Raw genomic sequence first — 466,594 nt, 5'->3', positions numbered from 1 at the left:
TATTCAATATTGATTATGAATTTGAGGTGAATTTCAACTGAATTCATGTTGAATTTGAAATATCATTTCTCTCCTGGGAGAATCTTAAATTGACGTAATTTAAGAGAGGTTTGGATTAAATTATTATCAAAGTGGAAGTAAAGTGTGGTTCCCTTGGGCTTTCGTTTTCACGAAATAAAATGAGTGACAAAAATATATTTTTTTAAATATTTCAGAATAAACGAAAAATTAATATAATAATGGAACAAATAAAAAAAATCCTCCGACATCAAAAAGTGCTTAACAAATAAAAACTGCAATCGTCACTGTGCTTCTGTAATTCAATGTTTTACCAATGCAGGGCTTTCTGAAGATTAAACTCTTGTATTATTATCAAAGTGGAAGTAAAGTGTGGTTCCCTTGGGATTTAGTTTTCATATCTTTACCTTTTATCTAAAATAACTTAAGCATCCTTAAAAGATTCACTGGGATTTAATTTCCTTTTGTTGCTTGCCGCTGTTGTGGCGCTTTTCAGCAAGGCATCAACAACAGTGCGACCCGGATGACCTTTGACTTGTAGACTTCTAGATATAATACGATGTTCATTGTCATCGTAAAGTAGTCTTTTCAAAAGTGCCTCCCAGATTTGCATAGACAAGTAGTATAAACAGTAAAATATATTAAACATTTTTAGAGAAGTGTGACGTCATTCCTGCTTGTTTCTATGGCAATGACATGTTCTGAGTGCGCATTGGAATTGGGTAAAAAGAAACATAAATGTTTCTTTTTATTGTTCACGATGTGCACCAATAAAAAGTGCGATATTGTGTATGAATATGTCACGCATTTTGAAGGTTTAATTATAGTTTAATAATACGGTAAATCAAAACTAATTTCCAGTTAGTTTTCTAAATATTAATAAACCTCTGCAAACACGAAAAATATTTCATGTTTGCAGAGGTTTTGGATTTTTAAACTGAAGCTCATTAATATACAGAAATAATTGCTCATCATTTGTGACATTTTTTATTAGATAAACTATGTTATATAGGAATGAGATTGCTGCAGGATTTGGAGTTGCATTTGAACTAATTATTCCCCTCAAAGAGAATAAACGAAAAATTACAACAATAAAAAATTGTAACAATGCGTACTAACGCGAGTCGCTATTTCAGTATTGTTTGTTTAATGTGATTCAACTGATTTGTTTGTCGTTTGGTGTTTGTTTAAGCATTTTTGGAAAAAAGTGAAAGAGTGGAAAGTGTGTAACTGGCAGCCAAAACTAGCTAACATTTATGTCAGAAATGAGCACACAACCGAGAAATCTTTTGCACTCTTGCTTTAATAAGGCAGCTGAATTTGAAAGGCGCTGTCAGCTTGGCTAAGAACGACAATAAAAAGAACGAATAAAACAAGACTTGCTGTATGCCTAAACTTATGAAATGCATTCGTTTTCACGATAGAATGCAAATCAATGTACTTGTCGACCCCCACGTCATCCCCTCAAACTTTATTCCTTCTAATTAAAAAGGTTTCTGAGCGTCTGTGGGAATACCAAGCAGGAATCCCGAAATATAAGATGACAGAGCACGAAAACCCACAAACAGCACGTGAATGCGTAATGAGAACGTTGACTGTGACCAACTGGACCTAAAGAAGAATAAAAAAATAAAAAAAAAAAAGTAGTGAGGAAATGCGCGTGTAGGACGTGATGAAATAATTGAAAACGTGGACAAAATTAAAAGAAGGGTCGCCAACACTCTCGAACCCAATGAAATGCAGAACACTGCAATGTTCGGCATACTAATCTCAGAAACGTCTTAAAATTCATTTTGTCCGTCGTGTTTGCTATTGCAAATGCCCCTCTCTCTCTTTCTCTTTCTTTCCTTTTCTCTTAAACACTATACACACTTCTACGCAACGTCACGCGCTGTTAAATATACAGTCACATTACCTTCCCTAACATGCGAAATCTACAACGTAATAGTTAGCGATTCATTGTTTGGATAACAATAACGACGTCAATAATGTATAAGGCAACAATTAACTTTCAAAAGGTTACACAGTTCATGAATCCGCTTTTAAAATACTCTTAAAAAGTATCTGCTTCTTGCCTTAATCAGTGAAAGTTACATACACGAAGTGATAAAATTGTTAGGAGAAAAAAAAATGAGGAACGTCTTCAGGATACCATACATCAGGGGTGTTCAATCCGCGATCGATCGCGAAGCGATTTTTGGTCGATCTCTTGTGTATTCCTCCTTACTTACAAATTTAATTAAAACTGAAAACATAATATTTTATTTATCATTATTTTGTATTTTTTTAAATTCGCTTTAAGTGTATTGCTATTGTTTATTTATTTTTCGTTAAAATTGTCAAATCAGTAATTTTCTTATAAGTCCGGGTAAATTAATTAATTTGGATCAGTGGAAGTCAAACAGCGAGCAAGTGAATACGATTATAAGCAAATTGTAAAAACTCGATTGCAGCTTAAATATTAAATATTCCAAAGCACATTACATCGATTTTTTACTTAGGTGAAGTCCCATGTGAATATTGTAAAAAAATAAACGTTGTTTGTCTCGGTATAGTTTGTATTAGATGTTTTTGTAAACAACTCTTTTGAAGCTAACTGTATATACTGCTTTAATAAGAATATGTTTGAGTGTTAAAAACAAAGGCAATGTTTTTGCCGCCAAAGCTGTACATCGCGGCACTAGAAAGATTGTAATTGAAACTTGCATGAAAAAGGCTTGCTGGCTCTAAGTGTAAACATCTCTGCAGTCAGTCAGAAAGAGTTCAAACAACTTTCCGATGGCCGGCAAACTTACAATCAAAAGAAAGCGGAGGAGAACAAAAGGCGTGCCGAACTTGAAACTTAAGATGAAAGACTCATACCGATTCTTTGGGGATTGCCAAACTTCATGCGAGGTCTCAGAGGAGGCCTAATAAAAAGGGACTGAAGGTGTTCCGGTTCCAGAATTGCTGTCAGAGAGGAGGCCGCCCGGACGAGAGTCGCCGTCAGAGAAACTGCCGGGATCCACGTTGGTTGAGAGAGGTGTTCCCCGCTTCCAGAAAGGAGCTTCTCGGTTCGAGACGTCGCTAGAGAGACTACTTCTAGGCCACAGACAAGGTTTCAAATTGCCGAAAGGAAGAGTTCCAATTGCCAGAGAAAAGTTTCCAGGCCAGGTTAATGTCCGACATTCACCAGTGTGTTGCGTTTTCATTACAATTTGATGAATCAAACGACTTCACTGATATTGCTCAGTTAATGGTATTTATTCGCATGGTATTTCAAGATTATTCAAGTAAAGAAGAACTTTTGAAAATTATACCATTATTGGGAAGGACTAGGGGAGAAGACATTTTTTCAGCATTTGATGAATTTGTGAAACAACACAAACTTCCGCTTTTTAAACTTCTGTCTATTACTACTGATGGTGCTCCTGCAATGATAGGTAATAAAGCAGGCTTCATTTCGTAATGTAAAAACGATGACAAATATCCAGATTTTTTAACGTACCACTGTATTATTCACCGACAAGTACTGTGTAGTAAAAGATTAAACACAAAAGTTGTTTTGGATATTACATTTAAAATTGTAAATTCTGTTCGAGGAAAAGCCCTGCAACGGCGGTTATTTAAATTACAGGCAGATGATGATAGGGAACTTCTGTTGTACAATAATGTTCGCTGGCTCAGCAGAAGTCAATTTTTAGAATGATTTCTTGTATTAATTAACGATATAAATTTTTTTCTTGATGAAAAATGAGATATTTATCCACAGTTGAGTGATAAAAGTTGGTTGTTACACTTATCATTTTTTAGTAGATTTCTGTACGAAATTAAGCAATTTAAATTTAGAGTTACAAGGTAAAGATAAAAATTTAATTGACATGTTAAGTTCAATAAAAACTTTCCAACAATACTTACTTTTATTTAAAAAAAATATAAATGCCCTTGAATTTAGACATCTCCCATATTTATTAATATTTTTTGAACAAAATCAAGAAATGCTTCGCTATGATTTAAAAGAATTTATATTTGTGAAATAGAATTAGTTGAGGAAGAAATAAATTCAAGATTTAAATATATCCCCTTAATTTAAATCAAGATTTAAAAATTCTAATAAAACTGAAGAATAAAGCTATTGAGCCTGTGTAGCTCAGTGGATGCAACCCTCTCCTTTTATGTTAAAACAAACACTACCTACGTACATAGAGAGTTGCAATCTCAAAGTGATAATAATGAAGCAATAAATCATGTAATAATATACTGCAAAAACAAGTTTAATAATTATATGTTAAGAATATTTATGATATAAAATAACTACATGTGTATGTATAAATATGGTATATGTAAATAGCGCTTAACACTTCATGATAAGTTAATAATGTATAATCCAAACTATATCTGTATAATCTAAACTGTAAATGTATAATGTACAATCCAAAATGTTTACAGTCCAAATGTAAAATTGTCAAGTCAAACATAACAAAGGTCAATAAAGAAGTGTCTCCGAAAGAATAATTATACGTATTATAGGTAAAATAGTCATATGCATATATGACTATTTTACCTATTATACGCAGGTAACTATAATATTTTTATAGGTAAAATATGACTATTTTACCTATAATACGTATTATGCATAGGTGTGTGTGTGTGTGTGTGTGTGTGTGTGTGTGTGTGTGTGTGTGTGTGTGTGTGTGTGTGTGTGTGTGTGTGTGTGTGTGTGTGTGTGTAAATACATGTATAAATATGTATATTTATATATGAATATTGTCAGATTAGTTAACAATATAAAATCCATTGTTGTATATTTTAAAACAAACCTTACATAGGTTTAAGGAATTTATGGAAATAGAAGTGTGACTGGTAACTTAAATTCATAATACAGAATTCCATAGATAGTAAAGTTATGTTACATTAAAAGAAAAATACTACTAAGCTTATGTAAAAAGGACTGTAGGAAGAAGCAGACACTGAGCAGATTATGATGTTAAAAATAAGGGAAAATAAATTGTATATAATATATTATTATTAAGATATCAAGAAATGTAAATCAAAATGCCAATTAGAATAAGCATTCTATGTACAAATATACATGTTGTAAATAGTTGTATATATATTTATTTTGATTGTACATAGATGCTTTAGTGTTAATAAAATATCAGTGGATGTGTCGTTTGCACGACACGGCGCTTGGCCTCATGAAGGAAGATTTGGTTTCGACTCTAGTCGGCGATTAGACGAAATTTTTCTAAGCCTTTTTTTTTTTCGACCGGTTCCCGAGTTAGTCGATCTCTGGCACGGGCAAGCAGGTTTTTTTTTTACCTTCCGGAAACTCGTGTTTTTCGTCCCGTAAAACTCAAGAAAATCAACAGTATAACCCACATTATTTCAGACATTAAATACGAGTGTTAGGGTTAGGAACCACGAGATGGTGGTACTTCACTTAATTAGTAATAGCCTTGGGCCAGCTATCTCTGATTGGGTACCAGTGGAGATTGAACTGCCCACTCAGTCTCCAAAAAGTTAGATAGGGCTAAAAACGGCCTCGCCTACTCCCTGTACATACGGGAATAAAAAGGCGTTAGCTGATTTTTTTTTTGAATAAAACTGAAATGATTGTATCTTTTATCAATAATCCATTTCAAGAAAACTTGAACAGCACAGAAATTTCAAATAAAATTAGTGGGCTGTTTGATATAAACCAAGCTGAAGTAGAACTTGAGTAATAAACATTCAGAATAGTTTACATTTAAAATCAATAAACAATGAAGTCATTTGGAAGTAGGCACATGAAAAATTCCCAATATTAACTGATATTGCGGGAAAAATTCTGTCGTGTTTCGGATCGACATACTTGTCAGAATCCGCTTTTCAAATATGACCGTCATAAAAAATCAATTAAGAAACCAAATTACAAATGATCATTTGGATGATTGTCTGCGATTGACCACTTCTTCATATCAACTTGACTATGAAAATATTGCGAGGTCCAAACAATGCCAAATTTCACATTAACTTTTTTTTTAATCAACCAGCATTTCGTGTGACTTGTGGGTTTGTAATCAATCTGTTGTTTTTTCTAATTTTGGTTTTCCAAAATAGAGAAATAAATATTTTATTCCAATATATATTTTTTGTTGTCGTATTAAAATATCTGTTGTATTAAAATAATTAAAAGTGATAAATAAATTTTTAAATACACAAATAAAGTTTTTAGTTGTGTATTTTTTTTAGTTGTTTATTTGTGCGTAATCAGATATCAGGTTGGGGGGAACGTGATCTATATAAGAGAGTAGATCGCCGAATAACCTTTTATAGAAAAGTAGCTCGCGTAGTAAAAGAGGTTGAACACCACTGACATACACAGTTGCCAGTGTGGTTTTCTTTATTTTCCTCTGAATCGTAATTAAGATTATGCATTTAAAAGTCAATTATTTCGCGATTAAATAGTTCATTTGTTTTTATTTATTTTAAATTTCGAAATTTAAATTAAAAAACTAACTAAATAAAAAAAAATGAAACTCGCGTGCACTGAAAGAAGGTTCTGTTTTCTGCAAACTGCATTTCACATTTTTAGTGGTCTTATTTCTCCCACCAGCAAACCGGATCACAGGACCACAATAAAGAAGAAATATAACATACCTACATCCCACCAGTACGACGAAATAACTGCGACTAACAGAATTAAAAGAAATTAATTTTAGTGCTCGTGTATCCAGTTCCTTTATCTGACTGGACCAGTCCTACTCTGCTCATGTATCCAGCTCCTTTATCCCTCAGACCAGTCATATCCCCGGAGCAAGAATTCCTCTGAGTGATGACAGCATTCCATAAGGGATGTTAGTCCTTACAAATCTGACTGCACCCGCATTCATCTCATACTGGATTTTGTCGGATCCCTGTCGCGAATAGTTCGTTCCCGTATCTCACAGATACTCAAATAGATTAAAATCTGTTGACTGAGTCATCCTCTTATTCCTGGAACGTTTCCTGTGCAATCTGTGCTCGTGACAAGGTGTATTATCCTGCTTGGGGTAACGTTACTAGATGGGTAAAACGGAGGAGGACATGAAGGGATTCTAGTGTTTAAGTAGTTATGAAATTGAGACCTACCGATTTTAGGAATATAGTCAGTATACGCTTTGTCCCCACACTACCACATCGTCTGCCTGCACTGGTGTCGCCATACCCTAGCACGACTAGGGTATGGTCCCACTTCTCAAGTAGACAATGTCAGATTCCTGTGTCCACTCGTAGCAGCCTTTTTTTTTTTTTTTTTTTGACAGCTGTCAGGTTGGCCTGATGTTCCAGGGTCACTTGCTGAGAAAAAAAAAATCAGAATTCTTCGGGAGGTAATCCCTGCCTACGATATGAGACCGGTTGAACGTCTACTATTGAAAAAGTCCTTTTATGAAATATTCAACTCGAGTCTTTTCCCATCAAGGATTGCTTGCTGCACGTTCCTTCCAACGGAGAAGATCCCGTCACCGACCCTCTCTCATGAACTCGGTAACGTTATCTTCTGCTGTATAATTCTTTAAACTCTGCTTCAGCTTCTAACATCAACAACTTGCTTCCGATAACAACTTACTTTTCTTGACTGGATATTTTCCAGTTGTTTAAGAATTCTCGGCATATCATAGACAATCCTCCGTAAACACCCAAGCAGGAAGTTTTCATGCACTGGCAATTGTAGCGCCAATTATCATACCGTGTTCACAATCATTAAGGTCAAAATCTACGTATGATCACATACGTAGACACTCCCTCGATATAGCTGTATCTGTTTGACTCATTGATAGAATCAGAACTAACACGTGACATAGTGGTAGATTCCAAAAATGATGAGACGATATCCAGTCGAGTACACTTAGTGAGCAAATTGCAGGTGTGCGGTATATCCCAGTAAGAAGAATCTCTAAGTTTGGATCCAAACACACTCAGACTGCAATTAGATGATGGGTTCAGCATTCAAATGGCTTAGCATAAAACTCGAGGGAAGAAAAAAAAAAGGTCTGAGAGAACATACAAGGCGACTATATCTGACTCATTCGTTCTTGGTAAGTCGGAAAGAAACCCAACGAAGTATGTCATTGAAATTTCATTTTATTCTAGTTCAGAATTTTACAAAATTATCACCGAAGGTCATAAATCATGAAGATAATTCATCTTAAATCCTACTGTCGACTCCCCCCCCCCCCAGATCCCGTAAAAGCATCTAGTCTACGGCCTGGCGGGTAATAGTTTCGGGAGCTGTTGTAAAGACGTAAAGTGCAGCCAGGTAATCCATACGGAGAGCGAACGATTGCATTGTAATGGACGAATCCAAACCCAAAACTCCATTTGTTGTAAACGCGGAAAAGTGCGGCGTCGGCTCTAAAACTTAAGTCTTAATGTTCGAAGAAATGGCCCTGTCTGTCTCTTACTTCCAATAAAGCTGGGTGCGCTGTTTATTTTCCTTCACCACGAACCTGATCGAACGTCATGTGGCATATAAGACAAAAACAGCTGTTAGTTTGTGCGGCTAGCAGAATTAGCGACCGGAATCGCATCCCACCTGCCTCTTATCTCTTTTCTAAAATCTATAAGCCAACTAATCCTCGTCAATCTGTCGTTTGTCTGTCTGTTTTCTACGCTCGAGGGGGTCATTTCTTTAGATGCTGTTCTTGAAGTCAATGTTTAATCCCCCCTCCCCTACAAGCTGCCACAAAAATAAATTTCTAAATTTTCGATTGGCTTTTATTGTCAATATAGTTAGATGATGATCTACTGTAGCATACACTTCTAGATTTATTTTTAGACAGTCTATTTCTTTCTAAAAAAATGCACTGAGTATTTTGCATTGTCCATTTTATTTCTAATAAAAGACAAGCAGAAGATGAACTCATCCTTTCCAATAAATGACGAGTTTATCTTCTGCTTCATCTATTTCATGTACTGAAGATCTGATTTCTATCAGATCTTCACTACATAAACACTGCCGCAAAAAATAAAAAAATCCAACAATACAACGCAAGAATGCTACAACTGCATGATTGTTATAATGATGCAATTATAACAAACGGTGTTTTTGTTACAATTGTTGTGTTACATTTAACTAATGACAATTCTTCCACCCCCCCGCCCGCGCTTCATCCATTCATTACGCAACTCATATTCAATGAGTAACATAAGTAACCATTAAAAAAAAATAATAAAAAAATCTATGAAAATTCTGCCTCGTCCAAATCATAATTCACTGACATCTAATTCGCTCGAGCAAAAAATACGCCGGAGAAACTACATATCGATTCGATGTGCAAGTAATCCGTATGATACATTGAATTAGTATGGTTTATTAAATAATTCAATAATAAATTTAATAATAATTTAATAAAATGATTATTAAATGACATATTAAATCATATATTAAAGTCAATATAAACTATTTAGTTTATGTTTAATATTATAATATTATAAGTTGTAAGAAATCCTTTGTCGTCTGCAATAAATAAATTAATATTATACGGTTCGTCTACTCCTAACCACTCTTTATGGTGATTTATTATAGTCATAATGTTATTTTAAAAGTTAAAAAGAATAAAGAAACAGTAAAACTGGTGATAGACATTAAGAATATAACCGATTCTGCTATTAACTAGTTTTTCAACAGAAAAAAAATTCGAAGAAGATAATATTTGTTTGAAAAACGGTCATTCACTGGACACATCAAGTTTATTGCATACTAATCTTCATTTACTTTTGTAGAAATGTCCTAAGTGGTTGTATGCACGAGAATATAATAATGTGGCCATTGAAAAGCTCATTTGATCATTGGAAGGATTTCTGGAATGAGCAAATTTACGCCATTCTCATTCCGAGTGACTCACGAAGGCAGACGCGATTCAGTTTCATTGTTGAAACAACAACAATGAAAAGCAAACTCAGGGTTCATAAAAATAACAATATGCCTATTTTAGTACTTTTGTAATTCAAATATTTAGTATGGATGGAATTTATGCTTGATTCGTCCGTCGTTTTTATTTTGCAAAACAGCTGTTGTCGGTCGACCTCGGTGAGAGGGAAGGATCTAGACTCCAGTTTTACAATTAATTGACAAAATAATCGGGGATAACAAATATTTATTAGTACTAACATATTTACACTTCTTTTTATCCTTGGTAGCATCTATATATTCAAAACAAATACAGATATTGGTTATTTAGCAGCAAATTCACGCTTCCTCTAATTTTAATGGGAAGAACGCCCTTTGTTACCAAAGGCTATTGTTTAAATGTTACCGTAACATGGACGCTTGTGGTCTTTAAAATTGTAGATGTTTTTCAACGCCCGATGTGACACCACCATCTGGCGTAACAGAATTCGGAATAAACTATATTTGGTCTATAGAGCAAAGTTTTAAGATTATCTCACCCTTAACTCACTCATAATGAACTGAGGGTTATATACTGGGGGCTGGAATGAATAAGTTCGTCTGCAAAGTGGATCTGAGAAATATTACATTTTCTAGTTATTATGTCTCATTCAAAAAAAAAAAAAAAATGTGAAAAAAAAAAAATCCAACACTACAACGCAAGAATGCTACAATTGCACGATTGTTGTAAGGATGGAATTATAGCAAATGGTGTTTTTGTACAACTGTTGCGCTACATTGAACTGATGACAACAATGAAAAATTGCAAAGCAGTCAAAAACAGGTTATTGTTTTAATAAGACTCTTAAAATGGTAGTTCAAACTGCCTCTAATTCTAACCGATTTTGAACATCGTCCTTAAATTTTAGCAACGAAAAAAATTATAGAAATCTGTTCATTCAGACATACAGATTTATATGGGGAAAATGTCTTGGCCGGAAAAAAAAAATCTTTTTTTCGGCGATTATTTTAAAGTTTCAGTGAGTATTCCATTTCAAAATTGACTAGCACTACTCTTTGAAACTTCAAAATTGCCGGGAAAAAATTATTCGTTCTGCATTAAGACATATAAAATAAAATAAAATAAACAATAATGAATACAACTGCGATTAAATTAGACCCTCTCTGGATATTATTGGATGCTTTTTACAGAATAAAAAAAAATTACGAAGTTAAACTCGAACCAGAAATTTAAAAGCATATTTCACCACGCAGTTGGTAAAAAGATAAATTCGTTGTCATGGAAACATTACGTCACATCCCTGAAGCAAACCAAGCTACTCGCTTGCAACATTACTAGTCGTTTGTGACAAACGTTATTTGGCCGAATAAAGTATTTCAGTGGTCGATTCTCAGAATATACCGATGATGAATGCAATCGAGAATTTCCAACACCCTTCCTAACGTTAATCAATCGCAGCTAATAATGAATCCCTGAAATAAATGGAACAAACCCATTTTAAAAAAAAATCAATGGTATAACCAGCGACCAACTAACTCAGAACTAACCACAGAATACCTCAAAAACATTTCCACAACAGCAGCGGCAGGAATTGAACACCCGACTCAGTTGTCGGTTAAAGGGACGCATTGGTCGCCTACTCAGCACTTCCGTGGTCTACGCAGCTGAATAAATATCCTTTTGGAAATGGCAGTTAAAGTCGGTCCTTTGTCCCTGGGTCTGTTTACCGCCATTTCTTGCACACTGATTATCTTTCACTTATCGTGTTTCATGCCTGCGAGTTCTGGTTTCCGCTGCCATCGTTTAATTTCCGTTAATGTATCCCCACTCTTCGACTGCCCTTTTTTTTTCTTTTTCTTTGCTGCTTTATGTTTCTGTCTCTGGTGACACATTAGCTAACTCATCCCATTATAACCGATGGCTCTCCAGGATCGCAGTGCATACAGAACGCGCCTGTTCTGTACACATAAGATAAGAATTCTTGAGCCGAACACGGTAAGGTTAAAGAAAATAAACAAGATTGAAGAGCAAATCATTTGAAATTGTTTTAAGTTAAGTGCACTTTAAACCAAAGGCGAAAGCCTTATTGAATCACGAATACCAACTTGGGTGTCACTTTACTGGCTGCAGCTTAAACCAATATATGTATTTCTTCCTTCCTGGTAGACAGACATGTGTTTCCGACGATGAAAAATTGCACCCATTATTAAGATTCCGTAGTAACGACAGCGAAATATTTTTATTCTGATTCTGATGGAATCCCCCTCTACCGGACCAACGTTACGTTGCTATGCCAACATTGGCAGGAAAGTAGTAAGTAGAAACGTGATATACTACCTTCGTACTACGTGAAGCTTTGGCGATTAACAAATGAAGGTTTATCGATATGGATTACTTGTTATTTAAATTGCTTCTAGGGCACGTATTATGTGGCACGTTTGGCATATTTCCTCATTAATACAGCTTCTTTGTTGTATAAAGTAGAATTTATTCAGTCTAAAGCGTTAGTGGTTACGTTTTGTTCATAACAACAATCAGATTAATTCCACCGAGCACTACTAAACAATGATAATCTAAACAATGACAAACACTATTCATTCCTGCTAACAATATCTTTAATTGTATTCTCTACACAACAATATGGGGAGGTTTTCTCAAACAAAATCAACCTTTGTTTATCTTCACTGGTTTCACTTTTGTTCCCTCTACACTGGTTTCACAAAAAACATGAAGAAATACACTTTTCTTATATAAAATAAATTATATGCAGTAAGTCCGTTAAATAAATAGTTTCTGCGTACCAAACTGTTTCAATTCTCTTATGGCATCTGTAAAATTAAACAGCACAAAGCACAAAAGTTCTTTCTTAAAAAAAAAAAAATTAAAAAAAAAAAAAAAGAAAGAAAAACTTTCAAATGGAAGTTGTTTCATTCCGATGTATTAAACTGTACATTCAGTATATCTTCATTTCCTGGCGAAACAGTAGAATATAGCACACTCCACCGGAAACAGTCCGTCTGGAACTGTTCCAAAGTGGTAATTAAAAGGCACGGAAAAAATATCACCTTCGCAGTTTAGTAGGACATTGAAACTCCCACTTATCATATTTATAACGCATGACTTCAAAAGAAATCTATTTCAAAGTGATGGGAATTAATTAACTGATTAAATATATTTAAGTAACTGCTCTTATGATAGCATGAAGTACGAAGATAGCATACGTCATTTGTTAAAAGCTGCGCAAACACACTAGTACATTTTCAGCCAGTCTTTTATGTGTAGCTGCTAAACTCGGCTGTTATAACCACAAAGAAAAGCATCCTATTTTGATAATGTTATTAATAACTGCCTATTTGAAAGCTAACTTCCTTTTAGTAGTTTCAAACAAACATAGTTCAACTGCATTTGAGATTTAGCTTTATGGGAAACCTTCTGATGGATATATTCAGCCAATGTACAAGAACAGACAATACCAACATTGTTGTTACGAATGTCTCTTCTTTCAGGAATCAAAAACGTAAATCGCTCCGGACAAAAAAAAAAAAAAAAAAAAAAAAATTCCCCCGACACTATCTATGCAGCAATGAGCTATCATACATTTTCCGACTCAGATAACTGAAAAAATGGAAAAATGGAATATTTTATGCAATGACTAGGGGAGGTTTTAAGAGCAAGCAAAAGGGAAGCGCTCAGATTGGAGCATCTAAGATCCGTATAAAAAGAGGAGTCTCTCTTTCACGTCATTACAAACGAATAGTAAGCATTGAAGCAAGTCCACACTTCTAAATGTAAAAATAAAGCCATGGACAACATAAACACATTTTAAAATTGGTAGAATAGTTCGGAAATACAGGATAATTCTGAAGAACTACTTTTCATACAAAATTTTATTCTTATGTTTAAAAAATAATAGATTCCTCACACTGATATTTTCTCCTAACAACGGAACTTACTGTTGTCATGGAAACATTTCATTACCTTCGCCTAGACTCTAGACATTAGAGTATAAACTAAACTTTTCTATTACATTACTGAGAAAATGGCTTTCTCGTTGTGGGGGGGGGATTCTCCACCATAAAACGGATCCATGAAGAGCTTAATCTGACTAGCGCCTCTTGGATAAAAATACCTGTGTTCGAATTCCGTCAACGTCGAGAGGAACTTTCTCAAGAAATATTGGGTTGCTAGCCAGATGCAAAGATTTTTCCTTCAGAAAGTTCCGATTATTCTTCTTTCTGCAATTAAAAAAAATACAACATGGATATGAGTGCAATTAGAACGACAGACACTGTGTCCTTTGATTGAAAAACCTGTGTCCGATTCTCGTGGTGACGAAAGGAATCATAGGGATGTTTTCAACAGAAAGAGTTATCCGATCTCATATACAGAGGTACCATTTCCCCCTCCCACGGAAACTCGTGGTTTTTTCATCCCGCATAGAGACAAATGGGCCAAGAGAACACACGCAATTTACAGATAAAATGTACTATTAGTGGAGGTAGATTTAGTTGTAGTTGATGGACTGTGGGTGGTGAAATGATGGTGAATTAAGTAATCTGTAAGGTGAGTTGCGTAGAGTGGAGTTTCCTACCGCGATTAGTCATTGGATTCCTTGGAGGTGTCACGTAATAATAATAATAATAATAATAATAATAATAATAATAATAATAATAATGTCAGATAAAAACACACGCTCCTGTAGTTATAGTTACCTCGGTGATAATCCAAACGCAACGCAAACCTTTATTAATAACTCCACGACTGCAGTATCAAAGTCAATGTAATTCCATAAATGGAGTGCTTACAATGCTTTTTATTTGTAAAAAGAGAACTGGAAATAAGTGCTTTTGCTTAAATTAAAAATACTTTTTCGGTTCGTATGTTTTATTTGATTTATAAGTGGAGCAAAGTATATTCATCCAACTGGGGCTCCTGAAACACAGATAAAATAATTTATCTAAACATGATATATAAGATCAATCTAAAAAAAGAAAGAATATCAAACCCTACCTAAGATAGAGAGGGTAAGTAAATAAATAAATGATAAGTAAATAAATAAATAAACCCTCTGATATGGAACCCACTCTATCACTAGTTTCTAGAGATTTTCTTGGAGAAAATGAAGCGAGTGAGTTCTTTGCTGTCAACAAAAGACTTGCAGCTGAGCGGGTACATTACTCTCAAAGTAGTGGTTCGATCATTCATAGTAAAGACAACCGCAATAAGTTGAGAAGGGACGGTTGGAAGGAGAAAAAAAAATAGCAAATATCTCTGTGAAATCATACAGCACGCGCTCACCAAGAGATCGAAGTCAAAATTAAACTGATCAATATAAAACAATAATCGCACATTAGTATTTGTAATCTAAGCAACTGTAGAAAACTAAAAAATCGTACGTACGATAAAGCATCACATCTGTTTGTTAAACATCTAAATGTATTATAGAATTTGGTAAAAACAACTATGTATTAGTTCTATTCTTATTGTTGGTCAGCTTAGTAGACCAACCCATTGTTTAAAAGAGTTGCCATCTATTGAGTTATCAATAGCTGAAACATTTCATTATTTAAAATCGTTGCCAATATCTGTTGAGTATCAACAGATGAAACACTTCATTGTTTTTTCTCTTTATCTATTGAGTATCTGTTGAGAATCAACAGATAAAACATTTATTGTTTAAAATAGTTTCTAATATCTATTGAATTATCAATAGCTGAAACACTTCATTGTTTAAAATCTTTTCCAATATTTGTTAAGTATCAACAGATGGAACACTTCATTGTTTAAAATCGTTGTTAATATTATTAATAATACTGTTGAGTGTCAATAGATAAAAGACTTCAGTGTTTGAAATAGTTGCTATTATCTGTTGAGTTATCAACAGCTAAACAATTCGTTGTTTGAAATAGTTGCCATATGTATTGAGTATCAAACAGCTATAACACGTCATTGTATAAAACAGTTGCCCGGTTGTATAAATTTAAAAGAAAAATGTTTTTTTTTTCTTTTAAACTGCTTGAAGGCCATTGCTTGAAAACTGTCCAGTAAATGAAACCTTGATTATTGGTCTTTGTTATTACCTAAAAAATTTGAGAAACTTTTAATCAAGCATAGACGGCTTATTGGGGCTTAATCGGGTGATTGAAAAGGGTGATATGTGTTGTGCTTTCTTTGTAGATATCTTTTATGAGTTGGATGTATGCTTTTTCTACGCCTTGTTCTATTAAAGCTTGGAATACTGCGTTATGCTCAACTGTGTCAAATGCCTTTTTAAAATCTATAACAAGAAGACAAAGTGCTATCTGGTATTCTCTGCATCTTCTGTTAGCTGAGTAATAGTTTGAATGTGATCTATTGTTGAAAAGCCTTTTTTGAAACCAGCCTGCTCTTTGCAGCTATTTTCATTGATGGAGGTTTGTATTCGGTTTAGGATGATTCTGGCGAATATTTTATGTGTGTGCTAATAGACAGATAGGTCTGTAGTTACTGATGTCTTCTTTATTACATTTTTTATGCAGAATTATGGTCTTTGATGTTTTCCATTCAGTAGGTACTTTCCTTAATTGTATATATCGAGTAAACCTTTCTTCTAGAGCTTTAAAGAGCACTTTCCCACCCATTTTTAATTCATCAGATTTTAGATCTGATCGATCATCAATTCCTGGTGATCGGTCATTGTTCATATGGTGGATAGCCATTTTTATTTCTTCAGGTAGGACAGATTTTCTAAATTTTCGTCTGGTACTGGAGCTGTGATTACTTATTGGGACTAAACCTTAACAATTACCCAGAAACAAAGTACTACTCAGGACTCACTTTAAAGCAATAACTCCTAATATTAATTCAAATCAAATCCCAACAACTAAATCCACTTTTAATGAATGCAAGCAATCGAACCAACTTCAACTTACCGGAGACTTTTGAAACAACTTTATTAATAACCTTAGATGCGGTGTCATCACACAATGCCAAGAAACATTCACGAGGGAGATTAAAAGAGGTCACATCTTTTGGCGAGCATTCCTTTGACTCGCCGTATCCAAAAGCATATTAATCTTTGAACACACAAACATGCTTACATAACATGGCGATTCTCGCTTAATAAATCTGTTTATTATCTCATTTGTTTCGCTAGTAGCGCTTTACCTGGTTCATCTCACTGTGCTGCCATTAGTAGCGCTTGGAAGATGATTATATATTGGATACGAAGACTTTCACTTTTCTTGATGTTTGCTAACAAGCGAGACAAGACAGCTTTTGTAACAAGCGGAGCGTAGTTTATAAGCGAAACCCGCATGTAAGGGTTATTTGTCAACATTTCGGGTTTTATAAAATTAGCCCGTGGAATTTTTTTTTTTTTTTTTTTTTCTGGATCGGAAGTTTGAAAGCACTGCACAAAGAAACTGAATAATAAATAAAAAAAAAAAAAAGAAGCGGAATCAACATCGATACTTCATTATATTTTAATAGTTTCATTATCTTTACCGACACTGTCAGGCTGTGTATGAGTGCGTGTATGCTGGCTTCACGTGAAACACCGTGTTTAAATCTGATTATAGCGGTTCGCTAATTATTTCTCTTCAGGGAAGATATCTGACATCTTTATTTTAGTAGTTTATTCAGGGAACGTTATTAATTCCATGTTTTCGCCGCAAAGCTTATAAAATTAAAGCTCCCCCTCCCAATTCGCAAGGTGGAATAAAGAGAGTTCTTTGCATAAAGTTAGAAATTTCTGAAAGATATTACAGATAAGTATGAATTGTTTCTGTATATAAAAAACAGTTTGCTTTGTTACCGTCTAATTGTGACGTCACGTTTCCATGGCAAGAGCAGTTTTTTTCTTTTTTTTTCATTGTGCTTCGTTCTTCGAAAGTTAGTCAAGAATTTGAATAGTTTAAATTCTTATTTTGTATTGGAATTTTAACTATTAAGTAGGTGATTATGTTGCTTGGGGTGTTGAATAGTAAAGGTGGCGAGTGTCGGCATTTAAAACCAGAGCACTGAGTTTTTTCTATTACACTATTGGAGGTTAAAATGTGGAAAGTTTGAAACGAAAGAAATCTTAAAATAAACTCCTCAAAATCAGCACAATATAACTGTCCAATCAGAGTCAGCCCGGTGTAATGACCTTTACTAAATTCGAACAAAGTAATAAAGAAAAGACTTCTTTAATGTTCACATCTCATAATACCAAAATCTCTCTTGAAAAAAAAAAAAGCGGAATTCTTCATTTCAAATATTTCTTCTGTATCACAAACGGGTGGTTTCCTAAGAATGAAAAAATTTCGTGAATTACTTTTTCCCTTTGTAAAACATCTGTTAAAGACACAAATATCAAATATGCCTTTCCTTAGACTCGTTGCGCATCTGGGAAAATTCCCTTGAATCCTTGAAAAAAAAAGGGAGGAAAGAACTCAGTTTCACGTCTGAGAATTTATTTTCGATGATTTTTTTTTCCAATTCAAGTAATGAGTTCTTATTAATGGGCAAGAGATAATACGACAGCAGTTTCCCGTAACTGATAAAAACCCTTTTTAATAGGCTGCCATCTGGTGTTCATCATCCTAACTAATATAATATATGCATGTAATCGTGTATTCTGCGCGCATTTATTTCGCGTCGCAATGCAGAATTAATGCACTGTAATCTATTGCGTCATACAACACATGATGCAATACATTACAATTCTGAATTTCTTCCAGTTGAAATGGAATCTACTTACTTGCACCGACTAACTCAGAATCACATTAAAAAAAACGCCTAAAATTTCCCCTTGTTGATAAACAGAATCGAACATATAATTCATTCTGCTGATGATCTAGCTTCATGAAAATTATCACGAGGCAATCGCAGCTATTTTATCAAAATTTAGAAGAAATAAATAACATTCCATGTATTTTCACTTAATCTCAAATTAAAGCAGTCAGTTAATACTGGATATTAGTATGACGAACAACCAAGAATAGATTACGATATGTTACCATAACAACAAAAGATAAGTTTTTTTTTTCTATCACAGTAAATCTGAAATGATGTAGTTGGATTCTTTAAGATTCATATTAACGGAACTTTCCTATCTCACAAATACGAATAAAAAAATTAGGAATATGGGCGTCCGCAAAAATTTTCCGGGGGGGGGGGGAGTTTGGAGATAAATAATTACGTCGATAAATTTTTATTTAATTATTTAATTTTGGATTTTTTTTTTTTTCAGAAGTAGATCCCGGGAGGGGGTGAGTGTCCCGTTTGTCCCCCTCTGCGGACGCCCATGATTAGGAACTTTTTCTACAATTAACAGTTCGATAAATCAAACAAAATCGTGGAGGAATCAAAAGATTTACCAAACACCGCTCCCGCTTTTCGAAAAGTCGTCCAAGGGATATCTCAGTTTCATCCGTAGACCGTTTTAAAACTCCAATGGATTTCTGAAAAATAACTGTTTTCTCAATTCTTTTATTTAAGAAAGTTCTTTCTGCGCAAAAAGTACAGCCTTAGGAAAGCCCGAAGACAAATTCCATTCTCAACTAAATGCAACTGTTGGTGGAGGAGCCCAAAATGACAAAAGGAACATGTAAAGCGATCATGACAGGGATTATCTCCACAACTTGTGTCAGAACGGCTGAAGAGGAAAGAAGTTAGACAGCCGTGACTAGAGATATCGGTGTCAGGTTTCTCTAAATGTGAAAAATTGATAGTTTTGTCGAGTCCGAAGGTAACTTGGGCTATAACAATAAAGGAGATAGAGACGGCCGACCATCTATCGATTGACACCGTACGTGTACTTTAAACAACTAGAAATCTCTTGTGACCTGATTTTGTAAAAGTGATAACGCAAATTCCTAACCTACTGCATACATACTGACAGGCTTCCCTTCCGGTGGGAAATTAACGACAGACACTTCTAAATGGCGAGTCTTCATTTTAGGTGGGATGGATAATAAAGGCAGTTTCATGTAGCGGCAATCTACGAAACCAAATTCATTAGGAGGGTCCCCATCACGCTTAAATAAGCCACTGTTTACAGGTGAAATAAAGAACTACGCGAATCAAAAATAATATAAAAAAAACAAGTTATTTATTCCTATCAGACTTGGAAAAGAGGGTTCCAGATTCGATTTAACTCGTTTAAAAAAAAAAAAAATTCAAAATGAGAAATTTTAAGTTTAAAATCGTCATTGTATCCTAGAAATACATTCTGCGAAAGAAAGAGCATCTCGGAATATATCAGTGAGACAAATCGCTTCTGGAGTGAAGGGAGCATTCCTAGATGACTTGGATAATAACAAGTTTTTTTCGTTCTCTCTCTTTCCCTCTCTCGCTTGGACTTCTCAAATAGGACTGAATTCTTCACGATGTCAATAAGCCCGTAACTGGTTAAAAAAATAATAAATTTAAAAAAATCTCCAATATCAGCCAGCTGCATGATGCAAATATTTACCTCAAACGAAAATCTTGGATATGGAATAAAGTTGGGTTTTGTGTTAAAGGTGAAACAGAAATCATGGAAAAGTCTTGAAACGAACATAGAAAATAAATATCAAAAAAAGGCGGCCAAATATTCCCGGAAGGATGGTGAACAAATTAGAAGCAGACGAAAAGAACTACAAAGATGAAGACGATAATAGTCTATATAGCGGGAGTAATTAGTCGAAAAATTATTAAATCAACGTAAGCGGCGATAGAATAGTGAACTCGCTCTCAGATAGGAATGCGATCATGATTATAAACGTCCGACACCAGAGGCAGAAAAAAAAAAACTATTAGGAATCAACGTAAAGAGGAGGAAAGCAGCTAGAACAGTGTAAACAACAAACAGATATTGTTCTGTTCCAATATGCAAATATATATATATATTCTCACAGGGCCCTGCTCCTGACACAGAATATAAATACTCTTTTTAATATAAATTTTTTTGTAGCCTCTTCATTTTATGTAATAGCAAACCAAGAAACTAACCCATCTGTTAAGCCTAACATTTCAAATGGAAAATTAAATTTACCGGCTTGTTTGGCCAAGTGGCTAGCGTACTCACTCTTCAACCAACAAGTCGGGGGTTCGAATCCCCCCGTTTCTACATTATGTAAAAATAAATAAAAAAATTACAAATATAACTGATAAAAAATGGGGAAAATCCTTATCCCCTACGGTATAAATGTACTATAGGTTTACTAATAACATTTCGTGGGTGAGAACCACATAAAAAATACAGTAATAATTAATAGATAAAGTAAGGTTAGTATGACTTGGAGCCAGGTGAATAAGTATGTTAAGAAATAAGAGAGAAACAACTAAAGAAAATCAGAATACGAGATAGTGTTTAACTGGTTTTAATGTGTTGTCCTCAGAACTCTAAGATATGAGCTATGATTGGTCTCTTTAATTCCTAAATTTTTCTTCTTCTTTCAAGATATGCCTGTTTCGGCATCCAAACGACCATATTTTCATTCTCTTCCTAGGTCTTCTTATATCTCTTTCTCCGTCAGGTTTATATTTTATGACTTCCTTTAGTAGCTTCCCATCTTCCAGTCGTTGTACATATTCCCTCCAATTCTTTTGACGTTCTTCTATTTTATCATTTACTGAATGTATTTGTAATTCCTTCTTTATTTCATAATTCCATATTCTATCTATTCTTGTACATACTTTAACTGCTCTAAGAAATTTCAATTCAGCTTGTACTCGATTCTCATCTTTTTTCTCCTATCCAACCTTCTGAACCATATAATATTGTTGACTATAAAATTTTAATTATTTTGCCTTTTATTCTTTGTCTTATAGTACCATAGACGGAACTGTGTAATTTATTATCTACATCATTATCTGTATCAAATTTTACATCGCATCCTAAATATTAAAAGTGTGTTAGATTCGTTTTAGAGTTTGGTTTACAATTACTATTTCAATTCGTATGGGATATTTACGCCAGAATGCCATAGTTTTCGTTTTCTTTACTATATTAAATAATGTTCCTAAAAGGCTGCATCTCTATCGGACTCCCTGATTAGTTTCTATCTCTCTTCTGCTGTGAATTCATTAATATTTATGATAATATTCAATAATATTTAACAAATATCAAAGTAACAAAAGAAAGCACTTCAAACAATGAAATTACACTGTGGTTAAATTTTTGTAACAATCGAGAGAACACGCGACAGCTTTATTAATATTGCTATATAAATCCATACAAATCATTTTTTATTTGATTGAAAAAACAACAATGAAATGAAATTAAAAAGCAAACAATGAAATTACTATTTTAACATGCTGTAAAAAGAAATAATAACCAGTTAATAAAAAGTGAGAAAGAACTGAAAATGCATTATCGTGTTTCCAGCTTTTAAAGCTTTCCATGTTCCATTAGTCTGAATTTAATGAATTAAATATATCATTTTATTGATGTAAAAGTTCTTTTTTATTGTCGCTCTGTTCATTTTAGAAGTGATGTAATCTGCCGTAGGCAAAGTAGCTCGACAAAGACACGTGCCTCGAATGGATTTTAGCAATTTCCTCTATTTGGCTTCCAATCCAAATAAAAAATTTAAAAAAAAAAGCTCATGATAAACTAGTTTTTAATTTTACGGCTGACATATATAAGACGTTCCCATTGCAGTTTATTTCTCGGCTTTCGGTTCAGCTGTCTGTTAAAGTTGTGGAAGTTTTAATATGTTTATTAACGGACTTAAATTCAGCACGGTAAACACAATCTAAACATCTCTCCGGATAAAAAATCGAAATTTCAGCCGATACGTCTGAGGTAAGGTAATCTGTTCGTAGAGAGAGAGCTCATAAACATGCAAATCCTGTTATAATGGTATGGGCAAGCAAACATGCTTGACAAGACTACGTGATCTAAAAATGTACGAAACGTCAGCTTCTGTGACTGGACTACGGTTTTTATTTGGCAGTTTATGGGTGTACTTTCTCATCGCATTTCTGCACATGATTCTTCTACAACTCTTTATTTAATTTAGGTCGTATTTTAACTCTTCATTTTGTTATGCTGTTCGAAGGAGGCGAATTTGTCTCAGAAGCTTCTAAATTATGCACTACCTTCCAGCATCTTAAATCATGAATTGGAGTAAAAAAGAAAAAAAAAAAGATAAATATCACGTTTTGAAACGGAAACATGTTTTACTTCTTCATCTTATGAAGAAAACACACTGTGCTTAATATCCTGCAAAAGGATCGAAGAGGAAGAAAAGCCTCAAGTCTTTTGCATTGTTTAACCTCATAGAAGAAACGAAAGCCCCCTAACTTCGTTGGTGACCCGTTTTATGTTTATTCGTGTTATATATAATGGAAACGAAACCTTTTCTCAAACATCGCGTGCTGTTTTATTTACCACCTTTTGCGAACTTCTTTTCGGAATGAATTTTGGTAGTAACAAAATCTAATGATGAAAATTGAGGACAATATCTGAAAAGAGCTGGTTTAACAAGTTTCCCTTGCGTAAACTTCTGATCGTGGTCTATAATCCATAAAGGAAAACACAGCACCGCAGTTTCGTATATTGAATGTGACAGAATGAAACTTTGAAATAACATCTTTCTTAAGAAAATTGCATGAAATGTTGCTACGCGAACTCGCTTCTCTCGGAAAAATACTCTTCTATTCCACTTTTAAAATGTTCAATAGTGGATCAGCTACTTCGTTTTTGCTATTTTTTTATTTAATTACGTAGATGCAATGTTGTATGAAACGTGTCTACAAACTGCATTGGTAGTAAGATCGATTTGTCTAAGGGGAATTTTCGAGTTACTCAAAGAGATTGTAATAGATTCAAATTGGAATTAGCTCAAAAGCGACCTAAAAAAAAACACTGAAAAGTAATATGAGCTCTCCTGGTTATTCGGTAAACAAGAAATTATATTCTTCTTTTCCACCTTATCATATAAACTCAAGCGTGTATGTAGGGCCTGTGTAGTGTAACGTTTGTGCATTAAATAATTAATGATGTTTGTGTACACTGAAACCAATTAACTTTGTGTAACTGTTTTCAATTACACAGTCCTTATAAGGACTGGCTTAAAGGGGCGAAGCAAGAATGCTTTTCATCTTCCCCGTTATCTGTAGAGGACAGTGTAGGGATAAGGTGTTATTGAGCTATTAAAGCTCTGATCATGGCAAGAGGGTAACAGCAATAGTCGAGCCTCAGTTAGAACTTCATTAGCTACAGTATTGCCATCCATGACTCTCCCTGGGTATCTATTTTAGTCGCCTCGTACGACATGCATGAGCTACATTGGTGCTATTCTTATCCCGGCAACCACACGGGGATTCAGTTACACAAATAATGTCATAACCATGCCAGATACAAAAAACAAAATGCTGAAAATATGCATAGTTTGTGCATTAAATAATGTTGTTTGTGTACACTGAAAACAGTTAACTTTGTGTAACTGGTTTTACTTTGAAAACGTTACTATCTATAAGGGTGAAGCATAATACTTTTATAATCCCTGCTATCTGATAAGGTTGTTATGTGGGGGAAATTTTATACGCTACGTGCTCTGATCGAGTTGGGCAAGTTATAGATCCTTAAAGGTAACTAGAATTAGGCCTTCTATATTTGCATAAATCCGATTCATCATAATTTGCTGCTTGTTGAACTAATTCATTTGGGTGTGAGGAAGATTTTGAGAAGTACTTTCCTGCTAGAGATTGCAGGAAACAGTAGATATAAGGGATATTTGTGTCTCCATGAAGTTGAACATTTCCAATGTACCATGGTGCATTTAAAATCATGCGTAAGCATTTGTTTTGCAGTCTCTGCAGTTTAAGGATATTTGAACTTGAAGTATGGCTCCAGGCGGGGTACGCATAAGTGATAAGGGGACGAATCATAAACTGGTAGAGGAGCAATTTGATTTTAATATCTAGTTTGCTGTTCCTATTGATAAGAGGATAGCGCTGATGCCTTTGCACATGAGGATTTTGTATGCGGTCTGAAGGTTAGTTTTATATCCAGCAGTACACCGAGATATTTGGCTTCCCTTTTCCAGGGAATTTTGATGTTAAATAGGAAGATGTCTTCTTTAGGAGATATTGAACTTTTAGTGAATAGCAGGGCACTGCTTTTTTAAGGGTTTACTTGCAATCTCCAAATGGAGAACCAGTGCTCCAATTTCAGCAGGTTATCTTGTAGTTTCTTGGTAACAAGATGCGTTTTAAGAGATCTGGCCAGTATTGCTGTATCGTCGGCGTAGAGGGCAATGATAGATAACATCGGATTATGCGGGATGTCCGCCATGTAAATCGAAAAAAGTATCGGCGCCAGGAAGGATCCTTGAGACACTCCAGCCATGATCCGTCGCTGGGTAAATAATGTCCCATTTAGTTTAACTTGCATGCGTCTTCCAGAAATAAAGGATTTTATGAGGTGGACCAAATCCAATGGAATGCCGGCTAAAATCAGCTTGTATAGGAGTCCAAAGTGCCATTGTTTATCGAAGGCCTTTTCTAAGTCAAGAAAAACTGCTCTGGTGTATTTGGTGCCAGTTGAATCTAGTGGTAATGTATTCAATTAGTCTATGGATTGGATTTGTTGAGACTTGCTGTGGAATTTACGAAAACCAAATTGTTCTGTAGGAAGGATATTTAACTTGTTTACAGAAAGTTGAATTTTGGAAAGGATGACTTTTTCAGCAATTTTGCCCAAATTGGAAATCAGACTAATAGGACGATAAATTTGTGGCAGCTGTGGGTCCTTATCAGGTTTATAAATAGGGACCACGTCTGCCAACTTCCATGCAGAGGGAAAGTATTTGAATCTGAACATGGCATTTATTATTGTTGTAAGATGTACGATGGTCTTTCGGAGTAGCAGTTTAATAACTTTATTAGGGATGCCATGAGGTCCAGGAATTTTTTTATTCTTTAAATTCTGTAATGATGTCATAGATTTCGGCTGGAGAAGTAGGTGTGAGTTGACTGGTACAGGTATCACACCGTTTTAGACGTATCTGTCGTGGCGGCAGATTTTATAAATATGATTGAAGTTCAGGTTATCATATGAAGGGCTGCACTGCTTTTCTGAATTTTTAACTATAGTTTCGGCTTTTTCAGCATTTAAGTGAACAATGCCTAAATCCGATTTGAGAGGGGGAAGAGTTTTATTTTTGTTTTTGATATTTCTTAGCAGTTTCCAAACAGTTTGATCACCGGGTGAAAATGGAAGCTAATTTATCTTCCCATAGTTTGCTTTTGTGGGTTTTTAGTACATCTCTCACTGCACTATTTAATTTGTTGAGTAACTTTTTATCTTGGGGAGTCCTTGTATTAAGGTATAGCTTTCTTGCCTTGTTTTATTCCCTGATTAAGTTCATAATATCTTCTGGTAGTCGTTTAGGCTTTATTGATTTGTTGAGTAAGTTTATTATTGACTGCAGATTCGATTTCTTCCTTGGAGCTAATATGAGGATATGAGGAACAGGACGAAAGTAGTCTGGGAGCAAATTGGATAATTTTTCCCAAGGTATGAGCGGTGGAAGGGGGGGGGGGGAGACAGTCCTTTCTGAATAGGGTTGTGGTCAGAGGGAAATTCGTCTAGTGAATCCAGGTTGTACTGCAATTTGACATTTTGGAGGACAACTATATCTTTACTTTGAAATAATGTCATAACCATGTAATATTGTACGATACAAAAATTAAAATGGTGTATTTTCATATTTTAATTTATCTATACATAAATATAATGAAGAGAATGTTTTTCTATTTGAAAGGATGGTGTATTATATTTGAAAACATATTATATTCTTGATTTCATCTATATTATTATACATTTACTCTCATAAATATGAAAACAACAATTAAAGTTCTGCATTTCAAACACAATTACATGACTAACTTAGTCATGTAGGATTTAAACATTTCACTTTTCTTGTTCGTTTACAAATTATCTAATTTTGTGAAAAAATTTCGAAAAGCGGCATCACATGGCAGTTTCGTATTCACTTCATTAACCAATTCATTAAGGTTTTTTTTTTCAAAGGCACATTCATAATATATTGTCGTTCGTATTCAATTTATGCAAGATTCAAATAATCAGAGGAACGATCCGTCACTTTTAGAAGCGAAAGCCTTTTAATGGCCGAACTAAATTTAAAATGGATACGAGGATGCTTCTAATAATTTATTAGTATGACGGATCACCGAGAGGCTTCGATACGCAGGTACATCGATTAGTCCAACAGGAGGAGAACCCCTCCTCCCACCCACTGAAACTCGTTTTACCAACGACATAATGAGATGACAAATTTATTAACGAGTGGGTTGTGGCTACTTCATGGATATGGAATAGATATTGTTATCAAGGAGGGGCCTGAAGAAGTCCGGAAAATAAGCTCTGACCAACACCACAATATCATGCATTGTTATGACTAAACATGGCGATCAACTGTTTCGTCTGTTGTTGCTATATCTTTTGTCCTCTCTCTCTCTCTCTCTCTTTCTTCTGATTTATAGCTTAGGCTAAAGCTATGACAAAGAATAGAACGTTCAGTCCTATTATATCCTATTGTGAGTTCAGATACATTTCTTCGCAGTCCGTGCGTATACTTCAGTCAGTTGGCCAATTTGTAGTACATCTCCGAGACAATCCTATTGATTGTTGTTGTTCTGTTTTTCGCATCAATTAGCTGCTTCCAGCTGATGTTGAGTTTGTTTTCTGTTTATCAGAACATTTCCTAAACACAGTTGTATGTTGTCATCGTAGTAGAACGATGGTTTCTGAGATATTCTCACCTTCCTGTCTGTCTGTCTTCTACTTTCCTCATTCGAAGTCACTTAAGTTTAGGTCAATTTCTTCCAAAGACAATCCACTACCTATTTGTAGGCAGTACCTATCCATGTATCGTTAGCTGCTTGTTGCAGACACATTCTATTTAACATGCGGATGTCTAACATTTTGATCAAAGCCTCCGTAGCTCAGTCGGTATAAACGAAGCCCCTTGGTCGGAAAAACCTGGGTTCGATTCCCCTCCGTGACGTGAGGAACTTTATGTGGTCTCTTTCGACTAAAGGTGATTTAGTCGGTCTCATAGGGAGGTAGGGTTTTTTTTCACCCGAAAACTCGGTTTTTCGTCATCCAGAAAAGGCAAACCGGCCCCTTGAACACACACGGATTACAGTCAGGAATACCTAAGACAGCCATAAGCCTGATTCATCAGCTTTATCGGTCCCGACCTCGGATAAAAACGGGGGGGGGAATGGTGCCGTACTTCCCCATAAAAGGGGCTTACGGTCATTGTATCATCATACGAGATGTTGCAAACATTAGTTGCGATGGGAATCACAGCAGAGAGGCTAAGGCCATACTAGGCTGATACCAGCTAAGCCTTTCTAATGGTTTCTATCGCGTCCTAGACTGGATTCGAACCCAGAAAGAGACTCTTTGAGGCATATATATTATTCTTAAGTTGTTTTTTTCCTGCTGTATGGAGAGTGTGGTGCCATCAAACTGCACAAGCCCGTGGAGCATTGGAAACTGTGTCCCAGTTTGCATAACCAATCAAGAGACAATGCATTGACCTGTCCTCTCTTACAGAAGATTCCCTAGGTCATGAGAGATCGGTACTTGATTGCCGTGTGATCATATCCAATGTCTGATCCTACAGCCATTGCGAATTAAAAGAAAATTTGACTAGTGCGTTGTAATCTGTTTGTAAATGGGTCATGTGCAGAGCTATGTACTGTCGACAATGCCGGCTTACTGTTCCCAATGAAACAGAAATGACGAGTCTCTATTCAAATCATCAGTACTAACCCTGTTAGCTCACCTGTTCGCAGTGGCCATTCTCTGCAAACACTGATCGTCCCTCGTATTCATTCATTTTTGTCTTTCGAGGGAAATTATCCTTGATGTTTTTTTTTTATTTTTAGGTTTCTCGTCACACTGTCATTTCCGACAATAAACACCTGATGAAAACACCTCCACTTCGAATTACTACTATGTTTAGAAATGTCATCGATGGGCAGGGGGCGCTGCACTTTCAGTCCTTTGTAAAAAGAGCTAATATCGGCCACCAGATCACCTTGTTTCGATACAGATTTAACACAGTTCCATAGTTAGTTTTTCTTAGTAAGTTATTTATATCAGTATTCCATATGTTCTCTGAATACAGTGAATAGTTGAAATTTTCTCAGTATTTTAACGTCTGGATAATGACAAACCATTGTTGATTTTGCCAAAAGATTAAACATAGTGAATCAGCCACATTGAAAGTTATTTCAATGTGGCTGATTCTTTTACAAGGAAAAAACCATTAAGTTCAGGCTATTTTTAGCGATAATTTAAATTCACTGTAGCTTCCGATGTAAATCACTTATTTTTTATTTCATTACGAACCAAATATCACCAGCTAGAAATCAGTATTAAATTACGAAGCTATCAAACAATTTAATTTATACAAGAATGTGTTGAAAGGTTCTCAACTCACAAACTAAATGGCTTCACCACAAATCACAGCGCTTCTCCACTGAACATTACAGCGTATCTAATACACAGATAATTATAGTGTATCCGATACATAGCCCTATTATTATAATATATATTTAGATGCAATAACAAAAGACCGGCATTTTAGATACGTGTTATGACTAGTCATTTAACAACCCGTTTAAACGACTTTTTTTTATCATTAAAGAGGAAAGCTATAATTATCAGTGTGCTCCTGCATGATTAAAAGCATTTCTCGGTACAACACATTTGCTTATTCTAAAATTAATCAAATGCATGCTTTTAACATTAAATTAATTTTCGATTTTTTTTTTTTCACTTCCTTCAATAGCCTCATTCGCCCAAGTTTCAAAATTTTAAACTGCCGACAAAAGTGCTTTGGTTTCTCTCATTTATTGCAGTTGCTATTTTTGTAAGCTCAGCTAGCGTGGCCACAATCGCCGATGGTCATGGATGGTGATTTACTGTTAGCATCGTCGATTAAAACACGACATATTAGTACAGAGTAGACGGAGTGGAACGACTACGCGCCAGAAAAAAAAAATTCTTCTCCCCTCCCCTTCCTCCCCGCTAGCTATCAAAATCAAAATCTAAAGTCTGGCTGGGTAAAGTGTTAATGGAAGTAAAAACAGACAGTGCAGAAGTGCTCTTTCGGTGACCTACTTTACAGCCGTTCTCTAACGATCTTAGGCCAAAAATGGCTTAAAGATGAGCGCGCAGAATGTTTTATTTTCCCTTAGGTTGATTTCAACTTGCTGCTGTTAGTCACAAATGTAAATTTGTCTACTTTGTTAGTTGTAACAATGAATCACGTCATCTCTCTAGATGAATAAATGTCACGTGATTTAAGAACAGTTAATTGTTAGCAGCTGAATTGTTTAACTTTCTGGCTTATTCTCCTTTAGCACACGTTTATTGTTTTGCCTTTTAAAAATTTTATATTTCGTTTTGTTTTGTTTTTTAAAGTCCGGTACTTCTTGTTTTTATGCCATCTTAAAAAACGACCAAGACTATTTCAAGTATTCTTCATATTTCGTTTATTATCTAAAAGATGACGATCTCATTGTCATATCTCGAATTTTTAATGCATGCAAAAATATAAAGTTAACATAACAGCCTTTATGTCTAAATACCTCCGTCTTCTCCAACAAGAGACTTTTATTAACCCTATTCTTCTTCGAACTAGCATTACAACAGGTAATTTAGGGCGCCTAATAATGCGGCAGTAGCCAAGCACCATCAATAGCAGTGCTGTTCTCAGTTCATTAATGTGCTGCTGACAGATGCAATAAAAACAACAACAACAAAAAATATCCATTAGCGTGAGGACCGTGATTCAATAAAGTGTGTGCAATAATTTCACTTCGCAATTAGCGCAAAAGTAACTAAACATGGAGACAAAAAAAAAAAACCTACATATTTTAATGACACCGAAATATTAGTAAACGCTAGAAAAGTAAGCACAGCTGTCCAAAATGACAAATACATCTGATTTCTCACAGGTGTTTTGTCATTTCCGACAATAAAATACAGGAACTCATAAAGACCCCAAATCATTTTTTTTTCTGGCCATTCTAGTGTAAACCCGCTTTGGCAAGAACCGAACGTGCTGTGATATCTGGGAACAACGTAAGCATTGTGTTGGAGTGGATGGCCGAGTGGTCAGCAGTGGTCTTAAGAAGCTTACGTCGTTAAAACACAAGAAAGAATTTTTTTTTTTTTTTTACTTTCTTTCAAGGTGTTACTTTTACCTACGAAGATATATGAATCTTTTTATCGGCCCTTCGGCTATCAAATGTTATTTTCACATTTGAGGTGAACGAACTCCCTGAAAATACCTGACTCAGGTACAGAAGAGAGTAATTACGTTTATCAGCGACCCATCTCTCACTCCAGAGACATTCTGCAATTTTCTACAAATGTTTCCACAATCACTTCATTGGCGATTCTACTTCATCGCTCTAAATTTGTTAAAAAGCGTGCCGCTGCTATTCAACAAGCCTTTTGCAGTTAAGTCACAGAATCTCTTTCTCTTCTTCTAATGCGGGCTTTTGAAACGGTCTCCCCTTGTAGATTTCCTAAAGAATACAATCTACACGTCTTCAAATGCAAAGTCAAACTTCACTCTCTCCTCATTCTTCTGCGCATCCATGGTATTAATGAACTATAGGTTGAACAACCTCTCGTGCATGGGATTACCACTAAAAAAAAAGCCCCGAAACGCTAGTGCAAGACTGCTTTGGAAAGGAAAGTTTCTTAATTCGCAATTCATTAAATTCCATCCTCATTATTGAATCCGATTTCCAGTTGCACATTTGCAAATTATTGGCAATTCCAGAAAGCGATTATTTTTTCTGACATCCGGGTAATCAAAGCTTTTATTTTTATTATTTCAAAGCAATTTTTTTTTTCTGACATCCGGGTAATCAAAGCTTTTATTTTTATTATTTCAAAGCAATTTTTTTTTCTGACATCCGGGTAATCAAAGCTTTGAAATATATGCGATTTTATGAGGAGGCTTACGAACTATACATATAGATTAAAAGTAAAAGGTTTTCAAATGAGTAGGTCAATGCGCAAAAGGCAATATAATTTAACTGAAAACTTTCTTAATACGAAATGAAATAAAAGAATAAGATAGCATCAAAAATGTACATTTTATGTAATCACATATTTCAGTCAGCGTATTAGTTTTCATCAGGTTTCTTCAAGTTTCTAAGCTTTTTATTCGTTTATTACCAAGAACTTTTTAGAATTATTTGATTCCGTTTCTTATGGGGTTATAAGTAAGGATTCCAAACAAGCAAGTCGTAGCAACGTTGCTAAGCCGATCACGTGTGTCACATTCAATACATAAAAGTAATTTAGCATAGAATCATACTTATAAGTTTTGAAAGCTTTTAGCTCCTACACCTTTCTCCTACAATGCTTACTTTTACCTTTAACATAAATAAATCTAATTTTATGACTTATATACATTACTGGAGTCCTTACCAGTAGAAGGTCATAAACGAATTATATTATAAATGAATAAAAAGCAATAATTATCTTTCGTATTTTAACGATATACCCCGATAGTTTCCAACCTCTTTTTAATCTCATCAGGTATTTCATTTGCTATATCAGTGGCTCACTTTAGCTAAATATTACGTAGGAGTTGGTCCAGTGATCAAAGCACTTTTCTGATTGCAAAAATGACCCATTGCTGTTTCTGTCATTGGAATACGCTAAATGCAAAGTGTGTGTGTGTGTGTGTGTGTGTGTGTGTGTGTGTGTGTGTGTGTGTGTGTGTGTGTGTGTGTGTGTGTGTGTGTGTGTGTGTGTGTGTCATCAATATGACAAAATAAATACGATGAATTTGGATTGGGGGTAGAAAGCGTAAGGAATGATATAAGTTGGATGCCTTCCCCCCCCCCCCCCAAAAAAATACATTCATGTAAGGGATCCCTTTTTTAAATCACACGTCATCCCTGTTAGTAAAATAAAAATGAAATTAATTAAAATGTTAGTTTAATTAAATCCAAATAAAAACCACTCTAGATAGACCTGTTTAAACGAGTTAACAGGAATCGAACCCAGAAAGCGCGCTGTCATTCTCCCAAATGCACTGCCGAGACGAGTTGATCTTCCAAAATTAATGAAACCCACATTTTAGTACAAACACCATGAAAATCACATTTTTATATTATTACAAATATTTTGTTTATAATAAAGTAATCTTGTATGCAGACCATTTAAACCAAAACATTGTTGTAAAGAGAAAGGCTGAAACAATACTCTCCGTGACAACAATGTTTCATGGCAAGAGAGAGATCTACACTGAATAAGAGTTCGAATAGCTACTTCTTAGCTGAGGATGCAAATCTCCAACAGATGTCAGAATTACTCATGGAGATTACTTCAATACATGTCTTCTCAGTAAGCTGATAATTCGAAGAATTCATTAGGAGCATGTGCAGAGTATCTCACTATATTATAATGAGACGCCTTCACTCAGCGTAACGCTCAATTCCATGATACCAGATTAACCTTAGTAACTATGGTAACTTCGAATAGTAGTTGCCATAGCTACGGTGAAAAGGAAGACATACGTGGAAATCAAAGCGATGGTCTCTGTTAAAAGTATTACAAAATATTTATCCGCTGATGCAAAGATTGTTAACAATGTAATTCATGGCTATCAGCCTATCACATCCACGTATTAACTCTCGGAGAAACTTCAGACAAATATTCTGAATACAGATCAATATGATGCAGAAGACTTGCTTAACCTGAATGCACCTACTGTAAATATTTAGTGACTATTCAGATATCAGTTCTGTGATGAGATCTAAAATGTCTGGACTACAAAAAAAAAAAAAAGGACGCAGTGAAATGTGACATGTTTTAATATATTTAAATTCTATATTTTCGGCACAGAGAAGACATTTTAACTATCCCCCTTGCATTCTCTTATTTTACCGTACAGCTGAGAATACCTATAGAGGTCGTAAGGTAGGGGATGATCTCATGACCACTTGGAGCAAATTCAGGTGATAAAATTTCGGTTCTGTAAACTTCTTCTATTGCATCAGTAGCTCAGCAGCATTTCTTTCCATTCTTCTCTTCTGTTTGCTTTCCTCTTTATTTCGTAGTATGTCTTTATTTGATCAAAATATCTTTTCCTTGGTCTTCCTCTTTCTCTTTTCCCTTTGATTTTGCCTTCCATTATTCTGCTCGTCAGACTTCATGTTTTAAGATATGTCCAATCCATCTGTCTCTTTTTGTTATTAATGTCTTTATCAGTGATAAAGACATTAATAACAAAATTAATGTCTTTATCAAATTAATGTTCTGGGTTCATTTACTTTCTTACGTACTTCTTCATTAGATTTTTTCTGTCCATTTTATCTTTTGCATTCAACTCCAACATCACATTTCAAATGCCTCCAGTCTTCTAATATCTCCTGTTCCCATTGTCCATGTTTCGCGGCCATAAAGTGCTATACTCCACCTATATACTTAAGTTTTTAGAAGTTTTTTCCTTAGTTCTAGACTTAAGTTTCCTTTTAATACCTTTTCCATTGAATTGGTTTTTTGCTATGCTTATTCTTATCTTTATGGCTTCTTTTGATCTTCCTTCCTCATTTATTGTACTCCCTAGGTACTTGTAATTCTTTACTTGTTTTATCTCTTTCTCATTTAATTTCATTTTCTTCATGATCTTTGGTTTCTTGCCTGCCAGTAGAATTTTGGTTTTTGAAACATTTATCTTCATGTGTTATTTATTAAATATTTCGTTTGTTGTTTTTTCATTAACTTTTTTAGTCTTCTTCTGCTGTATGCTATGAATGCAATATCATCTGCAAATCTGAGGCAAAATATTTCCTCTCCACCAATCTTTATGCCACTGCTTGTTTTTTCTTTAACTTCTCTGACAGCATTTTCAATATATACTTAAATATAAAGAGCCAACAAGCTTCATTTCGGCGATATAAACATTATTTAAATTAATTTAATTTAATAAAGTAATTTAAATAATGTTTATATCGCCGAAATGAAGCCTGTTGGCTCTTTATATTTAAGTAACTTAATGGGTGCACCTGTTTCGAAACTCGTTTAGCAGAGTATATAAGTTCCCACATTGTTTTAAAACCGAATAAGAAACTCAAAGATTGGAATCAGAGAGTTCCGTGCCAAATATAGTATAAAAAACTATAAAGTATCGGCGAATACTAGCGTGAGCTGAATGCAAGTAGTCGTAGAACGTAGTACAAACTCGGGCAACTCGTACCAAAGGTGGTAAAGTTCTGATCGCTATTCTTGGCATTTTCCATAATGTAAAAACACATTTCCTAGAAAATGTATGCTGTTATTACATTATGGTGGGAGGTCACTACCCAGACTGGTTTCAGCCTTTTTTGAGGCTTCATCAGTGAGTAGCTAGACCAAAATTAATACCAAAGGGTATAGCGAAAAGAACTTATATACTCTGCTACACGAGTTGTCCAAAAAGGTGCACACATTAAGTTACTTAAATATAAAGAGCCAACAAGCTTCATTTCGGCGATATAAACATTAATTAAATTAGGGGATATTAAAATACCAAAGAATAGTGATCAGAACTTTCCCCACCTTTGCAACGAGTTGCCCGTGTTTGTACTATGTTCTAGGACTACTTGCATTCAGCTCACGCTAGTAATCGCCGATACTTTTATAGTTTTTTATACTATATTCGGCATGAAACTCTGTGATTCCAATCTTTGAGTTTCTTATTCGGTTTTAAAACAATGTGGGATCTAAAATCCCCTTAATTTAAATAATCAATATATACGTTGAAGAACAAGGATGATAGTGTGCATCCTTGTCTTACTCCACATCTAATACGTACGGTTTCTTCCTTATTATTTGTTCGTATGTATCCCATTTGTCTTACATATATCTATTTGATTACTCTCCTATCATTATCGTCAATGTGACTTTTCTTCATAATATTCCACATCATCTTCCAATTAACTTTGTCTTCTGTGAACTAAAAATAATTTTTGCGGGGAGGTAAAGGAGACGAAAAATCCACTATAGTCTATAAAACATGTCTGTCATAGCATCATCAAATATCAAGCAATTTTTTATGATGAACTCTCTCTCTCTCTGTCTCTCTCTTTCCCTCCCTCCCCTTCTCTACCTGAATGAATAAAACACTGACCCAATCACACTCTTGACTCGCTCATTAATTAGGATCACGTATACCAGAAACTTGGCAACCATATATTAAATAGACTATAACATTATAGCATTTGTACTTCTGTAGTCTATTTTTGGGTATTGTCAAGGAGTAAATTACATTAAAAAATTAAATCGCTTCTCAATGTGCAAACACAATGAGTGAAATAGCAACCATGAGATGCTAGAAGGAAATTAACTTGGTAATTACATTTGTTAACGGATTATACGCAATACCAACACTTTTGCAAACTCTTAAGTGGTGTGGGGAAATGAGATTAAACACAAACAGGCAGTATTCCATTTCGTACTCAGCAGGACAATGATACCCACTGGTATTTAATTGCAGACATTTGCGTGGTATCCCGTAGCATACTTGCGGGATAAATTCGCTCCGTACGTATCTTACGAACGGAAGTAAATGGAGCGAACTGAAGTGAAATCTTAGAAAACATGGGGGGAAAATGTCTTTATTATTTTTTTTTAATTACTGCTGAGTTTATGTGTCGCTGACGTCAACCAACGTTTGTACTTTGACACAGAAACATTTATTAAAAATTTAAGCTACTTCTAAGGAGTTTTTGCGTAGTAATTACATAAATAATTTATAGGCTTTGATGCAAATAACATTTACTTGGACCTAAATTATTGTTATTACCGTGAATAATTTAACACATTTTTATTTCATATACTAAAAATACCTAACCGCTGGTCATTACATAAGATTAAAAACAGAGAAAAAAAAAGATTGAAACCTTGAGCAAACTCAATCAACATTCTAATGTATTAAAATCGAAATCAGAAATCTAACGTAAAAAACTGCAATATAAATTTACCTTCTTCCAGAAAAAGGTACAAGGATTCAGATTATGCATATGTCTCATCCTGATCCTTCATCAGATAAACATACAGGTAATGAAGAAGTACAGTGGCATAACCTCGATAACAGAGTTTTCACAAATGGGATATTCCCTCTTACAGGAAAGAAAAACAAAACTTTTGGATGTTTTCTATCTTATTTTGTTTTCCTGCAAGATGATTCCTTGTCTAATAATATCTCCACTCTTGCTACCTTCATCCGTTACATGACAGCAAAGATAGCGAAGTTACAACCTGAAGAAAAGAAAAAAAAAAAACTCATATTTTGGTTGGTTTTGCTTTCAGTACGTTATCATTTGTCAACTCTCTTTGTCTTAATTTTTATTATCGGTATAATTATATCGTCACCGTGTTAATTTTCTTCTTGAACGTATCGTATGTGTGTCCCACTTTATGGCATATCGGCGTCCTCTAATTGCCCTCTACCATCGCGGCCACCATTTCCTGTCGGAAGTACGTAATAATCTCTTGTAATTTACTCCTGTGTTAGATGTTTAGCTGTGCTGGCAGGAGCTCTACGACACAGCAGATTGCTCAGTGCCAAGCTAATTCACGAAACCGGACAAATTAGGCATTCGCTCGCCGATAATGAACGGACAATAAAGTAGATATCTCATTTAAGCGGCTTGCTCCATTGAAATAATGTCCATCTGGGAGACGTGCTGCCAAACGCACCCGATGCAACTAAGATCACTATCACGTTAGTTTCTATCACTCGTTCCAGTTGTCATCGTTATTTATCGATTTTGATTTAAGTATTTCATTTATTTACTAATTTTTGACTGATGTTGTAATAAGTTTGCTTTTTCTTTCGGTACATATTCGAAGATAAAGGTAAATTATTGACTGATATTGTAAGATATTGATAAGGTAGGAACGGAATGAGTGAGATAAAAATTTGGTATGTTTTTAAACGTAACAATTAAAATATTCACTTGTAGTAATCAACGCCCTCTATTTTGTTAATTATCTGATATTATTTTTTTTGCAAGAATAAAAGCTGAAGATATTTCTTTAGTTCAAAATTTTTACAAGCGTAACTAAAAATATGTGTGCATTTCAAATATAAATTCCCTCTATCGTTAATCTCTGAAAGTAATCGTAAACTTTACAAAAATAAATAAATAAATAAAATAAAATAAAAACGAAAAACTTCTGCAGTGTAAATGCAACATACATGATACGAATACAATAGATAATATAGATGATGTAAATGAGTAGACCATATAAGTATTTTAAAAAAATAGTAGAGACAGAAAGAAAGTTGCTATTTCTTTTAGTATGAAGGAAACACTACTGAAACAGTTTAAATGCCAGGGTAATTTAAAGTCCGCAAGGATACCCACTGAAGTTAATTGCAAAGAAAGGCAAGATTAGCACCTGACAAAATACGAAAAGCGCAGGAAAAGTAATGGCAACAACATTAAAAAAAAATGTGGTACGAAATCGGTAGATGGCAGGTAAGATGTTTTGTTTGTGCTTAAAATTCCTTCCTAAAATAATTTATTTGATTTTTAACCATTTTCTTCTCTGGTTTTGCGAAAGGGTTTTACGCCACAGAATAGCTACCTTTCTTCTACCTTTACTTAAGCACCGCGCATGTCATTCATAATTGGTGCTGCGTAACATGACTGAGGCAAATGATGCAGGTACTACCATTTACACGCCACACGCACAATCGTGGGGCGGTAAATGGTAGAAAAATAGAGGCAACCTCAACTTTTCTTTTATACGCCCCACGCACAATCGACTGTCGGGACTGAGAACATGCAGTTAACATGTAGTTTAAACATGCAGTTTATAATACAGTCAACATATATTTAAAACTGAGTAAACTTAGAAGATTAAAATGTAGGTATATCACTTGTAGTATATCAACGCCCTCTATTTTGTTAATTATCTGATATTATTACGTATAATTCCAGCGAATTATGCATCTGGAAAATATATGTTTCCATATCTTTTCCAGATGCATTCCATATCCATATATTTTGCGGGCCTGGTTGGCCAAGTGGTTAGAGTATCCGCTCTCCAGCCAAAAGGTTGCGGGTTCGAATCCCGTCATGGGCATTGGATGTTGGTGATTGTCTGTGGAAATACTAGTAGTGGTGGGCAGCAGATAGCGTTTGTATAGATGATGATGGTAGTTGCGGTTCGTTGTAGTTGGTGGATTTTGAGTGGTGGAGACAGAGAGTTGTAGAGTAGGTGCCCTCCCTCTATGAGTCCTTGGACTCCCTGGAGGTGTCATGTAAAATAATAATATCTTTTCCAGGTTCTACAGTATGCACTGCGATGCTCCGTATTTCGGACAGAAAATAATTATTTACTAAACGACTGGAAGAAACAAAAGATATAGGGATAAATATGGATAGAAGAACAGAAATTAACAGATATTTAAGCTTAGTTCCTGCACACACACACACACACACACACACACACACACACACAAAAAAAACTACTTTCTAGATATAAATCTCAAATACGTTAGGTTGAAAGCGGTATTTGAGTTCTTCTGAAATCCTTCAGATTACAACGAGTAGATGATAAGAAATAAAATGTGTCCTATTACTTGAATTTTCCTGCATTCCAAAAACGATAACCACAGACAAGAAGTGCAACATTCACGCATTGTTCCACTGCTATGCGGTTTTCTTCGTTTTAGCGGAGTCATTTATTATAAACCAGAGTTGTTTGTTTGTTTTTAATTTAATTCATTTTAAGTTTGTAACTCAAAATAATAAATTGTATATGTAATAAATAGTTAATATTATAATTTTATTAAATATGCCTAATGGATATATAACTGTTTTATTTGTAAAAAAAGAAAACGATGTGCCAAAATGAGTGCCTAATGGATACCAAAAACTTAAATCCCTCCCCTCTTTTTTTATAAGATTATTTCACTATTGTTTTCAAACTGCGCATTTTGGTACCTGAAGTAATGGTTTGTCGATTTTAATGAAATTAAAACAAGCAATGATAGGAAATGTAATGGAGATATATTCATCTGAAAGAAACTCTTTAGATTGTGTTTAATGAAAAATAAAAGGAATTTGTGCGTGGTCAAGAATTAATACTACAACACGGAGGTGTTGTGTCAACTGGATCAAAGCGGGTAACTGCGAAAACTTCGATTTTTTATTTTTTTTTTTAAACTAGGCGAACGCCAACAGACTCAACAAACCAGCAAATACACGAAACACAATTAAGTTAGTTTTCCGAATTCCACGCATTTGTATATTTTGCAGATGTAGAAAGCTATTCCTAAAGTATAACATATATACTTTGAGTATTGCAGAAGCCTTTCCTTACACAAACTTTAAAATGCGAAGCAAGACATGTAAATTTCACGTCTCTCATTTCTTGAGGCACTTAGACGTAGTTGGTTTCCAAGTTAGATCGCCAGTGAATGGATGAAAAAAATATGAAAATGCCTCATCCATGCACCACTATATCAGACAGGTTCCAGGCCGGAAATAACCAGGTTACAAAGAGTGGAGATAGGATCAACTCTTACGTTAATCTTAAAGCATACTGGGCCATGTCACTTTCTCAAGAGACGAAGGATAGATTTGAAGGAATTTTTTTTGCCAAAAAGTACGTAAAAAAGAAACAAAAAATGTCACTTTGATGAGAAAAGGAATAAGTCACCTGAAGCAGAAATCGTGTAACAGTACTTATTTATATGAACAAGAGGCATATCGACTTTTCTCAGCAGTAGGTCTTTTCTTGCATGAGAGCTGCCTCATATTTGATTCTTTTGAATACATAAGTAACAAACATATCCTCAGAAGAAAAAGTCCAATTTTTTTTCGGAGAAAAAAATTGATGGTGAAGATAGAGGAGAAAAGAAATATGTTACCCGTTTTTTTTTCTCCCTTCTGCCAATCCTCGCCCTCTTATAAGTATTCCTTCGCCAGAAAGTAGGTGCGATATGTAAACATTTTCTCTTACAATTGGATGACGTAATATGAGAGAGAAGGCCCCCAGAGGCAAATTTCATTTAGAAGAGTCGGCTTCGCCGTAAGATATGCATTGTATCACTTAGCGGGTAGCACACCAAGGACTTGCAGCAACTGAGGAACATTCTGATGGTAAATTACTTTTTTAAAAAAATTATCAAGACTGGGATGAAAGAGGGAAGGCACTTCTAATTCTTTTTTTTTAAAGCTGACAGTGTTCTGCGTAATTTATTTAAAAAAAAACGAATAAGCAATAAACATGCCCTTAGTTGTTTACATTCAATATTTTCGGAGAGTAATTAGCAACACAAACAATTAGTTTAATACAAGATTAGAAAGAAATACTGTTTTTTTGCCATAAATATATTTTTTTTTAAATTTCGTTGAAAGGGAAAAAAATTATTTTTGGCATTTTCTTAGCTTTATTTCTTTCTTTCAAACCCACTGGTGTCATTCAGATAATACTGAAAAAAAAATACTGTCAGAGAAAGTAATTTTCTACAAAATGAAGATAAAATTTCAAAGCGATGAGCAAGTTTTTTTATATGCCTAAACAGTTTTTTGATATTTGAACTGTTCTAAAGAGCATATCTTCCTACATATAAGGAAAAAATAAGTTTTTAATTATTTATGTAACTTAACTAAACAGCTTTTAACATTTTAATTATCCTAAATGCATAGATTTACACACACAGGCGCAGAGATCTAATAACTTACACAGATAGAAAATATCAAATGACAATTGACATTTATGACTTAAGGGGTGAAGCGAAAAGCTTTTCACATTCCCCGTTGTCTGTTACGGTCACAGTGAGGGAAAATATTATGAGCAGTTTGCTTGCCCAGAATGGGCATGGAGATTATACATCAATGAAGGAAGTTAAAATAGCTTTTGGTCTTTTGTGTTTGAATGTATCCGTAGGCCATAGGCTACAGCTTGCTGAACTAGATCATTAAGATGAGTGGACGTCTTTAGGAAGAACTTTGCAGCTAAAGTTTGTAGGAAGGAGAAGATATAAGCAATATTTGTATCTCGGTGAAGTTGATGATTTCTGACGAACCATGGGCCGTTTAGGATCATTCTCAAGCATTTGTTCTGAACCCGTTGCAATTTGATAATATTTGTAGTGGAGGTGTGGCTCCAGGCTGGAGAAGCATAAGTAACTATAGGACGAATCGTCAGCTGGTATAAAAGCAGTTTGATTCTGATGTCTAGCTTGCTGCTTCTGTTTATTAGGGGGTAGATCTGAGCGATGGCTTTAGATGCCTTTGTACATGTAGCCTTGATGGGTTGGTTAAAAGTTAATTTTTTAACTTTTAACCAACACCTAAGTAATTTGTATCCGTCTGCCAGGGAATTTTGGTGTTGAATAATAAGATGTCTCCTACAGGAGATATCGACCTTTTTGTGAAGAGAATAGCTGAAGGTTTTAGGGGATTTATTTGCAGTCTCCATTTGGACAACCATCTTTCTAATTTTAGAAGGTTTTCTTGAAGTTTTCTAGTAACGAAATGTGGTCGGAGAGATCTGACTAATAATGCTGTGTCATCTGCATACAGGGCCATGATGGATGTCATTGGGTTGTGCGGGATATCATACATGTATACAGAGAACAACAATGGAGCTAGTAGTGATCCCCGTGGCACTCCGGCCAAGATGGGTCGCTGAGATGAGGTAGTGCCGTTAATCGTAACTTGCATGGTCCTGTTTTGCAGATATGAACTAACTAAATGTGTCAATTACATTGAGATACCAGCTGAGATAAATTTATGTAGCAATCCAAAGTGCCATATTTTGTCAAATGCTTTGGATAGGTAAAGGAAAACAGCTCCCGTGTACTGACGCCAGTTGTAGCTGGTAGTAGTGTATTCCACAGTACTACTCACCAAATCCACAATTCTGTGGATTTGGTGAGTAGTACTGTGGTATTGCCGAAAGCCGAACTGCTCTTTAGGAAGGATGTCTAGTTCATTTATTGAGGCTTGAAGACGTGCGAGGATTCTCCGCAATCTTGCCTAGATTGGAGATGAGACTGATTGGACGATAATTTTGAGGATCCTTGCCTGGCTTATGTATAGGAATTACATCAGCCAGTTTCCACGTGGAAGAAAATAGTGAAGACTTAGGATTGCATTTATAATTATGGTCAGGTGCACTACTGCTTTTCGGGGCAGAAGTTTGATCACCCGATTAGTAATGCCGTCTGGCCCAGGAGCTTTTTTGTTCTTTAATTTTTTAATAATGTCATATATCTCAGCAGGTGATGTTGGCGCAATATGGTCAGTGCTGGTGTCAGGAAGTTTCAGTAAGTGTCTGACCTTGCTGTAATCTTATCAAGATTTTCATACGAAGGCCTGCATTGCTCCTCCAAATTGTTTGCTATAATTTCTGCTTTGTCTACATCTGTGTGAGCAAGGCCCTGGTCAGAGAATATTGGGGAAAGGGATCTGTTTTACTTTCTGATATTTTTCAGTAGTCCCCAGATGGAGTGATCAGTAGGTGAAATGGAGGCTAACCTTTCTTCCCATGCTTGGTCTCTATGAGCTTTGGGTGCATCTCTTACTGCCCCATTAAATCTGTTTTATCTTGTGGTGCACACGTGTTACGGAATCTTTTCCTAGCTCTGTTTTTGTCTCTGATCAAGTTCATGATGTCTTCAGTCAAACGATCTCGCTTGCGGGCAGATTTGTAGGAGGTAGCTACCGTTATAGCAGAATTAATTTGTTGTGTGAGATTTGTAACTGCAGCTTCTACTTCTTCTTTTGTGCGTATGTGAGGAACAGGTCCAATATAATCCTTGAGTGCTGTTGACAGTCTTTCCCATGCTATGTAGGAGTGAGAAGGAAGAAACAGGTATTCTTGTTTTCCTAGCTGTAGTAAAATTGGGTCCTTAGTCCTTATAAGGACTGGCTTAAAGGGGCGAAGCAAGAATGCTTTTCATCTTCCCCGTTATCTGTAGAGGACAGTGTAGGGATAAGGTGTTATTGAGCTATTAAGGCTCTCTGATCATGGCAGGAGGGTAACAGCAATAGCCGAGCCTCAGTCAGAACTTCATTAGCTACAGCATTGCCATCCATTACCCTCCATGGGTATTGGATTCCTTCTCCATCTCAGTAAAATTGAGTTCTCCGCGTGAGTCAGTGAAATATAAAAGTTAAATCAATAAAAGAAAGGTGTATTGCTAAATATCATTATAATCTTCAAAATTTGTTAGTTTATAAAAATTTTGGAAGCAAAACGCTTTAATATATAACTTACTTTAGTATTCTATATTCAATTTCTAGTATTCATATTCTAACATATACATTCTTCATCTTCAATCTTCTGTATTAGATATTACACCTGTTGCGGCAGTTTATTATAGTCCATCATTCCAGCATTTTTCTCACTTTCTATTACTTGGTTTCTATTTTTCTATTCGTATTATTAGTTTATCTTTTTTTTGTATTCTGTTAACATGTTCTTGAGTGTTTCTGGAGCAGAAAATTTACATGCTGATGCTATTATCTCTTTTTATAGTGACTATCTCTCTGATACTTAACAGACTTAAGAGCATAATTGCTATGACGCTGTTAGAGGGCGCTAATCGTGTGGCTGAAACTGAATTGTAGTATCTGTTCTAAGAAGTGACAGATTTCATAATGTAACCGTCCGTTTGGCTTAATAAGGATTCTTGCATGGATTTCTCACCAAGAATTTGTAGCCACTGATATTATCAATATTACACTAGTAATAACAACAATAAATAATAACTTATTGTTTAAAGTAGGTTTACAATTTCTTACTCTAAAGATTATTTCCGGGTTTATATTTGGAGATAAAGACGTTTTTTTTTTTGTTTATTTATCATTTGATGATGATGAGATGATTATCGAATTATATTTAATACATTACGAAATTAAACAAACACAAACATAAACATCATTCGCTGCGTGGTTAACAGAATCTACTGTTGCCATGGGGACATGGTGGTTCTAGCAAAATGCCATTCTACTGTTTATGAAAAGATTTTTATTCGATTATCATCGTCATAATGCTAGTTACGGGTATAGACCGTATTGGTCTGTTCCGGTCTCATTATCCATCCAATATCCTTTTTTGAAGTCTACCCTGCCTCCTCTTTCCAATTGGCTTATATTTTAGTATTTGTTTAGGATATCAAGTGTTGGCCATTCGGTTTACATGTTCTATCCATTTTTGTTTATAATTGTTTAGTATTTCTTCTATTGATTTTGTTTTTAGTTCTTTTAAAACGTCTTTATTCCTTTTTTGGTCTAATAATGTGTATTTTGCAGTGCTTCTCATAAATCTCATTTCACTTGTTTTTATTCTTTATTTATCTTGTTTGTTTATTGTCCAAATTTCACTGCCATATAATAATGTGGGCACTGCTAAAGTATTGTATATTTTGAAGCTTGTTTCTTTTTGTACAATATTTGGGTTGAATGTTCTATTTATCAGGCCTATAATCTGTAAAAAGTTTGATTTTTAATTTTATGTCTTTTTCTCCTTCATGATATTTCACATCCAAGATAACTGAAATTGTTTATCTGTTCTATTATTTTATTAACTATTTTACTTCTAACTGGAGTTTGTCTATTCTATTAAAACTTTTTAATGAAATATAAAAAAAAACGTTCCTGCCGGTAATTGCCTTTATTAGTAACTATACGGAAGGTGAACAATATTTAAGGCTCTGGATTTATTAATATTTTACAGGTCCACATATCCTTTTTTGTTGTTTTCTCTACCGATAGAAATAGTGTTAGAGCCACACTGGATATCAGTGTGATAAATTTATACGGAAGCTTTCTTATGCCATTCTTATAATTCACAATGACAGGAGTGAATGAAACGTGAGGAAGCTAACGTCATTTATCCAAAGCCATAAGAAGGGTTTTTCCTTTAAGTCAACAACTGCACTTTAAAACGAACCTACAGACATCCAGAAGGTTCTGAAGATTTCGTGGAAGCAGGCGATCGTATTGCCCAGTACAAGAGCCTGCATGAGAAACTTTGATTTTATGAGTTCCTTTGGCTACGGTTAGGGTCATGCCGAGGTTAATAAACCGAAAAGCATTCCTCTTTCAGTCAATACCGTTAAGTGAAGGGTTAACATGATTGCATGAGATCAGGAAGACGTTCTCGCGAGCATCGGCGACACACGTTGTAAGTTGATATGAGCGCTGAGAGACGTAATTTCATTTCTTAGCATACGTGCCGCAAGTACGGGACGACGAATATTATTGGCGACTCAGCCCCCCCCCCCTCCTCCTTCCACTACTACAAATCATCCCCCGAGCGATGTCTGATGCGTTCCAGGGTTTCTTGTAAAAGAGCGAAATCCAATAGAGACCTTCGGTTCATGTTTTATATCGGTGGAAACTTTATGATGGAATAGAAACGTTCTCTGAGATTTTTAATCGTAAACTTGGCTACACAGTGGATCTAGTGCTCGATTCGCCAACAGCTGGATCAGTTATTTTAGCTCAGAAGATACGATTCTTCTATGACATAGAAATAAGGTACTTTTCAAGGACACAGCACTTAAACTAAGCTATGTAAAAATTGAGTTCTGAATTTCGAATTTTTTAACAAATTTAAAATTAAATTACACAGAAAAAAAAATTTAGTTGTCTGTGTGACGATCTGAGATTGTTTTTCTTGCCCCTTTCAGCGACGTATTTGTGAAGGTAAATGAGTTGAACTCTGCTTGGATCGGTAAGCGAAGTCGCACGTTTATCTCTACGGCATGCTCCAGTTGCTAACTCAATCGCCTGGAAGACAGCGTTGGTTTCGTTTTCCCTGAATTCAACTCATCGAAGCAAGACTTTATTTGAAAAGAAAAATAAATCATCTAATTTCATTCACAGATGAAAGAAATCTAGTTATGATTTTTTTTTTCAAATGTCAATTCACAATTTCTATTGCAGCGCCATAACAAATAATTGACCAATAGAATTATAAAATGTCGCACCTATTTTGCCGCATCGCGCACTTATACAAAGCAAAATTCGCAGTGCACTCGTTACCACTGTAAGACTTGACACCGCACTTGTGTCAGTGACGCCATTGAAAATGTACCTGTGATAATATCAACGTAACGTTGATATAACCAATTTTCTAGCAGAAAGTCCTCCAAAAGACAAAAATGCCAAAGGCGGCACCTTATTAATTTAAATTTTGTTATTATAATATATAATGATTTATTTATGTCCGCATGCGCACAGTAACTTTTGGTGGACTAGTATACTTCATTATAGGAAGAAAGTAAGCTGAGATGGCTCCACAGAATACTATCATGATCGCATTCTCCAAAATCCACAGACATCTGAATATCGTTCCCGCTTTTAGAACACGTGCAGTCTATTAATAATGCACAACAGATATCACGGTTTTAGCTACCTTTAGGCTAAACTAAATGAGCATCATCTAAAATCAATCACATTTATAAAACTATTCATTATTAATTACTTTTGTTCTTCATAAAAAAAATTATTCTATTTGACATTGTCTATTTTTTGTCAACTGAAATACAGCGCAATTGTTTCAGAATATTTCACTTGGTCACAAACATTGCACGAAATATAACGAAATGAAAAAACGCGGATGGAAAAATGTAAATTTCAGCCAAGTGAGTACGTCATTGACGTTGAAGATAATGCAAACGAAAAGATACAAAAAAAAGGAAGAAACCAAGCAGTAAGAAGAATAAGATTAAAGAATTTGCTGTTTACTCAACTTTTATTATAAAAATTCTCGCAGCAGGGCAAGAAAAGTTAGGTTGATCATCAGCGGAATAAATGGAGATTTCCGATGTATCTGTATTTGATGTATTTGAAATAATTTCAACTGAAACCATGTGAATGACAACTGTTTCCACAACAGGTTGTTGAAACAACCTGTTGCGGAAACAACACTACGCATGCATATTAAGACAATGAGAAAAAAAAAAAGTAGCCCTCTTAATGATTCCAGTGTTATCAAAAGGATAACATTCGAATAATTTTGGTCTAATCAAATACATACCAGGAAACCACAAAAACAATTTTTTTTTTTATGTGAATACCTTTTCACTCTGAGTCATACAGTTCCGCAGCTTCAGTAGCCAAAAGATTTTAGACAATACCACGATAATTTACTGAATGATGACGACGAAGATATTGTAACCATTACTGATTTATACAAAGACCAAACAACAATAATATACGCAGTTTATTATTGTTGTTTGATGTCATAACGTCAGATGTCACAACAGAAGTAATCTTTTGTAACAGCAGTAATCACTAGGATTCGAAGTGTTTCTCATATTTCCCATTCGCCTGATTTTTCTCATTTCCTAAATTAAAAAGAACAAAGAAACTGCCTGTAAAACAGAAGCTAAACGGGTCAACATTTTGGCGTTATATTCTCAAGTACAATCATTAACTTTTACATATTTTTATTGTATCGTGAATGAGACTAAGAAATTTTGGATCAGCCTTCGTACGTATATGGGAATATTGCTTTTTTTTTCTTCTAAAAATGAAGCGTATAGACTCAAAGAAAGTTGAGTAAAAATCATCAGCGTTCCATCACCTTTCTAAGCTTTTGTAACAGTTGGAAGTGACAGTTAATTAGGTCTAGGTAGTCACATGACAAAATAACATGACTTGCTGTTCACTTTTCAGACAGAAGTTTCAGAACGTCTGTCCCGATTTTTTTTTTAAATGGTGCCAGTAGACTGAGTGCAAAGCATGAGTTTCCATAGTGATCAATATCGGCCTCTGATGTCAACAAAAAGGCGCGCTATAAGCAAAATATTTAACCTACGAATGCAGAATAATACTTTGAAAAAAAAAAAAAACGGTTTAACACATGTAAGGAAATTAAAATTTATTGACAACCCATATTATATATATGTTGCTCACTATAACAACATCATTCAGGGAAAAGCTTTGGTTACAACATTCAAAACATGAGAGACATCATATTTGTACACCTTCCACATTTTGAATCTAAATTTTTGTACATTATTTTCCTGATGACGTAGTTACATTGTTTAAATTTACCATCGGTGCAGAATACTTCAAATGGCAAAATAAACTGTTTGCCTACAGTTCGTTGGATGGAATTAGACAAAAATGCATTGTGGTATATTCAATTTCGGTCGTCTATTCCTTGAAACGTGAGAAACATTACGTCATCGCCCTGATCTCAATCAAACAGACTGCATGCTTATCTTCAAGTTTTGGGAAATAATCGCCATAAATTGTTCATAATTTTTAATTAATTAATTCGGAATTACACAACTAGATCTGGTTCCATGAAATTTTAATAGTGTTTCCCGATGTTCACTCAGCTGTGACCGAGACACGTGGTAGTAAAATCATACTGTTCTCATCCTTATGTTAATATTTTGAACGCTGTAACCAATTTTTTGCTTCTCCCTGAACGATGCTCATGTTAGAGTAATCGAAATATACATTTAATGTTAATAATTTTTGATTTTAAGAAATTCGAACTTCCCTTATATGTTGTCTTAAAGTGGTTTTTAAAATTGCGTTTACCACACGTGTAAAAAAATCTTATTCATTGTTATGAATGAGCCTGGACAGTAGATAAAATAGCCTGGACAGTGGATTTGTACAGCAAAACGTGTACAAACATTTTCCCGAATGAAATGAAACTATTAATGTTAATCCCCTCTGAAACGCAGTAAACTCTTTCCATGCACTCACCGTTGGACATAAAAAAAAAGTTTAAATGACTGCCGGGTGAACAGTATCATCTCCTTCCCCGCAAAATGTGCATATTAGGTAGTGACATGCATTCGGGTGGTGTCCCATAACTTTTGGCACGACAGTGTATACATTCTACGATTATATAAAGCAACGGCGTAGTGTGGTGGTGATTTGAAAAGTGTTCTTGCATGCTTGACGCACTCAAAGTTGTTTAAACAGCGTTGGCTTTATTGAAGAAAGTTACGTTCTTCAATAAAATTTTACCAACCCGTCCGAAGTGGGAGTTTTATGTGTTAGTAGGAGTGAGCGGGGTACACTTGGAACAGAAAATCCACCCCTAAAGTTTCTGTAAAACTCAGAAGTAATGGCTCCGAAATTACTGAAATACTAAATATATGTCACGCGAAGACGTGAAACAAGACATCATCTAAACGAGATGTTCGGCATGAAAAGATAGGTCTCGGACTGTTAAAATCACAACAAATGTCAACAAAAAGGACTTCAATTAATTTTGACATTGTGTGTCAAGTGCGTCCATTCTCCTCATTGCTTTGCCTAGTTGCGAGAGGAAAACCAAGTTTACGAGAGAAAAAGTCCTTGCATCCACCCATTCAAGAGCTGCCAACTCATCTTCAATGCTTTCCTGCTTTCCAAGATTCCCCATATCTTAAACAGCAATCCTGGTACGAGTATTTCGCCTTAAAGAGTTTCTCCGACCTGGCTACTGACGGACTCTGTGCAAAGATGTGCAACAAATTGGCCTTTTGGAAAGCGTTTATGTATTCCCAGTAATTTTTTTTTAACCTTTCTTGTCTCGAATCCGGGGAAAAACAGCTCGAGACCTTTCATAAATTTAATTTACTAATCATAAACAAAAAAAAAGTTTGCAATTTATTATATTTTAACAAAATGAGTATGGTACCATAATATAGACGATTATTAAAATTTTATTAGGAATTAATGAAACCATTTAAAAAAAGTTCGTAATTTAGTTTAAAAATGTAAAAGAAAGCAAAATATCAGATACTGTTTTTGATTTATAATTTTTTTTTAAACTGATTGTGGAAATGTATATGTGGTGTGGTGCAGTTTAGTGTAAAATTTGTTAACTGCAAAAAAGAGTGCAATGTACTCTCAGGAAACGTCACTAAAATATCATTAAGATGGAAGCAGTCACTATTTCATTACTAGAAGGAAACACTCACCGTGAAGATGTTTGTCAAAGCATTCTCTGGACGAGCTTGTACATTTTGTTGGAGTTTATAATTATTATTCTTTTTATTCTTAAAAAGAATAATAAAAAAAAACATCCTGGTTTGCAGTTACGAATTTTTCAAAGCCAGGTTCTAGGCTAAAGCAAATCATACTGGTGCATTGTTGAATACAATACTGGAGTATTATTGAAACTATGAAACGATTTTTGCAAACAGTAGTTTCCTTTTTCATTGTCCATGTCTTTTTTGATTGTTGCATCATTCGGTGAGTAGTAATCTGTTGAAGTTACATACAGAATAGCGCTTATCAGAAGTCAACTTTTCAAGTCCTCTCATCCGTAAAAATGTTAAATCAGCAGCACTATTACCACTTAATCATAGGTCATATATATCTATGAGATGTCAAGGGTTAGACTAAAGAAGACTCCGATTGAATAAATAGGATTTTGAATTACCAATCTGGGACGCAGGTTTTCATTTTCATGTGTGTTGGTGTCACGTAAGTATTTTAGGATTAGAGATGAACGATGAGTGTGTTGGATTTTAAACTGAGCAGCACACTGATGTAGAGAGTAATGAATGCGAGGAGGATTTGGAGGAAGCACACCATTATTCCTACACAGGGTGTTGCGTAGTTGAAACCTGGCGCATCCATCACACAGAAAGCTCATCAAGGGTGTAGTGATGGTATGGGCGTAAGGAAAAGCCTGGGGGGTGGGCGAAAAATGAGGCAGAATAACCGGATCCTGAGGATGTGTGATGGGGACACGAGTGCGGCAGATATTTGCCCGTTAGGAGGGGGAGGAAACGGTGCACTGACTGTTTTGTACTGGTGTCCTTCCGTATGGGTAATCTCCATCTGAGGGATCTGGTTGAATAATCGGAATTTCTTTTTCTCCTTTAGGTTTCCGTCGAATGGATAGTCAGATGAAACTGGAGATTAAGACGGAAACAAAGGATGACATGGAGAATCGATTATCGTCAACCCCTGGCCAACGCTATAGGGAAGTGTTTTTTCTTACCATAGCTGGAGATGCTGTACTACAAACCCAAAGATAACTCGCGTGATGTACTGGAAAGGATAAGCACCCCTTTGTTGGAAGAACTTTGATTGAATTCCATCAAGAATGGGAGGACCATTTCCTGGAGTGCTTTCAACTAAGGCTGAGTTGGCTCAGATGGTGGTAGCAGGGTTTTTCCTCCTGGGAACTCAGGTTTTTCCTCCCACTAAACCTCTTCAGTACATGCACAATAGGCAGATGTTACAGACTTGCTGCAAATTTGTGATCCACGAAAAATGGAGTTTCCTGATTGTCCGTTAAGCAACTGCTAAAACGAAGAAAAAAGAAGAGTTTGAATTGTTTTTGAAGACTGGAAGTGATTGTTTAATCTTTTAAGACTGATTCACAACTGTCGTGATATGTGTATCAAATTCGTTGTGAAAATAAAGCATATTATCACTTGACTAATGAATGTTATTAGTCTAACTTAATACACTTTTGTTGTCATTTATACACCCATTACTTATGACGAATGAATAGAAGATCGTTTAACGAAAACAAATAATATTTTTGGATGAACTGAATTAACTTAACTAGAAATCTTTTTTTTTAATGGATGATAATATATATATACGTCAATTCCAAAAGCTGATTTTGTTAATCTAATAGAAAAGGACGGAGACAAGGAACAGGAGTAAAAACAAAAATGTATATTAATAAAAAAAGTTCAAATTAAAAAAAAAATAAATAGTAAAACTAAAAAATAAAGAAACTAACTAAACAAATAAAGGAAATGGAGACAAAATATTTGAAAAACTTCACAGCGGTTGCTAAATTAATAGATATCCCCCCCCCCCCACACACACAAATAAGATTTGTGGGGGGGGGGGGATATCTAAAGAAATAAGTAGGTTGGAATTTACGTAGCTAGTATTGCATTTCCCAAATAGTATGGTGATATTAAACTACCTGGGTTTATTATTATTATTTTTTTTTTTTCAAAATCGCAGAATCACGCATATATAATCTTGGGACGCATATAATGTGAAACAGCCCTTTGGTTGAAAAAGGGACCCCCGTTCGAACCCTGTACATCGGTATCACATACGGAGATCGTAAAAGATCGTAAAAGGAGAAGAAGCAATTGCAGTTATTATTATTATTATTATGTGACACCTCCAAGTATTTCGAGGACTCATCATGGGAGGGCACTCTGCTGCCCTCGCTCCACTAGCTCTAAACAGCTAGTAATTTCCTAAAATAGGAATGTACGGGAATTTTAAGTGACATAGACAACAGAAGGACAAATTTAATCTAATTTAAAAAGGTGTAATCGTAAATACAACTGAATATAGCTTATTCGTTTTAAAGTGTTAAATGCCAACCATTGGTCGTAACAGCAGCTAGAAAACAATGAAGTGCATCCATTAAATATGAAATAAGCCCTAAATAATGTAAAATAAAGCATTAACATTCTGATACGAGATTATCCCAACGCCTTGCTTTTACGTGCCCAAGTGGCTATTTGCTTCTGTGTGTGTGTGTGTGTGTGTGGCTACATTTGCTCTGCTGTAATTGACTACCGTAGAAGGCCCCGCTGTATTTATTACAAAGGAAATATTCGCAAATGCGGTAATATAATCACTTCGTAAAACATGCTAACGTAAGTGCGAGATGTTCGGATTATGTTGCAGTGTTTGCAGATTTAAGACATAAAAGAAATCTTTAAGTTTTTATTTTAATAGTCTTATTATACGCATCTAAAAGCGTTCATCTTTTTGATTTAACACACCGCATAATATATACATGAAGATTGTTTAAAACATTTTTATCTCCATATTTATAGTGCCGCAACATTTACTTAAAGCATTCTCTCGCTCTTTTTTTTTTTTTTTTTTGCAAACGTTTTTAGCTTTTTTTATTTTTTTTATTTTAGATTATTATTATTATTATTTTTACTATCCAGGCGGATAGCGCCACACGTATCGATATACACTGCTTGGAAAGAAGTTAACGGAAACCCACATTGGGCAAGGTACTACCATGTGACAAGTCACGTTTTTGTAGCCGATATAAATTGAAGGAATATGAATATAATAAGTCAGTGCAACTGATTCCAGGTGAAAGAGCTGTGAGAAGGGAACTGACGGAGTTTGTAAGAGGCGTTGTGATAGGATGCCATGTTGCAGGCCTATCTGTTAGGCGAATTGTTGACAAATTGGGCCATCCAAGGTCAACAATTAGTGACACGATACCGAGATGGAAGCGCAGGAAGTCAACTGCAAGTGCTACTCGCAGTGTACGACCCACCACACTCACCGAAAGTGACTGTAGGGTGCTACGAAGGATAATATGTAAAAACCGCCATTCCTCGACTGATACGTTGAATACAGAGTTCCGGGCATTGACTGGAACACGAATCTGCACAAAAACATTCAGAACAATGACTCACCAACATGAATTTCCATGGTAGGATCGCAATATAAAAGTTCCACATTACCTGAACCAACATGCAGCGTCGTCTTCAATGGTGCAAAGAGCGTGTACAGTGGAAGCTTGGAAAGCTGTGTTATGGAGCGACGAAACACGCTATACCCTCGTAACCACCACGTAACCCCAAATGTGAAATTCAAAGGTGGCGGTATGGTCCTGTTTTTCCTGGTTTGACCTGGGACCTCTGTTTGTGGTACCACGAATACTGAACTCCGAGAGGTATATGAACATTCTGGGCAATGCAAAACTTCCTACTTTGTTGCGTTTCTACGGAACTGCCTCTTTCAGCAACACAGTGCACTGTTGTAACTGAGAGGTTTCTGAACATGAACGCCACCATATTTGACTGGCTTCCACAAATCTCTGGTCTCAACCCTATTGAACATCTGTGGAATTAACTGGAGCGTCGAGTAAGGTTAATAGACGTCTGGTCTACAACAGTCCAGAACCTCATTACATGCTTACAGATAGACTGGTCTAAAATTCCGATCGATCGGTATTGTACGTATGTCCCGTAGGGTTACTGCAGTCATCGCAGCGAAAGAAGGTCCTACATCTTATTAAGGTGGGGCGCCATAGCTGTTTGTTCTTCACACTATGGTGTCCGTTGACTTCTTTCCAAGGAGTGCATTTAAATACACTTAATGCAGTTTAAATACAGTTCATTAATTTATTCGTTTCTTTTTATATCCTTATTTAAATGTTCTGTAAATATTCAAGTCTGTTTACGATAAATTTGTACTTCAATACAAGTCAGCCATCTTGGAAAGTTCGGGTCTGGCTCCCGCTGAGAAGGCTTAAGACATCGGGGGGGGGGAGTTGCCTTCAGAGAGCAATTTGAGCCTCCTGGGATAGGTGTTTTCCGGCGTAGCCTCTGTCGGGGAAGTGTCGATGGATGCTTTCCCCCTGGAATATGAGCGGTTCTGCTCAGTAGCAGGGCGAACCTGTCACTGAGTGGAACCACCACTGAGTTGGACGATCCTTCGGTCGCTTGTTGGGAGTGGTTTGGGGATCGCCTAATTTTTAGAGGTGCTTTACTTATACAGTGCCTGATCTCTGAGGAGAACCAAACAGTTCGAAACAGCTGTCAGGGCCAGTGAAACGTTATCAAAATGGACTAACAGAAAGCGAATATATATAGACGCATGCGCTGCGCCTATGTCTTCCAAGTAGTGCGCGCTAAAGCAACTGGTGAATGCCGGTGAGTGTATTCCCGTAAGCTCTCTGGTCAACTTATTTTTACGAAACTTTCGTAGTTTCTACATTCGGCTTTGAAATAATGCTGGATCTAATATCCACTTGACTTATATAAGTAATTATTTATATTTGATACCAAAACTAAAATGATTGTAAGCTGTTCACAAGCTGAACAGCATTAGTAAATCGTTAAGCACGGACAAATAATACGCATACACGTCATAAAACGCAAGCACACACACACACACACACACACAATATAAAAAATATAGATAGAATTAACTGTCCACTATAAAATAAAATTCGTTGTATGAATGCAAGTTAACTAGCCATGATGACAGGCTATTGAGCTTTAACTTGAATGATAAGATGACCATTCATCCCATCTTTCAACTCGAAGTCAATACAGCTAGTTTATTTAATATTTCGGATTTGAATTTTGTTTTTTAAGCGTATCTAGCGAAAGAGTCATTTTGAAAGGGTGTGAAATAAGTTAGAGGGGGGGGGAGTCTCTTTCGATGGCCTTGAACTTTTTTGAATCCGTGGTCTTTTGCTTCGTAGATGCTGCCGAGTTCTTCGCTACGGAATGTAAGCTAGAACTGGAACCGAACGACCATTTAACCACTCATTCTAAGCAATAAAAAACTACTTAAGAAGAAAACGAACGTCTTCTTTGATCATTTTCCCCACAATAACAAGCTTTAGTTTGATCTCAAGTAAAGATGAACTTATTAGGTCACATGAAAAGGCAATATAAAGACAAATTACGAAGCTTTTAGGTCACCCCTTGGTGATACAGTTCTGGATATTCCATTAGGTAGACAAAGCTGGGGAGGGGGAGGAATGGCTGCGAAATAAATGACTTTACTAAATTCGCAGCAAATGATCTATCATGTGTTCTAATTGAATTTGACTGAAAAGTGAAATCATTCACTTGACCACCTAAAAAAAACTCTATGAATCGAGGTTTCTGTGTTACAAGAGACATATTAAGGCCATCTTCGGAATCTTCGAGATTATTCAATTTCAGTTCCATACTAAAAGATATTCTACAAACGTTCTTGTGCATAAATATCACTTATGACAGTTTCATCACACCACAATTAATCATACTCCCTTTAATATGATTAAAGGGAAGTTTTTCAAATTTCTATTATATATTATTAACGTGCTTGTTCTTCATCTGCAGAGTACTTGGCGTAATTTTGAAAAAATATATTACACTTTTTTCGTCATTTACTTAAATCCCAAAATTTATTCACTCGATTTTAACTTCGCATTATACTCTATAGTACATTAAAGGACAACAGACCAGGCCTTTCTTTTAGATGCATTTCAATAAATACGTGAGCTCACATTTTATTTGTCATCTATTTTCATAAGCATATTAATAATTTCACTTTGGCTTTGGCGGACAAATTTAAATGAAATTGAGAGATTTAAATATTGACGCTCATTAAATTTTTAACCTTACCATTGTAATAGTACAAGACATTTGCAGACGAATTTAACAGTATTGCTTCCAGGAAAAAGAATGCATTGTATTAATTGAGTACCAGGAAATCCTAATTAATTAACTCATAGTAAATCCATGGTATTAATGTGCTATACAGTTCTTACCGTATGTCGGTTAGGAATTTTTAAAACTAATGTCAGAAAAAAAGGGACAAACTTATTTTGAATGTATTAAGATTATCAAACTGCCATGAAATATTGATCGCTAAAATATTCAGAAAGTTATGAGTTCAGATATTTTAAAAATCTTCAAACACATATGCAAATGAACAGAAAAAAAGGTATATGAAGAGATTTTTAAAAATGAAAAGTAGAATAAAATGACAAAAAAAATGGCGAATAAGTCTGAAATATTTGTTATTAGTTGTGGATGTACAAACTACGTTTGTAAACAGACGACAATATTTCGTGTCATTTCTTAATGCAACGATTGCTATGGTAACCAACTATGCGCGCCATCAAAGAGAATTCACAGAAGATTAAAACTGTGAGAGATGGATAAATTAATACTAAAAAAAATAAAAAACATGATAAATTCTTATATTCTTCAACATAAAGAATAGTCTCATCTGGAAGTTTTTGTTGGTTCTTAAAATTTTCAGAGATGTCTGCTATGCTGAACCGTTAAAACCGACTGATCATTCAAGATGCTTTATTTCCCCATGCAACATTTTCTGGAATGTTATTACACCTGAACAGTCGTAAATATCATCTCGCGCACTAATTTTTTTTTTAATATCACACACACGCGCGAGGCTGCAAAACCTTTACTATATCAGTATCGTGTGTGGGCAATAATTTAAACAGAAAGTAAGAGCCTGATGATTTGTTTTTTGAAGATGGAAGTTGCCCTTGGGCAAAACAATATGAGGAAGCCTACATCACACAGAGTGAGTCCCTAAGAATCACCAATTAACCGGATTTCCTTCTGAATAGCTTCAAGCACTCTTAGTCGTGATTTTTGATGAAACATTCCAAATGTGAATCAGTATTATAATATCGCGATAACTTTGGAATTTATACGTTGTCCAGTAAGATGTAATGTGTTGAGTGGAAGTAGATACCAAGTTTTTGCTGGTTTGTATTAGGGAAGACTGGAAGTGTAAATAAGCCTAAGAAGAGAAAGTTCATTTTAGAGATCTAAATATTGTTAAGGGGAAATGAGGGGAGATCTTTCTTCGTGAGCAATGAGAGAGAACTGCGTTTTGGCAGCAATGAAAATGACAAGTTTTTATTCTCCCTACTGAAGAATGAAAAGCGGATCGGGATTTAAGACGTTGGTTATGAATGATCTGGAACCTTGAGCTGATTGTGCAGTAAAAAAGATTGTTAAATAAACAACAGGAATTGAATGTGTGGTCATCCGCAAAGCGTCAGATAACCATTGAGAAAGGTTATTTATGTATAGGAGGAACACTGTAGATAAACGTTTGTAGCAATGGTATAATCCGACACTCGTTGGAAATTTCAACAGAATAAGATATCCACCATAACAATTAGCGAACGAACACAGAGGAAACTGGCAATCCATTTGCAAAGGATAAAGAAAAACCATATGACAATCGTGGGTTAGTAGGCTTTTGTTTTAAATCCAATCAAATACTCTATGCCAAGACTAACCATACGAACTCCTCCACTGGAATTCGGATGGTTAGTCCAAACTTTTCCACGGCTGGTGTTCAAAGAAATGTATACTGCTTGTTACACTAATAGTAAGTGTGTCATTAGGTGTGAAAAGGTTGACCGTTGATGACCTCCATGCTTTTCGAGAAAACTGACATGCGGATATTGGACAGCTTAAGTTCTGACTTATAATCGTCCTTTTTTTGGAATGGACTAAACATAAGCTTGCTTACATCACGTATATATGACATGATAAAAACGATGTGGAAAATTAGAGAAAATCTCAAACAAGAAATAGACAAAGAAATGCAAGAAATGAACAAAGAAAAAATTGATATCATACGGCTCTGTGAAATCAGATGTGAAGGAATAGGTGATTTTTATAGTGACGAAGTAAGGGTAATTTACTCAGGTGGAGATAAGGAAAAAAGGAGTTGCACTTGTTTTTAATAAAAGAGCAGTAAAGAGCATCATTAGCATAAACTGTCTGAATGACATGATTATGGTGGTAAAATTGAAGGCTGAACCGGTGGACATAGCAATAATGCAGGTATATATGCCAACAAGTGACCATTCATATGAGGAAATGTACGAACAATTACAAGAAATAAAGTTGTAGGAGAAAAAGAGGATGGGAGTGTAGTAGGAAGATATGGACTAGGTAATATAAATGAGAGAGGGTAAAGGTTAGTGGAATTCTGTAAAGAAAATAAGCTAATAATTACGAATACTTGGTTTACAAAATCTAAGAGAAGTCTATACACATGGAAAAAACCAGGAGATACGGAAAGGTATCAAATTGATTACATTATAGTAAAGCAAAGATACAAGAATAGCGTAAAAAATGCATGCACTTATCCTGGAGCTGACATTTATTCTGACCATAACCTACTATTCATAGAAATAAATGTGAAACTAAAGAAAATAAAAGAAGCTGTGAAAAGGAAAAAATGGAACTTAGAGAAATTTAAAAAATACTAAGGAATTTGAAAATAGATTGGAGAAAGAAATAGAGGGAAACAAGTTTTGTCAAAACTGAACATCCAGTGAAAGAGAAAATAAAGAAGATCAGAAGAAGAAATTGGATATGTAAGAGCTAAAAGAATAAAAAAAAACCTTGGATAACTAATGGTTTTGAGATGATTTCTCTAATGGAAGAAAGAAGAAAATGGAAAAATAAAGACACCCCAGAAGGGAAAATACAATATAGAACCCTGAATGACAAATTGAGAAGAGAAGCAGAAAGAAGTAGACAAGATTGGCTTAAAAAACAATATGAAGAAATGGAAAATTATGAGAGAGTGGGAAGGTATGATCTTTTGTATGAAAAAGCAAGAAGCATGAATCACAAGAGAAATGGAATTCGATCTAGAAGCATAGAAAATAAGAATGGAGAAATCATAACTGAAGAAGATAAAATCCTAGCGAGATGGAAGGAATACGTTGAAGATCTATATGACAAGGAAAATAGATCAAATGAGTTGCCATTAGAAGATATAAAGAAGGTAAATGAAGATGATCTAGGCCCAGAGATTTTGAAGACAGAAATAGAAATGGCCATTAAAGAATTTGTTCTATTCCTTCCACCTATTCCTTCTACCTTTCTACTAAAATTTGGAAAGGTAGAAGGAATAGTGAAATACCTGCAGAATTCTTGAAACAACTTCAAAAGAAAGGAACTGAAGAAATAACCAAAAAATAAATTTAATTTATAACAAAGGAGAACTACCAAAAGATTTTATGACCTTAATATTTATACCAAAGAAAAGCAATGCAGTGAACTGCAAGGATTTTAGAACAATAAGCCTCATTTCCCATACATCAAAAATACTTATGAGAATCTTAACACGAAGAATTTCATCTAAAGTGGACGAATTTCTTGGTGAAGATCAGTTTGCTTTCAGGAAGGGTAGGGGAACAAGAGATGCGATTGAACTGTTAAGAACAGTAAGTGAAAGAATTCCGGAAGTGAATAAAGAAGTTAATATCTGTTATATAGATTTTGAAAAAGCTTTTGATTTTGTAAAATGGGATAAGATGGTGGAAGTAATGGAAAAGATTGGCATAGATTGGAAAGACAGAACTAATGATTTCACTATATATGGGACAAACTGCCATTGTGAGAGACATACATGGTACAATAGAACCGGGTATCATTGGACGAGGAGTAAGATAAGGCTGTTCTCTGTCACCAATTTTGTTCAACGTGTATTCCGAAGCAATGCCAAAAGAAGTACTGGAGAATTCGGAAGAAGGAGTAAAGATGGGAGGTAGCCAGATATTTGCAATAAGATACGCAGATGACAAGGCATTACTATCAAATACTGAGATAGGACTACAATGTCTGTTAAACAGATTACTGGAATCCTGTATTAATTTTGGAATGAAAATTAACATCAGAAAAACAAAGGTAATGAAAATAGCAAGGAAAGAGGCAAATATGGATATCAGAATAAATGGGGGAAAATTGAATCAAATAAAGACATTTAAATATCTAGGAAGTGTTATTAACAGTGATGGAAGATGTAAAAGTGACATAAAAGTAAGAATAGCGATGGGAAGAGATGCCTTTAATAGACAATGGAATTTATTCAGAAGTGAAATGGATAGAAACCTGAAGAAAAGACTAATAAAATGTTATGTGTGGAGTGTTGCCCTCTATGAAGCTGAAACTTGGACATTGAAGAAAGAAGAAATTAAGATTTTGGAAAGCTTTAAGAAGTGGATTTGGAGAAGGATGGAAAAAATCAAATGGACAGATAAAATAACTAATGAAGAGGTCTTAAAAAGAATAGAAGTGTGTTAAGGAGGATAAAAAGAAGCAAGGGAAACTGGATCGGACATATTCTGAGAGGGAATGGAATCATCAGAGATGCCATAGAAGGAAAAATAGACGGGAAAAGACCCAGAGGAAGAGTAAGGAAAACAATGCTAGATGACATGCTGAATGGTACACAGGTACACAACCTTGAAAGAGAAGGCTCAGAACAGAAGAGAGTGGAAGGAAAGTTTCTGCTACTTAAAAGAAGAACCTGCTCAACTGCAGAATACTCAAGAAGAAGAAGAAGAAAAACTATGTGTGCTAATTCTGGAGCATAGATGGCCTCAGCTATAATCTTCATCTAGAAAGCCATTAGGTGTTATTCTTGTCTTAAACAGGATTCCAATTTAGGTTATGTCAGCCAAAGGACACAGCTTTGGATAGAGTTGGGACATTAATGATGAAATTAATCGGTCTAATATGCTAACGTGGTTCAAGAATTCCAGGAAGATATTCATCTTCTTTATCACCATAGTCCAGGGGATTTTCATTCCATTGTGGGATTATGTGGAAAGTCCTCTATTACAGTGCAGTTCCCAAACTGGAAATCGTATTGATTCCTTTATATATGGCAATTTAAATAGAGAGTGAGACAGTCCAAACGATATTATTTGCCTTTACGTTTTTAGTAGTCGGGTGTATATACATCTACTTGTTACCGAGTATTTAACCCAGAATATTAAAACGGAGTCTAAGAAGGTTAGTACGAGTTCCCCTTTGTAAAACTTCAGATCTGGATTCCAGAAATATAGTTTCCAAAAGGAATGCCGATGTGTTAAATACAGATATTTTTCAAGCAAGCTTTTTGACAGCTACGTAAAGACAATTATTCAAATATTCAAAGAGTTTTGTGTGCGTGGACGCCCATTCAGTTCTAAATAGTAAGTTTTAAGATGAGGACAGCTCAACTGCATGCTTCACTGTATAAATCTGAGTTGAGTGATTCAGGTTTACAACGAAGAATTTAGACGAGTATATTAATTCTATTAATATATCTTTGCAAAGCGGTGAAATAATCAAGTCAGAAAAAAAACTAAGAAATATGGAGATTTGTAAGTCTACAAGAAGGCATAGAACTTCTCAAGGAACTTGAGCGTGTTCGTGAATCATTTTAAGAAGTCCAAATAAGTCAGCTATATCAATGTTGGAGAGTTGGGCATTCATTAGTTCCTTGTTCTTAATGCGTTTCAAATGGATTTTTTTTTAAAGTTAACTTTAAAACCTATAAACTTAACTTAAAAGTTAACTTTTTAACTTAACTTTTAAGTTTAACTTTAAATATTATATTTAAAGGTTATAGTGTTTTTCGATGACATGGGAAGAGTATATAAATTACATTTCTCTTCTCTCAATCAATGGATTCGTATATGATCAAATTTTTCTTAAAGGCCCCTTTTTTGAAAACTGATGTGTATTTTTCATTATGCTTTCGTGGTAAGAGATTTAATTTTAAAATACAGTTGGTCTTTTAAGAGTTCAAGACAGGAAGATAACCTAGTCATCGTAATTGTATGTCAATTAACACCACTAGAATGCACAAGGACACACGTATTGAAATCTTGCATGCGCATGAATATCCCCCCCCCATACACACACACATACTCAACATATGGACAAAAACATTAAATGACCCTAAAAAGAAATGTTGAATTTGTGTGTGCGTGTGCGTGCGTGCGTGCGTGTGTGTGTGTGTGTGTGTGTGTGTGTGTGTGTGTGTGTGTGTGTGTGTGTGTGTGTGTGTGTGTGCGTGCGTGCGTGCGTGTGCGTGTGTGTGCGTGCGTGCGTGTGCGTGTGTGTGTTATAATGTAAGATAAAACATTAAAATGAATAAAGTCTTTGGAAACATAAATAGAAAAAAGTGCAGCATTTTTGTTCAATAAAAGCCGGTGAGACTACTGAAATTAATTAAGTTCTCCCGCATAAAGAGGATGGAATAATCAATTAGCTGTATGTACAAAAGAAATTCAGTTACACTTCGTGTCGGAAACATTAAAATAACACAGCAGACAAAAAATGTTCAGTCGCTGCCTAATAGGACTTAAAACAGGGATTCACACGTGTTCTTGTTCGAGGCTCAAATTTAATTTTTGGAAAACGAATTGTGGACATAAATCCACCTACTACCTTTAGGGAATAAGATGGTGTTAGAGGATTTATTCATTTTACTTAAATTACAACAGTTAACAGTTCCTTAGTTACGTTTTCATTTATTAAACTTAATAATGACTAAAGTTATCTTGTTAAAAATAAATGCTTATTATAATTTTATCTTTTTCTATGCCAAAAGAGGGATTTAGATTTATTTCTAAAAAGCAAAAGATGAGCTGTGCAGTACTATAATTTTCTGTGGTTTAATACCACAGAGCTGGGACTGCACATACAGTGAAATGGAAATCAAGGAGGAAAAAAAAAAGAAAGAAAAAAAAACGAAAGACATAGCAGGTACTCCTAATTCACTTTGGGCGCATCTGTTCTGAATAAAAGTTAACTCGAAGTTTTCCATGTGACTCTCTCTATTATTAACCACTCTCGTGTTCACATTAAATATCAAAATGGAAAAGTACTGATATCATTTTCTTTTCGGCAATTTTGTGAGCCGCAAGAAGATAATCCGTCGCAATACCTTAAGATGTAATGCACTTCTTCAATGGTTCCACTGAAGAAATGCGGTCTGCGAGAATTAAACGAACAAGACTCTACACAGCACTCGACTATATGATGGAGTTCGGCTTAAACCTCAAAACGAAAATATCACCATTCCTTAGCAGAGCACTTTCCTAAGGAATAAAACCTAAGATTGTATCCAATAACTGAGAATTGTTTTTTAATCTCCAAATGGTTTCTTTCATTAGGCTTCACTATATACAGTGAAAGTTCATGTCTGCGAAAATATATTCGCAGATTACGTTTATTATATAATTTATCTCACCGCACGAACAATTTTTGAGCGTAGAATCTTTCTATAACTATTTTTAAGTAATTACATAATTTTAGTTATTTCCGTTATGTTATTATTATAACATTTTATTTGTGTGTGCAGGTAGAGGGTGCTGTTTTATATCTGCTTTTTAATTATCGATTTATAAATCTTTGGGTCATAATTAACTTGAAAATTATTTGAATAAATGATATGAATCTATATTTTATTCTCATTAAAATTGAATATGCTGGATTATTTATAAATCAAAACACTCTTACCCTTTTTTATTATTGTACTTTAAATTAGTATTTCAATATACCAATTTTTAATAAATTTTAATAATAATGCTATGCATTTTAATAATTAAGAATAAAGTGCCAAATTCTGCAATGATTAATGTTTAAAATAATTTTGATTAATTTAAAAGTTGAAGTAAATGCGAGGTCTAATACGAGAAAACGTTAAGTGTTAATGAAAAGATAAAAAGAAAAAACACGCTGGCAGTGGTGGGATTCGAACCCACGCCTCCGAAGAGACTGGTGCCTTAAACCAGCGCCTTAGACCGCTCGGCCACACTATCGATAACATCCGTTTCTTTGATAAGTATTTATCAAGAATATTGTTTTAAGAATTATTACAGATGAATAATTTTTATAGGTAGGATTAATGTTTCGATCAAACATCATTTTCGAAAACAAAATACTAATAATTTATCGTAAGAAATTCACTAAACCAATACCGAGTTTGATAATTATGGAAAATATAGCGAGTGTTTTATTTTTTAAAAGTTTTATAAATGAATATATAAAAAGAATTTTAGTTATGCTTAATGATATCTTTCCATGTAAAGAAATGACATTTGTGATAGCTTTAAAAAACTATCAAATGAACTACCTGCTCTTAGAAAATTCTACAATTATCTTCTCAATTTCCAACACTGCAAATTTTGCAAAGTTTTGCAAATTTTATTTATAACGTATATCCAGTTATGATTACCAGTATAAATAATAATACAAGTATTATATTTAAAGAATTGATGCGTAATAACCGCATCGATTCTTTAAATTATTTGTAGCACTGTACTGTAGTGTATTGTAAATTACAGTGTAATTTACAATACACTACAAATTACTACAATACACTGCACTGTATTGTAGTAATTTAAACGCAAATAATCACATAAGATTCCCAATATTTAAGCTCAAGTATGAATAAACACTTTTAAAATCAGCACTTTTTTGATACTTTATTTATTCGCGCGTCAGAACACGCAAATAGCAATCTATTCTAGAAGTGTTCTGCACTTTTCGCCAACTGAATCCTCCTTCTTACCCGTTAGCAAAGAAAAAATGTGTTGGTACTTTATTTTTTGGAATACTCACATGCTTTGTTTTTTTACTGTTGTTTACTTTGATTACGGTCAAAGTTCTTCAAAATGTGAAAATTTTGATGAAATGGCCCACCGATCTATATCAAAATTGCCAACAGTGAGCAAAATTGTAAAAGATTTTGTAAAATTCACTGTAAAAGGCTTAGCACCGATTACTGTTAAAAAAACAAAAGGCTTAACACCGTTATTTGACACTAATATTGTTGTGAAAATATAGTGCTTCAGTTTGCGCAGTTGTATATAAAGAAACAAAAATACATAAATTTAAATTAAAAAATACTGAATAAACAGCTAACTGGGGTTAATACACAATTTGAGGACTCTGCTGGATCGATCTCGTACACTAGAAACTGCGAAAGATAAGTAGAGAAATAAAAGAATCGATACAATATTTGGAGTAGCTAAATAAAACGAAATTCTACCAATAATATGAAAACTTACTTAAATCAACAAATGGCAAATAAAATGAATCTATCGGTAGACTCGAAGAATATTATTCTAAGTAGATTCATTTTTATGTATCAAAAGCGTTACCAAGCAAATGACAGCTGGCTGAATAGTGTTTTCCGGTCTGCAGGCTCATAATTCATCATTATATTCGAAACATTAGTTTTAAAATGATATATTTATGAGATATATTCATTAAAAAAGACGAGATTCAGCTGCTTGAAATGCAAAAAATGATAACAGATTACAACTCTGTAATCTAATAAAAAAAAGACAAGAAAATGAAAGGAATGAAAGAGGTTGCAAAGCTCATTTAAGAGTTTCAACAAAAGATTAATTAACAGTTAGAAGAGATAACTAATTAAAGAAGTGTTCTCTATGTAATTGACTTTGTTGAATCGCCTGAAACGAGGGTTAACGGAAGTGTCTGGCCACACATAATGCGCTGACAATGATAGCTACAATAATAGGTTGACAGCCTTGCAAAAAAATGGAAAAAAAATTAAGATATTAAGATATTTTCTTCACTCTACTTCCTGCAAAAAGATTAAATTAAATAAAGCCTCTTACGAAGTGAACACACACACACACACACACACACACACATGAATTAACTTCTGAACCGGTCCTGAAGTGCGTTATGCAAAATATTGATTTTTAAATCTAAATAATTAATCCTTATTTGAATATTTCTACTTAAATCTTTTTCTTAGTTAACAATCTTCCAGTATAACTGCTTCAGCTATCCTAACATCCTACATCAAATTTTCAAAACAAAAATTTGATGTAAGAAAACAGGCAATGTACAGCGAAATGCAATAATTATTAAAAAAAAAAAAATAAGTTAATGAGATGTCACGGTTCCAGATAATTGTGTTATATAAACATTTTACCTTGATTAAAAAAACTGAAGACAACCGCGAAGAATAAAAGTTACTATGAACTAAAATGACGATCTAAACAGGTACTTAAAAAAAATTCCATGTGCAGAGTAACATCGTAAAAAGTCATCCAAAAAACTGCTAAGACAAAAAAAAATCTCTTTCAACATTTAAAAAAAAATGATCTCAATATGTGAATTAAGGAACACACACACAACTGCGATCTCGTGAAATAAGCTCACTTTTATATATTAATAAGTGTGTCTGACAAAGCTGTTCCATGTAGCGGTTGTTCTGTGTCTCCGCCTGACTTGTTCGGAACACGAAGTTTTTTTCCTACTGCATGCACTCCGTGTTATTGATTTTTTTATACAACTAAGACTTTCAATAAGTAAATATTCTCTCTCCAATAAGTCTCCCATTGCGTGGTAAGCAAATATTACATGCAGCAAAATGTAGGAGACAGATTTGAAATTGGTATCAAAGCAATAATGTAGTATTGGTTTATGTTATTTGCGAGATATGGTTGAGTGGACACAGAAGAGAATCAGAGAGAGAGAGAGAGAGAGAGAGAGGGAGAGAGCTAGGAGCTTGGGCTTCTCTGTGTTCATATTCAAAAAAAGTACTTCAGTTCCTACTACCCGATCAGGACGTCCCAATGAAATGAGATAAAACTACTTCTCGAATCAGTGATTTTATTGAAAGACAAGTATTCAGGAGCACGAAGGAAGCATAAGCTACTACTGATCTACGTACGCGCATGTGCACAAAGTAAAATAGAAATACTTCAACGATCTCTTACAATTATCATGTATAACAGGATTTAAAGAGCGGTATACGCCATAATTATTTCTCTAACGTCAGTGACGAGTGAACTAAACGATCTATCAATGAACGCAGGATGTCATATTCGCTCTGAATAAACCAAATAGTCAAAATTGAAACATAAAACCATTAGAGGATGATCAGCTTTTGATCATCCTCTGAATTCAGACTCTGGGTTATCTGGATTACAAAATCCAAATTATGCTTTAGATTCTCTGAGTGACCATGGGCATCAAATTCGCGATCAATAAATGGCTCCTCTTGCTAACTTGGTCGAATGGTAATTGCTTCAACACAGGCTCTGGGTTTTACAGTGCTCGTCCATACACAATACTGGTCAAAAGATGAAACTTCCTTGTTTTAAATAAATACTCATAAATGGAAACGAACAATAACGACAAATTCCATGATAGAAAACATGCATTTTGCAACTAAAGTTGTACCATGCAAGAACATGAATTTTTGCATAATAAGAACAAGACAAACACATGAAGATCATAACGTCTTTGCCACCACTAGTAAAGTTATCTTCGGTTATCAATAAAGAAATAATATTTTAAGTAATTTCTTTCAGCAGAGAAATGGCATCATCTTTTTACAAAGATTCATTACTGACAAATACTATTCGCAACATTGGGGGAGAGAGAGAAGGAGAAATGTATGGCAGTGGAAATTTTCATTTTATCTATCCAGAAATGTTATTCATTATAAAAGCAATCTATGACATCCAACTACTTGATTTGTGAACGAATTTCTCCGATGATACTGCCATCAAAACATTACTACTGCCATTGATGTGTTCCTCATTGACAGGTTTCATCTTCAGTGATTTCTTACTGTCGCACTAAAAGACGGTTTCTCTTTCTGCCTGAAAGTGCAATTTATCGGTGGCTTAAACACTCAAAAATGACCAGACAATAAAGTGGCAATTGTGCTCAAAGAACGAACTAGATTAGGGAGGAAAGCGAGAGTGAAGTTTCATATTTCTGTTTTTCATCTTGAGAGTTTTTTTTAACTGGAAATCTTGTGACACTGTCACAAGTGAAGACAGAGAGAGAGAGAGAGAGAGAGAGAGAGAGAGTTATGCTATGCTACGTGTTGGTCATGAAACTTTTGTATTCGTAAATTAGCTGTGCAAGTTGAATCGTAATAAATAATAATAATAATAAACTGATGCAGTTTACGGAGTGGGAAATGTTATTGATCCATTTTTTCATCCATTCTTGCTTTAAATATACAGCCCTGTAACATAGTAGATCACTTTGACTGCAAAAATGTTAAAACAAGAAAATTGGATAAAAAATCCTGTAAACCACATTATTAAGTGGGCTCTTATTAATTTATATTTAAACAGAATGTGTTAGATAGCGTATATGCACTAAAGAGAGCCAACCATAAGATAAGAAGGTGGAGCATTTGATTTGTACAGCAAACTTCTGATCTACAATAATTTACTTGAGCAGTATTTCCGACTAATTTATGACCAATGAGTAAGAAAGATTGTAGTCGATCATATTCCAATAGAAGGTACTGGAAATGAAGTCTGACTACTACTGCCTACTTGAATACACTCAGTCCAGTGAAAATATCATGGCTACCGACCTAACAGTTCGTAGTCTCTTCTCTTGCTGCCTGACCGCCCTCTATGCCGTGTGCATGGACTCTAGAGAGTCCTTTGAAGATTGCAAGATATATTTTGTACTACATCCTCAAGACTGCTTCCCATAGATCTGTGAGTGTTCGGATGGAAGATTCAAAAGCCATATCTCGTTCTGTGGGATTCCTATCCAGAAAATTCAGAGATCATGATAATACTTGTAAGTCCCAGTTGTGTACGGCGAAGGATACCGACAATGTGGAATAACGCATTATTCCTTATGGAACACATCTATGCCAACTGGGAAGATAGTCACTATGAAGGCGTTCACCTGATCAGCTACAATCGAAAGTAATTTGGAGCATTCATTGTAAAATCTCTGGGTATTGACAAGAAATCAGGAAAACATCCCTTACCATAATGTTGCTAACCTCTAATCTATTTCTGCATCCGAAAAGTCAATATTTTAATCAAAAACTACCATTCTTCCCTTGGTTAAATTCCACAGAAGCCATTGCAAAGTTTTGGCTTCTATGGAATTGCAAAACCTGCGAGTATCGATGATGTGTGGGCACATGCCATTGTCGCTGAGACTCCTATTCTTTCCAGTATCCTTCTATAATACCCCACGAACAACCTACAGTATTGCCAAATTCCTGGACACTGCCACCATGCAATCAGTGCCCAACAATCACTCTTTTTAAAAGGAAATGAATCTTATTGGATGAGATGAAGTGAAGAGAGATTTTTGCAAACATTATCTGCCACAATCCATTCTGAGGAGACGAGAAATAGTCTACATAAACCAATATCCTAACCGAATGAGAAGCAATTTCTTTGCTTTTGTTATCTCATATTCAGTCCTTATTCTAATGGATATAAGGCTTTTCTGAGAGCAAAATAAAGGGAGGTCAACACACTATTAGGTTATAATAACTAATAAGCTGTCCTCTTGGTGCGTATTATCCAATCGATACCCAGAGGGGGGGGTAAGTAAACAAGAATGAACAAATGATCATTAAAAAGTTGCGATATTCACGGAGGTGTCAATAAAAATATATATTAAAACTACAGAGTAACAGTTAAAACAGCAAAAAAAAGGTCGAAACAGCTGAATCAAACGACCAAAGCGAAGTAATTAACCTGAAATAATTGAAGAGAAAGCAGAACTGCAAATGTAAGTTCTAAAATTATTGAAACGTGTTCGTCCTGCAGCAGAAATCAATAGGGAAGTATCATATCGTATTACCGCAGGAAATTAAAGAAATTTTCCATTATTGTTCGACTGTGTAACAGAGAAACCAAAGATTGCATGTGAGGGTATGTAAGAAAAAAAGAAGCGACTAGAATCATCTAACCTAATCAGACACAATCGCCAATAGAAGTATCAGAACACCCAATCCCTTATTTTAAGTATCGAAATTACTTCTTCGGTCAGGACTTTTCCGTTATGTGGTTACGCCCTTTCCTTGTTTAATTGTGCACTGACGAAAAAGTAATTCTGAGAAGCCATTACTGACTCGATGAATCGGTTTATTATTAGCTGCTCCCCAGCCTTTTTAAATGTTTATATTTAAGCTATCATGTTTACCGTAAAGTTGGGCTTCTCTTGCAATATTCTGTTGGACCTATACGGGAAACGTACTGTTGATGTAAAAATTGGATCTACGAGTAAAGAACAATCGCATCTCGGCCAATAATTTATTGAATTTTAAATGTAATACTTTAATATTAAAACATGAAAATGTTTAAATATTAAAGTATTAGAAAGTTTTTTACCTTGGGTATAATAAATGTTAAAGATGCCAAGCTATTTTAAACCTGGTTTTACTCCATTTTCCAAGTAAGCAAACAGACAAATAAGTCAAGTTTGCGCCTGCACGTATTGCAAGTCTAGGTGACTTCTCTAGGTGACAAATAAATTGACTTATTTGTCTGTTTGCTTACTTGGGAAATGGAGTAAAACCAGGTTTAAAATCGCTTGGCATCTTTAACATATTAAAGTATTAATTAATATTAATTAAATAATAATTGTTATTAATTAATCATTTAATATTAATAATAAATATTAACATTAATGTAAAAATATTATTTGTGTGTGTGTGTGTGTGTGTGTGTGTGTGTGTGTGTGTGTGTGTGTGTGTTGTCTGGCGAAGATAAGCTTCAATACTTCTTGTATTGAAGTTTAACATTCAGTTTTGCACTTTAATATCCACTGTCTAGCATAGAATTCTGCCACACAGAACACCACTAACTTACTGCATTTCTCGCCCACTCTCACACTTCCTGAATTATTACTAGGTCCAGTACAATACATGAAGAGCAAATTGTCAGATATTTCCGTTTATAACTCCATATATTAAAACTTTTGTTGATATATTCGTGGATTTAAAAGGAGAGAGTCAATGCATTAACCATTATTATTAAATGGAATAATTTTGTCTCATAGTTAACATAGTGAACATCAAATGAATAGCAAAATGAAAAGCACTTCACTCATCATTATGATGCGTTCCATGAGGGAAAATGTCACACTAAAGATGTTTCGCTTTTCAGACTTATCTACTCTATCAAGTTGAATTTCTCAATAATCTACACGTAACATATATGAATTATGCACGTAAGATTGCGTGAATACTTGCATCGAGCTTAAATTCAAATTGCATCCGGACGCAGATAATTTGGAAATCATATGGAAGGCTTCACTTTGCTTCGAGTCATAATAAACTTATTATGTATAAGTATCCTCTCTCAACATTTTCAGTAATTTCACCAAAGCAATTTACAGTAGCGTAAATTCCTTTGGCGGATTACAAATTATAAATTAATTTGTAATCCGAGTGTTCGGATTACAAATTAATCCGACACTCGGATTTTAAAGAAAAAAATTTAATTTTGCAAGAAAATAAGTACAAAAATTAAACTCCAACTTTACCTAATAATTTAAATGTGCTCCTCGGTTCCCAATAAGTTCATTAATTCGCTTAGACATGGACTCTACCAACATAGACTACATTTTTCTTTTTCTACATCTCGAAAAATCAAACTTTTATAATAGATTGTATCAAGTTATCCTTTGTATCACAATTTAATTTTCCCAAGTCTCTTTTTCACTATGGCACACAAATTTTCTATTGGGTTAATGTCAGGAGAGATACCTGTCCACAGAAGCAATTGGATGTTGTGATTTTTGAGTAACTCTTTCACTTTTTGGAAGTGTGGCATGGAGCGAGATCCTGTTGGAAGATGAATTCTTTGTCTTTCTGGATCTGTGGAACCACTTTTTTTCGATACTTTTATGTATTGGTATCGTTTCATCATACCGTCAACACCATCATACCGCCAGGCACAAGTGATCCTGGACCGTCATTTGTAAAACAACCCCAGAACATCTGTTTGGCTGGGTGTTTAGGAGCTTGTTGAAGGTGGGAGGGAGAATTCGTCTCAGCTGCTGATTTGCGCACATTGGGTACTTGCTTTCCTTGGACAAAGAAATGGCTCTCTCATCTGAGAATACGACCTTCTTCCACTTCCCAATCTTGTACACTTTTACCCACTGGAGTCTCTTATTCTGCATTGTCTTCGTCAACAGTTGTTTCTTTTTTGGTCTGTGGGCAGTCCTCGCTTCCAACCTTCGATGGACTGCCATATCAGAAACATTAATCTCACTATCTGTATCTCTATTTAAATCTAGAGCAGACAATCTTGGATTCGTTTTGTTTTTCCTAACTAGTAAACGATCTTGAGTAAGTGTAGTTTTCCTTTTTTTGCCACATTTTCCTTTTCTGTCATGAGAAAAGGTACCTGTCTCACTAAACCTCTTTAAAATTGCATTAGCACTACCCAAACCAACACCACAGTCATTGTCAATTTGTCTTTGAGTCATGGTGGTGTGCTAAGAAAGAGGACGTATTTTTGAACGATATCTTGGAGGTGTATCCATTTTAAAGCTACACAAAATTAATAAACCGCTACGAATGTCAACTTATTTACACCATTAAAAATGCACAACACTATCAATTAATAAACATTGTTAAAACACTTAAAACACTTAACCAAAATAATGAGCTACAACCAAAACTGAAAATAGTAAACTGAAACCAAAAATTTGGCTTGTTCGGATTAATTTGTTCTCTATTGAATGATATGGTGCATTTTGAGTATCCGTCAATTTATATCCATCCTCTAAAGCCCTTCTATCTCCTCCACGAAAGAAAATTTAAAAAAACCAGTAATATTTTTTAGCCTAACTTTCTAGAAATTGTGGGAATCGATGGGCAACTAGTTCCACCTCTCACTCGTTGGTGTGTGTGTGTGTGTGTGTGTGTGTGTGTTCGTTCGTTCGTTCTACTTTCTGTTCGTTCTATGTTTAAAATGAGAATTTCGTCCTCGAATAGAAAACCTCAGTTGTTTACTTTCGATCGTTGCTAATTTAATAGAAACCATTAATTGTTTTGCATATAAATAAATAAGTTGAATGAAAGTAAACAAATCTTTTGTCTAATTCTTTGACCAGTTTTCTATTTTCTACAGATATCATAACATCTTACACTCCTCAGCGTAGATGCGTCATGGCGTCACTTGAGTAGCGGCGCACCCAGAGGGGGGGGGGGTCAAAGGGGCCCTTCCCCCAAAGAAAAAGGGGAAAAAACACTAGAAAATTTTCCAAAAATCTTTTCCTAATTAAAATTAATTTTTTTGTTCATTTATGTTGTGTCGTGTCTTCTATTTCTATACTACGTATGAATTAGCAATCATTGCAGATGCTCAGTGAGGTCGTATGCGATGCGTAGTGTGTATTCTCAAATCATCTACTCAACTCGCCCCCTCCTAAGATTAAATCCTGAGTGCGCTACTGCACTTGAGAATTGGAAGAACACACGTCTGATCCTCAGTTACTGAAGAAAGTAAATGTGCTGAGTCAAAGATTTGGGAGATTTATCATACAGAGGGATAAATTGTGTTTATCTGCGAGTTGGAGAAAGGATAAAATGATGTAACATAATAACTCAGGAGACAAATAAATGCTGAAACCAAAAACGTGTGCTTGTACTTGTTAAAAAAAGATCTAGAGATCAGTCTGATGATTAAAAGTGGTTCATTCCAACCCTCTTGCCATTTCGACTACAAAAATAGATACCTGCATCCCTTTATAGATGCGATGGGTGAGCGTGCGATTTTGGCTCACCATGTCATTCACTGTAATCTACACACGTGTCATTGTTGATACATATATATCCGTATGCACAGATATATAGTTTGAATACCCCAAAACGCTTACATAGATTTGAAATGTGAAAAGATAACTCATGTGATGGACGTAGCAATTCATTTTGGTAAATACATCAATCTAAGAAATACTTCAAGAATATATTTCAAAGTGATCGTTTAAGGATCAAAGTCAGAGAAGTGAGGGGAGACCGCCACACAGTCTTTAAGAAATGCAAAGCACCAGCTGGGAATTTTGAAGTAATGTTCAAACTTATTTTTACGTACTGCACTCCGTTAGTGTCCACTTACTAACTCCGTTAGTAAGTATCCACTGGATATTGAATGAATGAGGATGAGGCCAGCAATTTGGCACTTACCCAACCAAATTGTACTCTATTGGTTTAAAACAAATACATATGATGTACAACATGATGAGCTTTCATGCCATCAAAGGCGTCACCCGATTAAACAAGGCAGTTACTGGAACTTTTCGCCTTCTCGAAAAGAAGACGAACAGGCAGAATAACTAGAGAAGTACCACTGCATTTAATTGGTGTTACTGAGACGAACATGGCTAAACTAGGTGCGATTTTGCTAAATAATAAATTTTGAATGATATATTTGAGCAGGAAAAGGAAGGAGTAATGATGAAATTCAACACCAAAAACGAAGAGAAACTTCTCGATTATCAGGCAATTCCAAGTAGAGTTAAGTGAGCAAATTTCAAAATGAAGAATTGGACAATGAAATGTATTTGCAGCTATGGCTCTATACAAGATTTTTCTAAGAAGCGGATATATTTTTTGTTATTAGAAAAGGCGGCTGACGGAAAGGAAAAAAAAATAGGAAGATGGTCGTTCGTGGAGATCTAAACAGTAGGGTAGGAAAGGAATCAAACGCATGCAGAAATGTTTTAGAAAAATTTGGAGAAAAAGGGCAATGCTGATAATAATGGGAAGTGCCTGATAGATTAAGATTCATGAAACGGACCATTCATCACCAACAACATGTTTCAACATAAAAATGTGTCCAAATTCACATGGAAAGAAGATGCAAGAAATAAGAAAAGTTACATTGACTGTGTTATTGTAGATAGTGATGTTTTCCCAATGGTTCAGGACACAAGAGTATACAGGGAATTGGAAATTGGAAGTGAACTTAGTTTCAAGCAAGATAAAAGTAAATATCATATTGAAAAGAAAAATATATAAGAAAGTTTTGAAAAAATTAAAGTTCAGTACCTTTTACAGGTGAGATATAGATTCAACTATACAAATATTACCTATTAATACAACCATAGAGAAAACATGAGAGTTTAAAAACAAGAGCCAAATCTTCGAGATTCACTGGCAGAGTAGATCTTGAAGAAAACATTGATTGATTCAACAAGGTTATCTGCAAGAATAGAAAAATAAGAACACCATGGCCGATGCAGGAATTTAAAGACACAATCCCGGAAAAGAAGAAAGCATACGTTGGTAGAAAGTACAGGTAAGAATGTTTGCTATAGGCTTTTTTCTGCCCTTCGTGTGTGGTAGAAATGTCAAATAAAATGTAAGAGAGCGACGCTATGTGTAAATTTAGCTAAACAAACGTCATGGGGAGATTTTAGTAGGAATATAGAAGAGAAATATAATGGCAAAAAACTGTGGAGGCTAATGGGGAGACTTCGAAATGCAAGCGTACTGTAACAAAGATGATAAAGATGTCATGAAAACTGAAGATGAAGATATGCGAGATGTTTGTAGTAAATATTTTCAAACACGGTTATATGAAACAAGTAGTGACAGAACAGTAGCAGAAACTTCAAGGGGAATACAAACAAGAATACATATCAATACTTGAGATAGGAAAAGCCATCAAACATTCCAAATGTGTAAAGGCAAATAGAGTAATGATGTTCAACCAGAAATGCTTAAATATGGAGGTATAAAAAGCGAATATGAATGTATATTAATGTGGTTAAAGCCACGTATGGGTTGTCCAGATCAGATTTTCACTTTACGACAAATAGTTGAGAAATCGTGGGAATTTATGAAGGATCTGTATTTAAATTTTGAAATCGGGAAAACGCATACGACAAGGTGCCACTAGAAAGGATTTTCAAAACGCTACAGCTATATGGGGTAAAAGAAACATTATACAGAGCAATACATAGTCAATATTTCAATTATAAGTCAGCAGTTAAAACTGGAGGTATTACAAGACAATAATTTGATGTAAAATCAGGTGCAAGAAAAGTGTGCACTTTTTCTCCACTATTATTCAACATCTATATGATCACATTATGAACGAAAATGGCATAAACCGGATATCAAAATTGCTGATATCAAACTTAGCTCTGTGCTTTATGCCAATGATGTGGTACTCCTTTTCTCGACTAAATTGAATAATAACAGCTGTAACCAATTTCGCATGAAAATTATCAAACCAAAATATGAAAATAGGCGTACACATAGAACACTTCAGCAGCATTCTCAATACTACAGACAAGTAAAATATTTCAGTTATTTAGGCACAATTTTTTAGCGAAGATGGCAGGTTATATTTTGAAATAGAGAAAGAAAAAGCAAAGCTGGTGTTGGGTAGCTAGTTAAATAAATTTATGCGGAATAACAGAGAAATCAGTTAAAACACTAAACTAGCAGTATACAAGACAGTGTTGAAACCAGTTTCAACTTATGGATCTGAGAGCTGGGTTAGGAATATCTCTTGATCAAAGATTAGAGACCACAGATATGACAGTTCTTAGAAAAAATTAGGAGTGTGAACAGATTAGCATCAATATCAATATCATATTAAAAACGAGGATATTAAGGAAGGAACTTGACATTGTTAGCATCCAGGAATATGTTAGCAGAGTTAATCTCAGGTGATATGGTCACTTTAACAGAAGGAGAGGAAAAAATAGCAAAACAATTGTTCTTTGCCAAGATGGCAAGAAAAAGACTCAGAGGAAGACCAAGATCTAGGTTGGCCGATGCAGTTAGACTAAATATTAAAATATAAATGAACAAAATATAATTCGAGTTGAAGGACAGTGTCTTTTCATCTGCTGAAATTATATCAAAAAATTCAGTGTAAATTTGCAAGTACTGGTCTGTTTTTTTCCTTTGGTGGAGTCTGATTAGAATAAAAATATTTCAAATATAACACACTGGATGTGTAAACTATATTAAAAAAAAATAGGAAAAGAGAAAATGGAAAAGAAAAAGAAAAAAAACATACGAAATGAAAGTTAACTCATTTCATAAATGGCAATCAGGAGTCTACTCCAAATTTTTTTCACTGCTGTAATCCAGCAATAACTAATGTCAAAATTCAAATAAAGGATTTTTCATTAGTATACTGAAAATCTGAAGTGCGTATTATTGTTATTATTAAATGAGACAAAACCAGATTGTTATTACTGTAGTTCTATGTAATTTTGATCAAAATTCTCTCGAGAATAACGATGTTCACAAATTACTTTCTGGTTTACAATTCGGTCGGTCGCATACGTTTAAAAAAAAAAAAAATAATAATAATAATAAGCATTTCAAGTACTACAAATTGCGGTTTGTTTATCCGGAGAAATGTTGCTCGGATATCCGACCTATGACATTTATCAAATATTCATCTTATTTGTGACATATTTATTAATGATTTACAAGACAAACAGATAAATATTTCTCGTCCATGTGTGTATGTAATATACAAGGAATAAAATGGTAAGGTTCTAAATATAGTTTAAGGGAAAACTGATTACTAGAGCCAAAACAATATTCAAAGCAGAATAAGGTAATGTTGAATTTGCCACTGATTTCTTGGCATTTTAGAAAAATCATCCACCAACTTCCCCGTCTTGTATGATGTGACTACAACTTTTTTTTCGACTAAGCTTTACTTTTGGAGGATTAAGGCGTAGAAACAAAAGACAGATATTCGAATCTCCAGCACGAAAAGCATATATGCGAACTTCTGGAAGAATGAATTTATATAAATTGTTATTAATATTTGAGGTCTGTAGACAACGTCCATGATGCAAGGTCTGCGGAAGAAATACTAATATATGTTCGATTCCAGTGACCGATTTGAGGAAGTAGTATTAGGAACATCGCCTCTTACGCTGCGGATATGCCTTCAATGTTCATAGGAAAGATAGACTACCTACCATTTCTAAAAAAAAATAATAATAATAAAATAAAATTCTTCTGGTTCCCATCTGCCATACGGCCGCGGGAGGGTAGCTAAATGCTACCATTCTAGGGAGAGATGATTATGAGCAAGGTGGTTTCCCGTTGCCTTCCTTGCCGTAAGTATTTATGACTGTAACCTGTGTGTTCACGGGGCCGGTTTGCCTGCTTGCGGGATGAAAAACCTCAGATAAACTGGCGGAAAAAACCCTGCTGCCCATGCCCAAGACCGGCTAACTTGGCTATGGCTGAGGAAGATCCTTAAGCTCCTCACGTCGTGGACGGGAATCGAACCTAGGACACTCCTTCCCCAGGCATATGGTTGCGAAGCGCAAAGCCACTAGGCTAACCGCGCGGACAAAAAATAAAATAAAAATAATAAAAATTGAGTCCAGGTTGTAACAGTTCAGTAGAGACCGAAACGTAATTTTTGCAGTAAAAAGAAATAATAAAATAAACTAAAGCGATTAAGCACATATGGACCGATTAAATAGTTCCTAAGAAGACCAGCATTGGAAATTCGTTCGAACTGTTTCATGAAGATTTTCACCACTCCCCATACGTGCTCATTGCAAGTATTAGTAAGAATTGTCGGAACAATTTCCAGTAAACTGCACTTCATATATTAATCAACTATACCTCCACATATTCGGATTTGCAAGCACTCAACAGCAAAAGCTTATAGCAGCTCCTAATATGTCTCTTCTTGAAAATGGTAAAGATGTAATCACTCATTACACAGCGTCCTCGAAATAACCGTTTAAGGAACTTCAGAGGGTGGGGATATTTACCAAACAGGATGGCATTGTAATTGCTTGAAGCACTTCACTCGTATTTCGAACTTCGTGATTACTGTCGTGTTCTGATACAAAACCAAATGCTCAAGTTTCAATCATGTATCAGTGTACATCAATAAAAACTGGTTACTACTCATGTACACTGCGCTGAAGAATATATATATATATATATATATATATATATATATATATATATATATATATATATATATATATATATATATATATATATATATATATATATATATATATTAGGGTTACCAAGTAATTTTATAAACTTGGTTATTTTACTCCTAATCCCAAGTAAGCAAACAGTTAAGTTTGCGCCTGAACGTAGTTCAAGTCTAAAGGCGGTGCAACACCAGGGCAACTCATTGTAAAGGTGGATAAATAATAGTTCCTAATCCCAAGTAAGCAAACTCAACTGTTTGCTTACTTGGGATTAGGAGTAAAAGAACCAAGGTTATAAAATTACTTGGTAACCCTAATACATTATTTCCAAGGTAAAAAAAACTTATTTACATATATATATATATATATATATATATATATATATATATATATATATATATATATGTAGAAAGTTTTTTACCTTGGGTATAATATACGTTAAAGATACCAAGCTATTTTAAATATATCGGCAGTGATCATCAGGGTATCTATTGATACCCCGATGATCACTGGGGGGCATCAATCAGGGTATCAATAGATACCCTGATCGTCTTTGGCGAAATCTTTATCCTTCACTATACTGAAATGATTCATGCATTTTATAACGCGTCAGCATCCCTCTTAACTGCTTAGATTGGAAGAAGATATGAGAATGTTCATATCAACACATGCTGTTTATCTTCTAGATAACATTGCTGCTAAATCAACTAAATTAATTGTCCATTAATTAGTCATTTATCAGATTAATGTTTAAAAATGTCCCTATATCAGAAACGATCTCGTTTTAGATGTGCTTCACGAGTGGACGGAATCATTCCCAAAATTCGGAACAATTGCTTTATTCGGCATGCTATTGAAGAGAGTAATCATTAAATCCAGTCTGGCAGAATGTATCGTTTTTTTAAAGTAGTATGGAAAAAAAATCTTGTGCGTGTTTTCCTAAACATCGAACTAATATCACGTAGTCACTTAATGAATTCTATATGCAAATGAGCTTGCACCTTTTAGCTATCTATCTATCTTCAGAGTGACAATGCAAACATAAACTCAACTTTTAAGTATTTTAATGTACCTGAAAGACTTACTATTATCAAAAAAGTCTGCCAGAGTACGTATATGTTCTAGTTAATTTGAAGACTTACTGGTGGTACAGGTATTATTGCCATCATTAATTAAAAGTAAAAATGTACCGTGATTAAAAAGGATTTCTTTCTGTATTCCGCCTTATTTTCGGGACAATGAAAATTCTGTTTATCCTATGAAAAAAATACTTCATCAGTATCGTCACGTGTTGCTTTTTTATGGGATCGTGTGACCCACCACAGTTATCGTTTTAATTTTAATACTTTACCAACTTGCTTGTCTTTAAAGCAACCATCACTCCACATTGTATAACCTCTCTTTTGGAAGGAAAGATGGATCCGGAGAGGTTAGATTTCGAAACCATCTGGACTTATCTTCTTCAGGTCTGAAACATAATTTGTGTCCTTTTACAAACGACAAGTACTGTATGTTATCCACAATATTTTGACTTTTTCCAACAGGGAATCGGGGATGTGACAATTTGCGCCATCGAAACAGAAACATGGCATAGTTAGGGATCCATGAATCATCAAGAAGGAATACTGAGGCATTTGTTTGGGACTCCCAGGAAAACTAAATCGTGTACACAAGAATTAAGAAAAACACAAATATAAATGTACTTAGGCCATAGATCGAGTCTTCAAAAAGACTTACTCCAGTGTATCTGTTTGCTACGTATGGAAATCCCAAGAATTCAGACAGCAAAGAAAGCCATGAAACTCTACGTATAATTTGCCTCAATATTCTCTAAGGAAATTCTTGGAAATTTTAATGTTTCTCCATGATATTTCCAGATGTGTCACAGAAGAACATTAAAATTCTCAAGAGATTTCATAAACTGTAGCACTGATAATAGACAGCAAGTGTAATTGCTCGCCCACATCATTATTCCTTCCCTTACTTCAAACAAAAAAAGGATTTTCCCTGAAAAAGTACTTATCACAGGTTCCCCTCAATTATAGTGCCACACAATGGAACTAATTAGCGAAAATACATTCTATGAAAACTTATGCATTTCAACCTTCACAAAAAAAAGCATTTTTTCATTTTTGTTTTCAAAATATTATTATTTTTTTTTGAAAAAATAAAATAAAAAAGAACAAAGAAGGGAGAAAAACATTAGATATTTATTAAGGAAAAAAAAACTTTCACAAGGATAAGGATAAAAATCTAAATGTCTTACTCAAGTAGCTGACAAATGAAAGCTTGCATTATGAAAACGGAATGGTTCCTTTTTTTTTAGGAATTCTTGAAAAAAATTAATTTAATCAAACTGTCGTTAATTATTTTAAAAGCTAATTATAGTGAACACGATAAAGACGACTTCGGGCTTTGAGACGAATATGAGCTGAACATACCCAGGGAAGAACAGGTATAAAAGTAAACAGGAGACCCCAGAGATTATTAAAGACTATATGCGTGTCAAACGATTCGACTCAGATGCAACATAGCGGTAACCGATTGCTGCGTGCTTTTGCTAACATAAAAACGTTTCTTAACTTTCCGAAGTCCAACGATAGCCGATATTGTGAATGCGGTCCAAGTTCCAAGTTGAAGATGTGACAATCCATGGAAGATGCAGCAGGGAGAAAGAGAGAGAGAAAGAGAAAGACGAACCTGAAGGTGCTCGCAATTCCCAAAGATGTTTCTAAGAGGCGTAGGTTCAGAGCTCCCTGTTATCACTAAAACTGTCAGTAAGTTAGCAGAGAGTTCGTAGAGAATAGCACGAGGTAGGCAGGGTTCTCAAACTGCTTTATAACATCAACGAATGCAAATGTCGTTGGGAGTAATGCGTTCCCCATTATTTTTGAACTGATGGAGAGCGCAGTGCTTCAAAGGATATTGACAACAGAAATACAAGGTAGTGCAAAAGTAGAGAAGGGGTTGACAATAATAATAACTTTTTAAATTGTAAGTTTTGAATTTATTTCTCTTCAAAACAGTAACATATAATTCATGGAGAATTTCATGAGCTAGGTATAGAAGACTATGTCCTGTAAGTGACCGCCATTTTCAGCTTCACAAAGTTGGGCTCTTTTAAGAACATTTTCCATTACTTGTGTCAGAGTATCTGGCGTCAATTCCCATATTTCGGCTCCAATGTTCTCCTTGAGCTGCTCTGTGGTTCTGTGTTTATTCATACACACCCTCTCCTTAAGATGTCCTCAAAGGAAAAAGTCATGGGCGTTAAATCTGACGAACGAGCGAGTCAATTGAATGCAGAATTTCTTGAAATTAGACGTTCACCAAACATTTCCCTTAAGATCCCCTATCGTGGTTCGAGCAGTGTGTGTGCAGTGGCCCCATTCAGTTGGAACCACATCTCTGGAGTATCAGCAAGAGCTAGTCTTAAAAAATTGTTGATCATATCGAGATATCGCTCACCGGTTGCAGTTACTGAACTGCCATTGCTGTCTTCAAAGAAAAATGGTCCAATAACATGTCGTGATGCAACTATGCACCAGACCGTACACTTAACTGCCGAAAACGTCCCACCATAATCCACGTTGGGCGTGGATTAGCGATGATGTTCAAAATAAAGCTCTATGAGCTTGGTTCGTTGCATAATGATGTAATGTTCCAAACTTAATCTCCCAGATGTACTTCACAAGTTCTGAAAAGAAAAACTAGAACAACATTGAATTTCAAAAAGTTATGATTTTTTTCAACCCCTTCGCTACTTTTGCGCCACCCTGTGGATACACATACCGGCCATGGAATTAGAAACTTTTATTTAATAACATGTTTGACTTCCCTTAGTCCGAATTACAGCACATATGCGGTTCGACATAAATTCTACAAGACGTTGGATTGCATCAATGTCTACAGCATACAGGGCGTTCACTAGACAGCCGTTTACTGGCTTAGATTTCACGGAAGAGGACTTTGCTCCTCTTCATGCTGACACGTTTTTCTAACATGTTCTATACATTCTCAATGGGATTCAGATCCGAGACCAGAGAAGATGGTGGAGTCCCTGTCATGCTCGGCTGAACCGCTTCTGAACAATTCTTGCCAAATGGACGATAGCATTATCGTCCATGAAACAACCCTCATCTGCTGGATAAAAAGTCAACGTTGCAGGATGGACTTGATCGGCAACAGTGTTCAGATATTCCTTGGAGGACACCCGACCTTCCAGCAATATCAGGGGACCCTTCTGCGAATAAGATATATCCCACACCATGACACCACCTCCAGAATCTTGAGTTGCGTTTGCAAGGCAAGTTGGATTCACTGCTTCATGGGGCTCCTGCCAAACACTTTACCTACCGTCGTACAGAATAAGGTGTGCCGTGAATCGACGAACCAGATTTTTTTCAGTTTTTCCAATGTCCAGTCACGGTGTTGCTGACACCACTGTAGACGAACTTTCCGGTTCGTCACAGAAATCGGTAGTTTCCTTATAGTCTGGTGACTGGCAATATGCGACAGGCAATCAGTTGGCAGGCATGCGACCGCCACTACTGATCCTCTTCAATTCCTTGCGTACAGTTGTGAGATATGGGTCGGGCACAGCCTTCATTAAATGCTTCGGCCAATTGCTGCACACAGGAAGTTCTGTTTGTCCGTACAAGATTCAGATGGCGAAGACTGTCTTAGGACCACACTTACGTCTCTTAGACAAGCAATAAGGGTTATTGTTCCACTGATTTACCACACGGATTATCTCACCTTTTAAGAAACCATTTTAAGAATTCTTTTAAAAATATAGTTAAATAATCTAATAATAACTGAAAAGTTTAAATTATAATAGTCATTACAAAATTAATCATTACAATTTAATCACCGAATTCCCCGAACCATGAATATCTAAAGGAAAACCACCCTGACCTCAACAATACATTAGTCATACATCTTAACACACCTTTCGTGTCTATACTCGTGCATATTTATATGAATAACAACAGATTTGCTAAGGAAAATAAAAATCAAATATAAACAAACATAGCGATATCAAAATCCTTTCAAAGCTAGCTACCCACTATCGCTAGATTTCTTATGAGTTCTCCTCCTGTAAGATAAATATTAATGAATGGTTTTGCGCTGTACTGTGACAGCAAAAACAAAATCCGCATATTTCAGAAATTCAATAAATTATAGAAAGTCATATGCTCCGAATGGCATGCATAGAAATTTCTAGTATTCTTCACAAATACCATTTCGAAAGAAAAGGAAATGGTTGACAAATGACGGTCATTCTCTCTCTCTCTCTCTCTCTCTCTCTCTCTCTCTCTGTCTATCTATCTATCCATATATATATATATATATATGGATAGATAGATAGATAGTTCAATATTTAATTTTTGCGTATCATATTCCCTTTAGAATAAATTTGGTGAATATATCAAATGTGCTAGCTCTACAGCCAAAAAGATTAACAGTCAACGCTAGTTTAAGCACATTAAGTCACACTTGGGGAAAAAAAATCGAAATACGAGCAGGAAGTTCACTTAAAATACAGAAGAAGAAAAATCGTAACTCGTTTTCATGTATATTTAAGATAATGCAAAACACTTGGAAATAAACGATGCGAAATTGTTTTATTTTTTTATTTTTTATATGAATGAAACTGCAATTCTTTTTGTTTTCAGTGTCTGTAAGCTACATTACATATAATTTAGATCATTCACGGGTTCTGTAGTGTAAAAAAAAAATTCTGACACCTTTTGTAATAAACGAAAGGCAATATGGCAAGTAGTTCCTGTGAGATGCATTGTATGATTTGGTGGGGTCCTAGTGGCTAGACGTCTTCCATTCCTTCTCGTGATATTTTTATCTTTTAAATATTGTATCATCTAAACTCAAGTCGAGAAAATAAAAAGTTAAACAAAAACCACTGTTTAGTAGATCTCCCAACTGTAAACTGTACTCGAAGAGACCAGAAAAAACCTCGAAATCGAGATACAAAAAAAGTCTACAGACACACTACATTTTGCTAAATATATAAATGTGGGCTACCGTTGTCTGTTATTCCAGAAAAAGTCTTCTAGTCTGGTTACGTAATAGTTTATGCCATAACTGTTAAGATTAAATTATTTTAAAACATCTCTGCTCCTGTGAATTAAAAATGAAAAATAAAAAAAATTAGCTGACGCCTTTTTATTCCTATATAGGGAGTAGGCGAGGCCGTTTTAGCCCTATCTAACTTTTAGAGACTGAGTGGGAAGTTCAATCTCCACTGGTGCCCAATCAGAGGTAGCTGGCTCAAGGCTATCACTAATTAAGCAGCATGCAGTGAAGAGAGACAGCTCAGCAAGTGCCGCCATCTCGTGGTCCCTAACCTAACACTCGTATATAATGTCTGAAATAATGTGGGTTCTACGGTAGATTTTCTTGAATTTACGGGAGAAAAAACCCGCTTGCCTGTACAAGAGATCGACTAACTCGGGAACCGGTCGAAAAAAGGCTTAGGAAAATTTCTTCTAGTCGCCGATTAGATTCGAAACCAAGAAGTCTTCCTTCGTGGGGTCAAGCGCCGTGGTGTGCAAACGCCACATCCACTGAACTACACTTTCAATAACACGTGGCCGACGTTCTTTGAAATGTTCCAAACTATGTTCTACTTCCCTTCTTCAAGAGTCTTGCGTTGAAGAATTGCAACCACTACACGAGTATCTCAAACAATGAGCCGCGTGGCATCAATTATGCAGCCAATGAGAATGTAACTGCGCCATTGCAACACGGATTTCATTTCTACAGATTAATGAGTTTTCAGTTTATGTTTGTGCTATTCTCTTGAAAACATTTATTTGAAACATTGGCAGATGCTTTCATGACGGGTTTTATAACAGCATTTTAAGCGCAGACCAAATATTGGAGGCATAATCTCACCTACCAATACCTGCAAATTATCTCGAGGTCACGGCAGATTGAATTACAAAGTTTAACTATTTAATAATAATCAGGAACGTGGCAAAACAGGCAAATGAATTTAAAAAAAAAGGTTTGTTTCTATTTACATTATTAAGAAAGGTTCTCATTCATAGTTTCATGCAAATTAAATAATTCAGAATAATTCACAATTAAAGTTGTAAATTACATTTCTAACTCTGCGTGTTAATTTTTGTTTTGTTTTGTTTTTGACAACCAAAATAGAATATTTGATTTTTTCCCACATATTTTTTACAACCAATTATTGGTAGATAAGCTAATGCATATTTATTGGATAATGTTTACCTTCGGCAATGTATTTATTATTAATCAGATATTTTTCTTGTTTGGAGTAATATTATGTTTTAGGATTAGGATATGATGACAAAAATTTGAATAAGAGGATTCTATCCGTCATAGAAAGAGAAAAATTAATGACGTAAAAATTAAAATTCTTGCATATACATTAATAAATAATTTGTTCCGGAACTTTTCATATTAAAAAATTAAGCTATATTATTTATTTAAAACTAAAGAAAATGCTTAAAACAGTTTTACGCCTCGGGAATTTAGCCCTAGTTACTTGAAAAGCATTTGAAAAAGTTGTTTACAATTATCTCTGCATTACTTTTTATAATGCGGACGATATCTATAATTCAGTTGAACTTGCAATAATCGGAAGACTCCCCGGTCGTCCATGAAAAGTTAATACGCTTTGAAACCGGAAATATTCAAGTAGCGCATTCAACTACCACTGTGTTCCTGAAAAACACCGCAGTGCGGAGTTGAAGATTTCGCTCATTCTTAGAAAAATTTTCACTATTTTAAAGATTTTTAAATGTAGAAGTGTCAAAACTAATCTAGAAAAAAAGTTCTAAAAACAAAATACGGATTTTTCTACGATATCACATAATTCTAAAATCTATGTAATTACGTCATCACGAAAAAAAAATAATAGGATGTTCAATATCGTTATCAACTACTTTGTCTAGTGTGTGTGTGTGTGTGTGTGTGTGTGTGTGTGTGTGTGTGTGTGTGTGTGTGTGTGTGTGTGTGTGTGTGTGTGTGTGTCTTCTCCCCTAGTAATTTAGCAATAATGTATTTACTAGGGAATTATTATAGAACGAGGTGGTTTTCTGTTGCCTTCCTTGTCCAATAGTATTCTTTGTCTGCAGATACGTGTGTATGGGACTGGTTAACCTGATTTAAGAGGGGGGAAAACCGACTTTTGGGAGAAAAATCCTTCACCTCTGTATGAAACCCAAAAACTTAGATTTGACCGAAAAGCTCTGATAAACTTCTTTGCGTCATTTACGGGATTCTAACCAACGTATTTTGAACCAAATGCCTCCGTCGAAATCAACCGACCTACAGACTCCCTATTTTGCAACTGATGATGCATTAATGCCCCCCCCCCCGCTATGCTGCCTCACCGTGGCGGGGGATGACCCTGGGCGGGATGGGTGAAGCACGTCGGGAGTATCATTACTCCCGGTAGGGTCTCCCAAGGCGTGAAGGCCACCCCACTATGCCCAGCTAAATGCTAGCAGGCGAAGACAGGAGAGGAGATTGGCACCATCTGTCTTAATTTATTGCCCATTAGACATTCATGGCAAAGGACTTAACACAGCACACTATGCCGCCTCGGACGTCGCCCGGTTCAACAAGGTCCGCGTTGCCATTTGGTAGCAGCCCCAGGGGTCGCAATGAGAAGTTAGTGACTGGCGCTAGCATCACCACTATCACTGACAAAAATAATGGAAAAACTTGATCCAGATTCAGACTTCACAACCATTTAATGACCGGAAATTGGAATATTAGGACTCTACTGCAATCAAGTCAACTCAAATTACTACAGTACGAACTAAAAAGATATGAATGGACTGTTATGGGACTTTGTGAAATTCGATGGCCCAAAACAGGAGAGCTAACAACAGATGAAGGACATTTGCTTCTTTACTCTGGATGTGACTGCAGCGGAAAAGAAGGTGTCGGGTTTTTGATACACAAATCATCACGAAATTCTGTCATGGAATTCAATCCTATCAATAGCAGAATTGCTCTAGTCCGCCTAAGAGGAAAACCACTCAATATCACCATCATACAGGTCTATGCCCCAACCACAGGCCACGAGGACGCTGAAGTAGAGGACTTTTATGGTCAACTTAATGCAACAATCACTGGAGCGAAAAGAAAAGACCTTTTGATTGTACAGGGTGATTGGAATGCCAAAATTGGAGCAGACATCGGCAAGGATTATCTCCCATTTGTCGGACTGTATGGCTATGGGGAAACAAACGAAAGAGGTTTTGAATTGATCAATTTTGCCTCACAAAATGAACTCACCATTACTAACACTCTATTTCCCCATAAACCTACCAGAAGATGGACATGGACTTTCTCTGATGCTAAAACACACAACCAAATTGACTTTATCCTTATAAGCACAAGGTTTAAAATCTCCATTAACTTCACAAGAACCAGATCATTTCCTGGAGCAGACATTGGCAGCGACCACAACATGGTCATCACAACTATGAATATGAAAATGAGGGAAAGATTACCTACAAAATCAACTCGTAAAAGATATAATATAGAAAAATTACAAGATCCCCAAATAAATATACTATATAAATACAAATTAAAACAAATTTTTGACACAAGCTTCAAGAAATATAATAGTATCGAATCTAAAACCAAATACTTCTCACAAAAGATAACTGAGGCAGCTGAAGAAATCCTTGGATACAAAGGGAAAATAAATAAACCATGGATGATAAGCAAAAATATTTTGGACCTATGCGACAAAAGAAGATATTTGAAATATCATATTAATAGCAGTGATAATAGAGAACAGTATAAAAATATTACTAAGATTATTAAAAAAGAAATCAAACATGCTAGAAGCTTATGGATATTGGATGAATGCAAAAATATAGAAGAGGACTTAAATAAAAATAACCCTAAAAGTGCTTTTCAAATTTCAATAAGTTAACCAAACCTTTTACCGCAATTAATTGGAGCATAGAAGATGAAGACGGAACTCCTATCACAGATAACCAGAAAATAGTTGATAGATAGAAATGTTACACAACCAAGCTTTTTCAAAAGGACCCTCAACTGATCTGATGGTATTTTGGACGGAATTTTGCCACGAGGTTCGGAGGAAGGAGATTACCCGATATTAAAAGAAGTCATTGCAGCAGTTAACTTCTCAAAAATAGGAAAATCACCTGGACTGGTACGCGAAGGAGGTGACACCATCACAGACACCTTGCTAAATTTATTCCAGGATGTATGGAACACAGAGATTTGGCCTTCTGATTGACGAACTTCTGTCCTTGTACCTATTCCTAAAAAGGGAAACAGAATAAATGTAGCAATTATAGAACAATAAGCCTTATTAGACATCCAAGCAAAATCATGTTAAAAATACTATTGTCAAGAATCGAAAAGAAAATAGAAAGCAGACTATCAGATGAACAAGCAGGTTTCCGGAAGTATACAATGGACCATATTTTTACAATACACATACTAGGCGAAAAATACATAGAACATAACAAAATAATCTGGCACAACTTTTTAGACCTTCAAAAAGCCTTTGACCCAATATGGCACGAGGCATTATGGAAGATTCTAGAACATTATGGTATTGACAACAAAATCATTAGGATCATTAAATCTCTTTATTCTTCATCTGATATGAGAATTGAAATTAAAAATTACAGCAGTGAATCATTCCGGGAAGAATGGGGGGTAAGACAAGGATGCATCTTGTCCCCTCTTCTTTTTAACTGTTTTATGGAATATGTCATAGATGAAGCTCTTCATGAATATGACACTGGAATAGCAGTTGGCGGACTAACAATAAATAACTTACGTTTTGCAGGCGATATCGATCTTCTGGCAGGAAGTGTATTACCAGCTGTGTTTTCGGAACATTAAAAAAATATGGATTATACATAAACCTACAAAAAACAAAAACAATGATAACCTCAAAATCAGATATTGAATTCTTAAAGATACAAATTGGCAATAAGCAAATTGAGAATGTAAACAAGTTCACTTATCTAGGAAGCACGTTGAGTCAAGATGGTGGTTCAAAACCCGACATTAAATACCGAATTGCTAAGGCAACCGTGGCCCTACAAAAGCTAAAACCATTGTGGGGAGATAACAGAATAGCAATCACAGACTAAGACTAATTGACACCTTGGTGAATTCTGTCCTCTTGTATGGTTGTGAGGCCTGGATTTTATTGAAGGAAGATGAGAGGAGACTCTTGTCTTTTGAAATGAAAACTTACAGAAGACTTTTGAGAATTCCCTATACCACTCACGAAATCAATGAAAATGTCCGAAAACTGATTGACTCAATAGACGGGAGAAAAAGGGAAAATATTATGACTGTCATCAGAAGAAGACAGATGAAATGGTTTGGACATGTGGAGAGGGCTAATGGCATTCCAAAGCAAGCACTAGAAGGAATCGTTCCGGGGCCAAGGGTTAAGGGCCGACCTCGATTAAAATGGACTGATAACATCAAAAATTGGACAAATTCAGCCCTTTCTTAACTGACATCACGAACAAGAGACCGAGATGACTGGAGGAGGCTAACCAAGACTATCACCTACCAGCCATGAATGACCCAACGGTCCATTTTGGCCTACGGGAGAAGAAGAAGAAGAAGAAGATGCATTAATGGACAGCCGTGTGTATGTTCATGTCTACGGACGTGTATACATACGCATGCACACTTACTGTTGCCATAGGGACATTGATAGTGTTCTACCACAGGATTAAAAAAAAATTCCAAATATACGTTGAGTATTTCAGATTCAAAAACTATTAGGTCCTGAAATCTGAGAATAAATTAACGATCCTTAAATATTAGCGTTAACAGAGTTCGTTTTTTTTATTTTTTTTTCCAATATCATCAAAGAGAGAGTATTATTGCAATATTTTAATTTAAATTTAATTTTTCTAAATTTTATTTTTATCAACATCTAAACAGCAGCACGGAAGTTGTTTAGGTGTTGGAAGCTGGAGGGAAGAGCTTATTTTCTCCAGAGCTTGAAATTTTATTTAAAAAATATAAGAGTTTAGATTTTTAAGCTAGCGAAGGGAGACGAAGGTGTAATCGCGATGCTTCTGTCGTACTAACAACTGATTAGCAAAATAGGTTGCTTGAAGGGATTGTTAATTAGCATCGTTAGTGTAATTGGGTTGCACACATTTTATAATGGTAATTGAATCCTCGTGGGGTGTGGTGTCCTCTAAACACCATTCAAGCATAATTTATTTTTAACTCTGCGTGTATTAATGCCAGCGATAGACAAGTTTCCTCATTAAGGAAACAAAACACAGTTCCCATAAAAAAGGAAAAGAAAAAAGAAAAGAAAACGGAAAAGAAATGAAGAAAATAAGTAAAATCTAATTTCCATTAAGATTTTATTTCTTTTTTTTTTTTACCTCACTGTAACCCTTTGGAACATGTCACCATAATTTAATGCGATTTGGAACATGCGATTTTAATAATAATAGCAATAGTGATCTTATATAAAAGCAAATAGAAAAAATACGTATAATAATCAGAAACTATTATATTTCATATTTTTAGAAATTTTATCTTTTAATTTTAACGAAGTCTTATTTTATGGTCAGATCTGAATCCGTGTGACTACCAGCTGGATCTGGTAGCACTACACATGCACCACTTGGTGGTGCTGTTCAAAACTTTATTTATTTTTGCAGTCGTCTGCCACATGTTTTCATTCTTTGATTATTGTGGTACTCTGTAGCTCGAGTGGAAAGAAGGAAGCAAATTTAGAAACCTGCACCTGTGGTTCTTTGAATACAACTAACTACGACTTATCCACTACGCTCTAACAGTTCAAACTTCTAAAAGTAGACAACCTTAAACAGCTGCGTGAACACTTCAAAATGACTAGACCGCGTAAATGCATATATATCGAACTTGCGTAGGACGCCTTCTACACTTCACTGCAAAAAAAGCTGTAAAACTGTAAGAAATCGAACACGAGAAAGCATTCTATATAAAATAATAACAATTAAACAACTGACAACAATGCTACAAATATTCAGTTGAAGGTCGCAATTATTTCGGCTCTTCTTTTAAAAAAGCATCCCCCCCAATTATTCATACAATTTCTACACAGATACATATTATATATTTCGTTGCTGTATATATAAATATTATGCGTGTTATACAAATGATAAACTCCGTGTTTATTTTCATAAGCCTTAAATCAGTTACCAATGGATACGTTTATAGTATCACCTGTGAATCATAGTGCGGGCTAAACGCATATTAAATTCAACTTTCTAAGCACGGTTAGTTTCATTCAAACTCACAAGTGACAATAATAAATGAATAAATTCAAAGGTTGAATATAAATAGAATAAAACGATAATCGACTGTTTGAATTCAAATGGAATTCAAATGAAAATCAATCTCGCCCACCTTCATTGTACTGGTGCAAATGTCGACCGTATGAGGGTTAATTTCGTTCTCGAGAAGTCATTCCAGTGAAACCTTTTAAGTTTCTGTAGAAAATTTTCTCTAAGTTGTTTGATCGATGCCTTATACATGGTGGATCCTTAGAAAGCACGCAGCAAGCGCTGTTGCATCTTTTTTTTTTTTTAACCTTCTTTTTTTCCCGTCAGTCGTGTGCCTAATATTGTTACGAAAGGATCGAAGTTTGGCGTGTGCTTTCGAACAATGTACTCTTCTGGTGCCCTTAAGCGTGGAGCACGTGAGTTGACAAAAAAAGCGTTGAAATATCTTTGATCTCGGAGCTGAAGGAAGCAATGTCTTCATTGTACTTGAAATTGAATTTCGGCTATTGTAGAAATGGATTTAAATCTTTCTTCTTTGCATCCATTACTCCCCTTGGTATTAAAATCGAGCAAGCTCACAATTATATTCAAACTTTGACTGTAATTTAAAGGAGCGAAACGCTTTTGTTGAGAATATTTTCATAAATATCGACCAAATTCGAAATGTCGAAGATTTCTGGATAAGAGGAGCCTCTGCTATTGCTAGCAGATAACCTATGCAGATTATATCGATAAAACTGCTCAGCACAGCTCTGAATATCGAGTGTCGTCTAAACATGTCATGTCCAGACTCGTACCCAAATAACTAACGTATTATGACACTTTTTGTTATTGTCTAATCCATTAGGCTTAATTAAATGATTAGCTATGTGATTAAACAGATGAAAACTCCAGTTATATTCGACAAGAACGAATTACGCATATCTTTTTTTGTTTGTTTGTTTATTCTACTCTTTAAGACTTATATTCTACTCTTTAAGAATTGTTCTACTCTTTATGAATTAAATTGCATAAAATAGTATTTAAATAATTTATTCATATATCTTCGGTCACTCTTGACATTTATTTCATTAAAACGTAAAGTAAAATCATAAAATAAGAATGTATAAATATGATTTTATTTTAATCCACCTTTTCGTTTTTTGTGTCCCAAGTGTGGTCTCGGAATCAAGTACAATAATACCATTAGTACGCTGAGGATTAAGGAAGAGGAAAGTTATAGGCATTTTTGAATGCTTTCAGATTGTTGTCCCTTGGAAAGAGCGGAGGAGGAATCGTTTATTCCACAACTCGTAACAGAGATGAACGAAGAAGATTAGTTTATACGACGGATCCGCAGTTTAAATTTGATATTGATGGATTACTGATCTAATTTTAACATAGTTGATAATAGTGACGGAATTAAAATTGCAAATTCAGATGAATGATACCCTTGAGAATACCTGTAGAAGATGCACAAAGCAGATACTGAGCAATGACTGGTATCTCAGTGCGTAGTAAGCGAGGGAATCATTTACCTGTTTGAAATATTCTCTATTGATATCTGTATTTGTAGTGGTTGGAAACGAACTGAGGTCTAAGACCATGAGATTAGTAAAGTCTGTTAACAGTATGCGTTCTCCGGTTGTTCTCCCTGTTTTGTAGGATGAAAAATCCAACGGGAGGAAACATCCTGTTGCCACCGCATAAAAAATGGATACATTTGAAAAGTTAAAAAGCCACTGTTGAAGTAGCTATGAGGCGAAAAAACTGTCTGTACCCAAAGACAATAGTCAGTTAGAGAGTGTAGGAGGAAGACCACAAATGGTAGCCTTGATGCTGTGACTTGGAGACATGGTGCCTTGGTGTTGTGAGTGTTACAAGAGGCCTCTCAAAAGCAATAGAACTGGAATATGATTTTTCAAACAGCAAGTTTTACCTAGAAATAAATTATTATACTCTGTCTTATTTTCTTTCAGTAGTTTAAATAAAAAATATTCAACCTTTTTTTTTTACAACGGCGCAAGTTAATGAATAATAATTGCTAGCAGGCCACTTCTCCTTATGTTCTTCATCAACATGATAATAATGTGGCCGATAGGTAGAATATGGAAATTCCTATCGAGAATATTTTAAGTCAGAAATGGATAAAAACTATAAGATAAACCATTTTTTACAATTTCTAATGCCGTTATATTTCTGCCACATCGAAAATTTCAAACAAGAATAAAGGAGATAGAAAATATATTTATTAAAAAAAATTTAAAGGAGAAAATAAAAGAGTTAACAATTAACAACAGAATATATTTGCCTAGAAAGCTATATTTTAACCCTAATCATAATCAGAATATTTAAATATTGATATAGAGGCAAAAGATCATGCGATATTGATAGAAGTTTATAAGAAGTCTTTTCTAAATGCTTGATAAAAGTTTTTTTTTGCTATAATTTCGTTTATTTATAATAAATTGGACCATTTTATGGACAAACGATTGGAATCATAATAATTCTTCCCTGCCTAAAATATGTATAGTCATTCCAACAACGATATCCACCAGTTTTTACTTGCATTTACAAAGTCAAATTGACCGCTGGAAATTAAAGTGTGTCGAATCTATTAACAAGACCGTTAATATCTGAATACCACGTTATTAACTAAAATAAAAAAAAAGATGGCGCAGGTGCAAGTTATTAAATTGCTTGAGTGAAAATCTAAAAACTACAGTGCAAAACTTGTCGATCAATCTAAAGGATCGCGTATTCCAACTTTCAAACTTATCTGAGTAATTAAAGTTTGTTTTGCAGGTTTATCAACTGGAAAAACTATACTTTCTTTTATTCTTGACTTCTTTAGTCATACCTTTCTCAACTTTTCTTGCAAAAGTGCTTGAGATGAGCCCTTAAAGTAATTTTAAGTTGCCAACTATTTCTTTAAAATATTTCAGGGTAAAGAAGATAATTTTGTGTTCACATTAATTGTATCGTAATGACATCAAAGTATAAACACTTATCTATCTAGATTAATATTTTGTAGTATATTCACTATAACACGCAACCTGTTAACGATTTTCATGTAGCAGTATCATTATTAAAAGCATAAGGTGTCACAACTTTCTTTTCATTAACGCCTTAATTTCTCGGTTCTATCAACACTTATAGTATATCATCTATAGCAGCAATTAGCTTACAGAAACTCTGTAAATTCAGTTATAAATAATGTTCAATACTCTTCAATTAAAAACGGAAAAAAACTCACTTTAGTTCTCGTTCTTCGTGTGGTGAAAAAATAAAACTATGCAAAGTCAGCGGTTTTTCTTTTGTGAATAACCATATCGTTTGGTTCTTTTCCGGGCAGCTAAAAGATCAGAGAACATGCGAACTCAGAGGACTGCTGATCGGTATCGCAGGCAGCAGCAACATTTTTAGAGGATTACACTGTCGGCAGTAGATTTTCTGGTGTACTATCAATAACACATTGGCATAAATTACAGATTTTTGTACCAAGTTAGGTAAGCTAAGAGAAATTCTTTGGAAGAATTGGTATTATTTTGTCTTCCATTTCAGACATTCTTTAAAAGGGTTTTTCTATATTCTTTCTTCCCTACACTGATATAAAAAAATTAAATGCATGCTGCGTTGCATACTGATGACTCTTTTTTTAATGTATTGTGTTTTCTTGAAGATTTTTTTTCGTCAGGCTTCCCAAAAGTTAAAATTTCACTTTATAAATGCAGTAAAAATCTACATTGTTTAGAAAATATCACAACAATTTTAATTTTAACTTATTTCAATGATTAGTGATTCAGCTCAGCTTTGTATACTCGATAAAATATTCAGATATGATTATTGATGATTGCGAAAAGCATACCAAGAAAATTTCACCTTCTGGTTAATATGTTTATCGCTGAATGAATTTATACTGACAGTCTTAAGAAAGCGAAGAATGACAAAATTCATCCTTTGATCTTGCACAATAATTAAAGAAGTATTCATGTATTATACATGTCCGGATACATCCGAAGAATCTCTCTCTACACACATCACTCGATTTCCTCCTAATTTAGATATCAGAAAGTATTAGCATCTTAATTTCAACGTTGTGTATAATGTCTCGTCCCCATAGGAATTACAAACAGATGGTCTTGGAACGTTACGTTTTCTTCGCCATGTTTGTCAAATAACAAAGAAAGTTCTTGTTCTTAAAGAGATAAATTAAAATTTATTTTCTGAACTCGCTAGAGATAAATTAGTTTCTTCAAAATATTCATGGAATCCATTAAATATCCTTTTCGGAATAGTTTTGCTCCTGGGAGGTCTCGTTTCACACAAGAATTTTCAATTTACATCTTCGTATCATTATCATAATTTTTCGTTGTTTATACAAAAAAGATAACAAACTTCTTACGTTGTGCTAAGAAAAATAGTTCGGTATATATTTGATATAATCTGGTTCTGTGATAATCTGAACAGTTGAATGATGCTTAAAAAACTGTTGTTCAGTTTATATCAGAAAATAGTAGGGATCGATCAATGTTTCTAATCTATACGAATGGTATCGGAAATTTGTTGAGTGGTATCAATGAATATGTGATTAGATTGCGAATTTTGTTCTCTCTCTCTCTCTCTCTCTTAACGTCCACTGCAAAAGATGCCACCATCACCCCCAGCTACATGAAAAATCAGATATCAGTTGGATTGAATTCCCGCTTGCTTCTTTATTTTTAGGGCATTCTTTACCAGCAAACTTGAAAATAGCTCTAGTAATTTATGTAGAAACTACTTAAGTGAGTAAGTATCACTGTAATACTTTTTGTTTTGTTTTGTTCTTCTTAATGTTGAGTAACTTTTAATGATGTTGTAACTCAATATATTTTGAGTGTGATCGTTAATGAAAATTTATTTATCCGCCCAGATTTGATGATTAATATATCTTTTCTATTTTAAACTACAGCCAAATTCAGCAATAACGAATAACATTTAAACAGATTTTATTTTATCAGTATGATTTCAGTAATGTCACTGCATTTACAGAACTAAAGAAGAGGGGAAATGGGAACATGATCGCAATTTCCTAGTTTGCTCCTTAAAATTGGTTACTTCACAAAACGTTTCATTTAGTGTGAGTTACTGATGAGATGTTAAAGTTTCTTCTGCGTTTGTACAGAAGAAAGTCTGACAAAAGCTTTGGGATGAAAATCATTCGAGTTTAGTTTTTTATCCCAAATACAGGCAAATCGGCAAAGAGAACACACGCAATTTACAGACAAAAAGTACTATTGATGGTGATGGTCGCTAGATGTCGTTGTGTAATAGTGTGGTTGTGTAAGAGAAGTAAGTAGGGAAGATGGTGACTACGTGTAGTGCAGTAGTGTGTGTGTCCCCCCCCCACGATGAGTCCTTGGACTCCTCGTCGGGGGGAGGGGGAGAACACATCAGAAGTAACATATCAGTATATTACTTCTGGTGGTCTTATCTAAATAAAATTATTGAATTTCGTTTTATTGTATGACTTCATGTAGAACGCGCGCGCACACTCACCCACACATCACTGTACTCGAAAGGTACGTTCTTCCAGTAATTACAGGATTTTTAAAACTAATTAAGAGAAGTGTTCCATGTAAAATTGCTACACAGTGGAATTTTTATAATTACTTTAGTGTCTGGATTTCTATCATTAAAAATAATGATGGATATTTGCAACAAATAAAGCACTGAAGGTAATGTCACAGTTTATGTTAAAAGTATTTGTAATATAGGATTTTCAGAGTTGACAACACGGGCGGTCTACAAATACAACAAAGGATTGGAACCAAAAGAGCTCTCTGTTATTTGAAAATTAAAACGGTGAGGTTAGCAGTGCATTTTTAAAATTTTACTGTTATAAATTACTTGAAATTTTGTTGTTGAATGTATAAGGATACGAAACGGCAATTAAGTATCGTAATTCAGCGTACATCATTGAAATATATCATTTACTGATTAAGGTAAAAGAAGAGAAATTTGGTGGTAATAATCACCATGAAAATAGCGCTTTAAATAAATTATTTAGATGCATTAAAAAGCTTTACAATTTCTTGTTAACAAGAGCAAAGCTTCATGACTTTCTGAAGTATTAATCCGTTCCATTAAATAAAAATAAATCCTCTGACTCTTTTTTTGTTACCAAAGAGATTAAGAAGAGCTCCATAAGACCTAACTATTATTCTGAAGATCGGAATAACCCCCCCCCCACTCAGCATTCATTGACAGTCGAGCTCAAGGCTATCAGTGAATTACGACTCTTAGGAAAGATCAACACAACAGAAAATTGCTGTTACTCCTTTCCTAAGTCCTAATAGGTATATATTATGTCCGAAATCATGTGAGTTCTGTGGTCAATGTTAGTTGCGGGGTTAAAAATTTGAGTTACCAAGAGAAAAAACTCTAATTACCCATGCCAAAGATCGACTATCTCTGAAACCGTTGTAGTAAACAGATAATTAGATTTAGATTTACATTTACGTTTAGTTTTGGACTCCCTGGCAAAGAGACGACGTTAGCTATTTTTACCGTTTTACATTTTTACCGTTATTAGGAGGGGTAAATTATGCAGCTTTGGTAGAAGAGGGGGGGTCTTCTTGCCGATAAATAGGAAAGCAGCTTTTCCTGCATACAGTGGCAAGTACAGGAATAAAAAAGGGGTTATAGCAGCAAAAAAGGTGTAAGTCGCATTCCCTAGAAATTAATTATCCCTCTGAATAGGTAATGGGGAATCACCATACGCGTAAAAAAAATAAGGCAGTACCCGATTGGGTTGCAAAGGTTTTATACTGTCATTATTTGTGACAGGGATTGGGGTGAAGTACATAGGAAAGTAGCTTTTCCTGCATACAGTGGCAAGTACAGGAATAAAAAAGGGGTTAGAGCAGCAAAAAAGGTGTAAGTCGCATTCCCTAGAAATTAATTATCCCTCTGAATAGGTAATGGGGAATCACCATACGCGTAAAAAAAAAATAAGGCAGTACCCGATTGGGTTGCAAAGGTTTTATGCTGTCATTATTTGTGACAGGGATTGGGGTGAAGTACATAGGAAAGTAGCTTTTCCTGCATACAGTGGCAAGTACAGGAATAAAAAAGGGGTTATAGCAGCAAAAAAGGTGTAACTCGTATTCCCTAGAAGAAAGTCACGCAGAAACATCACACTGCTTGTCAGCACGCCTACACACAATTAGCTTCGATGGCTTTTGAGAGAGAAAGAAAATGGGCTTCCATTTTCTTATCGTTTTTCCTCGAGATCATGAGATTGAAATTTCGGTCTGTAAGCAATTTATCTTAGGAGCCTAATTCATCAGAGACACTATACTAGCGTTACTAAAATTAATTATATTAATATTAATTGTCAACGCACTCTCGTATTTACAACAGTTCTTTCCTGGTGGTATCATCTTTACTGCATGCCATGCATCTCGTGCATTGTCACCGAAATATAAATCACGGCCTACTGCAAATTGGCACACTGTTACGTCTGCAGACAAATGACGATTCATGCTCTTTTAGAATGACAGACGAGTGTGTCTGCCGAAGAGAGAGAGAGAGAGAGAGAGAAAGAGAGAGGGGAAAAAAAAGTCACGCAGAAACATCAACACGTGTATATGTGAACGGAGACATTCGGTAATGGTTTTAGAATGTTTTATGTGGCAGGAATTTGGTCATTTATTTCCATTAGTCGAAAGGTTACGGGCAACGTTTGCACATCACTTCTTGAAAGTCAACTGTCACCAACAATTATTCGCTATTCCCAAGAGACGGTGAAATCTGTCAAGACAACACACCCGTTTGTAAAGCCAGATTAGTAAAGCGTCGCTATTTTGTGCTCGAAACTTATTTCAGATATCAACCCACCCGTCACTTTCGCTGTTATAATCTAAAATGAAGTCCGTTCTGGCAGAAGAAACTATTCGACTGGTTGTTCAAAAAGTAAAGGTTTGTTCTACCGGAAAGATTTTCATGGAACGGTCCTAACTCATCATCAAATGGGTAGAAAAATTGTTTCCAGAAATACTGCAAAAAAAAAGGAAAAAAAAGGAATGAATGCAATTGATTGATAACTAATTATCGACAAATGAGCGAAAAAAGCCACTAAATCCTCATTCAGAGTTCTTCCCGATGTAATTAGGTCACTAAAACAAGGTCAGTGCGATCATAGTAGTTGCTTTCTTCGTCAACTTAATTGTTTTCCTCTGATTAGAGTCGTTCTTCCCCGAAAACCATCACAGTGTGATCGTTACATCATTAAATAGGACTTATAGGACTTGCAAGCTTCTGTAGGGAAAACACCAACGATAACACCCGCTAAAATAATTAAATCATTCGTAATTACGATTCCCCACAAATGAGCAAATCAATCATTTATAGGTCTACATAATGGCCGACTGTCGATCTTCCACATTCAAATTCACAATTTGAACACTCCCTGAATAACGACAAGAAATAAGTGGAGAAAAGAGGGATGCTCTTCTGTTGTATTTTTAAAAAATAACTTGAAAGTAAAATGTAGAATCGCTCATAAAATTGTATCTATCTTTTATACAATGCCAGAGATACCGCTTCAGTTTCACACGCATGATAAGCTTTCAAAAAAAGCGATCATCTGAAGATGAAGGAAATTACGTACATAACACTCTTTGAGAGAGGGTAAAAAAACTCATTTTCCATAAAAAAACTATACTTTTATGCAAAAAAAAGCTCTCGGTAATAGACAGCAATATACAATATATTGAATTCTGTGCAAAAATTTCTCTATTTTCAAATACTTACTTCTACTTACCTGACCTAGGCGTATAACAAATGGCAACGCATGAAAAACTCAGGTTTTGAAGCAACATAAAGATAACCTTATTTACTTTGATAAATATTTTTCTTATTAAGTTATTTTTACGTACTGTAATTTATGGTTTCATATACAAATTAAAAAAAAAAAATCACAAGTAACTCTTCTTTATTAAAAAAAAAAAAAAAAAAAAATGCCGGTTCACGAACTTAAGCCTTCACTCTTTCTTCATACATTACTATCGTTAGGAAGGACTTCTATTTCTTCCAATTGCTGTTTGGCACGTTTTAAAGGGTTTTTTTTGTCAATTACCATGTTTGGACACCACAAATTAATGCGAGCAGATTCCATCAGCTTGTTGAATGTAGTAATTTTTTTCTTGAAATATTTGTTTTCTCATAAGAAGAGTTTCTCTCCTTATGAGAATATTTGTTTTCTCATAAGAAGAGTTTCTCTCTTTATGAGAATAAGGAGAGAAACTCTTCTTATGAGAAAACAAATATTTCAAGAAAAAAATTACTACATTCAACAAGCTGATGGAATCTGCTCGCATTAATTTGTGGTGTCCAAACATGGTAATTGACAAAAAAAAACCTTTAAAACGTGCCAAACAGCAATAAGAAGAATTCATAAGAATTACAAAAACAATGAAGAAAAAGAAGATTAAAAAAAAGGCAGAAAATATTGCTGACTTTATTAACAAAGTCAAACAGTTTCGAGTAGAACTGCACTTAGCCAAGCAGCTGAAAACAATGCAGCATTGAAACAACATTAATACCAATGTTGCGATTCAAATAATCACTAGTGGCTTGCTAATTTCGTTTCATTTTTGAAGAAATAATTCAGTTGTGCCCAAATCCAAACTAATTTTTTTTAAATATATATTTTTTTCCTGATATACACTATCTACCAATAATTGTCCGGACACCCCTATTATTAGAAGTTATGGAACATTCTAGGTTTATTAATAACATAAAAACCGGCGTACAGATAATAGGAAGCAGTATTTCATCGTAGCAGTTGAATACAGGTGGCAACACGACGTGAACTCCGTGACTTCGAGAGAGGTGTCATCGTGGGCTGTCACATTGGTGGCATGTCCATATGTGACATTGCCGCCCAACTGGAGCATCCAAAATCAACAGTTGGCGACGTGATCAACAAATGGAGACGTTCTGGCATCACTAGTGCAAGAAAACACCCAGGGCGGCCACCAAAAATGACTGACAGGAATAGGAAGGTGTTAAAACGGGTAGCACACAAAAACAGGATACAATAGGCATAGACCATCTGTGGTGAGTTCCAGAGCGCCAGTACACCATGGTGAGCACTAATACTGTACGAAAAGAACTCTTTCCAAGGAAGAGCATCGGCACGCAACCGACACATTACAACTACGAACAAAGCGACTCGTCTGTCCTAGTGCAAAGAGCGTGTGAACTGGACAATTGACTAGTAGAAAACGATACTCTGTAGCGATGAATCAAGGTTTACCTGTTTCCAGTCTGATGGTAGGTGTGGGAGTAGAGGCAGCTTGGTGAAAGCTTGTAACCATAATGTGTTGTACCCACAGTAAAGTTTGGTGGTGGAGAAGTAATGGTGTGGGGGCACATTCAGCTGGTTTGGTGTGGGACTACTGGTTGTTGTCTGTGGTTTCATGAAGGCAGCTCAGTACCTTGATATTCTGGATAATCAGGTGCTGCCTACACTGTGGAGTTTTTATGGAACGGACCTGTGTTACTATCGAGGACAATGCCCCATGACACAAAGCTGCAGCTGTTATGGAATGGTATGAAGAGACGGGTGTTAAACGACTGCTCTGGCCTGCGCAGAGTCCTGACATCAACACCATCGAACACCTGTGGGACCAATTGGAGCGGCGATTCAGGTCCAGAGCAGCACATCCTCACTCTGTCGCTGAACTGAGTGCTACTTTGATAGAGGAATGGAGGCAACTTCTACCTGATGTCTGCCGCACATTGGTGGACAGCTTCCCTCAAAGGGTACAGGAGGTGATCAAAGCCAAAGGCGCACGTACCCGATATGAGGGTTCGCCTGCTGGTATCGATTGTAAATTGCTAAAGTGTCCAGACAATTATTGATAGATAGTGTATGTGCTACTGACAGCATAAATACAGTGACTGGAGCCAAAGAAACACGAAAGCACAACGGCAGATCTGTAGTCTTTACAGAAAACTATCTCATTATATTATATGGAGAAACAGGAAGATGGGTGATGAGCATTTCGATCAATATATGATGATCATAGGATGGGTGATGATTCGGAGTTTGATCAATAGGGTGGCACTTAAGCATAGTGTGTGTGTGTGTGTGTGTGTGTGTGTGTGTGTGTGTGTGTGTGTGTGTGTGTGTGTGTGTGTGTGTGTGTGTGTGTGTGTGTGTGTGCGTGTGTGTGTGTGTGCGCGCGCGCTATATCGAGTATTAATGTAATAGCCGGTTTCCTCAGGCTTCTAACAAATGACAATAATCCCAATTAGGGTAAGTCGATATGTTTTAAATAAAAAGAACATTAAATAAGTTTTAAATAAAGTAGCATTTTAAAACTGATATAGACAATTTTAAAATGTTACTTTAGTTAACACAAATCTTTCATGGAAAAGATTTTTTATGACAATCCATTCTGCTATAGATTAGAAGACTATAACGTATGGATTCAGAGTAAGCTAATTGAATGGAGTAAAATAGAACCAAACATGGTCTATTTTATTCCATTTCGAACCTCCAGAAAGCTTTTATTTTGATCAGGTGGTGGTATTATATCTGGAAATGAAACTCATCCACGTAACTTACACTGGTGTCCAAAACCTAAGAATTTCTGAAGATTACAACCGCAAATTCGGACGAACTAGTTTGTGGAAATTTGTATAATTGATGATTTCGAGTAGAAAGCGGGTACACATTCAAATTTTCGAATTGCGCGCAGAGGGGTCACGTGGTAGCTGAACTGAACAGGATAAAAGCAAAAGGCTGCGCTAAGAGAATTTTGTTCGAAGGAACCTGTTTTCGTGAAAGAACAAAGTTGCAAACGTGTCTGTGTGTCTTGTAATGTCTCAAAGACATCATCTACAGGATTTCACGCGAGGAAGAATTATTGGAAAGCTTGAAGAAGGCCGCAGAATTACTGATATTACAGAAAGTTTGGAATCTCTCATAACGTTGTGTTCGGACTCTAGGCAGCGTTTCAAACCAATGGAATATGTTCCAGACGTTTGCTAAGAGGTCGCCCACGCTCTACTACGGAGCACGATGACAGATTTTTGGTTATAACAGCAAAACGCAATCGACGCACTACGGCAGGTCAGCTTGCAAAAGCACATGTACCCGGATATCTCGACAAACTGTGGCAATGCGGCTGCGACAAGCAGGCCTATAACGCCCAGAGGACTGTAGTCTGCGTCCTTTTATCCACAGCTCATTGTAGAGCACATTTTCAGTGGTGTTGTATCCACAAAAAATGGACAAAGCATCAATAGGCTAATGTACTCTTTACAGATGAAAGTCGTTGTAGTCTGTCCTCTGATTCTAGACGACATTTGATCTGCAATGAAAGTGGTACTGCTTACCATCGCGAGAATGTTCTTGAAAGGAATAGAAACGGCGGTGCTATGGTCATGGTGTGGGGAGGCAGCGAGCTGCAAGTGCAGGAAAAAAGGAATTATAATTCGTGAACGATATTGCAACGAAGTTCTTCAACTTCATGTTCGATTGTTCCGTGGTGCTGTAGGTGACGAATTCTTTTTTACGGATGACAATGCCACATCGCATCGTACACGAGCAATGGAGATACTTCTGGAGACCGAGGATATTAATCGAATCGAGTGGACAGCAAGCTCCACTGATCTCAACCCCATACAATACGTTTGGGACGCAATTCCCGTCCAGAAAAACAAGACTTTATCCTTGCTCCGAAGGAGGAGTGGGCCTCAAGTTTGCCTCAAGAACTCACGAATCACTGGCGCTAAGCACGGTACGACGCTGTGAGAGCAGCATAGCAGTTCTGGATGGATATATTCCATACTGAAATGTCTCTCCGCATAGGTTTCTTGTAAGCACCGGTGAAAATTTGTAACTTTTGCCAAAAACATATTGCAATTGAATTTGTACGAAATTTATAACACATTTGTTGTATAATATAATTTATTAATATGCTGACAATAAATTTATATCCACATTTGGCTGTATTCATGAAAATTTGTTCATATACATTTTCATATGTTCATATTTGTCCTTAGCTTCTAGACACCAGTGTATAAACATGTCATAGTGGGATTGGGATTTACAGCTTGTTGGCAGGAAAGCGGAGTGGCTATTCACCGCCATCCATAATGATGAATAGACTGAAAATCATAAACAAAATAAAATAACGAAAGCTGTGCGAACCATATAACCGGCGTATAATTTGAAACGAATACAGTATATGTAATATTTTGACTTCCAAATATTGCAAATATTCACTTTAAATTCAAATCTTGCAAACAGTAATGCTAAACTTAAAAACATGAAATTTCGTGTTTTTTAAGTTCATATCTGCAGGGAGAAAAGGAAAGATCCAATAGGGTCAAAACCTGTAAAAGTATTTACCAACAACAAAATATAGAAATAAATAATAATAATAAAAAACACGGTTATGACCATAATGACTATTATTTGTGCATAATAAGCAGAAATAAAATATAAATATATATTTATATTTTATTTCTGTTGAATTATGCATATTTTTAATAAGTATTTTAATAAGTTTTCTGTTGAATTAGATAATAACATAAAAGATCATCTGCCTTCTCTTTTCATCTGGAGATCCCTAACATGTTATTTGAGTTTTTCTCCTGTTTTTCCGCTAATGTACTTCTTGTCTAGACTTTGTTTTCATATTCTCTGCGTATATATAAGCCAAGCAAAGAAATGAATGCAGCGAATACAAACTCTTAAATGCTAAAGTTCATTCCATTCCATTCTGCCAAAGTAGAAATTAACTGCCTGACAAATTTTGGCAAATGCGGTTGAGGGATAAAAATGTGAGTAAAAAATTATAAATTTCTCGAAAAAAAAATTAATATCTTACTGGAATAACTGGATGAATTATAACATTTATAAGTGAAATACAAGTTCTAGTTAAATACTGGAAATTTTGATGCCTATGATTCCTGTCGTTTCATCATACGTCAGTTATTTGATAAAATTTACGAAATAATTTTTTATATTTAAAAAATAAACGTCGTTTGACAAAAAAAAAAGAAAAAGAAAGAATGAAACTTCAATCATTGAAAAAAAAAAAACTATCAGGGTAAAAATAAATGAAATTAAAGTAAAATTGATGAAATGATGGAAAATGAACATAATCTTTGATTAATTATCAATTAATGATGCATGTTGCAAACAGCGACACCAGCGGATGTGTGAACAATTATGTAAATAATATATTTCCACAATTTGTTTGTTAAACCATAAAAAAGCATTACAGCTATACCTAATGTAGCATTATTACACTGAAAAAAAAATTCGTAAACAAAAAAATCTCACACTATACGTGCATTGCACGTGACACCCACTTTTACTATATTAAATAGGTTCGTTCATTGTATGCTTGTATTTGTTCTAATTTTAATTATTCATGAAGTTGATTTTTGTTTTCGATATCTATTATTTTTCGTATTAATATACAGGCCACTAATTCCACATCCACGGTTGAATTACATAGTTCCATTTTCGTTTTGTAATTTTAATTAGTATATGCAATTCGTTGCTCATTAATAATATTACTTTTTTGTCGTTTATACTTCTTACAAAAAAATATTTTTCAGTGAAAGCCCAATTCGTTTGGATTATCGATTAGTCTAGTCTGGTTTGGTTTGGTCTTTTAGTAAAGGAATTCTTCATTACAGACATCATTTTTATGCTTCACCAGATGCCTATTAACATATATTTTGCTAATTTTCTCGGGGAAGATGTGATTTTTTATTTTTTTATTTTTATTTTTTTTCTTACAGGAGAAATAAGGAGAAACCGAAAACACACCAAGGGAGTTATTTTGGTGGGAGAAATCAATGGGAATGCTTCAAGTAGAAACAGCGTACTGCTGACACTATAGTTTTTTACTTCTCTCTTCGGTAAGCGTATTTACAGTTTAATAGCTCGGCTGAATGCCGCGTTTTCGCCAGTTCCATTCCGCTGCGGGTAATCCTGAAATTGCAGTGGCAGTTTTCGATTCTCTGACCTCTGTAGTAGTGACTTCGAATAGCAAAACGCAACGAAGAGTAAAGTTCATTTCAGGATAATATTTGGAATTAATTAACTGTTCAATGAAAAATGATTAAGAATACTTCTCGGTTACCCTTAATTAAGTGTAAATAGCCGACGATCAAAAAGTCATTCGTGATTACAATTTTAATTGGTTAATAATTCCCGTTAATCTTACAACAGAACAAATTGAATATTAATCCCAATTATTACCCAAAGGTATTTAAGAAGCGTCCGATTTGGAAATTATATTTACTGAAAATGCAAACGAAATTATTCAAGTATTTTCAGTTACCAAAATAAAATTTAAGCAACAAACTACACTGCGTTTTATTGTAAATAAGTGTTATTTCATTATTTCCTTAATCCCTTATAAACTTTACCACAAAATTAACAATTTTATTTTTAGTTTTCTTATTGGATAGTTTCACTATGGATTGAAAAGTTGATAAGGTTTATTTCGTTTTAAATTACACTGTGAACTCTACTATTAATTCGCCGTGTAGTAGTGCCATGAGCGGAACCTCGTCCAAGTTCCCTTGTTTACAGAATGTCCTTTCTTCAGCCATTCCATCTCATACCATTATCATCACAATGGTATTAATGGAATAACCTCTGACTTCTACTCCTCCTGTCGATGGCTTGATTATTGTTTCTGCTCTTCTGATCCAAACACGTGTTCTGAACTGAATAACTGAAATAATCCTTGCTTGAATGTAGGCAGGCATTCATTCCTCATTCCGGTCGAAATCCCGACAACTATTCAAGCCGTTGTGTTCAGGTATTTTAAGGTAGTGAGGGGGGGGGGGGGAAATAGCATATTATACGGGGTCCGAAACCAGAAATCCAGTTTCCCATTCAACAAAGACTGCATCAGATGAAGCAAAAAAAAAAAAAAAAACTTTTTAAAGTCGGGAAATCTGTCTCCTTATCTCGCCCAAGGTCACTGGATGATAAACTTTTCTCGCTCCTCTCTCTCGTCCAGATCATACCATCATGTTATCACCCAAAGATAAAGTTGAAATACCTGTAAACAAAGCTATTTTCAGCCCATTTCTAAACGGAAGGTAAAAGTCAGTCATCAGGTGGAGATTTTCATGAGATTTCAGGTGGAGAATTTCATGACCAGTCAATTTTTCGCCACCTGAAATCTGTGACCTGTCGATTAATCAGTAATCAATCACCAATCAATCCACATCGGATCCCACTAGCCAATAATTCCCACTGTTGGAAAAACCTGCGTGGTTGCTTTCGTCATTTCCAAGCATGTGGTCAAATCTGCACAGAGCCTATGTGCCACACAAAACAACACAACTTATAATTTGCTTCCATTCCTACAGTTGCGCAGCCGGGTCCTTTTCCATGTCTCAGATTTCCTTACCAATGCTGGATATCTCGAGATTCAGTGAATATCCAAGTTCCAAACCCTTCCTTCTATACATAAACGATATTTACTCACTGACCCTTAAATCCTTTCATTTTTTCCCCTGATAATAACGGTACACCCTGTTCCTCTTTTCCAAAGCTTAGTTTTGAACCACTTTCCAATATTCAAGATGTTCCATAGCCTTTAACACTATGTCCTTGCCGATCTTCAGTGGTAGATGAAAACTTCCTTGTGCACTTACCAAAACACACCGCCTTATTTCTCGTAAGAAAGATCTCATTTAATGTCGATAACGACGATGCCCTCGGTTGGAAAAAACCTAGATTCGAGTTCCTTCTTGAACATGAAGAAAGTTATAAAGGCTCTTCACATTGATAGGTGGCAGACACGGAAACTCAAGTGTTTCATTCCAAAAAAAAACGGCCAGAGAATACGTGCAATTGACAGACCAAGCAGACTCTGCAGAGAGAATTAACTGTCCTGTCATGTTGTTAATAAGGTTTCTTTAAAGCTCAAGTAACGTGGGCCATTTGAAACATTGAGCCTAAGATGTAAGGGAAAAGATGAACTGAGATCTGCATGAGCCAGTGCAGCAATCTAGTTCGCTACTTAGTTATTAGGTTTACATGTCATATTGCATTTTCTTCTCATCAATTTTTTTTAGAGATTTATTTCTTTTAAAAGTTCTCGTGTATAATAAACAATTAATTCTATATTGTGAATGACAAGCAAAAACATTTTAATAATCGAAACAGCATAAATGTAAAAAACGAAACACTAAGACCCTATTGTGTATCCAATAATGGGTTCCCATAGGAATGGGGAAAAAAAAAAAAACTACTGAAAACATTGAATCCTCATTGAATCTTTTTCGCAAGGTAAACAATCAATCAGGAAAGTGTCCGACCAAGATGGAAATTTACCTAAATTTACCTCTATGTCAAGTCCTGTCAAACTTATGGACTCGTATTATCATCGAAATATTTCGATAAATATTATTATACAGGTTGAAGGTTTTAAGAAATGGTATAAGTGAACAACGATGCAAAAGAAATATTTTGTTCATATTTTATTTCTGAAAAATGTTTCATCATTTTTATTAGGGAAAGTCATTAAAACTTTTCCGAGTATGAATAATGAGAATTATAAATGACAATACTTTCTGGAGAACAGTTTATCAATTAACTAAACATTTTGAATCCTGTTACAGAAATGCAAGGTAGATTAGCTGCATCTCAGATATTCGGAGGTACATGAGGGATCGTTGCTAATTCTACTTCTCATTTGAGTTGATTAATTAGCACTACGATTCTGTAATTGTACATTGAATATAAAGGACGGCACTATCCCCTCTACAGCCATCTCTAATTGTAGTGAAATATCTGCAGATGTCTCAAGGTATGTTTTCGCAGTTGTTTCCATAATTACATGTAAGTTACGATGCGTCCTTTAGTAGACCAGAATTCGTAATCACTAGTGACACTGTGGAGAAAGTTAATTCTCTGTTTCTAATGACAATTATAAAGTCTTACAGTAAGCATTATTTCTTAAAAGACGAAGCTCTATCAAAAATAACATACAGTAATGATAGAAAGAAGCGTATTGTACAAGATCATTCTCCGTTGGATTTACTCCTAAAGCATAAAAATGATTCTCTGAATATTTCTTTCTTGAATCATTATGTACATATTATTTTATTTTTGTTGTTTTCGTTCCAAACGTTTTGTTGGCAACGCATGCAGTAGACTACTTCAAGTGCGCCCTCTATGAATCATGAGAAATCGTGTATAGAAACTCTTTTCAAATCAACAACGGATTAGTATAAATGATAAACGTCATTTGTTGGTAACCTTTTTTTCTGCTGCTTTACCTTCATTCTCTTTAGAAGGTTTTTGTAGTATTTATTGGAAAAGGTGCCATTTTTCAAGTGTAATATTCTCTTGCCCATCCACGTGTACTGAATAAACCTGAACTACATTTTCGATCATATAATGAATATAAATATAATGTAAGTATACAATAACAACATTATCTGTTTGTAGAAATAAAGAATTAGTATTTACGGATCTGCACATGCCTTGCGTGCTTTCAATGAAAATATACAGGTGCATGTAAGCATGCGCCAAAATTGTAACCAACAGCACGAGTGTGCATGTGTGTGTGTGTGTGTGTGTGAAGTTACTATAACATTCGGTATCGTTTTCGAATTGATTACCTGCTAGGTTTCTCTGAAGTAAAGTCAGTAGTATTTTAAGCAAGACGGGGAAATAAATAATAAAATTTTTAAAAAATGTAAGGATTAATTTTAAGGTACTATGTGGCAACAACAACATGTTGGGACATATCCTCTGAACATACTTTCGCTCCAGTTCTCGGTCATCTTTCGTTAGATCAACAAGATCATTATGCAGTTTGTTTATTTTAATGTAAGTCGATTTTATTTGTTAAAGGACTTAATTATTTGGGAAAATATTTAAAATAAACGGAAATAAATGCAAACAAAACCGGACAACTAGATAAACCTTTTGTTGTGATTATTTACTATTGAGAAAACGGCGTATATAACCAACTCAATACCCTTGCTCAGATTAATGACCGAGGATTAAATGGTGTTAAAAATTAATCGACAATTGCAGTTTTAATTGCGCAGGATATTTTTCTTACTAAAACCGCCGCTTGAAAAAAGAAAAAAAAAACATAAAGAAATGGGGGTACTGACGAGGAAGCATGCCATCACGCCTTGGCGATTAATTCTTTTGCTGCTATAGCGTGTAGTGCAAAACTGGATTAGCCTTATATTCGGCGACCCATATAGCACAATTTCTGATATATTTCCCAAAATCGTTCAGTTGCGCCAATGTATATCATGTTGCATTTAATTCATTTAATCTTCAATGACGAATTACTTCTTGATACCATTTAGTCCCCGTTCATCAATCTAACGCTGAACAAGTTAATATACAATGACGTCAATGCACGAGTAATATATCTAATATACTATTTTCTGGTGTCAGTTAGTGTTTCGTATTTATTCGCCTTAATCTATTTACACTTTAAGCTGGCGAGTGTTTTCCATTAATTCTGACATATATATATATTTTTTTTTTTGGAATTAGTTGTGTTTGGATACAAAAATGTTGAATGTGTAACACTACCATACAAGTAAACCCACGAGAATGTATCCGTGAAAATTTAATTCCGGCTTCATTCGATTGTGGCAGCACACACACACACACACACACACACACACACACACACACACACACACACACACACACACACACACACACACACACACACACACATGCGTGCACCATAATCATGACGGAAAAATAAATTCGCTGTGTTTACTTTATAAGGTAAGCTTGCCTGGCAAGTATACGTCACGGCTTGCATTTTAAACACTTAAACACTTTTTAAACACTTGCAGAAATTCGTTTCCGTTTCTGTGCGTGCGTGCGTGCGTGCGTGCACTGGCATCATATTCAAAGTCCCCGTTTAGAATTACTTAACAAATCCAGCATTTGTTTAAATTCTGTGTAAATAAGTTTGTCTACTATTCTAGACTTTTAATTCACTCCTAAGTACCAAAGTATTACGGATTCCTACAACCTTTCACACATGGAGTTATGAGCATGTAGGCGCCAAAAGGCAACAAACAATTCTCACACTAAAAAGGCATCGTGTTGTGAAGTGACACTTGTCAGCTTTGTAATACTCTAGTAGCAAACAACAAAATAATTAAAAAGATCATTTACTGTGGTATTTTTCAGATGACTGAGTCGACACAATAATTATTGTGTGCAAATTCAATCTATTATTTTTATTTCGTTCTTTTTTTCTGTTTTGGAGGAAGGAGGAGGAAGTCCCCATCCGCGAAGAGCTGTCAAAGTATAGTACATTAGTATTGGTACTGTGAATTTACATAGCCTGGAAATGCTCTAGAAATCAGATATGGAACTATTTCAAGCCACTTCAGGCATCCGATAAACAGGATAACGGACGATATTTCACACTGGACGATACTTTCATAAGCATCCATGGTCGGTGCGATTCAAACCCACAGCCTGGTAGCAGTGGTTAGCCTATCTTCTGGAGAGTATAATATGCTAACCACTTGGTACCCCATATCGGTATTTTCACTCTATTTTGCACCGTATAAATTTGAATTCAATTAATATTTTAATCTAATAAAATGTAGGAAATAATTTATTATGCGATTATAACCGTGAAAAACTTGCTGTATTCACAAATGCATCCGTAGTAACAAACTCGACCTTACTATATTCGCTCAATAAACTGTTACAGGCATTTGTAACTGCCTACTGTATCAGATGGCGAAGTGACTAAAGGGTGAAGCAGTTATATCATGTCTGTTAGCTGCATGTTCTCCAGAAAAAGTTGTCCATTTTGTGAGAACACAGACGCAGGTTTCTCAGAGGAAAACAATTTCTGTAAGAGACTGGCTAATTCATCTTTATCTAAACAGTCGGTATAAATGTTCTTTGCATTCTAGATGGAACTCGAATTCAAATATTTCCAATCAAAAGGCAAGATGATTCTTTAGAATGCATTATAAATAATATCCAACTGAAAAAGATTTTTTTGTTATTTTTAATTATAATTAAATAAATCAATTAGCGTGCAAAAAGCTAATTACTATATCTCTAGCCCTATTATCTACTTCAATTATTTGGCCTTCCTTAATCCTGCAGGGTGGTGCAATGTATGTGAAAGTATACCATCACATAGTCTCTAACAAAATTATTCGATTAAATAGAGAAATCATATCATGCCAGTGTATTGTGATTTGTGGCATAATAAGTGGCTAATTATCATAAGTGGCTGGTAATTAACTAGCAGCGGTGGCAAATGTGTTTTACTGATATACGTGGGAATTCACATAACCTACACCCCCGAAGGCTTTTGTAAGCCTAGGTGACATCATTACCCGGGTGGGCTAAGGATTGTTTCATATTTTCATTAATTAATTATATGTAGAAAGTTTTTTTACCTTGGGTATAAATGTTAAAGATACCAATCAATTTTATAAGCTAAGTTTTTAATCCTTTTTCCTAAGTAAGCAGACAGACAGGTAAGTCAAGTTTGCGGCTGCAGGTAGTGCAACACTAGACAACTCGTTGTAAAGGTGGAGTAAGCTCTGATCACTTTCCTTAGAATTTTCCCCTAATGCAAAGCACATTTCCTTGCGGTGATGTATGATGCTGTGCATTAAGGTAATGGTCACTACCCATATCTGGCTCCCACTGACGAGACCTCAATAAAGGTCGAAACCGGTATGGGTAGTGACCATTACCTTAATGCATAGCATCATACATCTCCGCAAGGAAATGTGGGAAAATTCTAAGGAAAGTGATCAGAACTTACTCCACCTTTACAACGAGTTGCCTAGTGTTGCACAACGTGCAGCCGCAAACTTGACTTACTTGTCTGTTTGCTTACTTGGGAAAAAGGATTAAAAACCTAGCTTATAAAATTGTTTGGTATCTTTACATATATATATATATATATATATATATATATATATTGTATTTATTTATTTTTACATATTCAGGAAACTGTATTCTAGAGACAAAACATGGAACTTTTTCAGGCCATTTCAAATCATTTAATAATATTTATATTAAATCTGCTAACAACAGAATTTTAACTTTTAAACATCGATGATCTGCGGAAGCAATTAGCACAGGAGATTTTAACTAATGGTGCAGGTACAAAACAAATAAAAATCACTTTTTAAGCTACAGAAATATACCATTATTTCTGTAGGCCTGCGGAACCAAAATTACAATGCACTATGGATGGCAATGAACTTAAATACAGTCTCTCTCTCTCTCTCTCTCTCTCTTTCTCTCTCTCATCACCACTAGGAAGAATTGTGGAAATATCATTGCATTACGATCCGCATTTGAATTTCGTCATTATGCTGTTTAAATAACTGCAGCAATGCTTGCATAGAAAACAAATAAATAAAACAATTAAAAATCTCGAGTACTGCCACAGTTTTCCTGAGCACAATGAGTATAACGATAATACTGCGAGATGGAAAATATCAGAGCCTCGCTGCCTTATCTTTCTAATGCACATTATGGATCATAGGTAGAAGAGCTGTAGTTAGAAAACTCTTCATCATGCAGAAGAAATTGGGATCCCTATAACGGACTTTTCTGTATATAACTATAATGAAGAAGATGCCAAAAATGGAAATTGTAGAATGAACTCTAATAATATAGTTTATGAAGATGATGTCTCAAAGCCACCAGAACGGTAAACATTCATCAAGTTCATTTGAAACCCATATATTTAACGGAAGAAATAAGAAATGCTAAATATGAATATAGACCTAATGGGAGCTAGTGAGACAAAATGGACAGGAAATGGAAAAGTTGAAGGCGATAACTTTACCTTTATCTACTCAGGAGGTAAAGAACAAATAACAGGTGTTGGAATAATGATATAAAAAGGGATATCCAAAAGCATTCTTGAAATTAGCCTGTAAGTGATAGAATCATGCTAATCAAATTGCAGGACATTGGTATCTCCGGGTATATGTTCCTCCTACTGAAAGCCATTGAGATGAAGAGAATGAAACGTTTTATGAGGAGGTACAGAAAGTTATAAAACAAATAAAGAAAGATGATATCGTGATCGTTATGGGAAATTTAAATACAAAAGTTGGATCCACAGGAAGAGGAGTGTCCTCAATAAACTATATACACAGTTTAAGGAAACCCCAGATGGCAAAATCAGAAACTAGACTGGTTATGATTAAATCATGATTTCGAAATGGTATTGTGCAAAAAAACGTACCCAGGAATAGACGCAGACGATATTCCAAATTCAAAATTAGATGCAAGAAAAAAGGGAAGAATAGAAATAAAGAACACCCCGTCTTGATTTTAGTTACATAAAGAAAGACTCCATTAAAAGTAATATGCAACAAAAATTAAAGATTGCTTTGAACAAATTAAAAAATTTAATTTAGAACATAAAATGGACACTGCTAACAATCTGAACAAAAAAAAAAGAATGGAAACATTTCAAAGAGACTGTTAAAGATGCTGCCTAAGACTGTATCCCCAAGAAGACTTAAAATAGAAGAAAAACCAAAGATGAATGAAAGTATACTCATTTTATCAACAAAAGAAGACGAGCAAACACAGGTAAACCAGAATAAAAATCTTTGAACAATATAATGAGGAAAGCATGCAGATAGGCCAAAGAATGCAAGATATTCATAATACAAGAGCATCAGCTGCCCAGCATCTCTTTACTGTGCAACTGCAAACACACCGAACCTGTTTTTCCGCTTCCTCTTTTATTCCATCTACCTCCGTCCTCTGGAACAGCCTTCCGCAAGAAGTTTTTCCAAACTTCAACGGGCAACTCTTCAAAAAAAAATTTAAAACAGTCAATAAACTTCTGAGTCCAACACGGCACTGATGTGCTTATAGGTCTTAGACCTCTCGTGTATGGGAACAATAAAAAAAGAAAAAAGAAACATGGCTTAATAATAAGTGCAAGGGAATAGAAGACCTGGAAATAAAATAACAAACTCGCGATGCACCAAAACTAAAAGCAATGATGAAGAAGAGGATGAATGTTCCACAGAACATTTCAATAAAGAGCAATGATGGTAAAATATTATTTGAAAGTGAAGAAATTAAGAAAAGATACTTTGAATACATAGCATTTCAGATCTTTACATAGATGAGGAGAGAGAGAGAGAGAGAGACAGGAACGACATAAGACTGATATTCCACATTTACTGGAACCAAACTGCAAACATAAAACTCAACAATAAACTGACAGAAACTTTTTAAATACAAAAGGGGTGTCAGGCAGGGATGTGCAATTTCCACCTCTTCCGTTTAATCTCTAAAACGAAGAAATTTTTGAAAGTGTGGAAGAACTGGAGGGAGTAAAAAGAGGAGGAAGAAATATAAATAGTCTTTCTTATGCAAATGATACTGTATTTCTTGCTGAGAGAAAGAGAGGGAAAGACTTGCAAAAGTTAAGAGAGCAAATAAATACGAAATAAAAAAATGGCTTTACATTAAATTTCAGAACTAAAATTATTACAGTAGTAAGCAGAGAAAGATATATTCTTAAGCTAAAAATTGAAGTAGGAATACAAAATATAGAACAAGTCAAATGTTATACTTATATCGGACATTTAATTACTGAGAATGGAAAATTCAAAAAAAAAAAAAAAAAAAGGAAATTAAGAGAATAGAAGGAGCAAAATCCCCTTTTAACATAATAAAAAATTCACTAAAATCAGAAGAAAGAAAGAAACACAAAAAACTATATTAAGAATGATCAAATTCTTTATTTGGTGTGCTTTTCTATGGAGCAGAACCATGGACAGTAAACAAAGAAGACAGAAGCACATCAGAAGGACTGATGTGCTTTCGAATTGTTAACCTGCAGAAGAACGTTGAAAACCTCATGGATCCAGAAGAAGAAGAGGAACGAAGAAGTTTCGGGGATGGTAGGTACAAGAATGGAACTAATAAAGAACACTCATATTGTGAGGCATGGCTAGTATCCACGAAGATTATTAGAGGGAGGAACTGAAGGCAAAAAAAGGAAAGGAAAACAGTGACAAACATGTTCAGAAACATAAAGAGCTGCTGGGCTTAAACTAAGCGACAGCAGACCAAGGCAGAAATATATGGAGATCCACAATACCCAACCTCCTGAATAGTACATAACCTTATTATAATTTTTAAGTTTACCACTCTTTTTCAGATTTCTTCACAATTCGCTAGCAATGCATCATTTAAACTGGTTATTATAAAACCTCTCGTTAAGCCTGAGAGGTATTATTAAAAGCAGACAAACAGACGGACAAAATGCTACTAACTAGCAACGAAACCATTTATGAATATGTGTGGAGCAAAGCGTTTTTCGATACCATTAACATAATAATTGCCGGTATTGTAATTTGTTTTCTATAATTTTAAGCACAATATGTTAGTCATGAAATTCACAGAATGAAAACTTTTAAAAAGTGATTCAAATAAAAATAAAGTAAGACCAAGATATTGATGGGTTAATGCAGTTAGGAGTGTTTCGGGTCAGAGTGCGTTCCCGTAAAGGGATGCATCAGATCTTGCGACGGTTTAATACAATATTACGATAACTAATATGAATATTTTAAAATATGTTTTAAAAGGAAATTTTTTAAAAAAAATTATAATCAGAGTAATGCAGAAAAGTTACTAGATATTATTTAACAACCTTGAGTATTTAACAATCTTAATAGTAAACTGGACAAATCGCTATAACCCTTTTGTTAGCAATAAGTCAAATGTATATCGCTATAACCCTTTTGTTAGCAATAAGTCAAATGTATACCGCTATAACTACTGATCCAAGGTATTAAAATAAAATATACAACAACAATAATAATAATCCACCACTGGAGAGAGACAACATAATTTGCAGCAGCTGCTTTCTTGCATTTTTCCTATATTAGTAATTGCCGAGTTCTCCTATTACCCTTCTCCACCGCTACATGCACTTCTTAAAAAATATTTCCCTATCTAACGATATTAATGAACCTACATAGCAGCTCAAAATCATATTAAGAAAGTGCAGCTAAAGTAACAGGAAATAGCTGGAAGGTGCCATAAAATCAACAAACAAAGAACAAAGTTTTCAGTCAAGCTAAAACAAATAAACAAATGCGACTTAAAATAGCTACACTGGACAGAAATTTTTGCTTCATTTAATAAAAATGTAGCAAAGTTATATTTCAGTAAGGCGCACTTCCGCAGTTTTAAAATTTCTGGGGATCTGCCTCAGAGTTAACAGCGCTTGTGTAATGAATAATGTAAATAAATTCTAACTGAATAAAAGTAAACTTGGAAGGCATATAACTAATATGAATATTAGTTCATTTCCGTGTTAAAGGTTCCTACAATTATATCGTAAATATTATTCAGTTTGAACATAACATAAACATCGCCTTTAAATTAAAAATTCAGTCATTTAATATTAAAAAATGCCATACTGAACAAATATTCTTTGGCACAAAGTTGAATACATTAAAATGCAGTATTAAAATAACTGTATATTATTATATTAATATATAATAGTAGTAATATAATATAATATAATATATTATATTATATTATATTATATTATATTATATTATATTATATTATATTATAAAATAATAAAATATAATAAAAAATAATAAATATAAAAGGAAAAATAATAACAATTATTTATACATGATTTTAAATAATAAATTAATTAATATTAATAAATAAATTATAAATAAATTAATGAATATTAATAAATACATAATACATAATAAATTAATATTAATAACAATAAATATATGATAATTTAATATAGTGGTATAATAAAATAACTGTATATCAATATATTAGTTTAATAGTTGATAAGTTGGCAGGAATTCAGAAAATATTTTCTCACCTACTATGCTGTCAGTTGACCTCAATATACGGACACTTAAAAAAATACAACTAATCATTAGTTTTGATTTTCCGAATAAACAAGCAAATTCTCTTTCATAACTTTTCCTATCAAGCGTCAGACGAAAAACGAAGGCGCGGATTGATACAGTATGAACAAAATGATCACAAACGGTGTAGAAAGCGCTTTACATAACTTGCGAATATTAACAGTTAAGTATCAGAATAAAGGAGAATTCTAATTCAGCAGTTAAAATGATGGCGTACGGCGGGTCAAAAATAATTTTGAACGATTAATGGTGAATTCCAAAATTTTACTACTAAATTTTAAAGGGAAAGGTTTTTTTAAGTTTCTCAACTAATTTACGTGCGTTGAAACTATACACTGCGCTATCAGTTTTTGTTTTTGCCTTTCGGTCCTATTTTTTGTATTTGAGGAAGAATTCATGCTATGGGACAGCAACGATGGTATTTGCGTGTTTTGTTTTTGTTTTTTTTTTGTTCAAGCACCAACGCCCACCGTTTATAAATAACTATCAATATAATATTAGAATGCTATGTAAATTTAACATTCAATAATATTTGTTACAAAACTCTGATACTACTTTACAACTCTCCATCTCCACCACTTTATAACTGCACATAGCAACAAACTATGCAATACGCCTGCACAAAACAATATGCATGTGGATAAAGCGCTTATGAAATTCAACTTGAAAAAAAATATTCAAAACACTAATATAGCTATATTAACTCATCGAAATAAAAATAAAACAGCTCGCTCTATTACAACTCGCTTTACCTTACTATAAAGAAATTAAAACAAGGTTTTAAAGCAAAAATATTGTCTTCCTCACTAGAAAAATATAATGGTAGGATTGATGTTTTCGAACAACGAAATATTCCTTAAAGAATCATTAGTATATTTGTTGAATGACTACACGTAAAACACACGTGGCTATTGAGAAATAAATTGTTAATATTCTCTAAAAATAATCGTGCAATGCTGGAACCAAAAGAAGCCTTCGATAAGATTTTAAAAAAAAAAAAAAAAAAACGAGACTGGGTATCAGACTGCCATAACAAAAGATTCGTCGACCAACTAAAAGCTCGCGAAGTATTGCCAAGAATATCAATGCTGCTTGAATGAGGATATAAAATAACAGTTTTAACATTACAATGGCGCACAATTCTACGCAGTAAAGAACTAACATAAAGATATATATTCCCGGAACTTTCACCATGGGTAAAATAACCATTTCCCTCTTCTGACAAAAATAGCCTACAAGGAATTGTAAAATTTGTAGAGAAATATCAAAACTTTGGCTTCAAAAACTGTTAGTTAAAATTTCCCATTATTCTTGTGTATAACAGGCAATACGTGTGTTTAACTTTAGCACTAGTATCTACTCTTTTCAAGCGAAAGGCTTGATTTAATGTCTGCTCTTTTCAAGGGATAGGTTTCACTCTTTTTAATTATATTTTTATTAGTTGCATCCTAATCAAATTGCGTGAAGAGTAAGTTATGGCTGTTGGTCAAATCGCTTTTTGATTTAATTTAACTGAAAAGTTATGACTAAAGCTGAAAGTTTCTGGTATCCGAAAGCACTACTTTACGTAGCGCCTTTCTCTCGATTACAAAAAACACAGTAACATGTTATGAAGCATTATTACATATTTACAGTACAAAACAAAAGTGTCTTTATAATTTATATTATACCCTGAATTTAATATAAAATAAATAAATTTTATAAATAAATATTTTTAATAATAATTTATTCTCACTTGGAACGAACACACAAACATATGAGAGTAAACTGAATAGCAGACGACACTGCTTGCACTACTGGTAAAGATATCAACACATAACATCAACTCAACTAGGACATATTCTCACAAGTCTCGCTAAAGCGCATGATTATATTAAAACAAGCACGCCTCGTTGCGGATTAGAATGAAAACAAAAGAATTTATAAATAAATAAACACAATTTATCGCATGTTCTTTTAAACAGATGAAAACCCTGGAGATTTTTATAAACCAAAAAGTAAATAATTGCTGTTAACTAAGTTTTTTAAGAAAGAATTTAATCTTCAAAATGAAACTACAAATTACCATATAAGATAAAACTTTTTAAACTATTTAATTTATTATTATCATCACCATCATCAATGCCTTTATGCAAGGTTTATTTTGTCGAGCAGTGTACTGCTCAACAAAATGTTTTTCATTAATATTTTATTCTTAACAGTGTCTCCGAAAGCGAATATTTGACATAATATTCGCACATTATGTAAACTACTTATGCCTATAAAAACATTTGCGACCGCATCACTTCTTTCCCATTTTTTGCCTTGCTCGGAGGGTCAGTCACAACTCCAGTGCTTTCAATATGGCAAATCATCATCGTTTAAATGAGTCTTTGAAATGGCGAGCCAGTGGACAACCTGAAGCAGGAAGTCGCAGGCGAATGTTACCTATTGCTTCATGTGCTAAGAACTATCGTCGCTAGGCACTAAACACGCAGTTTCAGGTGACAGGAACCATTAAGGGAAGAAATTGTCAACGTCGACCTAAAGCTACGTCAACCAGAACAGACTGCTATCTGGCTCTAACAGCAAGACGATGTCCTTCGATGTCCTCTCACCAACTGTCTCTTGAGGTTGCTGTGGCCACATGAAAACTTTTCAACTATACTGCGTTAAGAAGGTCCAATTCAAGTAGACTCTACCGCAAGGAAGGCAGTGGTCTGTGTCCCATTAATCACTAACCACCGCAGTGCTCATCGAATATTGTGTCATGAACATGTGACTTAGTTCTCTGACAAATTAGCTAAAGGATTCAGAGGCCGTGGCTGAAGATGGTTGCAGAAAATTTCATATGAGGATAGAATGAAGATTTGTGTGTTACAAAAACTGGTAGATACACGGAAGAGCGGAGATATGATGGAAACATATAAGCTGCTAAAAGGGTGTTGCAGAATGGATGTAGGGAAATTTTTCGATATATGGCAGGAAGGGGAAAACAAGAGATCATCATTAGAAGTTGAGTGAAAGTATAGTTAATAGGGAAGTAAGATTTAGATTTTTTATGAGGGTAGTGAATAAGTAGAGTGGGTTGGCTGATGTGGGTGAATCAGTTTAAAGAGCAGTGTGATAGGTGTATTATAAATATTGGTAGTTTGGGACTTCTCGTGGAATGGTTTTTGATGTATTGCGGGTGGGATAAATGTTAGGTTATTGTAGATCTAGTAAAAGAAACTGAATTCAAAATATGTAATACTCCAGTTTTGAATTTGAGAAGAAGAATTATTACTTTATTATTATTATTACTTTATGTTACAATTTAAATAAATTTTTGAAGAAGAAACGTAAGGTATTTTTAAATATAATATTGTTCATAAAATTTAATTCTTGAATATAATATTGAGAAAAAGTTTTGATCCATCTCCTATTGCAATGTCCAGGTCTTCTATTTTAAACATTTCTCATTAATAAATTCTATCCACATTTCGTTCTAAATAAAATCAATTACTTGTCTTCTCAATTTAAACACGTTCTTATATATTTTGGTTCAGTTGCATTCGCAGTGCTTTTGTAAAATCCATCTGCGTACCTTTTCTAACTTGTAAATCTCTGGAGGTTTCTTTCTCTAAACATTCGAGTAAGTGTATTACACATGACAACTGCATGCATCAAATCGAGATCAGATCTGCTTACATGCTACTATCAAACCTGCACTTTTCCAACTTAAATCCTACCTCCTCGCGTTACTTTGTTCATTCCATTGGCCACGAATATTACAACACCGTTAATAAAACTGACAGTTCAATCGACTTTGAAACAACAACTCTTCTGTTTACGGTGCTTTCAAATGCAGACAAACATTTCCCAAAATAGCACTCCAGGGACCATTTCGGTGTTTCCATGTTGCTTTATTTTGACAATAATTTTTGTATTTTCCATTACACAATTTTGTTGTGTCATTCTCCTTTCTATGATACTCGTATATATATATATTTTTTTTTTCCAATGTATTACAATATTATCTGACTTCTACTTTACCCATTGCTAATATATAGCATTGGCTATTGATATAATATTGTTCAACTTAATAATGGCTGCACTGAAATATTCCATTCTTTATGTTCAGACTAAGCTCATGTCATCTGCTAGCAAAGCAGTAAATAACTGTAGTTTGCAACTCAAGTTAATATTTATGACCTAGCTTTGCTAGGTGTTAAAGGAAGCGTATATCTTCACCCAATCGGCTTGTAGAATTACTTATGCAAGGAAGAGTAATATGTTACTGTCAAGGCTGACAATATAGAATTTTAGATCAACTAGATGCCGAAATGATAGTAAACAAATAGTGTGGGATTTAAATATAGGTTTAAGGTATGCGCATATATAACGGTTGGTAATAATGTTATTTTTAAAATCCAAAATATTGGCTATGTTTTTGTCTTTGAAAAATGTATTGTAAAAATTCCCAAAAGACCATATTGAAAAAAAAAAAGTGGTTACAGGAAATTTGTTAACGTGAAGTGTGCCTGTATGTACGAAATGCAAAGCTAAGAGGGGGTTTGGGGGAAAGGATGGGAGAGGAGAAGGAGGATTTGTTAAATTTGTAGCTTTCTATACGTAGCTACTCGCTAAGATTGAAATTATAAGTTGGATAACTTAAGGAATTGATAATTTTAAGAATTAATGTGTTCGAATACCCTCTAGAGAAAGAAGAAAAGCTATAGAAAAGAAAATTTAGAAAAGCTGCATGCTTTTCTATTTTTTTTTTTTTTTTGTTGTCGTTGTCGTTGCAGAACTTTGACTAAAGATTCTTTCGAAATGTGTTACAGATAGTCCTCTCGCTACTCTGCAACACAAAAGTTTATTATATCAAAGAAACATCTCGTTTTAGTTATTGTTATAAGCATTTCACTGGTATCCGTTTCCGCTTGTACTTGTTTATACCGCTGCTTCAAATATTTACAACCTGATCAATTAATGTCCGCGCGGTTAGCCTAGTGGCTATGCGCTTCGCACCAATATGCAGAGGAAAGGAGTGTGCTAGGTTCGATTCCCGTCGGTGACGTGGGCAGCTGAAAGATCTTCCTCAGCCATAACCAAATTAGTCGGTTTTGGCGTTCACAGCAGAGTTTTTTCCCCCAGTTTATCTGGGAATTTTTCATGCGCAAGCAGTCAAACCGACCCCGTGAACACACACGGATTACAGTCATGAATATCGCCCTTACGGGATGCAGCAGAGGAGTGGCGAACCAGCTGCATTAATACGCCAGTAACCCATTAGGAGGGGACTCAACCCGTCCTAGATGGATGCGAAGGATAGGATAGGATCTCTTAACCTGAGAGATTCACGTGCCTTCACGTTGTACACTAACCTCTAACTCAAATTCTGTGTGTCATATAATGATGGACTTTTTTTTGTTCAAGTATTAGCATTGTGACATCCATTGATAGATATCAAGATGGCGACAGGTGAGAAATGTGCGCATGCTCACAATACCTGTTGATTAGGTGAACAATTATTTTCTGAAAATTCTGTATAAAAAATTCTGATTTTTTTCATTTCAGTCGTTTCCGATCGTAGGTGACTTTGTAGACATTGCCCGCAAAATATTCCTGGTGAGATTTTTTTTTTACAGAGCAGTTCATCATTGCTTCCCCCAACCTCCCAATTTTATCCGGGTTCGGGACCGGCATATGACTGGGACGTATTCATGACTTTAATCCATGTGTGTTCACGGGGCCGATTTGCCCGTTCTGTTGGATGAAAGACCCGAGTTTCGGAGTTAAAAAAACCCCTACCTCCGTATGAGACCGGCTAACTCACCTTTTAGTCGAAAGAGACCAGATAAAGGTAACTCACGTCACCGACGGGAATCGAACCCAGGTCTTTCTGACCAAAGGGTATCGTCTATACTGATTATATATATATACAGGGTGGTTCAAAATTCCACGTACGAACTTTGAGGGGAGGTAGAGAACATCAAAATCAACAATATTCACATAGAAAAGCATGAAAGGAAACGCCACCGGAAGGTACTAAAGGGACACAAAGATACAGAAATAACACAAGGCAGTAACTAGTGTAAAAAACTTTATTAGGCGTAACTGAACAGTTCAATAGTAGTTGGATACATAATATGGTTTCACATCAGGTGCACAAAGTTACGACCATTAGCATTGATGCATGCCTGACACCGACGACGACGCATTGATTGCCGTACATTTTCGAAAATACCTGGAGTTTCCCGGATATTAGCAGCTGCGATGGAGATTCTTGCCACGAGGTCCATGTCAGAAGCAACAGGAGTTAAGTACATCATGGCTTTAAGGGTCCCCCACAGAAAAAAATCAATGCTCGAGAAATGCGACGGGTTCACCACGCCTAAAACATCGATCCCCCAAAGGACCTGTCCAAATACTGACGCACAGAAATGTCAAAATGGGCTGGAGCCCCGTCGTGTTGGAACCACATCTGCCGACGCACAGTCATTGGAACATTGTTCAGTAAATCCGGCAGAACTTCTTCCAGAAAGATCCGATACTTCTGGGAGTCCAGTCGGGGTGGTAACAGGTATGGGCCAACTAAACAGTCAGCGACGATACCTGCCCATACATTAATGGCAAAGCGTTATTGTGCAGCATGTGATCGCACAGCGTGTTTCATGGGCCCACACATGATCACTGTGGTGATTGAAGACCCCCTTCGCGGGTAAATGAAGCTTCATCAGTGAACAAAACAAAAGTTGGAAAATCCGGGTCTACGGCACTTTTCTGCAGAAACCGCTGCGCGAATTCCACGTGTCGAGGATAATCTTCGACCATCAGTAACTGGACCCGTTGCAGATGAAATGGATGTAAGGACTCAGAGTGCGAAACGCGTAATACACTGTATCGGATACTCCTATAGCAGAGGCAAGGCACTTGTGCTTATATATATATATATATGTTGTTACTAGCGTTGACTCGGGATGTATACATTTAGAATTAATAAATACATTGACTAGAACCCGAGGAATATAATAAAAAACTTTAATGAATCACAACTAGTTTCATCGGAGTTCCGACTTCTTCAGGTGAATAAAAAACTTACAAAAACTAATACGGTAAAAAATGGGTTTTTCAGTTTAACACAAAAGAGTTAGAAGAATAGCAACAGTCATATTTGAATTAGAGACCGCGTCGCATTATTACCGTGAGTTGATGTTGAGTGATAGTAGATTTTAGAGCGCCAGTATTGGATTATTGCGCAATGGGAATCAGGAAAACTGTAACTTAGATTGCTATTCATGTGTGAAGGATCCAGGACAATTTCTTTAGATTCTACAATGCGTCTTTCAAACTCATCATTGCATATATATAAATCGGTCGTGTGATCCCAATCGATTTGGTGTTGACGCTCTTCAAGATTAGAGTTGGCGGAGAAAAGAACATGATAACAAAATAGTTTGGTATCTTTAACACACACACACACACACATATATACAGGGTGTTCGGGATAAATTTGACATATTTATAATTAATTATATTTTTCCGTAAGTTACATGTATTAACACACACTTCTCTTCATTTAAAAGTTTGGACCCTTCTTCATTCATATACAGGATGTCAGAAAGGATGGATAGCTGGAACCCACCTGAATCATGGAAGAGAATAACTTGTATCATGATGATTCGTGCCCGCCATCAAAATAAGGATATTACGACTGCTGCCCAATGCTCCCTGAATACAGTAAAAACAATCAGGCATGAACTAGAGACTTGCAATGGTGACTACGAGGATGTAGCAAGAAGAAAGATCCCTAGCAGACGATCTGATTGCGTTCGTACAGCAGAATTCCTCGCAAATCTGCAGGAACAGGTGTTGAAGAACCCTGGCATTGGAATTCGGGCTTTGTTCGTGGAGTTGCTAACTGTAGTCAAGCCCTGGATAACAAGGGTAGCCAATGGTAGGCCGTATGTATGGCAGCAGGATTCGGCCCCTTGCCACACCTCTGGGAAAAGTCAAAAATGGTTGTCTGAAAATTTCTACGACTTCACCAGTCCAAATGTTTGGCCTCCAAACTCCCCAGACCTTAACCCCATGGATTATTTTGTATGGGGCGCAGTTGAAAAAGACACCAATCGCACTTCCAGTAATACAAAAGCCCAGTTAATGGATAAAATTAAAACAGTTTTTGCGGCCCTTCCCAGGGAGACTGTAGCATCAGCTTGTTCGAGGTTCCGAAGCAGAATTGAAGCTGTGATCGATGCTAATGGTGGTTATTTTGAGTAAATCTTGTTGATAGTATTGTAATTAACTCTGCCTGTAATGTTTTTTTGTCAATTCATTAAATTTAATAGATACAAAGAAGATTTTCTTTTTCCTTACGAAACTGTCAAATTTATCCCGAACACCCTGTATATATATATATAAACTTGACTTACTTGTCTGTCAAGATATAAACTTACTTGGGGAAAAAAAAAAAAAAAAAAAATATATATATATATATATATATATATAATAGAAGATCAATTTTGAAGTCAGTCACTATTTTGGTTACGAATGATTAGATACCGTATGAAAGACGCACAGTAAAAGAAAATGTATGAAAATGTTTTTTTTTTTTTTTTTTTTTGCATATGAGTAGAATGTGAAAGGGGAGAAATGAAATATGCACTATCACAGTCAAAAATGATAAAGTTAACGGTAAGCTAAAAAATATAGCCAGAATTCCGAAAGAACTACGTTAATCTTAAATTCATGTGACACTATGAATATATATCACCGAGTTCTTTTTTTTTTTCAATTATTATCATAACGTACTGCTAAGAAAATGGCAAAGGAAGTTGTTCTGTGAATAACTGTATTCAGATAGTTTAGTTTGTTACTGTAGCGCTGATGCGTTTGCATTAAAAAAAAAAAAAATACCAATCAGTAGGAAAGTGTAAGATGAGAAGACATTTGAATTCATCTGGGAAGAACGGCGTATAAGATATGAACGAGAAGGAAAAACCAGAAAGAAAAGCTGAGATAGTTGAGATCAAGCAGTTAAATTAAACGCTACTACGAAAATAAAAATGCTTACAGAAAAACAAAATTCGATAAGATGAAGAAAAATATATCAATAAATGTGCTTTATAACCAGTAAATGGATGTAGAGGATTCGGGAGGGGGGGGGACGAAAAGCATATCTGCAGAATAAAAAAGAAATGATAGAATATGCAAACCAATAACGAGAAGACCAACTGGAAACCATGAAAGCAGTGGAAAGACGCATTGCAAGAAACATGCCGCAACAGGTCTAAGACCGAAGATAAAGAAGAAGAAAAAAAACCGATAGCGTATTATAGAAAAGATAGTTGAATTGTTGCAGATTAGTCGCAATCCTAGAAAGTGTTAAAGTAATCTTTTCATCATTGAGAAGATTCAGAGAGAGAGAGAGAGAGAGAGAGAGGTTGAGCGAGATAAAAAAAAAATCGAAACTGCCTGGTCTAAACCAAGAAAGTCGATGTGATATGAAGAAAGCAATATCACTTGACTATTTGATAATGGGGCTGAGCTGTCTTGTGCAAGTGTAACTTCCTCTGGAAACACCCCTGGTTTAGAAGCACCTCTGGCGTACACATTGTATGTCAGAGGTGTTTCCAAACTAACAGGCTTGGTATAATTGGTTTGCAAGTTGACTAGAAAGGCAGTTTAGTGTAATCCGTCGCATCAAGCTAGTTACACGTTGTTAATTAGACACTCTAACGTAAAAGTGAACATTGGATAGGCTAATCAACAACGTGTAACTAGCTTGATGCGATGGATTACACTAAACTGCCTTTCTAGTCAACTTGCAAACCAATTATACCAAACCTGTTAGTTTTTCATAGCTGTTCAGCCCTGTTTCAAACTTTTCTCCGTTTTCACCACTAGGGTTTCTGACAGGAAAAATCCTGTCACCACTGAATGCGACGAGTTTTCATTCAGTCGGAAAGTTCTTACAAAGCCTTCGTATCCTAGCTGACATTCGAACCGGGTATTTCCAACATTGCGAGGGCAAAGTTGGAAAGGCCAAATTACTTAGGATCTGCGGGCTTAATTTTGCTTGAAAGTAGCTAGTTCATATCCATTTTATGTATTTACTTTTGATACAAAGGAACCTACTGGTTTTCCCTTTCAGTGTTCCTGGTGAGATTTTTTAGAGGGTAGTTCACCAGTCCCCCACCCCAATTTTATCCGGGCTTGGGAACCGGCATATGGCTGGGACTTATTCATGAGTGTAATCCATGTGTGTTCACGAGGCCGGTTTGCCTGTTCTGTGGGACGAAAGACCCGAGTTTCGCGGTTGAAAAAAACCCTACCTCCGTATGAGACCGGCTAACTCACATTTTAGTCGAAAGAGACCACATAAAGGTTTCTCACGTCACTGACAGGAATCAAACCCAGGTCTTTCCGACCAAAGGGCTTTGTCTATACCGACTGAGCTACAGAGGCTCTCAAAGGAACCTAGTTATAGCAATAGAGAGAGATAGAGAGGGAGAAAGAGAGAGAGAGAGAGAGAGAGAGAGAGAGAGAGAGAGAGAGAGGAGGGTCTGTGTTTCAAGAAGCACATCTCTAATGAAGTTGACAATCTGGCTTGTTTATATCATAGCAGAGGTTTTTCTTCTGTAATAAGGTATCTTACCTGCAAGGGTAAAAATCTTATTACAGAAGTGTGTGTGTGTGTGTGTGTGTGTGTGTGTGTGTGTGTGTGTGTGTGTGTGTGTGTGTGTGTGTGTGTGTGTGTGTGTGTGTGTGTGTGTGTGTGTGTGTGTGTGTGTGCGCGTGCGCGTGCGCGAGAGAGAGAGAGCGAAGGAACCTTGTTTTCATTTTGCCTTTGGCATAATATTTATTTTAGGAAAAATATTTCATTTCAAGACATTTTTCATTTTATCTTTTGTTATTTCTGCAGCAGCATTATCCAAACGAGAAATAATTCCATTTGCTCGTATTGTGTTTCCATTTTATTGAGACAGGCGACAGAATGAAATAACGATCTATATCAAGTTTATTTTCTTCCACGGAAATATCTGTCATCATATCTCTTACAATTATGACTTATTAATTCGAAAGTTGTTCTACACTTTCATCCTGTAGTATTACGAATGAAATTATAATAAGAGAAAGATGAAACTTGAAAAGATTTGAAAATCACTGTCTTAAAACAGAAAGAAAATAAATACTTCTAACAAGCTACATTAATAGGCATTTAATCACTCACAATTTAAAACAATTACATTATACCGAAGAAAATTAATTGCAAATGTGCTAGAATGAGCTCATTATAACACGGCTAAGAAGCAGAATGGAGATTGAAAAAACGTAAACGTTTTAATAAAGAGTTAAATTATTGTTCACAGTGAGATAAGTGCTAAATATGTTTTTTTAATTAATTATAATAATTACAAAACTTAACAAACTACAGCTTCCAGGGTATTTCCAAAAGCATTTAATTTACATAAACAAATGATGACATTTTTCAATTAATATAAAAATTTCCGTATACAAAAGTTAATTATAATATGAGACATTACTGGATGCACTTTTGAAAAACAGAAAATAAAAATCACCCAGCGATTATATTACGCAGTTAGTGATTATCACTTATAACAGAAATTAGCTTTCTTTGATAAGGTTTCTATTTTTCTCTATGTAATGTCATTTTTTTTTTCGTTTTAAATTTTTAATGGCTTCGACGATCACAATAATGTGATTTAGAATAATTTCAGATTGTATCTGTAAAATTTCTTTTAATGAGTTGAATTTGTTTTATTGTTTAATATTTACTGTTGCATGCTCAACAATTAGAATACCGACTGTTAAAAACAATGAATAATTTAATTCATAATTATCTATATTCGCACGCAATTTTGATGACAGTTTTCATTATTAACAATATAGAAAGAAATATGTGTTCTTATTTATGCATAAAACAAGCACGTAGTGCGATATTTCAGAATCCGAAAAGTATTGAGGTTTTACTGATGACTAGTTAACTCAAGATAACGTCATAGTTATAGGCAGAAATTATAATCGTAGACTTCATGCCAAGTCTGTGGGCATTTATTTTTTACTGATTTTTTTAAATGCCATTTTAAACAAAAAAAAAGGTTTTAAACCGATTGTACATTTAACAGTGGGTGAGTTAAGAATTAAGTAAACTTTGAACCTGACGGGGAGACCAAATCGGTTTTTTTTTTCTGAAACATATTGCGGTATTTTATCAAGAATTCCCGAAAGGCATAGGGAACACGAAAATTTTCAGATGTTCCGCGAAGTTCTTCCTCCCCCCCCCCCTTTTTTTTTCTCCTTTTCTCTCTTTCCCTCTTTTTTTTTTCTTTTATTTTTCCTTTTTCTTTTTTGACAGATCATTTTCAGAATAAGAAACTCCATTTTGGTTATGAATTAAAACAAGATTTAAAAAAAAAAATCCACACGGCTAATAGCAACCGCAATGCACATAATTCTGTCGTTACTACTGAGTTCTACAAGCACTTCGTCCGTGCCAATTTCTGAATTCTATTAACGTTTAACAATTGGAATTGGAATTTTAGAAGGACGATGAATTTCATCGCCCTATGTAAGACTATCGTCTTGCTTACTGGAGGCGTGAAGTGGCCTTCCATGTTTGGTTTTTCTAATTAAGCAAAAATAATTATTACAACTGTTAAAATTACAAAAATAGAAAAACATCTTTAACCCACACACTGTACTAATACACTATAGGTTTCAACCTTTAGTCACGTAAAAAATAATTAACATAAAAACATTATACACGATAATTATTTTCCCATTCACACACACACAGTCAATTAATCAGTCATTTTTTTCAGCTTTATATTTATCAATACATGAGAATAATTCATGCATTAAATGTATAAGTAAGTACTGTCCGGCCACAGATGTGAGAACCTTGGCTGGCACAGTGGCAAGAAGAGTCAATTCACGTTGAATGGAAGAAGAGAATAAGGAATAAGGAGAAAGGATAAGTATATCGATGACTGACCACAAAACTTATTTTATTTTAAATACCGTTAGTCCCCAGCAATGATGCACTTCCGGTTACGGAATATGCGGAAACAATCAAAATGCAATAAAAAAAATCCAATTTTTAATTATGTAATTATTTTTTTAAATTATTTATTTATGTAAATAGATAGACTCGGTTATTATTTCTTCCACTGGGTGACTTCTTGTTCAGATACTTCATAATTAGTTTGTTTGCCTTCCTGATGATCATGCAATTCCTGATAGCTACTCCTTTAATATTAAAGATAAATTACGCTTTCGTCATGTTTCTTATTATATTTTGTCCAGGGATCCACATTAACAGAAGAACATTAGAATATCTTCAATTTAAGTGTTCCCGAGAATACTGAAGATATCTTGATCTGTTAAGTAATAACAATAAACAACAATCTTGTAAGATGCACCTCTTCTACGTAAACAATTAAATAAGTGTACGCAGACGCCATTGATTAATAATCTGCACAAACCTCATTTGGATGCGTAATGAAATTGAAATGAACTGGAGCTGCATACCACTGATGGGAAACATCATTAGTAAATTTAGAGACGCAACACACGGTAACTGTAGTGTTTATTTACAAGCACCGCGTGCTTGAATTACACAAAGTATACGGTATATAATGAGATGAAGTTATGGAAGATGAATTTTCATGATTATTATTTTTTAGATTTCCCGAAAAACAATCTAATTCGATTAATAAGAAATTTCTAAATTATACTTTGAACGTAAGTGTGTAAGTATTGTACGATTTACGGCTCCTGAAATCAAATAAATATAAATAAATATGTTTCACGAGTACACTGAGAAGGGAATTTGGAATACATAAAAGTTAAGTTCTCTACAGATTTGCCATTTTGTAATTTGATTGCGACTGTTGGGATCACGTTGCACTGCTCTGTTGTTAATTATTTGCATGGGAACTGAAAGCTAATTTAAGGTGATAAAATTACAGAATATGATATTCCTGTTGGACTACATCAAGTCTCCTATGATAGTTTATATACTAATGATTTTGCAATCTGCGTTTTTTTTTTTAAAATTCTTATCTTCATTTCACGTTACAAACGGTGCCATTAATTACATAAATGCTCATAAACATGCTCATCAAATATCTGTTTGAAGAAGGAAAATCAGAAGTCTCTTGGATTAAATAAGTAAATGAATAAATGAAACTCAGAAAAAATGTACATAAAAAATCTTACTAGATCGTGGTTCTTTGTCAAGATATTATTCAAGCCAGTTTTAAAGCCTGATACCTAAATATGATAAAAAAAAAAAATTGGCTCCTTAATACGTTTTAATCTTGTCTGACGATTCTAGAAAAAATAATTAAAATATTCATGCATTTACAGCGCCACTTATGGTATTTTTGAGAATTGTAAATTACGTCACAATGCGTCAAGTTGCTATTTACCAATAATGGACTAACGGACTTGGTTAGTAATCTTTTACTGAATTACGTCTTTTGTGATTAAAATTCCTCTAGTTCTACTTTTAATAGCCGAAGTTAATGCCGAATGTAGTCAAGCTAAAATAATGCTGCGTTAAGAACTGTCGCATTAAAATAACAAGATGATTGATTAATTGACGGTATCTAATTCTTTCAACATGGGGAAAGGAGATAACAAAATCACGTAAAAAAACAATTACAAAAAAGTAAACATTCACAAATACTCAAAACTTGGAGAACATTTTACATCTATAATAGTATAAATAATTTCATTATTTTATTACATATTTTGTGGTGACAAAATCAATCGTAGATGTCATTGTAACATGTTTCTAATTCTATAATTTTATCTATAATTCTAAAACCAACAGAAGAAGAGAGAGACTTATAAGTTCGATTCTTATTGTTAACTAGAGGAACTTTTTTTTTTGAGAGTCTGTCAACTCTGACATTTAGGTTTTTTTTTCACCTAGAAACTCGAGTTTTAACCTTGAAACTAGTATAATAATACCAGTTAGAGTTTAGGTATATGGCTCGACTGCCCGTGGCACTCTCCCCGAAACTCTTTAAAATCATCACTAGTCATGAACTCGGCTATCAATTGACTAATAGAATAATAGCACACTGCTTTACCGATTTCCAAAAATTAGTTTGGACGAAAAAAAGGTTGGGAAATTATAGTCTTTTCACTGAATTATATCTTAATTACGAATTTAAAAAAAGTAAAAAAAAAAAAAGAAATCGACGTTTTTTTTTAATTAAAATTTAGCCATCGATGTCTCATTTTATTTATTTGTAAGTCTTCGTTTTTAAATTTCTTTTTTGTAAATCTTTTAAATTTCATTTTTAAACTAATGCTTAGTTAAATCAGTACCTCTTTAAAATTCATTTTTTAAAATTGATTTACACCTTTTTAAATTAACTTTTTAAAACACCAGAATACTCCCTTCCATCAAGAACAAATAGGTTACTTGCAATGGCTCCGATAGAGCTTGCAAGTCAGCCCAAATACGGTGCTTTTATGAATTTATTATCAGTCTCACATAATCAGTTATAAATATATTTACTGTAAAAATACATGATTTTACTATAAATTATTGAAAGGCTGTAACAAAATGATTGTTTTAATTATATTTGAAGCAACAATAATACAACAATAGGCACTAAAAAACTAACTCTCTGAATTATGTTACAGTAAGTAACAATTCCAAATCATCGTCTGCTTTTTTCAATTGCATTATGAGTAAAGTGACCATTTATGGCAAGCGAAAAAAGAAAAAGAAAGAAAAAAACATGAAACGTATCAGGAAAGTGACAATGGCCTAACTTCATAAACGTCACCAGAAACTCATAAAACGAGAAAAGTACGGATCGTAAAGTCATCTCCTTATGTCCATCCCGCTCTCTCTTGCCGATTCGCCGAACAGATCCATAAGGTAGATGGCTTCCAGAGAAACAGAAAGCATTTTAAGGAAGCATTTCTGAAGAACGAACTATAAAAGTCTATCGTTATCATTTATGTGAAGAGAAAAATAAAAAGGCACATATTGATCAAAGTAAATTGTTTAATATAAAATACACGAATTGTACACAGTTCGACTTTAAATGCGGAATTTATGTGAATTTCTTTCAAAATCGTCTGCTTCTAACCCGCAACATGTAATAAAAAAATAAAAAAACTCGCATTTTTTGTGGCTGAAAATATGTTACATGGCGCATTGCTTTTAGATGCGATATTCTTCGCGAATGGATATTTATGTATCTGGAGCTAAAATGAAAGCATTTTCTGGTTAGTGTGATCGCATGATCCTACGCCATGTGAAAGTAAGTTTAAACAGTGAATCTATGAAATCAGTGTCTGCATCTGGGGGGGGAAGAGGTGGAAGATCACGTTACAGTCTACACTACCCATCCTTCGTCGTTTAGATCCAAACACTCAGACGCTGCAGTAATGGCTTACTTTTATTTATAAAAGGTGTCATTTTTAGTAGCGCCGTGTGTCCCTTTATTTAAGGCGAACATATTTTTTAATCTCGAAACCAGGACGGAAGACGTAACTATGGGAACCATGGAAGAATACTGATATTATGTGTGACGTCATAATAGCTAATACAAAATCATCAGAATCAAGTGTATTATGAAAGTACTCATATTTACAAAGCCCTCAGGTTATTTAAAAAAAAATACAGTTGAATTTATTCAGATTTTGTGAGAAGAAGACACATAAACATTTAAATACACAAACAGACATATCTTTTTTGGAGGAGGGGGTTAAAATGGCGGACGATCGTAAAAAACAGTGACAAAAGTTTTACAGTCTTACTACATACACTGGTATAAAAAATGCTAAGAATTTATAAGTTGATAAAAAAAACTTTAAAAAATTACTTACTTACTTACTTAATAAGTAAGTAAGTAATTGTATGTAATTAATAATCTCCGTATCATTTGTGAATGATGCTGAAAAGCAGACTTCGATTTTAATTATGATTTTAATTGTGATTTTAATTATGAACAAATAACCCAAGAATTTTGGTTATTTTTTAACAACTTAATATTTATTCATAGTATTTATATATGCATGAGCACGAATGTGCATGCAGTTACATATTTGGTAATTCATTTTATTTCAGAAATTATATTTACCATTTCTTTTCTTATTAGAAAAGATTATTAGCAACATGGAATTATTCCATTATTAGCAACATGGAATGCCGAATGCAGGAGATGTACAGAAATGTAAAGACAAGAGTTCGGACCTGCCTGAGAGAGACAGAAAGTTTTCCAGTGACAGTTGATTTGCGTCAAGGGTCAGCATTAAGTCCGTTCCTGTTTAATATTGTGATGGAGGTGGTGATGAAGGAGATGCGAGAAGACACGCCTTGGACTATCTTGTATGCGGATGACATCGTGCTGTGTGCAGAATCAAAAGAAGTGGCAGCCAAACTGGAAAGTTGGAGGAAAGTACTGGAAGAGAGAGGTATGAGACTGAGCAGAAGTAAGACAGAGTATATGTTACAAAGTGGATGGCTGCCAGGAGACAGATCTGGAGCTGGAAGGAAATGTCATCAGGAAGGTCAGTGACTTTAGATACTTAGGTTCACAATGAAAGAGGATGGTGAGGCTGAGAAGGAAGTGGGATGCAGGATGGAGGAACTGGAGAAAGATGGCTGGAGTGCTATGCGATAAGAGGGTGCCGATCAATCTAAAATGCAACAGTAGTGAGACTAGCTATGACGTATGCTATGGAAACTGTGGCCCTGAGGAAAAATAACACCACCAGGATGGAGGTAGTGAAGATGAGAATGCTTAGGTGGATGTGCGGTGTGACCAGAAAGGATCGTCTGAGAAATGACTATGTAAGGGGGAAAGATGAAAGTTACGTACTTAGAAGCAAAGATACAGGAGGCAAGGTTGAGATGGTTTGGTCATGTGATGAGGAGGGAGGAAGAGTATGTGAGAAGAAAGGTCATGCAGATGGATGTGCAGGGGAGGAGGAGGAAGCGCGGGCGGCCAAAGAAGAGATGGAGGGAGATGGTGGAGGAGGACTTGAGGATGAAGAACTTGGATGTGGCTACAGCCCAAGACAGGAGGTTGGGGAGGAAACTCACTACAAACAGAGACCCTACTTAAGTGGGAAAAGCTGCAGAAGAAGAAGAAGAATGCCGAATGGATTCATTCACACTTTTTCACATTTCATTTTTTTTAAAAAAATCGATAATAATAATAATAATAATAATAATAATAATAATAATAATAATAATAATAATAATAATAATAATGTGTTCGTTCAGACTCTATATATTTATACAATATTCTTAAAGAGTACTTAAAGTTGTGAAGTAAGACAAAAACTATATTATCATATGTGAAGTATACGTAACCAGGGATGAGACTCATTCTCATAAGAATAATTAATATCCTTACCAATCAAGTACATGGATGATGATCTGTAGATGATATCAATTAAGTAAATGTGATGTGGATGTTAATTGTAGTAAGAGGGTTATTAATGTGGCGTTATAATCCCTCCGTCTTCGAAGCTAGATGAAGCTTTTGTGAAGACAGTGGAATTATTATTTAATTATTGTATGAAGGTGTTGTGCTAATTGTGCTGGCACCACTTCCATAGTTCTTGTTTAAGTGTTCGATAATTGGTTAGGTGTTTTAAGTTGTACGGAAAGTTGTTGATCACAGCAGATATCATATGCTCTCTCATAGTTTCTCCGTATCTATTGTTGAAGCGCTTGGTCCTGTAAAAAGTAGTGGTAGACTTCATATCATTGTTTACAATAATCATTGTTGAAGTAATTGTTTAAAGTGATTAATACGTATCATTTTAAACGACTGCAGATACTACAACTACAAATACAAACTATTTAAACAAATAATTTTCAACATTTCACTTTAATAATAAAAATGCTGACATGTTTCGCTGCCATTGAAATCTAGTTGCATCTTCAGGAATAAAGAAGTAGCCAAAAACCAGTTGCCGGCACGACACCATTTTAAATTTATATATTATATAAATATCTGAACTGCTGTTCAGTTAACTTTCATTTACAGTCCAAAGCTTACAACAGTTGTCATAGTAACAAACACCAGAAGATAAATGCTGCACATGCTCATCAGTTTGTCGCTATTTGTTTGAATCGAAATGCAATTACGTTCAGGATAAAACAATAGCAAGGAACTTTGGCAGAGCTCATTTTGGGTCGTGACCATTATGCTCTATACCTTTGATCACTTGCAACCTTTCTGCATTCCTCCAGAGTGCACTATCTGCGAATTGCTTTGTCTTCCAGTGTGTACCTTCTCGATCATATACGATGAATTCTGTAAAGTAAATCTCATGTGATTTTGTACTTGTTACTACCGAGTTAATAGCAGCATTCATTTGCGCAGCGACCCATATACCAACACACTTCAACGGGATCTTATTTGTTTCGTTTGCATAACCTTTGAACTTCCGTTTCGTCTGAATTTCGTAACTACTTTGAGTCATTTCAATTGTGGCATTATAATGGAAAAATCATGTGTGAGGGTAAAATTACGTTACAAGATAAGCTAGAAACTGTTGTACGTATAATTATGGTGTTAATGAATAATGTCATTTAGACAAGAATGCGATTACAAAACCGTGGGTCGGGCTGGGTTGTTTGGAATTCAACCAGTGGCGGCGGGTACATAAGCACTGCAACACTGCAGCACCCCCAAGGAAAAAATGAAAAATTTAAATTTTGTTTGTATTTATAAAAATAATAACAATGCTTACAACATTATATAAATGCAATACAACATGTTAAAGGTTACAGCTTATGTTTCGACAGCGACTGAACAATTAATAATTGGAATTGTTCGATTAACGCTTTAGATTACGAAACAAATGCACTGCGATCTAACGCCGATATTCGTTTGCGCTTGCATTGCACGTTACGTCATTCCCACACTGTTCAAAAAAGTGTATCTTTAGTATGCTTACGCGCGTTATTTCTGTGAGATATGAAACATTTATTATTGGCGCGTGTACGTGGTGAACTATTTTTTGTAAATCTTATTTTATTCTGTTAAAATAACATATAATTATTTATTTATTATAGATACAAGGCTGAATTATGACGAGCGTCACTGTTGAAAATATGAAAAGAATTATATTTTTTCAATTATCGTTACACGAAACAAATGCACTGCGATCAAACGCCGATATTCGTTTGCGCTTGTCATTGCTAATTGATACGAAACTTTTATTATTGGTTTTTTTTTTTTTTTTTTTTTTTTTGTATATGCAGCACCCCAACTTAAAATTTCCACTGATTCCAACCAAAGTAACTTAAGGCTGCAAGACCAATATATCATGTCTGTTAATTGCATGTATTTTGGTTTATTTGTTTTGCAGACATGCCGGCGGAAGCGGACTTGCATTGCAGGCAGACGCCATTACAAGGTGGGCACGGTTTCGAAGTGTTAGTATGAAGTTTCATTCTTTCTTTAAATTTTTGTAAACGAATTAAGTAATAATAATTAGGTAAATCAATATAATTACTGCAAATTTACAGTTAGAAAAAGTTACAAATTTGCAAAAAAATTTTGTAAATTCTTTCCACATGATTATGACAAAAATAAAAATAAATAAGTAAATTGCCATTTGTTTGGGGGGTGCCCATTTCAACTTTTCAAGTGGGTGAAGTCCAGCCTAGTTAGTGCAGGAAGGAAAACGCAACTTTTCTTGAAGAAAAATTCTTGCCCTTCCTTAGAGGATCCGAACCAACTATGAAGCACTTCATTTATGCTTTTTACGACCATTTATTTACTTTTGCGTATGTGTGTGTTACAATCAATTTTGCAGAATTGAAGAGTTAAAAAAATGAAGTTTTTTTTTTCCCCCCCTGGAGAAGGAACTTTATGTGCTTTCTATGGCTGTAGCTGCTTGTGTTCACGGGGTCGGTTAGCCTGCTTGCAAGAGGAAAAACTTCAGATAAACTGTGGAGGAAAAAACCCTGCTATCTATGCCCAAGACCGGCTAACTTGGCTATGTCTGAGAAAGATCCTTAAGCTCCTCACGTCGACGATGGGAATCGAGCTGAGGACATTCCTTTCCTCGTTCCCATTCATATGGTTGCGATGCTCATAGCCACTAGGCTAATATCGCGGACTGAAGCGCATACTTATAATTAGATATTCTACATGATTACAAAATATAATATTTATATCTGTAAATATAAAAGGCGCATGAGAAAAAGCGTCTTGTCTTTGGTTTAAAAAAAAAAAAAAGATTTCAGTTCAGGATGAGATAACTGAAGCTACACTGCTTCGTTATGTTTTCATCAATTCTCAAGAAGTTTGATTTTCCTTTATTTATTTATTTATTTTTTGGCAAAGCTTGCATCAAAAATAGTTTCTCTCAAGTAAGATTTACCATACTAATTTTCATTAGTGATTGCTGTTCCTTAAAAAACATTCAGAAAGTATTAAAGTTTTGTCTTTTGTAGCCCCAACACTTGTTTCTGTTCTCAGTTCGAAAAGTCTGGGAATTTCATTTCCTATTCCCATAAATATATTGGAGGTCCTTCCTGAAGCGGCCGTGGAAGCTATGCAACTTTTTGTTGTTTATTAGTGTGGGTAATTTTATTTAGATTTATAAAATATAAATGCATACAGAAATAATAGGATTTGCCTTCGAACTCGGGTTTTTCCTGACGCGAAATACGTGATCGACCAAAAGAATACAGTTTACGAACAAAAATACGTGGCCTCGTATAACACGTTTCCACGTGACTAATGATATTCATCTTTGTACAATTATACTAGAATTGCGTTTAATGAAAAATATTTATTTCTAAGAATATTTCTAAGCATAATAATTAATATTTATTAATATTCTTGAAATATCACAAAGATACAATCTCTGATTAGCTTTTAGAGTTCACAAAGTTTAAAACTGAAGAAAAACTTAAATTTAAAACGTATAAAGTACAACCAATCCTATGAAGTTTGTTTATTTCTTTTAACCTGTTTTTTTTTTCTTTTAGGAAATACGAAGACGTGAAACATAAAAAAGATTGCAAGGGGAACAAATTACGTGTACGATATTGTTTGTTACATGGTCCAAATTTTGAGGTCCATCTGCTCTCCGTGCTCATTTCGGAATATACTTGCTCTTTGACATCAAAAATGTTCATCAATCACGAAGTACTAAATCGTAAACATTTCGTAAAATAAATAAATAAAAAGTTGCTAAAGCAAGAATGTTATTTATATCTTCTTTATCATGTACAATCCTTTCTATCTTCTTGTCTTAGGCAAAAGATAAAAATGCGGTTTTCACTTGTATTATATGTACAGCATCTTCAAATATACTTTTCTTAGAAGAGTATTCATTAACCGCAATACCTTTAATTTTCATCTATGATTATTGAAATTACATAAATGTAAGATTAAAAAAAATGGAAAAAAATCAGTGAAGTAAAAAAATACATAAACGTCATTTTACTCTTAATTCGAGCATAGAAAATTGCGCGACGGGTTATTAAGGTCTGTGGTTGTCATTAACCTCCCACTTTTCTCTTTAGCGCCAATGGTGTCAAGAATCATATCGAGAACTTGTAACTTGTGTAGGACTCTTTGTCCCTGATCAGGAAGGAATAGGCTCATTAAAATGCCATTAGGCTTATCTATAGTTTGGTAGATGTGCAACTGGATAATGACTCTCTCTCTCTCTCTCTCTCTCTCTCTCTCTCTCTCTCTCTCTCTCTCTCTTATATGATAAAGTTAATGTCATATACATGTCGTAACGAGGAAAATTCCACGCCTCTTGTGTAATTTAGATAACTGCAAAAAGGACTGTGCTGTTTTTGATTCCTCTGCTAATTCCTTCAAGATACAGTACACGCACTCTTGGTTTTAATAATCAATACACTTCAGTTCTCTTTCAGCTAATCATAAAAAGAGAGGTTTTTTTTTATTTTTAGAGTCTAATAATTCATCGAGTAACAACGGACAAAGATCATGTTTTCTAATAATTCCTGTTAACCACATGTCACGTCTTTCTATTAATGATAACAATAATCTAACGAAGAAGTCTGGATTTTAGTAACGCGGAAAAAAATCTATTAAATATAAAGAATGAAGAATTGAATTTTTTTTTTTTTTTTTTTTTTTTATAGACACGAGTCTGAACGTGTGAGCCAGGAATCAGTATTAATGAAGTCTAAAGGAAACTGTCATAATCTTGGTGGGAACTTGAGGTCAGACATGCCTTTAGTCGTATCTGTAATTTTTAAGCAGAAGGTATTTTATGGCATGCGTCACCAGTTTGTTAAATAGCGCCATTAACAAAATCAGTTACAATTCCCGGTACTCCCTGTCAATATTTATTTTTAAAAAATCGCCGCATTTGGTCGTAAAGAGTTGAGTTTAAATTCTGGTCAGAATGCCAGTAATCTTTGTAATAACTTCAGCTGAAGGGGATCCATTTTTTTGATATAGTTGGAAAAAATTTTCTTCCCAAAAACTCCCTTTCAATAAGAAGGAATTTGAAACATCCGAGAGGTGTACAGCAATCCCTCGATTAGTGCGCCTAATGCGTTCTTTAAAACAGGCTCATTAATTGAAAACGCACTAATCTAATATATATACAGTATATTACATAATGACCTATGGAAAACAGTAGAATTCGTTCCTGAAATTTCTTTTTTTAACCTTAATTTTTTATAAAAGAATTAAAGTATGTCTCAGGGCCTAGTTAAAGGAAAACCATGAAGCTGAAAGACAATAAAACATATTCAGAATATAAATTTTATTATTCTACTTCTTAACAAAGAATTGAGCTAACTTAGTTTGGCTGACATTTTGTTTCTTTTTTTCATACAACTGACGGTATGGCCCTATTGCCTCTTCTACCCTTCTGCAAATTTTACTGCTTTTCTCTTCATCATCGAATCTTCTTCACACATCCACTTTTTTTGCTCACTAATTCTTTTACTCATGATTAAAGTTTGGGAAAATACTTTAAAATAAAAAAAAAATGTAAGGAAAACACACTCATATAACATTGCAAAGGAGGCACGAGATTCGACCATCAAAAGCGCTATGTAATTATAGTACGCTCACACTTTTGTACAGCTTCGCTTGTCTTGGTGCCAAGAATAGTCGATTCATGCTGAAGGGGAGAAAGAAACGAATACGGATTGGTCGCCAAAACACGAAATCATGTGCTTTGTAGATAAAATTTCCCAACTGTTATACAAACAAAATAGTTCCCACTTTAAAAACTACAATGATCATAAAAGAGAAGTTAATTTTCCGAAGTGTAATAATAAAAAACAACTCATCCCAGAAGACGGATTGATTACCCTATTAGTGGAATGGATTCTCCTTTTTGTGACATGCGCAGAAGTGTCGAAGGGTCTCGAATCTGTGGGCGTACTATAGCAGACGACATAAATATATATGGACGCTTGGGCATAGCGATCATCTCTCCTATAAGTCCGGCTAGAGCAACTCATAAATGCCGGCGAGTGTATTCCCGTAAGCTCTCTGGTCAAATTTCATACGAAACTCTTATAATTTCTATATTCGGCTTTGAAATAATGCTGGATTTAATATCCACTTGATTTTTATAATTTTTGCATCGCCGAAGTGAAGCCTTTTGGCTCTTTATTTTAGTAAATAATTAAATCTGGTTTTGTAACACCAACTCGTTTTGAAATCAGTGCGTGAATTTGAAGTAAACATTAATCTGAATTGACTAGAGAAAATAACCAAGCTGAATTCCAAACATGCACTGATTTCTAAATGTTTATATATTATCCGAATTTATTCGCATGCAATATGTTTGTTTTCAAACCGTACTCAATGTAAAAGTGTAAATATAAAAGTAGCAGAGTAAATGTAAAAATAGATGCAGTGAAAACTTTCATGAAAGAAGCTCTGGAAAATATATGGAAGCGAAAGCATGAACTCGAGAGGAGTAATAATGAAAGAGAGATTAAACCACAACTTGGTATTGTGTAAGACAGAGAAAGAGTAATACGTTAGGGGAACAAGGGAGCAACAAATGAACATGAAAAGTGGAGTAAGTAGAAAAGTACATTAAGAGATGCAATAAAGAAGCAACAGTGCATGAAGATTTTATTATAAGGACAGATAGTGTGCTAGTTGGGAAAATGTAATGGTTTTTGGCAGCACATTACGAATGCTTTGATGTGTCAAGGGTGCATGAAAAATAACATTCATGTTTTGAATTTTTGGAAGTAGTTCAAAAGAGAAAATGTTCGGTGTCAGAAAGCTAATCTTTATTTCCAATGGTTTAGAATTTTTCTATATATTAACTTTAGAAATGAGTTTTTTAAGTTCTGGTCCTAGACAGGTTTCGAACCCACACTTTCCAACGGATGGTAATCGTAGAAAGTGACTGAGATGCGCAGGTTCCGAAGAAAGAAGGAACCTGTCGATACATTTCTTGAACAGCTATAAGCTGTAGTCGAGGGCGAAAAAGACTTTTCAAAAACAGAACTAGAAGGGATAGAAAGAAGAGTAGACACTAGTTTGGCAGGTTTGAATTTGGACTGTAATTAAATGTTCATGACAGAAGAACATCATTTGTGAAAATTCCTGTAGAAAATAAAAAGAAGCAGAACATCAATGAAATAGTGGTTGGACTGAGTCTAAGCCTGTGAGAGAGAAAAAAAAAAGATCACGGAGAGAGAGAGAGATTCTGAACATCATCATGCATTTTGGACGTATTTCGATGTTGGCAAGAACTGGAGAGGAGGGAGATATCCCGTCTCTAAAGTGATGTCTTCCATCGCTGCTTTTACTCTTGTTCTTCGTGTTAATATCAAAGCTATGCAAATGATTTTGTGGAAATTTCATACTCCACAAAATAATTCCTGTAGTCGTTTTAAGGAAAAGTAATGAACTTCCTTTAGAATAAAATTAAATACGATTCCGGCCTGATTTGGCCAAGTGGTTAACGTATCTGCTCTACAACCATCAAGCTGTGTGTATGGATATTTGTGATCGTCTTTAAGCCAGAGATGCTTTTCATCTCGTGTTGTGAGACCACCTTCTCGCTTAGTGAAAGCCCAGAATGGTTTGAAAAGGTTTCATGTTTGTGATTCTCTAGAATAGGATTTCTTGACTACGTAAAAAATAATAAAAATCTTTATGCGCCCTCCCCCACTGAACAAATGTATTATAAGTTTATAGCTTTTCTTGGATGGGAGTTGCTTAAAATATAAATAAATACAATTTAAATTTGAAATGAACAAGAAGTTAAAACGTATAGAAATGTTACCTCAAATTATAAACTGGTTAAAAGTTTCCAATGTGAACTGCTCCTACTTAGTGTGGGTACACATGGCAACATAGTCTTGTCAAAAGTGGATCTGATAAGGTTGTTATAGTGATTACAGTTTAACATTGGCATGCAACTCTGTTTTTTTTTTTTTTTTTTTTTTTGTTGTTGTCATTTTTTTTTAACCGCACAAGTTTTCAAAATTCCAGGTTAGATTGTAAAGCAAGTCGTAATTTCAAGTTCTCTGTATTTTGTATAAAATATGGTTTCATTGTTTAATTAAATATATCTGTATGGTGCTGAAAATTTTATTTAAAACGTGTAATATAGTATAGTATATTATTATACCACACATATAGTACTAGTACTTTTAACTATTCAAATTTTCAAAGTTTAAATTGCCATTGCACAATTTACCGCTGCATCCCCAACTGTATGTTAGAATAAAAGCTGAGATGAAACGAAAAAGAAAATAAACTACAATATATATATATATATCAAAGCTTAAGGAGTATCATTATCAGTATTTGCTACCATGTCGTGTAATATATATGCAGCTTTATCACCTCTTTAAGACCCGTAAATGAAATGCTTATTATTGATTCACACACACACACACACACACACACACACACACACACACACACACACACACACACACACACACACACACACACACACACACACACACACACACACACACACACACACACACACACACACACACACACACACACACACACACACACACACACACACACACACACACACACACACACACACACACACACACACACACACACACACACACACACTAGTCTCCGTCTTCACCAATTAACACAAACTTTTCCGCTCGTTGTGACGTACGTAGACGAAAAGGTGACAGACAACTGCCGCCATCTCGTGTTCCTAAATCTAAACTTATATATTACTGAGAGAAATTGTGGAAGTTGTATGGCATGTTTTAAAGTTCTAAAAGGAAATGGATAACACAAAAAGTTCTCGATCTTGACATCGGCGCGCATATTTTTATTTAACGAAGAAAACTTTGTATTTTTTTCAACACGTAATCTAAAAAATAAAATTAAAATATTAAGAAAAAAAAATCACAACTCATGCTATTGCAGATTATAATACAAGGATTATGATTTAAGACCACTAAATGGCGACAGCTGTCTGCCACACCTAAAAAGAGTTGATTCCTTGGCTCACTATTAGTGATGACTTGAAGGATGAAAACTGGCTGCCCATACGTGTTGAGAAAGTTTTCTAGGTCTAAAGAGACTCTGCCTACTCCACTGGAGGTGTAGAAGATTTATTTATTATTTACTACTGGAGTGTGAAATGCTTTAATTGTATAACTCAAGTATGCTGAATATGAATAAAGAACAATTCCTTTTTGTTACCAACCACAGATTTCTTTTTTAAATATTATAGATATTTATTGATTCGAACAAAATCATTACATTTTCTTCCTCGTGGGAAAGTTTTTTTTCTTTTTTTTTAAATGTAGCATTATGATTTCATCTAGCATATTTGCAACAGAGAAACATTCCAGTCATAAAGTATGAGTAACTACGATTGGCTTAGGGTTAGATCACTATTTTTTTATCCGAGTATATCTTTTTATTATAAAGTTAATGCTACAGTCACGTATTCTTATATCAAGATTGCATAAGTTGTCCATGAAAACGTTTTTTATATGTTTGGTTGCTCCATGCTGTAAAAGAAACGAAGCAATATTACAGAGGGTGCTCAAAATGCATGTTTATCAACGAACTTAGGGATCAGGGAAAACTCTGAGCACTACGTAAATTTATCACATCGTTTGTTAGGCACATGAGGAATGGTCTTAAACAAATAAGTATTCCTTTTACATGAACGAAAAACAAGAAGCCATGCAAAAAAAAAAGGAAAAGGATGCAAATTCTTACTAAATCAACTTACAAAGTTATATCACCTTCGTTTAATTCTAAAATTACTTTCTTTTTATTACTGAGAACATGTATCTAATCATTAATTTTAGTAGCGGTATTGTCTACCTAATTTTACCTAATCTATTTGAAATATGCGTTCGCATCCAGTGTACAATAATTTCTACCTTCCTGAAAGAGTTTATGTTCATAATTTCGCACGTTTCTTTCCTCACTTTAATTATTATTATTATCATTACATGATACCTCCAGGGAGTCCAAAGACTCATCAAGGGAGGGCGCCTACTCAACAGCTCTCTGTCTCCACCCAATGTAACGAACTGTAACGACAACAACGCCATCTAATGTGCACCACCATCACCACTATCATTTTCACAGACAATCACAAACATCTATGTCCACAGCGGGATTCGAACCTGAAGCTTTAGCTGGAGATACGCCAACCACTGGGCCAATCAGGCCAGCTTAATGTTACCCATATTTGCAAACCTTTCTTTAACAGCCAATTGTTTTGTTATTTCTTTTCTCAAACCTTTAATTATATCTTCCACTGTATAGGGGCCAAACTTTAGGATACATTTCAAAATCACTGTTTTTGATCAGTCTATTTCCGATGATAGGTTTAACGATTTCAAAAGGTCTAAAGCAGAAGTTCACAAGCGTTTCTGGGGTGGTTTTCCCTTCAGTCGTTTCCGCCTCTAGATGACGTTGTTGGCATTGCCCACAAAAGTGTTCCTGGTAAGATTTTTTACAGGATAGTTCACCATTGCTTCCCCCCCCCCCATTTTATCCGTGCTCGGGACCTTTTGGTCAGAGACTCCCTAAGTAAAAATTCAGTAATAAAACCCCCCTCCCCCCCAAAAAAGCAGTGAGCTTCAAGCTAATATATTTTATAAACACCCTTTTTTTCGAAAATGTGTTCAATTATCATTTGCAACGCATATTAAAAAAAATTAATGAACACTAACACTTCATGTCCAATATGAAGAGTGAGCTTGATGTGCTTTTAGAAGAGAGGAAATATTCAGTTTGTGATTTGTTAATTTTAATCTTTGATCTTCATTATTGTCGAGATCTAGTCGATTTCTCTGCTTAATTCAAATATCATTAGCATGGCTAAACCCGGCTTAATAATAATAACGGCTCAACAGTTTTATAAAATTTGGGGTTGTTTTCAGTAATATTTTTACTTGTCCAGAATCCTCTGAAACTTTCTTTTCAGTGCAGTGATTTAACTTTCAGGTCTAACTTCCTTTGAATAATTTCCTCTTGCAAATTTAGATCTAAATCGACCTTATCACCCAATCAAACATACCATATGTATATATATAGGTGACTTTATAGGCATTGCCCACAAAAGTCGAAGAATATTTTCATAGCTTGATCAAGCAAAGGTCCAGGAAAAGGAAAGTCCCAAAGATATTAAGCAACGCGGAGTTAGCCTGAGTCCGATCTTACTAAAATTAATAAATAAAATTTTAGAAATTGGACATATACGCAACACGGACTTAGCCTAGGTTCGATCTTACTAAAATAAATAAAGTTTTAGAAACTGGACATCTACGCAACATCATATACCTCATTAATCACACCAAGAGCCTGCAGATTCGAATCCTGCCATGGGCAATGAGGTTTGTGATTTTCTTTAGGTTGGATATGAAATGTATTGCCACTGTAAAACCATCGCCTAGCTTACTAGGGTCCTGAAATGGCTTGCAAAAGTTCCATGTTTTACCTCTAGAGCAGGGATTTCAAACTATGTAAAAATAAATTAAAATTTCAAAAAATAGAAACTTGATAAAAATAGGGAAAAAATCCTTAGCCCAACCGCGGTACAAAATATAGTACAAGTTCACAAACTGCTGAATTTTGTATACATTTATTTCCAGAACCGACGTTAGGGTCTTTGCCGCCCACATGCAATGTCTATCTGAGCGCCCCTGTAACGATCCAGGCGTGTGTGGTTCTTTTACGATAATAAAAATTTATTATTTGAAATTTCTTAAATAAATTGTGACAGAACAGTCACACGTTGGTTCGCTAAATGTAACGAACCGGGGGTGTTGACTAGGCAGGATAATCATTAAAAACCTGAATATTCAAAAAATTCTCAAAAGTTAAAGCAAATTTTGATAAAGCCACTTCGCTTTAATCGTTGAATATAATGATACAGGGATTATAGCGTTCTCACCGACCCGAATCGCTAACAAAATTAAAATGAATTTTAATTAAAGTTAAAATTTATTTGAACTAAAGTTTAATAAATTCTTGCATTTTACTAAATTCTCAGTAAGTTGTAAAAATTTTTTAATAATTTTTATAAGTGGAACTATCTTTTAGGAAAATAAAAGAAACTCAAGATAGATGAGAAAATAAGAAAAGAATTCATAAATAATAATTAGAACATTTTATTATTATTATTAATATATGTATTCAAAAAATAAAATATTTACAGAATAATAGAAAATAAATTAAATTACATAGATATACTTGAAATTTTTTAATTAAAATTTTAGTTCTTGATTTCATATTCACAAAAATTAAAAATAATGGTCTTAACGTCTAATTCCGCACATATATCATTTTCAATAGCTATTAACGCCAAACTAACAAGTCTTTTTTGTGACATACTTGTTCTTAAGTAGGTTTTAATCAATTTCAACTTGGAAAAGGAACGTTCACCGCTCGCTACACTAACAGGTAAGGTATATAGTATTCTTAAAGCAATTGAAAAGTTAGGGAAAGATAAATTATTGGACACAATAAAATTAAGAATATCGAAAGGGTTTTGAATATTTAAATTATCCTTTCGAAAAATATCCCGGAAAGCACATAACTCGTCATATAGTTCTATTGCATTTACGTCTTTATTGTCGCCGTCCATCAAGAGAATCTCTAAATCATCACAATTTTTTCGTAAATCTTCGTTATTAATTTGTAGTAATCTATACAATAAATTGAAATTATCATAATATGTGTTTAGTTGTTCAAAACGTTCTATTAACGAACACATTGCAACGTCTAGAAGTGTATAAAACCCATTCACTCTAAATTTATCTTCTGGCGATTGTGGCGTTTCGTCATGATGCTCGTAGTCACATTATCGTGTCTTCTTTCGTCGTCGAACTTCTGTACCAGTTTTAAATTCTTGTTCTCCATCCACCTCTTCACTCAGTTCTTTTGTCATTTTTAGAACTTCTTTAAAATTTGTATTTGATCGATACTCTTGTAAGAATATTTTTAAGTTTTCGATAGATTCTAAAGCAAGTGTAATGTTCATATTTTTGTCATGAAGCATTTTACTCACAGGCTTTATTCTTTTAAGTAAATCATGCCAAATTATAAGAGAACAAATAAATTCTTAGTCCTTCATTTTAGCACATAATGTTTGTGCTTAATGCTGAGTTTCTTAATTAAAATTTTCTTTATTTCAAATTTCAAAAAGTGCATCATAAATTTCTCCTAACTGATATCGTAGAGGGCGGATTGCATTAATTTTACTTTCCCATCGTGTTTCTGATGGCTGTTTCAATGTTAAATTCTTTACGAACTTTAAAAGGATTGCCCAACGTTTGTAAGATAATGAAAATAAATTATATATTTCTTGAATAATTTGCAAAGAAACTAATTGTATCTGCATTCACTTTGGCTGCATCGTTAATGATTACATTTAGAGTATGAGCAGCACATGGCACGTAAAAAGCTCGAGGATTTTTGTTCAAAAGCAAATTTTGGAGCCCATATTTGCCCCATTGTCATATCCTTGACCTCGCATGTCTTCAATGGGAATATTCCATTTTTCCAGTTGTTCCACTATTGTTGCACATAAACCACGTCCTGTGGAATCTGATATATCTGCAAAACCTGAAAAGTTTTCCCTGATCTTGACAATTCCATTGGCACAGGAAACAAAGTGAATAATAATGGTCATTTGTTCTGTTTTACTTGCATCAGGTGTGCAGTCTAAAATTATGGAATAATATGTAGATTTTCGAATTGATAATAAAATGTATCCCTGATTGTTACTTGAAGTTTCCAATATTTCATTTTAACTGTCTTTACTCAAATAGTACTCTACTGTTTCCTTGTAGGGCCCTATCAACATGATTTTCCATAACGGGATCAAACTTCGCAAAGAGTTCGACTAATTTAAGAAATTGCCGTAATTCCTTTGATATAATTTATCAGATGATCCGTGAAAAGCTAAAGTTTGGCTACCAAGGAATTTTATAATTTCAATCAAGCATTCTAAAACACTCGTCCAATGTTTCTTTTCCATTTCATACATGCTTTGAGTCTGGCAATCAATAGCAGTTTTGTTTTTTAAATTTTTATCAAGTTCCTTCCATTTTAAGAAATTTTTCATGTGAGTTAAACTAGTCTCATGTCTATGCAAATTTGTACTTACACTTCTCCTAATGTTATAACCTTCAACAAACTACTTGATTCAGTAGGTGCGAAAAGTTTGCAACAAAAGCAAAAAACAGAATTTAAAGTTTCGGAATAAATGAGCCATGTTCTTGGCACGAGCTCCCCGTTTTCCATTTTTCTATTATAATATGTGTCGCCAAATTTACAACCATATGTATCCCTGGGGGGTGCTTAAGGGTAAAAGCTGTATAACTGAGAGGAGACCTCCACATAGCCTTTAAAGGAATGCGGAGAATCGACCAGAGCTTCTGACCTAATGTCCAATCCTCACCTTCTGGCGGTGCACCCTGTTGGGTATCTACTTGGACACTGAACGAACAAGGATGGGCTGGCAATTTGCGATTTATCCGACCGAATTGTATTCTTATTGGTTAAACCAAAATAAAAAATGATGGTACAACATGACAGAATTTCATGCCGGCTGGGGCATTGCCCGGTTAAACAAGGCCCCATTTGTTTTCGCCAGGGAACCAGGGAACAAATCTGAATACTGGAACAAATCTGAAAACAAACCCCAACTCACCATCACCAGAGTTAAAGATCGGTACTATCAACATAAGAAGCCTGGATGGCAAAGAAATGGAGCTAGCTGAGGAATTAGTTAAGTACCAGATCGACATAATAGGGGTGACTGAAACAAAAAAGACCAAAATTGGTGAGATCTTTCTGAGCAATAAATATAAAATGTTATATTCAGGCAATGACAATCAAGGAAAAGAAGGAGTAGCCATAGTATTCAACACAAAATACGAGGCTAATCTTTTTGAATGGCAGTCAGTCTCAAGTAGAGTAATGGGGGCAAATATGAGAATGGGGAACTGCACAATGAGACGTATTTATGCCTATAGTCCCACAGAAGGTTCTACTAAGGTAGAAGTGGAGGAATTTATTGAGGCTTTACAAAAGCAACTGACACAATGAAAAAGGAAAAGTTGGTCCTTGTTGGGGATCTAAATAGCAGAGTAGGAATTGTTTGTGAGACATACAAAAATATTTTGGGAAAAGTTGGAGAAAAGAGCAAAGCTAATAATAATGGCAAATATCTGTTGGATTTTTGCTCAGGACATGGAATGGTTATTACTAACACCATGTTCCAACATAAAAATGTGCACAAATTCACATGGAGAGAAGAGGCTAGGAATAAGAAAAGTCTCATTGATTATGTTATTGTTGATAGTGATGTTTTCTCCCTGGTGCAGGACACCAGACTCTACAGAGGATTTGAAATTGGAAGTGATCACTATTTAGTCTTGAGCAGTTTAAAATTGAATTTTATATTGAAATGAATAACATGTATGAAAGTTTTAAAGTGAATAAAAGTTGAGCAGCTCTCAGATGTGAACTGTAGACTAAAATACAGTACATGAAGATTATTGAAGAAAAAATGAAAGAGTTTGAGAACAGGAATCAAACCTTGGAGATTCAGTGGCAAACACTGAAGAAAACATTGATTGATTCTGCCAGATAGGCATGTGGTGAGGTTGTCTGCAAGGATAAAAAATCAGAATTCCCTGGTGGACACAGTAAGTTAAAGAGGCAGTGAAGGAAAAGAAGAAAGCATATCAAACGTTCCTGTCAAATAAGACAGCTTGTGCTCTTAGAGAATATAGAGACAAATGCAAGAATGCTAAACACTGTGTAAAACTAGCTAAATAAAAGTCATGGGAGGACTTTGGCAAGAATATATAAAATAAATATCAAGAAGGTGGCAGAATATTCTGGAGGTTGTTGAAGAAGCTTAGGAATGGAGGAAAGAGTGTTGTAAAAGGAGTTAGAGATGTAAAGGTGACATGAAAACTAGAGAAAAAAAAAGATATCCTTGAATTTTGGAGTAATTACTTTGAAAACCTGCTAAACGAAACAAGCAGTGATGACAGCACAGTGGTAAAAAACACTGACCAGGCATGCAGGCAAGAATACATATCCATACTGAAGTAGAAAGAGCCATCAAAGGCTTAAAATGTGGAAAGGCAGCTGGAGTAGATGATATTCGACCAGAAATGCTGAAGTATGGTGGTATAAGAGTCATACAGTGGCTGCACTGCATAGTGAAAGCTTGGACAGAGCGACGAATTCCCAATGATTGGATTAGAGCTCTCATAGTACCCATACATATGAAAAAGGGAAATAAAACTGAATGTGAGAATTACAGAGGTATTTCCCTACTGAGTGTTCCTGGCAAGATCTATGCAAGTATACTTGAGAAACGGTTGAGAAGAATTGTGGAAGAAAAGCTTGTTGAAGAACAAGCTGGATTCAGGCCAAATAGAGGCTGTCAGGATCAGATCTTCACTTTACGACAAATAGTAGAGAAAGCATGGGAATAGAACAAAGATCTGTATTTAAGTTTTGTCGATTTGGAAAAGGCATATGACAAGGTGCAAAGAGAGAAGCTGTTCGATACACTGCAGTTATATGGTATGAATGGAGCATTATAATCAAGCAATACTAAGTCTTTATTTGAATTGTAAGTCAGCAGTTGGAATTGAAGGAAGTACAGGAAGATGGTTTGATGTTAAATCTGGTGTGAGACAAAGATGTACATTATCCCCTCTGTTATTTATTATCTATACGGATCACATTATGAAGGAAAGTGGTATTAAACATGATATCAAAATTGGAGATGTTAATGTCAGCTCTTTGCTTTATGCGGATGATGTTATTCTTCTAAATAAATCCGCTACAAGTCTGCAAGATTCTCTGACTAAATTGAATAGTTGTTGTTATAGATATGGTATGAAGGTCAGCATTAAAAAGACAAAGACAATGAAAATAGGCAGAATCATTGAAAATACCAACTGTGTTGTGAATGGAGAACAGGTGGAACAAGTAAAACATTTCAGCTACTTAGGCATAATTTTTAGTGAAGATGGTAAATGAAAGATAGAAATAGACAACAGAAAGGCGTGAACTGATGGCATCAATGGCAATATCATATTAAAAATGAGGATATTTGGAAAGAACTTGATATTGTCAGCATCCAGGAATGCGTTAGCAGAGCTAATCTCAGATGTTATGGTCACCTAAACAGAATGGGAGAGGAAAGATTGGCAAAACAAGTGTTCTCTGTGAGGTTGGCAGCAAAACAACCCAGAGGAAGACCAAGATATTGGTGGATTGATACGGTACAAAGTGCCTTTGACGATAGAAATATAAGATCTGATAATATTGGAGTCTTGACAAGTAACAGACGGATTTGGAGGAAAATTGTAGATAGGAAGTTAGTAATGATATAATTTTTTCATGTAGTACTATCATATCCTGTACACTCCTTGTGGGTACATTGCAGGAATTTGATGATGATGATGTTGATGATGTATCTCTGGGATATATTATATTTTTCTTTTGAACAGTCCCCATTTCAATTAAAACAATTCGTAATTTTTCGTCAATATTTCCCCATTCACCTGGATCTTCTAAATTTACAGAGACTAACAATGTGTTAGTTTCATGGTCAACTATAATTAAATCTTCTCCTGTTTTTCACTTAAATCCTGCGTCTTGTTATCTTGATCAACAGTTGTAATAATACTTTCATTCAAACTAGATGATGAGCATGGTTCATCAACTCTGATTTCTGATGTATCCAGTTGATTACAATCTGCATCAGAATATTTTAATATTTTAACAAATTTATTAAGAGTCTCAGTTTGTTTCTTAATATCTGCTTCTTTTGCAGCATGACCCTTACGATTTTGTGCACCAGATAACTTTTTTTAATTTTTGATTCCATTTCTATTTTATACCCACAAGAAATTATTACACAACACGACACAGAGACGAAACAATAGTCACCTCTGCGCTACTGTCAATAGCCTATTGATATGCCTACTGTTATAAATCTACTGTTGCTATCCTGTCATTACGACATTGTAAAATTTTATTATTATTTTAACTTTGTATACTTGTAATTTCTATTAATTACTTGTGATGTCTTTTTTCTTTACTTTATACTTTATTCTCCGTTATTCTAATGTAGCTGTACGTGGTTTCTCTCTCTCTCTGATTCTCTCTTGTTTATATTGTTACGTGCTATGTTTGCAAGAAAGTCAAATAACATTTATTTACATTACTATGAAATGTACACGAATTTAAACATTAGGGAGATTGCTTTCTCTATCCTTCTATAAAAACTCTTAAGCAAAATTTAGAACCTTTTTTCTTCAACTTTACAATACTTTCTTTAACACAAAACGTTATCTACTCTCAGTTTACAAATTTTACTTATTAAACTCCAAGCTTACTAGCAAAGAGGTTACCTAAATCTCTCTCTCTGTGTTAAGTTATCTTTACAAATTTGATATCAACTTCAAACATTCCAATTGATTCTCTTTAGGACACTTCTTAACCTTATTAAACATTAAATATATATCTTAAAAGTTTTTCTAATACAATTATAAGAGGAATTATATAAACGTTTTGAACTTACAAAGGCTCTGTATCTCACAATTAGTCAAAAGTCTTTCACTTAAAGTTCTATGGCAATTCTTTCATCTCAGATCTTCATCTGGAATTTTGGCTTTGGCTATATCAATTGGGAATGTAGTAGGACTCGTACAGTTCCGGAAAAATGTTATTCTACCAATGCGAAAAGAAAAACTTACGAGCGAAGGTACTTCGGGAAATTTGCCTCGCCTTTTCTCCTCGACTAGGGCTTGCCGAAATTGCCTGGACGACTGCCGTCTCAAATAGCTTGAATTGCCGCCTCTAAGAAAAATGAAACTGTTGTCAACTGTCAATCAGGATCCATCTGGACTGGAAAGTTTTCTCTTCTACGGCGTTTGAGACTTCTTTCGGCAATTTGAAAGCCCTGTCTGTGGCCTAAAAGTCGTTTCTCTCTAGCACCGTCTCGAACCGAGAAGCTCCTTTCTGGAAGCGGAAAACTCCTCTCTCAACCAACGTCTGGATCTGGGACGCTCTCTGACGATGTCTGGAACCGAGCAGCTCTGTCTCTCTTCGGCAACGTCTGGGACCGGGCAGCTTTAGAAATGTCTGGAACCGAGCTGCCTCTTTTTTGACAGCATCTAGTACTGGGCAGCCTCTCCTGTCTCTCTGTGTACATCTCTGGAACCGGGCCCCCTCTACTTCTGCATCAATCTCTGGATCCGTGCAGCCCCTTTTGTTTGCTTCAGTCCCTTTTGATTATACCTCCTCTGAGACATTGCATGAAGTTTGGTAATCCCCAAAGAATCAGTATGATTCTTTCATCTTAAGTTTCAAGTTCGGCATGCCTTTTTGTTCTCCTCTGCTTTCTTTTAATTTTAAGTTGCCGCCCAATCGAAAAGTCGTTTGAACCTTTCTGACTGACTTAGCAGATGTTTACACTTAGAGCCTGCAAGTCTTTCTCATACAAACAAATTTTAATAACAATCTTTCTAATGCAACCATGTAGATCTATTACATGCAGCTTCGGCGATATAAACATTGCTTTTGTTTTTAACACTCTAACATATTCTTATTAAAGCAGCATATACAGTTAACTTCCAGAGTGTTATTTACAATAACATATAAAACAAACTATACAGAGACAAATAAAGTTTATTTTTACAATATTCACATGGGACTTAACCTAAGTAAACAATCGAATGTAATGTGCTTTGGAATATTTAGACTACAACCAGTTTTTAGAGTACCATATGACTGGTTAAGTAGCAACAAATGTTTTGTACGAAAATTCGTTTCTGCTGATAAAAACCGTTCACTATTTCACTTAAGTTCTGGAGGCAAGCATTTAGCCTACTCTCACTGCAAACTTTTAATAGCTGGCAATATACAATATTTTTAAAACTTTTATTCGGTGTATCCGGCCTTAGTTATTTTAATATTAATCATTCTAAGAATTTTTTGTTTTTATGATAAAAATTTTGTTTCTTAAAAATGAACTTATGACCCATGCCCCGGCGCCCCCATTTCATAGCGGCGCCCGCATGCACCACATGCTTGCTTCCATCAGCCCTGGGTATATAATTGAAATAGTGCTAATATAGCAAAAGATTAATCCTAAGATAAGCTTAGCACAAATATAAGGATACATTCAATTCCATCAAACTGCAAATAGAAGAAATGCTATTTTAAAAAATCATTTATTGTAAAATATAGGCATGTGTAGCTCAGTAGAAGTGGCGCTTGCATCTTCTATGCTATGCCGTCTGAAAATAAAGTTATAAGTTCAACTCTACTCGCCGACTGGAGAAACTTAATCTAAGCCTTTTTTTTCCAACCGATTCCCGAGTTAGTTGATTACGAACACGGGAAAGCTGGTTTTTCTCCACCACGTGTTTCATCCCGAAAACTCAGGAAAATCGACCCTAGATCTCACATTATTTCAGACAGTAACATATCTTGTTAGGTACCAAGAGATGGAAGCAATTGTTTTCTGGTCTCTTCATTGGTGGCCGCCTATAATTAGGATTAGACAAAGGCCAGCTATCTCTGATTGGCTACTGGTGGGTATTAAACTGCCAACTCAGCAGTGGCGGTCGGTTCATAAGCACTGCGACACTACAGCACCCCCCAAGGAAAAAATGAAAAAATTAAATTTTGTTTGTGTTTATAAATAATAACAATGCTTGCAATATTATATAAATGCAATGCAACATGTTAAAGGTTACAGCTTACGTTTTGAAATTGATTGAATAGTTAATGATTGGAATTGTTCGATTAGTGCTTCAGATTACAAAACAAATACACTGCGATCTAACGCAGTGTCCATATTATCACATTCAACCAATTGCAGCCAGACTGGCCAATATTTGTTTGCGCTTCTCATTGCATGTAATATGTAACGTCTCATTGCATGTAAATATAAAAGATTACCAAAACAAGCCTTAAAGTACAAGCCATTAGGAAAAAGAAAACCAGGACGTCCTCTTAAACGATGATTTCTAAGGCAGGAACAGGTACTAGGCCTAAATCCTTGATACGTATGATGATGACGTTTTCCAATACAGTTTCTATTTTATGCTGCCACCAGTTATCAGAAGTTGGAAAGCATTATTTTTTGCATACATGCCAATGAACTATTTTGGCCACATGATCATGGCGGTATTTATAGTCGGGTTGAGCTATTTTGATGCAGTCTCATCTTTCTGATCCCATAATCTGCATTTGCTGTTGTTATTGATGTTCAAAATTCTTGCTTTGATTGCATTAGTTTGTATGGCTGTTCTTAAGCTACTAGAATAAACTCTTCTGTTTCTTTTTAATATATCCATGTTGTAGCCATTCCCATGTCTTGTTCACGACAATTTTGTCCTCAGTATCTCGAAGAAATTGGCCATGCAAGGGTTTATTTTTCCAGCGCACATATCGGATATTTTGTTGTTCCTTTTTGTAATCGGATTTGTTTTCTGTTGCTTTTAGAAGCATTGGCTCAGAGCATTGTTGATGTAGTTTCTTAAACTAATTTCTACTTCTTCCACAGTCTGTCTCACTTGCAGTAGACCTTACCCACCTAATCTCTTCGGTAGGTACAACCGGTCAACATTACTTCGTGGATGTATTATTATTATTATTATTATTATTATTATTATTATTATTATTATTATTATTATTATTATTATTATTATTATTATTACGACGGAAGTCATATAACCTGCAGGAAATGCCTTAGGAATCTTCACTTCAGATGTTCCGGAACTCAGAAACAACATGGCAACGCAAATCTAATGCCAACCAAGAGGAATGGATATGCGTATACTGCAGAGAGAACAAAGAAACGCCGCCACCCACGAGGCAACTGATTACGCCGGAGGCAGAATCGGACGACGAACTGAACAGACAAAAAACTACCGGTGAGTCTTATAATTTGAGTTCCGTGAATTTATTACTAGAAAAAGGCTAAGAAAATATAAAAGCCAGCTTGGTAGATCTTGTCCAAGAACTATTTGATAAACAGAATAAACAAATAACCAAAAAAATTAGCGAATATGAAGAGTTTGTTAAATTTAATAATTCAAAAGTCAAAGAAGTCTTACAAACGGTAAAAGACATTAAAACCAGCATTAATGCACTGACAGGCAGCACAAATTGATAAAAGACACTTCGGATCTCCGTCAAGAATTTAATTCCCTGAAACTACAATACGAAGTTTTAAACCAACAACAACATAAAGAAGACTTTGCCATAACGGTCTTCCAGAAACTGAATCCACAGAAAATCTCAGAGACGTAGTTTTAAAGTTAGGCCATGCAATTGACATCCCCCTACAGCATAATGATATTCAGACCATAAATCGGATTCCCAGGAAGAACAATAAACAAGGCTTGCCATGACCCACACCGGTAATAATCCGTCTGACAAGCAAGGTTACAAGAGACAACCTCATAAAAGCCAGCAGACTGAAAAAACCAGTTGTCAAGGATTTAAATGCATCGCAAGAAAATACGCCAATCTTTCTCTCTGAGTATTTAACACCTTTCAATCAGAATCTTTTGAACCAAGCAAGAAAAGAAAAAACAGAAAAAAGTATCAATTTGTATGGATCAAAGACGGCAAAATATTTTTGAGAAAGTCACAGACTTCAAAGTCTATACCAATAAAAAGCTCGGAAGATATAGATAGGTTGCTAGAGTGAAACAAAAGACTCCAACTTAGTTCAATAAGAAGATCTCAACACAACAAAAATTAATGTGAACCATCAGATAGATGTAATTACACCAGAATACATCAGTAATTGTACTTTCGAATCACTTGATGCATGGAAACAACATACAATACAAGCGAGAGGTCTCTCAATCTTGCATATTAACATCAGAAGCATCGGAAAACATTGGTTATTGTTACAGGCTTATCTGAGGAATTACCCTGAAATTATTGATATATTGATACTAACAGAAGTATCCATAACTAATGACGAAGCGACTGCTTTCCAGATTCCAGGCTTCCAACAACATAGATCATGCCGCCAAACAAAAAGAGGGGGTGGAATATTAATATTTATCATACAAAAATGAATAGCAAAAGAAACGGCCTATCCGTTTGAGCATGCTGAAACCCTTTGCCTCGAAATCACTAATACCACTAATAGACAGCACCCCATAATACTAAATGCCATTTATAGGCCACCAAACCTAAACATGATAAAATTCTTGCACGAACTCAACTGCTGGCTTTCATGCCAAGAAAGATGCTCAACCAATACCTAATGATAATTGGCGATATAAACATAAATATTGCAAATGAAAACCAGAACAACATTGTACAATACCTAGACACGCTATCCATGTATAATCTAATACCAACAATAACATCATGTACTAGAGAAGAAATATTCGGAAATACTATCATTGCCTCCTGTCTAGATCATATAAACGTCCGAGCACCACCAAACAGTTACACTGCATCAGTCATAAAGTGCAAAGTAGCAGACCATTATTTCACTACTCTAAACCTGCACACCAAGACAATATCCATGCAATTTCCCACAGAAGAAAAGTGACAGAAAACAATAATAGACGAAGAAATAGTCAACACGAAATAAGAAAAACAGACTGGGAACACCTGGTATCAGATTCAGCAGATATCTTATACAATATCATTAAACTCACACTGATATATACAACGAATTCTGACTACAAAGAAAGTCAGAATTCGTTCAAAAACAACACAAAATCCTTGGATAACACAAAACTTATTCCTAGAAATACACAGAAAGGATGCATTATGGAAAGAATTAAAGCGATATCCAAATAACACAGCTTTAAAAACTGAATATAAGATAACAAGGAATCTCTTACAACACAAATCAGAAATGCAAAAAGAAGCTACTGCAGAGACAAAATAACCTCTGCACAAAACAATATGAAACAAACCTGGCATCTGATCAATGAGATGCTAGATTGTGTTCCCAACACCACCGCCTCCGAAACCATAAAACACAGCTTCATGAAAGATGAAAACCTATCCAACAACTAGCAAATGACTTTAACCAATACTTTGCAGACTCCATCCAAGAACTGCACAGAAATATTCCCCCAATCACAAAACGTGACCTTCCACTTGGCCCACAATCAAAACAGACATTATGGTTCTCAACCATAAAAGAAGCAGAACTTCTCTCTGCAATACATCAAATCAAACCAAACAAAGGCCCAGGAATTGATGGTATAAGACCCAAAGATATAAAGCAACATGCAATAGTTTAAGTCTTATCCTACTAAAATTAATAAATAAAATATTTAAAACAGGACAGATACCAAGTATGCTAAAGACCGCCATAATCACACCCATATACAAACATGGAAAAAGAAATTTAATCAGCAATTACAGACCCATAGCAACATTACCAATTATCAATCAAATTATGGAGCAGAACATACTGAAGAAACTCACAGCATACACAGAGACCTTTCATATTATCCCCAAAACACAATATGGTCTTCATAAAAATAAGGGAACAACATCTCTCTTGGAACACTTCGCAGACGTAATTAATACCGCTTTAGACAAAAACAAAATTGCCATGGTAGTCTTTATTGATCTAACTAAAGCATTCGATACATTCACACATCAAACCTTGTTAGAAAAGTTGAGGCATGTTGGAATAGACAGGCCTCTTCACAGGTGGTTTACAAACTACCTCCAAAATAGAAAGCATATCACACGTATCGGATCAAACCGAAGTAGAGAGCTACCAGCAACCTGTGGAGTACCACAGGGAGCTGTACTCTCCCCAACCCTATTCAACATTTACACGCACGATATTAATCAGCTACCACTCAAAGGTAAGATATTCCAATACACAGACGATACAGCAATAATATCCATCTACAATAACGCAAGCATAGCCCAAACAAATATGCAACATGACAAAAATCTGATCATAGATTGGCTCACGAAAAACTCCATACACCTAAACTCAGAAAGGACAAAATTGATGGTATTCAGAAATCCACTGACGCGACCAGTTGATAACAAACCTATAACCATCCAACATCCACTTTCTAACATAAAAAACACACAGAACAGCAAAACCACTACAATCACTCAGGTTTGAAACAATACGATACCTTGGAATTTACTTCGATGCAGATATGAACTGGAATAGCCACATAAACCATCTACACAACAAACTCCGAACAATAAGTGGCAAACTCTACAGGTTAAAAAGACATAGTTCCCATATGCCTAAAAACACTAATATATAAAGCACTATGCCAAAATATACTAAGATACGCTATAACAACGTATGATTTCTGTGTACCCCACAAATTAAATAGATTAATGTCGCTACAGTACAAAATGATAAAACTGATCTTTTGGGAACAAAGAGAAAATAACTACTTTATATATACTGCAATGTCAGAACACAAAATACTGACAGAAAAACATTGATGTCACTATGCAGCTTTGCTACAACATTATTTCGATGCCAACTACAAGACAGTCAGAAATACATGCCGTATAACAAGACCTCAGACAACTAATTATATCACATATAAATACAATAATCATTACGGAAAGGCCATGCGAAACTTCTACATCCCAGACATGGTAAACAAATTACCTTTTGAATACAGAAACCTTACAAACTACAATAGCCTGAAAAGAGCTCTAAGGACATACTATGAACAAGAAACATGCACCCAAAATACCATACAAACTTAATGAAACACAATATATTCGTTCAGGCTTCCAGTTCAGCGACGCATCAATACATTCCATGTTATTGTGTGTGTGTGTGTGTGTGTGTGTGTGTGTGTGTGTGTGTGTGTGTGTGTGTGTGTGTGTGTGTGTGTGTGTGTGTGTGTGAGCGTGCGTGCGTGCGTGCGTGCGTGTGTGTGTGTGTGCGTGCGTGTGCGTGTGTGCGTGCGTGTGTGCGTGCGTGTGTGTGCGTGCGTGTGTGTGTGTGTGTGCGTGCGTGTGTGTGCGCGCGCGAATTTCTCAATCATAGATTTCGTAGCTTCCCAACACAGCAAAAAAAACAATAAATAATAACCAACTGGTGTCATCCTCAGATAAGCTTACATATAAGCTTCGAGGATGAAAGCAGAGAAATTAATTTTCATCCAAGATGTATCATATGTAACCAAATGCATGTAATGTATGTAATAACTGTAACAAAAGTGTGCAATATAGAGTGATTATATCCATTGATATTGTATATATAGAGTGTAAAATTGCAAAGAAACATCTGTAATAATGATCATTATGAATATTATAATAATATACGTTGTAAACAGTTATTGTTATTATTATTATTTAAAAAAACTTTATGTACGAGAAAGTATTTGTTATGCATAATTGTGTTCCTATAATGTATGTAATTTATCTGAGAAATAATAAAAATGTTAAAAATGTTAAAAAAATTTTTTAAAAATTATTACTATTATTATTATTTATTGGTAAAAATAATTTTAAAGAAAATTCGCTAATGCCTTTTATTACATTATAGGAAGTAGGGGGGTGAGTTTTTATTCCTATTTAACTTTTAGAGACTGAAGGAACAATTCAGTCTCCACTGGTCGGTAATAAGAGATAATTTCCACGATTATCACCAGTTATCTCATCCGGTGAAGAGACTGGCAAATCAGAAACTGGTCGAAGAAAGGCTTAGGAGATAAAAAAAGATTTTATCTATGTCAATATACCACTGTAAATACGAGTGAAAATAATAGTTATCTAGCATTTTGTGATGTTCGTTGGAATTAACAGTAAATATATTAATATTGTTTTAACTGTTTATTTGTAAGTACTCTGTATTCACTAGTTACGTGCAATTAATAATAAACTTATTGTATTGGAATGTAGAAAAATTATTATTATTATTATTATTATTATTATTATTCCTGATACCTCCAAGGAGTCCGAAGACTCATCGCGGGAGGACATCTACAACTGTCTCTACACCTAACCGCTACTACGAATCATCTCCATCAACGCCATCTACCGCCCACCTCCAACACCACCACAACTAGTAATTTTTGTCTGTAAATTGCGTGTGTTCTGAAGGGCCGATTTGTATGTATGCAGGATGAAAAACCCGAGTTTCCGGGAGAAAAAACCCTGCTACCTCCGTATGAGATCGGCTAACTCACCTTCGAATTGAAATCGACCAGATAAAGATTCCTCCCGTCACGACGAGAATCGAACTTAGGCCTATTCCAATCGAAGGGCGCAATGTACCGTCGTTCTTCCAATTGCGCTGCGGAGGCGCTCAATTATTATTATCATGGCTGTGTAGCTCAGTCGAACTAGCATTTGCACTCCTCAATGTTAGGCTGTCCGAAAATAGCTTGGAGACTAGTTGCTAGCTAGTAGAACTTCTAAACTTTACTTCGACCGGTTCGCGAAATAATCGATCTCTGCCACATTTGGGCAAGCAGGATTTTTCTCCATCGAAAATTCGTATTTTCGTTACAAAATTCAAGAAAATTGACCAGAGAATTCACACTATTTCAGACATTAAAAATATTGCGTTAGCGTTAGGGACTACGACATACTGCGCTTCTTATTTGTCTCTTCACTGGATACTGCTTAAATTAGCAATAGTCTTGTATCTCTTCTTCCGAAATTAGCGATAGTCTTGTACCAGCTACATCTGATTGGCTACCAATGGAGGCCACTCAGTCTTCTAAAGTTAGGGGTGAAATGGCTTTGCCCACTCCAAATAAAGGAATAAAAGGTATTAGCTGATTTTTACGGGTATCTTCATGGAGTTAGATGGCTCATCATGGGAGACCCATTATTCACATTATCTATACCTACGTCTTATTCAATCACAGTTTTTAAACCCAACACTGATGAATCACTCCCAACCACCTCTGGCTACCAATTTCACCCATTTTTCACCCTCTAAAAAAAAATTCTAGCCAAAGCATCCTTATTGATCACGGTCTTACACATTTTCCAGGGATGACACCAAATTTTCTCCTATCCTGTAAAGCAAACGTATTCAGTGTTAATCATATAATAACTCCTTTAATAACATATACTTTTCTCGTGTGTCCTATTTTTTGCATATCGCCTAGTTTTATGAAGCTCACTGACCTTTAATTTATTCTCCTAGGGAACATTCTATTATCCTACAACAATCTTTGTCATTTGCCTTTTAATCATCTCCAAAACTTCTTTTTCTCCACTATTTAAAGGTGACCAGATCTGCATGCAGTAGCCAAGAGTTGGCCTTATTGAAGTCTTATAAAGGGCGACAATTAACTCCCTGTCCCTGCATGTCAGTGTATTCTTTAGCAACCATGCAATCTGATGCTCTGTTTTGGCCACCTTTGCAATATGCCCTCTAAACTTCAACTCCCTGTCCAAAATTATCTCAAAGTACCTGGCCTCATCAGTTTTCTGCAGTTCGGTGTGATCTCTTCTTCAGAAAATGACTCACCTTACATTTCACCATGTTAAACATTGCCCATACTGTTAGTCTATTTAATTCATTCTGCAGGATCTCTACGTCACGTTCATTGACTATCACTCTTTTTAGTTGGAGCAAATGGGGGATATCGATCCACGTTTGCACCAATTTATTTGCATTCCATGTGGAATTCAAATGCCTCTGCAAAGTCCAGCAGCAACACTAAGTAGTCATTTCCTTTATTCTATGCCATAAATATATTAAAAAGAAACCAAATTAAAGAGAAGGCAAGATCTACCCATCACAGTTCCACGTTACCCCCTTACAAATATCATATATCTGTCCACCTAGTTCTGAATTCTGTCTTTAAAAAAATTAACTAACGCTTTTTTATTCACGTATAGGGAGTAGGCGAGGCCGTTTTAGCCTTATCTAAATTTTGGAGACTGAGTGGGCAGTTCGGTCTCCACTGGTACCCAATCAGAAATAGCTCACCCAAGACTATCACTAATTAAGCGGCACACAATGAAGAGGCGGTTCAACAAGTGCCACCATCTCGTGGTCTCTAACTCTGACACAGTATATTTGATGTCTGAAATAGTGTGGGTTCTACGGTCGATTTTCTTGAGTTTACGGAACGAAAAACCCGAGTTTCCGGGAACAAAAACCCGCCTGCCCATGCCAGAGATCGACTAACTCAGGAACCGGTTTCAAATCTAGTCGCTGACTAGATTTGAAACCAAGTCTCCCTTCGTGCGGTCAAGCCTCGCGGTGGGCAAACGCCACATTCACTAACTACACAGGCTACCAACTTCTCCAAAACCTTACAAACTACTCTTGGGATACAGATTGCGCTTTAATTTGCTACATCATCTGGCTTAGAGTCTGTTACATTCAGTGGGACTATTTGCTCCTCGTTTCACTTCATTAACACCTTTCCAGCTATGAGAATAATATTTAATTTATGCTGTGATGGGGGAGGGGATTAGCCTTTCTTCAGGGTTTGCAGTTTGTGAACGGGGATGACCAGTGAATCTACTGATTTCTTTTAAATCTTTTAATAAGATGGATACTTTTAGTTAAAAGGAAATATAGGTATGCTTTGTTTTTGCTGTTCGACTAAAAATTCGCATATTATTTGTCTTTGAGAAGAGGAGCCCATCACTTCTATCTTCTCTGTTGGATTCGTACTAGCTACTACACCGAAACAAACTTTTTGTACATGGCGTCTGGCAGGCGACAAGTAGAAACACAAATATATGTTTAGGTTAGTCAGAATTCCGAATTTTCTGTTGCCACTTTATAGTTATGCAGTCACAAAGAAAGGTGATTATCTTATTTAAGTTAAGGGATATTATATCCCATATTGTTTCTTAGCCGAATAAGAAACTCAAAGAGTTTCATGCCGAATATAGATATAATATAAAGTTCGGCGCCAAGCGTAAGCAAATACCTGAATAGTGCAACACCTGACCCATTTGGTAGTGCAAACTGAGGCAACTCATAGTAAGGGTGGAGCAAGCTCCGATCACTATTCTTGGTATTTACCCATAATGTGAACTTAGCTCCTAGGAGCTGTATTACTGTTCTACATTATGAGAGAAGGTCACTACTCAGACCGGTTTCAACCTTTATTGAGGTCTCATCAGTGAGTAGGTTGACCTAGTTAATAGCAAGTTTTAACTTGGTATTAACTAGGAGCTAAGTTCACATTATGGGTAAATACCAAGAATAGTGATCAGAGCTTGCCCCACCCTTACTATGAGTTGCCTCAGTTTGCACTACTAAATGGGTCAGGTGTTGCACTATCCAGGTATTGCACTATCCAGGTATTTGCTTACGCTTGGAATCGCCGAACTTTATATAGTTTCTATATTCGGCATGAAACTCTTTCAGTTTCTTATTCGGCTAAGAAACAATATGGGATATAACTAAGTTCATGTCGCCGAATTGAAGCCTTTGGCTCTTCATATTATTAGTGATTATCTTAGCCGGATTTGATGTTCATTATTTGAATATCGTTTCCAATTGGTTCGTTTTTTTGTCGCTAGAGGGATGTTCATTTAATGGTTACTGATTGTACGTGGTAAACAACATGTATATCTTTCTAATGATTCGTTGATCTGAGAATAATCTGTAAATATACGTATATTAACTGCACAGAAATAACAATTAAGATGCCTCCAGCGGCTGAAGTAGTGCAGAAAGATGCTGAGGAACCAGCTAAAGATACTAAAGATTCTGCACCTTCAAAACCTACTATTGGTATAATTTATCCACCACCTGAACTACGAAGTATCCTTTAAATTGTCATCAAAATAAATTTTTTGTACCGAATCTTTTCTAGGTAAGATGAAGTGCGTTTTTCTTTTAAATTACTGTACTAGACGCACCAAGTAATTTTACCAGTAAAGTTCATTTTGTAGAAATCAAGTGCTAATTGGCTGATCACTATAATCATAACGATGAAGTTATGATTATAGTCATAATCATGCATATGGAGGATTTAGGCCTAGCGTGGCCTGTTCCTGCCTTGCTTCATGATTCATGTTCATCATGGTCAACGCTGTATACTGGTATAGACCATATTGGTCTGTTCTTGTCTCATTATCAGTCTAATATCTTATTTTGAAGGCTTCCCAATTGGTTTATCTTTTAATTCTTCATCATCATCAAATTCCTGACATGTACCCTCAAAGGATGTACAGGATATAGTATTACATGAAAAATTTATATCATTATTAACTTCCTATCTACAATTTTCCTCCAAATCATTCTGTTACTTGTCAAGACTCCAACATTATCAGATCTTGTATTTCTATCGTCTAAGACACATTCTACCATATCAATCCACCTATATCTTGGTCTTCCTCTGGGTCGTTTTCCTGCCAACCTGGCAGACAACACTTGTTTTGCTAATCTTTCCTCACCCATTCTGTTTAAGTGACCACACCACCTGAGATTAGCTTTGCTAATGCATTCCTGGATGCTGACAATATAAAGTTCTTTCCTAATATCCTCGTTTTTAATATCATATTGCCATTGATGCCATTTCTTCATACCTCTAATCTTTTTTGGGACTCTCATATCTGCGGTCTCTAGTCTTTGGTCAAGTGTTTCACTTCTGATCCAGCTCTTAGATCCATAAGTTAAAATTGGCTTGAATCCTGTCTTGTATTCAGCTAATTTAGTGTTCTGACTAATTTCTCTCTTATTCCATATGAATTTATTCAGTTGATTTCCTACCATACCAGCTTTGTTGATTCTGCTGTCTATTTCCATATTTAATTTACCATCTTCACTAAAAATCATGCCTAAGTAGGTGAAATGTTTTACTTGTTCCACAGGTTCTCCGTTCACAATACAGTTGACATTTTCAATGATTCTGCCTGTTTTCATTGTCTTTGTCTTTTTAATGCTGACCTTCATATTATATCTATTACAACTGTTATTCAATTTAGTCAGGGAATCTTGTGGACTTGTGGCAGATTTATTTAGAAGTATAACATTGTCTGCATAAAGCAAAGAGCTAACATTAACATCTCCAATTTTGATATCATGTTTAATACTACTTTCCTTCATAATGTGATCCATATAGATGATGAATAACAGAGGGGATAATGTACATCCTTGTCTCAGTCTAGATTTAACATTAAACCATCTTTCTCTACTTCTTTCAATTCTAACTGCTGACATACAACTCAAATATAGACTAAATATTGCTTGATATAATGCCCCATTGACACCATATAACTGTACCGTATTGAATAGCTTCTCTCTTGGCACCTTGTCATATGCCTTTTCCAGATCGACAAAACTTAAATACAGATCTTTGTTATATTGTTATGATTTCTCCACTATTTGTCATAAAGTGAAGCGCTGATCCTGACAGCCTCTATTTGGCCTGAATCCAGTTTGTTCTTCACCAAGCTTTTCTTCCACAATTCTTCTGAACTGTTTCTCAAGTATACTGGCATAAATCTTACCAGGAACACTCAGTAGGGAAATACCTCTGTAATTCTCACATTCAGTTTTATTTCCCTTTTTATATATGGGTACTATGAGAGCTCCACTCCAATCATCAGGAATTTGCCCCTCTGTCCAGTCCTTCTGAACTATGCAGTGCAGCCACTGTAAGACTTATACCACTATACTTGAGCATTTCTGGTAGAATATCATCTACTCCAGCTGCCTTTCTACATTTCAAGCCTTTGATGGCTTTTTCTACTTCAAGTATCGATATGTATTCCTGACTGTATGCCTGTCGAGCGTTTTTTTACCACTGTACTATCACTGCTTGTTTCATTTAGCAATTTTTCGAAGTAATTACTCCAAACTTCAAGGATATCGTTTTCTTCGGTTTTTATGTCACCTTTATCATCTCTAACTCCTTTTACTACAGCACTCTTTCCTCCATTTCAAAGCTTCTTCAACAACCTCCAGGATATTTTGCCACCTTCTTGATATTTATTTTCTATGTTCTTGCCAAGGTCCTCCCATGACTTTTGTTTGGCTAGTTTTACAAAGTGTTTAGCTTTCTTACATTTGTCTCTGTATTCTCTAAGAGCACAACCTGATTTATTTGCCAGGAACATATGATGTGCTTTCTTCTTTTCCTTCGCTGCCTCTTTAACTTCCTGTGTCCATCATGGAGTTCTGATTTTTCTATCTGTGCAGACTATAATAAATTTAGTTTAATCCTTTATCCAAGTGTGAGCAAACAAAGTTTGCACCTGAAAGTATCTTCAGGACTGGGGCAAGGTGGTACAACACAAGGGCACTCCTTGCAAAGGTGGAGCAAGCTACCAACACTCTTATCTCAGTATCTCCCATAATGCAAAACACATCTCCTTGCGGATATGTCTAATGTTATGTATTAAGGGAAGGGCCACAACCCAGACTAGTTTCGACCTTTATTGAGGTCTCTTCAGTGGGAGCCAGGCCCAAGTGGAGATACCAGGCAGAAGCATTAGCAGATCATCTCTACCTATAGGAGTTGCCAAATGGTGTGCCACCCTTTTTTAATAAATTACTCTGGATTTAGAGAAATATGAAAGTTTATTACTCTAAATCCAGAGTAATTTATTAAAAAAGGGTGGCACACCATTTGGCAACTCCTATAGGTAGAGATGATCTGCTAATGCTTCCGCCTGGTATCTCCACTTGGGCTTGGCTCCCACTGAAGAGACCTCAATAAAGGTCGAAACTAGTCTGGGTTGTGGCCTTCCCGTAATGTCCGCAAGGAGATGTTTTGGATTATGGGAGATACTGAGATACTTTGTTGTACCACCTTACCCCAGTCCTGAAGATACTTTCAGGCGCAAACTTTGTTTTCTCACACATGGATAAAGGATTAAACTAAATTTATTATACTCTAACCAAGTGAAAAATAAACTTTCAATATCTGTGCAGACAACCTCACCACACGCCTCTCTGGCTGAATCAGTCAGGATTTTCTTCAAGGCTTGCCACTGAATCTCCAAGGTTTGGTTCCTGTTCTCAAACCCTTTCATTTTTTATTCAATAATCGTGTATTTTATTGTACAGTTCACATCTGAGAGCTGCTCAACTTTTATTCACTTTAAAACTTTCTTACATTTCATTCTTTTCAATATGAAATTCAATTTTATCCTGCTCAAGACTAAATGGTGATCACTTCCAATTTCAAATCCTCTGTACACTCTGGTGTACTGCACCAGGTGGGAAATATCACTATCAACAAAAACATAGTCAATGAGACTTTGCTTATTCCTTACCTCTTCTTTCCATGTGAATTTGTGTACATTTTTATGTTGGAACATGGTATTAGTAATAACCAGTCCATGTACTGAGCAGAAATCTAACAGGTATTTGCCATTATTATTAGCTTTGCTCTTTTCTCCAAATTTTAACAAAATATTTTTGTATGTCTGACAGTTATTTCCCACTCTGCTATTTAGATCCCCAAGAAGGACCAACTTTTGCTTTTTCATTGTGTCAGTTGCTTTCTCTAAAGACTCAAAAAATTCCTCCACTTCTACCTTAGTAGAACCTTCTGTGGGACTATAGGCACAAATAAGTCTCATTGTCCAGATCCCAATTCTGATGTTTGCCCACATCACTCTACTTGTGGCTGCCTGCCATTCAAAAATATTAGCATCATGTTTAGTTGAATACTATGGCTACTCCGTCTTTTCCTTGATTGTCATTGCCTGAATGCCATTCAAGAATATTAGTATCATATTTAGTGTTGAATACTATGGCTACTCCATCTTTTCCTTGATTGTCATTGCCTATTATAACATTTTGTATTTATTGCTCAAAAAGATCTCACCAGTTTTTGTCTTTTTTTGTTTCAGTCACCGCTATTATGTCAATCTTGTACTTATCTAATTCCTCAGCTAGCTCCATTTCTTTGCCATTTAGGCTTCTTATGTTGATAGTACTGATCTTTAACTCTGGTGATGTTGAGTTGGGGTGTGTTTTCAGATTTGTTCCAGTAGCTGACTTTTTGCTGTTAACTCTGGTTCCCTGGCGAAAACAACGGGGGGCCTTGTTTAACAGGCGATGCCCCAGCTGGCATGAAATTTGGCATGTTGTACCATCATTTTGTATTTTGGTTAGGATATCTAATGCTAGCCATTTGGTTTACATATTCTATCCAATTTTGTTTGTATTGCATTAGTTTTTCTGCTATTATTTTTATTTTTAGTTCTTTTAAAATATCTTTCTTTTTTTTTTTTTTCTTTTTTTGTCTAATAACATGTATTTTCAAGTTCTCATGAGTCTCATTTCAATTGTTTTTTTTTTTTTTTATCTTGTTTATTTATTAACCAAATTTCAAAATAGCAGTGTAGATACTGCTGAAGTATTGTACTCTTTCAAGCGTGTTTCTTTATGTGCAGATTCGGTGTTCTATTTATTAGGCCTAATCATAATGTTCTGTACATTATACTAGACAAGAAATTGTATGTTTTTTTTTGTTATTTTTTTTTAAATTCTTGGGAAGTGACAAGTGACAATTCTTGGGAAGTTGAAACCCGTATTCCCATACAGGTTTCAACCTATATTGTGTCATCAGTGGGAGCTCGACTGGATGAAGTGCTGAAAACTAACTCAACACAGACACTATATATTTTCTGTGTGCAAGCAACAGAATGGTGTATTACCATGTGATTAAAATACACTGATCAGAGATAGTTATGGAAAGTACATTATACTAGACAAGAAATTATGTTCTTGTTTTAATTCATTACTGACATGGTCTACTTCTCACTGATGAGACCTCAGTAAATGTCAAACCAATCTTAGTGGTAACTCTTCCATAATGTATAAGAACATTTGCATCTGAAAAGAAGTATTCACATTATGGGATTCTGAAACAATTAATGTGAAGTAAGCACTTCTATATACAAGTACCTTAGTCTTGAAAGATACTTCATAGGCAAAGTTTTGTTTACTTATACTCGGATAAAAGTATCAGAGTATAAGATTGAGCCAAGATGTCATTGGATATATATATATACTTGGTTATAATCTACTTTTTAACTCAGTGAAAACACCTTTATAATTTTCAAGTATATGCTCTCACTTATGATAGCCCAATACAGTTAATATTTAACTATCTATTATCAAAGATTTGATTGTTATTTGGTAGGTATTCGATTTGAAACTTTTTCAGTTTGTTTCCATTTCCTCTTAAGCACTCCTAACTCTATGAAACACTTGTTCCACTAATCTTTCATTTCCTATTCTGTTTAAGTAACAATGTCAATATAGTAATAATGCCAAACTATTCTGTGAAAAACATTTTTTCTTAAAAAAAAAAAAAAAATATATATATATATATATATATATCCCAACAATTTTGATGATATATAACAAATAAGTGGGATGACCTCTGGAAATTCTGCCCTTCCTTTCCATGGGTAGACAATTGCTTCTGCTTTGCTGATCCAACTACTTGCTCAGAATGAACCATAGAAATTATCCTCATCAGCATGAAGACTTGCATTTCTCATTCCACCCTAAATTCCTGTCCACTTTCTAAGTCTTGGTTTAAATAAAGATGCACCAAAGTGGTTTGAAGAAAAACACTCAGCTCCATAGATAGGCTTACTCAGCCTATGCTGAAGCATGCAATAAATGCAGAACAGTCATTAATATAATCCAAATCGGACTTTGTAGACAAAAACTTGCTTGCGGTCCAAATGGAAACCATGCCTTCCAGTCCTTTTCCAATTCCATTGGATGCAATTTCTGCTCACTCCTTTTACCTTTCTCTCATCTAGATGGCACCACAGTTATAGCACCTAAAGATAAAGCTGACCTCCTGGTATTGCTCTTCTATGCAAACTCTGCAAAATGACCAAAGCAAATTGCCTCCTATTAATACCAGCAACTGAAAATCATATGACAGGAGGTATTTTTTGGCAAAAAATCATTAGAAGAATAATGTTAAACAACTTAGACACTAAAAAGTCTTCTCATACCAATGGCACCTCCTCCATTTGTACTCATGCTGTGCTCTATAGCTAATGCCTGCTCTAAATTGTCTCTACAATCTTTTATATTCAGTTGGCACTTATCCCAGTGCATGAGAGCAAGAACATATCCAGTCCATCCTAAAAAAAAAAGTCATGGAAGAATAAAAGTTTACTGTCTAACTACTCTCTCTTATTGCCAACATCCCACTCCTCTCCAAAATAATGGGGAAAATCATCAGCAGTCGATTTTTCCACTATTTAGAGACCTGCCAGTTATGCATCATCTGCTAGTAAGGATTCTATCAATCTAGATCTACAGCTGACTGCTTAACCTGCAACATACGCTGCTGGACACATGGTTTGGAGAATATATGCTGGCACTTTTTACATTTCTTAAGCATTTGGTTGTGTTTGGCATCAAGGCCTACTTAGCAAATTGCCTTTACCTGTCACTCTTTGCATTTGGGGAGCAAGCTTTCTCTTGGTGGTCTCTCTCTCATTTCATGTTTTGTCATAATGAACAAATGCCTAAGCGCCCTTTTTCTATCACCTATCCTCCTTTTTCTAAAACATCAATCACTTAATCCTATTTCCAACTTTGCTGATGGTATTACACTTCATTTGTCCTACTCTCGCAAAGCAGGCAAACTGGCCTTGAGAACTCGACACTACGGACATAGGATACACTGGGGCGTAGGGCTGACCACCTTATCCTGTGAACAGTTTGAGGTCCGATGATTAATAAACCCTTGACACTGCAAGGTAAAAGAGGGAAAGGAAGATGAGATTGTCATACTCATTTGATAAGTCATTCAGTGCCCAGATATTTCCCAAGTTTCAGGATTACCTGCAACCATCTTGAACACTGATTTCTATGTCATACTTGGGTGGGGAAGGATGACCAGCTCATCTTCATTGCCACTGAATTACCCTCTTGCCTTTTCTCTCACAAAAGAGATCTTAGCTACCTCTCCTTAACCTCAGCGATATGACATAATTCAGCTATCTAATGATCATTTTATTAGGGTGTTCCATCCTAGTAGAGCAAGCTTTATTCCTAGAAGGATAATGAGTGGGGAATGTTAGAAGTGAATGAAGAGGATATATTCCAAATATTGATTATACTAAATGTCAATAAGGCAGGGGGACTTTCTTGCAGTGTTGTGTGATGAAATTAGCTCTTCTGATAAAACATTATTGCAACAAGTTTGGCTTTTGCAAGGGTCAAATATTAAAAAGACTGTGAGCTGAGAAAAAGAAATAATTATATTTTTCTCAAATAAAAATTGTCATTGTGCATTTCTTTAGTATAGATTGGTACATGAAATTATGATATATTTCAGATATATTTCAACTTTTGAAAACAAGTTTAATGTATCTCTTCAGTAAAAATAGAAAACAATGTTTGACAGTTATAAATATAATTATAAAAAGGAAAAGGGTCGATGAGAGCAAAAAAATGAAACTTTGGATCCAAAGAAAAGAAAATAGCTGTTTTTATCTGTTCAGTCCTTTAATTGACTGAATAAACGAAAACAGGAACAAAGATCATTTTCTTGAAAATGTTATTTAGATTTGGTGACTTTCCTTTTCCTTCATTCCAGGACCCAAAGAGAATACATTGTTTCATTTGCACAACAGATGTTCTGTCTATGAATGAAAGACATCTGCAGTTTATCACTTGATGATTTTGGGTAAAAATTGATAATGAATATGGACATATAAGCAACCAGTATTTAGGATCCTAGTCTTTGATGTACTTATATGAAAGTGGATTCTTACCATTCATTGCAACAAACATTGAAATAAGTTGGATTTTTTTAAGATTCTCTCTAACAAACATTACATCAGACATTGATATATACATTTACTTTATATTTGTAAATGTATATGTCATGTTTTCTTAATTAAAATATTTTGCATGCAATCATTCATTAGCATAATTTCTTTTCCAAAAAATAAAAATTAATAGGAGTTCTGTGGAAAAATAGATATTTTTATGTAGGGTTCTGCATAAAAATTTTTTTTTGATCAAAAAATTCAAGAAACACTGATTTAAATGCCTAAACCATATAACAGATCACCAAAAAACAAACTGTGGAAGACATATCAACACAATCAATCGAACAGAAAATATCATATAAAACACACAAACCACAAATGACCACACCAGGACTATCTCTTAAAACATCGAACAAATATAACAGTACCTGTTAATTCCACTTTTCTTCATAAAAACTTACACTGTCTTTTGAAGTAATTTAGATTACATTGTCTTATAATATGTTTATTTCTTATCTCTCTTTACCAGTATTCTTATTATTATAAGATTGCTTTTTCGGTATTTTCTTATATGAAATACTGTTGATTTATTAAACGGTTTTAGAGTTAATATGAATTGCATGTTTTATATGTTAAAATTAATATAAATGTTAAAACTGCTGCAATATCAATGCAAATGTTATTGCATATTTCTATTGAAAATCATGTTAATATACCTTATTGCACATTTCTTTGTTTGTTTGTCACATATTTATACTTTGTCTTTTTCTTTCTTTAATTTTCTTTTCTTTTTTTTTTTTTTTAATTAATCATTCTATGAGGGATGTGCATTTAGTGTAGAGAAAAATGTGCATCTATTACAACAGTTATTCAATTTAGTCAGGGAATCTTGCAGACTTGTAGCGGATTTATTTAGAAGTATAGCATCATCCGCATAAAGCAAAGAGCTGAGATTAACATCTCCAATTTTGATATCAGGTTTAATACAATTTTTCTTCTTAATGTGATCCATATACACCCTATCCAAAAAGAAACCGGACTTTTCGAAAATAGAAGGAACTAGTGGCACCACCTGTTGTATCTTTTTGTTGTCGAAAGCAGCAACCTTCAGTAGTGTTGTGCCAACTGTTTATAACATTTGTTTCATTAGAAGCTGAGTTATAGTGCCAAGAGTGACTGTGTGCTTTGATGAATGGTCGGAAAATGAGTTTCAAACAGAGAGCTGCGATTGACTTTTGTGTTAAATTTGGTAAACGTTTTACCGAAACACGTCAAATGCTTCAAAAAGCATATGGTGATGAATGCTTATCCCGTACTCAAGTTTACGAGTGGTTTAAGCAATTTCAAAGTGATCGTGAAACGCTTGAGGATGACGAAAAGCTGGGTTGTCCAAAAACTAGACTAAGTGAAGTTAACATCCAAAAAGTGCTTGATTTCATCGAAGAAAACCCGAAATCGTCCATGAGATTGATTGAAGATGAATTGTGGATTCCAAAATCAACTGTGTACAACATTTTGACTGAGAGTTTGGGCCTTCGTAAATTGAATTCGTGATTTGGTCCCCACAAGTTGACCAATGATCAAAAAATGTATCGAATTGAACACAGTAAGGACCTCATTAAAACCGCTCGTATGGACTCATACTTCCTTGATACGATCGTTACTGGTGATGAAATGTGGTGTTTTGAATATGAGCCCTAAACAAAGCACCACAGTGCTTAGTGGAGACCACCAGAAGAGGGGCATCCGAAAAAAGTCGCTTGAAATCAAAAGTAAAGACATTGCTGATTTGTTTCTACGATTCCAAGGGAATCATATTATCCACAAAGAATTCGTTCTGCCTGGCCGAATTTTCAATGGTGAGTTTTATCTCGAAGTTTTGAAGCAATTGATAGCGAGAATTTGCTATCAATCGCTTCATGATACGCGATGCAAGATAATGCAACATCTCATCATTTGAACATTGTGAGACAATTTTTGAGCAAAAACTAAGTTTGTGTGTATCAATCGCCGTATTCACCTGATTTAGCACCCTGTGACTTCTTTCTCTTCCCCCGACTTCATTTACTGATGAAAGGAAAGCATTCAAGTGGCAGTAACCACGACCCTCAAAATTATCCCAGGAACCGATATAAAAAACTCATTTAACGAATTAATTGATGGTGCCAAACTCTGTATCGAAGCCGAGGAAGAGTATATTGTTGAAATAAATGATTTGAATAATTATAATTGGCCTGTGTTTTATTTACTATCAAAAGTTCAGTTTCTTTTTGGACATAGGGTGCAGGTAACGAACAGTAGAGGATAATGTACTCGTCTGACACCAGATTTAATATCAAACCATCTTCCTGTACTTCCTTCAGTAACTGCTGACTTACAAGTCTGATATAATGCTCCATTGAGACCATATAACTGTAGCGTTTTGAATAGCTTTTTTTCTTGGCACCTTCTCATATGCCTTTTGCAGGTCTACAAAACTTAAATACAGATCTTTGTTATACTCCCACGATTTCTCAACCATTTATTGTAAAGTGAAATCTGATCCTGACAGCCTCTGTTTGGCCTGATTCCGGCTTGTTCTTAAGTTCATAAATCTTACCAGGAACACTTAGTAGAGAAATACTTCTGTAATTCTTACATCGTTTTATTTCCCTTTTTATATATGGGTACTGTGAGAGCTCTGCTCTAATCATCTGAAATTCGTCTCTCTGTCCTGACCTTCTGAGCTATTCAGTGCATCCACTGCTAGATTTTTATACATCCATACTTGAGCATTTCTGGTCGAATATCATCTACTCCTGCTGCCTTTCCATATTTCAAGCTTTTGATGGCTTTTTCTATTTCAAGTATGGATATATATTCCTGATTGCATGCCTGTGTTGAATGCTATAACTGCTACTCCTTTTCGCTAATTTTTATTGCCTGAATATAACATTTTGTATTTATTGCTGAAAGATCTTACCAGTTTGTCTTTTTTGTTTCATTCATCCCTATTATGTCGATCTGTCACTTATCCAATTCCTTAGCTAGCTCCATTTCTTTACCATTCAGGCTTCTTATGTTGATAATACCCATGTTGAACTCTGGCGATTTTGAGTTTGGATGTGTTTCAGGATTTGTTACAGTAGCTGGCTTTTTGCTGTTTGCAATGGTTCCCTGGCGTAAACAACGGTTACCTCGTTTAACCAGGCGATGCCCCAGTCGGCATGAAATTCTGTTGTGCTGTACCATCATTTTATATTGTGGTTTAAGCCAGTAAGAATACAATTTGGTCGGCTAAATCCCATATTGCCAGCCCATTCTTGTTCATTCAGTATCCAGGTAGATACCTAACAGTTTGCACAACAAAAAGGTGAGGATTGGACATTAGATCAGAAGCCCTGGTTTGTTCTCCACAATCCTTTAAAGGCTGTGTGGAGGTTTCCTCTGAGTTTTACATAATTGAGAAGAGTATGTGTATAAGGGCTTTGACCCTTATGCTCATTCTCTCTTAAAGCTTTAAACCAAGGAATTACTCATCTGAAAGAGATCCTCTGCTCTCATCAGTAGTCCAAAAAACTCATTAACTATGCTATACATCCAGCCTAAAATCATGTCCCTTCTTCTACAAAGCTATATATCAAAACTGCATAGTCTTAAAATTCTCATATATCCAAAATGTTTATAAAGTCATAAAACAAACTACAAAATTTACCTAAATATAGAACCACAGTAACTCAGGCCGACATTTTTTTTTTTTTTTTAATGTTGGGCTCATATACATGCTACTATGCCGTAATGTTGTTTAGAAGTTTAATTGCTAGTCAGGATGCAATACTTGTTATATTGCTTCTATCATTTGTACTGTTAAGTCTCACTTAATTGAACATTGTAAAGATTGTAATATTCCCATACCAGACTACTTATCACCACAAACAAAAACATACCAGCAACAATAAAACTCTCACCAATGAGATATCCTTGCATGCAGTACAATCTAAACATACCCCTGAAATTGGGGAGGGTCACCATTATCCTATAAATGAAACCAAATTACATTGCTCTGGATCTCTTGTAATAAGAACCACCCAGTGTTCCATTAACACAAAAAGTCCCCCTCATGGCAATTACACATAAATTACTCTCATCAGTTCACAAACCAGCCCAGCTTCCTGCTGCATTTAGGATACTGCAGGTTTGAATCCTGCCTTGGGCATGGATGTTTGTCACTACCCTACTAACTCTGTGTGGAAAAGGCATCTGTGACCTTATCAATTCTTGTAGCAGAAGGCATCACTCCCAAAACCCTTTGAGGTACGGGAATTACCATATGCCATCTACGGACGTCAAACATGAATACCTAACTATTTTCAAATCAGCCCAGCTTCCAAATACTTTCAAACTAACCATACTCCTCCTAATATACTTTTCCTGTAAAACCACGTGGCTAGCTTACAGTTTTCTCCTGTCTTTATCTGATATTACAGATTTTATTCCTTTTTCCTTCAGTTCTTTTCATTTGATAATTTGCATAATTTATTTTCGGAATTGTTTTTTTTTTTTTTTTATTATTATTATTTTTTTTTCTATCGAAACATTTCTACTCTTAGTTATTGGTATCTTATGCTCACCACCTTTAATTATATACTGTCTCAGCTCTGATTAAGTCCTGTATTGAGTTTTTTACCATCTTTGCCCCAAAATTTTTTTCACGTAGGTATATAAATTAAAAACCTTTAATTAAAACCTCATTTCATTTGATCTTTTTTTTTTTAAATTTTTATCTAACAATAAACAAATTTAGGAGCATTGTGAATTTTAAGAAATGTTTCTGTATTAAATATTTAGGATTATAGGAACATTTGTTTTTTATATGCACTTAACAAATAATTACAGATATTGTTGACAAGACTGCAAGTTTTGTAGCAAGAAATGGTAAGTATAGTAATCAGTCAAAACTTTAGATAATATAACAGGAATAGTTTATATTTTTTATGGAGTGATGTAAAAGTTCCTTAAAAAAGTGTAAAAACTGCATTTATTAGATATGCTTCATTATTAAGTTCTTTGGCTATAAAGAGTATTTTCTCTGTAAATGGCATAACATTTAAATGCCTAATACTGTTGTATCTACTGCTTCATAAATAATTACCAATCTCCAACAATCTATTCGACTCAGTAATCACTGAGTAAGACACAGACATTAAATAGGATATTTTAGATTAAAATTTAAAAAAATACAGAACATTTTTTTTTTAAATGTGGATTTATGTATGCTCATGTGCCAACAGAAAGAAAAGACGATATGGAAACAGGATTTCTTTTACAAAATTGAAACACATATTGGAGATTTCAGTGCCAAGGTTGGACAGGAAGGTATTTATAAAGGTGCAATTGGAGAACAGTCTACATATGCACTATTGATAATGGAGAGAAACTGATAGATTCTGCCATAAGTAAAAATATGGTTATGAGAAAAGCATATTTTTATATGCTTTTCCCATAAAAACATCCATGAAAGGACATGACTATCCCCAATGTTCAACATTTTATCGAATTGATCATATAAAAGTGCATATAAATAAAAGATTGGTATCAAGTATTATGGATGTAGGATCATATAGAGAAGCTTGCCTTGATTCAGATCATTATCTGGTCAAAATTAAATACAGCTGCAGAATCTCGATGAGGAAACAAGAAAGAAATGAAAGAGCACTAAAGTTTAACTTGCAGAAGCTTAAAGAAATTAAACTTAAAACCAATTTCCTGAACAAAATTAAAGAAAAAAAATAGAGGCTAAAAACGAGGCCTATGCTCCCTGTGGAGTGAAGAGGAATAAATAAAAGTAAAGTAACAGGATTGAAATATTGATATAGAAAGAAGCTGGACATATATTAAACTGTATTCTGAACACTGCAGAAGAAACTATGGGATATGAAAATAAGCAAAAGAAAAGAGATTGGTTTGATGAAGAATTTACTGCAAGACCAACTATGATTATAGAAGGAAAATAAAGAACTGAGATGATAGGCAGATAAAATCTGTTGAAAGAAGAAAAGACAAGCCCTTAATAAAATAATGTGCACAATAGAACAAGAAATTAAGAACAGGAATGATCTTGACAAGCTAATAATGCAATCAAGCAAATTAAAGGAGAATGTAAATCTGTGCTAGATATATATACAGAGATTGTTTCTTTTGTTTGTTAACAATGGAAAAGTAAAAAAACAGATTGAATATTTTTTATGAATTTCTGAATAAGCACATTATCTCTGCAACTCATATAGTATTGAGGGTTACCATCAAGGCAAGAGCTTAATGATATAATATATTCACTCAGGAACAACAAATCCCCTGAAATAGATAAAATCCCTGTAAAGTTACTGAAAGCAGAAGAAAATAAAGTAGAAGATAAGATATTATTATTACGTGACACGTCCAAGGAATCCAAAGGCTCATCGAGAGAGGGCACCTACTCTACAACTTTATGTTTCTATCATTTAATCCACCAACTACAGTGAACCGCCACTGCCATCATTTCCTAAACCAACAGCATCAGCACACCACCACTACTAGCATTTTTGTCTGTAAGTTGCATGTGTTCTCAAGGCCAATTTGTCTGTATGCAGGATGAAAAACCCAAGTTTCCGGGGAGGAAAACCCTGCTATCTCCATATGAGATTGGCTAACCCATCTTCAATTAAAAAAAAAAAAAAAAAACATATAAAGATTCCTCTTGTCATGATGAGAATCAGACTTAGGCCTTTTCCAATCGAAGGGTGCAATGTATTGCCATTCTTCTAATTGCACTACGGAGGTGTTTTACGATATATGAATTTATTTTAATTTGTGGAAGAAAGAGAAAATCTGATCTGCCCGATACATGAGAATGACGTAGTTGCCAAGAAATTATTTGCCTCTTTTAATCCTTTATCCAAGTGTAAGATAAGTTTGTACATGAAGTTTTTTTCACAACTAGGTTACTTGTATATAAATGCTGATGACTTCACATTAATTTCCTTAGTATCCCAAAATGCAAAACACATGCTTTTGGATGTCGACCTTTCCATAATGCATAGCATTATATACATCCAAAAGGATGTGTGTTTTGCATTATGGGATAGTAAGGCAATTAATGTGAGGCTATTAGCATCTATATACATCTATATATAACCTTTATTCAGGTCACATCGGTGTGAGCCAGACCCAGAAGAGATACCAAGGCTGAAGTAATACATAAGTCATATATTTCCCATATATAATTACTTTATTATTTAAATATTCTGGATTAGAGATAGTTGTAAAAAAGGACAAAACCAGTCTGGGTAGTTGTCCTTCTCATAATACGAGGGTGGTCTGAAAAGTTCTCAGCCTAACAATGAAAAAACGAATTTATAATTTCAAATTTATTTTTATTTTTCGACATAATCACCCTTAAGACTAATACATTTATTCCAGTGCCATCATCCCATCTCTGTAGTTGGTTCTCAGTAAGATCTGCAAAATACCTCTCTACAGCTGCAATCACCTCTTGATTCGAAGAAAAATGCTGACAAGCGAGGAAGATTTTTAGTTTTGGAAAGAGATAGAAGTCAGAGGGAGCCAGATCTGGGGAATAAGGTGAATGTTCCAACAATTCATAGTGCAGATCCCTTAATTTTCCTATTGCCAAAATACCTTTGTGAGCAGGTGCATTGTCCTGATGAAAGATGATTTTTTTCTTCTGCAAACCGAATCTTTTTTCTCACAAATTTTTTCATCTAGTCTGGTTAAAAGATCAGAATAATATTCCCAAGTTATTGTGTTACCCTTTTCTAGATAATTAATAAACAAAATGCCTTTATCCCAAAACACCGATGTCATGACCTTTCCTACTGATGGAATCGGCTTCGTCTTCTTTGGCACTGAACAACCAGCTTCTGTCCACTGTTTTGACTGCTGTTTGGATTCTGGGGTGTAATGGTGAATCCAAGTCTCATCTATAGTAATAAATCGATGCGCAAAATCAGTTTTATTCTTGTTAAAATGCTCCAAGCACTGTTCAGAGATTTTCATGCAAGTGCGTTTTTGATCTGCTGTGAGCAAGCTTGGGCACCCATCTTGCATAAAGCTTTTCATTTGCAATTCTTCATGCAAAATATATCTTACATGTTCTTTTGAAATGCCTATAGTCTCAGCAATTTCCCACTCTTTGACTTGCTGGTCATCCAATACATTTCGTGTACACTTTTTGTTACACTTTTTGGATGTCCTTCATGTGGATCATCTTCAAGGCTGGTAAGGGCATGTTTAAACTCAGCAGCCCATTTCTTAATTGTCAGAAATGAAGGGGAAGAGTGCCCATAAACTTTTATGAACTTCAAATGAATTTCTTTTGGCATTAAACCTTCTTTTACAAAGAATTTTTTAACCACGATACTCAATTTTATCCATTTCAAGGGATAGAGACAACACTTTTCCTTCAGACCGCTGTATAAAACAAACTACTTGATAGAATGATTTGCAATTTCACATGGATGCTTACGACATATGTATCAACTTGGAAAAAAAAAAAAAAAATCGAGCCGATAGTGTTGCCATCTATGGTCGAGGCTGAGAACTTTTGAGAAAGCCATCGTAGATAGTTTTATATGTGTTTTGCATCATGTGATACTAAGGCAATTAATGTGAAACCATTAGCTTCTATATACAAGTAGCTTAGTTGTGAAGAAAGTTTGTGCACAAAAACGTTTACACTTGGCTAAAGGATTAAACAAGAATATAATTTCTTAGCAACTTTAATTCATAACCAAGTGAAAAACTTTTCAACATAAGAATGACAAAACAGTTTGTGGAAATTATAAAGATATTGCTCTGTTATGTACAACATACAAAGTACTGTATGCCCACAGATGCGAAGACCCTTCGACACTTCTGCTCATGTCAAAAGAAGGAGAATCTATTCCGATATTAGGGTGATCAGTGCATTTCGTGGGATGAGTGTTCATTATTGTACATTGGGAAATTAGCTTTTCTTTTATGAAAATTCTAGTTCTTAAAGTGGTAACTATTTTGCTTGTACAACAGTTGGAAAATTTATGTATAAAGCATGTGACTTCACACGTTGGTGGCCAATTCATACATCCTTTATTTCTTTCTCACCTTCTGCATGAATTGACTATTCTTGGCACAAAGCCAAGGTTTGTTATACGAAGTGTGGGCATACAATATTTACCTACTTTTTGAAGAACTGATTAAACCCATTTGTGAAGAAGATAATTGGTCTCTACCATGGTGGTTTCAGGAAAGGTAAATCCGTGATTTATCAAATAAATATAGTTAAACAGTTTGTTCATTTCCAACAAACATATGACAGCGTTAAAAGGAGAAAATTATGTGAGGTCTGATACATTTTGGAAGCTTATAAGCCTTAGAAGTTAACAATGTATAATTCAGAAACACAGGCTAATAACCAAGACTATATAACTAATTTAATGGATGTGAAATTAAAACTATAGAGAATGTAATGTTTTATTAGGATTTATACAACTAGCTTTATCAAGAGTAAGACATCACAAATACACCAAAATGCCAAAATCTTAAGCTATAATAGTATACTCAGTTAAATGCTATTTAAGAATGCATGTTGTTGTTGAGTCCAGAGTAGAGCTTTTCTCTAGGGTTATTTCAATTTTCTGTAGAACAGCAGCAATAGCTGGACAAGAATAGATATGGGCAAGTGTTAGTTTAACTCTTAATTGTGGGTTCTTTTTTTTTGGGGGGGGGAGATAACCTTGTATGATGATCCAAGCCATATAAAGTTTTGAATATTTCTGCTTATAGTGCTGATTGCCACATTCTGGGTAGTTTCATTCCATCTTTTATTTTATTTTATTTTATTTTTTTTGCATTATCAGTGTGTTTCAGTACTTCTTCAGCATCAAACACATTCTTCTGGATTAGCATTTTGAATTTGACATTCAGCCTAAACAACCAAAATGATTGTGTATGAACAAATTGATCAAAAGGATGGATGATTGTGAAGGTTTAAATTTGTTATGAAATAGATGATGATGATAAATGAAGTTTTTTTTATTGGATTCACCATCATCATCATCATCAAATTCCTGCCATCTACGCTCAAGGGGTGTACAGGATATGATAGTACTACATGAAAAAAATTACATCATTATTAATTTCCTATCTACAATTTTCCTCCAAATCAGTCTGTTACTTGTCAAGACTCCAACATTATCAGATCTTATATTTCTATCGTCTAAGGCACTTTGTACCATATCAATCCACCTATATCTTGGTCTTCCTATGGGTCATTTTGCTGCCAACTGGCAGAGAACACTTGTTTTGCTAATCTTTCCTCGCCCATTCTTTTAAGTGACCATACCACCTGAGATTAGCTCTGCTAACGCATTCCTGGATGCTGACAATGTCAAGTTCTTAACTAATATCCTTGTTTTTAATATGATATTGCCATTGATGCCATCTGTTCACGCTTATAATCTTTCTCAGGACTCTCATATCTGTGGTCTCTAGTCTTTGGTCAAGTGTTTTACTTCTGACCCAGCTCTCAGATCCATAAGTTAAAACTGGTTTGAACACTGTCTTGTATACAGCTAATTTAGTGTTTCAACTAATTTCTCTCTTATTCCATATGAATTTATTCAGTTGACTTCCTACCATACCAGCTTTGTTGATTCTGTTGTCTATTTCCATATTTGATTTACCATCTTCACTAAAAATCGTGCCTAAGTAGCTGAAATGTTTTACTTGTTCCACAGGTTCTCCATTCAAAACACAGTTGGCATTTTCAATGATTCTGCCTATTTTCATTGTCTTTGTCTTTTTATTGCTGACCTTCATACCATATCTATTACAACAGCTATTCAATTTAGTCAGGGAATCTTGTGGACTTGTGGCAGATTTATTTAGAAGTATAACATTGTCTGCATAAAGCAAAGAGCTGACATTAACATCTCCAATTTTGATATCATGTTTAATACTACTTTCCTTCATAATGTGATCTATATAGATAATGAATGATAGCGAGGCTATGTACATCCTTGTCTCACACCAGATTTAACATTAAACCATCTTCCTATATACTTCCTTCAATTCTAACTGCTGACTTACAACTCAAATAGAGACCAAGTATTGCTTGGTATAATGCTGCATTGACACCATATAACTGTATTGTATTGAATAGCTTCTCTCTTGCCACCTTGTCATATGCCTTTTCCAGAAAGACAAAACTTAAATACAGATCTTTGTTATATATTCCCATGCTTTCTCGACTATTTGTCATAAAGTGAAGATCTGATCCTGACAGCCTCTATTTGGCCTGAATCCAGCCTGAATCCAAGCTTTTTTTCCACAATTCTTCTCAACCGTTTCTCAAGTATACTTGCATAGATCTTGCCAGGGACACTCAGTAGGGAAATACCTCTATAATTTTCACATGCAGTTTTATTTCCCATTTTATATATGGGTACTATGAGAGCTCTACTTCAATCATCGGGAATTCGTCCCTCTGTCCAGGCTTTCTGAACTATGCAGTGCAGCCACTGTAAGACTCTTATATCACCATACTTTAACTCTTTAACTTCCTGTGTCCACCAGGGAGTTCTGATTTTTTTATCCTTACAGACAACCTCACCACATGCCTATCTGGCAGAATCAATCAATGTTTTCTTCAGAGTTTGCCACTGAATCTCCAAGGTTTGATTCCTGTTCTCAAACTCTTTCATTTTTTCTTCAATAATCTTCGTGTATTTTAGTCTACAGTTCACATCTGAGAGCTACTCAACTTTTATTCACTTTAAAATTTTCATACATGTTATTCTTTTCAATATGAAATTCAATTTTATCTTGCTCAAGACTAAATAGTGATCACTTCCAATTTCAAATCCTCTGTAGAGTCTGGTGTCCTGCACCAGGGAGAAAACATCACTATCAACAATAACATAGTCAATGAGACTTTTCTTATTCCTAGCCTCTTCTCTCCATGTGAATTTGTGCACATTTTTATGTTGGAACATGGTGTTAGTAATAACCAGTCCATGTCCTGAGCAGAAATCCAACAGATATTTGCAATTATTATTACCTCTGCTCTTTTCTCCAAATTTTCCCAAAATATTTTTGTATGTCTCGCAATCATTTCCTACTCTACTATTTAGATCCCCAACAAGGACCATCTTTTCATTTTTCATTGTGTCAGTTGCTTTTTCTAAAGCCTCAAAAAATTCTTTTTCAAAAACTCAAAAACTTCTACCTTAGTAGAACCTTCTGTGGGACCATAGGCACAAATAAGTCTCATTGTCCAGTTCCCCATTCTCATATTTGCCCACATTACTCTACTTGAGACTGACTGCCATTCAAGAAGATTAGCCTCGTATTTTGTGTTGAATACTATGGCTACTCCTTCTTTTCCTTGATTGTCATTGCCTGAATATAACATTTTGTATTTATTGCTCAGAAAGATCTCACCAGTTTTGGTCTTTTTTGTTTCAGTCACCCCTATTATGTCAATCTGGTACTTATCTAATTTCTCAGCTAGCTCCATTTCTTTGCCATTCAGGCTTCGTACGTTGATAGTACCGATCTTTAACTCTGGTGATGTTGAGTTGGGGTTTGTTTTCAGATTTGTTCCAGTAGCTGACTTTTCGCTGTTCGCCCTGGTTCCCTGGCGAAAACAACGGGGGGCCTTGTTTAACCGGGCGACGCCCCAGCCGGCATGAAATTTTGTCATGTTGTACCATCATTTTTTATTTTGGTTTAACCAATAAGAATACAATTTGGTTGGCTAAATCCCAAATTGCCAGCCCATCCTCGTTCGTTCAGTATCCAAGTAGATGCCCAACAGGGAGCACCACGAGAAGGTGAGGATTGGACATTAAGTCAGAAGCCATGGTCGGTTCTACGCATTCCTTTAAAGGCTATGTGGAGGTCTCCTCTCAGTTATATGGCTTTGACCCTTAAGCACCGCTTATTGGATTCACACTGAAAGTTATTTAGTGCCTCTTCTAGCTGAGTTGGTATTGACAATGCCCTCTGATTGTAAAAGCTTGAATTTGACCATAAAAATGGCAAGGATCACCCTCCCAGACACCCAGTTTTTTTAAATTATGCAAAACTGCAAACCAGGAAAAGGGCATATACTTTGAAAGATAGAGCAGATTATAATTAGAGATGAGAATAACCACCATTTCATGGCATTAATTAAATTTATGCCATTACAAGGTCATTATTTATATAAACATTAATTTTTCATTTAAATTTACAACTTGGCTGATGACTTCTTTCCCTCCCCTCTTTTTACAGTTATAATTTAATACAAGGAATAGAAAAAAATAAATTTTATCAGTATATAAAATAAGTAATCATTTTATACCAGTTACGTTAAATCTAGCAAAACATTAAGTTCTATATAGGTACATTATCTAGAAAACTAGTAAGTTTGTTAATTTTCTAGACCAAAGTTTAGGAACCCTTTCGCAAGAAAATCAAGAGTTGAAAAATACAGTTGCATTACTATTTGCAACTGAAATTCCTTTCCTCATCATCATCATCAAATTCCTGCCATGTACCCTCAAGGGGTGCACAGGATATGATAGTACTACATGAAAAAAATTACATCATTACTAACTTCCTATCTACAATTTTCCTCCAAATCAGTCTGTTACTTGTCAAGACTCCAACATTATCAGATCTTATATTTCTATCATCTAAGGCACTTTGTACCGTATCAATCCACCTATATCTTGGTCTTCCTCTGGGTCGTTTTGCTGCCAACCTTGCAGAGAACACTTGTTTTGCTAATCTTCCTTTGCCCATTCTGTTTAAGTGACCATACCACCTGATATTAGCTCTGCTAACGCATTCCTGGATGCTGACAATGTCAAGTTCTTTCCTAATATCCTCGTTTTTAATATGATATTGCCATTGATGCCATCTGTTCACGCCTATAATCTTTCTCAGGACTCTCATATCTGCGGTCTCTAGTCTTTGGTCAGGTGTTTTACTTCTGACCCAGCCTTTGGTCAGGTGTTTTACTTCTGACCCAGCCTCACATCCGTAAGTTAAAACTGGTTTGAACACTGTCTTGTATACAGCTAATTTAGTGTTTCAACTAATTTCTCTCTTATTCCATATGAATTTATTCAATTGACTTCCCACCATACCAGCTTTGCTGATTCTGTTGTCTACTTCTATATTTAATTTACCATCTTCACTAAAAATCATGCCGAAGTAACTGAAATGTTTTACTTGTTCAACATCATCCACATAAAGCAAAGTGCTGACATTAACATCTCCAATTTTGATATCATGTTTAATACCACTTTCCTTCATAATGTGATCCATATAGATAATGAATAACAAAGGGGATAATGTACATTCTTGTCTCACACCAGATTTAACATTAAACCATCTTCCTGTACTTCCTTCAATTCCAACTGCTGACTTACAATTCAAATAAAGACTAAGTATTGCTTGATTATAATGCCCCATTCACACCATATAACTGCAGTGTATCGAACAGCTTCTCTCTTGGCACCTTGTCGTATGCCTTTTCCAAATCGACAAAACTTAAATACAGATATTTGTTATATTCCCATGCTATCTCGACTATTTGTCGTGAAGCGAAGATCTGATTCTGACAGCCTCTATTTGGCCTGAATCCAGCTTGTTCTTCACCCAGCTTTTCTTCCACAATTCTTCTCAACTGTTTCTCAAGTATACTGGCATATATCTTGCCAGGAACACTCAGTAGGGAAATAACTCTGTAATTCTCACATACAGTTTTATTTCCCTTTTTATATATGGGTACTATGAGAACTCTACTCCAATCATCGTGAATTCGTCCCTCTGTCCAGGCTTTCTGAACTATGCAGTGCAGTCACTGTAAGACTCTTATACCACCATACTTCAGCATTTCTGGTCGAATATCATCTACTCCTGCTACCTTTCCACATTTCAAGCCTTTGATGGCTTTTTCTACTTCAAGTATGGATATGTATTCCTGACTGCATGCCTGGTCAGTGTTTTTTACCACTGTGCTGTCATCACTGCTTGTTTCATTTAGCAATTTCTCGAAGTAATTACTCCATACTTCAAGGATATCTTTTTCTCCCGTTTTCATGTCACCGTTATCCTCTCTAACTCCTTTTACAGCACTATTTCCTCCATTCCTAATCTTCTTCAATAACCTCCAAAATATTTTACCACCTTCTTTATATTTATTTTCTATGTTCTTGCCAAAATCCTACCATGACTTTTGTTTAGCTAGTTATAAACAGTGTTCAGCTTTCTTACATTTGTCTCTGTATTCTCTAAGAGCACAAGCTGACTTATTTGACAGGAACTTTTGATATGTTTTCTTCTTTTCCTTCACTGCCTCTTTAACTTCCTGTGTCCACCAGGGAGTTCTGATTTTTTTTATCCTTGCAGACAACCTCACCACATGCCTCTCTGGCAGAATCAATCAATGATTTCTTCAGAGTTTGCCACTGAATCTCCAAGGTTTGATTCCTGTCCTTAAACTCTTTCATTTTTTCTTCAATAATCTTTGTATTTTAGTCTACAGTTCACATCTGAGAGCTGCTCAACTTTTATTCGCTTTAAAACTTTCTTACATGTTATTCTTTTCAATATAAAATTCAATTTTATCTTGCTCAGGACTAAATAGTGATCACTTTCAAATCCTCTGTAGAGTCTAGTGTCCTGCACCAGGGAGAAAACATCACTATCAACAATAACATAGTCAATGAGACTATTCTTATTCCTTGCCTCTTCTCTCCATGTGAATTTGTGCACATTTTTATGTTGGAACATGGTGTTAGTAATAACCAGTCCATGTCCTAAGCAGAAATCCAACAGATATTTGCCATTATTATTAGCTTTGCTCTTTTCTCCAAATTTTCCTTTTTCATTGTGTCAGTAGCATTCTCTAGAGCCTCAAAAAATCCTCCACTTCTACCTAGAACCTTCTGTTGGACCATAGGCACAAATAAGTCTCATTGTCCAGTCCCCCATTCTCATATTTGCCCACATTACTGTACTTGAGACCGACTGCCTTTCAAGAAGATTAGCCTCGTATTTTGTGTTGAATACTATGGCTTCTCCTTCTTTACCTTGATTTTCATTGCCTGAATGTAACATTTTGTATTTATTGCTCAGAAAGATCTCACCAGTTTTTGTCTTTTTTGTTTCAGTCGCCATTATTATGTCGATCTGGTACTTATCTAATTCCTCAGCTAGCTCCATTTCTTTGCCATTCAGGCTTCTTATGTTGATAGTACCGATCTTTAACTGTGGTGATGGGGAGTTGGGGTGTGTTTTCAGATTTGTTCCAGTAGCTGACTTTTCGCTGTTCGCCCTGGTTTCCTGGTGAAAACAACAGGAGCCTTGTTTAACCGGGCGACACCCCAGCCGGCATGAAATTTTGTCATGTCGTACCATAATTTTTTTATTTTAGTTTAACGAATAAGAATACAATTTGGTCGGCTAAATCCCAAATTGCCAGCCCATCCTCGTTCGTTCAGTATCCAAGTAGATGCCCAACAGGGAGCACCACGAGAAGGTGAGGATTGGACATTAAGTCAGAAGCCATGGTCGGTTCTCCGCATTCCTTTGTAATAGCAAAGCTAATAATAATGGCAAATATTTGTTGGATTTCTGCTTAGGACATGGACTGGTTATTACTAACACCATATTCCAACATAAAAATGTGCACAAATTCATATGGAGAGAAGAGGCAAGGAATAAGAAAAGTCTCATTGACTATGTTATTGTTGATAGTAATGTTTTCTCCCTGGTGCAGGACACCAGAATGTACAGAGGATTTGAAATTGGAACTGATCACTATTTAGTCTTGAGCAGGATAAAATTGAATTTCATATTGAAAAGAATGAAATGTAAGAAAGTTTTAAAGTGAATAAAAGTTGAGCAGCTCTCAGATGAACTGTAGACTAATATAAACAAAGATTATTGAAGAAAAAACGAAAGAGCTTGAGAACAGGAATCAAACTTCAGAGACTCATTGGCAAGCCTCGAAGAAAACTTTGATTGATTCAGCTTGAGAGGCATGTGGTGAGGTTGTCTGCAAGGATAGAAAAATCAGAACTCTGTTGTGGACACAGGAAGTTAAAAAGGCAGTGAAGGAAAAGAAGAAAGCATATCAAAAGTTCCTGTCAAATAAGTCAGCTTGTGCTCTTAGAGAATACAGAGACAAATGTAAGAAAGCTAAACACTGTTTATAACTAGCTAAACAAAAGTCATGGGAGGACTTTGGCAAGAACATAGAAAATAAATATCAAGAAGGTGGTAAAATATTTTGGAGGTTATTGAAGAAGCTTAGAAATGGAGAAAAGAGAACTGTAAAAGGAGTTAGAGATGATAAAGGTGACATGAAAATGGGAGAAAAAGATATCCTTGAAGTATGGAGTAATTACTTTCGAGAAATTGCTAAATGAAACAAGCAGTGATAGCACAGTGGTAAAAAGCACATTATAGGCATACAGCCTGGAATACATATCCATGCTTGAAGTAGAAGAAGCCATCAAAGGCTTAAAATGTGGAAAGGCAGCAGGAGTAGATAATATTCGACCAGAAATGCTGAAGTATGGTGGTATTAAAGTCTTGCAGTTTCTGCATTGTATAGTTCAGAAGGCCTGGACAGAGGGACGAATTCCCTATGATTGGAGTAGAGCTCTAATAGTACCCACATATAAAAAGGGAAATAAAACTGAATGTGAGAATTAGAGGTATTTCCCTACTGAGTGTTCCTGGTAAGATATATGCAAGTCTACTTGAGAAATGGTTGAGAAGAATTGTAGAAGAAAAGCTTGGTGAAGAACAAGCTGGATTCAGACCAAATAGAAGCTGTCAGGATCAGATCTTCACTTTATGACAAATAGTCGAGAAAGCATGGGAATATAACAAATATCTGTATTTAAGTTTTGTCGATTTGGAAAAGGCATACGACAAGGTGCCAAGAGAGAGAAGCTATTCAATACGCTACAGTTATATGGTGTCAACGAAGCATTATATCAAACAATACTTAGTCTTTATTTGAGTTGTAAGTCAGCAGTTAGAATTGAAAGAAGCACAGGAAGATGGTTTAATGTTAAATTTGGTGTGAGACAAGGGTGTACATTATCCCCTCTGTTATTCATTATCTATAAGGATCACATTATGAAGGAAAGTGGTATTAAACATGATATCAAAATTGGAGATGTTAATGTCAGCTCCTGCTTTATGCGGACGATGTTATACTTCAATAAATCCACTAAGAGTCTGCAATATTCCTTGACTAAATCGAATAACTGTTGTAATATAGAAAATAAAAACTTTATATAAAAAATAATGTTGGCATCCAGAGATAAACTCTGGTACAACTGATATAACTGTTGTAATAGATATGGTATGAAGGTCATCAATAAAAAGACAAAAACAATAGGCAGAATCATTGAAAATGTCAACTGTATTGTGAATGGAAAAACCCGTGGAACAAGTAAAACATTTCACCTGCTTAGGCACGATTTTTAATGAAGATGGTAAATTAAATATGGAAATAAACAGCAGAATCAATAAAGCTGATATAGTTGGAAGTCAATTGAATAAATTCATATGGAATAAGAGAGAAATTAGTCGGAACACTAAATTAGCTGTATACAAGACAGTGTTCAAACCAGTTTTAACTTATGGATCTGAGAGCTGGGTCAGAAGTAAAACACTTGACCAAAGACTAGAGACCGCAGATATGAGAGTCCTGAGAAAGATTAGAGGCATGAACAGTAGGCATCAATGGCAATATCATGTTAAAATTGAGGATATTAGGAAAGAACTTTACATTGTCAGCATCCAGGAATGTGTTAGCAGAGCTAATCTCAGGTGGTATGGTCGTTTAAACAGAATTTGCGAGGAAAGATTTGGCAAAACAAGTGTTCTCTGCCAGGTCGGCAGGAAAATGACCCAGAGGAAGACCAAGATATAGGTGGTTTGATAGGGCACAAAGTGCCTTAGATGACAGAAATATAAGATCTGATAATATTGGAGTCTTGACAAGTAACAGACTGATCTGGAGTAAAATTATAACTAGGAAGTTAGTAATGATGTAAATTTTTCATGTAGTACTATCAATACATCTGTGGGATTAGATGGTATACCAGCTCGTGTTGTACGAGAAGCAGCTAAAGAATTGTCAGTACCCTTGACCATTTTGTTTAATTTGAGTCTCGGGTCTGGGTTAGTCCGGAGCGGGTGGAAAGAGGGGAAAATAGTTCCACTGCATAAAGGTGGTTCCAAGACTGCTGTTGTAAATTACCGACCGATTAGCATATCAGGAATCATTGTCAAATCATATCATGTTAAAATTGAGGATATTAGGAAAGAACTTTACATTGTCAGCATCCAGGAATGTGTTAGCAGAGCTAATCTCAGGTGGTATGGTCGTTTAAACAGAATTTGCGACGAAAGATTTGGCAAAACAAGTGTTCTCTGCCAGGTCGGCAGGAAAATGACCCAGAGGAAGACCAAGATATAGGTGGTTTGATAGGGCACAAAGTGCCTTAGATGACAGAAATATAAGATCTGATAATATTGGAGTCTTGACAAGTAACAGACTGATCTGGAGTAAAATTATAACTAGGAAGTTAGTAATGATGTAAATTTTTCATGTAGTACTATCAATACATCTGTGGGATTGGATGGTATACCAGCTCGTGTTGTACGAGAAGCAGCTAAAGAATTGTCAGTACCCTTGACCATTTTGTTTAATTTGAGTCTCGGGTCTGGGTTAGTCCCGAGCGGGTGGAAAGAGGGGAAAATAGTTCCACTGCATAAAGGTGGTTCCAAGACTGCTGTTGTAAATTACCGACCGATTAGCATATCAGGAATCATTGTCAAGGTCTTAGAGAAAATAGTCAAGAGGAAAATACAAGATTGGATAGAAGAAAATGGGATACTGTATCGGGGACAGCATGGTTTTGTGAAGGGTAGGTCATGCCTCAGTAACTTGCTCACGTATTATAACACAGTGACGGCTGAACTGGATAAGGGTAATTGGTTTACGGTGATTCTACTGGACCTTGCCAAGGCCTTTGACAGGATTCCACATGGAATTCTAATCAGTAAATTGCAGCATATGGGAATGGACATAGGATTGGTGAGATGGATAGGAGGGTGGTTGACGGAGAGATATCAGAGAGTGATTTACTCGGGAGTAGAGTCCACAAGACGGCCTGTGACTAGTGGTGTGCCACAAGGATCTGTTCTTGGACCACTGCTGTTTAATTTGTTCATAAATGATATAGGGAATGATCTGAGAGGAACAGTTCATTTGTTTGCGGATGATGCGAAGTTGGGTGGGGCAATAGTGAATGCAGATGACGTCAAAATTTTGCAGGATGATTTGGATAGATTGGAGGTCTGGGCTAAGGAAAATGGATGTCAGTTTAATGTGGCAAAATGTAAGGTTATGCATTTTGGGGTGAAAAGATTGGCGGCAGTTTACTGCATTGGTGGAACCGTGCTCCAGAAAATTGATGAGGCACGAGATTTAGGAGTGTTGGTAGATAAGGAATTGAAATTTAGGGGACACATTGCAAAAGTGACCAAAACAGTTCATCAAATCACTTGGTTGCTGAAGAATACGTTGACAAGCAGGTTATTGTTCCTCTGTATCGAGCCTTGATAAGACCCCATCTAGACTACTGTGCTCAGATTTGGTCACCTAGGTTTCTTCTTGATGTGGAGGAGGTGGAGAGGATCCAGAGGCGAGTGACCAAGATGATAGCAGGTCTGTGGAATGAACCGTATGAGAACAGGTTGAGGATTTGTGGGTTGCAAAAATTGGTTGATAGGCGGAGAAGGGGAGATATGATTGAGACATTCAAATTACTGAAGGGTTTCTATAAAATTAATTCAGAAGATATTTTTGAGAACAGGGCTGGTAGTGGGAGGACTAGGGGACATACATGGAAACTGGGCAAAAGTGTGGTTAGTAAAGGTGTTAGAGCTGGGTTCTTTACTTTTAGAGTAGTGAATGAGTGGAATGCGCTCCCTGAGTCTGTGGTGGATGCTGTGACAGTGAATGAGTTTAAGGCGAGGTATGATAGATACTGTATGAATGTCAAATAGTTGTGATGAATATGATTTGGGGCCTCCCTCGATGAGTCTAATGACTCCCTGGAGTTGCCCGGGAAACTATTCTATACCAATTGGTTGAAATATGTATAATCACAGTTTTTATTTATTTTTTTTTAATATATAATATATAAATATGTTGCTCTCCAACCCAGTTTAATTTTGTAACCTAATAGATAATAATAGGATTCTAGCTTTGTAGTAAAAGTTTTTTTTTTTTTTTTCACCAGAGGTCAGGTTAATAATTGTTGTAACAGTTGGTCAGTAACTTTAGCAAACCATATAGATTGTGTAGTGCAGCTTGTTTCTCTGTATATATGTATATGCTCCAGATCGGTGTTTCTCAACCGCGGTTCCCAGAGAAATAATAATGAATAGCAGTGGCAAATAAATGAACTTAAACAGTGGAAGAAAATAATGAACGTTCTCTGAAAGGAATAAATTCGAGTTTGTGTTAGTTGTATTAACTCCCACTAGGATGTGAGGGAATGCTGTCCATGATTCACTTATCATACGGCAACTGGAGCTAGTTCTAGCTCCAGTTGTCGCTTATGAGTCAGTGCAAGCAAGAAACATGAGAAGCGCAGTCGGTCTCTTATCAATCCTATGTGTTTTCTAGCTTGTAGGTACGTATTCACTCATTAATATGAAAAGTTTGTATGTTTTCTCGGCTAAACTCCACTTTACGCTGATCGTCATTTTTGGGAAGGTTACTCCTTTATTTCAGGTTGCAGTCCATAGTTTGAGCAATATTATACTTTTTCTATTATATTTTTATTAATTTACTAAATTTTATATTACTAACATAACTGAATCTGTTTTATAAACTAATTTTCTCAGCCCTTTAATTTAACCAATTTTTTAAAAAAAACTAATACCTTTAATGATAATGTCATGTATTAAGTATTTTTATTGTTTCTAGTCCAATTTCATTTGAGTTACGCAGCAACCACTGTTAGCTAGCCTACGTGAAAATATATTCACACTTTCAATTCGATATATTGATAGTTTGTTCTGAATAAGATTACATAAGTGCTTTGCGTTATGTAAATAACGATCACCGTATACTGGAGTTGTTCTGTTTTCTCTCTCTTTCTCTCCCCCCGTTTTCCCATGTATTTCTTTTGTTTTCCTTTATTTATGTTTTGTGCTTCAGTTTTATTAGTCTAATTTTGATTTATCATCTTTTTTACATTTGTTATTTTATAGAAATTTCTAACCATTAAAATGTGGAAATTTTTTAAGAGAAAAAATCCAGACAATTCTGAAGAGGCTAGTGATGAAGAATTACAATCTCATACCGAATTTCAAAACACAAATACAAAAACAAATACAAAAAAGGTTCTTCTTTACAATGAAAATTAATTATCAATGGGCTTTACATTGACTGGTGATCCAGATTGTCCTCTTCCACTGTGTTTCGTCTGTGGCAAACAACTTTCAAATACAGCAACGGCTCCAGAAAAATTGAAAAGACATTTCACGAAAAATCACAATGATATGGAAAAGAGAGGTGCTGATTATTTTAAAATGCTATTGCAATCTCGAAAGAAACGGAGTGCAGTTTTTATGAATAAATTCAGTTCAGTCTTCCTGAGAAAAGGCTCAGGAAGCAAGTTATTTGGTAGCAGAAATTATTGCGCAGAAAAGGAAAAGTCACACAGTTGGTGAGAACCTAATAATGCCAGCATGTAAAATTATAGTGGGTAAAATGCTGGGACAAGATGCAGTATGAGAAATTGAAAATATTCCACTTTCAAACAGTACAATAAGTCGATGTATCCATGATATGTCAAATGACGTCAAACTGAAAAATAGCAGTTTTTTCATCCAAGTTGACAAGTCATTAGATCTTACCAATAACTGTTACATTGTAGCTTTTGTAAGATTTGTTAGCGAGCGTGAAATTCAAGAAAATGTTCTCTGTTGTAAAGAATTACCTAAGACAAGCAGAGGAATAGATATATTCAATATTTTATCCTCATATCTGAAAACAAAAGGTCTTTCTTGGAAGAACTGTATTGGCATCTGTACTGATGGTGCTCCGTCTATGGTTGGCTCCATAAGAGGTTTTGTTTCTCATATAAAAGAAGAAAATGCTGATGTTGTCTCAACACACTGTTTTATTCACAGAGAAGTGTTGATGTCAAAATTTCTTGGAGATGAACTGAAAAAAGTTTTTTATGGTGCCACAAAAATGGTTAACTTCATTAAACAAAGGCCAGTTCATTCCAGAATGTTTAAAAATCTGTGTGAAAACCTGGACAAAGAGCATATAAATCTTTTGCTCTATACAGAAATCTGGTGGCTAAGTAGAGGAAAAGTTCTAAATAGGGTGTTTGAGCTATAAGATGAATTGCAAAGATATTTTCAAGAAAACAATAAACAAGATTTTGTCAAGTGTTTTGAAGATCAAAAGTGGGTGCAGATGCTAGCCTATTTAGCCGACATTTTTCATTACATTAATATGCTGAACTAGTCACTGCAGGGCCCTGGAGAAAATATATTAACTTCAAGTGACAAGATTCTTGGATTTAAAACAGTGGTCGCCAAAGGGGTCGATATCGACCCCCTGGGGTCGATATGACATTGTTAGGGGTCGACAGAAAAATATAAGACATTATTGTATGGGTAATGTTTAATTTGGTTAACTTGGATTACCTCCATGACAAAAGACATGGAGGTAATGACACCGCAATTAAGAGTGAATCGTGGGATCAGTATCTCCATCTTACAGGTCCTATTCATGGACCTGTAAGATGGAGTAAGGTCATGAAAATAGTTACTGAGGCCAATCAAGTAGGCCAAAATTATGTATTTACCAATAAACAGATGTTGGTGGTTCCTGCCAGCCGGCGCAGTGGGAGCGAGATTGCAATACATGTGTGGTTCTTATTTACTGATACAAGTATTCGATCCCAGTCTCATTTTTGCACATCGATATACAAGTGAGCACGTTAATGTTCTAAAATTCATCAACATACATATTATAATTCAATCGTCATTCATTCACGAACTAAACTTCTCTATGTTGAAGAGTTGAGCAGTGCTGGTAGTAATACCAGTGATATTAATACCAGTAGTTTATTAATATCACTAGTAATACCAGTGATATTACTAGTGATAGTAATATAATAATATATACTATATTATACATATAATAAACACTGTAACTATAAAATAAACAATCTAAAAAACTCATATAAGCGTCTTTTTTTTGCTTGTCCTATTATAATTACATAATAGTAAAATATAGGGGGTCGATAACAAGTCAAGAAACTCTTGAAGGGGTCGACGGGCAAATAACTTTGGCGACCCCTGATTTAAAAGAAAGCTGAATCTTTGGAAAAATCATGTTGCAAAAGGGAATCTTGATATGTATCAATTACTGGTGGGGCTTAAAAGTAAAGAAGGATATCATCAAATTTCAAGTCTTTATTGTAACCCACCTGGAAGAACTGATGATAAAAATCGAACATTATTTTCTGTCCTCTTCCAACAAATGCATGATTGGGTGAGAGATCCATACTCGGAATCTTCTGCTCATCCTGAGAACTTGACCTTAAGAGTGGAGGAAGAACTTTGTGGGCTGCAATCTGATCGTACATTCAAGATGAGATTTACTGACCTATCCCTGGACAAGTTCTGGATTTCTGTTAAAGAAGAGTATCCTATTATTCAAAGAAAGCAATAAATATATTGCTGCAGTTTTCAGCGTCTTACATGTGTGTGAGCAAGCTTTTTCTTGTTTGACAAGTATTAAGAGCAAAGACAAAAATCGTTTCCTTTCTGTCAAAGATGAAATCTGTGTTTGTTTATCTGATATCCAACCCCGAATTAAGTTTGTGTACCAAAAGACAAGCACAGTTTCACATTAGAAAATTAAACTTTATTATTCATATTTATTTTAAAAATAACAATTCTTTGGCACATATTTTTGTTTATATGACATTTTACTTTGATTTATCTGATTATTTTGAAAATTACAAATAAACGATAAAGTTATTATAGCACTTATTATTTGTTTTCCTCATGATCTTTAAATTCATAAATAATAAAGAAAGATACTAACAATGATATAATAATAATTATTATGTAGGAGTTCCCTACAACATGGATATTATTTCAAGGGTTCCGCAAGGGCAAAAAGGTTGAGAAACGCTGCTCCAGATAATGACCTTGATATGAAGGTCGAAACATCAAGTGTTCATTTTGGTTTATATTAAACTAAAGTTTTGCTCTAACACAGTAGTTGCCTTCATAATTTTCCATAATGTATTCTGATCACTGTGTAAGCATGAAAGAAAGGATTAATCGTTCAAAATTTCATTAATCATATATTTCTGATTTATTCAAAACCATAATTAGTTACAAATTGAATTTGTGCTAGTGGTTGGCCAATGAAGATCAGAACAATTAGCTTGCAATTAATATTTTAAAATTCTTCATTTCCTGTAGAAAATATTAATGATTCAAAACAGAACATCTGATGAAAGAATAAAAAACAACTTTATTTTTCTTAGCAATGCAAATTTATTAATTATTCCAATTGTATATTTTGTAGGTCCAGAATTTGAAGCTCGTATTCGACAAAATGAAATCAACAACAAAAAGTTTAATTTTCTTAATCCTGGTGATCCCTACCATGCCTATTATCAGCACAAAGTTAAAGAATTTAAAGAGGGAAAAGCAGGTAATTACCACTTTTTTCCATAATTACTTAGGTTAGTTTTAAATAAGATAAATTAAAATAATAAATAATCCTGAAGCCAAATGATTGAAGGTTTTGTAAACTCATTTTTTGTATGGTTAACACATTGGAGCTTTCAACTCCTGCCACCACCTTGACAATCTGGCCAGATGGTAGGAAACACCTTGCCCTGCCACTGTTTCATATTTGCTTATTGGTGGGTGTGCACCACATACCATGAAGGGTTCTCTGATTGTAACCAAATCCACATATAGGAGCAACTGGCATGTGTTTGTTTAGGATATATTAGAAAACAATAATTATGGAGAAGACTATATTTGATTGGTATATTTAAATTACTAAAAATGTAAAATGAATGTGTAAATATGTGAATTAACATTAATGAGCCATTTGAGAATGGCAAATATGAGAAAGAGCAGGCATTAAAGAAATGCTTTCATTATGGCAAATGAATTATTAATAATTTACATTTGTGTTATTGTATGTGTCCTATAAAACTCTAGACTTAAATGTAGCTCAAGGTAGCTTAATAAATAATTAACTTGTCTTGTCAGGTGTCATCTCCTTTCAAGAGGTTGAAATGTAGGGTTCAGTGCTTCTGTCTTATATTTTTCCTAAGACAAAAAGGGTCCAGTTCTTGATATTTCCCATCCAATCTGTTCTTTGTCTTTCTCTTCTTTTTCCTTGTATCATTCTTTCTAAAAGTGTTTTGTAGGGATTCATGTCTTAGTATGTGATCAAGGTAGGTGATTTTCCTTTTCTTTGTAGTTTTTGATACAATCCAATCATCTCTAATATCTCTAAATTAGTTTTTTGGCAGTCCATGAGACTAAGGGTTCTTCTGAGGATCCACATTTCAGAGGCATTTAGTTTATTTTCACAGTATTTTGATGTCCAAGTTTCTGCTAAAATATGTAGCATTTGGACTGTCTAATTCTTGTTTTTGTGTGAATTTCCCTTGAGGTCAGAATGTCTTTCATGCTAATAAAGACTGATTTAGCAATTTAGGGGGATTTGTAGTACTGCATTTGCCATACTCATTAAACTTGGTTATGTGTGACTTCTCAGAACTCATAGCACCATTGAAAGGCTAATTTGAAGCCATGGATACTTCAAAAAATTGAGCTGTGATAAGAACTTGGAACAGTATACCAAAAGAGATTTTCTCCCAGTTGCTTCATGACTATCATTTTCAGTGTTTGAACTCTGGAGAGATATGAATTAAACTTAATAAATTTAAAATTTTATCAGGTTTCATTAACATTCATTGTTTCCTTATTACATCAGTCTTATTTTCCAGTTGTTGCACTGTATATGATTAGATTATTATAGGAAATTACCAAAGTAAGTTTTATAGCTAATATAATAAAATTATATTATAATAATAAATTATAAATTTATAATTAATTAAATTAATTAATTAATTAATTATAAATAAATAATAAATAATATTATAAATTTTATAATAATAAAATAATGCCCTTTTCAACCAGAAATATTATTTTATTTATTATCTTTAATAAAATATTAAAAAGTCCATGGATTAAAACAAAACATGCTAAAAAGCTAATTAAAAAACTTCTCATTCTAGGCAGTACTCATTACAGTGGACTTTTACTGTAAATAACTTCTTTAATTATCATTTTAGTTTAATTCATTTGACAACAAACTATGTCACAAACTTAAAAAATCTATAATATATTTTGTAAAAATATCTTTATAAAAATGTTTTCATTTTATGACTAATCATTATTTAATATGAAAATGGAGTCATTCTTTGTTGAATGACTTTGTTTAATATTGAGGTTCCAGAGTGTGAGTAGACCCTCTTTTATGTATAATACTGGTGCTTGTTTCTTTTCATTTATGAAATCATAGTTCACTTCAGTTATTTTGTGTAAGGTGCAGAAATTTTAAGAACATAACATTTTCTAATAATGTGTTTTTTTTTATTTATTTGTTTTTTTTACTTTTCTAGTTCTTGAACCTGCTGCACCAACTATTGTTGCAAAGGTAAGCAGTTAAATTATTTATTATTTTTTTTTAAATAAAAAATTACATATTTTAAAGGGAGATATGAATGATGTGATATAAATAACTAGCCATAAGTAAATAGTATTTTTATGCATTTCTGTTAACTGATATCTCCCATTCATTTGTTCACCTTTCAAGCTTATTCAAATCTTCCTAAAGTGTCATGACAGCAGCACACTATTAGTAATAACCCACCTTTGTATCATCTGCAAACGATTGAATCATTGATGTAAAAGTTGAACAGTAACAGTTCCATTACTTAAATCCATGGAAAATCTCAATTGTAACCTTTCTATTCCACTATACTGCTGTCCTCTCCCCTCCCCCACAATCTGTCAGAAAACCAATTTCCAATTCAGTCTACTAGCTTGATATCTAAATCCATACATTGCACCTTAACACATTCATATTGAGGAGATCATAGCTCTCTTGCTTCGAACCTAATCGTCTGGCAAAGCAAGCGGAATTACTGGCAGTTTTGTTCCTGTGTGTGTCATCGAATGTGCCACTTTTCATGACTGTTTCTTTGATTGTAACTAATTCTGCATAGCCAGGGGAGAGGGGGGGGGGAAGGAATGTTCCTTTCAGAATATTCATCATCATCATTTATTTATCATTTTACAATTATAAATAGGGAAATCAATCAAAACAATTAAGTAGTAGTCTGTGTCTCTCATATGCTAATTGACGGATCTCTGATGCAGAGAGTTGGGGGGGGGAGAATATTGCTGTATTTCCAATATGGAGTCAGGGTCTGCCTCTTTTTCTTTTTCCATCTGTAGAGGCATAGAGGACCAGAGCATCAAAGGGTTCAAAGGGTGGATGTCTAAGTTGGTGGCCGAGCCATTTTATATGGTTTCTTTGAACAGTGCTGACTAGAGGATCTTTCTGGGTTCATCTAATATAGTAGAGTTGGGAATGTGGTCTTCCCAGGAGTAACTCAGGATATTTCTTAGACAAGTAGTTCCAAAGCTATTTATAATATTGGTCGCTGCTTTTGTTGAGATTTTCCAGGTCTGGGAGCCATACAGAAAGATAGACTGGCTGGTGCACTTGTAAAGATGAATCTTCATCTTCTTTGAGATGAGGCTCGACTTCCATACTTTATTAAGACTTCTGTGAAACTGCAGTGCTTTCTGTTTTCTTGTTTTAATGTCTGTTAAGGAATCTGAGATGTGTGATCCAAGGTATACAAAGTCTTCTACTTCTTCAAGATCATCATTTTGATTTATATAGATGCGTCCATTATTACACCCTGATACCTTCACTATGTGGAATTTTCAGTTATCATGGTGTAACATGAAGAGAAAATAAAATAAAACCCCTGTATAAAAGCTAATAGATTAATTATTTAAAAGAAAGAAAAATATTCTCATCCAAGTAAAATATATAACAAAAAAAAAGTGTTTGTTGAACTAACTAATAAAAGGAGTATATTACAGTTGTGATATATAAAAAAAAATTTAGCTAAGTAAGATCGAAAGGATTAGTCATAAGAAATTGTATGTGAGAGGCTAGAGATTAAAATATTAAGTAAATTCTTAGAAAATTTGGAAGGGGGATTAATTTAGAGGCTAGCAAAAGAAAAACAATAGACTATCGCTCAGGGTCAATTTCCAGATTGAGACATTGTTACGTGCTAAACGACATTGTTCTGCTAAACATCCTGAGGATGTTTAGCAGAAAAACGCCACCCTAATTGGTCGGTGAAGTCGAATCCAGTAAGGGGTGGAGAAAAGAAATTAAAGATGGTGCCGGTAGGGGTCAAGGTATAAAAGGGTTAGAACCCCCCCCCCCCAAAGGGCTTTTTCCCAGATAGTTTCTTCACGAGCTCCTTGGTATAGGTTTCACGTGATTTTCCTGAGTGGCAGGATTGGAGTTATCTCTGTCGTCACAACAAGGAAACAAAAGTGAGTGGGATTTCGATTCCGTATTTCCTATGATAAGAAAAGAGGAATGCCGTTTAGCTAAAGGAAAGAAGGTATTATCTATGTATTTCATCATCCAGTGACAACTACGAAAAAAGGAAATCTGTAAAGAAGTCGGTGTCCATGTGGTGAGTTTCACAGCCATGGTATAGATGATTCTAAAGTGTGTTCTTAATTCAAGTATGAAAAGTAAAGATCACATAAGCACAGTTTAATGCCGAAAGAACTTAGGAGAGATCATACCAGGATAGTTCAATCGGAAAAAGGTAGAGGCCAATATAGAAAACTCAAGAGAAAAAGGTACTGTAAAAATCTCGTGTTAACTGAAAATCGTCTGTAATTGTAATCATTATTCTATTACTGAACTGTTGAAGAGACTAAGGAAATTTATACTAGGACTTTAGTACATGACTGATTATAATGAAAGTATGCTTGTTAATATTAATATTATATAAGTAATTATATAATATATATAATTCATGTGCCCTGAGAATTATGCATGTGTATTGTAACGTATAGGAAAGTTTTAAATATTAAAGTTATGTGTTAGTACAGTGAAAGGATAATTTAATCTACATAGTTTTGGATAGTTAAATAGAGTGAATTGATCACATATGTCTATGTGCTATAGCTTATAGCGTATTCAGACTAATATAGGGTTAACTAATGTGTTAATTAGATCTGGGATTATACATATGATTGTATGAGTTGAATTTGTTATGACGGCATGATCACAATACTCATATAGGATCATAGCCAAATTACTTGTGATAAGCTAATGTTATTTTGTAAATGTTTTCTTAGTATTGAATTGAATTATATTAGAAATTGAATTGTACCATACTAATGAGTTTAATAAACCTTTGTTCTTTGATAAAATTGTCTGAAATTGCTGCCCAATGCACCACTTGAAAAACGTACGAACCTAATCACGTGGGGAAATTAATGTGTTAAAAAAAAACGATATAAAGTGTCACGACTGCAATATTGTTTCACATTCTTTATTTCATATTTTATATGTTTCATATTTTAGTAATTGCTCCTTGTTTTTGTATTTAATATCTCAAACTAAATGTCCCAGAAGGTGCAGTATAATATAAATATTAGGGATACTAAGGGGAGAAATAGCTTAAATATTTGTATTTTGGGCTGATATCTCATGCATAGATAATAGTTGAACATAGATAAGCAGAATTTCACTAGATAGAATAATAATCATAACTTGAGACACAACACCATCTATCTGATGGTCTTTGTTTTTTGGGAGTTTATTTTTAGTCCATATATTTCTGCGGTTCTCCTAAGGCTGTTGAAGTGGTTGCGGGCATCTGTAATGTTGGCGTCAATGAGGACTATGTCATCTGCAAAGCTCAGATCTTCAAGATGCATCTGTATATATGGGTCTTTGACAAGGATTCCAGATTTAACGTGCATTAATTTAAAAATATAGTCAATCACTATGATGAAGAGATATGGGGCCAGAGTATCTCCCTGTAGTTTTCCTGTGGTGAAAACTGTCTGTTTTGTCTCCGTTAACTCGTACTGTGGCTTGATATTTCATTCCCTGGTAGGGTGCCTTGATTGCCCTGATAAGTTTAGGTGGAATGCCATAAAGTTTGAGCACTTCCCATAGTTGTTCCCTGTCAACAGAATCAAATGCTTTAGTAAAATCAATCAAGTTCAAAAGCAATGGTAGATTCTTGTCATTTGAACCTTCTATTAGTCTTCTGATGCAGTGAATGTGTTCTAGAATACCACGTTTTTTGAGGAATCCAGCCTGGTTTGTACGAAGTAATGAAGTTATATGTGGTTCAATTCTATTTAATATCATTCTGTTATAGATTTTTAGTGGAGTAGAGAGGAGTGTGATTCCTCTGTAGTTTTCAGGTTTGTTCAGGTTACCCTTTTTTTGGAATTGGTATTATTAGACCCTCTTTCCAATGTTCAGGAACTTTCCCAGAGGAAACTGCAAAGTTATACATGTGTAGAAGTTGTTCTTTGATATCTGTAGAGCAGTGCTTTAAATCCTCAACTGTGATACCATCTGCTCCTGATGATTTTCCTGCTTTTTGTTGTTCAAGGGCCATTGTGAAATCGTCGCAGTTGATGCCAAGAGTTTCCGGTACTATGGTTTTCGAGATGAAATCAGTGTTTGGGGTTGGTGGGTTTAGAAGAGTGCCTTCCATTCATCAAGTTCTTCGGTCTTGTTTTCAGATGAGGTTCCATCTTTTTTCTGGATTCTCAATACTCTGGGTTTTCTTTCTGTTGCTCAGGGACTTCGCCATTTTGTAAGTTTCTCTTGTTTTGTGCAATTTTTGACAGTTTTCTAGCTCTTGACAGACGTTCTGGATGTAGGCTTCTTTATCTTTTGAGAGATCTTCATATACCTCTGTGTTTAATTGCTTTAGTTCATTTTTATATTGAAAGGAATCTTGGATTTTTACTTTGCATTTTATTTTATTGCGCTTGTCAATCAGTGAGTTTGTTTCTTTGGTTACCCAATCTTTATCTACACTTTTTGTGTTTGAAGAAATGTTTGGGAGGCTGCTTGATGTATGACGCTAGCTATTGCTTTAAATATGTTGTCTGCGTTATCATTCGATACTGCTTGTGGGTGGTTGTACTTTGTGAGTTGGGGTCTGCTCGCAAAGTACATTGATGGAATTGATTTGCCTTGTTAGTCATTTAATTCTTCCCAATTGTACCTGAGGTGTTTTTTCTGTGATTTAGATGCTCTTAGTTGTGGCTTTAATCGTGAACTTACAATTCTGTGATCAGAGTTTAATAATATGCTATTGTATGCTCTACAGTTTTGGGCTGACCTTATCCATTTGCCATTTATTAAGATATGATCAATTTGAGCCTTAGTTCCATTGGGATGTTGCCAGGTCCATTTTCTTTCTAATTTATTTGGGAATTTTGATTGAAGAGATATTGAGTTCTGAGAATTGCAAAAGCCCACAAGAAGATGGCCGTTTCCATTGGTTCATGGTAGGTAATTTGTCCTGTGTTTTTTGTGTTTCTAGCTACATCTTTTCCGATTTGTGCATTGATATCCCCTCTAACTATGTGCATATTGTGTGCAGGTATTTTAATAATGTAGTCGGCCAGGTTTTGATAGAAGTGTTCTTTGTCTTTATCCTCTGCTGCTTCTGTAGGTGCATATGCACATGTAGTTGTTATTTTGGGGTTTACAATTATTGTAATAGCTATAATTTTTTTTGAAACACTTTCTATTGATAGAATATTTTTGTAGACTGTTGTTTACCAGGATTCTGACTCTGCCATTTCCAGATTGATCTGCAGATAAGTACACAAAGGCCCATTTATGATTATGAGACCTGATTTCATTGAATGCCAGGTGGGTTTTTCCATCGATGCTCCTGTGTGCATATTGCGTCCATGTGTTCTGCCTCTGCTTACCTACAAAGTTCATAAAATTTTCCACATTTTAGGAGAGTGCGAACATTATATGTTGAGATGATTATGGGTTTCTTCCAGAAATAGTGTTTAGAGTGCTTCTTTCCTTCATCCGGCTGAAGACTTCCCTGTGGGCTTTAACTTCCAGCCACCATAGGGGGAGGATTGAAGTGAGCTCTGTAGTTTCGTTTTGGATTGTTGCTTTTGTAATCTAAAGTTATCCACATATCGGGTGATTGGCCCCAATATGCTTCACCAGCCAGGTTCGCTTACTGGTGGAGGGGTGGCCTACTAGCGTTCCCCAGGGGCACTGCATGGAAGTGCGGCTTGGATTTCACCCCCTTTTAGAATATTAAAAAATAAATAAAATAAAATAAAGAGAATAATATATTTGATTATTAGTTGCTACACTTGATTTACTAAAAGATGTAAAGAATAGCAAATATAAAGAAGATAAAGAATAGACATGAATAGTAATACTTTTAGTACTCTAAAATGCATTATGAATAATTTACATCTTGATATTATATATCTGGGGTGGAGTGAAGAATACGTGAACCTATAAACTCTGGACTTATATTTGCATTTATGATGGGTATAAAGATAATAGAAGTTGGAGTCGAGGCTAGCTGGTGAACAGACGTGCTATCGGAGAGCTCCTGAGAGATTTGTGTTTTTTGTTGATTTATTGATGTTTTGGATTCAATTTAATGGACTTAAGTGTGTAATTTTGGTATATTATTGGAGCTTTATTAGCGTGGTTAGTGTACTAAAGTGTTTTATAACATAATCTATGTCGGGAAGTCGCCGCTAGATGAATTCGTAATGTGTAGTGTTCGTGCAAGCTCCAGATAAGATAAATATCATTTTCAGTTATCGATACAAATTACTTAATATTGTGTAGTTTTGTTTTGTTTGCCTTGCGTATTTTAGTGCGTCTATTTTTGGTGTGTTATAATGTATAATTTGACAAAACACGTTGCAAATAAGTATGGCACCTGTGCGAAGGAAAATGACGGCCAGTAATGAAGGTTCGCCATCGTTATCAAAGAATGGTAGCATAAAAGAAATGAGTCAGTGTACTAGCTGTGAAATGTACGCTTTGCGGAGTGTGGTTAGATGATAATAAAGGATTGAATGTGTGTAGAAAATGTAGGGAGAATGAGGAATTGAAGTGTATTTCGGATCGTGAGTGTGATATTTTTGTCAACCTTCAGAATGAAGGAAATAGGGATATGACAAGAAACGGCAAGGTTGTACATGAAAATTGTGAGAGTGTGAATGATAGTATAAATGGTTTCTCAGAGAACAAAAAAGATGAGATAGATGCATTGAGTGAGATTGCGTTGTTGAATAGTGCGATAGAAAGAGCAAAACAGCAGCTAGAGTGCATGAACAAAAGTAGACTGAATGAACCAACCAATAATAAAAGGTATGACAGGAAAAATAGACGTATGAATGTGAACATGAACAAAATGAAGGATAGAGTGCTGTATGGAGACTCGTTAGTACGAGGTGTGTTAGTAGAGGATTTGACAAAATCGTACCAACCTGGTGCGACCATAAAGGACGTAACTGAGTCTATTAGAGAGCAAAAGGAAAGGGTTAAAGAAATGATTGTTGTGGCAGGTACGAATGATTTGAAAGGAGATAAAATGGAAATGATAGAAGACCTGAATGAATTGTTTGAGGTAGCAAAAGAAAAGAGTGAGAGAGTTAGAATGATTAGTCTTTTGCCACGGTATGACAGTGAAATGTTTAAAAGGAGGGCTATAATTGCGAATGACTTTATGCGTGGGTTATGTATGATGAGTGGTGTGGAATTTGTGGATGTGTGGAGTGAGTTTGATGGGCGAAAGGATCTATATAAGATGGATGGCTTACATTTGAATGGTTACGGTGTAAGAAGACTTGAGAAAGTGTTGCTGAATGTAGTGGATGAGCAAATTCAGGGAAACTAGATTTGTTAAGGGGGGGGAGTAGAGATACAGTCCTTATGGAGGCAGTTGAATGTAAAAATGAATATAATATGCCAGAGCAAATAAGGACAACAAATCTGAGTGGGATAGTTAATATAAGGCATCAAGGTAGGGTTGGGGCTAATGGTCTTAAATTCATGTACACTAATACTAGGAGTATTAGGAACAAGAAGGAAGAGTTTTTGGCCATGGTTGGCACTTCCAGACCACAGGTTATAGGTATTAGTGAAACATGGCTGACTGTAGATGATATAACTAGTGGGATTGAATGTGATGGGTATAGTGTGTTCAGGAATGACAGAGAGAATAAAATGGGGGGGAGGAGTATTGTTGATGATAGCTGATGAGCTCCAGCCAAGGAGAATAGAAGTTGAATTGCAGGATAGAGAAAAGAGCACATTTGAGGCCATTTGGTGTGAGATTGTGGCTAGCAGAACTAAATATACAATTGGGTGCTGCTATAGACCAGGTGATGGAAAAGATGGTGGTGACAGTATGCACAAGCAAATAGAAGAAATGGGTGGAAGAAGGGTGATTATTATGGGAGATTTCAACTATGGTCGCATTGATTGGAGTGAGGAGAGGACACACGGGAGGAAGGAACTGGATTTTATGCGGTTATTAAGGGATAACTATCTGCGACAGCATGTAATGGAAAATACTAGGGGTCAGAGAGTGCTTGACCTAGTAATTACATCTGAGGATTTGGCTGTAACAAATATGACCACATTGCCACCAATCGGTGAGAGTGATCATAGGGTCTTAACTTGGGAGGTGGCTAAAGGTGTAGAATTTTCAATTAAGACAGGGCACATGTGGAATTATCGGGCTGGAAAGTATGACAAGCTTAGGAGTTTAATTGGTTCAGTGCCATGGCATGTACAACTGCAAGGACTAGAAGTTGATAGTGCATGGGAGGTAGTTAAGAAGTGCTTGGATGACTGTATACCTAGAGTCCGAATAATAAATCAAGTAGGGGTTAAATGGATGAATAACACCATTAAGCTTAAGTTGCAAAAAAAGAAACAACTATGGAGGGAATTTAAGGAGAAGGGTGACCGGCAGGCACATGAACGGTATAAAGCGCAGGCCAGAAGGGTGACGAGTGTGGTAAGAAAAGCAAAAAAGGATTACGAAAGAACATTGGCCATGCAGGCTAAAGAGAATCCTAAACAGTTTTTTAAATATGTAGCAAGTAAAAGGAAAAATGTACATGGCAAATTGATTTTAAAGAATGCTGATGGTAGGGAGGTAACTGAATCAGTTGAGTTACTGAGTGAGCACTTTGCAAAAGTATATCATCCAGGTGGTGACATTGCAGAAACAAATAAACCAGTAGATTATACGGGAATTGTGGTTAATGAAGTGGAGGTGAGTAGTCTATTGCATAACCTCAATGTCAATACATCTGTGGGATTGGATGGTATACCAGCTCGTGTTGTATGAGAAGCAGCTAAAGAATTGTCAGTACCCTTGACCATTTTGTTTAATTTGAGTCTTGGGTCTGGGTTAGTCCCGAGCGGGTGGAAAGAGGGGAAAATAGTTCCACTGCATAAAGGTGGTTCTAAGACTGCTGTTGTAAATTACCGACCGATTAGCATATCAGGAATCATTGTCAAGGTCTTAGAGAAATTAGTCAAGAAAAGAATACAGGATTGGATAGATGAAAATGGGATATTGTATGGGGGACAGCATGGTTTTGTGAAGGGTAGATCATGCCTCAGTAACTTGCTCACGTTTTATAACACAGTGACGGCTGAACTGGATAGGGGTAATGGGTTTACAGTGATACTACTGGAACTTGCCAAGGCCTTTGATAGGATACCACATGGAACCCTAATCAGTAAACTGGAGCAGATGGGTATAGATATAGGGTTGGTGAGATGGATAAGAGGGTGGTTGAAGGAGAGATATCAAAGAGTGGTTTATTCAGGAGTGGAGTCTAAAAGACGTCTTGTGACTAGTGGAGTGCCACAGGGCTCTGTTCTTGGACCACTGCTTTTCAATTTGTTCATCAATGATATTGGAAAGGATCTGAGAGGAAGTGTTCACTTGTTTGCTGATGATGCAAAGTTGGGTAGAGCAGTTGTGAGTGCACAGGATGCCAAAATTTTACAGGATGATTTGGATAGTTTGGAGGACTGGGCTAGGAAAAATGGATGTCAATTTAATGTGGCAAAGTGTAAGGTTATGGGGTGAAAAGAATAGCAGCAGTATATCGCATTGGTGGAACCATACTCCAGGAGATTGATGAGGCCAGGGATTTGGGAGTGTTGGTGGATAGGGAGTTGAAGTTTAGGGGGCACATTGCAAAAGTAACTAAAACAGCTCACCAAATCACTTGGCTTCTGAAAAATACTTTAACATGCAGAGATGAACAAGTTGTTGTTCCTCTGTATCGCGCCTTGATAAGACCCCATCTGGACTTCTGTGCCCAGCTATGGGCACCAGGGTTTCTTCGTGATGGGAAGTGGAGAGGGTCCAGAGACGAGTGACCAAAATGATAGCAGGTCTGTGGAATAAACCTTATGAGAATAGGTTGAAGATTTGTGGGTTGCAGAAATTGGACGATAGGCGAAGGAGGGGTGATATGATTGAGACATTCAAATTACTGAAGGGTTTTTATAAGATTGATCCAGATCATATTTTTGAAAATATGACTGGTGGTGGGAGGACTAGGGGCCATGCATGGAAGCTGGGCAAGAGCGTGGTTGACAAGGGTGTTAGAGCTAGGTTCTTTACTTGGAGAGTGGTAAATGAGTGGAATAAGCTTCCAGAGTCTGTTGTGGGTGCTACGACCGTGAATCAGTTCAAGGCAAGGTATGATAGATACTGTGTGAATGTTGAATAGTTGTTCTTGACATGATGTTAGGGCCTCCCTCGATGAGTCTGTCGACTCCTTGGAGTTTCCCGGAACAATAATAATAATAATAGGTAGAAAGGAATTTGTTTATGACATATAAATCACTAACCAATAAGAAACAGTGACTGTATACATTGCTAGCTCAGTAAATCTAATAATGCTGATCAGATGATTCATGTGGGTTGACAGAGGAGCCGATCTTGTATACAGTTTATTGTGCTTATGTGTATTGCTTTCTTTTTTTTATATATTTCACTTTATTTTCTGATGATTCTTTTATTTACTAATGATCAGTTTTGTTTTGTTTTATATAGTAGTATAATATATACATAAATAATTTTGTTCTTAATAAGTTTAATTCTTGGAATTCACTTGTCTCCCTGGAGTTTCACAACCTTGAGTTGTAGATAACCACCAATCTGCTTATCTGTTAGTTTCTCTTACCATAAATTCCATTAGGTCATCAGTTAGAAATGCAGAGTATGCTGCAGATGGCTTTTCCGTATCTGGTGGTAAAAGTTACTCATCTTCTCTACTGTACTCCTGAATCGGTCATGTTACTTACCGGATTCCATTCATTTGAAAATGAAAATTCAGAAACCTTACTTTGTGAAATATCTTCCTCGTCAGATGAGGAACTGCTCTGTAAATACAGTACCCAATTGAAATCATTATTCGAATTATTCACTGCATCTTTGAAAATTTGAACTTCATCAGATGTGTTTTTTTTTTTCTTTCTTGACAGTGGCTCAAGGAACTCATCACTAGAACATGTGGATTTCCCACACATGCCTCTAGTTTGTTGGTTTTCATGTGTCCGAAGACTGGAAGCAGCTGTTTCTATATAGTGAACAACATGTCCTCCCCAACAGCCACTATACTGCAGATGCAAGAAAAACAATAGTTTTATTGTATCGCTAAATAAGATACAGAGTCATTTGCAGTCTGTGTGATATATTTTTCAGCAAATAGTGGAATTAGAGACAACTGGGATAAAAATGGCACTACCTAATGAAACATGTCCTCTCCCACAGAAACCATGCTGCATAGATTCAAGCAAAACCTTTTATTGTGCTGCCAAACACAGTATCTAACTATAAACAATTGTGCTAATATTTGTCCAAAATTTCAATTACATGAAGTAAGTGTTTGTTTGATTGCATTTGAAATTTTCAGTGTCATTAAGACCGATCACAAATGCTAACTTCAAATAAAATTCTACCAAGAGTCACAGCTAACATGCCATATGAACTTTGTATCAGCGAGCCTGCCCACCTGACATAGAAGTGGCACACAAATGGTAATGAGAAGTCCTGTGGGTACGTTAAACGCGAGAAATGCTTCCCAATGTGAATGTATTAAATGTCAACTCATTGTGAGGGAACTCTATTAAATGCCTTTGCAAAATCCAGAAAAATGACATGCATTCCCTAATCCACTGCTCTTGTTACTTTATTATAAAAGACCATCAGATATCTTAACCCAAACATTGCACCTTAAATATCAGCATATTGTGAGGTACCTTATTAAATGTCTTTGCAAAATCTAGAAAAATTACATATGCTTTCCCTAATCCATTGCTCTTGTTACTTTATTATAAAAAAACCCCATCAAATTACTAAAACAGGAATGTCCAATAACAAATCCACGGTAGTAGCCTTTATAAATAATATTACCCTCACTGCCCAATTTTGTGTATGAGCTCTTGCCAATTATCCATCTTAGCAACCATGTGAGAAATAAAAACTAGACTATACTTTAATGCTTGCCTTCTATTCTATGCAAGCTTATCCTCCTTTTACTGCTTAGAAACTTGGCCTGTTGCAAGATTTTTATTAAAGCTATGTCCTTGACTTATTTTTAACAGTATTAACAACACCAGACCAACTATTTTATAAAAAGATGTTTTATTAACTTGTTTATATTTTGCTGAATTTCAAATCAGCATCATCAGAGCACAACACAGCATATATACACGACAGTAAGTGAAACAATACAATTGTACTGGACAAAAGATCTCATGTCCTTTTTTTTTTTTTTTCACCCTCTAATGTTAAAAAAAAAAAATTACAGCTATGTGGGAGTTGTTCTTAAGATAACAGTCTCCCAAATTTTTGGCAAATTAATGCAACCATATTTGTTCAGGTTAGGAGAATTCTTCATAGCCATGGCTGACTCAAAAAATAATCTTTCAGATCTGTAACAATTTCTAAATAACACATTCGTTTCTTCTTAAGAGCAACTCCCACATAGCTGTAATTTTTTTTTTAAACTTTCTCTCTCTATGTTCACTGGGCATCTACAGATTAAATTTGGCAAATTTGGTCACTTCGATGCTCGATGATGTTCCACACCAAGCCTCGCCATGTAGTTCTGTTGTTTGCTTTTCTGGCAGCCTCAACTCTCTGACGATTAGTCACTCCACACACACACACACACCATCCATCCATCTCATTGATGGTCTACCCCTGCCTCTTTTTCCAGGAACTTTACCTTCTATTACTGTTCTGAGAAGTCCTTTTAAACATTAGAGGTGCCAAAATAGGACTTATATCTTTTGTCCGGTACAATTGTATTGTTTCACTTACTCACTGTCATGTATACATACTGTGTTGTGCTCTGATGATGCTGATTTGAAATAAAGCAAAATATAAGCAAGTTAGTAAAACGTCTTTTTATAAAATAATTGGTCTGGTATTGTTAATACCATTAAAAATAAGTCATGAATTCTATACAAAGGGCGACAGCCTGGTAAGTTGATGAATTCTATACAAAGCGCGACAGTCTGGTAAGTTGAAACTGAAATTGTCGAGAAAGTTGACAGGTTAGCCTTCCTCAAGCGATGCCATGACAGTGATATCATTCCAGCTTTTCTCATATTTAAAGAAAAGTTAAATTTGGCACAAGTACATCATATTTACCGATGGACAAGTTTAGCGCTTCTCCAAGAACAAATCAGCACTACTCGCATAGAGCTTAGTAAGTTAAACAGCTCTATCACCACTCTACAGGTGGAACTAATTATGTTGTTGTTTGATAAGAATCTCACAGGCTTCCTTAAATTTACGTTCATACCATGTTTTGGTGTAATGTAAACAGCTGGTGCTTTTCCAGTCAATTCTATGTAAAGTGTTCAGGGCATGATCAGAAAGGCCAGCTTCACCATAGTTATTATATTTAATGGGTCGTTTATGTTCCTTTTGTCTAATAGGAATTGTGCATCCTGTTTCCCCTATATATGATAGATTACAGGTGCAATAAATATGAGTATACTTCAGGGTGGGCTAGTGGAGGGAGTGGGTCTTTGGATGAGTTGAGTAAGCTTTTTAATTTTGCAGGAGGTTTAAAGGTGGCTTTGAGATTGTATTTCTGTAGTATTCTGTTTATTTTATCTGATGTCCATTTAATGTAAGGAATGGTTATAGTTTTATTGTAGTCTGGTTTATCTTTGTTTTTTATTGAGATCTTATAGAGAATTTTAGTGGAAAGGCTTAGACGTTGGTTATGCATTATTACTAAATGTTTAGGGAAATAACAACGTAGACTAGGATATACATTAGAATAACTTTTTAGTACAAATCCAATATTTCGGGAACGTCACATTGCCATTTTCAACAGGAACTTGTGAGCAAGACACTTGCACGCAGGCACAGCCGATAGTCGATAGAAAACCCACCCATACAGGCAGATACATTCACCAACAATCCCACCACCCTTCCTCACAACAATATGGTGTCATTAAGACACTACACAACACGGCTAAACTTATCTTTTCAAATGACAGTGCCCTAACCACAGAACTAAACCACATTCTCAACACTTTCTCAGCCAATGGCTACCCTCCCAAAACAATCCAAAAAATATTGAAACCAATAACCACAACATCCTCCCCCCCCCCTCACAACAAGGATTACTCTAAATCCATCACCATACTCTATATCAGAGGCACTTTTGAAAAAATTACAAAAATCCTAAAAAAACACGGTTTAACTTCTTGTTACAGACCATATAAGAAATTGGCATCCCTTATCCACTCCACTAAAGACCCCCCCCCCCAGACCTACCTGGGGTATACCAGATCCCTTGCAGCTGGAAACTGTCCACTTTGGCCAAACAGGCAGGACAGCCAATATCAGAATTACAGAACACAAGGACTACATCCGGTTCCACCAATACAGCCACTCTGGTCTTGCAGACCATGCTCTGGATAATCGCCATACAATACGGTGGAAGAAAGCCACGATCATTCACCGTAGTAAATACAAGTACGAAAGGCTTTTCATAGAATCAGCCTCAGCACTAAGAAACAATCCAAACCTCAACAAATTTGGGAAACCTACATCAGAAGACCTCAGCCCAATTGCCCAAGAATACCAACATTGCCCGCTAGGGGTTACCAATAGGACTTTAGGAGAAAGAATAGCTTCCTGCTTCGTCCTCATTTACTGTTTGCTGTGCCTGCGTGCAAGTGTCTTGCTCACAAGTTCCTGTTGAAAATGGCAACGTGATGTTGCCGAAATATTGAATTTGTATTAAAAAGTTATTTTAATGTATATCCTAGTCTACGTTGTTATTTCCCTAAACATTTGGTAATAATATAGAGAATTTTGTTAATAGTGTTTTGGCTGTAAGCATGAAGAAAAGCTTGATCTTCACCAAGCTTTTCTTCCACAGTCCTTCTCAAGTATACATGCAAAAATTTTACCCGGAACACACTCAATACAGAAATCCTCTGTAATTCTCGCATTGTTTTATTTCCCTTTTTATATATGGGTACTATGAGAGCTCTACTCCAATTATCTGGAATTCGTCCCTCTGTCCAGACCTTCTGAACTGTGCAGTGCAGCCACTGTAAGACTTTTATACCTCCATACTTGAGCATTTCTGGTCGAATATCATCTACTCCTGCTGCCGTTCTACATTTCAGGCCTTTGGTGACTTTTTCTACTTCAAGTATGGATATGTATTGCATTCCTGTTGAATGTTTTTTACCACTGTGCTATCACTGCTTGCTTCATTTAGCAATTTTTTTTAAGTAATTACTCCATACTTCAAGGATATCTTTTTCTCACGTTTTCATGTCACCTTTATCATCTCTAATTCCTTTTACAACACTCTTTCCTCCATTTCTGAGCTTCTTCAACAACCTACAGAATATCTTGCCACCTTCTTGATATTTATTTTCTATATTCTTACCAAAGTCTTCCCATGATTTTTGTTTAGCTAGTTTTACACAGTGTTTGGCTTTCTTACATTTGTCTCTGTGTTCTCTAAGAGCAGAAGCTGACTTATTTGCCTTGAACTTTTGATATGCTTTCTTCTTTTCCTTCACTGCCTCTTTAACTTCCTGTGTCCACCATGAAGTTCTGATTTTTCTATCCTTGCAGACATCCTCACCACATGCCTCTCTGGTTGAATCAATCAGTGTTTTCTTCAGGGCTTGCCACTGAATCTCCAAGGTTTGGTTCCTCTTCTCAAACTCATTCATTTTTTCTTGATTAATGTTTATCTACCGATCACATCTGAGAGCTGCTCAACTTTTATTCACTTTAAAATTTTCTTACATGTTCTTCTTTTCAATATGAAATTCAATTTTATCCTACTCAAGACTAATGTGATCAGTTCCAATTTCAAATCCTCTTTACACTCTGTGGTCCTGCATCAGGAAGAAAACATTACTATCAACAATAATGTAGTCAATGAGACTTTTCTTATTCCTTGCCTCTTCTCTCCGTGTGAATTTATTCACATTTTTATGTTGGAACATTGTTAGTAATAACCAGTCCATATCTTGATCAGAAATCCAACAAGTATTTGCCATTATTATTAACTTTGCTCATTTCTCCAAATTTTCCCAAAACATTTCTGTATGTCTGACAATCATTTCCTACTCTGCTATTTAGATCCCCAAAAAGGACCAATTTTTCCTTTTTCTTTCTGTTAGTTGCTTTCTCTAAAGCAAGTTTTTTACTCAAGACTAATGTGATCAGTTCCAATTTCAAATCCTCTTTACACTCTGTGGTCCTGCATCAGGAAGAAAACATTACTATCAACAATAATGTAGTCAATGAGACTTTTCTTATTCCTTGCCTCTTCTCTCCATGTGAATTTATTCATTTTTATGTTGGAACATTGTTAGTAATAACCAGTCCATATCCTGATCAGAAATCCAACAAGTATTTGCCATTATTATTAACTTTGCTCATTTCTCCAAATTTTCCCAAAACATTTCTGTATGTCTGACAATCATTTCCTACTCTGCTATTTAGATCCCCAAAAAGGACCAATTTTTCCTTTTTCTTTCTGTTAGTTGCTTTCTCTAAAGCAAGTGTAATTTAATTTATATCTAAGTTTTCACTTAGATGTAATTAATTAATTGTTATTATTTGTATTATTTATAATAATAGTTTTTATTAAATATTAATTATTATTTATTAATAATTAATATTTAATAATAATTAAATATTAATTATTATTAATTTACATCTACAACTACATTTATTACTCTTATATTGAAAATCTTTAGTTAAAGAAGGCAAAAGTAGGAGGTTCTAAATTTGGCATTCTTTGGCAATTAGTTTGGAATCTCATGAAAACACAGGTATTCCTTTTGTGGCAAAAGGAATCGTGAAGAGTGCAATGTGGACAATTAAGGTTAATTGTACTAGCTGTTGTTTGAGTACCTTACAAGGTTAATTGTAATTGTACTAACTGTTGTTTGAGTATCTGTCGAAAAATGGGTCTTATGTAGATGTGATGGTTGTAAGCGATAATGTACATCATTTATCTTGACATTTATGCTATGGATGTGGGTAAAAGTTTGGTATAATAGTGATCAGTTTTGAAAGTTTTTAATTTTTACTGCCACTCATTACTTTGAAAAATTGCTAAATGAAACAAGCAGTGATAGCACAGTGGTAAAAAAACACTCACCAGGCATACTGTCAGGAATACATATCCATACTTGAAGTAGAAAATGCCATCAAAGGCTTGAAATGTGGAAAGGCAGCAGGAGTAGATGATATTTGACCAGAAATGCTGAAGTGTGGCGGTATAAAAGTCTACCATTGGCTACACTGCATAGTTAGGAAAGCCTGGACAGAGAGACGAATTCCCGATGATTGGAGTTGTGCTCTCATAATACCCATATATAAAAAGGGAAATAAAACTGAATGTAAGAATTACAGAGGTATTTCCCTACTGAGTATTCCTGGTAAGATTTATGCAAGTATACTTGAGAAACGGTTAAGAAGAATTGTGGAAGAACAAGCTGGATTCAGGCCAAATAGAGGCTGTCAGGATCAGATCTTCACTTTACGACAAATAGTTGAGAAAGCATGGGAATATAACAAAGATCTATATTTAAGTTTTGTCTTTCTGGAAAAGGCATATGACAAGGTGGCAAGAGAGAAGCTATTCAATACAATACAGTTATATGGTGTCAATGCAGCATTATACCAAGCAATACTTGGTCTCTATTTGAGTTGTAAGTCAGCAGTTAGAATTGAAGGAAGTATATAGGAAGATGGTTTAATGTTAAATCTGGTGTGAGACAAGGATGTACATAGCCTTGCTATCATTCATTATCTATATAGATCACATTATGAAGGAAAGTGGTATTAAACATGATATCAAAATTGGAGATGTTAATGTCCGCTCTTTGCTTTATGCAAGATCATATACTTCTAAATAAATCTGCTACAAGTCTGCAAGATTCCCTGACTAAACTGAATAACTGTTGTAATAGATTTGGTAAGAAGGTCAGCAATAACAATACAAAGACAATGAAAATAGTCAGAATCATTGAAAATGTCAACTGTGTTGTGAATGGAGAACCCATAGAACAAGTAAAACATTTCAGTTACTTAGCCACGAGTTTTAGTGAAGATGGTAAATTAAATATGGAAATAGACAGCAGAATCAACAAAACTGGTATGGTGGGAAGTCATTTGAATAAATTCATATGGAATAAGAGAGAAATTAGCTGTATACAAGACAGTGTTCAAACCAGTTTTAACTTATGGATCTGAGAGCTGGGTCAGAAGTAAAACACTTGACCAAAGACTAGAGACTGCAGATATGAGAGTCCTGAGAAAGATTAGAGGCATGAACAGATGGCATCAATGGCAATATCATGTTAAAAATGAGGATATTAGGAAAGAACTTGACATTGGTAGCATCCAGGAATGCATTAGCAGAGCTAATCTCAGGTGATATGGTCACTTAAATAGAATGGGCGAGGAAAGATTAGCAAAACAAGTGTTCTCTGCCAGGTTGGCAGGAAAAAGACCCAGAGAAAGACCAAGATATAGGTGGATTGATACTGTACAAAGTGCCTTAGACGATAGAAATATAAGATCTGATAATGTTCGAGTCTTGACAAGTAACAGGCTGATTTGGAGGAAAATTGTAGAGAAGTTAGTAATGATGTAAATTTTTCATGTAGTACTATCATATCCTGTGATATCATATCATATCACAGCCCTTGAGGGTACATGGCAGGAATTTGATGATGACTGACACTCATTATCTTTGTGCCATGGTGGGATTTGGGAATAGTTAAAAAAAAAAAAAAAAAAAAAAAAAGAGTGTATGGACATTATTGACATGGATTGTAAGAACAAACTGTTGGGCATGATGCTCATACAGAGGGTGGTTAGTATCCTTGCTATAGCATTGCTCTCGACAGTGCCCTCCATGTAATAGTGCTCAGACTCCCCTACAGGCATGATCTATCAAAGTATATGGTAGCAAGATTATATGCCAGCTGATTGTGAACCCTATTGACTCATCATTTGTTAGGTTCTTTTTCATATATTATCTGACAGACAGCCTGCAAAATCATTTTGCTGCTGTCCCCCCTCGAAAAAGAGAAGGTGTTAGGTCTCTAAGTATGTTTCGCATGCCTTTAAGGTTATCATTCACATGGAGAAGAGGGAAGGGTAATTCAAGGAATATCTTGCAATTTAGTCTTCTTTTTTCTTGATGCTGATGGTTTCAAAATTGTTGTTTCTTTGTTTTACCTCTTACCATCAGTGCTTATTACATTGAGGCTCGCCATCAGTTATGTGAGAGTATTGTTCTAGCAGTTGCCTTTTTACTCTTATCCCTTGTTGCTGAATGGTGAGACCTACATCAGTAATAGACTTGTAAGTTCATCATAGTGCATGTTTAAGTCAGTAGTGCATTCAGTTTCATTTTCTGAATTAAAATTATCAGCTCTTCTGTTCAGAAGAAAGTTTATATCAATTGATTACGGTATAGTCTGGGTAGATGGCCAATCCCTTTAATGCATAACAGTATACATATCCACATAGGAAATGTGTTGTGCATTATGGGAGATACTGGGTTAGAAGTGCCTGGTAGCTTGCTCCACCTTTGCCACGAGTTGCCTTGGTGTTGCACTACTTACTGGATAAGATAGTGCAACACTATATTTAGTCCTGAAGATATTTTCAGGCGCAAACTTTGTTTGCTCTCACTGGGATAAAGGATTAAACTAAATTCATTATAGTCAAACCTAGTGATAAATAAATTTTCAACATCTTTCTCTAAATCCAGAGTAAATTTTAAAAAAGGTGATAAACCTTTTGGCAACTCCCATAGGCACAGATGACTTGCTACTGCTTCTGCCTGGTATCTCCAGCTCTGGGCCTGGCTCCCACTGAAGAGACCTCAATAAAGGTCGAAACTAGTCTGGGTAGATGGCCAATCCCTTTAATGCATAACAGTATACATATCCACATAGGAAATGTGTTGTGCATTATGGGAGATACTGGGTTAGAAGTGCCTGGTAGCTTGCTCCACCTTTGCCACGAGTTGCCTTGGTGTTGCACTACTTACTGGATAAGATAGTGCAACACTATATTTAGTCCTGAAGATATTTTCAGGCGCAAACTTTGTTTGCTCTCACTGGGATAAAGGATTAAACTAAATTCATTATAATGATTACGGTATAGAAGTGTAAAGATTAACTATTGTTCAGAATCCATGTGTTTCCTGCATTTGTTATGGAATATATGATGATCGTATAGTTTTGATCCATAGTTATCCAGACATATTACTGAAATCTGTTATAAGCATATGCTGCATTTGAATATTTTCGAATAATATTAATTTTAGTTTTGAATATTTGTTTTCCTTATAGCCTGTACCGATTACTCAAAAGTCAAGTGAAATTGGAAAAGTTCCTGAACTAGCTATTGTTCCCAAAGAACCACCACCTGAGTTTGAATTTATTGCAGATCCTCCTTCTATATCAGCATTTGATTTGTAAGTGTTTTTAATGTGAAACAGTATGTAAACTTTAAAGCCAGTTTTAAAGGTGAAGTTTTCTTATTTCAGTTATTTAATATTTATTTTTTGTTTAGTTTAGTTTTGACCAACAAGTATTTTCTGACACTCTGCTGAAATGGAGAGAATTAAAGTTGAACTCAAAAGATATAATTCGGTGATTACACCACATTTTTTATTATTCAGTTATACAAAATACTGAAATAATAGTTCCCGACAAGTTTCGTAAATCGTATGATTTACATCTTCAGGGAGTAAATAGTATAACTTAAAGTTTAAACAAGAGAATTAATAAATACAAATCATAACCATCTGGCTATTCATAAACTCAAATAACAGAATGCAGATATAAAACATTACTGATGTTGAACAATACTGGACGATGTCATGTGTTTTATATCTGCATTCTATTATTTGAATTTATGAATAGGCAGATGGTTATGATTTTATTATTAATTCTCTTGTTTAAACTTTAAGTTATACTATTTACCCCCTGAAGATGTAACTCCTACGATTTACAAAACTTGTCGGGAACTATTATTTCAGTATTTTGTATAACTGAATAATAAAAAATGTGGTGTAATCACCGAAATATATCTTTTGAACCAATTAGCCACAGAAGTCTACGCCTGCAATTATAAAGTTGAACTGTCTTATTCAATATAATTATCCATACAAATAGCTTATATTTGACATTTTGATGTCAGACTTGCTTGGAAAACTTTTATCTTAAAATATTTTCCCAGCTATTATTATGGTTTTCCTTTGTTCCAAATATTACATAAATGTCTTGAAAGTTTTCTGATAACTGCCTCTTCTGTCAAGAAAAGAGAATAATTATTGTAATAATGACAGTTCTATCAAGTTAATTTAGGCATAGTCATTCAACTTCATTGTCCAAAGGAAATTCACTATACCAAAAAATAATAACCACTATTATGGGCTGTTGCTTTAACCTGAGATAATGTTGCACTGTAATCTCTTTTTTATTTTCTTTATATGTAAACCATTTAACAAAATTGCTGGTTTAATGGCTAATTTAACAAAATGGAATTGCTAGAATAGACTTTAAATAATTGAAGTCTATTCTTACAAATTTAGTTCTCTGTAACGAAATATGTTGCTGGTCTGATAGTTGGGTTGTAAGGGAGAAGGAGTGCTCTTGATGATAGCAGGGGAATTATGTCCACATAGGGTAGACATGAAAGAGGGAAATAGTGTTATAATAGTGACAGAATGGTGTAAAGTGGAGGTTGACAGGAAGACATATTTAGTTGGATGTTTGCTATAGACCAGGGAATGTGGATGGTGATGATGAAGAAATGTATAAACAACTTCGATTAGTGAACAAAGAAAGGGTAATTATTATGGACAACTTTAATTATGGTGGTATAGATTGGAATGAAGATATAGCATTTGGGAATAAGAAAAATTAATTTCTCCAGTTCTTGAGAGGTAACTGTCTCAGGCAGCATGTAAAGGAAGGCACTCAAGGATCAAGAGTTTTAGATCTGATCATTTCATCAAAGGATGTAATTGTGTGTGTGTGTGGTTTTGCACTTTCCACCAGTCGGTGAGTGATTATGAAGTAATCACATGAGGTTGTGGCTAGCTATATGCAGACTTCTGTGAAGAAAGGATATATGTGGAAGTGCAAGGCTGGTGATTTTGACAAGCTTAGAAAATAGCTTGGAGCTGCAGCATGGAATGAGGAGTTGAGTGGTAAGGAAATAGATGCTGCTTGGAAACTGACAAAGAAATACATAACAGCATCAGTGTGTGAATGTATTCCAAAGGCCAAAAAGCTGAATAAGGTAGGTGTAAAATGGATGGATGAATGAAGGACTTTAGCATGAAATCTGGAAGAAGAAGGTACTTAGGAGGTAGCACAAGAAGAATAGTGGTAATAATCAGTTACATGAAGAGTATAAAGAACAAGCCAGGAGAGTGATGCAGTTGGTGAGGAAGACAAAAGTGGAGTATGAGTAGAAATTGGCAAATCAGGCAAAGAAAAACCTTAGAGAGTTTTTTTTTAGATATGTGGCAAGTAGAAGGAAGAATGATTATGGTAAGATAATGTTAATGGATGAAAATAGGAGAATGGTAACCGCTGCAGAAGATATTAAGATATTCAGTGATCAACTTATAAGAGTGTCCATCATCAGGGTGGAATCATGAGCAACTTAAGTGTAGAGGACATATGAGAGGATGGCTTAATTGTGAGTGAGCAGGAGGTATTTGAAGAAATAAATAACATCGATGTCAATCAGTAAGGTGATAGGATTTGATGACATCGCGATGCGTTCTTAAGGGAATGTTCCAGGAAATTGGCAGTAGCATTGGCATGCCTTTTTAATAACAGGCTTACAACAACACAGGTTCCAAGGGAGTGGAAAGAAGGTAGAATTGTTCCACTGTATAAAGGTGGTGATAGGACTGTGGCTAAAAATTATAGGCCAGTCTGTATATCTGGAGTTGTGGTGAAAGTTGTAGAGAAATTGGTGAGAAATAGGATACAGAAATGGGTTGATAATAGCAGTATTCTCTGTGGTTATCAGCATGGGTTTGTTAAGGGGAGATCATGTTTTACTAACTTACATATTATAAGAAGATGACAAATATCTTGGACAGGGGAGATGCATATACAATGGTGTACTTGGATTTTGCAAAAGCTTTTGATTGACTGCCACACAACAAGTTGTTAAATAAATTGAAACAGATGGGATTGGATAACAGACTTCCAAGTTGGATCAGTGACTGGCTGTCAGATAGGTATCAGAAAGTTTTATATGGTGATGCGGTATCCCGAAAGAGAAAAGTCACTAGTGGTGTGCCACAGGGGTCAGTTTTGGGGCCATTGTTGTTCAGTTTGTATATTAATGATATTGGGATGGGTTTAACTAGTGATATGCAACTGTTTGCAGATGATGCAAAATTAGGACGAACCATGCATAATCAAGAGATGTTATGGCCTTAGAGGAGGACTTGATAATGGCAATGATGCAGAGGACCTTGACATGCAGAAACAAAGAGGTTATGATGCCATTATATAAGACATTGATCAGGCCTCATATGGATTATTGTGCACAGATTTGGTCGCTGCGTTTTCATAGTGATGAGGATATGTTAGAAAGGATCCAAAGAAGATTCACAAAGATGGTCAGTGGTCTTTGGAATGTAGAGTATGAGGACAGATTGAGAGAATGTAAATTGCAAAGCCTTGTGAATAGGAGGAAGGGGGGGGTATGATTGAGACATATAAGCTAGTCAGGGGTTGTTATCAGGTTGACATAGAGGAGATTTTTCCATAGAATGGGAGAGGGTGTGAGCAGTGGTGTGGAGAGAAGGTTCTTTGCATGGAGAGTGATTGGTGAGTGGAATGTATTGCCTGAGTGTGTTGTGAATGTAGACTCATTGAATCAGTTTAAGCACGGTTGGATGAGCATAGCGTTCAATAGTGTGTACCTCCTGCGATAAGTCCGACTCCACGGAGGTCAGATGTTAATAATAATAATTTTAGACAATCTGTGTATTTGTTATTTGACAATGAACGTTGAGTGGTGACTTTACCTTCTGACAGGATTTAAAATCTTCTTAAAACTGATATTATTTAAGGATATCCATTTTAGAAATTATGGACTTTAAACCGTGTTATGAATAACTCCTTTAATTTCCCGATGTTTCAGTCTTCATATTAAGATCATCATCTGGAGCATATACAAATACACAGGACAAGCTGAGTTACATTACATACAGTAAGCTAAAGAAACAATGATTTGATCACAGGTTATTCTACCACAGCTACTACCCAACCAATAGAATAAAAAAGAAAACAGAGAAATACTTAAATCAATTACCACATGGGCCGAAGACAGGGTCAAAAAACTATTTCCACACTACACTCGTTCCCCAAGAATTTACGGGCTACCGAAAATACACAAACTAAACACATCACTCCAGCCGATAGTCGAAGGGATAGATAGCCTGAATTATCACTTAGCCATGAAATTAGTGGCAACACTCAAGGTGTTGGTAGGTCATTCCCCCTCCTATATCAGAAACACACACACACACTTCATAAACATTATCAATTACATTAGAAGATGATCTATTAGTCAGTTTTGACATCTCTGCCCTCTTTACGAATGTCCCAATTAATGACACAATCCTTCTTTTATGGAACAAATTCCCTCCAGATATCACGGCGCTCTTTGTGCATGTATTACATTCTGGTTATTTTGTATGGCAAAATGCTTTCTACATGCCATGGGCTCGCCTTTATCCCCTCCCCCTCCCCCCCATTGCTAACTTTTATATGGAACATTTTGAGCAACATGCTTTAGATTCCTCTACTTTAAAACTCAAAGTCTGGCTTAGATACATTGACGATGTTTTCGCGATCTGGTCCCATGGCCACCTGACACTAGGCACATTCCTTAGCCACCTAAACAAACAACACAAACGTATGCTGTTCACAATTGAGATTGAAAAATAGAACACACTTCCTCTAGAACACACAAGTCCTCCTCTAGAAAAATTCCGTTTCTAGATACACTTGTCAGAAGTCTTTCTTCTGGCAATCTTTCCTTCACTGTTTACCGGAAACTGACACATACTAGCCAATATATACATATAAACTCCTACCACCACCCAACACAAAAACTAGGTGTCGTTAATACTCTAAAAAACAGGACTCTGAAGATCTGCTCCAGTGAACATGCACAATTTAAAGTTATCAGCAATACTTTTTAAAAAAATGGTTTCAGCCAAAACACTATTAACAGAATTCTCTACATGACCTCAATAAATAACAAAGACAAACCAGACTACAATAAAACTATAACCATTCCTTACATTAAAGGGACATCGGATAAAATAAACAGAATACTACAAAAATACAACCTCAAAGCCACCTTTAAACCCCCTGCAAAATTAAATAGCTTACTCAACTCATCCAAAGACCCACTCCCTCCGCTGGCCCACCCTGGATTATACTGTATGTATTGCACCTGTAACCAGTGGTGAGCTATGGAAATTTTAACAAAGGACTCGCATCGAAGGGAAAAAAAACCCTACACCAACGCCATCTACTGCCAACCACCACCACTAATATTTCCACAGACGATCACAAACATCCATGCCCACGGCAGGATGTTTGTGAATGCAATTGGATGTTTGCAGGGTGTTTATAAACAAAATAAATTTTTTTTGTTTATGATAGAAGTTTTTATGACAAACAATCTATAAATAATAATAAATATTATCAAAAACACAATAATATTGAAATATGTTATATTTCTCTTTTGTTTTTATACTTCAAGTGATAATCAACGGTAACAATCAAGGGGCATTATTTATAGTCCTATTTATTTATGTGATTACCAAAAGTGAATTCTTATTTGTAAAATGGTAGTAACAGTAACTATAATATTTTATTTAATAAAATCACTTTCGAGACGATGAGACGATTTTATGTGAAAAAAAAACAAACTCGCTGTCTGGTGCACATTTACCCAGAAAAAAAACTCCCTCCTTTACAAGTTAACGTTTACAAACAATTACTTTAAGGAAATACTTATGACAACAGCTGTCACACCTTATTTCCTTCCTCCTTCAAGTCTTGGGTTCTTCTAGGGGGATCTATAGCTGAGCGATGATTTTCTAGAAAATATTTGACATAGGGATTTGGATTAAATTCATTCAAGGGTTTCCCATTTATACATATTGTCATTAAATCTGAAATATGTTACAGTGAGAGAAGATCTCTTCGTCGTTACGATATTATTCATAACACTAAAAGCTAGTTCGGCTTCAGCACTGTAAACTGCAATTGTTGCCATAATCACTTTGGCTTTTTTTTACCGTACTGGTCATTTCATTTTGTAACTTTCCAGTCAAAGCCATTTCCACTAAATCTCTAAAATCATTAATTTTAATTTCATATTTCAAAATAAAATTTAAATATCTTATTCTCTGTTTTCCTTCTAACCATGGACACGTAACTTCTTTCATATTCAATGTTTCAGGATAACATACATTTAAAATGTTTTTGAGTTCTTCATCTTCCAAATCCTCATAATTTTCATTTTTAAGTTTAAAATTTATTTGCTGCATTAATCTATCCTTTAAAGACATTATAAGAGGGTTTAATAATGTTTCTCATGGTAGTTTGTAAAATCTGATTTGTTTTCACTTGCTATTCCTTCAAATTCTTTTGATTTTAACATGGTATCAATTTTAGATTCATAAGAACCTACAGAATTTTTAAAATCATTATTTGCATTAATTGTTTGCATGATTAAGGAATTAGCTCTTATAATACTTATATTGCGACTTTGTAGAGCTTCTGACAGATACGATAATTCCTATAGGATGTCAATCATTAATGCTAGATCTTTTAAAAATTCAAATTGAGAAATCTGTTTAAAAAGCCCTTATATTTATTGTTTGATGCAAAATGCTTGCATAAAGCTGGGTAATTTCTCCACACAGCAAGAGCGGTTTCGTAAACTGCAAGCTGCCCATCATGGTCCAAACACACGGCCAATCTTTAAAATTTCGATACCAAGGTCTTTTGCAATCGTATTTAATTCTTGCTGATTTTTTGGTGATTGATGATAAAAAGCATACAATTTATCCACAAATATTTCAAATTTATTTATTTATTTAATGTTTTTTATCCAATCGTGTAATGCTAATTGTAAACAATGAGCTGACCAATGCCAAATCACAATGTTGGGAAATTTTTGTAGAAGTTTGATTGCAACACCTGATTTGTTTCCTAACATTACACTAGCTCCATCAGAACAAAATGCAATGAGATGATTTTTTAAATAGTTATCATAAAATCCATATGAATTTAAAGTAGCAATTATAGTAGCATGTATACATTCTGCGTTGGTATTTTCTAGTTCTACAAGATCTACAAAAGTCATACATGGTTCAATGAGCTCAACTTGTATGCAAATAATAACTAAAACACTTTTTTTCTATAATAGCAAACGAATTGACAACATTATGATTCTTCTGCTATTATAGAAATTTTGCACTTTTTTTTTTCTGTTATTTTGGAGAATATTTCTAATTTTATTTGTTTAGAAATATGTTCAACTGTTCTAATTCCTGAGAATCTAGACTGCAATGATAATCCTAGAACAATACCATTTTTAATTTGCAGCTCGATTAAATCTGGCAAATCAGACATAGGTCAGTTTCTCTTAACCAAATCATAAACAGAATTAAACATTTTTGAAGTTATCAAAATTTCTTTTTCATTTAGTTTGTCAATTACATTTAGTAATATAGATTTGCTACATTCTTCATTTATTTTTATGATGTTATTATGATCAAATGATTCATTATGTTTGGATAACCTTTTATGCAAAGATGCGGTTCTTGAGTCTGTAGTGTTTCTGTTCGGTTCTATTTTCATTTCTACCCATTCCTTTGATGATAAAACAACTTTTTTCTCCTTCAACACCTAAGTTTTTATATTTTGAGCAAACACGACATCCTAATTTACCTTAAAAACGTTTAATTTTCTTGACCAAAAAGCTCTGGAAAGACTTTTAATGGGGTTATATTGATCAAGTGCATATAATAAACAACTATGTTATACCAACTAGTTTAACCAACTAAGGCTGTTGGCATCTTAGGGTACATAACTGATGTCAGGCACTAAAAAGTAAAAAACTGTTACAAACTATAATCAACCGATTCCAATTATATTAAACAAAGAACAGAGCGCGTACAATACATGCATGATATAACTTGTTATTTAGGAACGTTTTATAGTTGGCACTATAATTCAGTTCTGGCGAGTTGAAGGATCTGATAAGGGTCTTCCAGATCACGGGCAAGATTAATATCCTAATTTACCATTTTTAACTTCAAACCACTTATACTGCGTTTAGAAATACGATGCTTGCTTCTCGTTCCAGCAATCAGGTAAATGATTTTCTTTTTCTCCTCCAACTTGTTGCATCTTCATTGAATCAATGCACTATTATCTTCATCTTCGACTTCATTTTCAACAGCAGTAGAATCAGCAGAATCACTTTTCGTTATTTTTTTTCCCCAAAAAATTTAATCAATTTCACTGTCTTTTCATGTTTCACGGGTAAAAATACTTTTACAATTATAAAAATAAAATTTGCTGAATATACAGTTTTTAAATTTATTATTATTTTTAAATTTTAAACAAACAATTGTTATACATCAGTGTACTGACGAACACAGAACTAATGTCCAGTGGAACAACCCGCTGATGACAGTTTTACGAACATTTGATTGTCTACTGGTTTTACCATACGATTGGCTACCAGAAGGGAGAAGGGTAAAGGTAGAGCATGCTATCTTTATTTATTTTCAAACTTACGTTAGAGAGGAGGTGTAGAGGGTGCATTCGTTATAGAGGAGTTGAAACAATAATTCCAAATAATCTATACACTGCCGAATAGAATAATTTTTGTTAGGTTACCGTACGAGTTTGTGACTTAATAAATTTAAAAAAATTATGTTTTTTTTAAATAAAAAGCAACAAGAACAACAAGGGGCTCGCAAATTTGAGAAAATTTTAACAAAGGGCTTGCGTGAGCCCCTTATAGCTCACCACTGCCTGTAACATACCATATATAGGGGAAACAGGACGGTTAATTCCTATCAGACAAAAAGAACATAAACGACACATTAAATATAATAATTATGGTGAAGCTGGCCTTTCTGATCATGCCCTTGAACACCTTACATAGATTTGACTGGAAAAGCATTAGTTGTCTACATCACACCAAAACATGGTATGAACACAAATTTAAGGAAGCCTCTGAGATTATTATCAACCACCCCAATCTGAACAATAATTATGGTCTAAAAATCCCAAACATATGGAAGGCACATATTCAACCCACGGAACCTTCCTCTCTAAGAGTAACTATAAACAGGATTGTAGATAATCCAGGATCCTAAATCAAAAATAACAATTGTAATGCTAAAAATAGAACATCATTGTTACTGATAGAAAACTATCTATAAGAAAGAATGTTTATTCGTGTTATCATAAATAAAATTTAGCTTGATGTAGTTTCTAAATAATTAATTTTTTTTTTCACTAGAGGTCATGCCAGTAGAATAACCTGTGATCATATCATTGTTTCTCTAACTTACTATATGTAATGTAACTCAGCTTGTCCTGTATATTTGTATATGCTCCAGATAATGATCTTAATATGAAGATCGAAACATCGGGAAATTAAAAGAGTTATTTATAACACGGTTGTAAAGTCCGTAATTTCTAAAATGAATGCTGATCACCGTGCAACACTAAAAGAAAGGATTTAAGGATATCTCCTAATTTTTCCTATTACATTATCATCATCATGCATGTCAAGGATTTAGGCCTAGCATGGCCTGTTCCGGCCTTAGAAGTCATTAATTGAATTGTTTAAGAGGATTTTGGTAATCTTTCTGTTTTCATTCTTTAAACGTGTTCCTATTACATTATAATTATATTTAATCAGTGTGTAACCTGCAGAAGATTTAGTGTCTGATTTTTACAGTTGATTGAAATATATTCTCATAATCATCAAAATTCTTTTTTGTCTCGTCTAGTATCTGAATCTCAAGTTTTATGGAACTTTCATTCCTCTCCCATTCTGTTTAAGTGACCACCTGAGATTAGCTCTGCTAACACATTCCTGGATGCTAACAATGTCGTCAAGTTCTTTCCTAATATCCTTGTTTTTAATATGATATTGCCATTGATGCCATCTCTTCATGCCCCTAATCTTTCTCAGGACTCTCATATCCGTGGTCTCTAGTCTTTGGTCAAGTGTTTTATTTCTAACCCAGCTCTCAGATCCATAAATTAAAATTGGCTTGAACACTGTGTTGTATACAGCTAATTTAGTGTTTTGACTAATTTTTCTCTTATTCCATATAAATTTATTCATTTGACTTACTACCATACCAGCTTTGTTGATTCTGTTGTCTATTTCCATATTTAATTTACCATCTTCACTAAAAATCGTGCCTAAGTAGCTGAAATGTTTTACTTGTTCTATAGGTTCTCCATTCACAACGCTGTTGACATTTTCAATGTTTCTACCTATTTTCATTGTCTTTGTCTTGTTCTTGCTGACCTTCTTACCAAATCTATTACAACAGTTATTCAGTTTAGTCAGGGAAACTTGCAGACTTTTGCTGGATTTATTTAGAAGTATAACATCATTCGCATAAAGCAAAGAGCTGACATTAACATCTCCAATTTTGATATCATGTTTAATACCACTTTCCTTCATAATGTGATCCATATAGATAATGAATAACCGAGGGGACAATGTACATCGTTGTATGCCACCAGATTTAACATTAAACCATCTTCCTATACGTCCTTCAATTCCAACTGCTGACTTACAATTCAAATAAAGACTAAGTATTGCTTGATATAATGTCTCAGATTTTCATTCGATGACAAATAGTTGAGAAATCATGGGAATATAACAGAGATCTGTATTTAAGTTTTGCAGATCTGGAAAAGACATATGACAAAGTTGCTAGAGAAAAGCTATTCAAAACACTACAGTTGTATGTAGTGGTGAGCTATAAGGGGCTCGCGTGAGCCCTTTGTTAAATTTTTCTCAAATTTGCGAGCCCCTTGTTCTTCTTCTTTACTTTTTATTTTAAAAAAAAAAAAAAAACATAATTTTTTGAAATATATTAAGCAACAAACTTGTTTGGTAACCTAGCAAAAATTAGTCTATTCGACAGTGTATAGATTATTTGGAATTATTGTTTCAACTCCTTTATAACGAAAGTTTGAAAATAAATATGTAATCGTATGGTAAAACCACTAGACAATCAGATGTTCGTAAAACTCATCAGCAGGTTGTTCCACTGGACATTAGTTCTGTGTTCGTCAGTACACTGATGTATAACAGTTGTTTGTGTTTAAAATTTAAAAACTAGATTCACCAAATTTTATTTTTATAATTGTAAAAGTATTTTTACCCATGAAACATGAAAAGACAGTGAAATTTATTATATTAATTTTTTTGGGGAAAAAAATAATGAAAAGGGATTCTGCTGATTCTACTACTGTTGAAAATAAAGTCGAAGATGAAGTCATAGATAACACATGCATTGTTTCAATGAATATGCAATAAGTTGGAGGAGAAAAAGAAAATCATTTCCTTGATTGCTGGAATGAGAAGCAAGCACCGTCTTTCAAAATGCTGTATAAGTGGTTAGAAGTTAAAAATGGTAAATTAGGATGTCATGTTTGCTCAAAATATAAAAACTTAGGTGTTGAAGGAGAAAAAAGTTGTCACCTATAAAAGGAATGGGTAGAAATGAAAATAGAACCGAATGGAAACACTACAAACTCAAGAACTGTTTGCATAAAAAGTTATCCAATCATAATAAAATCATAAAAATAAACGAAGAATGTAGGAAACCTGTATTATCAAATTTCATTGACAAACAAAATGAAAAAGAAATTTTGATAACTTCAAAAATGTTTAATTATGTTTATAGTTTAGTGAAGAGAAACCGACTAATGTCTGATTTACCAGATTTAATCGAGTTCCAAATTAAAAATGATATTGTTCTAGGATTATCATTGCATTCTAGATTCTCAAGAATTAGAACAGTTGAATATTTCTAAACAAATAAAATTAGAAATATTCTCCAAAATAATAGGGGGAAAATGCAAAATTTCTATAATAGCAGACGAATCGATAATGTTGTCAATTCGTCTACTATTATAGAAAAAAAGTGTTTTTGTTATTCACATACATTCGAATCATATGTGGTTGAGTTCATTGAACCACGTATGATTTTTGTAGATCTTGCAGAACTAGAAAATACCATTGTGGAATGTATACATGCTACTTTAAATTCATATGGATTTTCTGTTAACAATTTAAAAAATCATCTTATTGCATTTTGTTCTGATGGACAGGAAACAAATCAGGTATTGCAATCAAACTTCTACAAAAATTTCCCAACATTATGATTTGGCATTGCGTAGCTCATTGTTTACAATTAGCATTACACGATTCGATAAAAAACATTAAAGAAATAAATCATTTTGAAATATTTATGGATAAATTATATGATTTTCATCATCAATTACCAAAAAATCAACAAGAATTAAATACAATTGCAAAAGACCTTAGTATCGAAATTTTAAAGATCGGCCGTGTGTTTGGACCACAATGGGCAGCTTGCAGTTTACGAAACCGCTCTTGCTGTGTGGAGAAATTACCCAGCTTTATGCAAGCATTTTGCATCAAACAATAAATATAAGGGCTTTTTAAACAGATTTCTCAATTTGAATTTTTAAAAGATCTAGCATTAATGATTGACATCCTATAGGAATTATCGTATCTGTCAGAAGCTCTACAAAGTCTCAATATAAGTATTATAAGAGCTAATTCCTTAATCATGCAAACAATTAATGCAAATAATGATTTTAAAAATTCTGTAGGTTCTTATGAATCTAAAATTGATACCATGTTAAAATCAAAAGAATTTGAAGGAATAGCAAGTGAAAACAAATCAGATTTTACAAACTACTATGAGAAACATTACTAAACCCTCTTATAATGTCTTTAAAGGATAGATTAATGCAGCAATTAAACTTAAAAATGAAAATTATGAGGATTTGGAAGATGAAGAACTGAAAAACATTTTAAATGTATGTTATCCTGAAACATCGAATATGAAAGAAGTTATGTGTCCGTGGTTCATCATCATCATCAAATTCCTGCCATGTACCCTCAAGGGGGTGTACAGGATATGATAGTACTACATGAAAAAAATTACATCATTACTAACTTCCTATCTACAATTTTCCTCCAAATCAGTCTGTTACTTGTCAAGACTCCAACAATATCAGATCTTATATTTCTATCGTCTAAAGCACTTTGTACCGTATCAATCCACCTATATCTTGGTCTTCCTCTGGGTCGTTTTGCTGCCAACCTGGCAGAGAACACTTGTTTTGCTAATCTTTCCTCGCCCATTCTGTTTAAATGACCATACCACCTGAGATTAGCTCTGCTAACGCATTCCTGGATGCTGACAATGTCAAGTTCTTTCCTAATATCCTCGTTTCTAATATGATATTGCCATTGATGCCATCTGTTCATGCCCCTAATCTTTCTCAGGACTCTCATATCCATGGTCTCTAGTCTTTGATCAAGTGTTTTACTTCTGACCCAGCTCTCAGATCCATAAGTTAAAATTGGTTTGAACACTGTCTTGTATACAGCTAATTTAGTGTTCTGACTAATTTCTCTCTTATTCCATATGAATTTATTCAATTGACTTCCAACTATACCAGCTTTATTGATTCTGCTGTTTATTTCCATATTTAATTTACCATCTTCATTAAAAATCGTGCCTAAGTAGGTGAAATATTTTACTTGTTCCACAGGTTCTCCATTCACAACAGAGTTGACATTTTCAATGATTCTGCCTATTTTGATTTTCTTTGTCTTTTCATTGCTGACCTTCATACCATATATGTATTACAACAGCTATTCAATTTAGTGAGATAATCTTGCAGACTTGTAGCGGATTTATTTAGAAGTATAACATCATCCGTATAAAGCAAAGAGCTAACATTAACATCTCCAATGTTGATATCATGTTTAATACCACTTTCCTTCATAATGTGATCCATATAGATAATGAATAACAGAGGGGATAATGTACATCCTTGTCTCACACCAGATTTAACATTAAACCATCTTCCTGTACTTGTTTCAATTCTAACTGCTGACTTACAACTCAAATAAAGACTAAATATTGTTTGATATAATACCCCATTGACACCATATAACTACAGCGTATTGAATAGCTTCTCTCTTGGCACCTTGTCATATGCCTTTTCCAAATCGACAAAACTTAAGTACAGATCTTTGTTATATTTCCATGCTTTCTCGGCTATTTGTCGTAAAGTGATGATCTGATCCTGACAGCCTCTATTTGGCCTGAATCCAGCTTGTTCTTCACCAAGCTTTTCTTCCAAAATTCTTCTCAACTGTTTCTCAAGTATACTTGCATAGATCTTGCCAGGAAGTAGGGAAATACTCAGTAGGGAAATACCTCTGTAATTCTCACATTCAGTTTTATTTCCCTTTTTATATATGGGTACTATTAGAGCTGTACTCCAATCATCGGGAATTCGTCCCTCTGTCCAGACTTTCTGAACTATGCAGTGCAGCCACTGTAAGACTTTTATGCCACCATACTTCAGCATTTCTGGTCGAATATCATCTACTCCTGCTGCCTTTCCACATTTCAAGCCTTTGATGGCTTTTTCTACTTCAAGTATGGATATGTATTCCTGACTGCATGCCTGGTCAGTGTTTTTTACCACTGTGCTGTCATCACTACTTGTTTCATTTAGCAGTTTTTCAAAGTAATTACTCCATACTTCAAGGATATCTTTTTGTACTGTTTTCATGTCACCTTTATCATCTCTAACTCCTTTTACAGCACTCTTTCCTCCATTCCTAAGCTTCTTCAACAACCTCCAGAATATTTCGCCACCTTCTTGATATTTATTTTCTATATTCTTGCTAAAGTCCTCCCATGACTTTTGTTTAGCTAGTTTTACACAGTGTTTAGCATTCTTGCATTTGTCTCTATATTCTATAAGAGCACAAGCTGACTTATTTGACAGGAACTTTTGATATGCTTTCTTCTTTTTCTTCACTGCCTCTTTGACTTCCTGTGTCCACCAGGGAGTTCTGATTTTTTTATCCTTGCAGACAACCTCACCACATGCCTCTCTGGCAGAATCAATCAATGTTTTCTTCAGCATTTGCCACTGAATCTACAAGGTTTGATTCATGTTATCCAACTCTTTCATTTTTTCTTCAATAATCTTTGTGTATTTTAGTCTACAGTTCACATCTGAGAGCTGCTCAACTTTTATTCACTTTAAAACTTTCTTACATGTTATTCTTTTCAATATGAAATTCAATTTTATCCTCTTCAAGACGAAATAGTGATCACTTCCAATTTCAAATCCTCTTTAGAGTCTGGTGTCCTGCACCAGGGAGAAAACATCACTATCAACAATAACATAGTCAATGAGACTTTTCTTATTCCTAGCCTCTTCTCTCCATGTGAATTTGTGCACATTTTTATCTTGGAACGTGGTGTTAGTAATAACCAGTCCATGTCCTGAGCAGAAATCCTACAGATATTTGCCATTATTATTAGCTTTGCTCTTTTCTCCAAATTTTCCCAAAATATTTTTGTATGTCTCGCAATCATTTCCTACTCTGCTATTTAGATCCCCAACAAGGACCAACTTTTCCTTTTTCATTGTGTCAGTTGCTTTTTCTAGAGCGTCAAAAAATTCCTCCACTTCTGTAGAACCTTCTGTGGGACCATAGGCACAAATAAGTCTCATTGTCCAGTTCCCCATTCTCATATTTGCCCACATTACTCTGCTTGAGACTGAGTGCCATTCAAGAAGATTAGCCTCGTATTTTTTGTTGAATACTATGGCTACTCCTTCTTTTCATTGATTGTCATTGCCTGAATATAACATTTTGTATTTATTGCTCAGAAAGATCTCACCAGTTTTGGTCTTTTTTGTTTCAGTCACCCCTATTATGTCGATCTGGTACTTATCTAATTCCTCAGCTAGTTCCATTTCTTTGCCATTCAGGCTTCTTAAGTTGATAGCACCGATCTTCAACTCTGATGTTGAGTTGTGGTTTGTTTTCAGATTTGTTCCAGTAGCTGACTTTTCGCTGTTTGCCCTGGTTCCCTGGTGAAAACAATGGTGGCCTTGTTTAACTGGGCGTTGCTACAGCCGCCATGAATTTTTTTTAATGTTGTACCATCATTTTTTATTTTGGTTTAAGCAATAAGAATACAGTTTGGTCGGCTAAATCCCATATTGCCAGCCCATCCTCATTCGTTCAGTATCCTGGTAGATACCCAACAGGGTTCACCACAAGAAGGTGAGGATTGGACATTAGTTCAGAAACTCTGGTCGGTTCTCTGCATACCTTTAAAGGCTATGTGGAGTTCTCCTCTCAATTATACAGCTTTGACCCTTAAGTACCCCCGTTTAAACTCATTCATCCAAAAAAAAAACTTTCACAAAAACGTTTAAACTCGTTCATCCAAATATAAATAGTCTTTAATGCTGTTGCACAGTCCTCATGAACTGCATCTAACTTGGCTTTGATCTGTGTGCCAGTCCACTTCTTCGAATAAAAGTGTTTTATCACTGCATGAAACTCATTTATTTTTCTCCATTTTTATGAAAAATGTGAACATGGTTATTTTAAATGTTTGCCAAAAGAGAACTACACATCACACGTGGCTAAAATTTTGCCAGGGGATCATTGTGCTGGCACTGGTGTGAATGAATGAATTGTTTTGCTGTCTATTGGAAATTTACTAAACTTTTCAAAAACAACCCTCATAGATTATAGCAGGCCTTTCATGTAATTGAGATTTCTTAGCACATTCATGCAGGTGTGTGTTTCACATACATATTGCTCATCTGGCAGGACTTCCCTTGAATACCAGTTTTGTGGTGTTTGTTTTGGTAGAATTTTTGTTTAAAACTAATATGGATGACTGTTTTAATGGTATGCAAAATATCTCGAAAGAAGTGAAGTACATATAAATAGTTAGTGATATTTCTATTTTATGATTATCCCATCGTGCATTATCTACAAAAATATCAGAAGAAAACAGGCAATCGGTTGGTCCGTATCCATTATTTCTAGGAATTCAGGGAGTTGCACTTGCATTTGCTAGTATGAAGAACTGGCAAATGGGAACTGGCAGAACAGGATTTTTTAATTTATATAATTTTTTCAAATACTTTTTTTAATTTATTAAAATGTTACTTTTGAGAATTGTTGCATGTGTATTCCAGTGATCAATCATTTCATTGAATTTGTGATGTTTAATATAACGGTGCTTAAACAGCACCTGTTATGTGATATTTCTCATATTTCAGTCTCAAATATAGTCTCTGATACATTACTAGGTTTGGAAATGTAGATTTTGCATGAAGCTTCATTCCATAATTTTGTATTTTTTTTTTTTAAAGGATTAGTCAGGACTTTCTTGGAAATAAACTCTGAAAACAAACATTTTCTTTCTGGGGATTAAAGAAAAGAAGGAAAAGATGTGATCATTGAAAATTCTTACAAAATTTCCCTTATTCATTATATTGAAATAGGTTTTTAGGATAGATTTAAAAATTGTAGACAACATAAGAATAAAATTAAATAGCAAGCGACACTTAAGTTAAATTATTTAATATTTGCAGAATATTCAGCTGGTTTCCATAATTAGCCATTATCAGTAACACATTTACAAGCCTCAACAAAAAAAAAAAAAAAAAGAAAGAAAAAAAAGTGATTGCCTTAAACTTTCTCAATTTCAGGAAATCATCCTAAATAACATTCCCCATTAATGTGTTTCATAAATTGTAATTATTTAAATTTTATTTCTTTGAATCCTAATAGTTGTAAATGGAGTTATCCTGCAGTTGATAGCACTTATATTGTAATACACTTGCAATTTAAGTGTTGTTCTTTTTGTGTTTATCTATTTTCAGCTGTATTGGTAATGGCTATGAAACCTAGCTGAAAATTCTACAAACATAACCTAAGTGTTATCCATGATTTGATTTTATTCTCTTTCTTGCTACAATAAAACTTTCACTTTGTTTTGCTTGCACCTATGTGGTGCAGTGGTGGCAGGTGTGTGTGTGTGTATGTATACATATAAATTTATTGATCATACTATTTATTCACAAATCTCCCCCCCCTTATTTTTTTTAACTGAAGCTCTTAGTATACAATGGAACCATAGTTTATAGGATGATATGTAATTTGTTTGATACTCCAGTAATTTATTGCATCACCCATAATACCACAACTGTAAATCAGATATTTATCTGTAACAAATTCATTTACATTCATGCCTCTTTTCCTCAGATGTACCAGTTATATGCAAATAGTTCATATCTGATTACTGCAGGTTCAAATATAATTACCCACCTTTTAGCCATTTAAATGTGGAATTTCCTTTAATCGCCAGTTACTGATACATCCTGAAAGCAAACAATGTTTTCCCTTGTACATAGCTTTGATTTCTCTGCAAAGCCCATGAAATGATTTGCTGCATCCCTGGGTAATTAGATACTATACAGTTTGTTTGTTTGGTGTCCAATATAAGTGTGTTAAATTTGGAGGTAAGAGTTTACAACAATCCTTGAAACATTGAATAAACAGGGTTTGTATATACCCTACATTTATGGTTCTTACTTAAATTAAGATGAAGCAGTGTATTTTTGCAGGGAAAATATACAGTTTTTATGATCTGATTTAACTTATGAAGAGATATCATAGTTGACCTAAGGATCATAATAATAAGAAACAGCTGAAATAAATATCACTGTAGTGGAATCAGAGAGTTAGCTGTAATGGTGGACACATGACTGGATTGCCATGTTTTATATTGTGGTTGGTGATAGTACATCGTGATGTGCTGATTTTAAACACAGTATTTACTGAACTTGTTCTTATAGCCCTAATTGTACATTAGAAATAAAATACCTTGATAAATAATGTGGTGATATTGAGGAGAAAGTTATTTTTATGGAAGAACATTAATATTTTACTAATAGTGTAATAACAACACAAATGTAGCATGAAGATTCTCAGTATTTTCATTATTCTTTAATAAATGTATTTAATATCTGTTTATTCATATTAATGATTTCAGGGATATTGTAAAACTGACAGCACAGTTTGTAGCCCGTAATGGAAGGCAGTTTCTTACAAATCTGATGAACCGTGAACAAAGAAATTATCAATTTGATTTTTTGAGGCCTCAGCATAGTCTCTTCAACTACTTTACCAAACTTCTAGAACAGTATACAAAGGTGACATTTTCTCTGACATTGTAGTTAATATTTTTATATATTGAATGAAGTGAACAAAAATAATTTTTCCTATTGAAAATGGGACCAGAAAACAACAACTAGTCATTGATACTGGGGTAGCATTCATTTTTTATGTGCCCCCCCTCTGTGAAAGATTGCTGTAAACCTATTTTCTATTTTTTATTAATTTTATATATAGGTGTGTGTGTGTGTTTTATTTTTTGCATAGTCTGGAAACCCTACTTTAAAGACCAAATGTGAAACTTCTTCAAGCCACTTCAGACCTCCAGTAATTTGGGTGTTGGTCTTCCACATAAAGACAACCACAAATATGCTAAACTGGTCAACCAGGCTAGAATCATTTAATGGGTCTGGATATTCATAATTTTATACATCAGTAAACATCTTTTTCAAGTTAATCACTTTTTTTTTCTTTTATCTTTGCAATGTCTTATATTCAGGAGAAAGGATTTTATTTTTGATCATACAAAAGCCTATACAGAAATGAAGCTAGAGTTTTAGGTCTGTATTTTTATACAGACAAGAGTTGATCTTCATGATGAGCTGCTTTGTTAAGGGGAGCATTTTGTTTGCATCATAGATATCTGAGTTTTCTTTCAGTGTGCTTGCATAAACTCGAGGAATAGCAGATGCCAGCTAGTTTGTCATTCTGTTTGTTTCAAAATTGTTGTCACTTAGAAGATCATATCAAAATTTGTTTGTGCCTTTACCACATTAGAAATGAGTAAAAGCTAGCTTAATTTTGTGGTTTGATACACCCATTGTCTTGAGAACTTTCAGCACCACTTAACAGCTCTATAAAAATGAAAGGGGTGGGAGATCAGTTTTTAGTACAATTTTGATTTATGAATGTATATACTGTCCTTTTTCTGAATGAAAATTTCAGTATTGAAACAGCCAAATGAAACCAAATTAACAAGAATGCCACTCGTGAATAAAATGCTAGGAAATCTATTTAGTGAATGCTGAAAAATACATTATACAGATATCCATCCCTTCAAAGTGTATCACAATTGAATGATGCACACTTTCAACAAAAATCTGGAAGTTGATGCGTTTGACTTTTACCATAGCATGTACTACATCATAGATACTTTATAATGGCTAGTTTGCCATTCATTTTTTTAATGGATTGGCTATTTGGGACTTTCTGATAGTTTGTTATAGTGACCAAGTATGTTATAATGTTTGCATTGGTTAAAATCAGCTGTACAGTATGTTGTCTCAGTAGTATTATGAAAGGAAATGCATACAGTGCTTGATTTAAAATACAACTGATATTGACATCTTAATCATTATTTTGATTTAAAAACTGGAATTTTATTACCTTCATCAGTTCCCTGATGTGAACTCTCTCTGGGGGGGGGGTTTCAGGTTTCTGTGGCAGCACTACATAATTAAGTTACATTATTATTCATTTCATATCAATAACATTCCTGCAAATTAGTTGATTACTTGTCACCCAACTAATTTGTAGGAACCAAATAATTTCCAATATTGTCATATCTAACGTTTTGTGCTTCTGAGACACTTTAATTTAGAATAATGAGGCTTGTATTTGAATGTAATGAAAAGTGAATCTCACTTATCCAAATATATGCACAACAAGGTTTAGATATGGAGGAAGAGACATCATTTGAGGAACAGTTGGAGGATGTTATTCAGAATATGAGTGTAATAATAATCAATTTAGGAGATCTTGATGCACAGGTTGGAGAAGAGAGTAGAAATATTTTGGGCCCTGATGAGAAAGGACAAACATTATTATATTTTTTCATCAGAAATGATCTTAAATTGGAAACAACTGGTTTCAGAAAAGGCAAATCCATGGAATTACAAGATATAGCTGGGATGGTGAGCAGAAATCAATAATAGATTATATCATCCTTGATAAAGAATGGAGCAAGGTAGTCATGGACATCAAATTTTTGCCTTTAATTACTGCAGATCAGTCTTCTTATTGCCACTTTTAAGGTGTATGTGAAAGATAAATGTAGCAAGAAAAAAAGAGATAGAAGGCTGAAGCTATGGAAGTTGAAACAGTCTGAAGTAAAGCAAGTATTTGAGTCTCAAATTAGATCTAAGGCCCATGAGTTAATTATAGATAATGTTGATGAGGAATGGGAAAAATTTTGAGATATAATGGTAGGAACAACAGAAGAAGAAGTGTGAAGAACAGAATGGAAACAGAAAAGGAAAGGAAATATGCTGGTGAATGAGACTTGTTTATAATCAGAGAAACAGCCATGCAAAAATATCATTAAAGAGGAAAAGATAAAACAGCTGGGCTGAATTTACACATAAGTTGGAAGAAGATGTTAATGGGAACAAAAACAAATGTTATATGGACTTCTGAAGAAATTAGGAGCCAGGTTTTTTAATAAATGGGAATGTAAATCTTGTGACTATTAGAAGAGAGATTAGGATGATGTGGCAGGCATTATTTTAGAGATATGTTAAATAAAAATGAAAACCATGGTGAAATGAATTGGAATGAATACACACTAGTGAGAGAAAGGGGCAGTCAACTATTGATCTGATAATAAGGAAATAAGTATGTCAGAGGTTGAAGAAGCATTAAGTAAAGGGAAGAATGGAAAATCCCCTGAGATAAATGGTTTACATGTGGAACTGATTAGAGCTTCTGGTAGTACGGGGTTGAAATGGTTTTGTGACATCTTTAGACTTATATGAAGAAAGAAGATAATACCTGATGATTGGACAAAGGGGATTATTGTTCCAATTTACAAAGGAGGCTCAAGAAGGAAGTGCAGCAATTATGGAGAAATAACATTATTGTGTCACTCTATGAAGATTCATGAAAGAATAATGGCAACAAGAATAAAAGATAAAATAGAGAAAGGCCTAAGAGAAGAGTAGTTTGGTTTTAGAAAAGGGCAATCAACTGTTGATCTGATTTTTACTATAAGAGAAATGATGGGAAGACCCTGATAATTTGGAAAAAAGTCTGTTTATGGCATTTCTTGATTTGGAAAAAGCATTGGAATGTGTTCAATGGGTAAAAGTCTGGGAAAAAGTTTGGAAAGGATAGGCATATAAAAAGAAGAAATAGTCATGATAAAGTATATATATATGTTAAGTTTAAGAACTGTATGAAGACTAAATTTAATAATTTTGGAATGGTTGACACTTAAATATTGACTGTGAATAGGAAGTGTGTCATCTTCATTGCTGTTTGTTGTGGTGATGAATAGTGTCCTAGATATGGTTACTGATCAGAAAGGAAAAAGAAACAGCTATGTTTGCAGCTGATGTGATTTGGTCACATTCAGAACCACAGAAGAAACTGGACAAATGGAATAGTGTGACACAGAATTATGGGTTACTGTTAATATTAGGAGTGAGAGCCTGGTTTTTAAATCATACTGGAAATATAAACATTAATGATGTTAGACTCAATGAATTATAAATTATATATTTAGTTTAATCCTTTATCCATGTGTAAGCAAACAAAGGTTGTGCCTGAAATATCTTCAGGACTGGGACAACTCGTGGCAAAGGTGGACTGAGTTCACATCACTTTCCTTAGTCTCCCATAATGCAAAGCACATTTCCTTGCAGACATGTATGATTATTACGGGCAACTCCAAGGAGTCCTTAGACTCATTGAGGGAGGCTCTAACATCATGTCAAAAACAACTATTCAACATTCACAGAGTATCTGTCATACTTTGCTTCAAACTCATTCACAGTCATGGCACCCACAGCAGACTCTGGCAGCTCATTCCACTCATTTACCACTCTCCAAGTAAAAAACCTAGCTCTAACACCCTTGCTAACCACACTCTTGCCCAGTTTCCATGGATGGCCCCTAGTCCTCTTACCACCAGTCCTGTTCTCAAAAATATCTTCTGAATTAATCTTATAGAAACCCTTCAGTAATTTGAATGTCTCAATCATATCACCCCTTTTCTGCCTATCAACCAATTTCTGCAACCCACAAATCTTCAACCTGTTCTCATAAGGTTCATTCCATACACCTGCTATCATCTTGGTCATTCGCCTCTGGATCCTCTCCACTTCCTCCCCATCAGGAAGAAACCCCGGTGCCCAAATCTGGACACAGTAGTAGTCAAGATGGGGTCTTATCAAGGCTCGATACAGAGGAACAATAACTTGCTTGTCTCTGCTGGTCAAAGTATTCTTCAGTAACCAAGTTATTTGATGAGTTGATTTAGTCACTTTTGCAATGTGCCCCTAAACTTCAACTCCCTATCCACCAACACTCCCAATCCCTAGCCTCGTCAATCCCCTGGAGTACAGTTTCACCAATGTGATATACTGCTGCTAATCTTTTTACCCCAAAATGCATAACCTTACATTTTACCACATTAAATTGACATCCATTTTCCTTAGCCCAGTCCTCCAGTCTGTCCAAATCATCCTGCAAAATTTTGACGTCATCTGCATTCACTATTGCCCCACCCAACTTCGCATCATCCGCAAACAAATGAACAGTTCCTCTCAGATCCTTTCCTATATCTTTAATGAACAAATTAAATAGTAGTGGTCCAAGAATAGAACCCTGCGGCACACCTCTAGTCACAGGCTGTCTTTTGGACTCCACTCCTGAATAAACTACTCTCTGATATCTCTCCATCAATACCCTCCTATCCATCTCACCAACCTTATATCCATCCCCATATGCTGCAGTTTACTTATTAGAATTCCATGTGGTATCTTGTCAAAGGCCTTAGCAAGGTCCAGCAGTATCACTGTAAACCCATTACCCTTATCCAGTTCAGCTGTCACTGTGTTATAAAACGTGAACAAGTTACTGAGGCATGATCTACCCTTCACAAAACCATGCTGTCCCCCATATAGTATCCCATTTTTATCTATCCATTCCTGTATTTTTCTTTTGACTACTTTCTCCAGGACCTTGACAACGACTCTTGATACTGATATGCTGATCGGTCGGTAATTTGCAACAGCAGTCTTGGAACCTCCTTTATGCAGTGGAACTATTTTCCTCTCTTTCCACCCCCTCAGGACTAACCCAGACCCGAGACTCAAATTAAACAAAATGGTCAAGGGCACTGACAATTCTTTAGCTGCTTCATGTACGACCTGAGCTGGTATATCATCCAATTCCACATATTCACATTAAGGTTTTGTAATAGACTGTTCACCTCCACTTCATTCACCACAATTCCAGTATAAGCTATTGTTCCTTCATTCCTGCAATATCCACCTGGATGATATACTCTTGCAAAGTGCTCACTCAGTAATTCCACTATGTCAACTGATTCAGTGACCTCTTTACCATCAGCATTCCTTAAAATCATTCTGCCGTGTACAGTTTTCTTTTTGCTTGCAGCATATTGAAAGAACTGTTTGGGATTCTCTTTAGCTTGCATAGCTAGTTTCCTTTCATAATTTGCTTTTGCTTTTCTTACCACACTCGTTACCCTTCTGGCCTGTGTTTTATACCTTTCGTGTGCCTGCAGGTCACCTTTCTCCTGAAATTCCCTCCACAGTTGTTTCTTTTTTTTTTTTTTTTTTTTTTTTTGCAGTTCAAGCTTAATGGTGTTATTCATCCATTTAACCCTTACTTGATTTACTATTCGGACTCTAGGTATACAGTGAGCCATTACCTCCTGCAAACACTCCTTAACCACCTCCCATGCACTATCAACATCCAGTCCTTGCAGTTTTACATGCCATGGCTCCAGCGGTGAGCTATAAGGGGCTCGCGTGAGACCTTTGTTAAATTTTTCTCAAATTTGCGAGCCCTTTGTTCTTCTTGTTTACTTTTTTATTTCTTCAAAAAAATTTTTTTTTTGAAGAAATAAAAAATGTATAGTCTAACCAAGTGAAAAAGCTTCCAACATCTTAGACTCAATGGGCATAAATTAAAGATGCCAAGAAATATATTCTTGATTTAATCCTTTATCCAAGTGTAAGCAAACAAAGTTTACATGTGAAGTAACTTCGCAACTCGTATATATAGAGGCCAATGACTTCACATCACTTACCATAGTATCCCATAATGCAAACACATATCTTTACGAACATGTATAATGCTATGCATTATGGGATACTAAGGTAAGTGATGTGAAGTCATTAGAAGCGATAACAAGGTTGAAGTAATGCAGTCATATTTCCATATACAAGTAGCCAAGAGGTGTCACACCTTATTATAAAATACCCTGGATTAGAGATAGATGTTGATTTATGTAAGGGTAAGTAGTTTGGACAAGTTAGGTTCCACTTAAGTGCAAGGTTTTAATTAACAAACAAAGGTTACTTTTTTGTCCATTTTGACTTATGCACCAGAGACATGGAAACTAACAGAAAGAGACATGAATAGAATACAAGCAATGGAAATGAAAGTTTTTAAGGGCATTGTTAGCAAAACAAAAGTCAGAATAAGAAATGTGTATAGGAATTATTTCGGACAAAAAGTATTGCAAACAATGCTTCTGAACTTTCACTTCAAGTGGTTTGTACATGTAATGAGAATGAACTTAGAAAGAATTTCAAGAGGAATGTATGTAATGAAATTTGAGGGGAAGAGACCAACAGCAAGACCACAGAGAAGGTGGAGAGACCAGAAAAGAGAAACCTGAATTGGCAGAGTGTTCATGAAGGAAGAATTAGGAGGGTAGAACGAAATGGAGAGATTAGATCCACCTGACAGTTTTTTGTGGAAACAGTTATTGCTAAAGAAAGCACTTTGACTGAATCGATCCAGCTAGACCTTGGTCTTCCTCTGGGTTTCTTTCCTGCCTTCTTGGCATCAAACACCTGTTTTTCTAACCTTTCTTTGCTCATTATATTTAAGTAGTCATACCACCTTAGATTAGCTCTACTCACATATTCTTCAATGCAAACAATGGCAAGTTCCATTTTAATATTTTCATTTTTAATATGATTCTGCCGTTCATGTCATTGGCTCACTCCCTTAACCCAACTCTCAGATTCATAACTTAAAACTAGTTTGAACACTTTCTTGTGTGCTGCTTGTTTTGTGTTTTAGCTAATTTCTTTCTTATTCCACATAAATTTATTCGACTGGCTCCCTACCATACCTGCTTTGCTTATTCTGTTGTCTATTTCCAAATTTAATTTGCCGTTTTCACTAGCAAATTAAATTTGGAAAACTGTTTAATGTTTTACTTGTTCTATAGGTTTTCTGTTAAGAATGCAGCTGAAGATTCCTATGTTTCTTTCTATTTCATAGTTTTTTTGTCTTTATATTGCTGATTTTCATGTCAAATTTGTTGCAACTTTTATGCAATTTAGTTAGACAACTCTGGAGACTTGCACAGCTTGTGCAAGTCTCCAAAGTTGTCTAACTAATATAGGAGTACATCATGTGCATAAAGTTAAGAGCTGAGTTTGATATTTCCAATTTTAATATCACATTTAATGCCACTTTCTTTCAGAATGTGATCCATATAGATGATGAATAAGAGTGGAGATAATGTGCATCTTTGTCTTACCCCCTTGATTTCTCAACTATTTGTTAGAAAGTGAAAATCTGATCTTGACAACCTCTGTTTAGCCTGAACCCAGCTTGTTCTTCTCCAAGTTACAGAAGAAGAATTACAGAATACTTCTGTAATTTTTCCCAACCTCTTCAAGTATGATTGCATAAATCTTACCTGAATAGTCAGTAGAGAAATTCCTTTGTGATTCCCACATTCAATTTGATTCCATTTTTTTTATAGATGGGAATTATGAAGGTTCACTAAATGATGCAATGTAGTCCCTGAAAAACTTATACCTTCATATTTAAGCATTTCTAGTTGAATATCATTACTCCATCTACATTTCAAGTTTGTGAGAGCTTTTTCTACCTCTAGTATTGATATATACTCCTGTTTGCATTTATGTTAAACGTAGTTTCCTTTTGATTATTAATGTAGTCTCAAAAGAAAATTTAAGAAAGTCCCCATGAGAACAGATTTCTCTCTCTCTCTTTTTACCACCAACAGTTTTTTTCTTCAGTTTGCTTTATGTTGTTCTCTTTGTAGACATATACTATGAAAAAGCAGTGAGTCATTTGCTTTTGCAAAACTAGTTGCTTTAATCAGTATCAACCTAACAATATATAACTGATTAAAATCTCAATTTTTTTTTTTTTTTTTTTTTTTCTAATCAGAATAGTTTATAGCCATAAAAATACTGTATAGAATAATCTGTTATGTTGGACTTGTATCCTGTGTATCTATTGATCAAGAGTGCATTCCAGGAAATCATGGTGATGCAATGCATTCGTCTTGCATCGATACTGATACTGGGGGGGGGGTCGCCATAGACAAGAATGAATAAGAAGGAAGCAAAATTGATCCTTGGGTTGTAAATATATAGTAGCAACTGATCACTACACATATAAACAGTTTTATATGGTGAAAATATAGCATAGTATTTCTAAAATTTAGAATAATTTCAGCAAACAGCTGAACAATTGATTATAGGTTGCAAAGAATTAGTCTGAAAAAATAGCAGGTACTAGTCTGGAATAGTACCTGCTTTGACAATATTATTGCCTTACTTCTTTTGGCAAAACAGTCAAGTGAAGTAATAGGTTTTGAATACTATCAGTGATATAATTCAGTTCCAGGAGCAGGGAGGGAGGGGAGATGCAATCTTCAAAATTAGAATAAATTTTGAATCAGTCTGTATAGGATATCTTTCATATATTATTATTGTTATTATTTGACACCTCCAGGGAGTCCAAGGACTCATCGAGGGAGGGCACCTGCTCTACAACTCCGCCTCCACCATTCAATCACCAACCGACTGCAACTACACCAACACCATCTACCGCCGACCACCACTGGTATTTCCACAGACAATCACAAACATCCATGCCCACGGCAGGATTCGAACCCGCAGCCTTTTGGCTGGAGAACAGATAAGTTATCCACTCGGCCAACCAGCCCGGCTTACAATATCTCCAGTGGTAGAGCACTGTAGATATTATAGGAATGTGCATCCTGCAAAAAAAAAAAGTAAAAAAGAAATCATCTGTTGCAATTTCAAGCAGATGACAAATAAGTTCTTACTGAAATATCATTGGATATAAATTTTTTATTAAAAAAAGACCTCACAATTGGAAAGTGCATGATGCAATTTAACATTGTTGTTCATGAAACAGAAAAGGTCATTTCTAAAACCAAAGCATGACAATCCATGTAATGGCATTTTCTAAGAAAAGAACACAAAGGTTCATATTTATTTCAATAAATGTTATTTTAAAAATATATATATTTTAATGTTGAGAGGTTCAGTACAAACATTCAAAAATTGCACAATATAATTTCTGCATTATTGTCATTAAAATGAAAGAACATAAATTGTCATGTTCCATTGCACTGATTTGAAGAATAAAAGGCAGCAAATTCACTACTATTAATAAATTCATTGCAAAGGCTAATCTGTGGTCATTTCAGGAGGGATTATTTATATTCACATATGTAAAATTCATTTTTACCTTTGGGAAGAGACACGATAAATAAATTGTGCAGCAAAAAGTTCAGATATCAAAGGACAATGAAGGAAATTCAAGTAACACAGTATACTTTAAGTCAAATGACACAAAGGTCACTCTATGATAGTTAATCCAGTAATGTCTCTACCATTGCCGTTAAGGGATTAATGGTGGTGGAGGAGGGTATTGCATGATAAAAGGCAGCATGCCAATGATGTTTTGATACATGAATAATCCTAAGGTATCTGAGTATTTCATCTGCATCAGCTGTTGAGAGGTTAAACAATTATTTTAAAATATTCTGTGGGAAAAAAAATGCTATCTAGCAACATTTATTGAAACAAATATTGTTTGCACATTACTTTTTTTTCATATTTTCTCTTTCCTATTTTCATGCATATTTCCACAGGAAATATACATGAAAATAGTCATGCATATTTCTTTATTTTTCTTACAGATTTAAATACACTATGCTTATAGAATTAGATATGCTGCTGTCATTTGTGAACAACTCTTCCTGCTTTTATAAACAATACATTATGTTAAATTGCATTACATTCTTATTTTAATGGTAATTTTAAAACATTACAAATATATATTCAATATAGTATTTCAGATTAACTTCCAGTTGAAAAAATGTAACAGCTTATTGTTGTCATCGTTATTTTTCTCTGTTTGTAGAGTGCCCATTTCATTAATAATAATTCTGTTCCTTAACCTTTTAAAATATATCATGAAATCAATCTGAGACATGTCCTATGCAGAAGTGATTTAAATTGTATACTCATTTTTTGAAATATTCCAATCACAACCTCCTTCCTTTCTAGCTGCTATAATCCAGTAACTGGATTATAAATGTCTACTATCCTCTAATGTTGTATGATGAAAATATCGCTACTTCAGAATTGCTGCATAATATCTAAACTAGCAGAAAATATATACATAACAATTTACTTCATAGTTGTTTATTTCAATTTGTAATAGTGATTCTGGGAAACCAAGATAGTTGAAGTGCAAAGAACTACAGATTACATCATAAAGATTATGAATTTCGTGATACAATTAAAGATTTTTGTATTGCTCTCTATAAAGCAGTCATCAGAGTGCAGACCTTCACGCAATCTGTGAAGTATGCGATTGGTCTGAAAAGTTCTCGGCCTCAACCATAGATGGCAACACTATCGGCATGTTTTTTTTTTTTTTTTTTTTTTCTAAGTTGGTACATCTGTTATAAGCATCCATGTGAAATTGCAAGTCATTCTACCAAGAAGTTTGTTTTATACAGCTTCTGAAGTAAAAGTGTTGTCTGTATCCCTTGAAATGGATAAAATTGAGTATCGTATGGTTATAAAATTCTTTGTAAAAGAACTTAAGTATAAAGAGCTAATAAGCTTCATTTCGGCAATGAAAACATTACTTAAATTAAGGGGATATTAATTCCCACATAGTTTTAAAACCGAATAAGAAACTCAAAGATTGGAATCAGAGAGTTTCTTGCCGAATATAGTAAACTATAAAGTATCGGCGAACACTAGCGTTAGCCAATGCAAGTGATCCTAGTACGTGGTACAATCTCGGGCAACTCGTTGCAAAGGTGAGTAAAGTTCAGATCGTGAGTAAAGTTCAGATACCTAAGAATAGCGATCTGAACTTTACTCACCTTTGCAACGAGTTGCCCGAGATTGTACCACGTACTAGGATCACTTGCATTGGCTAACGCTAGTGTTCGCCGATACTTTATAGTTTACTATATTCGGCAAGAAACTCTCTGATTCCAATCTTTGAGTTTCTTATTCGGTTTTAAAACTATGTGGGAATTAATATCCCCTTAATTTAAGTAAAGCTTTGTAAAAGAAGGTTTAATGCCAAAAGAAATTCATTCGAAGTTCATAAAATTTTATGGGCACTCTACTCCTTTGTTTTCAACAATTAAGAAATGGGCTGCTGAATTTAAACGTGGCCATACCAGCCTTGAAGATGATCCACTTGAAGGACGTCCAAAATAACACCAGAAATCCTTGATCAAGTGCATGATAATGGTATTGGATGACCAGCAAGCCAAAGTGCATGAAATTGCTGAGACTATAGGCATTTCAAAAGAACATATAGGATATATTTTGCATGAAGAATTGCAAATTAAAAAGCTTCATGCAAGATGGGTGTCGCGTTTGCTCATAGCAGATCGAAAGCGCACTCGCATGAAAATCTCTGAACAGTGCTTGGAACATTTTAACAAGAATAAAACTGATTTTGTGCACTGATTTATTACTATGGGTGAAACTTGGATTACCATTCCACACCAGAATCCAAACAGCAGTTAAAACAGTAGAAAGAAGACAGTCATGGCATCGGTGTTTGTGGATGTTAAAGGCATTTTGTTTATTGATTATCTTGAAAAGGGTAAAACAATAACCAGGAAATATTATTCTGATCTTTTAATCAGACTAGATGAAAAAATTCATGAGAAAAGACCCGATTTGCAGAATAAAAAAATCATCTTTCATCAGGGCAATGCACCTGCCCACAAAGATGTTTTGGCAATGGGAAAATTAAGGGATTTGTAGAGGGGTATTTTGCAGATCTTACTGAGAACCACTGCAGGGATGGGATAATGGCCCTGGTGCATTGCTGGAATAAATGTATTATTCTCTGGGAGGCTATTGAAAAATAAAAATAATTTTGAAATTATAAATTCGTTTTTTCATTGCTAGGCCAAGAACTTTTCAGACCACCCTCTTATTCTTTGAACTGTGATTATGAATAAAAACTAAACAAAATTTTATATGGAACACATAAAAACTAAACAAAATTTTATATGGAACACATGAGGCCAGTTTTTCTTTTCCATATTTGGATTTGCATTCACTTATAAAATAATTGTTTGGCAAAAATAATTATCTTGAATCAGGTTCTTCGAGAACATCAAAATGTATGAAAAAAATGTCGAAAGGATTTATATAATTTCACTATCACTTTCTTTAATGTGATTACTCAAGAGGTGCACATATATATGTGCACTATAGAACAATATCTCTATAGAATAATAATGATAGCCTTCAAAATCTCTTTACTATGCTGGGGTCCATTCCAAAATATACATATATCTTATAATTGAAAGCTCCTCGTCTTCTGAATTAGTTCAATTAAAAAAAAAATCACTTCATGAGTTTCTTAAGTGCATAAAAAAATAGTGAAAGATTACAAAAATAAGCATTCAAAAATTCATGAAAAGATTAACATTTTAAGAAATAGAAGTTAAGGAACTCGCTGATCAGTAAAATACAAAATATTAATCTCACTTTATACAGAATAACAATATGATAAAAAAAAAAGGTAATAAAATTGAATTAAATAAATACAGAAAACAAAGAAATTATATTTTCTGAAATATGTTTGCATTTGTTTTTTGTATTTATATATGTGTATCATTACAATAATATTTCAGTTTTCTTTGTGATTAATTTTCTATCAAAGAAATTTTCCTGTAAATTAAATATGGAAATAGACAACAGAATCAACAAAGCTGGTATGGTAGGAAGTCATCAATTGAATAAATTCATATGGAATAAGAGAAAAATTAGTTGGAAACACTAATTAGTTATATACAAGACAGTGTTCAAACCAGTTTTAACTTATGGATCTGAGAGCTGGGTCAGAAGTAAAACATTTGACCAAAGACTAGAGACCGCACATATGAGAGTCCTGAGAAAGATTATAGGTGTGAACAGATGGCATCAATGGCAATATCATATTAAAAATGAGGATATTAGGAAAGAACTTGACATTGTCAGCATCCAGGAATTTTCGTTAGCAGAGCTAATCTCAGGTGTTATGGTCACTTAAACAGAATGGACGAGGAAAGATTAGCAAAACAAGTGTTCTTTGCCAGGTTGGCAGGAAAATGACCCAGAGGAAGACCAAGATATAGGTGGATTGATACTGTACAAAGTGCCTTAGATGACAGAAATATAAGATCTGACGATATTGGAGTCTTGACAAGTAACAGACTGATCTGGAGGAAAATTGTAATAGGAAGTTAGTAATGATTGCTAATGTTGCCAATGAATTATGCAGACACAGAATCTCCCCAATGACTTGGAGTTTCCTGAACATTTAAGGGGATTTTTTAAAGAAATGCATGCAGGGAGAATTATATACTGTAGTGTTCTCTCTTTGAATTTTTTGTTGTGCTTGTGTGCATGTGCACACTAATCAAGTTAGAATCACTTTGTATAAGTGTAGTTAGTTATCATAAATTAGCCTGTTAAATATCAATTTTTATGTACATAATTGATTCATTGCTTATATCATTGAATTTAATTTAGTTGCATATTTTACTTATCATTTTTTCTAGATTTTAATCCCTCCAAAAGATCTCATGGGAAAACTGAAAAAAGAATCAGAAACAGCTAGCTTTGTAAGTATCAGAATGCAGATGTTTGCTTTTCATTCATTAAATGTTTTCTGTGTTTTTGAAATGTGCACATGAATACACATACCCCTTCCCTAGAAACATTGACCTTTCTTGTCGACATGTGTTTTTTTCCTATAAATATTTTCTTGCTGTTTAAAGATAATATAAAAGAATATCATTGTCTGACTTCTGTGAGTAAGAAAATGGTTATGCTAAGCCACCCAATGCTAAGCACTTGTTCTTACTTCATTTAATTTACTCGTGATATAATTGCCTGTAGACCAGACTCTACTTTTCTTTCATGCTCTTCTCTTGCTTCCCTTGCTCCTTTCCCTAAGTGCTGTTAAACTATTCAAAGTGGGGGTGATCTTTTCCCCTCTTTTTTACAGTGAGAGTCTGCCTTCTTTCCCAAGTTTTGTGTCCTAACCTTATAATGGATTCTACTGCAGGCAGAAGATAGGAAGCTGACTGCAGTATTTTGCCTATAACTACTCTAGGGTGGGGCTGTGGAGACAGTTTTAGGATGTGTTCAATGTTAACCTATTTGCAGAAGCTGATGCATTTCCCCAGAGACCACTTAAAGGAAATGAGAAGTGGCCGGCAGGTAATGTGACTAACATGCCAACATTTGATATTAGAACATTGTTTAAAACTGGAAAAATTGTTAGAAGAATACTTCCTTAAAAAATGTTTATTCTTCTCTTTCTTTTAAAATGGAATATAAGTATGCTGGAAATTCACTAGACAGATGAAGGATATACAAATACAAAAATACAAATATATTTGACTTGGGCAGAATTGTTAAGGAACAGAGAAGTTATAGAGAAGGAACAGCAATCATAGTAAAAAGTCATATTTTAAATTCAGTAACAAATTATCACCAAAATTAACCTTTCTAAGATTAAAAGCAAAAGAAAGGAGTGAAAAATCATTTGTTTAGGGTTATGCTCCATATTACTCTCATGGAGTAGATGAATGAGGAGTTTCTCTCAAATCTTCAGGTAGAAATCAATCATAATAATAGATAGGACATATAGTGATAGGAACTTAAATGCAAAAATCTGCAAGAATTATGAAGATATAGAGGATAGGGAAATTTGAGATTGACAAAAGAAATGATGGTCCTTGAATTTTTTGAGATTGCAAGAATGGTGATTACTAACACTCTTTCTCCCCATAGAAAAAAGAAATAAATGTCTCTGACTTTTCTTATGTTTTGTTGATAGTGATAACTTCATACTAGTTCAAGACACGATTATATAGAGAATTTGAAATTGGGAGTGATCACCATTTTTGAACAGAATTAAATTGAATTTCTTATTGGAAAGAAAAACATTACAAAATTTTTAAAAGAATCAAAGTTTGAGCAGCTTTCAGAGGTAAACTGCTGACTGAAATTTGCAAATATTATTAATGAAAAAATGAAAGCATTTGAAAATAAGAGATAAATATTAGAGACAGTGTTCGAATGTGAAAAAAGCAGTGATTCAGGCAGGTAGTATTTGTGAGAATAAAAAATTAGAATTTCATGGTGGGCTGAAAAAGTTAGTCAGTCCAGAAAAAGAAGAAATCATTTCAGAAGTTCCTAGCAGGTAAGTCAGTGGGTATCCTCAAGGAAAGAAAAATGTAACAAAGGTAAGTGCAAAAGAAGCTAAACAAAAGTCATGGAAGACTTCAGTGAGAATAGAGAAGATAAATATCAAGAAGATGGCATTAGCTGTTGGCCAAGTTAAGAAATGGAAAAAAAAATTCCTATTAAAATTACTATTACCATTACTATTAAAGAAATTAGATGATAATCTAAACATTGAAAATAAAGATATCTGAATATCTGAAATAATTACTTTGAAAGATTGTTAAATGAAATGAGCAGAAATGTCAAAACACTGGTAAAATAGTCAGGAGGAATGCACTGGAATACAGATCAGTACTTGAGGTAGGAAATTCCATTGGAAGCCTGAAATATGGAAAGGCAGCTGGAGTAGTGATATTCAACTGGGAGTTTGGAGTAGAGCTTCCATACATAGTACCCACTATAATAGGGGGGGGGGGGGCTGCATGTGAGAATAGGAGAAATTGATTGAGCGGGAGATGGTAAATTCCGTTTTATTTTATAGCCGGATAGATACGAAACTCGGGTCGAAATCCATCGACATCCAGAGTTTCAATGCCGAAAAAACTATTGGCAGAACCAAGTGTAAATGATCACTTGGGTAGTACAACACCAGGGCAACTCCGTGCAAAGGTGGAACAAGCTCCTTCACTAACTTTAATATTTTCTCATAATGTAAAACCCAGCTCCTAAGAGATGTATAAATACTGTTTTACATTATGAGAAAAGATCACTACCCAGACCAGTTTCAACCTTTTTTGAGGTCTCATCAGTGAGTAGGTAGACCTGGAATATCAAGGTTTTAAGTGAACCGAAACTTATATACCTCTACTATCAAATTGCCGAAGTGGTGTACTATATATTGTTAAATATTGTTAATTACCAAGATAATCAGCCGAAAGGCTATTTTACCGGCGAATTTGTTGATTGAGCGGGAGATGGTAAATCCCGTTTTCTTTTATAGCTGGGTACAAAACTCGGGTCGAAATCCATCGACATCCATAGAGTTTCAATGCCGAAAAAACTATTGGCGGAACCAAGTGTAAATGATCACTTGGGTAGTACAACACCAGGGCAACTCCATGCAAAGGTGGAGCAAGCTCTGTCACTAACTTCAGTAAAATATGTAAAACAGTATTTATACATCTCTTAGGAGCTGGGTTTTACATCATGAGAGAATATTAAAGTTCATGACGGAGCTTGCTCCACCTTTGCATCGAGTTGCCCTGGTGTTGTACTACCCAAGTGATCATTTACACTTGGTTCTGCTGATAGTTTTTTCGACTTTGAAACTCTATGGATGTCGATGGATTTCGACCTGAGTTTCGTACCCGGCTATAAAATAAAACAGGATTTACCATCTCCTGCTCAATCAACAAATTCGCTGATAAAATAGCCTTTCGGCTGATTATCTTGGTAAATAGGAGAAATTGTTACTGAGAATTCTAGGTAAGATTTATTCAGGCATAATAGAATAAAATAGATTAGAATAACTTAACTAAACTGGAATAATTGCTATAACAAATTTAGCATGCAAATAAGCAATAAAAAGATGGAATATGAAAATAGGCATAAATATAGAAAATATCAACTGCATCCTAGAGAAACTACTTGTTTTTATAGAGAACCTATAAAACAAGTAAAATATTTCAGCTATATGTGGCACAATTTTTACTTGAAACGACACATAATTAATTATAGAGGTTAATTATAAATAACAGAATAAACACAACTGTTATGGTGAGGAGCTAAATGAATAAGTTTGTATGGAATAAGAGAGAGAGAGAGAAATTAAAATACCAAATTAGCATGGGCAAGATGTTCAAGCCAGTTTTAACTAAAGGGTATAAGAGTTGGATTAGAAATAAAATAATTGATCAAGAATTGGTGACCAAAATATGCAAAACTTGGAAAAATTAAGAGAGTGAACAGATGGCATCAATGGCAGAATTATATCAAAAAACGAAGATATTAGAAAGGAACCTGTTGTTAGCCTTCAGGGTTGTGTGAGTAGAGCTAATCCAAGATGGTATAGTCATTAAAGCAGAATTCGATAGGGAAAGGTTAGCAAAATGTGATTGATGTCAAGATGGTAGGGAAAAGACTCAAGGTAAGACCAAGATTTAGGTGAATCGATGCCCTTAGACCAAAATATAATATCTGCTTGGGACAAATGACAGAATGTTTAGAGGCACATTGTCAATAAGATGCTAATAATAATGTAAACATGTTTGTGCCATCTGTCCTGTACACCATCTTGAGGGTACATATCAACAGTTTGATGATAAATCACAACTGAATGTAAAGAAGCAAAATCAAATTAACACAGATATATATAGCACAGTTAAACAATTTCAAAAACATGTAAATCTAATACATTAAAAATGCAAGATAAAAGAGGCAATATGTGAGTTGAAAAAATTTCTGAAATTTGGGCTACCACTTTAGACATAAATAAATAAATTTACTGACACCTTTTATTTCCCAAAGAGAGTAGGCAAGCTCATTTAGTTCTAACGCTATGAAGACTGGTGGGCAGCCAATCACTGACAGCAGGCTAAAGGCTGTCAGTGATTTTTAATAGGAATTTGGGGCAAAGAGTATGGTAGAAACTGCTGCTATATCATGGTTCTCACCCTTAACACTATATACTGTTTTCTGGAATCATGTGAGTTCTGTGTCAATTTTCTTGAGTCATGGGATTAAAAACCTGAATTTCATGAAATGAAAACCCTACTTGCCTATTTCAGGGATTGAATAATTCAGGACCTGGCTGAAGAATGGTTAAGAAAAGTTTCCTTAGTCACCACTTTTTACAAATGCTAACACTGGAAATTATAGAATTATATAGAAAATTAGAGAGATTCCAAAAATATAGGACAAAAATAGATGATGTGATCATGCAAATAAAACAAATAAACCCAATGCAGAGATGAAATGTCGATAGTTTTTGAAGTATGGAGGAGATAAAATGAAGCTTTATTTGGTGCGCTTATTCAATAAGTCTTAATTTCTAGAGAAATTTTAATGACTGGGGGTTTCAAAGAGTAATTCCATACATAAAAACACTGCATTCAGGAAGTCAAGCTGCAGACGAAGAGCTGTATTACATTGTATGTAAGTCATAAGAAATATACAAAGAAGAATAAAAGCAGCTTACAAATAACATGTAGGAGAAAACTAAATGGGTTTTATTGAAAGATTCATGATAGATACAGTCTATACTATTACAGTTATCAGAACTAATATGGGAGGGGCAGAAATCTTTATTAAATGAAGTATTAAAACAAAAAATAAAAGAGCAAAAAGTTACTCAATATGATATTCCAGTACTCTAAAAACCCTATCGTTCAATAAAATTTGAATCAGTTGAAATAGCATTTGAGAGATGGGTCATTTAGGATTGCCCTTTCTCATCATATTTAGAATTGGTTAGAATAATCCATTCCAGAGAAAATGGGAATATCTGTTAATGAAAAAGTTATATAATATATGCAGTATTAAGTAGTATTATTTATGGACAGTAAGAAAAATTTAAGAGTACACGATTAAAATTTAAAAGCTCCCAGAAATCTAAATAAATTTCACTGCAGATAGACTGAACTGAAAAGCGGTTGTTATTGGTGCCATTAAACCACTAGGCAGATGAGTATGATGATTACTATAAACAGAAATTATGGAATTAAGACCACCTTCAGGTGTACATAATTAGAGATATTAAGTTTTGCATCTTTAAAGTATAATGAATGTATTATTCCCCTTTTTCTTCTAAGGTTTAGTGTACACCTAACTGCTTCCCTATTCTCCTCTGTGAATGTAACATTTGTGGTATATTATTTTTTTTTCCCTCTACCCTGCTCTAGCCAGAAAAGTTGTTGATGAAAATTTCTATTCTTTAATAATGATGTCACTAATTTCCTTTTAATGGTGCATTCCTTCCCAATCATTTCCACTTATATGGCTTGCAAATTATATTATTTCATATTCAATTTTCCTGTTTCATATGTGTTTCTCGCTTTTAATTCTTAGTCCTGTTGCTAGGCTGGTTCACTCCAAACAAGAGGATGTGGTTTTGAATCCTACCCATGGATTTAAACCTTCAGCCTGTTAATTTTTTGGCAAGAGTAAAAATGCTGTCCAGTTGGCTATAAAAGCTTCATGTTAGGGTTCTAGGCAAATTTTCTGTGGTATTAATTATATACCATAAGCTGACAGTATTTTGTGGTTGGGTTTTGCATTTAAAAAATATTTTTAAAAAATTAAGTACTTTTTTCTCTTAATGGCACTTTCTGTGTACTAATTTTGTCAACTTGCTATGCCCAAGTATAATTTTTATTGGTATTGTTATTATTTTTTTTTTCATTCTGATATCAGTCTAATATACAAGCTTAGGTGTCAAACATTATTGATGAATTTCCTGTTCCCACCTGGCATTTCTGGTTTTTTTTTTTTTTTTTTCAGTTCTGCACTAAAGTTGTTTGGTTCATAGTTAAGTGGATGGTAGAAGTTAAGAGGAAGAGAAAAAAAATTTTTTAGAAGATCTACAGATTATACTCTTTAGGAAATAAAATAATAGAGAAAGTTGTCTGTCTCACAGAACAGTTTTATTCTACGTTTGATATCATGTGATGAAGTTACTTGCAATAATAATAAAAAAAAATAAAAATCTGCACTTCTGATATGCCACAGAAACTTATGTTTTCAAGGAGAAAGCTTATTGTAGGTATTTAGTATGTAACTCAGCAAATGCTCTGAGAGAATACAGAGAAAAAAAAATTAAGAAAGCTATGTACAACTAGATCTATATTGGCGCTGATAATGAATTCCATAAAGTCGTCATATTATTCGAATTTGCATTCATATGATGAATTTCGTTTATTAATGAACTATTACAATAAAGGATAAAAAGAATATACATCATCATCAAATTCCTGCCATGTACCCTCAAGGGGTGTACAGGATATAAGAGTACTACATGAAAAAAATTACATCATTACTAACTTCCTATCTACAATTTTTCTCCAAATCAGTCTGTTACTTGTCAAGACTCCAAAATCATCAGATCTTATATTTCTATCATCTAAGTCACTTTGTACCGTACCAATCCACCTATATCTTGGTCTTCCTCTGGGTTTTTTTGCTGCCAACCTGGCAGAGAACTTGTTTTGCTAATCTTTCTTCGCCCATTCTGTTTAAGTGACCATACCATCTGAGATTAGCTCTGTTAACGCATTCCTGGATGCTGACAATGTCAAGTTCTTTCCTAATATCTTCGTTTTTAATATGATATTGCCATTGATGCATCTGTTCATGCCTATAATCTTTCTCCGGACTCTCATATCTGCGGTCTCTAGTCTTTGGTCAAGTGTTTTACTTCTGACCCAGCTCTCAGATCCATAAGTTAAAACTGGTTTGAACACTGTCATGTATACAGCTAATTTAGTGTTCTGACTAATTTCTCTTTTATTCCATATGAATTTATTCAATTGATTTCCCACCATACCAGCTTTGCTGATTCTGTTGTGTATTTCTATATTTAATTTACCATCTTCACTAAAAATCATGCCTAAGTAGCTGAAATGTTTTTGCTGAAATGTTGTGAATGGAAGAACCTGTTCCGCAGGTTCTCCATTCACAACATAGTTGACATTTTCAATGATTCTGCCTATTTTCAATGTCTTTGTCTTTTTAATGCTGACCTTCATACCATATCTATTACAACAGTTATTCAATTTAGTCAGAGAATCTTGCAGACTTGTAGCGGATTTATTTAGAAGTATGACATCATCTGCATAAAGCAAAGAGCTGACATTAACATCTCCAATTTTGATATCATGTTTAATACCACTTTCCTTCATAATGTGATCCATATAAGAGGGGATAATGTACATCCTTGTCTCACACCAAATTTAACATTAAACCATCTTCCTGTAATTCCTTCAATTCTAACTGCTGACTTACAACTCAAATAAAGACTAAGTATTGCTTGATATCATGCCCCATCGACACCATATAGTTGTAACGTATTGAATAGCGTCTCTTGGCACCTTGTCATATGCCTTTTCCAAATCGACAAAACTTAAATACAGATCTTTGTTATATTCCCATGCTTTCTCGACTATTTGTCGTAAAGTGAAGATCTGATCCTGATAGCCTCTATTTGGCCTGAATTGAGCTTGTTCTTCACCAAACTTTTCTTCTACAATTCTTCTCAGCTGTTTCTCAAGTATACTTGCATAGATCTTGCCAGGAACACTCAGTAGGGAAATACCTCTGTAATTCTCACATGCAGTTTTATTTCCCTTTTTATATATGGGTACTATCAGAGCTCTACACCAATCATCAGGAATTCGTCCCACTGTCCAGGCTTTCTCAACTATGCAGTGCAGCCACTGTAAGACTCTTATATCACCATACTTCAGCATTTCTGATCGAATATCATCTACTCCTGTTGCCTTTCCACATTTCAAGCCTTTGATGGCTTTTTCTACTTCAAGTATGGATATGTATTCCTGACTGCATGCCTGGTCAGTGTTTTTTTACCACTGTGCTGTCATCACTGCTTGTTTCATTTAGCAGTTTTTCAAAGTAATTACTCCATACTTAATCATCATCATCATCATCATCATCAAATTCCTGCCATGTACCCTCAAGGGGTGTACAGGATATGACAGTACTACATGAAAAAATTACATCATTACTAACTTCCTATCTACAATTTTCCTCCAAATCAGTCTGTTACTTGTCAAGACTCCAACATTATCAGATCTTATATTTCTATCGTCTAAGGCACTTTGTACCGTATCAATCCACCTATATCTTGGTCTTCCTCTGGGTCGTTTTCCTGCCAACCTGGCAGAGAACACTTGTTTTGCTAATCTTTCCTCTCCCATTCTATTTAAGTGACCATACCATCTGAGATTAGCTCTGCTAACGCATTCCTGGATGCTGACAATGTCAAGTTCTTTCCTAATATACTCATTTTTAATATGATATTGCCATTGATGCCATCTATTCACGCCTCTAATCTTTCTCAGGACTCTCATATCTGCGGTCTCTAGTCTTTGGTCAAGTGTTTTACTTCTGACCCAGCTCTCAGATCCATAAGTTAAAATTGGTTTGAACACAGTCTTGTATACAGCTAATTTAGTGTTCCGACTAATTTCTTTCTTATTCCATATGAATTTATTCAATTGACTTCCCACGATACCAACTTTGCTGATTCTGTTGTCTATTTCTATATTTAGTTTACCATCTTCAGTAAAAATTGTGCCTAAGTAGCTGAAATGTTTTACTTGTTCCACAGGTTCTCCATTCACAACACAGTTGACATTTTCAATGATTCTGCCTATTTTCATTGTCTTTGTCTTTTTATTGCTGACCTTCATACCATATCTATTACAACAGCTATTCAATTTAGTCAGAGAATCTTGCAGACTTGTAGCGGATTTATTTAGAAGTATAACATCATCCGCATAAAGCAAAGAGCTGACATTAACATCTCCAATTTTGATATCAGGTTTAATACCACATTCCTTCATAATGTGATCCATATAGATAATGAATAACAGAGGGGATAATGTACATCCTTGTCTCACACCAGATTTAACATTAAACCATCTTCCTGTACTTTCTTCAATTCTAACTGCTGACTCACAACTCAAATAAAGACTAAGTATTGCTTGATATAATGCCCCATTGACACCATATAACTGCAGCGTATTGAATAGCTTCTCTCTTGGCACCTTGTCATATGCCTTTTCCAAATCGACAAAACTTAAATACAGATCTTTGTTATATTCCCATGCTTTCTCGACTATTTGTCGTAAAGTGAAGATCTGATCCTGACAGCCTCTATTTGGCCTGAATCCAGCTTGTTCTTCAACAAGCTTTTCTTCCACAACTCTTCTCAACCGTTTCTCAAGTATACTTGCATAGATCATGCCAGGAACACTCAGTAGGGAAATACCTCTGTAATTTTCACATTCAGTTTTATTTCCCTTTTTATATATGGGTACTATGAGAGCTCTACTCCAATCATCGGGAATTCGTCCCTCTGTCCAGGCTTTCTGAACTATGCAGTGCAGCCACTGTAAGACTCTTATACCACCATACTTCAGCATTTCTGGTCGAATATCATCTACTCCTGCTGCCTTTCCACATTTCAAGCCTTTGATGGCTTTTTCTACTTCAAGTATGGATATGTATTCCTGACTGCATGCCTGGTCAGTGTTTTTTATCACTGTGCTGTCATCACTGCTTGTTTCATTTAGCAGTTTTTCAAAGTAATTACTCCATACTTCAAGGATATCTTTTTCTCCTGTTTTCATTTCACCTTTATCATCTCTAATTCCTTTTACAGCACTCTTTCCTCCATTCCTAAGCTTCTTCAACAACCTCCAGAATATTTTGCCACCTTCTTGATATTTATTTTCTATATTCTTGCCAAAGTCCTCCCATGACTTTTGTTTAGCTAGTTTTACACACTGTTTAGCTTTCTTACATTTGTCTCTGTATTCTGTAAGAGTAAAAGCTGACTTATTTGCCAGGAACTTTTGATATGCTTTCTTCTTTTCCTTCACTGCCTCTTTAACTTCCTGTGTCCACCAGGGAGTTCTGATTTTTTTATCTTTGCACACAACCTCACCACATGCCTCTCTGGCAGAATGAATCAATGTTTCCTTCAGAGTTTGCCACTGAATCTCCAAGGTTTGATTCCTGTTCTCAAACTCTTTCATTTTCTTTTCAATAATATTTCTGTATTTTAGTCTACAGTTCACATCTGAGAGCTGCTCAACTTTTATTCGCTTTAAAACTTTCTTACATGTTATTCTTTTCAATATGAACTTCAATTTTATCCTGCTCAAGACTAAATAGTGATCACTTCCAATTTCAAATCCTCTGTACACTCTAGTGTCCTGCACCAAGGAGAAAACATCACTATCAACAATAACATAGTCAATGAGACTTTTCTTATTCCTAGCCTCCTCTCTCCATGTGAATTTGTGCACATTTTTATGTTGGAACATGGTGTTAGTAATAACCAGTCCATGTCCTGAGCAGAAATCCAACAGATATTTGCCATTATTATTAGCTTTGCTCTTTTCTCCAAATTTTCCCAAAATATTTTTGTATGTCTCACAATCATTTCCTACTCTACTATTTAGATCCCCAACAAGGACCAACTTTTCCTTTTTCATTGTGTCAGTTGCTTTTTCTAAAGCCTCAAAAAATTCCTCCACTTCTACCTTAGTAGAACCTTCTGTGGGACCATAGGCACAAATAAGTCTCATTGTCCAGTTCCCCATTCTCATATTTGCCCACATTACTCTACTTGAGACTGACTGCCATTCAAGAAGATTAGCCTCGTATTTTGTGTTGAATACTATGGCTACTCCTTCTTTTCCTTGATTGTTATTGCCTGAATATAACATTTTGTATTTATTGCTCAGAAAGATCTCACCAGTTTTGGTCTTTTTTGTTTCAGTCACCCCTATTATGTCAATCTGGTACTTATCTAATTCCTCAGCTAGCTCCATTTCTTTGCCATTCAGGCTTCTTACGTTGATAGTACCGATCTTTAACTCTGGTGATGTTGAGTTGGGGTTTGTTTTCAGATTTGTTCCAGTAGCTGACTTTTCGCTGTTCGCCCTGGTTCCCTGGCGAAAACAACGGGGTCTTTGTTTAACCGGGCGACGCCCCAGCCGGCATAAAATTTTGTCATGTTGTACCATCATTTTTTATTTTGGTTTAACCAATAAGAATACAATTTGGTCGGCTAAATCCCAAATTGCCAGCCCATCCTCGTTCGTTCAGTATCAAAGTAGATACCCAACAGGGTGCACCACGAGAAGGTGAGGATTGGACATTAGGTCAGAAGCCCTGGTCGCCCTGGAAGCCCTGGTCAGAAGCCCCACTCTTTCCTCCATTCTTAAACTTCTTCAACAACCTCCAGAATATTTTGCCACCTTCTTGATATTTATTTTCTATGTTCTTGCCAAAGTCCTCCAATGACTTTTGTTTAGCTAGTTTTACACAGTGCTTAGCTTTCTTATATTTGTTTCTGTATTCTCTAAGAGCACAAGCTGACTTATTTGTCAGGAACTTTTGATATGCTTTCTTCTTTTCCTTCACTGCCTCTTTAACTTCCTGTGTCCACCATGCAGTTCTAATTTTTCTATCCTTGTAGACAACTTCACCTCATGCCTCTCTAGCTGAATCATTGAGGGCTATCTTCAATGCGTGCCACTGAATCTCCAAGGTTTGATTCCTGTTCTCAAACTCTTTCATTTTTTCTTCAATAATCTTTGTGTGTTTTAGTCTACAGTACACATATGAGAGCTGCTTAACTTTTATTTGCTTTAAAACTTTCTTACATGTTATTCTTTTCAATATGAAATTCAATTTTATCCTGCTCAAGACTAAATAGTGATCACTTCCAATTTCGAATCCTCTGTACACTCTGGTGTCCTACACCAGGGAGAAAATATCACTATCAACAATAGCATAGTCAATGAGACTTTTCTTATTCCTAGCCTCTTCTCTCAATGTGAATTTGTGCACATTTTTATGTTGGAATATGGTGTTAGTAATAACCAGTCCATGTCCTGAGTAGAAATCTAACAGATATTTGCCATTATTATTAGTTTTGCTCTTTTCTCCAAATTTTCCCAAAATATTTTTGTATGTCTCATGATCATTTCCTACTCTGCTATTTAGATTCCCAACAACGACCAACGTTTCCTTTTTTCGTTGTGTCAGTTGCTTTTTCTAAAGCCTCAAAAAATTCCTCCACTTCTACCTTAGTAGAACCTTCTGTGGGACCATAGGAACAAATAAGTCTCATTGTCCAGTTCCCTATTCTCATATTTGCCCACATCACTCTACTTGAGACTGACTGCCATTCTAGAAGATTAGCCTCGTATTTTGTGTTGAATACTATGGCTACTCCTTCTTTTCCTTGATTGTCATTGCCTGAATATAACATTTTGTATTTATTGCTCAGAAATATCTCACCAGTTTTGGTCTTTTTTGTTTCAGTCACCCCTATTATGTCGATCTGGTACTTATCTAATTCCTCAGTTAACTCCATTTCTTTGCCATTCAGGCTTCTTACGTTGATAGTACCGATCTTTAACTCTGGTGATGTTGAGTTGGGGGTGTGTTTTCAGATTTGTTCCAGTAGCTAACTTTTCGCTGTTCGCCCTGGTTCCCTGCCGAAAACAACAGTTGCCTTGTTTAACTGGGCAACGCCCCAGCCGGCATGAAATTTTGTCATGTTGTACCTTAAGGGTCAAAGCTGTATAACTGAGAGGAGACCTCCACATAGCCTTTAAAGGAATGTGGAGAACCGACCAGGGCTTCTGACCTAATGTCCAATCCTCACCTTCTCGAGGTGCACCCTGTTGGGTATCTACCTGGATATCGAATGAACGAGGATGGGCTGACAGTTTGGAATTATCTATTTCTATAATTGTTACACTTTTATTCTTTGTAGATGTTAAGGCAATTCTTAAAATTATTAAAATAAATCCTGAAAACTAACATATATTATAGCCAGCCAGCAGCACATGCAAAAATAAACAATTGCACACTCACGTAGCAGTGTCTAAATCCCTACGCTAACCCAGTAACCTCAGCTGTGCTTGCGCTAGCCTTGCATTAAATGCAACCTGGTATTGTTGTACAATTTGCATTATTTGAACTTGCATTAATCATAACCTAGCCATACAAGTAGATAACAAAACTCATGGGAAGATTTTGGTAAGAATATAGAAGATAATTATTTCACTGCTGGTAAAATGCTCTGGAGGCTGTTTAAAACGGCTTATAAATGGAAGAAAGAGTACTGCAGATGGATTCAGAAATAATAAAGATGATTTAAAAACTCAAGATTCCATCTAAGGTGCTTAAGGGTCAAAGCTGTATAACTGAGAGGAGACCTCCACATAGCCTTTAAAGGAATGCGGAGAACCGACCAGGGTTTCTGACCTAATGTCCAATCCTCACTTTCTCGTGGTGCACCCTGTTGGTATCTACCTGGATACTGAACGAATGAGGATCGGCTCACAATTTGGGATTTAGCTGACCAAATTGTATTCTTCTTGGCTTAAAATAAAATACAAAATGATGGTACAACATGACAGAATTCCATGACGGCTGGGGCATCGCCCGGTTAAACAAGCCCCCCCCCCCCCCCCGTTGTGTTCGCCAGGGAACCAGGGCGAACAGCGAAAAGTCAGCTACTGGAACAAATCTTAAAACACACCCCAGCTCAACATCACCAGAATTAAAGATTGGTACTATCAACATAAGAAGCCTGAATGGCAAAGAAATGGAGTTAGCTGAGGAATTAGATAAGTACCAGATCGACATAATAGGGGTGACTGAAACAAAAAAGACAAAAAATGGTGAGATCTTTCTGAACAATAAATACAAAATGTTATATTCAGGCAATGACAGTCAAGGAAAAGAAGGAGTAACCATTGTATTCAACACTAAATAAGGCTAATCTTCTTGAATGGCAGGCAGTCTCAAGTAGACTGATGTGGGCAGATATCAGAATGGGGAACTGGACAATGAGACTTATTTGTACTTACGGTTCCACAGAAGGATCTATTGAGGTAGAAGTGGAGGAATTTTTTTAGGCTTTAGAGAAAGCATCTGACACAATGAAAAAGGAAAAGTTGGTCCTTGTTGGGGATCTAAAGAGCAGAGTAGGAAATGATTGTGAGACATACAAAAAAAATTTGGGAAAATTTGGAGAAAAGAGAGCAAAGCTAATAAATTGCAAATACTTTTTGGATTTCTGCTCAGGACATGGACTGGTTATCACTAACACTATCTATGTTCCACCATAAAAATTGTGCACAAATTCACATGGAGAGAAGAGGCAAGGAATAAGAAAAGTCTCATCTGGTGTTTGCACCAGAATGTACAGAGGATTTAAAATTGGAAGTGATCACTATTTAGTTTTAAGCAGGCTAAAATTAAATTTCATTTTGAAAAGAAGAACATGTAAGAACGTTTTGAAGAGAATAAAAGTTGAGCAGCCCTCAGTTGTGAACTGTAGACTAAAATGCACAAAGATTATTGAAGAAAAAAATGAAAGAGTTTGAGAACAGGAACCAAACCTTGGAGATTCAGTGGCAAGTCTTGAAGAAAACCCTGATTGATTCAGCCAGAGAGGCATGTGGTAAGGTTGTCTACAAGGATAGAAAAATCAGAACCCCATGGTGGACACTGGAAGTTAAAGAGGCAGGGAAGGAAAAGAAGAAAGCATATCAAAAGTTCCTGACAAATAAGTCAGCTTCTGCTCTTAGAGAATATAGAGACAAATGTGAGAAAGCCAAACTGTATAAAACTAGCTAAACAAAAGTCATGGGAAGCCTTTGATAAGAACATAGAAAATAAATATAAAGAAGGTGGCAAGATGTTCTGGAGGTTGTTGAAGCTCAGAAAAGGGAGGGGGGGAAGTGTTGTAAATGGAATTAGAGATGATAAAGGTGACATGAAAATGGGAGAAAAAGATATCCTTTAAGTATGGAGTAATTACTTTGAAAAACTGCTGAATGAAACAAGCATTGATGACAGCACAATGGTAAAAAACACTGACCAAGCATGTAGTCAGGAATACATATCCATACTTGAAATGTGGAAAGGCAGCTGGAGTAGATGATATTTGACCAGAAATGCTGAAGTATGTTGGTATAAAAATCTTACAGTGGCTGCACTGCATAGTTCAGAAAGCCTGGACAGAGGGACGAATTCCCGATGATTGGAGTAGAGCTCTCATAGTACCCATATATAAAAAGGGAAATAAAACTGAATGTGAGAATTACAGAAGTATTTCCCTACTGAGTGTTCCTGGTAAGATTTATGCAAGTATACTTGAGAAATGGTTGAGAAGGATTGTGGAAGAAATGCTTGGTGAAGAACAAGCTGGATTCAGGCCAAACAGAGGCTGTCAGGATCAGATTTTCACTTTACGACAAATTGTTGAGAAATCATGGGAATATAACAAATATCTGTATTTAAGTTTTGTAGATCTGGTAAAGGCATATGACAAGTGTGCCAAGATAGAAGCTATTCAGTACACTACGGTTATATGGTGTGAATGGGGCATATATCAAGCAATACTTAGTCTTTATTTGAATTGTAAGTCAGCAGTTAGAATTGCAGGAAGTACAGGAAGATGGTTTAATGTTAAATCTGGTGTCAGACAAGGATCTACGTTATCCCCTCTGTTATTCATTATCTATATGGATCACATTATGAAGGAAAGTGATATTAAACCTGATATCAAAATTGGAGGTGTTAATCTCAGCTGTTTTCTTTATGCAGATGATGTTATACTTCTAAATAAATCCTCTGCTAGTCTGCAAGATTCCCTGACTAAATTGAATAACTGTTGTAATAGATATGGTATGAAGGTCAGCATTAAAAAGACAACGAAAATAGGCAGAAACATTGAAAATGTCATGTGTATTGTGAATGGAGAACCTGTGGAACAAGTAAAACATTTCAGCTATTTAGGCACAATTTTTACTGAAGATGGTAAATTAAATATAGAAATAGACAACAGAATCAGCAAAGCTGGTATGGTGGGAAGTCAATTGAATAAAATCATATGGAACAACAGAGAAATTAGTCGGAACACTAAATTAGCTGTATACAAGACAGTGTTCAAACCAGTTTTAACTTATGGATCTGAGAGCTGGGTCAAAAGTAAAACACTTGATCAAGACTAGAAACTGCAGATATGAGAGTTCTGAGAAAGATTAAGGGCACGAACAGATGGCATCAATGGCAATATCATATTAAAAACGAGGATATTAGGAAAGAATTTGGCATTGTCAGCATTCAGGAACGCGTTAGCAGATCTAATCTCAGGTGTTATGGTCACTTAAAGAATGGTCGAGGAAAGATTAGCAAAACAAGTGTTCTCTGCCAGGTTGGCAGGAAAACGACCTAGAGGAAGACCAAGATATAGGTGGATTGATACGGTAAAAAGTGCCTTACACGATAGAAAGATAAAATCTGATAATGTTGGAGTCTTGACAAGTAAGAGACTGATTTGGAGGAAAATGGTAGATAGAAAGTTAGTAATGATGTAAATTTTTTATGTAGTACTATCATATCCTGCACACACCCCTTGAGGGTACCTGGCAGGAATCTGATGATGTTATTGAGATTCCATCTGCAGTACTCTCTCTTTCTGCCAAGTAAGTTAGCTTCTTGGAAAACTAATTAGTACTCTGATAGAATGGTTAATCCTATCTGTGCAGTATTATAATTGTAAATTACTGTCCAAGAATTGTCAATTCATATTAAAGGGGAGAAAGGTATTGTTGTGTCCCAACTTGTGATTTATATTCTATCTAGTATTTTCCTGTTATCTATGTTCTACTATTATCTATGCTTGAGATATCACCAAAATTTTTACTAATACTTAAGTTATTTCTCCCTTTAGTACCCCTAATATTTGTATTTATACTGCACCTTTTGGGATATTTAGTTTGAGATATTATATACAAAAACAAGGAGAAAGAACTAAAATATGTCAGAAAGTGTAGCTATGTTGCAGTCGTGACATTTTATCTCGTTTCTTAACACATTAATTTCCCGTGTGATTAGGTTCGTAATTTTTCAAGTGGTGCATTGGACAGCAGTTTCAGACAACTGTTTTATCATTGGACAAAAGATTTATTAAATTCCTTAACATGGTACAATTTAATTTTTGTGATTACTCAATTTAATGCTAAACTAAATACTTACAAACTAACATTAGCTTATTACAAGTAATTAGGCTATGATCCTACAATAACACATAAATTCATTTGACGTGGACAAATAAGATTAATTCACACTATTTAACTATTCAAACTTAAGTAGATTAACTAAACCATTTACTGCACTAACACATAACTAGTATTACGATAATGCCGCCATACACATTCAGCACGTAAATTCATTTGACATGGACAAATAAGATTAATTCACACTATTTAACTATTCAATCTTAAGTAGATTAACTAAACCTTTTACTGCACTAACACACAATTATGACATTTTAACTTTCCTATACATTACAATAGACATGCAAAATTCTCAGGACACTTAATTATTCATATAACATTAACACTAGCTAGCTTACTTTTAATATATTCTGTCAGATACTAAAGTCCTAGTATAAAACAGTTCCGTATTAGAATAATGATACTTATTACAGACAAATTTTAGTTAACATTAGATATATTTTACAGTACCTTTCTTTCTTGAGTTTTTCATATGGGCCTTTACCTTTTTCTGATTGAACTAGCTTGGTATAACCTCTCCAATAATCTGCTACTCCTACATTCCTTTTGGAGTTGAACTATGCTTACACGGTCTTAAACTTTCGTAATTCAGGACACACTTTGAATCATCTATATGACGGCTGTGCGACTCGCGACGTGGATATCGATATCTTTATAGCTTTCCCTTTCTCGTGGTTGTCACTGAAGTTGAAACACAAAGAATATGTTTCCTTTTCTTTGACTCTATGGCATTCTTCGCTTCTTACATAGGAAATCCGGAATCAAAATCCCGCTCACTTTTGTTTCCATGATGTGACGACGGAGATATAACCCCAATCTCCACTCAGGAAAACCGCGTGAAACCTATGCCACGGAGCTCGTAGAGAACTCCTCGGGAACAGAACCAAAACAAAAACCAAAAAGCCTCTGTGGGGGGGTTTCCAACCCTTTTATACCTGCTCTCCTAACGGCACCCTCTTTAACTTCTTTTCTCTGCCCCCTACTTGTTTTTACTTCACCGACCAATTAGGGTGGCATTTGTTTTCTGCCAAAAGTCCTTTGGTCGGCAAGCCAAACGATGTCTCAATCCGGGAATCGGCCCTGAGCGATAGTCTGTTGTTTTTCTTCCGCTAGCCTCTAACTTAATCCCCTTTCCAAAATTTTTCTATGAATTCATTTAATATTTTAATCTCTAGCCTCTCACATACCACCTTTTATGACTAATCCTTTTCTGTCTTGTTTAGTTAAATTTTCTCATTTATATCATATTACAACATTAATATATTCTTTTCTTTTTTTTGTTAGTTAGTTTAACAAACACCTTTATATTTTATATATTTTATTGGATGCAAGAATATTTCTTTTTCTTTTAAATAATTCATCTATTATTATTTTTTTTTTTTTTTTTTGTAGGGTTTTTAATTTATTTATTCTTCATGTTACACCATGATAGCTGAGAATTCTACATTCTTAAGATATCAGGTGTAACAGTATAAGGCAGTGCACGAATTCGTTACCAACACATGAAATCACGTGCATAATTGTAAAATTTTCCAACTCTTATTCAAGCAAAATAGTTATCACTTTAAAAACTTCGAAGTTCATAAAAGAAAAGTTAATTTTCTGACGTGTAATAATAAACAACTCATCCCACAAGATGGATTGATTACCATATTATCGGAATGGATTCTCCTTCTTCTGATATGCGCAGAAGTGTCAAAGGGTATCACATCTGTGGGCATGCAGTATGTGTATTCTTTTGGTTGGTTTGCCTGTTTTGCAGGATGAAAAATCCGTGTTTCAGAGAGGAAAAAAAATCCTTTCATGAAACTAACTACCTCACCTTCAATTGAAAATTCCTGATGAAGGTTCTTCACATCCTAGACTTGAAATATGGAAAGGCAATTGGAATAGATGATATTTCACCAGAAATGCTGAAATATAGAAGTATAAAAGTTTTACAGTGGTGCTGCATAATTCAGAAAGTTATGTCAGTAATTTGAATTCTGGATGATTGTAGAATATTTTTTAAAAGGGAAATAAAATCCTTCAAAAGTGAAACTGGATATGAGAATTAGAGAAATATCCTTCCTAAGTGTTCCAGGTAAGGTTTATGCAAGAATACTTAAAAAGGAACTAAGAAATGTGGAAGAGAAACTTAGAGATGACAAAACTAGATTCAGGCCATGTAGGGTTGTCAGGATCATATATTCACTTTAAGAGAAATATATTACGGATTTGTATTTATATTTTGTAGATGTCAATAAAGCATGTGACATGTGCCAGGAGAAAAGATGTTCAGAATACTACAGTTATATGTAAATGGGACATTGTACAGAACAACACATTATTATTATTATTATTAAGAGAGACCTCCAGGGAGTCAGGGACTCATCGAGGGAAGGCCACATGCTGCATGTACCAGCTATCATACTTATTCTTGAATTCATTCACACTGCTTGCACTCACAACATCCAATGGCAATCCATTCCAATCATGCACCACCATGTGAGAGAAAAATCTAGCCCTCATCCCCTTCTTAGTAGCATTCATTCTCAGCTTCCAAGGATGCCCTCTTGTCCTTTCCCCACCCTCCATAAATTGATAAATTCCATCAATTGAAATCCTGTATGATCCTTTCAGAAGGTTGTAAGTCTCAATCATATCACCCCCTCTTTCTCCTGTTTGCTAGTGTCTGCAGTCTACAAATTCTCATTCTGTCTTCATAATTAGTATTCCATAGCAATCCTGATATCATTTTTTTAGCTCTCCAGTATATCAGAATCACAACAGAAACCAGGAGACCAGGCCTGTGCACAATAGTCCAAGGCAAAACGACATCCTTATCTTTATATGTGAATGTTCGTTTCAGCATTGCAATTATCTTTTGAGTTGTATTTGCAATTTTTACTACCTGGCCACTGAACTTCAAATTCCTATCTATTAACATTCCAAGATCCCTGGCATCATCAGTTTCTTCTAGCATAATTCCACTAGTATAATAGGACATTGGATATCTAATCATGCCAAAGTAATGACTTCACATGTACTGACATACATTTTCTCATGCCCATGCAAATAGTTGTATGTCGCTCTTCAGATCCTTCCCAATATTGTTAATATACAGATTGAATTACAGTGGATCAAGCACTGATCCTTGTGGTACACCACTTGTTACCTTAAACCTTGCAGACTCACGTCCCCCACACCACATTTTGATATCTGTCAGTCAGCCATCCTCTTATCCACGCTAATATTCTATAACCCCAACCCATATTCTCCAATTTATGCAACAGTCTGCCATGCTGTGTTCTGTCAAAAGCCTTTATTAAGCGTAATAGGATTTAGTTGAGAGATGTTTTGAGAGTAGTTGAGAATTGATGGTTTTCTCCATCACTTTAGATAGGATTGAGGTGAGTGAGATAAGGCGGTAGTTAGATGGCAGCAATTTGTCTCCCTTTTTGGGAATAGGTTGAATATAGGCCAATTTTCAGGCTTTGGGATATATATATACCAATGGAGTAAGCTAGTGTGTACAGATGCCATAGGATAGGAGTCAGTTCTGCTGCACAGACCTTCAGGACAATTGGAGGAATGCCATCAGGGCCAGGGGCTTTTTTTGTGTCTAATTTTGACAACAGGTTTGTGATCTCTTTCTGGCAAAAGGATATAAGGGGCATTGTATGTTGGGCAGTTGGAATGACTGGGGGCATTTGCCATTGTCAGTTATGCATGCATTGCAGGCAAAGTGTGAAGCCAGGAGATTAGCTTTTTCTGTGGGTGATGTTGCAATTGAGCCATCTGGGTATGATAGGGGTGGGAGTAGTAGTGGGAAATGTTATACATAAAACATCATAAATGAATGATGAAACATATTAATTAGTTGCATCATTATAAAATGGTATTGAATTTTTAGTGATGTGTGATTAGAATAAGACTCTCCCATATCTTTGATAGTGAGAGATAGTCGTTCTGATTCAAGTTAAGCACTTTCTTTAAATAAATGTTTGAATTTATAGCAACAGTGATGAAATTAGAATCTTTCAGACCATAGGGTATTTTGGTCACCATCTGTTCCATGTTGTGTGAGGCAGATTTCTCATTGATAATGATGATGTAAGACAGTTCCTTGCATTCTGTGATCTGATATACACTTTATTGTTGTTGCTATAAGTATGAACTATAAGTATTTCCTTTATTTAAAGAAAGCTCTGAAGCCTTACTCCATTGTCCGAACTTGAATTGGTATGACTGCCTCTCGCTATTAAAGATACAGAACCATCCTATTCTGATCACACATCGTTAAATTTTTTAATGCTATTTTCTAATAATGCAGTTAATTAATAATACAATGTTTCCTCAGTTATTCCGTTACACTGTTTTGTATAAAATATCACATGGCTTTCACTGTTTTAAATTAATCCATTGTTTGAGTTCTACTTTGTAGTCCAGTGGTTCCCAATTTGTGTACCCTTTTAAATCCATTTCTATAAATTGTAGCCCCCCCCTTGTTTTTAAATACCGACATTTATTGTTCCATAACTAAAGTTTTGCATTTTGTTTACTTTACTTGTTTTTCCGCCATTACTGATTATTTTTCGTGTACCCTTGAACAGCCCAGTACGTACCCCCAGGTGGTACGCGTACCACCCGTCGGGAACCGATGTTGCAGTCAACTGTCTATTGCTACTGATGATGACCTGTAATTTTCAGGTCAAAATATATGGCCTTTAAATAAATATCATTCACTCCTTTCCTTGTGTTACTATTGTGCTAATTTTATTAAAGCATATGAAATCACATTACAAAGGAAAGTGGCATAAGGCCTAATATGAAAATTGGAGATTAAGCTTAGTTCTTTACTTTATGTAGATGATGTTATACTATAATATCATCTGCATAAATAAATCCAGTTTGAATCTTCAGCGCTTTAACTAAATTGAATGATCGCTACAATAAATTTGATATGAAAATTAGCAATAAAAAAATAAAGACCATGAAAATAGGCAGGAACATTGAAAACATCAATTGGATCCTGAATGGAGAACCTATAGAACAAGTAAAGTACATGACATTTCAAATCAGTTGTAATTGGATGTGAAATAATACAACCGCAGCAAATGGTTCCACCAAGATTTGCTCATTCTCAGCCAGAAAAAAAAAAAAAAAAAAAAAAACAGTTAATGCTGATAATCACATTAACCATCCCTGTTTGTCAGTCTAGCACCTCTAGGCATTTTTTCTGAAAATGAAAACTCATAAAGACTATTGTTTTAACAATATAGATGGCAATCATCTAGAAGTAGCACTGAATTATGTCCTTCAAAGTTCATGTGCTGCTCTCAGATGAATAGAACAGTGGTTGCCTTCATCAGCAATGGAAGTGTCACTTTGAAAGGTATTACATTGGCTAATTTTAGTTTCACAGTTGAAATTGTTTCTAAATGGAATCTGAGAATGTTTGGTGGCACCTTGCACTGAAATTGAACAAAATTCAGTTATGGAGAAGTTGTGTATAATATACTAGTTTACATATTTTTACAGGTATTAAAACAAGTAAAATACAGAGTTGAGTGGACTAAACATCAAGAAGCCCTTAAAAGGAAAGAAGAGGAGGAAGCTGAAAGAGAAAGAGGTAAGTAAATAATTAGCTTTGAAGGTGTGTCTTTTAGAAAAATGTTTAGTGAAAATAATTTAGCAGTTTCTCCTGTCCTCCTTTTGCATATAAGAAACAGTGTGATTCCATTTTATACTAAAGATTATGGTCACGTCTAATTCTCTTTCAAGTATGGTGTAAGCATTGGTGTAACCATCTTCTATGGAACAAATTGCCAACACTGGTTGCTGTGTGCTGCTGACAAGAATCACAAACAAAATCAGAACACAGCTGCTCTGCTCCTGCTGCATTATGTTGCAGTACCTATTCCAGAATCCCCTATACATCTTTGTTAAATTTTTTATACATAGTATTCTTTCTTATCTTTATTTACAGCCAGTTTATACCACTTGAATATATAAGAAAATTATAAAAATATGTTAAGTAAACAAAAATACCCATTTACCTCACGTATGTTTTTTAGCCCAGATTGCCTGGGCAAAATTGCCTGCTGCAAATTTGCGAGCAGATTTGCAGCAGGCAATTTTAAATCCCATGGTAGGCGTGGATGTTTGTGATCATCTTCTGGTGGGAGATGAAATTCATTGTAAAATTACAACCCTGCTTATTGGAGTCTTGAAGTGACTTGAAAAAGTTCTGTGCTTGGTTTCTAAGAGAGCATAGTTTACAGATTATAAAAAAAATAAATAAAATAGTAAAAACTTGTAGCTCACAATGGGTGAGGTACTGTAGGTTTGAAACCTTTCATGGGTTGGGGTGGGAGTGTACACAATGAAAATGTGTGTGTGTGTGTATTTTACGTATATACATATAGGGTGTTCGGGATAAATTTGACAGTTTCGTAAGGAAAAAGAAAATCTTCTTTGTATCTATTAAATTTAATGAATTGACAAAAAAACATTACAGGCAGAGTTAATTACAATACTATCAACAAGATTTACTCAAAATAACCACCATTAGCATCGATCACAGCTTCAATTCTGCTTCGGAACCTCGAACAAGCTGATGCTACAGTCTCCCTGGGAAGGGCCGCAAAAACTGTTTTAATTTTATCCATTAACTGGGCTTTTGTATTACTGGAAGTGCGATTGGTGTCTTTTTCAACTGCGCCCCATACAAAATAATCCATGGGGTTAAGGTCTGGGGAGTTTGGAGGCCAAACATTTGGACTGGTGAAGTCGTAGAAATTTTCAGACAACCATTTTTGACTTTTCCCAGAGGTGTGGCAAGGGGCCGAATCCTGCTGCCATACATACGGCCTACCATTGGCTACCCTTGTTATCCAGGGCTTGACTACAGTTAGCAACTCCACGAACAAAGCCCGAATTCCAATGCCAGGGTTCTTCAACACCTGTTCCTGCAGATTTGCGAGGAATTCTGCTGTACGAACGCAATCAGATCGTCTGCTAGGGATCTTTCTTCTTGCTACATCCTCGTAGTCACCATTGCAAGTCTCTAGTTCATGCCTGATTGTTTTTACTGTATTCAGGGAGCATTGGGCAGCAGTCGTAATATCCTTATTTTGATGGCGGGCACGAATCATCATGATACAAGTTATTCTCTTCCATGATTCAGGTGGGTTCCAGCTATCCATCCTTTCTGACATCTTGTATATGAATGAAGAAGGGTCCAAACTTTTAAATGAAGAGAAGTGTGTGTTAATACATGTAACTTACGGAAAAATATAATTAATTATAAATATGTCAAATTTATCCCGAACACCCTGTATATGTATATATAAATGAAACAAACAATAACAAGATGATGGTAGAAAACGAGGAATGCAATCAGGAGTATACATATCATTACTTAAGGTAGCAAACATCATCAAAATACCTGAAATCTGAAAAGGCAGCCAAAATAAATAATATTATTATTATTAAGAGAGAGAGAGAGAGAGAGAGAGAGATCTTCAAGGAGTCAGGGCCTCATCAAGGGAGACTACATACTATCCACATCAACTGCCATACCTTTTCTTGAATTTTTTTTCACACACAGCATCCAGTGGCAGTCTATTTTAATCATGCACCACTATGAGAGAAAAATATAGCTTTCACCACCTTTTTCACTGCATTCATTCTCAACTTCCATGAATGCCTTCAATTCTCTCCCCACTCTTTATAAAATAAAAAATTCCATCTACTGGTATTCCACAATCCTGATATCATTTTTAACACTCTCCTTTGCACTCTCTCAACTTTATCAGAATTGCCAATGAAAAGAGGAGACCAGAGCTATGCAGTCCAAGTGAGGTCTTTTCAAGGTCCTGTAAAGAGGCAAAATGACTTCCTTATATTTACATGTCAAGATTTGTTTCAGCATAGCAATTATCCTCTCAGTTGTATTTGCAATCTTTAGTATATGACTCTTGAACTTCAACTTCCTGCCTACTAAAACTTCAAGATCTCTATCTTGATCCATTTCTTCTAGTATAATTCCACTAATATAATATGACATTGGATATCTAATCACACTCAAGTGAATGACTTTACATTCACTAAATTGAACTAATAGCATTTTCACATGCCCGCAGTTCCAGCCTATTCAAATCATTCTACAAGTGTTGCATAGCTGCATTCTTATTACCCTGCCTATCTTTGCATCATCAGCAAACAGCTGTATGTCGCATGTCAAATCATTTCCAAGATCTGATCTTTGTTTTACACCACTGGTTACCTTAAGTCATGCAGACTCGCTTCTTCCATATACCATTTTTTGATATCTGTCAATCAGCCATTCTCTTATCCATGCCAATATTTTATAATCCAATCCCATATTCTGCAATTTATCAATGTCTTCCATGCTGTCTTCTGTCCAAAAGCTTTAGCATAATCCAAAAGTATCATGGTATATCCAATTCCCCTTGTCTAGTTCAATGGTAACATTGTTATAGAATGTGAGCAAGTTGCTAAAACATAACCTCCCTTAGTAAACCCATGTTGCTCATTGCAAAATAGAGATTCACTGTCAACCCCTTTCTGAACACGAGCCCTAACCAACTTTTCCAGAATCTTCACTATCACTCCTGAGATTCTAATTGGTCGATAACCAGATACATCAGTCTTTAACCCGTGTGCAATGGGATTTCATACATTTTTTTACTCCTGTGGAATCTTCCCTGTTCTGAGACTCAAATCATTAGCCTGGTCAAAGGAATAGCCAGTTCAGCTGAACTGTTTTAGTATCTGTACTGATATCCCATCAATCCCTATTACAGATTTCTTATTCAGTTTGCGCAACAGCTCTAGTACCTACTCCTGATACACCTGAATTTCTTCATCCAGCAAAGAGGTAGCAGTGAGTGCAATGTTGCACTAGGTTGACAGCTTTTAGCAAAATGAGCATTCATTAGTTGAATGATCTCATCTGCATGTCACCCACATACTACCTGCATTCAGTAGAGTTATTGTTGTCTTTAGCTTGTAGGGAGAGCTTGCAGATCAAGTTTCTTTTCATACTCAGACTTAGCCTTGGCCTGCTCCTTAACAATTTTCATAGCTGACTCATCCTTATGATGATGATATTTGATCAGAAATGCTTACATTTGTAGGGATAAATTTTTTAATGTGGCTCTATTGCATAATTCAGAAAGTTGATAATTGGAGTAGAGCACTTATATGACCTATCTAGAAAAAGGGAAATAAAACTAAATGCAAGAATTACTGAGGAATTTCCTTGCTGAGTGCAAGCATACTTAAGAAAATGAAGAAAAACTTGGAGAACAAGCCAGGTTCAGGCCAGATAGAAATTCTGAGGATTACATTTTCACTTTACAGCAAATAGTTGAGATATGGGAATATAATGAGGATCTGTACTTAAGTTTTGCAGATCTGGAAAAGGCAAATGACAAGGTGCCAAAAGCTGCACACCATAATGTCCCATAAATGGGACATTATATAGACTATTATACATAGTCTATATCTGATTTGAAAATCAGCAGTTAGAATTGAAGGAGATACAGGAAGATGGTTTGATGTTAAATCAAAGCATCTTCCTGTGCCATGAAATCAAAGCATCCAACTATGGTGGGCAAATGGTATATTTAGAATAATTTCTGAAGTTTTTCTTCTTTTAGAAAAGGTGGTTAAGGGTCAAAGCTGTATAACTGAGAGGAGACCTCCACATAGCCTTTAAAGGAATGCCGAGAACCCACCAGGGCTTCTGACCTAATGTCCAATCCTCACCTTCTCGTGGTGCACCCTGCTGGGTATCTACTTGGATACTGAATGAACGAGGATGGGCTGGCAATTTGGGATTTAGCCGACCAAATTGTATTTTTATTGGTTAAACCAAAATAAAAAATGATGGTACAATATGACAAAATTTCATGCTGGCTGGGACGTCACTCGGTTAAACAAGGTCCCCGTTGTGTTCGCCAGGGAACCAGGGCGAACAGCGAAAAGTCAGCTACTGGAACAAATCTGAAAACAAACCCCAACTCAACATCACCAGAGTTAAAGATTGGTACTATCAACGTAAGAAGCCTGAATGGCAAAGAAATGGAGTTAGCTGAGGAATTAGATAAGTACCAGATCGACATAATAGGGGTGACTGAAACAAAAAAGACCAAAACTGGTGAGATATTTCTGAGCAATAAATACAAAATGTTATATTCAGGCAATGACAATCAAGGAAAAGAAGGAGTAGCCATAGTATTCAACACAAAATACTAGGCTAATCTTCTTGAATGGCAGTCAGTCTCAAGTAGAGTAATGTGGGCAAATATGAGAATGGGGAACTGCACAATGAGACGTATTTGTGCCTATGGTCCCACAGAAGGTTCTACTAAGGTAGAAGCGGAGGAATTTTTTGAGGCTTTACAAAAGCAACTGACACAATGAGAAAGGAAAAGTTGGTCCTTGTGTGGGATCTAAATAGCAGAGTAGGAAATGGTTGTGAGACATACAAAAATATTTTGGGAAAATTTGGAGAAAAGAGCAAAGCTAATAATAATGGCAAATATCTGTTGGATTTCTGCTCAGAACATGGACTGGTTATTACTAACACCATGTTCCAACATAAAAATGTGCACAAATTCACATGGAGAGAAGAGGCAAGGAATAAGAAAAGTCTCATTGACTATGTTATTGTTGATAGTGATGTTTTCTCCCTGGTGCAGGACACCAGAGTGTACAGAGGATTTGAAATTGGAAGCAATCACTATTTAGTCTTGAGCAGGATAAAATTGAATTTCATATTGAAAAGAATAACAGGCAAGAAAGTTTTAAAGCGAATAAAAGTGGAGCAGCTCTCAGATGTGAACTGTAGACTAAAATACACAAAGATTATTGAAGAAAAAACGAAAGAGTTTGAGAACAGGAACCAAACTTTAGAGATTCATTGGCAAGCCTCGAAGAAAACCTTGATTGATTCAGCCAGAGAGGCATGTGGTGAGGTTGTCTGCATGGATAGAAAAATCAGACCTCCGTGGACACAGGAAGTTAAAGAGGCAGCGAAGGAAAAGAAGAAAGCATATCAAAAGTTCCAGGCAAATAAGTCAGCTTGTGCTCTTAGAGAATACAGAGACAAATGTAAGAAAGCTAAACAGTGTGTAAAACTAGCTAAACAAAAGTCATGGGAGGACTTTGGCAAGAACATAGAAAATAAATATCAAGAAGATGGCAAAATATTTTGGTGATTGTTGAAGAAGCTAAGAAATGGAGGAAAGAGTACTGTAAAAGGAATTAAAGATGATAAAGGTGACATGAAAACAGGAGAAAAAGATATCCTTGAAGTATGGAGTAATTACTTTGAAAAACTGCTAAATGAAACAAGCAGTGATGACAGCACAGTGGTAAAAAACACTGACCAGGCATGCAGTCAGGAATACATATCCATACTTGAAGTAGAAAAAGCCATCAAAGGCTTGAAATGTGGAAAGGCAGCAGGAATAGATGATATTCGACCAGAAATGCTGAAGTATGGTGGTATAAGAGTCTTACAGTGGCTGCACTGCATAGTTCAGAAAGCCTGGACAGAGGGACGAATTCCCGATGATTGGAGTAGAGCTCTCATGGTACCCATATATAAAAAGGGAAATAAAACTGCATGTGAGAATTACAGAGGTATTTCCCTACTGGGTGTTCCTGGTAAGATATATGCAAGTGTACTTGAGAAATGGTTGAGAATAATTGTAGAAGAAAAGTTTGGCAAAGAACAAGCTGGATTCTGGCCAAATAGAAGCTGTCAGGATCAGATCTTCACTTTGCGACAAATTGTGGAGAAATCATGGGAATATAACGAAGATCTCTATTTGAGATTTGTAGATAGATCTGGAAAAGGCACATGACAAGGTTATATTATATTAAGCAATACTTAGTCTTTATTTGAGTTGTAAGTCAGCAGTTAGAATTGAAGGAAGTACAGGAAGATGGTTTAATGTTAAATCTGGTGTGAGACAAGGATGTACATTATCCCCTCTGTTATTCATTATCTATATAGATCACATTATGAAGGAAAGTGGTATTAAACATGATATCAAAATTGGAGATGTTAATGTCAGCTCTTTGCTTTATGCTGATGATGTTATACTTCTAAATAAATCTGCTACAAGTCTGCAAGATTCTCTGACTAAATTGAATAGCTGTTGTAATAGATATGGTATGAAGGTCAGCAATAAAAAGACAAAGACAATGAAAATAGGCAGAATCATTGAATATGTCAACTGTGTTGTGAATGGAGAACCTGTGGAACAAGTAAAACATTTCAGCTATTTAGGCACGATTTTTACTGAAGATTGTAAATTAAATATAGAAATAGACAACAGAATCAGCAAAGCTGGTATGGTGGGAAGTCAATTGAATAAATTCATATGGAATAAGAGAGAAATTAGTTGGAACACTAAATTAGCTGTATAGAAGACAGTGTTCAAACCAGTTTTAACTTATGGATCTGAGAGCTGGGTCAGAAGTAAAACACTTGACCAAAGACTAGAGACCACAGATCTGAGAGTCCTGAGAAAGATTATAGGTGTGAACAGATGGTATCAATGGCAATATCATATTAAAAACGAGGATATTAGGAAAGAACTTGACGTTGTCAGCATCCAGGAATGCATTAGCAGAGCTAATCTCAGGTGGTATGATCACTTAAACAGAATGGGCGAGGAAAGATTAGCAAAAACAATTTTTCTCTGCCAGGTTGGCAGCAAAACGACCCAGAGGAAGACCAAGATATAGGTGGATTGATATGGTACAAAATGCCTTAGACGATAGAAATATAAGATCTGATAATGTTGGAGTCTTGACAAGTAACAGACTGATTTGGAGGAAAATTGTAGATAGGAAATTAATAATGATGTAATTTTTTTCATGTAGTACTATCATATCCTCTACACCCCTTGAGGGTACATGGCAGGAATTTGATGATGATGAGAAAAGGTGTTTTAAATTTTAAGGACTATACAAAATGCTTGTTGTGCTTGAATATTTTTCACTGATGTCCTCTCTTCAATGGTCTTTGATGCTTTCCTTATCAATCTTCCAAAAAACAGGGATATGTATTATTTCATTTTAAAGCTTTCAGACATTATATTTATTGATATCATGATTTATCATGTTAAATATAAAATGACATGGTATTTACAGTAGGATTTCCTGACCCTTAGCCCACAATAGTTTACAACCTTTTAACATAGCCTCTAAGGAATACGGAGAACAAACTGGGCTTCTAATCCAACACTCAATCCTCACCTTCTTATGCATATGTCTAGATATTCACCTGGATACTGAATGCAAAAGGATAGGTTGTATGTTTGGGACTTAGCTGAATTATATTCTGTATTGGCTTAAACCACAAACAAATATGATGGTACAACATGAGCAAATATCATTACACCCAAAAAGTTACCTGGTTAAACAAGGTCATTTGGTAGCTCAGTACTTAAAATCAGTCGTCATCACCTGCAGATCACACTGATGTGGAGCAAGCAGCTATTTGCTGTTATCATCATTTGCGATGACTATGGAAATAATTGTTTTGGAGCATGATTTGATACTAAGTAGTTGGATACCACTACTAGGGGATTTCATCTATAAAAAATAACATGACTTGTATACTGAAAACAGACAGATTTATCATTAATCACAATGAGTGCAGGATTGAGGACCCTAAATCTGATCGATTTAAAGACATTAACAGAATTGGAGATGGGGGGGGACCTCAATATATGACTGAGAATCTCTCTGATCTTTACTCTGCTGAAGATTGTGAAGAGCTTAAATTAATAATAAAATAGATACATAGTTTTGGGTGAAAATCAGCTGCTAATTCAGGGTATCTTTACAATAGTAATAAATCAATGCCTATGTGTGTGGTACCAACACGTGCTGTAAATAAATATCTTTACATTCAAAAACAATTAATTTCTTTCATTACATTTATGTCACTCTGGGTTTTTAGGTAAAGGAAAGTCAGAGAATTTATCATCTAAACATGAGAGGTATAGATATGCTGAACTTTAATTTTCAGTGGAAGTAGAAAGTGTGATATAAATTAAGTAATAATACAATGCACGTTGATTTTTAAAACAGTAACTTTCTTTTATTCACTGATAAAAGAAAATATGCAGTGTCAGTGTTTGAGTGTAGAAATCTAACTCAGTGTTTGTAAAATATGTTCCAGTTTGGCAGTTTATTGTGTTGCATATATCTTGGCCTATCTATCCATGTTGCTAATCATAAGTTTCTGACAATTTTTAATGGGTGAGATTTGATAGAGAAAATATAACAATTTAATTTGAACTAAAAAATGTGTTCATTAACAAACTTGACTGCTCTTCTGTTTATTTTCTTATCTTTATGAGTCTAATAAGAATATTTTTAAAGTTAAAAAATTGCTTTCACTTTGCTGTTGATGATGATAATTGTATTGCAATGGGAAATATGGACAAAATTAGTAATTCTGTCTGTATTTTTCAGGAGTACATATTAATTAGAAAAATGCTAAAAATTTTTTTCATAAATACCATTCTGATATAATATTTATTATTATTTCAGTTCAGTATGCCCAAATAGATTGGCATGATTTTGTGGTTGTAGAAACTGTAGACTACCAACCAAACGAACAGGGTAAGCTAGTTTTATTTTTTATCTTTGACTGAAACAAATTTTTGTTTTGTTTTTCTAATATATGAAAGTCATTCATTCAACCAGGAAGTGTTTCATATAACATAAGATGAAACATTTAAATTGTAATCGGTAGTCAATGCACTAGTTTCTCTTCTATTACTAGAAGAGAAACTTTTAGTTGCCCATTTTTTTACATCTAGTTGAAGATTAGGCAACTGTGCTATGCTAGTGATTGCATTTGGACTCTTAGTGCCAGACACATTAGAAAAACCTCTGGCACACATACTCCAGAACACACGTCTCTATATATAAGGAAAATAATATCAGCCTGCCTTCTTAGATATGCTAGTCACTTATCTTTTTAATGGCTCATAATATATTTCTTACTTTACAGAAAACCTACTGTCTCTTTCTTACACACACACAAAGGTATATGTGATATGGATACTTAGATATTGATGTTTAATGGAGAAAAATACACACCTAAAGATAATTATCTAACGAAATTTATTTAGCTAATTAGATTACTAAGCCAATATTTTGTTTTAGTCACCATGAACTTGGGAGCCTGTATTAAAATCAGATGTCTGTGCTAGACATTTGATCATATCAGATGTCTAGCATACAAATATTTTTTTATGTAAATCTCTCATATGAAAGTCTGTTAGCCTATAGTACATTAGATTAATACTGTGGCTGAGTTACTCCAAATTTTCTAACTCCAAGGGTTAGATAATCCTGAAACCTTGCACTAGAAAACAATTTTTTTCAAGATACTTCATGTTTCCACTAAGCAGGTTCTGTTTTCTCCCTCTTCTCCATGCATTGTGATACCCTTCAAGGCCATGACAAACGTAACCATAACCTCCTCCATTTTGAGGGTATATTAGTTAAATGGTGGTGCTGCAGGCCAGCTGCCAGTTAGTGAACAGGTCCAAAACCATTAGTAACAAGAAAGATGATCTTCCCTATGAACTAGTGCATAATCTAACTGCCACATGCTCTTCCTCTCATGCCTGGAGAGAGAGTCTGAGTAGTGATATGTGATAGCACTGTTGAGGCCACTTAATGGCACAGAGACCAATTTCCCTTTGTATGGATGTCATGTTCAAGAGTCTGTCTTATCTCACTGCATCTCCCCACTATATACTTCCATCTAATCAAATTTATGAAGACCCTCACAAACAATAACAGTGATGCTACAACAAAAGCGAATCTGTCTCATAAACTAATCCCATCAAAAAAAAAAAAAAAATTCACATCATCAAAGCATGCCATAATTCACTAAGTACTTGCTTTCACACTCGCTATACTAATATTCGTGGCATTAATACAAGCATAAATAACATTCACCATCACTTGCAGTCTTCCAGACCAGACATCTTTTTGACAGAAACCTAGATTTCAGCAATATCTACTACCATCCACCACCACCAGTGCCTAAACTGCACACTTCATGAATCTTTTCACCATAAGCCTTTGTGAAATCTGCCAGAGAATGGCTAATTTAGAATCCCTTGCTTTCGACCATCCCTGGTTGAAGGTTTCCTTTCCACATTTAGTAACATTCATTTTATTTTGTTGCATTTACCAGTCTCCAAACACTGATAACCACACAGATCTCGCATTCCTTTCAGTGAAACTTGATCAACTGCAATCCAGCTATCCAAATAGAGAGGTCAGCTTCATGGGTGACCTCACATCCACAATTTGAATTGACTCCCCTACACCAATACTACCAACCAAGAAGCAGAACTGTTTGCTATAAGTAATTACCTAACACAAATTGCACATCTATCCACTCAATTCCTGATAACCCTCTTCACTCTCCAAATACTCTGGATCTCTTTTTGACTAGTTCTTCTTTTAGATACACTGTAGAGGTCACCTCTCCTCTTGACAACTCAGACCACAATCTTGTAGAAGTCTTTTCTCACAGAATCTCCCTCCTCCAACCACTCCTGACCTTGCATCCTCTGGTACTACAAAGGAGCAAATTAGGATGACTTCTGGAATACCTCCTTTCCTTGGTCTGACTATTGCTTCTATTCTCCTGACCCTAACACCTGCTGCAAACGAGTCAGAGAAATTATTCTCATTGATATGAAGGCCTATATCCCTCATTCAATCCATGATCCTCATCTGCTTTCCAGGTCCTGGGTGGCTCTTATCAAGAACTCCAACTTCATACTGTGCCTATACCAAACCATTCAACATATGCAAATCAGCCATCAGCAGATCTAGATCAGATTTTATAAAGGCCAACAGCAGAAAACTTGCCTCTTGTCCAAATGGAAGCTCTGCATTCTGGTCTCTTGCTAAGGCTGTTGGATGCAACTTCTGCTTTCCTGCACTTTCACCTCTCTCATCTTGGTGGTGCTACTGTTACTTCACCCAAAGATAAAGCTGATCTCCTGGCATCACTTGAACTTCTGCATAGATGACAAAAGGAAATCACCTCCTACCATACCAGAATCCAAGCAACCTATGTCTCGTATTGTTTTTTTGACAAAAAGTCATCAAAAAACTTTTAAATAACTTGGATACTGAAGTCTTAGTCTTGATGGCAACTCTAATTATTCTCAAACATTGTGCTTCAGAGCTAACACCCATCCTACATCATCTCTATAACTTATTATACATATCTGGTACTTATCTCAATGCATGGAAACAATCTCATATTCATCATATTCCAAAAATGGGTGGTAGAAATTTATCGTCAAACTACCAACCAATTACCATCACCTCTGTCCCCTCCAAAATAATTGAGAAAGTCATCAATAGCCAACACCTCCATTACTTAGAGGCCCACCAATTAATCACTGACTACCAATATGAATTCCACCATTCAAGATCCACAGCTCACATCACCTACTACTTGGACATGTACCATTGGAAAGGTTCAGAGAAACTTGTGCTGTTGCCCTTGACATTTCCAAAGCTTTCAGCTGTGTGTGTGTGCGTGTGGCATCAAGGCCTATTAAACAAATTGCCATCCTTTGGTTTCCCTGCCATTCTCTATGAGTCATGTAGATGATTCTCTTCTACATGATGGAGTGCCTCAAGGCTCCATCCTATCACATACTCTCTTTCTCCTGTACATTAATGACCTACTCACAATAACCACTAATCCTATCCACAGCTTTGCAGATGATAGTACTCTCCACTCATCATACTCATTTGACAAACCATGCAGTACGCCCAGGCTACAAGATCATCTACAACTAGTGCCTTAAACATTAATTTACATACTATCCTTCAATGTAGCAAGGACAATCTCATCGCCTGTTTTCATGCAAAAGGGATTCCAGTCCACTTACCCTTAGTAATACACAAATCACCAGACAAGATTAGATCCCCTTGCTTGGACAAACATTTACCTCTAGTCCATCCTGGCATAAGCACATCACATCAATAGCTTCCTGAGCATCAAAGAAATTTGGCATTCTCTTTCGTTCAAGAGCACCTGTTTTACACCCAGCCACCCCTTAACTATACATAAATCCCACATCCATCCATGTTTAAAATACTGTTCACATTTCGGGTGGTGCACCTTAAACAGCCCATAAAATTCTTGACACTGTCCAGAGGCAAGCAGTTAGGCTCATAGATAATCCCTCTATTGCACGTACTGTGTTTCAGCACTATGTCTATTCTGCAGGTACTTCCGTGGTCATTGTTCCAGTGAATTGGCAACCATCATGGCAGTCACTCTCTGTTGCGCTTGTTAATAGAAGAGCAGAAGCTGCCCATGCATTTAATATGATCGGTTGTACTTTCTTCTATACATAAATGACCTCTCATTGCCCACAGATGGAATCAGTTTGTTATAGGTTCTGGAACCTTACCGTGCGACTGCAAACAGACCAAACCTGCTTCTATTCTTCCTCTATTATTCTGTCCACTGTCCTCTGGAACAGCTTTCCTTATAAAGTATTTCAAAACAACTACAACTTGCAACTCTTCAAAAAAAAAAAAAAAAATTAATGAACTTAGTCCTTATATGCACTCCACACATGACACTGATGTCCTTATAGGTCCCTCAACTTCCTGTGTATTGGATCAGTATTAAAAAAAAAAAGTGGTGGTGCATCTGGTAGATTTTAAACCCACAGCCTGTTGGCCAGAGAATGGATATATTAACCATGCAGCCAACCAAGCATTTAATATGATCAATTGTATTTTCTTCCACTCTCCTTCTTCTATACATAAATGACCTTCTCTCACAGATGAAATCAGTTTGTTATACGTTTTGCAGTCTCTCATATTTGGAAGTAGCACACACAGGCCAGCCAAAATAGTATAACCATCCCAAGACTTTCACATTTGGTTATTCCACTCTACCAGTCAATGTTTGTATCATAGTAAAAGCTAGCATATGTGATAAATGTGTATTTAGCCTTTGGTGCTGGTTTATTTTCATAATTAAATTTAAAGGAATAAATACAGCACAGAAAAATAATTAAACAGCAGGTTTAATCTTGCACATCAGTAATAAATGGTAAAATTAGACTATTGTATGCTTAAAAGTGGGAATTTGCGAGACAAGATGGCCAGGATCTGGAAAGTGTCAACAAGATAACATAACAATGTATTACTCTGGGAATGATGAGAACAAACATCAACATGGTGTAGCTGTAATAGTAGATGAAGAAATCAATAAATCAGTACTAAATTGGATTCCATTTTCTGAAAGGATAATGCTGTTACAACTTAAAGGAAACCCCGTTAACATAAATATCATCCAAGCTTATGCACCCACAGCTGACAAAAGTGAAGAAGATGTTGAAGAGTTTTATGAACACCTAAAAGAGATTAAAAACCTAACAAAGAAACGTGATACAAACATAGTGATGGGTGACTTCAATGCAAAAGTAGGAAGAGGGGGTGATGGAGAAATTGTTGGCGAACATCTCTTAGGCACCAGAAATGACAGAGGAGATTGCCTAGTCCAGTTCTGTCAGGAAGAAGATCTAACAATAGCAAATACCTGGTTTAAACTTCCACCCAGAAGACTGTACACTTGGAAATCGCCTCAAGATAACCAACATAACATTGTCCGAAATCAAATTGATTATATACTGATAAATAAAAGATTCCACAGTAGTATAAAGAGTGCAAAGACTTATCCTGGGGCAGATATCTCATCAGACCACAATCCCATAGTTGCAGAAGTACGTCTCAGATTAAAATCAGCTAAAAAATCACAAAAGAAGAAAAAGAAAATTGATGTAGAAAAACTGAAAGACCCGAACATAAATAAAAGTGCCAATACACAGCTTAACTTGCGATTACAACAGATTAACATAGAAGAAAATAAAAGTGTGGAATCTTTTTGGAATAGCTTAAAGAATGCCATCGTAACAACAAGTATTGAAGAAGTAGGTTATGTGAATAATATAAAACAACAGGAATGGATGACAGATGAGATTCTTTCTCTTATTGATACAAGAAGAATGTACAAAAACAAAGACCTAGCCAGGTATACAGAAACACATAACATCATCAAGAAAAAAATAAAAGAAGCCAAGGAAAATTGGATGAAAAATTTATGTACTGAAATTGAACTGCTTCAGAAGAAACATGATAATTTCAATCTGTATAAGAAAATCAATGAAATTTCCGGAAAACTGAGGAAAAAGCAAATAGTGTCTCTAAGAGACGAAAATGGAAAAATAGTTCTAGAAGAAGAGAATAAAGCACAGATTTGGATAAAATATGTAACAGAACTTTTCAATGATACTAGACAGAAGCCTATAAATATAAAAGATAACATTCAAGGACCAGCAATCATGAAATGCGAAATAGAGAATGCTATACGAACAAGTAAAACAGGAAAAGCCAGTGGACCAGATGGTGTGCAAACAGAATTTTTAAAATTAATAGAACCAGATAACATCAAACTTCTTGAAAAACTATTTAATAAAATATATGAAAGTGATGAATTTCCATCAGATTGGCTCAAATCTACATTTATCACTATCCCAAAGAAACCCAAAGCGAATCCTGTGGTGACTTCCGACTTATTAGTCTAATGAGCCAAACATTAAAAATATTTTTGAAAGTAATTCAGAATCGCATTTATAGAAAAAGTGAAGAAACTCTAAGTGAAACACAATTCGGCTTTCGGAATGGTTTTGGTACTAGAGAGGCCCTTTTCTGCCCAAATATTGATACAAAAATGCATAGAAAAACAGAAATCTGTCTTTATGTGTTTCATAGATTTTGAAAAAGCATTCGACAAAGTCAGACACACTAACTTAATAGAAGTCCTTCAACAAATAAGGCTAGACGAACAAGACATAAGACTAATAACAAATCTGTATTGGAATCAGTCAGCTACCGTTCAATTAGACAACATTACCACCAGTGATATTATTAAAATCAAAAGAGGAGTGAGACAAGGATGTGTGCTCTCACCACTCCTGTTCAACATATACGTAGAGGTAATCTTTAAAAAAGCATTGGAAGAATGTTCCAGAGGGAATCACAATAAATGGAAAGATTGTTAACAACCTATGATATGCAGATGACACCGTGCTAATTGCAGATAACATTATGGATCTCCAAAAACTCATTGACAGAGTATACATAGAAAGCCAAAGAATGGGAATAAATATAAACATCAACAAGACAAAATACATGATCATCAGCAAACATCCAGCCTCATCAATGAAACTGACACTCAATGGGAAAAATATTGATCAAGTGTCAAGATATAAATATCTTGGTTGTTGGCTTAATGAACGGTGGGATCCAGAAATAGATATAAAGACAAGGATTGAAGTTGCACGGCAGTCCTTCATGAAAATGAGAACACCATTCTGCAATAAAGACCTAAACATGGAGGTCAGATGCCGAATGCTGAAATGTTACGTGTGGTCTCTTCTGCTCTATGGAGTTGAAACATGGACATTGAAGGCGACAACCATCAAGAAAATCAAAGCCTTTGAGATGTGGCTATACAGAAGAATGCTAAAGATATCATGGACAGAAAAAATTACCAATGAAGAGGTCTTAAAATCCATTGGCAAAGCTAAATATCTTGTACAAATAATCAAGAAATGAAAAACATCATATCTTGGCCACATCATGAGAAACAGCAAATACCAACTTCTACAAACTATTTTGGTAGGAAGAATTGATGGCAAAGGAACTAGAGGAAGAAAAAGAATATCACGGTTTGACAACATCAAGACGTGGACAGGAAAGAGCAGTGCACAACTGCTCAGATTAGCACAAGACCGCAGTTTGTTCGCCAAGATGGTCGCTGACCTTCGATAGAAGATAGCACAATAAGAAGAAGAAGAAAAGTCCTATAAAGGGGTGCTGTTGTGGTGTCCTATAAAGGGTGGAAGGCCTCAGTTTGCTGTGAAGAAGCATAGTAGTTTTTTTTCATCTTGTGCTATTTCCAAATTTGTTCCATTTATTGTTTATATTTTTGTGTGTTATTACAATTTTAATATTATATTCCTGAAGATATCTCTCTGACAGAGATGAAATATCACTGTTGTTTAATTATTTTTCTGTGTTGCATTTCTTCCATTAAATTTAATTAGCATACGTGATATTGGAGGTGTGTGGCAACTGTTCATTCAGAATTAATGATTGACATGCATAAGGGATATGGTTTGACAGACTTTGAAAATTACACGATTGTTGATTACAGATTGAAGAGTGACAGTATCCAGGAAACTTCCAATATTGTAGACCAGAGGTCAGCAACGCAGTGCCCGTGGGCAGCATGGCGCCCACAGTGAATTTTTAGTGCGCCCTCAGAGAAATTATTGTAAACTGCTTTGGAGCTTGCAGCATAGATCGCAGTATATCTGAGAGATACATTCATTACTGGTATGTGCTAAAATGCAAGAAAACATAAAGAAAAAACACTGCAGATATAATACATGATGGTACAAATTAAGTGAATATTGAATCCAACATTATTTCATAGCCGAATATAGAAACTACAAGAGTGCCGAATATATAGAAACTAGTTTTGATGGATGCAAGCATAAGTAGTGCCTTATGAGCAACTCTTAGTAAAGGTGGAGCAAGCTCCAGACCTCTTTCCTTAGTATTTTCCATAAATGTAAAGCACATCTTGCAGAAGTCAGCGATCTTTTTAATATGAAGAGCGCAATATAAAATTTGAAAATTACGGAGGCCATTCATGACACATGCATTTTTTCTCTCATTTCAGGCTTAGAAATTCTATGATTAGTTGTTTTTAAGAAAAATGAGATTTCAAATTTTAACATTATTTTATTTACCTCGCTTTTACAACATATTTTTGTCACATATGAATGAATATAAAATACCATAAAAAATGAATACAAAAAATATAAATTCAATAGGATTTAATGAGAAACCTGGCCTTGTACATCATCTGCTAATTTTTTATAATCAAGCATATAGTTTGAAGTACCTGCTCTTAAACAATTATCCAAATGTGAGTCTGTAAGTTGAGATCGATATTTTGATTTCAAATATGTCATATTTGAAAACATGGTCTCGCAATTGTATGTTGTTGCACAATATGAATACATTTTTAGCGAGCGTTTTCTCAGAATAGGAAAAGTATTTCTACGTGCTAACTTCCAGAACATTTTGTCATCATGATGAGCTTTTAAAATTATGTTGTTTTGTAAATTAATTATTTTCATTTCCAAGTCTTCTGTATTACTTAATTCGAAGTAATTGGAAATTTTAGCAGGTATATCATCTTCAGTAACATTAAACGGATTTAGGAAAAATCTAACAACAGGTTCTAAAGTTGCAAAATCTTGAAAGCGGGAAGAAAACTGTTCTAATAGTGTGTCTATGATTTTTATATACGATGTAGTGCTAAATGTTTCATTATTCAAACTTTCATTGATATGTTTTACATTTGGAAAATGTGACAACATTTTCCAAATGTAAAATGCAATGTGTTGTAAATGAATTTTTCATCAGATGGGATTTCAATAGTTCCAACTTACACTTGAAAGCATTGACTGCACTTATAATATCAGCAATGTAGGAATTTTTCCCTTGTAATTGTAGATTTAAATCCTTAAACTTTGCCATTATATCTGTTAGAAATCCAAGATCTATTAACCAATTTTTATTTTCTAATTCTTCGTAAAAATCGCCTCTTGATGTAATAAATTCTTTTATTTGCGGCCAAAGAATAATAAATCACTCAAGTATTATACCTCTGCTCAACCACCTCACTTCAATATGTAATAGTAGGTCATCATTTTCAGCATTTTCATCTTTCAGAAGTAATTTAAATAACCTGTGCTGAGTTGCTTTTGATTTTAACGAATTAATAATTTTTGTTACAATTGACATGACATGTTTAAAATTGACAGTTTTAGCGTATAACATTTCCTGATGAATAAGACAATGATATGCAATAAATTTAGGAAATAAAGGGTCCTGTCTGCACAGCCAATAAATCCATTTGCCTTATCAATCATTGCTTGTGCACAGTCAGTAGTAATTGAAGTTAATTTGTGAATTGGTAATTTTTTTATAGTACAAAACCTTTAAAAACGGAAAATATATCCTCTCCTCTAGTGTGCCCTTTCAGTGGAAGAATTTTAAGAAATTCTTCTTTTGTAGAAAAATCATCAAATACCATTCTCACTGAAATTGCTAATTGTGATGTATCTTTTATGTTTATCGATTCATCCAGCTGTAGCGAAAAGAAAACACATTTTTCCATATCATTTGCTAATTCTGTTTCTAAATAAACTGCAATTGATTCAATTCTTCTAGTTACAGTTCTTGCTGATAACTGCAATGTATTTATAGCTGAAACTATTTCAGTTTTATTTTTGAAATCTTCAAAAAGTGAATCTGCAGCTTCTAACATAGTTTTTTTTAATTAAATCTCCATCTGTAAACAGTTTTTTCTTCTTAGCTAGCAAATGCGAAATTTTAAAAGATGCGACTGTTGCAACGGTTTAATAAAAAAAACTTTGCTGTTTAGTAATGAATGATTTCAAAGATAAAATCTTTTTTTTTTCTTATTTTGGATTTCACTGGATAGTCAAAATTAAAATTGGCATGGATGGTTTCAAAATGTCTTTCTATATTACTTTTTTTAGAAATAGCCACACTATTATTGCATAATAAACAAATACATTTGCCATTAAGATTGATAAAGCAACAATCATCCTCCCAATCTTCATTAAAATAGTACTTTCTTTTCCTTTCACTTTTATCCATTATAAAGGGTTAAAAATATCTTTGTAAACCAAAGTATTTGCACTGATAGTGGGACTGATTCAACAAACACACATACTAAAAAACAAAGGGTTCTAACAACATTTAGAAATGGTGTGAAGGGTAGTGAGAGTGGTCGCATTGATAACTAGATGATGTCAACAACTCAAACTACTTATGATCAGAGGTCTCTCGTCCACTCGGGCTCACATCTAATCTGTCAGATGCATGCTAATTGTTAACATGAATATTCTTTAACCATTAAAGAATATTGATGTTAATAATTAGCATGTGTCTGTCAGATCAGATGCAAGCACCTTGCTTTATCAATCATAATGGCAAATGTATTTGTTTATTATGCAATAATAGTTTGACTATTTATAAAAAAAAGTAATATAGAAAGACATTTCAAACCATTCATGCCAATTGTAAGTTTAAGTTTAATTATTTAAATCTGGAGGAGTTGGCAATGCAGCATCTGCGAGCTTCATGGCGCCCGCAGTATTGTGCCCTTCATATTTAAAAGGTTGCCGACCACTGTTGTAGACTATTTGTAGAGTGCTGTAGTTAAAGTGTTCTAAGAGTGGAATGATACTGGCAGAAACAGTTATGTCAACAGAAACAAGCAGGAGGTAACACTATTATGATGTAGGGGATGGTTTCATGGAAATCACTTTCCCTCTTTGAATGCTACAAAGTATCTGTCCATTGTTGCTGATTATATACACCTCTTTATGGTGATTATCTTACCAGGTGGCACAGATGTGTTCCAGCAGGTTGTGCTACATTGCCAGTATCACTTGAGAGTGGTTTGCCGAACTTGACAGTAACTTCCAGGCATTACCACAGTTTGCTGAGTTTGAATCCTAGAACATTACTAGGATTACATCAACCAAGAGATCCAACATTTGAACCCCCCCCCCCCCACACACACACACACTTTGAGCATTTGGAAATATACAGGAAGCAATCCTGAAGATATGGCACAGCCTGCAATGTTCAAAGATCTTATAGAGTCCATACCATGCTCATCGGCAGCAAGAGAGGAAGGGGGAGCAGCAAACTATTAGGATGGTCAGCCTTCTTTCAACATTGAAATGGATAACTAGTAATGGTATGTGCCATAAGAAAGTGAGAATGAAACATTTGATCTGAAATCCCAGTCTGTTGTCTCATTTCTTAAAAGCTATATGAATGTCATTTCTTGGTTCCTTTCATCATTAAGCAACTTAGTTTGATGTGTATAATGTACAAAAAGTATAATTCCCATACTCTGTATGGAAATTCCTCTGTGATTCTTTTATTATTTTTTTTTTTTTAAAGTACCTCTTTATAGAAATGGAAATACAACAATGTGGTGATTATAAAAGAGTATTCCTACTCAATGTAAAATGTATGCAAACACATTTGAAAGGAGACTAAGAAAAATTGTTGAAGAAGAAACTTAGTGAAAAACAAGATGAGTTCATGATGAAGAGAGCTCAGAGCATAGTTACAGTGGTAAACATATGACATCAATGTTAAAATAATATTTAAAATTAAGATATTAGAAAAGAATATGACATTATTATCATCGAAGAATGTGTGAGAAGAGTAGGGTCATTAAAGGTTAATTAACCAAACAGGTGTGCAATACCAGGGTGGTAGGAAAAGACCTAACAGAAGACACAAGAGATTTAGGTGAATTAATGTGGTAATCAGTGACTAAGAAGATGGTGGTGTAAGGTCTAATAATATTGAAAGACTGACAAATAACAAATTAATTTTGAGGAAAAATTTTTTTATAAAAAGCTAATAATCATAACTGTTTATAAAAGCTGTGATTATTAGCTTTTTATAAACAAACGACTAATAATATAAACTTAATTGTGGTACTATCATAGTATACTGTAACATCTTCAAGGGTACATATTAGGAAATAAATAAATGATGATGATGATGATGGTGTACAAATCATCTTAGCTAAGAGTAATTTGCCTTTTCATTTTATATACTCAATAAATGAAATCTTATCAGCAATCTAAAAATGTAAGTATTAGTTGTGACAAAAATAAAAACATACAATGTGAATGGTATCAATGTGGAGTGGTGTCACAAGGAGTGGTAGTGATGTATTTGAATGGTGTTACAGTGTTTTTCCTTATTTAAATTATGTAGATTTGTATAATAGTTTTTATGTGATAGTCAGACTGACTATAGGCATTTTACTATAGTATTGTGATTAAGTCTTCTCTTCTTTTGTTGTTTTGATTAACATGAGAGTGGAAGTGCTAGTTAACGTTATAAAAATGACAGCAGTAAAGAAGCATACATAGCATTGCAGAAGTGTTCAACTCTGAGATCGAGTTTTTCCTTGGACTTTTTTACGGTGGATGCACTGAGATATGTGTCCACAAATGTAAAATATTTATGGAGTGTTAAGTTAAATGAGAAGGAAGAACACAGCATGTGAGAAATACGATGAAAGGTTAGAGCATTTCAAAAATGAGAATGGTGTTACCAAGAGTAATGAGAAATCGGATGGAAGAACTGCAACAATAGTAATAGAAGTGACATGGAAGAGCTTGGGACCAAAGAGTTAATGAAAATGAAGAGTCAGATTAAAATGTATGGAGGAGGAAATTGAATGTTTAAAGAAGAGATTAACTGATGTAAATGAGGAAGTTAATAGGAAGAAACAATTATCTAAAGAAGATAGGCTTTATATGGTGATAATGTACACGATATTAATAATAATGTACAATAAGACATGTTTTCAAGTGATACAATGAAACGAATGTCAGACTTTGCATACAAGGAAGGAATGGGTATCAGAATTAGTGGGTGGTAGTTGTAGGCACAAATGACTTGGATAGTGAGACAAAGGATGTGGAAAGAAATTTGTAGTTGCTGCAGGGGTTGAAGGATAATAGTGTCATTGGCAAAGTGGTTAGTTTGTTGCCCAGATATGATAGTAGTGAACTGAGAAAGAAAGCAATAATACTGAATGACAAGATGGCTGATTGTGTCAGAGCAAAGTGTTCAATTAGTAGATATATGTAGTGAATTTGAAGAAAAGTTAAAATGGTTCAAAGCTGATGAATTGCATGTGAAAGGTTTGGTGTTGGGCATTTGTAGCAATTGTTTACTAAAGAGTACTCAAGGTTTATACAAAATTAGTTTCACTAAGTGTCAGAGAGAGTGGTTGAGAAGCTGGTTGTGGAAGGACAGGAAAAAGATAGATACATAGGTCTGGGAATGATATGGATATGATTGAAAATCAGAGTCAGGATCGGGGAAACGGTAACAGGGATTGTCAGATTGAAAAGAGGGGAGAGAGAGAGTATGGAGTGATGGTGTTGGTGGGATAGCAATGGCATCAAAGAGTGGAAAATTATTATGTTGGTATAATTATGTAAGGAGTATCAGAAATGCAAGGGTTGAGGTTTGTTGCATTGATCGAGTCAGTATGCCCGAAAGTCATTAGTATAAGTGAAACTTGGTTGTCTGAGGATGGTATACTATCAGGATGATAAATAGTAGGATATCAAATTTTCCACAAGGATAAGAAGGTGAAGAAAAGGAGGGGATAGTATTGTTAGTGATACCAGAGGAATTGTGTTGTTCAAGAGTGGAAATGGAAAACAGTAGTAGCACGCGTGAAGAATTTGAAGCTGTTTGGTAAAGTTAATCAGTAGAATAGTATATCTAATAGGATGTTGTTATAGGCCAGAGAATGTGGAGAACACTGATTGTGAAAGTTTAGACAAATTAGTTGGGCAAGTAAAAGGAAGGTGATCCTGATTGGAGATTTTAATTTTAGGAATGTGGATTGGAAAGAAGAGATAGTGATTGCTAACAAGGAGAGTGAATTTGTTTGAGTTTCTGCAGGATAACTATCTTAAGCAGCACGTGTGGAAGCAACACAAGGTTTTGGGCATTGGATTTTGGTGATATCCTCACATAATACGGTTGTGAATGAGTTATCATTGCTGCCACAAGTTGGTGAGAATGATCATGAGGTAGTGTTTGGAAGGTAGTCAGATGGGAAAAGGCTATCAAGAAGGTATATTTGTGGAACTATATGGAATTATAATTATGAGAAGCTCTGTTGTCAACTAGCATGAGTACACTGCGTTGATGCTAGTTGTATAAAAATATGGTGTAGAAGGGTGTGAGGAGTAGCCTTTTTACGTACACCCTCTGTCCAAAAAGAAACCAAACTTTTCGAAAATAGAAGAAGCTAGTGGCACCACCTGTTGTATCTTTTTGTTGTTGAAAGCAGCAACCTTCATTAGTGTTGTATCAACTGTTTATGACATTTGTTTCATTAGAAGCCGAGTTATAGTGCCAAGTGTGTTTTGATGAACGGTCGGGAAATGAGTTTCAAACAGAGAGCTGTAATTGACTTTTGTGTTAAACTTGGTACACATTTTAACTCATCAAATGATTCAAAAAGCATATGGTGATGAATCCCATACTCAAATTTGCGAGTGGTTTAAGTGATTTCAAAGGTCGTGAGACACTTGAGGACGACGAAAAACTGGACTGAGCGAAGCTAACATCCAAAAAGTGTATGATTTCAACAAAGAAAACCAGAAATCGTCCGTGAGATTGATTGAAGATGAATTGTGGATTCCAAAATCAACTGTGCACAACATTTTGACCGAGAGTTTGGGCCTTCATAAATTGAATTTGTGATTTGTTCCCCACAAGTTGACCGATGATCAAAAAATGTATCGAATTGAACACTGCAAGACTCATTTAAAACCACTCGTAAGGACTCAAACTTCCTTGAAATGGTTGTTACTGGTGAAGAAATGTTGTGTTTTGAGTATGAGCCCAAAACAAAGTGCCAGAGTGCTGAGTGGAGACCATCAGAAGAGGGGCATCCGAAAAAAAAGTCGCTTGGAGAAGTCAAAAGTAAAGACAATGCTAATTTGTTTCTACGATTCCAAGGGCATTATTCACAAAGAATTTGTTCTGCCTGGCCAAACGGCGAGTTTTATCTCGAAGTTTTGAAGCGATCAATAGCGAGAATTCGTCGCGTACGGCATGAATATTGTGATGCAGGCAGCTAGTCACTTTTGCACGATAATGCACCATCTCATCGTTTAAACATTGTGAGACAGTTTTTGAGCTAAAACCAAGTTTCTGTGTTAGATCACTCGCCGTATTCACCTGATTTTAGCACCCTTGTGACTTCTTTCTCTTCCCCCAACTTTATTTGCCAATGAAAGGCAAGCGATACTACACCGTTGAAAACATTCAAGCGGCAGTAACCATGACCTTCAACAGTATCCCAAAAACCGATATAAAAACTCTTTTAACGAATTAATTGACTGTGCCAAACGCTGTATCGAAGCTGAAGGAGAGTATATTGATTGAAATAAATTATTTGAATAATTATAATTGGTCTGTATTTTATTTTCTATCAAAAGTTCGTTTTCATTTTGGATAGACGGTGTAGAGATTTGCTGGTGAAGGGAATTCATTGCCGGAGTGTAAATAACTTCAGCATTCATTATGGAGGCATGTTGCTGGTTGATTCGTCCTCCCACAATGAGTTTATTGATTCCACGGAGGTTACTGTAATAATAATAATATCTCATATTGAATAGAAATTTAGGTATTGTCCAGGGTAAGATTAGAAGAAAGGGGTTCTTTTTTGTGTGAGATAATGCAGAGTTGTGTTTTATTAGCATTGAAATTGATAACAAGGTTATCCAAACCCCATTGATCAATGTTTTGAAGATATAGTAGAGGTTAAAGTTCTGTAGGTTGTAGTGATTTGGCTTTGCAGAGTTTGTCAGACAAAAAAGGAGGAGTGCAATGTACTGTCATCAGCAGTGGCGGCCCGTACATAAGCACTGCGACACTGCAGCACCCCAAAGGAAAAAAAATTAAAAAATTAAATTTTGTTTGTGTTTATAAATAATAACAATGCTTACAACATTATATAAATGCAATACAACATGTTAAAGGTTACAGCTTATGTTTCGACAGTGATTGAATAGTTAATTATTGGAATTGTTCGATTAACGCTTTAGATTACGAAACAGAAACGCTGCCATCTGTTTTATTATGTTCAACCAATTACAGCCAGACTCTCCAATATTCGTTTGCCATTCTCATTGCACATCACAAGTGATTCCGACACTTCTCGTTTGGACAGTGTATCATATGCTTGCACGCTTTATTTCTGTGAGATACGAAACTTTTATTATTGGTGCGTGCTCGTGGTGAGGGTGAACTATTTTTTGCAAATGTTATTTTATTCTGTTAAAATAACATATTTATTTATTATAGATGCAAGGCTGAATTATGACGAGTGTCACTGTTGAAAATATGAAAAGAATTATATATTTTCAATTATCGTTACACGAAACAAATACCCTGTGATCTAATGCAGTGTCAGAATTATCGCATTTGGCCAAATGCAGCCAGACTCGCCAATATTCGTTTGCACTTGTGATTGCATGTTACAGGTGATTCCATCACTGCTTGTTTGGGCAGTGTATCGTATGCTTGCACGCATTATTTCTGTGAGATACGAACTTTTATTATTGGTGTTTGTTTGTGGCGAGGATGAAATATTTTTAATAAAGCAATTTTTTAATATGTAAATTTATTTGTTAATAAATTGGTTACTGATTAGGGAAAAAAAATTTTTTTTTTTATTTTATATATGCAGCACCCCCCACTTAAAATTTTAACCGGCCGCCACTGGTCATCAGCAAAACTGTGTACTGGATTGGCAGTCAGCTGGAGTAGATTTATGTATAGAAGGAAGAGGTTGGGTGAAAGAACAGAGCCTTGTGAGATGCAGGCATTAGTTGTTATGGTTAGAAGATATGGAATCATCTACCATTACTTGGAGTGAGTGTCCAGTCAGAAAGCTGGCTACCCAGCTTCAGAAGTCAGGTGGCAGACTAAATGATGAAAATTTTTGCCTTAATAGACCTTTATGCCAAACTTGGGCAAAAGCCTTGTAGGTATCAAGAGCAACCACTTAAGATTTGCGAAAGCTTTCCATGGTATTTGTCCTGAAATGGGTGACATAGATTAGTACATCCCTTGTCATATGGCAACGACAGAATCTGTACATTATTAGATGAGTCCTCAACAAGGTAGTGTAGAAGTTAGGTGTTGATAATTCTTTTCTGCTGATGGTTATCTTCCTGCAATACCTTTCATCTGCCTTGTGTCTTGCAGTTTGTAGAATTGTAAGACACAAGGCAGATTAAATTTTGTATTTTGTGCATCTTGTTGTAATACTGTCCACATTTTCTGTAATATTTGTGGTTTGCAACTGTAAACTTGACATTTCAGGTATCCCCATGCAAAAAATAAAAAATAAATAAAATAAAACCCAAAAGGCTTGATGTTTGAAGACCTTGAAGAACTAAAGCACTCCCTCTTTGACCAGTCTGTTGTTCACTAAATTCAGGATTGAAAAACAGTGTTTTTTAGCCTAAATTTCCTGAACAATTTATGTGTATACATAATTTTGAAAAGTCCTACATATTGGCCTTGTAAGATTTGAGATTAGATTTTAGATTTAATTTCATTTGGTTTTAGTGAATGCTTAAAAAAAATAATAATATATACTCTGAATAGATTCTCTGAGAAATGGTAATGACGTTCATTTTCTCCACATTTCGTTAAATGGAAATAGCTGTATTAACTTGGACTGTTTTTCTATACTGTGTGGCTTTTCCATCATAGCTGACTAAATTCAAGTGTTAGCTTTGTAACATATTATAGAAAGCATTCAGAAAGCAAATATAACCTTTAAAAAAATGCCAATTTTACCACATCACAAGATATATGGCAGTCAGCATCTTTTAGAGTTGATCCTAAAGAACTTAAACTTTGAGATCAGTTCATTTTTATAACTTTATTTTATCAGTTTTCCTGTAATGCCTTTTATTTTCCAAAGGAGCAGGTGAAGTTCTTTTTGAGGATGGGTTAGAACCTGTTTTCAGTATTCAGTGTTAGCTGAGCTTAAGTCAATCAGTGAATTGCTTTCCAGAAAGAGAATATCTTGCACCCCGAATCCTAATAAGTGTGTGTGTGTGTGTAATGTCTGAAATCACGTTAGTTCTACACTGATTTTTCTTTTATCAAATTTTCTTTATTCATGATATCTTTTAGGGGAAGTGTTAAAGAATTTTGGACAATGGTTAATTACCTTATGAAATGATATTTTCATGATTTTATGAGTTTAAGAGGTGCTTCATCTCTTGACTTCTAGATTCAGTGAAAGAAATTATCATTAGAGTGGAATAATTGACTAGAAATTACAAACTTAAGATGCTTTATTTAGTTTAAATTTCAGTATTATAACACTGAAATTTAAAACCTAGAACAGTATTTTAGTATTTGCCAATTTGATTTTTTTTAAAATCATATGCACTGGAATAAAGAATTGTGATGTTATTTAAAGTCTTACTTTAAGGTGAAGTTCCAGATGTATATTTCTGTTAAGTTCTACTACTAGAACTTGACACAGCATTATACACCGATAGTCAAAGAGAGAGATTTTATACAGCATAACAGAAGCTGTTATGAACATTACTAAATTTTAATCAAAAAAAGAAATAAATTAAAACACTCTTAACCAAAAGAAGTAATCACATGTAATCCTCAAAGGAGCAAAAACATATACTGATCTATGTTCTCATATTTGGCGATTTTATTTGAAGTGGTCCCTGGTTACAGCCAAATAACTTGCATATTTAAACATCATTCTGCTAAGAACAGATAATCCTACTGTATCATAGTTTATTGATAATTTACTGTTTTGTGGATGGTGGGGGGGGGGGGTAATCTATGAAAATTTTTCAACTGCTGGTAGGTAGCCAGTCACATAGTGGTGGTAGGATTTTTTACATCTCAAATGGGGATTCAGACTCGATCTTTCAGTCACATGCACACTCTTATGACTATACTATATACAAAAATTTTATTGTTGCATCATGTTTGTCACTATATTTTTTTCATTGCTTTTCTTGCTATAGCAGAAATATTCATGGCAACTTATAGTACAGCCAGCTGTTGTCATTTAAAAAATAAATTCATGGGCAGAATTTTGTTTGCTGCATACTTGGGTGTATGCAATTTGAATGGAAGCAAGAATATAGCAAACAAAAGTCTGCTCATAAATTTATTTATTTTGGAATGAAATATTTTTCATTCAACAAAAAGTAAATGCTCACATTTACAAAAAAATTAACAGATGTGATTAATGATGCATTATATCATTAATCTCATAGCCTTAGTCATAATTCCAAACAACTTGAACCACTGAACTACTCAACCAGAGGGGGGGGGGGTATTTTACAAGACTAGCTTCTGTTACAGGGAGCAAAAAAACAGTTGTAATGTGAATGTGGCTGAAACAGTTGCCATGCTCGTGACAGCCCCTCACTTATGCCATGCTTATTACCCCAGCCTTAAGCTTTTTAGTTGACTTCATTACTAAATCAGCAATATATATTCTATCCTATCAGTCGCTTTAACAGGCACTTAAGACCCACAGCCTTCCAAGCATCCTTGGATTACCAAACTTAATACAAGGATAAGGCAGTTACCCCTATGCCTCTAAGTATTATTGTCTGTAAATTGTGTGTGTGTTCTACTGGCCAGTTTGCCTGTTCTGAGGGACGAAAAAACTCGAGTTTCCGGGATAAAAAAACCCTCTACCTCTGTATGAGACCAGCTAACTCGCCCTTAGTCAAAAGAGACCAGATAAAGGTTCTTCACGTCACTGACGGTGAATCAAACTCAGGTCTTTCTGACCAAAGGGCTTCATTTATACTGACTGAGCTATGGAGACTCAGCAATGTGTATTACATTTAAATATTGTTTGTAGGGTCTAGCCATAGTAGTTGACAAGATGCAAGTGCATGTGTATTTCATGTACAAAGAAACTGATAGACCAAGAATACTGATAAAATATTCTAAAATATATTCCAATTAAATCATACATAACAGTATTCTTGGTTTATAGAAAAATTACATTTCCTAGATCAAGAAGATGTCAGATAACATTTTATATAATTGAGAGAACTGAGTATGTAAATACATATCATTATATATATGTGTGTGTGTGTGTGTGTGTGTGTGTGTATATGTGTGTTTCTATCAGATTATTGTGTATAATTCTTTGTACTTTGACACCTGAAGAAGTTTGTTTACCAACGAAACTAGTAGTGTCCCCCATTAAACCTTATTCTTTATAATTCTTGGTGTTTTAGTCATTTAAATTAAATTAATAAACGTTGTTTAACTGAGTAAATCTGAATACGAATATATGTACATATATATATTTATTTATTTAAGGATTATTTCCTCCTCCAACAACTCCTGATGAAGTAGGCAGCAGAGTATTAGCACAACAAAGATTTGAAGAACAAGGGGTAAGGATTTGTTTTGTTTTCAATTATATTATGCTTTTGTTATTTTAATCTGAAAAATGTTACATTTTGCTAAATTTATTTAACTTGCCAGTAACTTAGATATTTTCCATCACGCAGTGTGAGACTACATCTTTTTGGTCTTGCACCACGTAATAAAAAATTGGATGCCAGGAGTGGCTTTAAAAATTACTTTACTGTGTTTTGTTTAGGGTCACCTGAATAAGTAATCCTTACCTACTCATGATACTAAATGATTCTAGGTTTACAATTTTTTGTTCATAGATTATGAAGAAAAATTGAGACTAGTGGTATCAGACATCTATTCTTTGTAAGACAAAATTTTTTAAAGAATGCAGACCATGTTCACTTAACCAGAAAGGTATTTATCCATTGGACATCTCCCTCAGTTCAGTTGTTAAGAGTATGAACTCTCCTACTTACCACCTAAAAGCACTTTGCAGAATTGTTAAGAAGATGCATAGGCTCCACAGACTTACACCAAAAATTCAGTACACTTTTAATAGAGAAACAAAATTATCCACTGATATTACCGAATATTTTTATTTTTTAGTTTATTTGTTGTGTCACACAGACTAATATGGTAGGGAATCAGATGAATAAATTTATATCAAAGAGAAAAATTACTCAAAATACTAAACTAGCTGTACACAAAGCAGTGTTCAAACCAACAGTGTTGGGTTAGAAATAAAAGTTACTCAAAGCTTGGAGACCACAGATATGAGAGTTCTGAAAAAAAAATTATGGGATTCGAGAGATGGCAGAATCATTAAAAATGAAGATGAAAATAAAAATGAAGAACGGAACTTGACATCATTAGCATTCAGAAATGTGTGAGTAGAACAAATCTCAAGTAATATTGTCACATAAACAGAATACAAGAGAAAAGATTACCAAGGTAAGTATTTGTTACCAAAATATATTGGGAAAATTTGGAGAAAAGAGCAAAGTGAATAATAATGGCAAATATTTGTTGAATTTTTGCTCAGGACATGGACTGGCTATTACTAACACCATGTTCCAACATAAAAATGTGCACAAATTCACATGGAGAGAAGAGGCAAGAAATAAGAAAAGTCTCATTGACTATGTTATTGTTAATAGTCATGTTTTCTCCCTTGTGCAGGACACCAAGAGTGTACAGAGGATTTGAAATTCGAAGTGATCACTATTTAGTCTTGAGCCAGATGAAATTGAATTTCATATTGAAAAGAATAACATGTAAATATGATTCATTGGCAAGCCTCGAAGAAAACCTTGATTGATTCAGCCAGAGAGGCATGTGGTGGGGTTGTCTGCGTGGATAGAAAAATCAGAACTCCGTGGACACAGGAAGTTAAAGAGGCAGCGAAGGAAAAGAAGAAAGCATATCAAAAGTTCCAGGCAAATAAGTCAGCTTGTGCTCTTAGAGAATACAGAGACAAATGTAAGAAAGCTAAACAGTGTGTAAAACTAGCTAAACAAAAGTCATGGGAGGACTTTGGCAAGAACATAGAAAATAAATATCAAGAAGATGGCAAAATATTTTGGAGATTGTTGAAGAAGCTAAGAAATGGAGGAAAGAGTACTGTGAAAGGAGTTAGAGATGATAAAGGTGACATGAAAGCAGGAGAAAAGATATCCTTGAAGTATGGAGTAATTACTTCGAGAAATTGCTAAATGAAACAAGCAGTGATAGCACAGTGGTAAAAAACACTCAACAGGCATATAGTCAAGAATACATATCCATACTTGGAGTAGAAAAAGCCATCAAAGGCTTGAAATGTGGAAAGGCAGCAGGAGTAGATGATATTCGACCAGAAATGCTGAAGTATGGTGGTATAAAAGTCTTGCAGTGGCTGCGCTGCATAGTTCAGAAGGCCTGGACAGAGGGGGCGAATTCCCGATGATTGGAGTAGAGCTCTCATAGTACCCATATATAAAATGGGAAATAAAACTGAATGTGAGAATTACAGAGGTATTTCCCTACTGGGTGTTCCTGGTAAGATATATGCAAGTGTACTTGAGAAATGGTTGAGAATAATTGTAGAAGAAAAGTTTGGTGAAGAACAAGCTGGATTCTGGCCAAATAGAAGCTGTCAGGATCAGATCTTCACTTTGCGACAAATAGTGGAGAAATCATGGGAATATAACGAAGATCTCTATTTGAGATTTGTAGATAGATCTGGAAAAGGCATATGATAAGGTGCCAAGAGAGAAGCTATTCAATATGCTACAGTTATATGGTGTCAATGGGGCATTATATCAAGCAATACTTGGTCTTTATTTCAGTTGTAAGTCAGCAGTTAGAATTAATGGAAGTACAGGAAGATGGTGTAATGTTAAATCTGGTGTGAGACAAGGATGTACATTATCTCCTCTGTTATTTATTATCTATATGGATCACATTATGAAGGAAAGTGGTATTAAACATGCTATCAAAATTGGAGATGTTAATGTCAGCTCTTTGCTTTATGCGGACTCTTTGCTTTATGTTATACTTATCAATAAATCCGCTAGGAGTCTGCAAGATTCCTTGAATAAATTGAATAACTGTTTTAATAGATGTGGTATGAAGGTCAGCAATAAAAAGACAAAGACAATGAAAATATGCTGAATCGTTGAAAATGTCAACTGCATTCTGAACGGAGAACCTGTGGAACAAGTAAAACATTTCACCTACTTAGGCACGATTTTTAGTGAAGATGGTAAATTAAATATGGAAATGGATAATAGAATCAATAAAGCTGGTATAGTAGGAAGTCAATTGAATAAATTCATATAGAATAAGAGAGAAATTAGTCGGAACCCTAAATTAGCTGTATATAAGACAGTGTTCAAACCAATTTTAACTTATGGATCTGAGAGCTGGGTCAGAAGTAAAACACTTGACCAGAGACTAGAGACCACAGATATGAGCATCTTGAGAAAGATTAGAGGCATGAACAGATGGCATCAATGGCAATATCATATTAAAAACGAGGATATTAGGAAAGAACTTGACATTGTCAGCATCCAGGAATGCGTTAGCAGAGCTAATCTCAGGTGGTATGGTCACTTATTGGCAAAACAAGTGTTCTCTGCCAGGTTGGCAGCAAAACGACCCAGAGGAAGACTAAGATATAGGTGGATTGATATGGTACAAAGTACCTTAGACGACAAAATATAAGATCTGATGATATTGGAGTCTTGACAAGTAACAGACTGATCTGGAGGAAAATTGTAGATAGGAAGTTAGTAATGATGTAAATTTTTCATCTAATACTATCATATCCTGTACATTTATCATTTCTAGATATTGTAATAATGGCATCTTACTGAATATCTGCATAAAATCCCATATAGGCAAGAGAGTTTCAAGCCATATATTCTTATATAAATAAAAATAAAATGACATCAACAAAACAAAGACACAAAGCAGTTTTCTTTGTAGAGAATTATGTCATACAAGAACTGGACCACTTGTGTAAACAGTGAAAATATTAAGTAACAGTTGCATGAAAACATTACAGGCCCTTCTGCCCTATGGCATTACTATAAAGACACTTTTCTGCTGAACTCACATCTGTCATTCTTCCAGTTTCCTTTAAGCCTATAAAAATGTGAATGACAGCTGGTCAGTACTCATATTGTCTAGCTACATACCTTCAGAACCAGCATCCACTCTTCTTTCATTCTGGCTAGCTATTTCTGTTCTCTGGAAGTGCTTTCTTCACTTTAACATAGTTCAAGAGCTATGTTAAAGTGAAGAAAGCATTTCCAAAATTTACCTTTAGCCCACCCATGTGTGCCCACACACTTAATACTGATGCACTGTAGGGTCTACAAACTCTCATGTATTGGATTGATATAAAAATTATATAACTGATTGTTATATAAGATTGCATGATATACCACTGTATAAATCAATTTGTTTCATCTATTAATTTTCACCAAGATGTGACCAACTTCTTCAGAATGATAATAACATAAAAATACATTTGAACGATGTAAAATAAACAGAGCATAACTGTTTCATTCAAAAGGTAAAGCATAACATTTTGTCTTTGTTAATGCAGTACACTTTCACTATAGTGAACATCACTAAGAAGAAATGAAGTGCTGAACAAACTACAAAAAAGTCCTGACCTAAGTCCTGTAGAATCAATGCTATTTTGAGCTCACTATTACAAATAGTGAAAGTGCAAAACCTTCATGACAGTAGAATGGATTTCTTAGTAAATTATGTTATGATCAATGCTTGGAAATTTTCACCTCCATCATCAAATTCCTGACATATATCTACAAGGGGCATACAGGATAATATGATAGTACTACATGAAAAACTTACATCATTACTAAATTGCTATCAACAATTTTCCTTCAGATCAATCTGTTATCTGTCAAGACTCCAACATTATCAGATCTTATATTTCTATATACCTTATATATCTTCTAAGGCATATTTTACTATATCAATCCACCTATATCTTGGTCTTCTTCTGGGTCTTTTTCCTACCAACCTGGCAGAGAATACTTGTCTTACTAATCTTTCCTCTCCAATTCTGTTTAAGTGTTCATACCACCTGACATTAGCTCTGCTAACATATTCCTGGATGCTAACAAAGTCAAGTTCTTTCCTGTTATCCTTGTGTTTAATATGATATTGCCATTGGTGTCATCTGTTCATGACCCCTGATCTTTCTCAGGACTCTCATATCTGTGATTTCTAGTCTTTGGCCAAGTGTCATCATCAAATTCCTGACATGTATCCTCAAGTACAGGATATTATGATAGTACAATATTAAGAACATACATCATTACAACGATTTTCCTCCAAATCATTCTGTTACATATCAAGATTCCAAAATTATCAGATCTTATATTTCTATCTTCTAAAGCACTTTTTACTGTATCAATCTACATGTATCTTGGTCTTCCTCTGGGTCATTTTCCTCTCACCACAGAGAAAATACTTGTTTTGCTAATTTTCCTCTCCCATTCTATTTAAGTGACCTGAGATTAGCTCTGCTAACACATTCCTGGATGCTAAAAATGCTAAGTTCTTTCCTAATATCCTCATTTTTAATATGATATTACCATTGATGCCATCTGTTCATGCCCCTAATCTTTCTAAGGACTCTCATATCTGTGGTCTCTAGTCGTTGGTCAAGTGTTTTACTTCTAACCTAATTCTCAGATCCATAAGTTAAAATTGGTTTGAACCCTGTCTTGTATACTGCTAATTTAGTGTTTTGACTACTTTCTCTCTTATTCCATATAAATTTATTCAGTTGACTTCCTACCATACTGGCTTTGTGATTCTGTTGTGTGTTTCATATTTAATTTACAGTCTTCACCAAAAATTATGCCTAATCAGCTGAAATGTTTTACTTATTCTGTAGGTTCTCCATTCACGATGCAGTTGATATTTTCAATGTTTCTGCCTATTTTCATTGTTTTTGTCTTCTTATTGCTGATTTTCATACCAAATTTATTACAACAGTTATTCAATTTAGTCACAGAATCTTGCAGACTTGTATTGGATTTATTTAAAAGTATAACATCATCTGCATAAAGTAAGGAGCTGAGATGAATAATTCCAATTTTAATATCAGATTTAATACTGCTTTCCATCATAATGTGATCCATATAGTATAATGATTAACAGAGATGATAATATACATCCTTGTTTCACATCAGATTTAAAATCAAACCATCTTCCAGTAATGTCAGTTCTAACTTTCGACTTACAATTCAAATAAAGACTAAGTATTACTTGATATAATGCAGGTTGGCAGGTAAAAACACCCAGAGGAAGATCAAAATATAGGTGGATGGATATGGTAAAAAGTGCCTTAGAAGACAGAAATATAAGATCTGATAATGATGAAGTCTTGACAGGTAACAAATTGATTTGGAGGAAAATTGTAGATAGGAAGTTAGTGGTGATGTAAGTTTTTCATGTAGTAGTACTATCATATCCTGTACACCCCTTTAGTTAGATGTCAGGAATTTCATGATTATGATGATATAATGCCCCATTGACTCCATATAACTGTACCATTTTGAATAGCTTTTCTCTTGGCACCTTGTCATATGATTTTTGCAGGTCTACAAAACTTAAATACGGATCTTTGTTATATTCCCACAATTTCTTAACTATTTGTCATAAAGTAAAAACCTGACTTGACAGTATTTGGCTTGAATCCAGCTTCTTCACCAAGCTTGCCTTCCATATTCCTTCTCAACTGTTTCTCAAGTATACTTGCCTAAATCTTACCAGGAACATTCAGTAGTGAAATACTTCTGTTATTCTCACATTCAATTTTATTTTCCTTTTTTGTATATAGGTACTACAAGAGCTTCACTCCAATCATCTGGAATTCATCCCTCTGTCCAGGCCTTCTGAACAATGCAGTGCAACCACTGCAAGACTTTTATACCTCCATACGTGAGCATTTCTGGTTGAATATGATCTACTTCTGCTGCCTTTCCACATTTCAGGCTTTTGATGGCTTTTTCTTCTTCAATAATGGATGTGTATTCCTGATTGCATGCCTGTTGAGTGTTTTTTTTTTTTTTTTTTTTTTTTTTGCTACTGTTTTTTCACTGCTTTTTTCGTTTAGCAATTTTTCAAAGTAATTACTCCATACATCAAGGATATCTTTTCTCCAGTTTTCATGTCACCTTTATCATCGCTAATTTCCTTTTACAGCACTCTTTCCTCCATTTCAGAGCTTCTTCAACAACCTCCAGACTATCTTGCCACATTCTTGATATTTATTTTCTATGTTCTTGCCAAAGTCCTCCCATGACTTTTGTTTAGCTAATTTTACACAGTGTTTAGCTTTCTTACATTTGTCTCTGTATTCTCTAAGAGCACAAGCTGACTTATTTGACAGGAACTTTCGATATGCTTTCTTCTTTTCCTTCACTGCCTCTTTAACTTCCTGTGTCCCCCATGGAGTTCTGATTTTTCTATCCTTGCAGACAACTTCACCAAATGCCTCTCTGGCTGAATCAATCAGGGTTTTCTTCAAGGTTTGCCACTGAATCTCCAAGGTTTGGTTCCTGTTCTCAAACTCTTTCATCTTTTCTTGAATAATGTTTGTGTATTTTAGTCTACAGTTTTCATCTGAGAGCTGCTGAACTTTTATTCGCTTTAAAACTTTCTTACATGTTATTCTTTTCAATATGAAATTCAATTTTATCCTGCTCAAGACTAAATGGCGATCACTTTCAATTTCAAATCCTCTGTACACTAGTGTCATGAAGCAGTGAGAAAACATCACTATCAACAATAACATAGTGAACGAGACTTCTCTTATTCCTTGCCTCTTGTCTCCATGTGAATTTGTGCACATTTTTATGTTAGAACAAGGTGTTAGTAATAACCAGTCCATGTCCTGAGCAGAAATTCAAAAGGTATTTGCCATTATTATTAACTTTGCTCTTTTCTCCAAATTTTCCCAAAATATTTTTGTATGTCTGACAATCATTTCCTACTCTGCTATTTAGATCCCCAACAAGGACCAACTTTTCGTTTTTCATTGTGTCAGATGCTTTCTCTAAAGCCTCAAAAAATTCCTGCAATTCTACCTTAATAGAATCTTCTGTGGGACATAGGTACAAATAAATCTCATCGTCCAGTTCCCCCATTCTGATATTTGCCCACATCACTCTACTTGATAATTCCTGCCATTCAAGAAAATTAGCCTCATAATTAGAACATGGTTGCCATAGGAGTAACTATAGTTGAATGCTATAGCTACTCCTTTTCCCTGATTGTTATTGCCTGAATATAACATTTTGTTTATTGCTTAGAAAGATCTCACTAGTTTTTATCTTTTTTGTTTCTGTTATCCCTATTATATTGATCCGGTACTTATTCAATTCCTCAGCCAGCTCCATGTCTTTGCCATTCAAGCTTCTTATGTTGATAGTACCAATCTTGAACTCTGGTGTTGTTGGGTTGGGGTGTGTTTCAGGATTTGTTCCAGTAGCTGACTTTTTGCTGTTGCCCTGGCGAAAACAGTGGGAACGTGTTTAACCGGTTGACACCCTAACCAGCAGGAAATTCTGTCATGTTGTGCCATCATTTTATATTGTTTGTTGAAGCCAATAAGAATATAATTTGGTTGGCTAAATCCCAGATTGCTATCTCATCCTTGTTCATTATCCATGTAGATACCCAACATGGTGCACCATAAGAAGGTGAGGATTGGACATTACAACAGAAGCCCTGGTCAGTTCTCTGCATTCTTGTAAAATCTATGTGGTGATCTCCTCTCAGTTATACTGCTTTGATCCTTAAGCACCCCTGGAAATTTTCATTCACATGATATTTTTAACTTGATATACCCAGAAAAACAGCAACATGTAATATATGCATTAGCATGGCGTAGGCATGAAAGGAGATTTCCATGTCTTAGAGAGGAGGGTAACTCTGATTACTTTGAATGGTTAAGCAATTTTGGCTCATATACTTTTTATTCATTGAAACTGGGTGTACTTCAATTGTTTCACTGTCTTTGTTGCTGACAACATCTTAGTAAAATATTTAACACAAACAAAAAAAACCCAAACCTTTCTAACAGCTGTTACTTCTATAAATTGAAAAATATTGGATTGGTAGTTTAATCATGTGCATTATTATGCAGTCTGCACATTTTTATGTAAACTCTGGATGTCATTGCTGGCATAAGGTCACAAATGTTACATACACTAATTAATGACATCTGGAAGTCATTTAGATGGATAAGTCAAAGATAAAATAGCATTTTTTTTATGCGACTCCCATCCACAAAAAGTTATGTAAAGTTATAGTACATTAACACTGTGGTTGTTTTCAGATTTTTTCTTCTATTTTTGTTCATTTTTATATGAAAAATTACAAGAAACATATAATATTAACAAAAATAGTATACAGAATTTTGACTTCTACAATTTTACAACACACACTGTACTTAAGAAAAATATAATAAAAGAGAAGCTAATAAACACGCAATATTTTATAGTTAAGACAACTGGATTTCTATTGAAGAGTGATTGATTTAAGAAGAAAACTTGCTGAAATCATCAAACAAAGGAAATGGGAAAAGTGATAGTTCTTCTCAGGTACTTCAAGAAAATTATCAGCATTTAGATGGAAAACTATTTCCAGGAAATACTTCTAATCAAAGAAATACTGTATATTATATCATATTTCTTTAATTTACAGTTTTGAGAGAACAGCATGTGAATATATGTTAGACAGAGACCTAATGTCTATCATTAGGTCTCTGTCTAGTTAGGAAGCTTTGTTCACACCAGCAATGCCAATCACTTGTCTCCCCTCTTAGCAATTAGTCGATAAAGTCGATTGACTGCTTAAGTTTTCAGGCTATTTTTGATTTTGATTCTGGTACAGGGTGCACACATTATTTCATTATGAAGACTTCAGGTAAGTGACATTAATTTAAGCTGTTGTAACATATTGAAATTTATACATTAATTCTGGGATTTTCATGTTTATACTTGTTTTATACTCGTCTAGTTCTTTCTTATATGTTTCCTGTTGTCATTTTTGTATGATTGGTTCTCACCAATCCTTTGTGTTCTTTCATGATTGTTTTTTTTGTCATTTCCTCTGTTCTGTTTACCTATGTTATATTTATTTAGTGGCATCTACAATTTTCTACCCTATTCTTCCTATGGTTTTAGTGGGCCCTTATACATTCATAAAGCACCATTGGATTTCCTAACCAGTATTTCAGAATACGATGGTTAGCCCTATGACTCTAGCATATTTTGTTTGTAAATTTCATGTGTTTGCCTGGTCTTTCTGTTTTGGGTATTTATTAATCTTTCTTTTTTAAAAAAAAATTTTTTTCCCCAAGTAGTAGCATGCATTGATTGTGATGATCAAAATTCCATAGGCTATTGCATAATGGTTTACTTTGATTGTCCTTTCTCTCTTAATTTCTCTTTTTCTCCCTTTTTGCTATACCTAGCAGAATTTGGATGTTTTCTTTGATGTCAATATACATTTGATTTATGCTTTTTTCAGTACAAGCATTTAAAGTAATGATCAGTTATTATTATTTAATATGTTATTTTAAATAATACAATACTAAAGATGAAATTATAAGCTATTGAAAGAATTATTTACTCCTTAGCTTTTCAAAATTTAAGAAAATTATCAGCAGTTGGCAAAATACTTCGTAATTGCCAACTGCTAATACTTGAAACTTTGCATAGGAGGGAAGTAAGTTGAAGGACTGATTAATGTGTTTGGGGATGATCCCAACAGATCTACTAAAGCTTTTCTTTCTGTATGTGAGTTGAAACCATAGTAACCCAAGTGAATGCCTCCATCTTTTGCATACTTAATTCTTGGGAATAAAGGGGGGGGGGGGGGCAGGACAGTTTTGTTAGATGCACTGTAGAGAACCTTGCATTTTAACAAACTGTTTCTCTGGTCAGTACTGATTTCCATAGTGAGCTCCAGCTTTATATTGTCAAACACAAGTGTCATTGTTGATCTGATTATATTGTGTTTCATATCCCATCTCTGATATGTTAAACAGTTTTATAGCACAGAACACCACCAATGCTTAAGTATTAAACCTTGATATGTATTATGGCACTGTGTGGATGACTGAACCATTTTCGTTGCTTTTTCAACTGCTAGGTATATCTATAATGTGAGATGTAATGAATTTTTGTTTATTACAGAATTAGAATGTATGGAGAAAGGTGATCTCTTGCTTTTGAGTGGCCTCACTACCTTCCTGCCCGCCCTCTGCCTATACAAAGAATTTTGCATGCTTAGCTTCTTTAATGTCAGATGAAGTGGCATGGGTGATTGGAGAATAGAGGAGTGAAGGCAGCTCAAGACCCCGAGTTTTTCACATAAGATAAAGTGACCCTTCTGTAGATAGTTTTCTTAACTCCTGGGTGTATTGCACGGTGGTTATTGTATGATGTTGGTGACAGTTTTCATATTGTAACCATTACGTATTCAAACTCCTAGTTTTTCTCCTCATTAGGGTGTTGATGCTTTTTCTTTCTGTATATGTAAGCGTCTTCTGACTAGAGACAGAGATACTTGAAAAGGAAGTGTTATGTTACTTCCACTTCATTTCTTCTGCTTCTAATTCTAGGATGCAAATTCAACGAGCTCTTCTTTGAGTCCTGGCTGTATCAGAAAAATGTCATCAATATCTGTGACCCAGTTTTTTTTTTTTTTTTTAAGGGGTATCTTTCCAAAGCCTGCTATTTGAACATTTCCATGTAAATATTAGCAAGTTTTGGTGAGACTGATGAGCACATTACAGCCTGCTTTCTGTTCAGACATATTGTTGTCTTCTAGATAATGAGGGAGGAGTGACAGGATGTAGGTAGAAAAAGCTTATAAAAGGATCATATGGTTGTGAATAGGCTGATACAAGCAAACTAGCAGTGTCCATGGGTTCTGAGATTGTCTTTATTTTTTTATTAAAATTTCTGGAATTTTTTAATATACTAGTCCATCTTTCCAACAGTCATGTTGGAGAATGTCTGTCATCTACAACCAATTGCAATTCCAATTATCTGTAAAATACTTTAAATATTTAATAGATCCTCGGAGTGAGTGGATATTTGGGAAGTTGGTATTCAATTTTTTAGATCAGTTGCAGAACTCCTGATAACATTTTTGGTTTATTGTGGGTGGTCATGTTGGGTCAACACTCAAAATCCTGTTGGTATTCGTGTCCTGTAGTAGATCCTCCATTTTGTTCTTATAATATATCTAAAATGACTGTGGAGTTATTGGTCAACTTTAAGCACTGATGTCTTGATTGTTACATGTGTTCTTTAATAGTGTGGTATTAAAGAACAGGATGGGCATTTACAATTAAGCAAAACTGCTGAGGCCTTTCTTCCAATAGGCTGTTATGTCCACTTTGAGACTATTTTTAAGAGCTAATGTAATGTGGATACTATATGGGATGATGCTTTTCTTTTTTCTTTTTTTTTTTAACTTTCCTTTTGTAAGGCAGATTTCTTTTGAGACTTTCATTTTTTGTATTAATGCTTTATTTATTTATTTATTTCATTAGAATCTGTCAAGTCTGTCCCAGAAAGCTCTGAGACTTGCTAACTGTATATAAGCTTTACAAATAAAATTTATCTAAATGGGACAGACTTTATCATGTTGCTGAAATGTGTTCCTTGAGTTGTGATTTTGATATGCTTCTATAAATCCTAGATACTCTTTTTGTATGGAAATGATAAAAACATGAATTGTCCCTCTTGTTCATCTTTGCAGAAAAATCCATATTGGGTAACATTTAGCAGTGCAGATCTGGTTTAGCCTTCTGCAAAGCCAGAGAGAGATAATATTATTTGGTCACAGACCAAAGCACCTTGCATCATCTCATATGACAGTTATATCCAGATATTTAAAGAAGCATTGGAAAGGATTGATTCACCTATATGCAGTAAGAATCAAAGTTCATTATTCAAACACCGATCATCTCATGTTATAAAACAATTTAACATAGCACAGATGGCATATAAAAAACAGTATGTGAGTCAGCCAGATCAATGAAAACATTTTCATTTTACATCACATATATGAAGAATAATTGTGCTGTTTTACCAGAAAGTATCTAAAGATCTTGGCCTTTTGAATGATGTAACTCAGCATTTCCCAAACTATGTTCTGCTGAAAGCGAATAAGTATTCCGTGAAAAATTATCAAAATTAATATGAGCCTGGAATGGTTTTAAATGCTGCGACACGTTCAAACATGTTTGAAAAACAGGTGCTCCTCACTTTGCGTGTGGATTGTGCCATTAAGGCCAGCCCACACTGGTCTTGACTCAGCCACCCGCGGTTGTCGACACCTCCGAGCATGAGTGAAGTACAGAGGTATCTATTTTAGGAAACGTGTGGTCACAAGCAAGGTCAATGCGATGCACTGCGGCCCAGCATGCCTGTAGTGTGCGCTGTCGCATTTTTGCGATGCAATACAGCCTGCTGCAGCAATAGCGTGCGCTTATCTTTACATTGAATAAGAGACCAATGATACTCAATTCTAACCAAGGTGTTCTGTTAAAATTTCAGGATTTGTGATATGTTCCATCATAGGAAAAGTTTGAGAAACCCTGATGTAACTGCTCTTTAACACCTTTTATTTATTTATTTATTTTATTTATATTATTTTTTTTTTAATATATATATATATTTATCTTGAGGAAGTAGACCATGGATTTTGGGAAACTAGTAAATAAAATAAATTGATTTATATTTTTGATATATCACATTGTTATGTAACATGAAAAACAACCACAGAAGCATCAGTATGAAATGACAATAACACATAATGAGTTTAACGTTTCTTCTATGCATCGGGAGTGTCTCTGTATACATTGTAACCTCCCCTGAGAGTAATAGATAAATGATTACAGAACAAAAATTTATATCTGGAAGCTGCAGATTTTATTGAAAATAATACAATATTATTTGCCTTTTTGATTTTGGCTTGATTGAAATTGTGGCTGAAGTAACTAAGGCTGTCGTGTTGGAGGCTTAATGGATTGTATACAGCACTCAGAAAGGAGCATCTCAGTCACTAAGACATTTTCAGGGATTACCAAAAAACTAATGTAACATTTACACAAATACCACACAATACTAAGCCCAACCACGCGGGTGACTCTAAAGTCCCAACTAGGTGGAGCGCCTGCTAAGGGCGGTTGTAGGTGGCCTGGAATGTATGGTGGGATTTCTGATGATGAGTGTTTCACAAATCTTAGGAAGCTTAATGCAGCTGTATTTATTAAGATTTGGTTGATTTTTGAGAGCTGCTGCTGATTCTAAATAGTCTCTTTTTTTTTTTTTTTTTTTTTTTTTTTTGAATTTGCTGTGGTGGAGCATGGTGGTTTTTTCCCACGAGATCCTGTGGGTTGTATCCAAGACATGGTCAGCCTGGCCTGACTGACCATAGTCGTTGCAGATGCATGCCGTGTTCCTCCAGGCGGATGGTTGCTGATCTTCCTGTCTGTCCAAAGTACGCCAGCTTACAGGAACAGGGTACTTTATAAACTTCAGGCATTGGGAGAGGAGGGAGCTGATCTTTTGTAGAACAGATAAGGGTAGCAAGTTTGCAGTGGAGCTTAAATGCTGTGTGTAGGTTGTACTTTTTTAAAATCTTGTCTATTTTTTCCGATATGCCACGGATGTAGGGTATGGTGATGGCATTTCTAAACTCTTTCTGAAAAGAAGACCAGGGAATGGGGGAGGAACTGATTATTTTTTTAATACTGTGATCACTGTAGCCGTTGGAGAGGAAAGTGTTGTGTATGTGGTCAAGCTCAGTTGTAAGGGCGGTTCCCCTGGAACAAAGATTGTGGGCTCTCTTGGTTAGAGTTTTGATACCTACACACAGCATTTAAGCCCCACTGCAAACTTGCTACCCTTATCCATTCTACAAAAGATCAGCTCCCTCCTATCTCAGTGCCTGGAGTTTATAAAGTACGCTGTTCCTGTAAGCTGGCATACTTTAGACAGACAGACTGATCAGCAACCATGACTATGGTCAGTCATGCCTGGCTGACCATGTCTTGGATACAACCCACAGAATCTCATGGGAAAAAACCACCATGCTCCACCACAGAAAATTCAAAAAAAGAGAGACTATTTTTAGAATCAGCAGCAGCTTTAAAAAATCAACCAAATCTTAATAAATATGGTTACATTAAGCTTCCTAAGATTTTGGAAACACTTAACCTTATATTTCAGGCCACCTACAACCACCCTTAGAGGGCGCTCCACCTAGTTAGGACTTTAGAGTCACCCATGTGGTTGGGCTTAGTATTGTGTGGTATTTGTGTGTATATGTTACATTAGTTTTTTTTGTAATCCCTGAAGATGTCTCTGTGACTGAGACGAAATATAGGAAGTGTTAAATTCTGTTTTAATCCTTTCTGAGTGCTGTATACAATCCATTAAGCCTCCAACATGATATCCTCACAGCACTTAAGGCCTCTACATATGATTACTAAGGCGTGAGACTAGTATATTTTGTTTCTTAATAGTATATGTGTTCTTCTGGCCAATTGGCTTATTTTGTGGGATTAGAAACCCAAATTGCTGATTGAGAAAACCCTGCCATCACCTTCATATGAGAGCATCTATCTCATCTTTACTTGAAAAGGTTTAATAAATGTTCCTTTTGTGTGTGTGTGTACATACGTATATTTCACTATATGCCGGTATATACATAGAACAAAACTGAGTCATGCTTTGTAGTGCATTTGGTACTATTTCATGATACTGGCTTATCTTAGGTTTACAGCCTTTTATGAATGACATTCCTAGAAAATAATGAATAATTTTAAATCATAAATGACTGTGAAGAACAGAAAAATATTTCAGAACTTCAATTTTGACAGAACACAGTAATACTGATCATGAATCATATTATTATAAATAGATGTAAGCAATTATTAGTAAAATACAATGAATAAAAGTTTTTGATTTATCAGGACTACATTTTAATAGCCCAAGTAAAGATCTAAGAAAGTTTTGTCCATCCTCCCCTCATCCATTGATTTTATATGTCTCTCTCTCTCTCTCTCTCTATTTATTATTACTTTTCAACATGCCATTGACATAGCTTCAAAAAGCGTTATTAGCAGTACTGATTATTAAAAAATTTTTTATTAAAAGTTTGTTTTTAGTAATATCAGTTCTCACTCAGGTTATGTATTTTATATAAAATATAAACTTTCCTCTATAGGTGGAGGAAGTCGAGATGGAAGTAGAATCAGATGAAGAAAACAGTGATGCAGAAGAATCTTCAACACCTTCCAAACCAGCAAATGATAATACACAAGTAGGTTTCTTTGTAATATCACATTCTTCTAATTACTAGAGTAATGTAGAATTCAAGTAATAAATTTACATGCAATATAATGTGATTACTTTGCATGTTAATATGCACAAAAATATTTAACACTTTTAATGTTCAGGAAATTTAATGCATGTGCACACACATACACAAAAGAAGTCTACTGTTGGTGAACCAACATTTGTTGTTTTAATGCATATACGATGTGCATTACCACTTACTTTCATCCACACCTGACCTGTTAATTCTTATGAAACTCAACTGGAAACCACAGCAAGTACTATTAAACTCCAAACTCCACTTCACATGGCATTTGTCAGATTTGACATCCTATGTCAGAAAATGCCAAACAAACATGTTGATCTGGCATGATCCAGAATATCCTTACCACGTTTTGTAACATTTATTTACTGTTTTAAATATTCTTCATATTCAGATAGCTGCTCCACCTCTTGGATTCTTTATCTCTAGAGCTCACTTTCGGCAGCTGAAATATCCAAACAGTGAGATCATCTTCCTTAGGGACTTTAATGTCAATAAATCAAATATGGTCTCCTTTCTTCAGTTCCATTGATCAAGCTGGAAGAATGCTCAGGATTCTTAGCAATGACCTAAACACAGATTATTAAGTCATTGCTAATAACCCACCAAACTATTAGATAATCCTAATTCTGATAATTTTTCTAACACACATGACCTGTTGTTCTTAACCAGTTTTCCTCCTAGATATATGCTACAGATGTCATTTCTTAGTAATTGCATTGTAACCTTTGTCTTGGTTACCTGTATCCTTTCTCTGTTGATCCATTTACCTGTTCCAAAAAAAAAATAGAAATAACGTACTTCTCTTTTTTCATTTTCAAAACCTTGAACTGCTCGGATAATTCATGCTTCAATACCTTATTTAACTAATGCCTTAAACACTGATCCTTGCCATTCTCAAGTAGGCTGTAGATAACTTGGTGATTTTTAATGGTGCCTTAATTTCAGTCCTGTCTCATTTCCCAGAAGAAAGACCATGCTTCTCTCTCACTCCCTAAACTGAACCTCCTCGCTGATCAGGATCAGTTTTCTCATCTGGTGTTGCGTTTCACATCTTGTCTATCAACAAATTCTTTTTTTTTTTTTTTTATCCACTTACCCAAGCTGGAAGAAAAGCTCAGGATTCTTAGCAGTGACCTAACACAAACTGTGTTAGGTCATTGCTATTATTAGCAATAGGTTATTAGCAATGACCTAACACAAACTGTGTTAGGTCATTGCTAATAACCTACCAAACTATTAGTTAATCCTAATCCTGATAATTTTTCTATATGGCTATCATGCCACATAGGGGCTTATATATATATCAACATTCATTTCCTGATGTGTAGCCTCAGGGGGATGTTCATGCCTGGAATGGAGGTCTTTGTCTCCTGTTCCACTAAACATCAGCATCACCAACCATTGTCCAAATCTTGGTTCTCTAACAAACATGTTAACACACAAATGGCTCAAGATCAAAACCTCAATTTTGCACTGAATCTATACTGTAGCTTTCAGCAGCTAGGGAGAGAAAATATCAATAAATCTAAACCTGATTATTAATCATCCTACTGGACACGTCAAGTGTTTACACATCAATAGTTATGCAGGTGCGAAGTGTCCGTTGAAATTAGGTAACATATGGATGTTATTGAGATCACATGGATACAAAGCTTAAATTTTTTTTATATGTTTGATCCATATGGCCATTTTTGTGGTTAAAGGACCAAATAAGAAAGCTGTTTCAGTTATTTGTTTCCTCTTTCTTTCATGATCCAGCCACCTGTTCCAAAGGAATAATGGAATAGCCTACCTGGAATGGAGATCTTCCTTCTCTATTCCACTGACAATCACCAGCTGCTTAAAAAGCATGTCATAAGTGGCTTGAGATCAAACTTTGATTTTGCGCCAAACCTATACTGTAGCTCACAGCAGGGTGGGGTGGGGGGGTAATTATTAAACTTATTATTATTAATTATTAAAGGATTCAATATGGTATACTATTCTCAGCAAAGATATAGCTGAGAATAGTATTTAAATCATTTATATACAGAAGAAAGAAGGTCAGTGAAAGTACACAACCCTGGGTACTTCAGCACTATTAGGGAAATCTGAGGAGAGGAAGTTGGAGTTGTAGCCTGCTGCACAGTATGCCATCAAATCTTCTGGTACCTTGCCAGAGATAGTGTGCTCTTCTCTTCTTCCATGCTTCCAGATAGGGAGGAAGATGAAAAAAAAAAAAAAAATCTTCAGGTGTGATATTATCTTGTTATCATAATACTCTCACCCAAATAAGGCTGACCTTTTGGTGAGTCTTACTTTAGATATGAGCTTTTGTCTGGGAAAAAAAAAAAAAAAAAAGCAGAATTCTGTATAGCTTGTATATTAATTATTCTGATGGCATCTCACAAATTTAGCACAAAATTTGTTCTCCGGGTTAACAGCCATCTTATATCATCTTTAAATCTTACACGTCTAGTCTCTACCTTGTAGCAAGCCTATATTCAAAGCTTTCCAAAAAAATAAAATAAAAGCCAACCATCAAACTACCATCTTTCTGCCTTCCCTTTATTGCTCTTTAAAATCATAGTGATGAGCAACAGCCAACTTCTTCACTGCCTGGAGGCCTGCCAGCAATATAGATTCCATCACTAGATTCACAGCAAATCTTCTAGCCATCACCACTTACCTTTGTGCAGAAGCAATGGAAAGGTGTGGAGAAACTCATGTTGTTGCTCTTGACATTTACAGGGCATTTGATCAGGTTTAGCATAGAAGCCTGCTCAGCAGACTCCCATATTATGGTCTATCTTCTATCCTTTGCAATTAGATTGCCAGCTTTATCTCTGGTTATTCACTGCATGTAATGGTAGATGGCTTCCTCTCCTCAGATTTCCCCAACAGTGCTGAAGTACCCAGAGCTGTGTAGTTTCATTAACCTTCTTCCTCCTGTATATAAATGATTTTTTTCCCCTCACAGACATCATATGCTAGCTATATCTTTGCTGAGAATAGTATACCCTGTACCTCTTCTTCATTTGACAGACACATGCACAATAATTTGAAGCTTAAAACTCTCTCCAGACTGTTCTTCAGTGAGTTGGAATAACCCCATTGAACTTCACTGATGCCAAAACACAGTCCATTCTTATTTTTCATGAAGAAAGATCACATTGTGATACTTCCTCTTACATTTGAAAATATTCAAATCTCCAGGTGAGATCAGATTTCTCTCCTTGGTCTGATCTATATCTCAAGTCCTTACTAATGCAATTACTGAAATACATCATCAGTTGCCTCTTCAGCCTCCAAAAAGCTTGTTTTGCTCAAGGTAGTGTAGAGATATATGAATATCTTTACATGATTTTTGTTTATGGAAGATTTTATTATTAGTTTATTTAATTGAAATTAGAATAAAAGTTGTGTACAAATATTGTTATGTTGATAAAATTATTTGTCAAAACAATGATCTATTGTAAGAGCAGCAGTGCTGTGCTTGTAGTTTTGTTATTAACAGATGACTAGTAAGGCTGTCATGTCTAACTGCACTTAATGGTTATGTCACCAAAGGAAACGGCTTTCGTTTAGCAACATCATGACGAATTGGCATGGTGTACATACATGTTTTTTATGCTGAATATATGAAACAGATATCAAGCAGAAAAGAAGTATTATCTTCATTGCACTGCTGAACTGCACTTTGCTGTTTGTGATACCTGATTGTCATGATATCATTCATGCAGTTGTAAATCAGAGAATGCAGAACTTGATATACTGTAATATGAAGTGATGGACATGAGAAAAAGAATAGCTACTAGAGAGAGAGAGAGATATGCTGTAGGAGGAAGGAAAGGGAGAGTGATAAAAGATTCCCTTTAAGAAATAAAAAATGTGAGTGAGTAGAGGGGTCACTATAGTTTAAATTTAGACCACCTGAGGAATATGCTGGGTTCTGCTCCATGGCATCAGTTGTTGAATAGGAAGGATATTGACAGTGTGTGGGAAGTGTTTAAAAAATACTTAAATGATGCAATATCAGAATGTGTCCCTAGAGTTTGGAGCATAAATGGAATAATAAAATAAATGTATCATCTAATTAAACAAGAGATTCATAAGAAAAAAAGATGATGTGGAAGGAATGCCATGCATAAAGACGATGTCAGTTATGATAATTATAAGCAGCAGGCCAGAAGAGTCATAGGCGTTGTACAGAAAGCTAAGTCTGAATATGAAAAAAAACTGGCTCGACAAGTTAAAGACAGCCCAAAAGAATTCTGTTGTTAAGCTGCAAGTAAAAGAAAGAATGAATTTGAAAGAATAGCTGTACTGAATGCAGATGGTATGCAGGTGACTGATGCAGAAGTTATTGTTCAACAAATGAGTAGCCATTCTGCTAAAAGCTGTCAACCTGGTATGTGCAACATTGAACTCACTGCTACCTTGTCACTGTATGAGGAAACTGATTGAGGAGGAAGTACTAGAGCTGTTGCACAAACTGAATATGAATTCTGCAATAGGAACTGATGGGATATCAGCATGAATGCTAAAAGAGTGTTCAGCTGAAGTGGCCATTCCTTTGACCAGGCTATATAATTTCAGTCTCAGAACAGGAAAGATTCCACAGAAATGGAAAGAATGTATGGTAATCCCATTGCACAAGGGTGGTGCAAAGACTGATTTATCCAACTATCGACCAATCAATATCTCAGGAGTTGTGGTGAAGATTTTGGAAAAGTTGGTTGGGACTTGCATTCAGAAATGCATTGACAGAGAATCTCTACGTTGCAACAAACAGCATGGGTTTACTAAGGGAAGGTCATGTTTTAGTAACTTGCTCACATTATATAATAATGTTATCACTGAGTTAGACAAGGGGAATGGATACACCATGATATTTTTGCATTTTGCTGAGGCTTTTGACAGAATACAGCATGGAAGACTGTTGCATAAATTAAAGAATATGGGATTGGAGTATAAAATATTGGCATAGATAAGATGGATAGCTAATGGAAAGATGGGGGGGAGGGGTTAGTTTTCAAAATTTAAGGTAACCAGTGGTGTACCACAAGGATCAGTCCTTGGTCCACTGCTATTCAATCTGTGCATGAATGACATTGGAAAGGATTTGACAGGTGACATACAGCTATTTGCTGATGATGCAAAGATAGACAGAGTAATAAAAATGCAGCTATGCAACACTTGTAGAATGATTTGAATGGGCTGGAATTGTGGACATGTGAAAATGGCTATTGTTCAATGTTAATAAAAGTAAGGTTATGCATTTTGGTATGATTAGATATCCACTCTCATGTTATGTCAGATTATGCTAGAATTAACTGATCAGGTTAGAGATCTTGCAGTTTTAGTAGATAGGAAGTTGAAGTTCAAGGGTTTCAAAATTGTAAATACAGCTCATAGAATAATTGCAATGCTGAAGCAAACCTTGACATGTAATGATAAGGAAGTCGTTTTGCTTCTTTCTGAGGCCTTGATAAGATCTCACTTGGGGTGTTGTGTGCGGGTCTGGTCTCTTGGTTTCCGTGGTAATTCTGATACAGTGGAGAGAGAGTGTCAAAAATGATGTCAGGATTGTACAAGGAATACTGATTATGAAGACAGATTGAGAATTTGTAGGCTGCAGACACTAGCAAACAAGAGGAAGAGGGATGATATGATTGAGAATTACAAACTTCTGAAACAGTTATATATAATTTCAGTAAATGGAACTTTTCATATTATGGAGAGTGGGGAAAGGATGTGAAGGCATCCTTGAAAGTTCCGAATAAATGCTGTCAAGAAAGGAGTGAGAGCTACATTTTTCTCTCATAGAGTTGTGCATAATTGGAATGGATTGCCAGTGGATGTTGTGTGTGCAAGTAGTGTGAATGAATTCAAGAACAGGTATGATGCTAGTGTGAATAGTATGGCCTCTCTCGATGAGTTCCCAACTCCCTCAAGGTCTCTCATAATATTAATAATAATAAAAAAAAAAAATCGGCTAACGCCTTTTTATTCCCGTATACGGGAGTAGGCGAGGCCATTTAGCCCTATCTAACTTTTGGAGACTGAGTGGGCAGTTCAATCTCCACTGGTACCCAATCAGAGACAGATGGCCCAAAGCTATCACTAATTAAGCGGTACGCAGTGAAGAGAGACGGCTCAAATGTGCCGCCATCTCGTGGTCCCTAACCCTAACACAATATATTTAATGTCTGAAATAATGTAGGTTCTACGGTCGATTTTCTTGAGTTTACAGGACGAAAAACCCGAGTTTCCGGGAGGAAAAACCTGCTTGCCCGTGCCAGAGATCGACTAACTCGGGAACCGGTCGAAAAAAGGCTTAGAAAATTTTCCTCTAGTCGCCGACTAGACTCGAAACGAAGTCTTCCTTCGTGCGGCCAAGCGTGGTGGTTTTATTATTATTAATAATATTATTATTATTATTATTATTATTATTATATTATTATTAATAATATTATTATTATTATTATTATTATATTATTATTAATAATAATAATATTTTATTTTGTTTCTATATATATATATATATATATAGGGATATTACATCCCATATAGTTTCTTAGCCGAATAAGAAACTCAAAGAGTTTCGTGCCGAATATAGTAGAAACTATATAAAGTTCGGCGATTCCAAGCGTAAGCAAATACCTGGATACTGCAGCAACTGACCCTAAAGGTAGTGCAAGCTGAGGCAACTCATGTCAAAGGTGGAGCAAGTTCTGATCACTATTCTTGATATTTACCCATAATGTGAACTTAGCTCCTAGGAGCTGTATTATTGTTCGACATTATGAGAGGTCACTACTCAGACCGGTTTCAACCTTTATTGAGGTCTCATCAGTGAGTAGGCAGACCTAGTTAATATCAAGTTTGTAGCGAACAGAACTTACAACCCTTCTACGAGTTTTGCCATGAGGTGTCCTAATAAATTATTAGATATATGAAGAGCCAAAGGCTTCAATTCAGCGACATATAACTTGTTTAAGTTAAGGGATAATACAGCTCCTAGGAGCTAAGTTCACATTATGGGTAAATATCAAGAATAGTGATCAGAGCTTGCTCCACCTTTGACACGAGTTGCCTCAGCTTGCACTACCTTTAGCGTCACTTGCTACAGTATCCAGGTATTTGCTTACGCTTGGAATCGCCGAACTTTATATAGTTTCTACTATATTCGGCTAAGAAACTATATGGGATGTAATATCCCTTAACTTAAACAGGTTATATGTCGCCGAATTGAAGCCTTTGGCTCTTCATGATTGATATATATATATATATATATGTGATTAATTAATGCGATTAATTAATCCCTCGATGTTAGCACGTACATCAAAATCACGTTAATCAAATATAATAAACAATGGTAAAAATGACAATTCATCCATGATCGATTATTGTATTAATGATTCGTTTTATATGGTACTCTTTTAGGAAAGATAAAAAAGGAATGCAAAGCAAATGTTTAATAAATGCTTGTACTTACATTAGTTACTACATTTTTTTTTTTTTTCTTATCAGCATAAATTCTACGATAACAAAATGACTCCCTAGACCTCGGCAAACAAGCATTCTTCGATTAACATCTGGATTCATATCCATTACTTGCTGCTTAAGCAATTTTAAACTGCGAAATATTCCATCAGTTCTTTGATTGTTATCCCCTTTGGAACCTCATCTTCACATTCCATTTGTTCGTTGTCTTCATGTGCGTGTTGTTGTTCAGTTTCAAGAAGATCGTTTTCAATGAAATCTTTTGAATTTGAATCCAATAATTCTTTGACATCTTCTGCATCAACACCATAAAAACCAAGGTCTTCACCAACTGCAACGATTCCTTCAACTACGTTGTTAACAGTATTTTGAAAACTACCTGAGTCATTAGCGCATTTTGGCAAAAGTTTTTTTCCAAACAGCTCTCATGCAGCTAGAAGACACTTGCTCCTACGAATCATGAATGTTTTCAATTGCATGTTTAATGTTACATTTTTTCCAAAATTCTGGAGCGTAATCGCATTTTCTCCTGTTGTTGTTTCTACTGCCTTTGAGAATGTCTTTTTAAGAAAATAAACTTTGAAAGTTGCAATGGCTCACATGTCCATGGGTTGTAGCAATGATGTCGTATTTCTTGAAAAAAATAAAACTTTCACATTCTCACACAAATCATTAAGAGAAATTGGATGACCAGGTGCATTATCTAAAAGCAAAAGAGCTTTGAAAGCTAAGTTATTTCTCTTGCAATAAGCTTCAACTGCTGGACAAAAATAAGACAAACCAATCTTCAAATAGGCTTTGGGTTAAGAGTTCTTGTTACATCCTTTTAAAGCCCTTGGGTTCTAAGTTTGATAGACAAGCAGTGGGTTCAATTTAAAATCTTCATTAGTATTCCCTCCAAGCATAACAGTTAAGTGATATTTTGATACTTTATAAGCTGCTTCTTCTTTTGATATAAAAGTTCTAGATGGCTTTTTTTTCTGTAAAATTTACAAAGAATGTAATTTGTAAATACAGCAGAACAACTGGAGCTTGTAATACATCCACTCTTAATGCTTAATGGGAGGAATGACGTCATCATTCTCACGACTTTCTTTCTGTCGGCCAGGAAACTCCTTGTGGCTTACATGTTTTTGCGTGGTAAATTTAAAGGCACATTAATTAAAACTTGCCATGTATATAAAGGGATTGTTGCAATTAATTTTGTTGCGTTAATCAAATCTTGCTTTAAGCAAAACCGTGTTAAGCAAGGGATACCTGTATATATTGCGTGTGCATGCACACACATGTGGGTGTATGTACATACACACTTTTGCTAATAAAATATATAAAAAAAAAGCTGAGTTTTTAAGTACATAGCATAGTGAGATCCTGTATATAGGCCTGGGATTAGATTTGTCATGATTTGAACATATGGAAACATTTTCTGCAATACCACTTACTTGTACAACTTCTAATATTAGATAAATTCCAAATGGTTCCATAATGGTGTATTTATTTATTCTTATGGTGAAAAGAATACAAATACAGCTATAAGTAAGCGTCTAGTCCAGAAAGCCAATCCAGGGCTTCATCTGTCCTAGTGGATATCTTGGAGGTTAACATGAAATTGGTGTCTTGGGTATCATTCACAATGTGTGTGATTGTCTGGGCTGTGAGGGAACAGTCACATAAGGGTGGTTTGACAGTTTCCATTTGTGTAGTAGGTAGCCGCATCTGCCATGGTTAGTTCTGATCCTGTTGACAGATGACCAAATCTTCCTAGGAAGAGCAAAACCAGGCTGCAGAGCATAGGGATCTTCAACCAGGAAGCCATTTATTGGGAGATTGTTGGGCCGTTGTTCTCTCCACATGTCAGATGTTGATGGTAAGGCAGTTGAAGAGAGTTCATCCATGGACCAGAAATGGTTTCTTGATTTTAGGTGAAGACTAGGTAGATTTTTGAGAATCCAGTGCAGGGGTAAGAGTGGGTTGCTCATTATTTTATTAAATTCTTTAATCGAGGTTTGTCTTCTCCGTATATTTGGTGGAGCAATGTTGTATAGGACAGGCAGCCAGGGGAGAGGGGTGCTCCTCAGTGTCCCACTTTGTGCATGGTAGAGTCTAGCTGGGTATCTATGATGTTAGTGTGCACACTTCTTTCCCAGATGGGAGCACAGTATTCTGCTGTAGAGAATGCAAGGGCTAGTGCAGATGACCTAGGACTTCTGCCCCACAACCCTAGGTTGTTCCAGCAAGCCTTGAAATAATATTATTTCTTATTTTAATTTTGTTGGACAGGTTGATGATGTGCCTTTTATAGGTTAGGCTTCTGTCCAGGCTCACTCCAAGGTATTTCTTCTGAGGCTCGTGTTCTACTATCTTTGCTGCAGAAAGAGAGATTGAGGTGTCGATTTGCCTAATAATAATAATTCCATAATAATAAAAAAAAAGTTGGTAGTTTTCTCTCTGTTTGTTCTACATGTCATTTTGGATGATTTCTACACCAGTGCTAGAGTACTCCAGGGTTTTACACTTTTGCACATGCTCTTCATACTACACATAAATACACAAAACTACTACTAATCAGGTTTAATACTACATTTCATTAATAATGTCAGCCATATAGATACTTAACATCAGACATGTAACATCACACCATCTTTCTATGGGGCCTTTCCTGAATGCTGCAACATGATTTGTTTAGCAAGTGTGTACTGTGTGTCACTGCTTAAGATTCCATTTAGATCAGAGAGCATGAGAGATTTGAAGCTAGATGTTTATGTGTATGTTGAGACCCCCCCAGTAAGCAAGGTTGTGGAATTTCACTGGGTGAACAAAAGTCATATACCACTTAAAATTGAGCTTAATATCTTCTATGTGGAAATCAGGTTTAATACATTTCATTAATAATGTCAGCCATATAGATACCTAACATCAAACATGTAACACCACACCATACCATCTTTCTATGGGTCCTTTCCCAAATGCTGAAACATGATTTGTGTAGCAAGCGTGTGCTATGTGTCACGCATAAGGTTCCATTTAGATCAAAGAGAGAGAGAGAGAGAGAGATTTGATGATAGATGTTTATGTCTATGTTGAGACATTGTGAAAGCTCCCAGTGGCTGGAAATCTTTAGCTAAAAGTGTATTATTACAGTATTTTGGATTAGCAAAGTGTTGACATTTTTTGCTGTGTGTTGGGAAGTATGTTACACTTCATAAATATTTTTTTTAGTTTTATCCATTCACAAGCAACCAAGCATTTGCATGAATTTATTCAGTAATGTGCACTGTGTATTATGGTGGGAAGTCAGCTGCTTTGTCCAAGTAACCTAGTTGTGAAGATATTTTATGGGGGGGGGGGGGGGAGTAGACATCTTTGGAATTTTTCAGACAGCTTTCCAGTTAACAAAGTCAAAAGCTTGGTTAGATCAGAGTTCATGAAAAACAGGTGATTTTATTTACCACATTTCTCTTGAGTATCGGAGAAGATTGTGTCTGCTGCTCCATACAATCTGTAACCACATTGGATTCTAGAAGAATTTAATAAGAAGCAGTAGTGAGTTAACAAGAATGCAAGTACACCTAAACCTCTTTTTACGCGATAGATACATTCCTAAAAATTACGTGTAAATAGAACTCGCATAAAAAGAACTACTGACTCCATAGAAAAAGTGAAGATTGGTTCCAAACCTGAAATATAAGCAAAATAATGAAAAAAAAAAAAAAACATTAAATTCGTTAGGATCATAAGATTTTTATTTACATTTTATGGAGGACACACATACATATAATGAATTTTAATAACTTTAAAAAAAAATATTCATTTCAGTTGTTTGCTAAGACGTCTATAAAAAAATTATGTTATTCGCTATCAGTTTCTGACAATAAATGCAAAAGCTTTCATTTTTGTGAGACTGTAATATCACTAGAACTACTTGATATGGTATTATCATCATCGACTTCCGCCTCAGTTTGTGGAATTCTTCTTGTCATGTCTTGAACAAATGTACCACTGGTTGTTTCAGTAGTTTTAGGCATGAACTCAGTTATTAATCGCTATGTTGATGCTTTAGATAAGTCGTGATATAATTCTCTGTATGAAGATATTAACAACTTTAGCTCACATGAAAACTTCCCAGCACGTTCTTCATTTGGATCATGTCGGGCAAAATAATTGCCTAAATTGCTGGCCAGTTTAAGACCTTCTTTAATTATATCAGCCGCAAAAGTAGGATTATCTTGATCATTATCTTCTTCCCTTTCAGGTGTATCAGAAACAATCTCCACCATTTCGTCTTTGCTAAGAGGTTTATCAATTAACAATTCTTCGATATCTGCCGACGTAAGATCATCGAATCCTTCTCCACCAATTTCACATGCCAAACTTATTATATTGGGGAATTCTGCAGTATGATTGAAGGGAACAGGAGCATTCTCTTTAACACATGCAGGCAAAATAGCTTTCCAACATGCATCCATAGTTTCTGGTCTCAATTCAGATAACGATAATTGAACCTGATCAATACAATCCATAATTGAAAATTTTTTCCACACATCCATAACTGACAGTGTTTCATCATCACAATTATACCCTGATCTAGAGGTTGTAGCAATGATGTGGTATTGGGTGGCAGAAAAAAAAAATTGCACATTTGGGGGTTCTATGGCAGGATGACGGGGTGCATTATCAAGAATCAAAAGCACTTTAAATTCGAGACCCTTGAAATAGCGTCTAATTTCTGGCACAAAATGTTTGTGGAACCACTCAGTGAAAATATCACTGGTCACCCAAGCATTTTTGTTGGCCATCCAATGAACTGGCAATTTTTGAAAATCCACGCCTTTCATTGGCCGTGGTCTTAATGATCGATTTATGAGCAGTGGTTTAACATCCAATCTCCTAAAGCGTTCGAACAAAATAGGAGTGTTATGCAATCCTTTGCTTCTTTGAACTCACCAACAGTTTTTTGCATTTTTGATACATAAGTTCTATTTGGCATTTTTTTCCGGAAAAGGCCAGTTTCATCCATATTCCAAACTTGATCACGATTGTAACCTCCATCTTCAATTATTTTAGCAAGTTTTTGTGGAAATGCTTTAGCAGCTGTTTCATCAACAGAAGCCGTTTCACCTTTAATTTTTATATTATGAGGAGTATGTCTTTTAATAAACTTAGCCAGCCAACCATTGCATGCATGAAATTTATATTTTTTCCTCGATTGAGATGAAGTATCTAGGTGCAGTTTTTTAATCTGTTCATAAAATCTCAATGCTGATTGCTTGATGGAATTTCTATCAACTGGCATTCTTTTTTTGTACATTATCTTCTATCCACATCACTAAAGCTTTTTCGGCCTTTTCTAGAACAACATTTCTTGTGTATGATGATAATTTCGCACTTGATTTTGTACCAGAACATGCTGTTTTTCTAATAGCCTCTTCATTTTTCTTTATAGATCTGACAGTTGATTCACGGGCTCCAAAATGCTTACCCACAGCCGTCGCACCTTCCCCAGTTTGAATTTGAATTTTTATATCCAAGGAAACAGTTTTTTTTTTTTTTTTTTTTTTTTTTTTTTTTTTTTTTTAAATTGGCAATATCATGTGCAGGCTGGATTCTGGATTAAAATCTTCAACAAGCAGATCATCGCATGCATAGCACGTGTATGATCTGCTTGTTGTTGTGTAGGAACGATTTGTAGTTGGTGGCAAAATTCAGTTCTAGCATGTTGAAAGATCTAATAAGGGTCTTCCAGATCTCATGGTATGAGATCTGGAAGACTATTGCAATTCTTTGCATCAAAAAAATTAAACTCACTCTAGAGCTTGAGAAAGATAACCAATTACCATTTCTGAACATTTTAATCAAGAAATCAATAGATGGACGTATCAACCTTACAGTTTATCACAAACCCACCAATACATGTAGATACTTACACTTCACTTCTTCACACCATATTTCTCAGAAACTCAGCATTGTACACATGCTAAAAAATAGAGCTTCTCTCATTACGACAGATGATAAAGACTTCCAAGCTGAACTTCCCCGGATGTCAAATGATCTTACAAAGAATGGTTATCCTAAGAAATTGATCCACAAGATATACTTTTCTGTGACCCCCCACAAAGACAACCTGAAGATATACATTATAATTCTACCATTGGGATTCCGTTTGTAGGGACAGTTTCTAATAAGGTTGTCAGGCTCCTCAAGCCATGTGGTGTACGAGTAGCTTTTAAACTTCCACAGACCATTCGCCAATTTTTACGATCTCCAAAAGACAGTCATCCATTTTTTAAATATGCCAGAGTTTACAACATACCTTGCTTGTGCGGCTTGAACTATATTGGCCAGACTTCAAGAAGTTTTGAAATCAGAAAGAAGGAGCACATAGGAGACATCAATAATAATAGAGAAGACAAATCGGGGTTAGCCTTTCATTGTGCTAGGACTAATCACATTATAGAATGGGATAAAAGCTCAATGCCCTACTTAGAGGAGGACCTCCGCTCCTGAATTATAAAAGAAGCCACAACTGTTCTCAACTCAGAACAAAACCTTAATAGAAACCAAGGACTGAATCTGTCTGAGATCTGGAAGACCCTCATTATATCTTTCAACATGCCAGAACTGAATTTTGCCACCAACTACAAATCATTCCTACACAACTACTAGCAGATCATACACACGCTATGCGTGTGATGTACGTGTTCTTCTGCTTTTATAAAAAATACAATTGTATTCGGTTTTTATTTTATGGTTTTAGTGTTAACAGTTTTTAGCATTTAAGTGTTCTTATTATTTTTATACATGTTTTACCCTGATGAAGCCAGCAGCCACAGTTGGTGAAACTAATTGGCATAACTTTGTTTTAAAATAAATTTGACCAAAAAAACCCAAATAGTAGTCATTTATTCTCTCCTATAGTTCATGTGGTCAAAAATAACAGTATTATTTTAAAGCAATATTTTCTGTACATTTAAGAATTAACGTAAGCACTGGGTGGTTCAGATAAGATGTGCTTATTATGTTAGCATCTTGCTGATGGTGGTTTCATTTTTATTCTTATTATCATTTCTAGTATAGTTTTCACAAACTAAATTATGTTAGAAATTTAGTTTGTGAAAGCTATAATGGAAATATCAAGAATAAAAACGAAATCACTATCAGCAAGATTCTAATATAATGAGCAACTTTTTATCTTATCCAAACCACCTCTGGAGTATAATAAAACACACATTGCACAGTTGTTAATGGTAAGAAGCTGGAGTTTTGAACTTGAGTCAAGTAGTGCATGCTGCATTTTTATCATGGACTGCTTTGGCACATTTGTTGGGAAACCTAGACTTGGATGGAGATCTGGGATTTTGAATGGAGTGAGGAATAAAAGTACTCATCACAGTGAGAATAATTTCAGTTACCAGAAATTATAAAATGATAAAGACTTAAGCATAGAGATCCCAAAGCTTTTGTTTTTATTATTTTTCTTAATAATATATGTGATTCTCTGGTGATTTAGCATTATAGTTTTAATGAAAAATAAATATGACATGGTAAAAATGCTTGTAAACATGAAAAATCTATGGTTCTGAAAGCACATCTCATGAATCTTTTTCTGTGTATGAATAGCTTAAAAAGTTTTGATATTTTGTTGTTTCAATATTGAAGATATATTTTATTTGTATTATTGGTTTTATTTCAAGATTCAAGACATGGATGAAGAGTCTGATGATGAAGAGAAGCAAAAATCAAGGGCTCCTACTCCTCCACCTCAACCACCAAAAGAAGCCCCTCCTCAACCACCACCACTACCTCCACAACCAGATCAGGTTGTTATTCGCAAAGATTATAATCCTAAAGGTATGCAGTACATTAATCTTTCCTGGCATATTATTCATAGAAATAACTGGTTTCCTTTAATTATGCAAGATATTGTTCCGTTTAAGTGATTACTTCTCTATTGTTAATTTGTTTAGTCCATCCATATACATATAACTCCATTCTGGTTGGATAGATTTTATTAAAATTTGATATTTGGGATAATGTGTCCAGCCATTTCAATTTTGGCTTAAATTGAATCATTTCTAATGGCAAAATTTGGCAAAGTAATTCTATGATAATAACTCCTTTCTTGGTTAATGAAATTTTATAGAATGTGTAGGGTTGCTGTTAGAATTGATTTATTGGTCTCAGTTTTGATTACATTTGTACAAATTTTGGTAGCAAAATTTGACTGGGTGGAATATAACAAAATTCGATATTCAGGATTTCTGTTAAAATTTGAGCTGTTTCAGTTGGATCATTCTTAGTGGCAAATTACATGTTACAAATGTCAATAAATAAACAAACTGTGTACAGTACATAAGGTAGAAATAACTGGGTTCATTTGCAATAAATAAAATTATCAATATCATTAAAGCGAAAACAGTGGAAAATAAGATTTTATATAAAAGCAGTAATGGATCTTCTAGCACTAATCCATCATTGTTGGCATTGTCTTGATTGATGAAATGATTATTATATTGTCTGAAATCTTATTGAACTTACATATCTTTTTTAAGTTTTGTCAGTAATATTTCTGTATTTTTTTTTGTTTTTGGTGTTCCTCTTCACTTTTTACAGGTAATGAAAACACATCGTTGATAAAAGCAGGTATCCAGGTATTCATTTTCAGACTGTAAGCACTATGACTGATTTTTTTTTTTTAATGGGATTTCCACCTTTGAAACTTATAGTACATTAGTACCATAGATGGATTAGGAATTTTTTCTATTTTTATTAATTTTTATAATTTATTTTATTCCTTTTTCCCTGATTTGGAAACTGCTCTAGAGACCAAACAGAGAACTTTTTTTTTTTTCAAGCCACTTTGTCTTCAGTAAGCAGGATGATGGTCTCACACCAGGCAGTGGAGTTCATCTACCACCTAAAGACAATCATGTACATCCATATTCATAGCGGGATTTGAATCCCCAGCTTGTTGTTCAGAGAGCTGATATGCCAACTATCTGGCCATTTTTATTTCTCACGAAATATTTGATTTTAAGGTTTGCTTGGAATTATTTTGCACATGAGATGATAATCAAAAATTAGGCTTTCCTTGTGTAACTATCCTTATCTCCTAATTTTCACTGCCATTAAAAAATAAAAATAGTATAGAAGAATGCATACACGCATCCTTCTATACTATATTTTTGGTGCTAAAGTTGAGCAACGGGGTGCTTAAGGGTCAAAGCTGTATAACTGAGAGGAGACCTCCACATAGCCTTTAAAGGAATGCAGAGAACCAACCAGGGCTTCTGACATAATGTCCAATCCTCACCTTCTCGTGGTGAACCCTGTTGGGCATCTACCTGGATACTGAACGAACGAGGAAGGGCTGGCAATTTGGGATTTAGCCGACCAAATTGTATTCCTATTGGTTAAACCAAAATACAGATGGTACAAGATGACAAAATTTCATGCCGGCTGGAGCGTCGCCCGGTTAAACAAGGCCCCTGTTGTTTTCGCCAGGGAACCAGGGCGAACAGCGAAAAGTCAGCTACTGGAACAAATCTGAAAACACACCCCAACTCAACATCACTAGAGTTAAAGATCGGTACTATCAGCATAAGAAGCCTGAATGGCAAAGAAATGGAGCTAGCTGAGGAATTAGATAAGTACCAGATCGACATAATAGGGGTGACTGAAACAAAAACGACAAAAACTGGTGAGATCTTTCTGAGCAATAAATACAAAATGTTATATTCAGGCAATGACAATCAAGGAAAAGAAGGAGTAGCCATAGTATTCAACACAAAATACGAGGCTAATCTTCTTGAATGGCAGTCAGTCTCAAATAGAGTAATGTGGACAAATATGAGAATGGGGAACTGGACAATGAGACTTATTTGTGCCTATGGTCCCACAGAAGGTTCTACTAAGGTAGAAGTGGAGGAATTTTTTGAGGCTCTAGAGAAAGCTACTGACACAATGAAAAGGAAAAGTTGGTCCTCGTTGGGGATCTAAATGGCAGAGTAGGAAGTGATTGTCAGGCATACAAAAATGTTTGGGGAAAATTTGGAGAAAAGAGCAAAGCTAATAATAATGGCAAATATCTGTTGGATTTCTGCTTAGGACATGGACTGGTTATTACTAACACCATGTTCCAACATAAAAATGTGCACAAATTCACATGGAGAGAAGAGGCAAGGAATAAGAATAGTCTCATTGACTATGTTATTGTTGATAGTGATGTTTTCTCCCTGGTGCAGGACACCAGAGTGTACAGAGGATTTGAAATTGGAAGTGATCACTATTTGGTCTTGATGAAGAAGTTGGCCAGGAGTGAGGAACCCATGGCTGTCTCCTCTATCTGTTTGTAGAATTTTCTTGCCAAATGAAATAGCCTGAGTTCGTGGTGAACTGAAACAGGGCTGAGATATCAGGAGGAAATATGGCTTGGATGGCTTGATTGTTTTTTGTGATCTCTGATGATGGCAATGTAACATTTCCAAAATATGGGAAAGTATTAATTAAAATTTTTATAATAGTTTAGTCAGAGGAGTATCCTGTGAATTGTGGTAGTATTGTGTGTGGTGCATATATTTAGGTGTAGAAGTATATTTTGTGTAATTATGAACCGATTACACATGTAAATTATATAAAGAAAAATAAAATATTTAATATAAATCATATTTTGTGATGATTTTTGGTCTTTATTTTAGTAAATAAATTTAACAATTAAATTATAATGGTTGCATGAAAATTGCATACAGAATGTATATATAATTAACAAATTATTCATGTAAAGTGAATATAAAAATTGTGAAAATCTCAGGTGAAAAATCTAATCTTGAGGCCTTACTATCACAGTGTTATCAATTTCCAAGATGACCTCTTGTCTTGTTTTCGCTTCCCCCTAACAAAGTGCTGAAAAATTTCCACTGTATCAGTGTATATATATATATATATATATATATATGTGTGTGTGTGTGTGTGTGTGTGTGTGTGTGTGTGTGTGTGTGTGTGTGTGTGTGTGTGCATTTTGTTGAACACACACACACTTTACATATTTTTACATGTATTAATGGGTTGATTTAGTTATTCTTTTATGCAGACAATTTTTATATTCATTTTACATGAATAATTTGTTAATTATATATACATTCTGTATGCAATTTTCATGCAACCATTATAATTTAATTGTTAATTTATTTACTAAAATAAAGACCAAAAAGCTTAAGTTCAGTAATGCAAAATTATATAAATCAACTTGATTTATATAATTTTGCATTGCCGAACTGTATCAGTTTGGCAATGCAAAATAAACAGCATTTGCTGTTTATTTTTTACAGCATTTACAGCATTTACTAAAATAAACAGCATTTGGGCTGTTTATTTTAGTAAATACTTTACTCACTGACCGAGAGTTCACTTACGAAAAATACATCTCTCCAACATTTCAAGTTCCTTAGTACTGAATAAGAGGTTTCTGCTCTCTTAAGGTTTCTGCCTGGTCTCTGAGGAGGACCAACTAGTTCGAAACAGTATCAGGCCAGTGAAACCTTATCAAAATAGACCAATAGAAGGCAAATGTATGGATGCTTGGGCAAGCGCTCATGTCTTCTAAGTGGTCCACATTAAATTAATTTTTATATAAGTTAAATTAATTTTTTTTTAACTATCTCCATACTGTTACATACTTGTAACAAGCTGTGTATTTGTTTGTTCATTGGCTGTGTTTGTTTATTACTGTGTTAATTGTGTTTGTTTACAGTTTCCCACTTGCCACATAGAACAAAAGCTCTCTGTAACATCTGTTGTCATTATGTTCTTGCTTCCTAGAACTCCATTATTTTTTGTGCATTCGCTGATGAAGGGATGAGATATTTCACAAAATGTGTTTTATATTAAATATTTTATTTTTTTTTACATAATATATACATGTAGTACTGTAGTTCATCATGTCTATGAATTGCATTAGTATTAATAAATATTTTGTATGATTAATGTTAATATGTTAACATAAACAGACATTTGTTTTTCATGATTTTTTTTGTATTTCTTTTACCATTAGCTTCAAAAACACCCCAGTCTACTTCAGAACAGTATCTTATTTCTCCGATTACTGGTGAAAAAATTCCAGCTGATAAAATGCAGGAACATGTTCGCATAGGTAAGGTTCCATATCTTAATTTTGGTTATTTTGACTAAAAATGCAGGATTATTAAAGTGCATTAATATTATAATAATTAATCAAACTATATCTTTTGAGCCATTATGAGCTTACTATCTTACTACTATCCTATTTTATCCCAAAACATTTTGCATGGAAATTCTTAGTAAAGTGCTAAGTTGTCATCACTTTCTCTGAAAAGGATTAAGTAAGAAATCATTAACATTAATGTGAATGCATTACATTGTGGGTCGCATTTTATTGAAAGCTGTTGCTTTTGTTATTTTAATCATAACCATCTCATTACATGCATAACAGACAGTCTGCCTGCACAACCTAGTGAGCAGTTGCAAAACCATTATTCCCAGGTGCATTTCACAAAATGCACCTGTGAATAATGTTATTATGCAGCCCTAAATAATTAAACTGTGTCACCTGTTCTGTTATTTTATTTTCTATGGCTATTTTTGATCTAGCATGATCTCGACCTTTAATTGCCATGAATTTTTTCTTTTGGGTACAATTTAAACCACAGTTTAAATTTTTAAATTGTATTATTGGCTTATTTTGTGTACCGTATTTGCTTGAATATAACTCACCCTCATGTATACCTCGCACTCCTGATTTTACTTTATGATAAAATAATTTAAAAAGTTTCGAATATACCTCGCACACAAAAAAAGTTTAAAACTTTAACAAATAGATAGTGATTGTTGTTATGGCAGTTTCAGATATTTTGGAATTCGGTTGAAGAGAATCAGTCGTGATCTTTTGCTAATACTGCACCAATCACATGCACATCTTCATCGCTGGACTATTTCTACCGGTCTATCTTTGCTGTCCATTTCATGCTGTGCCTTCACTTCTAATTAGTCATTCGTGAAGAATTATTCATAACATATCTCAAGTCTTGTAAATTATTGGTAATTTTTGCTTGAAGTATGGAGATTCGTTCAAGTTGCATTGCTGGTTTTAAACTGAAAGTTATGATAAGCTCAAAGATCATATGATTCCGAAATGATAAAAGGACACGCAATAATTAAACTATTTGTTTTAATTTAATTACAGAAGCATTGTTGCTAAAGATACAAATAAATTGCATGATAAAGTGAGTGGCTGATAATGCAAATAATGTTGATAATTAAAATTTAAATGCATTCATTTTATAAATAATGTGAGCAATTATAAATTATAATGAATATTTGGGATTTAATCATAAATGTCGATTTATTTTTTTCTTGAAAAACTTCAGTTTCTGAAAATCCCTGTATGTATCTCACACCATGATAAAGTGAGTGGCTGATAATGCAAATAACGTTGATAATTAAAATTTAAATGCATTCATTTTATAAATAATGTGAGCAATTATAAATTATAATGAATATTTGGGATTTAATCATAAATGTCGATTTATTTTTTTCTTGAAAAACTTCAGTTTCTGAAAATCCCTGTATGTATCTCACACCATGATTTTTTAACTTCAATTTTTTTTGTGGGGGTGGAGTGTGAGTTATATTTAAGTAAATACGGTAATTAATAAACTGATTTTTGAAGGTCATCTTCATTACCTTGTAATATAATCTGATCAACTGCATACAGAACTCTATTGATTTACATTCATTCCCCTGATGCATTGCTACAAAGTAACAATGTTACTCAATCTTTGCTTGCTTTAAACCCACTTGCTTTTTTCTCAGACTTTGCGATGTAAGTTCAACTAGGCATTTTTTTCCAAAACAATCCTGTTTCGTCAGCATTAAACACTTGATCGGGACAATATCCACCATCTTCAATAATTTTGGCTAACTTCTCTTGAAAATGTTTGGCTGCTGCAACCTCGCTTGTAATCTTCACGTGCATTCCTTTTTAAAAACCCGGTTAGCCATCGTTTGCTAGCCAAAAATTCTTTATCAGCCTTTGAAGCAGAAGTAGATGGCTCCAATTGCTTCATCTGTTCGTAAAACTGAAGAGCTTTTTTGTTTAATTACTTATAGGGATTCTTCTTTGAGTTAATTCTTCAATCCAAATTATGAGCGCTCATTTTGTTTTTTTTTCTAATAAAGCATCTCTTGAGTACGATGATAATTTGGCACTTAGTTTTGCGCCAGAAATGACAGATTTTCTTATTGCGACTTCATTCTTTTTAATTGCTCTTATAGTAGATTCGTCTAGATTAAAATATTTATCAATTGTCGTAGATCCCTCTCCTTTTGCAAAGCAATCTAAAATTGCAATTTTCATTTCCAAAGAAATTGCTTTTCTTTGGTGCTTTTTTTTCTCCATTGGGCCAAATTAAATCTTTAAAATAAAAATTAGCAAAATTTAGACTTATGATAATGAAAAGACAAACACTTACTCACATGCAAAATTAAACTTCATGGACACTCACTGCTTACATCTTGTTAAGCCAGCATGTGCTGCAACACGCTGTTCATTATGTACCATGGTACATAAGTTTTGAAGTTATGCACCACATAACTTCAAAATCATATAAAAAAGATACTCATAAAAATAGACCCGAGTGTATGTATATATTTTATTTATTTATTTTTTATTGTTTAATCTCTCAGCTTCCAGTTATTAATCTACTTCAAATATTTCCTCAGCCGAGTAAATCTGTTATATCATATATACATATTGTGTGTGTGTGTGTGTGTGTGTGTGTGTGTGTGTGTGTGTGTGTGTGTGTGTGTGTGTGTGTATGTGTGTGTGTGTGTCTACACATATACACACTCTTTAAAGAAGGCAGAATAATATGACAATATGGTATAATGTGATATGGAAAGATTTAGGTGGTGTTGATTATTCATTATAGCCCTTCAGAGTATAAACAACTCCAAGAGTAGAAATAATAAATTAATTTATTGAACTTACTAATATTTTACTGGTTTTCTAGGCCAGCATCTCAGAGAACAAATTATAACTCTGACAAGCATCAGCTAAATCATTAGAAAATAGTAACTGAAATAGAACTAATGACAGGCAATAACAATCAGGGAACAGAAAGGGTGATTGTAGTATTCAACACTATATATGAGGATAATCTTCTTAAATGGCAGGCAGTATCAAGTATGGTGATTTATTTATTTATTTATCATATGAGTATGATAATTTAATTAAAATTTTATTCTATTCTATTCCATTTTATTCTAATTTCTGGAAGCACAAAAACAAAATGAGGCTATAACAAGAATTTGCTTTATTTGGACACTATAGTGCCGTTTAATTGTGCTAGCCAGTAACCTCGACCACTTGGAGTCTTAGAGAAATTTCATAATCTTGATTCAAAAATTTAGTGCTGACGACACCTGCAGTACTGATGAAACAGGGCTATTTTATCATACCACATTGGATGGTTCTGTGTGTTAACACTCTACACTGGATCATTGAAAACAGTAGATCATATAACAGTGTTATGCTTTTCAAATATGTCAGAAATTACTGCGTGAAAGCTGTTATTAGGAAAATGGCTGGGTCTTGAAGCTTTAAAGGGATTAGAATGGAGAGTTTATCAATTCAGTGAATTTTTTAAGAATTGGCTTATGAGTTAGGAAATGGAATTACAACAGAAATCAAGAAAAACTTTACTGGTTCTTGATAGTTGTTAAGGAGGTCAGTGCAAAAGTTATCTTTTACAATCAATATACAGTTTATGTCTGATAATTGACAAGAAATAAGCAACCAGACTTTCAAAACTGTTTTGCTGATTGTGGTTTTAAACATTAAATCATGGATATACTGGATATAGCTTGATAGTTAAAATGACGGTCCATTAGGTGTGAATCACATCAGAAACTATGAAGCAGAACATCACAGGTCATTAGAAGAAAAAGAAAATGGTGAGAATGAACTCCTAAGCTTGAATGAATTGACTACCCAGGATGTTAGAAAATTTATTACTGGATTACAACTATTTCATGTAGGAAGGCAATAAATAGTACTGTATCTGAACTAGATACCTGGGCAGATTTTGTTTAATTGCAGTCAATCAAAAAAAAATCTATGCTCAGTCAGTTCCTGCAAATTATTAACCCCTAAGTACTGCATGCATGTTTAATACATATATAAATGAACTTATTTTTATGGCAAATATTTTACTTTAAAGCTAATCGGTTAAGTTTATCTATAAGTCAGTAATTTTTCTATGCAATAAATGAAAAACTTTTCTAAACTTATTTTTTTTGTTTTATGTACATATACCTTTTAAACTCTTGATGTGTAACTTCATTTAATTGGAGCAGCCACTTAATTTGGCCAAATTATGCTATTCTTGATTTGGCTAATTAACCAGAATCCACTATACATAAAATATAAGAGTAAACCATGGCACATGGTGAGGTGTCCTTGGTATCATAAATTTGTTCGAATTCATCAACCATTCAGCTGCCTTTGTTTATATGCTCACTAGATTCAATGCACTGCCAGAGAACACTTGTAAGCTGCATTAATACATAATGAGAGTCATTGCCTGAACTGATGCTCTGCAGCTGCAAGCTTGGAGTTGAAATAAATAATGCCCCAGGAGTTCAAGCATGCTGTGTTCCTACCTTGTCCAATTTGAAGGTTTGCTAGGAGCAATGAGGGAGATTTAAGTCAGATGTTGACTAGTTATATCTTTTATAATTTTATCAACGAGGGTATCTATATTGTTCCACTCTTCTTTCCAGGCATTGGAAATATTAAATCTCTCATTGATCAGCTGTTCTGCAGTATTTTATGGGGTGTCGAGATCTAAATCTGCCATGTCCTGCTATTTCCAGATCAGTGTGAATCGGGAGTTAAAGATTGTTCATGATTTTTGTATATTCTCATATAAATTAAAGATATCAAGAAATTATATACTTGATTTAATCCTTTATCCAAGTGTAAGCAAACAAGTTTGCACCTGACCCTTCCCATAATGCATAGACATAAAATATAAACAAGTGACCCTTCCCATAATACATAGCAGTATACACACCCATAAGGATATGTGCTTTGCATTATGGGATACTAACAAGTTATGTCATACACCTTTACCATGAGTTGCCCCAGTCCTGAAAATAGTCCAGGTGCAAACTTGTTTGCTTACACTTGGATAAAGAATTAAACCAAGTATATAATTTTGTTATCTTTAATTTATAGTATAACCAAGTGGAAACACTTGTATATTCTCTTTGAAGGAATTGCTTCCTGCATAGATGTGATGGAGCAATATTGTTTAAAACATAGTGAGGTGAGTTTGATTGTTGTTGTCATGATTTTCATGCTGGTGTTGAGTTGTGTATCACCATTAGAGATGTGTGTACTGTTCAGCCATACAGGCATACAATATTTGGCAGAAACATAGACTATATTTCACTGCAGTCTGGAGTGCCTCTGCCAGGGCTGGCTTTCCATGATGTGCCAACAACCTTCTGAATGTTGTTGTTGCAAGATGCTAGTAAGCAGCAAGTGTTATAAAACTGACAATGTCAGGGTTCTATCCTGTGTGATTCCTGCTGGGAGTCACACTGGATAGAACCCTGAACTGTAATATTCATAAGGTTTCATATTCATTGTAGGTCTTACCTTTAAAGAACAAAGTCATGTGAAACTGGTTTTAAATCAATATTAATTTTAATATATCATAAAATTTATTAAATGTAATATTTAGCTCTTTTTTTCCTTTGCACTTATTCTCATTTCCCCCATCAATCTATATGTTATCTATAACTCATTCGATAATAAATACCATCTACAGTGTATGCATGATTTTTTTTGTTTATATTTTTCATTTGAAAAGGAAAGAAATTAATATTTTTTTATAAAATTAATGTAACTTTATAAGCAGTTGTAATGTGATTTACAAACATTCCAATCAACTATAGTGCTTAACCATTGTTGTATTACATATATGCCACTAGTTATGTACCTCAGTGTTATCCATGACTATAAAAAAAAGTACAAAAGAAAAAGGGGCTCATAGCTCAGACTGCCCACATTTTTAAGTCTGGACTTTTAGAAGGCATCATACCAAGTTTGAGGAATATTTTTACTGTTTAAGCAATAACATAAACAAATTTTGTGAACTACAGTCTGTAGACTAATTTGCTTGTGAAGCTGTAGCTTTTACTCTCGTTTTGTTTTTTTAATTACACACAAGAGGTTAGGAGGTCATAGTTCTTGAGGAAATACTTCATGAGAAAGATTGTTCCAGAGAATAGAAATAAATGAAAAGAAAAAAGGGTGGGAGATAAAATAAAAATTGGATAAGATCTGATAATGGTGGAGTCTTGACAGGTAACAGATTGATTTGAAGGAAAATTGTAGATAGAAAGTTAGTAATGATGTAAATTTTTCATATAGTACTATCATATCCTGTACACCCTCTTGAAGGTACATGACAGGAATCTGATGATGATGCTGATAAATAAAACTCACAGATCAGGTTGTAGGATGTTGTTAAAAATAAGTTCTTTTAAATCATAAACTAAATATATGTATATATTTATTTAGAATTTTGATTTGTACGTTGAACTACTTTCATCGTACAACATAAACTTTGGGTAAATAAGTAAAATATGAATTGTAAATCAAATTCATACAATAGAACCTCCTGAGAATAATATGTGCATAGAAACTGAAGCTTTTTATAGGAAATTATTTGACTCAGAAAAATATGACCTGTTAAATTACTAAAGAAAACTATTAAAAGTTCATGTGGTAGCAAAACAATATTCCACTTTGAGAACCATCCAAATCTTTGAAGTTGTGATACCAGTAGGAACTTAAGATTGGTGGCTATGGATATTAATGTTTGGAAGATAATGCTAAACAAGAAAATTTTAGTCCTAATATAACCTTGTTCTCAAATTGGATCTTTACTTCAATGGTGATCATTTATTTAATAAGTAAAGAAAATTGATTCCAGAATTATCACAGACAATTGAGTGTGTAATTAGGCTTGGGTGCTGGTTAAAACTCATATTAACCATTTAATGGAATGTAAAAAGAAATAATAAAAATGTATTAAATAACAGCTGAATATCATCAGTATTCTCTCTCTCTCACACACACAGATACCTCATCAGGTTTAGTATAAATTGTAGTGTTTACATAACACAAAAGTTGAAATGAATAAATAGACTTAGACAGGAGTTTTAGTTAGGAAGACATGATTGTTATACCGGATGCCTAAGAATTATATTTCCCATATCTTGCAGAATGCAGGAGCGAGGAGTGCAGAGTTTGGTCTTGAGTAGAGCAGCCAGTTTGAAGTATGGTTTGAGAACAGTACAGATATGTATTTCCTTAAAGTTCTGCATTTTTTTTTTTTTTTTTTTCCCAGATGTGTCATGGATAAAGGGAGTAGTGACAGCATGTAAACAGGGTTGTCAATTGAGGGCTGAGATAGAGTATTTTGTTAATACTGTTGGAATAATTGCCATTAGATAAGAGGATTATTATGATTAAATAAATGCTGTGAGAGATATATATGATTGAGACAAATTATGGTTCTGTTAGTTAAATTTTTATAATTCCATATTGCTGGCGGTGAGTGTAAATATATCTTCCCATCCATGTAAGCTAACATGAAAGTTTCTTGCAAGAGATCAGAAAACACACAGTTATCAGATGACAAGTTAAAAAACAAATAAACAACAGTTAAAAAGGACACCCACAGTGACCTGTAGTATGTGAAATCATTTATACACACAGAAACATTATATACATCACAGATATGATATTTAAAATTAGTCACAGATTTAACATTTTTGAAAACATAAACATGATAATTGTGTTTTCATTCTTGAAGGGAACATCTTAAAATTTAATCAGTCATTGAATAAAGCATGGTGTCATTATCATGTTTGCAAGTGTCAACTAGGTACTAATAAAATGTCATTTCACGAGGGGGAATGACTCCCACCGTCATGACTAAATGAATCATAAATCGTGACTGTACTTCAACATGTAAGATATGTATGAGTGTAGTGCTAGTCAATTATTAAAAGATTGCTAGAATATTGAATATGTCTTATGTATTTTAACGACTGACATTTGATGATATCAATTTTATTTTTATTGAAGAAGGATGTTATGATTCATTAACTCTGTTATTAAATGGCATGGATTTTGGCTATCCTTAATTTCAGTTTTTAATTATTAATGTATTCTTTTTTTCTTTAATTTTTTTTGTGTGTGTGTGTGTGTGTGTGTGTGTGTGTGTGTGTGTGTGTGTTAGATTCTCTTTTGAAAATTAAAGTGGGTTGTATACTTAACAAGTTTAAACATATCTTTTCATTTGCTATCTTAATAGGCCTTCTTGATCCTCGTTGGGTTGAGCAAAGAGACAGGGCTATGCAGGAAAAAATGCAGCAGGAAGAAGTATATGCACAAGGTAATTACATATGTGAAAACTTTCATTGTCAAAATGCAATTCTTCAAATTGTTATTCTTTCATATATTGAAAACCTGAAAATGACTCATGTAAGCTATGAATAAACACATGTATTAAACACCTCTTTAAAAATTAGAAAACTTTGTTTAAGAGTGTCAGGAGTTAAGATTTGAACTTTTAAGCAAACAGAAAAAATACCTAAGAATCAATGGTTCTTTATTACCATTTCATCTAGTGTTCTTCATTCATTTCATCTTGTCTTCTGTATAAAACAGTAATAGTGATGAAAGAATTTCATCACTATTACTAAACTCTCTGAAGATCGATCACTCCAGTGATTGGTCACTGAGAAATAAACAGCTACGTCAATGTTTTTCAATTAGGGTATTGAGGCTTCATGTTACTGTGTCCCATATTTGATATCTTGTTATCATATATCCTGCACATTTCTTTTTTTTTTTATTCATTGTGCAGAAATTAAAAACTCTCACTAACCAAGAGTTTCCCCCTGTTTCAATAGTTTCAAACAAAGAATAAAGAGCTTTTTAATTACTATATATATGTATAGGCTATCCTTAATTTCAGTTTTTAGTTATTGATGTATTAAGATAACTGATAATTTTTATTGTTTTTATGTTTCTTACTGCAAAACCTATAAATGCTGTTGTTATACTGTTGTAGTAAAACTTACTCTCTTAATTTTCACAGTTCTTCCTGAAGGAGATGTTACTGTGCAATCAGTATAAGCTTTTAGTAAATTTATTAGAATATTAATGAACAACATTATACCATGTCAATTTTTATATATGACTGATGGCTATGTATGAAATATCTGACAATAACTAAGCAAAAGCAATTAGTAATGCTATTAGCATTAAACTTTTAACTTTTGTCAGTAATACAACTGAATCTGATTTCCAGTCACTTATTAAGAACATGACTCTAGCTTTATAGGCTTTATTTTTTTCTCCTGCACCAGAGGTAAGGCTAAAGGCTAACAGGATCAACAGTTGACCACATTAGTAATGCCTTGGTGTACAATGTGCATTGTAATGTAGCTTATTTCTGTGTGTATATGTGTACTCAGATCCATCCATCTGTTCATTGGAAATCAACAGATGGCTGTTTGATCACTCAGATCCTTGGTGATGTGCCACACCAGTCCTTGCATTGTGATCCTGTTATATGCTTTTCTAGAGGGGCTTAAACTCTCTGAAGATCAGTCACTCCAGAGAAACCATCCATCCATCTCACTGACAATCTACGCCTTCCTCTTTTTCCAGGAACTTTACCTTCTATTATTGTTCTGAGAAGTCCTCCTTCCATCCTTTTAATATGTCCAAAGTATTTCAACTTGCTTCTGTCAGTATCCTTAAGGAGCCTTAAAGTTGTACTGATCCTTTCTAGCACCCATCCATTTGTCTCCCTTTCAGTATATGATATCCTCAACAACCTTCTGTAACATTACATCTCAAAAACAGTGTACCAAGATTGATGACTTTAATATGAAGGTTGCAATGTTAAATTATTTTAAATTAAAACTATTAAAATTAGCAAGCTGCAGGTAAGACCAAAAAGTGTTTGTTTATTTATTTTTATTATTATATTTTTTTTGTAGGAGTTTAAAAGGCATTAAGTTTGTATTGGTGTGGGTATTTTTAGGTGTAGTCTTTGTGGAGAATATTGTTGTTTCCTTTTTTTGCTGCTGTAGTTGTTTATAAATGTTTTACTAATAATCTGTAATTCATGCTTTAAGAGCTTGCTCATCAGAACAAATTGTTATTGCTATATTTTTGAGAGTGCTAATAACTCCTGATTTTTGTGTTAGGTGTTGGTAAGAGTCTGTATATTTATTAGCTGTTATGTAGAGACTTCTCAGCCTGAGGGAGTATATGTATTAAATGTAAGCAGAAATAGAAATGCATTCTAGTTTTCAATTTCAGTGATGAATTCTATGTTTAAAAGTTCGGCAGCATTGGGGAAAATAATGAATATCATCAACATATCTGGGCCATACTTTGGGTTTTGAAGTTGAGGAATTCAGTCTGTTGCTCAGAGCTTCACTCTAGAAAGAGATAACAGCATGCCCATGACTTTTTTTTACCTAAGAATTATTTTGTCCCATGAAGTTAACCAGAATGGAGTGTGTGGACAAAGAGGGTTGTGATATCAAGCAGAAATTTATTCTTTAAATGTGTTCTGCATCATTGATTGGGACATTTGTAAAAAAAAAAGAATATATGCACTTCAGAACTGACTAATAAATCATCTTTGCCAAACATGTTTTAATTTTCATGAAATAGCATTTGTTTTTATATATATGGGAGAGGAAAATGATATACCTTTTGAGTCTCATGACTAGTTGATAATTAGAGTTCTTCATATCTTCAACTGTCATGATAATAACATTTTGTAATGGTGCGTGACAAATTATGAAACAAATTTCCATCCAGCATCATTGCTACATTCTTGTTATTTCATATGGCAAAATACATGAAGGCTTATATTTTGCATTTCCTCTATTTATCATCATCAAATTCCTGCCATGTACCCTAAAGGGGTGTACAGGATATGATAGTACTACATGAAAAAAATTACAACATTATTACATTATTAATTTCCTATCTACAATTTTCCTCCAAATCAGTCTGTTACTTGTCAAGACTCCAACATTATCAGATCTTATATTTCTGTCGTCTAAAGCATTTTGTACCGTATCAATCCACCTATATCTTGGTGGATTGATACGGTCTTCCTCTGGGTCATTTTGCTGCCAACCTGGCAGAGAACACTTGTTTTGCTAATCTTTCCTCGCCCATTCTGTTTAAGTGACCATACCACCTAAGATTAGCTCTGCTAACGCATTCCTGGATGCTGACAATGTCAAGTTCTTTCCTAATATCCTTGTTTTTAATATGATATTGCCATTGATGCCATCTGTTCATGCCTATAATCTTTCTCAGGACTCTCATATCTGTGGTCTCTAGTCTTTGGTCAAGTGTTTTACTTCTGACCCAGCTCTCAGATCCATAAGTTAAAACTGGTTTGAACACTGTCTTGTACACAGCTGATTTAGTGTTCCGACTGATTTCTCTCTTATTCCATATGAATTTATTCAATTGACTTCCCACCATACCAGCTTTGCTGATTCTGTTGTCTATTTCTATATTTAATTTACCATCTTCAGTAAAAATTGTGCCTAAATAGCTGAAATGTTTTACTTGTTCCACAGGTTCTCCATTCACAACACAGTTGACATTTTCAATGATTCTGCCTATTTTCATTGTCTTTGTCTTTTTATTGCTGACCTTCATACCATATCTATTACAACAGCTATTCAATTTAGTCAGAGAATCGTGCAGACTTGTAGCAGATTTATTTAGAAGTATAACATCATCCGCATAAAGCAAAGAGCTGACATTAACATCTCCAATTTTGATATCATGTTTAATACCACTTTCCTTCATAATGTGATCCATATAGATAATGAATAACAGAGGGGATAATGTACATCCTTGTCTCACACCAGATTTAACATTAAACCATCTTCCTGTACTTCCTTCAATTCTAACTGCTGACTTACAACTCAAATAAAGACTAAGTATTGCTTGATATAATGCCCCATTGACACCATATAACTGAAGCGTATTGAATAGCTTCTCTCTTGGCACCTTGTCATATGCCTTTTCCAAATCGACAAAACTTAAATACAGATCTTTGTTATATTCCCATGCTTTCTCGACTATTTGTCGTAAAGTGAAGATCTGATCCTGACAGCCTCTATTTGGCCTGAATCCAGTTTGTTCTTAACCAAGCTTTTCTTCCACAATTCTTCTCAACCGTTTCTCAAGTATACTTGCATAGATCTTGCCAGGAACACTCAGTAGGGAAATACCTCTGTAATTCTCACATTCAGTTTTATTTCCCTTTTTATATATGGGTACTATGAGAGCTCTACTCTAATCATCGGGAATTCGTCTCTCTGTCCAGGCTTTCTGAACTATGCACTGCAGCCACTGTAAGACTCTTATACCACCATACTTCAGCATTTCCGGTCGAATATCATCTACTCCTGCTGCCTTTCTACATTTCAAGCCTTTGATGGCTTTTTCTACTTCTAGTATGGATATGTATTCCTGACTGCATGCCTGGTCAGTGTTTTTTACCACTGTGCTGTCATCACTGCTTGTTTCATTTAGCAGTTTTTCAAAGTAATTACTCCATACTTCAAGGATATCTTTTTCTCCCGTTTTCATGTCACCTTTATCATCTCTAATTCCTTTTACAGCACTCTTTCCTCCATTCTTAAGCTTCTTCAACAACCTCCAGAATATTTTGCCACCTTCTTGATATTTATTTTCTATATTCTTGCCAGTCCTCCCATGACTTTTGTTTAGCTAGTTTTACACAGTGTTTAGCATTCTTGCATTTGTCTCTATATTCTCTAAGAGCACAAGCTGACTTATTTGACAGGAACTTTTGGTATGCTTTCTTCTTTTCCTTCACTGCCTCTTTAACTTCCTGTGTCCACTAGGGAGTTCTGATTTTTTTATCCTTACAGATAACCTCACCACATGCCTCTCTGGCAGAATCAATCAATGTTTTCTTCAGAGTTTGAAACTGAATCTCCAAGGTTTGATTCCTGTTCTGAAACTCTTTCATTTTTTCTTCAATAATCTTTGTGTATTTTAGCCTACAGTTCACATCTGAGAGCTGCTGAACTTTTATTCGCTTTAAAACTTTCTTACATGTTATTCTTTTCAATATGAAATTCAATTTTATCCTGCTCAAGACTAAATAGTGATCACTTCCAATTTCAAATCCTCTGTACACTCTGGTGTCCTGCACCAGGGAGAAAACATCACTATCAACAATAACATAGTCAATGAGACTTTTCTCCAGATTTTCCCAAAATATTTTTGTATGCCTCACAATCATTTCCTACTCTGCTATTTAGATCCCCAACAAGGACCAACTTTTCATTTTTCATTGTGTTAGTTGCTTTTTCTAAAGCCTCAAAAAATTCCTCCACTTCTACCTTAGTAGAACCTTCTGTGGGACCATAGGCACAAATAAGTCTCATTGTCCAGTTCCCCATTCTCATATTTGCCCACATTACTCTACTTGAGACTGACTGCCATTCAAGAAGATTAGCCTTGTATTTTGTGTTGAATACTATGGCTACTCCTTCTTTTCCTTGATTGTCATTGCCTGAATATAACATTTTGTATTTATTGCTCAGAAAGATCTCACCAGTTTTGGTCTTTTTTGTTTCAGTCACCCCTATTATGTCGATCTGGTACTTATCTAATTCCTCAGCTAGCTCCATTTCTTTGCCATTCAGGCTTCTTACGTTGATAGTACCGATCTTTAACTCTGGTGATGTTGAGTTGGCGGTGTGTTTTCAGATTTGTTCCAGTAGCTGACTTTTCGCTGTTCGCCCTGGTTCCCTGGCGAAAACAACGGGGGCCTTGTTTAACCGGGCGACGCCCCAGCTGGCATGAAATTTTGTTATGTTGTACCATCATTCTATTTGGTTTAACCAATAAGAATACAATTTGATCGGCTAAATCCCAAATTGCCAGCCCATCCTCGTCCATTCAGTATCCAAGTAGATACCCAACAGGGTGCACCACGAGAAGGTGAGGATTGGACATTAGGTCAGAAGCCCTGGTCGGTTCTCCGCATTCCTTTAAAGGCTATGTGGAGGTCTCCTCTCAGTTATACAGCTTTGACCCTTAAGCACCCCTCTATTTATGAAGATTCAAATCTAATGAAAAAGTCTAGCGAACACTTCAAAATCAACAGCAGAAAATTTAAACATAAACAACAAGACAAAAACAAAAGGATAAACATAGCATGTCAGCAGCATTCACGGTTGTCTTTTTGTTTTATGTTGTATGGCATTGTGGGTAGAGATTACCAAATAGTTTGTTTATGGTTCGGTCCATCATGAACCATGTTGTAATTATTGCTAAAAAAAAAAGTGAAGTTTTACTAATATTAGTATTTAAACAATAAATTAAAAATATCATCTAAACATAGAGCTGATTCAATATCTTCCACATCTAAAAAAAGCAGAAATCACTTAGGGAAATCATTGAGGAAAAAATGAAAGTGATCTGACACATCAAATTAGGTGGGCATCAGTCTTATTGTGTGTAAACCATTAATGCCTTCTAACAATTACAACAATAGTGACTAATGCAGATAAGATAACAGTGTTCACATTAAGGGATTGTTAATGCAAAAGTGTCAAGAACATCATATTCAAGGAATGAAATAATGGAAAAATTATTAGTGTTGTGGATTAATGATATGAATCAAAACAATATATTTCTGTAACTCAAGCAGTAATCATGGATAATGCAAAAAAGCTGGTAGAAAAGTCATTTGTGGAAATATGTCATTCTTACTAAAGGAACCAATCTCATTTAATTACAAACAATGGGCTGAGAAAGTAATTCCCTTAATAAAATGAGGCCTTCCTGTAATTTTTACCAACAAAAATAAAAGGAAAGTATGGCCATGAACTTACCACTATCTCCTAGTATAGTCAACTTTTATATCAGCAATCTATTCTTCACTTCTTTACTATAGGACTACACATACCAGACTGTACGTTATGTATATATAGACTTCCACTACCCGAACATAAAAATTAGGTGTCATTGGCCCCCTCAAAAATAGAACAATAACAGTTTGCTCTAGTAAACAAGCTCTTAATAAGAATTAATATCATCAGCAAACAGCAAAACAACATTAGCCAAAAACAAAAGGCATTCTAAACAATGGCTTAAAAAAAAAAAAAAAAAAAGATTATGGTACCATAGCCATTTTATACATTAAGGACTACACAAATACAGCCTTAATGCCACCTTTAAACCTCTACAAAATTAAAGAACTTTTCCAGTTTCTTTAAGGATCCCATTCCATTCAGCCCCTGGTTTACCCTGGGGTGTGCCAAATCCAATGCACCTGTAAATTACTGTATATTGATAAGACAAGATGCATGATTAAAAAAAAAGTATATTAAATTTTAATCATTATCCAAAATCCTGCACACATTCCTTACATTGTTCCGAATTTGATATTAATGTAAATTGAAAGAATCTTGTGAGATTCTAATCAACCATCCTAATCTTAACAGTAATGATGGCCCCAAATCTCAAAATAGGTGAAAGCCACATTTGATCTACATAATTTCTGTTTCATGAGGATAACAGTATTTCTAAATTTAAATAATGGAATTCTAGGACAAGCAGGTCACATATAATTGGTTCTTTAGGTCTCTAGCAATCTCCAACTGTAGGACTTTTGGCACTAAATAACAGTAACCTCAGTTCTTATTTTGAACATGAATACCTGACAATTATTTTGCAATTCCTAATGCATCTTGTAGTCAACCCAGTGTTTAAGACTTGTAAATGAAATTGATCTCCAGCCCTTTAAAAAATAGAACTCCAGCTATTGCAGATTTTTACCCACCAGAGGTCAGGTTAGTAGAGTCAACATGTAATGAAATTAGTAATACTTCGGCATACAAAATGTGTATTGTAATTTGACTTCATAATAGCATTTAGTAGTATAAACAACACCAAGAGAGGAAAAATACATTTATTGAACTCACTAATATTTTGCTAGTTTTCTATCCAGCATCTTCATTATACAAATTATAACTGGACAAGTACACAGCACTGAACTAAATAATTGTGGAATGCAGTTCGACTTGTAACTGAAACAGAACTAATGTCCTTACATGGCACCTTCTGTGGGCTGGATACTCCTTCACATAGGATTTGATGGAAGAAAACATGGAAGTGGTTATAGATCTGCGAGACTATTTTTAGAATCAGAATCAACTATGAGGCACACACACACTCAACCTGAAAGTATGGGTACGTTAATTGGCCAAAGATCTGGGAGACATTTTGAGACCTGATAGCCTCTTCTAAATTAACTTTATCTGGCTGATAGAGAGAGCACCATGTAAGTATATTAGTTCTCAACACTGTGTTTCCATAAGTTTTATAATGAATTCTGATTGCTGTGTAACCATGAAGGAAAGGATAAGTACATTAGTTCTGTGTCAGTTACAGTTTGAATTGTTTTTCACAATTATTTAGTTTAGTGCTGTGTTGCCACAGTTATTATTCGTACTCTGAAGATGCTGGTAGAAAACCAAAATATCATTAAGTTCAATAAATGTAATTTTCCTCTCTTGGTGTTGTTTATACCATGAAGCGCTGTTGTGAATAATCAGCAACATCTAAGCCTTTCCATACATATCGTAATATAGCTTGTATCTTTGTGTACTCCAGATGACAACCTTAATATGAAGGTTGAAATGTCAAGTAATTAGTATATTTTAAAAATATTACTTTGACACTTTTCACAATCTCTCTAATTTTGTCATAATGAATGCTGATCACTCTGTGACAATGAAGGAAAGATTTAATAATTCATAATGGTATCTTATGTAATCTCTCTCTATCTCTCTCTCTCTATACACACACACACACACAAACACACTAGGGGGCTCTGGCACCTACGACACCCCTCCCCCCACGAGTTCCGGGCTGGTAAGCCAGTTCTCCTTCAATTCTGATGACATGAGACAACAATGTGTTTGTCTCATGAAGGCAAACACATTGTTGGACATTTCAAAACAACGAAGAGACAAAAAACGTGACATAAAAAACGTTTCAAATTTTGGCTTATCTCTTTATATATATAGAATAGATTCAAGGTGTGCGGTGCTCATCCACCGAATAGCAATATCAGGGATATTATACATTTGCATTTACTCTCATTAAAGACTCCCCTAATTGTTTCCAGCCTTTGCATGATTCCTAAAAGTAAACACAATATACTAATGCTTAAAGAGGGCACTTTTCGATGCGTAAACATTGCATCACATTCATGTTAATAGCCTGGGTGTGCGTTCAAAATACATACACCTTTGAGCCCTTTGAAAGATGTTCAGAAGGTGCAGCAGGTCAGATTCTTAGCATTCTAGTAGTTTTAAACCACTCAGAAGGCGAGATAGGATGAGCTCTGAGACAATAGTACCTAGAGGTTGTCAGGGTAATTGGTGTGTATTTTTTTAAAATACGCACCAATCCAATTGAACGTTGTCATTTGTTATGAGTTGCTGTTTTTGTTTTCCGAGTTTCATCTGTTTTGCATGCATCATGTGTGAACTGACGTGGTAGGCAAGTTTTTATATATAATATAAACAAGTTTTTAATATACATATAATTTTCGATAAATTTATAACTTTTTTGCCCATATTTACAGAAACAACATTGTAGTAGAAGGAGGTAAGCTTTGTCCTCCTCTTCCAAATTTTACACTTTTGAGTAATTCAAATATACCAACCAAGTATAGTGTTCTTCAGTGTTGTTTTCTAATATACAGTATATTGAAAAACACATTTTCTCCTGCTCTGCGCAGATTTGGTTATAGTTAATTGATAATTAAAGTATTCAAAGTTATCCTATTATTAATTGCATTAGACCAATTAAGATAAGCACTGGTGTGCTGTACACTCAACCAAAATATGCATGCAACGCCACCAATATATATATATATATATATATATATATATATATATATACAATGTAGCCTGGCAGACTAGGGGTCACTCTCATACCATCTCATAGCAGTACCATGTATAAGCAAGTGGTTAGGCAGAAAGAAAAAATCTGTAATGATGTTTCTTGAAGTTCCATGAGTTGTATTCATTGGAGAAAATTGTATGGGAAAGGTTTTTCCAAAGCACTAGGATAGATGGGAATGGGATGAAGGAAAAAGATAAGTTATTCCAGTAGATTTGGAGTGTTACTGTATAGATGTTGACCAGTGGGTGGAGTTGTTACATGATAGCCAGTTCACTAGTGCAGTGCCCATTGAGGTACTTGTAAAAAAGACATAATGCAGAAACTAAGTGTCAATGAGAAAACATGTGGAGGAGAGTCCATGAGAGAGCGATCATCTGTCAACTGGATAGACAGAGAATCTCTACTTTGCAATGAACAGCATCAGTTTACTAAGGGAAGATCGTGTTTCAGCAACTTGCTCACTTTCTGTAATAATGCTACCATTGACTTAGACAAAGGGAATGGATACAACATGATACTTGTGGATTTTGCTAAGGGTTTTTAACAGAATATGGCATAGAAGACCCATAAATTGGAGAATATGGTATTAGATTATGAAATATTAGCATGGATAAGAGAATGGCTGACTTACAGATATCAAAAAAGTGGTATACAGGGGATGTGCATCTGCAAGACTTTAAGTAACCAGTGGTGTACCACAAGGATCAGTTGTTGGTTCATTGTTATTCAATCTATATGTTAATGACAAAGGATTTGACAGGTGATATATGACTGTTTGCTGATGATGCAAAGATACGTAGGGTAATCAGGACTGCTGCTCATATGCAGTTAAAGAATGATGTGGATAGGCTGGAATTGTGAAGTAAATGTGAAGTCATGCACCTTGGTGTGATTAGATAACCAGTGTTGTATTGGGATTATGCTAGAAGAAACTGATCAGGCTGTGGCTCTTGGAGTTTTAATAGATAGGAAATTGAAGTTCAAGGGCCATATAGCGAATATTGCAAATACAACTCAGGATAGTTGTGATGCTGAAATGATCTTACATATAAAGATAAGGAAGTCATTTTGCCTTTTACAAGTCTTTGATAAGACTTCACTTGGACCATTGTTCACAGGCCTGGTCTCTTTGTTTCCATGGTGATTCTGATACAATGGAGATTGAGAATGTGTTAAAAATGATATCAGGATTATGGAATACTGATTATGAAGACAGATTGAGAATTTGTAGACTGCAGACACTAGCAAACAGGAGGAGGGGTGATATAATTGAGATTTACAAAAATCCTTATACAGGATTTCATTAGATGGAATTTTTCATTTTATGGTGGGTGGGGAAAGGATGAGAGGGCATCCTGGAAGTTAAGAATGAATGCTGTCAAGAAGGGGTGAGAGCTAGATTTTTCTCTCATAGAGTGGTGTGTGATTGGAATGGATTGACATTGGATGTTGTGTAAGTAGTGTGAATGAATTCAAGACCAAGTATGACAGCTGGTGTGGGTAGTATGCAGCTTCTCTTGATGATTCCTTCACTCCCTGGAGGTGTCTCTTAATAATAATAATTGCCTTCTTCTGAATACGGTGGAGCATCTTTAGGGAGGTTATGGGTGACCCACTCCAAATGCAAAAACATTATTCTAAAATTAGATAGATTTCATTAGATATTAGATAACATTAGAATTCGTATGGTTGGTTCTGGTTTAATAATTACATTCTGTTGGTATTTGCCATGGGTCCTTCTAGAGAATGATATATTTCTTTATAAAAATAAAGTGTTTTAAATTAAATTGCACTTGCTAGAAATCTGGTGTTTGTAATCATTTTAGTGGTCTTTATTTAGTTTATTTAATTGTTAAATGTTGTAAAGTAATACCTGTTGTTTGTTGCTAACAACAGTATATCAGATGTTATTAACTTCTGCTTACTGTCTGTTTGAATAAGTGCATATGCCTGGCAACAGGATTTGTAGAAGTGTTGGTAACCAACCAGATAAAGAACAGAGGCTTTGTTTTTGAAAGTATGTATAATATGTCTATAATACATAACAAGGTGTCTCTGAAAGATTAATGGTCTAATTAAATGGTTTCTAAAAAGAAATTTTAAAGTCATTGAACATTTGTGGTTTAAGCTGATAAAGAGTACAATTTGTTTAGCTAAGTCCCAAATTGCCAGCCCATCCTCGTTTGTTCAGTACCCAATAGATACCTACTAATGGGGGTATACCACATGAAGAGTGATGTGGAGGTCTCTTTCCAGTTACTTCACATTTACAGTTCTTTTACAGTCGACTTGTATAGGTGAGTCTAGTAAACTATAGACTCGGCTATACAAATATTATTGAAGAAAATTTGAAGCAGTTTGAAAACATGAACCAAATCTTGGCATCTCAGTGGCAAACTGAAAAAGACTGATTGATTCAGCTAGAGAGGTATATGACGAAGTTGTCTGTAAGGATAGAAAAATAAGAACTCCATATGGACACAAGAAGTTTAAAAAAAAAAAAACATTTCTGGAAAAGAAGAAAGCATACCAAAAGTTCGTAGTAAATAAGTGGGCAGATGTCCTAAAAGAATACAGAGAAAAATTTAAGAGAGAGAGATTTCAGTAAGAATATAGAAAATAAATATCAGAAGATGGCAAAATGTTCTGGAGGCTATTGAAGATGTTTAGAAATGGAGGAAAGAATACTGTAAAAGGAATCAAAGATGATAAGGCAGCATGAAAACTGAAATTAAGGATATCCTGGATGTCTGGAGTAATTGGTTTGAAAGACTGTTTAACAAAGCAAACAAGCAGTGACAGAACCATACTAGAACATTTTCAAGAGGAATGTGAAGAGGAGTACATATCAATACTGAGGTACAAAAAAAAAGCCATCAAAATCTTGAAATACAGAAAATGAGCTAGAATAGATGATATTCAACCAGAAATGCCTAAATATGGAGGTATAAAAGTTTTGCAGTGGTTACACTGCATAATTCAGAGGTCCTGGTCAAATTCTAGATGGTCTTCAACCATCTAGAATTTGACCTGGTCTACAGGTCAAATTCTAGATGGTTGAAGTAGAGCTCTAATAGTTCCCATCTATAAAAAAGAGAATGAAGCTGATTGCGAATTACAGAGGAATTTCTCTACTAAATGTTCCAGGTAAGATTTATGCAAGCATACTTGAAAAGAAGTTGAGAAATATTGTGGAAGAGAAACGTGGGGAAGAACAAGCTAGTTTCAGGCCAAATAGAAGTTGTTGCGATCTGATTTTCAATTTACGACAAATGGTCGAGAAATTATGGATATATCAGAAGGATAACTACTTAAGTTTTGTAGATCTAGGTGCCCAGAGAAAAACTTTTCAAAACATTACAATTATATGGGGTAAATGGAACATTATATGGAGTAATAATATATTGTCTATATTTAAGTTTTAAATCAGCAGTTAGAATTGAAGGAAATACAGGAAGATGGTTTGGTGTAAAATCAGGGGTAAGACAAGGATGCACATTATCTCCACTCTTATTCATCATCTATATGGATTGCATTGAAAGAAAGTGGCATTAAAGTGATATCAAAATGAGAGATATCAAACTTAGCTTTTTACCTTATGGAGATGATGTTGTACTCCTAAACATCCATTGCAAGTCTCCTTGATTCTTTAGCTAAATTGAATAAAATCTGTAACAAATTTGGCATGAAAATCAGCAATGAAAAGACCCAAACTATGCTTTCTATGCTTCTGCCTATTTTCATAGACAGAAGCATAGCAAATTTCAGCTGCATTCTGAATGGAGATCTTGTAGAACAATTAAAATATCTCAGCTATTTATACATAGCTTTTAGTGAAGATGACAAGTTAAATCTGGAAAGGTTAGCAAAACAAGTGTTTGATGCCAAGCTGGCAGGAAAGAAACCCAGAAGAAGAAGACCAAGGTGTAAGTGGATTGACTTAGAAGCACAAAATATTAAATATGACAATATTGGAGTGTTGAAAAGTAATAGACTAATTTAGAAGAAAATTGTGGGTAGGAGATTAATAATAATGTAAACTTAATTATGTTGTGCTGTCATAGTAGCCTGAATACTCCTTGAGGGTACATATCAGGAAATTGACTATGATAATGAAGTCATTGATTCAATCAGAAATGAATTCTTGTGATTTTTCACGGAGGTACATTAATATTAAATTGTTGTAGCGTTTCATCAAATTTGTTTATCAGTAGGAAAGGTAACATGATAACATTACAGTCAGAATTGCCAAAGGGAGATCAAACATCTGCAGTGTATTTGAAGGAAGAGTTGGTAATGGAAAGATCCAGGGTGTTGGGAGAAATTTGAGGATTATCTGGTATTTTGGTAGATAGGTGAATAATTTGTTAGATCATGACAGATAACAAATTGTTCAGCTTTCCTTCTAGCTTGGTAGGGTGAAGGGTGGAGCCAGTTTGAATTAGTAGCATTTAAGTCTTCAATGAAAATAATCTCATGGTTTGGGTAATTAAGTTGTGTATCGACTTCGTGTGTGTGTGTGTGTATATATATATATATATTTGTTCAATATAGGGTATGTAGTACCACAGATGGACAGGAAGGTGAGGAGATAGAAGGAACTGGTAACATTGGATTTGAAGATCTGTGAGATCATAGGTTCTTACTTTTTGAGAAATACATGATGGAGAGAGAGAGAGAGAGAGAGAATAATCTTCCAAAAGACAGCTGTAGAAAGATTGGATGAAGAGGAGGGAAAAAAAATCTTCTATGAGTTTGAGGTTGAACTGTGAACAAGTATTCTAGCTGCCATATGTTTTAATAGATGTAGAAAAGAAAATTGGAAAATTATCAATGTCAATTCTGCTGAACAGTATTCATGGGGATACTTGTAGAAAATACAAATAGCAAAACAATGTGTGAAAGAGAGCAGGGTGAATTAGTGAGAGATACATCATTATTAAACCTAATTGCTCTGTTTTAAGTCAAGCATTTATATGAAGCTTTTAGTGGCACCAGCCCAAATGTGAGAACAGGATCTGTTTATGCCGAAAGATTTGATATGGGAGTAATCCCAAGTATAAAAATCTCATCCTTTCTATAGATTTGTAACTTGTAATTAGTTTACGGAATTAACAACGCATATAAAGTATATTAATTAAAGGTAACTTTAATAAATAACTTCTATATTTCGGCAACGTCACGTTGCCATCTTCAGGAACATAAAGATATGGTATATGCACGCAGGCACTAACAAAAGCAAATGAGGAAGAAAGCAAGAAACTAATATTGTTCCTAAAGTCCTAATGGTGCCCTCTGGTGGGCTAATTTGGTTGACTTGGCAGTTGGACTGAAGTTCTCAAAATGTAAGTCTCCCAAATTTGGGGTAGTTTCATGCACCCAAATTTGTTGAGGTTAGGAACGTTTTTTAGAGCTGCTGAAGATTCCTTGAATAATCTCTCGTATTTAAACTTGCTGCGGTGTATTATTTTTGTTTTCTTCCAATTCCTAAAACGCTGCCGGGATAACAAGGTAATCCCTAATTGTGTCAAATTGAAGCACCGTTTTACTTCACAGAAAGCTCTGCGCATTTATAATCGCACTAGCTTCACCCTGTTAAGAGAACAAATTACCGCGATGCGTGTTCTCCTTGCCGACGTAAACAAAACCGTAGGGGCACTAGAGAAAGAGCTTTCGAATACACTCGGCCATGATCTTTGGACAATACTTTATGACGTCTCATGTGCATCGGCAAGAAAAGAGTTCGAAAAAATACGAAGTCGGCACTTGAAAAAATACGAAAACCTGACAAAGAATTCTACTTCCTTACCACAGCCGCCACTCAACACAGTAGTCAACCTCTCGTCTGTAGTTTTAAAGCCTGAGGCACTCACCACAGTTGCACGTGGTCACAATTTTGCCCTAGCTCCTATAAGAATACCTGCCGAAGATATCATGATCCAAATAGAACATGGATTCGCAATCTGCCTAACCATATCACCAACAACGTCAGACTGGATGTAGTCGGTATTCTCACTAAAGCCAAACCTCCAAAAACCAACCTATCCAAAGACGAATATGCAGCCCTACAAGAAATGAAGAATAACAAAAAAATAGTAATCACCAAAGCGGATAAGGGAAACGCCACTGTGGTGCTAAATCAAAAGGACTACAAAGGTAAGCTTAATGCTTTAGTACTAGACTGTACTACTTACCTCCCTATTGAATATAATCCTACCAGCTCTCAGATTAGAACTCTCCACAGACTCCTTAAGAATGTCACTTCTTGGCCTGTGGAAGTCACTAACAAACTAAAACCTTATAACTCTAGACCCCCCCCCCCCCCGATTATATGGACTCCCAAAAATACATAAACAAAATGTGCCATTACGTCCCATAGTGGATGGCATTGATTCCCCCACATATAAATTAGCCAAACATTTAGCCAGAACGCTCACACACTATACTGGCAACACGCCATCACACATAAAAAAACTCAGCCCACTTTAAAGCCAGTGTAGAAAACCTCTCACTCCAACACACTGACATAATGGTCAGTTTTGACATCTCCTCCCTATTCACTAATGTCCCACTCAAAGAAACCCTAGAGCTCATCCAAGCCAAGTTTCCTCCCGATATCTCCCGATAAGGAAAGTTCTGCAAACAGATAGAGGGGACAGCCATGGGTTCACCACTTTCTCCACCCTTGGCAAATTTCTTTATGGAGACCTTTGAAGAGAAAGCCTTAAACTCTGCCCCACAAAAACCCACTATTTGGCTTCGTTACGTGGATGATGCGTTTGCTATTTGGCCACATGGCTCAGACTCACTCCACTCCTTCCTAACACACTTAAACAACCAACACCCCAGAGTCCAGTTCACCTTAGAAAAAGAGGAAAACAACACCCTCCACTTCCTAGGCACTTTAATCACCCACCAACTTGATGGATCTTTGGTTTTCTCTGTTTACAGAAAACCCACCCATACTGGCAGATACATTCACCAGCAAACCCCCCCCCCCACTCACAACAATATGGGGTTATAAAAACACTATATAACAGGGCAAAATTAATCTGCTCTGGACAAGGCCCTAACTACTGAACTAAACCACATCCTCAACACTTTCTTAGCCAATGGCTATAACCCCAAAAAAAATCCAAAAAATACTCAAACCAGTAAACCACAACTCCCCCCCCTCCCTCCACAATAAAGATTACACCAAATCTATCACCATCCCCTACATCCAGGGCACCTCTGAGAAAATAACCAATATCCTCAGAAAATATGACCTTACTTCCTGTTACAGACCATATAAAAAGTTGGCATCCCTTATCCGCTCTACCAAAGATCAACCACTTCCCCTAGACCTACCTGGTGTATACCAGGTCCCTTGCAGCTGCAAATTGTCCTACTTTGGCCAAACAGGCAGAACAACAAATATCAGGATTTCAGAACACAAAGACTACATCCGGTTTCACTAGTACAGCCGCTCTGGGCTGGCAGACCATACCTTAGATACCCACCACAGAATTTGTTGGAAGAAAACAAAAATAATACACCGCAGCAAGTTTAAATACGAGAGATTATTCAAGGAATCTAAAAAACGTTCCTAACCTCAACAAATTTGGGTGCATGAAACTACCCCAAATTTGAGAGACTTACATTTTGAGAACTTCAGCCCAACTGCCAAGTCAACCAAATTAGCCCACCAGAGGGCACCATTAGGACTTTAGGAACAATATTAGTTTCTTGCTTTCTTCCTCATTTGCTTTTGTTAGTGCCTGCGTGCACATACCATATCTTTATGTTCCTGAAGATGGCAACGTGACGTTGCCGAAATATAGAAGTTATTTATTAAAGTTACCTTTAATTAATATACTTTATGTGTTGTTAATTCCGTAAACTAATTACCAGTTATGTATGACCAACGTATAAGCCTTGCTACTAGAATATAGATTTGTGTTATCAAAAATAAGATGGTTAGAAAAGATTTTTTTTTTCTTTTCTTTTTTTTTTAAATTTAAGAAATAGAATTGTATTTAACAGAGTTAGGACCCCATTGAAGAATGGTTTAGTGATCAGAATTTAGGATTGTACAAGTTGATGTGCTGGAAGTTTTGGTGATCTTCATAGTGTAAGACTTGTCAAGTAAGACAAAGAAGTGCAAAGTACTGTTATCAATAAAAGTATGTGTTGGAGTTGCAGTCAAATGGAGACTGGTTGATATACAGGAGGAAGATGGGTGGGCAAAAGAACAGAGTTTTGTGGAACACTAGTATTAGTTGCAGAGTTAGATGGAAATCCACAATCACATATAACATTCATCCAGACAGAAAGCCAGCAATCCAGTTACAGAAGTTGGAAGACAAACCATATGATGAAAACTTGCTTAATCTGCCTTTGTGCCTTTATTTTGATCATATGCCTTAGAGATGCTCTTAAGCGATGTAAAAGACAACCACTTGAGATTCTCCTAACTTGTCCTTGGCATTTGTCCAAAGGTAAGAAAAGCAGGAAGATCAACAGTGGCAGAATCCATATCAGTAATTGTTTTATTAGGTAAGAGACATGAAAATAGTGAAGTTAATGTGGTAATGGTTTTCTCCATTACTTTAGGAAGAAGTGAAGTGAGTCAAATTGGATGGTAATTAGATGGCCAAGATTTTTGCCTGTCTTAGGAATGGGTTTGAATATTGGCTAATTTCATCAGGATAGATACCAGTGTTGCAAGAGAGCATTAAAAGACAGCATAGAACAGGAGCCAACTGTGAAGCACAAAATTTCAGCATTATTGGGAAAATGCCATCAGGATCATGAGACTTATTGGTGTCCAGTGTGGATGAGATTCTTCTGATCATTGTCTAGTGAAGAATCAAAAGCGACATAGAATGTTCTATGTTAGGAGTGATAGGAGAACAATTGCTGAATGAGAATTTTGCCAAACAAAATACAGTAGTATCTCGCTAATCCGAACCCTCCAGTAATCCGAACTGTGGTTTGAAAGGGAAAAAAAAGTTTTATTTATTACGTATTATTATTTTGTGTACAATTCTTTTTATTTAATAATTATTATTTTAACTATTATTATTTATTTTATTATTATTACAGTACAGAAAACCTTAGGAATAAAGCACAAATGGATTAGAAAAAGAGGACTACGAGACTGGAACAAAGAAATAGAAAATATAATAAAAACCAAAAAGGACAGTTACCAGAAATGGCTAAATTCCAAAACAATAGAAGCAGAAATAGAGTATAAAAGAAATAGTGCAATTGCAAAACGAGAAGTAAGGAAAAAACATAGAGAAAGATGGAACAATTTCGTAACAGAACTAGAACAGGATTTATTTAAACCACAACCCAAAACCTATAAAGTAATAAAATACATGAATAAAGCAATAAAAGAAAAGATAAAAATACAAACAATAGATTTAGAAAAATGGGTGACCTATTTCCAAAATCTCTGGACAGATGAGAACAATGAATTAAAATTTTATAAGACAAAGAATGACCTAATAGAAAATATCACAATGTTAGAACTGAAAAATATAATAAAGAAGATGAAAAATAGGAAAACGCCAGGAGAAGACAATATAAATATAGAACTATACAAAAATGCAGGTGAAAAATTTAATGAAAGACTTTTGAAATTTTTTAATATGGTTTGGATGTCCAGAAAAACTCCTAACTCTTGGAAAAAAGCACAGGTCATCCCAATCTATAAAAAAGGAAATAAAGACAATTGCAATAATTACAGGGGAATTAGCCTGCTGAATACAGGATATAAAATATATGCAGGATATTAAAAGAGAAACTAAGCAGCATTGTAGAAAACAAATTACTAGAAGAACAAAATGGCTTCTGAAAAGGCCGATCCTGCATAGATCCAATTTTTACTTTAAAATTATTAATAGAAAAGAGAAGAGAATTTCAAAAAGAAACACATGTGGCGTTTATTGATTATGAAAAAGCGTTTGACAAAATTAGTAGACAAAAATTGTTTAAAATATTAACCAATTTAAGCATACCAAACCAACTTTTACAATCTATTCAAGAAATATATACAGGAAATAAAATAGCAGTTAAATTAGAACACACCTCAGAATGGAAAGATATATCAAGAGGAGTACGACAAGGATGTACCCCTCTCACCTCTGCTTTTCAATATATATATAAATGAAATATTAACAATCTGGAAACAGCATAACCCATTTGGTATACAAATGACCCCGCAAATGAAGATAGATACACTACTATTTGCAGATGATCAAATAGTATATTAGCTACATCAGAAGATGACTTACAAGGATCATTAAAATCATTAAATGATATCTCAAAGCAATATAATATGACAATATCTAAAGAAAAAACAAAAATAATGGCATTCAAAGGAGAAAACCCAATAAGAAGTAAAATAGTGATAGAAAGTAAAATACTAGAACAAGTAAACACTTTCAGATACTTGGGATGTGATCTATCATACAAAGAAGAAAGAGACATAGAACACTAAAATATTAAACTTTGTTAAAGTAAATGGCATAATGAATAATATATTTAAGCCATCCCTGGTACAAAAACACACTAGAATCAGACTATATAATGTCTTGTCAAAACCAACTCTACTATACGGAAGCGAAACATGGACCATGAAAAGGAAAGATGAAAAACGAATTCAAACAGCAGAAATGAAGTTCCTCAAAAAAACAGCTGGATATACCAAGTGGGACCACAAAACAAATGAAGAAATCTTATAATCCCTAAAAATAAAACCAATTAATTACTACATAAGACAGTATAAACAAAAATGGCTAGAACATTTAAATCGAATGGACAACAGCAGACTACCAAAAATATTATACAGATACAAAATAAGTGGAAAAAGAAGAATTGAAAGACCAAGAAAGAGATGGCATGAGACCGGAGCAGGCCACATGGCCTATATTCCATGTTAGGAAGAAGAAGAAGACAGTACAGTATTTTTTTTATATATACTGTCGATTGTATGGTCATACTGTAGGCCTATTTTGATTTATTGTGTGTTCACGCTTGCTTTTTTTTATACTGTACAGTACGTACTGTATTGTCGGCATGAATCACCGCTGTCGAGCGTCATGAAAAAACTTTGGCCTTCTAGAATTTATGAAGATAACTGCGGTGATACACAAAAAGCGGAAATTCAAAACGTGCATAATTTGGTTAGAATTATAAATCACTGTTGAAATTTCACAAACAGAGGTTACGGAATGGATCAGAGGTAGAACCGAAAGTGAATTCGAAATCAAATCAGATGCTGAAATTATAAATATGACGCTACAGAATGAATTAGCAGATGATGATGACGATAAAGAATTCGAAGAAAAAAAAAAGTAAAACATGAAGAAGCAGTTTACATTTTTAATGTGTATAGTAAGCAGAATGATACACCATTCCCCAAAATTTTATTGCTAATGCAGCTCCAAGAAGAAGCATTCGAAAAAAGTTCAACTTCCAAGAAGCAAAAGAAAAAGAAAATCAGTAACTTTTTTTACAAAGAAATAAAAAAAAAATTTTTTTTGTGTTATTTTGTGAAACATTTTTTTTTTTTGTGTGTTGTGTACAAGAAAGTGATATTTTTTACGCAAATTAAGTTATGTACTGAACTATGCAATTTTATTAAATCAGAACCCTCAACAATCCAGATACATACAAACTAAATTTTTAATTAAAATAAACTTGTGTACTGTATTATTTTTTAAGTTTCATATTACAGGACGGTAGCATTTTTTCTATCAGTTAATTCATTTATTTACAGAATTAAATTGATGTATCATTAGAATCTGATTATTTTTGTCTTAAACGCTAGTTATTGTTGCTTCTTGGGGGAAAATTCGCTAATCCGAACGAGCTCGGTTTTTATTAGTTCGGATTAGCGAGATACCACTATTGAAAAATTATTTGTTTAGTGAATTAGAAAATTGAGAAACACTGCTCATGAGGTGGATTTTGTAACACGACACCGTGTTGTGTGGACTTTTATTTTTTGCAAATTACTAAATAATCAAATAAGTGATTGGTTGAAAGATAAAATATGGTTGCAATTCTGTTTTCTTTAAAGCTGGCTGGCACATAAGTCACTTAAAAAGAACTTAATATTGAATCGATGATTGTTCATCTCATCTCATCTTCCTTTTACTCTCTTTTACTTTGCGGTGTCAAGGGTTTATTAATCAACGGACCTCAAACCATTCACAGGATAAGGTGGTCAGCCCTATGCCCTGGTGTATCCTATGTCCGTAGTGTTGAGTTCTCAAAGGCCAGTTTGCCTGCTAGCGGGATGAAAAATCTCAGGATAAACTGGGAGGAAAACCCAACTGCTGAGGAAGATCCTTTAGCTCCTCACGTCTCTGACAGGAATTGAACCTAGGACACTCCTTCCCCAGGCATATGGTTGCGAAGCGCATAACTACTAGGCTAACTGCGCGGATATGATTGTTTATACTATTTATAATTAAGTTTATGATGAATAAGAGAGGTTTATGTATATAAATGTGGTGCAAAAACATTTCAAGAGAACACTTTCATGAGATGGATTTTTGTATCATGACTCAATGTTGTATAGCCTTTGATTTTTTTTTTTCATATGATGCTAAAAATATCATTTAGAATTGTTTTTCATATTTGTTTCTTTCTTACAAAATTTAGATTGTAAATTTTACATATTCTCTAATTTATCTGTTGAAATATATCACCAATTGAAATTTCTCTCTCTTTAGGTTCTGCTATTGAAAGTAGTTTGAAACAGTTTGCTGAGAGACGTACTGATATCTTTGGATCTGGAGATGAAGAAACTGCAATTGGGAAAAAGGTTTTGCTTTTATACAATATATGTGTATATAGAATTATTACAGAGGAACTTTGAAATATTTATTGCAAAAAATACAAAATAACAATCCCATTGCTCATTCGGTTTTGACAATATCCTTTGGTTTGAATGTCTTGGCTTCGAATCCAATCTCAGACGTGAAGAACCTTCATCGGGTTTTTTGATTGAAAACGAGTTAGATAATCGTATGCAGGTAGCAGGGTTTTTCATCCTTGAAACGCAGATTTTTCATCTGATAAATCAGCCAGAAGAGAATGTAGTTAATAGCCATAATATACTATGCAGATAGAATTAACTTCCCTGTCAGAGTATTAATTAGGTTTCAAAGGAGCCAGGTTACTTGTCTGTGATAGGCCATAGAGCCTAACAAACAATGGAAAAAATCCAAAATACTTATTGGGGGGGGGTGGAGAATATATATGCTATAGTAACTCATCCACAAGAAATTCACTTAACTCCAGCCTTATCTACCATGTGGATTTTTTTTATTATGTCAGCAAATTGTAATCATGAACAGAAAATGAATTATATGTTGTGGTTTCATCAATCTTAGATCTGTGATTATTGTACAGAGATGGTTTCAAAGAGAATTTAATGTGGACATTGCTGTCTAGACTTTATTTCATGATAAGGAGAAATAGCCACACAAATCATGGATAGAATTCTGAAGTCAACAGCGAGTGTTGTTGAGAATCACAGATGTCACCAGTCAGCTTTATAGATGATCTTATGAAAGCTACTTAAAAGCAATAACGAATTATCATGCCTATCAAATCTCTAAATACAATAACTACCACAACTTGAAGGAAAAAAAACATCTTCGCAACACATTTCGAGTACAACATGATTCCTTCCCATTCTTATCATCAAATGATTATCATTAAGAAACTATCTGATTTGTGTGTTATGTTGGACTGGTGCTGGATTCCCACATCTTCTTCTGTATCTTAATCAGTTAGTTGTTTTTTTTTTTTTTTTTTGGTGGGGGGTGTATGTACCACCAATTCTGGCAAGTCTTGATGATTAAAAGAAAGAATCACGATTACAAACTGAAAGAATTCAACATGGCTGTGTTATGTAATATATGTGTGAAGAAATTGCCATTATATTTGCATACTCTATAAATGTGGTAAATGGCACTACAGATGGTCACAGTAATAATGGCAAATGAAGTTCATGTTGAATGAAACACTCACATTAAAAATTTGTAAACTTCTTAATGGCTAGTTTCAGTCCTCTGTCTTTGATTTTCAGTAGTATCTTAAGTCTTTAGAGGGAGAGAGAGAGTTTGCACATATCTTATCTTGATCTTTTTTTCATCATCATCATCAAATTCCTCACATGTATACTCAAGGGGTGTACAGGATATGATAGTACTATATGAAAAATTTACATCATTCCTAACTTCCTATCTACAATTTTCCTCCAAATCAGTCTGTTAATTGTCAAGACTCCAACATTATCAGATCTTATATTTCTGTCGTCTAAGGCACTTTGTACTTTATCAATCCACCTATATCTTGGTCTTCCTATAAGTCATTTTCCTGCCAACCAGAGAACACTTGTTTTGCTAATCTTTCCTCGCCCATTCTGTTTAATTTAACTAACCATACCGCCTGAGATTAGCTCTGCTAACGCATTCCTGGATGGTGACAATGTCAATTTTTCCTAATATCCTCGTTTTTGATAAGATATTGCCATTGATGCCATCTGTTCACGCCTCTAATCTTTCTCAGGACTCTCATATCTGCGGTTTCTAATCTTTGGTCAAGTGTTTTACTTCTGACCCAGATCTCAGATCCATAAGTTAAAACTGATTTGAACACTGTCTTGTATACAGCTAATTTAGTGTTCTGACTAATTTCTCTCTTATTCCATATAAATTTATTCAGTTGACTTCCTACCATACCAGCTTTGTTGATTCTGTTGTCTATTTCCATATTTAATTTACCATCTTCACTGAAAATCATGCCTAAGTAGCTGAAATGTTTTACTTGTTCCACAGTTTCTCTGTTCACAATGCAGTTGACAATTTCAACGATTCTACCTATTTTCATTGTCTTTGTCTTTTTATTGCTGACCTTCATACCATATCTATTACAACAGATATTCAATTTAGTCAGGGAATCTTGCAAACTTGTAGCGGATTTATTTAGAAGTATAACATCGTCCGCATAAAGCAAAGAGCTGACATTAACATCTTCAATTTTGATATCATGTTTAATACCACTTTCCTTCATAATGTGATCCATATAGTTTAATGAATTACAGAGGGGGATAATGTACATCCTTGTCTGACACCAGATTTAACATAAAACTGTCTTCGTGTACCTCCTTCAATTCTAACTGCTGACTTACAACTCAAATAAAGACTAAGTATTGCTTGATATAATGCCCCATTGACACCATATAACTGTAGCGTATTGAATAGCTTCTCTCTTGGCACCTTGTCATATATCTTTTCCAGATCGACAAAACTTAAATACAGATCTTTGTTATATTCCTATGCTTTCTCAACTATTTGTCATAAAGTGAAGATCTGATCTTGACAGCCTCTATTTGGCCTGAATCCAGCTTGTTCTTCACCAAGCTTTTCTTCCACAATTCTTCTCAACTGTTTCTCAAGTATGCTTGCATAAATCTTTCCAGGAACACTCAGTAGGGAAATACCTCTATAATTCTCACATTCAGTTTTATTTTCCTTTTTATGTATGGGTACTATGAGAGCTCTACTCCAGTCATTGAGAATTCGTCCCTCTGTCCAGGCTTTCTGAACTATGCAGTGCAGCCACTGTAAGACTTTTATACCACCATACTTCAGCATTTCTGGTCAAATATCATCTACTCCTGCTGCCTTTCCACATTTCAAGCCTTTGATGGCTTTTTCTACTTCAAGTATGGATATGTATGCCAGTTGGGTTTTTTTACCACTGTGCTATCACGACTTGTTTCATTTAGCAATTTTTCGAAATAATTACTCCATATTTCAATGATATCTTTTTCTCCCGTTTTCATATCACCTTTATCATCTCTAACTCCTTTTACAGCACTCTTTCCTTCATTTCTAAGCTTCTTCAACAACCCTCAGGCCAAACGGCTATTTTTCTGGCATCCTTAATAATAATTAAGTGTAGTGATCTCTCATACTGTAATTACAGTATTACATCCCCTAGGGGCTGTGTTTTTACATTAAGAGAAAATATCAAGGATAGTGTGGGAGCTTGCTCCACCTTTGCTTCGAGTTGCCTTGGTGTTGTACTACCAAGTGGTCATTTACACTTGGATTCGCCGATAGTTTTTCGGTATATGTATGAAATTCATAGATTTGTAGTTCTCGATCTTAGAGTTTTGCTTACTGGCAGTTGAACAACAAGGGATTTGTATCCCCTTAATTATTAACCTCAAGAATATTTTGCCACCTTCTTGATATTTATTTTCTATGTTCTTGCCAAAGTCCTCCCATGACTTTTGTTTAGCTAGTTTTACACAGTGTTTAGCATTCTTGCATTTGTCTCTATATTCTCTAAGAGCACAAGCTGACTTATTTGCCAGGAACTTTTGATATGCTTTCTTCTTTTCCTTCACTGCCTCTTTAACTATCTCTGTCCACCATGGAGTTCTGATTTTTCTATCCTTGCAGAATACCTCACCACATGCCTCTCTGGCTGAATCAATCAGGGTTTTCTTCAAGGTTTGCCACTGTATCTCCAAGGTTTGGTTCCTGTTCTCAAACTCTTTCATCTTTTCTTGAATAATGGTGTATTTTAGTCTACAGTTTTCATCTGAGAGCTGCTCAACTTTTATTTGCTTTAAAACTTTCTTACATGTTATTCTTTTCAATATGAAATTCAATTTTATCCTGCTCAAGACTAAATGGTGATCAGTTCCAATTTCAAATTCTCTGTACACTCTAGTGTCCTGCCCCAGTGAGAAAACATCACTATCAACAATGACATAGTGAATGAGACTTCTCTTATTCCTTGCCTCATCTCTCCATGTGAATTTGTACACATTTTTATGTTAGAACATGGTGTTAGTAATAACCAGTCCATGTTCTGAGCAGAAATCCAGAAGGTATTTGCAAATTATTAGCTTTGCTCTCTTTTCTCCAAATTTTCCCAAAATATTTTTGTATGCCTGGCAATCATTTCCTACTCTGCTATTTAGATCCACAACAAGGACCATCTTTTCGTTTTTCATTGTGTTAGATGCTTTCTCTAAAGCCTCAAAAAATTCTTGCACTTCCTTAATAGAACCTTCTGTGGGACCATAGGCACAAATAAGTCTCATTTCCAGTTCCCCATTCTGATATTTGCCCACATCACTCTACTTGAGACTGCCTGCCATTCAAGAAGATTAGCCTCCTATTTTGTGTTGAATACTATGACTACTCCTTCTTTTCCTTGATTGTCATTGCCTGAATATAACATTTTGTATGTATTGCTCAGAAAGATCTCACCAGTTTTTGTCTTTTTTGTTTCAGTCACCCTTATTATGTCGCTCTGGTACTTATCTAATTCCTTAGCTAGCTCCATTTCTTTGCCATTTAGGCTTCTTATGTTGATAGTACCGATCTTGAACTTTGGTGATGTTGAGTTGGGGTAAGTTTTAGGATTTGTTCCAGTAGCTTGACTTTTCACTGTTCGCCCTAGTTCCCTGGCAAAAACAATGGGGCCTTGTTTAACTGTGCGACGCCCCAGCCGGCATGAAATTTTGTCATGTTGTACCATCATTTTGTATATTGGTTTGAGCCAATAAGAGTACAATCTGGTTCGCTGAATCCCACATTGCCAGCCCATCCTCGTTCGTTTGTATCCAGGTAGATACCCAACAAGGTGCACCACGAGAAGGTGAGGATTCGGCATTAGGTCAGAAGCCCTAGTCCGTTCTCCGCATTCCTTTAAAGGCTGTGTGGAGGTCTCTTCTCAGTTATACAGCTTTGACAAGCACTCCCTATTTTTTTCATGTTAAGGATAATACCAGTAAATAACCAAAGTATGATGTTTTAAATAATGGCTTCACACATGTAAAAGAAAACTAAATAGAATTTATTACTAACTCTTAGTAAGGGAATACCGTGAGTAGACATATAAATACAAAATTAATGACGGAAAATCTCAGGTAAAAAGATTTTTTTTTTAATAGTATAATTTTCTCCTGTGTGTCACAGGCATCTTCAGTACATGTTAAGCTCAATAAAGCCTAACAATGAAAAAACAAATTTATAATTTCAATATTTTTATTTTTCAACATAATCTCCGTTAAGAACTAATACATTTATTCCAGCAGTGCTCTAGCACCATTATCCCGTCCCTGTAGTGGCTCTCAGTAAGATCTGCAAAATACCCCTCTACAGCTGCTACCTCTTGATTCGAAGAAAAATGCTGACCAGCAAGGAAGAGTTTTAGTATTGGGAAGAGATAGAAGTCAGGGGGGAGCCAGATCTGTGGAACAGGGTGGATGTTCCAACAATTTATAGTGCAGATCCCTTAATTTTCCCATTGCCAAAACACCTTTGTCAGTAGGTGCATTGTCAGGATGAAAGATGATTTTTTTCTTCTGTAAACCGGGTCTCTTCTCACGAATTTTTTTGTCTAGTCTGGTTAAAAGATCAGAATAATATTCCCCAGTTATTGTTTCACCCTTTTCAAGATAATTAATAAACAAAATGCCTTTTAGCATCCCAAAACACCGATGTCATGACTTTTCCTGCTGATGGAACCGACTTTGTCTTCTTTGGTGCTGAACAACCAGCTTCTGTCCACTATTTTGACTACTGTTTGGATTCTGGTGTGTAATGGTAATCCAAGTCTCATCCATAGTAATAAATCGATGCACAAAAATCAGTTTTATTCTTGTTAAAACGCTCCAACCACTATTCAGAGATTTTCATGTGAGCGTGTTTTTGATCTGCTCTGAGCAAGCGTGGCACCCATCTTGCACAAAGCTTTTTCATTTGTAATTCTTCATGCAAAATATATCCTACACATTCTTTTGAAATGCCTGTAGTCTCAGCAATTTCACGCACTTTGACTCGCCGGTCATCCAATGCCATATCGTGCACTTCAGCAATGATTTCTGGTGGTGTTACACTTTTTGGATATCCTTCATGTGGATCATCTTCGAGGCTGGTATGGCCATGTATAAACTCGCCAGCCCATTTCTTAATTGTCCAAAACGAAGGAGAAGAGTGCCCATAAACTTTTATGAACTTCGAATGAATTTCTTTTGGCATTAAACCTTCTTTTACAAAGAATGTTATAACTGCACAATATTTAATTTTATCCATTTCAAGGGATATGGATAACACTTTTACTTCAGACAGCTGTATAAAACAAACTCCTTGATAGAATGACTTGCAATTTCACATGAATGCTTATGACAGATATGCCAACTTAGAAAAAAAAAAAAATCTTGCCTATAGTTTTGCCATCTATGGTCAAGCCGAGAACTTTTCAGACCTCCCTCAAAATACATAAACCATTGAAATACATCTAACATGCACAACAAATTTTACGAGATGATTGGCTGCTCCATCAAACCACATGTATTCCTGCCCTGCCTAAATGAATCACCTTGATCCACGTTATTAGTTCATTGGATTAGCCTCTCCCTATAGTTTTTAACTGAACTATTAAATGTATTAGTAGCTATTTATTATTGTTTAGTTATTTATACTTGCAAACAAATTTCTTTCCCTCTCATTGTAAGTTTTTTTTTTTTTTTTTTTTTTTTTTTTTTTTAAGTTATACCATTATCAATTCACTTATTCATGTCTAGACTTTATTGGATTGCATGCTATTCACTCTACCCAGCAACTTATAGGACACACATATCAAAAATGTTAATTATTAAAAATTCTTTTGCCATTAATAAAAGTATTTCTACTCTCACTTATTCTTTCCTTTATATTTCCTATTCTCACGTAACTCATAAATGATGGTTCACTTTTTAGTAATTTAAATATACCAATCAAATAAAGCATTCTCCTTTATTATTGTTTTGTATTATATCTTTTAAAAAAACACATTGTTCCCCACTCTATGCAGATTCGGTTACAATTAATTGATAAATTAAAGTATTCAAAGTTTTCCTACAATTAATTGCATTGGGCCAAGCGTTTTGTGCTATGCACTCTTAAAATGTTCACACGTCAATAAAAATGCAATCATATGGTCAAATTGATGTGAATTTTGTAGCGCTGTTGTATGGTTTTGCATAAACCATACAACAGCACACCCAACTGAAATGGGCATGCGAGCCACTGATATAATTATATATATATGTGTGTGTGTGTGTGTGTGTGTGTGTGTGTGTGTGTGTGTGTGTGTGTGTGTGTGTGTGTGTGTGTGTGTGTGTCTCCTGGTAAGAATTTTCAGTTCAGTAGTAATTAAGAATGAGGGGATCCAGTGATGTACATGAAAACAATTCCCATAACCAGGATATCACTACCTCCCTGTTTTTCAGCCAACTGTGCAGTTTGGTTGGCTGGAAAGAGCATCAATAATGTTTGGCTTATGAGTGTATTTCTGTTATATTTTTCCTTATTCATATCTGTTATCTATGAATATAAAATGTCACAGTGGTGAAGAGAATCACAGAATAAACATTTAGAATAATTTATTTTAGTTATAAAAATATGCAATTATAATAATCTTTAATGACTCCTTTGGATTATATTTGCATTCATGCTATATTTCTCTTTTTTAAGATTGGTGAAGAAGATAAAAAACGCCCTGAAAAGGTAACATGGGATGGACATACTGCAAGCATGGAAGCTGCAACTAGAGCTGCCAGAGCTAATATTACTATTGAAGAACAAATTCAGCAGATTCATAAAATTAAAGGGCTTCTGTAAGTCTTTTTATGCCTCCTTGATTTTAGTGTAATTTATTTTGTCTATTTTCTAATTGGTGCTATTCTTAAGGTCATAATAAACAATAAATATATTTCAGCACATGTGTATCTTGTGAGATAGAATATTAAACTAGGTAAAACAGAGGAGAGAGAAGAAAATATGAGATTGAATTTCTGGACCAATATCAAGGATAACATAAAAGTAGCAGAAAACTCAATTGGAATTCAAAGTAAAGTACATTGGAAAAATTGTTGAATTAAGAATGTGAACTGACAGTTAAGAAATGAAGTAATTGGCTTAATAACCCATCTAATATTCATGTTGTTTAGAAATATAAAGAGAACAACAAGGAAGCCAGTAACATAATCAGACAATGAAAAGACAATTTTTACATGAACAGATTGAAGAAATCCAGGAACAGTTTATGTTAAATAACTAAAGAAATTTTATCTGTGAAATTAGAATCCAGAAAACAGGTTCAGTGAAAACAACAACAATAGCAATGGACTAACTTTTGCTATTTCATCTCTAGGTGCTAGAGATGAAATCTCTAGGTGGGGAGAGATTACTTTAACAGTACTCTCTCCCCACTTAACTTCACTTCTTAACTACAAAAATACATAAAGTGGTAAATTTAATATGGGAAATGAAGAGACTCTTGGAATGGAAAGAATCAGTAATCATGTCAATATATAAAAAAGGACACAAAAATGAATGTGAAATTACAGAGGGATATTGCTCCTGCATACAGGCTACAAAATTTTATGTAATATGTTATTAAAAAGAATCTTGCCATATACAGAAGAATATATAGGCAAATAACAAGCAGCATTCCAAAGAAATAGGTCCACGGTTGACCAGATTTTTATCCCAGACTAGAGAAAAAATGGGAATATAAACAGCGGGTCCATATTTTGTTTATAGATTTTAGAAAAAGTGTATGATAACATTCATTGAGAAGGCCTATGGGGAGTATTCAATGAACTTGAAATACCTCATAAAATAATAAATTTAATCAAAATTGGCATCACTAACAGCCAAAGCATAATATTGACTACTTGAATAAGATAGCCAATATTATACTACCTGCCTTTTGCTCTCAAGACAGAATTGAAGCAAGAAGCCCTTTCATCAATTCTATTTATCATGGCTTAAAAAATGTACCCAAGAAACTAAGAAATAACATTTAAGCAGAACAGTAATATTAGGATATGCAGCTGATATTTGTCTAGTTGGAGAAAATGCTGAAGACATTAGAATAACATTCAGAAAAGTTAAAACTTCTGCTGAAAAACTTGGATTACAAATTAACAGGATAAAACTGAATATTTAAAACTGTAGAAATAACAATCAAGGTGGAAATTACTAGTTTGTCAACTATAACCTGAAATTTAAAAATACCACATCCCTTTAGTTATCTTAGAACATTAATTACTAGAAATAATAAAATTAATACAGAAGTACAAGCTAGAATACATGCCTCCAGTGGATCTTATTCACTGTATAATTTATTATCTTCCAAAATTATGCCAGCGTTAAAATGGAAATATACAAGACAATCATTAGACCTGATGTTTTATGTGAAGCAGAAACCAGGAACATAACAGGCTATGGTGCAAAAGCTATGCAGATCTTTAAAAATAAAATCCTCAGGAAAAAAATCTATGGACCTGTAACAACAGGTGAATGGAGAAGAAGATGTAATCAAGAACTTTATAAACTCCATAGATCTCCACTTCTGTCTGATGAAATCAGAGCTTGCAGATTGAGATGGTTTGTACATTTGGAAAGAATGGGAGAAAAGAGAATGACTAAACAAGCATTCAAGACGTGGACTGTTTATGCATTGCTTCATATACTTTCTTTTGATGTATATGACTATAAATATGCATAACCCAAACTTAATTTATAGAATTCATCTTAAAGTATCAAGATTGAATTTGTTTCTTCAGTAAAATGTGTTACCTACTATCACTGCACACACTACTAACAGTGTAGTGTGTGCAGTGATATCTTGCTATGTGTTAAAGAGATTATGGACATGTGGATAATATCATGTCCGTATTGATAGTTATTTGTGATCCTCCTTAAAATCTAATTTATTATCTTGGATTTCATGATGTCTGAGAACATGGGTTTACTTTTGCATAGAAATTGGCTAGATGGCAACTGAAATAAATTATGTAATATCTTTTTATTTCACAAAGAGAGTAGGCAGAGCTCTTTTAGTCACAACTAAATTTTGGAAATGAGTACACTCCCAGTATTTTCTAAGCAGTGAAGAGAGATTATAGCACACAACTGTTGCCATCTCATAATCCTCAGCCTTACCACTCATGTTAGTCTGAAATTGTATGAATTCCATAGTCAATTTTTTCAAGATTAAAAGTTAAAAACTTTCTGGATAAACGAAAACCTAGGAAGATTTCCTCTAAATGAGCATCTAGAATTAAACCTATAATGATCATTCTGGTGAGTTAGCATTTATGGTACCAGAACGTCATAAGGTTGCACAATCATCCAGCAACTGAAATGCATAATGCAAATAACATTTAGTGATGAGACAGTCAGCCAAGCAAGATTTCTCTGATGGTTCCACTTTTAAAATGGGTGAACATCTGTTAAGAGTGATTACCATCCTGGAGACACTGAATTGCTGAACTGCATAATTTCGTATGAATTAACAGAAGTTCAACCATTCATGTTTCAAGATGTAAAAGTTTTTATCATGCAGGGTCAGGCCATTTTAATCAAAGATTAAGGAATGGCACTTCATGATGATGCTGTCATATTATCAGCCCAAGCAGATTATACTATTAATGCAGAACTCTCTGTACTCACTTGACTGTATGTGATTTTTTTTTCTTTCTTATCTTTTTTTTTAAGAAAATTTTGAAAATCAAAAGATTTGATGATGATAATAACACATATAAAATGTGAGCAGGGACTTTTATTGATACTAAGTTATATTCAATAGACAACAGGTGCACACAGAAAATGCGTCCTTTTTTTAAAGAGATTAATCTCTAGACAGTCAACTGTCATTATAGCAAACTTGTAAGGGCGTGATTTGTATTGAATAGTGGAGTTCTTTTGGAATATCATTATTGGGCTTTAATTAGAACTTGAATAATTTGTTACAGTCAGTGAGTTTGATAGTGATATTCATTCTTATAATGATAATCAGTCTACTGTACATACAACATTTTGATTTTACAATCACAACTTCAGTTTTCATACTTTTTTAATATGATTGCATAAAATGTATTTTAGGAACTTTACTATTAGTTTTTTTTGTAACTGATTGCATAATAAATTATACAAAATAATGTGTTATATACCTTGCTAAGAATTATATTGTTTCTTTATTAAAGTGTACGAAAATTAAATTTGTGCATGAAATATATTCAATCCTTGGCTACTTGTATAGAGACAGATGACTTCACACCAGTTGTCTTGGTATCCCACAATGCAAAGCACACTTTCAGAAGTGCATAATGCTATGCATTAAGGGAGGGTCACTAGCCAGACTGGTTTTAAACTTTATTGAGGTTAAAGTAAGTAAAGGGATGTTCATCATAGGCCTAGAGTAGAGTAGGGGAGTGGTTCTCAAAATTTTTAAAAAAACACTGTCCCCCCCCCCCCCTCTTGCCGGTTTTATTTATCAAAATAGAAGCCACACTAAGTTTGACGTTTTATTCAGTTTATTTTGTATTTTCTACATACTATTTAACAGTGTTTGACACAAAATAATTAAAGCATCACAATATTAGGCCTACAATAAAATTTAGTTTTAACACTTGCAATTAACTAAAATATATATATTGAAATGAAACAATATTTAACTAACAAGTATTTAATTTTTCTCTGTAAAAATAATCAAACATATAAATATCAAAGTCTAATGTGATGGTTGGGCCTGCTTTTGAGAACAAAGTTTATCAAAACGTGGTGTAATATCAGAAATGGCCACTCTAAGCTCTTTAGCAATATTTAGTCTTCAACGATACTTTGACTTCATAGCTGCGAAAGCAGAAAAGCCTTTTCAGCATAAATAAGTTGTTGCAAAAGGAATAAGGATCTTCAATGCTTTTTGGCTCAAAGTTGGGAATTCCTTGCCGCTATGTATCCAGAACTCTGACAAAGACAATTCCTTAAATTTACTTTTCAGTGAAGTATCACTAGTGAGATCGATGAGTTGTTCTTGCTCATTTGCATTCAGAGATGACAACCCAGGTCAACTTTAAGAGGTAAACAAATCAGCACAATTGCACTGAAACAAGTGCCAATGAGATGTCATTAAGTTGCTGCGTGTGTATAGTGCTGCCTGGAAGAGGATGTGGCCGCTGCCGAACTGTCAACGCTACCTCTGACACACGCGTTTTATAACTGCCAGTGAAGAAAATAATTATTAGTTATTTTGAAATTCATGACAATTAAAACCTATATCATCAAAAGTTTTTCTTTCTGTATTTTTATTTGTTGTTATTTTTAAAACTGATTTAGGGCAGTTTTAATTTTTATCTGTAGGAAAGTATGCCATGCCCTCCCCCTTCAAGCTATTTGCCCCCCCCCCCCCCTCTCTCTCTCTCAGGGTCACGACCCACAGTTTGAGAACCACTTGTGTAGGGGTACAAAAGAGCCTGATGGTATTAGGAGAAAGAAAGGACAGGTGGATAGTAGGAGAGATAGAAAAAAAGCCTTAGCTCCATTATATCATCATCATGTAGCCAAAGGCTTTCTTTTTTTCCTTTTTCACCAGTCTCATGCAGTTGAACAACCAAAAGATCAATTGAAACTAAAATCCAGAGATGATTGGTAGCCTTATCTAAGTAAGCTGCATTGAGTTGGCCTTCTGCCTGGGATTGTTTTCCAGTCATCCCTACAGTTGACCAAAGTGAACAAAGAGAATGGAACCATGTGAAAATCCTCTCATAATAAAAATAGACAATTTTATTCCCTCTGGTGAATATTGCATTATGTAGGTGGTCTATACCATCTAGCCAAAAATTTGGTATCTCCTAAAATGTTTCTTTATTTAAATATAAACATCGTTGGACTGAATGATAGAATTTCCATAATACAATATTGTAAAATGTTTCCAAGCCATTTTTTTTCCTAATTCCATAAATTTTTTATAATTAATTCTCATTAATTATAAAAATCAAAAACTGCTTTTCATTGCTGACAGGTGTGATGTGAGGGTATTGCAAAAAAAAGAACTTGTTCAGTTGTAAGTAATGAAATGCCCAACAGATTATGTAATCTGTTGGGCATAATCTCCAAAGAGGTAGGGCAAGAGGCAGCTATAGAATGCATGTTCTGCTGTTTCCAATCTATAGCAGATATCACAGATTGGATTGCTGATTTTAAATACCTCTGTTTGATGGTGTTAACTGGAGGATGACCATATGCAATTCTCCAAACAAGATCCCTCCTGTTAGGGTATACTTGGAACTTCAGTACATTATTAGTGTCATTGTTAATACCCAACTGTGAAAGTTCATGGCAGAAGTGATTAAAGATTTTCTTATATCAAATTCTGCTCTTATTATTGGAAAGAATGTCAGTGCCTATAGCAGTTGTAGAGTAAGTGCAGAATACTGTAGTATTCAGGAACAGTCTCAGCTCTTGGGCCATTGTAATAATTTATTCCAAATAGCAGGAGATGAAAATCCGGGTAGTACTGGACAAGTTCTGCACATGTATGATTAGTCTGCAATATTTGGGTTTTTGAGGATGTATTGCTTAAATAGCAAAATTTAAATACTGGGAACCATAGGTTTTCATGCTTCTTTGATAGTTGAAGAAATTTCTTTTGAACTTCCTGGTATTGGTGGGATCAAAAAAAAATGAACACGTGTATGATATAATTGTTTTTCTTCAACTTCTGTAATGTCTCTAATATATATTATGTATAGCTGAGTAGGAAAGATTATGGTTTTAAGTACTATGGCTTTAGAAAAAAAGGAGAGTTGTCCAAATTTTCAGTCTTCCAAGATTTCAATGTTTTTATGAATAAGTTCTTGAACTGGTAATATTGGACAGGTGGAGAAACTAATTCCAAGTATGCTGAGAGGTTATCACTTAGTTAATCCAAAGAGAATGCCTCTGAGATCTCATCTTCCAAAAACTGCCGGTCCACTGATTTTGCTGAATTTTTCAACAAAAAAAAATTCAGTATAGTGATTCAAATATATATATACAGTCGGAGCTCTTTTTATGCGGTAGATACATTCCACAGAAAACTGCATATAAAAAATCACACAAAAACGACCTAATTTACGTTGAAAAATTAGGGATACGTTCCATAATTTTCTAAAACCCCATAAAACCGAAGCAACGAGTTAAAATAAATAAACTCACATAAAAAAAGTTTATAAAAATTTGGGAAAATAAGAATGCCTAAGTTTTTTTTAAAGCTTTATTCATTTCATTTTTAAAAGTAACAATTTTTTTTACATTTTTTCATCAGAATTATCGTTGTTATTAGACAATATTTGACAACATTTGCGAACTAGTGTGAAATAACTTTCATCACCAGAAGAGATAGTCAGCGCATGAGATCTGTATGGTAAAGGCAATGATTCTTCACATACAGAATTAGCTTTTGCTTCACCCTCCTTCTATGCTGATTTTTTTTCTTCTGACAATGTAATCAGTGATTAAACTTTGCGATGAAGATTTTACTAATTATTTATACAGCTCGCTATATCCAGACATACAGTTCTTCAGCTCACATTGTAATTTAAAGGCTCGTTCAGAATTTGTAGCATTAACAAGAAAATGTTGGTCCTTGTTGGGGATCTAAATAGCAGAGTAGGAAGTGATTGTCAGACACACAGAAATATTTTGGGAAAATTTGAAGAAAGGAGCAAAGCTAATAATAATGGCAAATACCTGTTGGATTTCTGCTCAGGATATGGACTAGTTATTACTAACACCATGTTCCAACATAAAAATGTGCACAAGTTCACATGGAGAGAAGAGGCAAGGAATAAGAAAAGTCTCATTGACTATGTTATTGTTGATAGTGATGTTTTCTCCCTGGTGCAGGACACCAGAGTGTACAGAGGATTTGAAATTGTAACTGATCACTATTTAGTCTTGAGCAGGATAAAATTGAATTTCATATTGAAAAGAATAACATGTAAGAAAGTTTTAAAGTGAATAAAAATTGAGCAGCTCTCAGATGTGAACTGTAGACTAAAATATGCAAAGATTATTGAAGAAAAAATGAAAGAGTTTGAGAACAGGAACCAAGCCTTGAAAATTCAGTGGCAAACCTTGAAGAAAACCCTGATTGATTCAGCCAGAGAGGCATGTGGTGAGTTTTATACCTGCACTGATTTTGTTTAATTGCGACTACCCAGGACACTAAAAAATTTATTACTGGATTATGATCTGTTTTATGCAGGAGGGCAATATTATACCTGCACTAAATACTTGCACTGATTTTGTTTAATTGCGACTACCCAGGACACTAAAAAATTTATTACTGGATTATGACTGTTTCATGCAGGAAGGCAATATTATACATGCACTAAATATTCGTGCTGATTTTGTTTAATTGCAGTCAATTCAAAAAAAAAAAAAAAAAAAAGTTATGCTTGATCAATTCCTGCAGTGTCATTAACAGCTAAGAACTGCAAGCAAGCTTAATATGTGCATAAATTAAGTTATTTTTATGGCAATCTGTTATGCAATAAATTAAAAACCAGTCTAAACTCGGATTTTGTCTTACGTAGATACACCTTTTAAACTCTTGATCTTCAACTTTGTTTAATTGAGCCAAATTATGCTATTTCCGATGTGGCCCAATTTACTGGAATCCACTATATAAGATATAATCATATTGGCATCCTGGCAGATTTATTTGGAGGAAAATTATTATTATTATTCGTGACACCTCCAAGGAGTCCGAAGACTCATCGTAGGAGGACACCTACTGTACAATTCTCCGTCTCCACCTCTACTACCAATCATCTACATCAACGCCATCTACTGCCCACTGTCACTACCACAATTAGTATTTTTGTCTGTAAATTGCGTGGGTTCTGAAGGGCCGATTTGTCTGTATGCGGGATGAAATACCCGAGTTTTCAGGAGAAAAAAACCCTGCTACTTCCGTATAAGATCGTCTAACTCACCATTGATTGAAAAAATCCATGTAAAGATTCCTCCCATCATGATGAGAATCGAACTTAGCCCTTTTCTAACTGAAGGGCACAACGTACCGTCGTTCTTCCAATTGCGCTACGGAAGCACTTTAAAAAAAAAAAAAAAAAAGCGGAATTAGTTCCATCCCAAAAAAGCTTCCAAATACTGATGCATAACCATTACAAATATATTTATAGTGAGCTAATATCTTATAATTTAAAAAAAAAAAAAAAAAAAACAAGGAAAAAACGCATATTCTGATTCCTGAATTGTTGATAGGAAATTAGTAATAATGTAAACTTTTCATCTCTTGCTGTCATTGTATTCCATATGTTCATTGAGGGTAGGTATCAATAATTTGATGATGTCCCATTGGAATTATAGGAAGAACAACAACTGGTTTCTTGTTGACAAATTTTTTCCAAATCCGATTTGTTATGTGTGCTCATCTCTCCCATTGCATGTCAATCCTCTGGGACTTTTGTATTTTGTATAAATAATAAGTATAGAGAAGACACTTAAATTTGACTGCTTTATTTAAATGTTACAAACATACAGAACTCTTTTATTTGGGATTACTCTTAGTAAAATGGGTAATTTAATCAAAGAATACTTACATAACTTGCTTGTGATTACTCTATTTATTTAATGCATTTTTCTTATGAGATACTTGGAAATGTGTTTCCCTCTCATGCAGAGAACAGCATGTTTGTTAGTTCAGTTAATATACTAGTTATTGCTATATATTGTATATTTTTTTACTTTCAACTATTTCTTTAATTTATGCAATGAGAATAATGCCAATTTAGTTCCACCTACACAGCACCAATACACTTGTATGATTTATTAAAAGATTTATTATGATTTTCCAATGCTGCCACAAAATAATTTACCTAGAATATTCTTAAATTGTTATATGAATTAATAATTCACATATCTTTGAATTTTCATCATATGTTGTAATTCATTAGGCCTGATGAAGAAAAAGAAAGAATTGGTCCATCAAAACCACAATCATCATTGGCATCTTTGTCTTTAAGTTCTAACCCCAATATAGTATCTAACAGCAATATAATGTCATCTGTTACAAGTGGACCATCAAAATCACAAGCTCCACCTCCTCCTCCTCCTCCTCCTCCCCCACCTCCTCCTCCACCTACTTCAGGCTTGGTACAAAGAGTTCCCCCTCCACCACCTATATCTGTACCTGCTCCAACTCCTATCCCTGGCATTATTCCTCCTCCACCACCTCAGTCATTAATCCCTCCACCACAAGGTCTCATGATAGCACCTTTGCCTCCTCCTGGAGCACCTCCCCATTTGCAGCCACCACCTATGCTTGGTAAGCATTATTTGTTCATGTATTTTATAATTTAACGAAATTATATAAATGATATCATCAGTATTTCTTAATCATATTAAATTTAATCAATTGTTGAATAATGAAATAACCTGGAAATAACTTTTTTTTTAAAAATATCCAATATGATCAGACAAATTTCTTTTATAATTATTCATAGAAATTCTTCTCTATAGAAATGATTAATGTATTAAATAGAAATAATTGATGATAAATACATTTGATATTGTGTTTTATTTCTTGCAAAATAGGCAAACCAGCTATAAGATGTTGCAAGTAATAAACTTAAGAGTCTATGTAGATAAGATTAACTACACTTTAAAAGCATTACTGAGATTTATATGAAGACAAGTCTAATATGAATTGGTCATGACAGGCGATTGAGCTTAACATATTAAGGGAAAAAGATATTTATTATTCAATGAGATCTATTATAACATTGCAATATTTGCTTGGAGAGATTATCCTATGCAGGATTCAAATCTAGGGCTTTCCAACTGAATGTCATCATCAGATACCATTTCAGGATAATGCAAAGAACCTTCATAAGGATGTTTTCAACTGAAGGTGAGTTAGCCAATTTCATACATAGGCGGCAGAATTTTTCAACTTCAACAAAGTAGTCAGAAGAACAGATGCAGTTTATATAGATGAGGGCAATTTATTATAAATTGACTTAAGAACTCTTCCCACCAAGTTACCAAAATATAATATTATCTTCAAAGTTTCCATTGAAATGAAAATATGTAGATGATTTGTAATTAACATATAATAGTTAACCACATGTAAATATTTTACAGATAATTTCTTTAATAGTAATTGCTGTTGAATTTATGTTCATATAATCTAATTTACATAGAAAACAACAAACCGCTCTCAGCCTGATTGCCCTAAAAGCCCTATGATGGTGCAAAATGCAATGACTTCTATTATTTCTGCCCTTCCTTCCCATTGTTTGATTACTGTTCTTGTTGAAATGAAGGCCTTCATCCTCCATTCCTGTCAAAATTCCTCCTCATAATATAGTGGACAGAATTTTTAATTGGAAATTTTAATTGGAGTCAAGCCTTGGATGCTGGATATTTAGCATACTAAAGGTGATGCAAGACAAAAATCTTGCTTCACACTCAACCTACACTACAGCTACAAAAAATCATCAAATCCAGTTTTGAAAGGACCAAGTAAGTACAGGAAAAAAAAAAAAACATTGTGTTCAAGATAGCAGTTGCACCCTCGTGTTCCTTACTAATAGCATAGTGCACTTTTCTTTCCTTCCATAGTTCCATATCTCTTACAACCAGATGGTATCATCTCAAGATAAAATTGTGCTCCTGGAATCATTGTCCTCTTACAACTTTTGTATAGATAAGCAAGGCAAATTACCTCCCGCTATAAGAACTGTTCGTTACTTGCCTCAAAAGGGACATTAGCAGAATCCTGAGTAGTTTAGCTACTAATAAGATTTCTGGTGTTGATGTTATTTATCCAGTTGTGCTTAAAATGTTTACTTCAGAATTATCCTATCCTGTATTGTTTCTAAGGTCTTGAAGAAGACTTTGTCTATATAGCATGTAAAGCAAACTAAACTTTAATTCAACCCATTACAAAATTTAATTGTAAAATTCACCCCTCTCCTTAATCTTGGCTGTTTGAAAAAATGGAGAGGTCATCAGCATTCATCTCCTTCATTAGTTGACTAACTAATTAATGGATGTGTTAATTACATAATTTGTATTATGTAAAAGTTTGGAGAAGCTCAAGTGGTTATTTCCAGTGTATTTAATCAGATTTAGTATAGCCTAGAAGCCTACTTAGCCAACTGCAGTTTCCAGAGAGGAAACTGCAGTTGTTCAGGTACCAGTTATACTGGATGACTTTTTCTCTTCATATTTCCCCCACCAGTACTAGGGGTATCCTGGGGCTATGTACTTTCATTCATAAATGACCTCTAAGTAACCTCAAATCCTCTCCATAGTTTAGCCAATGATGAGTATGGTTTGTTACTCTTCTTCATTTGACAAACCTTGTAGTGCTCATTCATTGCATGCTGAACGATCTTCCACAACCAATGTCTTAAACACTTATCAGATTACAATTTTCAACTGAAGTGAGAACACCCCTTGTGAACTTCAGTGCTACTTATTTTTACGGAACTTTCATAGTTTCTACGTTCGGCTTTGAAATAATGCTGGATCTAATATCCACTTATATAATTTTATATCTATTTATTTATTTATATATTTATGCCTGTTAGCAGTGTCTTTTATCTTAGAATGTAATTCCATCCATCAGCCTAATCTAAACATATTGCTATTTTTTATATTGGCACTTTTTTTGTATAATGTGAACAATTTTAATTTTCTGTAAAAATGCAGGTAAGAGGATGAAAATAATACCAAAATACCTAAGTTTGTAGAATTCATGCAAAACTAAAACTTGTATTGTGTATTACATGGGTATCAAACTCACGGGCCACGCGCGGCCCAGCCAAACGTTTGGCAATGACAGTGATTACTACATATTGCCATGTTGCATGCATTTCCTTTACATGCAGGTGAACCATTTCCCCCACTATTTCTACCAGCCGATTATATACCTACTATCATGTGCCAGTGCGACGCCCATGTCTAGTCATCAGTCTTGTTTGGTGTGTGTAACAGGAAATATTTCGCTTTCGGTGAACAAGAAAAATAAGTTTATTTACGTTACGCTTATTAATTTGTGCAGTTATTTAGTGTCTAGTAAGTTGATGTTCAAGAAAAAATATCAGTTTTTTATTAAAATATTCTATTATTTTATGCTAACGATTATTAATTTTTATCAGTCATTTGTATTCAGCATGTCTCTATCGAAACGAAGTGATAGTAATAAACAGAAAATTGCTGATGAACATCGAAATTTCCAAGAAAAGTGGGAATTGGAGTATTTTTGCTGTGAAGTAAAAAATAAAATAATCTGCTTAATATGTAATAATGTTATCAGTGTACCAAAGTTATACAACATTAATCGTCACTATGAACAACATAAATCAAAATATGATAATTACGAGGGATTAATGAGACAAGAAAAGTTGAATGAGCTCAAGTCAGGACTGAAAAAACAACAGTTCATGTTTACTAAAGTATCACCACAAAGTGAAGCAGTGGTGCATACAAGCTACATCTTGTCAGAGTTGATAGCTAAACACTTGAAACCGTTACAGAAATTATTTGTCCTGAAAATATGAAGGCTTTTCAAACAATCTCTTTGTCTTGGAATACAGTTGTAGAAAGAATTACTGATTTGGCCGACAATTTAAGTTCAGATCAAAGCAAAATCATCTAGTTTCGAAGCTTTTTCCATTGCATGTGACGAGAGTACGGACGTTGGGGGGCATAGCTCAATTAGCTGTGTTTCTTTGTGCTTGCGACACGGATTTCAACATTTTTGAGAAATTATTGGAACTAGTACCAATGCATAACACTAGTACAGGACAAGATATATTTAATTGTGTTTTTGAACTTCTGCAAAAATACAATCTACCTCTGTCAAAATTAACTTCTGTAGCTACAGATGGAGCTCCTATGATCGGAAAAAACAATGGTTTCGTGGCATTACTTCAAAAAAAACAAAGTGAAATTTATGACAGATCCAAGATTCATCATACGCATTGCATTATACATCAAGAAGTATTATGCGCGAAAGTAATAAGCATGGAAAATGTGTTGGCATCTATCAAAAAAATCATTAATTTCATGAAATCTCTAGGCTTAAATCAGCGACAGTTCTCTGCTTTCTTAAATGAATTAGACAGCAAATATTCCGGTTTGTCCTAATATACCGAGGTACGTTGGCTATCCTGCTCTAAGATTCTTAAACAATTCTGTGACTTGAAAGAAGAAATATGTCAGTTCTTAATAACTAAAAATCAAGACACAAGCCTGTTTTTTGACACAGTGTGGTTGCAAGATTTATCCTTCATGGTCGATATAATAAAACACTTATATGATTTAAATTTAAAACTGCAAGGAAGAGATCAGATCATTACAAACATCTGTGACCAAGTTAAGGCATTCAAATGTAAACTAGTTCTTTGGGAAAAGCAGTTGAAAAATGAAGATTTAACACACTTTCTGGCATGCAACATGAACAAAGTTTAAGTGAAACTGCATCGTATCAAAAATACGCAAAAAAAATTGTAAGGCTTAGAACTAAATTTGAAACGAGGTTTACAGATTTTAAATTTTTGGAAGACAAGTTTTCTTTGTTTTCTTTGATTTTTTTCAATAAATATTGAATCAGTACCTAATCAAATGCAAATAGAGGTAACTGAGATCCAGTGCAATTCAGATTTGAAAGCAAAATTCAGTGAAGTTGGCATGTCTGGATTTTACAAATATTTACCGGCCAGGTTTAAAAATACTTGAAAATTCACATATGAAATTATATCCATGTTTGGAAGTACTTATCGGTGTGAGCAGTTATTTACAATTATGAAGGGAAATAAGTCTCCTGTCAGATTCAGAATTACTGACATTCACCTTGGATCAGTTTTGAAAGTAATCACTGCGAACAAGATTTCCCCCGAAGTAGGAAAGATAGGTGGAAGAGAAGAGATGCGAAGTGTCAGGGAGAAAACATTAATTTTATCGTTGTTCTTATTCTTTTGTTATACTGAACTTTTCAAAACAAACCTGCGTTTATATGAAAATTGAAGTTTTTGCTTTTTGCGCCCCCACATAAACTTAAACCTCGTTTATTTGGCCTGTATTAGCCTTTGAGTTTGACATGCTTGGTGTATTAGAATCCTTGGGGATGAGAAGCAGTAGAGATGATCCATAGGAATGCTTCCTATGAGGATAGATTGAGGATTTTTGGGTTGCAAAAGTTGGGTTGATGGGTGGAAAAGATAGGATGATTGAAACATAAATTACTAAAAGTGTTTTATAGAATTGATGCAGAGGAAATTTTTCAGCGCACAACTTTGGGAAGGGATGGAGTAGAAGATGGAGAACAAGGTCAACCAAGGAAAATGAATAAGAGTGTGGTCAGAAGAAGTCTCTGGATAAATTTTTAACTTAGAAAGTGGTGAATGACTGGATGGGTTGCCAGAGTCTATCATGAGGTTTTGTCAGTGAATGGGTTCAAGGAAAGATATGAGAAGTTGGTATGAATTTTCTTTGAACTCCATGGAGATACCTGTGTGATGGTAATAATAAGCATAAAGAGAATCTTTGCTTTTTGTTTTCTAGATTTAGAAAGGCTTTATTAATAGTGATAACAAATTAAAAGCAGTCTCAGAAAGCTGAGTTTGAGCTTTATATGAAAACTAAATATTGAGATGCTCTAAATTAATTTAGTTTTTTTAATAAATGAAATTTTAGTGATAGAACAATTTTTCTAAAGTAGTTAAATTATATTATTAACAAAAAGTTAAATTATTTTTTGCTGCACAATAATATAATGTGTTTCACTAACTGTAATTTAATGTAATAATATTTGTGTATTAGGTTTGCCTCAAAGACCTCCCATGGGTCCTCCTCTTCCACCTGGTGCACCATTTGGTCCACCTATTGTGCCATTACCTCCACCACCACATGAACCAGCTCCATCATCTGCTACAGTTTCAATGGTAAAAATAGGAGCTGATTCTGAAGAAGAGCCACCAGCAAAAAAGCAAAAAACAGAAGAATCTCTTATATCAGAAGAAGAATTTTTAAAAACAAACAAGGTGTGTTCTGATCGAACTATCTGTCTCATGAATATAATTATGAATTATCATGATTGGTTATTATAAATCATTAACATTTTACTCTTATGTTATCGGCATAGTATTGACTGTGGAATTTTGGTTGTTTGTTCATATATTTAATGAAACAGATTTAATACTTGCATAACAAGTAGAAGTCCTTTTCATTCTCTGTTTGAAAGAAGTAAGGAAATGATTCCATACATTCTAATCATAAAAATGGTATATTTTGCAAATTTGTGTATTATCATAGTAATTGAATCTAAAACTGTTGTGGGGCATATTTAGTATAGACAATTCTGTTATTTGCTAATAGCAGCATGAAATTTCTGATGATATGTACTCAAATAGTGGAGATGGGATATCCTGGATACTATGATAGTACTACATGAAAAGTTAACATTACTACTAATGTCCTATTGACAGTTTTCCTTCAAATTAGTCTTATCTGTCAGGACTCCAATGTTATTATTATTAAGAGGGAGTCAGGAACATGTCGAGGGAGGCCACATACTACCAACACCAGCTGTCATACTTGTTCTTGAATTCATTCACACTACTTACACACACACAGCATCCACTGGCAATTCATTCCAATCATCTACCACTCTATGAGAGAAAAATCTAACTTTCATCCCTTATTGACGGCATTCATACTCAACTTCCAAGATTGCTCTCTTGTCCTTTCCCCACCACCATAAAATGAAAAATTCCATATACTGAAATCCCACATCACCCTTTCAGAAGTTTTTAATTCTCAATCATATAATCTCTTTCTTCTGTTTTTATCATTTTTAACACCCTCCTTTGCACTCTCTCTCCTCTGTATCAGAATAATCATAGAAACAAAAAGACAAAGCCTGCAAACAATAGTCCAAGTGAGGTCTTATCAAAAGTTTGTGAAGAAGCAAAATAATTTCCTTATCTTTACATATCTAAGTTCATTTTAGCATTGCGATTATCCTCTGAGTTGTACATGCACTCTTTGATATGTTACCTAAAACTTCAATTTCCTATATACTGAAACTCCAAGATCCCTAGCCTGATCAGTTTCTTCTAGCATAATCCCACCAATATAATATGACATTGGATATCTAATCACATGCACATGACTTTACATTTATTAACAATGAACTGATAGCCATTTTCACATGCCACCAATTCCAGCCTCTAAATCATTTTTTAAGTACTGCATATCAGTTGTATTCCTGATTACCCTACCTATCTTTGCATCATCAGCAAACAGCTGTAAATTGCCTGTCAAATCCTTTGTCATTAATGTACAGATTGAATAACAATGGACCAAGGACTGATCCTTGTAGTACACCACTGGTTACTTTAAATCTTGGACTCGCATCCCTCGTTATACCACTTTTTGATATATCAGTCAGCCATCCTCATATCTACGCTACTATTTTATAATCCAGTTCCATATTCTCTCAATATGGAACTGGGATAATAAGGATGTACATTATCCCCTCTGTTATTCGTTATCTATATGGATCACATTATGAAGGAAAGTGGTATTAAACATGATATCAAAATTGGAGATGTTAATGTCAGCTCTTTGCGGATGATGTTATACTTATAAATAAATCCGCTACAAGTCTGCAAGATTCTCTGACTAAATTGAATAGCTGTTGTAATAGATATGGTATGAAGGTCAGCAATAAAAAGACAAAAGACAATGAAAATAGGCAGAATCATTGAAAATGTCAACTGTGTTGTGAATGGAGAACCTGTGGAACAAGTAAAACATTTCAGCTACTTAGACACGATTTTTACTGAAGATGGTAAATTAAATATAGAAATAGACAACAGAATTAGCAAAGCTGGTATGGTGGGAAGTCAGTTGAATAAATTCATATGGAATAAGAGAGAAATTAGTCGGAACACTAAATTAGCTGTATACAAGACAGTGTTCAAACCAATTTTAACTTATGAATCTGAGAGCTGGGTCAGAAGTAAAACACTTGACCAAAGACTAGAGACCGCAGATATGAGAGTCCTGAGAAAGATTATAGGCGTGAACAGATGGCATCAATGGCAATATCATATTAAAATGGAGGATATTAGGAAAGAACTTGACATTGTCAACATCCTGGAATGCGTTAGCAGAGCTAATCTCAGGTGGTATGGTCACTTAAACAGAATGGGCGAGGAAAGATTAGCAAAACAAGTGTTCTCTGCCAGGTTGGCAGCAAAACGACCCAGAGGAAGACCAAGATATAGGTGGGTTGATACGGTACAAAGTGCCTTAGACGATAGAAATATAAGATCTGATAATGTTGGAGTCTTAACAAGTAACAGACTGATTTGGAGGAAAATTGTAGCTAGGAAGTTAGTAATGATGTAATTTTTTTTTTTCATGTAGTACTATCATATCCTGTACACCCCTTGAGGGTACATGGCAGGAATTTGATGATGATGATTCCCTATTCTCCAATTTATGCAACAGTCTTCATCATCATCCTTTCAGGGATTTAGACACAGTGGCCTGTTCCAGTCTCTTTTCATCTTTTTCTTGGTTGTCTCTGACTTATGTCTTCCACCTGGGTAGTATCGGAGTATTTTTTTGGGTGGTCTTGAATTGTCCATTTTTTCGATATGGTCAATCCACTTCTTTCGGTACTCATATAATTTGAATGAATTATATGAGTATTCATATATATTTTGTCTAATACTGAGTCTATTTTTAGTTCTTTGCATATTTTCTGTGCTGCTTCTTTTGTCCCAAAGAGTATAGCCTGCTGTCCTTCGCATGAATTTCATTTCTCCATTCTATTCTTTTTTCTTCTGCAGTTTTTATAGTCGATAATAAACTTCTGTACAGTTGAGAAGGTCTTGCCAAAACTTTATAAACGCTTATTCTTGTATGCTTTTGAACTTGGTTAGGTTTTAAAATATTATTGATCATTCCTGTTATCTTTAGAAAATTCGAAATTTTGATGTCAATGTCAGCTTCTTTGGTATATGGTAAAGCACATCCAGGGTATTTGAAGCAGTTAATTTGTTCTAAAATTTTATTTTCAATCATGATTTTACTTTTTAGAGTTCATCTTCACTTCTTGCTATGATTATTTGATCATCTGCAAAAACAAAAGGGTATTAAATGTAGTTCCACGATCCAGTTTAAATGCCGATTTTACATTTTCCTTCCATTTCTTAATAATTCATCTATATAGATATTAAATAACAGTGATGACATTGGGCATCCTTGATGGATCCCGCTGTTTATTTATTTCCATTCTGTAACTTTTTCATTGATTCTTACAACTGATTGGGAATGTTTAGATTCTTGAGTATGGTCCACAATTTATTCCTTAAGACTCTGCCAAAGGCTTTCTAGTAGTTAATATGGAAACATGCATATCATTTGTAGACTACCAGAAAGCCTTTGACAGAGTATTAAGGAACAAAACTCAAGAATCTAAACACTCCAAGTCAGCTGTAAGAATCAATGAAAAAGTTACAGAATGGAAATCAATAAACAGAAGGATCCGTCAAGGATGCCCAATGTCATCACTGTTATTTAATATCTATATAGATGAAGATTCTTGGGTCAATTAATGATCATCCTTTTTGAAAGCCATTTTGTTCTTTGCAAAGTTTATCTCCTACATTTAAGTTTTGAAGCCTTATTCCTCTGTAGTTTTCACAGTTGCACTTATCGTCTTTTTTATATATTGGGATGATAATTGCCTTATTCCAACTTTCTGAGATTTTTCCTTCCTGCCAGATATTGTTAAATAATTTTAAAAGTCGTTTGATGAATAGGATACCTGCATATCTTATAAGTTCTATTTTTATTCCATCTTCGCCAGAGGATTTGCCTGATTTGTTTTGCTTTATTACTTGTTGGGTTTCTTGTAATGTTATTTCTTCTACTGTACAGTTAGTGGTAAGCATTATGTCAGTTTTAGATTTGTTACTGTCTTGCCATAAGTTTTGGAAGAAGTCAAGCCAGGTTTTCTCCTTGATTATTTCAAGTTTCACTTTTTCTTTTAGCTCCTTATTCATAATCCGTAGAATTTTGTATGTATTTGGTCTCTTCACAATAAGATCTCTTTCTAATTTTGCTATGAAGTTATCCCATGTTTTTCTATTTTTTTTTAGATATGCTTTTTTGTGCTATTGCACTTTTGTATTTGTAATTAATTTTTGCTTCTAGTGATTTTGTGTTTATCCATTGTTTATATACTTCTTTCTTATCTTTGATTATCGCTTCAATGTCTTTATCCCAGTTTCTTATTCCCTTTCTTCTCTTCCATTTAATTTTTTGTTCTGAGGCATTCTGTTGCTGCATTTATTAATACATTTAATACATGAATTATCCCATTCTATCTCTATATCATAATTTTCTTTTATTTGCTCTAGTTTTCCATTTATTCTTTGCAAATAAAGGTAGTTGATACTTTTATCATCCAAGAGTTGAACACTAAAAGATTCCTGGATTTTTCTCAACAGTCTTTCATATTGTATTCTGTCAAAAGCAAACTGTACGATTAGCACAACTCTGTCCACAAACACGATAATTTCTTGAAAATATAGACAATCTAAAATACAATTCTGAACAATTTTAATCTGTAGCAACAGAGGTTGCTACAGTGATGTGATGTGTGTTTACACATCACATCACTGTTGCCTAGTAGATTTCATTTTTGAAGATGTCCTAGGTGCATGACTGATTAATGAAACATTATATTGGGTTGTTGCAAATGAAATGGCCGTTGAATGACTGTCAGGTTTCTACTGGTTGCTGAAGAAAGCAAGCGCTGAGGTATATGCAAATTTTTTATGTCATGTGACAGCATCACACGTGGATGATACAATTGTAGTATTGTTTCGTTCAACGAGCATTAAACATTGAATACTACCGACATCAAGTCAATCATGGAACCCAGTCAATTAAGGTTGCTATACCTTTATGAGTTCAAATTGGGAAATTCTGTAGTGGCTGCAGTAAAAAACATCAATAAAGCATTTGGTGGAGGAACAACTGATGAGAGATCCACTCGCCATTGGTTTGCAAAATTTCGCTCAGGAGATTTGAGGCTACAAAACGAACCCCGTGGCCATCGTCCTTCCTCCGTTGATTCGAATGAATTAAAGGATTTAATCGAATCAGATCCATTTCCCCAAACTGAGAGATCGCCCAGACACTAAATGTACACTTCTCAACTGTTTCGCGGCACTTGGCAATAATAGGAAAAGTAAGGAAGCTCGACAAGTGGGTGCCTCACAAACTCACTGATGAAAACAAAGCACGGGGTTTGAAAGTGTGCTCTTCTCTCTTAAGAAGTAAAGAAGAAAGGTTCCTGCAACGAATTGTGACTGTGGATGAGAAGTGGATGTTCTGTGACAATCTTACATGTTCATCGCAGTGGATTGGAGTGAAAGACGCTCCAGGAAGGACTCCAAAGGCACATCTGCATCCAATGAAGATGTTTACTGTATGGTGGTCTTCTGCTGGTGTTATTCACTACTCATTCCTTCCACGAGGTGAAACGATAAATGCAGCTCGATATTGTACAGATATGCGGCAAATGCATGACAAATTGTGCCTTAAGCAACCAGCACTTGTGAATAGACATGGAATCCTATTGCTTCAGGATAATGCCCGACCACATATGGCAGTGTCAACCATACAGCAAATCAATAATTTGAGATAAGAAATTGTGCCTCATCCTCCATACTCTCCTGACATTTCCCCAACAGATTACCATTTTTTCCGGCACTTGAGCCATTTTTTGTCCAAGAAATGCTTTGCCAATGACACATCGATTTATCGGGCAGTGAAGGACTTCATCACTTCCAGAGACACTGATTTTTACAAATGTATTATAAATTACCTTGCCACACGTCCGAAACAATGCATTGATGCTGCTGGAGATAATTTGATTAAACAGGTATTCTTCTTCTTTTTATTCTCTTCTTTTTCAATCGTCCTTAAAATCAGCCATTTCATTTGCAACAACCCAATATATAGATAAGATATATATCATATACTTTCAAGTTTCACTTTCTGACTCTTCACTCTCACTTCAATTTGGCACAATATATTGTCATGTCTTATACCTAATTATTGCCATTAAATTGTCTATTTAAAATTATTTTACAAGTTTAATCCTAAAGTGATTATCAAATAAAGTTGTTACCAAATGTCATTAAAATTTTCATCAGCCTGGGAAGGTATTATCATAATTTCAGGTTTTTGTAACAGAAACTTGCTATAATAAACTACTGAAAAAGTCTGGACCAGAGCAATTTCTGCTTTACATGTTCCTGGATTTACGAATATCCCCCCCCCCCAGGTATCAACAAAAGTTGAAAATATAAATATTAATTGCAATAAGCAAGTGCTAAACATTCATAAATATGGCATTTCAAACCATTAACGCAGCTGTACAGTACAGTGCTACTGTGCATGTGCTTGCCTGTTCAGGCAGATGAGAGCATGACATAGATTATCTTTAACTACTATTAGAGAGAGAGAGAGTCAGTGACATGCTCTTTCTCGACAACCATCCTCTAATTGCTATTAAAGAGTGATTGTGTAGCATTTTGTTTTTTCTGTTTTGTCTTATTTCAAATTGTATTACTAAGGTTAATAGTAATATGCTAAAACTAACACAGTATGCTAAACTATTAAGCTGTTGTTTTGTGGACCTTTATTTAACATTACTGTTGTCAAATTTCATTGTTGAGAATGTAACCTCCTCTTTTTAACATTATGCCTATGAGAAATAAATTCCTGCCCTTACAAATTTTTGCTTTATGAACATGCACTAGGAATGAATTAACTCATAAAGTCAGGAACACCTGTGTGTGTGTATCAACTTACAATTTCATTTTTCATTAATACTTAATAATGAAACATTTAGTATTTGAAATGAGTTCAGTAATAAAAGAAAAGAAAAAAAAATACAGTAAGCTTTTTTCCAAGAAAAATTGTAATATAGTAAATCACTCAACTTTGGTTATTTTTCAATGTTCTAGACAAGTTGCTGTAATAACTGAAGTCCAATATTTCTGAAGTAAATTAAAATAACATAAATTTTCAGTTTTCTAGCATACTGTAGCTCAGTTTTATGTTAATTTTTTAAAAAAAAAAAATGGGGGTTTGTTTTTTTAAACCCAAAGATGTGCTTCTAGTTTAAGAAAACAAATGTGTTAAAGTTCTCACCAGAATCACAAGTATCATAGTATTATTATTATTATCATCTGAGACCTCCAGGGAGTCAAGGACTCATTGAGGGAGGCTGTAAATTATCCAACCCAGCTATCATACCTACCCTTGAATTCATTCACACTAGATGCACTCACTACCCGTAAGGGCAAATTATTCCACTCACTCACTGCTCTCTGGGAGAAAAACCTAGCTCTTACCCCTTTCTTGACTGCAAATAAATTTAACTTCCATGGATGCCCCCATGTTCTCTCCCCGCCTTCCATATAACAAAAAATTTCATCAGTTGAAATGCATAACACCCATTCATAGTTTATAAACCTCTATCGTATCACCCCTCTTTCTCCTGTTAACCAGAGTCTGTAATCCACATACTCGCAATCTGTCCTCATAATCTAAATCCCATAATCCGGATATCATCTTTGTAACTCTTCTTTGCACCCTTTCCACAGCTTCTTTATCCCCTTGTAACCCGGGAGACCAAATCTGCACACAATAATCCAAGTGTGGTCTTATCAAAGCCTTATAAAGAGGCAAAATTAATTCCTTATCCTTACATGTCAAGGTTCGCTTCAACATAGCAATCATCCTCTGAGTTGTATTTGCAACTTTTGCTATGTGACCTTTGAATTTTTGAATTCTTATCCAAAATTCTTATCCAAAATAAACCAAAATCTCTTGCCTCTTCAGTTTCTTGTAGCATAACCCCACTAATATAATATGACGCTGGAACTCTAAGCATGCCAAAGTGCATAACTTTACACTTACTAACATTAAACTGATAGCCATTTTCGTTTGCCCAGATTTCCAGTCTATTGAAATCATTTTGTTATTGCTGAATATCAGTAGCATCCCTGATTGCCATGCCTATCATCTCATCATCAGCAAACAATTGCAAATCTTGATGATAGACCCTGCTTGATGTAATTAATGTATAGATTGAACAATAATGGCCCAAGGACTGAACCCTGAGGTACACCTCAGGGTTCAGTCCTCGGGTCAAGTCTTTTTAGCAAAATTCTTATCTAACCTTCTCTGTCCCCATATTGGCCACTCAGCCTCATCAATTAAAAATTCCACAGAGTTCCATGCTAAAATAAAAGACACTCAACTGTTGGAAACCGACATGCTAATTAGCTTCGACATTGTCTCCCTCTTCACTAATATCCCCCATAAGGAAACAGTGGACCTGTTAACTCAAAAATTTCTGTCTCATATTGTTGAACTATTCAAATTTACAATTACTTCTGGTTACTTCACTTGGAAAGAAAAAATCTACAAGCAAGAGGAGGGAACAGCTATGGGGTCCCCCTTATTGCCTAACTTGGCAGACTGTTTATAGAAGATCTTGAGAAAAAAATTTTCACGTTTCAACCCCAAACCAAAAATCTGGCTATGTTATGTCGATGACGTCTTTGCAGTCTGGGGTCATTCCAAACAAGAGCTACATCTGTTTCTAGATAAAATAAACCTTCTTCACCCCTGCATCAAATTTACGTTAGAAAAAGAATCTCCACATGGTATCTCTTTCCTGGATTTACACATCCAAAGAAAAGAAGACGGTTCCATCTCCACTTCTGTCTATCGAAAGCCGACCTTTTCAGGTCACTATATCTGCAACTCTTCTGCTCATCATCCTTCTCAAAAATTTGGCATCATCAAATCACTGTTAACCAGACCACACAGTTTTTGCTCCTCTGAGGAATCTCTAAAACAAGAATTGGAAATAATCAAAAATACAGCCAAAGCCCTAACCAGATCTACAATCCTAAAACTACTCAAAAAATCATCAGCCACTTCTCCATGCATCAACCCAGACAAGAACAAGCCCATAGGATTCCCATATCTTATGTCAAAGGCATCTCAGAGCGACTTTCAAAAATTATGAAAACATACAATCTTGCTATGACCTACAAACCCATCAACCAGATCTGCAAGTTGTTACCCCTTCGCCTAAAGTCAAACTCACCTCTGTTACTACCTGGCGTGTACGAGGTACCATGCTCCTGTAAACTGTCGTACTATGGGCAGACAGGCAGATCTGTTCTTAAACGCATCTCTGAACATCAAGATCACATCCGTCTGATCAAGCCACAGAAATCCGGCCTCTCCCAACGGAGTTACAGAGTTGAAAACCCAAACCATAGGGTCCACTGGGAAAAGACCAAACTTCTGCACAGATCTTCATACAAACATGAACGTTTATATAAAGAAAGTGCTGAAGCCCTACTTCACAGACCCAATCTAAATCACAATGATGTTCTTGCCATTCCTAAAGTATGGGAAATTGTCATACAAAATTGTCTAAAATAATTCAATTTTAATTTTAATTTAATCTAAATAATCTAATGTTTTTTTTTTTTTACGCTAGAAAGCACTGCTGCACACACTTGGATTCCATTGTATCCATGTGCCCTATCTGTATGTTATTTCTAGTATTGTTCTCAACTGTACTGACGATGTCCTAAGACACTTAGGCCTAAATATTTACATATTAAAAAAACCTATTACTGTGGTTTTACTTGTCTTTATTTAGTCATGAATTCTCCACAGGTTTCTTTATATAAACAAAGATAGTATTCTTCTAAGTTGATCATAATTTCCAGCTTTGTAATTCAGCATGTAGCCTGATTTAATCGGAGCTTCAATACAAGTAGATACTTCCCAAGAAAGAACAGCATGATCACTGTCACCAATTGGTGGTAAAAAAGCCATATTCTTGACAGAAGATCCCTTCTGATGCTATGAGCAAGTCCAACACTCTTTGACCTCGAGTTCCTTCTTTCACATGCTGCTTGAGAAAGTTATCTCGCTACAATTCAATAAATTCCTGTACTTTCTGATCATGAGATTTCCCTTCTACCCAATCAATGTTTGGAAAATTAAAGTCACCCATAATGATCATTCGTTTGGTACCCATAAGGCTAAATTGGCGATGCAATCAAGCTTCGTATTATATCATATCAAGCTTCATCTACTTCCTTGTTCATATTGATCTCAATTTCATTATCACTATCGTAAGTTGCATTATATCCAGATACCACAGGGATATCATAATCATCAGGATCCACTCTGTCTTCATTGAAAAGAAATGCACCACCAAAATGCATTGCAATAATTTTTGTCAGTCTGAACCCATGCAGATTTCCTTATATGCATATCTTTTATACCAAAGTTTTTTTTAGTATCATTAGTCTGTAACAGTTATTATAGTCAACAAATCTACTGCCCATCTCTTAAAATCATATGATTACACCTTGATGATGAATTTTGGAAAAAAAAAAGAAAAGAAAAAAAATTAAGAACTCGGATATTTTTATTATTTGGTAATTGTGCAGAAATCCATTATAACTGAAAATCTGTTAAGACTGATATAACTGAAGTTATAAAATGAAATAGCATAGAAAAATGTTGAAAATGAGCAAAAAAAATAATAATAAATAATTTTTTTTATATTTTTTGTTCTGTTATTTTTCTAGAGCCCAGTTACTTTCAGAGTTCAGGTGCCTAAACTGACAGAAAAAGCTGAATGGAAATTGAATGGTCAATGTATTACTTTGACTTTGCCACTTACAGATATGGTAAGTTATATATATTGATTTCTTTTTTGATTTGCCATTGTATCACTTACTTGAAACTACTAAATAAATGCATGCAATTTATACATTCTTCACAATGAAAGAATCAAAATATAAAGAGGAAGTTTGATGGAGTGTATTTTTATTGAAACTATAACATGTAATATCACAATTTATTATGTGTGTTGGTAATGTTTCTGCCATGTTAGAGGAGTGCAATCATTTTCTGCAAGAATGTTTTATATTTCAGAAGAAAGAACCCTTGTATCTCATCATCATCATCATCATCAAATTCCTGCCATGTACCCTCAAGGTAAATGGCAAATATATGTAGATTATGTGATACTCCTGGTATGCTGTGACTGTACCATTTATGCAAATGACAAATGTCCTCAATGATGTGTGCTTTGAAAGAAACTTCTATATAAGCAGGTAACAACTGTTTTTGTCAGTTCATTGCCTGTGAGCAGACAATGTGTTAAAGCACAATGTCCATTACTGAAAGATTGTGCACTTCTCATGAAGTTGTTTTATCAAAATAACAGCTGTGCCTTGACAGCATTGGTAACATTCAGAACATTAAAGGGATTAAAAATGGGTACTATGACTGCAAATTGTTTACACAAAATGATCCAGAAATTTGAAATGATAGGTTTCTTAGATGTCAAACCTGGAAGATGATGGAAGCCCATCGAACGGCAGACAGTTGAGGAAGTAGCCACAGCATTAGAGTAAAAAAAGGATGACAAATATCGTAGGAAGCAGCAGCAGCGCATGGCATATTGCATGATCTTTAGTCAAATCTGTAAGCACAGTTCACAAAGTCATAAGGCAAATTCTGCACTGTTATCCTTACAAGATTTCCCACATTCAGCAGTTGCTTAATCCTGACTGGAGTGCACAAGAAACATTAGTACTGCAGTTTCTTGCTCAGGCTTAACTGGACAATGACGACGACTGGCCATGGAACATTTTCTGGAATGACAAAGCTCATGTCCATCTGGACAGTGTTGTGAATACGCACAACTGCAGAATTTGAGCAAATGCAAACCCACACATCATGCGACAGATTCTGCTTCATTCCCCAAAGGTCACCATTTGTTGGGTTTTATAGCAGAATTCATTATCAGACCTTTCTTTTGTGAGGAGCTAGGTCCTGCTGGACTTGTTACCTGCACTGTTAATTGACAGCTATGTGAGTCTCTCTTAGCTAATCAGGCGATTCCAACACTTCAACAGCATCAGTGCCTACATTCAGCACTTGATGGTGTTGAATCTAGCCTGGTGGTGTTTCCCTTCACATTACCAACCCTGTCAAGTGGTTGCTTCAGACATATTTTACTGAGGACAGAATCATCAGCCACCATTTTTATACAACATGGCCACTGCGCTCACCGGATCTGAACCCCTGCGACTTTTGGTTGTAGGGATATCTCAAAGATGTTGTCTATCATGGACACATAACTAATTTAGTGGACTTCACAACCAGCATTACATGCCTTATCCACAAAATTTCAAGTGAAACTATGTTCTGTGTTGAGTGTGCAATTTTGCCATTTCAGTACATTGCCAACAACTGAAGACAGCATATTGAACGTGTTTTTGTCTAACCACACAACACATCATGTGATATTTTGAATTACCCACTATGGTATTGCAATGCCATAGTCGGTAATTGTAATACCTGTGGTATTGCAATACCATAGTGGCAACTTTTAGAACTAATGTTGGTTTTTGTACAAAATAAAATTCCATTACCACACACATCATCATGTTAAATATTAAATTGTTCCACTGAGTAGTTACCCAGTTACAGCCTTTTGAAATGTGAACTTTAATTATAATCACCCTGTATATTCAAGCATGCCATTAATTGCATCATCAGTTATAAAAATGCTTAAATTAGTAGTGGAATGGAAATATATTCTTGTTCTTGTTTGTCAAACTAAATGTACTTTTATTTTGTTATTTCTGAAGTCAAGCTATTTTTCACTACAGCAGTTTGTAACTAATTTGTATGAGGCCCATATAAGAAACTTTATACAAAATTTAATCTAAACACTCTAACTAGTTCAACTGTTACTAAATGCATGCAGATTTCAAAATGGAAAATGACAGTGCAACTTGCTGATTTTCCATTTTGAAATCTGCATGCAAATTTTCATTATGGTAGTGTAAAAATGATCATAATTTAAAATTTGGAATATTTTTACAAATTGTTTATGTTATAGTATGCCCACACTTTGTAGATCTCTGCTTGACTTTCTGCCAAGAATAGTCGATTCATGCTGAAGGGGAGAAATGAAGGATGTACGAATTGGTCGCCAACATGCGAAATCACGTGCTTTCTTGTCTGTCGCTGTACTAGTTTAAAAACTTCAATGTTCATAAAAGAAAAGCTAAATTTTCCGACCTGTAATAATAAACAAACTCATCCCCAAAGACGGATTGATTACCCTATTATTGGAATGGATTCTCCTTTTTTGTGACATGCGCAGAAGTGTCGAAGGGTTTCGAATCTCTGGGCATACTATAGTACGTTTATTAGTTTTGGTTTCAAAACACGCATTGTTGGCACTTGCGATGTGCCCGTTATTGATGTTATTTTGTCAAAATGAAATGTGAAGCATTTAAAAAAAAATTATGTACTTACTGGATTTGGATAGTTGTGTTACTTTCAGAAATTTTATTGTAGTTTAAAATATTAAGTGTTGTATTTTGTGAAGACATTCTCTTGGCGCTAATGGAGACAACATGTCAGCCATTATAGTTAGCTTCTCGCTTGCCACTTTCATGGAGTGTGCATGCTCACCGAGGAGTTTGATGGGTGATTGACAGCTGACAGAGAGAGCGTTCAGTATCGCAGTAACGGAGAAAAAAAACAAGAGAGCGTTTGGGAAAAAAAAGAGAATGCAGGCCAGCAAATTTTTGGGTTCTGAGGAAATTAAGTTTTCTTTTATGTGACTAATTTTAGTAGATTCCGAAAAGGGAATCATAGAACCGTGAGTTTATAATGGAAGACTGTCAATAAGTAATAGGTAATTAAAAGAAGATATTGCTATTGACGTTCTAAAGGAATGTTCAAGGAAACGCTGATTGAAAATTTCATCTGTTTTAAGGACGCCGGAAATGTTTGTTATTTCTACTGGATAGGAGATGGAATTTAACAACTTAGATAAAGCAGTAGAAGAAACTTTTTTGCTGGTACAAAAATTAACAAAAAATGATCCGGCGTCCTTAAAACAGATGAAATTTTCAATCAGCGTTTCCTTGAACATTCCTTTAGAACGTCAATAGCAATATCTTCTTTTAATTACCTATTACTTATTGACAGTCTTCCATTATAAACTCATTAACAGTACCTATACTTCGGTAAATTCAGAATATCTTACTTCAGAGTCAGGAGGAATAATGTGCACTACATGAGGGTGATGAGAAAGGATCCTATGAAAAGAAGAAGAGAATCTTATATCTTCGGAAAAGGGCCTTAACAGAGAAACTGACTATGAACATTTTGTTATTGTGTAAACAGAGTGTTTAGTTGAGTTGATGTGATGAAGTATATGTTAAACAAATCAGTAATAGAATGAGTTAGAAAATGGATGATCTCTTAAGTGTAAGATTATTTTAAAAGGCCTTGGATCCAATTAATTTTGTAGTTATGTAATTTTGTTTGAAGTGTGTATATATTGTTTTGTTTTATTAAATGTCTAATTTTTGTAATTGGTTTTGAGTCAGTGATTTTTTTTTTTGGATTCTGAAAGAAACAGTAAATAGATCATTGCACCAATTAGAGTGAACCCTTGTGCATGTATAAATATACTCGGAAATAGAAATAATTGTTATAGAGAAAATCTCATAAAACTGAGTATATATTGAATAAAAATTAATAATATTATCCTATCTAAACAACTGATGCAGTCGAACAGAGATTAAATAATAAAAAATCTCATCTATAAACAGTAGCACATCACATGCTTGCCAATACAGAATACAGTTTAGTGGAGCTAGTTCAAAATTTTCAGTCCATTTCATTTCTTTCTTATCCAAATAGGTGCCTGTTGATTGGATGCACCACAAGCTGCCTAATGTCTAATGCAAAAATTAGACATTAGGCCAGAAAGCATGCGTGTATATATACATAATAAGCACTAAGATTGTCTACAAGTTGAAGATAAATAATTAGGATGTGATCATTATATGTTTTTTAATGAATGTGGAGCACATTGTCCAAATAACATTATTTTTACTTAAAAATATGCATTTTCAGCTATTAATGTGACTATATACTATAACTGAGAAGAAAAAAAAATCACATTTGATGTCCATAGATGCTGTATAGTCACTCCCATACCTCACTGGGATTTGGGAGTGATGCCTTCTGCTAGAAGAAGTGTTGGGGTCACAGATGCCCTTTTCACTCAGAGTAAGACAATCACAAACATCTGTTACCATGATGGGATTCAAACCTGCAGCAGCCTCTTGGCTGGAGAGTGGATATGCTAACCACTTAGCCAACTGGCCAGACAATAAAAAAGTGACTCACGTTTTAAATTTTTACCATGGATATGATATATATGCATTTTGTCTTCTAGTATGTGAAATCTCCAGGCTTGCTTATGCATTTTTCCATATTGTCATTGCGTATGTATTGCTCCTGTGGACTCAATATCTTATCAGAAATTTTGATTTGTAAGAAATAAATGTATTGATTCTAAGTGGTATTTTATAAAATTTGCCTTGTGCCATTACATCAATGGATGCATTGTTTCCCGCTTCATTCCCAGATTTTGAATGCTGTTGCATAGCTACAGGCTCCAGAAGCATCGGCATTTGATTGTTTGAACTGTGAGATTATAAACCCTAGCTTCTCACAGGAAGGAAAATCTCTACCAATATGCACCAATCAGTAATCTGGGAACCAGCTGGAGAAAAAATAATTGTGGGGGGGGGGGGGGGGTAGAAAAAATTCCTCTAGTTATTGACTAGACTAGAATTAAGTCTGGAATCATTGCAGCCTGGTTGGTCATGTGATCAACATTCTAATCTTCAACAAACGAGTTGCAGATTTGAATCCTGCAATGGGTAAGAATGTGTGATTGTCTTTAGGTGGGAGATGAATTCCAATACCTGGTGTGAGACCATTATCCTGCTTACTTGAAAAGTTTCTATATTTGGTCTCTAGAGCAGGATTTCCTAATTATATAAAAATAATTTTAAAATACAAATATATATAATTGATAAAAATAGAAAAAATATCCTCTGTTTGTTTGTTTTTTAAATTTAACTGAAAGATAAAGGGATTTAAAATATATGAATAAAATACTGAATTCGATACTACTTGTAAATATTGTTTAATAATAGTGTTTGCTCCCACAATGAGTCCTTGGAGATCTCATGAAATAATAATAATATTTGGAGGTCATTGGTATATAACTTCTGAAAACTACTGATCTATAGTTTTGTGAAAAATAATATTATAATTATAGTATTATTACAGAATGATAATTATCATTCTGTAATGATGAGAATATTTGGTGAATTCTGTTGGTAGCTACTCTGCAAATATCATATCCCATATCATCTCTAGGGGTCATATATCTTTAGAGGTTGCATTACTCTTCTAGCATGTGTAGATGAAAGTCACACAAGAATATAAAAATCACTATTATCTTGTGTTCCTAATTTGTTCTAATATTATTATTAATGTAAATATCCAATGAGGATTTTTATATTAAATAGTATTCTACAGTTTATTTTCTTTAGTCATGTTGTAAACCCCAGTTTCTTCTAGGAAGGAAAATCCCAAAGATAAAGTTATCTGGGAACCAGCTGGAGGATGGGGGTGGGGGGGGGGGGCAGAAAAATTTCTCTGCTAGTCATTGACTAAGCTCTTTTTTTCTTCTGATACAGTATCATGAATATTGCTATTGTTGTTATGTTCCATCGAGTCGTTTTTGACTCCTGGTGATTCTATGAACATACGCTCTCCATTCAGATCTGTCCCTGGCCATATCTTTCAGAATTTCCAGGTGCATTCCAGTTGCTTCTTTAACTCCATCCAGCCATCTAATTCTTGGTCTTCCCACCCTTCTCCTGCTTCCATCAACTTTAGCAGGCATAATCATCTTCTCCAGACTGTTATTTTGTTTTGATGATCATAGCTTCGAGAGAGCAATCTGGCTTTATTCTTCTATCACTGATTTATTGGTTTGCTTTTCAGTCCATGGTATTCTAAATAAGCGTCTCCATACTCATAATTCAAATGCATCTCTCTTCCTTCTTTCACTCTTTCTCAGGGTCCAACTTTTACATCCATACAGTATCACAGGGAATACCATTGCTCTCATGATTCTGATTTTTGTTGTGAGGCTAATATCTTTAAAGATCATGCTTAAATTTGTCATTGCTTTCTTTCCGAGTAATAATCTTCTAACTTCTTCTGTACAATAGTAGTGTTCTGTTAACACTACTTCCATTCTTCCATTTTCTCCCCATCTACTCATTAAGTTCACATGTTGCCATAACTTTTGTCTTTTTGAGGTTAAGTTTAAGGCCATATTTAGCACATTCTTCTTTAATTTTCATAATAAATTCTTCTATATCTTCTTTGCATTCTGCTAGCAAGGTGGTATTATCTGCATACCTCAAATTATTAATATTTCTTCCACCAATTTTAATTCCAGCTGAAAACTCCTCCAGCCCTGCCATTCTTAAAATGTATTCGGTGTACAACAGGTATAAAGATAAAATACATCCTTATTGCATCCTTTTACCTATTGTGAAATACTCAGTTTCTCCAAGATCTGTTCAGACAGTAGTCTCTTGTTCATAATAAAGATTCCTCAGAAGGATAATGAAATGCTCTGGTATTCACATTCCACAGTTTCGCATGATCTCAGAGTTAAAAGCCTTACTATACTTACTTACTTACTATACTTTGTTTCCTATAGTCAAGGAAACAAAGGTAGACATTCTTTTGATATTCCTGTGCTCTTTCTGTTATCCATCTCACATTGCCAATCTGATCTCTTATTCCTCTGCCTTTTTGTAATCCTGCCTGTTCATCTGGCATTTCTCTCTTCATGAATGGTTCCAGTCTTTTCTGAATGTGAGTAAGACTTTACCTGCATGAGAAATCAGTGCTATAGATCTGTAATTTTCGCACTCTCTTGCATCGCCTTTCTTCGATAAAGGTATATAAACTGATTTTTTCCATTCCCTAGGCCATGTAGTTGTGATCGAAATTCACTGACATAGAGCTGTTAAAATTTTAACTGCCTCTTCTCCTAGGACTTTCAGCTGCTCAATAGGTGTTCCAATCCCCCCATCCCCCCTAGTGCTTTCTTACTGGATAGCTGTTGCAATGCCCACCTCACTTCACTCTCCAGTGGTACTGGCTCCTATGTATAATTCTGGTCTTCGAATTTCTTAGTAATTTTGGAGTCCTTTCTGTAAAGGGCTTCTGTCTACTCTTTCCATCTTTCTTTGATGTCTGCAGCTTCTACAAGATATTCTTTTTGTTTACTTTTCAATATTGTCACCTTGGTGCTGAACTTCCCTGTCAGTTCCCTGATCTTTTTGAAAAGATCTCTTGTTTTTCCTTTCTTGGTTTGGTCTTCTATTTGTTGGCATTCTTGGTTAAAGTATTTTTCCTTGTCTCTTCTGCCTATTGTTGAAACTGCATTCAAATGGCATACTTCCTGCAACTTTCCTGTGGCCTTCATTTTCCTCCATTCCTGAGCAATTTTGATTGCATCTTCTGACAGCCATTTAGACTTCTTCTTCTTATGAACTGTTGGAATATTCTTCTTTGCTTCTTTTTAATTATATCTTTAATCTGTTCCCATAATTCATCTGGTTCTCTTTCACATAAGTTGAAAATTTCCTTCTGGTAATATCATGGATATTATCAGAAGGCAAACTTAAGTCTTTTTTTTTTTTTTTAATCATTACGACATCCATCATCAAATTCCTGACATGCACCCTCAAGGGGTGTACAAGATATGATAGTACTACATGAAAAATTTACATCATTACTAACTTCCTATCTACAATTTTCCTCCAAATCAGTCTGTTACTTGTCAAGACTCCAACATTATCAGATCTTATATTTCTATCGTCTAAGGAACTCTATACCGTATCAATCCACCTATATCTTGGTCTTCCTCTGGGTCGTTTTCCTGCCAACTTGGCAGAGAACACCTGTTTTGCTAATCTTTCCTCGCCCATTCTGTTTAAGTGACCATACCACCTGAGATTAGCTCTGCTGATGCATTCCTGGATGTTGACAATGTCAAGTTCTTTACTAATATCCTCGTTTTTAATATGATATTGCCATTGATGCCATCTGTTCACGCCTATAATCTTTCTCAGGACTCTCATATCTGCAGTCTCTAGTCTTTGGTCAAGTGTTTTACTTCTGACCCAGCTCTCAGATTCATAAGTTAAAACTGGTTTTAACGCTGTCTTGCATACAGCTAATTTAATGTTCCGACTAATTCTCTCTTATTCCATATGAATTTATTCAATTGACTTCCTACCATACCAGCTTTGTTGATTTTGTTGTCTATTTCCATATTTAATTTACCATCTTCACTAAAAATCGTGCCTAAGTAGCTGAAATTTTTTGCTTGTTCCACAGGTTCTGCGTTCAAAACACAGTTGACATTTTCAACGATTCTGCCTATTTTCATTGTCTTTGTCTTTTTATTGCTGACCTTCATACCATATCTATTACAACAGTTATTCAATTTAGTCAGAGAGTCTTGCAGGCTTGTAGCAGATTTATTTAGAAGTATAACATGGTCCGCATAAAGCAGAGAGCTGACATTAACATCTCCAATTTTGATATCATGTTAAATTTATTAGGATATATTTGGTTATTTTATAAACTTGAATCATGCTTGATAGTTAATCCTATCTGCATAGCCTGGTATATTTGCTAGTTGCATATGTTCTATGACTAATTTGTCTGTTTTGTTGTGAAATGCACTGGGGACTGAAATTTCTAGGAAGATAAAACCCCTTCCATATATAAGACCAGTAAATTCACATTTGTTGAAAATCACCTGTAAATATCCCTTGTGCTATAAACGAATTTCAACCTGTATTTTTTTCTCCAGAGAGAATGAACATGTAATCAGTCCATGTTATGGAGGTACTCTCCAGTACCTCCACAACTTATGTTGACACTCCCTTTTAAATTTAATTCATTCTAGAGTAAGAATTCCAATCCACACCTTTCCAATTAAAGAGCAGTGTACTTTCTTCTGAATGTATCTTGGCACTATCGTTTTAAGTGCAAATGTAGACTTTTAGTATACTTATTCAATATGAATCTAATGCAAGGTCAGGAGTACATGAATACATTGCAGAATGATTGCAAGAAAGTATATCTAACTTTTTTTTTTTTAGATATCTGTTATCAAGGCTAAAATTCATGAAAATATTGGAATGCCTCCTGGGAAACAGAAGCTGCAGTATGAAGTAAGAACCTTTATTTATTTCTTTATTTATAATTTTGCATATTGTAATTTATTTCTTCTTGTCATATGAAGCAAGTTGGAAGAATTTAAGTTTTGTTTATTTGTGAAAATATAACATTAACTAGCAGCACATTAAAGGAAATGTGTATCATGAAATCATTTAGTTTTATATAAGTTTTGTTCGGTAAAATTTTCAGTATTTATTTCATTAAATATAATGATAAATTATAAAAATTGTTTGGAATTGATGTCTAAAATATTTTGATCATCTATAGCAGTAGTTTCCCAACCTTTTGTGCTCCATGTATCCCTTTTACTATATCTCTGAATATCATTCCCACCCACCACCTTTCCAAGATTGTCTGACTAAAAGATGCGTTCAAATAATATGGACACAATATTGAAAATCTGTTATTACTTTTCTATATTAGTACATATATATTCACTGGGATTATTTTTATAATAGAGTTTTTTAAATTTAGTACAAATAAAAAATATTCATGAATTATAAATCTTGAATAAAAGTAGTTTTATGCCAGGGAACCAGGGTGAACAGCAAAAAGTCAGCTACTGGAACAAATCCTGAAACATACCCCAACTCAACATCACCAGAGTTCAACATTGGTGCTATCAATGTTGAACTCTGGTGATGTTGAGTCCACCATTGGAGCTATCAACATAAGAAGCCCTAATGACAAAGAAATGTAATCAGCTGAGGAATCAGATAAGGTACCATATTGACATAATATGAGTGACTGAAACAAAAAAGACAAAAACTGGTGAGATCTTTCTGAACAATAACTACAAAATGTTGTATTCAGACAATGACAATCAAGGAAAAGAAGGAGTAGCTATAGTATTCAACACTAAATATGAGGCTAATCTTGAATGACATGCAATATCAAGTAGAGTGATGTGTACAAATATCAGAATTGGGAACTGGACAATGAGACTTATTTGTGCTTATGGTCCCACAGAAGGTTCTACTAAGGTACAAGTGGAGGAATTTTTTGCGACTTTAGAGAAAGCAACTGACAATGAAAAAAGAAAAGTTGGTTTTGTTGGAGATCCAAATAGCAGAGTAGGAAATGATTGTCAAACATACAGAAATATTTTGGGAAAATTTGGAGAAAAGAGCAAGTGCTAATAATAATGGCAAATACCTATTGGATTTCTGCTCAGGGCATGGACTGGTTATTACTAACACAATGTTCCACCATAAAAATGTGCACAAATTCACATGGAGAGAAGAGGCAAGGAATAAGAAAAGTCTCATTCACTATGTTATTGTTGATAGTGATGTTTTCTCACTGGAGCAGGCCACTAGAGTTACAAAGGATTTGAAATTGGAACTGATCACCATTTAGTCTTGAGCAGGGTAAAATTAAATTTCATATCGAAAAGAAGAACATGTAAGAAAGTTTTAAAGTGAACAAAAGTTGAGCAGCTCTCAGATGTGAACTGTAGACTAAAAATGCACAAACATTATTCAAGAAAAGATGAAAGAGTTTGAGAACAGGAACCAAACCTTGGAGATTCAGTGGCAAGCACTGAAGAAAATATTGATTGATTCAGCCAGAGAGACATGTGGTGAGGTCGTCTGCAAGGATAGAAAAATCAGAACTCCATGGTGGACACAGGAAGTTAAAGAGGCAGTGAAGGAAAAGAAAGCATATCAAAAGTTCCTAGCAAATAAGTCAGCTTGTGCTCGTAGAGAATACAGAGGCAAGTGTAAGAAAGCTAAACACCATGTAAAACTAGCTAAACAAAAGTCATGGAAAGACTTTGGTAAGAACATAGAAAATAAATATCAAGAAGGTGGCAAGATATTCTGGAGGTTGTTGAAAAAGCTCAGAATGGAGGAAAGAATGCTGTAAAAGGAATTAGAGATGATAAAGATGATATGAAAAGCTGAGAAAAGATATCCTTGATGTATGGAGTAATTAGTTGAAAAAATTGCTAAACGAAACAAGCAGTGATAAAAAAAAAAAAAAAACAGTGGTAAAAAACACTCAACAGGCATGCCATCGGGAATGCACATCCACTTTTGAAGAAGACAAAGCCGTCAAAAGCCTGAAATGTGCTTTTTAAAGGCAGCAGGAGTAGATCATATTCAACCGGAAATGCTCACATATGGAGGTATAAAAGTCTTGCAGTGGTTGCACTGCATAGTTTGGAAGGCCTGGAGACAGAGGGACAAATTCCAGATGATTGGAGTGAAGCTCTCATTGTACCTATATACAAAAAGGAAATTAAAATTGAATGTGAGAATAACAGAGGTATTTCCCTACTGAGTGTTCCTGGTAAAATTTATGCAAGTATACTTAAGAAACGGTTGAGAAGGATTATGGAAGGGAAGCTTGGTGAAGAACAAGCTGGATTAAGGCCAAATAGAGGCTGTCACGATCATATTTTCACTTTACAACAAATAGTTGAGAAATCATGAGAATATAACAAAGATCTCTACTTAAGTTTTGTAGACCTGGAAAATGCATATGACAAGGTGCCAAGAGAAAAGCTATTCAAAATACTACGGTTGTATGGTGTCAATGGGGCATTATAACTCTATCTAATCGGAAAGGAGTTATCTTTCACCACGACAATGCCAGACCCCACACACATTAACAACCCAGAGTTAATTGTTACGTCTTGGCTGGAATGTTTTGCTGCATCCTCCGTATTCACCGGACCTGGTACCTTCCGATTACCACTTATTCTGATCGTTGCAGAATTCTCTGAACGGACAAACCTTTGCTAATGAGGAAGTTGTCACAAGACACCTGGATCAGTTTTTCGCCAGTAAACCTCAGGAGTTTTATGAATGTGGCATAATGAAGTTGGTGGACAGATGGCAAGAGGTCATTGATAAAGATGGTCAGTATATAACTGACTTATATGTATTATATATGTTGAATAAAATGTTTCAATTCCACTCTGAAAAACTGAACGAACTTATTTGCCAACCCAATATATTATTATTATTCAACTTTAATCCTTTTGTAATGTACTTAGCTTTACTCCCCTCCCCCATTTCAATGACATTAAGTATTCTCTCACTTGTGCTAATACCATAGACTAAGGAAAAGCCTCTGGCTGGGACTGGGACCAAATCCTTAATCTACGTTGCTATAATTCAAATGTATTAATCCTTAAAATTTTATTTTTGTTAATGACTGCACCATTAAAGATTGTGTAAAAGAATTTTTGTATCTTTCCATTACATACAAGAGAATAACTTAGCTAAGCATGTATAATAACCGTTAAATCAATTTTATCTCAAGCAACTCTGAATTACTGACTCGTGGCTGTTACTTTACTTGGGTCACACAGGTTCAATTTGTTTTTGTGAAACAGTGCATTGGCTAACAAAGATCAGGCAAGCTATTAACAAAACCAAATATGTTTATTCTAAGACAATTAATATGCAAAGGAAATAGGACATGTCACATGCCTGATTCTCCACACATTCATTCAAACAATTCACTTAAAGCATTAGACAAAGAAATTATTTTCAATCAACTTATTAGACACCTCGATGGATTTTAGCACACATAACCTTACTCTCATTACAAATAATATAAGGTAAAATTATACTATACACGTTCTAAGCATTATGTAACACAAGCACTATTCAAAATTACAATATTCTATTATATATATTCAAACTGACTGTCGGTTTTCTGACCTCTTCAACACATTATGCCATTAGTTAAACAGAATCAACTTCTATCGTCTGTACACACAATCTAGGCATAAAGCAGTCTACTTACAAGCTCACTATATCATTGTACAGTTCTGGATCCAAAAAGGTTAAGGGTGAATTCTGCTGGCTCCTTTCTTAAACTTATGATCAGGCACTATCCGACGGTAGTCGTCTGCCGATTTCCTCCCTTGTAACAATACTGCATTTCTTCGGCAATGTCAAGAACTGGTTCGGCTGCGGCAAACAGCATGTACTTGGATTGGTACATTTCATCGAAGAATTTTATGGAAGGATATCTTGAAATATGGCCTTTTCTACTAGCGAATCCCCATGATCTCCAGAACTACTGCTCGCGGGACCCTTGACTATTCTCCTCCTCGAAAAGCTTCCTACAGAAACAAGAAAATGAGAGAGCTTTCGCCTCTCAATCTCTGCCTTTTATATCATTTGCCATCCATTGGCCTTTCTTCCAAAACTTCCCAGATTACTGGAGGCTCTCTTATGTCACCCACACTTACATTAGGTTTTGGTGGCAAAACTCATATAATCCAGTGACCTTTGAGACTGTTTTTGACCTTCAGTTTACTAGCCTAATTCTGTCTGATCTTTTTAGTTACAAATGCTTGTGGTTCTACATTCAGTTATTCTAACATTATATTACAAAATTTATTACATTACACAAGTTACATGCATTTCTAATTATATGTATTTTAATGGCCCATTTAAAATTGATATAGGAGAAAAATATTTCTATTTTTCACCACAAGAGATTTTACAAAAGGCCTAACCTCTCTCAAAAAAAAAAAAATTTTTTTTCTTAACCTGGTGTCTGCACATTTTCTGGAGAAGACATGACTTATTTCAGCTTTTTAGTTTTTCCTTGACCTCAAGTTGTATCGTGTTTGAACATATTCTCTATTTTCATCATTTAACTTATTTCTTCTCTCTCTTGGTATTTCAGGGGAATTCCTAATTCTGGAACATTCTGGAAGTCATGATCTGCAAACCTATGGTACTTCACAGTTACTTCCTTTAAGGATATGTTATTCCCTCCATCCAGGTTGTTCACGCATCCTCTTTCATAATTCTTCCTCTGGTGTACAGGACTTCTCACTCTATCATTATTCTGCCTGGAATCTCTCACACTCTTATCCCTAGAGCAGTCGGCATTTTTGCGGTGGGGATTTTTTTTTTTTTTTTGTTGCAATCTCCATTAGATCTAGGTTTATTTTGGAGGGGATGCCTCCTTTCCTGGGGGGGGAAAGGATGCTGGGCATACTAATCTGTCATTTCTACTTTGATACAGCTTTATTCTATCAGAGTGCACCGTTATTATCGTTTCTGGATCCTTCTTATCTCGAATCTTGAAGTTTACCGGGGAAAGTTTTTCCTGAATCACTTCTTCCCAACTTCTCCTCCTCTTTTTTTTGTTGTCTTTTGTTCAAGAAGGACTAAATTCCCTGTCTTAGGTCTTTGTATTTCCTTAGGTTATTTACATACGCTCTTGTCCTTTGAGAGCTATTCCTACTAGATTCTGCAATTATCTCGTGAGCCACTTTGTTTCCCTCAGTTAAGTTATTTAAATGCTCATCAGTGTCAGTGAATCCAGTGTTGATGTGAGAGCTCCTAAACTCACTGGGGAACATTGGCTCAAACCCATATAGGAGACAGCAGGTGCCTCTCTGATTGCAGAGTGAATATCTGTCTGTTCTGCAAGCGAATAGAGTGTGTGATAAGGTTTTCACAATTCGATATCTGGCTGTCTGCTAATTTGGTGAGAGTATGTTTTAGTGTCCTATTTAGCCTTTCACATATCCTGTTTACCTGGGGGTGATAGGGTGTGGTGAACAATTTTTTTTATCTTTAGCAGCTTGCATAACTGCAACATAATCTCAGCCGTAAAATTCTCACCATGATCCAACAAAAGTGTCTGGGTGTCCCATATCGATATCACCAGCTTAAAAAATTTGTTGGCTACTGTTCTTGTGGTCTGATCCTTCATTGCTGTTGCCTCAGGAAATCTAGAAAACATAATTACAAATATGTACTTGTTTCCTCTCGAAGTATTAGGTAGGGGCGCAACAGTATCAATAGCCACTGCTTGAAAAGGATGGATCGGAATGGTGAAGGGTTGTAACAGTGCCCCCCCCCCCAAAAAAAGTTAGATTTCTTTGGGCACAAGTGACAGGAGGACACATAAGAGGCAACATCACCTCTCATACCTTCCCGAAGATACCTGTCACTTACACATTGCAATGTTCGACTAAATCCTTGATGTCCTGCCAGGTCTGAGTCATGACTGCGGGGACCAGGATTTTGTCTTTCCACCTCCCTACGACTTCCTGTCTATCTATCTATCCCAATGGCTTTAACAGGCCTTTAAGGCCCACAACCTTCCAAGCATGCTTGGATTTCGAAACCGAAATACGAGGATAGAATGGTCACCCCTATGCCTCAAAGTATTCTTGGCTGTATCCTGTGTGTTCATGGGGCCGGTTTGCCTGCTTGCGGGATGAAAAACACCAGATAAACTGGCGGAAAAAACCCTACCGCCCGCGCCCAAGACCGGCTAACTTGGCTATGGCTGAGGAAGATCCTCACGTCTCCGATGGGAATCGAACCTAGAACACTCCTTCCCCAGGCATATGGTTGCGAAGTGCAAAGCCACTAGGCCAACCGCGCAGACTACGACTTCCTGTCTGGACAACAGTAATCCGTCTCTATCAAGGTGTAATGTCTTGAGGAATAAATACTCTTCAGAAAGCATTTCACCTCTCTTTCTAATCACACATCCACACAGGGTCCACTTTCTGAGCCTCAATAATAAGGGGTTTTTCCCAGTTCTGAAGATGAGGAGGCTTATTCCTATTTCTCGCTATATCCTATTGTATATATCTTATTGACTACTGCTGGCTGTAGTCAATAACTCACAATATCATTGTACAGTCCTGGATCCAAAAGGGTTAAGGGTGAATTCTGCTGGCTCCTTTCTTAAACTTGCGATCGGGCACTATCCAACGATAGTCGTCTGGTGATTTCTTCCCTTGTAACAGTACTGCATTTCTTCGGCGATGTCAAGAACTGGTTGGCTGCAGCAAATCAGCACGCACTTGTATCGGTTCATCAAAGAATTTTGCAGAAGGATATCTTGAAATACGGCCTTTTCTACCAACGAATCCCCATGATCTCCAGAACTACTGCTCATGGGATCCCCGACTCTTCCTCTCCTCGAAAAGCTTGCCACAGGAACAAAAAAATGAGAGAGAGCTTTTGCCCCTCGATCTCCGCCTTTTATATTATTTGCCATCCCTTGGCCTTCCTTCCAAAACTTCCCGGATTTACTGGCGGCTCTCTTACGTCACCCATGCTTATGTTAGGTTTTGGCGGCAAAACTCATATAATTCGGTGACCTTTGAGGTTTGACCTTCAGTTTACTAGCCTAATCTTGTCTGATCTTTTTAGTTACAAATACTTGTGGTCCTACATTCAGTTATTCTGTCATTATATTGCAAAATATATTACATTACACAGGTCACATGCATTTCTAATTACAGTGCTATCTCGCTAATCCGAACTAATAAAAACCGTGCAGGTTCGGATTAGCGAAAAGTTCGGATTATCGAATTTTCCCCCAAGAGACAACAATAACTAGCGTTTAAGACAAAATAATCAGATTTTAATGGTGCGTCAATTTAATTCTGTAAATAAATGAAGTAACTGATAGAAAAAAGCTACTGTACTGTAATGTAAAACAAAAAAATAATACAGTACACCAGTTTATTTTAGTAAAAAATTTAATTTGCACGTACCTGTACTGTATTGAGGATTCTAATTTAATAAAATTGCATAGTTCAGTACATAACTTAATTTGCGTAAAAGATGTCACTTTCTTGTACACAACACAAAAAAGTTTCACAAAATACCATAAAAAAAAGTTTTTTTATTTCTTTGTAAAAAAGTCACTAATTTTCTTTTTAATTTTCTTGGAAGTTAAACTTTTTTCGAATGCTTCTTCTCGGAGCTGCATCAGCAATAAAAATTTTGTGGAATGGCGTATCATTCTTCTTAACACATTCTATACACATATTAAAACTGTCAACTGCCTCGTCATGTTTTACTTTTTTTTTTTTTGAGTTCTTCATTGTCATCATCGTCTTCTAATTCATTCTGTAGTATCATATTTATAATTTCAGCATCTGATTTGATTTCGAATTCACTTTCTGTTCTACCTGTAATTCATTCTGCAACATCTGGATTTATATTTTTAACCAAATTATGCAATTTTGAATATGCCGACAATACAGTACATACTGTACAGTATAAAAAAGCAAACATGAACACACAATACATAAAAATAAGCCTCCAGTATAACTGTACAATCGACAGTATGAAACAAAATTACTGTACTGTAGTAATAATATTTAATAATTATTAAATAAAAATAATAGTACACAAAATAATAATACGTAATAAAACTTTTTTTCTTTCACACTGCAGTTCGGATTACTGGAGGGTTCGGATTAGCGAGATACCACTGTATATGTATTTTAATGGCCCATGTAAAATCGATTTTGGTGAGAAATATTTCTATATTTCACGACAAGAGATTTTACACTGTATCCCTTCAGAATTCCTCATAACATCTTTCCATGGTCCCCTTCAACAGCAGTTATTGCTTGTACAAAAATCATCCATTAATGGTTTGTTTTAGAGGAAGATTCATAGGCTGTAAAAGAGAATTTGTGAGCAAATCGTGAATGTCACACTAGTCCACAAGCAGTACTTTTATACCTACAGCACAAAACACTTGTAAACTAATCACCTAAATACTCAGCACATTCATAAAATAATTGTGGCCTAGGCTTGCAATTAGTTTGCTGATGCCATGGAAGGTGTACAGATTCTTGAAATGGAAACTTGAAAACTAAGAGAGGCATAAGTTTACATTCCCCCAGCAGCATTACTACAAATAGATGTTGTGTGAACCTCAACATCATGACATCTGATATTGTCTTTTTATTCCTTCAAAATGTATGTATGGCCGAGCATTTTCATTTGAAAAAGGTTACTTTCACTTGCATTAAAAAATGTAATTATCCCTTTCACATATATATCAAGATATGCTGTATAGCTATCCCCCATGAAGCTGCTTCCCCATAACAGTATTATGAAATTTGGCAATCACTTGAAACCTATTGAATCATTCATAAAATCACTTTCTGTTGTCTCTTTTTTTCTTCCATGTCTTTGAAAACTTAAGCTTTGCCAGATGGTCAGAAATAACTTACTGGTATGTAACACTAACACTCAGTCTCTTTGTCCTGAATAATGAGTAATTTTTCCATTTCATAAATTAAACCAAAACCTTGGATTCATAGTCATTGTTACCTTAATGGGTAAAACACTGTGCATATTCTTCTATACATGTACTGTATTTCAGAATTGTATTTATGGTCAAGAGAGCCATACCATGATCACATGCAATTGGAATTAGGGATTACCATCTTTCATCTTGTTATAATAAATAAGTAGATTGCTAAAGCATTATCTTTCTTCAGCAAACCTATGCTGTTCATCAAAGAGAATGAGTTAACAATGACAGCAATTCTGAATCTTGGTCCTTACCAGCTTCTGTAACACTTTAACCACAACTTCAGACAAACAGGTTAACCTTAATGCTATTACCTCCCTTATGAAGGAAAACAGTTTTCCCTCTTTCTAATCCTTTGGAATTTGGTTGAATCTAAGGCTCATGTTAAAAAGATGCAACAAAGCAGTTAACCCCCTCTATACTTTCCCTAAAAAGACATGTGACATTTGAAGTCCTACAGTCTTGTTAGCATAAAGTTTGTGCAATTCCTCATATACCTCCTGCTCATTCACCATCAGTGGCTCCTCTTCTCTTTCTTGCAAATTCTGCATGATGTCATCTTCACAAGAATGGAATACCTTCATGAATTGCTCATTTAACACCTCAACTATATCCTCAGTGGTTATCATTCTACCATTTTCACTAACCAGTATCGTCCTTCCATAATCATTCTTCTACTGGCCACATATCAAAAGAACAGTGTGGGATTTTTTTTGGTGGCTCATTAGCTAACTGCTGCTCATATTTCACTTTTGCTGCACTTATTAGATGAGCCACCTTTCTCTCCAGATCTTTATATTCCTCATGCAACTGATTATTACCACTCATTTTGTGCTGCCTCCATAATTCCTTCTTCCAGATTGCATGCCTCACTTCTTCATTCATTTATTTCTCAGCTACCTTATTTAAACTCCTGACCTCTGGAATGCATTCAAACATTGCCTCTGCCAGATAGTTCCTAAGCAGGGTCCAATTAGATCTCCTTTCCATCCATTTCCTCATTCCATGATATAGCTCCAAGTCACCTCATGAGTTTAAATTATACTTGCCAAGAAATTGTATTTTTGTTTAATCCTTTATCTAAGTGTAAGCAAACAAAGTTTGCTCCAGAAGTACTGTCTAACCACAGATCTGAGACCCTAGTCTGGCAACTTGTCAAGAAGATTGCCAATTCATGTTGAAGGGGAAAAAGAAATAAGCTGATGCACCAGCATGCAAAATCACATACTTTATACATAAAATTTTCCAGCTGTTATACAAGCAAAATAGTTACCATTTTAAAAACTACAATGTTCATAAAAGAAAAGTTAATTTTCCGACATGTAATAATAAACAACTCATCTCACAAGACAGATTGATTACCCTATTATCAGAATGGATTCTCCTTCTTCTGACATGTGCAGAAGTGTCGAAGGATTTCATATCTGTGGACGTACAGTATCTTCACCACTAAACTACTTGTATATAGAGGTTAATGACTTTGCATAAATTGCTTTAGTAATCCCATAATGCAAAGCACACTTCCTTTCATAGTGTATAAGGATGCATTAAGGGAAGGTCACTACCCACAGTAGTTTCAACTTTTATTGAAGTCTCATCATTTGATGCCAGATCCAGGAAGATACCAAAGTTGAATTAATGCAGAAATCATGTATTTTTCATATTTTTGTTCAAAGTACAAGCAGCAGAAAAGTGTATCACCTTATTATTAAAAGACTCTAGATTAGGGATAGTTAATAAATACTGTATACCTTTAGGAATTCTTCATAACATATTCCAATACTCCCCCTTCAACAGCAATTGCTTGTGCAAAAATCATCCATTAATAGTATGCTTTAGAGAAAGAGAACAACCTTTATGTTAAGTGCCCAAATCATTCCCATGTGCCTGGATTTTTGTCCCTGAAGTTACATTTTTTCACTTAGAAAGTAAGTTATACTTACAAGAAATTATGTTCTTTTAACTGCTGGCTTCCCATCATTTGCCTTAGAATTCCATAATGCAAAGCCCACTTCCAATAGGAAGTGGTGGGCTTTGTATAATGCTATGCATTAAGGGAGAGTGATTTTGGAAGTGAAGTCAAAATCAGTCTTCTTCTTCTTTATTTTTCTTTATTGAGGCTGATCAGTGGGAGCCAGACCCAGGAAGACCTGTCCACTGAGTTTGTCATAATCGCCAGCCTTATAAAATTCTAGATGTCCTTATAATTCAAGTAATCACTTCTAGTCATTTTCATCTAGCTGGTTAAAGATTTGACACTCTATTTACGATAACATACTTCATTGAGATAATCAAATCTAAGATTAATTACTCACTCAAAACTCACTCATGTTGTTTGCCTTTAGATGCTCTTCATTTCACTGTATTTCACCCTTTTCTTATTTGCCAGATTTGCCTACATTTCTTTTTCAGTGCCCTCCACATTATGAGATCTATAGCAACACCCAACAAAATATTTCATCATTTCTACCTCTACCTCACACCATACTGCCTCAAAATCACTTTCATTATTTGTTCCTTGAATCTCCAATTTGAATGGGCATAACTCCTTTAGCAGTACTCCTTCTGTCCTGTCTGTCCTCATGAAAAATACCATATCCCCCCCCCCATCTCTGTTTCTGTCAGGATGTCACTCTCATTCAACCGCATTTCACTTAAACAAGTTTTTAGATTAATGAATTCATTCAGCAGAACAATTTCATTTTCCTTATTTTGAATACATGTGGCATATATAAACAAACATAACAGCTTATTTCTGGTTCTGCAACAAAACATCATTAACATCCATCACTTCATTTTCCCATTTCTGATTTCTGTCACTTACTCGTGATACACTTCTGATCCACACACGCTCCATTGCACAAATCCCTAATGTCAAATCCACCGAGCAACACCCTGGCTACCATTGTTCTTGTTCACATCAGTGCTGTGAACGACACTATTTAGGCAGCGTACACTTTACAAATCTAGCAAAAATAAAATACCCAGTTGCACAGTCATAAATGAATAAAATTGTGAAATATATACTAAAACAAATCGCTTATCTGTGAGCCAACATACACTGGTCAACATTATTATGCATCACCCATTATATTCATGTATATTCTTCATCAGTCACATGATGCTTTTTAGCTCTTCTAGAATCATTTAAACTTTTTCCATGCTGATAAAAATACCAAATTATTAATTGCTGAACCAAAAATTGAAGAAATAATTTGGTGGGAATCAATTCCCATAGTTATAATCTCAGTGCAAGAATTGCCATTATTCCTTGCAGAAGAAACAATCACTCTACTTATGCTTATCTGTTGTAAATTCTACGTTTCCTCATTTATTAAACAGTTTTTAATTTAATTATATATAATTGGTATATTATTACCTGACATACTTTTATACTAAATTAGCTGTGAGTAATATTAATTTGTTGTTCTTCCTTTATCATAGGGAATGTTTATAAAGGATTCTAATTCATTGGCCTTCTACAATATGCATCCTGGTTCAACAGTTGCTCTGCAATTGAAAGAAAGAGGTGGAAGAAAGAAGTAGTAGATTAAAATACAGTAAACAGTCTTTCCCAACTAAATTGCATTATTTTCTTTGTATATGCACACATCTAGAACACTATGGTAATTTTTTTTTATTAAATATGCACACTTAAATGGTTTTACCCAAAAAAAAAAAAAAAAAAGTTTGAAATTCTTATCTTAATAAAGTCAAACTTTCAGATAAATTTCTTTATCATTCTTTCACCATGAGTTTTTTTTTTTTTTTTGCATTATAAATGCAAAAATGTATTGATTTATCATATTTTAAATATAGCTTTCCTATATATTATGTTGAAAATAATGAATTTAATAAATGGTAACATATATACTTGTAAGGATTTCCTTTTTAACATTGAAATTTCCCTAAATGTATAATTTTTTCTATCATTAGAATGATAGATATGATTGTGTGTGATTCTATTGTATCTAACTAGTAACTTTTTTTAGCTGTAGTCTGTATAAATAAAAGGTGTTTTCACATGTATTATTCTGAATCATAATTTTAACATATTGAAGTAGGCTAGAAAATATGGATATTCTATAACAGTGCTACAGGTTGATCTAAAAACATTGAACAGCTGTTTGTTATATTTATTGAATATCCCTAGAACTAAAATAAAATTTAAAGATCATGATGTGCATCATTTTGTAATGCATTTTGAATGTATTCTTAATGGTTTTCATAATAAAGAACATTCATTAAAATTATGAATGATATAAAAAAGTGTGAGTCTAGCTCTATTTCTTGTAATAATAAGCATAATTATCCTAATCATACTCAAGTCTAACTTCATTATAGAAGAAGCAAACTTCTTTAAACAGACAAGCAAAAAATATGTTTGGAAGAAAGTATTTCCTTTCCTCTTTATAATGAAAATATATAATTTCTCCACCATACACCAAAATAATTAAATTTCTAAAATATTGCTCTGTTTATATGAAATGTAGCTGGTTATAAATGCAAGAGTTTCGAATTTCATAAATAACAGTCAGTCTAAAATTAAACATATTCTGACATCCATCAATGAAAAAAAATTAAAAAAAATAAAGAACAATATTACATGACAACCATAGTAATAAACTTTAATGACAATACAAATATTTTGTACTGAAAATAATTGTACATCATCAGTGTGATGATGTACCAAAAATGGTTCCCGTGTGTACTAGAAATTAATATTAAAAATAAATAATAAAACTATTTTTGATATTTACATAAGATGAGAATTTCCCAAACTTTTGGTAGAGCGAGAGAGACAATCATTCTGATTCATGTTAGGTTGATGTAAAAGGACTTCAAAACTTTCTTTTGAAAAGGCATTCATATTTAAAACTGCTTCTGTGGAGAAGATGAGCTTCATCCCACAGGATATTGTGTTTAATGTCAATACTACATTGTACTTAAGGGTGAAAGCTGTCTAGCCGGGCAGAGACCTCCATGTAGCCTTTTAAGGAATGCGGAGAACCGAGTGGGGCGTCTGACCTAATGTCCAATCCTCAGCACCCTGTTGGGTATCTACATGGATACTAAATGAACGAGGATGGGCTGACAATTTGGGATTTAACTTTATTGGCTTCAACAACGATGTGAATTGATGGTACAACATGACAGAATTTCATGCTGGCTGGGGCATCGCCTAGTTAAATAAGAACCCAGTTGTTTTTTTTGGGGAACCAGAGCAAACAGCAAAAACTCAGCTACTGAGAACAAATCCCAGAACACATCCCAAATCAAAATCAACAGAGTTCAAGATTAGTGCTATCAACATAAGAAGCGTCAATGGAAAGGAAAGGGGACTAGCAGAAGAATTGGATAAGTTCCAGATTGACATAATAGACCTGACTGAAACAAAGAAGACAAAAACAGGTGAGATCTTTCTAAGCTACAAATACAAAATGTTATATATAGGCAATAACAATCAGGTCAAATGCTAAATGTGAGGATGATTATCTTGAATGGCAGGTAATATCAAATAGAGTGATGTGGGCAAATATCAGAATGGCGAACTAGACAATGAGATTATTTGTGCTTATGGTCCCACAGAAGGTTCTACCAATGAAGAAATGGAGGAAATTTTTCGGACATTAGAGTGCGCAGCTATATTAATGATAAAGGTAAAGTTGGTCCTTTTTGGAGATCTAAACAGTAGAGTAGGATGTGATTACGTAACATTTAGAAATGGTTTAGAAAAATTTGGGAAAAAATGCAAAGCTAATAATAATGGCAAATGCTTGCTGGATTTCTCCTCAGGACATGGATTGGTTATCTAACACCGTATTCCAACATAAAAATGTGCACAAATTTACAAGAAGAGAAGTTGCAAGAAAAAAAGGAAAGTCTCATCAACTTAGTTGATAGCAATGTTTTCTCACTGGTTCAGGACACAAAAGCATACAGAGGATTTGAAATAGGAAGTGATCGCTATTTAGTTTTGAGCAGGATAAAATTGAAGATCATATTGAAAGAATAATTTGTAAGAAAGTTTTAAAATGAATCAAGATTGAGCGGTTTTCAGAGGTGAACTGTAGACTCAAATACACAAACATCATTGAAGAAAAAATGAAAGAGACTGGAAACAAGGAACAAACCATGGAGATTCATTGGCAAACCCTGAAGAAAACATTGATTCAGACAGAAGCATGTGGTAAGATTGTCTGTAAAGAAAGAAAAATCAGAACTCCATGGTGGACTCAGGAAGTTAAAGAGGCAGTGAAAGAAAAGAAGAAAGCATATCGAAAGTTTCTGGCAAGTAAGTCAGCTTGTGCTCTTAGAGAATACAGAGCAAAATATAAGAGCACTATGTAAAACTAGCTAAACAAAAGTCATGGGAAGACTTTGGAAAACAGAAAATAAATATCCAGAAGATGGAGAGATATTCTGGAGGCTATTGAAGAAGCTTAGAAATAGGGGAAAAAGGTACCGTAAAAGGAATCGGAGATGAAAAATGTGACATGAAAACTGAAGATATCTCCAAAAAAAAGATATCTGAAGATATCTCCAAGAAAACTCCAGATGTCTGGAGTAATTACTTTGAAAGACTGCTAAATGAAACAAGCAGTGTCAGCACAATGGTAGAAAATTCCCAACAGGAATGCAGTCAGGAATACACATCCATACTTGAAATAGAAAAAAGTCACCAAAAAACTTGAAATGTGGAAAGGCAGTTGGAATAGATGAAAATCGGCCAGAAATGCTCAAGTATGGAGGTATAAAAGTTGTACAGTGGCTGCATTGCATAATTCAGAGAGTCACACTCCAGATGATTGGAGCAAGGCTCTCACAGTACCCATCTATTAAAAGGAAAATAAAACAATGTGAGAATTACAGAGGTATTTCCCTACTGAGTGTTCCTGGTAATATATAAGCAAGTATACTCGAGAAACGGCTAAGGAAAATTGTGGAAGGTAAGCCTTCCACAATTTTCGAGCCGAAGAACGAGCTGGATTCAGGCCAAATAAAGGTTGTTAGGATCAGATGTTCACTTAGAGACAAATAGTTGAGAAATCTTGGGAATATAACAAGGATTTGTATTTAAGTTTTTTTCATATGACAAGGTGCCATGAAGAAAGCTCTTCAAAATTGCTACAGTTGTATGGTACTTGACATTATATCGAGCAACACATAGTCTCTTTTTATGCTATAAGTCAGCAGTTAGACTTTTGAAAGAAGTACAGGAAGATGATTTGAGGTAAAATCAGGTGTGCACATTATCTCCACTGTTATTCATTATCTATATGGGTCACGAAAGTGGTATTAAATCTGATATTAAAATTAGAGAGGTTAATCCCAGCTCCTTACTTTATGCAGATTATGTTATACTTCTGATTAAATCTAGCACAAGTCTGCAGTATTCCCTGACTAAACTGAATAACTGTTGTAATAAATTTGATATGAAAATCAGCAATAAAAAGACAAAGACAATGAAAATAGGCAGAAACACTGAAAATTTCATCTGTAGCCTGAATGGTCAACCTATCGAACAAGTAAAACATTTTAGCTACCATAATTACTTGAATATAACTCTCACTTTTTTCTCCAAAATTTAAGTTAAAAAATCGTGGTGTTGAGGTGTATGCGGGGATTTTCAGAAGCTAAAGTTTTTCACGAAAAAACTGAATTGACGTTTATAATTAAATCCTCACTATTCATTATAATTTATAATTACTCGCAATATTTATAAAACGAATGCATTTAAATGTTAATTATCAACGTTATTTATGTGATCGGCCGTTCACCTTCATCATGCAATATATTTGAATCTTTTAGCGACAATGCTTCTGTAATTAAATTAATTATTTCTAGCGAAATCATGTCCGAAACTCTCAAAATCCAGTTGCATAACAGTTCTAATGATGGACTCTTAATATTAATCCTCTACTAGTCATTTCTGTCTCTGTTGCATATGATTGGTGTGGTATTAATATATCTGCAACATTTCAACTCGACAATCATTGGCTTGCCTTTGTCTTTTCTAATCCTGCTGTCTATTTCTTAAAGTTTTAAACTTTTTTTGCATGCGAAACTTTTTAATTTCTGTTTTCATAAAGTAAAATCAGGGGTGCCAGGTATAAGCAAGGGCGAGTTATATTCGAGTAAATACGGTATTTAGGCACAATATTTAGTGAAGATCGTAAATTAAATATGGAAATAAACAACAGAATCATCAAAACCAGTATGATAGGAAGTCAGCTGAATGCATTTATATGGAATGAGAATGAAATTGGTCAAAACACTAAATTAGCTATGTACAAGACAGTGTTCAAACTAATTTTAACTTATGGATCTGAGAGCTGGGTTGGAAATAAAACACTTGACCAAAGACTAGAGACCACAGATATAAGTCCTGAGAAAGACTAGGAGTCTGAACAGATGCCATTGGCATTATCATATTAAAAACAATGGTATTAGGAAAGAACTTGACATTGTTAGCATTCAGGAATTTGTTAATAGAGCTAATCTTAGAGTATGGTCTCTTAAACAGAATGGAGAGGAAAGATTAGCAAAACAAGTGTTCTTTGCCAAGTTGGCAGGAAAAAGACCCACAGGAAGACCAAGATAGATTGATACAGTAAAAAGTGCCTTAAAAGGCAGAAATATAAGATCTGATAATGAAAGCTTATTTTTCACTTGGTTAGAGTATAATAAATTTAGTTTAATCCTTTATCCAAGTGTGAGCAAACAAAGTTTGCGCCTGAAAGTATCTTCAGGACTGGGGTAAGGTGATACAACACCTGGACAACTCGTTGCAAAGGTGTAGCAAGCTACCAACACTCCTGTCTCAGTATCTCCTTTAATGCAAAATACATCTCCTTGCGGATATGTCTAATGTTATGCATTAAGGGAAGGGCCACTACCCAGACTAGTGAAAAATAAACTTTCAACATCTTTCTCTAAATCCAGAGTAATTTATTAAAAAAGTGTGGCACACCATTTGGCAACTCCTATAGGTAGAGATGACCTGCGAATGCTTCTCCCTGGTATCTCAGCTTGGGCCTGGCTCCCACTGAAGAGACCTCAATAAAGGTCGAAACTAGTATGGGTAGTGGCCCCTCCCTTAATGCATAACATTAGACATATCCGCAAGGAGATGTGTTTTGCATTAAAGGAGATACTGACACAGGAGACATTTGCAACGAGTTGCCCTGGTGTTGTATCACCTTACCCCAGTCCTGAAGATACTTTCAGGCGCAAACTTTGTTTGCTCACACTTGGATAAAGGATTAAACTAAATTTATTATAACATCTGATAATGTTGGAGCCTTGGCTGATAACAGATTAATTTTGGAAGAAAATTATCATCATCAAATTCCTGCTATGTACCCTCAAGGGGTGTACAGGATATGACAGTACTACATGAAAAAATTACATCATTACTAACTTATTATCTACAATTTTCCTCCAAATCAGTCTGTTACTTGTCAAGACTCCAACATTATCAGATCTTATATTTCTATCGTCTAAGGTACTTTGTACCATATCAATCCACCTATATCTTGGTCTTCCTCTGGGTCATTTTCCTGCCAACCTGGCAGAGAACACTTCTTTTGCTAATCTTTCCTCTCCCATTCTATTTAAGTGACCATACCACCTGAGTTTACCTCTGCTAATGCACTGCTGGATGCTGACAATGTCAAGTTCTTTCCTAATATCCTCATTTTTAATATGATATTGCCATTGATGCCATCTGTTCACGCCTCCAATCTTTCTCAGGACTCTCATATCTGCGGTCTCTAGTCTTGGGTCAAGTGTTTTACTTCTGACCCAGCTCTCAGATCCATAAGTTACAACTGGTTTGAACACTGTCTTGTATACAGCTAATTTAGTGTTCCGACTAATTTCTCTCTTATTCCATATGAATTTATTCAATTGACTTCCCACCATACCAGCTTTGCTGATTCTGTTGTTTATTTCTGTATTTAATTTACCATCTTCAGTAAAAATTGTGCCTAAGTAGCTGAAATGTTTTACTTGTTCCACAGGTTCTGCGTTCAAAACACAGTTGACATTTTCAATGATTCTGCCTATTGTCTTTGTCTTTTTATTGCTGACCTTCATACCATATCTATTACAACAGCTATTCAATTTAGTCAGAGAATCTTGCAGACTTGTAGCAGATTTATTTAGAAGTATAACATCATCCGCATAAAGCAAAGAGCTGACATTAACATCTCCAATTTTGATATCAGGTTTAATACCACTTTCCTTCATAATGTGATCCATATAGATAATGAATAACAGAGGGGATAATGTACACTCTTGTCTCACACCAGATTTAACATTAAACCATCTTCCTGTACTTCCTTCAATTCTAACTGCTGACTTACAACTCAAATAAAGACTAAATATTGCTTGATATAATGCCACATTGACACCATATAACTGCAGCGTATTGAATAGCTTCTCTCTTGGCACCTTGTCATATGCCTTTTCCAAATCGACAAAACTTAAATACAAATCTTTGTTATATTCCCATGCTTTCTCGACTATTTGTCGTAAAGTGAAGATCTGATCCTGACAGCCTCTATTTGGCCTGAATCCAGTTTGTTCTTAACCAAGCTTTTCTTCCACAATTCTTCTCAACCGTTTCTCAAGTATACTTGCATAGATCTTGCCAGGAACACTCAGTAGGGAAATACCTCTGTAATTCTCACATTCAGTTTTATTTCCCTTTTTATATATGGGTACTGTGAGAGCTCTACTCCAATCATCGGAAATTCGTCCCTCTGTCCAGGCTTTCTGAACTATGCAGTGCAGCCACTGTAAGACTTTTATACCACCATACTTCAGCATTTCTGGTCGAATATCATCTACTCCTGCTGCCTTTCCACATTTCAAGCCTTTGATGGCTTTTTCTACTTCAAGTATGGATATGTATTCCTGACTGCATGCCTGGTCAGTGTTTTTTATCACTGTGCTGTCATCACTGCTTGTTTCATTTAGCAGTTTTTCAAAGTAATTACTCCATACTTCAAGGATATCCTTTTCTCCTGTTTTCATGTCACCTTTATCATCTCCAACTCCTTTTACAGCACTCTTTCCTCCATTCCTAAGCTGCTTCAACAACTTCCAGAATATTTTTCCACCTTCTTGATATTTATTTTCTATATTCTTGCCAAAGTCCTCCCATCACTTTTGTTTAGCTAGTTTTACACACTGTTTAGCTTTCTTACATTTGTCTCTGTATTCTGTAAGAGTAAAAGCTGACTTATTTGCCAGGAACTTTTGATATGCTTTCTTCTTTTCCTTCACTGCCTCTTTAACTTCCTGTGTCCACCAGGGAGTTCTGATTTTTTTATCCTTACAGATAACCTCACCACATGCCTCTCTGGCAGAATCAATCAATGTTTTCTTCAGAGTTTGCCACTGAATCTCCAAGGTTTGATTCCTGTTCTCAAACTCTTTCATTTTCTTTTCAATAATCTTTCTGTATTTTAGTCTACAGTTCACATCTGAGAGTTGCTCAACTTTTATTCGCTTTAAAACTTTTTTACATGTTATTCTTTTCAATATGAAATTCAATTTTATCCTGCTCAAGACTAAATAGTGATCACTTCCAATTTCAAATCCTCTGTACACTCTGGTGTCCTGCACCAGGGAGAAGACATCACTATCAACAATAACATAGTCAATGAGACTTTTCTTATTCCTTGCCTCTTCTCTCCATGTGAATTTGTGCACATTTTTATGTTGGAACATGGTGTTAGTAATAACCAGTCCATGTTCTGAGCAGAAATCCAACAGATATTTGCCATTATTATTAGCTTTGCTCTTTTCTCCAAATTTTCCCAAAATATTTTTGTATGTCTCGCAATCATTTCCTACTCTGCTATTTAGATCCCCAACAAGGACCAACTTTTCCTTTTTCATTGTGTCAGTTGCTTTTTCTAGAGCCTCAAAAAATTCCTCCACTTCTACCTTAGTAGAACCTTCTGTGGGACCATAGGCACAAATAAGTCTCATTGTCCAGTTCCCCATTCTCATATTTGCCCACATTACTCTACTTGAGACTGACTGCCATTCAAGAAGATTAGCCTCGGATTTTGTGTTGAATACTATGGCTACTCCTTCTTTTCCTTGATTGTCATTGCCTGAATATAACATTTTGTATTTATTGCTTAGAAAGATCTCACCAGTTTTGGTCTTTTTTGTTTCAGTCACCCCTATTATGTCGATCTGGTACTTATCTAATTCTTCAACTAGCTCCATTTCTTTGCCATTCAGGCTTCTTACGTTGATAGTACCGATCTTTAACTCTGGTGATGTTGAGTTAGGGTTTGTTTTCAGATTTGTTCCAGTAGCTGACTTTTCGCTGTTCGCCCTGGTTCCCTGGCGAAAACAACGGGGGCCTTGTTTAACCGGGTGACGCCCCAGCCGGCATGAAATTTTGTCATGTTGTACCATCATTTTTTATTTTGGTTTAACCAATAAGAATACAATTTGGTCGGCTAAATCCCAAATTGCCAGCCCATCCTTGTTCGTAATGGTATAACTTTTTCATGTAGTACTATCATAATTATCCTGTACACTATCTGAGGATGAATATCAGGAATTTGATGATGGTGATGAATGTGCTGTGCTAGACCGGACTTTTGAGGTATCTCGTATTTAACACAGTGCGGCCTGTCTATCCTTTTATATGAATGTCTTTTCAAAGAAAGTTTTGATGCCTTTTTACGTCGATTTAACCTGAGATTCTCATCTTATATAAATATCAAAAACAGTTTTAATATTAATTTCTAGCACACATGCAATTGTTTTTAATTAGTAAGCATTATTTAATATAATTAATGGTGATAATGTTAATAGTGCTAAGTGAAGAGAAGGTCAAGTTTTTTTGAAGAGAGGTATTTTTGGTGTTTTTAATTTGATTGAAAATTATGGCATTTATTATTGTTTGTATGCTTTATATATAATAATAGTCATAAAGATGATTATTATTTTTATTAACATGGGAGTTTTCCCAGAAAAAAATACCTATATTATTATGATTATTTAATATATTGAATGGATGGGGGAATTATAGAACAGGTCATCAAGATTATCAAAAGCTGAGTAGTCAGCTTGCAGCATGATTTGTATGTTAAGGAAGGTCAAAGCTAATTATGAGAGGAAGCTTTCATGAGAAATTCTTTAATGGGAGAATGGAGATTGATAAATTGGAGGTATTAATAGGACCTTAATGCAGAAATGGCCATGGGATTAGATGGCATATCATCCTATGTATTATTGATGAGGATGTGCAAGGGATTTGCACCTCCTCTGTCCAAGCTTGTTGATTTAAGCCTCAGTTCTGGGAAGCTGACAATAGACAAAATAGTTCCACTGCATAAAGGAGGCATCCAAAGACAAGTAGCAAATTATAGGCCAGTCAGTATTTGCAGGCCTGCTGGTTAAACTGTTGGTGTACTGCAGGGCTCAGTATTTGGTCCTTTCTGTTTAATTTCTGCATCAATATTGAAAATGATTTGAGAGGAAATATATTCAGTTGTTTGCTGGTGCCAAGCTGAAAAGAGCAATAGTCACTGGAATAGAGATCATGCAGGATGATGACTTAGACTAAAAGTGTGGATAAAGGTAAATGACTTCAAGTTTAAGGTGACACTTTGGAAAGAAAATATCACAAGCTATGTACTGTGCTGACAGAACTGAACTACAGGAAACTGATAAGGCCATGGATTGGGGGGGGGGGTTGACATGGAGTTGATATTTAGAGGGCATGTTGCAAAAGTAGCCAAACACAGAACATCAGATTATGTGATTGTTAAAGAACACACTGAGGAGCAGGATTAGGGAGTTATTATTCCTCATTTTATAATAATGCTTTAATAGGACCACATTTGGGAGATCTGATCACCCAGATCTCCATGCAATCTTCATGAAGTGGTGTAGACAATCCCGATGCAAGTGACTCAAGATTGTTTCAGGTCTATGGAATTCTCCTTATGAGAATAGATTGAAGATCTGTAGGATTGCTTGCTATAGTCTGGAATTTGCTTTTCAGGTGATTTATGTTGCAAATCCAGTTTATGCCTGCATCAAGGTATCATTGTTTCAGGCCAAATGATGATGGTGGTTTACTGTCTGAAAAGCAAACTCCAGACTATAGCAAGCAATCGTACAGCTCTTCAATCTATTCTCATAAGGAGCATTCCTTATGAAAATAGATTAATGGTTATACGATTTCATAAAATATTCGCAGATTTAGAATTCATATATTATGGTTATTTAAATCTAAATCTGCAGGTGGACTTATATATCCTAAGTACTAACTATGAATGGAAATCTAGAAACTGTCTGAATGTTTAAAAATGGATATTCGATTGTTATATGCTAATTATCAGGTTATTGACTCAGTGGATTTCTGAATATCATTTTTTTTTCTCATTAGAGTTTAGGTGTATGTATTGTTTTGTTGAGCCCATTAATGATGACTTATGTCACCATTAATGGGTGACATAAGTCATCATTAATGGGCAAAAAATGGGGGACAAAAGTCATCATTAATTGTTTTTTTTTTTTCAAAACAAAAAACATGAGATTTGTTTTTTGTTTTGAAAGTAATTTCTAAACCATTAATACCGCCTTAGATAAAATCAAATTTGTCATAGTAGTCTTTATTGATGACAAAAACATTCAACACACTCATACACAAAACTTTATTAGAAAAGTTAAATACATGAATGTGCAGTGCTTTTCTGAAGTCAATAAAGACAACTATGACAATTTTGTTTCTATCTAAGGCAGCATTAGTTATGTCTGCAAAATCCTCCAATGATGATGTTCCCTAATTCTTCAGAAGACCTGTGTTTTTGGAAGAATTTGAAAGTTTTTTGCGTATATTCTCATCATGATGAGCGGAATCTTTATATGGGCTTTTTCAATTGAAGATGAGTTAGCTGATCTCATATGGAGGTAGCTGGGTTTTTTTCCCCAGAAACTTGGGTTTTTCATCATACGTACAGACAAATCGGCCATCAGAACACATGCAATTTACAGACAAAAAATACTCTTCTTGGTGGTAATGAGTGGTAGATTGTCGTTGTGGGTAGTTTTGAAAATTAAGTAGTAAGGATGACAGATGTCTGTGGCAGGTTGAAGTGGAGTGCCCTCACATGATTGATTCTTGGACTCCTTGAAGGTGTCACATAATAATATTGCAAATTAAGAAAGACCCATTCCATAATTTGATAATTGGGTACCTGCAGCTATAGGTCTATAATTGTTGACTGAATTTCTTTTATCATGGTTGTTATATAGATTACCATTTAATAATAATAATAATAATTAGTGTGCATTGTATCATTGCACACTGATTATTGTGAGACCTGTACAGTGTGGCAGGTAGGCATCATCTTATGAAACCACATAAAGTATTGGTTATAATGTATACTTATCTGTTGTTAATTTGTTTTTTTTTGTTTTTTTTTTGGCCAGTTTGTCTGATTGTGGGAAGAAAAACATGAGTTTCTATCAGGAGAACCCTGCTATTGCTGTTTGAGACTGGCTAACTCACCTTCAGTTGAAAAGCTTTGAGAAAGGTTCTGCATGTCCTACATGGAATTCACATCCAGATCTTTCCAGCCAAAAAAGCATCATCAAAACCAACTGAGCTAAGTAGATTCTTTGTAATGTCTAAAGTGGATATTTTATTACTACTGTTACCCTTATTATTATTTATACAGGTATCTCTATGGAGTCAAAAGACTCATTACAGGTGACACAATCCATTATTCACTCAATACCTGTTATATCACTGGCAATTCCTTCCACTCATTCACCACTCTCCAACCAAAAAATATAGTCCGCACACTCATATACATTTATAGGAATGACCCCCCCCCTCTAGTTCTCTCCCTTTCTGTCATGTATTGAAAATTTTCTTTTGGATCAATCTTAGAATCCCTTTAGTAACTTATACGTTTCTATTATAGCTCCTCTCTTCTGCCTGTTAACTAAACTCTGCAAACCACACATATTTAACCTCATAGAGAGCATTCCAAAGGCTATTCACCCGCTTGATCACTCATCTCCAATCACCAAGAAACCCAGGTGACCAAATCTGTGCACAGTAGTCACCTGGGTTTCATGTGGCTGAATCATAGCCTTATAAAAATGGATAATAGCCATTCCTGTCTTTACTTGTTATATATTCTGAGCTATTTTGCCAACTCTTGCAATATGTTCTCTGAACTTCAAATCTCTATTTACCAGCACCCCCCCCCCCCACACACACACACCAGATTCCTATCCTCATCAATTGCCTGTAATCCAGTACCATCAATGTGATATGAAGTATGTAATTTTTTTATCTGAAAGTGCATTACCTTACATTTTGCAACATTAAATTGACAACTGTTGTCCTTTTCTCACATTGAAAATTTATTTAAATCATCCTACAGGATATCGATATCACCTTTATCAACTATTACCCTCCCCAATTTTGTGTTGTCAATAAGCAACTGAATATCCTCACCTCAAATCTTCTGCTATATCATTAATGTAAAAATTAAAGAGTAGTGGCTTAGTATAGCCCTGGAGCACTCCACTGGTCACCTTCATTCACTTTGATTTCACTCCACCATGCCCCACCCTCTGATATCTTCAGCTACCCCTACCCATGTGGTATTCTGTCAAATGCCCTTGCAAAATCCGGCAGTATCATGGTGTAACTATTTCCTCTATCAAGTTCTGCTTTCACTTTATAAAATAAGAATAAATTACTAAGGTGGGACTTACCTTTTATGAAGCCATCCATTCCCCTATAGAGTATCATATTCCCAGGCCGTCGCCAGATTAGATCGCGCTCTGAGGCGAAGAAATATTGCCCCTGATAGATTATAAGACAAAAATTATAAGATAAGAAAATCTCCAATTGCTATTTTGTTTTTATTACAAGAGCAACATTAATGCAAAACAATCGCATAATAACATTAATTAAATGGTGCTATTTCTGGGACAACTTCCATGTTACTTCTCTTAAAAACTATTATTTTTATGGCTATTTTGCCTGCTTTTGTTTAGGAGTGCTCCTGTTTTAATGTCATTGGCTTTTTACTCAAGAATTCTTAGCGCATTGCAGATGTATTTTAGAGACAAATATATGTAGCATAATAGAAGAAAATTCGCACATATCTTTTCTTGGATGTTGTTACATGTCTTTTTTCTTTGGTGTGCATACTTCTCCTGTTATGGTGTTGAAAGGGGAATTGGGGGGTGGGGGGCCTTAGGCAATGTGGGAGAATTAATTTTTAAAAAAATGGTTTTTTGTATAATATATACAAATATTATTTTTAAGGGTGGGCGGAGCAGTTTTTTTTTTTTGTAGGGTGGGAAAAAGATGAAAAAAGAGGCTGAAAATAGCAATTGTTTTTTTAGAGGAAGTGGAAGGGTTTATGGGAAAAGGGGGCTGGTGTAAAATCTTGTATAAACAGAATTTTAAATTAGATTCTTTCTATACCAATTTTACTTAGGAATTCAAATTAATTTAACATACTTGTAATTTTGGTTAATATTTAACTAATCACTTGCTGTACAACAACAAAGGACAAAGGAAAAAAATGTCTGAATGAATTGTAACAATATATTGTTAAGACAAAAAAAATATCCCAGATGGGATTAAGAATAAGACCTATGGCACACACGAAGGTCAAGAATGTACGGGGTTTCCCGCCTCTATGAATACCCAGGGGAATAAAAAAAGTACCAGGGACCAAGATCGATTGAGCAGCATAAAAGGGTGGGGGGGAAGAGACATCAAAAAGGAAGAGATAGACACAGAAAGTTTTTTTGAGGAAGGTCTATCGTCATGAAGAGGGTTCGTTTCGGAGAAGGTGAGTCGAGTTAGCTAGAAGACTGCTTAGGAGGAGAGGTCGTTTCGATGGTCATCGCTGGATAAGTTCATTTTCGTCCAGTTTCTGTTCCGGTTCCCGGTTTGAGTATGTCCTGTCGATACAAGGTCAAGGGACCCCGTTCCAGCCAACAGACCCCAAAGATGCCAGATGGGTCGTTTATGCAGCGTAGAAAGTAAGTTCCAGATTTCCAGCTGCCAAGGTTCCTGATGATCTCCGCCTGTGGAAGTGCCCTCATTGATACCGAAAACGGTGCCTGTGTAAGCAAGAATCAGAAGGAAGAAGATGATAATGATCTCAAGGGTCTACTGTTATGGACTAGATGACTAAATACCAAGTAAGGTCTATTATATGTGATTTAACTAGGGACAGAAATTGTGATGAGAACTCAATCAATGTCCACCAACCCTACATAATCTCAGAGTGTTGGAAGCTTCACAACATAAAAATTAGGTCACAACTCCGACCAATAGGCAATAACACAAACACTTCAAAGGCAGAAACACCGAGCTGACACGACATAGCATCCACTTCCTCCATGAGTTCAGACGATGACCTACAAGCCATTTGTTGAGGTTAGAAACGTTTTTTAGAGCTGAATCAGCTCTAAAAAACGTTCCTAACCTCAACAAATTTGGGTGCATGAAACTACCCCAAATTTGGGAGACTTACATTTTGAGAACTTCAGCCCAACTGCCAAGTCAACCAAATTAGCCTGCCAGAGGGCACCATTAGGACTTTAGGAACAGTATTAGTTTCTTGCTTTCTTCCTCATTTGCCTTTGTTAGTGCCTGCGTGCACATACCATATCTTTATGTTCCTGAAGATGGCAACGTGACGTTGCCGAAATATAGAAGTTATTTATTAAAGTTACCTTTAATTAATATACTTTATATGCGTTGTTAATTCCGTAAACTAATCACCAGTTATGTATGACCAACGTATAAGCCTTGCTACTAGAATTACATCAGATGTTATAAAATATCTTGTTGCCCTAATACGGCGCCTACTGCAATATGACTGAACACGCCCTTAATTAAGCAGTGCCGTGAGGCAGGCTGCCTCTATGCTACACCCTGTCGATGGTACTGGATATTCCTATGCATCCATTCCTGAATTTTACCTTTAACCACCACTGCAGAGATACTGATTGGTCTGTAATTTGCCACTTCGATCTCAGAGCCACCTTTATATAACTATCTTACCCTCTTTCCACTACCTTGCCAGAGTTGAGACTGAAAAGGTTGGCATCTGATTAAACAACTTTGTCAGAGGCACTGCTGGTTCTTTTTTACACATTTTTATAGCACATACAAGCCAACATACCATCTAGTCCCACTATTGTATTCGCATTGATATTTTTTAATAATCTGAGAACCTCCAGTTCGTCTACCTCAATTTTCAGATCAGCGTCTGTCATGTCAGTGACTGCAAAATCTCCACTCGGATGTATATCCTTGCAAAGGATATATCATCCGGGTGGAGTTCTTGATTTCTAATTTTTGTGCTTCTGTCATGTTCCTATCATCTTACCTTAAATTATCCTTTGGAAATCATTCTTTCTGTTATTTGCCACATAGCAAAAAAACTCTTTTGAATTTACTTTGGCCATCTGAGCTAATTTTCTCTCAAATGTGATTTAGCCTTCCTTACCATATTAATGAACCTTCTTACTTGCACTTTGTATTGTTCATGAGCATGCTGATCATATTTTTGTTTAAGTTCTTTCCCCAATTCTTTCTTTTTTTTTTTTTTTGCAGCTCCTGCTTTATATTGCTACTCTCTGCTTAATCTGTACTTGGTTTATCCTCCTGACCGATATCGGTATGCAGACTGAAACTGCTGCTCTTAAACAATACTGAACACTTCACATGCAGTAATGACATTCATTGTCTGTAGCTTCTTATGCCGTGGCACTGCTCCGAGTTGCCACCTAAGTTTGTCATAATTGCCAGCTTTGTAGTTAATATGAAACTTTTCTTTACTGAAAATTCCACATATTAAAAAAAAATACCATAATAAGAATACACGAAGACTACTTGCCACGTGCCCTTTCCTGCTTCCAATCTATATCCCCATAGTCGAAGTCTCCCATAATAAAATAATTTGGCCTGCACACACATTGTGCTAATCTACACTTTGTCATCTGCATCTGTACCCCATGTCTATAGTAGCAACCAACAACATATTTTGTCCTGTATCTTTTGACCTATATCTCATACCACACAGATTGAAATGAACCATTTCCCTCAGATACAGATGGATATTGTAATTTCGAGAATATAGAGGAAATATTGCAGGAGGAGGGGGGGGGGGGTATTATTAATGAACTAACTAGAAATTACAATATCCATTACATTGTTTTCTGTAACTGCATCATACTTTAAGTTAAGGGGATAATAAATCCCTCATTATTTCAATTTTATCCCCTTAACTTAATTTACATCGCCGAAAAAAATAGCCTCTTGCATCATACTTTGTCAACTAGGTCTTGCTGCTGCCAATAAATTTTTGCAAAGTTGAGCTGGCTAATGCTAAACAGGCCTCCTTTATTTCTGATACTATGGGCATTTGTGTCCATGCATTTCCATGTTCCCATTGGGACCATAGTTACCATTGCATAATCATTCTTTCTCTTACTTGCTACGTAGAGTAAAAACTACCTCAATTCTCACATCAATATCTGCAGTCACCACCTGTATAATATACCCTTACAAAGTAATTGCTTAGTTATTATTTTTTCTGCTTCTGTCACTTACCGTTATTTTTATTCCTACTATTTATTCTTTTTATTTTCTATATTTATACTGCCAATTCTTACATGTATCTTCCCCTCTTCATATACTTAAAAACTAATTTCTTTTTGCCTATTGCTCGGGGAGCCTCTCTAGCTTGATTTTAATAGAGCCCTTTTGGTTGGAAAGACCTGGGCTCAAACCTCTATCTACAATGCAATGAAAAGATTCTTTACCAAAAGTTTTAAATCTAAGGGGTGAGTTAGCCAGTCTCATAAAATTCAGGTTATTTGTCCCTGAGAACACAAACAGGCCCCGTGAACACTCATATCAAGTAAAGTAATGGGAAACCACCTTGTTCTATAATGATTCCGCTAGTAAAGTAGCGTCACTACCCCCAGCAACCAATAAGTTGAAGGAAAACACATTGTAATTTGCAAAAACTAAAATTAGGTGGAAAATATAGCTAAAAAATGTGTGGGATATATATATATATATGATCACTGTGCACAAAAGGGGCCTTTTGTACCTACATATTCTATGCATTGGAAAAATTTCATTCTCAGTTTTGATATGCCTATCCCACTCTTGGCATTCTACCCTAAGGGAACATGGTATTCAAAATAAGTGAATTATGGCCTTCAAAATAGCGACAGAAGAAACCAGCATGTTAATTTTGGTTGCTGACCGCAGTAAAGGGTTCACTTCCATCAGGCTCAAAATTGCATAAAAATAAATAAATCAGCTAATGGTATCAAGTGTCATGGGTACAGTATTTTTAGGAAGGATAGAGTGGATAGGAGAAGAGGGACATGCTTCTAATGATATTGGATGACTTGAATCCAGTTAGAGTTGAGACCTATGAATGTAGTAATACTACTACTAACAATATTTGATGTGGCAGTGAGTTTGAAGTCATCTGGTGTGAGGTGGAATCTAACAAGACAAATTACATAGTGGGGTGTTGTTACAGACCTGGTGGATCGGTTGCTGTTGATGAATAAATGCATCACCAAATAGAAAAGGTGAGCACAAAAAGAGTAATCATAATGGGAGACTAATTTTCGAAATATTGATTGGGTAGCAGTAGAAACTCATGAGAAGAATGAAAATGCATTTATTGAGCTGTTGCTGGACAACTTCCTCAAGCAGCATGTGACAGAAGGAACTTGAGGTCAAAGAGTGTTAGATTTGATTATAGTGTCAGAGGGCATTTCAGTTAAAGACGTAACTGTTCTGCCTCCAGTTGGTGAGCATGATCATGCAGTACTCACTTGGGAAGTGACTAAGTTGATGAATGTTCCATTCAGAAAAGGTTACATGCTGAACTACAAAGCAGGAAATTATGACTAACTGAGGAGTATACTGAGTTCAGTGGAATGAGATCGGTTGCTGAATGGAAAGAATATTGACATGCATGGGAAGCATTTAAACAATACTTAAATGATGCGATATCAGAATGTGTCCCGAGAGTTCGAAGAATAAATAGGGTAGGAGTCAAATGGATGTGTAATCTTATTAAGCAAGAAATTGGTAAGAAAAGGTCGATGTGGAAGGAATACCGTTTGCATAAGGATGAGGTCCATTATGAACGTTATAAGCAGCAGGCAATAATAGTCACAACTGTTGTACAGAAAGCAAAGTCTGATTATGAAAAGAAACTGGCTCTGTGTGCTAAAGACAATCCACAAGAAGTCTATCGATATGCTGCAAGTAAAAGAAAGATGCAGAAGAGGTTGTTCAGTTAATGAGTGCCCATTTCATTAAAGCTATCAACCTGGTTTTTTAACCCTATCTAGCTTTTAGAGACTGAGTGGGCAGTTAAGTCTTTACCGTAGCCAATTAGAGATAGCTGGCCGAAAATCCTCATTAATTATAAACAGCAACTGATGAAAAGACGGGCAAACAAGTGCTGCCATCCCTTGGTGCCTAACCCTAACAGAATGTGATACTGTCTGAAATAATGGGGGTTCTGCGGTCGATATTCTCGAATTTACGGGACGAAACTCAAGAACTACATTTTTATTTTTTATCGGGAAGTGACTTGATGATTAACGCCCATTTTTTATATTCAGTAGCGTAAATTTCTTACACGTTCTTTTATATATACAGTATATCATTCTCTTAATAAACCACACATGTTTTTATGGATTTTTTCTGCTCAAATCTATATCTCCTGCAATCTAGCTACCCTAACGGTGATATCATTCAAGTGTGTACACTCATAGTATCTCAGAAGTACTATTTCTAAGCATCCTGTTGAATTATCTGCAGCAACAACTTTATACATCATAGTACATCATATGGAACTCAGATCTTAATAATAACAATTACATATGCTGACCTAGAAATTCGAATGAACTTATCCATTCTCCTAATGCCATTAAGAATTTTCCACCAATAATACTTCCAATTGTAATTCAGTCTCCGAATATCAATTTTAATCATCACATGGTGTGGAGATCTTCCTCCATTAAACACTGCAGCAGGCATCATTTCTCAGGATCATGTTTGGCACTCTGAAACTAAAATAATAAACTAAAAACAAGCGCGATAACTGTAATTTCCCCTTTCCTAGTTTAGTTATTGCTTCCAGTTTGAACAACTACACTAAACACATGACAGAAATTATTCTTAAGTCGAGTTATTACATTACATTGAAATATTACTTAAATAACTGAGCCCTCGAACACACACCATCATTTTATTTCTGTATGTCGAATGTGATTCCTGCTAAAATATCGACAAATCGAGTGATTTTTAGAGGTAAAACAAGCCAATTACCTCAGGGGAAAATCGGAGTCATGCTCTTTGATCCTTGTTGTTGTATCAAATACTCCAACGTCAACTACCACATATCATATCCCAACATCATTGGCAAATAAAAATACTCTAATTCTCAACCTTGCCATTCTTTAAACATAATATTCTGTTTGTGTTTTGTCAAGGAGAAATCAGGAAACCCATCATGATGGTTATTTTATCTGACTACATCTCTTCTCAAAGTGATCTCAAACTTGTGCATATTTTTTATAATTATTGGATTTACTGTTAAAGTATACCTGGAAATTAATATACATCCCAGTTTGTGATGTTTCTTTTCTTTTTTTTTTAAAGATGAATATAAAGAGGGATATCTCTACAGGTGTTAGATTTCACCTTGTTAGAAGTAGCACTTCCTTTCGTTGAATCAGATTGCACTAAAAAGACCATTATAGGTTCGAATCTAGGTACCGACTAGAGGAACTTTTGTATAGGCTATGCATCAGCTAAATCCCGAGTTTGTCAATCTTTCGCAGGTCAGACACTTCGGAATTACATAAAATTGTGTTTTAAACCACTCGTCTAACAATATCAATAGCAGAAGTAACACTTTTACAGAAAATAATAGAAGTGTAAGAATTAGAACCACGAGATGGTGGTAGTTGTTTTTTATTCTCTCTATCCCTCCCGAAATCCTTGGTTGTAACTTAAAATCATTGTAGGCGAAAAATGCAGGCTGGTTGCTCAAATCTCTCCAAAAAAAAAAAAAAAGTTCTTCAGAAGCTTCGTTTTTTTTTTTTTTTTCTTCTTCCAGAAGCTTCGTCTACTACTAATTCCTTTTGGGAAATGTAATGCAGTAGAGGATTAATTTAATTTCCTAGATATCTCTACATCAAGTAATTCCAGATCCAGTAGTCTAAAATCAACCTACTCCAAAATAATGGAAAGGATATTAATTTACAAATTCTTCAGGGCTATGAAGACCTTAAGTCTCAGCTCTGGGTTACTCCCGACTAGTTGGAAAGAGGGGAAAAATAGTTCCATTGTATAAAGGAGACTCCAAGAGTGATGTAGCAAATTACCGACTGATCAGCATATCTTGTCAAAGTATTGCAGAAGTTAGTCAAGAGCAAAATACAGGAGTGGGTAGATAGAAATGGCATACTGTATGGGAGCAACATGGGATTGCGAAGAGTAGGTCATGCCTCAGTAACTTGCTCACGTTTTATAATACAGTGATAGTTGAATTGGATAAAAGTAATGGGTTTATAGTGACTGCTAGATTTTGCAAAGGCCTTTGACAGGATACCACATGGAATTCTAATCAGCAGACTGCAGCACATGGGGATGAATATAGGGTTGGTGAGATGGACGGGAGGATTGTTAATGGAAAGATATAAGAGAGTAGTTTATTCAAGAGTAGAATCTAAAAGAAGGCCTGTGACTAGTGGCGTGCCGCAGAGTTCTGTTCAAGGATCGCTACTGTTTAATATATACATTAACGATATAGGAACCGATCTGAGATGAACTCTTCAGTTATTTGCTGATGATGCAAAGTTGGCTAAAGCAATAGTTAATAAAGATGTCAAAAATTTCCAGGATGATTTGGATAGATTGGCAGACTGGGCAAGGAGAACGGACATCAGTGTGTAAGGCTATGCATTTTGGGGTGAAAAGATTACCAGCTGTATATCACATTGGTGGAACTGTACTCCAGGAAATTGATGAAGCCAGAGACTTGGAAGTGTTAGTGGATAGGGAATTAAAGTTTAGGGGGTACATAGCAAAAGGCTAAAGCAGCTCAACAGATTACTTGGTTTCTAAAGAATACTTTGACGAGCAGAGAAAAGCGGGCTATTTTTCCTCTTTATCGAGCATTGATAAGACCCCATCTTGACTACTGTGTGCAGATTTGGGCACAGAGTTTTGGTAATGAGGAAGGGGGGGGGGAGAATATTCAGAGGCGAGTGACCAAGATGCCAGCAGGTCTATGGAATGAACCTTACAAGAACAGGTTGAAGATTTGGGGGTTACAGAAACTGGTTGATCAGTGGAAAAGGGGTTGATATGATTAAGACATACAAATTACTGAAGGGTTTTTACAAGATTAAGTCAGAGGAAATTTTTTAGAACAGCTGTAGTGGTGGGAGAACTAGGGCCATTCATAGAAACTGAGCAAGAGTGTGGTTAGCAAGGTGTTAGAACGAGGTTTTTTGCTTGGAGAGTAGCAAATAAGTTGTCTGTTGTGGGTACCATGACTGTGAATGAGTTCAAAGCAAAGTATGATAGATACTGTGCAAATATTGAATAGTTATTGACATGACGTTTAGGGCCTCCCTCGATGAGACTAAGGACTCCTTGGAGTTGCCCGTGATAACAATAATATACCTAATCAGTAATCATATCAAAAAATTAAAAAAATCAGCTAACACCTTTTATTTCTTTATAGGGAGTAGGCGAGGTCTTTAAATCCTATCTAGCTTTTGGAGACTGAGATGGAAGTTCAGTCTCCACTGGTAGCCAATCAGAGATAGCCGGTCCATGTCTATCAATAATTATAGGCTGCAACTGATGAAGAGACGAACAAGCGCTGACATCTCTTGGTAACTATCCCTAACATAATATGTTAGTCAGAAATGATGTGGGTTATATCGTCTATTTTATTCAGTTTACGGGACGCAAAACTCGAGTCTCCAGGAGAAAAAACCTGCTTGCCTGTGCCACACATCGGCAAACTCGGGAACCGGTCGAAGATAGGCTTAGAAAAAGTTCCTGCAGTCGGTGACTAGACTTGAACTTAAGTCAACCATCAGGCGACGTGGCCCAGAGGATGCAAGCATCATTTCCACTGAGCTATACAGACTCATCATATTATGATCATTATTGAATAATCCAACAAACGTCTACATAAGAACAGCTTGTGTTACTTACCTAACGACAAATGCTGCAGAGATTTAGAACAATTCAGACACTTGCTCTGATCATTAAGGACATTTCACTGATTTTGACAAAAACATCTGTTGCTCAAATTAACATTTCATGTGGTGGTAGCCTGCAATGTGAAAATTTTCAGTTGGTTACCATGGAAACATTTAACTCACTGTGATATTATGCGACATTTAAACGAATCAAATCAATTTGTGTGCTAACAAAATTTTCTTTAAAAATATTATGAATTGTTTGGCATCCTAGCTGAATATAGGCACGGTCAATGCTGAGCTTCATTTATGTTTCTTCTTTCATGCGAATACTATTTAGTCTAAAACTAAATTTTTTCTTATGCAAAAATTGTTTGAATGGCTTCAACTTGCGCTCGGCAATTACCGTGATTTAACTCTTTTGAATAAAGCGTCTTACTTTAATTCTTAATGAACATATTATTCCTTGTCGGTTCCATATGAGAACTCTTTACTCATTCAGAAAAACAAAACAAAAAAATAATAATATCCTGGATAGCTTTCCATAATCACAATTCTAAACATCTGTTGATAAGCCTGTAATTTGGATTCTAACAACATTTAAATACATGCAAGCCTTCGATACTAATTTCTCCCTCATTTTGCACAAAGAAGAATCCCTTCCGCTAGTTGTTACTCTTAATGACATCTAAGTGATCTATGAGAATGATATTTTCTGTTGAAATATCAACAAGCTCTACTTTCCATGAAGGAATTACATCCAAAAATGAGTTGCCACCACTTCAGGTTTTCTTCTGCAAACTTGTTTATCATCTCACAAAAGAATCAGATCACATCTAACAGGTCGAATTTCATAATACCTTATTTCATATCTCTGTATCGACCATAATTTCAAACGTTAAACTAATTTCCTTCTATATTAGATTTATTTTTGTGGCTGAAAGAAGCAGCCAATCGAAGTAGCCAAAGTTTGTTTGAGGAAATTTTGAATGCTCACTTTTTTAAATAAGTGGGGACAGCATAACCTTCAAACTCCATGTCCTGTCTGAGATTTAAATAATCCTCTAACGACTTTAATTTCCTATAGAAAATAGGCAGAAGTTCCTTACTATCAGAATATATGTGGGTAGCTAGTCCCATCCTTCAATCCATACTGATAATTAGCTAAAGCTAGCAATACAAGGCCTTTGAGATTGTAGGAGAACAACAGATTACTGCCATAAGCTTGTGGTCCTAAACCCACAAAATGGGATTGTTATGTTTTACTTGTATGGTCATTATTGAAGACACTAGTTTTCGGGAGAAAAACCCTACTTGCTGTTGCCAAAGACAGGCCACTTCAGGTTCTGACTGAAGAAAGGCTTTGAAAAATTTTTCATCTAATTACCGACTTAATCCAACAGATAATAGTCCATTGTCGGGCAGCTTACTGCTCTTGAAGCAAATGTATTTTCCACACAGACACGAAAATATTTTTTAAAATAATGACAATTCTCTACTGGTTCCAGAGTTAGTCCATAACTGGCACGGGATAAGGGGTTTTCCTCCCGGAAACTCGGGTTTTTCCTCCCGTAATCTCAAGAAAATCGGCCGTCGAACCTACACTATTTTCAGACAGTAAAAATATTGTGTTAGGGTTAGGTACCACTAGATGGTGGCACTTACTAGCCGCCTTCTTCACTGCGTGCCGATTAATTAGTGATAGCTTTGGGCCAGCTATCTCTAAACTGCCCACTCAGTCTCCAAAAGTTAGATAGGGCTAAAAAACGGCCTCGCCTACTCCCTATACGGGAACAAAAAGGCGTTAGCTGATTTTTTTTGTCAATTCTTTTATTTAATTTTTTTTCTATCTATGCTTGTGTAATTCAGTAGAAGTTCCGCTTGCATCCTCGGCGCTAAGCCACACGAAAATAAACTTAAGTTCAAGTCTAGTTATCCACTGGAGAAACTTATTCTAAGTCTTTCTTCGACCGGTTCCTGAGTTAGTCGATCTCTGCACGGACACGTGAGTTTTTTCTATCGGAAACTCGGGTTATTCGTCCCGTAAACTCAAGAAAATGGACCGTAGAACCCGCACTATTTCACAGACATTTAAAATATTATGTTGGGTTAGGGACCACGATATGGCGGCAATTGTTGAGCCATGTCTTCACTTCGAGCTGTCTAAATTAGTGATAGATATGGGTTAGCTATCTCTGATTGGCTACTAGTGAACTGTCCACTCAGCCTTCGAAAGTTAGATTGGGTTAAACTGGTCTCGCTTATTCCATTTATGGGAATAAAAGGTGTTAGCTGACTTTAAAAAAAAAAAACCAGAAGTGAATGACTGACCTAAGAAATGACTCATCTGTGTTCCATAGTAGGATAGACTGAAGATTTACACGTTGCGAGGTTTATGTAACAGAACATTATACAGATACCGACTACTGAATGAGAAATATTTATGCAGATACACCTAAACGTTATTTACGTAACATAACGACTTCGAGTTTCTTAGTACTGATTGAGAAAGATGGCATTAGTTAGCGTTTATGTGTATTTATTATCAGTCTCGCGTTTTAATTGTGTGATATTTTCGGGATTTCCGAATGATATTTAGAGGTAAGCTTTCCTTCTTTTTGTGTCTATTTTTGCGATTATATATATTGTTTAGCTAAACTGATTTTAGCTAGGCTGGTAGACTCTTACGTGAGTCTACGGGATTTGTCAGTAAACCCTCCAAGGTAGACAGGAATATTTGAAGACATTGGAATATTCCTTGATTACAAACGGTGTGCAAGGATGGAGAACGTAAAAGACATTAAGGATGCCCTTCAAAATTTAAACAAAGATATGTCACTTGACTTTCTTACATTCATCCTAAAGAAATTTGAAACGGAATATCCTGGTTGTCTGAATCTCTTCACTCACGTTAATGACATGGAAGGAGATGATGTGGACACGGAAGAGAACTTTACACCTGTTCCACCTACAAAGACTCCCAGACAGTTCGATTGTTCGCAGGAGGAACAATCTAATAAAATCCTTAGAACATGTGTAGATGAAATGCAAGAGGATGTAATAACACACCACCTCAACTCACTCAAGATAGAAAAGAAAAGTTCCCTCCAGTTATCTTTCGAGATAAAGAAAAATGGACCACAGTCTGAAGGTCCCTAGGGGAACAAAATATCAATTTCTCCTGGGCAAGAAATACTGACGAGAGTGTAAAGATTCATCCTACCACTCTTACAATTATCGCATGATGACGAAAATGCTGGACAACTCAAAATTAACCTTCCAAACCTTCACGTTAGCAAGCGAGAAAAATCTAAAAGTGGTTCTAAGAGGGGTTGCTGAGGGCATCTCAACTGATGAGATCACAGCTGACCTCACCAGTCAAAGATTGACCCCAATCAAAGTCAGCAGGATGGTGACGTCAGATAAAAGGCCAATGCGGCTGGTGTTGGTCGTAATTAACAATACACAAAAAACAATTTATGAAATAACTGATATTTATAAGCTCAAAATTACAACCGAACCTCTACGGAAGAGAGCATCGGCAGGGCAGTGTCACAAATGCCAAAGGTTCGGGCATGCCCAAAAGCTATACAGAGCTACCCACAGATGTCTGAAATGTAGTGAGGGTCACCAAACCAACTCCTGCACCAAGCCCAGATCCACACCTGCCTGCTGTGCCAATTGTAGAGGACCACATCCCGCAAATTATAAGGGATGCCTTTCCATCCAAAAAACCGTGGATCAACAAGAATGAACCACGTTCCTCCAAGCATTGACACAATAAACAACCAATCAGGTCGCCCTCCAGCTCTTAATATCTCACATTCAGCAGCACAGGAAGTCACTCGACCTTCATCCATTTCCAAATCATATGAGGAGGTGGTAAGGACTCAGACTCCTTCATCTCAAGAGCAAACAAGCTCCAAACTCACATCAGCTTTAACCTCTTTACTTGCAATAGTACTGCACGAATTCAGCAAAGCAAGCACCTCACCATCTTCCAGAAAGAAATTTTATCTAGGAAACCCAATCCAAGCTCTCTATAATGTTTAAAAAATTCAAACCGAATTCCCTCATGATAACAGCATGGAATGCCAATGGCTTAACAAAGAAAATTTTTGAGCTGCAAGAATTGGCAAAGAGATACAATCCGGACATAATCCTAATCAGTGAATCCCACCTCAGACCATCAAACAACCCAAGAATAAGAGGTTATATTCTATATAGGACAGACAGACTTGGGTTGTTTGATGGTCTGAGGTGGGACTCACTGATTAGGATTATGTCCCGATTGTATCTCTTTGCCAATTCTTGCAGCTCAAAAATTTTATTTGTTAAGCCATTGGCATTCCATGCTGTTATCATAATACATTTTTTTTTATTTTTAATAAAATAGCTGTGCCGCCACCACAGCTATTTTTATTAAAAATTATTTGAGCTACAATGCATTGACCATCCCCCAAACTTTAAACCTTGAAGCGACAGGTGTAGAGGTGCAAACGAATAATGCAGAACTCAAAATCCATGCAGTGTACAATCCTCACAGCATTCCACTATTGACAGCAGACTTAGACTTCATCCTCGGCTCCACAGATTCCATAATTATAGCAGGAGACCTAAACTCCAAGCATAGGGCTTGATTCAGTTCATTAATCAACTCCAAAGGCCGTACCTTATTCAACTACACGTCATTCAACTCATCAATAGTAGCTGGACCCACTGAGCCCACCCATTACAGCCCATCAGGAAGTTCTGACATACTAGACAGTTATCCTCAGGAATGTCAGATATCAATACCAGCTGGAGGCATTAGAAGAGCTTAACTCAGATCATAATCCCATCCTGCTCAAGCTAGGACTCCAGGATCAGCTCTTTCCCCATCATTCTTTCTTAGCATGGGACAAGGTCTCTAAGGTGCTCCCAGTTCACATCGGTCCACTCCCGTAATTTGCAAAAAAAGAAGACATAGACCTAGCTGTAAGCAATGTAACTGGGCAAATCAGCACAGCAGTAGCATCAGTCACTCAAACCACTGTCTTCCACGCATCCAACTGGATCCCAGAAGAGATAATAGACCTGATTAGGACCACAAACAAAGCCAGAAAGCGATATCACAACACTAGAGCTCCGCAGCCTTAAACAACCTGAAACAATCTGAACAGACTGGTTTGAGAAACCATCCAGATACACAGGAATTCCAAATGGGAATCCAAACTCACGGAAATCAACCCAGAAGATAACTCCATGTGGAAATTTGTAAAATCTCTTCGAACCAAAAGACAACCACCTCCCTCTATGAAGACCAAACTTGGTATTGCACACTCAGATGAAGAAAAAGTAAAAGCCCTAATTCACAATCTGGAAAATTAATGCAGGCCATCTTATGAAAACTTAAATATTAATCTCATTTACAAAGTTCATCATAAAGTTAGAAAAGCATTAAGACAGCCCATGGATGATTCAGAAATCATCATCCTTGTATCTCCAACAGAAATAATCAATATTATATCCCCTTCTGAAGAACAAAAAGGCTCCCGGCCCCGACGGAATTACCAATAGAATAATTAAGCTACTCCTAAGGAAAGCCAAAATTCAACTAGTTAATATCACCAAGTCCAATTTAATATTCCAATACTTTCCCACAGATTGTAAAATCGCTGACATTGTATCTCTGAAAATGCCTGGTAATAACTCACAACTTCCCCAAAGCTACAGGCCCATTACTCTTCTTTCCTTCCTCGGCAAAGTATCTTGATAGGATGACCAGAAAAGGTCATCCTATCAAGACTACAATCAGCAATGGATAAACAGAAAATAATTCCAAATGAGCAATTTGGGTTTCGCAAAGCTCACAACACAGTGCAACAAATTCACCGGCTAACAGAACACTTCACCCATGATTTTAACCATGGCACCTTCACACTGCTGCTGTATTTTTAGATGTTGCCAAGGCCTTTGATAAAATCTGGCATCAAGGCCTTATCTTCAAACTAATTGAAAACAATGTCCCAATTAAACTAGTGAAATTTATATACTCATACATTGGTGAAAGATACATGCAAGTAAAACTCAACGGAATTGTGTCATCAAGGCGCAAAATTCTAGCTAGTGTACCTCAGGGTTTTCTCCTGCCCCCCAATACTTTTCACAACTTACGTATCAGACATCCTTCTTAACTCAAAACAACCATTACGGCCCTCTATGCCGACGACACCGCTATTCTAGCAAGGTCGCTTAGTCCTCGATAGCAATCACTAGACTCCAAGGAAGTATCATCGCGCTAGAAAACTGGTTCACCAACTGGAGGATTCAGGTAAACCCTCTCAAAAGCTCAGCTATGCTGTCCTCAAGAAGAAAGGTCTGCATTAAAGAAGACATCTTGTTCTCTGGTCAAAAGATTCCATGGCAATCAGAGACCAAATCCCTTGGGGTATTGTTGGATAAGAAACTCCTTTTTAGAAAACACATCAATCTCATTGGCTCCAAGACTTTCAAAGTCATTGCACAGCTCTACCCAATGATCAACTGCAAACGCAAATTAAATTTACAAAATAAATTACTACTTTACCGTATGGTCATACGTCCAGTTATTACCTACGCCTCACCAGAATGGAGTCGCACTTCACAATCAAACATTTCAAAACTACAAAGAACCCAAAATAAATGCCTGAGGATGATCCTGGACGTCCGCTGGTTTATCAAAAATTCACAGATTCATCGAGAAACCGGCATTCCATACATTTCGTTCCTTCTCCGCGATCTCGCAGAAAAAATTCTTCGTCAAGTCAAGTTCACATTCAAACCCGCTGATCGTGCAAGCTGTCAATTACAATGAAACAGATTACCACAAATATAAAACACCGAAGGCTATTCTAATCCCAACTGATCACACCTAATACAACTGCCCCAGAGGGCGAGCTGAATTGCTCACAAATCTCCCTTTCTCAAATAACTCTCATCACAGACAAAGGGAAATATGAAAAGCACTTGTGCTTCACCCATCCTGACGGTGGCGTTAATGGTTAATGGTAATCGTCAACACGGTTTGGCGCATATACATGAGTGTAGGCCCAGTCGTGAATTGTGATTAATAGTGGAAGAAGTGACGAAAGATACAGAACTATGAATTCTCAATCAAGTTCAAAGTGTAAGGTGTAAAGTTTTTTGGTAAGTAGTATATTAAGAAAACTTTAAGTGCAAATTTTTGCTTCCTATGCTGATAGATCGAATTGATCTAAGGGATATGCTGATAGATCGTTTTGTTCTATGGGATATTTATATTGGGCTCTAGGACCCACTTCTCAAACTTTATTCTAACAAGATTACTCCTCCTATCAAACCTAACAAAACCTCTAAAAGAAAGCATATTTGAAGAAGTATGCAGAGAAATTCCAAGATTAGGAAAATTACTGAGCGACAACTGGCCAGGGAAAGTAAAGTTGTTCGATACATCCCCCCCCCCTACAGCAGTCACAGAAGACAGGATGGATGATTTAAATGGTGGAAGTATGTTGACTGAACCAGAATTAGAACATTCCACAAATCTAGAGATTGCTGCATCCCTAGATAGCACTCAGCAGTTTTGGAAACCAACACAGAATTCCAAATAGTCAAAAAGAAAATGAAAAATCTCTTCTACTCCAGATACACCCAAAACAGCTGAGATAGATCCAGCTAGTGAACCTAAAGAAAGGGTACCCCCAATCGTCCTGAGGGCCAAGGAGCACTGAACGTCCGTTGCATCCGCACTGAAATCTTCATATATCACATTTAGGAAAGCTACAAACACAGAAGAAGGGATACATATACAACCAAAAACGTCGTCAGACTACAGAAAAAGTAACCAAATTCCTAGACAACAACAACAACCTGCCATACCACACATTTGCACACAACAGTGAGAAGAATCTAAAAGTGGTATTAAGAGTAGTAACTGAAACAATACAGATAGAAGTCACAGCAGATCTCCAATTTAAGAGAAATAGCCAAATTAAAGTCAGCCGAATGCGGAGAGCTGATAAAACACCCTATCCCCTAATTCTAGAGGAAATAAGTAAAGAACAAAATCATATATACAGTCTCCAAACGATCTGTGATCTAGTCATAAAAGTTGAGTCATTAAAACATAAATCAAATACAATCCATGTCATAGATGCCAGAAGATTGGGCATGCACAACGATGGTGCAAGGCTGATTTCGGTGCGTGAAATGTGGTGGCAAGCACGCAACAAATGAATGCCAAAAACCCAGCACACATCCAGCTAAGTGTGCAAATTGCGGTGGCTACGCCCTGCAAACTATAGGGGCTGTACAGCATTTCCCCAAAACCAAAAGACACAACTCAAAACCAGAAAACCTATACAAGAACGCACCTCCTCCCATCAAATAGTCCCCACAACGGATGGAAGATCGTATGCTGAAGTTGCAACATCAACCTTCCAAAAAGACCCAAAACCAAATCAGTCACAGCAAACCAACAACCTATCCTACTGAGCATAACCATCACATAGGTGAAATGCTTGCTGAACTCCGACAAACCAACCGAACTCAAGAAGCCAAGGATATCATCATAAGGCACACACAGTCACTCCTTGTGGAAATCCTTAATGGGTAAGGCTAAAAGAAAACCGAAATCGCTACAAATTGCTCCATGGAATGCAGATGGTTTATCTAACAAATTACAGGAGTTGCAGGAGTTTGCAGCAGAAACCCAAGCAGACATCATCCTCATAAACGAGTCGCATCTTCGTCCAAGTGACAAGATCAGAATTAACAGTTACAGCACTTACCATACAGACAGATGCTATGCCAGATGTGGAGGCACCGCCATCTTTGTGATAAGAACCATAAAACATAATTCAATAGCCGAACCCCAAACTGAACACAGGGAAACTGCAGGAATAGAAATATTTATGGAAAACACAAATAGCATCAGGATATATGCAGCCTACAACCCCCGAAATAAAAAAAACTCCTTGAATCTGACTTAGATGTCATACTAAATACAGGCAAAGCAGTGATTATAGCCAGAGATTTTAATGCCAAACATTCAGTCTGGAATAACAGAAACTCAAATATTAACGGAAGAATACTCAACTCTTGTCCCACTTCACGAAATAAAACAGTGAGATGACCCACTGAACTCACACATTACGGAGCAACCGGACGTCCTGATGTACTAGATATAGCTATATTAAAACCACGCTACCGGCCAGGACGTGTATATATATATATATATATATATATATATATATATATATATATATATATATATATATATATATATATATACGTCCACATTTCCATGGATGCGAAGTGCATATTATGATTGTAATACCATTGATATTACATTGAAACTTATGATGGATACGAAGCTTTTGAGGATGCGTATTTGATCTTTAAAGGGCGGTAAGGTGGTTAAAAAACATAGCGCACACCTATCAAATACAAGCAATCAACGACTTAAGTTCTGATCATGACACCATAGTATTACAACTAGGCACCATACAAGATTTAACGGAAAACACCACCACATTCATAAATTGGAAACAACTTCCCTAAGCCTTCCAGGAAAACTTTGGTCCAATACCGCGTATAACATCTACCGAAGATAAAGAAAAAGCAGTGAAAACTCTTGAAAAACAACTACTGACAGCGATAGCACATGTAACAAATATAACCAAATGTGCACCATCATAAACTCCCAGAGGTATAAAACGTCTTATCCAAGAGAAAAACAGATTAAGAAGACAATATCAGAGAACAATGGACTCAGCGAATAAACACAGCTAACCAGGTTCGATATGCCCTAAAGGATCACCGTAACCAACTCTGGAATAACAAAATACACCAAATAAACACAGAGGATCAATCAATATGGAGAATGATGAGATCACTCCGTTCAAAGCGCTTTACACTTCCTCCAATCCAAGGTGAATATAGTGTTGCCTACAACGACGAGCAAAAGCTGAAGCATTTGCTGACAGCCTAGAAAAACAATGCAGCCCCAATTATATCAATACAGATTTAAATTTCATAAGAAAGGTCTACACCCAAGTGCGTAAAATAACTCAAAACGCCTCACTTCAGTCCAACAACAAATCCGTGTCACCAACAGAAATATATGAGATCTTAAGAAAACTAAATAATAAAAAGGCTCTGGGTCCAAATGGAATAACAAACAAAGTGCTCAATGTACTTCCCCGCAAAGGGGTTATGCATCTGGTAGCCATCATTAATGCAATCCTTCGGCTAAATTATTTCCTAGAGCGATGGAA

General features: G+C 35.0%; 1 protein-coding gene, 1 long non-coding RNA gene and 1 other non-coding gene across 3 annotated transcripts; 2 read left to right on the top strand and 1 right to left on the bottom strand.

Moving 5' to 3' along the window:
• Positions 1 to 64,877: 64,877 nt before the first annotated feature.
• TRNAL-AAG (transfer RNA leucine (anticodon AAG)) lies at positions 64,878 to 64,959 on the bottom strand. The gene has a single exon. It is a non-coding gene; the product is annotated as a tRNA-Leu (tRNA).
• A 46,914-nt stretch (positions 64,960 to 111,873) lies between these two features.
• Positions 111,874 to 142,349, top strand: LOC150104665 (uncharacterized). The gene is made up of 3 exons (XR_016548590.1): positions 111,874 to 112,048; positions 140,500 to 140,566; positions 142,133 to 142,349. It is a non-coding gene; the product is annotated as an uncharacterized LOC150104665 (long non-coding RNA).
• Positions 142,350 to 169,159: 26,810 nt separating this feature from the next.
• On the top strand, positions 169,160 to 434,277 carry Sf3a1 (splicing factor 3a subunit 1). The gene is made up of 21 exons (XM_090395253.1): positions 169,160 to 169,365; positions 182,193 to 182,231; positions 202,999 to 203,127; positions 205,124 to 205,158; positions 225,517 to 225,641; positions 244,443 to 244,602; positions 258,441 to 258,503; positions 281,454 to 281,544; positions 290,523 to 290,594; positions 311,133 to 311,209; positions 326,958 to 327,053; positions 342,293 to 342,449; positions 346,648 to 346,746; positions 355,028 to 355,108; positions 377,463 to 377,554; positions 385,284 to 385,426; positions 394,562 to 394,932; positions 400,440 to 400,660; positions 411,347 to 411,448; positions 420,863 to 420,934; positions 433,452 to 434,277. The coding sequence occupies exons 1-21, from the start codon at positions 169,248 to 169,250 to the stop codon at positions 433,551 to 433,553; spliced, it is 2,445 nt and encodes an 814-aa protein (XP_090251379.1). The 5' UTR covers positions 169,160 to 169,247; the 3' UTR covers positions 433,554 to 434,277.
• The last annotated feature ends 32,317 nt before the right edge of the window (positions 434,278 to 466,594 follow it).

This window comes from Typopeltis vanoorti, chromosome 7 (assembly GCF_054136105.1).
Source record: "Typopeltis vanoorti isolate ZY-2024b chromosome 7, IOZ_Tvanoo_1.0, whole genome shotgun sequence".
Classification (NCBI taxonomy): Eukaryota; Metazoa; Arthropoda; class Arachnida; order Uropygi; family Thelyphonidae; genus Typopeltis; species Typopeltis vanoorti.
This window is presented reverse-complemented; position numbering and strand designations above follow the sequence as displayed.

What these genes read in the sequence shown, in the direction of transcription:
- Sf3a1 (XM_090395253.1), top strand. Translation starts at nt 169,248, where the DNA reads ATGCCTCCAGCGGCTGAAGTAGTGCAGAAAGATGCTGAGGAACCAGCT. An exon ending in ATTTAAAGAGGGAAAAGCAG is followed by an intron (nt 203,128 to 205,123) that starts GTAATTACCACT and finishes TTACTTTTCTAG; the next exon opens with TTCTTGAACCTGCTGCACCA. An exon ending in AACAGAAGCTGCAGTATGAA is followed by an intron (nt 420,935 to 433,451) that starts GTAAGAACCTTT and finishes CCTTTATCATAG; the next exon opens with GGAATGTTTATAAAGGATTC.